The sequence below is a fragment of the Rhinoderma darwinii genome, chromosome 9 (genome assembly GCF_050947455.1).
Source record: "Rhinoderma darwinii isolate aRhiDar2 chromosome 9, aRhiDar2.hap1, whole genome shotgun sequence".
Classification (NCBI taxonomy): domain Eukaryota; kingdom Metazoa; phylum Chordata; class Amphibia; order Anura; family Rhinodermatidae; genus Rhinoderma; species Rhinoderma darwinii.
Window position 1 is genome coordinate 55,354,448 of NC_134695.1, and position 576,716 is coordinate 55,931,163.

At 41.7% G+C, this 576,716-nt stretch overlaps 2 protein-coding genes across 6 annotated transcripts; one reads left to right on the plus strand and one right to left on the minus strand.

The window, feature by feature from the left end:
• Positions 1-3,225: 3,225 nt before the first annotated feature.
• KIF18A (kinesin family member 18A) lies at positions 3,226-80,170 on the minus strand. 3 transcript variants are annotated; one of them, XM_075837724.1, is made up of 20 exons: positions 79,781-80,169; positions 73,208-73,330; positions 59,730-60,091; positions 56,826-56,983; positions 54,330-54,434; positions 52,159-52,269; positions 51,837-52,034; positions 40,178-40,354; positions 38,676-38,750; positions 37,308-37,417; positions 32,529-32,691; positions 31,214-31,378; positions 29,185-29,306; positions 27,744-27,982; positions 25,595-25,669; positions 17,291-17,329; positions 11,517-11,964; positions 8,425-8,529; positions 7,318-7,430; positions 3,226-6,004 (listed from the first exon to the last, which is right to left on the minus strand). In XM_075837724.1, the coding sequence occupies exons 3-20, from the start codon at positions 60,052-60,054 to the stop codon at positions 5,862-5,864; spliced, it is 2,871 nt and encodes a 956-aa protein (XP_075693839.1). In that variant the 5' UTR covers positions 60,055-60,091; positions 73,208-73,330; positions 79,781-80,169; the 3' UTR covers positions 3,226-5,861. The 3 variants fall into 3 exon arrangements, with proteins under 3 accessions (XP_075693839.1, XP_075693840.1, XP_075693841.1); XM_075837725.1 differs by lacking the exon at positions 73,208-73,330 and having other exon boundaries at positions 79,781-80,170; XM_075837726.1 differs by lacking the exon at positions 17,291-17,329 and having other exon boundaries at positions 79,781-80,166.
• On the plus strand, positions 79,970-277,212 carry METTL15 (methyltransferase 15, mitochondrial 12S rRNA N4-cytidine). Of its 3 annotated transcripts, none has more exons than XM_075837727.1 (6): positions 79,970-80,165; positions 83,677-83,863; positions 182,153-182,289; positions 242,634-242,825; positions 248,232-248,410; positions 273,929-277,212. In XM_075837727.1, exons 2-6 carry the CDS (start codon positions 83,681-83,683, stop codon positions 274,363-274,365), a joined length of 1,128 nt encoding a protein of 375 aa, XP_075693842.1. In that variant the 5' UTR covers positions 79,970-80,165; positions 83,677-83,680; the 3' UTR covers positions 274,366-277,212. The 3 variants fall into 3 exon arrangements, with proteins under 3 accessions (XP_075693842.1, XP_075693843.1, XP_075693844.1); XM_075837728.1 differs by lacking the exon at positions 79,970-80,165 and adding an exon at positions 82,042-82,244; XM_075837729.1 differs by lacking the exons at positions 79,970-80,165; positions 83,677-83,863 and adding an exon at positions 176,215-176,315.
• The last annotated feature ends 299,504 nt before the right edge of the window (positions 277,213-576,716 follow it).

Genomic DNA, 576,716 nt, shown 5'->3' on the forward strand with positions numbered 1-576,716 from the left:
AACAGTCGCCCGGCCTACCATGTGCCCTTTATAATATTGGTGTCACATTATGTAGCAGAGAAGCCTTTGGGGCCCCCTCATTAGCGGGGCCCTAGTCTCTGCTACCTTTGCACTCCCTATAGCTACACCTCTACATACATCTCTATCGCAGCAGATACATGTGCAGCATTGCTTACTTATTATTTTTTTACATCTGTTCTCTCAGTTCCGTGTAAGGGAGGAGGAATGGGGGTAAAATTCTGAAGAAGAATACAGAACTATATTATATTCAGGACTTGTGGGAAACTGGGTGCCAACACTAAGGCTGGGTTCACACGACCTATTTTCAGGCGTAAACGAGGCGTATTATGCCTCGATTTACGCCTGAAAATACGGCTGCAATACGTCGGCAAACATCTGCCCATTCATTTGAATGGGTTTGCCGATGTACTGTGCCGACGACCTGTAATTTAAGCGTCGTCGTTTGACAGCTGTCAAACGACGACGCGTAAAATGACTGCCTCGTCAAAGAAGTGCAGGACACTTCTTTGGACGTCTTTGGAGCCGTTTTCTCATAGACTCCAATGAAAACAGCTCCAAAAACGGACGTAAAAAACGCCACGAAAAAAGCGAGTTGCTCAAAAAACGTCTGAAAATCAGGGGCTGTTTAAAACGGCCCTTGAAAACAGCTCTGTATTTTCAGACGTTTTTGGTCACTACGTGTGCACATACCCTTAAGTGTACTGTAAAGACGGCAACAACTGGCTCTCACATTTAGAATTCCAGCCTGTGTAAGTGATCATATAAAAACAGTTGAATTCTAAAGGCACCATCCACCTATCAAAAAATGTCTTGCCCTAATGCTTCTGAATTAAAAAAAAAGAATCAACTTTGAACAGTCTAGACTAAAAAATATCCTGTTTTGTGTCTACAGCTGATACGCATACCTATGCGTCTCCATGGTTACAAACTACAAGTAAATCTGAGTGTAGTCTAATCCTGCTATCCTACACCCTGCCATTCGGTAAGTTAGCAAGATGTAGCGGCCGGATGGAACGGAGCATGATTACAGGATCGGACTACATAGGGTTTGTTTGTCGTCTGTAACCATGAAGACCATATACTAGATGGACAAAAGTATTGGGACACCTACACACTACATCTACAGGAGTTTTTAGGACGTCCCATTCTAGATCAATAGGCATTAATATGGAGCTGTTCTTCCCCCTTTGCTGCTAAAACAGCTTCACTCTTCAGGGAAGGCTTTCTAGAAGATTTTGGAGTGTCTGTTGGAATTTTTGACCACTCATCCAGTAAAGCATTTGTAAGGTCAGACGCTGGCATTTGGAGAGAGAGCCTGGCTCGCAATCTCCATTCTAGTTAATCCCAAAGCTGTTTGATGGCTCTGTGCGGCTCAGTCAGGTTCTTTCAAACCAAACTTAACCAACCATGCCTTGCACACTCTGGGGCAGTCATGCTGGAACAGAAAAGGGCCTTCCCCAAACTTGGCAAAATACAACTGTCCAAAATAGCTTTATACGTTGCCTTCACGGGAACTAAGGAGCCAATGCCAACCACTCTAAAACAACCCCATATCATTACTCTCCTCCACCGAACTTTACAGTTGGCACAATGCTGTCAGACAGGGAACGTTCTCCTGGTATTCACCAAACCCAGACTCGTCCATCAGACCGCCAGATAGAGAAGCGTGATTCATCACTCCACAGAATGTTTCCGAAGAGTCCAGTAGCGTCGTGCTTTACATCACTCTATCAGACGCTTGGCATTGTGCTTGGTAGGGCATGCCCCCACGTGGCGGATTTCCTCCGCAAGTGTCCGCATCAATGCCGCACCTAATCCGGGTTGCGGATTACGGCTGCGGATCTGCCCAAAATGTGCAGTAAATTGATGCTGACTAGCTGCTGCGGACTGCGGGAAAAGTGCTTCCCTTCTCTCTATCAGTGCAGGATAGAGAGAAGGGACAGCACTTTCCCTAGTGAAAATAAACGAATTTCATACTTACCGGCCGTTGTCTTGGTGACGCGTCCCTCTTTCGGCATCCAGCCCGACCTCCCTGGATGACGCGGCAGTCCATGTGACCGCTGCAGCCTGTGATTGGCTGCAGCCGTCACTTAGACAGAAACGTCATCCTGGGAAGCCGGACTGGAGACAGAAGCAGGGAGTTCTCGGTAAGTATGAACTTCTATTTTTTTACAGGTTGATGTATATTGGGATCGGTAGTCACTGTCCAGGGTGCAGAAACAGTTACTGCCGATCGCTTAACTCTTTCAGCACCCTGGACAGTGACTATTTACTGACGTCGCCTAGCAACGCTCCCGTAATTACGGGAGCCCCATTGACTTCCTCAGTCTGGCTGTAGACCTAGAAATACATAGGTCCAGCCAGAATGAAGAAATGTCATGGCAAAAAAGCAAGACGCATCCGCAGCACACATAACATGTGCATGACAGCTGCGGACTTCATTGCGGAACTTAGAATCTCCATTGAAGTCAATGGAGAAATTCCGCCATGAGTCCGCAACCAGTCCGCCACTGCTCCGCAACAGACAGAGCATGCTGCGGACACAAAATTCCGCTCCGCAGCCTATGCTCCGCAGCGGAATTTTACGCATTGTCTAAACGAACACTTCTAAATAGAAGTGGAAGTCAATGCAGAAACGGCTCCGCTGCGGATTAACGCTGCGGAGTGTCCGCAGCGGAATTCAAGTGAAATTCCGCCACGTGTGAACCCAGCCGTAATGTAAGACTTGCATGCAGCAGCTCGACCATGGAAACCCATGTCATGTAGCTCCTGGTGCAGTTTTTGTGAGGATTTTAATGTCAGAGGAGGTTTGGGACTCGGCGACTCTGCTCTGTAACTAAGTGATCTACCACTTCATGGCTGAGTTGCAGTGGTTACTAATCGCTTCTACTTTGCAGTAATACCACTCACAGTCAATCGTGGAATATCTAGGAGGGAAGAAATTTCACAAGCTGACTTGTTGCAATGGTGACGTCCTATTAAAGGACCACGCTGGAATTCGGTGATCTCTTTAGAACGACCCATTCTTTCACATGTTTGTAAAGACGACTGCATGGCGAGGTGCTGGATTTTATACACCTGTGGCAATGCGATTGAGGCTAGATGCTTCATTTTTTATTTTTATTTTAGATGAATTGGAGCATTACAAATATGCCTACGTAGTAAAAGACGTTTTCAAAGCCTTTAACCCAGAAAACAAAGAGATAAAGAAAAAAAAAATACTTTAATAACAACAACTATAAAAATAATGTATTTAAAACATATTTCCGACTAATAACAGACAGGCTATTTACAAGACGCAGCTCTGTACACACTTATAGTACACACGGAAAAAATTATATTAATAACACAGGAAACCAATATTTACAGCTTAAAAATAAAATCGCGCTCATAATGATCATTCACAGAAACCATTAGTAAAAACCATGGCTTACAGGAACCTCTTAAAGTTGTAGATGTTTTTTTTTTTTAAATTGGTGCTGGGATCTCCAGCTATAATGCTAATGCTTTTTACATTACCGCAACGTGTGGGGAAATCCTGCACTGCCAATAAAAGCGTTTGCATGAGTAGTCGGTGTCTAACAATGCATTTTCAGTGAAAGGGAAACAAAATGCACTTTGCTAAAGTGAAATGTCATGGAAAACAGGACAGGGAAAGTTAGAAAATTGTCAGTATTTAAGAAAAGCTGCTGTCTGTGCACCTTATGAGCATGTTCGGCCAGTAGGAAGTGATCACATATGTGGGGTTAGAGGACAGTGATGTATATTCACTATATGTATTGGTAGTTAGCTGGATATTTGAAGGAAAAATATAAAAAATTATAGGTAGGAGAATAAATTTTTTCCCCAGAAAATGCATAGACAGTGCCACTCTTGTCCATAGGTGGTGTCCGGTATTGCAACTCAGCCACAATCAATTACAAAACACCGAGCTGCAAAACAAGACGCAGCCCACGGAAAAGAAAAGCGCTGTTTATAGAGGAAATAAAAAGTCAGTCAAAACTTTACCCAAAATTTGAGGTTTCACTAGAACGAAGCCCAATATTGAACACTCTTATCCCATAGAAGCCAGAGAAGCTGAGATCTAGGGTGCCTGCTGCAGGGTCCTCACATCGAGCAACTGCTTTGGCTGCCACTGAAGTAACTAACATGAAGGACAAACAGCAGTCCATAGTAAATTTGATCAGAGTTCCCATCAAATTAGAGCTATTATTGTAGTCTCTTTGACCATGAAGAGTCACAATGTGTTTTTTAGTCATCACGAAACAATAGCAACAGGTAAAACCGGCCGGTTTCCGACCCTCCTTCCTCTGTATGACAGGTAGGACCAGTGTCAGAACCCGTGACAAACAGCAGTATAGATCAAAGCTTCTTCAACTCCTGTGTATATGAATTGCGGGAACTAAAGTCCACGTAAATGCTTTACTAAATACACAAATTAAAGAGGACCTGTCACCCCTCCTGACTTGTCTATTTTAGTAAACAATTGTATTACCCATAAGATAACAATTCTGGAGCATCTTTTCTTGGATCTTAACGTTGTGTCATTCCTCTTTTATTCTTCCTAGAAATGTATGAATAGATTGACAACTGGGTGTTACCAATTGGGGGTGTGTCCCTACACAGACTGACAATGTCCAATCAGTGCAGGCAGAGTGAGATTGTGAAGGGACACACCCATTTAACAAGGGGAATGATGGCACCCAGTTGTCAATTTATTCATACATTTCTAGGAGGAATAACAGAGGGATGGCACAATGAGACGTTCGCAGAAAATATATGTTCCAGAATTGTAAAGCTTTATTCATACGAACTTATAAATTGGCCATGTGACGGCTGTTCTTTTAACAGCTGTCACACGGCTGCCTATAATCCTATGGGGCTATTCACACTGTCATTGTTTTTGTCCTATTTTGGTCCGTTTTCAAGTCTATGAGGGATCCGTGAAAACGGGTCCCATATGGGTGCAAATCGGCCGTGAAAAACTGCAGTTTTTCACACAATCGTCTGAATAAAGCTTTATTTAATGGAGAATACAAGTATTAAGTAAGACATGAGAGGCGACATAACCGCTTTAAAGATACGCCTCAACGCTGAACACTGGATAATCCAGAAAATGCCTTCACTGGAATACCACTATTTACCCAAAAGCGATCTTAAATCTGGTAAATAGATTCTCCCATATCATCCGAATTGCTGACAAATTGTGAACTGATTAACTCAATGGCAAACCGTTCATTCATCTCTAGTTGTGAATATTTCCAAATCATAATAAAATTAAAAATTGGGCTAAAAGGTGTTAATGTTGGACTTATTATGCAAAGCAACATTATTTTTTTAAAGAAACATTTCAAGCAAAACTGATCCCTGTGGTCTGCTCAGTATGGGGTGCAGCATGACACCGAGGTTCAAAGAACGCCAAAGAGGGAATCCCTGTGTCATGCTCCGCCCCCTTATGTCCTGCGCTAAGTATAACAATGTATTCGTTTTGCCCGGCGTGTTCTTTTAAGACTACAATCTACTTCGTAAGGCAAACTATAATTCCCCATAGCTTGTGCATGTTAGAGGAAACAGATGGCATCCATCCTCTTCTACAAGTACACTGGAATCCAAGAACTAGTAAAGCCACACAGTCATCTTAAAACCAAACTCTGATGGCGCAGTCTTCGCTTACAAACTTGGCGAGGCGTAAGGACGGAAGAAAATTAAAATACTAAAAAAAAAAAAAGCACATTAAGACAAGTTATTCTGTGTTTTTGTACATATAAAATGTATTTTTTGTAAGACATGACCAGGCTTTCTAGTTCTTGAGCTGGAGAATGTGTTCCAGATGTGTCAGACTATTTTTTCTTTGCGGCTTGTAAAAACTGCTGAGATGATCCAAGGAATGAGAAAGGTTTCCTTTTAGAACCTGCTATATTTCCTTCCGAAATACTCCTGGGCAGACGCCTTTGTGCGATGCTCTCCTTGTTCTTTGATAACCCTACAATGGAAAAAATATTTGGTGGTTAACCGCAGTGGAACACCACAAAGGCACTTAGGGTTTGTAGCTATATGAATCTAGATTTGTAAACAGCTTTGATTCAAAGGACGGAAAATTCTGTATATTTACATGAGTTCCCATATTCATCAACTTTAAGGGGTTGTATGGGATTAGAAAAAAAAGGGGGATCTTCCCATCAGGACAACCCCTGTCCATATGCCCTATATTCCCACTTGGGACCCCTCTCTATGATCCAGAATTGAGAGCCACTATATAACAGTGGCTCCTACTCTGGCAGATCTGGCATGTCCATGCACTACATTGTCGGCCATTCATTTAAATGGCCGGCATGATGCGCTTTCCACGGTAATAACCGCTTACTGCCAGGGTTAGAAATGGTGGCGATCGGCTGATTTACAAAAATGGGTCGTCTTCATATTACAACCTGTTTAATGCTAAATATAAAGTTGTACCATTATAATAGATCTATATGGTGGAATTTCTGACATACAAACTCCACAATATATTCTACTCTCCAAGATTGGTTTGTTAAAATACAAAACTAAAATCTTCATTAATCCTCACATCCCATAAAAGAAAAGTAAAGCCATAAACAAGATGAAGATCATCCGCAAAGGCCGATTTCAATCGTTTCAGATTATCTAACTTTAATTGGTCATGCCGTTTTGCAGACCTGACCAAATAACGGCACATAATTTGCTGAAATTTTGATCTGCGGCGGTGGAGATTTTTCGTCAGTCAATCGCACATTACAAATGATCAGCCGAATAACGATTATTCTTTATTTATCAGCCTGCAGCACACACAGCCCATTTTTTTAATCTAATATGTATAGTGACCTTGGAAGAGGTTACACAGAATCTATCCTGACAGAAAATCCATCCTTAGGAAGGCAGATTTACTTATATACTTTCCAACGCCATACTTTAACAGTCCCAATTCTGAAAACTGGACCATAAGGCAAGGGCTACATGGTGACTTTGGCGGCCTGTGTTGCAAGTAAGGAAAGTGAATGTGGCGGTGCTGCGAATTTAATCGCATGTAGCCGCTACCATGACACAACAGTTGCAAAAAATCCGAACCGGTCAGATAGATAGATCTATCTCCACACCAGGTCTTTTAGAACAGAGAATCTGCCATTTCAGAACATAAAGGACATATCACCGTTAGACAATATTTTAGATGACTGATTACAGCAACAAACCATTAAGATGATAACCTGGAAATGTCAGGCGTCCACCAGACAGTCAAAAGTGAGAGATTCATATCATCATTTATCACTTGACACTCACCTGCTGCCCTTTTCACTCTCAGTGCTTTGCAGTTGATGGGGATGTCCTGCTTGACGCGTTTCGGTACAGGTAGTGTTACATTCTCCTCTTTTACAGCACCGCTGGCAGCAAGACTGAAAATACACAAGGGAAAAAAAAAAATGCAAAAATCACTGGTACAATCTCTGCGTTATCGGGAAGTTTAGTTAGATTCATCATTTTAGAAAAAGTCTCTTTCCAGTATCCAATACAGCAGAGGAGAACCTAATATGTCTGGGTGGCTGCTTAGTAGTTAGCGTCATATCCAGTGGGTGACTATGCTAGCTCTACGCGGTTTAGATCCAGTGTTATCCTATATAAAAAAGGGCTGGGGGCTACCACGTAACGGGCCGTTGCAGCCGAAACATAGAGCTAGATTGTTTACTATCCAACATTTCTGATTTCATAATGGCAACAGCTTATACTCCAAAATAAAAGCCCATATTTACTTTTTAAAGCCCCCGCCACTGCAGTGTAGACAGGCCTGTGTCTCCATCGGTCTCTGTATACACAGTGACGTCAATACTGAGGCAGGGACCACGAGACCATCTAAGCTGGAGTGGACTATAAGCAGCTGCCAGGAGATGTCCAGGCATCCTTTAAGTGAGATTTTCTATTAGATTTGGCTCAGGGCGCGGATATTACTGCCACCTATAGGTATAGGAGTGTTGTGGATGTGGCCCTGTGGTGCCTCTCAGCTATTCACCACCTGATCTCTATCCTATAGAGACCTATCAGGCAGGAAGGTAGCCACAGGCCATTTTATAGGCTATAGACTATTTTACAATATCTTGTGGTGTGAAGTCAAATTGTAGACGGCTGTGCACACATTTTATATGGTTAACATTAGGTTTTTTTTATTTAAAGAAAATGAAACCCCCTTCTACATTCGTTCAATTTAATATTTGCAACTATTTACTTTGATAGTGGCCAATATCATCAGTATTATATAAGGCATAAGCTATACTTTTACTACTTATAGCCACCAGCAATGCCTGGTATTTGCGAATATATATATCACACACACATATATATATATATATATATACATAAACCACTTGATCATGAAATACAAGAAATGTAACTCACCTTAATAACTTTCTCTTTCTTTCTGCAGCAGAAGTCATTGCCATATAGGACGGCTTTTCACTTAATTTTCCTAGATTCTGGCTCAATAACGATGGGAGTCCTAGTCTGAAACGATAGAATTGGTCACCTTAATAAAGACCGCTTATGTATGATATGAACATTTCCTTGTGGGGTCCTGCCAACACATGATAAGTACAACACATGAGAAGTACAACATACGGTTAACTTCTATGGTTAGATCTGTCCTTAACCTGTTCAGAACCACATAAATCCATGACACAGGGTCCCGGGATTTAAAGCCTTGGCGCCACAGACCGTTTTCGTTTTTTCGTTTTTGCTTTTTTAATTCTCACATTTGAAGAGCCACAATTTTTTTATTTATCCGTCGATATAGCCGTATGATAACTGGTTTATGTGGGACAAATTGTATTTTTTAGTCACACGATTTAATGTGAGGGTGAAATTGAAAACAAACAGCAATTCCGCCTTCGTTTTTTTCAGCTTAGATTTAAAACATTTCTACGTGCGGTAAAAATGACATGTAAACTTTATTCTGCAGGCCAGAGGGACTACAAATGTATATATTTTATGTTTTACTACTTTTACAGAGTAAAAACACTTAAACACCGTCGCCATAAACGTTTTATTTTATTTTTTTAAGGACTGTTAAACCACCACTTGCGCAAAATCACTAAAAGGGTTGAGTTCTTTAGGACCAACAACTTCATCGTAGTGAATTTTTTCCTGTGGAGATCAGGCTGCATCTCCCTCTATAATTTGGGGGCGATAGAGGGATTGAGGGGATAATGACTGCGGGACTGCAGCAGAAAGGCCTTCATTTCTTGGTATTTCTTCTCTTTCTTTTTTATATGCCAGTATTGCAGAGAGGGCAGACAGTTGTTTAAGATTAAATTTTTGTGAAGGAATAATAATACATCATAACAGAATGATAACTTTATATTAACAAATAAAAAGACTCATTGAAGTCATGGCTAACTATTTCCTGCCCGTCAGCTCTCCCCTTCCACCAGGACAAGATTTATATTATTATATGTATAAATTGCTACATGTATACACACACATTCCTATTACTGCACCAGATAAAACAAAATCTTCCAGTTGTGGAGAATCCCTTTCAGGCATGTAATAATTACTATAGGCTTTAGGACCCAGTTAGACCACTCCAGAAACAATTTTGACTATCTAGTCCTTGCAGTAAAAACGAATAGAATGTAACTCAAAAACTTAGGCATAAGGGCCTGTTCACATCAGCGTCCGGGTTTCGTTCATGGGTTCTGTCAGACCTTTCCGTCAGGGGAACCCATGGACGGAAACCAAACGGAAACCATAGCTTCCGTTTGCATTACCATTGATTTCAATGGTAACGCTTCCGTTGCAGATGGTGTCCGTTTGTCTCCGTTCCGTAAGTTTTCATTTTTCTTGCGGAATCAATAGCGCAGTCGACTACACTATTGATTCCACAAAAATAACGGAGACCTTACGGAATGGAGACAAATGCAAACCATTTGCAATGGAAGCGTTACAATTGAAATCAATGGTAATGCAAACGGAACCTATGGTTTCCGTTTGCCTTGCCCTTGATGGGTTCCTCCAACAGAAAAGTCTGACGGAACCTCGACGCTGATGTGAACCGGCCCCAAGTAATGAATTTCTAGGCACGTTGGCTACCTGGCTTCTCAGATTTGTCCAACCCTGCTCTCCTATAAATATAATCAGTCATTTAATGCAGACATACTAATATGAAGACAAATCCTTAATACGGCAGTATTGGTAGGGAAGACTACATAGGAAGGAATTTATCAATAGCTTCGCGTCTATTTTATGGCTTAAATTCGCAAATCATGGTGCACGCCATCTATACTTGCCATTTTGGAAAAAATGCAGTGAAAAGTGGGCAGGATTTACTTGGAGCACATGCCTGTTTGTTATTTAGCGGAATTTCATTTTCTGACTTTAGCACAATCTAAAATGTGCCAAATTTATTTGGAGGCGTGCATGCTTTAATAAATTTGGTGCAATTCACTCAAACTCCATTTTGTTTTCAGACAGGCATATGAAACACCAGTCTTAGGCCGGGTTCCAAAGTAGCGTAAACGCTGCTGAGTTTCCGCAATGGAACACGGTGTCCGGAAATTCCGCAGCATTTACAGTAGCAGCAAAGTGGATGAGATTTGAACACACTGCACACTCTGCAGCGAAAACGTTCATAAATTATGCTGCGGCGTTAAAAACCGCACGTCGTCAATTTATGCTGCGTATTCGTTGCTCTTTTGTTGCGGGTTTTCCCCCATTGAACTCAAAGGGGAGGTAAAACCTGTAGCAAACATTGCAACTTTTGTGGCGGAAACGCTGCGATTCCGCCGCAAAAAACGCAAATCAGAACCATATTTTTGGTTTCAAAATAAATAAAATAGAGAACAGTAAGGCCCCATGCACATAAACTTATTTTGGTGGCCGCAATTCACCTGCAAATCTGTGGGTGAATTGCGGCCCCATTCATTTCAATGGGCCCATGCACACGACCGTGGGTTCCACGGTCCATGCATGGCCCAAGAGCCCGGGCACATAGAAATTTATGCACGCGGCTATGTGCACGGCCCGTGATTTGCGGGCGTCCCACGGGTGGCACTCTGCGGCCGTCCGACCCGAAAATCACGGCCGTGCAAATGGCTACCATCAGGTGCATGAGGCCTTAACCCCAGGGCATCACAGTGATGAATTCTTCTGTTCTCTTTCCAGGCCAGCCTCCTGGGATGACGTTTCATCCCATGTGACTACTGCAGCCAATTACAGACTGCAACGTCCCATGGGCTGCAGCGTCATCCACGGACCCGGGCTGCACGAAGAACAGAGGGATGTGTCCCTAGAACAACGACCGGGGGTAAGTATTAACTTTTATTTTGTCAACCACTGCTTTTGTATCGGGAGATTCCACCCGAAAACCTGCACAATTTGGTGCGATTTTTCTTGCGGAATTCCCAGCAGGTTCTAGGTTGGATACGCTGCGTACTTTATCTGACTCGTGGGAGTCGGCAGTCTTAATAAATCTTGATCTACTTAAAGACAAATACCTTTGCATGATGGTAGGAGGCCGAGTCTCTTTGCCCTGTGTATCTATGTGCAGGTTACTGCTGCCCTGAGACAGGGTAACAGTAGAGTCCATATCCACTTGTTCAGATCCAGTCTTTAATTTAAACGTGAAACCAAATTTCTGGGCCTCCTTGTCATGCGCCATAAAGCTGCTGGTACTTCCCAGATAATGGCTAATACTTGGGATATTTGTAACCTCTTTTGTAATGGTGATCGTTTTATTGAAGTTTTCTGGGGTGTAAACAATGGGGGTGAGCTCCTCGCTGATCGAATCTTCAGCATCGTTGCTTTTGGTAACTTGTGATGATGCTCCAATGTTTTGTGCAGCTTCTGGGGAATCCATGAGTTTTCTTCTAGTCCTCTTACGAGGGACAACAAATTCTACTGGCTTTGGAGGAATATTTTCCTTCGCTTCAATCAAAGGGCCATCTATAAAATAGTAAAAAAAAAAAAAAAAAAAGGTTACAGCAATGCATCATGTACTTCATTTAAGTTTTTATTAATTTCATATAAGTATGTAGAAAATAAATATTGCTTGTATCTTCCACCAGTCTAAGTAAAGGATGTAGTTGGCGTGCTTTGCGCCAAATTAAAAATCATACTCCTCTTCATAAATTTGCCACATTTTGAACTAAAAAAAAAAATCTACGCCGGTTATGAGCAGGTATAGATTTGCGCCAAAATTTGCACCAGTTTTACTTAGTTTACTTTAATGAATGTGGCCTAAACTATGTCTCCTTGGAAACCACGGCCACTTTTTAAATTTGGTAAGGGAGAAAATTAGCAAATTTTATAGAAAATTGTCACATCACCAGTTTCACCTTTTTTTTGTCACAGTTTACGTTAAAAGCTGGTGTAAACTGCTTAGTTAATGTTGGCCAATGTGTTTTCTTTAAAAATTTGGTCGCAACTTACGTTTTTTAAATATTGGTGGTGACATGAAAAGCATATACAATATAGTGAAGAGCATTGGGGAAAAAATAAAATAAAAAAAGTCACATCAATATGTTTTTTTATACTAGAAGAGTCTCCTAATTAATTCTGTCTGCTCATTTTTCAGGTTCGGGTCTTGTAAAGTTGAAGATAATCCTACAGTTCTGTTTTAGAAAGTGTCGTATTATCAGAACTTCTGGATCATCGGCTGCTGGAATAAATACATTTCAAGTTTATTCCAATAAGTGATTTACAATGTGCAGGAAAAGAGTTAAATTGGACGGCACAGAATGATTTCCGCCTCGTCACAAAGTAAGAACAAAAGCACCGCTCTGCCTGAACGCTAAACAAGACTTGTCTAAAATCAGGAGTATCACGAAAAATCTAAAAAAAAATTAAAACCCCTGAGCTTTTCCATCAGTTAATAGATAATATTTCTGGGAACAGAACAAGATTTTTATTAGAAACAGATTTCAGGCTCTTGTACATGGAAGTAATAGAAGGGTTTCCTTCAGTTTTAGTCTTGCATGAAACAAGCCGTCACCTGGAGCTAGAGCAGCGTGCTGCGGTGTTAGGCTCCGTTCACATCTGTGTTCAGAGCCTCCGTCAGAGGAGACATGGTCTTTCCGGTACAGGAAACCGGACGTTGCAACAAATGGAAATTGCCTAGTACTTATACAAACACCACTGCCCTCGGTCGCTCATTACACTGGTTACCGGTTACTTGCAGAATTGAAATCAAAACTCTTCTACTTGTCTATAGAGCTCTGCACCGTCATACATGTCCACTCATCTCCATTTACCAACCCACCCGTGCTCTTCACTCAGCCAACGACCTACAATTCTCATACTCCCTTATTATATCCTCTCACACTCATCTGCAGGACTTCTCCCGTGCTGCACTCATTCTGTGGATCTCGCTGCTCAAACATTTAGCGTGCAAAGCGGACGATGTCACATAACAATAGTCCTTCGCCTGAACACATGACCGAGTCGCATATCTCCACTCCACCCTTTCCTCAAATTGTTACCATTGTCTTATCACTCTGAACAGTGTATGCTCAGATTCTGGGTGGGTGACGAGGCTGGCTGCAGCTATATTTATATCCCCCTTGCCATCACAAGTGATGGCCCATCTGGATGAAAAATTTGTACCTTTTACCAATTGTGTCCCATTTCTCATTCCATTTAGATTGTAAACTCATACGGGCCAGCAACTCTCTCCTTTTGGCTCATTGTTTGATCATTTGATTTTATAACTTTGTCAGTTTACTTGGCTGTATTCACATTGTAGTTTGGAGTCTTAATCAGCAGCCCCGGCAAATTTGTTGGGAAAAATTGCGTTGCATTTCGGTCTCGCATCGGTGGTCGTACAACGTAGCCAGCAGACTATTGTGGCTTCCATTACGAAGGAAAGCCACAACACAAATGTGAACATAGACTTACTATCTCAATTGTGAAGAACTGCAGAACACGTTGGGGGCTATATAAAGATGATGGTTATTATTATTCATTAATACTGGCGACAGTGCGTGTGGTGTTTCAGCATCTTCCCCCCATGCAGCGTTCACCACAACCACGACGCAAGCGATGAACAGGCTGAAAAAATAGTTAATGAGTAAATCTGAAGCCCCGGTCACCTTTTTAAACAGAAACACACCGGAAAAAAAGAAAACCACAAGGCCCAATTGCCATATTTTTCCAATGTATTTATACCAAACTCCTCCATTGTGTGAGATTAAATGCAGACACAGGGCAATATATCATGGCCAATTCCCAGCACACATTCCTGTGAGGGGAGCCGCCATGCCTCAACACCCAGCAACCGGTGACTGAAGCCGCGTCATAGCCATTGCCCTATGTGAAAACATCAAAAAATGTATCGGAAGCCAAGGTGATGGTGTAAAACAGCATCACTACTGCACAAAGAAAACCAAAACCTGTAGTAAACAAGATGTTTTTTTTCCTTTTTATAATGGGTACCTTCAATGATGATGCTGGCCGCGTCTCCTGCCAAAAGGGACGATGGGAGACATAACCGGTAAAGCGGTCAGTCCGGTTTCTTAAGCAACCCTAAGAACCCTCTCCTGAAAAGGAGCTCTGCCGGAGATGCAACTGGTGTTATCAATAGAGGTTCCTTTTAACATTGGAGGAGATTTTATCCTTAGGCCCTGTTCACAAAGATTTTTTGGGCTCGCTTTTTGACTGGAAACCGCACCAAAAAATGTCCAAAAACGCCTCCTATTGATTTCATTGGGAGGCGTTTTTTTTCCCGCGAGCGGAAAAAAACGCTCGCTGGAAAAGAAAGCGACATGACCTATCTTGAGGCAGTTTCTGCCTCCAAAAACCCATTAAAATCAATGGCAGATGGAAAAAAAGCCTGTGGCGTTTTTTGACCAAAAACGCTTGTGTTTTTTCCCCCCCCTGACTGTTGAAGAAAAAGCCTCACAAAACTGTGTGAACTAGGCCTTAGTGTCGTAATTTTCGAGTTGGTGAAAATGACGCCAAATGTATCAATACGGCGCTTGTGGCATAATATATTTGGTGCAACTCACTAGGTGTGTTCGACGCATTTGTCTTCTTTACACCACCCTATGGGTGGTAGAGAACACATAATAAAATTGGTAGTCACCCCCCCTCCCCCGTTTTGATGAATGTAACAGAGAGGGAGACGAGGTAAATGACACACAAATGCACAACTGAAACATAATGCAAAAAAATAAACCATTTGCTGTGTGAATGGAAACAAACATCCTGTGTGAGAAATCATGGTAGCAAAAGCGGGGGTTGTCGGACAAAAAAAATCCCCTTTATAAAGCGGAGCCGGCTCAGCTGAACACCGGGTGGGTGAAAAAAGCCAGATCCATGGCTGATCCGCTTCTGTCGGCAGGGGAAGCCTCGTCTAGGGCATATGGACAGAGGTTGTCATCCTGGGACAAGCCCTTTAATTCATTACAAAAAAAATAAAAAATCTTCGACAAGTATATTAACAAAAATGTTTGCGGCATTCGGGCAACAATGTACCAGATTATTTACATCTATGAGAGATTGGAATATGACTTTAGAAAAAAAAAAAAAAAGCCAACGCTAATTTGATAACAAAGGCCATTAATCACCAACATCACATGCCAAGTATTACTCATATATGCAGCAAATCTTTACAACAAAGAGGCAGGACTGCCTGGAGTAACTATGGCTACCTATCTGTAATGTCAAAAGGAGTAGTGTGGGTGAATTTCAAACTCATGGTCTCTGTGGTAACCTAAATTTGTGCAACTAAATAAATATTAGCACCACAGATGTATTTGTTCACGTCGTCGATGCAGATGAGGTGTAAAGGAAACGGTACAAATCGGTAAAAGTTTTAGAAAAGTCAAAGCAGCAACTGCATTATTCTTAATCATCATCCCCACTGCGTCCTGGGACTGGTGCGGAGCTTTAGCTTCTTTAAAGGGTTAATTATTTGCAGAATAATGTGAAATGTCCAGTGAAGGGAGCGCGGCAATAAACTCCATCAGCAAAAAAATAAATATATTATATATATATATATATATATATATATATATATATATATATATATAGCTTTAGGTTACTAACCTTCAAACATTTTTTTTCCCTGGAACATGTACCAAATGAATGTGATATTAGTGAATTGTGGAGAAGCAGATACCCGATGGCTTTCAGGTTCACGGGTTTATTAGCCAAGTGATAGGGAATTGGACTATGTGCTGTACCCTGAGAAGAATTGTGCCGTTATATCCCATTATAACCCCATAAATGAAATCTTCTCATGTCGCTATGTCAAGTCAGAAGTTTGCTGCAACGATAGAATCACTTTAAGATACCTCAGTAGCTTTACATGGAGTCCTATGAAAAGTCGCTAGTAGAACACAGACACATTGTGTGAAATAACAAACCCCTTCTTCTATGCTACATCTGTCAATTCTAATGTTGTCCCCTAGGGTGAAGACTTTCAAAAACTCTATCCAGTCATTTCTAAGCTCTCTTGGTCTAACAGATGATCTATAAATCTGTACTGTTATGTGAGGTAACATTCCTTCCTACCTCTCTCAATGTTCTGCCAGTGATGGTCTCACAGTCGTAGTTCTAGCAGATATGAACCAGGAGGATCAGGATGAACAAAGTCACAGGTCCCTATCATATATTGGACTACTGCATTGCATGTTTGAAGTATTGTTATCCCTGCAGGGTTTAAGACAAAACTGCCTTTTTTAAATTTTTTATCGTGGCTCCACTTTGGAAAGTACTCCGATCCAGGCCGCCCTTATATCACGTGACAGCCTGACTCCTACTGCGTCTGCTGTGTGGACCGGATGTCACTTTCACTATGTAAGTCTGACTGGAATGCATAGTGAAAGTTACTTCGGGTCCACAAAGCAGTAGCTGTAGGTATCGGGCAGTCACGTGACATAACGCATACCAGGATCGGAGGAGATCATTCGGCAACAAAGCTCCTGGTAAAAAGATTACCTGCCCTACCTTTACCTGGTGTACTTTTCAAACTGGGGTGACGATAAAAAAACGTAATCGGCGTGCTACCTTTATGGTCTCTTGTACGCAGCCACATTAAAGATCTGTGTTGTATGGCATACACTGCTATAGTCCATGTACGAGGGCACACAGGGTTTTTTTTTTTCTAAATGATTCACATGAAATCGTGGCCTGATTACGGAGGAATTCTCGCCTAGAAGCATGGCTACTGGGGATAATATTGTGCCCTATAGAGTGCACATGTGCATGAGGCCCGACTCTTAACCATCCATCAACTCTACATATAAAACAAGCGTATAAACTTGCCTACCGAACAGGTGCTCACTTCTTGCTCTGTGGTCATAAGTGCCTAATTTCAAGAGGAAAACACTTGTTAGATTTTTCTATGTCTCCTCTTGTATGGCGTATTTGGTCCAGCGCTTCCCTGCGTCCTATTCCGAATGCCTAGGTTTCAATGAGCTCAGAAAAATAGGTCATGGCATTGACTCAGATTAATAAAAAAAACAATCTGTAAATTCTCACAACGATAGCAAGACAATCAGCAAAGGACATTACAAGCAGATTCTTCATCCACACACTTAAAGAGGCTCTGTCACCAGATTTTGCAACCCCTATCTGCTATTGCAGCAGATCGGCGCTGCAATGTAGATTACAGTAATGTTTTTATTTTTTTAAAAACTAGCATTTTTGGCCAAGTTATGACCATTTTTGTATTTATGCAAATGAGGCTTTCTAAAGTCCAACTGGGCGTGTTTAAAAGTAAAAGTCCAACTGGGCGTGTATTATGTGCGTACATCGGGGCGTGTTTACTTCTTTTACTAGCTGGGCGTTCTGACGAGAAGTATCATCCACTTCTCTTCAGAACGCCCAGCTTCTGGCAGTGCAGACACAGCCGTGTTCTCGAGAGATCACGCTGTGACGTCACTCACTTCCTGCCCCAGGTCCTGCATCGTGTCGGCCACATCGGCTACAGTTGATTCTGCAGCAGCATCAGCGTTTGCAGGTAAGTCGATGTAGCTACTTACCTGCAAATGCTGATGCTGCTGCAGAATCAACTGTAGCCTCTGGTGCCGATGTGTCCTCGCTCGTCCGACACGATGCAGGACCTGTGAGTGACGACACAGCGTGATCTCTCGAGAACACGCTGTGTGTCTGCACTGCCAGAAGCTGGGCGTTGTGTAGAGAAGTGGATGATACTTCTCGTCAGAACGCCCAGCTAGTAAAAGTAGTAAAAACTCCCCGATGTACGCACATAATACACGCCCAGTTGGACTTATACTTTAAACACGCCCACTTGGACTTTTGCAAGCCTCATTTGCATAAATACAAAAATGGTCATAACTTGGCCAAAAATGCTCGTTTTTTAAAAATAAAAACGTTACTGTAATCTACATTGCAGCGCCGATCTGCTGCAATAGCAGATAGGGGTTGCAAAATCTGGTGACAGAGCCTCTTTAAATAGCAAATCATTATATGCAGGAGTATTAATTTAATGATATGGCTGGAAGAAGCCAAAAGGAATGCCATTCATGCGAAATTACAAATTAAATCCGAATTCCAGTCAAAACCTGAAAGTTCAGCTTTAAGTGCAGTTACAATGGTTCTCAGGGGTGTTATAAATAAACACATGACTTTGTAACTCTTAGGCTCTATTCACACTGATCCTATCATATACGCTGAACATAACCATTGACTTCTATGGAGTAGACAAATTCCTAATATCCAGGTTGGCATCCTTTTTTTTTTAAATTATTATTCGTCAACTATGCTTTCAACACAAAGAGGTTAATCTTCATCCCTCAGGTGATGGGGGAGAATAGTAGCGATAAGGGGGGGGGGGGGTGGGGTGGTGCATGGCCGCAGTCGTTGTGCCACAATTGTGGAACAGGATCCCGTCTGAAACATGCTTCTTACTCTTAGGCCGGATTCACACTAGCGTGTAAGTTTTACGAATGCAAAAAATACAGCGTTTTGCGTGCGCAAAAGGCACTAAACAGCTCCGTGTGTCATGATCATATGGTGCGCAGCTGCGTGATTTGCGCGCAGCCGCCATCATTATGACACTCTGTTTGTATGTTTGTAAACAGAAAAGCACGTGGTGCTTTTCTGTTTTCATTCATAGTGTTACTGCTGTTGCGCGAATCACGAGCGTCCCACGGAAGTGCTTCCATGCGCTGCGCGTGATTTTCACGCACCCATTGACTTCAATGGGTGCGTGATGCGCGAAAAACGCACAAATATGGGACATGTCGTGAGTTTAACACAGCGGACTCACGCTGCGTAAAAATCACAGACAGACTGCACGGCCCCATAGACTAATATAGGTCCGTGCGAGGCGAGTGAAAATCACGCGCGTTGCACGGACGTATATCACGTTCGTCTGAATAAGCCCTTAAGACTGGCGTATAAAATAAATTCCCCCCACACTGTTTTTTTTCCTTACAAATGGGAGTCATGGTTGGCAACTGTAAAGAATGCTTAGACCAAACGATCATCTTAAACGCCAAACGTACACTGCAGTGCGAATCAAGCATGACTGGAATTCATTTCCCAAGAGCTTATCTTGGGGACTGTGGTTATGTGGACATATGTCCTCCATCTATGGACGTGGCATGCGTACATAAAGCTCTGAATATTCATATATCACCCTGGAAGTACTGTTTGTAGATATCCAGATATGGGAACTGAAGCAACTTTGCAAATAGTCTATATTTAAAAAAAAAATCTTAATTTGTTTTTTCTGCTCTTAGGTGTCTCTATGGTAACAGACTACAAACTCTCTAGTTGTGGTCTGATTCTGCAGTCATACTTCCCTCCATCCATACCCTAATTCTTCCTAATATACATTTGGTAGCTCCTATCCTCCCCTAGTAACAGCTATAGTCACTCAGAATTGTATCATTTACATCCATGTACATAAGGGATTTTGGATTGGTTTCAGAAAAAAAACCAAAAAACGCTATTATAGGGGTTGTTGAAGATTAGAAAAAAAATGGCTTCTTTCTTTATGAAACAGTGCCACACCTGTCCATAATTTGTTTTTGGATTTGCCACTTAGCTTTACTCAAGTAAATGGGGCTGTTCTGCAATACCACACACAGCCTGTGGACAGAGGTGGCAGTGTTTAAGAAAAACATGACTGCTTTTTTCCAAATCCGGGATAACCTCTTTAAGAACTAACTTAGAATTTTAGAAATAAAACCAGCATGGTTTTAAAAGGTGGACAGGTGGACATTCAATTTACAATCGTCTTGTTCCGTCACGGAGCTTTAGTATAACATTTTCACATCATAACATTAATCTGTGGTCTGTAACAAGTAAACTTTAAAGTGAACCAAAAAGCAACCTAGAAGCCAGAAGACGGACCATAAAAACGTCTGCCTCTTCTAAGCGGAGATGTTGGGTGATGTTTGAAGTGAGAGAGATCATTTTCTGGGAAGACAGCCCACGCTTTAACCGAAACTTACATGAAATCCAGAAAGAAGTAAACACACAAACTGCTAGTGATTAGCTTTATGATATGCAAGATAGCAAATTCCCTCGTGGCTGTGTTTGATGAAAAGAAAAAAAAAAAAAAAACTACCATTTTGCATAGAAACTAGACACCTACATTAAATATAATTAGTTTTGTGGGAGTCAAGAACTACAATCATAATGACTATTAGTGGATAGTACATGTTGACGGCAGATACCATCGTTTCATTACACAACAGACAAAGTAGCTAGAATAAATTCTGAGTCTTCATCCAATAAATAAACAATCACCAATGGATACAACAGTGAGATCTACCAAGCACAACTATGGTTACAACCCTAAGGCCAGTTTCTTGTGGCACCATTTTAATGTTCGTATTACGGCCGCAAGACCCGGTGGTTAGGCCGGGTGTTACGGACAAAATCTAGATGCTAAATGCGACCGTGTTATGTTAGTCTGCGACTAGCCTTATGGTTAAGAATGTATTTTTAAGATTACAAAAATCCATCTTATAAAGAACCAGTCATTATAATAAGGACATTAGTATGGTGCCCTAATAGAGTTCTACCAGTGGATACAATTACACCTAATAAACAGCCCCCAAAGTATCAAGCAGGAGGGGCTAAAAAGAAAGCACTTCCTGGCTCTGGGGAGGCACATGGTGCATCACATGATCTGTCTCAGCCAGTCAGCGGCTCTAAAAAGGAACATGTGATGTGACTCGTGTTTATGAATTTTCATAGATGTCACATGATCCTTTTCAGAGCTTCTGGCTGGCTGAGCGGGATCATGTGGTACACAACCACAGAATCATGGGATTCCACAGAACCAGGGAGGCTACTAAAAGACATACGAAAATGAGTTACAACTAGATTATTAAATGAAAAATTGGGCTTGTTCAGCTTGGATAAAAAGATGCCTTAGAGGTGATCTTATTAACATGTATAAGTATATGTGTGGTCAATACAAAGAACTAGCACATAAGGTATTCTTTCCAAGGACTCTACAAAAGGACCAGGGGACACGCATTGCATGTGGAAAATAGACGTTTCAGACATCAATATAGGAAAGGGTTCTTTACAGTTAGAGTGGTGAAGCTATGGAATGCCCTACCCCTAGAGGTAGTGATGGCAGATAATAGGTCAGCATTTAAAAAAAGGCTAGATGCTAATTTATTGAAGAATGGCATTGAGGGTTATAGTTAATCAAGCAATGAATAACGGGTAATTTATTGAGAAAGGTTGAACTTGATGGACTGGTGTCTTTTTTCAACCTATGTAACTATGTACAAACTACTTTATGCAAGAAAAACAGATGACGGGGGAATCCTACGACAATTGGCACTGAATTGGACATAAGTGTAAATTTTCTATTAGGATTTTTTATTTTTAATACTCAAAACACCCCCAAAAATAAATACAGATGTCTACGTGGATCACCTGTAATATAAATACCATATGCATTTTTTTTAATATTCCAATCAGGCCGTGCAGCTGTGCTCGAGCGTGAAACGGCAAAAAGTATAAAATGAATTTGGTGCGTGGTCCAACAAACCATCATAAGGTGTCAGCATTGTAAACTTTGCAGTGCATGGTAAATGTAGGACTGTTCAAGTATAAATGTATACAATAAGACGCCTAAGGTCCATCTGCCACCCTGGAACATACCGAAGAGGGAATCTAAAGTGTATTATACTGGGAGTTCACACCCGATGATGTCACCGGAACAACCTTCTTGTGGGAGACCACAATGTCTACAAGTTTCTTACATCAAATATTAAGCAGAGCTGCTGAAAATTCGGCATAAAATTCATAATGTTGACACATACAACCAGGTATATCATTTGAGTAAAGCTGGCCATAGAAAATTAAGTCTTCGAAGCGCTTAATTGGAAATTTTTGCATGTGACGGCACGCCGGTCATTGTAAATGGAAATAAAGGATTCATGATTGGCACCTAAACATAAACTATTTTTGTAGAAGGTTTATGGAGTAACTTTTTGGACAAATTCTCCAATGTTACAGGCTGTAGTCAATAAGAACTGGCAACAATATGAAGCAAAATTAGATCAGCTATTCTTGAAACTGAATATGCTGTAAACCCAACAAAATACGACGGAGGAAGTGGCCAAGTAATAAATACTTTGGTGCTGTTGTTGACAAGTGAAATCCATACAATTATGCTGGATATTAAATATGGTTCTTTAAATATGGTCTAATGACCACAGTTTAACAGGTGGCCGAGGGTTTTGTGATTTCCGTGCAAAGTCCACCTTCCGTTCCAACATATTGAACTGATTAAGACTAAGAATCAGATCCCCAGAAGGTGCAACTAGATCTACATAAATTCTCATTTAAATTGACGGGTATGGGGGGGGGGGGGGGGTCGGGGTGAATGTCCTAGCAGTTTTTTTTAGTTATTTGTTTTTTTTTAATAACAGCTAAAGCATATTGTGAGGCTTCTTGTCAGCACATTATTATATTTTCCACGGTGGATCAAGCTAGGATTGAGACCTTCAGTTTTCATGGCTTATAAAGTCTAACGGAAAATAAAATCCATCGTGGGACACAAAATATTGCGTCTCTCTTAATAATCTGAATTATAACCATAATTACCAATAGTAGTTTTATATTATATTACATTTGTTCAACTGCAAACCGTAGGAAGAAAAAACAGGGCGATTGTAGCGCTGTTAAACATCACAAACGGACTTCCGCGCTTCTGCTCCGAACCGGAGCCTTCATCAGTTCTCTAGGACCTGATGAAGGCTGCGGTTCGAAGCTGAAACGCGTTGTCCGTTACTTCCCAATAAATACTGCCATCTTTACTTGGAAGTCCGATTGTGATGTTTGGCAACGCTTCAATCGCCCTGTTTTTTCTTCCTACTGTTTGCATCTGAATTACGGCCGTTACTCACGGATCTGGCACCAGGGAAAGAAGCAGCTTGCATCATTTTAACTTATTCACAGGGTTGTGCCTGTTCAGCACATCCTGACCAGGTGATCAGTTCAACTTTATTTTATGTTCATCCAAACTCACTAAGGTTCCACGCTATGGAGCGCCACCTTTTTCTCTTTTAATCCTCAATTTGTTCAACTGGTCAGAATATTTATTGAATAAGATTTTGAATCAAGATCTATCGTTCCCTGTTATCAGCCATTTCAGGCTGGAGGAGGGGCTCACTGTAGTGCTCCCTAATCGGATTGCTAACAGTAAGTCTAGAAAGATATCTGTCCCTTGTGATCGCTAGCTTATATTTTCAGTCCTAAGACCATACTGCACCAAATAAATGCATATTTGTGAACGGTATCGGCAGCTATTTCAAGTTTAACCCCCTCCCGACATCCGCCGTATACACACTGCAGAGGTCGGGTGGGGAAGTATGGACCGGGCTATCCATAAGAAGTGTGTGTCGGCTGTATAAAACAGCCGACACTTCAATGTAACGAGCGGGATCCCCCTTGTTTAACCCCTTAGATGGGGTTAAACAAGGGGGACCGTGGCATATAAGCCATTAGAAACAGTGAGTCGGCCCCCTCTGACGTGCTATCGCTGCCAACGCAATTGAGGGGTGCCTATGGTTGTTATGGCAGCCTGGGTGCCTAATGAAGGCTCCCAGGTCTGTCATCTTTGTGCTCCTTGCCTCAAGCAGGGCTTAAAAGAAGCCTGTGAAAATTACAACATGCTAAAAAACATCAGTATTGCAGTATAGCGTGCAAGCGATCCAACGATCTCTGGTTGAAGTCCCCAGGGGAACGAATAAAAAAAGTAAAATACAGTAAAATAAAGTTGTGTGTGTATATGTATGTGTGTATATATATATATTACAAGTTCAAACCATCTATATGTAAAAAACATATATAATTGTGAAAAAATTTAAAGAAAAAGGAATTCCCTGTGAATCCATAACCCCTGGTGTAAAGCACAGATACACGTGTGGGCCCCACCTCTGAAGTAGAACATTGAGTGTTCCGGAAAGAGCTGAGCCGCACATTTAAGATGGGAATACCCCTTTAAAAGAGTGTTAGAGGTGATAAAAGGGTGAATTAAAGCTGAGTTCACATAAAGCTCCGAAGGCATATGCTGAACGAATCCATAGGCCCCCCTTCACCCAGTGTATCCCAAAAAGAGTGTCATTTTGGATTATGTCGAGCCAGTTTACCTATTTTGTTTTTACTGTATAGATTAGTGTATTAGACTACGCTATTCTAAACAGAGGAACACCGTAAAAAAAAAAAATCTATCATATATATATATATATATATATATATATATATATATATATATATATATATATACACACTTTGGGAGGCTACGGCTGACACATGCCACTATATACCCCCAATACAGAGGCATACGTCAAGGCCTTCCATTGGAGACATACATTGGGAAAACCTTCCAACAGAAGGCTCAAGTGCTATGTGGACAGAGCCTATGACTCAGGACACAAAACAGTCAACAGAGTAATGTGATTTGTGTAAGGACAACACGGCACATCCCTAAAGTCGTAGTAAAATCACGGCATTACCGCCACTAGGGCACCATGGCAACGCAGCTTTGCCCGCAAGTCACAGGATTACCATGCTGCAACTTGTTTCTCTATGGAAAAAAGGTCGCAAGGGACCATGTCGGATTGTTTACAATTGTCGTGCGGATATTGAATGAGGTAATGAATATAATAAAGACGACAGATTTTACATAGACATAGACTAAAAAGCAAAACATAAGGATTCTGTAAAATGAATTGAGTCTCATATCGGTCTGTCTGTCTCTCTAAACATGCACACAATGATCAATGCGACTACTTCACTACAAATGTTGAAGCCGCTCCCCCGAATCGTTGCTATAAATTTTTGTATATAATAAATTACGGCACGTCTAAGTGAAATGTCTAAAGACATTAGAAGTTTGATTTTAATATCTCAGTCATTCTGAAACTTTTTCTGAAATTATTACTTTCTGATCTTGCAGATGTTCAATTTCATTTTCCAGGTAAACCCAAGAACTAAAACAAAAATAATGCAGACTCTGAAGTATTAGTCATATATTCAGAACTCCTACAAGAAATAGCCGGAGACAATGCGAGCCGAGGGGCTAATAACGTAGCTGTGTGTCTGATATTTAGAAGAATGCACTTACTTTCGTGTCCAGTACAAGGCTTCACAGCGGGCACGGCGCATTGGTTTGGTTTTTTATTAACCTGTTTCTCTCCACCTACAAGAAAAATAACTTTGTTACATCGCAGTTGCACAAATGAATAAGGACAATCCCTATCAATAATGCAAGATTTACTTTCAATTTATCATCAGAGACAAAAAAAAAAATTATTGTAGCATAGTAATAGGTTGCGTTGAAACACTTTTAGTACACCCATTGAATTACAATGAGAAGCTTCAGTCTCTCTCTAAAAATACAAGACATCATGATTTCTCTACACAATTCCGGACGCTTTTTGGTTCTTTTGGTAGAGGCGTTGTACGGACCAAAAACTTTCTAAGAGCCTGAACATTACTTTGCTTGCCTCTCCCAGGAGAGCCGAAAAAGCAGATCAGAGTCCACGCCTTTGTCCAGCGATCAGTGGGGTTCTCAGTTTTTTTAAATGACAGGGTGCCTATAACATTGGCTACAGAACAAACAAATGTAAGATACAGCACCTATAATGTATCTAATAAATTATGTATCGTCCCCCCCCCCCCTTGCATGTTCAGTTAGTCTTTACTGTGGACTGAAGAAAAAATACGTGCTGCTAACTGAGAACAAGTTAAAGGGGTTTTCCATCTGAGAAAGTAACGGTGTGTATGATATTTCTAAGATATGGTAAGATACATGTCTTCACTTACTGATCAGTAAGGGTCCCGTATGTGAAAGGAACTACAACACAGCCCCATCCACTTGAATAAAAAGTGCTGTAGTTCCCGCTGGGAAAGGTGGCTGGGAACGCCGCTCTGCGGGGAAAAACTGAAGGGGCTGTAGTGCGAAACCATTGTTGAACCACCAATCAGAAACCTATCTTAGTGATATGCCATTACTTTCAGAGATGGGAAAACCCCCTTAAGTTATTTAATACCGGCTTCACTTGTATGCTGATAATAGCCTTAAAAAGGTGTCATTTTCCTGAGCCCCCATTCCTCCCACCTGCATGGCCGCAGTGAGGAGAACCTAGAATGGAGCGGAGGTTGAGCATGCGCGGTGCCGCTCTATTTAGAGTCTATGTGACTGAGTCTATGGAGATAGCCAAGTACAGCCATAAGACATTGAATGGAGCGGCAGGGCCCAGGCTCAACCGCCGTTACATTCAGGGCCAGACATACTCGTGTGAGCGCTCAGCCGCTTCGTTTCTGTTTTGGCTTTTTCCGGAAAGCCGATGTATCGGAGTACGGGCTCATAGATTTTCTATTGAGCCCGTACGCCGATAAATTGATTTCCGGAAAAAGCCGAACAGAAACGAAGCGGCTGAGCGCTCACACGATCACTTCTGCAGCTTTCTTTTAGCGATTGGTGGGGGTCTCAGTGTTCAGGACCCCCACCAATCAAAACTTCTGACATGTCACTATGACAAGTCAGAAGTTTGTTGAACGTTTAGTTAGCCTTTAATACACCTTGCCGCTTGGCTCATGATCACGAGTATTTAATAGTCTGCTAAATGTATGAATGCCCAATTCATTGCTTCACAGGGCATAAAGGAGCAAGAAAACATAATGCATTAAGGCCTTGTTCACACAAGAGTTTTGTTACACGGTTGTTGATGCAGAAACCGCATCGGAAAACGCACCAAAAAAACCGGCTAAAAATGCCTCCTATTGATTTCAATGGGAGGCGGAGGCGTTTTTTTCCCGCGAGCGGAAAAACTGTATTGTGGGAAAAAGAAGCGACATGCCCTACCTTCGGGCGTTTACGTCTCTGACCTCCCATTGACATCAATGGGAGACCGTTTTTCGTGGCGTTTTTGCCTGCGGCGCTCAATGGCTGCGGACAAATATCGTGGCAAACGGCGTGCAGGCAGATCAAATTCTGCCTCAAAATTCAAGACGGAGTTTTGAGGAAGAATTTTCTGCCTGCAAAAACCTGTGTGAACAGAGCCTTATAGTACTGAAAAGAAATGCATAATAATAGATTTATCAGCTTATTAATGGAGCAAAAACAAGCATAAAAATAAACAGAGGGCAAAAACATCAAAACTATATATTACAACGATGCGAAGGTTTTCATTTCCTGAACTACGGCCGATGTTAGTCAAAAGGTAGAGCTTTATTTTAATGATCAGATAAAACAGCATAGTAGATCTTACGGCATGGAGTGGTCTGTGTGTATGACAGATGAGGAAAGGACAGAATTGATGTAATATCCGGCAAATCCATTTTGTTCGGATCTACGACAATTGTCTGGTCGGCCCATACGACTGCCTTCTCTCTATGGACCAGGTGCTTGAATTCTTGGAAATCAGACTCTACAACAGCATCTGCTAATCCAGCCTGTTGTAATAATTCATATTGCCTCCTGAAGGCAGGCAGAAAAGTATTGAGCAACCTGGACAAACAAGAAGTAAAAATGATCAGCGAGACGTATACATTTTGTCACCAGAACACAAAGCTAGCCATGGATGAGATAATATTGAAGATCAGACCGTGGATTTCCAGCGGTTGAAACTATTTAACATCATTGTTATTAGCAGCCAGATATCCTAACTGCATCAATTACAAGGTGGTCCGTATTGTTTGCCTACTAGTAGTTTTTATTTTTGATTATGCGTTCTGTGGCTATTTTGTGTGATTAGACGTGTATAGGGGTACAGACTGCACTGCAGGTTTGTAATACAGACCACTAGGCACTCCATGTGAACTGTGTTATGTATTGTATATACTCTACGTAACGCATCGGAGCAGTATACTTCACACTGGGTAAATTCAGAGGTATGCAGAGGTACAGTATGGGTCCTTAGATTTTTTTGGGAATGGTATACGGGATCCTAGATATGGCCATGTGCATTGGGCCTTATATGGATACTATTCTTTTAGCATTTTAGGATGGGTTCTTCCATTTAGGCTAAAGTTAAAGGGGTTTTCAAGGATTAGAAAAACATGGCTGCTTTCTTTCAGAAACAGCGCCACACCTGTCCATGGGTTGTATCGGGAATTACAGCTCAGCCGCATTCAAGTGAATGGGGCTGAGCTGCAATACCGCTCCACAAATTATTAATATTACTGTGGGTAAAATTCTCAATGTACACATTCATCTTTCTCAAGGGATTGTTTATTTCCTGTGATTGTTTGCTTGCATAGGTTAAAATATCTGGAAATATACATCTATTACCAGCTTATTGCGAGGGTGTTATGCTTCATTTTAATTTTTGTGGTGGCGCTGTGAGGGAATTGAACCTTCGAGGATTCCCTCAATGAATAGCTAGGGGTCCCAGCAATGGGGCAACCTATGATCAGCTTATTTTCGGGGGAATTTTTATGACAAAATAGGTCAAAAAAGGATAACCTCTAACTTTTATTTCTTTTTAAAAAACATTCTAGACAGAGCTACTATAATTATTTAGGTTATTCAGTTGAATTTATAGCGTGATAATAAGCCACTTTGATATGTCGCCTGTCAGTCAATAACAATAGATTCAGATCTGTCAAAATGAAGACAAGCTTGAGTTGATAAAAATAAATAAATCAAAAAGCGAACGAAAAAAACCAACAACCCATAATACAACATAAAAAACCCTCATATGCACCTACTTTTCATTGTATCTATATTCTCGTTCTTGAAGAGACACAAGGAGTTTCGTATGTTCGATCTGCGCTTTTAAATCTTTTACCTCCAGTTTTAAATGGCAACATTGTAAATCTTTGGAAAGCTCCTAAAAAAAAAATAAAAAAAAAAATAGATCAGTGTTTTCATGCAGAATTAAGTATTGCATACATTAACGTCCAGGCACACTTATCAGAGAAAGAGATTATAAAGTGCCCAACTTATTCTAGGCCTTTACAATTAACTACTGGTAGGGATAAATTATTAATGAAAATGTCACATGAGCTATTTATAGAAAAGGATCATGGCTACTCTGCAAGAGAAGCTTATGAAATATTAACAAGTAAAATCTGTGAAGAAATCGAAAACTATTGGAAATGAACTTAAAATAGAAATATTACAATACTGAAACTTGTCACTTATCACTACTCACATGTTTGAGGCCTTCAAAAATAGGAAAAAAAATAATAATAATAATTGACTTTCTGGTAAGCATGTTAAAATAATGTGATACTGTAAAGAGTTTTATGTAATGTTATAGAAGAATGTGCAGATGTAAAGCGTCTGTGAGCAAGCAGGGAAGAAAAAAAAAAAAAGAAAGACCCAAAAAAAACACAACTCTACTACAACATCGCACTGTCCAAAGAGTACAATGCGTGTAAAAATGAATGGTGTAAATTAGTTCCGGAATTAAAATGTAGGTTCACTTCCAGTAAACTTACCATACTCATTAATAGATTGCTTGAATAGAATTACCTTATAGTGGATGTCCAAAACGATATTGTTAAAATGAATGGGGCACCGGTAGGGGATCCCCTATATGAGCCAAACCGGAGAGTTGCTCTATAAGGGCTAGTTCACACGGAGTATTTTGGTGCTGTTTTTGGCGCGGAAACCGTGCCTGAAATGGTGCCAAAAAAGTGCCAGAAATCGCCTCCCATTGATTTCAATTGGAAGGCAGAGGCGTTTTTTCCCCGCGAGCTTTGAAAGGGAAAAAGAGGCGACATGCCCTTTCTTCGGGCGTTTTCGTCTCTGACCCCTCATTGACATCAATGGGAGGCAGAGATCGCGTTCTTCGCGGCGGTTTTTGCCTGCAGCCGCCAAGCCCGCGGGCGAAAAATGCAGTGAAAAACACGGCAAGTGTTCTGCTGCCAGGTCAAAATCTGACTCTAAATATTTTTCTGCCTGCAGTTGTCTTCAAGACACATCTGCAGTGAGGAGGAGCTTGAATGAAGCGGAGGTGGAGCATGCGTGCTGCCGCTCCTTTCAAAGTTTATGGAACTGACGGAGACAGCAGAGTACAGAGCTTGTTCTAGTGATCAGTGGGGGTTCCAGCGATCAGACATTTATCACCTACACTGGGTATAGGCGATTAATGTCAATCTTGGCACAACCCATTTAAGTTCAGTGTATAAACAGAATGCAGTACGCTCCTCCTAGTGATGGCAGAATTTTTGTAGCAATATTTTTTGGATCTATTAAAGGAAACCTGGCATGTCGAACTAAAAATCCTAACTGCATGTTATAAAGCAGGAGGAGCTGAACAAATTAATATATAGCTTTGTGCAAAAACATTTAGGATAGCCTGTAACGTATTCATTTAAATCCCTGCACTCTGTGGGATAGAGAGTCCATTGGGCGGTCTCATACAGGGATGGCTGTCAATCTATGGTTGAGTGCGACTATCTGCCAATCACAGAGTAGGACCACCCACTGGACTCCTAAGCCCAGAAATAGCAGTGATTTATTTCAGTAAAATATTTCAATGTGCTTCCTTAGCCCTTTATCTCATTACCCTTGGCAAAGCAGAATAGGTCATTGACACCCCTTCCCTGCCATTAAGCAACCGGGGCACATGGCCCAGCAGCCCAAGCTACCTACGCCAAATAATTAGACTGTGGAAATCAAAACTTTTGTAAAAATTATACATATTCGGCAAAACGAACACCTCTTCTCCTAAGATTAAAGATTTGAAAACACAAAGCGTAGTCAATAAGCAAAATAGCAAGTTATTACCACTGGAACCTGCTTGTCTGGACCCAGCAATTTCATTTCATTTTCCAGACGATGGAGCCAGTTGGTGTTCTCCTCGAAACGCTTCATTTCCTCCTGCTTTCTCTTCTGTGTAACGGACTGCTTGGCCTTCAGAGCCTCAAGTCTGTGATCCCTCTTCAAAGTGGCCTACAATACAGTCTGCATTACACTACCATACAAGGTGTAAAGAGTGTAAGAATTATTTTAGAGCCCCGTTTCAAGGGGTATTAGATTTTATTTCCACATTTCTGGCTCATTCGGCTTATGTATCTGATAACAGCACTGAGAAGACATGACAACATTTTTGTAGCTTGAGAAACATGTAGATACCAGTATCGAAGCTAAAGTGAATGTCCACCCTTGAAATAATTCCAAAATTCTGCGCAGATTAATTTTGGTTTATGGTGGAGCTGGTCTTCTAATATGGGGCAAAGGGACCTCCCTTAGACTTTCGAGAGGGTGCGATCACCACCGTCGCACCCCCTTTAGGTTTTCACTCAGCACACAGGTCCATCATACTCAACACACAATCTCATGTTAATTTTTTTTCATGAAAGGATTTCTATAGCTCTTCTCACATCCAATATGTTAGCAGACATCCAGTTATTCCACGGCGGGAAGGGGCATAGAAGCATAAGACTAAACTATTCATAACAAAGGAGAGGTCGGCATCATCTAACTTCCGGTGTCTTGGGAATTTCTTTAGGCATATAACTTGGTTCCCTTCCTGTTGTCCGTCATGGAGCTGCCGTCTCTATAGTTACTTTGACATCATCTCAGGTACGAGAGCAGATTACAAAAACACATTAACCGGAAACAGCTGCCAAGCTAAACTCATGTAAGAAATAAAATCTTATACTGTCAGGTTGCTAGTTTACGTGTTGTAAATGCGAACTTTCATTTTAATATGTGCTTGAAATTGTGAACGTGTTCATAAGACGAAAATTTCAAAATCAAATACACCAGCATATGGTCCTCTCACCAATTCGGAGTTCTGTAGCTAAACTTTCAAGAATTAAGGCAGTTCAGAGATGCCAACCATATGTCCACTGAAAGCAAACAGTCATTTTCCCTGAAAACCTCGCCACGCATCCTTAGAGTGTATGTAATCTTTTTGTAAATGTATTTCCTTTAAAAGATCATCACTGTGCAGGAGGAGACACACTACAAGCGAAAACCATATGGCATTTAATCAAGTTTAAGCCTTCTGACATTTTTAATTTTTACAAAGACTGCATAACTTGGCAGGTTGAGACGTCGCACTATACTGCATGACATTCACCTCTGCAGGACTCACCTTTAATGTCTCGTCTTGGGAACATATCATTTGAATCTGCTCATGGTACTGCCTCTGGCATATGGCTTTTAGCTCTGTTTGCTTCAAACGCATCTCCAAATTGCAATACTCCGCCCGTATTTCTTCTCGGTTCGTAAAAATGTAGCGGAGAAGTTCTTGGCACCTGCAAATCAAAGGAGGACTTCTGCATAAAGGGGTTTGTCTAACCTTAGGCAATTAATTTTGGATCGGTGGGGTTCTGACTCCCTGCACCACTGCCGATCAGCTCAATGAAGGGGCCGTGGCCTGGACCACTGCTGATCAGCCCAATGAAGAGGCCATGGCCTGCAATACTGCTGATCAGCCCAATGAAGAGGCCATGGCCTGGACCACTGCTGATCAGCCCAATGAAGAGGCCATGGCCTGGACCACTGCTGATCAGCCCAATGAAGAGGCCATGGCCTGCACCGCTGCTGATCAGCCCAATAAAGAGGCCATGGCCTGCACCGCTGCTGATCAGCCCAATGAAGAGGCCATGGCCTGCACCGCTGCTGATCAGCCCAATGAAGAGGCCATGGCCTGCACCGCTGCTGTTCAGCCCAATGAAGAGGCTGCGGCACGGTCATTGTTTAAACAGACACAGTGGCTCATCTGTGCAGGCGCCTGTGCCTGGCACTGCAGCGCAGTCCATTCTGTAATTACAGTACCAGGCACTGTTGCCTCTTGGTATTCTTCACAGAACCTGAAGGCCCTACTATATTTGTTTCATAGGAGCAAAAATGGTGACAGGTGCTCTATAAAATTGCCATTACTGCTCACTTAGGAGATTGGTGACCACATTAATTTTGTAGGAAATGCTTTTTGTGCTCAATAACATTAATGTACCAGTATACTGCTCATGTGAACTTAAAGCATCTTTGCAAACAAGACATGAAACGAGCAGCTCTTTACTGTATTTTATTTTTTTCAATAACCTTCTTGGGAAAGAAAAAGAAATCAAACACAAGCTATAATTTATGTCCTGACTATTCAGAATGGGGAAAGGCAGTGTAATGTGTTAGGTCTAAGCCTGGGGATACATTTGAGCAGTTCAGACCTCAGCTGTGCGGCTCTGCTAATGCGCAACAGTAAGTTTTAATGAAAATGGTAGACTGTTCCTGTAATTCTCAGCGCATTCCCTATTACGTGGATGGTGATGCTGATCTGTTGAATTTTTAATACAGAAAAGTCTACAGGTTGCGGAAAGCTTGTGTTAAGTCTGTTCTGTGCCAGAGTCAGTGAAGATCCACTTTTATCATCAATCTAATGATGACATCACATTTAAGGGGATATAGCTTTGAAAAGGATATATTATATATATATATATATATATATATATATATATATATATATATATACATACACACACATAATATATATGTGCATTTGAGATGTTTGAAATACTTCCATGAGGTTTTTGAATAAAAGTATATTCGACACGTAGTGGAGATATATATATATATATATATATATATATATATATATATATATTATCTATATATCTATCTACTGCGTGTGCAATATACTTTTATTCAAAAACATCACCGAAGTATTTCAAACATCTCAAATCTGAATTTTACATGAAATGGTTATGCATTTTAGATTGAATTTGCGAAGTTCAGGCAGAACCAGTGTCAGAGTAATGCCATGGTTAGAAAGGAGACTGTGAGCCCCATCGCAGACAGGGGTGGCTATGTTTACAATGTGCATAGAATGCTCTGGAATATGATGGTGCTATATAAGCAATGAGATAGGGCTAGGCGACTAATCTAATAATTGTATTAATTCGCCATTTAGGCGCCTTCCGATTGTGGACAGTAACACTAAATCGTTTTTTTCTTTGGCAGCGCAGAGAGAAGTGCCACTGCGCATGTAGCATTAGCCCCCATGCCTCAGACACGGAAAAAAAAACACTCGCCCTGCCCCAAGACAACTTTGTGACGCTATTGCTGGCGGGGTGCGTAAAGGTGGTACCCTACTTTGCTACGATGCTCCATGTGCATGCTCAGTTCAGTGACCTGGTCATGTGAGAAGGAGTCTGATATATTCTGTGCGGGCTTTCTACTCCTGCCAACAGCTACGATGGCAGTTTTTTTTAATTTGAAGGGATTGCCCGGTTTCCGCAACCTAATGTTATTTTTTTGTGTAATTAAAATGTAGTTATTACATTTTATTATTTTTACAATATACTGTCTGTATTCATTTCTCACCATTTTCAAGATCTCCGCTTGTTGTTATTATGTAGGAACATTGATTGTTTTCTTCCAGTGGATACAATTCTGTCCATGGTCATGTGATGGACACACAGGTGCTGGGATCGTTACATGGTCATGTGATGGACACACAGATGCTGGGATCGTTACATGGTCATGTGATGGACACACAGGTGCTGGGATCATTAGAAGACACAGCTCTGATACACACACTGTAACGAGCTGTGCACCTGTGTGTCCATCACATGTCCATGGACAGAAATGCATCCACTGGAAATAAACAATCAATGTTTCTACTGAATAACAATAAGCAGAGATCTTAAAAACCGTGTATATTGAAAAATTGTGTAACTTTAAATTATACAAAACATTAACAATTTGCTGAAACCAGAAAATTCCATTAATCATTGCTTAGTGGCGGGCCGCTGAAGCCTGCAATATATATATATTTGTTTGTTTTTTTTGCTGCAAGAAACTAGAAAAAAAAGGGTGTATATGTATGCATGTGTAATTATATACACATGCACTTTTTTTTTTTTGTATCTTGCTGCAAAAAAACAAACAAGTATATAGTACTAAAACATTTCACAGCACTATACAGAGATTGTCATCACCAACATTAGCCTGGCTCTCAAATGTTATTTTTTTTTCTTGTAGTGTGGGTGGAAACTGGAGAACTCAGAAGAAAACCACACAACTACGGGGACAACATCCAAACTATGCGGATAAATAGTGTGCTTGGTTGACCACTGAGCCACCGAGCTGTCCAATAACTAAATCATTGTCTCATCTAATGGCTTTTAAGATGTAAGAGTATATTCACACACAGAAGATGTGCTGCATTTTCTGTGATCCTCCTATTCATCTGAGTGATGCTTGCAGAAATCCCTGTACATGCTGCAAAACAAACCCATTCAGATGCCAAGGAACAGATTTCTGGAATTTCAATATGACCAATCAAAGTAGGCAACTAGGAAAGCCAAGGCCTCATGCACATGACCGTAAGGGGTTTTTACTCTCCGCAAATACGGATCCGATAGCTAGGGATGCACATCCGCAGCTGTCCGCAATTGCGGAAGCGCTCAGACTTTTATGCCGCAATTGCGGACAGGAATAGGACGTGTTCTATATTTTGCGGACCATTTCTATGGCCACGGACACACATTCGTGAATATACAAAAAGGGGTCGGTGGCCTATAGAATTGAATGGGTCTGCAATTTTATCCTTAATTACCGGATCCGTAATTACGGATGAAAACTACCGTCGTGTGCATGGGACTGAGATGTACCCACTCAGTCAGCGGAGAATGGAAAAGATCAGGAAGAAAATAATAACACTTGTGTTCTTTGCAAGATTTCTATAAGAGTATATTCTGGCAGTGCAGTCAAAACGCGTCTGAGTATATCCCAATACGGTTGGTTTCAAGATCATGCAAAAGGTCCTGCAGACTGACAAACAGTGTGGGGAAGTTTATCTCCCGCTTATAAATTATTTGTAGTTTAGCGTTCCTTCAAAAGGAACAAACACATACACGCAGGCATATATATTTCTTCTTCCATGTAAGAGCATGTCTTATTGTGGCTAGATTTCATTTGGAGAAGAATAGCTGTATGCAGACAGCCCACACAACATATTTGTGAATGCCAGTCTATGTGGGGGTGTAGTGCTCAGGGTCTGCATCTATGTCACTGTCACATTTATCTCAGTCCTTGGTGTGAACCAATCCAGCACCTCGGCGATGAACAGTACATTCCTAGTACGGGTATATCCAATGCAAATGCTTTATATAAATAAATTACAAACAATTTTAGCATCGGATGTCCTTGTCAAAGCAATAGAAGTCAGAAAGGTTTGATGACCAATCTTCTGTTGACTCTTTGTATAATCAGCCTACCATCTACCCTTATAGGTTTCCGGGACTAGGGCCTGAAGGTTTAATTAGGACTATAGGTATGGCGTAGTGATTATCCTCCTGTACTGATGAATATATGTATTGATACAAGTAGAGAGTAGCAGCACTCAAAAGCAAATTCCAATATAGACGTGGGTGCCCAGCAGGTAATCACGATCCAAAGACTGTAGAATATATTTGAAGAAATCCTGCAGCACATACTTGAGAAAGGTCCTAAGGTAGGACAGAAACGTTGCACCCTTGTTGATGGAATAAACCACATTTTTTGCTATACTCGAGTGCTGCAGGATTTCTTCAAATATAGGTATTTATAGGTATGGACTGGAAACTGTAGACTAAAGAAGCCACTACCACTTTTCCGTGACCCAGGAAATAAATAAAAATAAATTAACCCTTTTAGCAGTATGAGTCAGATCCATGGTGGCTGTAAGAAGTGACGCTCAACATAAACTATGAATGCCCAGCACATTGACTACACCGAGCATGACCACTGAAGTTCTCCGACTGCAAACAGCAGCGAAAGCCCCTGCAAGAATTTTGTGGAAAAGGGTCACAAAACCTCAAACCAGGTAATTCAACTGGATATGAAGACCATCTGCGGTATCGATATTCACATTGTTTAACATAGAAAATACCTCTTCATTTCTGCCTCCTGCTGGTTTGTGGCCGACGTCTGGTTCTTTTTGCTTTGCTCTGGAATCCTTTGTTCTTCATAGTTCTTTAACTTCTCCTTTAGCATTGCAATCTAAAAATAAAAAAACAATTTGAATATGATCCATGGAGTTTTCAGTTAATTTAAAGGGCTTATTCAGGATTAGAGGGGGGAAAAAAAAAAGTTTTTTTTCCCACCCCAGCAAAAACACCACTCTTAGGGCATGTTCACACACACTGTTTTCAGACGTAATTCGGGCGTTTTACGCCTCAAATTACTCCTGAAAAACGGCTCCATTACGCCTACAAAAATCTGCCCATTGCTTTCAATGGATTTTACGATGTTCTGTTCCCACGAGGGCGCCGTCGCTGTCAAAAGACAGCGTGTAAAAAGACGCCTGCGTCAAAAAGTGCATGTCACTTCTTGGGACGTTTTTGGAGCAGTTTTTCATTGACTCCATTGAAAAACAGCTCCAATAACGTCCATAAAATACGCCGTGAAAAACGCGAGTAGTTACAAAAACGTCTGAAAATCAGGAGTTGTTTTCAGTTGAAAACAGCTCCGTAATTTCAGACGTATTTTGCTACTGCGTGTGAACATAGCCTTATTCATGGGCTGCCTCCAGTGTTGCAGCTAATTCCCATTCTAATGAGTAAGGAGAAGCTGCAATACCAGACAAAATCATGGACAAGAGTGGCGCTTTTGCCACGTCCCCCGAGGAAAACCAAACAAAACACACACGACAGCAGACCATTTTTCTAATCCTAGATAATCCCTCAATTTAATGTGAGATTACCAAATTTACCATAATAAAAAAAAAGTGTACAACTGAGGAACAATTTGGCAAACAAGCATTATACACAAATAATTAAGATTTCCTTTTTAAAGAGGTTTAGCAACCAATAACATTGATTGCATATCAGTTAGATATGTGGTCATTGTCTGCCTGGACCTCCCCTGTTCCAGAGAGCAAAAGGGGTCATTCAAAAAAAAAAAATAAATATGGCCAGACTAGCATTTTATTTTGCCTATTTTATCTGTTCAGCGGTCTCATCACAGAGAAGCCCGTTAATATGAGAGTCGCCACAGTGATCAGCCGATTGCCATGAGTACAGCTCCTGAGGCTCCCACCAAACAGCTGATTTTGCTCAAGTAAATTGCGGTCAGCTGCTCCTTTCCCCTGCAGCGGCCACTACAGGAGAAATGTATTACATGCGACCATAGCAGTCCATGAAAAAACAGAATTGCAGTTAAAAATGAGGGGGAAAAAATACCTTTTATAAATTCACACTTAAACCAATCATTGGACTGTAAAACAAACCCCATAACACAAGGGGAAATATAAACATACCTCTTTCTTTTGCTGCTCACAGATCTTAGCATATTGACTAATGTGACTGTCTAGGCTAACCACATTACTCTTCACCTGTTAATATAAGCAAAATTGTAAGTGTTCAATTATTGAATTGTGTTTTAGTAACGAGACTATGTATTTCGGTTTAGATTAGAAGTACAAGGCGAGAAATGAAAACTAGGTATAGTAAAATGAAAAAAAAAAAATAATAATTTTTTTGTTAAACTCAGTTTATGTTAATTCATTTAACATGGCTTATCGCAATCAGTGACGGTATATATTTTAAAGGGGGTTCTCCATTCTGTACAATATTTGTTTTCTTTTTTTAAAAGGTTCCCTCTATTATAAGATGATTATAGCTGGGACCCCCAGCCATCAGCAGTAATCTGCAGGGGAGCCTGCCAGTGTTCAATTTCCCTGCAGCGCCACCACAGGATAAGTAAAGCATTACACTTGCTGGGTCTTCCAACAAGGGATACTGTTTGTAGACACTCTCCGCTATGGCTATTTCATGTAGTTCCCAAACATAACAGTGTATATAAAACCAGTCAACCGCTTTAATAACATGGAATGACACGTATTGAAGAATATATTTAAAGGGAACCGGTCACCAGCTTATCACAGATTAAACCAGCAATACCTGGTGGTAGTGGGTGAAAAATCATTTCTATATAACCTATAAAAGTATTCAGTTTTTTAGTGTTCCCACACCGTATGCTAATGAGCAGAAAAGAGTCAAATATTCGTATGAAAAGAGTCAAATCTTCATTCCTCAAGTCTTTCCGAGTTTACCCCACCTCCTTACTTTTGATTGACAGCTCCTCGCCTTCCCCCAGCACACAAAATCCTGTGCTTGTGCATTGATGTCCTATTCTGGTGTGTGCGCACAAAGGGACACCGGATTATTACGATAAAAGCCGCAAAATGTTTGCAGACCGTTATTTACAGTTGGAGGAGTTTAGGAGAGGGGATAGTGGCAATTAACTTTTAATAGCAGCGGCTAGTGAGGGATAAGTAAAGTTCAATAGGTGAAATGCTGGTGACAGGTTCCCTTTAAAGAAGACCTTTCACTAGGTGATAATTTATATATTGAACTGGTTAACTGACCTGAATATCTGTCTCCCTGAATCCAGCGCGATTTTTCTTTTTTTCCTGGACCCCCGTTCCAGTGATAGGACAATGTTCTATTGGCTCCCTCTATGCTAATTTTCTAGCTGGCTAACTGGAGCAAATTAGCATATAGGAAGCCAACATAACAGTGGACATATCTCCCGAATGGGGGAGGGTCTATGAAAAAAAGAAAACCAGCTCTGGAATCAGGGAGACAGCGCTGTTCAGGTCAGTTTAACAGTTGAACTTATATGACCTAGTGACAGATCCTCTTTTATGTGAAATACGATTTCATTTTGTGATTGATCATAAAAATGTAACATGTAGTATAAAAGGAACACTCTTAAACATTGAGCAGAATGAAAAACGATGTTAGGATTTTCACTTACAGCAGATTTGATATCCTTGGCTCGGTTTGCATATTTCAGAGTATTGTACGTGTCATCGTATGACACTGAAGAGGGGCTAACAGCAGCGATCATGATAGTGTGGCAGTTTCCTCCCAGGGAATCTTTTAGGAGCCGTGTAAGCTTACTGTTTCGGTAAGGTATATGTTGCTTCTTTGTCTAAAGGGCACACAAAGCATGGTCCTCCATTAATAATTTGCGGAGTTGGAAAACGTATACATTGCTCTAATCTGTCCATTGTAATAAAAGAGGACATGAGTATATAATAATGTCCATACACGATGACTGTCACAGGGTTGTCTTCATAATAAGCCTAAGGATGGTCTTTTTAAGACAGTAGAAACATTAAAAAAATATGTCTCGTTACTTTTCCTTGATATTTTGTATAAATAATAGTTTAAAGCAAGGGCCCATTCCCACGAGTGTGAATTAAAGAGACTCTGTCACCACATATAAGTGCCCTATCTCCTACATAAGGAGATCGGCGCTGTAATGTAGGTGACAGTAAAGCTTTTTTTATTTAGAAAAACGATCTATTTGAAACCACTTTGAGAGATTTTTAGCTTTATGCTAATGAGTTTCTTAATGCCCAAGTGGGCGTGTTTTTACTTTAGACCAAGTGGGCGTTGTACAGAGGAGTGTATGACGCTGACCAATCAGCGTCACGCACTTCTCTCCATTCATTTACACTGCACTAGCGATATCGCGAATGAACGCACGCACGCACGCACACTACTGCAGTGTCCTGATAATAAATATACATCACTACCAGCCTGGATGTCATGTGTATTCAGAATCTTGACACGTCTGAATCTTTTCTGTGAGATTTCCAGCAAGGCAAACGTAATCTCGCGAGATTACGATGTAAACGAGATTACGTTTGCCTTGTTGGAAATCTCACAGAAAAGATTCAGACATGTCAGGATTCTGAATACACATCACGTCCTGGCTGGAGGTAATGTATATTCATTGTCAGGACACTGCAGTAATGTTATAGTGTGTGTATGTGGCTTGACATAACGATATAGCTATATCGCTAGTGCAGTGTAAATGAATGGAGAGGAGTGCATGACGCTGATTGGTCAGCGTCATACACTCCTCTGTACAACGCCCACTTGGTCTAAAGTAAAAGCACGCCCACTTGGGCATTAAGAAACTCATTAGCATAAAAGCTAAAAATCGCTCAAAAAGTGGTAAAAATAGAACGTTTTTCTAAATAAAAAGCATTACTGTCACCTACATTACAGCGCCCATCTCCTTATGTAGGAGATAGGGCACTTATAATGTGGTGACAGAGCCTCTTTAACGTCTGTGTGCTGCGCATTGAAAATCACGCGCAGCACACGGACCCATTGATTTCAATAGGGCCGCTCACACATGCATGAGTTTTCACGCAGCGAGTCCGCACCACGCACCTCTGTGCCCACCTACGCGCACATCCGTATGTGCTTTGCGAGTGAGTGAAAAACTTGTGCCACTTGCAAAGCACACTGATGCACAACGCAACACACACTGTCCAGATTCATGTGCGTGAATCCGATACGCTCGTGTGAACATAGCCTAAATCTCATTGCATGTTCAACACAATGTATTCCTATGGGCTACAGTGATTGCGATCTTCCCTGTCAAGCTGCAAAAGGTCTGTCATAAAAAAAATGGCAGGGAGATCTATAAAAAAAAAAAAAGACAAAAAAAAAAAAAAAAGGTAGTAATTCAGTCACAGAAATCCACAGCAGATTGATGTGGAAACACTGCGGTTTTTCCACAGCAGTTTTACCTGCGGATTTAGTGTCAAACATTGATTAAATCAAAAGTATATGTGCACCTGCGGATTTCCAGAGATTTTTGCTGCGTAAGCGCTTTACAAACAGCAACAAAACTCATCTGCTCCCCATTCAAGTCAATTGGCCAAAACACGTAGCATCTCCGCACACAGAACCCGCGGCATAAATTGTTTCACACGACTTTCCTGGGTTTTTTCTCCGCATCATGTGGCGGAGATTTTCTAAATCTCATTCACTTTGCTGCTACTGTAAATGCTGCAGAATTTCTGCACAGAATTCCTTAGAGGAAATTCTGCAGCGTTTATGCAACGAGGGAACCCGGCCTAAAGGGTTCTGGACTAGCAAATATGTTAGATCATGTAGGGAGGGAAATAGCATGACATGCAGTGACTTTTTTGTGTGCTCAATGTAACGAAGTATTCAGACTCCTTTGTTTCGACTCTGTTCACATTGGCGTGAACAGCCTTCAGTCTATCCCATACTTCTACCTAACATACATTTGGTAGATCAGCAAGCAGTAGAGGACAGCTGGAGGGGAGTATGACTGCAAGAGCAGACTACACAGGATTTGTTTGTTGTCTGTTACCATGGAGATTAATAGATCTGCACAGCAGCTATAGACATAAAGCGGCAGGACATTTTTAATGAAGACTACTTGCAAATTTGGTTCATTTGAGACTCACGAGCAATAACAAAACAATTTGTTTGAAAGGTAAATGTAACCTTTAGGTAATCACACTGGTGTACAAGTGCCGTATACACATTGCGGTGTGTTTATATAAATAACACAGAATACTTTGTTTACATTGTAACAACATATTCATCTGTACTTTACCATCAAGAAAGTTTGAACCATAAAGTGACTGCGGAGCCTTGGTGAGGGAGTATTTGCAGCAAATAACGGACAGGCGTTACCTCACTTAACCTGAAGGACAACCTGGTAACACCTTATGTTTTTAATTCAAGCAATAATAAAGAAGTTTTGGTTTCCTTGGCAACTAAACTTTACTTACATCTACACAATAATGGAAAAATATATATTTTTAAGCCATGGGCATTTGTAATAAATGCACAAAAATAGATTGATGTTGTAATAACAAATATCTTTAAAGGGGTTGTCCACCTTCTGACAACTGATGACCTATCCACTGGATCAGTATCTCATGGGTGCGGGTCCGACACCTGCACCAATAAGCCGCTCCGGTGGCCTGAGGTCACCGGATGTTGTGGCACATAATGCTATGTACGGAGCCCGGAAGCAGTTGGCTCCGTACATAGCATAGCGGCCATGCTGCAGAACTGAAGGTCCGCTCCTATTCACTTGAATAGGAGCAGAGATGCAGTACTGCAGCTCGGCCGCTATTCCATGGCCGGAGCAGAGTACTTCCGGCATGTACGTACAGTGCACGGAGGCACCGGAGCAGCTGATTTGTGCGGGGTTTGAGTGTCGGACCCCACAGATCCTGTACTCATGACCTATCCGGTCATCAGTTGTCAGAAAGTGGGGAACCCCTTTAAGGTCGATTTTGACAAGAAAACCGCGTTGGAATCTGTGCCAAAAAAGCAGCCCAAATCGCCCCCATGGATTTCAATGGGAGGCAGAGGCATCTATGTTCCTGAAAAAAAGAGGCATGTTCTATCTTCCAGCGGTTTACGCCTCTGACCTCCAACTAAAATCAATAAGGAGGCAGAAAAAACAGCTGCGCTAGATGTAAGTTTTTTTTTTTTTGCTGCGTTTCGCGGTCCTTGCATTAGATGCAACCGCCCGGCCAAAAGAACCTGAAAAACCCGGTGAAAAAAGGGCTGTCAGTTCAAAAGCTGCCTCAAAATTCCTGAAGGAATTTAGAGACAAATTTTTTCTGCCTGCAAAAAACGTTGTCAACCACCCCTTAAACAGTAAGGGTATCACAGGGTGTTCTGCTGCTGGGATCCCCAACCATCATCTGTAAATTGTGGGGTAATATGGCAGCAATTGTTAGATTCCCCAGCAGCGCCACCACCACCACTGGAGAAATGAAGAATTACACAGTTCTCATGTAGACTAAAGGAATTCCTGTGCAATGAACAAACATGTTGGGTCCTTAAAAAGAAGAAAAGAAGCCACCATATGCTATACTTGTTATGCCAGAAAATATCTGGCACAACAACTGACAGAATCAAGTTATGCAAACCTAGAAATAAAGCTTATAAAAGTCGGCCAATAAAAACATTCCACTCACATTTTTTTTTGTAATGTAGCATTACATACCAATAAGGGCCATGCCTTCCAGACGATAATGTAATGGTAGTTCACGGGCTTAGTGAACACCGCTGACATGCCACATGTGTCTAATAAATGCAAAACTTCTTACAATCCACTTAGTTCTACAAAAAAAAAAAAAAAAAGCACGTCTGACCGTAACCTCCCGACTCTAAATCCAGGCACTCGCTCTTATAATACTGAACACAAACACACAATTTTATATACGAGGGGGAGTCAAAAATTATCCACACTCTGTAGAATTTATTTTAATCAACTTTCAGAAAAGACAAATACACTATTTTTCTACATAATCTGCTTGTCAATACACTTTGTCCATCTGTCAATAAGCTTTTGTATTCCCACATTAAAAACGTGTTTCTGGCTGCGAGCCACGGAAGCACCGCCGTCTTCACCTCTTCATCAGACCTGAATATTCGTCCTCGTAAGGTTTCATTCAGGGGACCAAAACGGGTGATAGTCCGATGGGGCCAGATCAGGACTACAGGGAGGATGCACGCTCAATGTTGTCATCAGTTGCGGACAGCCGTCCGGCTCCTTCTTCACGGCTGACACTCGTTCAACCTTGCTTGAACTTCTCTATCCATTCATACACACTTCTTCGCGACACAACACTTTCTCCATACCGTGCACAAAGTCTTCGATACATATCGGCACCTGACACACCCTCAAACCACAAAAAAAACAGGTCACTGCACGCTTCTCTTCTTTCATGCAAATTCACAAGTGGTGCAGCCATGGTTTCTCGCGCTGCAGTCACAAATAAACAGACGTAACACGTTCAAACCTGCACAGCAGTGACTTGGGAGACAGCGACCTCGTACGGATAGGGCTGATAAGACAGTGCGGCCAACAGAAGATTCAATATAACCGGAGTGCGGATAAGTTTAGCCCCCCCCCATCTTACATGTTATTCACACAACCAGGCCTCCAGAAATAGCATTTTAATATCGTATTTACAGCATTTTTTTTTTCTTCCTTTTACAATATCTTTGTAAAAACCGCCAAGGCGGTGCCATGATTACGAAGATCAGGAAAAAAAAAAAAAAGCATGACTATTTTATTAAGAGGGTTTTAACATCGTAGCTTATGCCATCACTTGCTGATCGGGAAGATCGAGTACAGAAGCGCCTTCTTCCCATCCTGCATTTTTCCCACACATCAACACTCTGGGCCAGACGTTTTGTAGAGAGAAACAGTGAATGGGCTGAGGTGCAGTACCAGCATAGCGCCTGAAGGAGCGGCTCTGCGTAGGGAACAATTCAGAAGGAGCAGTGGTGCTGCACAGAGCCCCTACAGTGGTCAGACTCCCATCGAATAAATAATTACTTTCTATAACAGTGTCAGAGTGTGTAGGGACATACCCTATTAACAGGAGAAATGGTAACATTCAGGCGTTAAATAATTTATACATTTCCAGGAGGAATAAACAGAGTAGCGGCACAATCCAGAGTTCTAAGAAAAGATGCTACAGCATTGTTGTTTTATGGGTAATTCAATTATTCACTAAAACAGACTTGTCAGGAGAGGTGACAGCTCCTCTTTAAATTATGATACAAAACAATAAATTATGAATCAAAACATACAGAACAAGAGAGTAAATATTACATGTTTACAAAAATATATTCTAACAGCTGAAGGGGAACGAGTAAAGTCTAGGCTTATTTTACTTTACGCAGCCGGTGTTTTGGGGAGAAAAAAAAATTTTGTTTTTTTTACGAAAACAACAGAATGTAGGAACGCTGTAGTGGTGCACAGATGTGAGCATTGCAGGATCTGACAACTGAGCCATATTGGACTTATTAGATCACGTAAACAAGTTTGGGGGCTTTATGCTCTATTGAATGCTTATTTTAATTACAGGCTATTTAGGAACACAAAAAAAATAATTTAAGATTTTCAAGAGAAAACCCTTCCCTGACATATTGTTTAGTTTTGCAATGTAATGCTGGTGCTTGGAATAAGGCAGAACAACAGCAGATGTGTTGCGTCACTGTATCGTGCAGCTAATGTAGGATTCCCACAGAACTGGAATAAAAAGGAGGCTCTCTCACAAGGACTACCCCTGTCCATACCGACGTCATAGAGGTAGATCCTCCGCTCTGGACCCCTTCTTTTAGCCAGATCAGACACTACACAAGCGATCCCTTATTTATCTTCCCAAGAAAACCCCTTTAAAGTGCCTCTGCTCCCAAATAACGTAACTTTACATGGGCTCATAAACGTTCCTTTTGATGGTCTGCACAGTAATTCACTAGAGCAACAGTTTGTGCTTCAGAGCTGCCTTTCCTACGGTTACGGTAGAAAGGAAGTTGCAACTATAGACAGCCACTTTTTAGGTCATGACGTAGGTATTGTCTTGTTCTCTCCTCCCAGTCTCTGTGTCAGTCATTTTTCTTATGTGACTTTCATATTCACATTCCTGTGCCGTGTAGGTCAACATGAAAAGTTTACAAGGAAAAACACTTAGATTGTAATAGAAACTACCAAGTGGAAGCTCACACACAACCTTCGGGTTGCACGGCCAATCCAATCTAATGTGTATGAGAGCAGCACCCTGACGCCTGCTGCATACTATTTTAATAGAGTTTAAAGGCTATGTACACCTTTGACATCGGTTTTTTTTTAAATAAAATTTGTGCATCAGTGTGATTGTGATGTAATTTTTGAGATACAGCTGCTTTGTATCCTGTATAAAGAGCAGCTGTATAGTTTGCGAAGACCTGAATCCGTCCTGCGTGTCCACTTGTAATCGATCACATCTAAGTTGTGAACTTAGATGTGATCGATCGCAGCAGGACCTGCTGCCACTGAGCCAGTCAGTCCCGTGGACCTGACGGATTCAGGTCTTACGGTAAGATACAGCTGCTCTGTATACAGAATACAAAGCAGCTGTATCTCAAAAAGTAAAAGTAATTTTTAATAAGATATATTTTGGAAGTTGAACCAATCACTCTGATGCACAATTACACATTATATATATATATACACATACATACATATACACACACGGTGTCAAGGGTGTACATAGCCTTTAATATACCATATAAACAGTATGCAGCAAGCCCTAAGGCTCCCCCCCCCCGTAGGAGCGATGCGGCCCCTTCAGAACAACTGATCGGCAGTCTCAGGAGTCAGAACCTGACCGATCAGATATAGATATCCCATATTGAGGATAGGCCCTCAATGTTTTCGGACTGGACAACCCCTTTAAAAACTCCTACAGCAAATATTAAAGCGCTTTCTGCAAATACCAACAAGATACAATATTCAGCCATGTTTAATTTAACCCCCAGCTCAATGTGACTTTAGTTCGGCTAGATAGAGATATATATATATATACACACACAAAAATAACTTTATTCCTATATAAATGTGTGCACACAGTTATTCCAACACCGAATTACTCAAACTATAATGTGCCATTTATGCGTACAGCCCACAAAAGCATTAAAATGTAAACTTAATGTTAAGCTAAGAAGTTGTAAAAAGATTATTACTGCAAAGAAGTGAGTAAAACAGAGGCCTTACAGCAGAAATATGACATTTAATTGCGGGGATAGAGGGGAGCGGGGATACTATATAAATGGGCCTTGTGAACAAATGACGAGGTAAACTACACGGCTACAATTACCTGGAAGACTATAAGGAAGCATGTTACATGTTGGCAACATATAACCCATGTACAGTACAGAAATACACTACACATCATCCCTAAGGTATGGGACTGAAAGCTATCAAAATAATTTCCATCAGAAAATATATGTAAACCATACAAAAAAAAAAAAAAGGTCCAAAACAAAGACAAACTCATGCCAGACTCCAGGGATGTTTAATATTTTGCACATATTTTGTCCCTTTACTTCTCAGCTTCATAGAACACATGATCCTATAGTAAAACCTCCAATTGCGTGTCTCCTGCTGGTTACATCTCTAACTAATATAATGAATAAAAAAACATACAAAACATGAGCTATTATTGTCAGGGGTGGGGCGGGCAGATTTCCGGAAAGCAAGACGAAACAGGGAAGGCGAAACAATATTATTATTTTTTTTTTTTACTTTTCCAATGCTATGGAGTTTCCAAAACCATGCAAGAAATATTCCATTGGGAATATATGTAAGGTTGGACAAATCACAATGGGGCAGATTTACTAAAGTGACTGCGCCTAGACCTGGTCGTAATATGTGCCAAAACGTGGCACATTTCTGGCGCATAATGTTGCATCAATTCTTAGACCTATTTATGAAGCAAAATGCGGCAAAAAGAAAAGAAGTTTGTTTCTCACTGGACACTTTTCAAAACGTTCTTGAAAAGGGGGCATGGCCTAGTAAAAAGGGGCATGGCTTTAAATGCACCAAAACTTGCCACAAAAAAAATAGCCATAAACTAAGCCAACCAAGAGTCGGTATAAGGAAGAGAAACGTGTCTAGCTCGTCTAGCAAGATATACCAAATTTATCATACAGCGTGCACCACTATGTTAAATTCTGCACATTTTCGGACTGCCGTTTCTAGGTCCAAATCTTAGATAGCATTATTTAATCTGGCCCAATAAGTCTATAGTAATGTGTTCATCCCTGCCTATATGAATATATCCAGAAAAAAAAAAAAAAGTCATAATATACTTCATCAGCCAACATTGCTACTTCCACTGCCACCCGAAAGAAACACAAACAAGAAAACTAATCTAAAGAAATAGATACTAATGATACATACATTTTCAATTCCTCTTTGTAGTGCTGGTATTACCAGACAGTCGTTGAAAGCCGACAAGTAAAGCTTTTTACTGGGTTAGTACAACAATGGAGAAAGGAGAGGGACGTGTAATGACAGCGGTGGAGACATTTACTGACAGACAAAAGGAAGTAAATGGACACTTTGTGAGTGGAAAGAACTACATTCTGTGACTCCTCCACGTCTTTATTCTGGTTTCTCTGAAGATACATGCAGACTGTCAAGACCTTGTGGGCCCTGACTAGTTCTAAGTAAAGGGACAGAAGATTTTCTATAATCACAAAATCTCATATACGTTCTTAGTGTCGCAGGTAATTTAACCAAATAACTTTTAATCTTAAGATATTTATAAGTTCTTTGAACAAAATAAAATCTTAAAATTGTTGGATATTACATAGATCAATGCAAGGTAAACACAGAGCATGTCTCTCCTGCACCATCCCTGCCTGCTCCTGAAAGAGAAGTCAGGCAGCTTCCAACATCAACATGGCAATCCTCAGAGAACTTTAGGACACATGCTACGGAGTATAGAAAAAAAAGTGGTATTATTGTGGTATTCTGCATCAAATATTTTTTTTTGTTTTAAATAAGTTTCTTGGTAAAACTGATAAAAGGATCAATAACCTGCAGGTGCTAATATGACAAGCTTTACTACAGCCGTCCCAAGACCTTTCACACAGTGATACCACATTTAAAGAGGCTCTGTCACCAGATTTTGCAACCCCTATGTGCTATTGCAGCAGATCCTGCGCTGCAATGTAGATTACAGTAACGTTTTTATTTTTTTAAAACGAGCATTTTTGGCCAAGTTATGACCATTTTTGTATTTATGCAAATGAGGCTTGCAAAAGTCCTAGTGGGCGTGTTTAAAGTAAAAGTCCAACTGGGCGTGTATTATGTGTGTTACATCTGAGCGTGTTTACTACTTTTACTAGCTGGGTGTTCTGATGAGAAGTATCATCCACTTCTCTACACAACGCCCAGCTTCTGGCAGTGCAGACACACAGCGTGTTCTCGAGAGATCACGCTGTGTCGTCACTCACTTCCTGCCCCAGGTCCTGCATCGTGTCGGACGAGCGAGGACACATCGGCACCAGAGGCTACAGTTGATTCTGCAGCAGCATCGGCGTTTGCAGGTAAGTCGATGTAGCTACTTACCTGCAAACGCTGATGCAGCTGCAGAATCAACTGTAGCCTCTGGTGCCGATGTGGCCGACACGATGCAGGACCAGGGGCAGGAAGTGAGTGACGTCACAGCGTGATCTCTCGAGAACACGCTGTGTCTGCACTGCCAGAAGCTGGGCGTTCTGAAGAGAAGTGGATGATACTTCTCGTCAGAACGCACAGCTAGTAAAATAAGTAAACACGCCCCGATGTACACACATAATACACGCCCAGTTGGACTTTTGCAAGCCTCATTTGCATAAATACAAAAATGGTCATAACTTGGCCAAAAATGCTCGTTTTTTAAAAAATAAAAACATTACTGTTATCTACATTGCAGCGCCGATCTGCTGCAATAGCAGATAGGGGTTGCAAAATCTGGTGACAGAGCCTCTTTAAGTTCAGTGGCACTGGGGTGTGACATCAGATGCAGGACACACCATGACTGGCAGAGAAGGGGATGGCAAAGTCCAGCCTAGAGACTAATGGACCAAGCCAGCCATCCATCAAGATTTTCAATATGACAAACACTTTATATAATGCAGGACAAATGGCTGAAAGACAAATTTTTACACATGAGGATTTAAGAGGACTTGGAAATTTTCATTTCGACCCAGAGATAGGCTTTAAAGGGAATGTATCACCAATTTTTTTTGTTTTTACTAATTAAAAACAGATAGTAAAACAATCTTTTTTTTCAGCCACAAGCACCATAGGAATGGGAGAGTGTTTTGGGCATTCTCTGTGACCTGTGCAGAGGTCGATGTGCAGGGAGGGATATAAGGGAGCGGTGTCCATCATCTATTGTTAATGGTGGATCCAGTGTGATCTATCTAGAGGGGTTATATTTCATTGCAATCCTGCCTGTGATTATAATGAGATGACTGCTGAGAAGTCATCTCTACAGAACAGGAAGGGTCAGTCTGTTCTGAATGGTGAATACTGTGTGATCTATATATGGGTGTTACCGGTCATTGTAAGGGTATGTTCACACGGCTTATTTCCGGACGTTTTTCGAGCCATAAACGGCCGAAAATAAGCAGTGAAAAATTGCGTTCTGTTCCGACGGGGCGTTTTTTTACGCAGCCATTTTAAAAAAGGCTGGTAAAAAAAATGCCTGCGAAAAAGAAGTGCACATCACTTCTTGAGCCGTTTTTCATTGACTATAGAAAAACACGAGTTGCTAAAAGAACGGCTTTTCCCTTGAAAACAGTTCTGTATTTTCAGACGTTTTTTAGTAAGCGTGTGAATATACCCTAATCCTTCCTGTGACAATCAGATGACTGATGAGAAGTGATCTCTACAGATCAGGAAGGGTCAGTCTATTGTGAGGCTCAGTGGCCAGAGTGAAAACGGCAAGATTTTAGGATTATTGTTTAATATAGATAAAGACATTAAAAAAATAAAAGTAAATTTTAAAAAATCACCCAAAATTCAGAAAAAAAAAATGTTTAACATAAAAACGTAATTGAATCAATAAGCCATTATCTAAAGACACATTCCATTTAACTTGTTTGGATCATTAGTAAAATGCAGATTAGATGTAGATATATTATGGTCAGTCAAAACATCGCTACAAGTTATAACAAAAAGTTGCAAACCAAAGGTTGCACACTGACACAATAAAATGGGAACAAAATAAAATAAAATTGATGACATCAGATTGTATCAGTGCATAATAAGTCTGTTGACTCACCTTTGGGTCTGCCAAAGCATTAATAACATTTCCAAGAGCCAATAGGGAACGGTTAATGTTGGTGCCTTCTCGTAATCGATCACCTTTAGAATTGGTGGCACTCGCCCGTTCTGAGCCAGCCAGATCGATAAGGCTCATTTTGGCAATTCGAATATTTTGATTAATACTGACACTTTTGTCCTGTTGTCTTAGGTATATCTAAGAAGAAAAAAAACAAAAACAAAACACCAGATAAGTCAAAGATAGAGGTAACAATAGTGAGACTTATCAGTGCACTTCATTGGCACTTGGCACATATTAATGTCCCACAATTTTAACGCACCTGAAATACTGCATGTGATCGTGAAGATGTTGCATTCATATCTGTGGGATGCTGAGTTCTGTTCTTATTACCACAGTCAAGCAATTGGAGAATATTTTCAGCAGATGATGGCTAGGAACATTTGAGGGAAAGGGAAATTCGGTAAAAAAAAAATTTAGCTTTTTTTTTTATTGTAGAAGAAAAACATTTATAAAATGACCGATCAATATTTAATAACTTATATTTAATAACTTATCACATTACCAAACAATTGCCATTAGTCCAGACAGACGGTAAACTGGTTGATACCACTTAAAGATGCTCTGACACCACATTATAAGTGGCCTTTCTCCTACATAAGGAGATCGGCGCTGTAATGTAGGTGACAGCAGTGCTTTTTATTTAGAAGAACGATCTATTTTCACATTAGGAGCAATTTTAGCTTTATGCGAATTAGTTTCTTAATGGACAACTGGGCGTGTTTTTACTATTGACCAAGTGGGCGTTGTACAGGAGGAGTGTATGATAGGGACACTGCGTTGTTCGCTATGTGCTGTATTATACCGACACATTAACGTTACTGAAGTGTCTTGACAGTGAATAGACATTCCTTCCAGCCAGGACGTGATGTCTATTCACAATCCCGACACTTCGGTTACGTTTTTGTGGTACTTACAGCAGATCAAGCGTAATCTCGCGAGATCACGCTGTAAATGACAGGTTACAGCAATATTAAGCTTGCTCTGCTGTAAGTACCACAGAAACGTTACCGAAGTGTCGGGATTGTGAATAGACATCACGTCCTGGCTGGAAGGAATGTCTATTCACTGTCAAGACACTTCAGTAACGTTAATGTGTCAGTATAAGACAGCACATACTGATCTAGAAGGATCCCTATGCGCTGAGTAAATGAATGGAGATAAGTGTATGACCCTGATTGGTCAGCGTCATGCACTCCTCTGTACAACGCCCACTTTGTTAATAGTAAAAACATGCCCAGTTGTCCATTAAGAAAGTAATTAACATAAAGTGAAAATCGCTCCTAACGTGGTGAAAAGAGATCGTTTTTCTCAATAAAAAGCACTGCTGTCACCTACATTACAGCGCCCATCTCCTTATGTAGGAGATAGGGCACTTATAATGTGGTGACAGAGTCTCTTTAAAGGGGTTTTCCCGCAATAGAAATTTATCACCAATCGATAGGTGTTAAATGTCTGATATCAGGACGTTCCTTCTCACTGTGATCGAGTTTGAGTGGAGCGGCAGTCGAGCATGCTTTGGGACTGACGCTCGGCTGTTTTAATCAATACCATAGACTTTGAATGGAGTGGAACCGCGCTTGCCTGACCACCCTTCCATTTATTTTCTAGTGATTGGTGTGGCTTCCAGCAATAAGTTATATATGTCCATTGTGGGAAAACAACTTTAAGCAGACAACACATTGCTATAGATATATAGATATGTAGGCTGTCCTTGAGACGTGCCCCCACTGAGTCTTCATTACATAGCCAGCTACTACTAATACTTGTTAATGGCAGCCATGCACAGACTCTTTGCGCGTCTCACCAACCTCCGTGTCCGGTCTTGTAAAATCTACAGGGGCCAAACTACTGCTTCAATGGACTACAAAGAGGACAACACACCCGACCTACCTGACATGTATAGGGTACAGCCTCGATATTAAAAGGAAGGGTGGAGGGTGTAGCATTGGGTCCTACCATAGTTCATTTAGGCAAGAGTCTATTGAAAACAGGATATAGGTTGTGAGGAGTGAAAACAGTCCATGCATGATTGTATAGGGCACTTTATATAGGAACAAACCTATATTGTGCTTCAACATTAACAACGGTTATTAGAAGTTTCTTGAAATTATTTTCGATGGGAAACCTCTTTAAAAAAAGATGATACTACGGTTTAGATTTGCGTGTATTAATGGTGGGCATCGGACACTACCTGTTTTTCAAGAGAAGTAGTGTAAGATGTAGAGGTTGTGACTTCACTACTATAAACAATGTGAGAGTTTGGTATAACTCTCAAGCATCAAAAAATCCCCAAAACTTAAGTCTTCATATATCTTCACATACATTACCCTTTACTATACACCATGAATATTACAACAGCGGCTTTGATGAGATATACAACGAAAAATCTGTATTTAAAAGGGTTTTTATTTTGTCTCACTATACACATACCTGATGTAGTGTTAATCCTTGGACAACAACTCCTTTTTGTGCATCTTCTCGCACGGCAAGAGGACCAGAATTTGCAAAAAGATCTCGGATTTGCTCGTTGTACACCTACGGAAATGAAGGAAATTTTAGAATGGTATTTTCCATCTAGAATGATCTAAAATAGCATAAAATCTTCATCATGAAAAGTGCAGCAAATCTAAATAGTCCCATGAAAACATAATATTTTCATCTTTATTATGATGCTTATTATTTAGCGACATTGAAGTTCTAGCTTTTATTGCAGGCCACTGTTTCAATTTCTGGACCATTAAAAAAAAAAAAATCTTGTTTGATAATGACACCAATAGGACTGCTTACAGGATCGACGTCTTCATGCAATTACCACAACCATATATTTTACAAATACCCCTCAAATAACAAGTAATAATTTGTCAGATGAACATGTATTAGTCTGTATTCTATATATTAGGCATCAGATATACTGCCACAACCCCTCTGGTATTGCCATCTACATAATACAAGCACACAACAACTGCGCTTGTATTCCATTAATAATACCAAGCACTATGCATTCTCTATGGTGATGTTCACATGGTATGTAGGTGAGGCAGAAAAAAACGTTGCCGAAACGGCCTCCAAAATCGGCATGTTTTCCTGGCTGATTTTCGATGCAGACTCAAAATTTCAAGCTGCTTTAGACGCTATTTTTAATACTTTTCTGCACAAAAAAGTACCTAAGGCATTCGGCGCAGTTTTTTCAGGCTTTCCATTGTTTTCAATGGGTATTTGTGCCACGGATTCTGCTCCAAGATCGGTCAGGTGTTTTAAAAGCAATGGGAGAAAAAAAGAGAGGTGTTTTTCACGTGGATTTCGATGCAGAAAAAGCGTTGGAAGCAGTGTGCAAAAAATGCCATGTGAACCTGGCTTAAAACTGCTCATCGTTATGTGAACTGACCACTGACTTAAAAAGACGGTCACCAGTTTCAATTCACTATCTCCAAACTAATCTAATAGGCGCTTTGCTGATTTGCAAAGTTATGAGCATTTTATTTAAATATGTAAATTAGCCTTTATTAGAAAAGTGGGAGGTAACAGCAGCCATTCTCCAGAGGTGGAGCTACCTCACAGTCTCTGATGCTGTACTATCAGCATGAAGCAGCTGCACACACAGTGTAAGAGACTGAGGCTGGCGGGGAGTGGGATCGTTTCAAATAGCCATATCTCGGGCTGTGGGCTACCTAGAACAGCTGGTGGCATATGAAAGAGGAGATTCTAATCTTTCATAGGACACCAGGATCGCAATTTTAGCTGTGAGACAACCAGAGATTTTGCCAGTTTAAAACCCAGTTGGGAATGGAAGCTGGATACTAGATAATCACGCTTGTTGCTGGGCAGGGAACGGGGAGAAGCTTTATGCTGATTGGACAGCATCATACCGAAAACATTACACCGCCCAGAGTGAAAAAAAAAAAGAGTCACCTCCTGTTTGGCTATTACAGCCACATTAGCATATTTAGAAAAATGCTCAGAACTTAATAAATGTTTTTTTGAAAACAAATTACACTGTAGTTATCAGCAGCAAAACGCCTATTACATTAGTTAGGAGATAGGGAATTGATAAAGTGGTGACAGAGTCCCTTTAAACGGAACAATTTAAAAGATGTACACTAGGGAATCGCTCATAATAAGCAGGTTTCCAAAGCTAAACTTATGCTTTAAACCACTGTGATGTGTCCCCTAGAGATATGGCATGTACCCCCCCCTGGGCTCTAAATCTAGGCTTTAAGCGAAAACTTAAAGAACTCCACTGCTGCCGATATGCACGTGCATCATAGGTTTGCTACAAACTAGGGCACTATCTATAATACAGACCCATAGGCACAGTGTGCCGCAGTACAGGGACTACGTCTTTGCCATGTGCATGGGGACTTAGGCAGAATACAAGACAGCTGGTAATTGGATTAAAGGTAAAAGACTATTATTATAGTCAGCTTTTTTTTTAAATTCGGGTTCTTGGGAGAAAGTAAAAGTAAAGAAAACTATGATAAAAAATAACATGGTGTGTACAATAAAGTTAACCAATTTACTGTGCCGAATCCACTCCAACAATGTGGTGTTTGTGCCAATACCGATTAAATCGTCCATACACAGTGAAGTGAGAAAACGGAGCAGTAAAGAGCGGCTTTCAGAAATACATTAGTTTAATTTTGACGTAAATTACCAGTGAAAGCGCCATTATATATTACTACCAAAGAGAAAGAGCCAAAGAGGATCCACGCTATTCTCACAAGAGACACAAAAATAAAAGAATGATTTAGAATAAGCACATTTTTCTCCAAAGACATATGTTTACCAGCCAAACACTCATATCAGAGACTTGCAGAGCGAGGATCTTCTGAAACCAGATCTTCCGTAACCAGAACTAATCTGACTGGTTCACAGAACACATGTTGAACGCTAATGCTACTGAAGGAAGAAAGTAAAAATCATACAAACCTCCAGGTAAGAGACGGCAACGTTGCATACTTTTTCCTCTTTCATGCTCTCTATTCGGTTGTACAGGTCCATCATTGTGAGATACATCACCCCAGGGTGTCCAGGGGAGCCGAGCATTGTGTGGGTCTTGCCTGCTCCTGTTGCTCCATAAGCCAAAACTAACGAGACAGAACAAAAAAGTGTGAAAATGGAAACAAAATCTATAAACATAATACCGTAAAACTAGCCATAAACACTAGATAAATGTCAGAGCATATTGCCAGCCTAACCAGTGGCGCAGATATATAGGGTACAGGGGTTGCAGAAACTTTTTTTTTAACAGTGCTACAAACACTACAGAGAAGTTTTTCCTTTACCCCAGGAATTCTATTGTACAGAAGTGCCTAAACCTTTTTCATAGAGGTGTCCACTTTTTGTTAGATAATCTACCAGCGGACAAGGGACAGGCATATGTAGGAGGCAAAGGAAGATGCTGAAAATGTAATACCGTAAATGCCGCTCATTGAGATGCCCCTGGTGCCCACAAAGTAGTGATAGCAGCTACTTAGTAGTTTGCACTTGATCCACAGCCATGTCTGCTCCTTTTCTAGACCCTGCCCTGAACTGGAGTGTATAAAAGTGATCAGGGAGTATATGATCCACACCAGCTTATGGCCCTGGCCCAGACTCACAGTCCATATATGATTCACCGATGAGCATTTAAAGGGAATCGATCACTTACTTCCTGCTGTCCTCTCAGAGCAGCATGAAGTGGTGACAGACGTGCTGATTATATCCACAGTCGGTCATTTATGTGTGAACACCAGGTTTCGTTTGGGTAAACCTGCAGTTTAGTATTTTCAGTGAGCTGCATGTGCTGTGGATTTAGAGTCCGGCATATTCATGAGCTGTGGACTCCCCCCTACCCAGCCACCACCGATTCACAGCTTTCTCAATATTACAGGGAGAAGGCATAACACTATTTGCCTGGACACACATAAAAGGAAAATAGGAGGTTTCCCAGTCCCCGGCTACAGGATCAAGATGGACTTGGATACACTATAGAATGGGTAGGGGGGGGGGGGGGTGGATTACCTTTTGAAAAACCTCTTCCTTATGCAGTAATATTTGGAGCTTTGCATTTACTCTGTACAAACGTATAGAATGTCAGTTTTCTCTCACAAAAGAGAGCACATTTTTAGCTTATAAATTTGTCCTGTGTATGTTTTTGCACATTTTTAAACAAATAAGAAGTAAAAGTTATATTTTATAAGCTCTATCCTTATTCCACAGATTTTTTATTAATTCTAAATAGAGTATTTATACTACAAAAAACCTTTGGTGGAAGGAATAAAAACACCACCTGACATCTATTCAATATTACTGTGCAAAGACAAAAGCGGACATGAAAAACTCGAACTATCAGAGTTATTTCAAGAACAGGCACAAATGTCTTTGTAAGGGCATAAAGTAATTGACAAAATGGAGCGGGCTCCAATGTTGACACCCCCCACACCCCAATGGCCCACATTGATTCCTGGTGACATTCATTTGAATGGCCGGCATGTAAAACTCAATTTTCCCCTATAGCGGCTGAATGTATGGCGTAATGAAACTTCCCAACTGATTGCCGCCGGTACCAGGAGATGAACCAGCAGCAATCAGCAGATTCCTGGGCGTCTGTCATTAGAGCAGGGGCGGTCTTAATGAGACACTCACTTTTTTAACAGATCTCCCCGAGCTAGAACTTCTGCCTTCAGGGACCATATGGCAATAAAAGATGTATTCTAAAATTTGAGCACATACTGTGGTCCCTCCAGTTTATTCTGATGTCAAATTAATACCGGAAGATGTTAAACATTTGGTCACAAAAAGACTGTATCTAATATTCTGAATGAGCAGGTTAACTTATACGTCTGTATAAGCTCAATTAAAAGTTTGAATGGGACGAGGGCTAGTCATAGAGATACTGATCATTAAAGCGTACCTCTAGTGGAAAATAAAAACTTTAGATGCTCTTAAATCCTCATGTGCAGTAACTTAATGGACCCTTTCCCTTCAAAGCTCAGTTGTTTGCACTGCAGACCTCTCCCTGACAGGAATCTATTATCTGCTATGTTACAGATAAAGTGGAACTGCAGCCCAAGTCAGTTACTACAAGCCTTCTAGCGGACACTAGGGTGTATGCACACTCGCAGGTTTTGATCAAGTTATTGATCAAGAATCTCTTACCTAAACAGAGAATTACTACCCGTCTATATGTCTAGAGAGAACTTGCTATTAATAGTCATGTGATTACAGCAGCCTCAGCACTGATTTAAGAAGGTGTAGGAGCATATTTACACCTGAAGGTTTTGTTCAGGTTTTTTTTATGCAGTCTTTGAAGCCAAAACCAGGAGTGTATTCAAATAAGAGAAGTGGTATCCGTCCTTTATACTTTCTTCCCCTTTATGATCCACCCCTGGTTTTGGCTTCAAAAACTGCATAAAAAAAACCTGAACAAAACCTTCAGGTGTAAATATGCTCCTACACCTTCTTAAATCAGTGCTGAGGCTGCTGTAATCACATGACTATTAATAGCAAGTTCTCTCTAGACATATAGACGGGTAGTAATTCTCTGTTTAGGTAAGAGATTCGTTACTTTCGGTATCTCAATCTGCTCCGGTAGTTGACATCAGCAGGGAGGAAGTAAAGGGCTGAAGTAATTCTAGTAACCCCCTTCTCTTCTCCTTAATAAAATTAATAGAGTAAAGTTATCAAACAACATTGAGCACTATTTTTATTTATTTTTTAATTCTAGAAATTCGAGATTAGAAACTGGAATCATATTTACACACGGAGGTACATATCCTAAGGGGTTTTCAAGTGGATCATTAGAGGTATGATTTAAAGTATTCGTTGAAAAACAGACACTAGGATACCTACCAGTGGAGTTATATCCATTCAAAACACCATCAAGTACAACCTTTGTGGTCTGTTCAAAAACTTCCTGCTGGGTTGAATTCTCATCAAAGATGCCATCAAACACAAACTTAAGATCTTTACTCTTCCTTTTGCTTATGTCTCGATGGGCCGCACTCCTGCTATGAAAAAAATTTACTTCTTCGACTTTTGGATCAAAAACTAAAATGTGCTTATCAACCACTTGCACGACGTTGGTAAAATTGGCGAGTTTCTCCTTTTCGTTTGGGGGACGGACTCTGACCACCACTCTTACATGGCTGCAAACGTCAAATTCATGGGCAGCCATGTTTTAATGGTTAAAAATCCAGGGAAAGGGATATATTCTGGAAAATAAAAAGAGAATAAGAATCACAATTAAACAAAATGACAATTCTCTCCATCAACAATAATTTCTAGCTGTGCTAATTCAGAGGTATAAATATAAAGCTGGTGACATAGGACATTTGTTTTCACTACAGCAGTGGAAAAATTATGATTTCAACATTTTCGGTAAAAATTTTCAGTAATTATCAGTCAGATCATTAAAGGGGTTTTCAGGTTTCATGTAAATAATGCTTAAAAGGAAGAGATGGACCTCAGCATCGCAGGGTGTAGGCCTCAGGATAGGCCATCAATATCTGATCATCGGAGTTCCGACTCCCGTCACACCTGCCGATCAGTTGTTTTAAAGGGGTTTTGTAGCGGCGGTTCACAGTCTTACACCCTACTCCAATTGGGTAGCTGCACGCAAGCCTAAGATCACCACGCACAATGCCAAACGTCGGCTGGAGTGGTGTAAAGCACGCCGTTACTAGATTCTAGAGCAGTGGAAGCGTGTTCTCTGGAGTAAGGAATCACGTTTCTCTATTTGGCAGTCTGATGGACGAATCTGGGCATGGCAAATGCCAGAAGGACGAGACCTACCGGAATGCATAGTGCCTACTGTAAAATTTTGTGGAGAAGGGATCATGGTCTGGATTTTTTTTTTTCAGTTTTTGGGATCTTTATTTCCAGTGATGGGTAATGTTAATGCTGCAGCATATAAATACATTTTGAACAATGGTGGCTTTCAACTTTGTGGGAACAATTTGGGAAAGGCTTTTTCCTGTACAAGCATGACTGTGCCCCAGTGCACAAACCATAAGACATGTTTTTACGAGTTTGGTGGGAAGGAACTTGAGCGGCTGCACAGAGCCTTGACCTCAACCCTATCAAACTCCTTCTGGGTGAATGGAACGCTGATTTCACGACAGACCTCCTAATCCAACATGGATTCCTGACCTTACAAATGCTCCTTTGGCTGAATGGGCCCATGGTTTTGGAATAAAAACTCATAAAGCTGTCTGGTAGTTTGCTACAAATGTATCAGTCTGAAGGCCAGGCTGTTTAGCTAAGGCTGTGTTCACATCACCGTCACTTTCTGCTGAGGGGTTCCGTCTGAGGTTTCCGTCAGGTTAAACCCTCAGCGGAAAGGCAAATGGAAACCTCAGCTTCCGTTTCCCTCACCATTGAACTCAATGGTGACGGAAACCTAGCTAATGGTTTCCATCTGTCACCGTTGTGCAAGGGTTCCGTCGTTTTGACGGAGTCATTAGCGTCGTCAACTGCCCTATTGGTTCCGTCAAGAACAATGAAAACCCTGTCACAATAGTGACAGACGGAAAGGATTAGCTAGGTAACCGTCACCATTGAGATCAATGGTGAGTGAAACGGAAGCTTGGATTTCCGTTTGCCTTTCCGTTAAGTGGTTAACCAGACGGAAACCTCTGACGGAACCCCTCAACGGAATGGGCAAAGGCGATGTGAACAGGTCCTAAGATTCTTAAACATTACACATTCTTACTAGCTTTTGCAGCAGCTGTCTGGCTCTAGGTTCTACAACTGATAAAAATTTTCTAAAAACCCATAATTTGAAATTTCTCAAAACCTCTCTAGAGGGTAACAAAATCAGTTTATAGTTCTCAGAAAAACACAGAAACTTTACATTTCAATCCATTTGCAAGGATGTGTAAAACAAGAATAGGGTCTAAGTCTGATCATTGTAGCCATGCAATACCAAATTGTGATACAGTCTGAACGAATTCCAATTATTATAAAGTATTAACCATTTTGACTCGGATAATGTCCTAATTAAAACAATCATATACAGAACATATAGTAATTGTTATGACCAGAAGAATATGATTTCGGAATGTTAGAGCGTATATCACTCTGAACTCAGTAATTGCCATAACCTCATATGACTTCCTTTTCCTTTACAGGTCATGCACACAAGACATGTTTTTCTGTTCGTGAATATCTCTAATGAGTGGAATATCCTAAGTCGATTGAAAACGTCATCTCCAACTTGGTAAAGTTCAGTAGATAAATAGGACAGCCTGCTGTGTTGTACTGCTCAGATGCTTCCTTGTAACAGGTGTAGATACGACGCATTAATTATAGTGATGAGGACTCATGCACAGCAGGCGTTTCTGATCTGATGGACTCGTCTGGTTACGTAAATCAGGTAGACGGCATTTGTGCCTCACTTCCGGGAATTTACTCTGCTTATTAATGAAGGACAGGGTTATGAAAATATCTAATAAGTCAGATTTGCTTGATATACTGCAGCCATTAAAACCAACATAGAGCCCCAGTGCTACATTGGCCACTCATGCAATACACATAAAACCTAATGTGGGAACAGCTTAAATGGACACTAACTTTTCAAACAATTTATGCTAATCTAATAATATACCGGATATAGACCAACTTTGTAATGGACTTAAGGCCCTATTACACCGGCCAATTTTGGCTGGTGCAGCGAGCGCCAATCAACCAGACAGCTCGTTGATCGGCGTTTGTTTGCTCCTGTCAGAAAGAGCTATGGATGGGGTTGAGCGGTCATTACTCCGATCACTCGACTCCATACAATATAGTCATGACGGCACCGCATCTCCTTGTTTACGCAGGGAGATGTGCTGCGGACAACAATAATATTTAACTTTTTTTTTTAATCTATACGATCAGCAGATAAACAATCGTTTGCTCGTTCATCTGCTGATCGCTGCCCTGTTTAGACGGAGCAAAGACCGTCCCTAGTTACAGAGCAGAACTGACGGGCTACAGAAGGTGTGTCTACTCTACAAGTCTATGGAGAGGGGGGACCAGGAGGAGGGAGCAGAGGGAGAGAGAATGAGTCAGACACAGACTCGCTGCATACAAGTCTATGGAGAGGGAAGGGTTGAGCAGAGTGAGAAGACACAGAGATACTGCTGGTAAAATTTCTATGTCACACAAGTGCTGGATTCACAGCTACACTGCTCATTACTGCTGTATAATCTCCTCCATGCTACTGCAGAGTCTATATATGTGATAGCTAGAAATAGGAGAGTAGGATTCTCCTCTACTATTTATGCAGTGTAAAGACTACATGATAGCAGTTAGCTGCCTCTGAGCTAGTGGGCAGAGTCTGAGAATTAGTGATAGAGCCTACAGAATGGAAAACTGCTAAATAATACAGAAGTCATATAATGGTCAGAAATATATGTGTGTACATGAGGAAAAACACTGACAGCTTATTCTGTAAAGTCATTTGAAAAGTTAGGTATGCTGCAAAGGGATATTCTCATCTCAGATATTAACCCTTTCCCGTCGCTGCACCGGCGATTTACGTTGGAAAAAGGTCCTTAAAAATGGTGCCTGCTCAGAAGAGCGGGCATCATAGCCGCCGGGTCTCTGCTGTGTTACACAGCAGGAACCCAGCGGCAATGCTTGTGATCAGAGATCTCTGATCGCAAGTATTTAACTCCTCAGATAATGGTGTCAGTTGTGACTACTGGCATCTGAGGGTTTTTTTTTTTGCTTTCACTTTCAGGTTGCTGCTGTTCACCAGTCTCCGCACAGCGAGATTGCGGGAGCCGTTGTACTCCTATAGCAGCTGGCGGCCTTGTGAACGCTCCCAGCCCTGCTATAGGAAGATTGCTATTGAGATCTGCCTATGGCAGGTCTCAATAGCAATGCACTGATTTTGCCATAGACTGCAATAATGCGATATTGCAGTCTATGGCATAAGCGGTTTAATGATCGCAGGTTCAAGCCCCAGGGGAGCTAAAAAAAAATATATATATATATATATATATATAGATTTTATTTTTTTTTATTAGAAAAAACCCCAATATATATCTATAAAATTGTAAAAAAATAAAAATCACTTTCCCTAGATCACATCTAAAAATAAACAAAAATATACATAACACACATTAGATAACCCCGCGTCCGAAAATGCCCGTGCTATAAAAACATTTATCCAATACGGTGAGCGCCGTAGAGGGAAAAAATATCAAAATGGCCATTTGGGTGGGTTGTCACTTCAACCCACCCAAAAAATTTTATCAAAATGCCACATTCCCCAAAATGGTATTAATAAAAACGACGTCTTTCGCCGAACAAAAAGACGCCTTACAAAGCGCTATACACAGAAATACATTTGCATCGTCAGAATATGGCGATGCAAAACATTTTTTTTAAAGGTACTAAAACAGAACATAAACTATATAAATTTGGTATTACCGTGATCGTACTGACCCACAGAATAAAGGTAACGCTTAATTTTCACCGTACAGTAAATAATGTAAAAACTAAACCCATAAGAAAATGGCAGAACCGCTAATTTTTTCCCCATTTCCACCCCATTCTGAATGTTTTTCCAGCTTCCCAGTACATCACACATAATATTAAATAGTACCATTATAAAGTACAACTTGTCCTGTAAAAATTAAGCCCTCATATGGCTGTGTCAATGAAAAAAAATAAAAAAGTTAAAATGTTTTGAAGGCGGGGAGGAAAAAAACAAAAAGCATAAAAAGTCAAATTTGTCTGTAAATAACATTAAAAGTTATCAAAGTGCAGGAAGGGGTGAATCGCAATAATCATTGGCAAATGATTATTGCGATTCACCCCTTCCTGCACTTTGATAACTTTTAAAGTTGTTTTCTAATAAACTTGGAACTCTACTTCCTTTTTAAATAATACCAGCGCTGGATCGAAGTTCTCTTTTTTTTCCTGTGATTTCTGCCGTGAGCCGTATGAGGATCCGAGCGCAGTCTGAATAGACACAGCAGTGGTGAGCTGGAGGATTCCTCCCTTTTCTTTTGCCAAAATTTGTCTGGTTATGAAAGGGTTAATGGCATAATTAATAGGATATGCCTTAAAGGGGTTTTCCAATTTCTGAAAACTGAGGACCTATCCACCGGATAGGTCATCAGTATATGATCGGTACATGTCCGACACCCGGACCCCGCACCGATCCGGCACTCTGGCTGCCTCCAGGCTCCGGATTGTGTTGCCAGAAGCAGATGGCTCCGGTCAAAGAACAGCGGCCGAGCTGCATTATTGCAGCTCTGTTCCTAGTCAAGTGAATAGGAGCAGAGCTGCAGTTCTGCCAAACGGCCGCTATGCAGTTGTCGAAGCCATCTGCTTCCGATTCCAACTACGGAATCCCGTTGCAAACATACAGTGCACGGAGGTAGCCGGAGTTGTGGATCGGTGCGGGGTCCGAATGTCGGACAAAAAAAAATACGATCATATACTGATGACCTATCCGGTGGATAGGTCATCCGTTTTTAGAAAGTAGACAACCCCTTTAAGTGTCTGATAGCCGTGGGTCCCAACTCTGGGACTCGCACCTATCTCGAAGTTGGGGGTCCTCTGACCCCACCTAGTGACATGAACCCAACTAAAGACATGGCCTCCATCCAGGCGGTGAATCAGTGCAGAGGTGGTTGGGGTTCTGGAAACAACGGAGCCCGTTGAGCTACGCGGTTTCCGTAACTCCCTCAGAAGTGAGTGGAAATTCCGAAAACAGTGTAGCACAGTGAAAAAGCTTAGCCAAATGCTCTACTACAAGAAGATTAAGTATAGTATACTATAGTATAGTATTACATTGTTGCACAGTGTGTAGTATAGGCTACAGTGTCCAGAATGCACATCAGAAGAACACGTTCAGTACAGCCATTGAACCAGTAGGGTACTCTGGGAAGATACGAGCTCAGAGCCATGAAGAATTCTGGACGCAGCCTTAAAGAGGCTCTGTCACCAGATTATAAGTGCCCTATTTCCTGCATAATCTGATCGGCACTGTAATGTAGATAACAACAGTGGTTTTAATTTTGAAAAACGATCATTTTTTAGCAAGTTATGAGCAATTTTAGATTTAGTTTCTTAATGCCCAACTGGGCGTGTTTTTACTTTTGACCAAGTGGGTGTTGTAAAGAGGTTGTATGAGGCTGACCAATCAGTGACTAATCAGCATCATACACTTCTCATTGTTCCAGCCCAGCTTCTTTCACTGCATAACCACACTGTGCTGTGGATCATGCTGGGCTGGAACAATGAGAAGTGTAGGACACTGATTGGTCACTGATTGGTCAGCCTCATACAACCTCTTTACAACACCCACTTGGTCAAAAGTAAAAACACGCCCAGTTGGGCATTAAGAAACTAAATCTAAAATTGCTCATAACTTGCTCAAAAATGATTGTTTTTCAAAATTAAAAGCACTGCTGTTATCTACATTCCAGCACCGATCAGATTATGTAGGAGATAGGGCACTTATAATCTGGTGACAGAGCATCTTTAAGGCTGAATGCACACGTTGCGTATTACATGCGGGTTTGGCCGCGCGGATTTGTGTGTGGCAAAACCGCAGCGTAATACAGTACCAGCATAGGCAATGAGATTCCAGGGAACCTCATGTCCACGCTGCAGTATTTTTCGGGACGTAAATTGACTCGCGGTGCATATTTACAAAACCGGGACATGTCAATTTATCCCGCGATTCTGCTTGCGAATTCTTTCTCCCTAGTTCTGAGGAAATACGCAACGTGTGCATTCAGCCTAAATGTGAGTGGGCATGCTGATAATCAAGCTCAGTACAAGAAAAGTAAGGCAAACAGTTTGCAAAGCTAAATCAACATTATTGATAGATATGAGATAGATAGATTTGTGATAGATAGATATGAGATAGATAGATAGATATGAGATAGATAGATATCTTTCTATCTATCTTATACCTATATGTAAAATGTAATGTGTTGTTCAAAGGTGAACCTATGCTTTAAGCTATAAATTAGGACTAGCTGCAGTTACACTTGATCTGTTAAATGAATTGGTTTTAAGTCTCCAGCTGCGTGCGTTTCCACTGGGAGATTTAAGAGTGAAAAGAGAGAAGGCAAATGAAGAAGCCTCCCACACAAATCAGGAAAGTTGGCACGAATGTTATAACGTTACACTGTTGTGAAGTTCAGGAAAACGACTGCATCACCAATGATGATAGAAAAAAAATTACTGGATACATTTATTAAAGTTAGTAGAAAGTAGGGATGTCACGATACCAGAATTTGGACTTCGATACCGATACTTCGTTTAGTATTGCGACTTCGATACCAATTCGATAGTTTGCCAACAGTAATAAAAAAAAAAAAGTTCCATTTTCTGATGTGAGGCGCGTGGTGTGATGATGAATTTAACCTCCACGTACCTCACATTAATAGTAATTAACCCCATCAGGTTTCTCAGTCATAATGGGTTAATGTGTGAGGTACATGATGGGGTTAATTACTATTAATGGAGGTTAAATTCATCACACCACCTCACAATAAGTGATAGAAAGCAGTTTTTATTGTATTTTTTTACAGTGTGCACATCATAAATTATGCAAAAAAATAGTTGTGCAGGTTATTACGGCCGCGCCAATACTGAATGTGTATATTTTATGTATTGAGACTTATTTTAATGTTTATTGCAAAAAAGGTGTATGTGTATTTTTTTATTATTTAACATTACTTTGTTTTGATTTTATTTTGTAAACTTTAATGTACTGGCATATATCTATATACTGATGGTACACAGGCAGTTGTTAGGACATACCTAAGTGTGCCCTAACAACAGGAAATATGGTAGGACAGCCCTGGGGTCCTTCAATGGACCCTGGACTGTATGCCCATATATGGTATGTCCCTCAATCGCGTCACAGGAATTCCCTGTGACGATCCAAGGGGCATCCTCCCTTCTAATTTTCTCCTGAATGCTGCAGTCCGCTGTGATCGCAGCATTCACGGGAATAACGGCAGAGATGAGCGGTTTCTCTGATCTCCTTCGTTAGAGCGGGGCTGCGGCTGTGTAATGCAGCCATTGCCCCGCTCCTGACAGGTAGTGCGCGCGCGGTCAGCATAAGGAGATGCGACCGACGCTGCACTAATGAGAGGCGGTTCAGGCACGGAGGACAGAACATGGGGGTGTTTTGCATGGGGGTGTTCTCAGTGCCGCTGCTCATTAGTGCAGCACCGGCCGCATCGCATCATCCTGACCCCGCGCACTTGTTATTAGGACTAAGGAGCGGGGCAGTGGCTGAATTACACAGCCGCAGCCCCGCTCTCATACATTCATGTGTTACTATACTTAGCTGTGCGGACGCACAGCTAAATATAGAAATACATGAAATAACGGTATCGAACCGTTTGGGGATGCAGAGTATCGAAACAGTATCGAAGTTTCGATGCATCGTGCATCCCTAGTAGAAAGAAATAAAGAAGTTTAGTGATGATTGTTTAAAGGAAAGCTCCTGGCAAAACTGATCTGTGCTATGGTTAGGGCAGGGCCCGAAGGGTTGGTACATGACAGAAGTTTAAAGGGATATTCCCATTGTAAATATATATGGTACTGCTGCATTATATGCCATAAGTGTCTGAAATGTGCAGATCCCCTGACCCCTATCTTGCCGCATCTAGTTGCACAATGATCGGAGAAGTGGCCGCGACTCTCTCCATTCATTTCCATGGGAGTTACAGAAACAGCCAAGCACGCTTGCTCACCAGGAGGGACGGGAGTCAGGGTACTTCATTCTAGAAGTAGGTGCAGATTCCAGTAGTGGGACCCGTACCGATCAGACATTTATCAAATATCCTGCAGATATGTCATAAATGTCTACACTGGGAATACCCCTTTAAATCCTTGAGCTACAAACCACACACTCATGAGGGATGCATTAACAGTGGACACCTTTCAACAGTTCAGCTGCTCAGTGAGTGCACCAATGGCAAGTATTTTAGGGCATCTCATGAATGCCCACTGCTCAGTGAAAGATCCACATGCAAAGACTGTGGCTGTTCAGTGAATTGAGAGCAACCAGACTGTCAAACATGATTTTGATCGGACTAGCTAAAGGCTAGGTAAGCACTCTGCTGACAGCGAAGGGCATAGGCCGCAATTAATCAATTGAAAAATTACCATCTCAAGCTGCAGTGTTAAGCAAATTTTTCTTCAAAAAATAAAAATAAAATATTTACTTCTTAAAGGGGTTTTCCAGCCAGTAAAAATTGATGGCCCATCCTCAGGATAGGCCATCAATAGCTAATGGGTCATGGTCCGACTCCCGCCGGTCAGATGTTTGAGGTGGCCACAGTGCTCGTACGAGCGCTGCTTCCCCTTCATTTCTTCTTGCTCACTGTGAATGTTCGACACAGATGTAGCGGCGATTCACAGGTGTTGCATTTTCTCCCATTGAAGTGAATCGGAGGAAAGGCTACAATACTGTGAATCGCGGCTAAATGCGTGTCGAACATTCACAGTGAGCAAGAAGAAATAAAGGGGAAACAGCGCTCGTACGAGAGCTGCACCCACTTCAAAACAGCTGATCGGCAGGGGTCCCGGGAGTCGGACCTCGACCCATCAGCTATTAATGGCCTATCCCAGGGGTCTCAAACACGCAACCCCAGAGCCGGAGTCCCAGAGCAGAGCACTAGTATAGGCTCGGCTCTGCAGCTCTGGGAAAGCCCCTGACATCACTGTCCATATATGGACAGTGATGTCAGGAGCAGATATGGAGTCCCAGGCAGAGCACTAGTAGCACTCTGCTTGGGACTCCAGCTCTGGGCTTGCTCCTGACATCACGGTCTATATATGGACAGTGATGTCAGGGGCTTCCCCAGAGTTCCGGAGCAGAGCCTATGCTAGTGCTATGCTCTGGGACTCCGGCTCTGGCTTTGCCTCTGACATCACATTCCGGTCCAGGAGGATCCCCTGACGTCACTGTCTAGAGAAAGTGACGTCAGGGGCACCTCCAGCAGAGGAATCTCCTGCCTCTGCGTCAGCAACGCTCTGGCTGGTGATTCCACTCCCAGAGGGAGCCCCAATGGAGCCATCTACAGGTGTGTGTGTCTCTTTCTATAGGGTGTGTGTGTGGCACTATCTACAGAGGGCACTGTGGCATTATCTACACTGGGCACTGTGGCGCTATCTAAAAAGGGGCTGCCCAATCTTCATATTCTTGTTTCTGCCAAACGCTGCCAACTGAGCAGCCAGGCTGCATTTAGCGACACTTAAACAGGAAAACTGGGTTGTTAACAGAAATTTGCGAGCTTATTTTAAGTTTAAACCTAGCGCTATTATTATAGTAACGTAGTATTATAGTAATGTAGTATTATTATAGTAATGTAGTATTATTATAGTAACGTAGTATTATTATAGTAACGTAGTATTATTATAGTAATGAAGTATTATAGTACTTTAGTAATGTTATAGTAGTTCAAATAACTAATTGATTAACAATAATTTTGTATTGTATTAAATTTTAAATTAATGCTGCCCGTCAACTTCACATTTTTTCTATGTGCGACCCATTTACCCGGCCGAGTTTAAAGACCCCTGGCCTATCCTGAGGATAGACCATCAACTTTTACTGGCTGGAAAACCCCTTTAAAGGCATAGTCCATCTGCAAATACTTATCATCTATCCACTGGATAAGTGATAAATGATAGATCGGTGGCAGCCTGACTAATGTTCTATGCCCACCGATTAATAGAACCACGGTAAGGAGGAGTTTGAATGGAGCGGTATGCTGCAAGGTTTGTACATTCTTTCTTCTTATATTTTAGTTATTCTTTAGTGTAGACCATACTGCTGCTTTATAACCATTGCACAGCGTCTATAGAGCAGCATTATTAGTCTTTGGCAATTTTCTCTTCCAAGATCAGTAATTAGGGCATGCATATTAAGAAAACTATAGCAATAAGTACTAAAAGAACCAGAAGCTCTGTAACCTGTATATATATAAGGACCGTTATATTATGATTTAGCAGATGCACACGATGCTTAGATTTAAAGTAATAGGAAATGTTTTGCTCTAGACAAGGTGTGGGGCTGCATTTAAATGCCGTCTCCATAAATATATCACCTAAACCAGGCATCTGGCAAAGGACGGAGTAAACCTTACAAACACATCAATAATGCATGAAGGAGGGAGATGCATCTGTAAATAGATCTATTATTTGAAATCCCAGTGTCCACTGATATTAGTTGTTTTTGACAAGTGTGATAGGGAAATCCATATTTCCCTGTAGGATGTGACATTGTTTTTAGCTGATATTAATGGCGAGGCATGAGGAGGAAGAAAATGTGCGTATAGCAGGGATATCCCCAAATATCACAATTCAAGAGTGCAATGAACCTGCTGAAAGGGCTGCTGTGTGGGCTGCTGCTGGCAGCGGCTGACGACATGCCTGCGGTAGAGATGCCTTTCACAGACAAATACCACCCTCACATCCCAGGGGAGAAGCGGTGGGGGCCACACGTCTTATTAATGCAAATCTCTCCTCCTAAAGGGACTCATCAGGGATATCCTGAAAAATGATTAATGGATGTATATACAAGATCAGACTTCGTATTTCAGACGGGTTTAACCTGTGTGCTGCCAAAAGTACATACACTCAGTTAACATGTGTCTATCGAAAATTCATTTTAACGGGTTGTGTTCATGGAAAAAAAAAAAGTCAATGGCTTATTTGTTTACATGATGCGCCAGCTGTCCCTGTAGGATTGATAGTTGTAGAGGTTCCCCAGGAGAGGAAAGATTTCAGTCCGTGGTAAAAAGATTATCCACATAATGGTGGGAATTTTTCAGCCTATTCCAGAAATGGCGTAGAAAAGTCGCAAAAAGGTCCAAAAGTCCCAATTTGTGATGCGAATTGTGACTTTTGGCCTTTTTATGCCACCCTCGCTACTTTTGTGGAAAGCGGTGTGGCGTCACAAATGGTGCGGGACCACAGCGGCCCAACAAAATTATTATGACTTGCACCAGAAAACCGGCGTCAATTATAGTGGAAATCTATGCCAGCTACTACCTGGCGTGGATTTAACTCTGTGCTGTCCTCGTACCTTGCCCCCCCCCCAATCAGACTATCCCCCTAGCCCCCATTTCCCACATTGGACAATTAAAAGAAAAAAAAATTCTAATTATGCTCACCTCTCCTCAGCGTCAGGACATTGTATGCGACACAGCACTGATGACGTTAAATGCTGCGTCACCTATGAGGCCCGGACGCTGCTCAGCGCCAGTACATGGTATGAGCCACGCTGAAATGCTAAGGGGACCCAGTGGGTAGAAGTGAAGAGGAGCGGTGAGGCGACTCTAATTTGACTTATTTTATGTTTGATTGCGGGGTATAAATAGATAACGCACGGCCACGGTTGTTGCACCACAACTATGGTGCACGGTCACGGCCAGCAGGAATATGTGACAGATTTATTGAGAGGTTGCCGTCCATTTTTTTGAAGGACCCAGAGACTTCAAAGGGCCCCACGGTCGAATGACGGACAAAAGTAGGACATGCACTACTTTTGACGAAACGGAACTGTCAAAACAACTGAAGTGTGCATGACCCCATAGAAATGAATGTATCAGGGTGCTGTCAGCTAAAAAAATGGATAGCACCCTGAAGAAAATAACTGAAGTGGGCATGAGGCCTTAGCTGGATCCCCCCACTCTGATGTCAGATTGTCTACAAACGATATGACGTCATGTGACTGGCAGCCAATCACTGCCATAGTATGTTACGTCACTATGGATGAAATGTTACTGTGATAACGGTACATAATACAAATCTATTACTGACCAAAAAGTTCTGTCATTTTTTAATCCAATGCAGGATTATTGCGTGTTGATTTGCTAGGACATGTAGCTGTACTCATTTTCCAGTACAAGAGCAGGGTATGAGTACAAGGCAGACATCTTTTTGGCACAGAGTAAAAAAAATAAAAAAAAATACAAAAAATGGTATTCCCATATAATTATTTTATGGCACATCACTAGGATATGTCATAACATTAGGATAGGCGGGGGCCCGACCTCTCAGACCCCCACTGATCACGAGAACGAAGGGACCGTGGTCACTTATAGCGGCGCTCCGTGAATGGGGCTGAGTTGTAGTTCCTGGAAGCATCACTGCCCAGGGGAAATCTGTGAAGGAGCAGCAGCAATCGACCAGCGAGGCTGGTCCGTGATTGCTGAGGACTGGTGGGGACCCCGGACCCTTACCGATCAGGACGTGATGGTATATCCTAGCAAAACGCTGTTACTTAGAATTATGGTAAAAAAACTCAAAAATAAACAAAATAAAAATATAAACAAACTAGATTGAATTACCTGTGAGCTGCACCCACAAGAAACGATGTGGCACTGAAGACTCCCAAATGCTCTCTCCACCTTCTTTTTAGTTTTGCTCCAGCAACCAAAGCCCAAAGGTCACGAATCCTGAGAGACGTGGTGCTACAAAGAAAAAAAACTGTCGTAAATTCTCAAATCTATTATCTCCCATCGGAAATTTCTCCTGATGACTGGACCAATCCTAGTAGCCAGGCAGCTTATGTCATTTTGCATCTGGCCAAAAACCCTATAGGATGGTCGCCTACTGGAACTACTGCTGAGTGGGACTACAATAGTCAGATCACTCCCCTCCCCTGCGTCAGCACAGGACGCAGGGCACGATTGGACCGTTGCTGTAGGTCACAGCACTCAACTATTGGGCTGTTGTAATTGAACATTTTATTACATGATGGCCAGTCCAAGTTTTTTTTTTGTTGAAGGGCAAAATTTTCTGCATTGTATCAGTCTATCCATCCATTCAGATTTTTACTTTAAAGGGGTTGTCTGCTCTGGATAATCCCTTTTGCTAGAAGGGTTGCCCGACAGTAAGCCGATAACATGGTGTCCCACGGCTGACACCCCCAGAGATCATTTGTAAGGCGGGTAGAGGAGTCCAGAAGCGAGTGTTTAATTTTCACAAGAATTAAGCATTACGTCCCGGCAGTTGGACCCCCACCGATCAGACCGTGATGGCATAGCCTAGCAATGTGCCATCACTTTCTGGAATGGGAAAACCCACTTAGGCGACATGCATCAAAACCGCAGGAAGGGGGGGGGGTGCGATCTACAAGCGAGTGGGGGTGAGACCTACATGTGGGTTTGCTATCTACAAGGGAGGAGTGGTGCTGCAATCTACATGGGGGGTGGTGGTGCTATCTGCACAGGTGTGTGGCACTATCTAGATGGGCACTGTGGCACTATATGTGGGCACTGCTGCTTTCACAGGATTAATACAAAAAAAACTGACAAATTAAATTCATCTTTTTTTTTTTTTTAATGGCCGTGAAAAACGGACTGGAAATGGATGAGAATTTGGAGACACGGATGCAAAATGCACATGGAAAAACTGACGTTTGATCAGCTTTTAAATGGCGATTTTTATTTTTTTTCACGTTCGTGCAACTAGCCCAAATGTCTATGATGCCAGGAGTCCCGTTCACATGTACCGTGATCGGGCTGGGGAATCCGGCGGACACACGGACCATTTTTCACAGTCCGATCACGGTCGTATGAATCCGACCTTAAAGTCATTTATTAAAACCCCACGGTGGGGCCGGTACTGGACAGGGTCCTGCTCACACTTCAGACACTATAATGTAATCTCGCCCCAGAGGGCCTGCTCGGCGCTAGCAGAAAAGAAAACGGAAAAAAATAAGAAAGTCGAGATTCAAATCGAAAATCGCCTAAAGTGTTGAAGATTAAATTTTTGGGCAAAATCGCCCAGCCCTAGCTGGTTCTGTAATACGCTGCAGATTTGCCGCAGGAAAATCAGAACTGCAAAACCACACATAATACCTTAAAGAGGCTCTGTCACCACATATATAAGTGGCCCGTCTTGTACATGATGTGATCGGCGCTGTAATGTAGATTACAGCAGTGTTTTTTTATTTAGAAAAATGATCATTTTTGATGGAGTTATGACCTGTATTAGCTTTATGCTAATGAGTTTCTCAATGGAGAACCGGGCGTGTTTTACTTTTTGGCCAAGTTGGTGTTGTGGAGAGAAGTGTATGACTCTGACCAATCAGCGTCATACACTTCTCTCCATTCATTTACACAGCACATAGCTATATCACTATGTGCAGCCACATAAACACACTATAACGTTACTGCAGTGTCCTGATAATGAATATACATTACCTCCAGCCAGGACGTGATGTTTATTCAGCATTCTGACACTTCGCTAATACAATCCTGACACTACAGCACAGCAAGCGTAATCTCGTGAGATTACGCTGTAAACTGTAATTTCAAACGAGATTACGCTTTCTGTGCTGCAGTGTCGGGATTGTGTTAGCGAAGTGTCAGGATTCTGAATAGACATCACGTCCTGGCTGGAGGTAATGTATATTCATTATCAGGACACTGCAGTAACGTTATAGTGTGTTTATGTGGCTGCACATAGTGATATAGCTATATCGCTATGTGCAGTGTAAATGAATGGAGAGAAGTGTATGACGCTGATTGGTCACTGATTGGTCAGCGTCATACACTCCTCTGTACAATGCCCACTTGGCCAAAAAGTAGTTGGCCAACGCCCAGTTGTTCATTAAGAAACTCATTAACATAAAGCTAAAATAGGTCATAACTCCATCGAAAATGATCGTTTTTCTAAATAAAAAACACTGCTGTAATCTACATTACAGCGCCGATCACGTCATGTACAATATAGGCCACTTATAATGTGGTGACAGAACCTCTTTAATAGGCTGCCATTATAATCCACTGTCCTCCAGAGCGATAAATGCTCTTTGTACCCACTTCCCGCTCTGGTCAATAGAAGAAGAAACCCTATCTAAGGCTCTGTTCACATCTGCGTTAGGGTCCTGTTCTGACGTTCCGTCGGAGCTTTCCGTCACAACGGGACCCTGAACATACACAAACGGAAGCCAGAGGTTTCCGTTACCATCACCATTGATTTCAATGGTGACAGATCCGGTGCCCATGGTTTCCGTTTGCCTCTGTTGTGCAACAGACCCGTAGTTTTGCCGGAAGCAATAGCGTAGTTGACTAGAGTTATTTGAAAATGGGTTTTCTAAACCAGACAACCCCCTTTAAATTGATGTTTACAATATAACCCAGAATAGTTCATTCATATACAAGATATACTAAAAAGAATGAACCGGAATAATGGAAGGAAAATCAAGAATGTATACGGAAGGAAACTACTATGTATACGGAAACACTACTGTGTGAATAAATAAACTGTGATAATTTCAGGGGGTCATTGTGAGGATATAGAGCGCTGTCATCTAACAACATAAACGAGGACAGAAAAGCAATGCATTTATGTAGCATTTCTATACATCCAACTATACAGATAAGTGACATATTCCCCATCCCTCTGGCAACTGCAGCCCCGCAGAGAATTGTACAGCTGCTATGCATCCAATGTATGATGGTTCAGTGCTCGACACTGGTACTGAGGCACTCACTGGGAGAAACATGACAAAACAGCTGTCCGTCCACGTCACCATGAAACCCATCAAATATTCCTTCTCCGGAGCGGGAAGACCATTACATGAATTGATTTGACCCAGCATCCAATAATTTCACAAGACTAAAAGTTTAAAGGGTAACTAAACTTTCAGAAAACTTCTGACATGTCAGAAGTTTTGATCGGTGGGGGTCACTGAGACCTCCACCGATCGCTAAAACGAAGCGGCAGAAGTGCTCGGCTGAGCCGCTTGGTTCCTGATTGGCTTTTCTAAAAGTTTATTTATAACTTTAAAATACTTGGTTTATCATATCTGAAAACCTGTTCCATACATCTCAAAAGGGTAAACTGTGGAGCCTGTGCATGGATTTCGGCAGGCCCCATTGAGTTCGTACTTGCACACGTTGTTACATTGTAGCGGCTGCGTAAGATATTGCATCTCTGTCCTATTTACTTGAATGAATACCTTTATACAGCCGCTACTAAAGTAATAGCGTGGGAAAATATGAACGTAAATTAAATCCATGTAAACAATGAAGAGGCTGTGGCACTCGTACGAGTGCTACTTCAAACAGCTGTTCGGTGTGACGAGAGTTGGTCCCCCATCGATCTAATATTAATGGCCTCAGGATAGCCCATCAATTTTAAAATCCTGGATAACCCCTTTAAGTCTTGTAAATTGTGAAGTGCGGCCTCGATGGATTTGTTTTTCCAGCACATCTTACAAATGATCGATCAGAACGAGATCTGGAAAATTTGGAGGCCAAGTCAACACCTTGAACTTTTTTTGCCATTCTTCAAACCATTCCTAAAACTTTTTTGCAGTGTAATCCTGCTAAAAAGATGGCACTGCCATTAGGGAATACTGATGCCATGTAGGGGTGTACTTTATCTGCAGCAACATTTAGGTAGGTGGTGTGTGTCAAAAGTAACATCCACGTGAATGCCAGGACCCAAGACGTCCCAGCAGAACATTGCCCAGAGCATCGCACTGCCTCTGCCTGCTTGTCTTCTTCCCATAGTGCACCCCGGTACCATCTCTTTCCCAGGTAAGCGACACACACGCCCCCGACTGTCCACATAATGTACAAGAAAACGTGATTCATTAGACCAGGCACCTTCTTCCAATGCTCCATGGTCCAGTTCTGATGGCCACGTGCCCATTGTAGCAAGCTGTAATGCCCTGTACGTTCTGACACTTTTCTATCATAACCAACAGTAACTTTTTTAGCAATTTGTGCTACAGTAGCTCTCCTGTGGGATCGGACCAGACGGGCTAGCCTTCACTCACCACGTGCATCAATAAGACATGGGCGTCCATGACCCTGTTGCCGGTTGTCCTTCCTGGTATCACTTTTGGTAGGTACTAACCACTGAATACCGGGAACACCCCACAAAACCTGTTGTTTTGGGAATGCTCTGACCCAGTCGTTTACTCATCACGGACCCGAAGGCTGGGTTCACGCGACCTATTTTCAGACGTAAACGAGGCGTATAATGCCTCGTTTTACGCCTGAAAATAGTGCTACAATACGTCGGCAAACATCTGCCCATTCATTTGAATGGGTTTGCCGACGTACTGTGCCAACGACCTGTAATTTACGCGTCGTCGTTTGACAGCTGTCAAACGACGACGCGTAAATGGACTGCCTCGGCAAAGAAGTCCAGGGCACTTCTTTGCCACGTAATTTGAGCTGTTCTTCATTGAACTCAATGAAGCACAGCTCAAGATTTACGAGCGTCTCAGACGGCTCGCAAAATGCGAGGAGCATTTACGTGTGAAACGAGGCAGCTGTTAACAGTCTGTCTTTTCACACGTAAATGCCTCTCATCGTGTGAACATACCCTAAGGGTATGGTCACACGCTTAAAAAAACGTCTGAAAATACAGAGCTGTTTTCAGAGAAAACAGCCTCTGATTTTCAGGCGTTTTTGAAGCTGAAAATGAAGCTTCTTGTAGGCTATGTTCACACTGAATTTTTTGACTAGTTTTCTGACGCGCAAACCGTGCCAAAAAACTCGTCAAAAACGGCCCAAAAATGCCTCCCATTGATATCAATGGGAGGCGGGGGAGGTTTTCTCCCGCGAGCGGTAAAACCGCCTCGCGGGAAAAAGCGACATGCCCTATCTTCGGGCATTTACGCCTCTGACCTCCCATTGACTTCAATGGGAGGCAGAGAAAGCGTACTTTGCTGCGTTTTATGCCCGCGGCGTTCAATGGCCGCGGGCAAAAAACGCCGCGAAAATCGGCGTGCAGGGAGAGGAAAATCTGCCTCAAACTTTCAAAAGGAATTTTGAGGCAGAAATTCCGCCTGCAAAAAAACTCAGTGTGAACATAGCCTTAATTTGGAGCTTCTTTTGAGGTGTTTTTCATAGTGTTCAATGGAAAATCAGCTCCAAAAATCACCTCAAGATGTGACATGCTACATCTTTTTACAGAGTGTCTTTTTACACTCCGTTTTTTAAAACAGCGGCGTAAAAAGACGCCCCGTATGAACTCAATGCTGCTTTTCGCATTGATTTCAATGGGCAGATGTTTGTAGGCGTTCAGCTTCCGTTTTTTCAGGCGTTTGAGGCGTAAAAGCGCCACGAAATACGCCTGAAAACACTGCGTGTGAACATACCCCAACACTTGCCCAATTTTCCTGCTTCCAACATATCAACTGTTCATTTTTGACTAATATATTCCACCCCTTGTCAGGAACCATTATAACAATATAATCAACGTTACTCACTTCACCTGTGTGTGGTTTTATGGTTATGGCTGATCAGTATATATATATATATATATATATATATATATAATTTGTGCAACATTTTCTACTACTGTCAATATATGGGGACAGGTGAGGAGGGGAGGTCATGACGGGGTACAGGACGTTCTCAGCCCTGGATAAGAGACAACTTATTGCCACTTGTCAGACATATTACGGATTTGCTTTTCATACACTGGGGAAAATATATCAAAACTGGAACAGTTGTCAATGGCCAATCAGGTTGCAGCTTTCATTTTCCATAAGGCCTCTGAAAAATAAGAGGCGCAATCTGGTTGGTTGCCATGGCCAACTACTCCACTTTACCTTTGCACCAGTTCTAAACCAGTTCCTCCAGTGTCTTTGCAGCAACTCAAAAATATTCATCAATTGTATGATTTTATGTTTATTCTATTTTGTCCCTATGCATTTTTCCTAGTAAACCCAATTATAACATCACTATAAATGCAAACAGGAACTAAAATACACACACCAACCCTATATATAGGTAAACAGAGTCAGTAATGTGTACACAGCTCAGCTGCTTAACACTGACTATATCAAACCACTATTACCCCGAGAAGAGACAGCGTAATTCCTGCAAACACCACATAATAGGCGTTTATAATAACCCAGACCACATTATAAGGTTATAATAACTCACACGTAAAGACAAACGCCGCAACTTGTTTGTTTTTTTCAAATCCGGCGCCTCGGACGTTACAGCCGCGGTCTCCAGTAAGCGGCGGCCGTGACGTATCAGGTGGGCGTGGCTTCCTCTCACATCTCCGGTGTTCATTTTTTTTTATATAGAGTTCGCTTTTACACCGTGTCCATCATCGTGTCACGTCTCCTGTATGTGTCTGATGCAGCGCGGCATCTAAAAAAAAGAAATAATAATTTTATAAAAAATGTTTGTAAGCTTCTTGTTCCTCAGGCGGAACTGTATAAGCAGTGTTTTGTTGTGTGGGGTCCTAATTAGAGTGAGCACGGGCTGCGGTCCCATGTGTCAGTGACTTCCGGTCTGCTCCTACATCTGCTGTCAGATAGTAAGTGAAGCGCGGCGTGTACGGGGTCCTCACACCCGGATCCCCGGCCATTGTAATAGTTATGTCTCTGTGTATGAAAGATGGGACACTGAAGCCATGACACCCATTTACCCGTACAGTTTATTTTCCTCCAGTCTTTATTCATAAATTATAATGTTCTTTATTTTGTGACCATTGTCATGTAATGCCGCGTCTTCCCGGTCATGTGGAATGTGCCAAATAATAATTCACTTGTATGAATTGCGAGTCGCTGATCAGTTCAGTAGAAAAAAGCGCTCCGGTTAATCTATTGCTCCCTGTTGTGAGTCATTTCAAGCTTTGGAGAGGCTGACTGTAATGTTTTTCAATGAAAATACTAAAAGCCACTTCAGAAAAATCCCATACCCTATAAAACGACTATATGTTACCAATCTCCAGTTCCGAGAACCTCGAGAAACGTTTACATCCGTGTTTGAGAATGATTTTTGCGTCCGTTAGAGCGTGTTCTCATGTCGCGGTGGCCGATACCACGTCCACATGCGGTGGCCAATGGCTGCGCTATTTTGCCGGTGATCGCACAGTGGTACCAGCAAAATTGTGCAACCATTGGCCACCGCACTCGGGCGTTTTGTCTCAATTCGGCCACAGCAGCGTGGGAATGCGGGCTTGTTAGGCTAGGGCTACGGGGTCGACTTTGGATCCGGGAGAGCTCACCTATAATGGCTTTCTTTATATATTCTGTTTAGGTTTAGTTTCTGGTTTTGGCTTCTAAAAAACAGGCAAAATCTGCAGCAAATCTACACTGTGGGAACCAAGCCTAAGGCAACCTGCACATGGTGAAGAAATGTCTGCGACCTAAAAACTGTTCCCTTGGTCTGAATGAGGTTATTTCTGCAGCAGGTGTTTGGATTTCTTAAAAGTTTTATTCTGATGACCTGAACTGATTTGGGCTTTTTTTTAATAGCTTTGCATGACGTATCCATTACAAGGATACAGTTACAGTCTATGGGTGATGAATATGTTATCAGGTGTCTAATAGTGGTATCTGTCACCATAGGCTATAATTGTATCTGACAAGTTTATAAAACCACACACCATAACCTGCCACATAAGATCACAAACACAATATAGACTTGACATGATTGAACACATCTCGTGTCGTGCGTTGGTTATTACTTATTGGTATTAGAAGATCACAAACTCCTCTTTTTCCGTTTGCAGCTGACTTGATTCTTTGATTTTGTTTGATTTCTTTTATGTTCTTTTTCTGTGTTTGTTCTTTTTTTTTTGTTAACGCCTTCTGCATGATGCTTACTAGATCATGTATTGCGTTTGGACTGTGTAATGCATTGTAAGACACTGTATCAATGTATTGGCTGTATACATACGCAATGGAAACTGTCACAATGTAATTGTTGTATGTATTATACTCTTTAATAAAAAAACAATTGGAATAAAAAATTTTTTTTTTAAAATAACGCACCTACAAATGCAAAAAAAACCCCACACTATTAAGTGCGGATGTTACCTGCGTAATTACCTGCGTTTTATCTGTGGTTTCGTGTGAATATAGCTTTAATGGGTTCCGTCAGATTTCCGTAAGAGTGTCTGTCGTTTTACGTGACGGAGGCCCTTAACGGTGTGAACAGAGCCGACAATTGGAACTACCAATAGCTTAAAGGAAACCTGTCACCAGCATTTTAGCTATAAAGCCAGCAATACCTGGTGAAAGTGGGTGAAAATTCATTGTCATCTAAGCTATAAATATGTTCTAAGTAAGCTCTGTAGCTTTAGTATTATGTTTTTCAGTGGTCCCACGCCGTATGCAAATGAGCAGAAAAGAGTCAGGTTTTCATTCCTCCAGCGTCTCAGAGTGGACTCCACCTCCTTCTGTTTGATTGACAGCTCCTTAGCCAGTCAGGGCCGGACAGGTGTGGGCGGGGTTAAGAAGCTGCGTCCCACAGGGAAAACTAATTACCATAAAAGGCGGGAAGAGTTTAAACGACTACATTTACCGACAGAGGAGGACTTAAGGAAAGAAGAGAACAGGAACGAACTCTGGACAGCTGCGGCCATTGAGGGGTCATACTAGTTTGACAGGTAAGATGTTGATGACAGGATCCCTTTAACTCCACAGTTTCTGACTTCCTTTTTACTATTAGCCCTCCTGCACGCGGGATGGAAATGCTGCAGATATTCCATGTGGAACATCCGCAGTAGATTACATCGGCATCCACGTGCTGCGGAACATTTTTCACACAGACATCGGAGCATGCGGTGGATTTTCTAATCTAATGCTCATTCTGTTGTGGATGGTCACTACTCGCCCTTTTAAATGTAAAATAATCTCCAGCGAAATTCGAAGGTAACTCGTGGGTTTTGCTCTGGAAATATCCACAACAAATCCTCTATGTGTGGGTTCCCTTTAGGCCACGGTCAAAAGGTGGATTTGTCTAGTGGAAAAATCCAACATGGATTTGCTGAGAATTTCACACGTGTGGCAAGAATTGACCTGTGAATTTTATCTATTCCGCGACGCATGCCCAGAAAATTCCTCCCCTATGAACAACGGGAAGGTTTCCTATTGAAATGGGGAGCAGCGTATAATTTCTCTCCTTGGTGTTCCTTGAACATTTTATGACGTAGTACAAGCAAACAGATGTAAAGAATGAATACCTTCGGCTTACGTTTTGCTCACGGCATACGATGGGCACTCTTTACGTTTCCATGCGTTTGCATTTGATATAAAGAACGTATTGTGCCTTTATTGTGTAGATGACAATATCCAATCACTGCCGGTGCTTGTTAGCCCTAGCCGGAGAGTTAATGGTAATTATCCTTTATTACTAGTTTCGTATATTGCTTAAAAATAAAAATCTGCATATCCCCTAGTTACATACTCCAGAATGAAAGCGAAGGATGACTCACACGCCACTGTTCAGCTCTAATTGTATATGTATAATTGAATTTCTGCTGTTAACTTTTTTCTTTGGTAATTCAATTTATTAAGCTTATTTGTATGTTGTCTATTTTAACCTATTCTATATCAGACAAAAGTGGTTTTATACTATAGGCCCTTTTACACGGGCCAATAATCGGGCAACGGGGCGTTCATATGAACATTCGTTCCCGATCATTGCCCGGGGTAAACAAGGTAATGATCAGCCGATGAACAAGCAAACGCTAGTTTATCAACTGATTGTTCCGTTTATGCAACACAAACTGTTATCGTTGTTGGCAGCACATTTCCCTGCATAAACAGGAGGTGCGCTGCCGACGTGATGCAAATGTTTGGGGACGAATGATCGTAGTAACATTTGGTCGTCCCCATACATAATCAATGATTGCTCTTTGTGATAGGAGCAAACGAGCGCTGATCAATGAGCTGTCTCGTTGATCAGCGCTCGTTTTCACGGACCTTATTTATCATTATTGAAATAATTCTCAATTTTAGATGTTTACTATAAAGCATAAAACACTAAAATTCACCATGTGTTCTTGTTTTCCTTCTTGCTCGGTTGGATGTCTGCAGTAGGATGCATTCTTCAATAAGACTGGTGATCTGTGGAAAACTTGGCAGACTCTACGGTGCTTCTGTCTTGCGGAGCCGGAGGTTTTTCCAGACACAAGCGCCTTCGGACACACAGAGTGATAAAGTCCTACACCAACCTGTGATGGTTAATGAAGTCATCAACTGCTTGAATCCGAGTGAAGGCCAGGTTAGTCACTCCTATTCATACATGCTTTCACAGAAATATTTCATATGTTGATTGTATATTTTTAAAATATTGATTCCCACGTTTTACATACGTGGGACGGTTCTTGAGTCGCTGATGAAACAAGAGGTGGATTTTAGACTACCATAGACCATTACCAACACGAAGGAAAATAAGTAGCGTGAAAGTATTGCCCGTCCACATTAATATTAAAGGTTATTTACACTTTTGCATTACTCTGATGCATCTAAAATGAACCAGGGGAGTTGGAACCAGCGCTGAGAGTGTAGTTTTTGGTAAAACGGAAATCAAATTTCCAAGTTTAATTGGTCTCGGTTAAAATCTAAGCACAGGGGCTACGAAAAAATAAAGTGACAGGTAGGTATAGTCCAGAGTACAGAGAGAAGGAGAGGATAGGCGGTAGCCTACGCGTTTCAGACCCTCGCTAGGTCCTTAGTCATGGCTTCATCTAAAATGAAGCGGCTTTGCAAATAGTCTCCTCCCGTTTTATGTTTAGAGCTCCTATACAGATCTATGTGTTTCCCAGGTTATAGATCCAAACAAACCCTGTGTGTTCATATTTTACAGTCCTACTCTTATTTATCTGTTCGTTACTTCTGACTAACCAACCGCATATATGTTAGCAAGAAGTAAGATAGAACGAAGTTTGACTGCAAGATCAGACAACAAAGGGTTTGTTTGTAGTCTGTAACCATGGAGATGCATAGGAGCTATAGAAGATTTTTTTTATCAAGACTGTTCTCAAATTTGATTGATTTTTTTATTTTAGATGAAGCGTAGCAATGGTTGCAAAAGTGTACGTACACTTTCACCCTCTCCCACCCCCACACCATGTAAATTAATCGGCTAATAATCTGTTCAAAGGTTTACAGATTTTTAGAGTTTTAGATATTTGCACTTGGAGGATTATTATTCATGTACAGATTCTGCATATTAAACAGAGGGAGATACATTTAATTTGTTTTTTGTTCTTTGCGCTATAGCGTCAATATGCGTTACACAATACACACATATTTGACCTTTTTTGTTCGGGAGTTTGGTGTAAATATTATTCATTGAACAAAAAAATGCATAAAAAAAAATAAGGAAAAAAAATTTCCTGTTTCTGACCCCTTTTTCCAAAAAACGATGTACAAAATTAATTTCTCCTGACAAAAAAAGGAACAAAAAAAATTTGTGCTAGACTAAGAAATATTTTAAAAAAAATTCACCATAGAGGGCAGCACTGTCATGAAAGGTTTTAAGAATATATATGTTTTGGTGGCATTTTATTTTAAATATTAGAGAAGTTCATAAACAGACAAATGGGGTCTAAGGCCTCATTCACACGACAGGGTCCGAGTGTCGGCCGGGAAAATCGGCCGTTTTTACCGACCGATTTGGACCCGATTTGAATCCGTTTTTTTTCCCTGTCCGTTTTAAAATCGGATGAATTTGTTGCCACACACAGCCCCCTGTAGGTAATGCCACCCAGCCCCCTGTAGGTGATGCCACACAGCCCCCTGTAGGTGATGCCACACAGCCCCCTGTAGGTGATGCCACACAGCCCCCTGTAGGTGATGCCACACAGCCCCCTGCAGGCGATGCCACACAGCCCCCTGCAGGCGATGCCACACAGCCCCCTGCAGGCGATGCCACACAGCCCCCTGCAGGTAATGCCACCCAGCCCCCTGTAGGTAATGCCACCCAGCCCCCTGTAGGTAATGCCACCCAGCCCCCTGTAGGTGATGCCACCAAGCCCCCTGTAGGTGATGCCACCAAGCCCCCTGTAGGTGATGCCACCAAGCCCCCTGTAGGTGATGCAACCAAGCCCCCTGTAGGTGATGCCGCACAGCCCCCTGTAGGCGATGCCACACAGCCACCTGTAGGCGATACCACACAGCCCCCTGTAGGCAATGCCACCCAGCCCCCTGTAGGCGATGCCACACAGCCACCTGTAGGCGATACCACACAGCCCCCTGTAGGCAATGCCACCCAGCCCCCTGTAGGCGATGCCACCCAGCCCCCTGTAGGCGATGCCACCCAGCCCCCTGTAGGTGATGCCACACAGCCCCCTGTAGGTGATGCCACACAGCCCCCTGTAGGCGATGCCACACAGCCCCCTGTAGGTGATGCCACACAGCCCCCTGTAGGCGATGCCACACAGCCCCCTGTAGGCGATGCCACACAGCCCCCTGTAGGCGATGCCACACAGCCCCCTGTAGGCGATGCCACACAGCCCCCTGTAGGCGATGCCACACAGCCCCCTGTAGGCGATGCCACACAGCCCCCTGTAGGCGATGCCACACAGCCCCCTGTAGGCGATGCCACACAGCCCCCTGTAGGCGATGCCACACAGCCCCCTGTAGGCGATGCCACACAGTCCCCTGTAGGTTGCACCCATCCCCCCCCCCTTTCCTGGAGAAGTCACTGACTTTAATGTCCATATATGGACAGTGTAGTCACTGACTTCTCCTGAAGAGGAATTCCCTGCCACAGGTCGGGAATTCCGCTTCAGAAGTGAGTGACGTCACTGTGTCCATATATGGACAGTGTAGTCACTCACTTCTCCTGTAGCGGAATCCCCGGCCATAGAGTCGGGGATTCCGCTGCAGAAGTGCGTGACTTCGCTGTGTCCATATATGGACAGTGTAGTCACTCACTTCTCCTGTAGCGGAATCCCCGGCCATAGAGTCGGGGATTCCGCTGCAGAAGTGCGTGACTTCGCTGTGTCCATATATGGACAGTGTAGTCACTCACTTCTCCTGTAGCGGAATCCCCGGCCATAGAGTCGGGGATTCCGCTGCAGAAGTGCGTGACTTCGCTGTGTCCATATATGGACAGTGTAGTCACTCACTTCTCCTGTAGCGGCATCCCCGGCCATAGAGTCGGGGATTCCGCTGCAGAAGTGCGTGACTTCGCTGTGTCCATATATGGACAGTGTAGTCACTCACTTCTCCTGTAGCGGCATCCCCGGCCATAGAGTCGGGGATTCCGCTGCAGAAGTGCGTGACTTCGCTGTGTCCATATATGGACCGTGTAGTCACTCACTTCTCCTGTAGCGGAATCCCCAATCCCCAGCCGGGGATTGGGGATTCCGACTCCTACAGCGAGCAATAAAAGATCCTCCTCCTCACATGCACTCTGCACTGTGAGGAGGAGGAGAGAGAGAGTGCGCGAGCGACGGTAGACACGGCCATCACTCGGGACACATTCCGGTGATGGCCGTGTATTACCCGGCCCCATAGACTTCTACGGGAGCCGGGCGGCCGGGCACCCGGCTGAAAATAGAGCATGTCCTATTTTTTGACGGGCGGTTTTCCCGGCCGTCAAAAAATCGGTCGTGTGAATAGCCCCATTAGGGGTCTTTTATTCCTAATGCAGCCGGGTGCCGGACGATTTATGAACGGCCGGCACCCGGCCGGGAATCCCTGTCGTGTGAATCCCGCCTAAGTAGCCACATTTCTGAAGAAAAAGACATGTAACCCCCACTATATACTAGGCACAACGTGCTACTACCTCATATTTATTGACTGCACTTATTGGTAAATCTTTTCCCAATAATTATTGATTTTACATCAGATTTCTATGTATGGTGGTTTTTCATTTACACAAGTCTGTAAAATGTTTTCTGCCTACAGCCACCACTAGGGGGAGCTAACGGAATACTGTTTTATTGAGTTTAAAGGTGTTCTATGGGGAGCAAAAATTATTAGCAGTGTAGTCACTGCAGTATGTGAGTACTCTCACTAATATATATTCCGGCCCCCCTTCGCGGTGATTCTGAGATTTTGATAGATTTTTTATAGCGCTGGTGGGGGACCGCAAGTCTAGCTGCACGGTCTTCCTTCATGACGACACGACTCTTCGTCATGTGACCGGCCCCGCTGTACTCTATGTACGAGCATTAGTACATTGATTACATAGAGTACAGCGGGGCCAGTCACGTAACGAAAAGTCGTGTTGTCTTGATGAAGACTGTGAAACTAGACTTCTGGTCCCCCGCCAGCGCTAATAATTTTCACTCCTCACATAACCCCTTTAATGTATAAGCAGTATGCGGTAAGTTCTCATTAGTGGCAGATGCAGGCAAGTGAAATTATTTAACTCTGTCTATGCAGGGGTTGCCCTGTAAAAATGTATTAAGTATTTAATCAGCACGGAATTTTTAGATTAAAAAAAAAAAATGGTATGGAATGGTGGACACTGCATTTTTTAGTGCAAAAATTGATTACAATTTAAGTGATTTTAAAAAATTTGTTTGAAAAATGTATTATTTTTTTTATTTTATTTTTTTACTATTTTTCACATTACCAAAAACCCAGCAATATCTGTGTGTATGCGTTTAAAACTAATAATAAAAAGTAAAGTTATATCTGCCACAAAAAAATAATCAAAAATATGGAAAGATCCCACTGTTCTGCTGAATCTTCACATCATTTTTCAATTTTTTTTAAATAGAAAAACCAAAAATAAATAGAATAAAAACAGAAAAAACAAACCTTTTGTAAAGTTTAGAGGTCTGTGTACATTTTCAGTTCTCAAGCTTCACATTGTAGATTATAGGCTTTTCCACCTTCCAGTAGCAGCGTGCTCCTAGTACGTGTCTCTCATGCTTCACAGGCAAATATCTACAATTCTCGCCCCATTTATTTTAATTACACAAACTGGAATAATATAACGTATCTGGCCCTTCTGTGGAGTTGTGACATATGGGTATATGAAGGGCATAAAACAGTAAATACGTCACACACATATATTAAGCCTGATTACACATAAATCAAAGTGAAGTTCCCGCTGCTGCCACCCGATTTTTATGGAACGTTTCATAATCGGAATAACAAAGTAAAAGAAAGTTCAAAGGAAAAAAAATGGTTATGTATATATTAGATTTATTTACAGTATATGTGTGTATACACTGGCACTAATATAGATGTGTATATATATATATATATATAGTATATCTCTACATGTATACCGTACATGTTAACGTAAAGGAAATCTTATCCGAAAGTGAAAAAATATTGAAATAAAGTTTTGTTATTTTTTATCATTTATATTACATGTTTCTTCACGCGATCTACTGACACTTCCTGGTTTGTAGAGATGACTTTTCTGCGGTTACCTCATTATCGTCACAGGCACCTCTATTATAAAGCTGGAGGCAGATAACGCAGGGTTGCACCATTGACAATGGATGATTGACACAGCTCACCACCTACTCCCTCTCCTTCTCCCTGCACAGTGACCTTTGCACATGTCCCAAAGCATGCCCACAACAATCTTTCCATAGAAGTATATAGGTCGTTTTCTGACTGAGGTTTCTTAGGTCCATTTAGCTGCTGTAATGCAAATCTGCTGTTATGGCTGTTCCCATAATAATGAAAATAGAATAAAAGATTAAACAAGAAGAACTTTAAAAAAAAAGTAGAGTATATTTAAAGTGTACCTAACTTTCCAGATGATTTTTCCAAATAAACTGTTATATGTGTGTACGTGAGGAATAACACAATTTTTGGTTATTATCTGACTCTCATTTTGCATTTTTTAGCAGATTTCCCCTCTGGTATCTATTTCTAATTCTCAGTTGTCCCTGAGCTAGTGGGTGGAGCCTAACATGTCTTCTATACACTGCACACCTAGAAGAGGAGAATCCTGCTCTCCTATCTCTGTCACATATATGGAAGATGCAGCAGCATGGAGGAGATTATACAGCAGTAATGAGAATTGTAGCTGAGAATCCAACACTGGGGTGACATAGAAATTTTACCAGCAGCATGTCTGTGTCTTTCTCACTCTGCTCCTGCTTCTTCCCCCTGCTCCCCCTCCCTCCTTCATAGACTTACTGTACATACAGCTGACTCACACTCTCACTCTCTCTCTCTGCTCCCCCCCCCTGCTACCCCCTCCCCTCTCTATAGACTTGTATGGAGAGTCAGTGAAGTGACACACCCAACCTTAGGTGTAAGGGTTCACACCCATATGGCCGGACTTACACGTATCGTAAATACTGCGGATTTTCCAGGGCTGATAAACTGTCCGCTTGTCCTAAGTTAATTGCAAAGTTGACCATTAGATTAGCATAAGTTGTTTGAAAAGTTACTGTGCATTTAAATATATAGTTTAATTCGTAAAAAAAAAAAAAGATATATCCCCCTAAATTATAAAACCACCTTATCCTTGGTTTAGTCCTTTTGCCATTAACTGTTAGACAAGGATCTTGCAGCACTCATAATGCCAGTCCATGTACAAGTTAGGCCTCATGCACACAGCCGTGCCCATAATCACGGTCCGCGATTATGGGCACGGCTGGCCGTGGGCTGCCACCCGCATTTTCAGCCCATTCTCCCATACAAAGTATGGGAACATGGTACGTAAAAAGCAAAAGCTAGGACGCCCTATCTTTTGCGGAGGCTTTCTAAGGCCCGGACACGTTCCCGTAAATATAGGGGAAGGTGTCCGTGGTCAATAGAAATAAAGGGGTCCGTAATTGCGGACCGTAATTATGGCTCGCAATTCCGGAAGAATTCTACGGTCGTGTGCGACTTTACTCTTTCCAAAGTTCAATGTAAAGAAACCGTCCTTATATTGTGTACGTTTTCTGATCTATACCATTTACATGATTATTTTAGTGCTGATAATGATGTTCTCTCGCAAATGACAGTAAAGAAGCATTAATTATGAGTAAGCCCGACAAAGAGACGGTCCCTGTGGGACTAATCTGAGTGTAATGGTGTATTAAATACGTTCCTAATTGTGAGCTATGTCCCCAGGGTACAGTCCATTGACCTTTAGACTAACGTGTGAATTTCCATTTTTATTTAGCGCTACCATGCAAACAGCCTGCCGTGCTTGTTTTCCACGTTTAAACAAGTGTTCATAGTTCACTAAGGGGTCTCTGACCTGACTATAAATGTGTAAACCTCTTGTTTAATAATATAAAGAGCAGTTTTTTCCCCAAATGCAATTTTTAATGTTTTTTGCTGTCCAGTATAACTCAATATTAGTAATTTACATTACATAAGAAAAAACATAATGTTGTGATACAGGGAGTGAGGTACGTGGGAAATGTAGGCAAAAGAGGAAGATCAAGGAGATCGAGTAAGGCTATGTTCACACGCTTAACAAAATACGGCTGAAAATACGGAGCTGTATTTAAGGGAAAAGTGCTCCTGATTTTCAGCCGATTTTCCGGCTGTTTCTGGAGCTGTTTTTCTATTGAGTCAATGAAAAACTGCTCGAAGTGACATGCACTTCTTTTTACGGGGCGTCTTTTTACGCGCCGTTATTGGAAAATGAGGCGTAAAATAAGGCCCGGTAGAACAGAACGCCGTATTTCCCATTGAAATCAATGGGCAGATATTTGTAGGCGTTCTGTTTCCAATTTTTCAGAAGTTTTTCGGGACGTTTACAGCCCGAAAAACGGCTGAAAATCGCCCATGTGAACATACCCTAACTGTGCTTCTGTTCTTCCATTGTATTTTTTATTTTGTACACTTTTTTTTTTTTAAAGAGATTGTTGGAAACATTGGGGGGTCCCCATTTAGGACCTTAATTTACTAGTCAGGGTGGAGATAATCTATAAAGAGCCACTGTCACTCTTGAGGACCCCCACATCTGTACATTAGACAGACAGCCTATTTGTTTCAATGGGATCTGTGTAATGCTTTATTTTCCCTGTGGTGGCGCTGCAGGAAAATTAAACACTTGGAGACAAGTTTCCCCGCAGATTATAGTTGATTTCTAAGGAGACCCATCAGTGGGGACACCCTTTGATCTGCTTAAAATTATTTGTTTTTGTGTTGCCGCACTCCCAAGTACTGCAAATATTGTATTATTCTGTCGATGTAGCCATATGTGCTATCATTTCTATCGGTTCCATTACGGCACGTTTTTACGGGCCCATGGACTTCTATTGGCCACAGGTACCTCCCCGTTTGCTTACGGGAAGGGGCCCGTGCCATTGAAAAATATAGAACATGTCCTATTTCAGGCCGTAATTACGGAACGGGCAGGCCATAGAAGTCTATGGGGCTCCCGTAATTACGGGTGACTACGTGTGTGCACCCGTAATTACGGGAGCGTTGCTAGGCGGCGTCAGGGGATAGTCACTGTCCAGGGTACTGAAAGAGTTAAGCGATCGGCAGTAACTGTTTCAGCACCCTGGACAGTAACTACCGATCACAATATAGATCAACCTGTAAAAAAAAAAGATGTTCATACTTACCCAGAACTCCCTGCTTCTTCCTCCAGTCCGGCCTCCTGGGATGACGTTTCAGCCCATGTGACCGCTGCAGCCAATCACAGGCTGCAGCGGTCACATGGACAGCCGCGTCGGACTGGATGTCAAGAGAGGGACGCGTCACCAAGGCAACGGCCGGGTAAGTATGAATTTCTTTTACTTTTTCTGCGGAAAGGGCTGTCCCTTCTCTATATCCTGCACTGATAGAGAGAAGGGGCTGCCGATTACTGCAGTGTAATTTTGCAGCGAAAACCTGCCCGTAAATACGGGTGGAATACGGGTGACACCGGACCCGTATTTGCGGGCACGGGTCCGTAAATACTGGTGCAATACGGGTCGAATACGTGTGACCAAGGACCCGTATTTACGCCAGTATTTACGGGAGGACAAAAATACGGTCGAGTGCATGAGGCCTTACAGGCCGTGCTTCCATTATAAAGTATCAGAGCACGGTTCGTAAAATCCAAAAATAGGACATGTCCTATTTTTTGCGGATGCTTTCTACGGCCCGGACATCTTCCCGTAAATGGGAAGGTGTCCGTGAGCAATAGAAATGAATGGGTTCGTACTTATTATGGTCCGTAATTGTGGATCAAAATTACGGCCCTTTGTATGGGGCCTAAAATTGAGAGGCAGACTATTAGATTGTGCCTCAGGCACAGCCTCATAGGCATAAAGTCATGGCAGGCCTGTGGGCCTTTGTTTGGCCCACATTTGCCATGGCAACCTATTGGCAGCCAGTTTGCGTGCTGCCGTTGGGTGACAAAGGGAGCCCCCTCCCTTTGTCAAACCACTTAAATGCCACGGTTTGCTATTGACTTACGGCCTGGATTCTCTCCGTTCCCGTTCATTGCAGTGGGACCCCGGCTGTCAGTCACATCTGGGCTCCTGCAGTGATCGTGCGGGCACAGAAGCTCATATACAGAAGGTCGGACTGGCCCACCAGAGGATCCTTCGGTGGGCCCAGACTCTGACTCAATAATGGGTCCTCAAAGGTCTAGCAGAAGACAACCCCATTTGGAGATGACTTGTGAGCCCAGCACTTGCCACTAGTGTCTATTTCTTATCGCCGATTCACAAATAACCTATTAGACATTATTGACGACATGTCCTGTGTGTACAATGATAACAACGAGTGGATGTGACATAATCTGTGTAGATGGTTGGTGGGCCCCAGAATCATTCCCTATGGTGGGCCCAAGGGACCCCAGTCCGACGCTGCAGGGAATCATGAGGTCACCTCTATGGGGTTTACATTTGTTTGTAAATGAGGTTCAATTTGTTTTTGTGCACAGACACACGCAGAGTCAGTTGCCATGAACATAAAAGCCCAGCCTGCATCATTGGTTCCAATTTGTGGCCGAGAATTCCCCACAAAAGTCAATGGAGACCCTAATAATCGGATCCGTTACACGGATCTGAAAAACTATATGATTTAGATCCGTAATACGATGGGGAAAATATAGGATTGTGTTTTAATGGTTCTGAAGAATATGTATGGAGGTAAAAAACAGATACAACACTAATCTAATCCGATCAAACAACCGTAATACAGACATAATTACGGAACTCCATACGGATGAAAATTTGTCCGTTCTTTCTGAATGTGATACAGTAATTTTTTTCTTATGGTCGTGTGAATAAGCTCTTACACTTTATGCAACTTTCTAAAATATTTATACATTGTGTATCAATTATCAGTTTCAATATCTCTGCTTGCTGTCAGTGAATAACCGCTTTTATTGTTTACATTCAGTAGCTCGAAACGTGTCCTGACCGTGCAGTTCACAGCTCAAGTTTGTTCGAAAAAAGATGCACCTGTGTGAGTAGGACATTGTCAGGACAGGTAATGAAGACTGTCAAGGTCACAATGTCCTACTTCTCTATAAGAGATGTCTTGGTGTTAGGCTATTTTCTCACTGCGTTTGCTGTGACGTACACAGGTATATATTGGGAGATAGTCTTTTGGCATACGCTGGGTAAATGGGGCCTTATGGCATGTGCCAAACGCTGGATATGTCAAACGTGATCTGCAAGCAGTGTGAACAAAGTCTACATCTCATATACATAAGTAGGACAGTGTGACCCTCATATTCTTCATTACCTGTCCTGACATTTATCTGGCTTTTAACAAACATAGTGCCCCATTGACCAAAAGAGCCCACCTCAACGTAAACCTACGACATACACTGAAAACACAGTCTGAACAGCGCCTTATATGTCATTGAACTTTTACTTGGCCTACTAATAGTGCTGTTCGATATACAAGTGACATTGCCCCTTCCCCAATAAAGGTGCCCAGTAGCAATGTCTACCCTGAAAAGTGGTTGATGTTGCGCTGGTGTGATGCACGACTTTGCCCATAGGCCCCTCTGTCACATAAGAGGACAGGGTGACTATGGTGGGTGGTCAATGGCATTGCTGTAGGGGTCGCAACGGTCTCAATTAGTGTCCAGGCCCCAAAGCCAGGGGGCCTCGCGGTCTCCCACTCCACGTTTCATCCACTGTTACTGTAGTAACTGGGGCCTATGTTATATACTACACAGGCCCCTGTCACTACAGTAACAGTGTACTTACTCTCCTTGCTCCTGAATCGGGCGCAGCGCGGGTCCTGACACCTTTAGTGTTACGGTATTATGTGCGTCGCACACGATATTGTGATTCTGAATGGCGTCCATCTCCAGGCGAAGCGCAGGTCCTAAGAGGATACGATTTTAGAGCAAGGAGGGTAAGTATAAGAATATTGTCTTCTGGTGTCCTGTATCTAAGCCTACCATGTGTGATATCTGTCCGCTGGGCCCTGTATCTAAGTTTCATTAAAACTACAAGTAAACTTTATTCTGCCGGTCAATACGAATAAGGGGATACCAAATTAATACCGTTTTTTTTATGTTTTACTACTTTGTTAAAAATTTGTTTTGGGTCGCCATATTCTGAGAGCCATAAGTTTTTTTTATGTTTCAGTCGATTGGAAATCAGAGGTTAAGATATCACTGATAGCAGCAAATCTGTATGGTAATAAATCTTGAGCGCTGACTGACAGAAATATTGTAATCGCTCCAAGGGGGAAAAAAAGTGAAGCATGTGTAGTAGACTGTTAAGTAAAATGGAAAACCTCCGCTATCCTCCAATGAATTGACACTGAAATCATGGCCAGATTCATGTGTATGTGAGCTCTGTTACGGTAACACATAGTAAACTCTCTAAATCAGATTGGTGCAGTCTAACTTGGGGTGCAGAGTCTAATCGAGACCTTTTTTTCACTCTTAAAGGGGTTTTCCAGTTTACAATACTTATTTTCTTATCTCTATTAGGGAGTTCTGAGTTAATAGAGGGGGGTCCTCTGTTCAGGATCCTCATCTCTTGGTTAGTAAGGACATTTCACGCTCTGGAGGACCTGTCCTGTGTTACACGGACGATACATTGATATGAATAGGCACTGTCACTGGGTAATGTATTATTTTTCCTACGTGGCGCTGCAGGGAAATTTCACACTTACTGCTAGGTTTCCCCTACAGATTACAGCTGATCGCTGGAGGTCCCAACAGCGGGGCACTTTGTCATCATCTTATCATTAGGGGATCACTCTAATAAGTAGGAATTGTCCATAGCAGAGAACCTTCTTAAGGAGGTATGGTCTTTGCGGCAGGGTACTCCACAGTTCGTTGTCCCCTGGATAGTCTCCGATTGGTGGTAACTGTACTACAGGAATCCGCAGGCAAAGGCGAGGTGGATGTGAAGCCTGAGGTCAGAGCCGAAGGTTAGATTGGCAGGTGTACCAGGGAGCAGAAAAGTGACAGTCATAAACATAGCCAAAGGTTGAAATCAGAAGCTGAGGCGTCATAACCAGGGAGAAGCGCTGGAATAGGAACAGAGTGATGGTCGAAGCTAGAAACAACCAGGAATGTCAGAAACTGGCACAAGGCACAAATACACTCAGGCAGCGGATGTCTGGAATAGCATGGTTTAAGCCTCCCCATTGGTGGAGCTTTATTGGGAAGCGCCAATTGTCATGTCATCATGGCCAGCTGATACACACAGGACTGAGTAAATAACAGGCCCTTTGGCAACAGATTCACAGTGAACCCCTGTCTACCCCGCCCCTAGCTGGCAAAAGTGGGCACTGGCCTCTGCCCAAGTTTGCCTGGTGCTGACCATGAATCAATTGCAGTCCAGACATAAATTTAGTAATATATATATATATATATATATAATGTATACACCTTGTGATCTAATAAATGTAGTTATATAAAGTGTGTTGGAAAGAGAAAAAAGTCCATGGAATTCAACTTTTTATACTTAAAATTCCCAGATGAACCAGAAGAATGAAAATTTGGCTAATTTACTTAAGGCACCTACGCGTGGGCAGATAAATACATGCTAGTTTCTGCACATTTTCTGCTGCTGTTCCAAGTGAAGCCGTGAGGGGACAACATCAGCAAATCTGTTACAACAGCGCAACCGATAACGATAGAGAAAAAAAAACGCAGCCAGTCCTAAAAACCACACACTTTGTACCCACAATATATGAATAGGATTTTTATAACATGTGGTCTTTGTGGTAAAGGTAAACCAGCAGCAAAAATGCACCAAAAAAGTCACATGAAACGATCGTGGACAATCACTTACTGATCATCTATTGACAATCAGGCGAATCCCTGGCTCAACTACACTGCACTGCTAACACCAGTAACCTTGAATATTGTGTTTCTTGATGAAGATGTTTAGCCCTTTCTCAGAGCCAGACTGTCCCACTAGAGTACCAGAAAGTCCTCCGATAGGCTGAGTCCAGCTGACGACAACCCCATTTGGAGGTGACTTTGGAGCCAATCACTTGCCACTGTGGTCTATTTCTTATGGGATGATCCACAAATAACCTATTAGACCTTATTGATGATATGTCCTGTGAGATAACAATGTATCTTATGTGGACGTGTACATGTTCTGTATAGATGGAGGGTGGGCCTCAAAATGATTTTCTCTAGTGGGCCCATTGTTTCCTAGTCCAACGCTACCTCACTCTGCCTCCTCTCAGTATGTCTCTCAGTCTCTGTGCACCAGGCCCAACAATGTCTCCCTGCTTCCCACTTAAGAGCCGATAAGCCGCACGCCTGTGCCGAGCACAGACTAAAGACGACCCTTCCTTCTCCTGGCCACGTCCTCTCGCAACACCAAGTACTACAAGGGATGGATGTCTGAGCCTGAGGTCTGTGGGCCCAGGACAGGACAAAAACTTGCTCTGGAGTCCATAGAGACTGTAGATTTTCCACTGCTCCTAGGTGTGTGTTTTTTTTCTATTTTAATTCATTAGCAACACAACAACACATAGGGATATGTTCTGCAGGAAAAAGTATACATTGGGAAGTAGTTGTTGCCATAACCACAGTTATAAACATTATTCCAACACATTGAGTTTACTAGAAGGTTATTTCCACCAGGTTGTCACATTTTACAGTCACACATAGTCCACAGAATAAATCCATTGTGAAGAGTTCGCCAGTGCATGGCCTGTTACTTCCAGTCTTCTGGGCCCGGGTTGTAGTAATAGGCCACAGTCTACGCCATGATGATGACTTGGCACCATCTGTAGTGTTGATGCTGCACCATACAGAGACGACATGGTATCAGTGCCAGATCTCCATACTCCTGAAAGAACGGCTCCAGATATTCCTGTTGTTCTCTTCAGTACACAGCAATAACAATGGTTGAGGCTTCCTGCTGCTATGTGTCCAGGAACGTTGCTGTTATGACGTATATATTTTCCGTGATGAAATGTTCAGTCATTGCTCTTCTGTACGTGCCGCACTCCACACTCCTCCTCCTTATCGGAAGTCAATGCTTGTTCTATCAGCGTTCCAGAAGAGGTGGAGGTTACTTACTGTATCTGCAGGTGGTTCTGGTACCATGACTGGTGTTTTCAGATTGACTTCCGGAAGGACCGGTGTCCTTTTCATCGCTATCACAACAATGTGGTTGGTAATACTGATCACTGTAGATGACAACAGTGATCTACATATGTTTATTGCCGGCTTAGGTGGCATCTCCGGCTCCATGTCCTGCTGGGCACAAGGGGAGAGGTCTTTGTGCCCCTTCTTTCTACTTGCTGGAAGATGTTTTGATCCAGTGTTGTCCAGAAGGTTTTAGTTGTCTTTATGGTGATCCAGTCACTTAGTTCTTACCACGTGATCTTATTCAGGGTTTTAAAGGTCTTGGGTCTTTTCCCTCAAGCAAATGGAGACTACTTCTCCGGATAAGGTTAAAGACAGATGCTGAGGTAAAAAAAGTAAAGAAAGAACATATATGATAAACCAGCTCTATACAATATATTACTACTCATCAGAAACGCTTCTGGAGCACATGAGACCTTCACACGGCATCTACTCACCTGGAAATCTGTATAATGTGTCACTTGGTGTATTGCCACTCCGGAGTATCCCATATACTCGCCCAGCATGCCTGTTATATTTAAGATCTGCAGAAGATAGAAGGACAGAATAGAGGATTTTCGTGTCGGCTGTACTCACCAGTTCTCTTGTATAGAATGAGATGGGAGGATGACAGGTCCACCAAGAGTTACTATTTTACTGTTCGACAGGACACATGTGGATTACACAAGGTGGAGAATAGTGACATGATCTCACCTCAATACAGCGACCGCTACATAGGTTGAAAAAGAAGCCGCTCGTTGCGGCAGCATATGGTAGGATGCTGATCAGCAGTGCCACAATGGTCATCACGGTTGTTGCCAGTCTGATGTGGCAGATTTTCCGACTGCTGAAGGATCTCTTGTACAGGCATGCAGCTTGGCACCGGTTGTACGTGGCAGCAAGGATAAATGCAGATCCTGTGCACTGTAGGATTGCTCTTCGCCTAAAACATAAACGGATATATAAATGTCATCAATGAGGTCTTCATGGAGATCTGGGAATATATAACCGCAGAGACGGCAGGTGGAATGTAATTATACAGGGGCAATATACATAAGAATAGTCACCAGGGTGCGCCACTGTAATGTGTGTTCTATTGGGCACAATGAAAGCCTAATGAGCTATGTACAGGTCCTTCTCAATGAACTAGAATGTCATCAAAAAATTATATAGATTCATCACACACAGAGTGATCTTTTTCCAGCATTTTTTTTCTTTTGATGTTGATGATTATCGCTAACAGTTAATGAAAACCCAAAATTTAGTGTCTCAGAAAAATAGAATATTATATAAGCCCAATTTCAAAAATGATTTTTAATACTGGAGTGTTGGCCTACTGAGAAGTATGTACAGTAGATGCCCTCAATACTTGGTCAGGGCTCCTTTTGCATGAATTATTGCGTCAATGTGGCGTGGCATGGAGGCGATCAGCCTGTGGCCCTGCTGAGGGGTTATGGAAGCCCAGGCCTTCAGCTTGTCTGCATTATTGGGTCTGGTGTCTCATCTTCCTCTTGACAATACCCCATAGATTCTCAATGGGGTTTAGGTCAGGCGAGTTTGCTGGCCAATAAACCAGGTATTGGTATTGTGTGGACAGGTGCCAAGTCCTGCTGGAAAATAAAATCCGCATCTCCATGAAGGTTGTCAGCAGAGGTAAGCATGAAGTGTTTTTAAATTTCCCCAGTAGACGGCTGCGCTGACTCTGAACTTGGTATAACACAGTGGACCAGCACCAGCAGATGACATGGCTCCCCAAACCATCACTGACTGTGGAAACTTCACACTGGACCGCAAGACACTTGGATTGATGTCTCTCCACTCTTCCGCCAGACTCTGGGACCTTGATTTCCAAATGAAATGCAAAATTTACTTTCATCTGAAAGTAGGACTTTTGACCACTCCGCAACAGACCAGTTCTTTTTCTCCTTAGCCCAGGTAAGAAGCTTCTGACGTTGTCTCTGGGTCATAAGTGGCTTGACACAAGGAATGCGACAGTTGTAGCCCATGTCCTTGATATGTCTGTGTGTGGTGGCTCTTGAAGCACTGACTCCAGCCACAGTTCACTACTTGTGAATCTCTCCAAGATTCTTGAGTGGCCTTTTCTTGACCTGTTTGGAACGGGTTTTTACCCTCCTCCTAATTTGTGAGTATGGCCTTTTCTGTGGTTTTAATTATATTCTATGCCCCAATTTTTTTGCATGTCTTTTCTTGACCATCTCAAGGCTGCGGTTATCCTTGTTGCTTGTGCACCTTTTTCAACCACACTCCTTCCTTCCTTCCTTCCTTCCTTCCTTCCTTCCTTCCTCTCAACTTCCCCTTAATATGCTTGGATACAGCACTCTGTGAACAGCCAGCTTCATTAGCAATGTCCTTTTGTTGCTTACCCTCCTTGTGGAGGGTGTCAATGACTGTGTCTTCTGGACAACTGCCAAGTCAGCGGACTTCCCCATGATTGTGTAGCCTACTGAACCAGACAGTTGGACCATTTAAAGGCTTAGGAAAACTTTGCAGGTGTGTTGTGTTGATTCGCTGATTAGTGTCGCACCAGGAGTCTACAATCTCCAACTTTTACACAATATTCTAATTTTTTGAGAGACTAAATTTTGGGTTCTCATTAACTGTTCGCCATAATCTTCAACATTTAAAGAAGAAAATGCTGGAAATAGAACACTCTGTGTGTAATAAATCGATATAATATGAGTTTCACTTTTTGAATTGAATTACTGAAATTACTTTTTGATGATGTTCTATTTAATTGAGAAGGACCTGTATATCCCACTGAGCACCAGACGCTGTATCTTCGATGAAGCAATGACTATAATGGGCTAAACATCATATACATCCTTCACTGAGCTCCAAACAATGACTCCTCTATATATTACTGGGCCTGTGGTACAGACCCCTCATAAAACCCAAAAACTAACCGAAAAAATGGCGTTCCCAATAGAGGCGATGCATCCCATGGCGTAGAGGATTATCTGGTTGATTACATAATGCTTCTCCGATGGTTCAGACCGAATCATCGTGAACCTGTACTGGATGGAAGCGACGCCAGCTCCTGAAATTGACAGTACATGTTATTAGCCGGAGATTTCCATAAGTAATTTCTATAGACACTTGTATTGACATGCAGGACCCAGTGATGATTATAATATCCAGTGATGGCTGCCGGTCAGCAATGTATAGTGATTAGGAATGTAAGGTCATCACTGAGGGAACCAGGGTCAGACTGGCCAACCAGAGGATCCTCCGGTGGGCCGGACTTTGACTCCATAATGGGTCCTAAAACGTCTAGTCGAAGACAACCCCATTTGGATATTACTTGTGAGCCCAGCACTTGTTACTAGGCTCTATTTTTTTATGGGTGATTCACAAATAACCTATTGGACATTATTGCCGATCTGTCCTATTTGGACAATGATGACAACAAGTAGGTGTGCACATACTCTGTAGAGATGGTTGGTGGGCTCACAGAATCATTCCCTCTGGTGGCCCAAGTGACCCCAGTCCGACGCTGCATATACGTGCACATGAGAGTGCGGGAAGGGGGCCGTTCCCGTAACTTACATGTACGCACGATTAGGTGTAGTTTTTACCTGCGTATTGCTGCGGTTTTGGTGTGTATTTTCCACAGCAAAATATGCAACGTGTGCATGTAGCCTAAAGGGGTTTTCCCATAATCCTATATTTACCACCTATCCACAGAACAGGTGACAAATATGTGATCGGTGGGGGTCTGATTGCTGGGACCCCCACCGATCACGAGAGCGGTCTTACCTTGTCGTTTCCGGGAGCCCCATATGAACGGAGCGATACTGCGCGTTCTCAGCCACCGCTCCATTAATTTCAATGGGGCTGTTGAGCACTATCTCCGGCAGCCTTATAGAAAGTGAATGGAGCGGTGGTCGAGCATGCGCAGTATTGCTCCATTCATACGGGGCACACAGGGATGGCCAGTTAAGCCCGTTATCGGGATCGGTTTGGGTCCCAGTGGTTGGACCCCCACTAATCAAATATTAATCAGTTATCCTGTGAGTAGGTGATCAATATTGATTATGGGAAAACCCGTCTAACACAAAGGGGAGCGTTCATTAGTTCACTTTTGCTAGTAGCTTGCCATGTCCACAACTGGCGAGCCCCACCATCTCGGGGATCACGTGGTGCTCAGTACAGTGCTGGTACTCTGTTGTTGAACAGGGATAGCTGGATATCAGGGACTTGCTGAACGCTTTACTTGCTTCCATAGGTTCTTCCTGCTTCACATCAAGTTTTTTCTCTACGTTTAGCATGTTTGTCGGGAACGCTCCTGGAGTACGCATCTAAACATCTACATAGGTCTCCATTAGCCCGACAGAAGTCAGAAGAATGTCCTTTTACCTCCATCAGGCTGGTATATGCAAGTTTGCCCCTTTTTTAGGTATGGCATAGTGTAGTAGGTGATTAATATTTATTATGGGAAAGTCCCTTTAACGTATAAAATAATAATCGCAATGCTTTCGCAGCCATCACAGATTTCTTTATCTCCGTATATGATTATGACCAATGTCTGTTGATGTAAGAGAACTTTATTAATAAGATATAAATGTGATTATGAGATTACTGAAACGAAATTACACTTTCGGAAGGAAGTCGTCGCAAAATGCATACAAAGAGCGGTATGACTCGATCACAATAGGGAGATGCAGATGAGCACAGGTCCAAGTTCAAGATCATGTTTTACACTTCACCTGGTGCTGCATACATCTATATATATTTTCCTCGGGTTGTAGCCTGTACATGTAACTCTGCTTAGTAAGTGTGTGAAGCCCGGCTGAATCGAGCCCTGGAGTCTGGCTCCCGTTGCTGGTAAGTCTTCGTGCTTCTCTGACAGCGTGCTCACCTTTCTGTGTGTCTGGTGCAGACTGTACGTCACACGTCGGGGAGATGGGACAGACTTTCAAGTAAGGCTTTGAGTGGGCTGAATACGCAGTAGTAAAACAGGCTTTCTTCTAGATCTGGCTTCCCTTGGTTTAGAAATGGAATATTATTATTTTTTGTAGGTCTTGTGTGTGGGTGGCTACGTGGAAGAGATATATCCCTTGCTTTTGTGTCTGGTTTTATCTGGAAACACAAAGTGAGCTGGTGCTTGTATCACTGCAAAATAAATGCAGAAAGTTTCTGTTATATAGTACAAACGGGTAAAGTGATCATTAGTGTATTTTTTTGTAAGCAGGTCCGTATTATGTATGATCTACAGTGCTGTGAAAAAGTATTTGCCCCTCACCCAATTTCTTCTATTTTTGCTAATTTGTCACATTGATATGTTTTTAGACTATCCAAATAATTTTAATATAAGATAAGGACAACGAGTAAAACACAAAATGCAGCTTCCATTTATTGAAGATAAACATTCTAAACCTGTATTACCCATGTAAAAAAAAACAAAACACAATTTTCCCCTTAAACCTAATGACCGTTGTAAGGCTGGATTCACACGAGCATGTTCGGTCCGTAATGGACAGACGTATTTCGGCCGCAAGTCCCGGACCGACCACAGTGCAGGGAGCCGGGCTCCTAGCATCATAGTTATGTACGACGCTAGGAGTCCCTGTCTCTCCGTGGAACTACTGTCCCGTACTGAAAACATGATTACAGTACGGGACAGTTGTCCTCCTAGCGTCGTACATAACTATGATGCTAGGAGCCCGGCTCCCTGCAGTGTTTTCGGTCCGGGACTTCCGGACGAAATACGTCCGTCCATTACGGACGTAATGTGCTCGTGTGAATCCAGCCTTACTGTCACGGGTGGAACAACCAGTTTGCGATGAGTCTTTGACATTGCTGTGGGGAAATTTTGGCACACTCTTTTTTTTTTTTTTGCAGAATTGTTTTCATTTGTCTATATTGGAGGGTTTTCGAGCATGAACTGCCCTTTTAAAGTCCTGCCACAGCATCTGGATGGGATTTTGAGGACTTTGAGTCTGAATGCACACGTTGCGTATTACGTGCGGATTTGCCGCACGTATTTTCATGAGGCAAATCCGCAGCGTAATACAATACCAGCCAAGTAAGTGAGATATCAGGAAATCTCATCTACACGTTGCATATTTTTTCCGCACGTAAATTGGCCTGTAGTTCATATTTTAAAATTCACAGCGTCACTGTATTTTGCGTTTCCACTTGTGAATCTCATCTATCTAGTTTTAAAGAAAAATGACCGAAAATACGCAGCATAAAAACGCACTTATTTTCGCATCAAAATGTAAAAATGCAACAAAAAACACAACTATTTGGTGCAGTGTTAGCTGAATGCCTCAGGCTGAATGCACACGTTGCGTATTACGTGCGTATTTGCCACGTGGATTTTCATGCGGCATATCTGCAGCGTAATACAGTACCAGCAAAGTAAATGAGATTTCTTGAAATTTCATCTACACGGTGCAGTTTTTTTCTGCAAGTAAATTGACCTGCTTTGCGTATTCTAAAATCCGCAGAATGTCCATTTATCCTGCGTTTCCGCTTGCGAATTGTATCTGACTAGTTTTAAAGAAAACACACCAAAATACGCAGCATAGAACCGCACCTATTGCCGCATCAAAATGTAAATACTGCACCTAAAAACGCACCATTATGTGTGGTTTTAGCCTCGAAATTATGTGTATACATCTGCGGTTTTGGTGCAGATTTTCTGCATCAAATTACGCAACGTGTGCATGTAGCCTCATGGTGGCATCCAGCCATTCTGAGGTATTTGCATAAGCATGATAAAACAGTGCACGCGTTTTTTGGCCGTTCAGCAACTATTGCAGCACGGATATAGTGTGTATGGTACCCTAATTACTTGGAATCTTTTGAGTATCACTAAATTAACAAGTTCAATTATGTCTCACGCCTCTAGGTCTTTCACCTCTTGACTCTTTCACTTTTTTTTTAATGGTGTATTATAACGTTGAGATGCAGATTAAAAAAAACATCTGAAAAGCACATGCATTTTTACATGCGGTTACAGTTAAAATGCAACCACATTGCAAAATGCATTATGTCTCTTTAACAACTCATTTATGATGTGGTTTGAACCACGCCTCAATCGCAACGTCTGAACATACCCTTACAGTGCATGGGCAGTCTAGACCAGGGGTCTCAAACTCGGCCGGGTATGTGGGCCGCATATAGAAAAAAATGGGAAGTTGACGGGCCGCATTACTTTCAAATTTGATACAATACAAAATTATTGTTAATCAATTAGTTATTTGAACTACTATAACACTATATTACTATAATAATAGTGCTAGGTTTAAAATTTGAGATATTTCTCCACGTGCTTATTTCAACAATCCAGTGGATGCTGCCGCAGTGCCCACTGTGGATGCTGCCGCAGTGCCCACTGTGGATGCTGCCGCAGTGCCCACTGTGGATGCTGCCGCAGTGCCCACTGTGGATGCTGCCGCAGTGCCCACTGTGGATGCTGCCGCAGTGCCCACTGTGGATGCTGCCGCAGTGCCCACTGTGGATGCTGCCGCAGTGCCCACTGTGGATGCTGCCGCAGTGCCCACTGTGGATGCTGCCGCAGTGCCCTCTGTGGATGCTGCCGCAGTGCCCTCTGTGGATGCTGCCGCAGTGCCCTCTGTGGATGCTGCCGCAGTGCCCTCTGTAGATAAGGCCACACACCCCTAGATAATGCCAGTGTCCTCTTCAGATACTGCCACACACCCACTTGTAGAGGCTGCCAGTGCCCTCTGTAGAGGCTGCCACAGTGCCCTCTGTAGAGGCTGCCACAGTGCCCTCTGTAGAGGCTGCCACAGTGCCCTCTGTACATTCTGCCACAGTGCCCTCTGCAGATGCTGCCACAGTGATGTCAGGGGCTTGCCCAGAGCTGGAGTCCCGGAGTAGAGCCGCTTCTGGCACTCTGCCTGGGATTCCAGCTCTGCTCCTGACATCACTGTCCATATATAGACAGAGATGTCAGGGGCAACCCCAGAGCTGGAGTCACAGGCAGAGCGCTAGTAGGCTCTTCCTGGGACTCGAGCTGTGCTCCTGACATCACTGGGACTCCTGTTCTGGGGAAGCCCCTGACATCATTGTCGATGTATGGACAGCGATGCCAGAGGCTTCCCCAGAGTCCCGGAGCAGAGCCGATAATAGCGCTCTGCCCGGGACTCCGCTCTGGGGAAGACCCTGACACACTGTCCATATATCGTCAGATATGTCAGGGAATTCCGCAGCGTCCCGGAGCAGAGCCTATACTAGCGCTCTGCCCGGGACTCCGCTCTGGGGAAGACCCTGACACACTGTCCATATATCGTCAGATATGTCAGGGAATTCCGCAGCGTCCCGGAGCAGAGCCTATACTAGCGCTCTGCCCGGGACTCCGCTCTGGGGAAGACCCTGACACACTGTCCACATATGGGCAGCGATGTCAGGGAATTCCACAGAGTCCAGGAGCAGAGCCGACACCAGCGCTCTGCTCCGCTCTGGGCAAGACCCTGACACACTGTCTATATATGGGCAGCGATGTCAGGGAATTCCACAGAGTCCCAGAGCAGAGCCTGTACTAGCACTCTGCCCGGGACTCCGGCTCTAGGGAAGCCCCAGACATCGCTGTTCATATGTGGACAGCGATGTCAGGGAATTCCAGAGTCTCGGAGCAGAGCCGATACTAGCGGCTCTGTGTCCCGCGGGCCGCAGATGACAGCCCCAGGGGCCGCATGCGGCCCGCGGGCCGCGTTTTTGAGACCCCTGGTCTAGACTATTCACATACCAGTAGTTTTGCTGCATAAAGTTGCACTACTACCGGTTATCAGAAACCACGTGTAAAACCGATACGGTGCGGCTCTTTACTTGAAGAGGATATCGGTATTAGAAAACTGCTTATGAGATATACGATTAGGGATTTTTTAGGTAAATAAAGTAGTAAAGCAGTGATTTCAGTAATAACTGTGTAATGCTTAATTTTCCCTGCGTTGGCGCTGCAGGCGATGTGAACACTTGCTGAAGGATGCTCCCCCAGATCTGAGATTGATCGAAAGGGTTCCAGCGATGGGGCACTCTGTAATTTTTCTTATTTCTGGGAAACCCTTCTAACAAATAGTGGTTATCCAAAGTGGACAACACGTTTAAAGAAGCAGTTTGGAAATTTTAAAAGGAAGTCAGGTCTAGTGCCTCACACAGTAGGTGAGATCTATAAATCAAATTGCGCCAAATATGTGATGTTCATGGTGTACCAAATTTATTATGTTTTAGACATTTTTTGCACTTCCCTAGGCTAGTTTTGAGAAGTGTTTAGAAAAAGGGGCGTGGCTAAGATTTACAAAATGCGCCAGATTTGATAAGGGCCTGTTCACATCACCGTTCGCTTTCCGTTCAGGGGTTTCGTCTGAGGTTTCCGTCGTATTGACTCGGACGACACATTTGAAGTACAATATATGCCCAAGTAATATTGTTATATCTCGCAGTAACAGGTGTTTTATCTGGAATCTACCTTTATATTGGGGCCATACCATATCAGTCAGTTTAGTTGGAATAAGGGCATGTACACACGGAGCTCAAAAAAACATGACAAATACGCTAGAACTTTTGTGAAGCACTTTTTTAAAACACAGGCGGTTTATACACGTTTTCTTACGAGTATTTTGCGTCAATTCTGCACGTCTAATTAGGTCTCCCATACACCATGGGAATTGACCTGATGCTTTTTTTTTATTTTTTATGCAACACTTTTTTTTAAATACGCTCGGGTCCAACAACGCGTTGTATGTACTAACTGGGTGCCATTGATTTGAGTGGGAAGCCTAATCAAGCGGTTTTTGACACGTGACGTACACGCCGTGTGAACAGGGCCTAAGCTAAGGCTACCTGCATTGCCTGCACTAGGAGTGGGAGGGATATATCTTTCTAGTTTTCCAGCTGCCACCTTGTTAGACACAAATCTTTGAATCTAATCCTGAAGTGTTTTTCTGTGTGTGATCATGAAGTGCGCTGCAGAGTGTTTTCTATGAGTCATCTGGGTCGATTATAGTAAAGGTTTGTTTTCATGCTTGGAGGATTGGCTGAAAAAATAACACTCCCTGTGGTGGTTGAGTGGGACCCATGGCCAAGATGAAAGATTTTTTTTAAACCCATATTGGTGAGCTAAAGCTCTCCTTAGAAAATAAACGTCATCAAACGCTTGTCTCCCTGTAGTGTGTAGTGACGATATCATTAAGTGGATTTAAAATTCCACCAGTAAACCACTACATTATGGCTAAATTACACTTTTCATCTCATGTGACTACGGCACAGCCTGCGATTGGCTGCAGCGGTCACATGGGATGAAACGCCATCCCAGGAGGCCAGCCTGGAGGAAGAAACACAGACTCCTGGGTAAGTTTTGTTTTTTTGTATTGCAGAGTTGCGTTTTTTTTGCAGTGGAATCGCTGTGAACCCGCCACAAAAAAAAAATGCAACAACTGCTTTTTTTTTTTTTTGCGGGTTTTACCTCCCATTGAACTCACTGGGAAAAACCCGCAACAAATAGGCAACGTTTACGCAAATAAAATCGACATTCTGCGGAATAAAATTCTGCACCGCAGGTCAATTTCTGAGCGTTTTTTCCGCTCAGATAAGATTTGTTTTATCTCATACACTTTGCTGCTACTGTATTTGCTGCTGATTTTCCGCAAACAATTCCGTTGCGGAAAATCCACAGTTTGTACGCAACGTGTGAACTCACCCTTACACACCTTTTATAATGTCTACCAATCATCTTGCATTTATGGTTACTCAACACCCCCCCCCCCCCACCCCGCCGATGTAACGCCAGACCCGCTCTTTATGTTCCGGTTATGAGGAAGACCTACAAGTCCCAGCATCACTTGTATTGATAGCCCAGCCCACCCATAGGCTCTGTTACTATTTCTTTAATGACGCATCACAGAGCCGGCCCCCGAGCAGCCACATGATTTGATGATAATGTACACGAATGGGGGGCAGACAGGACTCTCGGACAAGTGGGGTTCTGTCTGCGCATTATCAAATGAGAAAAAAACTGCAGGGCTTTCCAGGGACACGTGACAGTACTCCAAATCTGAGTAAGGGGCCAGTTCCAAATCGAAGAAGTACATTAGCAAGTTACTTTATATACTATTAAAAAATCAATGTGATTATTATTTTATTCCGACGAATAAAGTTTTTAAAGGAAGGCTCTGCGCAACTTTTCATAGTTAAAATATTCATAAAAGGGGGGCGGGGCTTAGCCATGGCGGAGTGAAGCCGTGCTTTGGGGGAGCTCCGTGCAGCGGTGGAGTAAAGAGCAGTCAGAGTCCGTCTTGTACCGGCAGGAGATGCCCGGAAAGCGTCGGGGACTAGGCTCAACACCCTCCCGCTCCTTATCGCGCTCTCAGACGCGCAGCACAAGTATGGAGCGCTTTTTGCAAGCGCCGCAAACTACACCGAGGCCTCCAGGTGTCATGGCGGATCCCACACAGCAGCCGGCCACGAGGAGATCAGACGGCACACTGAACATGCCTACAGGCTCCTGCACGCTGGGACACATGACCGCATCACAGCATGGAGTCGCTTCTATTGAGGTACCGCCTGTGTCCCCTGCCCTTCCTCTCTCTGTGCTACCGACAGCTTCTGTGCCCCTGCCTAATATTGCAGAAGATCTGCCATTACAGCCATCCCTGCATGCGGATTTACATTCACTTAGGGCACTGATTCAGGCTCTCCCCACCAGACAGGATTTAGATACCCTGGTCACAAGAATAGAGCAATCCCACCAACAAGATATCGCTGCTTTAAAACAAGAAGTGGAAAGGGTGGATACTAGGATTGATACCACTGACCACACGGTTTCTTCTATTGATAGCAGAGTGCTAGCTCTGGAGCAGGCGGCCATTTCCAACAGATCACACATGCAGTCCTTAGCACTCCAGTTGGATGATCAGGAAAACAGGGGCCGCAGAAACAATGTACGCTTAAAAGGCCTCCCAGATCTGGGCATCAGAGATGATCTCTCGACCAGGATTACTGCCATATTTAATACGGTCACCAATAGACCTCTAGACGCTACATTCTTACTAGACCGTGTTCACAGAGTCTCCCGTCCCGGCCCGCACGACCCTTCAAATCCCCGGGACGTCCTATGTCGCTTACATTACTATTCTGACAAGGATCTAATTGTCAGAGGAGCATGGTCACATGGACCGGTGTCCATTGATGGCTGCAGGGTTTCGGTCTATCCGGACGTATCCCCGCGTACACTCTACATGAGACATCTCCTACACCCATTACTGGAAAAGATCAAAGCGACAGGAGCCACCTATAGATGGGGACACCCGTTCCACGTGGTCGTCAGGAGAGAGGCATCTACTTTTCTTCTTCGCCATTTCTCGGATCTGGATGCACTATTCAGGTTCCTGCAGATTGAGCCGTTTCCGGTACCGGATTGGTTGGCATTGGACCGGCCTGAACCGCCTTAACGTCGGCGCAATAGGCGCCCTAGCCTACCCCGCATCAGGCCCCCGTTCCGAGAGTCACCGGGATCTCAACCGGACCTGTCGCTGCCGATACCTCCAGAGGCCTGAACGGGATTCCCTTCTGGAGATTTCGCCTTGACCACGTGGCAACGTATTGACTGCACCTAGTATCTTCTTGCCTCCTACAGTGCCTAGTGGTTCTTTTTCTCGGTCACAAGTGCCTTTACCAACCACTCCAAAGAAGGGGTTTTTCTTTTTCAGTGGAACTTTGAGAGCTGCCTCGCTTATACTACAGCGGATCGCTGAGACTCCCCTGGGACTCATGATGCAGCAGTTGATTCCTCAATTATACTCAAACGTAGATATACTCTGGCTTACATTGTAACCTTCCGTTGTCCCTTGTTGTCGCTCTCCTCACCCTCCCCTCATTTTTATCATGTCTTGGTGCATAATATGTTTCTTGATCCCTTCCCCCCTCCCTTTCCCTACCCTCCCTCTCCCTCCCGCTCTCCTAATGGTGATCGGATGGGGAATGGCGCAGTGGTCTGGACCTTGTCGGCACCACTGCGCCAGTCTCCATTAATGTATATCGGGATGTTTTAATGTATTTTCTAGGGCTGAATTATTTTCCTGTTAACTAATAGGTTATAAGATTGGCTGACGGGTACACTAATGGGGTAAGGGATGTATACGCCTGTATCGACTTTCTTAGCCCTCTTCTGCCTCTCCCACTCCTTGTTCCTCCGCTCTCGTCTGACGCCTAGGTGTACTCCTTTCTCTCCCCCTTTTTACCTATTAATGTCCCTTTAGCTTTACTGCCCTCATCGTAGGCAACGGTAGCTGGTGGATATCACACTTATACGATAATTTTGAATGGGTAATCTTTGTGGTTATTTACTATTGTTATTGGGGAAAAGGTAATTGGTTAATTGTACATAGGGCCCTGCTTGCAGAGCCAGGGTCTATAAAGTGTCGTTGCCTCCCTTACTCATCTCTTGGTGGGTAGCGGGCGAGTTTGAATTTGTTTATGTTTTTGTGCTGCCTGCTGCATGGGGCTCTCCCCCCCCCCCCCCACTGTGCCTTTGGTTCTCCCTATCCCCGTTCTGTTACTAACTTTTTCTCCACAGGTTTCCATACCAATAAGGAGCCGGCCTTTGGGCCCCTGTTCTATTCTTTCCTCCTTCCCTTGGTCTTTCACTTTTACCTTCTTTGCCCTCTCTCCCCTCCCCCTCCCCTCTCCCCGCCGGGGACATGGCAAGTCAATCCCAGAAAGAGCTGCGGATAGGTTCTCTGAATGTCAAGGGGCTGCATGGTCCTGGGAAACGATCCATTCTGTTTAACTTGTTGAAGGCTAGACACTTGCATGTAGCTTTTCTTCAAGAAACGCATCTGAGTGAGCAGAAACCCTTCAAGTTGTCTAATCAATGGTTTCCTCACGCTTATCATAGTTTCTCCCCTGACCCGAAATCCAGGGGGACGAGTATCCTTCTTTCCCGCTCTCTACCGTGGGAACTCCTGGACTCTCGCAGTGATGTGATGGGGCGAATGCTCTTAGTCAAGGGGAACATAGACTCCCAGATTTACACCTTTGCGTCCTTCTACATGCCCAATGTGGGACAAGGTTCTGCCTTGATCGGCTTTCTGGAGGTGCTGGAGGAGTTTGGAGAGGGTACCATCGTTTTGGGGGGGGGATTTCAATGTTGCTTTAGAGCCTACCATGGATGTTTCAACGGGATATTCGTCAATTCCACACTCCCAGCTGCGCCGTATTAAACGCGCGCTCCACGAACACAACTTCGTGGACACATGGCGCTTACTACACCCAGCAGACAAAGACTTCTCCTTTTACTCGCCTGTCCATGATGTCTACTCCAGACTGGATTTGTTCTTTGTCAAACACCGGTCTCTTCCAACCGTTCAAGCGGCCGACATTGACTCAATCTCTTTCTCTGACCATGCACTTGTCACATTGTCTTTGACTTTGCAAACTCCTATATTGCATCAATCCCAATGGAGACTCAACCCCTCGCTTCTCCAGGATTCCCTGGCCTCTTCTGATGTAGCGCGCACGCTTGACGACTACTTCGTCACTAATAACTCCTCTGATACGAATCCACGGGTACTATGGGAGGCCCACAAATGTGTGGTAAGGGGAACCTTCATTAAGCATGGGTCCCGGTTGAAAAAGGAGCGCGCGGTGGCCATTACCCGGCTTCTAACGGAAATTAAGGCACTGGAGTTCACGCATAAACGGTCCCACGAACTGGAATGCAAAGTGGCGCTAATTCAAAAACGGGAGGAGCTACGCACCTTACTCCTTTCCAAGGCGAAAGCCACTCTCGCCAAATGCAAACGGCACTTTTATGAGTACGGAAACAAATGTAGCAAGTCTCTTGCCAGAGCATTGCGCCTCCAACAAGCACACACTTCTGTACCGTTTATTACAACCTCTCCTTCCACTCGAGTTAATATGCCTTTGGACATAGCGTCGCAATTCCGCGACTTTTATGCTTCACTCTATGACACCGACTCTACCAATCCGGCCACGCTCTCGAGAGATTTCCGTGCAAATATTAAGTCCTATATTGCGGAGTCAGGCCTCCCCTCCCTGTCTGAGGAGGTTCTCAATGCGCTGGAGGTCCCAATTACCGCGCCGGAACTATCCGACGCTCTCAAGAACTCCGCCTCTGGTAAGGCACCTGGACCTGATGGGTTTACGCTTCCCTATTATAAAAAATTCCTCGCTGTCCTTAGTCCGCATCTCTTAGCGTCCTTGAATTCTTTCTCTTCCGCCGCTCGTGTCCCACCTGACGCGCTCAGGGCACATATTGCAGTGATCCCCAAGACAGGGAAAGATCCCTCTCAATGCGCAAGCTATAGGCCAATTTTCCTTCTTAATGCAGACGTCAAACACTTTGCAAAAATTTTGGCAGGGCGTTTGGCCCCATTACTCAGTGGTGTCATACATCTTGACCAGGCAGGGTTCATGTTGGGCAGAGAGGCCCGTGATAATACCACAAAGGCAATCAATCTCATTCATAAGGCTAATCTATCTCGAGTTCCGCTTATGCTCTTGTCAACAGATGCTGAAAAAGCGTTTGACAGAGTTAATTGGACGTATATGGAGGAAACTCTTCTCCGACTTGGTCTTGGTCCACAAATGATGGGATGGATAATGTCGCTATACTCTTGCCCGTCTGCGAGTGTACGCTTGAACGGGATCCTTTCGGAAGAATTCAACATCCACAACGGGACCCGACAGGGTTGCCCCTTATCCCCCTTGATTTTTATCCTGACCTTGGAACCATTCCTACGGCATGTCAGAGCGAACTTCGACATTAAGGGCCTAGAGGTGGGAACTCGGGTCGACAAGGTTGCAGCGTACGCAGATGACTTGTTGTTTTTCCTGACTAACCCGTCTATCTCCCTCCCGAATCTGATGCAGAAATTTCGTCGCTTTTCCAGTCTATCCAATTTTAAAATAAACTTTTCCAAATCCGAGGCCATGAATGTCTCTATACCCTCCTCCCTTCTACGCACACTGGAACAATCCTTTAGCTTTAAATGGAACTCGTAGGCGCTCAAATACTTGGGAGTGCGCATCCCGGCGGATCTTAAAGAGCTTTTTAATTTGAACTTCCCAGTGTTTCTTACCGAAGTGAAAACGGATTGTGCCAGATGGAGGAGGGGCACATTCACGTGGATGGGTCGCTGCACTATTTTTAAAATGAATATTCTTCCCCGATTACTTTACTTATTCCAAGCGCTGCCTATAGCAATTCCACCCTCGTTCTTCAAAGCAGTCAACTCTTTACAAATTTCCTTTGTATGGAATGGTAAGCCTTCACGCCTTAGTCGAACGCTCTTGTGTCGGACACGGGAGGCGGGGGGACTGGCACTTCCTGACATCCGTTCATACTACATAGCAACTCATCTAGCGCGTGTTGTGGACTGGTGTAGACACGCCCCCTACAAGTCTTGGGTGGGTCTTGAGCAAAGCTTCACGGAGGCCCCTCTTCAGGTGGTTCCAAAGCGGACTTCTTAAATCCATTCACCAACATCCCACTATCAGCCCCACACTGCGATGTTGTTCTCTTCATAAGGTCCGATCAAGCCTTCTGCCCATCTGCTCTCCAATGTTTCCGATTCTGGGGAATCCTGCTTTCCCTTCAGGGTTGACAGATTCGGTCTTCCGGGCTTGGTTCACGTCTGGTATATTTAGGGCAGCGCACTTGCTTAAGAACGCGGAGTGGCTCTCCCTTTCCGCCATTTTTTCTCTTCATTATCGTCTCCGGCTTTATTTCAAGAGTCTAGATCCCCGTTGGAAGAAATGTGTGTTGGCTCCGAACCAGCCCGTCACACACTGTCCACGATCTACCATCTCCTTCTAAACCCGCCGGACCTCCCCCCGCCAGGATACATCGCGGAGTGGGAAGCGGATTTGGGCATCAGCTTTACCGCAAGTCAATGTACCCGCATCCTTACTTTGGCTCATAAAACCTCGATCAGCTCGCGTTACCAAGAAGCCAGTTTTAAACTGCTCTCGCGATGGTACAGGACCCCGGTTCGTTTACATCGTATTTTCCCGACAGTTTCACCTCTCTGTTGGAGATGCGGTCGGGAAGATGGTACCCTCCTCCACACCTTTTGGTCTTGCCCGTTACTCGCAGAATTCTGGGAAGGAGTGAAGAGAGTGATCTCCGAGGTAACAGATACCAGTTCTCGTTTGGATGCGGCCTTCTTCCTCCTACATCATTGTGACATTCCAACAAATATCTACAAAAGCTCGCTGCTTCACTTTTTAGTGATGGCCGCTAGACATTGCATTCCATTAAGATGGAAAAACGTCTCCCCACCTACTCTGTCCCTCTGGGTTTCGATGGTCAACGACCTAATGCACATGGAGGATCTGACCTCAAGCGTTCATGATACTAACGCTAGGTTTTGCCTAACGTGGTCCCCTTGGATAGTGTTCCAGGACACTGACACCTATAAAGACATTCTGGTTGGGTTGGAAGTCGGTTGATAACCCGCAATGGATCTTCTTGGGTGCTGCAGGACCTCCTCGGTGGGGAGTGTTGCCCCTTCCTCCTCCCCTTATCCTTCTCATTTATCTTTCTTTATCTCGCTTTTTCTCTCTTGCTCCTTTCTCTCAGAGGGGAATGTCAATCAGATCAAGGGGGAGATGTCACATGTGGTTATACCTCCCTTGAGGTTTTCAGTATGTGGTTAAACACTTTGTATCCTCATTATTGGTTATGTGCTTCATTTTCCTTTCTGTATTTGCTGTATTCTTGTTTTTTATTATGTAAAAATATGGTTGTCGGCCATGAAAATAAAGAATTTCAAAAAATAAAAAAATATTCATAAAAAGTTGACCTCCAGAAGGAAGAAAGTCCGAAAAATACGGTCGTTAACTGCGCTATTCCATACAATTTGAAAAAGAAAAAAAAGGTATAACGACATAAACAAGTCTGATTGATGCTAAAAGGATACTCTTTTGACATCTGCTATGGATACATTCGGTGTATGGATCGGGACTTTAGCCAGCACATACGCTGAACGTGCACTGCAAACGCAGTGTGATCATGCGCTGTCTCTGAGAATTTGGAATGTTGTTAACATGATCAACAAAACCGGTGTTCAGGATTTTTTCCTCTTTTTGGATTAGTAGGAGTCCAAAACTGCATTAAAAAAAGTTTCTCTGAAATAAAGTTTTTCGAACTTTTTGGTTTTTACGACGATCAGACATTTTCCAGAAGACCCTGAAATTGCCAGTGCACATGAGTGTCTAACCTCTGGCCTCTAAATGGCCTTGTATCGCTGTGTCCTGTCCGTCGTCTGTATTTGCTTGTTTTGTTCTTGTAAAATACAGTGGTGCGGAATGTGCTGTTGCTTTCTAATAAGGGATAATCAGAAATAATTGGACACCACTGGGTCATTACACATTGTGCGAAGTATGGACAAAAAGTCTCATTAACTTTAAAGATTAAATTGGAATCAAATTAAAGAGGAGCTGTCCACTCTCTAGACGTTTCTAATTTAGTAAATACTTTTATTCCAGGTAAAATAACAACTTTCATAGACCTCTGCATTGTGCCATTCCTTTGTTATTCCTCCTGGCAACGTATGGCTAAATTGACACTTCCATGTTGGTATTCCACAATGTTCCTACGCATTTGGCGTTGTCCAATCTGTGCTGATGATGTCTGACGGTTAGGCACACACCATACTGACAAGGGGAATGGTAACACCAAGTTGTCAATTTATTTGTACATTTCCAGGAGGGATAACCAGCATGGCTCAGCACAGAGTTCTAAGAAATTATCCTCTAACATTGTTTGTGGGGTATGCAATTTTTTCCTAAAACAGACCTGTTAGAGCTGACAGGTCCTCCTTTAAAAATGGGGCAATCATTTTTTTAATCTGGCCAATACAGATACAACCTGACACGTGAACAAACTGCCCTGTCTGCAACTCTAAGCCTAAGAGTAGTTATTGAGTGAGACTTAACGCATAAGCCCTCACTTAGGCCGCATGCACACGACCGTAAATTTAGTCCGTAATTATGGACCCATTTATTTCTATGGCAGACGGACACCGTCCCATATACTTACGGGAAGGTGTCCATGCCGTAGAAAGGCTCCGCAAAAGATAGAATATGTCCTATTTTTTGCTTTTTACGGACCGTGCTCCCATACTTTATATGGGAGCACGGCCCGCAAATGCGTAATCACGGACCGGGATTACGGGTGCGGTCATGTGCATGGGGCATTAGCAAGGATTCAAATGGAAAAAAATATCGGTGTTACATCGACACTAAAATATGACCTTGGAGAAATCACGAATAAACTTTCTGTAGAAGTTAGCACAACCAATAAATCTCATTAGCCAACAACAGCCTTGATTTTACTAGGGTCCATACTCCGACCTTCTGTACCCAAAAAACAGAATTGTAGCCTGTTAAAATTCACATTTCTGAAGTTCAACGTATAGATGAGGTTCTCAAAGTCTGCGATGCTCCTCAAGATTGTCAGAAAAAAATATCCAGATGGACTATTAGAAATTGATCGCTTAAGACCCTGAAAACATTGTTGGAAAGTGTCTGAGGTATTACAAAGTCAATAAGACATTACAGGATATTCAAAGTGTCCATGCCGTGTCCGCAAGGCAGTATTCCAATTGTGGTTGCAACGGTACCACTACACCTTTTGATTTCTGTAGGTTCCAAATTAGAAGAAGGTATATACGAGCTCGGTGAGTCTATCACCCTGAGACCATGTTCTCAAAAGGAAAGTCTCCAATTTATTATCATATACAGCGTATATTTAGAACAAAGAGCATAACTCATAGAGTGTAATCTGCAAAGGGAGAATCCCTCTCTCTGACCTTGCACGCTATCACTGAACATTACTTGCATAAACTGTTTTACTGGCAAGAGAAATAACTAAGTAATCTGCAGAGCATCTGCAGATTATTACAAGGCAAACTTGAAAACAAAAATGAATATCATACTGTGCAGTGTATACTGACACAAAATATCAAACATGGAATTTTGAAATTATTCCTTCACACATTCATCCCCAGGACGGATTTGTACACCGTTATTTGCTCCTCTTAGATCAAGCTTAGTAAATATTGTAACTGTATTCCTTTCAAGTATTCTGGAATTAAAGGCAGAGGATATCCTATTTTAACTGTGACGTTATTAAGATCCCTTGAGTCAATGCAGGGACGTAAGGTGGACTGTGTCTCCTCCTGCTTCAGCAGGAGATATAATTGGCTGGATAAAACGTTTTTTTTAAATCCCCATCCAAATATTCCCATAAGGCTTACACTTTGGTTCAGAAAGAGAGTAGATATGACCAATGGGTCCTGGTAACATAGCCGAATAGCAGCTCTATTGGCCAATCATATGAGCGATGTGGAAGGAGCTTATCAGCATCCTGTTTATCAAAGACATCCTGAAATTCTTCATATTATGACATTATTCTATCTATCTATCTATCTATCTATCTATCTATCTATCTATCTATCTATCTATCTATCTATCTATCTATCTATCTATCTATCTATCTATCACACATCGCCACGGAGACTCCTTCTCAGAGTAAAACAAGTTGCTGTAGTATTTATTCACATGTACATCCATACAGTGCAACGTTTCGGCAGACAAAGGCGGGTTTGTCTGCCGAAACGTTGCACTGTGTGCATTTTATGGATGTACCTGTTTGAATAAATACTACAGCAACTTGTTTTACTCCGTGAAGGAATCTCCGTGGTGCTGTTTCCTCTTTGACTATATTGATGCTGGATTAGCTACTGGTTTTGTTCCACAAAGATATCTATCTATCTATCGATCGATCTCATATCTATCTATATGATACTTCCTGGTAACCTACCAATTGTATGTTAGTAAGATGGAGGGAACATATTAAATTGAATTGTATGCACAGGACCTGTATGGCGGCATGTGGAGTCAATACTACAGAGCAGTAGGTACTCCGTGTTCCCCCATACAGTACTGTTTTACAGGGATTCTCCCCGAAGAGAAAATACCTCCATAATATGGCTTCCCATGAAGGATGACACATATCCCTTATTATGAGGGGGGAAATATGGTAGTAGAGTATGGTCCCATAGACTTTGGTGGGTGGTGTATTACGATCCCATACAACTTGAAGCTTGAACAGAACCGTAATAGGGCCTTTATTGTACTGTCGGTTTTATGATTTTCTTTGGTTACTATATTACGTTAATTTCTATCGGCTGCCTCTATCTTAGTTGTTGTTAACCTTAGTGAGCCACCAATAATTGAAGGTTTATTAACGTTCCTCATTGTATAACAGACTAAGTACACTTTACAACTACTTATAACAATACTTCGGTCTTACGTAAACTAGAGAAGCATTCTTTATTGACAATTGTACATCTTCCTACTAAACTTTACGGTTCCATTTACTCTTTATGGTCATCTAAAAATAACGCAAGCCTTTTGCTGAGAAGGTCGTTGAACTTCCCTTCTTTTTGATATTGCATCCTTGCCAGTTCTTGGATATTTTTTTTTTTTCTTTCTTTTATAAAAAAGAAAAAAACTTCTGTGCTGAATGAGTCAGCTCACTGAGTCATAGACAGCATGAAGCCTGTATTGCTCTAGACGAACTAATTGGAAACAGTCTCAAATTTAATTAAAGCGCAGTTGTCAGTTCACCGTTTCTGACTGACATCATCCTGAAGTATTCTGTTTCTAGCAAGTTGTATAATTGTTGTTTGCTGTTTACTCTTTTATGTTTAGATCATTGTATGCTGCGATCATGATAATCGGTAACCATAAAGGTTGTGTTGGCTGCTCCAGTAATCTATGCTGTTGGAAGCGTTGAGAAATCAACTTTTTAGTTTTATTGTGAAAACCTACAAAATTTCTAACACCCATCGGGTGTCGGTTTTGTCAGGATGAGTCCTGACGCAGTGCATGAATGGCTCTGCAACATCCCCTGTAAGGACGCTGTTCACAGAATGTAGGCTGCTGTAAACCGTGCCTGCAGAGGAGCAGTAGGGAGTTTGATTTCCTACACCCTGGAGATATCCTGCTTTATTATGGAAATCACTAATGCTTGTAAATATTGTGATTTCATTATATTTCCCTAAAGGTGGTTTTACAGGGGCACCACTTTTAAAACAAGTGCCGATCAACAATACAGCTTGTCGATCGGCGCTCGTTGCTCCCTTTTAAATGGAGCAATAATCTCTTAACCCCTTAGTGACCAGCCCATTTTAGGCCCTAATGACCAAGCTATGTTATTCGTTTTTCTATAGTCGCATTCAAAGAGCTATAACTTTTTTATTTTTTCGTCTACATAGCTGTATGAGGACTTGTTTTTTGCGGGATTAGTTGTGCTTTTTAATAGCACCATTTTTGGGTACATATAATTTTTATATTAACTTTTATTAACCTTTTTGGGGGGGATTATAAAAAAAACCTGAAATTCCGCCATTGTTCTATGCGTTTTTAAATTGACGCCGTTCACTATGCGACGTAAATAACATGTTACCTTTATTCTATGGGTCGGTACGATTACGGCGATACCACATATGTAGAGGTTTTTTTATGTTTTACGACTTTTGCACAATATAAACACTTTTGAACTAAAATTATTTGTTTTTGCATCGTCGCTTTCCAAGAGCCGTAATTTTTTTATTTTTCCATTAATGTAGTGATTTTTTGGGCTTGTTTTCTGCGGGACAAGACATAGTTTTGAATGGTACTGTTTTGGGGTGCATGGGACTTATTGATTCATTTTTATTATGACTTTTTTGGGGGGCAATGGAAAAAAATTGCAATTTTGCCATGGTTTTTTGCAGTTTTTTTTTACGGTGTTCACTTTGCGGTTTAAATTACATATTAACTTTATTAATGGAGTCATTACGGTCGCGGCGATACCATATTTGTGTACTTTTTTTTTTTTTTTACACTAACTAAATAAAACCACTTTTTATGGAAAAAAATGGTTTTATTTATTTTTTTACTGTACTTTTTATTAATAATCTTTATTTCACTTTGATGACTTATTCTATTAGTCCCACTAGGGGACTTTACTGTGCGATCTTCCGATCGCTGCTATAAAGCTTTGGTATACTTCGTATACCAGAGCATTATTGCCTGTCAGTGTAAATCTGACAGGCAATCTGTTAGGACGTGCCTCCGGCGCGTCCTAACAGGCATATGTCCAGGGCAGACCTGGGGGGCTTTTATCAAGCCCCCGGCTGCCATGACACCCCATCGGAGACCCGCGATTGCATTCGCGGGCCGCCGATGGGTGACAGAGGGAGCGCACTCCCTCTGTAAACAAAGTTAAATGCCGCGGTCGCTATTGACGGCGGCATTTAACGGGTTACACGGCCGCAATCGAAGTAAACTTCGATCGCGGGCGTTGGAGCAGGAGCTCAGCTGTCATCAGACAGCAGAGCCCCGGCACCAGCCTGCACGGGAGACCCGTGCAGGACTTAGACTAGGCTGACGTGAAAAGGCGTCAGCCTAGCCTAAAGCCCATTAGTGACCGACGTAAAAAGGCGTATTAGTGGTCACTAAGGGGTTAAGGAAGTTCTACACTGGGCGATTATCGGGCAGACGCGTGTTCATAGAGCACTCGTTGCTGATAATTGCCCTGTGTAAACAGGGCAGCGATCAGCAGATGAACAAGCAAACGTAAAATATTGCCGTTGGCAGCAGATCTCCCTGTGTAACAGGGAGACGTGCTGCCGACATGGTAATAACGTATGGGGACGAGCGATCAGAGTAGCAACCACTCGTCCCCATCCATAGCTCCATATGACAGGAGCAAACGAGCGCCGATCAACGATGTCTCGTTGATCGGCGCTCGCTGCACCGGCTGATTATCGCCCGGTGTAAAAGGGCCTTTAGTATGACGACAAATTATCGTTACCACCATCGCTCGTCCCCATTTGCATCATGTCGGCAGCACCTCTCCTCCCTGTTTACACAGGGAGAGGTGCTGCTGACAACGATGGTATTTTATGCTGCATGAAAGATGCGATCAGTCGATGAACAAGTGTTTCCCTGTTTATCGGCTGATCGTCACACCGTTTACACAAGGCAATGATCGACAAAAAGCATTCGCATGAACGGTGTTGGCTCCAAGCTGTAGCTTCCCTTTAAGCAAAGCTAGACTATTTTTCTCCAATTTAGTTTTGAAAGGGCTGTTTGGTTTAAAAAAAAACTTAAATACACTATTAGGGAATTCTGACTAAACGGATGTGGCTCTACCGTTCATGATCCTCATCTATTATCAAAAGCAGAGTGCGGCTACAAAGAGTGTCTCGCTCTGGAGGATTTAGCATGTCCATGGATTGTGCAGACATCACATTGATTTAGAAAGAAACTGTAATGCTTCATGTATCCTGAAGTGGCGCTGAAGGGAAAATAAACACTTGCTTCCCGGTTTCCCTACAGATTACAACTGATTGCTGGGACAAGCGGTAATTAGCTTATCTCAGGAGGACATTTTTAATACAAGAGATTTATTTGGTTAGAGAGCTCCAAATCTTCTGCTTTCCTTCACACAGCCAGAGTTTTATCATCATTTTGGGATTGTATCCAGCCACCACTAGATGGAGCTTTCTGAAGACTGATCTGTACAACTTCTATTGAACTCCATAATAAAGCTGTCTTTAGTATTATCCTAAGCAACCCCTAGTGGTGGAATCAGGCAGCCACAATTTGTGCTACACACAGACCTGTGCGACAGCCGTATGCCATACAAATGCACCAATGTCTGTAAGAGTCGCGTGCTCTTGCAGCTTTTGCAACGTTTTCATACTACTATTGCCCCAGGAAATATCAAGAATTACATAGCGCTAAAAAAAAAAGTTGCAAACGGTTTTCGCAACAGTTGCTGCTAAAGCTATTTTGTGAAAATGACACTAATGCTAAACTATTGAAGTTGTTGATGAGAGAAAGTCTGTGTATAGCTACAACTTAGGCAAACGTAGAGCACGTCCGTGTGACGGCCGTTCAAACAACGGCCGTCACACGGAAAGCTGTATTTCAATGGGGTAGTTCACACGGCTGTTGTTTCAACGGACCGTGTAAAGGGTCCGTTGAAAAATAGAACTTGTTCTATTTTGTTCCGTTCTCACGGATCCCTCCATAGACTCAAGTCTATGTGGATCTGTGAAAACGGAACCTGCACGAGGGCACCTCGGACGTGAAAAAGTCACGTTTTTCATGTCCGAGTTTCCCTACGTTCTTGTGAATCTGGCCTTAAAGAAGAACTCTATCAAACCGATTCCTTCTCCTTTCTAACCAGTCATTAAAATGGAAAACTGTAGTCTACATTGACGTTCCCTTTCATTTCAGCCTTTATTTTAGCATGATCTAGAAAATATTCATCTGACAAATAACTGCCCCCTTTCACACAGCAGACTCTTCACTCCTAGCTTTCATACAAGTGTACTTGAACTCCCACCATTTGGGTCAGCCGCTCTTTTTATCTGCCACGGGAATGATTAAAAACACATATTAAAAGAGCGATTGCGTGCGTGTGAATAAAAATGTTAATTTGGCGTAAGCAAACAAAGGTTACAAAATGACTTTGAAGATTGACAGTAATTACAGAGTGAGTGCGGCAAATGTAAATTGCCATTCATTTACAAATTAGGTAATAGTGGTTCAATTGAGAAATATTTCACATAAACAAGTCTTTGTGATGACTAATGAAATTGGGGCATCATTCGACTGCGTGAATAGGAATTTTTAGTGATATTTGACAAGCTAAAATGTTGCTTTTAAAGAGCTGTTGACAGACTGGAGTATTGTAATGTATACGGCTTGCCGCTCTAGCAATATAATGGATATGCAGCAGCCTAAGATGTGATTATGGTGCGATAAGACAGGTGTGAACTGCGGCACAACCATTCACAGCAATTGAAAATGAATGAATGCAAAGATTCCTGCTGACGGCATTATTAAAGGGGTTTTCCCAATATTGAAAGGGTATACACACCTTTTCATTTGCTCCAATGCGTCTAAAGTAAAAGATAAGGCAACTGTGCGAATAGTCTACTCCAACCATTTTGTGTATACAGCTCCAATTCTGTCCTAGGTGTCTCCATGGTTACAGACTACAAACAAAACCTGTGTTGTCTGAATCTGCCGTGCCTGCAAACTACCAAAAGTAAGTTAGCAGTAGACCGATGGAATGGTTAGGACTGTAGGATTAGACTACAAAGGCTTTGTTTGTAGTCTGTTACCATGGTAATACAGGTCTGCATAGGAGCGGTTGACACAAACCGTACAATATTTTTTGCAAGTTTACAATAATTTTTTATTTTAGATATATTAGAGAAATTAAAAAAATTGGTATGGTGTGCAGATCATTTATTAAAGAGAGCATATCCCTGGCACCGCCTTTCGATCGCAGGGATGAAGGTGTCTTGATGCTTTAGCAAGTGCCACATTCCCTTTGCAGGCATGACATCGCTCTTGTCCAGATGCCTTTACTGGTATTTGCCCAATTTTTTTTGTACAATTCCAACAATTATGAGCCTTTGTAAGCAGGACTGCACCGTTCGGTAGGCAAGCACTTTGCTGACAAGCTACCCTTTGTAGCAACATAAGGCAGATATTCCTACTGTCCAAGCAGGAGAGATCAATAGACAACTCCTTTGGAACAGACATGTTCTCCTGTGCTTAACTCTAAAGGCAGTGATCGGCACAGGAAGAGAAAGTTACATGCAATAAGTTGCTGGTAGGCTGCTCTGACGTTACTACCGGACTGTTGACCATAAATGAGGTAGAACTACGAGGATTATTTTGATGTTGAAATTTTTGTGAGCATTACTATGACATTGGAACTAAAGGCACTACTATGAATATTGTTTTCAGCATATGAGCATGTGTAGTGTAGAATGGTGGGGGATAACATCTGTACACTGCAACAAGTGTACCACACATTGTGCCCATCGCATGTTCTCATTCCTCTTTCACATCTTCAATTTGGAGGATTGTAGTCATTTTACTTTGTCTGAGCCAGAAGAAGAGTTAGGATTGGCATCTAGCTCCCGGTTTTATTTTTTACTTTTTCTGGATCAACATAGTTTAAAATAACTTGAACATGTGTTTTGGGTTTTTTCAGCCCTCCTGTGTATCTGTTACCATTTCGGCATTACAGAAGATGCAAACGCCCATTAAAATGTATTTTTTCAACTCTGACCTGATTATAATACTTTTCTGATCATTGATCAGAATTGTGTAATTATTACTATTGTATTTGTTGACAGCTTTCTGGTCATGAATGAGCTTAGGGTGTGTTCATGTCAGCGTCACCCTTGCGTTCATGGGTTCCGTTAGACCTTTCCGTCAGAAACATATAAACGGAAGCCATAGCTTCCGTTTGCATTTTTACACTATTGTTTCTGTGAAAAAACCCCAGAAACCTTACGGAACGGAAACCAACCAAATGGAAACCAATTGCAACGAAAGCGTTACCATTGAAATCAATGGTAATGCAAACGGAAGCTATGTGTTCCGTTTGGCATTCTATTCCGATCATGGGTTCCTCTGACGGAAAGGTTTAACTAAACCCATGAACAGAAGGGTGATGCTGATGTGAACAGGCCCTTATACAGAAATTCATGTTTTTAACTATGCACACATTTTTCTATTTGCATATTGATTTTATAATCCTTCGGCATTAAGATTTTTTATTTTTTTTTATAGGTGCATAAATAAAAAATGTAACAAATGCTGGATACTGTATTTTGACTGCTTTCTGTTTTATATTGTAAGATCACAATCCAAAAGTTTGAACACCATAACAATAATTCACTGGAGGCATTCAGTTTTATTTTTCATATGTATTTTCAATTATTATTATGCGTTATTTAAACCCTTACCGCTACAGCTACTTTTGACCTTCCTGACAGCCTCGTTTTTCAAATCTGACATGTCACTTTATGTGGTAATAACTTTTGAATGCTTTTCCGAGCAATTCTCAGATTTTCTTGTGACATATTGTACTTTATGTCAGAGGTAAAATTTGGTTGATATATTCAGCGTTTATTTGTGAAAAACACAAACATTTTGAGAAAATTTGCCAAAATATACATTTTTCTAAATTTTAAATGTATCTGCTTGTAAGACAGATAGATATACCACACAAAATAGTTACTAATTAAGATTTTTCCATATGTCTACTTTATGTTGGCATAATTTTTTGAACATCCTTTTATTTTTATAGGACGTTACGAGGCTTTTAAGTTTAGCAGAAATTTCTCACGTTTTCTAGAAAATTTCAAAAGCCTAATTTTTAGCGATCAGTCCAGTTCTGAAGTGGCTTTGAGGGGCCTAAATATTAGAAACCCCCCCCCCCCATAAATCACCCCATTTTACAAACTGCACCCTTCAAAGTATTCAAAACAGCATTTAGAAAGTTTATTAACCCTTTAGACGAGTCACAAAAATAAAAGCAATGTGAAGGTGAAATTTACAAAATATTTATTTTTTTTGCAGAAATTCTATTTTAATAAAAAAAAAAATGTGTAACACAGAAGGTTTTACCAGAGAAACATGAATTAATATTTATTGCCCAGATTATGAAGTTTTTAGAAATATCCCACGTCTGGCCCCAGTGTGCTAATGGACTGAAGCAAAGGCCTCAGAAGCCAAGGAGCACCTATAGGATTTTGGGGCCTACTTCTTCTTAGATTATACTTGAGGCACCATGTTAGGTTTGAAGAGGTCTTGTGATGCCAAAACAGTGGAAACACCCTAAAAAAGACCACATTTTGGAAACTACACCTCACAATGAATTAATCTAGGGGAATAGAGAGCATTTTGACCCCACAGGTGTTTAATAGATTTTATTAGAATTTGGATGTGAAAATGAAAAATATTTTTTTTTTACAATAAGATGTTTTAGCTAAAAGCAAACTCTTTCCACAGGGAATAAAGGAGAAAAAGCCCCCAACATATGTAAAGAAACTTCTCCAGAGAACGCAAATACCCCATATGTGCTCATAAACTGCTGTTTGGGCACTTGGCTTGACTCAGAAGGGAAGGCGCGCCATTTGGTTTTTCACGCCAGATTTTGCTGGATTGGTTTCTCAGCACCATGTCACTTTTACAAAGATACAATAGATACAATACAATAAGATGTAGATTTAACGCAAAATGTTTAATTTTCTCAACAAATAAAAGAAAAAGAACCCGAACATTTGTAAAGCAACTTCTCCAGAGTACAGAAATACCCCATATTTGGCCAGAAACATCTGTTTAGGCATATGGCAGGGCTCAGAAAGGGAGAAGCGCCATTTGACTTTTCAAGTCACATTTGCAAAGCCCCAGAGGTAACAGTACAGTGGAAACTCCCCAGAAATGACCTCATTTTTTAAACTACACCCCTCAAGGTATTCACCTAGAGGTGTAGTGAGCATGTTAACCCCACAGGTGTTTTCCAGAAATTAGTGTGCACTCGATGTTGCAGAGTGAAAATGGCAATTTTTTCATAGATATGCCATTTCATTGTCTGATATGTGGTGCCCAGCTTGTGCCACCATGGAAAGACAGCTCTGTAATTATTGTGTTTCCAGGTTTTATATCTCTGAAATAGTGGTGTCCAGGAATAAAAGAAAAACCGTCTGGAATCAGGGAGACAGCGCTATTCAGGTCCGTTAACCAGTTCAACTGATATGACCTAGTGACAAGTCCTCTTTAATCTAAATATAACACCTGACCATGGTATCTAATCACTGAGCACAGTGGTGACGTTTCAACCTTAGGGCGGATTTACACGAACGTTTATATTTTTGGTATTGGACCAATCTAGCGGTATAATTTCTGAAATGAAGCGCAGCTTTTTTTAGAAATGGATTTCGTGAAGCAAAGCCAGCTCTTCATTATGTAATGGGATATCAAAAGATAATAGCGCTGGAACAAAAGGTGCTGTCGAAGTAAAAGCCTGCGTGTCGAGGCCTTTGTTCTTTGATAGGAAGCACAATGACTGTCTCAGTATTATCATGTTAACACTGTTCATTATTTAATAGTATTTGCGATACAATGTTATGAACGTTCTGGACGACGAGTCTAGAACCCATATGCTGACTCTTTTATAGAGTTATGTGGCTTAAAGAGAAAATGTTAAAAAGTTTAGTGATATTTCCACATTATATGTTGCGATTTTGTAAAAATATCTGAGTCACCGTAATATTTTAATTCTACACAACTGTGTATATAGCTTTGTATGGTTTCGGTAGCTATTAAGGAAACTGACTAATGCTGTCTAATCGCTAGACCTGGTAAGTTTAGAGGAGCAGTCTTTAAATGCGCCAAATTCATCACAGTAGCACACGCTGTATGATATATTTTGGCGCATTTTATGCCATGCCCTTTCTGATAAACTGCCCCCTTTCCAGCTAAGCCATGCTCCTTGTCGAGCAAGGCACAAACATCTGTTCTTTTTGGCGCATTTCATTGATGAATTTGGCTAAAATGATTTGTCCCAAAAAGAAGGTGCAACGGAGAAGCTGCTCAGAGGGCAGTGTAAAGTCACTGATGTCTAACAAGGGCAACCCCTGTCCATATGTCCTATATGACCACCGCCTGTATAAGCCAAAGCTGAGCCACCAACAAACAGTGGTGTGGCGGACTTGAGCCGTCCACGTATTTGATGGTTGGCCATCCGTTTTGAATGGCTTCATTTTATACTGGAAATATTATTGCCGTGGGTGTGAGAAACTGAAACCGTTGCAGTGGCTTTAATCTGCAAAGAGGAGATCTTCATGAGACAACCTCTTTAAATGCAAGACAGCATATTGACCAATTCAATCGCAATACAGCACCTGCAGGGGGCGCAGTCCATCACACCCTAGCAACCTGGCTAAAGGCCCCTTTTACACGGGCTAATGATTGGGTGAACGAGCATTTGTACAAACGCCCAGCCCCCAACATTGCTCTGTGTAAACAGGGCAAAGATCAGCCGATGAACAAGCAAATGCTTGTTTATTGGCCAATCACATCTTTTATGTGGCCAAAAAAATGGATTCTAGTCGGCAGCACAAATGTCTGTGTAAACAGGGAGATGTTCTGCCGAGCTGCTACAAATGCATGCGGACGAACGATAGTAGTAATGATTGTTTGTCCCCATACTTAACAATCATTCCGCTGATTGAATGGAGCAAACGACTGCCGATCAACAAGCTGTATCGTCGATCGCTTTAAGGTGGTAAACATCGGCAAATATGTGCTTGTGTAAAAGCTTAAGCTTCCGTGGCTCTGTGGGCGCTTCACTGCCTCAACAATCGTCACCGTACAGCCTGCAACCAAGTGAGCAGAGCTAGCAAAGAACCTTATTTAGTCTCCCGCTGGCTATAAACACCTGGGCCAATTGGGTGGAGTTCTTGTATGAAGGCAAAAAAAAAGGCTGTGTGTGCACCTAACAAGGTTGTTCAGGTGACCGGACCCGGCCACCTGGGAATTTTGCTGTCCAGATAATGCACCACAACATTGTGGCTATAAGAAGGTCCAATATAAATCTGGAGGAGCTGGCTCTGAAACCACCACAGAAGTGAAGACAGTATAAACACTGACCAAGCTGGAGGTTGTAGTTGGGTGTAGTGTTCAGTCTGTGGAATAACTGGAAGCCTAAAGAATGTTGATAACACTTTTGGATGTTAATGGTAAAGAGTAGATAATGCAATTAAGAAGTACAAAATAAGTACCGTATTTTTCGGACTATAAGATGCACCCAGGTTTTAGAATAGGGGGGAAAAAATTCATATTTTACTACTTTTACAAAGAAAAAACTATTGGTTAAAAAAAAATATTTGTTTCACCACACACTGAGAGCCATAATGTTTATATTTTTTCATCGTTTGAGCGGTGTGAGGGCTTATTTTTAGCGGGACAAGCTGTGTTTTTTATTAGCACAATTTTTTGGTACATACAATTTTTTTTTTTTATAACTTTTTTTATTTCATTCTTTTTAGAGCTATGGTGACCAAAAATGATTCTGAGGTTTTACTCTTCTTTTTTTTTTTACGCCGTTCACTGTGCGGGTCAAATAATACTATATTATAATAGTTTGGACTTTTACGGACACAGCAATATAAATTTTTTGTATTTTTTACATTGTACTTGGGGAAAAATGGGAAAAGTTTTTTTTTTTAAACTTTTAATATTTTTTTTAAACTCCTGAAAATGTATGTAACTTTTTTTTTACACGTTTTATTAGTTCCCCTAGGGGACTTGAACCAGCGATCATGGGATCGCTGGTACAATACATTTCAATACTTGGATGAGTTACGGAAACAGCGTAACTCGCTGAGCTACGCTGTTTCCGTAACTCCCACAATAGTGAATGGCAGTTACAGAAGCAGCGTAGCATGCGAGCTACTCTGTTTCCATAACTACTATCCAGTTCTATGGGAGTTACAGAAACCGCGTAACTCAGCGAGCACACGGCTGTTTCCGTAAATCACGACCACCTAACCAGGAAGTGCTGGCACATCATGGGTCGGAAGAGGTTAAGTAAGAAGCGGTCAGGGCGCCCGGCGCCTCCGGGTCCCTTGACTGCTGACTATAAGATGCAGGAACTTTTTAGCAAGATTTATTCTCGCTAAAAACTGCATCTTATAGTCTGAAAAATACGGTAAATAATTTTCAGATTTTGGAGATGGGGTTTGTCCTGGGGTGATTAAATTTCCAGCCTGAACTAGTTTTTCTGCTTTTAAAGAGGCTCTGTCACCAGATTATAAGTGCTCTATCTCCTACATAATCTGATCGGCGCTGTAATGGAGATAACAGCAGTGGTTTTTATTTTGAAAACTTGCTCAAAAATGATAGTTTATGTGCTAGTTTAGATTTATGCTAATGACTCTCAATGGACAACTGGGCGTGTTTTTACTTTTTACCAACTGGGTGTTGTACAGAGGAGTGTCTGACGCTGACCAATCAGTGACCAATCAGCATCATACACTTCTCATTGTTCCAGCCCAGCATGATCCACAGCACAGTGTGATTGTGCAGTGAAAGAAGTAAACACGCCCAGTTGCTAAAAACACAATACACGCCCAGTTGGAAATAAGAGAAAACATGCCCAGTTGTCCATTAGAAAGGCTCATTTGCATAAATATAAAATTGCTCATAACTTAGCCAAAAATTATCGTTTTTAAAAAAACAACACGTTTCTGTTATCTACATTGCAGCGCCGATCACATGCAATAGGAGATAGGGATTTGATAATCTGGTGACAGAGCCTCTTTAAATGCTTTGGACAATCCCTTTGTAAAAAATAAAATAAAAAAAAAGGTCCTCTGACAATAAAAAAAAATCACAGCAATCAGATGAAATCCGGCAGCAGGTATTCAGTACTCCTGCAGCGCCATCAGAGGGGAAATGAAGCATTACACAGTGCCCATTGAAATCAACAGACTGTCATTGTAAAGCTTGAGCAGTCCGGGTCCTCCAGAACAGGAGACGCTTTTTATAGCCACTAAGGCTAATAGATGAGGTTCCTGAATATAGGGCTACCATCTATTAACTCCCGACTTCTGCCGTTTATATATAGGGTGGAAGTCGGTGGGGGAGAATGGAGCGGGCTCACGGGCTGAGTCTACTCCATAGAATGAGCTGTATGTAACAACGGAATCCCGCTCGTTTAACCCCTTACATGCGAGGTGAAAAGCAGCCGTGACATCTAAGCTATTAGAAACAAGGGAGCGGCGCCCTGTGACTTTGCATAGCCCCCACGTGACTCGATCACGGGGTGCTGATGGTTGGCATGGCAGCCTAGGGGCCTTATGTATGTATAAAATATTAGATATTAAATTGAAAAAAAAAAACCTTCCCATTTTCCCCCAAACGCATGCAAAAAAAACAATGAACATAACTAGTTTCGCCGCGTTTGTAAAAGTCTGAGCTATTACAATATAACATTATTTAATCCGTACAGTGAACTCCAAAATGGTACCAATAGAAACTACAGCTTACCCCACAAAAAACGAGCCCTCATACCGCTGAAGCGATGAAACAAAAAGTGAAAATCCGAAAAATGGCTGCAGTGCAAAGCAGTTAATTTAGATTTTCATAATAGGGCATTTGAAAAAAGGTTTCCTAACCAGTTTCCTAACTCGGGCCGGCGGTCGAGGTCCTTAAAGCCCGCGCCATAGTTTATCTACGGCGCAGGTTTTAGCTGGCTGCCGTGGACCCTGAAGAGAAGATAGAAGCCGCTTTCATGGCTTCGATCTTCTCTGATTGCTTGTACACAGCGCTCAATGAGCGCTGTGTACAGAATAGAGGCAGCAGCGGTTATTATGTGACTGGTCACGTGATCGCCGGGATGTCAGTAGGAGGCTGCTGCTGAGTCTATGTAGACCCAGCACAGCCCTATTGGTAACAATAGTCACTATAAGAGGGCTGATCTCCCCTGTAACTGGGGCTGCTGTGCCGACACAGTTACGGTGGAAAAACAAGGTGTAAAAAAATAAAGTCCCCCAAAGGTCTTCTCTGACCTTTGAAGGCAGACCATAATGATAAAAAAATAAAAGTAAAATTAAGTGCAAATCAACTAAATAATATACACATAAAATATCCACCTAAATGTAACCCCCCCCCAAATCATTATCGTAATGCTAGCTCTGACCCAATTACCCTAAAATAGACATGTAATATATCAAAATTTACGCTAGACCATCACAAATAAAAGGTAAATTTTAGGGTAAAATGACATTATTACCAAGAATAATTAGCTGGAATGAAAAAATGCATATTTTTTGACCATTATTTTTTAAAACTATAACACGAACATTCTAAAATAGCAAAAAGAATGGGTGTCAAAATGATAAAAAAAAAAAAGAATCCTGATTTGTCTACAAAAAAAAGTCCCAAAAATCACGACGCTAGCCCAACAACGAAAAAAAAAAGTCATAGCCGTGTAACGTGTTCTAAAAATGGCTAAATGGTGTCTGGTCCTGAAGGCTGAAAATAGCCCGGTCCTGAATCAGTTAAAGTGTAGCTAAACGTTGGACAAACTTCTGACATATCATAGTGACATGTCAGAAGTTTGGATTGGTGGGGGTCCGATCACGGAGACCCCCACCAATCGCTAGGTCGAAGCAGCAGAAGCGTTCGTGTGAGCGCTCAGCCGCTTCGTGTCTGTTCGGCTTTTTCCACAAATAAATGTATCGGTGTAAAGACTCAATAGAAAGTCTATGAGCCCGTACTCCGATACATCGGCTTTCCGGAAAAAGCCGAACAGACACGAAGTGGCTCATCGCTCAGCAGCTTCAATCTAGCGATTGGTGGGGGTCTCAGTGCTCGGACCCCCACCAATCCAAACTTCTGACAGGTCACTATGACATGTCAGAAGTTTGTCAAACGTTTAACTGCACTTTAAATCAAACATCCCCTTTTATCAGTATTTTATATAATAAGAAAAAAATGTCAAAGATCACAGAAAAACTTGACATCTTCCCTTTCCTGAAAGAGTAGAGGGGGAAAAAAAATATTTGTTTTCATTTGAACACACATATAATGCACTAGACACGATGTAAAGAATGAATATTTGGGAAACTGACAGCTCCTATTTAGTAGAACATAAAATACACTGAGATAGGAAGTTTTAAATGCTACTGCCGTATACTTTACTGCCCATTTACTAGGGAATAAACGCTGCCTATAAAGAAGTGTATATTTTTCGTTGAATTTTTTTAATTTTTTATTAAGCAATTTAGCATTCAGCCGAGAGATCATTCTGTGTAATGCGGGCGATGTGTAATATTAATATGCGGAGTCGTTACTTTAGTGGGTGTTGGATAGCAATACATTTTCAGTATTCTCATAATATGGAAACAGCTGTGAGATTTATACGGTAGAAGATCACTAAACAACTTGTAAACTGAATCCAGCCATGAACTTCAGGTGACAGGAAAAAGACCCCCTACTGTATGTTTAACCAAATGAAAGTGATCCGTCTGCCATCAATCTCATTTTCATAGGCCGTTTGTTACCATAATAAGCTCCTCCAGAAAAAACGGGGCCATCTATTTGAAATTGTTCTGTGTAATTGAGCTGGTGTAAACTAACTTTGTCTGAGGCTGCGGGATCGTAACATAAGTGGGAGTATTTAACTCGAAATAGTGGACGCTAAACTTCTAAAGTTCCATAATGCGGAATAAGTAATAAGCAGATTGGACTCATTAGTGTAATGTTCTCTTCTCCATTGTGATAGACTAGCTAATGCTTCCAGATGAATAGGTTTTAACACTCGATGACACAGAAGTCACAGAAACTTCCACTAACTGAAGATTAATGAGAAAATGCCTAAAATGTTCCTTTATTTATAAAATGTGTAGAATTATTTTTACTTATTACATTATTTAAAGGTAGCGTCTCAGATCTTTAGGTTTAGTAATTACATAAGTAAGTCTTTATAAGAGAAATACTGTGTTTATTCTGTTATTTAAATGTTGTAGCTATTTATTTTTTTATTTTTAAAAACTTCCCTGGGGCCAGCCATATTGGAGACGTGCACTTCTTTCCAGTATAGTCTATATAGATAGTGCAGCAGCGTGTGTGTCCTTTATGGCAGCTGCAATGAATGGGAGTTAGAGGTTTTTAGGTCTTTTAAAATTGCGTGCAGGTGATTTAACTACAGTAATATTAGTACATAAGGCTTCGTTCACATCTTCATTGGGAATCCGTTCATGGGTTCCGTCTGACCTTTCCATCAGGGGAACCCATGAACAGAATCCAAACTGAAACAAACGGAAACCGTAGGATTCCGTTTGCATCACCATTGATTTCAATGGTGACGGATCCGGTGCAAATGGTTTCCGGTTGTCACCGTTGCGTAAGGGTTCTGTTGTTTTGACAGAATGAATAGCGCAGTCGACTACGGTATTGATTCCATCAAAACAACGGAACCCTTACACAAAGGTGACAAACGGAAACCATTTGCACCGGATCCGTCACCATTGAAATGAATGGTGATGCAAACGGAAACCTGTGTTTTCCTTTTGTTTCAGTTTGGATTCCGGATGTGGGTTCCCCTGACGGAAAGGTCCGACAGAACCCATGAATGGAGTCCTGACGCAGATGTGAACGAAGCCTTAGTAATGTACTGTCTATAGCTGAAATGTCTCTGTAACCAGTATCGCATGTAGTAACATGACCATGCTCCTGGTGTTTATCTCCTGTTTGTGTGATGTTCTGTACACTAAACACGTGGTTATCTCCCCTATTCCCCTCCCTGTAGTACTTGACCTTACTCATCACATGGCTCTTATCTCCCCTGCTCTCCCCTCCCTCCCGGTCTCTTAAAGAATCATGTTTCCAGTACATCCCTCATGACAGCACTACAGGAGGTTGCCCTCTTGACCTCTGTAGGGACAGGAAGACAGAGAGGTTAAAAGGCCCCTCCCACCACCCACTTGCCAGTGTTCTTCCTGTCCCCACAAGGGTCAGGAGCAGAGAGCGTCGCTCCTGTATTAGTGCAGGAAAAAACTCGGGCAGGGGGCAAGATCGGGGGGTCCGTGCACTCCCCCTTCTCTTCCCCCTAAAGCCCAGGCTAACACCCCTCATACGACGGGTCCCTTAGCTCCCTCCCTAAGACACCTACCGGGGAATCCTAGGCAGGGTTCTGGTAGTGTGTGGGGGCTGGGGTTTCCCAAGCAGGCTTCGGCCGGACCGTGGACCAGGCGGGGACCGGCAGCTCCATAGGCATGGACGCACCGGCAGGGATCCTCGCTGCACCGCATAGCAAGCCTTAGCGCCGGCTATGGCGGCTGCACTCCAGGTACACGCTGGACGAATAGCCGACCGGATATGACGTCGGGCTACTTCCGGTCCGCGGCCATCTTGGAAGGCGGGAAATTCAAAACGCCCGCATTTAAAGGGACACGCACAGGTATGTAGTTAGAGCTGATAACTCTAACTTGGATTTATTTTTTGTGGTTTGCATATTGCATTGCCTGTTACCTGTCGCGATATGGAACTTCCTCGTCCTGATGGAACTCCAGATATGTCCCAGGGTCACGTGAGTCTCACCCTTGGGGAAGGGTATGACCCCTTATGTATGTACACCATACTTTACCTACCTTCTGTTTTCTCTAGGGAAAAGATTTCTCTCAGAGACAAACTGATAAAAAGAAGGTTAAAAAATGTGCGACTTGTGCAAAAAAAAAAAAATTGCCAGAGTCCCATAAAAAACAATTGTGTCAGGATTGTATTGCCAAAATACTAAAGGAGGAACAACCAACGTTCATGTCCGAACTTAGGACTATGATTCGTGAGGAAGTGGGTCAGTCAGTAGCCTCCCTCGCCCCTCCGCAAGAAACTCCCTCACACTCCCGGGCAAAAAGACCACGGATTGAAGTGGATCAAAAATATTGGCCTCCTTCTCAGGGGTCGGACTCTGAACAGGAGTGCTATTACCTATCGGAAGATGAGTTAGAAGAAAGAGACGAACTCTTACCTTCAACTTCTTCCACTCAAGAGAAAAAAATTTTCTTCTCTTCCGAGATGTCTGATACCCTAATTCAAGCAATACGGGAAACTATGGATATTCCCGAAGTGGACCAACCACATACCATCCAGGATGAGATGTTTGGAGGTCTAACGGGAAAGAAAACAAGGGTTTTTCCGGTAAACGAAAATCTTAAAAGAATGGTGACAACTGAATGGGAAGATTCAGAAAAAAGGCTCTTCATTTCAAGAGATTTTAAGAACAGACTTCTCTTTGATCCAGAGGACACTAAGCCTTGGGATGAAATCCCAAAAGTAGATGTCCCAGTCGCCAGGGTTGCTAAAAAAAACGCAATCCCCTTTGAAGATTCCTCTCAGTTGAGGGACGACATGGACCGAAAGGCAGACGGACTACTAAAAAGAGCGTGGGAATCTTCCTCTGCCTTGATCTCAACTAATATCGCGGCCACATCAGTAGCAAGAGCAATGTTCATATGGCTAAACCAGCTAGAGACCCATCTGATGATGAAGACATCACGACAAGAGCTACTAGAATCTCTACCGTTACTAAAAATGGCAACCGGATTCTTGGTAGACGCTTCAGCAGAATCTATTAGATTTGCTGCCAGGAATGGGGCTCTCTCAAATGCTGCTAGAAGAGCATTATGGCTCAAAATGTGGTCAGGAGATACTAAGTCCAAAAACAAGTTGTGTTCTATCCCATTTACAGGGTCTCTGATGTTCGGTCCTCTCCTTGATAACATACTGGAGAGTGCAACAGATAGAAAAAAGGGGTTTCCTGAAGAGAAACCAAAAAAACCCCCTCAATTTGGAAGATTTCGCCAACAGAGGGATCCTACTTCACAGAACTACAGCGGGAAAGGGAAGTCCGGTCGCTGGAGTTACCCCAAAGGGAAAAGGGGTCGAGGATATCTCCTTAACCCAAATAATTCATTCCAGCCCTCAAAGCAATGACGCCAAGAGTGTGGGGGGAAGACTCCTACAATTTTATCCCGAATGGTCGAGAATAACCCAGAACCCCTGGGTTCTAAAGATAATAGAAGAAGGATACAAAATAGAATTTTCCTCCATTCCTCCAGAGAAATTCCTAATAACCCAGTACCAAGCAAAAGATCTTCATCAGGTACTTATCCAGGACGTCCAGAAATTACTCAGATTGAGAGCCATTTCCCCAGTTCCCCACAACGAGATATGCAAGGGCCACTATTCGAAAATCTTCTTGGTCAAAAAACCAGATGGTTCCTACAGGACAATAATCAACCTGAAGTTCCTAAACAAATGGGTGAATTATCGGAAATTCAAGATGGAGTCTATCAGATCGACTATTCCTCTAATAAGGGAAGAGGCATCAATGTGTACGATCGATTTAAAGGATGCGTATTATCACGTTCCTATCCACCCCGCGTACCAGAGATTCCTCAGATTCGCAATTCAGGACGGTCCTTCCATTCTCCACTTCCAGTTTGTCTGCCTCCCCTTCGGCCTTTCCTCCGCCCCCAGAATTTTTACAAAAATTATGGCAGAGATCATGGCATTCATAAGAAGTCAAGGTATAGTAATTATCCCATATCTAGACGACTTCTTGTTGACGGCAGATACTCCGGCTATCTTAGTCAGTCATCGGTCACAGGTTCTTTCCCTACTACAAGAATTGGGATGGATAATCAACTTTCAGAAGTCGAGTCTTCCTCCCCAGAAACAGAAGGTCTTCTTAGGAGTACTGCTAGACTCCTCCCTTCAACATTCCTTCCTCCCAAGAGAGAAACAAATACTCCTACTGGCAGAAGTAAGAAAATTTTGGGGGAAAGACGCCTGTTCCATAAGGGAATGTATGCGGATGTTGGGAATGATGACATCTTGCATCCAATCTATTCCATGGAGCCAATTTCACTCCAGACCCTTACAGAATCTGATCTTGTCCCGGTGGGATCGAAAACAAAACTCCCTGAATTTAAAAATGCAAATTTCCGAGACTGTGAAATCATCTCTCCTGTGGTGGCTCTGCACAAACAACATAGACAAGGGAGTCCCCTGGAGAACTTCTCCTTATGTAGTGATTACCACAGATGCCAGCAAACACGGCTGGGGGTCAGTAATCCAAGACCAACACTTTCAGGGCACATGGACTGGTCAAATGAAGATGATGTCTTCAAACTTCAAAGAACTAAGAGCTGTATGGGAGACACTTATAAGAGCTTCACCCACCATAAAAGGGAAGCATATAAGAATTTTATCGGACAACACGACAGCAGTGTCCTTTCTTCGCCATCAAGGGGGAACAAGACACACTCTTCTTCAGGGCCTCTCTGCACAAATTTTCAGTTGGGCAGAAGAAAACGTCCTATCAGTCACGGCAGTCCACCTAAAAGGCTCAGAAAACCTATCAGCAGATTTCCTGAGTCGGGAAAAAGTAGACCCAGGAGAATGGTCCCTAAACAAGGAAGTCTTTCGTTGCCTAACCCGAAATTGGGGTTATCCACAAATAGACCTGTTTGCCACGAGGAAAAACACTCAAGTAGAGACATTCTTCTCCCTAAATCTCAGAGACAACCCATTGGGAGTAGATGCATTGTCCCAACACTGGGACATGGATCTGGCCTATGCCTTTCCTCCGTTTCCTCTAATACCAATGGTATTAAGAAAAATCCAGGAAGATTTGACAAAGCTCATCATTATTCTTCCCTATTGGCCGAAAAGAAGTTGGTTTCCAATCGTACAATACCTAGCGTTGGAAGATCCTATCATGCTCCCAGTCAAGGAGAATCTTCTCTCCCAGGGTCCCTTATTCTTCCAGGGAATAGAGACTCTGAAATTGTCAGCCTGGATCCTGAAAGGCAGATCTTGAGGAACCACGGTCTGTCAGACGAGGTAATTTCAACTATCTTATCAAGTCATAAAGAAGTTACCTCAAAAATCTATCAAAAGATTTGGAAGAAATTCTGTTCCTGGCATGGAATCCCAGGACCAGATCCCTTTTCTCCCAACATTGCAAAAATCCTAGATTTTTTACAATCGGGATTCAAAAAAGGACTTAGCCCTAGTACCTTAAAGGTACAGATTTCAGCCTTAGGTAATTTTTTTAACACTCCTCTGGCTGAACATCGGTGGATCAGAAGATTCACCCAAGCGGTCTCTAAACTGAAACCTTCCCTAAAGAAATCAGTTCCTACCTGGGATTTGAATGTGGTGTTAACGACTCTTTGTGAGCCCCCCTTTGAGCCGCTCGACAAAATTAGTATGCATTTTTTAACTCTAAAAGCTGCATTCTTAGTCGCTATTACTTCAGCAAGAAGGATTGGAGAAATCCAATCTCTATCAATCATAGAACCGTACCTAAAAGTACAAGAGGATAAGATCATCCTAAAGCTGGATCCCTCATTTATTCCAAAGGTATCTACCGCTTTCCATAGAGAACAAGAAATAATTCTACCTTCCTTTTATCCAGATCCAAAAGACCAACAAGAAGAAAAATTCCATTGCCTGGATGTCAGGCGAACAATTCTTCAGTATCTGGATAGAACCTCCTCCTGGAGACGAGATAAAAATCTATTTGTCCTATTCGGGGGAAAGAATAGAGGAAAGAAAGCCTCAAAAGGCTCTCTAGCGAGATGGGTAAAAACCACCATACAAGAAGCCTACAAGTCCCAAGGACTATGTGCCCCACAAGGCATCAGAGCCCATTCAACAAGGGCAGTCTCGGCATCCTGGGCAGAAAGAAGAGAAGCCTCTATTGACCAAATCTGCAAAGCTGCCACTTGGTCAAGCCATCATACGTTTTACAAACATTATAGACTCGATGTGCTGTCCGATACGGATTTAAGTTTTGGACGGAAAGTCCTCCAATCCATAGTCCCGCCCTGAGCATTATAATCTGGTATTGCTCCTGTAGTGCTGTCATGAGGGATGTACTGGAAAATAGCAATTAGACCTACCGGTAATTGTATTTCCAGGAATCCATCATGACAGCACCATTATATTCCCTCCCTTATTGAATTCTGATTTGTGCATTTAACATGTCAGTTATTATCCCTAGAAATAAAATAGGGTTGCATCCATCCTGGTGTAGTAATTGAAAAACACTGGCAAGTGGGTGGTGGGAGGGGCCTTTTAACCTCTCTGTCTTCCTGTCCCTACAGAGGTCAAGAGGGCAACCTCCTGTAGTGCTGTCATGATAGATTCCTGGAAATACAATTACCGGTAGGTCTAATTGCTATTTTCACATGCTGGGCAGCAGGGAGTGCAGAGTCCTGCTGCAAAAATGCAGAGCTGTGTCTCCGTATCAGACCGTGATTATTTACAGCACTACCTTATAAATTGTTATAGAGATGCATGCAGTCAGCTGTAAATATAGGCACTGTCTGTAAGAGGGGGGAAGGAATAATGGGAACTGTAGTGCTTTACATGGTAATCTTGCCCAGTGCAAGCCCTAGCAAAATGAAAACAACATTGCTGCACCGACCTGGTCAATATAATGCAAATCGGCTATGATGGCATCATCTGTTAAGCTTTCACACACATATAGATACTTTTCTGTATTTTTGATAAGCTCGGAATACCCCTTTTAATTGATAGAAAATGTAAATCGACTAAGGCCTGGTTTACACAGTGCAGATTTTGCATGCATTTTATAATCCAAAACCGAATTGGATCCAAGAAAGAAGACCTATAAGGCCGTCTTTAGATATGTCTTCTGTTTTGGTTCCTTTCCTGGTTTTGGCTTAAAAAAATATGCAAGATCTACAGCAAATCTGCACTGTGTGAACAAGGCCTAATACAGTCTCCAGGAAGCAGTGGCGTACTTTCCTCCCCCAGAGACCCGGGAGCGGCAGGTCCGCTGCATACAGAAGCCTTAGGCCGGGTTCCCACGTAGCGTAAACGCTGGTGGGATTTCCGCAACGGAATTCTGTACAGAAATTTAGCAGCATTTACAATAGCAGCAAAGTAGATGAGATTTAGAAACTCTCATGCTTACGATGCGGAAAAAAAAACGTAGCGTAAACGTTAATAAATTGACCTGCGGTGCAGAATTGTAATTCTGAAGCATGTCTGTTTATTCTGCGTTTTAGTAGATTTTCCGTTGCGGGTTTTCCCTATTGACTTTAATGGGGATGCAAATCCCACAGCAGAAACCAAGTGTTTTGACTTCTGCGGCATATACGCAGCGATTACGCCTCAAAAATCGCAACTACGGAAAAAGAAAAAAAACATACTTACCCAGAAGTCTGTGATTCTTTGTCCAGTCCAGTCCTCCTGGGATGACGTTGCTTCCCATGTGACTGCTGCAGCCAATCACAGGTTGTAGCGGCGGTCACATGGGATGAAACGTCATCCCAGGAGTCCGACCTGGATAACGTCAGAGGGCCGGCCTCTTGGGATGACGTTACATCCCATGCAGCCTGCGATTGGCTGAAGTAGTCAGCTGGGCTGCTGCGTCTTCCAGGGAGGCCGGACTGCACAGGAGGGACGCGTTGCCATAACAGCAGCCTAGGTAAGTATGAGCGGTTTTTACTGCTGCTTTTCGTTTCAATAATTTTTATTGGTATTTTGCATACAAATATACATACATATAACTGTGCTCTTTTTGAATAAATTTCAATTTTTATACATATGTGTAGACATTGTATTTGGAGCATCTGAGTATCAATATAAAAATAACTAGAACATTAAACAGAACATGTTGAACACCCCTCAATTTACACTCACTTGTGGAATGACTATGCATATTGTTTTACATTAGATAGGTAAGTTTTTCTTCAGGTATACGTACAGTAAGGGCTTTTTTCCCACAGCTTCCACCTCTTAGTAAATGTGTCAGATGAGAAATTCCCATATGCAATAATTCTCTCGTATGCGTAGGACATATTAATCAGTGTCACTAATTCTGGGATAAGAGGGCTTGTAGTGGTCTTCCAATAACGAGTTAAGACCATTTTAGCCATAATTAATATTTTACTTATCAGGATCCGATTTTGTGAGGGGATCTCATCCATCTGAAGTAGTAATAAAGCTTTTTGTGGTAGCATAGGAACTCGAAATCCTAGTAACTCCCTCAAAAGGGCAAAAACCGCCTTCCAGTATTCCCCAATGACCGGGCACTCCCATAGTATATGGATCAACGTTCCCTTAGAAGCACATTTTCGCCAGCATTGGGCAGTGTTCTGAGGAAACATCTGTTGGAGTCGATCTGGTGTGTAATACCACCTTAGGACGGTTTTAATCGCAGCCTCTGCGTGTGAGGTGCATGATAAGGATGTATGCATTAGTTTCAAGGCCTTGATCCACTCCTGTTCTGTAAAATTGCTCCTTAAATCTCTCTCCCACATTCTTATGGGATAGGATTTAACAAATTTGGCTTGAGTGTCAATTAAATCATAAATATATTTAAGGCCTTTCAGGCCTCTATTTAGCCATCCAAATAATTTAAGATTGCATAGAGAGTCCAAGTTACCATGTTTAACCAAAAAATGTCGAATTTGGAAATACTTATACAAATCTCGTGCATGAACTAAGTATTTAGATCTCAGATATGAAAAGTCTACCATCTTATTGTTCTCTAGAAGGTGAGATATATCTGTTATACCACCTCTTCTCCATGTATTAACATTAAGATCTGGAATGACCAATTCCAAGAATTCTATGGGTATGGATGATTTTGGCAGAGGGAGAGAATTTTTGGAACAGGTATGCAAGTATTTCCAACACCTTAGAGTGACTAAAGTAAGCGGGGAGAGTTCTGAATGATAGTTCAGATTCCAGAAGTGGAGGAATAAAAGTGCCTTTAGCGAGGCTGGGGAAATATAGGAGGCTTCGATATTAACCCAAGGCTTCATATTATCTGCTTTCCACCAGGAGGAAATTTGGGCTACCACTGTTGCTATGTAGTATCCATGTATATTCGGTATTCCCATCCCTCCCAACTTCCTATCCCTGTTAAGTATATGAGAAGCAATCCTGGGCTTCTTACTTGCCCATATAAATTGTGATAATAGTTTCTGGGTTTGCTGGAAATATGATTTTGGAAGGTGTATGGGTAGGGTTCGAAACAGGTATAAAAGTTTCGCCATAAGAGCATTTTGAAGGAGGCTATTCTACCAATCCAGGATATTTCACATTTTTGTAATCTATTTACTTCATTTTTTATGTCGTTAAGGAGCGGTGTGTAGTTATGCATATATAGAGATGCATGTTTAGGGGTTAAGTGGAGTCCTAAATATGAGATTTCGACTTTCCTCCAGTCCAATAAATATTTGTTTTGTAGAAAGTGTATCGTGGACGAGGGTAAACATAGAGGGAGTGCTTGTGATTTTTGGGTGTTGAGCTTATAGAGTGAGACATTCCCAAATAACTGTATGCAGTCTAGAACCGCTGCCAGGGAAGTCTCCGGTTGTGATAAAGACAGAAGGATGTCGTCAGCGAATAATGAAATAGTATGAGTTAGCGAGCCTACTTGTATGCCACAAATTTGATCATTTCTTCTAAGCATCTGGGCCAGGGGTTCTATAGCTAGTATGAATATAAGAGGAGATAGGGGACAGCCCTGTCTCGTGCCGTTAGTGATGTTAAAGTCCCCCGATAGAACTCCATTTGTAAAAACTTTTGCAGTCGGCTTGGAGTACAAAGCTTGAACCGCTGTAAGAATTTCCCCTTGAAAACCCATATTTTCCAGAACTGTAAATGCATAAGACCAGTGAATACGGTCAAATGCCTTCTCGGCGTCTAATGCTAGCATTACAGAAGGTATTTTATGTTTCTCAATATGGTGTAGTAGACCTACCACCCTTCTAGTGTTATCAGACGCTTGGCGTCCTTTGACATATCCTACCTGGTCTTCTTGGATCAGGGAAGGAAGTAGAGGGGCTAACCTATTTGCCAAAATTTTCGCATAGATTTTGATATCTGTGTTCAACAGAGATATGGGCCTGAAGTTTTGTGGGACATCCGGAGACTTCCCTGGTTTGGGTATTGTCACAACCAAGGCCATCTGATTCTCCCGAGGGAACGACCCTGATGACATAGCCTTCTGAAAAAATTTATTAAGAAAAGGAGTTAGAATATCCTGAGACGTTTTGTAGTATTCGTTAGTGAGACCATCCGGTCCAGGAGATTTACCAGATGGTGATCCACGAATAATACCTTGTATCTCATTCTCCGAAATTGGAGCATTAAGGGTAGAAATTTGATCCAATGACAGTCGAGGAAGTGAAATATGTTTTAAAAATTCCTCAATTTCTATTGGAGACGGGCGAGCCGTAAATGGGTCTTCCTTCAAGTTATATAGGGACGAGTAATAAGTTTTAAATTGATCTGCGATATCCTTAGGGTGTTTGATTTTGTTTTTAGTGTGGGGATCGATCAGGAAAGGGATTCTAGATTTCCTAGTTTGGGCTTTGAGTCTAGCGGCCAGCAGTTTACCTGCCTTGTTGTTTTGCGAGTAGTATCTGGCTTTCGTTTTTCTCAGAGATTTTTCATAATCTGCTAGTAAACATAGTCGTAGCTCCTGTCTAATTCGCAAAATCTGTTCTGCATAGCTCTGAGACGGCGCTGCCTTATTCAAGGCCTCTATCTTGTGTATTTCCTCAGTCAATGAGTCAATTTTTGCTAGTCTTTGTTTCTTAACTATATGCCCAAGTCGAATCAAGGAGCCACGTATAAACGCTTTGTGAGCATTCCAAAGAGTATCTACTGTAATGTCGGGGGTATCATTATTTTGGAAATATTCCTTAAGATCTCGTTCAAGTTCTCTCTTGTGTTTACTATGGGATAAAAGAAAGTGGTTACAGCGCCACAAATACGTCTGATTAATGTTGTGTCTTTCATCAAGTTTCATCGTCAAAGTCGCATGGTCAGACCAAGTAATATCTTGAATCTGCGTGTCTTTTGACAAGAGTAGTACCTCTCTATCTACAATGAACATGTCTATACGAGAGTAGCTGTTATGAGGTTGTGAATAAAAGGAGAAATCCGTCTCAGAGCCATGTTGTAATCGCCATACATCATATAATTCTCTTTTCCAACACATATCTGACAGAGGGGTCTGGGTTAGTCTAGTTTTAGATGTAGAATCAATTGAGGCCTCCATCACTGTGTTAAAATCCCCACATATAAGTAGTTTCCCCTCTTTGTATTTATCAATAAGTCTAAAGATTTTATGGAAAAACCTAGTTTGGTGTCTATTAGGGGCATAGAGGTTCACTACTGTATATTTAATATTATTCAGTATGCATATGAGCAAAATATATCGACCTTCTGGGTCTATATGTGTGTGGAGCATCTGAAAGGCTACAGTATTTTTAACTGCTATCATAACACCTCTTGATTTGGTGGAGTAATGTGCCTGATATATATCGGGAAATAAACGATGTTTTATACGTTCAGCATCTTTTTCCAAGAGGTGTGTCTCTTGTATGCATAGAACGTCGCATCCCCTAGATTTGGCCTCCCTCCACATGTGAGCCCTTTTTTGAGGGCTATTCAGGCCATTCACATTTAGGGAAGCAATTGAGATAACCATTATTCAGATTGTAAATATGCTAGTATCTGGCCCATTCCCTGACCACATGTATTTAGAAGAAATCCCCCTCTACTTTTGTCTGATTTGAGTTCACCAGAATAATATATAGCACATCCCATGTAACGCAATTTTGTAGGCCCTGAATAAAATCTGAGTTGCAAAGAGTAGGTGTTCAAGGAAAAAAAAAACAAAACAAATTAAAAGCATTCATAAACAATAACTTCAAACCAGTTTGCAGGAAGGGACAAATTCCATTATTGTCCCGTGGAGTCGGGGTAGAACAGTCCATCCGAAACCGAACCTTGGTGACCGCATTCCGGCATCAAAAGTGGCTGGTGAGATCCGTGAGAACAAGAGAGAGTTCAGGAACCTAGCGTTTTCCTCTTTATTACGACCATTCAGACATCTCTTCCAGCAGTCAGCGGGTCGGTCTACCTCGGCGATGATCTACCGTGCGCCATTCTTCTCTGATGCGTTGTGGAGAGCCCATATATGGTGGCTTAGGAGGAGAGACCACGATGTTCCATTTCTTCAACAGGGTAGTTCCATCCGCTACTGACTTGATGATGTGCGATGAATTGTTATACGAGACCATGAGGCGAACTGGAAATCCCCACCGATATAGAATATTATTTTCTCTTAAAGCCACAGTGATCGGATGTAGTTGTCGTCGTAATTGCAGGGTCCCCGCAGATAAGTCAGAGTATACTGCCACTCCTTTGAACTTCGCCGGTATAGATGCTTCATTTCTAGAGGCATTTAGGAATTTCTCCTTGATATGAAAAAAATGCACTCTGGCTAGTACATCTCTTGGTATGGAGTCTGCCAAGTGTTTAGGTTTGGGTATTCTGTGTATGCGGTCTATGATGAGATCCTGTGGGCTACAGGCAGGGAGCATAGCTTGAATAAAGTCCTGTGCGTATTGATTAAGGTCTTTTGGTATAATATCCTCTGAAATCCCCCTGAATTTGAGGTTATTTCGTCTAGACCTATCCTCCAGGTCTGCTATCTTTGCTTTAACTTGAGATATATCATTTTCCATCTCGTAATGTGCATCAATAAGAGTATTATGGGATGAGGTGATTTCACTCATTTTCGTTTCCACATGTTGCACTCTATGCTCCATTTGTGCAACAGAAGTCGCCAGAGGGTGAATGAGCTCAGCCATGCCTGTATGTAGTGAATGGTGTAAAGCCTGCAGCATGGTCTTTAACATAGATTCTGTGACAGGGTTGGATGAGGAGGGCAGATGATCAAGGACTGGGGTAATAGTTGGAACTTCTCCTACCGTGTCCTGTAATCTTCTTGGCTCCTGAGCTTCCGCCTGTAGTAACAGGGTGTTTCTGCAGGTCGGGGAAGATGGCGCCGACAGAACTGGCCCACGTGGCGATGTGGCGCTATATGGGGACCTGTGTTCTCTCTGAGAGGCCGTCTCTCTGTCTGTTGGTCTCCGATTCGCCTCAGCTGAAGGTGGACTAACCTCCGGTGCCGGTACAGATCTGCTGCGTCTCGGCATGTGCTCTTCATCTTCTCCCCTCGTGTAGCGATTAGGCGGTTCAGAGGTAAGTGAGCTAGCCTGTGAGTCAGAGGCCATCTCCTCTCTTTCTCCCTCCGATCGGAGTGGGTAGTAGAAATCTGTTAATTTGACCGGTTTAGCTACCGGTTTTCTTTTCCTTGGCATCTCCTCTCTCTAAGTCTGTTTCAGATGTGTTTTCTCTCTCGTTCTCCGGTGTTAAATTGCTAATTATCTATGCTTTATGCCGGAGCTGGATTCTCAAGCGGCCATCAGGTTCAGCTGCCAAACCACGCCCCCTTTACTGCTGCTTTTCAACGCGGATAATCCGTCCAAGAAAAAGGCACAACAATGTTCCAGGTCGGATACGCTGCAAAATTTTTACGCAGCGTGTCTGACCTTTATAGTGTTGTTATCCTGCCTAATCTTAGCATCCAACAATACAATGGAGCTATCATTTGTCATTAAATCCCCCGTTACCTGCAGACCCTGTCTTAGACTACACAGCAAAGCAGACAAGTGAGCAGCAGAAACAGGAAATGTTCCTTTTTTGTGTTTTTCAATGTCTGGTGTGGACTGGAATCCAAGATTTTTTTTTACAAATATGTTTAAAATAACATTCCCTTTAAATATGTAATTTCAGGCCATTTGCATTTAGAAGTGCAGTTCCAGGAGACGGTGTAGCGTTAGGATCTGGATATATATTCTACATACATACATACACATTACTAGGCACATTTGCTTAGTACCCAGGGAAGGCAGGAGAAGGAGGCGGCTGTGTGTGGTTGTGTTCTCTATGTAATGTGTTGTATATTAATGTAATGTATATTGCTTTGTCACTTCTATGTTATCAGTAAAGTATTTTTATATATTTAAGTATCTGTGAGGGTTGTATGTTACTCCTGTGATGTGTGAAGGACTGGAGTGTGTACGCATAGTAAATAATATAAAGTAAGCTGGTTGTATAGGAAACAGAGGTAACAGACTAGGAACTGAGTAAAGGGAGAATATACAGATGGACAAAGTCTCCTTTTTCATGGATACTCAGTAATTTCTGTATAGGCGTAAAATGGAAAAAGAAGAAGCTTTTTAATTTACTTACCTCCCCCAGTTCAGTGCAGGTCTACTTGGTTACTTGTGATGACATGTCATGTGACGCACCACTTTGGCTGTCACCTTATCAAGGAGAACAGCAGAAGACACAGCAGACTGACGGCACAGTGACACGTGGAAATTTGCAAGTATATTTAAATTATTTTAACACTTTAAGGCTAATGCATTCTCTATCACAGAAAACCTCCTTAAAGACATTGTCTAAGTTCTAATTTAGAAACGGTGCCATCCTAGTCAGCAGGCTGCGTCTGGTATTGCAACTCATTCCCTTTTTAATTAATGGAGCGGTGGTTCACTAACCAAACACATCCCATGGTCAAGAGTGGAGCTCTGGGGGACAAAAGAAAGCAGTCTTCCATGCCATGCTCCCTAGCGGTCTACTGTCGCAGTTGGTACAAAGAGCGTTTTCCCACTAATAATGTATTTGGGTATTGCTATATCAGCAATTCCTTATAAACTTGTGAATTGTGGAGCTACAATTTACAATTGATGACCTTTTGGTTTGCGTATTATTTTTTCCATTTTGTAAGGAGCAGGCTTAGTTCCAGTCAGATGCCACCAAACGAAAAATATTCACTAATATTGTGCTGGTGATAAACACTGCAGCTTGCAAAGTAATATATGAATTTAGCCAGCATAATGACCTGTAGAAAATGAGATTCTTTGTAGGCCTTGTTACGCGTTCACTTCTGCAGACATCGGGAGAGATGATCTATTTAGTTTGAAAGGCATGTAACAATCTATATGCGTAAATCTCATTCTGGCTGAACATGTATCGCTATCCTGACCGTGCTAGTTTGCTGAAAATGACAACTGAATCTAACATTTCCAAGAATCCAATCTGAAATGTATGAAAGAGAAAACTTTGAAGTCTGAGATATAGGAAAATAATTTCCATTGTGAAAAAATAAAGTTGTAATAAACACTTTTTCTTTTATTTTTTTTTACAAGGCACTGGCTTAAAGTGGATTTGTTATCAGAGTATGCTGCCCAAGTATGGGGACAGGTCCACTCTCCTATTCGTCAAGACAGCAAATTGGAGCGTTCAATGAATACACTGGACTCCTAGTATTCAGTCTATTCACGAGGGGAGCGCTCCCCTGGACTCACCCCTCCCTCACTGTGATTGACAGCTGTGTATGCATATACACAGTAGCTAGCCATTATTCGCCACTGCGAGGAGAGGCAGGGGTAGCACTCTGCTTATAAATACTCCGAACTAGGAGTCTGGTATATTTTTCAATGCCCCGATTAGCCAAACCACGTTTTTTTTGTGCCATTTTGGCTAATAGTAGAGCGATCCTGTCCCCATACTATGCTGCCCATATATATATGTCAGCATAGTCTGTTTTAAAGAGGCTCTGTCACCAGATTATAAGTGCCCTATCTCCTACATAATCTGATCGGCGCTGGAATGTAGATAACAGCATTGGTTTTTATTTTGAAAAACAATCATTTTTGAGCAAGTTATGAGCAATTTTAGATTTATGCTAATGAGTTTCTTAAAGACCAACTGGGCGTGTATTTACTTTTTACCAACTGGGCGTTGTAGAGAGGCGTGTCCAGCCCAGCATTATCCACAGCACAGTGTGATTGTGCAGTGAAAGAAGCCGGGCTGGAACAATGAGAAGTGTATGATGCTGATTGGTCACTGATTGGTCAGCGTCATACACTTCTTTACAACACCCACTTGGTCAAAAGTAAAAACACGCCCAGTTGGTCTTTAAGAAACAAATCTAAAATTGCTCATAACTTGCTAAAAAATGATCGTTTTTCAAAATAAAAACCACTACTGTTATCTACATTACAGCGCCGATCAGATTATGTAGGAGATAGGGCACTTATAATGTGGTGACAGAGCCTCTTTAAGGCAGATCAGTTTTAAGGCAAGGTTTTAGGTTTGGGTAGATTTTTTTATTTGTATTTTTTTTTTTAAAGGGTTTGATTGTCCTAACTTTCTCGTAAGCAGTCTACCCATGCTAGTCAGTTTTATTGTAAGAGTATGTTCCCACAGGGTGGATAGGCTGCATAAAACAGAATACCTGCCGAAAAATAGCACCAAATTGTGGTACAGTTTTCGGGTGTAAACTCCACTCCGGAAACACTTCTGGGAAGTTAATACTTACCCCTCGTGTGCTGTCATAGCGATGCGTCCCTCTGTTCTCCAAGGTTTGTTTGTTTTTTCATATTTGAGATATTTGCCGCGGAATCGCTGCTTTTTTGCAGCAATAAACGCAACCTTTTGCTATTTGTTTTTTATAATATTTTCTTTTTATTCAAAAGATTTTTTACAGAGAACATGTTCGACAAGTGTCAAGTAGGAAATGTTACAGAAAAGAGAAAAGAAGATCATAAGGCACAGGCTATCCAGTGTAATTACAATCTTACACATAGGGCACGCAGGCCCTGTATTGCAGAAACAAAATATAGATCGCATCGAGAAAGACACATTAACTCCTTAACGCCGAAGGACGGATATATCCGTCCTCAGCAGCTGCTAGTTCGCGCAGGAGGACGGATATATCCGTCCTGTGATGGCGCGGGTACTGAGACTGTACCCACGCGATCAGCGGCAGGAGCACGGCTGTTATACTCAGCCTGGCTCCTGCTGCAACTGCCGGAATCGAAGCGCGCTCCGATTCCGGCAGTTTAACCCATTAAATGCCGCTGTCAATAGTGACAGCGGCATTTAATGTGTTTGACAGAGGGGGCAGCTCCCTCTGTCACCCGATCGGCGCCCCCGCAAACAAATCGCGGGTCGCCGTCGGGTTTCCATGACAGCCGGGGGTCTAACAAAGACCCCCAGGTCTGTCTTCCGCAACTGCCTGTTAGGCGATGCCAGAGGCATGACCTAATAGGTTGCCTGTCAGTTTTACACTGACAGGCAATAATGCTTTGGTATACGAAGTATAAACAGAACCGATAAAAACACAGGGACATATACAAAAACACCGACAAAGGCCATACTTGCAAATGGACACAGCCAGGCCAGAAATGCTGATGAAAGGGCGAGCAGGTGCTTTAAATAATAATAGCCACTCCCACTAGTCTTGAGGGGAGTGGTGTGTGGTGCATGGGATGTGTAGTAAGAAATAATAAATGAATAGTGTGTGTGCAAGTGTAATACTATAAGTGAAATATAGGGGGCAGTAATAAATGAAGTGCCTCAATAGAAATAAATGGATAATGGGGTGCAAGTGAGTGAAACATGGAGGGATAGTGTGTACGTCATGAGGCACAACGTGTATAGCCAGGTAGAAGCCTATTTGTGACGCCTTGATAATTCATAGAGCGGGCTACCCTGCTTGCTATGCCAAACAACAACACACCATGCTCTCCCAGCATCAAAGACCCGGCTGTGTCCAAGAGAAGCGAATATACATAATAATGAAAAATACCTGGGGTATTGGTAATCATTTTGGCCAAAAGGACGCAAGCTCGCAATCCACGACAAGGATCCCCAGACTTGCGAGTCCCTAACTCCTAAACTGGAACAGAACGTTCCTGATGCACAAACAGAACCGATAAAAACACAGGGACATATACAAAAACACCGACAAAGGCCATACTTGCAAATGGACACAGCCAGGCCAGAAATGCTGATGAAAGGGCGAGCAGGTGCTTTAAATAATAATAGCCACTCCCACTAGTCTTGAGGGGAGTGGTGTGTGGTGCATGGGATGTGTAGTAAGAAATAATAAATGAATAGTGTGTGTGCAAGTGTAATACTATAAGTGAAATATAGGGGGCAGTAATAAATGAAGTGCCTCAATAGAAATAAATGGATAATGGGGTGCAAGTGAGTGAAACATGGAGGGATAGTGTGTACGTCATGAGGCACAACGTGTATAGCCAGGTAGAAGCCTATTTGTGACGCCTTGATAATTCATAGAGCGGGCTACCCTGCTTGCTATGCCAAACAACAACACACCATGCTCTCCCAGCATCAAAGACCCGGCTGTGTCCAAGAGAAGCGAATATACATAATAATGAAAAATACCTGGGGTATTGGTAATCATTTTGGCCAAAAGGACGCAAGCTCGCAATCCACGACAAGGATCCCCAGACTTGCGAGTCCCTAACTCCTAAACTGGAACAGAACGTTCCTGATGCACAAACAGAACCGATAAAAACACAGGGACATATACAAAAACACCGACAAAGGCCATACTTGCAAATGGACACAGCCAGGCCAGAAATGCTGATGAAAGGGCGAGCAGGTGCTTTAAATAATAATAGCCACTCCCACTAGTCTTGAGGGGAGTGGTGTGTGGTGCATGGGATGTGTAGTAAGAAATAATAAATGAATAGTGTGTGTGCAAGTGTAATACTATAAGTGAAATATAGGGGGCAGTAATAAATGAAGTGCCTCAATAGAAATAAATGGATAATGGGGTGCAAGTGAGTGAAACATGGAGGGATAGTGTGTACGTCATGAGGCACAACGTGTATAGCCAGGTAGAAGCCTATTTGTGACGCCTTGATAATTCATAGAGCGGGCTACCCTGCTTGCTATGCCAAACAACAACACACCATGCTCTCCCAGCATCAAAGACCCGGCTGTGTCCAAGAGAAGCGAATATACATAATAATGAAAAATACCTGGGGTATTGGTAATCATTTTGGCCAAAAGGACGCAAGCTCGCAATCCACGACAAGGATCCCCAGACTTGCGAGTCCCTAACTCCTAAACTGGAACAGAACGTTCCTGATGCACAAACAGAACCGATAAAAACACAGGGACATATACAAAAACACCGACAAAGGCCATACTTGCAAATGGACACAGCCAGGCCAGAAATGCTGATGAAAGGGCGAGCAGGTGCTTTAAATAATAATAGCCACTCCCACTAGTCTTGAGGGGAGTGGTGTGTGGTGCATGGGATGTGTAGTAAGAAATAATAAATGAATAGTGTGTGTGCAAGTGTAATACTATAAGTGAAATATAGGGGGCAGTAATAAATGAAGTGCCTCAATAGAAATAAATGGATAATGGGGTGCAAGTGAGTGAAACATGGAGGGATAGTGTGTACGTCATGAGGCACAACGTGTATAGCCAGGTAGAAGCCTATTTGTGACGCCTTGATAATTCATAGAGCGGGCTACCCTGCTTGCTATGCCAAACAACAACACACCATGCTCTCCCAGCATCAAAGACCCGGCTGTGTCCAAGAGAAGCGAATATACATAATAATGAAAAATACCTGGGGTATTGGTAATCATTTTGGCCAAAAGGACGCAAGCTCGCAATCCACGACAAGGATCCCCAGACTTGCGAGTCCCTAACTCCTAAACTGGAACAGAACGTTCCTGATGCACAAACAGAACCGATAAAAACACAGGGACATATACAAAAACACCGACAAAGGCCATACTTGCAAATGGACACAGCCAGGCCAGAAATGCTGATGAAAGGGCGAGCAGGTGCTTTAAATAATAATAGCCACTCCCACTAGTCTTGAGGGGAGTGGTGTGTGGTGCATGGGATGTGTAGTAAGAAATAATAAATGAATAGTGTGTGTGCAAGTGTAATACTATAAGTGAAATATAGGGGGCAGTAATAAATGAAGTGCCTCAATAGAAATAAATGGATAATGGGGTGCAAGTGAGTGAAACATGGAGGGATAGTGTGTACGTCATGAGGCACAACGTGTATAGCCAGGTAGAAGCCTATTTGTGACGCCTTGATAATTCATAGAGCGGGCTACCCTGCTTGCTATGCCAAACAACAACACACCATGCTCTCCCAGCATCAAAGACCCGGCTGTGTCCAAGAGAAGCGAATATACATAATAATGAAAAATACCTGGGGTATTGGTAATCATTTTGGCCAAAAGGACGCAAGCTCGCAATCCACGACAAGGATCCCCAGACTTGCGAGTCCCTAACTCCTAAACTGGAACAGAACGTTCCTGATGCACAAACAGAACCGATAAAAACACAGGGACATATACAAAAACACCGACAAAGGCCATACTTGCAAATGGACACAGCCAGGCCAGAAATGCTGATGAAAGGGCGAGCAGGTGCTTTAAATAATAATAGCCACTCCCACTAGTCTTGAGGGGAGTGGTGTGTGGTGCATGGGATGTGTAGTAAGAAATAATAAATGAATAGTGTGTGTGCAAGTGTAATACTATAAGTGAAATATAGGGGGCAGTAATAAATGAAGTGCCTCAATAGAAATAAATGGATAATGGGGTGCAAGTGAGTGAAACATGGAGGGATAGTGTGTACGTCATGAGGCACAACGTGTATAGCCAGGTAGAAGCCTATTTGTGACGCCTTGATAATTCATAGAGCGGGCTACCCTGCTTGCTATGCCAAACAACAACACACCATGCTCTCCCAGCATCAAAGACCCGGCTGTGTCCAAGAGAAGCGAATATACATAATAATGAAAAATACCTGGGGTATTGGTAATCATTTTGGCCAAAAGGACGCAAGCTCGCAATCCACGACAAGGATCCCCAGACTTGCGAGTCCCTAACTCCTAAACTGGAACAGAACGTTCCTGATGCACAAACAGAACCGATAAAAACACAGGGACATATACAAAAACACCGACAAAGGCCATACTTGCAAATGGACACAGCCAGGCCAGAAATGCTGATGAAAGGGCGAGCAGGTGCTTTAAATAATAATAGCCACTCCCACTAGTCTTGAGGGGAGTGGTGTGTGGTGCATGGGATGTGTAGTAAGAAATAATAAATGAATAGTGTGTGTGCAAGTGTAATACTATAAGTGAAATATAGGGGGCAGTAATAAATGAAGTGCCTCAATAGAAATAAATGGATAATGGGGTGCAAGTGAGTGAAACATGGAGGGATAGTGTGTACGTCATGAGGCACAACGTGTATAGCCAGGTAGAAGCCTATTTGTGACGCCTTGATAATTCATAGAGCGGGCTACCCTGCTTGCTATGCCAAACAACAACACACCATGCTCTCCCAGCATCAAAGACCCGGCTGTGTCCAAGAGAAGCGAATATACATAATAATGAAAAATACCTGGGGTATTGGTAATCATTTTGGCCAAAAGGACGCAAGCTCGCAATCCACGACAAGGATCCCCAGACTTGCGAGTCCCTAACTCCTAAACTGGAACAGAACGTTCCTGATGCACAAACAGAACCGATAAAAACACAGGGACATATACAAAAACACCGACAAAGGCCATACTTGCAAATGGACACAGCCAGGCCAGAAATGCTGATGAAAGGGCGAGCAGGTGCTTTAAATAATAATAGCCACTCCCACTAGTCTTGAGGGGAGTGGTGTGTGGTGCATGGGATGTGTAGTAAGAAATAATAAATGAATAGTGTGTGTGCAAGTGTAATACTATAAGTGAAATATAGGGGGCAGTAATAAATGAAGTGCCTCAATAGAAATAAATGGATAATGGGGTGCAAGTGAGTGAAACATGGAGGGATAGTGTGTACGTCATGAGGCACAACGTGTATAGCCAGGTAGAAGCCTATTTGTGACGCCTTGATAATTCATAGAGCGGGCTACCCTGCTTGCTATGCCAAACAACAACACACCATGCTCTCCCAGCATCAAAGACCCGGCTGTGTCCAAGAGAAGCGAATATACATAATAATGAAAAATACCTGGGGTATTGGTAATCATTTTGGCCAAAAGGACGCAAGCTCGCAATCCACGACAAGGATCCCCAGACTTGCGAGTCCCTAACTCCTAAACTGGAACAGAACGTTCCTGATGCACAAACAGAACCGATAAAAACACAGGGACATATACAAAAACACCGACAAAGGCCATACTTGCAAATGGACACAGCCAGGCCAGAAATGCTGATGAAAGGGCGAGCAGGTGCTTTAAATAATAATAGCCACTCCCACTAGTCTTGAGGGGAGTGGTGTGTGGTGCATGGGATGTGTAGTAAGAAATAATAAATGAATAGTGTGTGTGCAAGTGTAATACTATAAGTGAAATATAGGGGGCAGTAATAAATGAAGTGCCTCAATAGAAATAAATGGATAATGGGGTGCAAGTGAGTGAAACATGGAGGGATAGTGTGTACGTCATGAGGCACAACGTGTATAGCCAGGTAGAAGCCTATTTGTGACGCCTTGATAATTCATAGAGCGGGCTACCCTGCTTGCTATGCCAAACAACAACACACCATGCTCTCCCAGCATCAAAGACCCGGCTGTGTCCAAGAGAAGCGAATATACATAATAATGAAAAATACCTGGGGTATTGGTAATCATTTTGGCCAAAAGGACGCAAGCTCGCAATCCACGACAAGGATCCCCAGACTTGCGAGTCCCTAACTCCTAAACTGGAACAGAACGTATACCAAAGCATTATATATGCGATCGGCACATCGCATAGTGAAGTCCCCTGGTGGGACTAAAAAAAAAAATGTAAAACAGTTAAATAAAGTTTGTGAAAAAAAAAAAAAGAATAATTACAGTCAAAGTCAAATAAAACTACTTTTTTGGCCCAAAAAGTGGTTTTATTTAGTAAAACGGTCAAAACAAATCACACATACACATATATGGTATCCCCGCGATCGTAACAACTTGACCAATAAAATGAACATATTAATTAAACCGCCGGATGAACAGCGTCCAAAGAAAACGCAAAAAACAACGTCAAAATTCTCTCTTTTCTCCCATTCCCCCCATAAAAAATAAAATAAAAGTTAATCTATAAGTCCTATGTGCCCCAAAATAGTACTAATGAAAACTACACATTGTCCCGCAAAATCAAGCCCACGTACGGCCACATCGACGGAAAAATAAAAACGTTACGGCTCTTGGAATGCGGCGATGCAAAAACAAGTAATTTTTTTCTAAAAGGGTTTTTATTGTGCAAACGTAGGAAAAACATATAAAACCTTTACATATTTGGTATCCCCGTAATCGTGCCGACCCATAGAATAAAGTTAACATGTTATTTACGCTGCATAGTAAACGGCGTAAATTTATAACGTGAAAATTAATGCTGGAATAGCTGCTTATTTTCAATTCTCTCCTAAAATAAAGTTAATAAAAGTTAATCAATATGTTATAAGCATCTAAAAATGGTACAATTACAAAATACAACTCGTCCCGCAAAAAACAAGCCCTTACACGGCTATGTCGACGGTATAAAAAAAGAGTTACGACTCTTGGAATGCGACCGTGAAAAAACAAAAAATAATCCTTGGTCATTAACGTGCAAAATGGCCCGGTCATTAAGGGGTTAAAGATCTTGAATCCGAACAAGTTCAGTAAATACAAATAAACAATAAGAAAAACGTCACAAAATCAAATCTACAATATGTCATGCAGAAAGATATTGAAATACTAGATCTATTACGTAGACATCAAAGGGGAGGACCTAGTATTACTGGCTACAGACTATATACTTGGAGGTCAGCAGATCTCCCAAAATAGAATCCCAGGAGAGGGAAGGAGGAACTATGTTGGGTGAGGAGGGGGTGGTACTGTATAGTAATATAAATGGTGTCATCCAGGGAATATCACTGTGAAGAAGACATATTGCAGTATCGATATTGAATTGCTTGTGGTGGGAATAAGACCATATTACTTGCCGAGGGAATTTAATGTTGTGATGGTGGGGTTGGTGTATATTCCGCCGTCTGGGGATGCTAAAGTGGCGTGTGATGTTTTATCATCTTTAGTATCCGGTATCATGACTGAATATCCTGACTGTTTTTTTGTATTAACAGGGGATTTTAATCATGTGTCATTGAGTGGAGTCTTACCAAATTTTATGCAGTATGTTGAAGGTGCAACAAGAGGCAACAGAACGCTGGACTTGTTGTATACCAACGTGAGGAAATCATATCGTACCAATATACTACAGCCGTTGGGTCGTTCGGACCATAATTTGGCATTAGGTTGGCCTGTATATTGCCCAATTGTAAAAGCAAACCCGGTTGAAATGAAATATAAGAAAATGGACTAAGGAAAGAGAAGAGTGGTTAAATGCTTGTTTTGAAGTAACGGATTGGGTCGTTTTTGGCGTTTGGGTAGACGGATGTGATATTAATGAGGTTACAGAACACCTAACAGATTATAATAATTTTTGCACTTATTTATTCCTACCTCATGTGCAAGTGAAGTGTTGATGAAGCGATCAAAATAGTGAAAAGTGGGTTGAAGTATAAAATAAAAGAAGGTAAAGAGGCGTATAAAAAGAAACTGGAGCTCAAACTGGCAAAAAATAATGTGAGGTCGGTTTGATCAGGAATGACGGCCATAACAGGGATGGAGAACAAACAAAGGATAGTCGATATGGATGAGGATAAATTAAATGAACTGAATGTTTGTTTCAACAGATTTTCAACTGTTAAGGATGGTATAGTGGATCCTATGATTAAATCTAATGTGATTGGTAACGATGATGCAGTTAATAGAGATGGATGTGGTACAGGGGTTTTCATTGTGTCAGCGGACGATGTGCGAGAACAGTTAAAAAATCTAAGTGTAATGAAGGCGCCAGGCCCGGATAGGATTAGTACTAGGGTACTAAAAACTTGTGCTGATGCATTGTGGGAAATATCTGCGGCTTTATATAATTGGAGTTTGATGAAGGAAAAAGTGCCGAAGGTATGGAAAACATCTTGTATAGTCCCAATTCCTAAAATAGCAAAACCTTTGAGGGTGGGTGATTATCGACCGGTGGTGTTAACTTCTCATATGATGAAGGTGTTTGAAAGGCTAATGTTGGGGTACCTTAAATCCGTTGTGGTAGAATACGAGGATCCTTTACAGTTTGCTTATAAACGTAGAATTGGGGTGGAGTGTCTAACTGGATATTTGATTATTTAAGGGGACGCCCCCAGTGTGTGCGTAGTGGGGAATGCACATCGATGATAGTAATAAGTGATATTGGAGCACCACAGGGGACGGTGTTATTGCAGTTTTTATTTGCGCTATAGACGGCAGATTTTAGGTACAATACTGGAAGTTGTCATCTGCAGAAATTCTCTGATTCTGTAATTATGGGGGCGGTAAATGGAGGCTGTGATAAAGAATATAGGGATGTGATATCTGAATTTGTTAAATGGAGTGTCGATAATGGGTTGGAATTAAATATTGGGAAAACGCAAGAAATTATTATCAATTTACGCAGGAAAAAAGACACTTGTTCCGGTGTCTATTCTAAATCGGGAAGTGGAGAGCGTGAGATCGTACAAATATTTGGATATATATCTGGACCAGAAATTGGATTGGATCGAGAATACAGAAAAGGTGTACAAAAAGGCAATGAGCCGGTTGTACTTTTTATGTTACTTGCGCTCGTTTAATGTGAGTAATGTTTTATAAGGCCTCATGCACACGAACGTAAAAACGCCTGTAATTACGAGTCATCATTATGGCCCGTAATTACGGGCCCATAGACTTCTATTCGCCACAGGTACATTCCCGTATGCTTACGGGAAGGTGACCGTGCCGTTGAAAAATATAGAACATGTCCTATTTCAGGCCTTAATAACAGCATTGGCAGCCCATAAAAGTCTATGGGGCCCCCGTAATTAAGGGTGGCTATGTGTGTGCATCCGTAATTACGGGAGCGTTGCTAGGCGACGTCAGGGGATAGTCACTGTCCAGGGTGCTGAAAGAGTTAACTGATCGGCAGTAACTCTTTCAGCACCCGGGACAGTGACTACCGCTGGAGTTAATAGTAATAAAAGTTACTTACCCATAACTCTTCTTCCTATATACTGTAGGCCTCAATCCCCGGGCGTCCCGAGTACAGGTGTAGAACAGTTCCCCAGCAATAGGTCGTGTATTAGTGTCTGTCCGTAAGAAAAACTCACCAGGTACTTCAGGTAGCGGTTTCAGATGGTTTCTGGGAGCCGCTGCCAAGACACAGTCCAGGGAGTCCGACTGCTTATTGGGCTGCATGACAATGCCGTCGCCTCCCTATACCATTGGCTGTGTCCGATGTATGAGGATGATATCTTCCCACTCCGGAGGGTGGGTACACTTGGCAGGTCACCGACAAGCGTTCCAGCAATATGGTGGCATCCGGCGAACGTGGCAAGCCTAGGCCGCGGCTTCAGGCCATGCGCTGGGCTGCATCATGGCCTGGAATCTTCAACGGGGTGCTTTAGTGACTGCGGGAGCGCTGGGTATAGGGGGGAATAGCTCCCTTTTCAGACGACGGTAAGGGGGCAAGTATTCTTACATAAATCGAGCGCTGCCGTGAAAATTTAGTCCTGTGCTCCAGTCTGCGTGGTAGGCCTCGACTCACCAAAGATCTCAGATCTAGGTCTTTATAGTTTCTAAAAATTCCCCAGGGGATGAGGAGGGTATCGGTAACGGAGATGGGGCTGCTGGTATAATGCACGATGAGGATTGAGGCAGATAATAAATAAAGACTGACGCAACCTTTGCTATTTATTGCCAGTCTTACCTTCCCATTGAATTCAACAAAAGAACAGCGATTCTGCAACATATATTGGCATGCTGCGAATTCAAAAAACGCAGTGCAGGAAAAATTTTGACGTTGGTACGTTTTTCCGGAGAGTGTGGATGAGATTTGTTGAAATCTCACCCACACTTCTGCAACTGCAATACGGTGTCGATTTTCCGCAATGAAATCAGTGGTGGGAAATCCGAAGTGTTTTACGCTGCCTAAAAGTTTTACTTAAAGGAAGGCTCTGATACATTGTGTTATGCTTGATTCAGGGCAGAAGGGGGCGGTGCATGACACAAGGAATCAAAGAGCACATTAGGAAGAATGCATGTCATGCCCTGCTTCTCAAGCCATGCACTAGGCATAACACAGTGTTCCTTTTATCATTGTGTTGTGAAAAGTTCTGAAACCTTTGCTAATTTTCTTTACAAAAGAGCGGCTTTCCCTCTGGCGAGCCCACAGGTGGTCAGCGAGGGTTAGAGAAGGGGGACCTGCAGCGATTACAAAGGAGATGTCTTCATGCGGAAAACGTAGATGGATTGTGTTATCGTAACCCGTTACAGAACTTCTGCAGTTTGACCAAAATGATTTACGTTTTCAGATGTATTTACGGACCACAAATGACCTTCATGTTATTTAAGTATTTCTACAGAACAGATCATTCTCATAAAAGAGGGAAAAAGAAAATATTCCTGTCATCATTTGCTAAATAAATTCAGTCTCCGAGTTTCCATTCATAAAGCGAGCAGCCGTCAGGAGCTTGTTACTATTCTAATGTCTCTAACATGGAATTAAATTGTAATGGAAAACATAATACCCATCCTGCAGCAAAGTAATTGAAGAAAGATGGATTTTATGCAGTAAATATTGTTCTAATAACACTAAACATTACTTTAAAGGGAAATTCATTAAAAGTTTCTTATAACTTTTTATTTAAAGTGTATTTCCAGATCAACTAAAACTATTCAGGGTACGTGTCTAGGGAAGGACAATAAAACTACCGTATTTATTTCTTAAAGGGGCATTTCTTAAAGATTATTCTTTCTTTTCCAATATACTTTCTGTACCAATTCCTCTCTGTTTCAGATCTCTGCTTGCTGTCATTCAATTAGAACCTTCCAGTGGTGAAGGGTTGATTATAGTTAGGGTATGTTCACACAGGACGAATATGCTGTGTACAGGTAAAGGGCCCTGGATCCCGCAGGGAATTCTGCCTGAAAAACTGCACCAAGTTGTCGTGCAGTTTTTCGGCCAGAACGTCCACTGTGGAAACCGCACGTAAAAAAATAAAAACTCTATGCTTACCCGTAGCCATAGCGACACATCCCTCTGACGTCCTGCAGCTAGGCCTCCTGGGATGATGTTTCATACCAGGTGACTGCTGCAGCCGACACATGGTGACTGGACTTGGGAACAGAGAGATCTGGGTAAGTATAGACTAATTTTTTGTGAATTGCGTTTTTTTTGTAGTGAAATTGCAGCTTTTCCACTGCAAAAATCCTAACATCCACTTTTTGTTTTGGGTTCTACCTCCACCAGCGATTTCACAGCATAAATTGACATGCTGCAAATTAAAAAACCGCACCGCAGGTCAATTTATGAACGTTTTTTCGGCAGGTTTTTTACACAGCATGTGGATGAGATTTGTTCAAATCTCATCCACTTTGCTGCTACTGTATTCTGCAGATTTTCCGCAATGAAATCTGTTGCAGAAAATCTGCAGTATTTACACTACGTGTGAATCTGGCCTCGCAATGCAGTCATTTAAGCTCTATCTTATAAGAAGCCATGCACCTGTGTGTCCAGTGTCACGATCTGTGGGTATGTGGACCCGCCGCAGCGGGATAGCAGCTGGCCAACAGAGTAGCAAGTCAATGTATATATAGTCCAAGCACAAGGGTACCTTCAGTAGTAAAGACAGTAGCAATGGCTAAGCTCAGATGGGACCTTAGCAGCAGACACCAGGCATGGTGTAACACAGCAGGCGTGACCAGTGGCACAACACGACTCCAACTTTCTAAGGCGCAGGAACAAGGTAGCACAGGATACAGGTAGCAGGTACGGGAACATTGGGAACAGGATAACACTAAGGGACCATTTGCAAGACTAACACTGGTAAGCACAACAACGCTCAGGCAAGGAGTAAAGGGGCATGGCCCGTCTTATAGTCCCGGGTGATCATGGGTTAATTGATTATTTTCATGTGCGCGCACTGGCCCTTTAAGCACGAGCGTGAGTGCGCACCCTACAGAAGTACAGAGTGGAAGTGAGCTCTGGCGTCTCCTAGGAAAGCGATGCGGGCCAGCGCTCAGAGATCCATGGCTGCGGCTGTCGGGGGTGAGTAATCACGACGGTCCGCGGCCGTGGATGCTACATCCAGGACAGATTGTATTTACTAGAAGAAAACAATAAAGGTTCATATTAAATGACAGCAAGCCGAGATCTTGAGATCTTCAAAATGATGAGAAGAATTGATACAGAATGTATATTAGAAAATTGTATAACTTTTCATTATTCAAACAATTACTATTATTGAAAATCTCACATCGTACCCTATGCAGTTGTTTAGATTGGACAATACTCCTGACATACGTCTGGCGGAGGGCTTAGGTTCTGCTCACACTTAATTTTTTCTTCAGTGACATACAGCGGAACATGTCACCTATAGGCTTCTATTCTATTGTAAAAAGAAAAACTGTATACCATGCAGTATACATATTCATTTTGTATACCTCTGTAAGCGCAGTCAACTACTCAACGAATACCGCCCTGGGCGTATGCCAAAAGGACACACTTTTGGGGCCCTATGTATATTTTCGGTACATGCGCCGGGAGCTTTCCTGGCCCATACACTAAACTTAATTGAGAAAATAAAGTGTGAACAGAGTCTTGTGATGTGAGGAAACCTTGCAAAAAAATGTATACGGATTCAACTGTTGCCATTGACTTCTATTGTAAAAAAAAAAAAAAACGTATACGTCTGGATATTGTTTTTTGACTAGACAGAAAAATGCAGCTTGCCACGTTTTTCGGTTTTGTCAAAATAACATCAACCAGATGTGTAGTGTATTTTTATTATTTTTAAAAAATTGTTGATCCAGAGGAAGGCAAGAAAACCCCTAAGGAAAAATCCAATTTTCAGCATCAAGTTGAGAAAAAAAAAATCCTAACTCCAAATATCAGAATAAATCCCTGGATCAGTGACACATCTCCAGTAATATAGTACATATGACTTGTAATATAATGTCATCCAGACTCATTTTGATGGGTCATTTTTTTGTTGTTTTTTTTGTTATTTTAAGGTGGTCTCTGTAAAAAAATAAGTATAAGTAAATCCTTTAACAACTTTTATGCTACGCTTGTACTATGTGTGTGGGTTTTTTCACTATCCTGGACCTCTTTATGTATGTACACTCACATTCATGGACCAGTTATAGTCTGTTGCTGCTGTATTGCATGCCAGTAGATTTGGTTTTCAACTACAATCATCATAAAACGTAACATGTCACTCAAACTGTATTTTTAAACAGAATAAATGGAAAATTCGGAGCTTATAGTAGCTGCTGATCCTTATATTGCCTTGTAAATGCGACAGTGGAGACTTTGGACATTGAGTACGACTCCATTCATTGATCAACCCGGCTGCTACATGTTATCACAAGGGTACGGAATTGTCCAGAATTGGTTTCATGCATAGTAATTATCAGTTGTACACATTGCCCTAGGCGCCCCCCCTGCTTTCGTCCTGTACTTTTTACCAATTATATCCTAAAAGCCATCATTGTGTTTCGAGCAAAATAGCAGCATTCATTCGTTACACACAGAGTGATCTATTTCGAGCATTTTTTTTCATTTAATGTTGATGATTATGGCTAACAGTTAATGACAACCCAAAATTTAGTCTATCAGAAAATTAGGATATTGGGTAACCGTTCAAGATTGTAGACTCATAGTGTCACACTCTAATCAGCTAATCAACACAAAACACCTGCAAAGGTTTCCTAAGCCTTTAAATGGTTCAAAGGTCTGGTTCAGTAGGCTACACAATCATGGGGAAGACTGCTGACTTGACATTTGTCCAGAAGACAGTCATTGACACCCTCCACAAGGATGGTAAGCCACAAAAGGACATTGCTAAAGAAGCAGCTGTTCACAGAGTGCTGTATCCAACTATATTAATGGAAAGTTGAGAGGAAGGTAAAAGTGTGGTAGAAAAAGGTGCACAAGCAACAGGGATAACCGCAGGCATGAAAGGATTTTCAATAATAGGCCATTCAAGAATCTGGGGGAAATTCACAAGAAGTGGACTGCGGCTGGAGTCAGTGCTTCAAGAGAGACACACACACACACACACCACACACCACACACCACACACCACACACCACACACACGATTTGGGGAGCCATTTCGTCTGCTGGTGTTGGTCCACTGTGTTATATCAAGTCCAGAGTCAGTGCAGCTGTTTACCAGGGAATTTCCGAGCACTTCATGCTTCCCTCTGCTGACAAGCTTTATGGAGATGCGGATTGCATTTTCCAGCAAGACTTGGCACCTGCCCATACTGCCAAGAGTACCAATACCAGGTTTAACAACCACAGTATCACTGAGCTTGATTGGCCAGCAAACTCGCCTGGCCTAAACCCCATAGAGAATCTATGGGGTATTAAGAGGATGAGACAGCAGACCCAACAATGCAGACGAGCTGAAGCCCGCTATCAACGCAACCTGGGCTTCCAAAACACCTCAGCAGTGCCACAGGCTGATCGCCTCCATGCCACGCCGCATTGATAACACCTCAGCAGTGCCACAGGCTGATCTCCTCCATGCCATGCCGCATTGATGCAGTAATTCATGCAAAAGGAGCCCCGACCAAGTATTGAGGGCATATACTGTACATGCTTTTCAATAGGACAACATTTCTGTATTAAAAATCATTTTTGAAATTGGGCTTATATAATATTCTCATTTTCTGAGACACTAAATTTTGGGTTTTCTTTAACTTACCATAATCCTCAACATTAAAAGAAAAAAAATGCTGGAAATAGATCACTGTGTGTAATGAATCTATAGAATATGAGTTTCACTTTTTTAATTGAATTACTGAAATAAATAAACTTTTTGATGATAATCTAATTCATTGAGAAGGACCAGTATATTACCTGATGATTATACCTAATGTAAAACAGATTGAGTAAGATTATAGTGTTCTTTAAAGGACCATTCATGTGTCCAACATCTATTTTGTAACCTTTCCATACGTACATTCACAGACCGAGGGGATTGAGTAATCACAAGGCAGCAGAACACATTTCCGAATCAAGTTATTTCCAGACAAGATTGTTTCAGTAAACTAAGACACAATCTATATTTCTGTCTGTTGCCGTTGGAATAATTCATAGGTAAACTGAAGAAATGTATCACTATGAGAAATAGATGTCTGTCACAATGTCAAATTGAAGCATTTGCAAACAGTTACAGGTGATGATGGATGAGGAGCAGACAAGTAAGAGAGTGAGGGGGACGATAATTATTATTTCCCTTTCCTACGGGTAACTTCAACGTGATACTATGGAATAAGTATTGAACCGATGCTCAGGGACTTATTGACACTGTTTACTGTAGTGAAAGTTTCCCCAAAAAGAATTTTGGGAAGAAAAATCAAATACCTGATTTTCAAGATTAATATTGTATGGTATAAATCCTAACTACTCGGTAGTGTAGCCCAAAAATATAAAAGATTAGATGTATATTCATCAGGTGTTCATAAAATACATTAGTCTTAAAATAAAAGCCACCTTTTAACCCAAGCTCAATTGGAGATCCAACATTCTGTGCTGATTTAACTTCTTAATATGTATTTATGATTGTCGGAGCTCCATTTTACTGATACAAAGCTCCAAATCCAGTGTATAGACAAAGCATTAAAGGGAATGTGTCACTAGAAATTATATTTTTTTTTGTTGTTAAACTGTTAATATATAAATGATTACACATTGTTCTAATTTTTTAATTTTTTTCACAAGTCAGGAAATATTATAAATTAGATTCTAATTTATAACATTTCCATGTGCTGGTCACTAGAAGGAGCAATTCCCAAAATTGCAGCATTGGCATGTGGTAAAGCAACCTCATTGCTTTATGCTGCAAAATTAGAGAAGACACACTCGCTCTAGTGTCCTCAAACAATCCCCCCTCTTTTATCCTGGCTAGTGCCAGGAGAAAGGAGGGGGTTGAATGTTCAAACCTCCTACACCTTGTGCCGCCATTTTTTGAGCGAATGCACAGTGTAGGAGGATTAGATACAGTGGTAATCACACAGTATAACACGGACATATACACACACAAACATAACTTACCTGCTCCTGCCGCCGCTGTCTCCGCTTCTAGTCCTTGCTTCTGAACATATGGACGGAAGCCGCGACCCGAAGTAGTCATCTTACTGTCCACCCACAGCTTCCGGTCCACATGAAAATGGCGCCGGATGTCGCTCTGCCGAAGACCTTCCTTTTGGACTGTGTGGGAGCGACGCATGCGCCGTTCCCACACAGACGGCGTACGCTATAGTGAATGGAACGGCTCCCGTTCGCATTCTCTATGGGGATGTATGTGCCGTATTCCATCTCTGTATGTGCATTTCTTCTGCGGTGTTGCTATCAGTGTGTGAAGAGTGGGAGAAGAGGGTTGCATTGACAATCCAACACAATGGGCAGCACTTTGAACACATTTTATAAGTGGTCAGAAACTTGTAAATAACTCATGAAAGAATAAAGTAACGTTAAAACCAAGCACACCATTGTTTTTCTTGTGAAATTCTCGATAAGTTTGATGTCACATGACCCTCTTCCCATTGAAAAAACTAAAGTTGGATACAAAAAGGCCGACTTCAAAATGGCCGCCATGGTCAACACCTAGCTTGAAAGTTTAATTGGTATAGAGTTAGCTATTAGCTCCCTCTAGTGGTAGCTGTAGGCAACCAGAATTGCCTACAGCTAGAGACTTTCTTAATGCCCAACTGGGCGTGTTTTACTTTTTGACCAAATGGGCGTTGTATAGAGAAGTGTATGACGTTGACCAATCAGCGTCATACACTTCCCTCCATTCATTTACACAGCACATAGTGATCTTACTAGATCACTATGTGCAGCCACATACACACACATTAACGTTACTCAAGTGTCCTGACAGTGAATAGACATCACTACCAGCCAGGACATGAAGTCTTTTCAAAATCCTGACACTTCGCTAACGTTTGTGGTTTATTTACAGCACAGCAAGCGCAGTCTCGCGAGATTACGCTTTAAGCTGTCATTTATAGCGAGATTACGCTTGCTGTGCTGTAAATCAACCACAAACGTTAGCGAAGTGTCAGGATTCTGAATAGACATAAACATCACATCCTGGCTGGTAGTGATGTCTATTCATTGTCAGGTCACTTGAGTAACGTTAATGTGTGTGTATGTCCAGAGTAAATGAATGGAGAGAAGTGTATGACGCTGATTGGTCAGTGTCATACACTTCTCTCCACAATGCCCACTTGGTCAAAAAGTAAAACACGCCCAGTTGGGCATTAAGAAACTCATTAGCATAAAGCTAAAATAGGTCATAACTCTGTCAAAAATGATAGTTTTTCTAAATAAAAAAACACTGCTGTAATCTACATCTACGATCACATTATGTAGAAGATAGGCCACTTATAATGTGGTGACAACCTCTTTAAGGGCTTTTTCCCATCAGAGACATTTATGACATATTCGCAGGATATTATAAAAGAAAAGTGCACAGGAACTTCCCACTTCAAAGACAGCTGGATGCAAATTCTTTATCCGAAAACCCAATCCGGATATTTCTCAATAGACAAAATATTCAAAGACCGCATCCAATATGGCAAAATTTTTTAGGTGTTTATTCACCCATCCCAATGAATAAACACCTACGATTTTTTTCCATATTGGATTCTTATATTTCTTATACTAATATTTTGTATATTCACAGGATATGTCATAACTGTCAGATGCTCATCCCACCTCTGGGACCCGCACCGATCGCTACAATGGAGCCCCCTAAACCCTGTTCTACTGATCGGTGTTGTGCGCGTGATTTCCAACCATGAATTACGGAAATAGCTTAACTCGCTGAGCTACGCGGTTTCCGTAAGTCCCATAGAATTGAATAGTAGTTACGGAAACCTCGTAGCTCGCAGGCTACACTGCTTCCATAACTGCTATTTACTACTATGGGAATAACGGGTAATTGGAAATCACACGCTTCAACCACAACACAAACCGGAAGAATGGGGTTTAGGGGGCCCTGTTCTAGCGATAGTTGCTTCCTCTGGGATCCACATCTATCTGACATTTATGACATATCCTGTGAATATGTCGTAAATGTCTCTGGGAAAACCCCTTTATTGTTAATGCAGGGGATTTGGAGCTCTGAATCAGAAAAAAGAGCTCTTACTGCTATAAATATGTATTTAAAAAAGTAATTCCAAAATTTTTACACCTACTGTTTTTAGATTTGAAAATAAAAAATTGTTTTCAAGGGTGGACATTTGCTTAAAGCAGAAATCAGACAGTTTGATGTAATAAAAGTGCAATTCCAGTCATTAATGATATTAAAGGGACACTCCTGAAACATCCTTTACCATTGTACTAGACTGGATACAATTGTATCCACATCTCAGTTGAGAGCAGGACTAGATCTGTATGGGTTTTCTGCCTCTGAATGTAATCAACAGTGTTCTCATTCACTGACAGCAAATTAATCTCTTGACTATGGTAAAAAATTGAAACAAAATATAATAGAAAGTTGTAGAACTTTTTATTTATACACGGATTAAGCATTATCAGTATAGAATCGGGAAAACCCCTTTAAACTGAAAATTTGGGACAATTTTCATAAGTGAAATGGGCCTTCTAGGGTCATCTAAAGAGGACTTGTTACTAGGTCATATAATGGAGACACATAAGTCTTCATAGGAGCTGCATACACAAAACTATTGGACATTTTTAATGAATATTGCTGAATTGCTCATCTGGCTGCTTTAGTGATAGTAATCTGAAGCCTCTGAACCACGATTTGGAGGACCCTGTGGTGCACCCACTGATAATCTATTCACTATACCATTACCAACAGCTGATGTGCTAAAGACTGGCACAGTTTAGCATCTTGCAATAAAATCTTTAAGTGGCACTATTATTCAAGTACACATACAAACTGGTCAATCAGCGTTTTATGAATGAAATACATTTAGGCCTGATTTCCACGGGTCAGGTACGCTGCGTAAAAGTAAAACTGGGCAGCATAACCGACTTCGAACCCACAGCACCGTCCATCTGAAAAATCGCACCACATTATGGTGCGGTTTTTCAGATGGAATTTCTGCTGCGGAAAGCAGCGCTGGAAAAAAAATATGTTGATACTTACTCTGTCTTTCTTCTCTGCTTGTAGTCCGGCCCCCCACGATGATGTTGCAGGCCATGTGACGCTGCAGCCTGTGATAGGCTGCAGCGGTGACCTGGGATGAAACGTTATCCCAGGAGGCCGGACTTCAGGAAGAAGGAGAGCGTTCTCGGTAAATATGATTAAAAAAAAATTCCCGTTGCGGTATTTGCAGCGTAATCGCTGCACTTACGACCGCAAAAGTCGCAACACTTGACTTTCTGTTGCGGGTTTTGCCCCATTGAATTCAAGGGGGAAAACCCGCAACAGAAAATCAACAAAAATGCATCGTAAATTGACATGCTGCAGAATAAAATTCCGTACTGCAGGTCAATTTATTAACGTTTATGCTGCTGGGTTTTTTCCGCAGCGTTGGCATAAAATATTCTACATCTCATTCACTTTGCTGCTACTGTAAATGCTGCGGAATTCCGTTGCGGAAATTCCGCAGCGTTTATGCTACGTGGGAACCCGGCCTTACTGAGACATAGTTGTAAGATGCTGTATGGAGGTTTGGTATATAGATCATATATTTGGCAGTATATCAGTGGCGCCTAACATTATATAACGTCTAGATCTGATTGTAATGCATCCCTATGACCTACTGGGTCTCATGTTTAGTGTGATCTTGACTGATTGCCAAGGTGAAATTGGTGGCCTGAGATGAAAGCCCTCCTTAATCCTTTGATTAAATCCTGTAGTACATCTATTCACAGGGGGCAGCTCATTGTCAGGCCAGAGAACAAGGCAGCAAGTTAAACACATGCTGGCATATTTGCTTTAAAACTATATATGATAATATATATATATATATATATATATATATATATATATATATATATATATTTCTTGCTTAAGATAAAAAGAAGGCTTTCCATAAAACTAATCGGCTGTTCTTAAATCATTCTGACGTGGAGCGTTAGTGATTTTTACCTGAGTAACACAGCATGATGCCTTTAACTAGTCCGCCGCCGGAATACACAGGACTAAGAGTTGGGCAAATTCTCAGAATTAGGGAATGGAGAGCTATAAATAAGAGTTTTTGTTTTTTTTCTTGCAGTATGGTCGGGTTGTTGGAAATGTACATATTGATGGGTCACAGCAGTGAGCTAAAAACAACAGCGGTGTTTAACCAGTTTCCGACCGCTGGCTGTATATAAAAGTCCAGCAGTTGGGGTCCTTAAAACCCATGCCATAACAGATATACAGCGTAGGTTTTAGCTGGCGATCGATGATGGAGCTCAATTAGCGCTGTGTATAGAATAGATTGGTCCCGGTGATCATGTGACTGGTCACGTGATCGCCGGGATGCCGTCCGTGGCAGCCTGCTGCTGGGTCTAACTAAACCCAGCACGGCCAATAGTCACTATAAGAGGGCTGAATTACCCTATATCTGAACCGGTTAAAGTCAACATGTCCTCTATCCACAGCTAAAATCGACATTCGATGACTTAAATATACTAGAAACTTGTAGCTATAGAAGAAATAATGAACCAGAATAAACTGATAAACGGATCCTAGTATGAAGACGAACCAACATACCAGCAGGTAATCCTTATCCTACATCTACTGAATGGCGCTTCGGACTTCTGTCTGGACTCCAAAACACTGTGCCGTGTAGTTTACCACTTGACCATATCCACAGTATCTTTATAGCGAAGGTGCCGTGCATGTGGTAGGTACCTCCCTATTATTTTAAGCAGAGCCTCGACCAATTGTATGTTTGTTAGGTGGGGGGGGAAACTTTACCGGCAGCTCAGTAAGTTATGATTGTCTCCAAAATTATTCAGTGAATTCTAAGTTCACACTTGGCTGACATGCACAAACCGTTCATAATAAAGTGAAGTAAAATGCAGCGAATAAAACGGACAGACCTCTACAATTCTGACCCCCAGATATGGCTGCATTTATCAGACTTGTCCATGGTCATTCATGTACCCACGTGTGGCCCGCTCTCTCTTTCCAGGATCTGTAAGGAGAGCACTAAAGTTATGCTAGAGTTACACGGCGACTTTGGGTGAGACATAAGTCGCATGGCCAAAGATCGCTGTATGCCCCTGTGCATCGCACGGAATGAAAGTCAATGTTGCCACGTTGCGACCCCCTCACAACAAATCCAAATCTGATGGATTTCTTGCACTTTCGGGTTATAGTTTATACCGGACCATATTTCATGATATTTACCCATAAAGTGTTTTAAAGGAAATTCAACCCATTAATGACCCGGCCTGAAAAGGTCTTAATGACCAGCTCCATTTTTCAGTTTTTACCTCTCTGCGTTTCAGCAGCCATGACTTTATTTTTTCATTGACGTGGCCATATGAAGCCTTGTTTTATGTGGGAGAAATTGTGTTATTTTTTTTCACAGTTTGGAGGTAGGAAAAAAATATTTTTACGGCTTGAGTATAGGAAAAAGCGATTCTCTGCATCGTTTTTTTGGTTTATTTTTTATCCCGTTTAAGTTTCATGCTAAATAACCCATTCGATTAATCAGGTTATTACGGTCATTTAGATACCTAATATATGTGTAGTTTTTTTGTTTTTATTTAGTGTAGGGGCAATAAAATATAATTTATGCAAAATTACTTTTTTTGTATTTATTTAATTTTTCAAAGAATTCCATTAAGGGATAACTTTACTTACAACTCTATTTTTTACTTATAATGTATTCGCATACTCTTGTATGCTGATACATCATACTGTGTCCTTATGACACAGGCTGCTGTTAGGGCAGCACATAGTGTGCCCTAATAGCAGGCAAACAGAACAGACAGCCCTGGGGTCCTTTACTGGACTTTGTGGGATGGAATAGCGTAGTCTATTACGCTATTCCTTCCCTTTTTTTTTTTTTTTTGTGCTAAACTGATGTATACTGGCTAGACAGAAGCCAAAAGGTACACTCTTTTGGCCTCCATCTGACAATGTAGCCCCATGGACACAGCACAAGGGCCAATTAAAACATCTGTATAAGGCCCTTTTCACATCACAATTTGTGTTTTACGTTTAGTGTGTGTTAGGAAAGCTCCCGACATACGTGCTATATGTAAACAAACATTGTGATGTGGACAGGGCCTTGCCCAAATGTTTTAATTGGCCCCTGGTGCTGTGCCCACCGAAAGAAAAAAATATAAGTCCTCATGCGCACGACTTTAAGGGTTTTTACTGTCTGAAAATACAGATCCGGCGGCTATGGATACACATCTGTAGCCGTCTGCAATTGCAGAAGCACCTATAGACTTCTATGGGCGAATCCGTACAAGAATAGGACATGTTCTATAATTTGCGGATCATTTCTACGGCCCGGACACTCATCCATGAATATACGGAAAGATGTCTGTAGCCAATAGAAATGAATGGGTCAGCAATTTCATCCATAAATACGGATTCCATAATTACGGATGAAAATTACGTTTGTGTTCATGAGGCCTAAGGCATTACAAATACATGTTTTGTATTGTCAATTTTCTTTCTGCTCTACAAGCAATTTTTGTTTTCACTTTTCTTTTTTTTTTTAAATTTCTTTAGCAATTGTTTTGCAAAGAACGGACGGCACACGCTGTGTAAGGATATCGCGATACCAGAATTTGGACTTCGATACCGATACTTCGTTTAGTATTGCGATTTCGATACTTTGCCAACAGTAATAAAAAAAAAAAAGTTAGTCCATTTTCTGATGTGAGGCGCGAGGTGTGATGATGAATTTAACCTCCACGTGCCTCACATTAATAGTAATTAACTCCATCATGTCTCTCCATCATAATGGGTTAAGGTGTTAGGTACATGATGGGGTTAATTACTATTAATGTGAGGCACATGGAGGTTAAATTCATCATCACACCTCGTGCCTTACATTAATAAGTGAAAAGTTTTTATTTTATTTTTTTACAGCGTACACATCATAAATGACGCAGACAAATTATTATGCAGGTTATTACGACCGCGCCAATACCGAATATGTATGTTTTATATACTGAGACTTTATTCTAATGTTTATTGTAAAAAAAAAAAAAAGGCGTATGTGTATATTTTTTTGTTTGTTTTTACTTTATTTTTAAACTTTAATGTACTGGCATATATCTATATTACAGTACATTAGCCTGTGTACGGATAGTACACAGGCATCCCCCCTTCTCACTTTCCCCTGAATTCTGCAGTCCGCTGTGATCGCAGCATTCAGGGGAACAGCGGCGGAGATGAGAGGTTTCTCTGATCGCTGCCGTTATAGAGCGGGGCTGCGGCTGTGTAATACAGCCATTGCCCCGCTTCTGACAGGTAGTGCGCGCGCGGTCAGCATGAGGTGATGCGGCTGGCGCTAAACTAATGAGCGGCGGCACACGCACTGAAGAGAGTACACGGGGGTGTTTTGCAGTGCGGCTGCCATGTTCTGTCTTCAGTGCCAGCAATCATTAGTTCAGCGCCGGCAGCATTACCTCATCCTGACGGCGCGCACTTGTCAGGACTCAGGAGCCCGGCAATGACTGTATCACACAGCTGCAGCCGCGCTCTCATTCATGTGTTACTATACTGAGCTGTGCGGCGGCGCAGCTTCGTATCGAAATACATGAAACCGCGGTATCGAACCGTTTGGGGATGAACCGTATCAAAACAGTATCGAAGTTTTGATGCATCGTGCATCCCTAACGCTGTGTGCTATCTGTTATTTTATGAACACATAGACTTTAATATGTCAGTCTGATCCGCAAAAACAGACCAGAATAAGGACATGCTGTGAGTTTCTTGCAAATGACATATGATGTGTAATTTGCCCCATTGAATTGCATGGGTCAGTGTGCTGTCCGTTTTTAAAACTGACACCACGCTGTCAAGACCACCTTCGTGAGAATAAAGCTTTAATCTTGGTTTTGGTCGTGCCTAATTTAAGAAAGCAAGTTCTGAATTATTGGATTCCGAATTATAAATATGTTTCTGTATTAATATTATAATCATAGTTTTTATATTGACTTCATCTAATTTACTTTATAATATTCATGTCCTTTTTAAAATTGATGATTCATCATCAAATTCGTTATAGCAAAGTTTATTCACTCCCCCACAAATACTTTTCTTTTGGGCAGGTGGTAAACCACATAAATTTCTTTTTTTACACCATTAATCATGTAAATCTGTTTTGTGGGCCTATGTAAACACCATCAAATAAGCTGTTAAAGCAAAAAAGTGTCATCTGTATGTAAAAGAAGTTAAAAATTTCTCTCAAAGTGGATTTGTTAACGAAAAATTGTCTTTGAGATTTTCAAAATATATTAGATAATGATTCTTTTTTTATATATTGTCATAGAAAATAGTATAGGATCAGCCTTTTATTTTAGCATAGAATGCTCAATATCAGCCCAAAAAAATGGTCCTATGTTTTGCAGCAGTCTAAAATGCACATACGAGGGTATGGCCATCTTTGCAACCATTTTTGCTTTGTGTGTTCTAATTTTTCCAAATAGAAAAAAAAAACAATGTTGCATATATTCTTAATATATCCTACCATTTTGAATATACAGCTCCTATGCAGACCTATGTGTCTCCATAGTTACAGACTACAAACAACTCCTATGTAGTCTGATCTCGCAGTTATACTCCGTTCCATCTCCTTTCTATTAGCATGAAGCAGGGGATAGATGATAGAGGGTAACAGAGCTCTATATGAGCAGGTTGTGGCATCATATTGTTTGTCAATCAGACATCCCTGTCTCATGCTGCATCTCCCACTGTCGATTTGTAAATTTGCAGTGCATCATGAGTGTCTAGAAGACCACCTGAACGATGGCTACTGAAGAAGAAACTAATGGGCTATGACGTTTTTAACATCCATTCAAGAGGTCGAAGAATCCAACTTTCTGGGTGTCCACCACCAAGGGAATCCAGGTCATCTCACGTGCCTCTTAGGCCTAATTCTTAAAAACCCTTTTTTATTTTTTTGAGAAGCTGGATCAGATCTCAAGAAGTGAGAACACAACCATTGTGTGTGAATCTGTTCTGGACTAGTGTTCTTTTTTTTTTTTTTTTTTTTTTTTTTTTTTTCTCTGTCCTGTTGCTTTACTTTCTGCATCTAAAATCCTGAGATTTTTTGTAAAATCTGCTGGTTAAAAATAAAAAAACAGCGTTGTACTATTTTAAGTACGTGCTGGACCAGCAGAATATTTAAAGGGTAACTAAAGTTTTTAAAAATGTTTGACATGTTGAAGTGACATGACAGACGTTTTGATCGGTGGTGGTCCGAGCACTAGGACCCGACCGATCGCTAAAACAAAGCGGCAGAAGCGCTCGGGTCACGCATGCGCCCTGCTGCTCCATTCATTCTCTATGGCACTGCGTGGCGATAGCCGAGTGCTGTACTCGTCTCATAGAGAGTGAATGGAGCGGCAATGCGCATGTGCGACCTGCCGCTTCAGTTATTAGTTCAGAGGTATGGGACCCCCATTCTCATGATAGGTGGGGGTTCCAGTGGTTGGAACCCCACCGATCAGCATGTTACTGTTATCCCCTCTCTTGTGGTTAGGAGATAACTAGTACTCTTGGGACAACCCCTTTTATGGCTGAGCCCCTGATGTCCATGCAAAACGCATTTGTGTCTTGCAGAAAATTAAAAAATGGTGTGTGTGGTTTTGGAGAGGTGTGCAGTTTTTAAGTAGGAGAGGTTTTTAAAAAAAATATTTTTCACGCTTTTAATTTTATCATTTTCTAGTTGTTTAGAAATGTTACATTTTACTGTATTTATGTGGTCACAATCTTTCTTTTTTTTCTTTTTATATTTTTTTACTGTGGAGGCACAGGTTAGCAAACAAACTTTGAGGTCCATGCTGTATCCATGTACAGATTACTGAAAACGGTGATCTAATGGTAACAACCCATTTTATCACGGTTACTTGTGATCTCTATACACAGACAGGCAGAGAAGATGCTGATTGCGTCTTCTCTGCATTCATCCAATCCCCTTCTGCACAGAAAATCCTTGTGGCAATGTTAATTATGTCATAGGGATCCCTAGCAACCACCAGAAAGCAGAAGCAGCGCTTCTGCATTCAGGAACAATGCGCTCAATATGTGTTCATGGAATTTTTGTGACAGGGAACTGATTTTTTCAGTTCCCATCCATAGTACAGGATTGGGTGGTCAATGTGCATGAGTGTAAGGCGCCATCAAACTCAGCAGTCCCTTAGCCCGTTAATTTCCTTGTTGTGGATCGGGAATAGTTAAACATAGGGAACGGTTTTATTACTGCATTTTTTTAACTATTCAATGACAATACCACCCAAGTAAATAGGAAAACTATCAAAAATGCTGTATTTTTACTGAGACAGTGATAATGGAACCGGCATTCTGCAGGACATTCACTGTGGTCTATTAGAGCATTACTACAAACAGCAACAGCAATAACCATAGGCTAGGGCTCCATGGAGACATAGACTTGACCGCGTTTCTGGGGAAAATCACTGCAATGTGATGATTTGCGAGTAGTGTTTTCCTTAAAACCTGCAAAAAATGTGTATGTTTTGTGATGGTCGCAACTTTTTTCACAATATAAAACATTTTCAACTATTTGCAAAGGAAACGTCCGAGTTACTCTTTCGTAAAGACTTTTAGCACTCCAGACATTGGTACCAGATATTTATCCAGATGTTAAGGAGGCTCACACTGTGTATCAGTACATTTCTACAAAACAATCTACTACTGATGGCTCCTATATATTCTTCGTGTACTACAAAATACCCATAACTCGATAAGATCCTTTTAATGTTATAGATATTGTTTGACCGGTTTTGTGTGAGGTTTCCATATTTTACCTACTATAAATTTTGAGTTAAATAGCTCAACCCAGAAGGTAACTGGGAATATTTTTTTGTTCTGCACCATCATAAATGGATTCTAAAATTCCTCTGGGTAAATCTGTCAGAAAATCATAACTTAACTAAAGGAGTGTGAGTCATACTATATATAACCATTGTGACATTCCATTCTGTTATTTGCAGGGACATGGAGAAATAATAGGATTTAGTTATATTTGATTAAAAAGAATTGAACTTGATCGCAAGGAAACATTTTCAGAAGTCGTTTTTTAGATTGTCTGATGTGGTGTGGGAGTCTTTTTGTTTTTGTTCCCATTCGTTTTTTACGTGTAGCGTTTGAAAAAAGAAACTTCTTTTTGACGAGTAAAAATTATTTGGATTGTTTGAGGTTCTTTAGCTACAATATTTGAGCTTCATAATAATATACGTACTGTAGATGTCTAACAAACCAGCTTCATAATCCAACACAATTCATCTTTGTATTCGTCCAGATTTAGCACTGACTCCACCTACATAATTTCAATTCCATGGATTCATTGAGTTCAGGGAAGGGATGGCGGGGGGGGGGGGGGGGGGTTGCTTCTATAGCACTATGGGGCTAAAGTTGCTCTATAAATACTTGGTTCTCACAAAAATAACAAAAAGTTGCAACTTATGTTCCACAAGACATTGAAGGGAACCTGTCACCAGCATTTCACCTATTACACCATAAATACCTGGTGGAAGTGCGTGAAAAATCATTTTAATGTAACCTATAATTATCCTCTTAAGTAGGCTCTGTACTTTTTAGTATTCCATTTTTTAGTGCTCCTGCACCGTATGCTAAAAGAGTCATATCTTTGTTCGAAGAGAGTCATATCTTCATTCCTCAATCCTTTGCGAGTTAACCCTGCTTCCTTACAAAAAGATTGACAGTTCCTCGCTTCCCCCCAGCACACATAGTGGCGCATGCGCAGTAACTAGATTTGAGGTCCGAACAAAGCCGGTAAGGGTGTCGGACCAGAGATAACTGGTACATGCGTGCTAACTCAGACGAAATTTGGGCATTCAGGGTGGGCCAGTTTTCGGCGGCGGGCATAAGAAGAGGAACGAACAAGACTGACGGATTATTAATAAAAAGGTGCGAAATAATTGCAGACCGTTCTTTACTGTCGGAGGAGGAGTTTAGGGGAGGGGGTAATGGCAATGAACTTTTGACTGCAGCGGCCAGCGAAGGGTGTGTAGAGTTAAATCGGTGAAATGCTGGTGACAGGTTCCCTTTAACGGTTTCATTAAAGGGAATGTGTTGTTAGCAAAAAATTTTTTTTTTTTTTTAGTTAAACACCAATTAGTGTGTGGGTGATTAAACATTGTTCTAATTTTTTTTATTTTTTTCACGAGTCAGGAAATATTATAAATTGGATTCTAATTTATAATATTTCCCATTGCTGGTCACTAGATGGAGCAATTCCCAAAATTGCAGCATTGCATGTGGTAAAGCAACCACATTGCTTTATGCTGCAAAATTGGGAAAAAATCCCTCGCTCTAGTGAGCTCTCAGAATCCCCCCCTCCTTTATCCTGGCTAGTGCCGGGAGAAACGAGGGGATGGAACGGTCTAACCTCCTACACTGTGTGTCGCCATTTTTTGAGCTAACACACAGTGTAGTAGGTTAACATACACTAGTAAACACACAGTAAAACACGAACATACATAGAAATCACTTACCTGCTCCAGTCGCCGCCGCTCCCTCCTGACCGTCCGCTCCGTCTGCTGCCGCTGCTCCATGTGCACAAGTCCGGAAGCCGCGACCGGAAATAGTAATCTTACTGTCCGGCCGCGACTTCCGGTCCACAGGAAAATGGCGCCGGACAGAGCGCATTTCAAATTGGACTGTGTGGGAGCGGCGCATGCGCCGTTCCCACACAGACGGCGTACACCATAGTGGATGGAACGGGCCCCGTTCGCAGTCCCTATGGGACTGGAGCTGCCGTATTCCATGTCTGTATGTGTCGTTAATCGACGCATACAGAAATGGAAAAAAAAATGGCAGCCCCCATAGGGAAGAAAAAGTGTAAAAATGAAAAAAAGTAACACACAAACACACAAATAAATACAAACGTTCTTAATACAACACTAACATCAAACTAATATAAAAACATTTTTGGGGGTGACACTGTTCCTTTAAATTCTAATGGAATCTGACTAAAAAGCATTGCGTGAACTGTGTAAAATTCTCGATGAGCATCACAAGTTATGACCTATGTCTACTTTGCCACCTCATTCCCAATTGATTAGCATCATCAGCAACATCATCTATAATATTTCAGGAACAGATCTGCACAATAAGCGCCTATATTATAATACAAATACAATTATCCAAGAGTAGCCACATTCACACGATGCACCAGTTTTGTATTATAACATGGATGGTAAATGATGGTGATCTTGATGGGCATACTACTGTATATTCTAGGAAACCTACACAAGAGGATATGTCCAATAATCAAATAAATTTTCCCCACGTATTGTGGAAATGTAATGCACTTGCATAGTCCCAGTTTGTATTTTCGAATTCTAGTCAACTAAACGCTAAGATTGTAACATTTACCACTAACTGGCCATGAATTTAAAGCATGAGACATAAGTGTTCCAAAAAAATCCAGATTTCCTTTGATCAGAACATATTGGTTTTAGTACTATAGACTTAACAATTTTCATCATCATAAAATCTTAAACATTATCGTTATTTGTTACCTCTCTGGCCTCTTTCTCTAAAGGGATTGTTTGCGTTGGATAATCACTACTTGTTAGAAGGGTCCCTTGACAATAAGCAGAAAACCAAGTGTCCCTCTACTGGAACCCCAGCGATCAGCTGTGATCTGAGGGAAAACTGTTAGGGTATGTGCACACACACTAATTACGTCCGTAATTGACGGACGTATTTCGGCCGCAAGTCCCGGACCGAACACAGTGCAGGGAGCCGGGCTCCTAGCATCATACTTATGTACGATGCTAGGAGTCCCTGCCTCGCTGCAGGACAACTGTCCCGTACTGTAATCATGTTTTCAGTACGGGACAGTTGTCCTGCAGCGAGGCAGGGACTCCTAGCATAGTACATAACTATGATGCTAGGAGCCCGGCTCCCTGCACTGTGTTCGGTCCGGTACTTGCGGCCGAAATACGTCCGTCAATTACGGATGTAATTAGTGTGTGTGCACATACCCTTAATTTTCCAGGTAGCACCACCACAGGAGAAACTACGCGTTACACATTCAAATCAATGGGTTGTCTGTGTATGCAGGACAGGATAGGTCCTCCAGAGTGAAAGAGGTTCTTTGTACCTGCTCTCCATTCTGGTCAATAAATGAGAATCCAAAGCAGAATTAACTTAGACTTCCCTAATACGGTGAAATGCAAATGAAAATACGTTTTCAAAACTGGACACCCCTTTTAAGAAAGGGTTGGATGCACAATATACAGGGTTACTCGTATTAATGTAGAATATTAATCCAGGGATCTCTGATCGCCAGTAGCGATGAGGAAGGGATATTTTCCCACTCTATGGAAAATTGGTCTGTGCCATTCAAGGGTTTTTTTTTTGCCTTCATCTGAGGTTAGTAAGCATAAAAGTTTGAACTTGATGGACTTGGAACTTTTTTTAACCCACTAATTATGTAACTACAGTATGTAATTCCATATATTTTCCACCAAACCCAAACCAGTGCAGCGTTTCTAAATCTGCGAGGTTTGAAAGCTATGTTTGACATATTAATTCTATGTATAAATGATAGACTAATTCCATGTATACTCCTGCTTATCCCAGATGCAAATTAATACTGTTGGCACAAGGGCTTTGAGTCCTCAAATATTTACTTGTGTAATCAAATGCATGTATTATATTTTCACTTATTTTTTTTTTCTTGCTTGGTCTAGACTATATTGGATATGACTTTTGGGGCAGGAGGCCACACCACATCAATTCTGAAGCAGGCTCCTAATATTAAAGTATTAGCGCTAGACAGAGATCCTGCTGCGTATTCAATAGCTCAGCGTTTGTCCTACTGTGATGGGTAAGTAAAATATTTGATGAGTCATAGTTTTACTTGAAACTTAACAAATCGAGAACATTTCTAAGCATTCTTTTTTTAATTTGATTACATTTATCAATGTAAGTATAGTTCTATGTTAATCTCTGAAAACAAGCAAATTAATAGTCCAAACCAATAACATTGATGCATCCCATACAGCTTCTGTTGAGCCACTGGAGAAAGGGGACCCATTACAGGTTGGCTTTATTCCTTATTTTAAGGGGTAGTGAGAACCTGTTCAGTGATCATCTCTCGCCAGAAGGCTATGGGGAATCAACTCAAGGATCTAGGATGGGTGAAAATAAACATCAAGTCTTCCTATCTTAGACCTCATTCACATCTGCATTGGAGGCTTTATTAACATGCTGCGCTATTGTTTCAGATAAAGCCATGGAAAGTCAATGGGTTTGTTGGCCGCGAGTAGTGTCCGTTGTGGAATAGTGCTTCCGGTATTCCTGATCTCCTCTGATGGAGCAGAACAACTGAATGCCGAATGCTGGTGTGAACCCAGCTTTCGGTGGTCAGGGTTGTGGTGTGTCAACCAGCACCAATATGGGGTCCAGTTTAACCTTTACTTTGGGGCCCCCTTTTTTATATGTACACTTTTGTGTATAACCATTGCCTATTGTAGACTATAGATTTCCAATGTACATCTCAATGTGAAAAGTAATTTCCAATGTTGATTCCTTAAAGTCCACCAATCTGCCAATAATTTCTAAAATATCATTGTAAATTTCGAGATAGAACGAGACTGGAAAATAACTTCGAATTTAATTAAACTCTCAATGTTTTTTTTTTAATTAAAGGGGTCGTCTGGGTGTTTAATAAATCAGCCCAACAACAGGAAATGTGGTAAAATAAAAAATAACCGTTACTCACCAATTAAATCCACTGCTGCTACAGCGCCGACTCTTTATTGGTCTCCGCTGGTCTTTGTTTACTCTGCTGCAGCATTGGCATGCCGTACATCCACGTGATCACTGCAGCCAATCTCTGAACACGCAAGCATCACTACTGAGGCCAGCAATTTGCTGCAGCGGTCATGTGGGTGTAAGGTACATCATTGCTGACAGCAAAGTAAACAAAAACCTGCGGTGACCATTATAGAGTAGATGTTGGAAAATTGTTGTTCTTGACCGACATAAATACCAAGGCTGCTTACCTTTCAAATCTTACAAAGTATTATGAGTTGTCTTCTTTGGAATGCCTCATGCTTAGAGTTTTGGTTCCCATCTATGTCAATGGAGGCCTCAGCAGAGATCAATATTTTATGGCAAGGTGTATGTCATTTATTGGTCTTGGAATATAGATTGTTATTCATGGGGTCTGACATGGACCAAAACTAAACAAAGGGTGGGAATTTATCAAAAAAGTAAAAATAAAGTCTAAAAACTATATGTATGATGCACAAATATTAGCTTGCAGAACGAATGTGAGGCAGGGTGATGTTGCTTTTTCTAACTGTAAAATATTTTTCTTTATACATATGTTTATTTGTTTCAGGCCAGTGAAGCATTTACTGAGCTTTTATTGCAAGTCCTGAATTTAACACCTTTTGCAGAACTATAAAGTGCATTCTTGTTAGTGTGAGCATTTACCCCGTTGTGTGAGATTTGTGTGACATTTGACTGGAGACTGATAAAGGATTTGTAGCAAATAACACTTTGTACTTTACAATGAGGTCCATTACGCCCAGCTTGTCTCTGTTCTTTTACTCTAGCATTTATCCTGTTAGCCATGAACTCTAGAAACAAATCTGGTTTGCCATGGGTATTCGCATTTTATGACTGTAATTTGCCAAAACGCCAGTTACCAGTTGTTTAGCTGCATGACTTTCCTTACTACTTTGAAAATAGATACATTGGATACTGATAGTATCTTCACGATTGTTACATAGTATGCAGACCCTCTATACCTAGTGGTATAGAGGATCTGCATAGTATGTAACAATCGTGAAGATATTTCCAGTATCCAATATATCTATTCTTAAAGTAGTAAGGGAAGTCATGCACTAGTGTGCTAGGCACTGGCTTTCTCATGCTGCAGGGTCTGATGTATAGCTATGGCTTCAGGTTAAGAGAAATGGCATTGGTTACATGCTATACCATAGGTCTTGGTCCACGAGTTAGCACCACTAGCAGCAGCAAGAGTGATAATAGACAAAACAGGATAGAATACAATAGACACCAAACTGGAACATGGGACCTCGAGTAAACCTGGAGTATAGACAAATCAAATCGGTGGTCAAAACCAAATATTCAGCCCAGTAAACAGTCAGAAGTATAGAGTGAACTGGCCAGGACTTGGGGACCATATGTGAAAATATCAAATGGAATACAAAATCAGAACTATGAACATGAGTATCTAATACAGACCCTGGGAAACAGCATGGTAGTCTAGGCACTTACGGAAATATAGCCTGTCATTGATGATGAGTTCCAGTGACTTATTTTAGTAAAATAGGAAAGAGTTCGAGATTGGGTTAGCCATTGAAGATTGATCCAGTGTAAACCCAAATACAAAAGATCCATATAAAACTGATGTGAGAGAAGTGACAATCACAGAAATAATGAGACTTTCTATTTTAAGGGTTAATCTGGCATATTCACAGGATATGCTATAAATGTTTGATAGATGTGGGTCCCACCTCTTGGACCAACACAGAATGGAATCTTCCGACCCGGTCCCTGCCGGGTGCGCCGGCCGCTGTTCCCAAAACTCCCATTCACTTCTATGGCATAGCGCAGCGAGCTCGGCTGTTTCCGGTATCCCGACCACCTTAGCCGTCTCAATGCACTGGCTGGCGTCCGCCTCACTGAGCAAAGATGGGCTTGGGGGAACCCCGTTCTTGAGATTTCGGTGGGTCCCATGTGAGACCCGCATCTATGAAAACCCTTTAATTGGAATTTAATATTAAACAAATGGGGTTTATTCTTGGTTTTTAAATCTTGATTGAGTGGAAAATGTAGCACTAGAGGGGGATATTTGCTAGTTTATCAACCCTATCAGCAGCAGACACCAACTCTTATGTCGGTGGTGGACAAATCCTATAGCATTAAAAAAGTCACTCCGTATTAGATCCAAGCAAGTTCTTTTAATTACAAACGTGAATATGTGCATTCATTGTATTTCATAAAGAAGTAGTGAGATTAATTTTTTTGTTTACTAACTGGACAGCCCTGGGCGGTTAAATTAGAAACAGGGCTACTTGCATATTAACATGAACCCTATTGGTCATGATGCTGGGGATGACTAACAAATGGAGCCTTTAGTACAAAGACCAAAGCGATTAATCTGCAAAGAATCAAGGTGTCTCTAATGTTGGCCAATGCTGTTTAAGAGCTGCTGTCAATCAAACCACACTCCCTCATGTGATCTCATGGGCACAAGGACTTTGCGAAATACTGACATGAATATACACAGTCGAGTCACATTATTATGACCACGTCCTACTTTCGACATCGTCAGCTCGTAGCCCATGTGCAGCACCATGTGCCATTGATGTGAGAGGTGAATGTCGGCTCTGAAGGTGCATGAGCGCCGAACGACACGCTACAGCGGAGCAGCTCACAATGAAAATCAATCGGGGGCTACCAGACATGTATCTAAAACAACACTTCAGCAAACCCTACATCGTATAGGGCTCCGAAGCAGACGGATGGTCACTTCTCCTATGCTAACGAAAGGTGCATCAGAAAAAAAGGCTTCAATTTGCACATCCATATCAGAATTGGACCACCAATGTTTGGCAAAGGCTTACCTTCTCTGATGAGTCACGTTTTCTGCTTCATCAAACGGATGGACGTTGGCGTGTCAGGCGAGAAACATCAGAGAACAAACCCCCTGCAACCATTGCTGGCATTCTCTTGGCCCACTAATCCATGTGGAAGGCATTCTGAACCGATCTGGGCATGAATGCATCATTGCAGATTACCTCCACCCATACATGCGGTTTGTCTTCCCTGGGGAAGATGGAATCTGCCAGCAAGACAATGCGACCTGTCACACGGCTAGAAATGTCTGACAGTGGTTGGAAGAGCACGACCAAGACTTCCAAGTAATTCCCTGGCCCCCTTATTCACCAGACTTGAACCCAATTGAGCATCTGTAGGACCACCTGGATTGTCTTGTTCGCTCTATGGATCCTCCTCCACGCCCCCTCCAGCAAATGTGGGATGCTCTGCAGTCAGCACGGTGCCAGATACCGGAGACAAATGACCAGCACCTTATTGAGTCACTCCCAGCCAGTTTAGCTGCTGTCCGTGCTGCACACAGCGGTTACTCTGGCACAGCGGTTACTCTGGATATTAGCTGGTGGTCATAATAATGGAACTCCACTGTGTAGATGTCTAGGTTCGGGAATTACTCCCTGACTGTAATGGTGCTACTACCGAGAACAGCAAACAACTAAATTGTACCCAGGTTAAAAAAGGTTTTATAGAAATCGGAACGAAATGTTGAATTCATTGAATTAATTATCATTCTACTAAATTCAATTCTTCTCTCTTATACCATTGTATTATTTTCAAGCCCAATTGTCACTGATGTCCTATAGGGTTTCATAAGTGTTAAAAGTATGTAATGACTGGAGTTTTTCCCTAAATGTGGGGACACATTAATATCTATAAATTCATACCCACCACCCTGACTCTGCTGAAGAACCGTCACTTACACACTTTTCTCCTCTATTCCTTCTCCCTGAAGCACACACAAATAAAGGCATCCAAGTCTTAGAAAAAGTAATCACCATATGGCTACAGACACAGATCCAATGCGCGCACTTTCCTCACCAATTCCAAGTTTAGTTAAAAACAAGACTTTGATAAAAACATGTTTTAGTCACATTCAGTTAGATAATTCATTCTTTATTTTATATGGTTTCATCAAGCTTTTTTCTCTAAAAAAAAAAACCCCATGTTATTGTGCTATGTTTTTCCCCTTGTGTCAAGTGTTTTTTTTTTTGCACTCAGAATATCTTTGTCTGCATCATGTCAAAGAAGAGTCTACTTTCAGTTCCATGTTTTCTGTCCATATTGCGTTTTCACCCCAACTCCCCCCCCCCCCCTCCGCCTTGGTATTTCTCTTGTTTTGTTGCATTACAACCTTGAATTAGAATGGATTGTTGCAGGGGGGGGGCGTTGTACAATTTGATTTACACAACATGCCTACCACTTTGAAGGTGCAAAATATTTTTTACTGTGACACAAACAATGAAGACAAAAAACAGAACTGTAGTGCGCATAAGTATTCACCACCCTTGAAAGTCCGTACATTGTGGAGCCACCTTTTGCTGTAATTACAGATGAAAGCCTTTTGGGGTATGTCCCTATTAGCAAACCGGAATATTATCCCATTCTTCCAGGAAAAACTTTTCCAACTCATTCAAGTTAGATTGGTTGCATTGGGGTAAATAAGTCTTCAAGTCATTCCACAGATTCTCAGTTGGATTAAAGGGGATGTCCGGGCACTGGGCGGTTTTTCATACTGATGACCTGTCCACAGGATAGGTCATCAGCAGTGTTCCATTTAAGGTGCGCGGCCGCGCACCTTCCACGGTCCGCCTGCTCACTAAAGTTTAAAGCATGCGCACTTTCACGGGTGGCGGGCGGATGCAGTGGCGTCGCTAGCATCGGAGGTGGCTCTGGTGCTAGCGACAGCCGCATTCACTGGTATGTGCATCCTCAGGAGAGACAGTTTGGCCCTCCCTCTGTCGTGGGAATGAGCAAGGTAAATACAATCTTCTTTTTTTTTTTTAAGGAGTTGTGGGGAAGCGGGGCTGTGTAGCGCTATATACAAGGGGAGGAGGCGGGATGTGTAGCGCTATGTACAAGGGGAGGAGGCGGGATGTGTATCGCTATATACAAGGGGAGGAGTGGGGCTGTGTAGCGCTATATATAGGGGGGCAATTGCTGTTTTTACACTATATACATGAGGAGGAGGGGGGCTGTGTAGCACTATATACAGGGGGGAATTGCTGTGTAGCGCTATATACAAGGGGAGGGGGCTGTATAGTGCTATATACAAGGGGATGGGGCTGTGTAGCGCTATATACACAAGAGGAGGAGGGGCTGTGTAGTGTTATATACAAGGGGAGAGGGGGGCTGTGTAGCACTATATACAATGGGAGAGGACCGCTGTGTAGCACTATATACAAGGGGAGGGGGGCTGTGTAGCACTATTTATAAGGAGAGAGGGCTGTGTAGCACGATGTACAAGGGGAGAGGGGGCTGTGTAGCGCTATATACAAGGGGAGAGGGGGCTGTATAGCGCTATATACAAGGGGAGAGGGGCTGTTTAGCACTATATACAATGGGAGAGAGGGGTTGTGTAGCACTATATACAAGAGGAGAGATGGGCTGTGTAACACTATATACAAGGGGGATTGCTGTGTGGCACTGTCTACAGGGGGCTGTGTGGCACTGTCTACAGGGGTGCTGTGTGGCGCTATCTACAAGGGGACTGCGTGTGATGCTATCTACAGGAGGGTTGACGCTATCTACAGGGGTATGTGGGATGCTTTCTACAGGGGGGCGGCAGTGTGGTGCTATCTACAATGGGGTGACACTATCTACAGGTGGATGTGGGTGACGCTATCTATAGGGACAGTGGTGTAAGAGAGGTATTCTTTCGTTGATGCCTATAATTGGTGTTTATAACTGTCTATTTTATTGGTGGACTTGTAATAATATAGTATTTAAAAACGTAATTAAAATTAATTTAAAATAAGTTTTCTTATTTTATTATTTAGTCGCTATATTAGCGTTTACTGGGGGTATTACTTTTGGTCATCAGATCACCCACCATTGATGGAGACTCACCCTGCTCCCTAACTGCTCTGCTCAGGAGCTGCCTAGACTTAGAGGGAACACTGGTCATCAGTATAAGATCGTGGGGGTCCGACACCTGGACCCCAAACCGATCAGTTGCCTCTGCTGCCTCCGGGCACCGGATGTTTTGAGCAGTGTTTTCTCCTTAAACCACTCCATTGTATCTTTATTAGTATGTTTAGGGTCATTGTCCTGCCATAAGATGAGCCTCTGTCCTAGTGTCAAATATCTGGCAGACAGTTTTTTTCTCAAGAATTGCCTTTATTTACTGCCATCAATCCTGACCAATTTTCCAGTCCCTGCTGAAAGCATCGCCACTGCACAACACTGCCACCACCATGCTTCACTGTTGGAATGGTGTTCTTGGGGTGATGGGAAGTGTTCGGTTTGCGCTGCAGATAGCTTTTCCCATGATGGCCAAAAAGTTTAATTATTGTCTCATGTGACCAGAGAACTTTCTTCTATGTGTTTTGTGGAGTCTGCCACATTCTGTAACATAAGAAAACAAGTTTTGAATTGTTTGGCGAATTCAAAACTTGTTTTCTTATGTTTGTCTTTAAGCAATGGCTATTTTTCTGGCCACTTTCCATAAAGCCCCACTTTGTGGAGCGTACATCCTATTCTGCTGAACCTACGGACAGATATTTCCATCTCCGCTGAGGTCCTTTGGGAATTCCTTTAGGGTATGTGCACACACACTAATTACGGACGTAATTCGGGCGTTTTTGCCCCGAATTACGTCCGAAAAATGCGGCTTGAAAGCGTTGACAAACATCTACCCATTGAAAGCAATGGGCTGACGTTTGTCTGTTCACACGAGGCGTATATTTACGTGCCGCTGTCAAATGACGGCGCGTAAATAGACGCCCGCGTCAAAGAAGTGACCTGTCACTTCTTGGGGCGTAATTGGAGCCGTTATTTATTGACTCCAATGAAAAGCAGCGCCAATTACGTTCGTAATGGATGCGTCGTTCAAGCACCTGCACATGCCGTTACGGCTGAAATTACGGGGATGTTTTCTCCTGAAAACATCCCCGTAATTTCAGCCGTTACAGACGCTGTCGTGTGAACATACCCTGAGTGTTATCGTTGGTGCCTTGGTTAAATCTCTTGATTAATGCCCTCCTCGCCCGTTCTGTGCGTTTCAGTGAGCGGTCTTCTTTTGTCAGGTTTGTGGTTGTGCCATATTCATTCCATTTTATTATAATCGATTTATTGGGGCTCCTTGGGTTGTTCAAAGCTTGGGATATTTTTTTTGTAACCCATCCCTGATGTTTACTTCTCCACAACTTTGTCTCTGACCTGTTTGGAGAGCTCCTTGGTCATCTTGTCGCTTATTGGTGTTGCGGACTCGGGGACATTTTAGGGCAGGTGTATTTTTACTGATATCGTGTGACACATGTCGATCTTTTTCAACTAATTATGTGACTTCTGAAGGTAATTAGTTAGACCAGACCTTATTTAAAGGGTTCATTTCAAAGGGGGTGAATACATATACACTCACTACTTCTTAGTTTTTAGTTTTTTAACAAGGTATTCGTTTCGGAAAGCATTGTAAATAATAGCCAGTGTTGTAAAGCATTACTTTGACGTTGATGTACATTTTAATGTTGTGTAAAAGCCGATGTGTGCCCCTGCCTGTTCAGAACACACCGTTTTATAATGATAAATCACATTAAGCTGGCTGGAGTATCATTGTGATTAATCATGTGCCGCAGCGTGTTACAGCCAAGTCACAGCTTTGAGGTTGAATGTGATGTCATCCATCAACATGGGAAACCCTATTGATTTCAGAAAATGGCTTACAGGGTCAAACTCATTTTGTTCTGATTTACTTTTCCTAATTAAATAGTGTGAATTTAGCAAATACAGCCGGTTGCCACAAGTTACCGAACATTTCTGAGTTACGGTTGCGATGCTCTCTAAGTATTTCTTGGAAAGGATCTTACAAGTCATATATTTTATGCTGGCTAGATCTCGTCATATTGCGGTTTTGTGTGACAGACTTGGTCGAAAATATTAACGCTTGACAAATCAATATAGAATCCTATGTTCAATATATTCTAATCTGTGAATTTGTTCAAGTAACTTTTATCTATATATCTTAACAAAATGGAGGCGGATTAATATTTATTAGGGGTTCTGCGCTTGCCCAACCCTCTTAGAATACAGGATTTAGCAGTTGATTTTTCATCATCTGACCTCACGTACTCTGCTGAGCCGCACTGAGTGTGATTGGTCGGTGCACTCACTGCAACTCCTGCTTTTAGACTCCTTTAAATACAAGCCAACCCTTTAGACTTATTCCCTTCAAAGTGAAAGCTATAGAAAAATGTCAAAAAGAGACATTGAAAAAGTAAAAGATATCTGAAGTTCCACAAGGGTCCCTCCAGCTCTTGTTAAATTCCATTCTGCTACAACATCCCGCCTCTGCGCCACGTGACCCTACAGACCATTTCTGTCTGGAACGGTGATGTCAGTTGTTTAAACATGACAATATGTTGACTCCGGAGTCGATGTTTGCATTGACCACCTCCCACTCTAGCTAATATTGGAGGGTCCCAATCGAAAAAGGAAAAATACTAATACTTCTAAAATTGGAGCCGTTTAGGCCTCATGCACACGACCGTAAAAACACCCGTTCTTGCGGGTCGTAATTACGACCCGAAATAACGGGCCCATAGACTTCTGTTAGCCACGGTTACCTTCCCGTTTTCTCACGGGAAGGTGCCCGTGCCGTTAAAAAAATAGAACATGTTCTATTTTTTTATTTTACGGGCCGTGCTGCTATGCTTTATAATGGGAGCACGGCTCGGAAAAGCGGCCCGCTGCCCGTGGCCGGCCGTGCTCGTAATTACGAGTCGTAATTACGAGCACGGTCGTGTGCATGAGGCCTTACTCTATTATACTTTTTTGTTTCTGTGTACAAGGAATAAGAGGTAGAACTAAGCTCTGCACTGTGGTGTTGTGTTAAAAAGGACAACGGGACAAATCTGTACTATTAGGTCCTGTTCATACAGAGTTTTTTTGCAGGCAGATTTTGACCTGCCTGCAAATTCTTGCCGCGATTTTCGAGGCGTTTTTTACCTGCGGGTATGGAGCACTGCGGGCAAAAATACGAAGCAAAAAAAGCTTTTTCAACATTGAGCGCCAACCGCCACAGAAAAAAAAACGTCTCCGCCTCCCATTGAAATCAATGGGAGATGGTTTTGGAAGTTTTTGCTGCTGATTCCGACGCGGTTTCCACGTCAAAATCAGCGGAAAAAAAAACCGGTGTGAACTGGGCCTAAAAGTGCAGAGGGATGTAAAACTATTTGGTCAGTGAATGAAACCGGTTATGTTCACAGTGCTTAAAATTAAAAAGAGGAAAATAGAGTTTCCCATTGTAATTTTCATTATGGAGTCTTAGGGTGCAGTCACACGTGGCGAATTTTGTTGCAGACATACGTTCCATTAATCTGAAAGGAATTTGCAGAAATCCATCACTTGCTGCAGAAATAACCCCATTCAGATGAAGTGAACTGACATTTCGCATACAATTTTGCAACAAAATCTGCCGCATGTGACTGCACTCTTAGTAGGGCTGGGCAATTATGATTTAAATCGCGATTAATTGAACATATATCCTCGATTATAATTAATGAATGATTATTTAGGCCGTGCCCCTTTTTGCATACCATACCCCCTCTTTGCATGCTATTGAATTCATATTTATCCCCTCAGCCTGCTGTATGGTGCAGTATATAATCTACCCCCTGACGCTGCCCCCACACTGTATAATGCCCCATAGCTGCCCCTACACATTATAATGCCCCCAAAAGCTGCCCCCACGCATTATAATGCCCCATAGCTGCCCCACACATTATAATGCCCCATAGCTGCCCCACACATTATAATGCCCCATAGCTGCCCCCACACTTTATAATGCCCCCATATCTGCCCCCACACTGTATAATGCCCCAATAACTGCCCTGCACACAGTATAATCCCCCATAACTGCCCTGCACACAGTATAATCCCCCATAACTGCCCTGCACACAGTATAACCACCCCCAAACCTGCCCTCCAGACAGTATAATTCCCCATATCTGCCCCCACACATTATAATGCCCGCATACCTGCCCCCACAACACATAATGCTCTAAATAACTGCCCTCCACACAGTATAATGCTCCCAATAACTGCCCTGCACACAGTATAATGCCCCCATAACTGCCCTCCACACAGTATAATGCCCCCATATCTGCCCTCCACACCGTATAGTGTCCCCATGACTGCCCTCCACACAGTATGATGCCCCCATAACTGCCCTCCACACAGTATAATGCCCCCAATGCTGCCTCCCACAAAGTATAATTCCCCTATAACCACCCTCCACACAGTATAATGCCCCCCCTAACTGCCCTCCACACAGTATAATGCCCCATAGCTGCCCCCCACACAGTATAATGCCCCTATAACTACCCTCCACACAATATAATGCCCCAATAACTGCCCTTCACACAGTATAATGCTACAATAACTGCCCTTCACACAGTATAATTCCCCTATGGCTGCCCGCCACCCGTATGCCCCTATAACTGTCCTCCACACAGCATAATACCCCCATAGCTGCCTTCTACACAGTATAAAGGCCCCCTGTAGCTGCCCCCTCACAGTATAATGCCCCCATAGCTGCCCCCACACAGCCCCAATAGTGCCTAATAAAATACGTACTCCCCTAACCCCATTCCAATGACGAGTGGAGGAGATCCCTCTGCTCCTCCGGTCTGTGTATCTCGGCGCAGAAGGGCTCGGTGATATCACTGCCTCACGCCGAGCCATGTGCGTCCAGCGATACATAGTGAATGGCAGAGTAGGGACCTTACGGCTCCTTGCTCTACCATTGGGTTCAACTTTATTTTCACCCTGAGGACGCAGATACAGCTGAAACAAGGGAAAATAAAGAGAAAAAAAAAATGTGCAAGATGACGTTGGTTAATTGAATTTCGGTTTCTTTTTTTTTTTTCTCGATTAATTGCCCAGCCCTAACTCTTAGGCTATGTTCACACAGGACATAGATACTGCATAAAAGTACACAACATAGCCATCCTTGAACCCGAAGGGAATTCTGCCCGAAAAACAGCAGCAATTTGTGGTACAGTTTTTCGAATGGAATCTCCGCTGCGGAAACCAGTGGTTGAAAGAAAAATCAAAAAAGCTAATACTTACCCCCGGCGGTTGTCATATCGATGCTTTCTTTTGTTCTCCGTGCAGCCCGGCCTCCTGGGATAACGCTGCAGCCCATGTGACTGCCACAGCCTTTTTATTGGCTGCAGCAGTCACATAGGATGAAATGTCATCTCAGGAGGCCGGCCTGGAGGGAGAACAGAAGAACGTGTCACTATGACAATGGCCGGTGGTAAGTATTAAACTTTTTATGAATTTTAAACAAAAAAAGGTTGGGTTTTTTCTGATTTGCGATTTTTTGTGGCGGAATGACAGCTATTTCGCTGTAAAAATTGCAACACTTGCTATTTCTTGCGGGTCTTACCTCCCCATTGGATTCAATGGGGAAAACCCGCAACAGAAGAGCAGCGATTTTGAAGCATAAATTGACTAAGCTGCACCGCAGATCAATTTATGAAAGTTTTTTTCGGCTTATTTTTTTCCATAGCACGTGGATGAGATTTGTTAAAATCTCATCCACTCTGCTGCTACTGTAATACGCTGCGGATTTTAGAGTATTTACGCTGCGTGTGAACATACCCTTAGACTCTAATGCATTTGGGTCGCTGCTTAGCAGACTAAGCCATTGTGATAATGCAGGATTTTCACATACTTGTGTAGATTCTGCATTGCTACTTAGTGTAGAAAAGCAAACAATACTGCCAGTACCAAATACCAAGTCTCCACTTTTATTGCATTTTAGGGAGACCAACAGGGGACACCTCATACCTTTTTAAAAGCTCCTCTTCACTCTTGATGCTCTCAAAGCTCTTGTAGGCTTCCCCAGACTTCTTCAGAAAGAAAAAAACTGACTCGACAGCATCACGGAGTCCTCAGTGTAGTTTGACACTTTATCTGTTTTCTTACAAAGGGATGAGACTCAGGCATGACAAGGAGAACAAGATGAAGAACAAAAGATGGCGCGTGTAATGAAGTATATTTGGGATCGTATGCTTTCTTGTGTAGGTTATCTATACAGTGGCTCCTCACCTGGATAAGTTGTGTTTTAGTCACAACACTAAATTAAGGTACCAGTGAGTACGCAAGTGGAATATGTGGAGGCCGTGTTCACCGAAGATGCTGCAACGGATCAAAATTTGCACCGTGGCACGCTCTCGTCTTATTTACAAAACAGAACTTGGCTTATTGAGGCTAAACACACAATGTATTTCAATACGCACCGTTGTCTTCTGGTGCACCAGGTTGTCCACTCCTTATTCTGTTCCATTCCAACGTGTGTGAAAGTACTCTGCAGGCCCTGACCTGTCTGCGAAGTACAACTCCAAGACCATCTCACAATTCTATACCTTGGCACAGATTAGTCAGCTATAGGAGACTACTTTAGGTACAGCGACCTGGATTCTACCATGCCGTAAGATCTCTTTGAGGGGGTGGAGACAAGTGCGCCTGTATGCTCCACACCCCGGAGGGTCTACTAGCCCGATGGTGAGATTTTAATGGAAAGATATGTGACTCCTTGTGGGCTATGTATTGGCTCCATTTAGTATTAGTCACCTTTCAAAACCTTCTGTGAGACCAACATCGTATAGAGTAATGGTGAGGACCACTCAGGAGCATATTTCTGTAATTTCAAATGTATATGAAATCTCATAAAATATTTAATTGGACATTGCGAATGGTAATTGCGGAATATTATGTTTGACTGTAGTCTATGATTTACAAAAAGGACTTAATGTATTGGCTGCAGTTTATTACCTACGTGTTCTGCTGGAGCTGAGCTTTAAGTAAAATCCTCACAAACGGCAAGCCTGGGATGTTCTGTCTACCTTCTTGTCTCTTTCTCCTTATCGTTCTTCTGCTATCAGCCACCCACGTAGGACTGGGGCACCTCGACCATCAGCTCATTGCTCTGCGCATTTCTTTGTGTCTGGAAAGAACCTCTTTCTTGAAAGTGTTACTTTCCTGAGCTATTTCTGTTTTGCTGTCCTAAGCAATGAGCTCTTTTCTGCATACATAAAATAGTAAGAGGTCGTGGAAAACTATGTATTGCCAATGGCAGTTAAGAACTAGACATTATTATCTTAAAACTATATGTATTTCCTATACACTGTTAGGAGATGCCTACATTACCTCTAGCCAAATGTCAATCTAATTAAAACAGATCAATCGGAAAACAGAAAATCTCTTGGATTTATAGTAACGTCATTCCATGTTGTGTTTATTGCTGAAATAGAATTTACAGTGCTGTGAATAAGTATTTGTCCCCTGCTACATGTCATCTATTAGTTCATTGCTCATTTTTCAATCAAATCTAATGTTCAATCAAGGGAACCTGTGTAAACACACAACGGTTTTTGATTTATTACATTATTTAGCCACTTCCCGGCCAGAGGTAGGAGTATTAAAGAGGCTCTGTCACCAGATTATAAGTGCCCCATCTCCTACATAATCTGATCGGTGCTGGAATGTAGATAACAGCAGTGGTTTTTATTTTGAAAAACGATCATTTTTGAGCAAGTTATGAGCAATTTTAGATTTAGTTTCTTAATGCCCAACTGGGCGTGTTTTTACTTTTGACCAAGTGGGTGTTGTAAAGGAGTGTATGAGGCTGACCAATCAGTGACCAATCAGTGTCCTACACTTCTCATTGTTCCAGCCCAGCTTCTTTCACTGCACAATCTCACTGTGCTGTGGATCATGCTGGGCTGGAACAATGAGAAGTGTAGGACACTGATTGGTCACTGATTGGTCAGCCTCATACACTCCTTTACAACACCCACTTGGTCAAAAGTAAAAACACGCCCAGTTGGGCATTAAGAAACTAAATCTAAAATTGCTCATAACGTGCTCAAAAATGATCGTTTTTCAAAATAAAAACCACTGCTGTTATCTACATTCCAGCGCCGATCAGATTATGTAGGAGATGGGGCACTTATAATCTGGTGACAGAGCATCTTTAAGCACACTCCAGAAGGTGTGTGCGTCGGCTGTATCAAACAGCCGACATCTCAGCGCAACGAGTGGCATCCCGCTCCTTTGACCTTTTAGATGCCGCGGTCAATAGCGACCGCCGCATCTAAGCCATTAGAAATGGGGCAACCCCTTCTGACGTTCCATCGCCCTCCCTACCCGCGACACGATTGCGGGGTGCCGATGGTCGTCATTGCAAGCTGGGGACTTAATGAAGCCCCTCAGTTCTGCCATCTTTGTGCTCCTTTTAAGCCCTGCCGGATTAATAAGAGCCTGTAAAAATCAAAATATACTGAAGTACATTAGTATTGCAGTATATCAATCAAGCGATCGCTGGTTCACGTCCCCTACGGGGACACAAAAAAAAAAAGTAAGATGCAGTTAAATAAAGTTTATTTACTTATATATGTATGTGTGTGTGTGTGTGTGTGTGTGTGTATGTATGTATGTATGTATGTATATATATATATATATATATATATATATATATATATATATAAAATTTGAAACAAAAGTTATTAAATGTGAAAAATTAAACCTTTTCCAATTTTCCCCCAAAAGCAATGTAAATAAATAAAATTAACATAACCGGTATGGTCACGTCTGTAAAAGTCCAAACTATTACATTATAACCTTTCTTAACCCACAAGTTGAACACAATTTTTTGTTCAGCTTATATCCCACATAAAAATTTAATAAAAAGTGATCAAAAAGTCTTATGGTTCCAATAAAAATTGCAGCTCGCCCTGCAAAAAAATAAGCCCTCACACCACTCATTGCACGGAAAACGAAAAAAGTTATGGCTCACAGAATATGGCGACACAAAACAAATTTCTATGCACACATTAGTTAATTGCTTCAGTGTGCTATCCGTTCACTCTAGAGATGGTAATGGGCAGGTGATGAGCAGTGCCTAGTTTCCTCCAGACACGATGCTTAGAATTGAGGCCAAAACGTTCAATCTTGGTTTCATCAGACCACAAAATCTTGTTTCTCACAGGCGGAGAGTCCTTTAGGTGCTTTTTTGCAAACTCCAGGTGGGCATTCATGTGTCTATTACTGAGGAGAGGCTTCTTGTTGGCCACTCTGCCATAAAGCCCAGTTGGTGGAATGCTGCAGTGATGGTTGACCTTCTGGAAGCTCCTCCCATCTGCACACAGGATCTATGGAGCTCAGCCAGAGTGACCATTGGGTTCTTGGTCATCTCTTTTACCAAGGCTCTTCTCCACCCTTTACTTAGTTTGGTGGGGCGGCCAGCTCTAGGAAGAGTCCTGGTTGTTCCAAACTTCTTCCATTTAAGAATTATAGAGGCCACTGTGCTCTTGGGAACTTTGAGTTGCAGAATTTGTTTTGTACCCTTCTCCAGATCTGTACCCCTACACAATCCGGTCTCTGAGCTCTACAGGCAGTTCTTTCTTCCTCATGGCTTGGTTTTTGCTCTGATATGCAGTGTCAGCTGTGAGACCTTATATAGATATATAGACAGGGGTGTGTCTTTTCAAATCATGTCCAATCACATGAATTTACCACAGGTGGACTCCAATCAAGGTGTAGAAACATTTCATATATGATCCAGAGAAATGGGAGGCCCCCAGAGATAAATTTCAAGTGTCATAGCAAAGGGTTTGAATACTTATGTCCATACAAAATTTGAGTTTTTCATTTTTAATAAATTTGCAAAAATGTCTAAATTTCTGTTTTTACTTTGTCATTACGGGGTATTGAGTGCAGAGTGATGGGGAAATACTTTAAAAAAAAAGTGAAAGGGTCTGAAGACTTTCCGAATGCACTATAATACAACCCTATCAGGGGCCATGTTAAAGGATTTCATGCATTACATATGGACACCGCAATTCTCTGGGATCACCCAGATTAGCAGACAGGGAACGAATGACTCCCTGCTCCACCATAGTTTTCAACTTTATCTGCCTCATGTGGACGCAGATACAGTTGAAAGTCATGATGCTGCTCCCAGAAGTTGCTCCCATGGCAACACTTCCCTGGTTTCCCGCCAGTCTCTGTACACCCGGCCTCCAGTGATGTTGTGACTGCTGCGGCGGTCACATGTTATGGCGTCATTGCTGGAGACCAGGTGTACAGAGACTGGCAGGGGACCATGGAAGCATTGCCAGGGGAGGTGAGTATATTTCTTTAACTCGGCTGTTTTTTCACAGGGAAATCTGCACCATCCAACTCGGTGTAGAGCAAATCCGCTACATAACCTAATGGTGTTTTCTTAAATCCATTTTGATTTTTTTTTTTTTACTTTTAAAGGTGTTGTCCAACATTAGAAAAACCTGGCTGCTTTCTTCTAGAAACCATGCCACACCTGTTCATGGGTTGTCTGGTATTGCAGTACATCTGCCTTGAAGTGCATGGGGCTGAACTGCAATACCACTCTCAACCTGTGGACAGGTGTGGCACTGTTTTAGGAAGAAAGCAGCCATGTTTTTCTTATTTTGTACAACCCCTTTAAAGTTTATTCCAATAATGACATTTTTATTTTGATTGATCTATTAAAATAAAAAATAACTACCTACATTGAATGTGTGAATAATTGCGGTCTCTGGATACTCCTCCCTGTTTTTACATTTAACACAAGTATATCATGTTTTTGAAACCACAACTGTTTTTCGAATCCTCTGTGTATAATAATGCAGGATTTGTGACAAAACACCATGATTTAACAAGGGGTTGGCTGAGACAGTGTTGTAAATTGGCCCCAGGGCAAAAAGGAGTATCTTGTCACAGTACAAATGTCAGGACCGCCGTCTGTCCATGTGCACGGGCTCCGATAATTGTCTGCAGACTCGGAAGCATTTTTTTTTTACTATGCATTTTTAATATCGGCACTAGTACTTTAACAAGGAAAAAAATGGGTCAGGTCTTGTTATCTATGCAGTGCGTGGGTAGGAATCCTTTGACGAGCTTTCTGGGGAAGCCTCTGACTTGGGAATTGCGGCTGAGATTGTAGGAGAACACAGATAGATTTCTGTCAGTAGCAATGTATAATACAAATAAACCCTTTCACGCCCACTGAAAAGAGAGGCAAAGAAGGTGCATGATATCTACCAATTAACCAATATCATTGCAAACTTTTAAGGCTAACGAGCCTACGCAAAGCCTACACACAGGAGACAATGTGTTCTTTTTTAGTATACTGCATAGTATCAGAAATCATGGCCCAGAAACAAGAATTAATGAATCCTGCCGAGTCCCATATTTTACACTTCTGCAGCTGATTCGGTCCCTGTTATGTTTAACATGTTCACTGCCAGGGAAAATGAAGCTGCAGTGCAGAGTAAACAAAATGAATTTTTAGGTTAATTGAAAAAAGTTTCACTTTTTTATATCTACTGTGTAAGGTATTTTTAGGGCTTGTGTAAAAGGTTTGCTCCAATGATGCCACACGTCTACGCTTTAGTAGCTTGTAGAAAAGTGCTAACTGGAACTAAAGATCGGGAAAAAAGTTATATATTCAAATTCGGAAGATGTGTTTGCATTTCTACATTTTATTCGGTAAAGTCAGTTGAAATAAATCGATTTTGGACATACAGGTCCACGTGTGAAACCAGTGGATGCGCCATATAACCTCTATTACCACAGTTTTCCCTCAGACGTGAATCACAATTTCATTCAGTAAAGGTCCTATTACCAGGCCCAATATGGGCCTTAAAAACAAACACCGATTAACGAGACAGCTCGTTAATCGGCGCTCGGTTGCTCTTTCACAAGGAGCAATGATTGGTTATGTACGGGACGAGCAATCGCTACTGCGATCGTTCGTTTCCACGCATTCCATCATGTCGGCAGCACATCTTCCTGTTTACACAGGGAGATGTGCTGCTGACAACGATAATATTTAATGCTGCCTAAGAGAGCTGATCAGCTTATGAACGAACGTTTGCTCGTTAGTCGGCTGATTGTTGCCCTGTTTACGCAGGGCAATGATCGGGAACAATCGCTCATATGAACGCTCGTTTGCCCGATTGTTGGCCCGTGTAAAAGGGCCTTAACCTTTATCTCTGTGATAATGTAACGTTAGGGTTGATTTACATCACAGCTTATTGTTGCATTTAAAGGGATTGTATGAGAATCAAAAACATGATGGCTTTCTTCCAAACACACTTGAATTGCAAGAAATGATGCCCATTACTGAGGGAGTTTCCTATACTTTAAAGCTGGAGAGTCAAGGGATTAGTAGGCTACATCCGATTGGCTTGATGTATTTCACTGTCCATATATGGACAGTGACGTCAGTGGCTCCTCCAGGAGCGGATTTCCAAGCCAGAGTGTTGACGACACTCTGACCAGGAATTCCGCTGCTGGAGAAGCCCCTGGTGTCACTATACATATATGGACAGTGACATCAGGGGTAACTCCTGGAGCGGAATCCGCAGTCAGAGCCAGTTGGGACAATGACCCCTTATGTTTATAGCTAATGATGTCAAACGGTTCTACTTCACATTAGTGTTTTGGTGCCCAGATAATTAGGCAGGATTAAAAAAATATTTACACAGGAAGTAGAATGGATATAACCTGTTACTATGGTAGCCAGATGCTATGGAAGTACGGAGGGCCTGGAAGGCTCAAAAATATGTATTTATATGGGCTATGGAGTTATCCAGAGAATGGTCACCATAGTGACCAGACGCTGAAAATTGTACGGAGGCCTTAAAGGTTCAAATCATACATTTATATTTTTCAAAGCTCTCTACGGAGCAATAAATTAGTCCGGAGATAGCTGAAAACAAGAAGATGGACCTCTATAACAGGGACCTGTGAATATATCGATAGACCAAAGTAGATAAGTTGGGTTGATTTGTAAAAGGCTGGCGTATTTCTCTAGAACGAATGCTGGTGATGTAAATCTATCAGCTTTATAGGACGATGTATAAAAATGATATACTGTATGGGGGAATTTGTGTGGGCATTATACTGTGTGGGCCAGCTTTTTAGCATTCTATTGAGTTGGAAGCACTATGGGGTATGATACTGTGTGGGGGCAGCTAAAGGGGCATTATACTGTGTAGGGGGGTTCTATGGGGGCATTATACCGTAGGGAGGCTCTATGGGAGCATAATACCTTGTGGGTTGAACCGCGTGCGCTTGGGCGGTGTTAGAGGTATGGCTTTAAAAAAATTGTCTCTCTTTGTGATACTTAAAAGTTGGGAGGTATGGGACCAGCTATTTTTTGCGTTAAGCTTCCCATGCACTACATTTTCTTTCTATTTTGGGACATAGTTTATACTATTACATCCCCTTTGTGTGCAGTATTAGTTAAATATTACGTACAACAATTCCACTTTTAAGATAATGATCACCAGATAACTTGGTACAATTTGGCAAATCTGTTCTTTGGACCAAGCTGACCCAGTGTAGAAATAACCATAGAGGATTTATAAAAGCTTAGAGAAAGAGGCTTCACAGGCTTGTATTCATATTAAGAGTGAAATCCAATTCTTGTTTCCATATTTATCATGGCAGCCTCCTGCCGCTCCCGCTACAATATACTTACACCACCTCGATGCCCTGGTCACCCCCTCTGTCATGGTTAACATGCCTCTTCACCGTCGGGCCGCTCTGTCCGGCCTCTCCTCCTGGAATCTCTAGTGCGTGTGCCCACTACTACTTTCTTAAAGGGCAGCACTCCAACATCATTCTCTCCCAACTACCGAGCTTTCCTAGGATATTTAAGGATCCCATCCCAATCACACTGGGCCTGAGCAATTATACTGCTTTGTGGTTTATTACTGTATTTAGTGTTTTTCTGCTATTGTTCTTCTGTTGCAAATCAAAATTGTTTCTTGACCTTGTCTTCTGACTGCCCTGACCTTTTTCCCACCTAACCTTGTTGATCAAACTCTGCCTGCCTTGACATTCTGCCAGCCTAACCATGCGGATTGTACTCTACCTGCGCTTCCTACTGCCTGACCTTATACATCACCTGCTGCCAAGGTACATCTTATCAGATAACCCTTTACTGTTCACGTCAGCCATTGCAAATCTAGACTACTCTGGAGGTAGCGATTTGAAGATTACTCAAAGTAAAGACCACATCTCTGTACAGAGGTTAAAGGGTGAAAACAGGGGAATCCCTTTGACTCCGCTTTCTGGATTAGCCCCACGTCAAATCCATTGACAACATGGGGGTTTACACCTTTCTCTGCTGGCTCTATGACAATAGCTGTATTAGATTGTTGTCTTATTTGAGGTGTCCATAGATGTACCTATAGTTTGACATCCAATAAAGAGCAGCTATGGAGATCTACCAGACAGAATGTTTTTTAACCAAACCAATCGAAATCTATTCCACCTGTTTATTAGCCCTGCGTAAAAGTAATTATTTCCCTGCTAGTCCTTTTCAAGTCATAGCAAAAGAAATTGGATGAGAATCGTTTAATTAAGGGAATGCATGTGTTAAAAGTAAGGTCCACCTTCACAACCATATTCTGGTACAATATACTGCAATATCTGTGTATTGTGCTTTTTACCGGCTTTTATATTGGCCAGTGCTTAATAGGTGCAGAAAGATCGGAGACCTGGGGGCCTTCATTATGCCTCCAAGCTGCTATGGCAACCGTAGTCACCCCACGCTCTCTCTCTCAAATGGCTTGGATGCCGAAGTCGCCATTGGCTGCAGCATCTAAGTGGTTAAACAGCCAGGATCGGAGTTGTCTCTGTTCCTGGCCGTTACAGTGAAGTGTCAGCGCGACCCGCACTGTGACTGTCCGAATCCTACAGCTTCTGCTATGTGGACCTGAAGTTGCTTTCTCTATGCATTCCTATGAGATTCACATTGAGCGTCTCATAAGGATACATAGTTAGAGTCCATTCCGGGCCACACAGCAGACGCTGCAGGATTCGGACAGTCACAGTGCGTGTCATGTCACATAAAGGCGGCCCAGAGCAGAGAAGATAGTTTGGCAATAAAGCAACCGGTAAAAGGATTACTTGCCCTACCTTTTACCTGGTGTACTTTCCAAACAGGGTCAGAGATAAAACATGTTACTGAGATTTCAGGAGTCTGGCACGAGTGGATTACTCTTCGTTATCTCTATGTTCTTGAAAGGGGTTAAAACCATTATTATACAACCTATTAGGGTATTCTGAGTTAATGGGGGTGGGGGGGGTTCTCTATTCAGAATCCTCATCTCTTGGCCAGAGTGGAGAGCGGTTACAGAGAATGTCTCCTGCTCTGGAGGACCTGTCCTTTACTGCATTACACAGACAATCCATTGATATGAATGGGCACTGTGTAATGCTTAATTTCTCCTGTGGCGGCACTGCAAGGAAATTTAACACTTACTGACCGGTTTCCCCAGAGATTAAAGCGGATCACTGTGGGTCCGAGTAGAAGGACACTTTGTGATCGGCTTATTGTCAAATGACCCATCTAACAAGAAGGGATTTTCCAATGCGGAGAACCCCTTTAAAGTGGAAATCTCCTATAATTTTATATAGTGCGACTGGGAGAGGCTACACAGTTGCCACAATGCTATATGCTGATTTAATGACCTCGGTGAGAATCCACACTAAGCAACCTCACCACTCTTCTACGTTGCCCAGCATATATGAATTACTATAACTATTGTTTGCTATCACTTGCTATAGGGTAACACTTTTCCTGTTGTGGAGTTTTTAGCACATAAGAAACATAGACTGCAGCCTGGAATTGTGATGTATAATTCACAATACGTTTTGTCATGTCATGAGCTGTATATTAGATGCTTGGTGCCTACCTGTATGTGGATTCTGTTTGTATTTCGAGTGATGCATAGAGTTTTCACATATTAAAATGAGATGTTCCCCGCCGATAATATATGCTGTAGGCATCCTCCTGCATAGACAGCTGACCACATTAGTATGCTGGATATCTGTGCGGTGCTATTGGATTTTCTGAGTCACCCTAGTTTTCTAATTAATCAACTCAAAGCACACAGGAACTCATTCATCAAGCCTAACAAATTGCACAGAAGCCGGATAACTTGTTTGTAGATCTCGATAGATACATACAGTATAACGAGCACACGTCTGTCTAAATGCATGGGGTTTTCTAGCTGATGTGGTCATTGTGTAGGAGGTGATCACTGGCAACAAATGCTCATCAAGTTCTCGCATGGACTGCAGTAAACATTTTGATCCAGTACTTTCAAAGTCTCGTACAGTGAATCTTACGCTTTCAACGCAGCTTGTGAAATGTAATCTTCCCGGATGGAATCCTGTCTGATTCTTTACGGTATAAGGATGTTTACATCACATTACACTTAGTGTGAAAATAAGCTGAGCTATTGGTAAGTAGGCTAAGCTCTAAGATACTACTTAATAGGATTTTGGACTGGAGGTTGGTTGAAAAACATTCAATGGCTCTGATCGCAGTATAATTCACTATTTTACACCAATCAATCATCACATAAAAACCATCCGCCTAATATTGCATAGGTCCCCCTCGTGCTGCTTAAAATAGTCTTACCTATCGAGGCATGGACTCCAAATGTCTTGGTGACAAACACCTTCAGAGGTCTTGTGGAGTCCATTCCTCGATGGGTAAGACTAATTTAGGCAGCACAATGGGGGCAGTAGACCCTTTAAAGGGGTTATCTGGGACTTTTCAAAATTGTCAGCAGGGCAGGGGATGGCATTACATAATAAACTATCAGATCCTCACCCCCTAAAGAGCCCCTCGTTCCATTGATGTCTTCTACAACGCGCTGGTCCAGACAGCTACTACAGTGGTCACTTGATGTTCATTGGTTTCATGCCACTGCAGCGAATCGCTGGCTTTAGTGGTGATACTGTCAATAACAGCATGTGACCGCCGAGGCCAGTGATTGACTGCAGCGACATGTGACCAATGAATGGCCTGTAGCCACTGCATTAACTTTCGGACCAGAGCAGAGGAGAATGGGACCTAAGTTTCACTTCAGGTGGTCAGTATCTGTTCGTTTATTATGTAATGCCATCCCCTGAACTGCTACCAATTTTTAACCGTCCCGAATAGCCCCTTTAAAGTCTGTAAGTTGCGAGGTGGGGCCCCCATGAATAGGATTTGTTTTTCCAGCACAGATTCTTGATTAGATTGAGATATGAGGAATTTGGAGGTCAAGTCAACACCTTAAATGTTTTGTCATGTTCCTCTAACCATTCCTGAATGGTTATTGCAATGTGGTAGGGTGCATTATCCTGCTGACAGAGGTCACTGTCATTAGAGAATGTAGTTGCCATGAAGTGGTGTACTTGGTCTGCAGCAATGTTTAGGTAGATGGCACGTGTCAAAGTAACATCCACATGAATGCCGGAACCCAAGGTTGCGCAGCAGAACATTGGCCCAGAGCATCACACTGTCTCCGACGGCTTGACTTCTGCTCATAGTGCATCCTGGTGCCATCTCGTCCCTAAGTAAACAACGCACACGCATCTGGCCGTCCACATGATGTAAAAGAAAACGTGATTCATCAGACCACGCCACATTCTTCAGTTGTTGCATGGTCTAGTTCTGCTGCTCACATGTCCTTTGTAGGCGGTTTCACTGGTGGACAGGGGTCAGCATGGGCACTCTGACCGATCTGCGGCAATGCAGCCCCAAACACAGCAAGCTGTGATACAATGTTTGTTCTGTCACTTTTCTATCCTAGCCAGCTTTACCTTTATTTGCAATTTATTCTACAGTTGCTTTCTGTTCGATCAGACCAGACAGTCTTCGCTCCCCATGTGCATCAATGAGCTGTGGGCGCCCATGACCCTGTCGCCAGTTCACCGGTTGTCCTTGGACCACTTTTAGTAACTACTAGGAACACCCCACAGGACCTACCTGTTTTTTTTTTCTTTACGGAACATGATAAAAATAAAAACACTTCATGTGCCTTCATATGAAATCAGAGGAGGTACAGAAGGTCCTCATGGAAATCTATAGGTGACCTATTACAGCTCCATGCAACTGGGAGGTACATAATACAAGCGGGCTATGAAAAATGGTTATTCAGTAAAAAGGGATAGTCTAGTATAAAGACTGCAATAAAAGCTAAAGTCTGTCACTCCAAAATACCTTGTCATTGTCCCAAAATGTGTAATATTGTAATGAGTTTTGCCAAGCGATAAATTCTGCTCCGCGACATCTTTATTAGATTATCGTGCTTATATTGTTTGTATTTACCTCATAAAGTGATTCATTTGATTCACGTGTGTGGAATTCCAATGTGGGGAGTCTAGAGCTCTTCCTCTTGCAGGCAATATGTTGCTTTGGCATAACCTTATATAAGAACAAGAAATGGCTGTGCTGTTTAGGAAGACTTTGACCTGCCAAATGCTAAATACAATGTGATTCACATACAGTCAGGCAGAGCCCATCTGCCTTCTAAATCTCTAAAAATGCTACAGCCTTTACTATGCTATTTTTAGATAGGCGAACACGATAATAGATTTTTGGCACATTTAACTAAAACCGTGCTTTCACTTGAAATTTACTTGCGTCTAAGCCAAGGAGAAAATATTGCATCGTAGAAAATACATTTTGATCCATGTCCAAGGCGTAGGCCATGTGTCAGGGCACTCTGCTTTAGTCTAGTTCACAAAAGAATTACATGCAAAACCGCGATTTGTGGAAGGTTCCGATACATATTGAGGTATTTACGTAAGCCCCATCTGTCTTTATGAAGCTGATCGTAAAAAAAAAAAATAATCTGGAAATTAATTTAATTAAAGTGTGTTACTAAGAGTAGATAGATGAAAAATCTATTTGTAAATTAGTTACGGGGGTTCTTTTTTTATTTTTCAGAAAAAAATTTTGAACTTTTTGTCGTTCGTCTTTACCTTCCCATCAGTGGGATTCCGGGGAAGTCAACTCAATTGTTAGAATGTCCAAGCAAAACGTATTAAGGCATCATGCACACGACCGTTTCCATTTTGCAGACCGCAAAACACGGATCCTAGTGGCTTCTATTTGCTGTTTTTTGCGGACCTATACATTAGAAAGGATGAGGCGGACTGTCAATACGGACAAGACTAGGACCTGTTTTATACTTTGCGGAACAAGCACACGGATCCTCAAAAGAAAACTGCTTTGTGCATGGCCCCATAGAAATTAATGGTTCAATATGCTATCCGTAACAAAAACGGATGGGACACTGAAGAAAACAATGGTCGTGCGCATGGGCCTTAACCCCGATGAAGTTCTTAAAATTCAGAATTGGTAACAGTTCAAGGATAGCACTTTTCCATATGCTATATTAGGACATAAAAATGTTGTAGCGTGTAGCTCTTCTATTAGCCACTGAAAAGAGTATCTTCTGCTCCGGAAGACACAAAATGACCATATATTATATGGCCATCCATTCATTAGAATAAGTATTATCTAATTCTCCAACTTTGTGGTTGCTCGCGGTTTCAGCAGCCTCACTTGCAGCCTGGTAGGCAATCCCTTTAAGCCTGGGTTGTAATGTAAGTTATACCTGTCCAGCGAGCTCATATTTTGTTGCTCCTCTGTAAGGCCCTCACAGCGGAAAGCTGATTTAGCAGACCTACAGAGCCCCAATTTTTTATTTTGCAGCAGAGAACGGTCACCAGTATTCACTATGAAGACCTCATTTAAGATTGTCCCAAATCTTAGCTACGTGGATCCCCATAAGTATTAGGCCTAGTTCACATGGAGTATTTTTGGCTCTGATTTTGATCTGGAAACCGCGTCGGAATCAGCGCCAAAAAACACCTCAAATCTTCCTTCGTTGATTTCAATGGGGGGGTGGAGGCATTTTTTTCCGCTCGTAGAAAAAAAAGGCGTCCTGCTCTATCTTGGCTCAGTTTCCACCTCCTAAACCTCCATTGAATTCCACAGAAGGCTGAAAAAAACCGTACCTTTTTGGAGCGCTTTTTTGACCAAAAAGCGCCCATGGTTTTTGCATTTGATTCATTTTAAAAAAGCCTGAAAAGTTTGCATTTCAAAATCTGCCTCAAAAATCCTGAAGGTATTTTGAGGCAGATTTTATTCTCTGCCTGGCAAAAAACTTTGTGTGAACCAGATCTAAGCGAGTGGAATATTGGGCTTTACTAGTCTCGGACCTTTAATTTGATAAATGATTTATTATTATTATGTGATAATATCTATGTCAACATAATGCATAAAAAAGAAACCTGCAGCTGTAGACCCCACCGACATGAAGCATCTTAAACAACTGTAAAGTTATTTCTATTTCCCCAATTTTGCCCTAAAAATTCCTTGGTAAGCCCAGGTTTCTTAATGTCAGCCATAAACAACAGCCTCAAACCTGCTTACTTATGATTCCCTGCAGCCTGACAACCGTATTATCAGAAAGGCACTAGCAGCTAAAGCCAACAATTTCCATAAATCTGTATATTCGTAAGTTGAGGTTCTAGAATAAATTCATTTCGATTCACCAAAGGAAATTCTGAACTTTAAACAAGCTGTGCGTATAATCCTATAACTAATGTATGTGGCATGTTAAGAATAGTTGAAATCTCTATAGGATTTAAACCTTTTGCCGCTTGCATATAAATGGTGAATAACCGATGTTGTATTGTGGAGGTCGAAGACAGAATTTCAGCTCCATTACCAGGAATAAATTCAGTTGATAACATAACTTTTATGATCGAGCAGCCTCTGTCACCATGGTTTTATGGCTTGTTTACCTCTTACTAGACCCACTACTAGTCTAGATCAGGGCTTCTCAAACTTTTTCTACTGTGGCCTCAACGGCAAGAACACAGGAATGCCTGTGGTTAAAGTCAATGCCAAAATTAAAAAATATTTCTAAATGTGTCTTTCATTTGTCTCCTCAACACAATATAACATTAAAATAAGCACAAAAGGAGTCAATTATGTTGCTAAACCAGTGATTGGTGCAGCCAGAGAAAGGACTGTTAAGATTATTATCACTTCTGTGAAAAACTTCACCTCACCAACAATTGGGGGTCGTCTTACTGGTTAGGCCTGCCTAACCGTTTAAGAAGCACTGGTCTATATGATGGGTGAAAGCAAAGCTTAAAAAGTTAAGATCCTAAAGGTGTGGTACAGCTGCTGTCATCAGAGTTCACAAGTAAGACAAAAAGATACTTACTACTCAACTCGGTAATGCCTAGGCTTTCTGATATCAAAAAGTTTCCCAACTTTGGTCCCCAAGTTCTGCCAAAAGTTAAAGGGGTTTTTCAGTCCTAAGTAATTGCCTATCCTCAGGATAGGCCATTAATGCCTGAGCAGTGGGGGTCCGACTACTGGCACCTCGGCCGATTAGCTGTTTTGAAGGGGCTACAGTGCTCGTACCAGTGCTGCTGCCCCTTCATTTAAACTTGCTTTAATGGGAGAAGTTTGTAAATGCATTTTAATGGGAGAAGTCTGTAATACTCTGAACCACTGTTACAAGTGTGTTGGCGATTCACAGTACAAACCGATAAGGAATAAAGGGGAAGCTGCGCTCATATGAGCGCCGCGGCCCCTTCAAAACAGCTGATCGTGGGGTGCCAGGAGTTGGACCCTCACCGATCAGGTATTGATGGCCTATCCTGAAGATAGACCATCAATTTCTTAGGACTGGAAACCCCCTTTCAGCGCATGTCTTCCCAACTTAGCCCAACATGGATCCATCTTCTATACCTACTTTGCTTCATGGGTGACTATGACAGATTTTTTAGGATAGACCCTTAGTTCACAAAAACAGAAAATAATGTAGTTTGACCAACAGATGCACATAGGAAGACATCATTTTAAGAAGTAGGGGCATCACACAGAAAAGTTTTAACTGAACTTGTGTTTTAAATCATTGAAGACGTTTACATTGGATAATCCCTGTCTTTTAGAAGGTTCCTATGACATTAAACTGACTGTCCCACTGCTGAAACCTTCAGCGATCATCTGTAATCAGTTGGGGAACCCTACAGGGGATAATGGAGCATTACACAGTTCCCATTGAAATCAATGAGCAATGTATTACACCAATGTACCGGATTTTCTATACCGAGAGATCCTTTCTACAGCCACTCTATTCTGTAAATAAATGACGGTCCTGAACAGGGGACCCTCCTCTATTATTTCCATATCCAGACAGTCCCCTAAAAACAAATTATGAAAATTCCAAATGATAATTTATCTTCACTATGCCAACCATACATTTATACGGATATAAATATATACATATGCATACACATATCTGCTGATGAAAAAAAAAATAACCTTCCAGGCTATTATCTGAATGCACAATAAGTTCTGAATTGCAATGAACTAATTAAGGACTGTTAGCATTGGGAAAGCCACGAAGGTTAACATATTCCACCACAGACTTACGAGCATTCCCACTCCATGGACTTACTGGTTATATATATTCCTAATGTAAATTCCTGTGTATTAATACTTTTCTGGAGCTGTGTTCGCTTGTGTGTATTATTTTTGCATGTTTATCAAATGCTTCCATTCATTTAGTCTTGACTCCAGCCATCAGTCAGATGATAATTTCAAGCAGCTTTGACGCACATCTCAAAAGAAAGGTCAGCCTGTGGAATATTTTAAGTCTCAATGGCAATATAAACAGAGCTTTGTGAAAGGAAATACTTTGTGATGCATTTTCAGAACTAAGCAAACATCCCCTGATTATTGGTTTTCGGATGTTGTTTAGCCCTATAATTAAGTTTCAGAGATAAATCAGGTTGCTCAGGATAGTGAGTTAACGATTGATTGGTTTTACATAGCTTTTGCGTCACTTTTTTTTATTTGCAATTTATGTGCTAAATGTTTTCCACTGGGCGAAATATTGACCGAAATAGCCACAAAGTTCATTCTAGGCGACTGATGCTCATGTATCACTGTGCTGCTTTCATGTATGGACCTGGAAAACAGCTCTTTGCTCACAATTGAAATGGCTTCCTTTTTAAGGGTGTGTACTCCTTCGCTCCAATGCATCTAACATAATAAATTAGGCAACTTTGCAAATAGAGTTAGAGACTGTCACCACATTATAAGTGCCCTATCTCCTAAATAAGTAGATGGGCGCTATAATGTAGGTGACAGCAGTGCTTTTTATCTAGAAAAACAATCTATTTTTACCACTTTATGAGCGATTTTTAGCTTTATGCTAATTAGTTTCTTAATGCCCAAGTGGGCGTGTTTTTACTTTAGACCATGTGGGCGTTGTACAGAGGAGTGTATGACGCTGACCAATCAGCATCATACACTTCTCTCCATTCATTTACAATGCACTAGCGATATAGCTATATCGCTAGGTGCAGCTACATACACACGCTATAACATTACTGCAGTGTCGTCCTGACAATGAATATACATTACCTCCAGCCAGGACGGAATGTGTATTCAGAATCCTGACACATCTGAATCTTTTCTGTGAGATTTCCAGCAAGGCAAACGTAATCTTGCTTGATTGTGATGTAAACTGTAATTTAAAACGAGATTACGTTTGCGTTGCTGGAAATCTCACAGGAAAGATTCAGACGTGACAGGATTCTGAATACACATCACTTCCTGGCTGGAGGTAATGTATATTCATTGTCAGGACACTGCAGTAATGTTATAGTGTGTGTATGTAGCTGCACATAGCGATATAGCTATATCGCTAGTGCAGTGTAAATGAATGGAGAGAAGGGAATGACGCTGATTGGTCACTGATTGGTCAGCGTCATACACTCCTCTGTACAACGCCCACTTGGTCTAAAGTAAAAACTCGCCCACTTGGGCATTAAGAAGCTAATTAGCATAAAGCTAAAAATCTCTCAAAGTGGTAAAAATAGATAGTTTTTCTAAATAAATAGCATTACTGTCACCTACATTACAGTGCCGATCTCCTTATGTAGGAGATAGGCCACTTATAATGTGGTGACAGAGTCTCTTTAAATGGGTTTTCCAGGGACACAACATTTTTAGCGTAATACTCTATCTACAAATTGAATAAAGTTTCTAATATATAGTTTGTATTATATATGGAAGCTTATATTCCTATTGACCCTACCTCTGCCTGGCCGGAAGTTCTGCCTTGCATGCAAGGGTTTTTTTCATCCGACACCGGCTCGTGCATGAGCAATAGTATCCAAACAGTCCTGTGTCGATACCTAACTTAGCAACGTCATGCTAATTATTACGTCCCCTCTGTGTCTATTCTCCCTTCTACTTCCTCCTAATTTTTTTTAACCCGCCCAACTGCTTTCTCTGCGTTTGGTCACTGAATCACGTGACTGCACCTCTGCTGAATGCCTTGATTCAGCATTGTGCAGCGACACACTCACTGCGCATGCACTAAAAATGGTCCAATCTAAAAACTTTGTGTGCTTTGCTACTTACTGTAATAAAACTGGTGAATTATTTTAATTTTCTCTGCATACCACGAGAAATCGCCTCTCCCTCCTGTAATTTGGAAGGGTTTCCCAACATATTTTTTATTATTATTCCATAAATAAATAAATATATATATATATATATATCTGCTAATATATATTTTTCATAATACAGAAAAATCCTTTGCAGGTACATTGTGCAGTGATGCCTGCCAACATAAATAAATAAGGACACAACACGGAGTCTGAGGTGGAGAGCTATAGGCCGTGCTTGTGGGAGGGTTAAATGATGTAACATTAAATGAGGTAGGTGCGGGAGAGGTCAGATGAGAGAATATGACGTTGCGTGTGCCGGGATGCAAGACCGCCCAGATACTGGAAGAAGAAAAAGAATGCAGGTAGTGAGCGGATTATAAGAATAGCAGCGAAGAAAAGTATCTAATTAAAAAAAGAAGAACTTCATTCAGTGCAAAAAAATAATGCATTTAAGTTAAAAAATAAAAAAAACACAGAAAACCCCGTTTTAATTTAAAATATTTCACTGTTTTCTCTATACATCTCCAAAGCAAACCTTTGTCTCCATGGTTACAGACTACACACAAATTGTGTAGTCTGATCCTCCAGTCATACTCCCTTTCAGCTGTCCTCTACTTCTAGCTATCCTATTAGGCATTTATTTAAAGTGTATCTAAACGTTTAACAAACTTCTGACATGTCATAGTGACATGTCAGAAGTTTTGATTGGTGGGGGTCTCAGCACTGAGACCGCCACCAATCGCTAAAACTAAGTAGCTGAAGCGCTCGTGTGAGTGTTTTTCTGGAAATCAATCTATCGGAGGACGGACTCAATAGAAAGTCTATGAGCCCGTACTCCGATACATCGGATTTCTGGTAAAAGCCAAACAGAGCGCTTCAGCTACTTTGTTTTAGCGATTGGTGGGGGTCTCAGTGCTTGGACCCCCACCAATCAAAACTTCTGACAGGTCACTATGACATGTCAGAAGTGTGTCAAATGTTTAGCTACACTTTAACGTATAAAATAATTACTGTATATTATACTGTATACTAGAGCAACACTAGTGCTAGTCTGCGGCAGAAGGTTTTTACTGTTCCTTTTTATGGTAACTGTAGTTAGACTGCACAATGTGAAGCATTGTATTCATCCATAGGGCAGTACTTCCTAATGAGGGACTGTGGAACCTGGTTAGGGATTCAGCACAAAAAAAAAATCACAACCGTCAGTTTACAGTAGGCATCGGATAGTTTTTGAGGTTTCCCAGGAGGGGGTATTTTATTCAGATGTTTCCCTATGAAGGTTACGGACATAGCGCCATTTGGAGGATCATTACAGAACAACCGGTCTATGTATTTAATATAACATGCTAGGCATGATCTATGGCTGTGCTGGGGAAAATTGACTGCCCCTTTTTGCTGGTATTTAGTTTAGGATGTCAAAAAGTTAAATAATGCCTTCAGAGCTCACCCATCATTTGTGATATTGGAGGGTAGCCTAAAGTATAAAATGAAATATCAGTCAAAATGGCAAATAAAATATAAGGCAAAGGCTGGATTTTTGTATTATTTAAATCCATTTTTTATTTCACCTATCATTTATAGCTTTGACAGCTGGACAGTTATACGCACATCATGGGTTAGTAAGAATATGTTCGTCACAGTTTTTCCATAGCAACAGACCATTCTTTCTTAGTAGAAAACATTGCTGGGTGGGAAGTTCACTAAAACCATTCCTCCTTATTTTTTATTCCATGTCGTTCATTTAGTTCATTACCCATGTGAAACTTTACAGCATTAACATAATTGAAGAGAGGGTGAAAATGTCATTGTATGTTACGATTAGAGGGGCTGTCTACCTGTCCTGGAGAACCTAGTTTCAACTATTATTTTAGATATTCTGTATCCCACTTCCCCCCCTTTATGGCTAGGCCTTGGGCTGCATGGTTGGTAGCCAGGAGCAACTATTTTTGTTGGTCCGGTTTCATGGCAGGAGGAACTAACAATCGGGGATTTTTTTTTCCAATAAGTTAGATTTAAAAAAGAAAAAAAAACACTCCAGGAAAAACGGATGCTGTGACATGCCTAGTGCAAGGCCTGAGGGGGTGTTGCATGCCACAGGGATTCTTTTTTAGTGTTCTTCCAAACAATGTGTCATGCGCCGCCCCCTCAGGTTCTTCACTTTGCATAACACCGTGTCTCCTGAAGTGTTGCCTTAACACGTCCGCTTACTAACCATCACTATGTTGTTGTTGTCAGGCCCCATGCACGTGACCGTAGTTTGTATCCACAGTTACAGATCCAGAACTGCGTATAAAATACTAACACATTCATTTCTATCGGCCATCGACACCTTCCCATATATTTACAAGTGTGTGTCCGGGCCGTAGAAATGAGCCGCATAAAATAGGACATGTCCTATTTTTCTTATTTACAGACCGTGCTCCTATACTTATTACTGTGAGCACCGTCCGCAAATCCAGATATTGCATGGTCGTGTGCATGGGGCTTTATTCTGAATTTAGCCAAATATTATTCTTAACCCTTTAATGACCATACCTGTTTGTGCCTAAATGGTTAAGCCAGATTTTGGAAATCTGGTATGTGTCAATTTATGAGAGACTTAGGCTATGTTCACACGGTTAACAAAATACGGCTGAAAATACGAAGCCGTTTTCAAGCGAAAACCGCTCCTGATTTTCAGCCGTTTTTTAATCAAACTAGCATTTTTCGCAGCGTTTTTTTTACGGCAGTTTTTGGAGCTCTTTTTCTATTGAGACAATAAAATGTTTCAGGGCCCATTACACACTTGTAGAGGCCTTGAACTGCCAGAACGATATAAATGATCATTTTGAAAACTAGAAGGTATATATATATTTTAACAGTACAGTTTTTGCAAAAATGTATGTAAAGCAAGTGGAAAGAAATTAAAATGTCACAATTTTAAAGACCGTTCTTTGTAAAGCGCACTTGAAAATAAAGAAACACTAAATTGTATTACCCTTTTTCTCCTGTGTTAAAAAAAATATCCCTATTGTGCCCCCATCTGCTTACTGAACACACGGCTGGGCGTAAAAATGGAGGGATCACCCTTGGGCTTTTAGGGCACAATTAAATGGATTCTAGGCCTCATCTCATGCTTCTAAAGGCATTGAGCTGCCAGAACGATAGAAACCCCCAAGAAATAACCCAATTTCTAAAACTTGTCCCCTTAAGGTATTCATCTAGGGGTGTAGTGAGCATGCTGACTGCACATTTTTTATAGAAAGACATAATGGGAATGTATATTGTTTTTTTCACATTTTTAACACATTTTCACATGAAAAATAATTGGTTAAATCTGTAACTGTGTTAAAAACATACCAGCTTCTTTTTTTTGGGGGGGGGGGGGGGCATACAGAAGAAAAGCAACGCTATATACTCATAAGGGAGGCATGTCACTAAAAATGCATTTGCCTGTCCATATGACTGTCTTGCTAACAAAGCAGCTGTCCCATATTTGTATCATTTTGATGCCGTTGTGAACAGCATTCTTGTCTCATATATAATAATTATAGCAGGAAAAATAAACAGTACTGGAATGAAGGGCAATATATCCAAAAAATGAAGAAAAATATATTCAACTATGGGGCAAACTCTAGTTTGTTCACAAGATGAAAAACACCTGTAGGTCTTTAATGACGTGATTTTTTTTCATAGTGACTGGTCATATAACGTTTCTTTAGCCCCATCAATCCCTATATAAGGGACGAACGTTCCAAGCACTGTGGTACCCCATTACGGGCACCTGCCCGGCAAAGTAGGAACCGCCACGTACACAAAACAACCAATCACCTACAGAATATATAAAGGGATACTGTCCATAATAGCCTATAAGAACAGTAAAGCATTACTGGTCCTATAGTCTTCAAAAATAGTCACCGATCAGTGCTCCGAGCCCTTAGCTACCTCTATCAGATGAGTACCTAGACTTTTTATGTCTCCTGGGGGGGCAATTGTGATGAAGCAATGTAAAAAGGCGGCACTTTGACATAAGTACCCTTAAGGTTTCACGTTTTGGTTTTAACTATTTTTATTGAAAATTTTCAAAATACACACATGACATAAGGACGCATGGGCAGGCCATACAATCCATTTGACATATTAGAAAATCCAATCAGACAAAATAAGACACCGGGAAAAAGACAAAAGGGAGGGGGGAAGAAAACAAAAAAGGTCAATCAAAGACCAAGCAAAGTTCTAACTCAGAGATATCGGTAGCCAATACTTATCCCACGGATCCCACACCACTTTAAACCTGTCCAGCTTATTGTCAAGTGAGGCCGACCTGTTCCATAGTGCGAATTTCCCTAATTCTAGTCAGTAATTCGATGTGAGAAGGAGGGGCAGTCTGTCTCCACTTCCAAGAAATCATGGTTTTAGCAGCAGTGAGCAGTGGTGAGCTAATGGTTTCTCCAAGGACCTAGGGAGATAATGAAGAGGGTCTAGAGGAATATCCTGCTGCAACACCGCCACCGCCAAATTCCTAACCTCCAGCCAAAACTGTTGCACCAGGGAGCAGCTCCAAAATATATGGAACAGGTCTTCTCTCTGATCTCTGCATCGCCAACAGTCCGATGGGATCCCCGGATTAAAGCCATGCAAGAGGGCAAGAGTATGGTACCAAAACATAAGAATTTTATATTGATTTTCTTTATATGTAGTACAGAGAGAAGTTTTAGCTGCTTGTGACCAGATGATCTGCCACAATGAGGAAGGGATAGATTTATTCACCAGGGTCTCCCACTTTAACATATATCTATGCCCAGGTGGGGGGGGGGGGAGTCATCCGGGGCCAGCAGTATTGTGTAAATAGCGGATATAAGCCCTTTAGTAGTGGTAGTATGACGACACCGTTTTTCAAAGCTTGTGGGTGTAGTGACCCGATTGGATCCAAAGGTTTGTTGCATGTAATGTCTGATTTGGAGATAGTGGAAAAATGTAGAAGAGGGGATGTTATGATGCTGTTGGAAATATGAAAACGGGTGAAGCTTTAGCGTATGAGGATCAACCATATCGGCCAGGTGGAATACCTCTGTCCCCGTCCACAATCGGACCACTCGAGAGGTAGTACCCCCTGGAACAGTGGGGGTATATAGTACCGAGGTCAAAGGCGGACAACCTGACGCCAAATGAAAGCGTTGTTTACAAGCTTCCCATACCTCCTGTTGAAAGCGCATTTGACCCAACAGAGACTAAGACGGCAAGACCAGCGGGTCGCCCCATAACAAAGAGTTTGGATGAACAGGAGCCATCCACAATTTCTCTATTTCAGTCCACTTGTTGTATGCCCGTAGGGACACCCAACAGGGAATGCGTCGAAGATGGGACGCCCAGTACTACTTCACAATGTCGGGAACAGACAACCCCCCTGCAGATCAACTGGACAATAAAACCGATTTCGGGATTCTATGTCTTCCGGAGTGCCACATGAACCTGAGGATGGAAGACTGCATTGCCCTCAGTTCCCTCATAGGTACTGCCACTGGTAGGGTCTCAAAGAAGTACAATAATTTAGGGAGCAGAGTCGTTTTGGCCACTGCAAAGCGTCCAAAAAAGGACATGGGGAGAGGACCCCACCTGGCCATAAGTCTACGCAGTTCTACAAAAAGAGGAGGGAAATTAGCCTTGTAAACTGATGCATAAGAGGGAGTGAGCTGGACTCCCAAGTAAGTCAGGGAGGCTTCCTTCCAGTTGTAGGTGTAGTTGTGTTTGAGGAGCAATAGTTCTTTGTGTGGGACATTAAGAGGGAGCGCTTCCGTCTTAGAGGTATTAGTTTTATAACCTGAAAGCCGCCCATACCTGTGAAGAACGGCAGTAAGGGTAGGAAGGGAGATATGAGGTTTAGCGATAGTCAAGAGAACGTCATCTGCAAATAAGGAAACTTTGAACTCTTTATCTTGTATCTTGACCCCTGCTATATCTATGGACTGCCGTATTTGAGCTGCAAGGGGTTCAATGCAGCACAAATAAAAGAGGGGACAGGAGGCATCCCTGATGCGTACCATTCAAATATGAAACGGGGGAGAAGTGGAGTGCGGAAGTTTAATCGCCGCCGTCGGATTGGAGTAAAGACCACGCGGAGCCGTCAGGAAAGGACTTCATAGTTTCAAACATAAATGGCCATCCCAAACAATCAAACGCCTTCTCCACATCCAGGCCAGGTTAAAAAGAATCGCTGATTCCTCTTGCCTGTGAAGGGCATCAATAATATCGAGGGTCCTCCGTGAGTTATCTCCCCCTTGTTCAAGGGGCACAAAGCTCACCTGATCTTTATGGATCAAAGATGGGAGTCAGACATTAAGTCTATTTGCAAGGAGACGAGAATTTTTTTTTAGATCCGAGTTCAAAAGAGCTATGGGTCTATAATTTTGAGCAATCTGCGTGGTCCTTACCCGGTTTAGGGATAAGTGTAATATGAGAATGCAGAAACGTTTGAGGGATGGGAGAACCCTGTAGGAAGGTGTTAATTAAGGAAACCATCTTTGAAACCAGGATCTCTGCAAATGTCTTATAATACTCATACGTAAAGCCATCTGGCCCATGGGCTTTACCACCAGGGAGGTCCTTCAGTATATCAGGCAGCTCCTCCGCAGAGATCAGGGCATTCAAAGAAGAAAGCTCTCTGTCTTTTAATCTAGGGAGATTACATGAGGAGAGGTAAGTTTGTAGAGTTTCCCGCCGACGGTCTGGATCAGAGGGTAATGTGGTTGGTAAATGATATAGGGAGTTATAGTAATCATGGAAGAGTGTGGCTATCGTGTCTGGGTGGTGATGGAGGAGGCCTCCGCTATCTTGAACCACGTGCGGAGTGTGAGCAGTCGCCTGATCCCTCAATAGACGGGCCAGAAGCGAATGGGCTTTGTTGCCCTTGTCATAATATCTCTGTTTCATGTATAAAAGTGACTTTTCTACTCCTTTCATTGCTAAATCCTTAAGTTGCGCTCTAGCCTCTATCAACTTCCGCAATGTCGGCACTGTTGGCTGAGTCCCCATTTCCCCCTCCAGTTTAGTAATTTTCCGAAGGAGAGCCAACCTTTTGGCCCTAGAGTCCTTTTTTAGTCTAGAAACCATAGCCATGCAGTACCCCCTCATCACCGCCTTATGGGCCTCCCAGAGAGTGGAAATGGATTGAACCGAGCCCTCATTAAGTATGTAAAATTCACGCATGTGAGCGGCCAGGCCGTCCCTAAGGGTGGGGGATTTAATTAAAGTTTCATTTAGACGCCAATGACATATTCTCGTGGAGGGTCTACCTATCTGCAAAGTTACTGAGACTGGCGCATGATCTGACCAGGAGATGGGGTCTATGACCGCCGTCTGAAGCAAACGGAGGGCGGGGAAATTACCAAAGAAGTAATCTAGGCGTGTGTGAGTGTTATGTGTATGGGAAAAGAAAGTATAAGACCTATCGCCCGGATGATCAACTCGCCACAAGTCATAGAGGTTATGTTCCCTAATCAGCAGCCTGAAGCGAGTAGAAAGTCCCGCGAGGTTGGGAGATGGAGTAGCGTGCGTAAGAGAAGCCCTGTCCATAATTGTGGAGAAAGGGATGTTGAAGTCCCCACCTACCAACCATGCTCCCCTAAGGAGGTTTTGTACTTTGGAGAAGATTCTACGTAGGAATGGGATCTGCGCAGTATTAGGGGAGTTGACGTTGCATAAAACAATGGGCTGGCCAGACAGAGTCCCCTCCAAGATAACATATCTACCCCCATGATCTAAATGTGAGGTATGGACCTGTATGGGATACATAGTGGAAATCAGAATAGCAACCCCCTCCCTCTTACGACCAGATGAGGCAGAATACACAACCGGATACGCGCCCCCCCCCCCCCCCCTGAGCAAAACGAAAGGAACCAGAAGAATCTAAATGTGTCTCCTGTAGGAAGGCGACCTCCGCTCCAAGCTATTTCAGCTCTCTAAGAAGTAAGTGTCTCTTCACATTGGAGTTGAGGCCCTTTACATTAAGTATGACAAATTTAACCATGGTCATAGATGTAGGGGAGAAAAATAAGTAATGTGGAAAGTGCAAATGTATACAGCTCACCGTTACGTCGAGGCCGGTCTCTGTCAAGTCTCATGGCAAACAGTTCTCTATGATATCCTTCATCCAAGGAGGTTCGCGGGAGACACTAAGTCGTCTCAGCTGTTATCGCGGATAGAGGTATAAAGGAAGGGGGAAACACTGGGAGAGAAACAAACCAGGGAAACAAAACAAATATCAGTATTAACAACAACAAACAATACATGAAATCAGTGCACATATGTTAACCCCTTCCCTCTTTAGCCACTTTTGACCTTCCTGACAGAGCCTCATTTTTCAAATCTGACATGTGTCACTTTATGTGGTAATAACTCCGGAATGCTTTCACCTATCCAAGCGATTCTGAGAATGTTTTCTCGTGACACATTGGACTTTAAGTTACTGGCAAAATTTGCTCGATATGTTCAGTATTTAATTGTGAAAAACACCAAAATTTAGCGAAAAATTGCAAAAATTAGCATTTTTCTCAATTTAAATGTATCTGCTTGTAAGACAGGCAGTTATACCACACAAAATTGTTGCTAATTAATATCCCCGATATGTCTACTTTAGATTGGCATCGTTTTTTTAACATCCTTTTATTTTTCTATGACGTTACAAGGCTTAGAACTTTAGCAGCAATTTCTCACATTTTCAAGAAAATTTCAAAAGGCCATTTTTACAGGGGCCAGTTCAGTTGTGAAGTGGCTTTGAGGGCCTTATATATTAGAAACCCCCAAAAAGTCACCACATTTTAAAAACTTCACCCCTCAAAGTATTCAAAACAGCATTTAGAAAATGTCTTAACCCTTTACACATGTCACAGGAATTAAAGCAAAGTAGAGGTGAAATTTACAAATTTCATATTTTTTTGCAGAAATAAATTTTTAGTACAATTTTTTTTCTAACACAGAAGGTTTTACCAGAGAAATGCAACTCAATATTTGTTGCCCAGTTTCTGCAGTTTTAGGAAATATCCTACATGTGGCCGTAGCGTGCTACTGGAATGAAGCACCGTCCTCAGAAGCAAAGGAACACCTAGTGGATTTTGGGGCCTTATTTATGTTAGAATAAATTTTAGGCACCATGTCAGGTTTGAAGGGCTCTTGCGGTGCCAAAACAGTCAAAATCCCCCAAAAGTGACCCCATCTGGGAAACTACACACCTCAAGGAAATTATCTAGGGGTACAGTGAGCATTTTGACCGCACAGGTTTTTTACAGAAATTATTGGAAGTAGGACGTGAAAATTAAAATCAACATTTCTTCAAAGAAAATGTAGGTTTAGCGATTTTTTTTCTCATTTCCACAAGGACTAAAGGAGAAAAAGCACAGTAAAATTTGTAAAGCAATTTCTCCCGAGTAAAACAATACCCCACATGTGGTAATAAACGGTTGTTTGGAGACACGGCAGGGCTGAGAAGGGAAAGAGCGCTATTTGGCTTTTGGAGCTCAAGTTTAGCAGGAATGGTTTGCGGAGGCCATGTCAAATTTACAAAGCCCCTGAGGGGACAAAACAGTGGAAACCCCCCACAAGTGACCCCATTTTGGAGACTACACCCATTGAGGAAATTATCTAGGGGTATAGTGAGCGATTTGACCCCACAGGTTTTTTGCAGAAATTATTGGAAGTAGGCCCTGAAAATAAAAATCAAAATTTTTTCAAAGAAAATGTAGGTTTAGCTTATTTTTACTCATTTCCACAAGGACTGAAGGAGAAAAAGCACCACAAAATTTGTAAAGCAATTTCTCCCGAGTAAAACAATGCCCCACATGTGGTAATAAACGGCTGTTTGGAGACACGGCTTGGCTTAGAAGGGAAAGAGCGCTATTTGGCTTTTGGAGATCACATTGAGCAGGAATGGTTTGCGGCGGCCATGTCACATTTACAAAGCCCCTGAGGGGAAAAAACAATGAAAACGCCCAAAAAGTGACACCATTTAGGAAACTACACCTCTTGAGGAATTCATCTAGGGGCGTAGTGAGCATTTTGACCCCACAGATGTTTCATAGAATTTATTAGAATTGGGCAGTGAAAATAAAAACAATCCTTTTTTCTTCTATAAGACGTAGCTTTAGCGCAAATTTTTTCATTTTCGCAACAAATAAAGGAAAAAAAAAGAACCCAACATTTGTAAAGCAATTTCTACCGAGTACGGCAATACCCCATATGTGGTCATAAACTGCTGTTTGGGCACACGGCAGGGCTCAGAAGGGAAGGACCGCCATTTGGAGTGCAGATGTTGCTGGATTGGTTTCTGGGCGCCTGTGGGCCCAAAACAGTGGAAACCCCCCAGAAGTGACCCAATTTTGGAAACTACACCCCTCAATGCATTTACCTAGGGGTGTAGTGAGCATGTTAACCCTGCAGGTGTTTTGTAGAAATTAGTGTGAACTCGATGTTGCAGAGTGAAAATGGGATTTTTTCCACAGATATGTGGACAATATATGGTGCCCGGCTTGTGCCACCATAACAAGACAGCTCTCTAATTATTATGCTGGGTTTCCTGGTTTTAGAAACACCCTACATGTGGCCCTAATCTCTTGCCTGGACAGTCGACCAGGCTCTGGAGTGAAAGCGTACCATGTAAAATTGAGGCCTAATTTGGCGATTTACAAAGTATTGGTTCACAACTGCAGAGGCTCAGATGTGAAATAATAAAAATAAACCCCTGGGAAGTGACCCCATTATGGAAACTGCACCCCTCAAGGCATTTATTAAGGGGTGTAGTGAGCATTTTCACCCCACAGGTCTTTTCCATAAATGAATGCGCTGTGGATGGTTCAAATTAAAAATGTATATTTTTCCCTAGATATGCCATTCAGTGGCAAATATGTTGTGCCCAGCTTATGCCACTGGAGACACACACCCCAAAAATTGCTAAAAGGGTTCTCCCGGGTATGACGGTGCCATATATGTGGAAGGAAACTGCTGTTTGGGGACGCTGTAGGGTTCAGATGGGAGGAAATGCCATTTAGCTTTTGGAGCGTGGATTTTGCTTGGTAGTAGTTTTGTTTGGAGTCTTACTGGTGTTTCCGTTTATAATGTAGGGCATATGTAAGCCGGGCGGAGTATATAAGGGGCATAGTCAGGTGGTATAATAATGGTGTAAAAAAAAACAATAAAATAATCCATAGATGTGTGTTACGCTGTGAAGCAATCCTTTCTGCACAGGCCGGTGTCGCACTGATATATGGCGTCCTTTATTATCACCCTTTTGATCCACACTCCGCGCCTTTGTAGTTTGGGGAATTTTGCTAGGAAGTGTTGTCCTGGTATAATACGGGCACCGTCGCTTCCAGCGGATATGTTTGGGCCCTCCCTTTCCTTGTTCCCTAATTTTAGGTCCTAGATAAATCGCCTCTTCAAACAGAAGAAATGTTCCCCTCGGGCACAACTGCATATTTTTTTATTTCCTGACTTATTGGAGCCATAACTAATTTTATTTTTCATAGACGTAGTGGTATGAGGGCTGGTTTGTTGCGGGACGAGCTGTAGTTATTATTGGTACCATTTTGGGGTACATGCAACTTTTTGATTACCTTTTATCCTATTTTTTGGGATGCCAGGTAAACAAAAAAAACGCAATTCTGGCACAGCTTTTTTCGTTTTTTTTTATACAGCGTTCACCATGCATTATAAACTACATGTTAACTTTATTCTGCGGGTCAGTACGACTCCGGCGATACCTAATTTATAGCACTTTTTTATGTTTTACAACTTTTTGCACAATAAAATTACTTTTGTAAAAAGAATGTATTTTTTCTGTCGCCAAGTTGTGAGAACCATAACTTTTTAATTTTTTTGTCGACGGAGGTGTATGAGGGCTTGTTTTTTGCGGGACAAGCTATAGTTTTTATAGGTATCATTTTTGGATATGTGCGACTTTTTGATCACTTTTTATTCTAACATTTGTAGGGCAAAGTGACTAAAAAACAGAAACTCTGGTAACGTTTTTTATGTTTTTTTTTACGCTGTTCACCGCGTGCAATAAATAATATAATATTTTGATACCTCAGGTCGTTACGGTCGCGGCGAATACATATGGTTTATTATTATTTTTCAATAATAAAGGACTTGATAAGAGTAAAAGGGGGATTGTGTTTTATTTGATTACTTGAAACTTTTATTGTTTTCCAACTTTTATTATTTGCACTTTTTTTTACACTTTTTTTTACACTTTTTTATACTTTTTTTACACTTTTTCTCAAGTCCCACTAGGGGACTTGAAGGTCCAACGGTCAGATTTTTTTTTTTCTAATACATTGCACTACCTATGTAGTGCAATGTATTAGATCTGTCAGTCATTCACTGACAGCAAGCCGATTAGGCTTCGCCTCCCGGCGGGGCCTAAATCGGCTTCCGTAATGGCAGAGCAGGAGACCATTGTGTCTCCTGTTGCCATAACAGCAGTCGCCAGTCCTGATTGCCTGTCAGGGCTGGCGATCTGCTAGTAACCGCTACGATGCAGCAATCGCTTTCGATTGCTGCATCGAAGGGGTTAATGGCAGGGATCGGAGCTAGCTCCGGTTCCTGCCGTTACAGGTGGATGTCCGCTGTACAGTACAGCTGACTTCCACCACTGATGACGCCGGATCAGCTCCTGACCCGGCGCCATCTTGCCGGCAGCTACGGAAGCCGATCAGGCTCCGCCGCCGGGTGGATCTTGACCGGCTTCGGTGCTTGGCAGACCGGGAGGCCAGTATTAGGCCTCCGGTTGCCATTGCAGCCACCGGAACCCCAGCAATTTCATTACTGGGGTTCCGATGAGCTGCAAACACCTTAAGTGCAGCGATCGCGTTTGAGCGCTGCACTTAAGGGGTTAATGGCTGGGATCTAAGCAAATTTCGGTCCCCGCTGTTACAGCCGGATGTCAGCTGTAAGATACAGCTGAGATCCGGTGATGATGGCACCGGCTCAGCTTCTGAGCCAGTCCCAAACATTCGGCGTACATGTACGGCAAGATGCGGGAAGTCAATGCTTTCCATGACGTACATGTACGGCAAATGTCGGGAAGGGGTTAAAGAACGGAATGTACTACCAGGGGGAGTACTATACCCTGGGGTGGTTGTTATTAAAGCAATTAAAAGCTTGCAATACAATATTACCCTTTGCAACTCTCTCCAAAAACAGAGGGAGAACTGCAAAAATAATACCCAAATCAAAGAGGAGGTCGGGTCTCAGCAATCAAATAACCTGATAGAGGAGTACGTATAATTACTCAAAGGCCAAAAAAGAGGTGGATGATCTAAGTTGTCTCAGGCCGATCCTACCCTGCCACAATTTACTTTAAAGGAATAAAGAAAAACAATTTAAAACAAGAAATATAAGCTTAAATCAGCCTAAAATAGTGCAGCTGGTGAAAAGAACATCTGGTATAAGTGACCAGACTCCTTCACATAAATCACACAAGTGCCTTGAAACAGCGTAGCGTCCATCAATTCGGATCAAGTCTTGAGGATCTGCGGCTTGATGATTGTCGTGGGGAGAGTCTCCGCTTGTTTCTGGCGGATTGCCAGACTGGAGGTGGAGGAGAAGGAGGCAGAGGAGTCTCCCAATTCTGCATCTTGGGTGTAGGTATACCAAGGGTATCACAAAAGTGAGGCAAATCCCCCAGGTATCGCAAGGTTGCAGAGACACCATCTCTTCGAGTAGTAAGGGAGAACGGGAAACCCCATCTGTAGATAATATTATGGTCATGCAAGGTATCAAGTAGAGGACGAAGCAGACGTCTTTTCTGTAGGGTAATCCAGGAGCGATCCAGAAACAACTGGATCGGGGTGCCTCCATAAGCCAAGTTTTTACGCTGTCGGGCTTTGAGCATAATGTCCTCTTTAGTTCGGAAATCTTGAACGCAACAAATAATATCTCTGGGTTGAGATGTGATTGATTTCGGTTTTAGTGCCCGATGTGCTCTGTCAAGCGGTATCTTATGAGATGGGGCTGCACCCAAAATGTCGTTAAAGATAGTCTCTAACACGAGATGAAGGTCTTCCGCTACAGGGGGCTCAGGAATACCCTTTATCCGTATATTGTGATGACGCCCCCTGTTATCCAGATCCTCCAGATGTAATTGCATGTCTCTAATGGACGCAAGTTGAGAGGACATAGTAGATTGTAGAGCAGAAACATGGCGTCTAGTGGCATCATGGTCGTCCTCCAGTGACTCCACCCTCGTAGCAATTTGGTGCTAAAGCTGAGAAATCACCGCCAATTCTGAGCAAAAAGTTTCCTTCACCTCCTGTATCAAACTCTTGAAGTCCTTTTTAGTGGGCAATTGTGAAAAGCATTCCCTCCACATTTGAGGCATAGCTGAAGGTGGTGAAACAGGGTCATCCTGATCTGAATCTGAGGCATACATAGGGATTTGAGCATATGGGGTTAAAGATGGGGTGCCCCCTAAATTATCCCCCACTACCAGCTGCTGTGCTGCGGACCTCTGGGGTTTAGGTGCAGCCAAGAATAGAGGGGCCGCTTGATCTGGGGACCGTGACATTGGTGGAACAGTCAGCATGAGGGCAGGGTCCCCCTTTGATAGAGGTACACCACGCGGCATGGCGGCCGCAGCCCCACCAAAATTAGGTATGTCTCTTCCCTGACTGTTGGACGAAGCACTGGCCAATATAGAGGAGCCAGGAGGAATCGTTGGAGCCGTTAGGCCCTGTGGCTGGAAAGCCATGTCGTCCATCTGTAGGGACAGCTCCTCCGTCTGCCGGCACGAGGAGGCCAAAGATGGCGGCTGCTGTAGCTGAGGGAGCGGAGTGGCCTGTCTCCTCAAAAAATAGCCGTCCAACGTTGGTGGAGCAGGAGCGACCTGATGAGACACTGCACGGGTAAGTCCAGACCCTTGGGGTCTCCTTTTCCCCACATAAATATGTGGGCACCTGTGTGTGCTGTTAGCGACTGTTGCTGTGTGGCAGGGCACGGAGCTCCAAGATTATGCGACCGGCGCCATCGACTGTTGGCCACGGCCACCACCCCCCGGTTTTACGTTTTGTATGTGGCTGCACCAACAATCACACATTTTAGTTGGGTTGTCTCAACGTAGATATTGGTGGCATATTGCTAGAATATGTCACTAATGTTCGATCTGTTGGAATCCAACCTGTCACTCTCACAAATTGCTTGAAAGTGGCAGCAGTTCTCGGAAAGGCTTGGTTCACTCAGAAGAATTCTGAGCCAACAAGAAACGCAGCTGGATTCTAGCACTCTCCTACATCACTGCTTCTAGCAATCTATTCTGGTCGCAGTGGTCGGACCCTCACCCAATGGTTTTTGGCAGCATATCCTAGCTACCGTATATACCTTTTTAAAGGGGTTTGTCCAGGCACAGGGAGGTATTTCATTCTGATAACCTATCCATAGGATAGGTCATCAGTATGTGATCAGTGGGAGTCTGACACCCGGACCCCGCACCGTTCAGCTGTTCCGGCTGCCTATGGGCACCGATGTTATATGCTGAGATAGCACCATTAAATTCAACTTTTACTTGGAGCAGCTTCAAAATGAATTTTAGGGAATTATTGAAATTGGACTTCCCTGATATGTTATTATGGCAATGTTCACATTTGCAAACAAATTTTTATTGCATCTAAAATAAAATAAAAATAGTCTTAGGCTTTAGTCACACGACCGTGTTCGGTCCGTGATGCACGGACTGCACGTCGGCCGAATTTCCCGAACCGAACACAGTTCAGGGAGTCGGGCTCCTAGCATCATAGTTATGTATGACGCTATGTGTCCCTGCCTCCCCACGGGAATACGGTCCTATACTGAAAATGTGTTCGGTCCAGGAAATGTGACCGACATGCGGTCCTTCTATCACGGACTGAACACGGTCGTGTGAATAAGGCCTTCATTAAAAAATATTCAGCCTAATCGCTGTATACACAAATGGCAGAAGTTACTTTGTGTATCCATGGTAACAGACTACAAACAAACCGAAGAGGTGGAAGGAAGTAACACATGACAGCAGGATCAGACTAGGTTGTAGGATTTGCTGTTTGCAGCCTGTAACCATGGAGACCTGGAACCATTGGTCTGCATAAGTGCTTCATACACAAAGCTGTAGTATACTTTTAATCGGGACTAATTACAGACCTCTGAAGTTGAATAAGAAATAATATATACTTGTCTGAAAATTTTATACTGGGGCTCTAGGGTGGTAGTTTTTTTGGGAGGATAATTTTAACATTTTAGTTAGTAAAAATTATAGTAAATTATTACTGTAATTAAAAAAAAAAAAAAAAAAACATGGAAAATTGTGGCAAAAACAGTGAATAGGGCCTTAGAGCATAATTACGAGACATTGGAGCTAAATCCTATAGGAGCGTTTGCCCCGTCTATGTGCCTGCTGTTTGCTTACTCATAACTATAGTTCTCTCTTTTTTTGCTACCCCAGCCATCTGACTCAAATGCATTTTATTTGTTCTGTTCGACCAAGCTGTAATATTTTTAAAGTGGTAGCTAAAAGAAATATACTTTTTTTTTTTCCCCTCCGGTTTTTCCTTTCCGCTAGAACTGAGCCATTAGGGCAGCGAGTGACAGAAAATCCTATTTTAGTATCATCTATCACCTTGGTTAACGTTTTGCTGGGCATAAATCATATAATGTGAGGTTGCATAGCGACAATTTAGTTCGCTGTACATTCTATTTTTGTAACTTTATTTAAAACTGAAATATAACTTGCTGTACCTGAAACCCCAAGTGAGCCAGTTATTGGAGTGTAAGAAACGTCTGACGTCAGAACAGTTATTTATTCCACTGGAGACCATTAGCAATGCATTACCCTTTGGCACTTTTGTTTTCAGAAGCCTAGTTAAAATTTTATGAATGGTTTTCACCAATTATTATTTATTTTTAGCACTAGAAGAGCAAGTCGCTTGTGTATGTGTGTGTATAATATATATTATACAGAAGACTGTTAATATACATGAAAGACCTGCAACAAAAAAAAAAACGTGACATTTTTACAATATGATAATTGTACATTTTCCTTCTATTTTACATGCTGTAATTAACATTTAATTCTGCGTGATTCCATCTTGCCTGTAAGCATTTGGAGATTTTCACAACTACTAAAAGACATATTTTCGTTTTGCTAATTTCACCCGTCTTCCCATGAGCTCGCAAAATGTTGTAAATGGCTGAAGTTGGGATATTTTAAGTACCTTCACTGCTAAGTCATTGTGTATTATCTATTCCAGCTACAAGGCTAGTGTTTAACTCTTCCAGCTTTCTGCTCGGTCTCATAGAGAAGACCCCTAGCACCCCCACATGCCGTAACATTTAAGACTAATGTTCATTGCATTTACTGTAGAGAGATTCTGTTTTTTTTTTTTGTTTTTTTATATTATTGTGCACAGCTCCTATTCTAATTAAAGGGGTTGTGTCAGCTCAGACATAAATAAAAATATCCACAGGATATTTTTCGTAGCTTTTTTTTGCCTGCGGCCCTTACATCAGCTTCAATGGCTGCGGGCGAAAAATAAGCACAAGCAGTTCAAAATCGGCCTCAAATTTCCTGAAGGAATTTTGAGGCAGATTTTGACCTGCCGGCAGAACACTTGCCGCGCTTTTTGCTGTGTTTTTTGTCGCCTGCGGCCATTGAGCACTGCGGCAACAACCGTCGCAAAAAAAAAGTTTTCTGGCTCCCATTGATGTCAATGAAAGGTCAGAGATGGAAACGCCTGAAAAAAGGAATTTACACTTTTTCCCGCAAGTGTTTTTTCCCGCTGCCAGAAAAAAATGCCTCCGACTCCCATTAAAATCAATGGAAGCCGATTTTAGACGTTTTGCGTTTTCCGACACTGTTTTCGCGTCAAAAACCGCGCCAAAAACACTGTGTGAAGGAAGCCTCACCAAAACCAAAGGTGGTTTTTGGTTTGTATGATAAAATAAGTATAATTCTCTTCTTTTTTTTGTTGTTGTTTTGTTGTGTTATATGGGTATAAAACGCACCGAAGAAAGGTGGGTCTCTGTGTGGATGGTTACCACAAATATGTTAATAACCTTGAGTATATACGGCTGGAGGGACACGGGGACCACAGTTCTGGTGATCAGTGAGGGTCCCAGCGGTTGGACCCTTACTGATCTAGCAGTTGTTACCTATCCAGTGGATAGGTGGTAATCCCTAATTACTGGAATACTCCTATGAAAGTTTTCTCTGCAGATTTTTTTTTGCAGCGGGTGCATGAGATTTATTCAAATCTCATCCACTTTGCTCGCACTGTAAACGTTGCGGCATTTCTGCACAGAATTCAGTTGCGGAAATTCTGCAGCGTTTACGCTATGTGGGAGCCCAGCCTTAAGGGGGAATAATGTGTTAAGAGGTAACTGCTCAGTGTGGATGTTACAGATGCAGGGACATGGGGAAAATGTGTATAATATGACAACAAACTGTAAATGCTATATAATAAAAATGGGCCGATGGAAGTAGTAGAGTACCACAAGAATCTGAATTAGGCCCCATTTATTTTTAATACTTTTCTGAAATGGTTGTCCAGTTTAGAAAAGCAATTTTTATATACCCTACTAGAGAATTCCAATATAATAGAATGGGGTCCCATGTTGAGAGTCCTCATCTCTTGGCCAGAGTGAATAGCGGTTACAAAGAGTGGCTCTCATTTTGGAGAACCTGTCCTGTATTACACAGACACCCCATTGATTTGGATGGGCACTGTGTAATGTTTAATTTCTCCTGTGGTGGCGCTGCTGGTAAATTGAAAAGTTACTGACGGATTTTCACACAGATTACAGGTGATCGCTGGCGGTCCCAGCATGGGGATACCTTGTGATCAGTTTATGGTTAAGGGATTCTTTTTTATCAAGTAGGGATTGTCCAAAGTGGAGAGTTGCGTAAAACTCGACTTGATTGCTAAATATTACAGAAACACCTGTTTACCCCGACACTTCACTGCAATGGCTGGGATCGGAGATAACTTTGATCCTTGTTGTTTAACCACTTAGATGCTGCAATCCGTAGCATCTAAGCCATTAGAAGGAGGGGTACGGCCCTTTTGACAGCCCATTGACCCCCCCCCCCCCGCGACACCATTGATAAGTGCCGATGGTTGTCATAGCAGCTTGGGTGCCTAATGAAGGCCCCAGGTATGCCATCTTTGTACTCGTACAAGGAGTACTTTATTTCAATGGGAGATCAGAGGTGGAACCGCGGCACGAAAGAGCTTGCTGTTGTTTGTGTGTGTTTTTTGCAGCAAGCAGGTAGAAAACGCTGCAGAAAAAAATGCCTCAGCCTCCAACTGAAATCAATTGTAGACCGTTTTAGTCGTTTTTTGGCATTGATTCCAACACAGTTTTTTTATGCTGATTTTGACGCGGAAACCGTGTGAACTGGACCTAAGAGTTAAGCTCCTTCAATAGCAAACACACTTTTAGGGTGAAAATATAATAATATCTCTCTATTAATCCTTTTTCGAGCTTTACCTTAAATATGGGATTTAAATTTTGAGCTACAGAATGTAAAATGCATATAGGAGAGCTAGTGAAATTATTATTATTTTCAACCTTTTGAAATAAAATGTGAAGAGGTCAATTAAAGCGCCACAGCACCAGAATACCAATAATAAGGAACAGTTGGAGTCTTAAAATATAACAAGGAAAAAAAAGAAAAAAGTTTGGGCATTCCTTTTATGCCCTTTCAAGGTCCTGGGTCTCTGATTTTGTGATCCCACTGAATTGACTGTACTCTCCAAATACTATAACGGAAGATATATATTAGCACATTGGCACCCTCTTAAACAGTAAACACCTATTTAAAAAAAAATAATATAAGAATATATATATATATATATATATATATATATATATATATAATTATTTTTATTTAAATTTTTAGCTACATGCAACCATTTCTGTCCATTGGAGGTTGAATTACCTTGTTGCCTCTGATATCACATATCTTTTTGAATTGTTCATATTTATTGATTACTGTAGACAAATATACACGATTTACGGTTCTGTCTGGAAAATTTAACAAGCAAGCTAAAAATATCTTTAAGTGAAAAGATGAAAAATTTCCATTTAGCAGTAGCTCACATTACATAAGCATCACTTGTATTAGAGTCTACCAGCCGGCGGCCTTCAGTAGAGACCTTCATTGGTATCCGTGTCAAACCCAGGGTACCTTATTTGGTGAGTGAGTAGATGACAAAATTCACTTATCACGCTGGTTTTTTTTTAATCATTTAAACCCCTCACAGAACGTACAGTTATTGTCACTTAAAAGCTGTATTAAGAAAGAGGAACATTTTTTTTATACAAAACCACGTATGTCAGACAAGGCAGAGCAACATTAGATTTCAAACCAACAGGTAAGGCCACAATAATACCAGTCAGATTGTGTAATAGTATCGCCTATAGCCTTCGCTTTCAGGTGGGACAACCCAAATCAACAAGACTATAGGCAAAAGTAAAAAATAAAAATTTAAAATTCGAACACACATGATCGAAGCTTAAAGTTTTTTAATGTATTTTTGTCTTAAATTTTACATAAATTTTGACTTAAATTTTGTGTCATTTAACATTTCCCATCAATGTGTCATGTGTTTTATATATGTTAGAAGAAGAAACCTTTGTTTTCTCCCAAATTTTAACCCGTTAGTGACCGCCCATTAGTGTTTTTACGGTGGCCGCTAGCTGGCTTTATTCCGATGCAATTGCCATTTTATGGTGCTGCATCGGAATAAATAAATAGAGCAGGGAGCCGTTAAATGTCTCTGCTCTTAGCTACCAGGGGTACGTGAGGGCTGGGAGCATCCCTGCTCTAACAGGTGAGATTGATATTTGTATCGATCTTACCCGTTTAACCCCTCAGATGACGTGCTCAATAGCAAGCGCAACATCTGAGTGGTTTCGGAGAGAGGGAGGGAGCTCCCTCTCTCACCCCACTGGCACCCTGCTTGTGATCGCTGAGTGCCGATGTCTTCTATGGCAGAAGAGGGAACTAATAAAAGCCCCCAGGTTTGCCACTAGTTATGCCTGCTAAGCCATGCCTCTGGCATGGCCTAGCAGATGCCTATCCGTGTTGCCCATACAGGCAGTAATACACAAAAGTATTGCAGTGTATTATAAAAGCGATCGGACAATCACATATTGAAGTCCCCTAGTGGGACTAGTAAAAATATAAAAAAAAAGTTAATCAAAATTAATTAAAAAAAGTGAAAAAAAAAGTGAAAAACCCACTTTTTACCCCTACAAAATTCTTTATTATTATAAAAAAAAAAAAAAAGCGTACACGTATTTTATATCGCCGCATCCGTAACGACCAACTATAAAGTTCTTCCATTATTTAACCCACACGCTGTAAAAAATATAATAAAAAACAATGCAATAATTGCGGTTTTCTGTGAATCCGGTCTTAAAAAAAATTGTGATTAAAAAGTGATCAAAAAGTCGCATCTGTTCTAAAGTGGTACCAATAAAAACTACAAGTCGTCCCGCAAAAAAAAAAGCCCTCATACAGCTGTATCGATGGAAAAATAAAATAGTTAAGGCTCTTGAAATATGGAGACACAAAAAAGAATCATTTACAAAAAAAATTTGTTTTTACTGTGTAAGGCTCCATGCACACGAACGTAAAAACGCCCATAATTACAGGCCCATGGACTTCTATTGGCCACGGGTACCTCCCCGTATTCTTACGGGAAGGTGCCTGTGCCGTTGAAAAATATAGAACATGTCCTATTTCAGGCCGTAATTACGGCACGGGCAGGCCCATAGAAGTCTATGGGGCTCCCGTAATTACGGGTGACTATGTGTGTGCACCCGTAATTACGGGAGCGTTGCTAGGCGACGTCCGTGAATAGTCACTGTCCAGAGTGCTGAAAGAGTTAAACAATCGGCAGTAACTCTTTCAGCACCCTGGACAGAAACTACCGATCACAATATAGATCAACCTGTAAAAAAAAAAAAAGACGTTCATACTTACCCAGAACTCCCTGCTTCCTCCAGTCCGGCCTCCTGGGATGACGTTTCAGCCCATGTGACCGCTGCAGCCAATCACAGGCTAATCACTGGCTGCAGCGGTCTCATGGACTGCCGCATCATCCAGGGAGGTCGGGCTGGATGTCGAAAGAGGGACGCGTCACCAAGACAACGGCCGGGTAAGTATGAATTACTTTTACTGCGGAAAGGGCTGTCCCTTCTCTCTATCCTGCACTGATAGAGAGAAGGGCTGCCGATTAGTGCAGTGCAATTTTGCAGCGAAAACGTGGCCGTAAATACGGGTGGAATACTGGTGATACCGGACCCATATTTACGGGCACGGGTCCATAAATACTGGTGCAATACGGGTCGAATAAGTGAGACCAAGGACCCGTTTGTGTGCATGAGGCCTAAAAGTAGTAAAAAATACAAAATCCATATACATTTGGTATCGTTGCAATCGTAAAAACCCACTGAATAAAGTTAGTGTTATTTATACCACACGTAAACTGCGTCAATTTAGGACGCAAAACCGTGTGGTGAAATTGCTGTTTTTTTTCTGTCCCCCCCCCCCAAAAAAGTTAATAAAAGTTAATCAATAAATTATATGTACCCCAAAATGGTGCTAAAATAAAAAAGTTAGAGCTCTTTGAATGAGACGATGGAAAAACTTAAAAAATTGCTCGGTCATTAAGGCCTAAAATAGGCTGGTCACTAAGGGGTTCATGTATCTTGATATCTTTTATAGGACTTATCAAGACCATTTTAAATTTGTTTTAAGTCATTTGAAACATTTTATGTATTTATAGTGGGATTTACCACTTCTTAAACTATTCCTGCTAATAGTATGGCAGTTCCAATGGACGTTTTGGGGTGATTCCATAAATCAAAAGTTGTTTTTGGAGACCATAAGCTGTTTTTCTGACATTAAAAGATAGAGCAATCAAAAAGGACTTTGAAGGATGAAATCTACATTATGCCGGCATGAATGGCGGTTTTGTTCTATGTATATAGCCACGTAAACGGATAGCGGAGCTACAAAGGCGGATTTATCATCTCTTAGTAAGACAGAGATGTAATTGTGATCTTAACACTCTACAGATCTCAGTAGATACATCCTGCAGATATAGGATAAGAATAGGACATTTGATGACACTTGAGACGTCATAGTTACATAGTTAGCACGGCTGAAAAAAGACACATGTCCATCAAGTTCAACCAAGGGACGGGAAAAGGGAAGGAAACATTTCTACACATAGGAGCTAATATTTTTTTGTTCTAGGAAATTATCTAACCCTTTTTTAAAGCCATCTCCTGTCCCTGCTGTGACGGCTCCTGCGGTAGGCTATTACATAGATTCACAGTTCTCACGGTAAAGGAGGCTTGTCGCCTCTGCAGCTTGAACCTTTTTTTCTCCAGACGGAGGGAGTGCCCCCTTGTTTTTTGAGGGGGTTTTACAAGGAACAGGATTTCACCATATTTTTTGTATGTGCCATTAATATATTTATATAAGTTAATCATGTCCCCCCTTAGTCTTCTTTTTTCAAGGCTACATAGGTTTAATTCTTTCAATCTTTCCTCATAACTTAAATTCTCCAAGCCCCCAATTAGCTTCGTTGCTCTTCTTTGTATTTTTTTCCAACTCCAGGGCATCCTTTCTATGAACTGGAGCCCAGAACTGAACTGCATATTCTAGATGAGGCCTCACTAATGCTTTGTAAAGTGGCAATATTACATCCCTGTCCCGTGAGTCCATGCCTCTTTTAATACACGACAATATCCTGCTGGCCTTTGAAGCAGCTGATTGACACTGCATGCTGTTATTGAGTTTATGATTTACAAGTACACCCAGATCCTTCTCAACAAGTGAATCCGCCAGTGTAGCTCCCCCTAGGACATATGATGCATGCAGGTTGTTGGTACCCAGATGCATAACTTTACATTTATCTACATTAAACTTCATGTGGACGCCCAAACACTTAGTTTGTTTAAATCTGCCTGCAATTCATGAACATCTTCCATAGACTGAACTATATTACATAGCTTGGTGTCATCTGCAAAAATAGAAATAGTGCTATTAATCCCATCTTCTATATCATTAATAAATAAGTTGAATAATAGTGGTCCCAGCACTGAACCCTGGGGTACACCACTTATAACTGGGGACCATTCAGAGTAGGAATCATTGACCACAACCCTCTGGATACGGTCCTTGAGCCAATTCTCAATCCAATTACAAACTATATTTTCTAAACCTATAGTCCTTAATTTACCCATTAGGCGTCTATGGGGGACAGTGTCAAATGCCTTTGCAAAGTCCAAAAACCCTAAATCCACAGCGGCCCCTCTGTCTAGACTTCTGCTCACCTCTTCATAAAAACAGATTAGGTTAGTTTGACAACTTCTGTCCTTAGTAAAACCGTGCTGGCTGTCACTTATAATGCTATTTATTGTCACATAATCCTGTACATAGTCCCTCAATAGCCCCTCAAACATTTTCCCCACGATGGATGTTAAGCTTACTGGTCTATAATTACCCGGGGAAGACCTAGAGCCCTTTTTGAAAATAGGCACCACATTTGCGCTGCGCCAGTCCCTTGGCACTATACCAGTCACTAGAGATTCTCTGAATATTATGAAAAGGGGGACAGAAATAACTGAACTAAGCTCTTTAAGAATTCTAGGGTGTAACCCATCTGGTCCCGGGGCCTTGTGCACATTTATTTTATTTAATTTAGCTTGGACCATATCTACATTCATCCAATTCAGTATATCAACTGATATATTAACAGCACTGGCACCGGCTACATCAGCTGCTCTTTCTTCTGTTGTATATACAGAGCTAAAGAACCCATTTAGTAACTCTGCCTTCTCTTGATCCCCTGTGATCAACTCCCCATTACCACTATCTAGGGGTCCTACATGTTCAGACCTTGGCTTTTTAGCATTTATATACTTGAAGAATTTTTGGGGATTTGTTTTACTATCCTTGGCCACCTGCCTTTCATTTTGTATTTTTGCTAATTTTATTACATTTTTACAGATTTTATTAAGCTGTTTATATTTTACAAAGGCTGCAGCTGTACCCTCAGATTTGTATTTTTTAAATGCCCTTTTTTTGTCGTGTATTGCCCCTTTCACAGAAGGTGTAAGCCATGTGGGGTTTAATTTGAGTCGTTTATACTTGTTACCTATAGGAATAAATTTTGCACTATAATAACTCAAAGTAGATTTGAAAATCTCCCATTTATCATTTGTTCCATTATTTGACATTAGTTCTTCCCAGTCCATATCCTGAATTGCCGCCCTCATCCTGGGGAAATTGGCTTTCTTAAAATTAAATGTTTTTGCCCTCCCAGCCTGCTTTTGTTTTTTACAGTGTAGGTAAAATGTAACTATATTATGATCACTGTTACCGAGGTTTTCACAAACATTGACATTCCCAACAAGATCTGCATTATTAGAAATGACCAGATCCAACAGAGCTTCACCTCTAGTCGGGTCTTCCACAAACTGGCCCATAAAATTTTCCTGCAACAAGTTGAGGAAATGTCTCCCCTTTGCAGTTGAAGCTGAACCATGACACCAATTAATATCCCGGAAATTAAAATCTCCCATTATCACTACAGTACCCGCCTGTGCAGCCCGCTCCATCTGTTTATATAGCTGAACTTCCATCTCCTCAGTTATATTGGGGGGTCTATAGATTACACCAAAAGTAATTTTTTCAGTGTTTACCTCCCTTTCTAGTTCCACCCACAAGTTTTCAACCTCCTCACAGTATTCACCCACTATTGTCTCTTTCACACTCGCCTTCATATCATTTCTCACATACAGACATACACCACCACCTTTCCTATTTGTCCTGTCTTTCCGAAAAAGTGTAAAACCCTGTAGATTTACAGCCCAGTCATGTGAAGAGTCCAGCCATGTTTCAGCAACACCAACTATATCTATATTTTCTTCCAGTATCAAGGCCTCCAGCTCCCCCATTTTGCTTGCTAGACTTCTGGCATTTGTGAACATACACTTTAACTTGCCTGTCAGTTTTTCACTTTTATTATCAGAAATGTGATTTGACATTAATTGGGCCTTTTTATTTACACTGATGTTTTGTAACGAAAGGATCTCCTTATCTTGTTGTCTAGTCCTCTCCCCACATTCTGTTTCTCCCCCCACCAATATAGTCTGACCCCTCTCTAACCTGGCTACCCCTTTTTTTTCTACATTGACCTCCCTCCTCAGCCCTAGTTTAAATACTCCACCACCCCAGCCTGAATTCTCTCCCCCAGCACAGCGGACCCCCTTCCATTTAGGTGCAAATCATCTGCAGAATACAGTTTGTACCCCAATGAAAAGTCAGCCCAGTGCTCTAGGAACCCAAATCCTTCTCCTCTACACCAAGACTTCAGCCATGCATTTAACTCCCTGAGCTCCCGCTGTCTTTCCTGTGATGTGCATGGCACAGGCAGTATTCCTGAGAATACTACTTTGGAGGTCCTTCCCTTCAGCTTGTAGCCTAGTTCTTTAAAATTATTCTTAAGGCTCCTCCACCTACCATTTATTCTGTCGTTGGTACCGACATGGACCACGACAGCTGGATCATCACCAGCCCCTCCCAGCAATTTTTCCACCCATTCCACCACATGCCGAACCCTGGCACCAGGGAGACAGCAAACCATTCGGTTGAGGTGGTCTTGGCGACAAATTATTCTATCCGTCTTCCTGATTATAGAATCCCCTACGACTATCAATTGTCTTGGCTTACCTGCATTACCATCCCACTGATTACTAGCTGGGCTGTTCTCCCTTATGTTAGGGAGATCAGTATCCACTAGGGCTGCCATTTCTGAGACTGACACCCTCGCATCATCACCCAACTTGACAATTTTGCCTGGAATGTCAGAAACCGGATCGGCCTTCCTTTTCTTTGACCCCTTTCTACTGCCCCTAACTACATTAACCCAGCTACTTACCTGATCCTGCTCGCCCATGTCTTCACCCTCCAGTTCTAACCCACTAACTGCATGCTCCGTGAGCAGCAAGCTCAGCTCAAGATTGTCTATCCTCCTCAGTGTTGCATTCTGCTCCTCCAGATCTCTAATACGAGCTTCCAGGTGACCAACATGCTCACATCTGCCACAGAGGTATTCACCCTGGAACTCCTGCTCCAGTCGTGCATACATATGGCAAACTGTGCACTGAAGAAAACCTCCAATCTTTCTATCCATTATCCAAGTTACAAAAAAAAAAAAACAGCGAACAGTTGTTAATCAAAAAGAAAAAGAAGTAGAAGAGTACTTACTGGGGCTTTAACTCCTCTTTTCAACTCCGGTTTTTGGAACTCCACTTGATCTACAAACCACTTGTTTTTTCAAGCCACAGAGCAGGCTCTACAGAGTACTGAGGCCTGATTTATACCACCTGGGACCAGCTAACCCCTCCCCCTAGTCAGCTACTCAGCAGGAAGGAAGCTGCAAAGGAAAAATGGTTTTAAATTATGTCACTTTTGCAAACTTTGTAGCAAGCAAGCAATCAATACATATATCTAATAGGTCTAAATTGTGGTTTTCCAGCTGTTGAAGAGCTGTAGGTCTCCGGAAGTCTTGCCAGCCAGTCTTGAATGTTATGTTGGCAGTTTTTGGGCCAACTATTTCCCAAACTCTCCTAAGGAATGTTTATTTGTAGATGTATTAAGCACATTTTCATCTTAATTGAATATTTAATGTTTAGAGAGACAGAAGAGTCTGATAGAACAAGTGTTACTCTTATCTACTAGTGTGTGCCATGCGTGATAATCCTTGCTCTGGTTCATTATCATTCCGCGGCATCTTTGCCATTCCCGCAGACAGTAGAACTTTTGTTTCAGGAAATACAATTGCTAAGAAAGACATTTAATATCTCGATTTTCTTTCATGCAGGGGAACATAACTGAGCTGCATTCATTGTGGACAGACTAAATAGCCACTGGCTATGTGTATTGGTAGACTGTCACGAGGGATAGTTTTCCACTAACCGCTTAATTTGTGCCCTTATTTTCTTCTTATTGAACTCCAAAGTCAATAAAGTTCAAATTGCTCCAATTCCATCTCGTTGGTGACTTCCGTCCTGGTTTTTATCCTTGCAAATATAATGTCAAATTTGAATTTTGGGGTTGTTTTGGAGTCCAATTTGCATGCTATTCCTTCAAATGCTTAGAGTTTTGGGCTTTATCAGAAAAAATCAGAACATCCATTTCTAGCCATTCGTTAAATGTAAGTTTACATTAAATATATCGTACAGTAAACAGATTCAGTAATATGTGTTGTGAAAATGAGTGGGTTTTTTCTGACAAAAACTCTTCATATACCCTATTAGAGCAGGTTTAGTTCAGGGGTCCAAATATTAGCTTAAAGCGGAGAGACACATCCAGCAAGACTTTTGGCACTGACAAACCCCAGGAATACCGTTCGTACTGTCGATAAATTACCACGGGGACATTCATTAATTTTAATGGACTCCTAGTCATTAAGCAAATGACCATGAACATTACACTTGTTGATCCAGAAAAAAATAATTTGGAGACAATGACAAATTCTCACTTCTGCCAAAGCCACACACCTACGATACAGTCTGAAGGGCATTCATAAAAGCACCAGCCTCAGTACATAATATACTCACTTCAGCCATTTTACATATATAATGACTGTGCAAGTACGCTACTAGTCAAAAGCCTGGACACACCAACTCGAAAGGGATCTTGTTTTTACTACTTTCCACAATTACAAGATCAGTAGACCAGTTGATAAAGACTATAGATAAACAAACTGCTCAAATAAGAATTATGGATTACAGAAAAAAAAAACATTTAGTTTGATGTCAAGCTTTATGACAATCCCTTTTTAGGTTGGACTTGATGGACGTGTCTTTTTTCAACCTCCTCAACTATCTTACAAACTTTTTGACATTTTGTTACTTTGATGTGTATTATCCTTAAGCACTCTTACTTATCATTTCACAAACTGTCACTACATATTTATGACTGCATGTTTTCTTTTCAATGTGTTTGTGATCCAGGTATAATATACAGCCATTGTTGGGAAAATTCAGTGAATGTGAGAATCTACTTCTCTCTGTGGGAGTCCAACCTGGGGAAATCGATGGCGTTCTTATTGATGCTGGGTGCTCATCCATGCAGTTTGACAAACCAGAACGAGGCTTTTCACTGAGCAAGGATGGCCCCTTAGACATGAGAATGGATCATCACAGGTACAGAAGTTCTAATACACAATAATAAAAAATGTATCTAGTAATTAACTTTTACTTTACTGTATATTGCTGTGATGCTTCTCTTGCTCCTGTTTGCACAGGCATATGTTGTATATATTTTTTACTTAATTAAAAAATTATATACACGCAGACATGTGTATGTAACATAAAAGATGTCACATTATATTAAAATGTGATCATCGCGCATACGGTATCTTAAAGGCACACTAAACAGAAAATTAACAAAATGTAAAAAAAAAAAATTGCAGCAAATTTTCCTTTAATCACCTAATTTCCATTTATCCTATTTTTTCTTATGTTGCAATTAAAAAGAATAGATATATCAAGAAATCCGCTATATGCGCCCCCAGGATATCAGTCAGTCCTGTCTTTGGCTGTAAGACAACTGACTGCAGCAGGGGCCTCCGCTCTCTGCCCTGTCTGCAGTAGAGCACAAAGATTGGTAAACTTTCCCCTTGGCTAAACCCCACTCCCTCATCCATTCAACAGAAAATTAACCCCTTTGTTCACTGAGTTTTCTCCAAAACTATTTGTTTCTGGATAATTCAGAAAATCCTTCAGACTGACAAATACTGTGAGCAACTTTATCTTCCATTTTATTTTTTTATTATTCACTTCTAGGTTTAGTGTTCTTTTAAGTTGTACTGTCAAATCGCATTCAAATGGGAATGAACAGTATACGCCACGCTCAGTTGAGGTCGCTTTTCAATTTTATTAGAGAGTGACTGTTGGGCATATGAGTCGTGAAAAAATTCCTGGCAAATTGTGCAATTTACGGTCATGAACACATTTATGTTTGTACTAAACGCTAAGAACATAGATAACATCTAGACCAGTGGTCCCTAACCTGTGGGTATCAGGCTTTTATGAAACTTCGAGACTGCAAGTCATAGTTTCGCAACAGCTGGAGAGGCACAGGTTAGGGACAATTGACCTACAATCTAAATGCCTTGCATTACCAATAAAATCAAACTCAAAGGTATCATCTGGTAGTACAGTGCATTTCTCCACCATGCAACCACACTATTTCTCCATGCATCCCAGTTTGCATGTACTAGAAGCTCCTGTAGCTTTGGTGGCTACTACCAATGACATGAACAAAACAATCATCAAAACGTATTCTTTCAATTTAATTCAACTTTTCAGTAAAATTCCTTTTACATGGCGTCTAATAGTCCAGCACAGAACAGATTAATATTCAAACTTCTTGGAAGACTGGAATTGCAAGTCTGAGTGGGGAAAATCAACTTGAAGAGGACGTGTCACCTCTCCTGACATGTCTGTTTTAGTATATTCTTGAATTCCCCATAAAATAACAATTCTGGAGCATCTTTTCTTACATCGGTCATTGTGTCGATACTCTGTTATTCCTCCTAGACATTTATAAATAAATTGACAATTGGGTGGTGCCATTTCCCTTGTCATAAGGTTGTGTCCAAACACAGTCTGACATTGTTAGAACAGGGATTCCCACGTAGCGTAAACATTGCGGAGTTTACGCAACGGAATTCTGTGTGGAAATTCCGCAGAATTAACAGTAGAAGCAAACTAGATCACATTTTGGAAATCTCATGCCCACTCTGCGGAAAAAAGCCCAATGGAAACGTTAATAAATTTACCTGCGGTGCGTGTTTTAAATCTGCAGCATGTCAATTTATGCTGCATTTTCGGTGCTTTTCTGTTGCTGGTTTCCCCCATTGAATTCAATGCGGATGCAAAACTCGCAACAGATAGCCAATTGTTGCGACTTTTGTGGTGGAATCGCAGCAATTCCGCCGCCAAAATCGCAAATTAAAAAAAAAAACTTCATACTTACCCAGAACTCCCTGCTTCTTCTTTAAATCCAGCCTCCTGGGATGACATTTCATCCCATGTGACAGTTGCAGCCAATCACATGCTGCAGTGTCATCCATGGAAGCCGGAGCGGACAACAAACGAGGGACACATCACCACGACAACGGCTGCGCTAATTTCTAAAGTTATTTTTTTTTCTACCGCTGCCTTCCATCAGTCGAAATTCCGGCCAAAAAATATCGTACCACAATGTGGTGCGGTTTTTCGGATAGAATTTGCTGCGGGTTCCAGGTTGGATAGGCTGCGTAGATTTTACGCAGCGTATCCGACACTTAGCAATGATTAGACAGCTTCAGAGTAGCGTGTAGGGTCAAGGACCTTTGACAAGCCATGATGCTAGTGTGAACACAGCCTTAGTTTTATGTTCGTATTATATTTCCAGATGTATACATTTTTGGTTAGTTTGCCTTCCTGTACATCCGGCAATGTATGGTTACAACAATAAAAAAAGAAATGTCTTCCCCTGTTTCCCAATGCGCAGATTGGAGGCAAGTGCCCATGATTGCTTAGTTTCAACTTTGGCTCAATTATTTAGTTTCTACTCCTGTATCAAAATCCTCCGTTACTAATAAGAAAACATCTCAGACATTTTCCTTTTCTTTTTTAATAATTTTGATGTAGGATCTAGTGAAATGTTTTCTCAAATGCCATGTCCAGTATGAATCCTAACAAAAAAAGAAAAGATACCAACTAAAATAAGTGTCCCGTCAAACACACGGGAAGCTGTTCTCATTGTTGAATAATTGTCAAGCCAATTTATAAAGCGCATATCATGCACAGATATAATGCAGGAGACAATTGTCGGAAAGAGCACAATGAGTAGACTGCAGCAGTCAAAGTCCAATTATAAAGTTTTGTTGAGGAAAGAAAACCCCCCTCCCACTTTTTCTTCATATGCCGAGAACAGAGAGTGTGCAATAAATGTTATCTTAAATTCCTCCTCCAGTGTGTAGGCTGCAAACATAACAAAAATAGTCAGTCAACCAAGTTTTATTCCTATAAGTACATAAAATAAAAATTCACCAAATGATTATTTAAGGAGATTATGGATACAAATTTAACCATTCCACTTAGACTGAAGTAGGGAGAAAATTAAAGTGCAGTTAAACGTTTGACAAACTTCTGACATGCCATAAGTTTGGATTGGTGGGGGTCCGAGCACTGAGACCCCACCAATCGCTAGAACGAAGCAGCTGAGACGTTCGTGTGAGCGCTTAGCCGCTTCGTGTCTGTTCGGCTTTTTCCGGAAATGTATCGGTGTAGGGACTCAATAGAAAGTCTATGAGCCTGTACTTTCCGGAAAAAGCCGAAAAGACACGAAGCGGTTGAGTGCTCACACGAGCGTCTCAGCTGCTTCGTTCTAGCGATTGGTGGGGGTCTCAGTGCTCGGACCCCCACCAATTCAAACTTCTGACATGATACTATGACATGTCAGAAGTACACGTTAAGGGTTTTTCCCAAAAATGCATGTTATGATATGGCAACAGGCTTTCACTTAGTGCTTTCCATAACTCCCAGTCATTGATCTACCACAAGTTGCTTTCTCTCCACTATTTCCAAGACTTTAGGCCCCATGCACTCATTGTTTGGTGTCTGTGAACTATCCATTGTCTAACGGATACCACACACACCAATTCATTTGTAATGGCACCATGCGCACGACCGTGGATTCCACTGATCCGTGTGCGAGCCGCAAAGTTTAGAGCAGGTCCTATTCCTGTCCATGTTTGCAGCTTGGTCTCGTCCATATCGTAAAAACCTACGTAACATACGGAGCAGACACGGAGGACACACTGATGACACACGGACCACAAAAACAGACACTGGATCCATTGTTTGTGGACATCAAAATCCATACGGTCGTGTTCATGAAGCCATCAGTTTCTTGGTCTTGGAGGTATGTTTAAAATTCCCTTTTCTATATCTCTCTGTCAGCAGTTTTGAGCCCTTAAAGCTGCTGACATATTCCCCTTTAATGTCCCATTGAGCTGGGTTTTTTTTAGGAATTTTTAACCAAGTACAAATCCGTATACAAGCTGTGCCGATTTATCCAGACGTTTGTTTGTAGATTTGTTCATTAAAGCCTTTGACCATTCTAAGCTATGTCCCATAATTATTACTCTAGTGATAACTCTACGCTTATTTTAGGTACCAAATAATACAAATATTTATAGGTCTTAATGCCTTAACATAACTCAATACTTTATTCATTTGGTTTCCTCTAGATCCCTTTTTAGGCCCATCATTTTGATATACACAGTTACAGTATTTTATAAGAATTGCATAGAAAAAAAAAGTAGAAACATAACTTTCGTATTTAGGAGTCCTAGTCAGCAGGAAAAGGCAATGTCTAATAGAGAATAAAGCAGAAAAAAAGTTATGTTGTCCTGAATATTTACCTGAATGCAGTAAATCCGTTCATGATTCAATGACCACTGTTAAGTGTCAAGTTCCAGTACAGCCCAAAAAAGTACTTTCAATGGCTGCTCAGGTTCGCCTCATAGTGGTAATATAGAAACTTTCAGCTTCTGTTAATACAAAGATATTAGAACATTGTGCCTGGTAAAGTGGAATTATTGGATGTCATAGACTCACATTATCACTTCTTTTTATGAACAGTGATCAGGTAAAATTTAGCTTATTGCATTAATGCCATTAAAGTCCCAAATAAGTGTATTTAGTTAGCAGGTTGTGTGATGTAATAATATCGTACAACTGTATAAATGCCATTTGGATGCAGAGCTTGAAATATTAAGGCAGGGTGCAATGTACACTTTGGCTACATGCCAGCAAATCTCTATAATCCTGGTGGATACAAGACTTGCTGATGGATCCATCTGCCAACAGGAAGCACTGGGCACCTGCTGATATGTGGGAGGAGAGAGGGGAGTAACCATTGTCTATCACTTGCCTCTCCATGCCCACAAGACAGGGCACAATGGGTCATCTAGTGCATATCACCAACCCTAAACTTTGGCTCTGCAATTCAAGTTGACTTTTTCCTTCACGTGAAGATCGGGGTGAAACTGGCTGCACTGGAAAATCTGGAGCTCTGTAATAGAGCTCTGTGCAGCCATTTTTCATGGATGTTTATATTTTATGTCCATCTTTTACAGATGTAGCAAAGTTAATTTTCACCTTTTGGCACTGTATTGCTTTTCTATTAAGAAAATGCAACCGGATTATCTGCAACTATATGGAAAATCACTGATAACATTTCTGCCAAGTAACATACTCTGCTCTCCTACATCTGACAAACTGAACTCTGCTATGTCTTTACGAGGGTTGGTTTATATCCCAGAATGTTTAAAGTTTTGGTCAAACAAGAAAGTGGGTGGATTAAAAGGTAGGATCTATTTCTGATTTTGGGAAGGTTGCTTTGAGTTATTTTAAAATCTCGGAGGCACACCTATGCAGAGCAAGTGTGTATTTGTGTGTGTTTTTCCTTTATCATGTCTCTGTGCTATGAAGCTTCACCTCTTGTCAATGAAAACCGACGTCAGGGAACTAATTGGCTCTCCTTGTGCGTAGGTATCCTGACATGCCCACCGCTGCTGATGTTGTGAATGCTTTAGATCAACAGGCACTTGCGTCTATCCTGAAAACATACGGGGAGGAGAGAAATGCCAAGAAAATAGCTTCAGCTATCTTACAGGCACGTAGCATATACCCCATCACCAGAACTCAGCAGCTCGCAAGCATTGTTGCAGGTACCCTCATTAATTCTGTACTGTGTCTGAAAAAAAAAAAAAGACGAAAAAATATTAATCACTAAGGTCCCAAAGGGATCTATTTGTCCGGGAAATCATTCAGGATTTAATCCGGTCTATTCCTCTGTGATGTCATTCGTGCTCTTGTTTTGTTATTATATTTTGATTATATTTTTTACGTCCATTTTTGGTTTTCTTCCACCATCTTTTACTGATCAGTCATAATTTTTTTGTGAAAAGATTTAACATAGAGAACACACAGAGAAAGAAGATGCAGCCACAAGAGCAGATGGGAATTTTGATCGCTATGGCTGCTTAGAAGTCGCATTTGCACTTGTGTCTCAGCCTTGTCATTGTTTGCCTGCTTCGTGATTTATCATAAAAAAGGCAAATGCTGTTCACGAGTTATGACTTGATGCGTTTCTTAGGACTGTGGGGGCGAAAGAAAATTCAATAATGTGGGTCTTCGTGTTCATGTTTCAATTTATAATAGGATATATTTAATTAACCATAAGATAGATGTGTAACATATATTATACATTAAAATTTTATTAAATTCCCTCAGGTCATATTATACGCTACACTGATTTATATTTCTTTGATGCAGTAGTGACCATCCTCATAGGTACAGGTCTACAGCATTATTGACCTTTTCAACCCAGAAATGCTTTGAAATGTGGTAGACAAGAGGAGAAGCAGCGTAAGTAACCAATACATATGGAGACAACACATTTTAGAACAATATACCGTAATATATTTATATTCCCTTGGCAGGGGCTCAATGATCCTGGTATCTTCCAGAATTCAGCCTTGTTGCATAATGCATTGGAATGAAGGATCCCATACATTACTTATTTAGTCATGTACGTCATTCCCATTGAATCCTCTAGGAGATTTAATGTATTTGCCGTTAAGCTTTTTATATACACGGTCTCTTTAAAATAAAATCGGTCACTCGGACACACCCACTTAAATGTTAATTGTGAGAAAACACCTTTATCACCTTATATAATTGGAAGAGAAAGAAGGCTGGCACTGCCCCAATTCAGAGAAAAACACAGTCTCTGCGTATGAAAGCTGTGTAGCTCAAAACACGTGGAAATGCAGCTGTCAAAATGTTGCCGGCGGGGTGCTCATCGGCAGAAAACCGCACACATGTGTAACTTGATTGCAGAAAGTAGGAAATACGAGGCACTCCCTGCAGTGGCAATAAAAAGGTTTATTGAAGTTGATCTCGGTCAGTAATAATGTGGAGAATGCCAACAACCGTTTCACGCTACAAGCGCTTTGTCAAGGCTTGTAGAGTGAAAACGGTCGTTGGCATCCTCCATCATTACTGACCGAGATCAACTTCAATAAACCTTTTTATTGCCACTGCGGTGAGTGCCTCGTATTTCCTACATTCTTCAACCTTTATCACCTATCCACAGGATAAACGGTAAATGTATGATCGCTGGAGGCCCCGCACTGGGGGCCACCACCGATCTCTAGAAAAGGGGGGTCAGGACCCTCTGTTCTAGAGATCGCTGCTGGCCCCTAATCGATCATACATTTATCACCTATCCTGTGGATAGGTGATAAATGTTAATTGTGGGAAAACCCCTTTAAATTAAAGAGCCCATCCAGTTGTATTCTCCCACCTGAACTGACATCAGGCATGGAGAGACGCTCCTGCATGCTGTGCGGTACAGCTGCCGTGCAATACTACAACGCCTGGAGACGATCATGGATGGGTCCTATTAATTAAAATTTACAAAACACAATTTGCCTATAAGGCAACTAACCCTATTTTCCACACTACTAACAGAAGGTATTGAATTTTTCTATTCACATAATTCCTAATAATGAAAATAACCTTTATTAAAAGGCACGTAGCCTATTTTATAAAAAACAACCCCTGAGCCCAGAAACTTTATCATTAATATATATGTAATGGTCAGTGTCTGCTGACAGCAGTAAAATTAATATATTGTCTATACTAGGGTTGTCACCATACCAGAATTTGGACAATACCGATACTTTGTGTAGTTTTGCGATTCTCTATATTAAAACTATACTTTGCCAACAATAATAATAAAAAAAAGTCCTTCCATTTTCTGATGTGAGGCACGTGGGGTGATGAATTTTGAACCTCCACGTGCCTCACATTAATAGTAATTGACCCCATTGTGTTTCTCAGTCATAATGGACAACATTGGGTGAATGTGTGAGGTACATGATGGGGATAATTACTATTAATGTGAGGCACATGGAGGTTCCAAACTCATAATACCTCGTGCCTCACAATAAGTGAAAGAAAGCATTTTTTTTTTTTTACAGCGTACACAAATTACACTATAGATTCTGTTGTTCAGGTTATTACGATTACGGCGAAACCGAATGTGTGTATGTTTTATGTATTGATACTTTTATTTTAATGTTTATTGTAAAAAAATGTGTTTATTTTGTTTGCATTTTTTATTTTATTTAACACTACTTTATTTATTTTTTACTTTTCTATTTTTAAACTTTAATGTACTGGCATATATCTATATGCCAGTACATTCGCCTGTGTACGGATAGGTATGTCCTAACAACTACCTGTGTACTAGGTATGCCGTAACAACAGGAAATATGCTCAGACAGCCCTGGGGTCCTTCAATGGACCCTTGGCTGTCCCAAGGTAGCGTCACAGGGATACCCTGTGACGCGATCAAATGGGTATCCCCCTTCTAATTTTCCCCTTGAATGCTGCGGTCAGCTTTGATCACGGCATTCAAGGTCATAGCAGCAGAGATCAGAGGTCTTCTCTGATCTCTGCCATTAGAGCGGGGCTGCGACTGTGTAATACGGCCATTGCCCTGCTCCTGACAACAAGGGTGCGTGTGTGGTCAGCATGATGTGATGCGGCCTGCGCTGCTCTAATGAGCGGCGATGTTTTGCAGTGAGCCCGCCATGTTCAATGTCTTCAGGGCCAGCGCTGCCGCTCATTATTGCAGTGCAGGCCGCATGCTTGTCAGGAGTGGAACAATGACTGTATTACACAGCCACAGCCCCACTCTGACTACATCCATGTGTTACAATACTAATCTGTGCGGCCGCTCATCTTAGTATCGAAATACATGAATTAATGGTATTGAACGGTTTGAGGTTGCGCTGTTCATGATGCATCGTGAAACCCTAGTCTATACTAGAGGGAAGCATCTGCAGACCACTATCCCAGAATTGATTCTGAGCTGATTGTATGTTAAAAACATTCAAGAAATGCACCCCGACATGTTTTGCCGAGATGGCGTCCTCCGGGTACAATGTGGCAAAAGAGACAGAAAAAGCAAATCTGAAGCTTGTAGAACGTCACTGGAGGAGGACCAGTGCACAGGAGCCAATCAGGTAACTTGGTGTATCGTCGGTCATTCAGACACAATTGATAGACAATGGACTTAGCCAATATACAAAGCTCCTACAAGAGCCAATTGCTACTTACATACAGAGCATGCTTAGCACCAGAACACACAGAATCTAAGTATGGGTTACTGCGGACTTAGATAAATTAATGATATTCTTAAAGACGGCGCATGCTCAAAGACTTAGTGCCATCAGATACCGCTGCCAGATAACAGTACAGGAGAAAGTATGGATCTCTATTCTGTTGGACAGAGTATACAGTTCGTTATAGACTCTTCCTACAAGCAGAAGCCCAGGACCCATATACTGAGACTCAAGTGGAATAAGTAATAATTGTTGGCATTAAATAGAGCTGTTGCCTCTCCTATGTTAATGATACATTAAAGTATACATACATAGGTTGCAGTAATGAACAGCCTCTAGTATACAAAACAAAATCACAGATAACTGGGTCCACTTATAAAATGATAGCTACAGAAAAAATAATAAAAAACAAATTACATAATGAACATATATTACTGTTTTAGATCTCTCCTCAATTGATAAATCTCAATAGATAAATGGATAAATTAATTTAATATTACCGTAAGATACAAACAAAAGTTTTTTTATGATCATTGGATAATTAATTTATACAAAAAATGCATTAATAACATACAAGTAATGTGCATGTAGCATATGTTATATATTTGGAACATTTTGAAAACATATTGTTGCTTTCAGATGAAGGCAGAAAATTTAAAGCCTTTGTTAAGTCCATTTGGATTTAGACTATTAAGTCGATAGATCCAGCGGGCCTCTTCCTGCAATAATTTACTGTTGCGATTTTCCCATCTGAGGCCTAAATGTACTTGGACCGTCACTCTGATTAGCGAGATGGCTATGAATGAGAATATCACAAAGATTTTGTCCTCCGGTATGTTACAGATGGATTTCTTGTAATGACTCCTTGTAGATCTGGATCCGTGTAGAATAAAGGCCAGTATCTATGGAGTATTTGAGTAACTTGATGTGTATCGAAAAAGTTTCAACGCCTCTTATTATTTTAGGTGAATCCAATTTTGAAGTATTACCTAACAGCTCTCTTCTGTCAGTCGCCCTAGCAAACGCTTTAGGAAGTGGTTTGTTAGGGTGGCCTCTGGCCTGAAACCTGTGATACAATAGATCGCATTCTTTTTGAAAACTCTCCTCGTCAGAACAGTTACTTTTGGCTCTTAAATATTGTCCAACTGGTATTCCCCTCTTAAGTGTCGGTGGATGCCAGCTGTTCCAATGCAAAAAATTATTCGTAGCTCTAGATTTTCTATACATTTTAGTAGAGACACTACCACCAGGCTCCAGGGAAATCCTTGGATCTAAGAAATATATAGTTTTGGGAGGAATCTCAGTAATAAATTTCATCCATATCTCGTTGTTTAGTATCATAACAAAATTATTAAACAGACCCAGATCGCTGTCCCAAATGATCAAAACGTCATCTATATATCTTCCCCAAAACAAAATGTGAATGTTAAAGAAAGCAAATCATCAGAATAAATGTGGACATCTTCCCACCTCCCTAAGAACAAATTTGTGTAGGTGGGTGCACAGACTGTACCCATAGCGGTACCTTTTATTTGGTGATAATATTTCCCATCAAAGATTAAATAATTATGTGTCAGTACAAGATCTAAGAGTGTAAGAACAAAATAATTGTGTTGTTGAAATTGAGTGTTCTTAATGCAAACAAAATGTTGAACTGCAGTAAGGCCAAGCTTGTGATGGATACTGGTATAGAGGGATTCGGCTTCCAATTAATGTGGTTGGCGTGACATGGATTTCCTGGCACCTAATGAAAGGGTCTTTCAAGTAAGGGTAGTGATGAAAGGAGAGAATATCTCATTTACGTACGTACCGGCATTTTAAGGTCAGGTTTTCATTCCCTGAGAAAATAGGTCGGCCAGGGACAGGGCAAGTATTTTTGTGTATTTTTGAAAGTGCGTAAAACGTCGCAATAGTTGGAATTTGTTGAAATAAAAACTTATATTCATCCTCCAAAATCAGTTCAGACTGTTTCACGCTGGTTTTGAGATTCATCCCGAAACTCAACATTTCTTAAATCTTAGAATTTCCCTGGAGCCTGGTGGCAATGTCTCTGCTACAATTTATCGAAAAACTACAGCTATGAATAATTTTTTTGCATTGGAACAACTGGTATCCACCGACACTTAAAGGCTATGTACACCTTTGAGAGGCATTTTTGTTTTATAAACAGGTCAGTCAGTGTATTTGGTTTAACGGTGTACTTTTTTAGATACAGCTGCTCTGTATTCTGTATACAGAGCAGCTGTATAGTTTTCTATTAACTAAATCAGTCAGTCCCACGGACCTGACGGGTTCAGTGTCAGCGGGTCCGGCGTGTTTCAGGATCCACCTGTAATCTAATATGAGCTTAGATGTGATGGATTACAGGTGGATCCTGGGCTTCAGATACAAGCAGCACCACCTGACACTGAACCAGTCAGTCCCGAGAAACTGACAGGAACAGGATTTATCGCTCATGCAGAATACAGAGCAGCTGTATCTAAAAAACGAAAACAAATTTTTAATAAAGACTAAATTAAAAAGTTGCACTAATCACACTGACAGACCTGTTTATTAAAAAAAAAAAATGCCCATCAAAGGTTTACATAGAGGGGAATAACAGTTGGACAATATTTAGGAGCCAGAAGGAACTGTTCTGACGAGGAGAGTTTCCAAAAAGAATGCGATCTATTGTATCGCTGGTTTCAGACCAGACCAGTGGCCACCCTAAGAAACCAATTCATAAGGCGTTTGCCAGGGCGACTGACAGAAGGGAACTGTTGGGTAATACTTCATAATGGGATTCACATAAAATAATAAGATGCATTGGAACTTTAGATACTCGTCTTTGTTGTACGCGGATCCAGATCAACAAGCAGTAATTACAAGAAATCCAGCTGTAACATACTGGAAAGGACAAAATCTTTGTGATATTCTCATTCATAGCCATCTCGCTAATCAGAGTGGCAGTCCAAGTACATGGCTGAAGTCAAACATTTTAGGGTCCCATCCCTGTGGTAGATGTTCTTTTTGTAATTTCCTGCCAAGTATGAAGAATTTTAGAAATCCAGTAGATGGAAAGATCTACACCATCAAATAGTTTATAAATTGCCAAAGTTCTTGAGTTGTCCATGGGGCTACATGCTCATGTCCAAAAATGTATGTAGGGAAATTTATTCAGCTATTAGGGAGACTGATTTAAAAAAAACATCAGCTAAATTAACACCACTGTCTCGACATGTCAGGTTTGCTCACAATGGCGACCCCAAATTTTTATGGAGTTGTAAAATAGCACAAATTGAAATTTATAGGCCGATATTTTATCTCCATATGCCTCCAATTTTGGACACACTGTTTTTTTTTTCCTCTTAGATGCATGTGGAATATACGCCATGCTCCATCGGACACAATATTTTGGAGATATTCTCCCCTAGAAAAATTGCCATACGGAGGCACTAAATGGAGACACACTGTGTGCATATGGCTCTGTAATACTGAGCCATATGGACTCGACGATACAGACTCTGTGCACTCGACTCTATTATGTGTATCAGTACAAAAGAATATTGTGCTGTTTGATTAAAAGAATATAATACAGAACAACGTGGACTCATCGTTATGAGTCCGCTGTTTTCATGAGGGGAGCGTGCCCCCTGCCTCCTTCCACTTTCTTACCTGACAGACAATATTATGGTTACAGATCCGCTTGAATAAAAAAAGGTGTCCATGTGACAGGTTCTTATTCAAATTATCAGAATTTGTTTTATTTACCCATAGACTCTTTCAGTCAAGTAGTAAACATGCTTTTTTGTTAAAAGAAAAGAAAGTTAGACGAGATTTTTGAAATTTAGGCAATTTCATTTTAAATAAATTCATCAATGCATAAAAATATCCACTGGCACTCATCATCCGTCATTACTCCATTTTCATTGTTTAATATTCTCATACGGACTACTGTGGTTAGTGAGCCAGGTAACTTGGAGAGTAGAGGAGCCCTCGTCAATTACAACAAGTGTTTCCAGAAAACTCCCAGGGTCTGAAACTAGTCTTCGTTCATTTTTATCGAAGATCAAATTGGAATTCTCCTTTAATGTTTATACTAACAAACAGGGAATGTAAAGAAATATGATGACCCTACTTTTTGTGAAGAAAAAAAGTTGCTTCTATCCAATATCCGTTTTTCCACAAAAAACAAAACCAAGAAAAAAATCCTGCACATGGCAACTGTTCCACAACTGCGCTGTGCATGAACAACTAATGGGCCAATTAGGAACATAGGATGTGTCCCTTTCTAACCCCAAGGGAAAATGTACGTTTTGGAACCCACATGGATGTGTCCATTATGAACCGTAGAACTATGTACAGCACCTCATAGAAGAACAAGTGTAGCATAAGCACACGATGGCCTTTGAACAGTCACAGATGACATACTTGTCCAGATTTAACATCCCATTAATTGCGTGCTATTTGAGCGGTCCGATAAGAACCGATTGGTAAAGGCTGTTGGCACCACAGAATTTTCCCTCCTTTGCAGTAATAATCCTTACAATGATGAAATTATTATTGGGCAATAGGTACACTTATTAATCTCAGAAAATAATCTTTTCAGGATGTAATATCTTGTACAGTAAGTTTATATTCTTTTTATGAAAAAATCATAAAAAAATTCAAATGATACAATTTTTGTTTTGTTTTGCGGTCAGAAATCTCTTACAAATATCCAAAAACATCTCTACAGTAAATGCATTCGGCTCAGTAAAAAATCATCTGAAACCAGCTGTGTAAGATCATTAGATACGGCCTTCTAGATTTTATACCTCTTGATCCAAACTAACTATAAATAATTAAAAAGGAGGAAAAGAATATAATTGGATGGTCAAGATTGAGAAGTATATTATGGCACTAGTTGATATGTTAACACTTCCAAAAGTAACCATTGACTAGATTATAGAAAAGATTAGATGTGCCTTTAATAAACCGTTTAGAGTGAATGCCCACCCTTAACTTACTTTTTTGTTTTTTAATCTTATATAGGTGCGAAAGTCTGTGCTGAAAAATTATATATTATAGTGTTTAAAATGGTTGCAGATTCATGTTTCTAGACATAGGTTTAAATGATAAAATTAATGATGTCCATAGGAGGACCTTTCTGCATACAGTTTATACGTTAAACTCATTAATAAAACCATATGCAGTAAACTCCTAAGCTCCCTCTAGTGGTCGCTGAGGGCACCCAGAATTGTGTATTTTAAAGGGCTTGTCCAGTCATTTTAGGTTGATGGCTTAGCCATAGAATAGGTCATCAATATCATATTGGTGAGATCCAACTCCCGACACCCCTACTGATCAGCTGATAGATAGGGCTGCGGCGTTAGTTGCCACAGCCTTTTCTTCGTTTACAGGCACAGTGTCATACACATCTGTAGCAGCCGTGCCTGGGATTGCAGTTATGGTCCCATTCAAGTGTACGAAATATACTCTACGGAAGTGTACGGTGTTGTGTCGGGGAAACACTGGAAGAGGCCACTTTAGTCAGCAGATCGGTGGAGGTGCCAGGAGCCTGACCCCCACCCATCTGATATTGATGACCTTTCCTATGGATAGGCCATAAATATAAAATGCCTGGACACCCCCTTTAACCCTGTGTGGCTTTGCAGGGGATTTTCATATCTATAGCAGAAAAATGGAGCTGACCACTAGAGAGAGAAACTGTATGTAGACAGTCATTCTAGTTATTGCGTTCAGGTGTTTCAGCCACACCCAATGCAAACAGCTACATGAAATAAAGCACACAACCATGCAATCATCATAAACAAGCATTGGTGGTAGTATTACGGGTCGTACTGTATACGGCGGAAATTGGGGTTTGGTAGAACGAGCATATCGGCTGTCTGTAACAGCCGACACTTCAGTGTAACGAGCGTCATCTTGCTGAGCGGGATCCCGCTCATTTAACCCCTTAGATGCAATTGTCAAACGCGTCTGCAGCACCTAAACTGTTAGAAACGGGGGTGGCCCCCTCTCACGTGCCAGGAATGCATTGGGAGCCTAAGTTCCGGTTTCCTAAAAAGCACAGTGATTCCAGACAGGTCAGAGTGAAGATCACGTGGGTGGCGCTGGACCCGAAAATGAAACGATGCGGGGATCGGTAGGTATTTCTGCTCACAGCACCCCACTGAAATGCCAATGTACAAATGTAGGGGGCAATAAAAGAAAAAATTGGAGTGCTTCTTTAAAGTTGTATAAAGTTCCTGTAGATGTTTTACATCACCTATATATTTCAATCCTAATTCTTGTCATCTTGAAATTACTCTATTGGGAATAACTTTAAAGCTGGGTGTTCACCCACTATCGAAAATCTTGATCTATAAGGAGATAACTTAAAAAGGCATCTTATATTTTCCATATTTTCCATGTATCATTAAACAGCATCATATTTCTGTATTGAGTGGGTAGATCTTTACTTCTTGCAAACATAAGACTTCTTAAAGGTTAAGGAGAGAACAGTTCCCTCTGTACGTCATTATTCACACAATTTGTATTACCATTAACCCATTAAATTATTTGAAGTGTTATACAAGCCCAATTATGTCTCTTTATATTTGGGGGAAAAGGGCCACCCCTCTGTCGATTTACAATCTGTTTTTTTCAACATACTGTATTATACGTCCAGCCTCTCCATACAAAATCCAGAAGAATAAATTTCTGATCTTTGATATCATCACTTTTAATCAACAATGGGATCATTTGTACAGATTATAGAGTTTTTGGTAGTATGGGAATTTTTAACATATTTATTCTTCCAAACAAGATTAATGGCAACTGTGCAATTCAAAACTTGGGGGAGGAGAGATTATGGTCTTGGACTCTTTTTCAGGGTTTGGCGCATTATTTCCAGTAAAGGGTAATGATAATGCTATAGCATACAAAGACATTTTAGACAATTGTGTGGTTCCAACTTTGTGGCAAGTCTCTTTCCTGAATGACTGTGCCCCAGTGCACAAAGCAGGCTCCATAAACACAAGGTTTGATGAGATTGGTTGGATGAACTCAAGTGCCCCATTAAACATTTTTGCGATAATTTGGACAGCCGATTGTGAGCCACACCTTCTCGCCCAACATCATTGCCTGACCTCACAAATGCTCTTTTGAATGAATGGGCAAAACATTCCCACAGACATTCTAACATTTTGTGGAAAGCCTTACCTGAAAAGTGGAGGTGGTTGTTGCTGCAAAAAGCTGACCACTAGAAATAAATTGTATGATCAAAAGTATGTAGACAGTCATTCTAATTATGGAGTACAGGTGTTTCAGCCACACCCAATGCAAACAGCTATATGAAATCAAGCATACAGCCATGCAATCATCATAGACAAGCATTGGTGGTAGTAGTATAGGGCGAGCTTACAGGCTGAGCCCGCTCCATAGGACGAGCATATTGACTGTATGTAACAGCCGACACTTCAGTGTAACGAGCGGGATGCCGCTCGTTTAACCACTCAGATTCTGCAGTCAAAAGCGACCGCAGCATCTAAGCTGCTAGAAACGGGGACGGCCCATTCCCAACTGACCCATGATTTTGGGATAGGATGTCCAGAAAGCCCATATAGATGAGGGTCAGATGTCGACATACTATTGCTCACATAGTGTATATTAAAAGGGGTGTTCTAGTTTAAAAAATCCATCTTTATATACCCTATTAGGGAATTCGGCGTTAATAGAGGTGGTTCTATGTTCAGAATCCTTATCTTTTGGTCAAGTGTATAGTGAGTACAAAGTGCGTCTAGTTATGGCACAAACCTATAGGTGTGTGAACTGCTCACCGACTTCAAACTGCTGAATAAAATGGCTTTTGTGTCCTTGGAACTTTGTGGGTGTCGTGAACACCATCAGGCAATGGAAGATTTGAAGTAGCATAAGTCCCAGCGCTCCAATATGCAGTACAAGATGACCGCTCACCTCTATTATAGACTCCTAAGAACATTGCCACTTCTCCAGACTCCAATGGCAGTGTTTTACACCACTCCAGTTGACACTTGGCATTACGCATGGTAATCCCAGGCTTGTGTGCATCTGCACGTCCATGGAAACTCAATCTAAGAAGCTCTTGACAAACAATTGTTGTGCTGACCTCACCTCCAGAGGCAGTTTACAACTCCATAGCGAGTGTTGCATCAGAGGAAAATTTATATGTGCTAAACTCTTTAGCACTTGTTCGTCCCGATGTGTGGCTTGGGGACTAAACTGTTGACCAGGACAATTATAGGAAGCTGAGAAATTTTACAAATTTGATGAAGAATTGGCATTCCATGACTCTGCTATTTTGGGTCTTTTGACTTTATCTTTATTACTAATGTATACTCCCATGTGGTTTCTTGGCTGTAAACCTTTTTTGTGTAATATACTTGAAATGGTTAATAAAAGGGTGTTCCAGTTTGGCATTGTAGGGCAAGGGGTTGGAATAAATGCACTTTAATGATTATTATAGATTTTAGTTTGAAGTCAACCTGTTGAGAGTAAGTGTCTTCCGGTAAGCTTTATCATGCTCCTTAGGGTAGCAATTCTCAAAAACTTCCACTGTCTTCATGCATTTCTTTAAATGAAATGAAACTTCTGACTAAATCTGCTTTTGCACATCACACGTCAGCATATTCAATTACCTGCTGAACAAAGTCAATGGTCAGGTGTAGACCACAGTTTTGATTGGTTATCGGTGAGTCATAGTCTTAATTGCCAAGACTTGCGACCGTGTGCTTCCTCTCTTGTCATTATAAACCCCTTGGCTAATCTTATGGAACATGCTGTGTTTTTAAATGTGTCTACTTGGGTGTTGCTGGTTGAGTTTGATCAGCTATTTTTTAACTCTTTCCCTCCACTTCTGACTATCTCTAGTCAAGATACTTACAACAATAATGTTATTATCTGCATGGTTTACTCAATTCAATAATTAGTGTCTGTCGCTGTTGTCCTCTCAGACGTGACCTTTGTAATGCAGTTTGAACCAGTTTTCAAATTAGCGTAATGGGAAAACAATTTGCAGCGTCAAAGTTGATCAGTTTGAAAAAGTACTAATTAATCGCTCTGTGGTCACCAATGTCTTAACAACCATTGATTAATAGGAATGGGAATCGGTTCCCATCTCATTAGCCTGTTCTTAAATAGGCTGTGGATACTAAACACGTAATTGTAATTAGGCTTCTATAAATTAATTGTATACAAGGATATAAGCTATAAGTCGAAGGGGTTCAATAGGTTTAAATAAATATTAAAGAGTGTTACAAAAAAATACTTAGATCCGCACCATTTCATTACTCTAAAACAATATATCGATCAAACGTCTACTTATGCCAAAAAAAACATCCTTTTAGTATAAGTTTGACAGATTTACTTACACCTTATATAAGTCATGTAAAAAGGTTGTCATCCGCTTCCCAGCAAACTAGAAGCTATATATTTAATCTGTACTGACCTCACATCTTTCGGTCATGTAACTGCTATGTCAATGGCTTTCCCGCTCCCAAACCTATTCTGCTTCTAAACACCGCTCTTATGACTGAGCAAAAAGGTTCCTAGTGTTTCTACTGTTACTGGCCAGTTTCTTCACTTCACTACTGAACTCCAACTGCCTTATCCTTTGGCTGTTTGCATGTGTTTACCACTTTAAAAAAAACTAGCGCTGATCAACAATACAGCATGTTTATTGCCACTCTTTTGTTCCCTTTAAACGGAGCAATGATAGCTTAGTATGGGAATAAACTATCGTTACTAAAATTGTTCATCCCCCTCCATTTGCCTTCGTTTACACAGAGTCATGTGCTGCCGACTTGCCACCATTTTTTTTCGCCACATAAAAGGTGCGATCTGCCGATGAACGAGCGTTTCCCCGTTCATCGGCTGATCTTTGCCCGGTATACAAAGGGTAATGATTGCGAATGAGCGTTCATAAAAAACGCAAGTTTGCCCGATCATTGGCCCTTGTGAAGGTGCCTTAATTTTACCTGCCTTGAACTAAATCTAGTCTGACTACGATCATGCCTATCAATTCTCTACTGCCCTTCTAGTTCTAAACCAGTCCTACATCATTTATTGCTATTGGATACTATTCAAGGATTTATGACCTTGTAGTTCACTTTGGATGGGGTGGGAGAGGATTATCACTGTAATTGACTGACCGGGAAACCTGAGAAAGGGAAAAAGGTCTCTATCAATGGCCGAGTGACAAAATAAATAAGTCTCAAAATAGCTTAAATGGCTATCACACAGCTGGAAGCTTGAGAAAGTAAATACAGGAGTAGACTGGAGCACAAACATTCTGGCTGACATGGTCATTTTCTCATTAGGTAAACCAAATGTTATCCATTGAATTAAAAATCGAGAGGTGGCCATGTCTATTCAAGAAAATTGGTGAGCTGCCACCACTTCATTGAATCCAAGGGAGTTCTGTTTTACTGATAGGCGAGGGTCCCAAAGGTGGGACCCACACCTTTCACTCATTTATGGCATATCCTGAGGATATGTTCTAAATGTTTAAGATAATACCCTTTAAAGAGCTTTTACATTTTTGTCCGGCAGGACCCTTTAAATATGTTTTTTGTCTGAAGGTTACAGCTTTTCATTAACAATGCTGTTTAAATGATTATATCTTGAAGGAGCGGATACGGTGAGCTGAAAGAGAATAATCCTCAGACAAGTAATGTGTTAATTCCCCAGTGCTAGTTCTGAAAATACATCTCTTTTGAGGCATGAACAATTGGCTTGGTCTTGGGACAATCTAAAGCAAGAAGGCTCGTTCTTCATGTACAAAATAACTTCAATGCCTTCTTAGCTACACCTCTGGTAATGTGAGAATAACTGCACTATGACTAAGATGTCCACCTTGGTCAGCTCCCTCTAGCACGCGTGATCGATGTTTCGGGTCTCAGAATTTTTATGTCTGCATTATTTCGATGTATAATAAGCTAATGTTCCCTATGATGGCATGGTCATTTATTTATTTTTCTCGTTTGAGGTGCATATTTTTGTGAAAACATGCTTTGGAAATGCATAGTGGAAACAAGTTAGTGGTTTGGTTGGTATAAAAATAGTTAGCTGTTCTCGATTCATGCAAGTTTTCGGTTGCTTATAGTAATGATCTGGCGCTATACAAATACAGTGACAAAACTATAGGATGAATTAGTCACGAGACTACTATGTACAAAGAGGGGGGGTGTGGCCATGTACTGGCTTTGCCGCAGTTGCAATTTTTCCATATGGCCGTGGACAGCAAGGGGGGAGCCCCCAGAGCAGAGAAGGGCAGAATTTTTAATGAGTCTAAATTGGAACGTAATTTTCTCTGTAGTAAAGTTGCCACTGTCGGTGAATACTACTAAAAATAGAAAATTACACTTTGCTGTACACTGTGAATGCTTAGCAGGAATAGGCTGATATAAAAGCTACAGCAAATGACAACGGCCTATATAAAGGGAACCATCCCGAAAATGTATGTAGTTGTCTAACATATTATTTAACGCAAGTTCAAGCCTTCACCTTCTGTTTATATTAACCCCTTAAGGATGCGGCCTATTTTGGACCAAATGATGCAGCTATAATTTTTTATTATTATTATTGCCGTGCTCGGAAAGACATAACTTTTTTTTTTTTTCCGCTTTCCATCAAAGTAACTATATAGGGGCTTATTTTTTTGTGGAACCATTTTGTGAGAGTAGGAAAAAAAACAATTACACCTTTGTTCTATGTTGGTTTTTTTTGTGGGCTGCTACGATTACAGTGATACCAAATGTATTTTGTTTTTAGGTTTTTCTTTTTTTGGCAAATAAAAACAAAATACTTCAGCTGCATGCACACTTCCGTCTGCCGTTGTACGGCCGCTAATGACTGCTCCGTGAAACACGGACCGCACACGGATGGCTTCCGTGTGCAGTCCGTTGTTTCACGGACCAAATCAATGAAAAGGCTGAGACTGTTCCGTCAAAAACGGACAGGAGTAGGACCTGTCCTATTTTTCACGGAACAGCCGCACGGTTCCGTTAAATCAACGAAAATCTGCTTGGCCCCATTGAAATGAATGTGTCAGGGTGCTATCAGTTAATACAATGGATAGCACCCTGATGAAAAAAACTGAAGTGTGTATGAGGCCAGAGAAGGCCCTTTTTTTTTTTTTTTAATTTTTTTTATATTTTTCCACATCTTTTTTTTTTTTCACAGTTTTTAACTTTTTTTTTTTAGTTCCACAATGGAACTTTAAGATCTAACCTTCTGATCGCTCATAGAATGCAATACAGGAGTATTACAATGTGTAAACAGGTAGCCTATTAGGGCTTAAAGGGGTTTTCCCACCTGGGACATTTGTGACATATCCACAGGATATATCATAAATGTCTGTGACCCGCACCTATCTCTAGAACGCCCCCCCCCCCCTAAACCCTGTTCTAGCTTCTTCTGCTCTTGCTGCCTCCTGGCCACTTCCTGACTATATGGTCGGGAGTTACGAAAACCATGTAGCTCGTTGAGTAGCGGAAGCAGCGTAGTATGCGAGCTACGCTGTTTCCCGTAACTACTATTCAGTTTTATGGGACTTACAGAAACAGCGTAAGTAACTCCCTACCATATTGTTAGGAAGTGTCCAATTGGCAGCAAGAGCGAAAGAAGGTAGAACACGGTTTAGGGGCCCCGTTCTAGAGATAAGTGCAGGTCCCAGAGGTTGGACCCGCATCTATATGACATTTATGACCTATCCTGTGAATAGGTCATAAACGTCCTTGGTGGGAAAACCCCTTTAATAGGTTTCCGTGTATGGCAGTCTTTGCAGCCATTGTTGGGCCCGTGATTTCCATAGCAACCCATTGGCACCTCCCGATCACAGGGCGCCATTGCTGTGACAGACTGTGCTTTGCCCTCTGTCAAAATACTTAGATGCCGCAATCCGCATTGACCGAGGATTAAAGGGGTTAAAGAGCCAAGATTGGAATAATCTATCCCAGGACACCCCAAAATTAAAACAAATTAAAAATTGTATTCATATTCAGACCTCAAATAACTTCAACCACCGAATATATTCAGACAACAGACCCCTGAATAAATTCAGATCCCTCCATACCAGAACCCAAAACGAACACAGACCCCAGACTAGTCCCTAAAGTGTTTTCTGACCAGACCCTACAGTTTACCTTTCTTCTCTCCCGAAGAGTGCAGTCCTCTTCACTTCTGAGCGTGGCTACCCACAATGTCTTGGCCCTGGCATCAGTACATTTTGTGCGGCGGTGCCTAGGAGTGAAGAAACTGTATGCTGTTAATGTGAAGAGAGTTTAGTGACTTCAGTCACAACGCCGCACCTGGGACACATGCCTGCTCGTCCAGGAGGCCTCCCTATTTTTTTGGGGGGCAAGTTATACAAGTTGGTTTTTATTCTCTTATTCTTCACAATGCAGCCCCATAGTTAAAGGAGAAATTCAGCTCTGCTAGTTCTGTTTGCGGATTTGCAATGGCATTGTTTCAATAACAATATGTACAGTATATCATAGAGAAATCCATGGGTGATAAACTGCGCCACTTGGCCATGGTATTATTGCCGTTCCAGTCGGAGACCTTATGTACGGCTGGAATGAAGTGATTATGTTCGCTTGCTACATTTGTTCCTTGTCCTTATCAGTTGTCATGTAAAACCGTCTCTCTAGTGTATTGCTGTGACTGAGCAGCTTGATAAGAGCATTATCTACATTTTGACACATTAACCTACACAAAGGCAGGTTGTACTTTCTGCTATGTGAGATCTACAAAAACCTTTCTACTTTTTATTTTTTGTATTTTCTGGCTTTTTTTTTTTGTTGTTGTTTAAATAATATTAAACCAACCGTGGTTTTTTTTTTTGTTTAAACAGAACGTGGAGGAGAATTTTCTGCGTTATCGGCTGATGCTGCTTAATAATGAGGCTGGCCCATAGCAACAATTAAACGTATGCAAGAGCAAAGCCTATTACATATCACTGAACAATAAACTGTGATGGATATCACATTGTGCCGTGCACGCTGTGACAATATTTGCCCAGCCTCCGAAGTCATTTTCGCTCTGCCTTTTTATTGTTAGATGATTGCTAAATTACATGTGCCATTCCAACTGCCATGATCCGGCATGATTTAACAGATGCTTTGAATAATATTGAGAATTCGGCGGAGACGTCAGCACAAGGTTCATTAAGTTGCTTCTGGCGGAGAGAAGCTTCTGTCATCACTGGCGATTGTTCTGTATCAGATGCTTTAGTAAACATGTCCAAGTATCGCAGAAAGAAAGTTAAAAGGAAATGGATGGTGTAAATCCACTAGTCTATTTTAGTCATATAAATGAATGGAACTCTATTCTGTCCCATGGAGTCTCAATCAAGTGAATGAAACTTGTTACGTTTCAGGTCTATGTGATTCAAGGATCCCGCTGAAGTTCTGCATCAATGGAAAACAGCAGGTGTGACATACATTGCTGATAGAAAAGTATTAGCTCTCCCTATCCTCAATTCTTTTTTCCTTTTAGGTTTCTCTTGTCATTATGGACATATGCGGAAATAGAAGATTAAGACTTTACTGTTAAATCATTGAAACTGGAGAGGTACCGAAAAGTAAGGGGGTCGAAGACTCCAATAAAAAAAAAAATAATTCTGAATCTGTAGGATTGTAGTCAACTAAAACCAAGTAACATTAATTTAAAGGATATATTGACTCGAGCCTCATACACATAGCAGAGCCATATACACGGGGGCACAAGGAGTCCCTACTGTTCCATACTACAAAACCGTAGGCATTCCGCCTGCCACCATATTACGGAGATTTTTTTTGCCCTACAAGCAACGTCAGTGGAGAATGCTCCCAGAATAATACATCAGATAGAACATGCCGCACTTTATCTGTTGGATTTCATATGAAATCGGCGGCATATGGAGGTACAGTAGGGCCCCAAAAACGTCTATGGGCGCCTTATTTTTATCTCTGCACAACTCAGATGTCGAGCCCTCTTGGCCTAATACACACCGATTTGAAGATCTTTTTGTTTTGATCGTGATAATAGAAATCAACAAGATCTCATAAGTTGGCAATAAATATCGAACTTTAGTCAGTAACACCCTCTATTTAATAAGCTCCTGCTGCTCTGCTGAGGCCTTACCAGCGCTGTTGATTTTACCCCATAGTCTCATTTCTTCCTTACTTTTCTAATAAGAACTTAAAGAGACTCTGTCACCACATTATAAGTGCCCTATCTCCTACATAAGGAGATGGGCGCTGGAATGTAGGTGACCGTAATGCTTTTTATTTTAAAAACCGATCTTTTTTCACAACGTTAGGAGCGATTTTAGTTTATGCTAATGAGCTTTCTTAATGCCCAAGTGGGCGTACTTTTACTTTCGACCAAGTGGGCGTTGTACAGAGCAGTGCATGACGCTGACCAATCGGCATCATGCACTCCTCTCCATTCATTTACACTGCACTAGCGATATAGATATATCACTATGTGCAGCTGCATACACACACTATAACATTACTACAGTGTCCTGATAATGAATACACATGACCATCCAGCCTGGACGTCATGTGTACTCAGAATCCTGACACTTCTGAATCTTTTTTGTGAGATTCCAGCAACAGATACGAAATCTCGCGAGATCACGGAGCTAAACAAGATTTGGTTTCACTTGCCAGAATCTCACAAAAAAGAGTCAGAAGTGTCAGGATTCTGAGTACACATGACGTCCAGGCTGGATGGTCATGTGTATTCATTATCAGGACACTGTAGTTATGTTAGGGTTTGTGTATGAGGCTGCACATAGTGATATAACTATATCGCTAGTGCAGTGTAAATGAATGGAGAGGAGTGCATGATGCCGATTGGTCAGCGTCATGCACTCCTCTGTACAACGCCCACTTGGTCGAAAGTAAAAGTACGCCCACTTGGGCATTAAGAAAGCTCATTAGTATAAACCAAAATCGCTCCTAACGTTGTGAAAAAAGATCGTTTTTTTAAATAAAAAGCATTACTGTCACCTACATTACAGCACCGATCTCCTTATATAGGAGACAGGGCACTTATAATGTGGTGACAGAGTCCCTTTAAAGCCTACGGCCACTTAGACAAGGCTTTCCTTTTATTCTTTTACAATAAAGAGGAACAATTTTGCCCTTTCCGGTCTGTATCATGAGCAGTCCCCGATTCTGTAAAGGATAACTACTGGTGACCATATTTATTGTCACAATGCATGTATAGGCTGTGTCCTCACCAATACAGGATGTCATTGACCGCTGCGGAAAATGAGGCAGAAGGAACAATTTATGTGAAAAACATACAGCAGGATGGTATTTTCTTGTTAGCAGATTACATAAAAAGGTTTATAATGTTCATCGTAACATTCTTTCTAAACTCACGTTATATTTTTCCTTTTAGTAACGGTTCACAAACTCACATTTCCAGAGATTTGAACAAAAATGTTTAGGTTATGCGTCTCAAGGCTCTCAATAAAACGATTATATATTTGTAAAAAAAAAAAACAACAACTGTATTTTATCTCTTTATTGAGCTATATAGGGCTCTGTTGAAACCCTTTTAGGAGGAGAAGCTAGCTACTTCCTGCCTAAAGGCTGTCACTATTGAATGACACTACCCAGCATTCCATATATGTCAATTTTACACTAAACAGCTTTGTTTTAACCCCTTGGAGACGCGGCCAATTTTGAGTTATTTTCATTTTCGTTTTTTCTCCCCACAATCTAAAAGCCATAACTTTTTTTCTTTTTCCGTCTATATAGCCATATGAGGGCTTGTTTTTTGCAGGACAAGTTGTAGTTTTTCATGGCACCATTTATAGTACCGCGTGATGTACTGGGAAGGTGAAAAAAAATATTTGTGGGGTGAAATTTGCAAAAAACAGCGATTACGCCATGTTTTTGGGGTTTTGTTTTTACGGCGTCCATCAGGCGGTAAAAACTACATAACCACCTTATTCTGCAGGTTGATATGATTACGGCGATACGCTTTGACACTTTTAAAAAATAAAACTTTGCTAAAAAATATATATATTTTGTGTCGCCATATTCGGAGAGCCATAATTTTTTATTTTTCCCATCAATTTAGCAATGTGAGGGCTTTAATTTTGCAGGGCGCGCTGTAGTTTTCACCGATACTATTTTGGGGTGCATGCAACTTTTTGATCACTTTTTATTCCATTTTTTGAAGAGCTAATGTGACCAAAAAACAGCAATTTGCATGTTTTATGTATATTTTTAGGCGACTTGAACCAGCGATCGTTGGATCGCTTGCATGATATACTGCTTCAAAAGGGTACAAAGATGGCAGACCTGGGGGCCTTCATTAACCAGTCACCGGCCGATCCCGTTGCGTGGAGCGGGATGCCGTGTTTGGGGGGCGCCCCCTTGATTCTTAGGTACTGTTCACATCAGCGTTGGCTTTCCGTTGAGGGGCTCCGTCGGAGGTTTCCATCGTGGAACCTCACAACGGAAAGTCAAACTGAAACCTGCCAGAACGTCTGCGCTATTGGTTCCGTTGAAAAAACGAGAACCTGCCGGAACGGTGACAAACGGAAACCATTCGCAATGTTTCCGTCACCATTGATATCAATGGTGATGGAAACGGAAGCTGTGGTTTCAGTTTGACTTTCCGTTGAGTGGTTCCGCGACGGAAACCTCCGACGGAACCCCTGAATGGAAAGTGAACGCTGATGTGAACCGGCCCTAACAATTTAAATGCTGTGGTTGATTTTTGATTCCGCCCATTGCAGGGAGGTGTCGGCTGTACAACACCCCAACCCCTCCTTTTTAAGTTTTCAATAGAATTAGATGTGATCCTTGAACTGAGTAATTCCAGCTTCTTTACATTTCTCATATCATAATAATTGTACAACTCCGGCACATAACTTAAGCTAGTAGCTTAATTGTGCCTCTAGGCTTTATCATGATGGGTTTATCAAATTAAAAATACCATTGAGAATAGATTATTACAGGAATAGTTAGTAGTTAAATGTAAAGCCAAACCTGAAGCTCTGATGTGAAAACTTTTTTTTTGTCCTTTATGACAACCTAAATATGTAAAGCCGGCTATAGCGAAGTTCATGGACTTTAATTAACAGTTAGAACATTGTAATATCACTTGAATTTTAGATTGGTGAGAATCCAACACTGTATTAAGCTGCCAAGACAAAAGGACATGAATTGCGTCACTGAGGCTTATTAAATGCGATGCAAATTCAATAGTCGGATTCCTGCAAACAGGTGCGAGAGGCGAATTAATTTTTAAACTCTACCACTCTCTCTCTCACTCGGGGAATTTTAATGCATCACATTGACAGCCCTAGCACGTTGACAATTTCATCCACAAGCATAAAATTTTTCCAATGCATATCGGTGGCATCAACGAGTTCTATTATATTCGTTTAACCCATTCCCTACTCTATTGTTATCTATACATCACCAGGCAAAGATGGACAGGGTTAAGGTTGCAGGTAGGTAAAGGGTTAAGAATGAAGCTCGGTAACCGTCGCTGTTATGTTCTCAGACGAAAAATGTGTTTACTGTTATCACTAACCTTGTAGCCTCTGTTTAACGTGGTCTCACCACCGGGAGAGGGTTAAGGAGGCAGCACAATGTGCGTCAGTATTTTGTAAAAAATTGTTACAAATTTTTTGCAACTCTGCTACACGGCTTGATTGTGCATCCCCGGGATGGCAATAAGGCTTCATGTAATATCTATGAACAGGTCTGAAAATGTTCGTTTTAAGTTACGCTACTCATGCTTTTTGGGTGACTTTGAGTGATCTTGCAAAAATCTGTCGGGGGAGGGAAAAAGTACAGGAAATATCCTCCGGTTCTAGAACTGAAAATGTTAATTTTTGTTGCTGGGATTTGAAATCATTCATCTCACCAGCAGCATAACATCTTTTTCTTTCTTTTTTTTTATGAATGAAATCTATCTTGCTGGCTCTGCATACAAATACTCCTCTGTTATCATTGTGTTCTATTAGCCAGCGAGAATCTGTTTAACTTGTAATTTAATTTTCTTTGGTGAGTAACCGTTGCAGGCTTGTAATGTGCATTTGATCTGTCCTATAAGAAATTAACTCTTACTACTGTTATGTCAATATTTTATTCATATATTTTTTTCATAATCAATGTTAAATTATTTATTAGGCAACCTTTTGCACTAAAAGCGGCATTTCCCTTAAAAAAAAAAAAATAGTTTCGAAAAAAACGACCAATATAGTACTGCCTTAAAAAACCCAATACAAAATAAAATATGGTGTCAATTTATGTTATACGTTGGCCCCAAATTCCTAAATTATTGAGTAATGACGTCACCCCCTTTTATAACTGAAGCCGGCCTGGCGATCAACTGATTGCTGCGGGTCTGGCTTTAGAAATGTAATACCTAATGATTAACCATCCAATACATGGGAGGGCCGATTCCGCCAGAGCGAGACGCTCTATAATGTCCGTATGCAAATATAGCACAAAATGGACAGCTGTTGTTAAAGAAACAACCACTTCAATAGTGTCTTGAAAATATTACTGGCCAAAGACCTGCCAGGGGCATTTAGCAAAGCAGTTGAATGGGAAAGGGACAATAGCTGGGAGTCTGGGGAAGCTGGGTGACCACCAGTACTATCGTCAATTTAGCTCCCACATGAAATTTCATCTAGCTTTCCCAGGAACAATTATAATTAAGAAATTGCTTAAAGGGGTTGTCCAGGACAAAAACATGGCTGCTTTCTTAAAGAAATAGCACCACACCTGTCCACGGTGATATTGAAGTAATTAAGGTTTAGTTGCAATAGAGAAATATCAAGTAAAGGTGCAGTGATCACCCTTCGAAGATCAATTGAGCTCTTTAGTTAGAGTTCAGGCAGGGAGACATGCACAGGACAGTCGTCCCGACACTCTTGTGCATGTCTCCTCCCATTTTTACCTGCCTCAACTTTGAATAAAGAGCTGAAATTGATCTTCGATTGTTGAGGGGCCGTGCCTTTACTTGATATTTCTGCACTTTTGGAGCGGACACTCGTGCCGCTCTGTTAATCAGCTGGAGTACCAGAGAGCCCAGCAGTGTGTACATCCCAGAGTATTATCAGAAAGTGGAGTAGTGCCAACCTGAATTCCCTTGTGTTTGGAATTAGCTGCAATACCACCCACAACCTGTGGCAGCAGTGCCACTATTTTTGAAAGAAAGAAGCCATGTTTTTCTAATTTTGGACAACCCCTATCAAAATGTTGTCATTTCAAATCTTTGTTATTTTAGGGGTATACACTCTTTGGGCAAAACTTATATAGTGTTATGCCTAGTGCAAGACCCGAGGCTCAGAGTATGATGCAGTGGTAAATGCTTGTCATTTAATGCCCCTTTAGGCCCTGCACTAGGCATAATACAGTGTATCCGTTTTGCCTGGAGAGTTCCTTTGTTAGTTTTTAGAACAGCACTACATTATTTACCATTGTTCTCCATTAAGGGACCTTATTGTGTGCACATAAGAGAAGCATTATGTAAAAATATGATGTAATAATTGTGTTCTATCTGGTCCCCACACCCAAAAATTATATTAATCACCTCTTCTAAATTGATTTTAAAAAAAAAAATGGAAAACAATGCAATCATGATGGCCAGGAGATCTACTCTGAATGCAGGCAGTCACATTATTCTGACTTTGCTCCTGCCCACTAATCAGGCATGCTAGAACGGAAAATCCCTAGGAGAGGGGGAAATTTCACTCAAATTTCACTCAAAACCCAGTATTTCTGAGAGGTCAGTGATACTAAATTCCATTTGAAAATGAAACCACTCAGATTACATTTTTCAAGTTAAATGCCACTAACCCTTTAAACTCCTGTCTGTAATGCTGTGCTATTCTTTTAGTAATAATAACAAAAATTAAAAATAATACCGTAAAAATAATTGTAATTAAATACATTAAAAAAAAATCTCTATCGATCTAACCCATAACTATTTTTTTATGGAGATATGCTTTCTGCCTAATTGTCAACTAAATGCAAATCAGTGACTAAAGTCCAACCCCCCTTTTTTAATACCCTTTTTGTCTTTTGGAGCTATCCAAGGGGAGTCACTTGTTTGAGACCTCTATTATTTAGCCAGAGTGGAGAGGAGCCGCAAATTCGTCTCTGGAGGACCCAATAAACAGACTGCACATTTGATTTTAATAGCTTCCATGTAATGGACCATTTCTCCTGTGGTGATGCTGCATTGGAATTGATCACTTGCTACAAGGTACCGCAGCAGATTACAGGTGATCCCTAAACTTACAGTAGTGGGACAGCCTGTGATCAGATTATTTTTGAGGGACTCTTCTAACAAAAAAGGAATTGTCCACACACACGCTTTTATAATGCAATAATGCATGTGGGACCTATTTGCTTTCACATGTGACTTTCATTATAATTTGTTTCGTACATTCTTTAAGTCCATTTTTACGGTCTATATAATTTTATCTATTTATTTTCCTTCTGTGGGGTATTACGTAATATAAATTTAAAACATCCAGACACATGACAATCAGCTGATCGACAGGCCAGTTCTATTAAAATGGAAAAAAGTTTGGCTTTGAAAGACAACTTCTTAAATAACACTTATTTGTAACTCCGATATTTTCATCTGTTCTTGTTTTGTTTTTTTATTTCCTCATATCTTTTAGTCGAGTTCACACTGCGTTTTAATGATGTGTGAGCACACAATCTCATACCTTTAGGCACTATTCCTTGTTTTGACTTTACATTTTTCATTTTTTGTAGCTACAAATATTATGGAAACTCTTCCCTAATTAGGGCTAAATCTCTCTCTTTTGATCATATTTGGTTTCCCACCATACTAATTCCAAGGATGGTCTTAAGAACAAAGCCTGGTCAAAACTGTTGTAGATCTGCTTTTGTGAGTGTGCAGATTTCATCATGAGGATTTAGTTTGCATTAATATTGGTTATGAAATCGATTCAATAGTCCAAGGAGATATGGAAGAATTTTTTTTAGTAGATATAGGCTTTTAAGCTTTTGATGTTTTGTTTTTTTCTGTTCTGTTTTTTAGGTGTTTGTCTTTATAATCGCAAAGATCTTCTCCAGCGTCCAGCACATGTGGCAACCAAAACATTTCAAGCTCTCCGTATCTTTGTGAATGATGAACTCAACGAGCTCCACACAGGACTCCAGACAGCTCAGAAGTTTCTAAGACCAGGAGGAAGACTTGTTGCCATTTCTTTTCATTCTTTAGAAGATCGGATAGTTAAGAGATTTCTGTGTGGAATTGCCATGGATGAGAAGCCAAATCTAAGTGCTGGGTATAGGATTAGACAAGGACGTTTTAGAGATTTTACAGACATAGAAGATGATGAAGAGTTCACAAATCCTCAGCCCAATCCAGAATGGAAAATTCTACAACGAAAGGTTCTTACACCCGAGCACCAGGATGTTCTTGAAAATCCACGCGGGAGATCTGCAAAACTTCGAGCTGCTATCAAACTATGATATCTATTTTATTTATTACATTTCTTATTACCTGTGTTAAAATACACTTGACACATTGCTGAGTTAATACAAGATTTTGTATTATTCCATTGTTTTTGTCAAAATAATGAATTTAATGCAGAGTTTATTTTCTTTTAAATTGTTTTAACTTCTACTGCCAAATAAAAACTTTGGATACTTTTTTGGGAGGCAATTATCACCTCTGATCGCTCATAAATATTCACATTTATCGGAGACAAACATTTATGTTAATTTTTGATAGAGGAAGATGGGCAAATGGCGACTACATACCACTGGACCCTCTTATACACATAAGATAGTAAGCCATCCCAATGAAAACTATGGCATCCGTCAATGTTAAGCCTATGGGTGGCTTAAGATTAGATTAGTAACTTGGCTGTGTTAAGGGGGTTTTACACTGGACGATTATCGGGCAGACGAGTGTTCATATAACGCTCGTTGCCGATAATTGCCCTGTGTAAACAGAGGAACGCTCAGCAGATGACCGAGCAAACGCTCGATCATCTGCTGGTCGTATAGTTTTAAAAAAGGGAAATATTATCATTGTCGGCAGCACATCTCCCTGTATAAACACGGAGACGCGCTGCCGGCATTATAATAATGTATGGGGACGAGCGATCTGAGTAACGACTGCTCATCCCCATCCATAGCTCCTTGTGACCGGAGCAAAAGAGCGCAGATCCACAATGTCTCGTTGATGGGCGCTCGCTGCACTGGCCGCTTATCGGCCGGTGTAAAAGGGCCTTCAGTCTTGAATTAAAAAAATGTCATAATATGAGAACATCCAAATCCACTGGCCCATCAGACTACCAGAAGATTCTCTAGTGGGCGCATGCTCTGACACGATTATGGACCCTTTATGTAACAAAGTCCTGCAGAAGACAACCCCATTTAGAACAGCCAGTCGCCTGCCAGTAGAGGCTATTTCTTATAGGTTAATGCGTATGCAATTATGACAAAGTTTATGATGCGGTTAAACGTGGACATGCACGTTCTTTATAGATAGTTGTCTCAAAAATATTTCCTCTTTTGGGCCCAAGGAATTCTAGTTGGAGACCGTACAATCCAGTAAACCAGAGTCAAATGGCACTTAGTAGATCTATTCAAAGCTGGATATAAACAAGGTAAACAAACTATTTACCCATGAAACGAACATGAAATTGAGAGAATCATGTTCCTAAAATTTCATAAGGTAAACTTTTTAAAAATGTCAAAATAATGTAATATTTCTAGTCTATTTTATAGCCACAACAAAATATGCAAATGTTTACCTTCGATACGTGGTGCTTACTTCGCTGCCTTTTTTAAGCCATTGACTTGATGAATACTAGATATTATACCTGAAACCATATAGCGATTGAAAATGTTGCTTGTCATTTGTCATGAATAGACTGTAAATAAGCGTGGTGAAAAACCGTAATATGTATAGTGTTAACCATAAGCGACTGCTTGAGAAAAAAATTAAATGTCAAAATATTTCAATATTGGAGTCTTTCCAACATAAAAGCAAAACACATTTATATTATATAGAACATTTGCATACAGTTTTTAGGAAAAATTTATTTCTCAGCTACAATGAAATACTGTATTTTGATGGTTGACACATTTGATAGCTCAGGAAACATATTGTTCTAAAAAGAAGGCGTTTTTGTACCGAGTCTCTGGATTCACAATCATTTTTTACGTAAACAAAGTATTTTTCTTAACCCCAACTCGCTTCAATTCTAAACAAATTCAAGACCGAATATATTTAGGCTCCTACGGTGGTACATAAGTGTGTCAATTTTGAAAAAATTGCTTCCACTTATTTAGCTTAAAATTTCCACCCACAATCTTTATTCTAAACAAATCTGTCTTAAGTTGCAAGCAGCGGTCATGGACTTTAATACAAACCTATGTTTATTATTTTACCAAAAAGGTTATCCAAATTATATAAATAGGAAGAAGGGAAAAAGGCTGGCACTGTTGAACCAGAATCGCCGGTATAACTGGAGTATAACAAATGGTTTTCGTATCCTTGCTGATTATAGCAGCTGAGTTGCCCCGGAGGTGCTCATTGACCAGTATAGCACAAGATAACTTGAATGAGACAAAATAGAAAATGTCGAGGCACTCACCGGGTTGTCAACAAAACTTCTTTATTCCAAGATCTCGGTCAGGATGTGGAATTAGCCAATTTTGTCTTATCTAAATTATGTATTTGCAGACTGGTGGAAACCAAAAATGTTTAAGTTATTGCATGGTGAACCATAACAACTGTCTGGTTGCTGTTGGCCTTAAAGGGGTTGTCCACGCACGGACAACTGATGACCTATCTACAGGTCAGCCACACCGATCAGATGCTCCAGGCACCAGAAGTCCATGCCGGAAGCAGATGGCTCCAGTCACGGAATAGCGGCCGAGCTGCAGTACTGCAGCTCTGCTCCTATTCAAGTGAATAAGAGCAGAGTTGTTTTTCCGCAGCACGGCCGCTATGCAGAAGTCGGAGTCATCTGTTTCCGGCTCAGACTACTGCATTCCCTTCATAACATCCGGTGGCAGCTGGAGAAAGTGATTGCTGTGGTGTATGGGTGTCTAACCTCCACCGATCATACACTGATGACCTATCCGGTAGATAGGTCCTCATTTACCCGTGCGTGGACAGCCCCTTTAAGCTGTACTATTGTGACACATAAAAACCTACATGATATCCAGCTACGTAGGTTCTACTTGTCCTCGTATGTAAAATTTGATATTAGCGGATTTCTTAGCTAATGTGTGGTAATTTTTGAACTTCAAGCAGTGTACTGATTATGACCCACTGTAAAAAAATGAAATAAGAAAAATAAAAAAATGGAAATTCTGTTGCCGTACTGACTCTGAGATTCTTCACAAGTTGTTAGCTGAAGCCTGCCACAAATGCATGACATTTCTCATGAGCCACCCAAGATACAGATTCCCAGACAGCTCATGACAACACTGCTGGGATATTAAGGTCTACTGCCGAGTTCTACTGAGATCCCCATGATTCTTGTAATTGGCAGTGACAAGGTAAGTGAAACTTTGTGGGACCCAGGAGGATGAGTTATCTGGATTTCTACTTGCACGGGCGCATTATTGTTGCACAGCTTTGTCAACTAAGTATCTGTATATAGAACTACTGTCACCAATGTCAATGTCCAACGAAAGGAGTATTTCTAATACAAATGCCCAGAGATGTGATACATGAATTTTTCTACAAATCAGAGAGGATGTGCTTTCCGATTTGTCCCGTTTAGGCCCGGTTCCCCTTGAGTTTTTTTGGTAGTGATTTTGATGCGGAAACCACATCTGAATCAGTGCCAAAAGTCATCCGACGCGCCTCCCATTGATGTCAATGGGAGGCGGAGAAGATTTTTTTCCCATGGGGCTCAATGGCCGCGGGCAAAAAACACCACGAAAACCGTGGCAGGAAAGTGCAGGCAGGTAAAAATCTGCCTCAAAATTCCTGAAGGAATATTTTGCGTGTGAACTAGGCCTTTGGGGTTTTTTTTAAATTAAAGGGTTGACAAGAATTGCCTATCTAATCAACCTTTGCACCTTAGATTATTTATCGACACTGTGGCGCAAGTGTTTACTGGCATATAGTCCGCTGAGATTTTTGATCTTTTCAGTTCTGATAATTTTGTGAAGATGTGCGCATACTGATGCAGGCATAGGTTGCATACATGAGCTCTGCACATCTTTAACTTTTTAGTAGGTGTTATGCATCTCAGGCTCTGATTGAGACTTTTAGCCACAAACATGACTTATGCATTTATTTTACAAAATGTTACGCTTTGATGCAAAATTGCATTAAGCCGTCTATGACTGTAAAGTGTCAGACTACATTGTACGGTTGGAAAAAAGATATATCCATCAAGTTCAACCAAGGGATGGGAAAAAGGGAAGCGATGAAACAAAAATTCTACACATTGACATAGGAGCTGATATTTTTTCGTTCTAGGAAGTTATCAAACCCTTTTTAAAAGCCATGTACTGTTGTTGCTGTGACCAGCTCCTGCGGTTGGCTACTTCACAGTTCTCACAGTAAAGAAGGCTTGTCATCTCTGCAGATTGAACCTCTTTTTCCTTCAGGCGGAGGGAGTGCCCCCTTGTCTTTTGAGGGTGTTTTACATGGAACAGGTTTTCACTATATTTCTTGTATGGGCCATTCATATATTTATATAAGTTAATTATGTCATCCCCCCCCCCCCCACACCCTTAGTTGTCTCTTTTCGTGGCTAAATAGGTTTAATTCTTTTAATCGTTCCTCATAACTTAGATTCTCCATGCCCCTTATTAGTTTAGTTGCTCTTCTTTGTACTTTTTCCAACTCCAGGGCATCCTTTCTATGAACTGGAGCCCAGAACTGAACTGCATATTCTAGATGAGGCCTCACTAATGCTTTGTACAGGGGTAATATTATATCCCTGTGCCGAGAGTCCATGCCTCTTTTAATACACGACAATATCTTGCTGGCCTTAGAAGCAGCTGATTGACACTGCATGCTGTTATTTAGTTTATGATCTACAAGTACACCCAGATCCTTCACAACAAGTGATTCTCCCAGTATAGCTGCCCCTAGAACATGACGCATGCAGGTTGTTGGTATCCAGATGCAGAACTTTACAATTATCTACATTAAACCTCATTTGCCAAGTGGATGCCAAAACACTCAGTGTGTCCAAATCAGCTTGTAATTTATAAATATCTTCCATAGACTGAACTATACTACATACAGTTTAAACCAGAATTATTTGGACAGTCAGACAATCTTCCTGATTTGGGCTCTGCATGCTACCACATTGGACTTGAAATGAAACAACGGAGATGCAATTGAAGTGTAGACTTTCAGGTTTAATTCAAGGGGTTGAACAAAAATATCCTGTTTGTGTAGGAAATTGGTTGCAATTCCTAAACGTAGACTCCTCATTTCAGGGGCTCAAAAGTAATTTGACAAATTAACATTACCATAAATAAAAATGGCTTTCTTTAATACTTTGCCTGCAAAGGATTCTGTACAATGACTGCCTGAAGTTTGGAACCCATGGACATCCAAACGCTGGGTTTCCTCCTTTCTAATGCTCTGCCAGGCTTTACTGAAGCTGTCTTCAGTTGTTGCTGGTTTGTGGGTCTTTCTGTCCTAAGTTTTGTCTTAAAGAGACTCTGTCACCACATTATAAGTGCCCTGTCTCCTATATAAGGAGATTGGCGCTGTAATGTAGGTGACAGTAATGCTTTTTATTTAAAAAAAACAATCTTTTTTCACAAAGTTAGGAGCGATTTAAGTTTATGCTAATGAGCTTTCTTAATGCCCAAGTGGGCGTACTTTTACTTTCGACCAAGTGGGCGTTGTACAGAGGAGTGCATGACGCTGACCAATCGGCATCATGCACTCCTCTCCATTCATTTACACTGCACTAGCGATATAGATATATCGCTATGTGCAGCCTCATACACAAGCCCTAACATTACTACAGTGTCCTGATAATGAATACACATGAAATCCAGCCTGGACGTCATGTGTACTCAGAATCCTGACACTTCTGACTCTTTTTTGTGAGATTCCAGCAACGGATACGAAATCTCGCGAGATCTCGGAGCTAAACGAGATTTGGTTTCACTTGCCGGAATCTCACAAAAAAAGAGTCAGAAGTGTCAGGATTCTGAGTACACATGACGTCCAGGCTGGATTTCATGTGTATTCATTATCAGGACACTGTAGTAATGTTAGGGCTTGTGTATGAGGCTGCACATAGCGATATATCTATATCGCTAGTGCAGTGTAAATGAATGGAGAGAAGTGCATGATGCTGATTGGTCAGCGTCATGCACTCCTCTGTACAACGCCCACTTGGTCGAAAGTAAAAGTACGCCCACTTGGGCATTAAGAAAGCTCATTAGCATAAACTTAAATCGCTCCTAACTTTGTGAAAAAATATTGTTTTTTTTAAATAAAAAGCATTACTGTCACCTACATTACAGCGCCGATCTCCTTATGTAGGAGACAGGGCACTTATAATGTGGTGACAGAGTCTCTTTAAGTAAGTGAAATGCAGCTCGATCAGGTTGAGATCTGGTGAATGACTCGGCCATTGCAGAATATTCCACTTCTTTGCCTTAACTGGTTCCCGACCGCTGGCTGTGTTTTTATGGCCAGCGGTCAGGGTCCTTAAAACCCCGAGCCATAGACTTTTTACGGCTCGGGTTTTAACTTGCTGCCCGAGAGATTGGGCAGCTGAATGTCGGGTCTCCAGCTGTCCCTAAATGCTGGGGACCCTGAGGAGAGGATAGAAGCAGTTTTCGCTGCTTCTTTCTTCTCTGATCACTTGTACATCGCGCTCAATGAATGCTGTGTATAGGAATAGAGGCAGCGGCCGCGCCGCTGTCTCTATTCCTCCCGGTGTTCATGTGACTGGTCACATGATCACCGGGTGCCGTTACTGACAGACTGCTGCTGGGTCTTACTAGACCCAGTACAGCCCTATTAGTGACAATCGTCACTATGAGAGGGCTGATTTCCCCTGTAACTGGGGCTGCTGTGCAGCTCCAGTTACAGTGGAAAAGCATGGTGTAAAAGAAAGAAAAAATATATATAAAGTTCCCCAATGGTCTTTTTTTACCTTTTGAGGGACAGACCATAGTAATAAAAAAATAAAAGTAAAGTAAAGTGCAAAAAAATATTAATAAATACACATTAAATACCCACCGCAAAAAACGTTCCCCTCCCGCCAATCATTGTCGTAATGCTAGCCCGGACACCAATTACCCTAATATAGACATGTAATATATTAAAATTTACAGTAGACAATGACTATCACAAATAAAAGGTCTATTTTAGGGTAAAACTATGTAATTACCAAAAAAAAAAAAATAGCTGAAATGTAAAAAAGCTTATTATTTTACTATTTTCAAACTTTAAGAATAAAAATTCTAAAATAGCAAAAAGGATGTGTATAAAAACGAAAAAAAAAAGAAACCAGCAGGGTCTACGGAAAAAACATTGCAGAAATGAAGTCGCTAGCCCAACAAATAAAAAAGTTATAGCCATTTAACGAACACATGCTAAAAATGGCTAAACGGTGTCTGGTCCTGAAGGCTCAAAATACCCCGGTCCTGAACTGGTTAAAAAAACTCCTGGGTTGCTTTCGCAGTATGTTTTGGGTCAATGTCCCTCTGTACTTTTGAAAATAGGCACAACATTTGCCCTGTGCCGGTCTCTTGGCACTATACCAGCCACTAGAGACACTGAATATTATGAAGAAGGGGAAATGAATAACTGAACCAAGCTCTTTAAGAACTCTTAGTTGTAACCCATCTGGTCCCGAAGCCTTGGGCAGATTTATTTAAAATTAGCTTGGACCATATTTACATTCAGCCAATTCAGTATTTTAATTGATGCATTAACAGCACTGGCACCGGCAACATCAGCTCCTCAGCACTGACAGAGCTAAAGAGCCCATTTAGTAACTCTGCCTTCTCTTGATCCCCTGTGACCAGCTCTCAGTTGACACGATTCCTACATGTTCAGACCTTGGCTTTTTTTCATTTACATACATACATAAGAATTTTTTGGGATTTGTGTTACTATCCTTGGCCACCTGCCTTTAATTTTGTATAGTTGCTGATTTTATTACTTTTTTACAGATTTTATTAAGTTCTTTACAATTTGCAAAGGCTACAGTTGTACCCTCAGACTTATATTTTTCAAATGCCCTTTTTTTGTCATATATTGCCCTTTTTACAGAAGGTGTAGGCCATGTGGGGTTTAATTTTAGTCGTTTATACTTGTTACCTATAGGAATAAATTTTGGACTATAATTATACAATGTGGATTTTAAGATCTCACATTTATTATTTGTACCATTATTTGACATTAGTTCTTCCCAGTCTATGTCCTGAATTGCAGCCCTCATCCTGGGGAAATTGTCCTTCTTAAAATTAAGTGTTTTTGCACTCCCAGCCTGTGTTTGTTTTTTACAGTATAGGTAAAATGTAACTATATTGTGATCACTGTTACCGAGGCTTTCACGAACATTGACATTCCCAACAGCTCTGCATTGTTTGAAATGACCAGATCCAACTGAGCTTCACCTCTAGTCGGGTCTTCCACAAACTGGGCCATAAGAATTTCCTGCAACAGGTTGAGGAAATTTCTCCACTCTGCAGTTGTAGCCGAACTTTGACACCAATTAATATCTGGGCAATTAAAATGTCCCATTATCACTACAGTACACCCCTGTGCAGCCCGTTCCATCTGTTCATATAGCTGACCTTCCATCTCCTCAGTTATATTGGGTGGGGGGGTCTATAGATTACACCAACAATAAATTTTTTAGTGTTTCCCTCCCTTTGTAATTCCATCACAATCTTCACCCACTATTGTCTCTTTCACACTCACCTTCATATCGCTTCTCACATACAGACATACACCAGAACCTTTCCTATTTTCCCTGTCTTTACCAAACAGTATAAACCCCTGTAGATTTACAGCCCAGTCATGTACAGAGTCTAGCCATGTTTCAGCCACACGAACTAGATCAATATGTTCCTCCAGTACCAAGGCCTCAAGCTCCGCCATTTTGCTTGCTAGACTTCTGGCATTTGTGAACATACATTTTAAGTAGAATTTTAATTTTTCACATTCAGTATCAGAAATGTGATTTGACAATTTTTGGGCATTTTTATCTTCAGTGTTGTTTTGCAACAAGAGGATCTCCTTATCCTGTTGCCTAGTACTGTCCCACAGTCTATTTCTCCCCATACCAATATAGCTAGACACCTCTCTAACCTAACTACCCCTTTATTTTCTACATTGACTTACCTCCTCAGCCCTAGTTTAAATATTCCGCCACCCCTGCCTGAATTCTCTCCCCCAGCACAAATTGTCTTGCCTTACCTGCATTACCATCCCACTGACTACTAGCTGGGCGGTTCTCCAGGCTGTTAGGGAGATCAGTATCCACTAGGGCTGCCATTTCTGAGACTGACAGCCTCGCATCATCACTGGCCTTCCTTTTCTTGAACCCCTTTCTTCTGCCCCTAACTACATTAACCCAGCTACTTGCCTAGTCCTGCTGACCCATGTCTTCACCCTCCAAGTCTATCCCACTAACTGCGTGCTCTAGTTTTAGAAAAAATATTGGTATGGAGGTACATGATTATTTAAATTTTATAATTCGAGTTTTATATGTGTTTTTTAAAATTGGGATTGTTTGAACTTTGTTTTTTTACTACACTTAAATGGCTATGTAAACCTGTTGACTTTTTTTTTTTTTTTTACTAAGATAATGTATTGTAGTATTTAGTGTAACTTTGTAATTGTTTTTGTTTAAAAAAATATTTATACCTTTTGAGAGTCAGCGGGACTGACTGTTTTGGTGACAGCGGGTCATGCATGTCTCTGACACGCAGGATCCACATGTTATCGATGACATCTAAGTTGATATCGATGAAATCTAAGTTTATATCAATGACATCTAAGTTGATATCGATGACATCTAAGTTGATATCAACAGATCGATAACATCTTCCAAGAGAAGATGTGCAAAGACATGCCATGTAAGAAAACAATAAAAAATTTGACACACGACTTCAGAACTGCAAAGGAACAATATCGAGAGGTATGCAGAAAGTGTACAGGAGTACACAACAAATGGTAGTAGGAAACAATCAAAATAAAATTGTACATACAATTTTCATTGAATGAGAAGGCAATGTACAGGTGATAAAATGCAATACTGTACATGATCCAACAGATAAAGTGCTACAAACAGGACCAAGGTAGTAAGACACATAGATAAATGAACACATAGATAACATACCGACCCATAAATATCTGCGCCTCAGATGGCGTCCACCCGAACGTGCATTCGGTGCTAGCATTCTTCCTGGGGTGGCGCATTTGTACCATATTAAAAGAATGCTTTAGATGAAACGCGCGTTGGTGTGGACGCTATCTGAGGTGTTGGATCATATACTGTATTGCACTTTACCACCTGTATGTTGCCTTCCCGTTCTATGAAAATTGTATGTACTATTTATTTTTATTGTTACCTACTACCATTTGTAGTACCATTTGTTGCGTACTCCTGTACACGTTCTGCATACCTCTTGATGTTGTTCTGTAGTCGTGTGTCTTTTTTATAGTTTGTTTTCTTAGATGTACTATTCTTGTGCATAAACATACCTTTTTATTGCATGTCTTTGCGCGTCTTCTCTTTTTTGGTAATCAGTTATCAGCCTGTCTGCGGTATCCTGTGATCCCCTACCAGCCTGTGTCCGGTAATCCGTTACCTGTCTGCTGTATCCTGTGATCCGCTACCAGCATGCGTCCACTACCTGCCTGCGTCCAGTAATCCGCTACCTGCCTGTGTCCAGCTGCCTGCCTGTCTTCCGTTGTATGCTATCCACCTGTCATCCGTGATCAACAGTCAAGCCTCCATCCATCAAGGTACCATCTACCTGTTCCAGTTTTGCATCCGTCTAGCCAGCAGCCACTCTTCCAGCAATGGCGGATCATAATTGTGCGGCCGCTCGGGGCCCGAGGCGCTCGGTGGGGCCCAAGGCCGCGCCATGCACAATGCATTTTTGCCGCGAATTCCGGCAGAAAAACTTGACACAACATTGTGTCTGTATTTAGGGGTCAATTAGTTTATGAGGGTCTGTATTTAGGGGGACTGGTCTGGGGTAATTAGTTTAGGGAGTCAGGTCTGGGGTCATTATTAGTTATGGGGGTCAGGTCTGGGGTCTGTGTATTTAGGGGTCTGGTCTGGGGTCTGTATTAGTTTAGGGGGTCAGGTCTGTATTTAGGGGTCTGGTCTAAGGTATGAATTGGGTGCTTGTTCTGTGGTCTATTTATTTAGGGTGCTTGTTCTGGGGTCTGTATTTGTTTAGGGGTATCTAGGGACTACAATAGTTTAGAAGGTCTGGGGTCTGTATGTATTCTAATTTATTAGTCTGAGTAAAAGGGGTGTATGGATCTGGGCCTTGGTGTCTGAATTTTTGTGTTTCTATAGAGGCTGGAAATGGCTGCAGAAGCGAGGAGCAAAGATGTCTCATCAGGAGAAGTCGCCATAATGGTCTGTGTCAGATGTAGAAGAAAAGAGAACAACTCCCATCAGAGAAGATGTCACTTGTGAGTCACTGGATCTATAGAGGATCGGTTCGCTCTTCTGAAATGTCTGTTGTAGGAAATCCTTGTACTCCACATAAAGTCTTTGCTTAACCAGGACTAATAGACAAATGCGTGTTACCATTCCCATTGTCAAGAGGATGTGTCCCTACACAGTGTGATACAGTCAGCATTGCTTGGAGACGGTCAGTATGTAGGGACACAGCCCTTTGACAAGAGGAATCGTAACACCCATTTGTCAATGCTCGCACAGAAAGGTGGTGTTCACTATAGACACAGCAGAGCGGCTGTGGGGAAAGGGGGCCCAAGTTTGTGGAACAGCCCAGGGCCTATGGTCTACTTAATCCGCCACTGTCTGCCAGGACAAACTCAAAAGGTAGCGACCTGGCAGTCTCCCTGCTACGATCAGTCTTTTGTTCCGACTTTTGGTCTGTTATTTATCAAGCAATCTCTCCACATTATTACGATGCCTTCTTTGTCAATGACTTGCAGGCCTCTGGTTTTTTACCTTTGCTTACTTGTATTTTGTCAGTTCTCTGATGTTTCCGTACATTTAATTGAAAAATTTACATTTTTAAAAAAACAAACAAGTCAAAAAAATAAATATTATGTTAGCAGGGCATCTAGCATTGCTGGCTCTAGTCATAGTATGGTCTGATCTTCAAATCAGCGGTCACTCGAACACCCCCAGACTCAAGGTCCAAGGCCGTTCAAGACACTGCTACTGTTTTTGATCAAATTTCAACTATAGGTAGTTTTATTTTTGTCTTGCAAGTTGGCAATCATTCTTACGCAGTAGAGTATATGGATAAACAATATTGCTTTGTAACGGAGAATGTAGAAACCGGTCCAACTTTCTGATATTTAAACTGGTTTGACGGTTGAGTTTTCTATTTCTTCCTGCGGTTGAGCTTTATTTCCAAAGCTACGACTTGATATATCTTATTAAAATCTAAATACTTAGCAGTTTTATGCAAGTCTATGTAATATTCATGATTTTAATTCCATTATATCATTCCAATGGACATTTTACACCATCGGACTATAACGTTTGCGTGTCTGTGTGTGGTTTAGGCGGTGGCAGGCAGTGACGAGTGTTGACAGCCTGCTGCAGACAGATTAGAGTCTAATAGTTGCTTATTGAAATGTATACTATCATTTCAAGTGATATCCAAGAAAATCGAATTTAATAAAACTTTTCAGCTTGTCTCGATAAAGTTACATTCTTTTTCACAGCCTGAAAAATATGGTTTGGCAAAAATTACCTTTTTACATGTCTAGGTATATTTTGTTATATGTGGAGAGTGACTTTTTTCTAGGTATAGTTTACATTACTTTTACTCCACAGTTAAAAATCTAGTTCTTAAAAAAATATATATTAAACTGATCAAAAGTGTTTTAGTAAACATAAAATGTGGGTCTTGTGCCAAAAATCCTCATGTAATACCCATATAAATGTATCACAATAAAAGTAAAAAGCAGCAGTATTTGACTATATTTAAAGGCTGCAAACCACAAGGAACTTAACCATGTAGTCCAACCAGTCTGTATCCGAAAAAGAAAAAATGGCAGTACTCCAAAAAATAGAAAAAAGTGCCATTTTTATTCAACAAAGTAGCAATATTTCAGCTTCAACCAGCGCTTGAGAATTACTTTGGTTGGAGCCGAAATGTCACAGTATGGGTGATAAGGGGACACTTTTTTTGAGAGCTGACGTCTTTTATTTTTTGCATATAAATATATTAATGTTATATATGTATCGGTAGTTCATGGCCCATACAGATTATTCTGCAGCAAATTTAAGAGAAAGGAAACACCTTGTATGTAGTCTTGTATGGACTTTAAATTATACACATGGCCTATTGACCACATAATCTGGAGACTGCGGCCAATGGCAAAAATGTCCGCTGACACAATGTTATACCAATAAACACTACCTGCTGGTAGCACACATGGCTTGTCACTGAGCAGCTTCACACAGTGCTGTATAGAAGACTATTGACACATGATATTAAGAAAGTACATTTTTTAAAATGCTAATAATATCACTATGGTTACAAAGGCAGATAGTGTACCCACTATATCACAATCATATTGACAAAGGCAGTCTTCACCGTTAACCCATCATGGAGCAGTAGTCTTTACTGCAGAGTACTTCCCAAGTCGCAATCTACAACATATTCTGTCAGCAACTACACTACAGAACCCTGCTGACAAAAACGAGGTTGAAGAAAGCCACGTGGCAAAGGTACCATAAACAGACAAGATACGAGGTCACAGTTGAAGACAGAGGTCAGGATCGGAAGTCAGGACCCGTAATTGGTACTAGAAGCAGTAAATGTTAGGTGCATGGGGATTTAAACCCCCTGCCAGAGTTGACAGGAAGTGGAGAGGAGAGCAGGGTAATGCAGGACCCAGGTGAGGTACCTAAATCATTTTGTGGTGAAAGGGCTCTTATAGTTGTGACTGCAGCATTCAATACAAAGACCCAGTTCATTCCCAAGATTTCTATTAGAATTTTTGTAATTTTTTTGGGCAGCAAATTGTCATTTGAACAGTCTGCCACTCATCCTGCTGTCAATGAGCTTCATGACACCATCACAAAGCCACATGTGCTACCATAAATAACAAGCAAAGGTTCTATTTTTGGCCATTTGAATGTATATTAGATATATCTTCTTCCATGCCAAACATCCAAAATTGTATTTATCCCGATAGAGATTTTATATTACGCAATTGATGTTATGGTCATGGGTCAATTGTCACAATTTTCTTTTCCAGTTTGTCATGTACACCCACAAAGGGCTTGAATTAGCACCACATCACATGGGATATTATCTACAAGGTATATAAAAAACAAAACGGGAAAAAACAGGCCTTTATCAGATAGAAAGATGGATATCCATATACAGGCGCTAACAACGGATAAAGAGATGAATAACTATACATATGTCTTATATCAAAATCTATATAACCATATAGTCTTCTCCTGATCTGAAGTAGGGACTCTGCTCGAAGCACTACTGGAAATAATAAAATATTTTTTTCTTTAATCTACTGTTACCTCTACTGATATGGCATTTACTCATCTAGGTCTTTGGGGTTGTTACAAACTAAACTCTTTTTGTGTTGAACATTATTGAATTGACACAAAAAACCTCTAATTGGATTTTTTTGGGTACCTTCTGCACATTTGTTAAATCACATTTTATATATTCTTCTTGCAGACTATATTACACCCGCCTCCTGTATATTTTTCTTTGGTCATTGTTACTAAAATGTTATCAATTTTTGGCCTTTCACGGTATGCATGCAAATATTTTTAATGATGTACAGCTAACCTCACTGAGGTTCCAGATATAACAGACGGCATACTTTGCCCCCTTTCAAGAATCTAAATGCAGGGGGAAAAGGACATTTTAACTATTGAGTTGCCAGACACCTACCATAATAAATATGAGAGACATTCTTGGTTGTTCGCTTTGAAAGCCAAGCAGAACACTACCCATATTTAATTCTGTTAAGCGGTGAATTAATTGACAAATTGTCCATGAGACAGAACAGTATGTCAGCAGCTAAAATGTGCCACGCTTGTGATTCTAGGCTCCTTTTAGCTTCAGGGGGGTCATTTTACTGCCGTTTTAGCATGGAGATTCGTTTTACATTGATGTGCATTAGTCACAAAGTGAAATTGAAAAGTAAAAGCCTTACAAATTAATTTTCACGATAACGACAATATAGCAAGTATTGAAGTTAACAACTGGAACAGATAGGATAATGTACAGCTATTCTAGTGCATAACGGCAAAAAAAACATCCCTAACCAGATCGCCTTTAGGGCTTTCCTCCTCTTGTGTTGATGAGGCAGCAATTACCTTGCCTGTCGGAAAACTTCATGAGCTGTGGAATATTACAAGGCTTGAAAAACCTTTTAAATAGAAACCAAATGGTGTTTAGAGACACATTTATTTCCTAGTTTTCTGAATTATGTTGTGGAGGATGGTATACATGGATTGTAATAATTTAATATTGACCTATAAAATGGTATTTTCTGCATTGATGTATGAGTATTTGGCATAATTTAAAAAAAAAATTCAACACCATAGATATTTTTTTTATTATTCAATGGCCATTAGTCTTCCCAAATCAGGCAGTACATTAGTCTTTTATGACCTTCCACTAAAGCTGGTCATCTAGTTAGTTTTCTTGATGGATTCTGTTTCAACAGGGAAAGGATGAAATTGGTTACATTTGAAATTCTTTGATCATTTGTTTCCCAGGGAGATAAGTGATGGAAATGGAGTCTGTCAGCTGTTTATCCCATTTTCCCTATTCATCCAATAATCTATGGGGGAGTCAGGGAACATAGCTGTCAACCAAACTATTGAATATGTAAGGGAAGACTAATAATGGGAAAGATAATTCTACAACCGGTTTATCTAGTGCTCCAGACTTGTGTTCTATATATCAGAATGGTGGTATACCTAAGTGTGTCTATTACGCTGGCAACGTGTAAGCTATGGTTACCCATCACCAAGATATTCCAGCAAGGTAGGGATCACCAGTATGACATCTGATCTCAATTTAATTGTCACAATGGTGAACCTTTTCAAAATCTTTTCATTGTCTGTTGAGGTACATGGGAGACCTTAAGCAAAACCCATCTCTAGTCACAGAGCAGTGGAGATCGACTTCAGGAAGTGGGGGGTGTCGCTTCACAGTCTGCCCATAGAAGTCTATGGAGAGGCAGCAGCAGGGAGTGAGACATAGACACGCTGCTCATAGAGATCTATGGAGGGGGAAGGAGGGAACATGGAGAGAAAGACTCATACGATACCTATAGAAGTCTATGGAAAGGGGGGAGGAGATAAGAGACGTAAGCTTTTGTTAAGAGTTATGTCACCCTAGTACTGGATTCTCGGCTACACTGCTTACTTCTGGTGTATAATCTCCTCCATGCTGCTGCAGCTTCCATATATGGGATAGATAGATAGATAGATAGATAGATAGATAGATAGATAGATAGATAGATAGATAGATAGATAGATAGATAGGAGAGCAGGATTCTCCTCTTCTATGTGTGCAGTGAATAGAAGACATGGTAGCAGTTAGGCTCCACCCACTAGCTGGGAGAAAACAGAGTTAGAGAGCCTGCAGAGGGGAAAACTGCTAAAAAATGCAAGATACAAGTAATATAATGGCCATAAATATTGTTATTCCTCATGTACTCACATATGACAGCTTATTTTGAAACGTAACCTAAAAGGTTACGTAAGCTGTAAGGTTAGTCTTCATGAAGGAGTTTTTTTTTTGGGTGGGCACCTGGTCTTGCCGATTTGGAGTATATGTCTAAAAATGTCTGTTATTTAAGGATTACTTAACGAAAATTGCAATGGTGAGATTTTAACAGTAACCTTATGGCTGAGAAATAACTACCTCATGTGTGAGGTTCAGAGAATAATCTGGCTTCAACCTATTTTAGCATTCTATTACCCAGAAGCCTGAGAGTACTGCAAATTGAGATTGAAATATCAAGTTTTCATTACTTCTTCTATATTAACCTCACTAAACTGGAAAAAAAAAATCTATTGAAAGATGTAATTCATGAGCAGAAATATCTCATCTGGCCAGGAGACCTACTTCTTAATGAAAGACAGAACAATATTACACGTGGACGACTAAGCAACAGGCAGCTGTCAATTTGTAAAATGTAAAGGGAGGGGGGGAGGGACTTGTTTCATTATGGTATATATTGAATTTTATGCCCAACAATTTGCAATACAATATTCCAGTACATTCAACTCGAACGGCATCATTTTACCCCATAGTAATGACCTTGTTTAGGAATATATAGACGTTAATGTTTTACAAACATAATATTTTCAAATTACACCGAACTGATAGAAAAATTCAGAATATTTTATATTTATGCATTGTATGTACAGCCTACAGTATTTTTTGGAAATAATCAATACTTTCCCCCTCTTCAAGGGTATTACTTAAATTACCCATTGATGTGGGCTAAAGACCCTACGTACATGAGCCTAATAAAGCCATTCAAAATTGAAACAAGTAAAATACTAACATGTTTCAAACATGTCACCCATCTTATCAAAACTATGGTTTAAAGAGGCTCTGTCACCAGATTTTGCAACCCCTATCTGCTATTGCAGCAGATAGGCGCTGCAATGTAGATTACAGTAACGCTTTTATTTTTAAAAAACGAGCATTTTTGGCCAAGTTATGACCATTTTTGTAGTTATGCAAATGAGGCTTGCAAAAGTCCAAGTGGGTGTGTTTAAAAGTAAAAGTCCAAGTGGGCGTGTATTATGTGCGTACATCGGGGCGTTTTTAATACTTTTACTAGCTGGGCGTTCTGATGAGAAGTATCATCCACTTCTCTTCAGAACGCCCAGCTTCTGCCAGATGACGCTGTGACGTCACTCACAGGTCCTGCATCGTGTCAGACGAGCGAGGACACATCGGCACCAGAGGCTACAGTTCATTCTGCAGCAGCATCAGCGTTTGCAGGTAAGTAGCTACATCGACTTACCTGCTAACGCCGATGCTGCTGCAGAATCAACTGAAGCCTCTGGTGCCGATGTGTCCTCGCTCGTCTGACACGATGCAGGACCTGTGAGTGACGACACAGCGTGATCTCTCGAGAACACGGCTGTGTCTGCACTGCCAGAAGCTGGGCGTTCTGAAGAGAAGTGGATGATACTTCTCGTCAGAGCGCCCAGCTAGTAAAAGTATTAAAAACGCCCCGATGTACGCACATAATACACGCCCAGTTGGACTTTTACTTTTCAACACGCCCAGTTGTACTTTTGCAAGCCTCATTTGCATAACTACAAAAATGGTCATAACTTGGCCAAAAATGCTTGTTTTTTAAAAATAAAAACGTTACTGTAATCTACATTGCAGCGCCTATCTGCTGCAATAGCAGATAGGGGTTGCAAAATCTGGTGACAGAGCCTCTTTAAAGTTTCGGATCGAGGAGAAAAAAATGACTATATTCAGAAATGTTACATATTAAGGGCTCACAGTACATTGACAGAAATAAAGAACCTATGATCCTTTGTATGGGAGATAACTTTGATCTCAGCTTGCTATTTGTTTTTATTTTATTATTAGTGGAGTGCAGTCCTCATATGGTTAATATACAGCATGCAAAAAGGTCATTGACAGTCTTAATGATGTTGTCTGGTTCAGAAAACCCATTTTCAAATACCCTATTAAGGTATTCTGAATTTATAGGTGGGAATCCCCATTCAGGAGCCCCCTCTACTATCCAGAGCAGCTACAAAGGTGGTCTCTTGTCTGGGAGGACTTGTCATGTCCGTGCATTACAAGGACAACCCATTGCTTTTAGTGAAAACTGTGGAATATCTTATGTGGCAGAGGGGCCTTTGGGCCCCCTCAGGCACCAGGGCCCATGTGCAACTGCAACTCCTGTACCCTTGCTACACTTGTGTGCAGGGGCAGATTATAATGAGGGTAATCTGGGCAAGTGCCCAGGGTCCAAGGCTGAAAGTAGGCGCAGTTCGCCCAGATTCTCCTGAACCAGTTGTTAAAATTAGAACCGGTTCAGAGAATCCGGATGAAGCGGAACCTCTCACCCAGTTATATCTGCGTCCTTAGGATGTGGATACAATTGCTTACTCTAGCGCTGGCGAGACAGGGTGCGAATAGCTCCCTTTCTCTGCATTCAGTGCTTTAGTAATGACGCAGTTGGATGCTGGTTGACACTGCCTAATTTCTGAGCAGTCCTGCTTCGCTGGAGGACGGCCCATGGTACCCTTAATCCACTCCTGGTTGTGTGTGCCAAAAATAAGAACTAGAGAATGATTGACTACAAAGTATTTGTTGTAATGAAGCTGCTGCATGTTACAGTAACATTTCAGACATCCTAATTGTAACCGACTTAGTCACTTTAAGAATTGTGTAATTTCAATTAACAGGACAAAAACTGAACAGTCAGTGTTTTATGTGCCATGAAATTGCCTGACTCTTTAATCTCACTTAAGACGCTATTAAGGCCAGTATTTAACAAGTCCCATTCAAGTGTGACATGCTTAACACTCACCTTTGCTTTACACTAGGATTTTCATCTGCCGGGGTGGCAGGCCATTTATTACGTACCTGCGTTCTTATTCCTGTGAATAAGTATAAAAGATAGTAAGAGAAAAAGGTAAGGGAACTAGGCATAACCCTAGTGACCCTGATATAAAGGAGGTATTAGTAGTGGGCGACACTAGCCGGTGAACTCCACTATTACTATGTGCCCTTTTACATATTGGAGAGCCAAGGCCAAAACTGTTTTTTGTGCAATAAGATTGTGTTAAAACGTGAACTAAAGATAGGCGGAGAGGCGTGGACAGTTAACGTACGTACACGGTGAAGTGTTGTGTTATACTGTGCGCCAAGACCTTCAAGTTTGGACGAGCAACAGTTTTATTTAAGGCTTGATACAGGATAGAATCGAGGACTGCGAACCTAGTTTTTTTTTTTTTTTTTTTTCTAAAGTGTTAACGTTTTTATTTCTTCTTTGCGGCGTGCTGCTCTGCTGCAACGAATAGTCGGGCGATCAAACAACACATTAGAGTCTTCAGAAGTATCGACGTTGGAGTCCTTCGGGTGAGGTCCAGCTGGTCGGGAAAAAAGTTTTGGCGGAGCAAAAGGACCCTTTTCATGCAGCAAGGGACAAGGAGACCAACACTGACCAAGATGACTTCTGATCGAGTGAGTATGGACTTCTCCACACTCAAACAACTTGCTAAACACAGTTCATTCAACCCAGTATCACCCACTACATACAAGTAAGCAGGAATGCTGTGGTCCACACTACTGGACGAAGTTTATGCACATGATCAGATGTGCATTAGCAAGAGGAGCGCTTTTAATAAAACATCTAAATGGCTCCACATGCTCGCTAAACTTATCTGTATGTATGAGGAGATGTGGAAGCCTGATAACTCAGAAATTAAGAGTGATTCCCCACATTTTCACTGCCAGTATTGTGTCAATAATGTGAAGCGGGTTTGTGGATTGTAGACACAACTGGCAGAGAATGCCCAATGTAAAATTGTTAGAGATCAGCAAATTTTGCATACTGGAATCGCAGGTGATAGATTTGAGAAATCATGGTAATGATATTGATGTACAGCTGACAGTGTTATGCTGTGATCAATGCATTTAAGGATAAGGCGACATCTACGGATGCCATCATTGCCAAGTTAAATGATGAGGTTGCTGCTAGGTCATATTTGGTAGCCAGTATGCAAAACATCATTAAGGATTTTTCAAAAATATTACCGGCCTTGTCTTTGACACTAAAGTCAAGGTCTGATTCCGCTGTAAGTTTGCCCTCTACAGATAAAAAAGGGGGGAGTAGTAACAGTGATGGATCAGATGTCCCGAATTGTGATCCCATCCAGAAATCAGAAGTTAACACTGTTACGATAGTGTTACGCAAATGTAAGCGCACGATAATTAGAAGTGCGTCCCTAGCCATGCAGAACTTTAAAAGATCGTTACCCGGTGACTGCCCTAAGTCCAGCAGAGCATGTACTATTAAATGTTTTGCATGTGCAGGCTCAGGCCATATTGCGAAGTACTGCAAGTCTTTGGGTACTAAGAAATGTGGTCCTGTTAAACATTTTAATTGTGGTCAGATGGGACATATTGCTAGGAACTGCCATGGTATAAGCAATTGTGGAAAGCCTAGTAAAGTAGCAAAAGAAAATGGCCACACACATTACATCAAATGTTGAATTTAGGAAAGGACAAAATAGCTGCACCAGAGTCTCCTTACAGCCTTATCCACCATGTGCTCATGGATCTAGATGACCAACCACAACCGGGGAGGAATTCAGCTGTGAATTTTAAGTAGGCCATAAATTACATGTTCACAGTGAGGTGTTATCTCTTTGATGTCTGTAATGTGTGTTTATGGTCTTTTGTGTTTGTCCCCAGATGTCCTTATGTTTTTATTTGTGTTTTCATTTGTGGTTCCTTCACAGATTCTATTGTGGTGTATCCCAGGTTATCAGTAATATGTAGTTATACTTTATGGGTGTTGCCTGTATTTATAATAAATAATAAGAAAGCCACTCCAGGAAAATAACTGGAGAATCAGCCATTGAATATTGGTGTATTTGCTTGTTATTTGAACAAAGATCAGGTAACATAAGTTCACTTGTAGTGTTATGTTATACTACGCACCTAGACCTTGAAGTTCAGGATGGTAATGCATTTACATCTATAGTCGCAAAATGTTTTAATTGCTCTCTATTTGGGATATCATGTTGGAATTGTTATTATACTGTGAACTCAGGTAGAGAGATGTGGGCAGGTAACGTAAGTTCACGATGTAGTGTTATATGTTATACTGTGCACCTAGACCTGGGAGGTTCAGACAGGTAACACAGTTTCATCTGAGGCCTAATGTGAGTGCAATTAAATACAGCAAATAAAAGTATGGCTGATTCCTTTGTGTTTAATTGGAGTGGTCCTTTAGGAAAGGTTGACAGGGGAGGTAACCGTGGCAGTACACTCATATCTTGATTTTAAGATAATGGGTTTGTTAAGATGGGGATATAGTTTCACAAACCTGAGAATTGTGAAGAACCACAAAACAGCACTTCATCTACAGCTCCCCTTGGATATCCTAGCCTATAAGGGCAGCCATCCATATCTGTCTGTATGGAGGAATGTTTAAAGAAGGAGGATGCGATCCTCTGCCCAGGTACTTAGGACCGGGTGCTTAGACACCAGTGTTGAGATACCGAGGGTCCTGTGAGATGATGGTCAACCCAATACCCTATTCAAGCTTAAGATACATGGGTCAAGGGTATTGGTGTTGGTACCAAGTGCAATATGTTTACTACACCATCTGTGCGAGTAATTGCACCGGAAGAGGAATACTCCTCCAAGGAGCATTGTACCTTTTGTATTGTCACAGGTATCGATGTAGCAGAATGAAAGAACTCCAGTCACCCCTGAGTAGAGGCTCGATATCCACCCAGATGCTCCTGTAAGACTCCAGATGATCCCTCTTGAGTTCAGTGAAGAAATGGATATTGTGGAGAAGCGTAAAGAGTTTGAGAATCGAGCTGGGGCTCGGCTGCTTGATGACAGCCGGGCTCCTGCTCCAACGGCCGGGATCGAAGTTTACTTTGATCGCAGCAGTTTAACCCGTTAAATGCTGCATCAATGGCACCCTCTCTCACCCATCGGCAGCCCGCAGATGCAATCGAGGGCCTCCGATGGGGTGCAAAGGTAGCCAGGGGCCTAATAAAGGCCCCCAGGTCTGCCCAGGGCATATGCTTATTAATGGTGAAGGTGGTGCCGCAAGGGTCGACTAACGAACTGTGTTGAAGGAAGGTTGTCGAAAGGCAGAACTAAGCCATTCCACGGCTGACGTGTGAGGGAATAAGTAGCCTTACACGGGTCGGCACGCTAAAATGGAATTGGCCACTGGAAAGACCTGCTGACGCCGCTAAAGAGGAAAAGATTCATAAGGAAAGATCAAGATCCAAGAAAGGAGAAGATCCAGGACTGAGTTTTGTTATAGACTTTGAGTTTCCATGGACTTTCAGCTTCGTTTTACACGCCATCACGCCCCCCTGCGGCACGTTCGGCCGGTTGCAACTGTTGTTATGGCAACCTGGGGGCCTAATAAAGCCCCCCAGGTCTGCCATCTTTGTACTCCTTTGAAGCTCTGCCTCCGTATACTGTCAGAATCACGATATACTGAAATACATTAGTATTGCAGTATATCATGCAAGCGATCCAACGATCGCTGCTTCAAGTCCCCTAGTGGGACTAATAAAGAAAGTAAAAAACCTTTTCACATATTCACTTTTTCCTAAATCAATGTAAAAAAAAAAGTTAACATAACTGGTACCGCGTTTGTAAAAGTCTGAACTATCACAATATAGTGTTGTTTAACCTTCCCGGTGAATACTGTAAAAGAAAAATATATATAAAACATGCAAATTGCTGTTTTTTGGTCAGCTTAGCGCTTCAAAAAAATTAAAAAAATCGCATATACCCCAAAATGGTAAAAGTGGTAAAACATAAAACAAAACATATAAATTAGGTATCTCCGTAATAGTATCAACCTGTAGAATAAGGTGAATATGTAGTTTCTACCGCCTCATGGACGCCGTAAAAACAAAAGTGTTTTTTGCCCATTTCACCCCACAAATAATTTTTTTTATCAGCTTCCCAGTACATTGTGCGGTACATTAAATGGTGCCATGAAAAACTACAACTTGTCCCACAAAAAACAAGCTCTCATATGACTATAATCGACAGAAAATAAAATAAAAAGTATAGCTTTTGGAATGTGGGGAGGAAAGAACAAAAGTAAAAATCCAAAAATTGGCTGAGGAGGGAAGGGGTTAATATGAAGCTAATAATTGGAATTCCAACAAAGGGAATGACTAAATTTTTGGCAGAAAAAGAAATAGAAGTACACAAGATTATAAAAAAATATTAGTAAAACCAAACATTGTGGAGTGTTTATAAAGATAATGATGTTTTTCACATTTGGAAGATTATAAACAATTCTTCTTTCTATCTACTAACAGTTATTAATTAAAAATGTATGGTAGGGTGGGCGGTCTAGCACCTTAGATAACCCCTTCCGAAATTGATTTGCTAAGTTAAGTGGGGTTCCTATAGAGCCCCACTTTATTGTGGAAGGACCTCATAGAGAATAAGTGTAATCCCGCTCCTCTTGCTGCACTTTCTTGGTCGCTAATTTAGTATCCTGGATTATCTTCTCAGCCAATTACCAACTTAGTGTGGCGTGCCATGGTTCGACCAAACCCATATTAGCAGTGTAACCATGCAAATTGTATGAAGTATGATCAGTTTGGTTTCCAAAAGATCAACCATCAAGTTTAACCTATTGTCCTACAGTGTTGATCCAGAGGAAGGCAAAATAAAACTCTATGAAGTAGTCAATTGCCTCATTTTAGATGAAAACATTTCTTCTCAACTCCAAATGTGGAAATCGAAATAAATCCCTAGATTGATGATCCATCTCCATCTACATAAAGTGAACTATATCCGTGAATCCTGGCTCTAATGACCACAATGAATATCCTTCAGGCCAGAGCAGACAAAAATCATGTGAAATCCAAACACCTTGAATAAAACAAAAGTATAAAGTTTTTTACCACTCGAACGGCACCGAGAAACACAGTCCAACCTGTAGTCTTAGAGACGTTTCTGCTCAGTCCTCAAGCAATAGACAATCTACAATCCAGAGAAGGTGTGTGAAGTTGTTCTGGTCCATGTAGTTCCACTAAGCGCTGCACCGTCTCCCGACGATTGAGCTCCAGGCAGGATAAATCCTATGACTCCAATGAAGAAAAGGAGAAATAGTGCAACACCCTCTGTTTTTTTTTTTTGCTACACGCAAAATTTATTCCATACTCACAGAAAATAGAAGAATAAAAAGCATTGGTCATTCAAATAAAATTAGTAGCAGCACATCAAACAAACTCACCCGACCCTGGGGTTCGCCCTTCTGGCTTCCTCTGGGGCATGCCAATCCCCAATGCTTCTCGGTGCCGTTCGAGCGGTAAAAAACGTTATAATGCCATCTACATAAAACTTGTAATATTACTACTATCAAGAAAGGCATCCAGACACATTTTGATCAACTATCAAAACATCCTGTGGCAGAGAGTTCCATAGTCTCGGTCTTACATTAATAAAACCCCTTCTATGAAGTTGGTCAATTAATGCTTAATAATTGTATTACTTTAAATATTGGCTGAAATTAATAAAGAACTTTACAGTGTTAACTGATGAAAGCCACCAGACAAGGTATAATCCACATAAATCTCTGCTCCAAAGAAATGGCCGTAGACCAAGGCATTATCGTCTGTGCAGTACGCCGGCATGAATTGAATAAAGCCGTTTTAAAATCATTGGCGAGTGCCACTGAAGCTTTACATTCAACAATCCACAAATATTTGTGCCCCTAAGGCTACGTGCACACATTGTGTATTTTGCTGTGGAAAATACGCACCAAAACTGCAGCAATACGCAGGAAATTCGCAGGTAAAAACCACATCTAATCCTTTTTCGGTGCGTTTTTTTACGTTTTGATGCGGTTTTTCGGAGGGGCTTTCATGCTGCGAATTTTGGTGCGATTTTTCACAGCACTAGGTAGATACAATTCGCAAGCGGAAACGCAAGATAATTTGACCTGCTGCGGATTTTAAAAAATGCACCGCAGGTCAATTTCCGTCCCAAAAATTACTGCAGCGCGTACAAGATATTTCCTGGAATCTCACGGACTACGCGGATGCTCTATTACGCTGCGGATTTGCCACACGCAAATCCGCGCGGCAGAAGCGCAGGTAATACGCATCATGTGCATTGAGCCTTATACTGTATAATCAGTGTCGTAATACCTAAATGATTGTCGAATTAGACCACATTATTACAACCAGCTTTTCAGCAAGGTGTTTGGAGTAAAAAATGTCAGAATACTCTGGCCAAGGTTTTTTATTGACGGTTTCCATAAACGAGTTGTCAAATGATTAAATATTGCATTTCCCTGTTAGACCAGGCAAAAATATAAAAATGTTTCAATCAATTAAACCAGGTATTGGACTAACACCAGCAGATGACATGGCCCCCAAACCATCACTGACTGTGGAAACTTCACACTGGACCGCAAGCAACTTGGATTGACGCCTCTCCACTCTTCCTCCAGACTCCAGGACATTGATTTCCAAATAAAATTAAAAATTTACTTTCATCTGAAAACAGGACTTTGGACCACTGAGCAGCAGTGTTGGTTCACTGTGTTATATCAAGTCCAGAGTCAGCGCAGCGTCTACCAGGAAATTTTCAAGCACTTCATGCTTCAATCTGCTGACAAGCTTTATGGAGATACGGATTTCATTTTCCAGCAAGACTCGACACCTGCCCACACTGCCAAATGTACCAATACCTGGTTTAATAACCACAGTATCCCTGCGCTTGATTGGCCAGGAAACTCGCCTGACCTAAATCCCATAAATAATCTATGGGATATTGTCAAGATGAAGATGAGACACCAGACCCAACAATGCAGACGAGCTGAAGGCCGCTATCAAAGCAACCTGGGCTTCCATAACACCTCAGCAGTGATCGCCTCCATGCCACGCCGCATTGATGCAGTAATTCATGCAAAAGGAGCCCCGATCAAGTATTGAGGGCAGATACTGTACATACGTTTCAGTAGGACAACATTTCAGTATTAAAAATAATTTTTGAAATTGGGCTTATATAATATTCTATTTCTGAGACCCAAAATTTGGGGTTTTCATTAACTGTTCGCCATAATCATCAACATTTAAAGAAAAAAATGCTGGAAATAGATCACTGTGTGTGTGTAATGAATCTATATCATATATGAGTTTCACTTTTTGAATTGAATTACTGAAATAAATTAACTTTTTGATGATATTCCAATTCATTGAGAAGGACTAGTATATATATTGCTGTTACAGATGTGTTATGGCGCCTCCACATTAGGTAGCTGTTCTGAGGGGGGGGGGGGAATCAAAATAATACCAGGGGCGCTATAACATGTATGTAATCCCAATATCTAGACACTGGCATTTTTTTTTTTAAAGGATTCCAATTGACAAATTGTTATGTTTTGCAGAGAATGTAATATATAATTGCGGGACAACCACTTTAAATATATGTCTGTACCCAAAAGACAAAAACAACTTATTCTGATTACAAAACTGCACAGCGAATAGAGAGTGTTAACTAGTTCAACGCTGCATCATGATGTTTGACAGCTTTATAAAGCAAGTCCGTCGTGTTCTATATTGAGAATTTTTTTTAGTTATTCATTCCTAGAATAACAACTGCAGTCAATCAAATCTGAATTCTAATGCTGCTATTGTGTCTTTCGATATTTAGCTATTGCACAAGTCAACATGATGTTGCACAAATGCTTCCAAACAGTTGCATTTTATTGGCTATAAATCTAGACATATAGTTTATTTAGGAAAATAAAATGTACTATAAGTTTGTATAGATTCAGCAGTAGCAGTTCCATCTAGAGTCTGTGTGCAGTAAATTCAACTTTTCATCTCCATTTCGGTATAAAAAGACTGCCATCTTAATAATCTTGGGCAGTCAGATATACATCCAACCTGAATATTATGAATACTGGCTGCATTCTGTTAATGTACATTTTCTCTCATGCTTGCCGAGTTGGTGAGTCTTTCTGGTATGTCATAAGAGCTGTCAAGTGTGATCAGATGTATCACTCTGCTGGTGACCCTCCCTCTTACAGCATGTACTGGAGAGAGACCGCTTCTGCATCAGAGGAAGAGAAACTGCAGCTGCATCCCTCTCCTCCCAGGTCTTCTATTCACTGTAATGTGTTAGATTAATAAGAGCCTGCAGACCAGGAACTACAGGAAGGTGAGAATACTACCACTATCACCTAATAAGATATATTACAAAGTTTCATGCATTCACATGTACTACTGATTTATGACAATAAATATTTTTTTAAAGGTTAAAGGGACAACTGATGACCTATCCACCAGATAGGTCATCAGTATTTGATCTGTGGGGGTCCAACACCCGGACTCTGCAGCGATCAGCTGCTCCGACGGCCTCGGTGCCACGGACATCCATGCCGGAAGCAGTTGCCTCTGGTCACGGAATAGCAGCTGTGCAGCAAACTGCAGCTCTGCTCCTATTTAAGTGAATAAGAGCAGAGCTGCAGTTCTGCTACATGGCCGCTATGCTATGTACAGAGCCACCTACTTCCGGCTCCGTACATGCATACCGTGCAATAACATCCGGTTCCCGTAGGCCACCGGAGCAGCTGATTGCTTTGGGGTCCAGGTCTTGGACCCCCACAGATTGTATACTGATGACCTATCCTATGGATAGGTCATTAGTTGTCCAGAAGTGGACAACCCCTTTAAGGTCAGTCTTCCATAGAATTGAGTGGCATTCATGTAAGGGGGTGGTCACCGATAGGGACTTCTATGATAGGGACTTCTGTGTGCTAGTGCCCCCTCAAAGTATAATGCCCCTAAAGCTGTCACCACACAGTATAATGCCCCCATAATGTCTCCTACACAGTATAATGCCCCATACAGTAGAACACCCCATAGCTGCACTCATACAGTATAATGCCCCCATAGTTGCTCCTACACAGTATAATTTCCCTATCTTGCCTCCCACACAGTATAATGCCCCATAGCTGCCCTCCACTCATGATAATGCTCCTATAGCTGCTCCCACACAGAATAATGCTCCCATAGCTGCCCCACACAGAATAATAACCCCTAAGTGCCCCCACATAGTATAATGACCCCTTAGTGCCCCCCACACAGTATAATGCCATTGTAGCTGACCCACACAGTATAATGCCCCTATAGTGCCTCCCCACACAGAATAATGTCCACACAGCTGCCCTCCACATAGCATAATGACCCATTAGTACCCCTACACAGTAGAATGCCCCTATAGTGCCTCCCACACAGTATAATGCCCCTATAGTGCCTCCGACACAATATAATGCCACATACAATATAACGCCCCATAGCTGCACCCATACAGTAAAATGCCCCCATAGCTGCTCCCACACAGTATAATGCCCCATAGCTGCCATCCACACAGTATAATGACCCATTAGTGCCCCCACACAGTAGGATGCCCCCATAGTGCCTCCCACACAGTATAATGCCCCCTTAGTGCCTCCCACACAATATAATGCCCATAGCTGCCCCCACACAGTATAACACCCCATAGCTGCACCCATACAGTATAATGCCCCCATAGTTGCCGCCACAGTATAATGCCCCCATAAATGCTCCCACACAGTATAATGCCCCTACAAAATATAATGCCCCAATAGTACCTCCCACACATTGCAATGCCCCCATAGCTGCCCCATACAGTATAATGCCCCCATAGCTGCCATCATACAGTATAATGCCCCCCATAGCTGCCCCATACAGTATAATTCTCGGATAACTGCCCCACACAATATAATTCTGCAATAGCTGCCCTCATACAGTATAATGTCCCAATAGCTGCCCGCATACAGTAGAATGCCCCAATAGCTGCCCCATGGAGCATAATGCCCCCAAAGCGGCCCCATACAGTATATTTCACCATTGCGGCCCCCATACCCAGTATAATGCCCCCTTAGCTGCCACCACACAGTATAATGCCCCATAGTGCGTAATAAATTGAACATTTATCTATTCCTGTTCCCACGACGAGTGGAGGAGATCCCTCTGCTCCTCCACTCTATGCAGTGTGTGGCGCTGCGCAGACAGGCGCGATGAAGTCACTACATCGCGCCTCTCTGCATCAAGCCGCTCACAGCTGGAGCTGGCATCACATAGTGAATGCTGGAGTAAGGAGCAGTCAGCTCCCTGCTCCAGCATTGGATTCAACTGCATCTGCATCCTGAAGGCGCAGATAAAGTTGAAACCAAGACATGCCACCGCTGGGGGACCAGCCCAGGGCCCCACCATCTCAGTGTTTCCAGGGCAACCGCACCCCCTCCAACTATGCTACTGGCAAGGGCCAATAGGCTGAAAGAGGTAGCCCCTTCCCTCTGAAACCACTTAGATGTCTTAGTCACTCTTGACCGCATCATCTAAGGAGTTATGGCCGAACGGGGCCATTAGAGCAAGCAGTCAACTGTATAATACAGCCAGCACTCGCAAGTAATGGAGCAATCAATATGACACACTATTACATGGGAACTACTCTTTTCCCAATTACATAATACTATGCCATAGGGTAGGAAAGGATTAAAGGGCAGACCGTTATCTTAAAATATATGGCAAGCTTTATCACTTTAGAAGTCTTAATAGTTCCCTAATAAATAAATGTCACTGGGAACCCCACAAATCTCATTAAACATGTGTGCCAGGCCTCTCTCTTTTGTAATGAATGGGAGATACGGGAACAGCCAAGCGACAACTCTTGGCCATATTCATATTTTCCATTCGCAACAAAGGCAAACTATTATGGGAACAGGGGATCACTCCCCCCCCCCCAACTCTGCTATTCGGTGAATGTCTCAGTGACTGGGTTCCCTTACATTTCATATATTGATAGCATATTCTACATTACATCAATGTTTATCATAAGAAAACCCCTTCAATTTCAAAAACTCCATCGTAGACCTGAAGACTGGTGAGAAAAGAATATATTTAAGAAACTGTACCTATTGGGCAAATTCTGAACATTAACTGCTTGACATTGAAACTATCAGTTTGTAAAAAGTAAGGAGGACAGCAACGAATAGATTGGTAGCGCATGCCCTACAGTCAGAAGGTACACATCAACAGTGGCTTTCATCTCTAAAAGGTCTACTTAGATATTAAAAATGTAAAGTCTTTTTGAGCTCAAGAACGGGTCCTCAAGGTGGGAATTTTAAATGATACAATGTCCAAACAGATGTCAGCCGCACAGCCCCCGCAGTATGTGGGTGCAAGCCCGCCTGGGTCACGACCATAAGACCCAAAACTAGTAGATCCAAAAGAATCAGGCAGCACTCCAAGGTGTAAGCAAAAAAAGTGGTGGTGTTTTATTGGCCCATCAGTAAATGCAACGTTTCAGCTTGACACAAGAGCCTTTCTCAAGCATTATTACTGTATTGTTACTGCTTGAGAAAGGCTCTTGATACAAGTGATATATAATATGAAAGCCAGTATTGCAGTATATGTAGTAACTTAGTTTTAAATTTAGATGAAAGATATCCAGCCTGCAACTTGTTTATATCTAGCTCTCTGACTAGTGATGCTTTTGGTTTATAATTAATGAGAATGTGAATATGGATATTTTAACCGATGACATTTTGCTAGCTTTGATCTAGAATTTAGAAGGACAAAATTTTAGGAAGACCGTGTTCCTTTCATTTTATAAAGTTCATGCTTCTCTTACAAATTAAAGTTGTGTACTTATTAGGGTTTTCCAAGATGTGGTGTTAGACACTGGCGTAGCTATAGGGGTCGCAGCGGTCGCAGTTGCGACCGGGCCCCTAAGCCTGGGGGGCCCACGGGCCCCCGTTGCCATACAGCATGTTTCCTAACTAAATCTTCTGTGCCGTGAAGCCGGCACTTCCTGGTTACGGTCACATGGTACACTTAGTGTACCATGTGACCGTGTTGTCATGTGACACTCTTCCAGACAGAGCAGAAGAGTCGGTGCGGAGGACTCCAGGTAAGCTGCAGTGTAATGTAATGTATTATGTTGTAATGTATTGTGTTGTATTGTGTTGTTTGCGGTGGAGAGGGAGGGGGGCCCCCTCCTCCACCGCAAACTGCACAATACACCACAATACAGTATAGTACACATGACTGTATGAGAGCGAGGCTGCGGCTGTGTAATACAGTCACCGCCCCGCTCCTGTGTCCTGATATGTGCGCGCCGTCAGGATGATGCGATGCGGCCAGCCCTGCACTAATGATCTGCGGCACTGAAGACAGAACATGGCGGGCGCGCTACAAAACACCCCCATGTTCTGTCTTCGGTGCCTGCACCACCGCTCATTAGTGCAGCGCCGGCTGTATCACCTCATGCTGACCGCGCGCGCACTTCCTGTCAGGAGCGGGGCAATGGCTGTATTACACAGCCGCAGCCCCGCTCTATAACGGCGGAGATCAGAGAAACCCCTTATCTCCGCCGCTATTCTCCTGAATGCTGCGATCACAGCTGACTGCAGCATTCAGGGGAAAGTGAGGAGGGGGGATGCCCCTGGATCGCATCACAGGGAATTCCCTGTGACGCGATTGAGGGACATACCATATATGGGCAGACAGCCCAGGGTCCATTGAAGGACCCCAGGGCTGTCCTACCATATTTCCTGTTGTTAGGGCATACTGAGGTATGTCCTAACAACTGCCTGTGTACTATCTGTACACAGGCTAATGTACTGGAATATAGATATAGGCCAGTACATTGAAGTTTAAAAATAAAGTAAAAACAAAGTAATGTTAAATTAAAAAAATACACATACACCTTTTTTACAATAAACATTAAAATTGTCTCAATACATAAAACATACACATAATCAGTATTGGCACGGCCGTAATAACCTGCACAACTATTTTTTTGCATCATTTATGATGTGTACTCTGTAAAAAAATAAAATTAAAATTGCTTTCTATCACTTAGGCCCCATTCACACGACCGTGCCCGCAATCACGGCCCGCGATTGCGGGCACGGCCGGCCGCCGACTGCCACCCGCATTTTCGGGCCGTGCTCCCATACAAAGTATGGGAGCACGGCCCGCAAAATGCAAAAGAACGGACATGTTCCATAATTTTCGGAACATTTCTACGGCACGGACACCCATCCGTAGAGCTACGGAAATGTGTCCGCGCTCAATGAAAGTGAATGGGCCCATTTTTGCGGGCCGCAATTGCGGTCCGCAAAAATAGAGGTTATTTACGGTCGTGTGCATGGGGCCTAATTGTGAGGCACAAGGTGCGATGATGAATTTAACCTCCATGTGCCTCAGATTAATAGTAATTAACCCCATCATGTACCTTACATATTAACCCATTATGACTGAGAAATATGGTGGGGTTAATTACTATTAATGTGAGGCACATTCAAAATTCATCATCACACCTCGTGCCTCACATCAGAAAACGAAATAACTTTTTTTTTTTATTACTGTTGGCAAAGTAAACGAAGTATCGGTATTGAAGTCCAAATTTTGCTATCGGGACAACCCTACACTGTGGGTCGCGTCCCCCTGGGGGTTCGTGAGTCACTCACCGAGGTCCCGGTTCCAATCAATGCTGGAGCAAGGAGCTGACATCTCCTTGATCCAGCATTCACTGTGCCCTGAGCGGCTCGACGCAGGCAGGCGGGATGTAGCGACATCATCGCGCCTGCCTGCGCTGAGTCACTCATAGCACAGACCGGAGGAGGCGAAGGATCCTCCACCCGACGTGAGAACGGGGATAGGTAAGTAATTATGCTATTTTTATATTATGCACATATGGGGGCATTATACTGTATAGGGAGCTGATATTTGGGGGGGGGGGGATTATACTGTATGGGGGGCTGATATGGGGAACATTATACGGTATGGGGCTGTTATGGGGGGCATTATACGTTATGGGGCATTATACTGTGTGGGGGCAGCTATGGGAGCATTATACTGTGTGGGGGCATTATACTATGGGGGCTGTTGGGCAAGGCGTCTGGGCATAGGCGCGCGCAGGGGTCTGATGATGATGGTGGTTTTGGGGAGGGGTAGGGGGGCCCAAGCTGAATTCTTGCACCCGGGCCCATGAGCCTTTAGCTACGCCCCTGGTGTTAGACTAGCTATATCCTTAGTGTAGACAGTATAGCCCTGCATGATATCATCACTAATGTGGTCTTACAAAAAGGGCTTGTATTTGATATTAGTAATGGGTCACCAGAATATTTCTGTGAACCATTAATTTGGCCATACACATGACATTTTTGTAAGGCAGTATGACTGATTTAGTCAATTTGGACTAACGTAGTAGGTAGTCTTACGGTGCTGTATGTGTTGGCCTGTACGGACTACTTCAGATAGATAACACTGATTCTTCAAGATACTATATACGTTCCAGACAAAAATGTACTCTCCTGTCGAATACTACAGCTACAATTTTCTAATTACTGGATAACATGATTTACGAAGTCTAGTTAGTTATAGTTATCGATAGGGTAAAGGAGTAGCGATATACCAGTGTTAAATCTCTTAGTGCTTGTATCAGGGTTTAATTCTGCCGCGTGTCGTATGCAAATTAGCTTTTCCATGTCCGACGAACCAGGTGGTGTCCGGCATCTTGAGCGCCAACCATCCCATTTGCAGATGATGGATGGCTCTGGATGCTTAAGACAAAGCAGTCCTTTTTCTCTACCTCCCACAATGAAAATTAGGATCCTTATCCTATCTAGTTTCTGTACTCCTATTTTTGAGGACATTGCCCCAGTTAATAAGAATAAGGGCTTCTCTCAGCTGATCAAATTTTGCAAAGTTCAGTGTTTTTGTGGCTCTCCGACAAAACATACTATGTAAAGTCAAGTGGAAATTTAATATTGGGGTCAGACTAATGCTGTCAAAAAGCAATCATGTTTGCACAGAAATTGCATGGAATTTTAATTGCCCTGGCTGTCCGCCATGCTTTTAAAGATGACCACCAGCGGAATCACAACTTTCCATCATAGAATCCCCCAACTGATTGACAAGATATGGGCTTCTTTTATGTATATTGAACTCACTTCCTGCAGTCCGGGATACTGTTGGCTTCTGATCAGACACCATCTTGATATTTATATTTAACCCTTCTTTCTCTTCCTCTGTGCTATGTTATCAATCTCATGATGGCTCACCACAGCAACATAAGTCAGCTGGAACAAGCACCATCTCTGCCTGCTAGGGAGGACAGTGTAATTATCCTTTTCTCAATATCCTCCTATATAAGCAAAGAAACTGCATTATAAGTATAGAACCAGCGAGGCTGAGCTGTGAACTTCTGCATTATAACTGTGTGACAGAAGGCTGCCTAATCAGAAGCAGCAACTGTAAAAAGAGTTCCTGTCCCCCCCCCCCCCTGTGGAGAGTCTTTGTGGAACAGTCCATGCATTTTAAACATACAGGAAGTTCTGGTGCCTGTATGAGTGATACAGGCTTCCCCCTATTGACTCAAGTAGAAAAAGCTGGTCACTGAAGCAAAAGAACAGGCAAGAGACTGACAAATGGAATTCCTTAATGAAACATGTAAAAAATTATTTTTGTTCAGAGTTTTCCCTTTAATGAAATATTTGCATAAGGTGCGCATCTCTAATAATAATATTAGAAAATAGCTATTTTTAATTCTCGGTTATGTTCTTAAGTGGCACCAAAAGTGCAGCTTCAATTAATTCACTTGGCTGTCGTAAATGACTGATAAGAATACCCCTGTATCTTGCCACCATGAGCAGGAAGACAGGTGAGACCAAACAAACACTGCCTATTGAGCAAATTATTGAAATTTACACATTGACAATGAAAATTACTATCAATGTGCCATTAACATGAGGATGGCATTACCAGGATAGCAGGCATAGCAGCAGCTATGGGGCCCATCTCCACACAGAGGTAAGGTTTAGTTAGTAATAACTATGAATAACGCAATGTGGGGTGTGGGAAACTGGATGGGGCCCAATTTACGTTTTGCTGTGGAGCCCCATGGTTGTTGCTCCCCTGCATTGTACTTGACCCCCTTATTCAGTGCTATTTTTTGCATTCTTACTGTACTGTTACATGACAATTATTGTAGTCACAACATTGCGTTCATTGTATGGTGACATAATGTGTTTTTCGCCTTGTGGTATGATGTCATCGTGTATTCCTATGTTATTAAAATAATTTGCATTATTCATGTACAGAGACATTACTTTATTATTGTGCTGTGACATCACTGCATTATCTGTAAGATTATTTAGTTCAGTCTCCTAGTACTGAGACATCACTATTCAATACCACTGTACTATAATTTTTGTTATGTAACTGTGCACATTATCCCACTACTGAGACATCACCCTGCACATTATCCGACTACTGTGACATCACCCTGCACTTTATCCCACTACTGTGACATCACTGTGCACAATATCCCACTACTGTGACATCACTGTGCACAATATCCCACTACTGTGACATCACTGTGCACATTATCCCACTACGGTGACATCACTGTGCACATTATCTCACTACTGGGACATCAGGGTGTGCACCATCCTGCGCTGACACATCACCGTGTGCATTATCTCTGTAATGTGATTTGAATGTGTGCATTATCTCTGTTCTGTGACATCACAGTGTGCATTGAGAAAATACAAGTCACAGAGTACTATTTATGTTTCTAGGCTCCTGAACATGATCATGGTGGATTAGGGCCTCATTTCAAGTTCTACAAAGGGGTCACAACTGTCTCACTTCTGGTCTAGATTGTAAAGTAAGCCAAAGACAAAACTGTATTTAATGACTGGTAGCATTTGGTAGATATTATATCAGATGGACAATGATGATGTCACATTTTAATAGTTGAAGGTAATATCCAGTACATAAAATAAAACACAAATGCATCCTTTCTAATTTTGAGCGGTTATCCTTCTTCGCCTCTTTTTCTAGTCGCATTTTTTTTTTGCTTGCCCTTTTGCCACTGTACACCAGGATCTGTCATGTTCTTTGTGTTAAATGCAGTTATATATTTTACCGTAAGGTAATGGTAGACTTGCCAATACATCAGTTGCACAGTTTAATGAGTTGAGCATTTAAGATTAGCCTTGAAGGATTGAATTAAAAGGTCTTCATATTGATATTTAAAGACCCTAAAGGATTGAGTCCTTGTTATTTATTCACTTAATCACAGGTGACTCAAACAGCGACAATGAGATTTCCTTTTGTTCATGACCCTGGCTTGGTGTTTGTAGCTGGTTTTGACACTATTCAGTGCCACCTCAAGTCTTAAAGGAGAATTCCAATTTCAGCAGATAAAACTTATTAATTGTATAATTAAAAGTTATACAATTTTCCAATATACTTTCCGTATAAATTCCTCTGCTTGCTGTCATTCAATGAGAACCTTAATTATTTACTTCCAAATTATAAACATCTGTTCTGGTCATGTGATGGATGCACAGGTGTCTGGCTTGTTACAAGACACAGCTCTGAAAACGCTATTGTAACGAGCAATGCACCACTGCGTCCATCACATGACCAGGACACATTTACATGCTTTGGAAATTAACAACAAAAGGTTCCCTGAATGACTGCAAGCAGAGATCTTAAAAACCATGAAGAATTGGTACAGAAAGTGCATTGCTAAATTGTAGCTTTTCATTATACAATGAATACATATTTTTGCTGAAGTTGGATTACCCTTTTAACTTTCTTTAAGAATAGTGTTGGTCAGATGTTCACAGATAAACAATACTTTTAAATTGTAATACGATTGTCAAAAGTTGTCTTTTTTTTTTGACAGCCCCTTTACAGATGTCCTACTAGGACATAATTATTTCATAGAGGCTGATCCCTCTCTCGGGGGCCCCCTCTATGGGCCATAGCAGCTTGTTTCAATTTGGTGAAGCCGGTTGCCCATATACTAGTCCTTCTCAATGAATTAGAATATCATCAAAAAGTTAATTTATTTCAGTAATTCAATTCAAAAAGTGAAACTCATATTATATAGATTCATTACACACAGAGTGATCTATTTCCAGCATTTTTTTCTTTTAACGTTTATTATTATGGCTAACAGTTAATGAAAACCCAAAATTTTGTCTCTCAGAAAATTAGAATATTGGGTAAAAGTTGAAGATTGTAGACTCGTGGTGTCACACTCTAATCAGCTAATCAACACAAAACACCTGCAAAGGTTTCCTAAGCCTCTAAAAGTACTGGTCTGTTGCTCAGTGGTCCAAAGTCCTGTTTTCAGATGAAAGTAAATTTTGCATTTCATTTGGAAATCAAAGTCCCAGAGTCTGGAGGAAGAGTGGAGAGGCATCAATCCAAGTTGCTTGCGGTCCAGTGTGAAGTTTCCGCAGTCAGTGATGGTTTGGGGGCCATGTCATCTGCTGGTGTTGGTCCACTGTGTTATACCAAGTCCAGAGTCAGCGCAGCCGTCTAGCAGGAAATTTTAGAGCACTTCATGTTTCCCTCTAATGACAAGCTTTATGGAGATGCTGATTTCATTTTCCAGCGGGACTTGGCACCTGCTCACACTGCCAAAAGTACCAATACCTGGTCTAATAACCACAGTATCACTGCGCTTGATTGGCCAGCAAACTCACCTGACCTAATCCCCATAGAGATACTATGGGGTATTGTCAAGAGGAATATGAGACCAACACGACCCAACAATGCAGATGAGCTGAAGGCCACTATCAAAGCAACCTGGGCTTCCATAACCCCTCAGCAGTGCCACAGGCTGATCACCTCCATGCCAAGCCGCATTGATGCAGTAATTCATGCAAAAGGAGCCCCGACCAAGTATTGAGGGCATATACTGTACATACTTTTCAGTAGGCCAACATTTCGGTATTAAAAATCATTTTTGAAATTGGGCTTATTTAATATTCTAATTTCTGAGACACTAAATTTTGGGATTTCATTAACTGTTAGCCATAATCATCAACATTAAAAGAAAAAAAATGCTGGAAACAGATCGCTCTGTGTGTAATGAATCTATATAATATATGAGATTCACTTTTTGAATTGAATTACTGAAATAAACTTTTTGATGATATTCTAATTCATTGAGAAGGACTAGTATAATAGTTGAACTGTTGCTTGTAATACTACATTTTCCCTGTAGTGGCCGCTGCAGGGGAAAATGTGTAGCTGCGTGCAGCAAACAGATCATTTCGAGGTTCTCGAGATCTGTGGCGGCTCTCCTATTAAAGGTGTTGTCTGTGATGAGAACTTCCATTCGAGGATTCATTTTGCGGTTAAAAACTGTATGAACTTTTTAATTCTACTTGCAAGGATATTGGGTTGGTATATTGATATACTTGTACAGGACAATTTAGGATACATATTATTTACCTTAAATATAAATGAAAACAGACTTTAAAAAATGTACTTTGTTATTACAATGAAATAGTCAAAGGACAAGAAATTTGTTACAAACAGTTTGTTACGGTCATATGTACTCCAGGACAAAATTATTTTATGATGTCATCAAAAGCTTGAATTCATTTACCCACATATTTGTGAACACCCTTTGGGTTATAACAGCTGTGTCTAACAATATGTAAATCGGGAATCACCAGTTGTATTTAGAGCTAGTATTCTGCCATTGCGCTAATCGAACAGGTCCTGGCACATTTTCAAGGAATTGATAACTATGGGTTAGATTAGCCTCGTGACTTCACTGATGCCCCAAACGTGTCATACGGAGATGCTTTCCTAGTTTTTTTTAAAAATTAAGAAGGGAACATGGACCCGAAATACAGCCATAGAAACAAGCTCTTAGGCAGGATAATTGGTTTACAATGCTAGAGAAATTCACCTACTGAGTGGTTATGTCTAGCACGTAACAGACTCAATAAAGCCCAGATATTAGGGACTTAAGGTCCTATTACACGACCCGATATGGGCCTTGAAAACTAGCGCCAATCAACGAGGCCTCTCATTGATCGGCACTCATTTGCTCCTTTCACAAGGAGCAATGCTTGTTTATGTATGGGGATAAGTGTCCCCATACATTACCATCATGTCACCAGCACATCTCCCGGTTTACACAAAGAGAGATGCACTGCCGAGAACGAGAATATTTTGTGTTGCAAAAACGATACGATCAGCCGATGAACGAGTGTTTCCCTGTTCATCGCCTCATCGTTGCCCCGTTTAAATAGGGCAGTTATCAGGAATGAGCATTTATATGAACGGTCGTCTGCCTGATTCTAAGGGCCCTCCCTTTGTCTATACAGATTATGTGCCCGTCCACTTTTATCAACCCATAAGAAATAGACCTTAGTGGCAAGTAATTTTTTTGTAGTCCGCTCCAAATGGGGTTGGCTTCTGCTTGATCTTTAGAGCCCATTATTGTGTTAGTCATTGAGGATCCTCTGGTACTCTGGTGGGCCAATCCGACCCTGAGTGTTCATTTGGGACAACCACATTTTGTTGAGCAGGTTGCCCAGTGACTAGATAATAATGGTAGGTTCACATTGCCGAAATATATGGTCTGTAAGTTATCTAGAACAGAGGGAGTAGAGTAACATGACTTTGGGATCAGACTACACAGGGTTTGTTTGTAGTTTGTAAGCACGGCGTTACATAGATTTGCATTGGAGAACACCAAACGGTAGGATTTTTTTATCATGATTTTTTGCAAAGTTGCTTCATTTTTTTTTTCTTTTAGAGGCCTTGGCCCAATACAAAAATGATTTCAAAATTGTACATACCCTTTCCGGCTTCAATTTGGCGCAGATTTTATGTGCATTTTTTTACTAAAACCTAGAGCTTGTCTTAGAATAAATGTATAAAGGAATGACTTGTACTTCTCTTTCAAATTTGGATCGAATACTGCTTTGGGCCCCCAAAAGGTGTGTGAACAAGACCAAGCGGTCAAGTATATTGAGACATAGGCACAATGGTGTTCTATTCAGTAATATTTTATGGAGATGTTCTCCCCTAGAAGTTATGCTACATCCACAATACGGCATCCAATGAAGCACGGCATGGGATTTTTTTTGCTCTTTGGATTCGGAATGAATCGAACTGAAAAAAACTTTATATGCCTCGGAAAGGCATATGGTACAGTATTGACATATACACTTCTATGGGTGCCCTATTACGGCTCCGTATAACTCAGCATTTATATAGAGCCTCAATATGGGTGTGCATGAAGCCTAACTGTCCAAAAGTATCAAGTCTGGGGCGTTATTCTGTACTTCTTTATAAAGGTCCATCGTCGATATTTGGATACAGTTATATAATATTTCTGTATGTCAAGTTACCCAAAGATTAACCAATAGCATTATGTTTTCACTTAGAGCATCCCTTTGTTACCTCAATAAATGTGTAATAATTCAATTATATTTTCCTCATATCTACTGTGTTACCATCACTCTCCTAACATTTTACCACTTTCATGCCTTGGGAATTACTCTGTGCTCTGTGACTACACTCGCTGCAGATTAATTACCTTATAATTAGATTGTCATTGCTTTGTTCAATAATAGTTTCCTTGGCAAATGAAATCCTCAGCGTTAGAAGATTTTGCTTAAACAAATACAGTGAGACAATGGTTGAAAATAAACTGACATTTCCTTCTGCAAAGAGAAATGCTGCAGAATATGGGAAATATTTTTAGCTGAACGAAAACTCAGTTTATTTGACAGATGACTCGCTTGCTCTAAAAATATTTCTGCCTGATTTGTTAACAACCCTTGTTAAAGTCAGAAGCATTGTCCTTGATCCATAAAGATCTAAGGAGGGTGGGAAAAAAAGAAGCGTCTAGCTAGCTACTATGTAAATGAGATGGAGTCTAATTTTATGCTGCTGCTGCTGCTGCTGAAAAAAAAATAGATTTCTCAATGAACCACTTTAAGGTTAGAACTTTTTGAATGATTTTTCTCAATGACGCAAGGAAAAGCTACGGAGAATTAGTTCAAATCTAGCTAAGGAGCCTAAGATGTTGAAACAGAATAAGCATCCAGCTGGGAGACCTGCTATTTGGAGACGTGCTAAAAAAACAACCCAGAGAAAGAAAAAAAAAAGGATAAAACAACAAAACAAAAAAATATACAAAAAAATAAAATAAAAAAACTTGATGAAAAGTAAGCATCTGAAGTCTTTTCACTCTGGGGTACGTCTCCCAATTTAAAGTACATGTTGAAATATAATAATAATCTGAAAAATAGACACAGCAATGTTATGAGCAGCCAGCCAGAGTAAGTGCTGAAGTAGTAGGATAAGAATTATGAATATAGGCAGCTACCTACCCATTCTCTGTTAGGCTAGACTCAATCCTCTATGTCTGCTTAAAAATTTTACTTTGCATTCTAATGCACATGGCACAGTTGTTTGCATGGTGGCTGTATGGTGGCACTGTGTGCCACCACATGGGGCAATGCTTCTCCATAAAACCCTGTATGACCCGTATTAAATCCGAGGCATACAGATGTACAGTGTGGCTCCATAGAATTCTATTGAAGTAATATTATGGCTCTGAACAATTCGGATGTTGCATAACATTAGTGGCATGACAGTCACAATTCCAAAGTGGGTGACTGAGACGTGGCCCAGACGGGAAGGGGGGAAACTTCAATGTTGTGGGTTTATCAAATCCCCCCCCCCTCCCCCCAATGTTTGCAAAAACAGTAAAAATACAGCAAGATACCATGGAAAAATCGCAACCTGTGAATAATAAGTCCTACGTTTTGGGATGAGATGATGAATTCATGTCGAGCCAGCTTTTAATGGACGTAGGCGCAGTGTGCTCCTGTATAACTACGTGTACGCACACTGCCTTGTACATAGGTTGCACTATACAATTGTAAGGTGCAGGTGGTTGGGTGACAAATTACTAGCCAGTTGTTACGATGAAATCTCTTTACAGATGTGAATGCAGCAAACTGCTTGAATGAATGAATTAATTAATGAATATATCAGTCCATTACTCCTGCCAATAGTGACAACCAGGATACTGCAACGCTTTGGGGAATGCCTCTCTATATCAGAACAGTTTCTCTCAACTAAACTTAAGATAATTTCAATATAGTCCAACAGGACAGCGCAGGCCTCGCAATATAGTCTGGGTATCTGAACGCTTTACCTCCCTTTGTATTATGCTCTCTGGACACCAGGCGCTCTTTTTTGTCAGGATGGCTGCTTCTGGCCATTCTGCGATGCAGCCATTATTTTGCTGGAAATTCCACTCTGGCACAGATCTCCGCTCCGATTCCCGGTGTCTAGCGCTGGTCTCCTCCGCTTTGGCTTTGGTTCCACTCAGGGTACTCACTGGCCTGCTCCTCTGCCCACATCTTCTCTGTAGACAACTCACACAGACCACCTCTGGAACAGTTCTCCCTATATTTTCACAACCAAAAATACTACACAGACCCACTTCCTGTCTCGGCCCAATCTCCTTCCCTGGAAACAGCCTCTCCAATTACAATGCCTTCTTCTGTAGGTTACAAATGAACAGTCACTTGTCTCACCCCGTGTGGCGACTGTGAGTTACACAGTAATAATTTGCAGAGTCTACATGCTTACACGTAGTTACACAGTAGCATTCTGTAACTATCTCCATTAAAAAAAGGCTCCAGATTTGAATGCAGCAGCACTAGGAAAGCATTGGGTCACTTTGGCCCCTGTTCGGCTTTGCACGGCTTTCTTCTGAGACCACCTTGTCGGCCCCCTACAGTCAATAGTCAAAAGCGTTCCTAACATTGCTGCCTACTTTGTTCTAGTGATCGACAGGGGACACCGTGGTCCGATCCCCACTGATTAGGTATTATATTCTACGGATGTGTCACCAAACACTATCCTGAGACAACCCTTTTATAGCTGGGTGACCAGCACTGCAGCTGCCATTGCTCACCAAATATCTCAAATGGCAAATCTACTTATCTATGTAGTGATACATAAGATCCTCTTTACCCTTTGAGATATATATATATATATATATATATATATATATATACACACACATATACACACACGCACACACACACACACACACACACACACACACACACACACACACAAGCTAAACAACAATTTAAGCACATATATTTGCTGGTGTTTTTTATTGTAGTGAAGGGAATTGCTATTTAATCATTACTCTAGTATGTCCCGTAAATGGCTCCAGACTATCTATACTTTAGGTCTAAGTGAGTTTAAGATTTTTGTATCCGCGTTATCAGTTCTATCATGTCTATTTTATGTCTCTTACAATTTAGCTACATTTCCAAAGTTTCGATTGTATAATAAAACTTTACTAGGAGTCGTCTGTAGGTTTATTGGTTATGCTGCAAAAAAATATCATTGAACCTGCAGAGAAATACCCTAGAGGTAGATAAATGCAATGAATGCTATTCAGCTGCCCAGTAGGTGAATTACACAGACTATGGCCACCCAGTATCTGTGTGGAGCTGGCATAGTTAGTGATTGCTGTATCCCTGGCAAAAAGAATGCTTTATGAGCCAAATGGCACGTAGTAAATAACAATCAAGGTAATAAATGACAAATTCATGTCGATGGTGATTCATTATTGACATCAAGTGACATCAAGTGACGCCTGAACACATATTTTATTGGAAAAATTGATTGAAATTGAAAAATACTGTTAACGTTTTAGCGGAGTCGTGCTCTAAGGAACCTTGCCCAGATTAAATTAGAATGAGACACAGCAGTTGTTTAATGCTCACATTGGATATTGGCTCAGAGTTTTGGAGTTCTCTAGATGTTGTAATAAGTATCAACTAGAAATTAGTGAGAAATTTGTAATTTAAAAAAACAAAAAACAACAGGGAACATTTTTGAGTTTAAAAAAAGAATCATCAGAATTGTTTTACGTGGCTTCAAAGCTCTTCTGTACAAAACTCAAAATACATAATACAGTTTTCCATAAATTGCAAAACTTCATGGATTTTGAAAATTTTCCTAATTTTCTCCTTATACAATGTTTTTGCAAAATAATCTGGGTTGATTACAGGTTTGGATTGAATTTTGTTAGTTATTTTAACCAATTAGTGACTGTCCATTGCCTTTATACGGCTGTGGAAAGTGTAGGTTTCAAAAGGTACCTAAATTTAAGCCTTAAGCTACATTAACACGTGTATGGGTATGTGCACACGTAAACTGCATTTACGTCTGAAATTACGGAGCTGTTTTCAGGAGAAAACAGCTCCGTAATTTCAGACGTAATTGCTCATCCTCGCATTTTGCGAGGCGTCATTGACGGCCGTAATTTAGAGCTGTTCTTCATTGAATTCAATGAAAAACGGCTCAAATTACATCCAAAGAAGTGTCCTGCATATAATGTATATAAGTGTCCTGCATATACTGTATATAAGTGTCCTGCACTTCTTTGACGAGGCAGTCATTTTACGCGTCGTCGTTCGACAGCTGTCAAACGACGACGCGTAAACTACAGGTCGGCACAGTACGTCGGCAAACCCATTCAAATGAATGGGCAGATGTTTGCCGACGTATTGGAGCCGTATTTTCAGGCGTAAATTGAGGCATAATACGCCTCGTTTACGCCTGAAAATAGGTTGTGTGAACCCAGCCTACCAGTGAATCTGGTCCGTGTGTGTTGCGTTATGCATCAGTGTGCTTTGCGTGTGGCATGCGTTATACACGCACTCGCAAAGCACATCTTTTTTTTTAATTATTATTTTCAATTAAATTGATGCGCAAATTACGCACCGCACACGGATATGCATCCATGTGCGGTGGGTGCTTTTCACGCACCCATTGACTTCAATGGGTGCGTAGGTGCGTGAAAACGCACCAATATGGGACATGCAGTGAGTTTTACACAACGGACTCTCGCTGCGTGAAAACTCCTGCATGTGTGAACGGCCCCATTGAAATCAATGGGTCCGTGAGCTGCGCGTGATTTCCATGCACAGAAAACGGACGTTATTCACATTCGTCTGAATGAGCCCTTAGGAGCCTCAGATACGAGCTTGCAATACTAAGGCCGGATTCACACGAGCATGTTCGGTCCGTGATATACGGTCCGTATGTCGGCCGCATTTCCAGGACCGAACACACTGCAGGGAGCCGGGCTCCTAGCATCATAGTTATCTGTGACGCCAGGAGTCCCTGCCTCTCCGTGGAACTACTGTCCCATATTGAAAACATGATTACAGTACGGGACAGTTTTCCCGCAGCGAGGCAGGGACTCCTAGCATTATAGATAACTATGATGCTAGGAGCCCGACTCTCTGCAGTGTGTTCGGTCCTGGAAATGCGGCCGACATACGGACCGTATATCACGGACCGAACATGCTCGTGTGAATCCGGCCTTAGTATTGCCAAGCTTTGCTTGTACCTTCTTAAACCTCACCTCAGTGACACATTGGTCTAAAGCTTCGTACACATGGCAGAGCCATGTGGATAGAGCCTGTAAAGCTGAGCCCAGTTCCTAGATACTCCATGCGCCGTTGTATGGTACCTCCACATGGCATTTTATTACAAAAATATTCTCCCTTAGAATTAGTGTGTATTATACAGTTGATTTAAAAATTCTGCTTTAAGCATATTGTACCCACGGCCGTATATTTATAACTCCCTCTGCCCTAGGCACTAAGCCTGAGAACGCCCCATCAAAGGCCAATTATCGTCAAGATTTGTTTCTGTTCAATTGCAATAAGGATTGGTCAGCGTTGGACTGGGTCTTCAAGCTGTGTTTTTTTTGTTTTTGTTTTTTTCCGCAAGTACTTTGAAATCCCAGCAAAATTCAGTGATTTTGCAAAAACTATGTTCTTTACTGCAAGATCACTGCAAAAAACGCACCAAATCGTAATGTGAAAACCCCGCCTCAAATGAGAAAATTGACGATAAAACGATAGTTTATCATTATTCATCAATTGTAATGCCATAAAAATAATCATTATTTATGTCACAATGGATAAATGTAAATGCTGCTTATATTTACACAAGGTATTGTGGTCTAGCGTGCAGATTAATCCTGCATTTTGGTGGCGTGGACTCTGTTCCCCGAAAATCATGTGCACGCTATGCTGTACCAGAAACTAAAATATGTATACAAAGATTAGCCCTACCCCCCAATTAATAAATACAGTGACTACATATTACCACCATACCGTGACTAAATACGGCCCCCATACCGCGACTGAATTCACATTATCAGAGGCTCCATTTGGAGCCTCATTGGCACTTACCTCATATTTGACACCTTGCTATTGTGTCTACTGTGCTGCTCTGTGCCCTCAAATACTGTATTGCAATAAAAGTCAATTAAGTCATAGAGATTGTGCTCGATAATTAATAGCGCCATAAACACGGTGCCCCCTTTAAAGTGTCCTATAGTAAATATCGCCATACAGACTGTGCCCTTCATTAAATAGCGGAATATAGATAATGCCCCTTTGTAAAAAGAGCCATAACACAAATATAAAATTGGACTATGTATACAGGGGCTCTATATAAAGTTGTACCATAAATAGCATGCTCTAATGTGTTTTTCTCCCCAGGGTTGGAATTCCGGAGGAAGACCTGTTCCTGCTGTATATTGCCTGTCGTGTGTGATTTTTACAGTCATCTATACTCTATTGGTTGTGGTTGTAGCTTGCTAATGCAGCTTTAAGGCATTTGGTGACGGGAGAAATGGCCCACACGTTAGGTGGTATTGCTGCACCATAACAGCATTGGGAATGTGTACACTGTGTGGCTAAGCTGCATTTTCACGCTGGGACAGAGCTTAACATTTATAAGGTGGCTGTTCTCACCTAATGGGTTCAGTGTGTGGGCTACAGATGCCTTAGTGAACCAAGGTTACGTGAGGGCCCTGACTTTCGCAGAGTATCTGTAGCTGTGCTGATAAACGGGAGGGAGCCTCCCAGCATGTTGTTCTACTGTCGGTTGGGTGACGTTAGCAGGAGCCTCCCCCGCAAGGAAGCAAGCAAATTTGGATAGGCCGCAAGTCAGACGATCAAGCAAAGACCTGCACTAAAAGAGGTGAGTGGTGTGCCAGCCATCATTGCCAGAACCAAGTAGAGTTAAAATGTGTTTAAAGAGACTGAACTTCTCGTGTATTCGGAGAAGATTTGTGTTGCTGTTTGCTGTGGTTGTTTTTGAGTACATCAACCTAAGCACGAAGACTTTGTTTTTGCCATCAACCCTAGGTCTTCGTTCTATCTTTCTGCGACTGCCCTGCACACATTAACTTCGTATCACTCGAGCCACACAGTACATTCCTTGAAACCACTCTTGTACACGCCCTCATCATATCTCGCAACAATTTCCTCTGTGATCTCCCCTCTAACACCCCATCCTCATCTCCACTGAGGGGTTAATCCACCTCTTTCCTCATTCCTCTCCGGCCTCTCCAATCTGCCAGTACCTTTACTGACAACTTATTGGCCAGTGAATACATTTCAAAATATTGACAATGCCATTCAAGGCATTCCATAACCGGTCTCCTCTATACATCTCAATCCTAATATCCCAATACCTCCCTACATATAATCTCCGATCCTTTCAATACCTTTTTCTCTGGTCTTCTCGTGCTTCTCATGTGCACACCTCTCAATAAATATGTTGCATCTCTTCATTGGCCATTTTGATGCTTCCGCTCCTGCCTGACCAGACATTAAAATAAAAATTGTACTCACCACTCAGACTCTCACAGCAGGCTACGGCTCATACAAGGTACTGACGGCAAGCTGCGTCAGGTCCTTATACATAACTCCCAACTTTTAAGTATCACAAAGAGGGACACATTTTTTTTCTTTTAAGCTACGCCTCTAATCCCACCTAACCCTCGCCCATACACACCCGATTCAGCCCACATAGTATCATGCTCCCATAGAACCCCCTACACAGTATAATGCCCCTATAACTGGCACCCACACTGTATAATGCCCCATAGCTGCCCTCCACAGTCTAATGTCCCCCATTACTGCCCTCTACACAGTATAATGCCCCATAGCTGCCCTCCACACAGTACAATGTCCCCCATAGCTGCCCCCACAAAGTATAATGCCCCCATAGCTGCCCTCACACAGTATAATGCCCCCATAGCTGCCCCACACAGTATAATCCCCTCCATAGCTTCCCCCACACAGTATAATATCCCCATAGCTGCCCCCACACAGTATAATATCCCCCATAGCTGCCCTCCACACAGCATAACGTCCCCCAAAGCTGCCCTCCCCACAGTATAACGTCCCCCAAAGCTGCCCTCCCCACAGTATAACGTCCCCCATAGCTGCCCCCACACAGCATAACGTCCCCCAAAGCTGCCCTCCCCACAGTATAATGTCCCCCATAGCTGCCCCCACACAGTGTAATGTCCCCATAGCTGTCCCCACACAGTGTAATGTCTCCATAGCTTCCCCCACACCGTATAATATCCCCATAGCTGCCTCCACACTGTATAATGTCCCCCATAGCTTCCCCCACACAGTATAATGTCCCCATAGCTGCCCACACAGTATAATGTCCCCATCGCTGCCCCCACACAGTATGTCCCCCATAGCTGCCCCCACACAGTATATTGTCCCCCATAACTGCCCCCACAGAGTAGAATATCCCTGTAGTGCCTCCCACACAGTTTAATGCCCCCGTAGTATCTCCCATACAGTATAATGCCCTATAGCTTCCCCACACAATATAATGCCCCCATAGAGTATAATGGCCACACAGATGCCCCCATACAGTATAATGCCCCCATAGCTGCAGTGAATCGCTGGCCTCAGTAGCCATGTGCCATTCAAGGCAGCATCACTTCTGAGGCAAGCGATTGGCTGCAGCGGTACGTGACTGCTTCAGGATCTAAAACATCATATATTACAAATTAATGGGGTTTTCCCACAAACACGTGTCCCTAACTTACAGGATAATGAGTTAAATGTGTGATCGCTGTGAGTTCAACCACTAGGGCCCCTAGTAATGAGAAAAATGGGGGACAAAGTCCCCCAAAGTGCTCCATAGGAATGGAGTTCTGTTGCTCATGCTCGGCCAGCACCATTAATTTCTATAGGACTTCCAGGACCGCTGTCTCCTGCAGCTCCATTAAAAAGAATGGCGCTATGGACGAGAATGCGCACCATTACTCTGGAGCACTTCGGGGGACTTTCGGTCCCCCATTCTCATCGCTGGGGGTCCCAGTGGTCAGACCCACAGCGATCACACATGTATCCCCTATCCTGTTGATTAGGGATACGTGTTTTTGAGAAAAACTGTTTTAACTCCATATGGGGCATGATCCACTTGGCTTTTTTATATTTAAGAAGCCAGTACCTGGAGACATTGACTTTTCTAAAATCATGAAATAAATGTCTCCAGGCACTTTTTATACTCCAATTGCCACACTTTTCTCTACTCACAGTGCCACCTATAAATGCTGAGCATGCATCCCTCACTTAGGGCAAACAGAAAGCTGTTGCGCCGAGCCTCCGTGTGACGTGCTCACGCTGGGCGCAGGCAGGTTACGAGTCAGATCGTGATTCGTGATCTGACTGCAGTGAGTAAGGTCAACGTAAGCAAATTCAATTTGCTTTACGTTGACCTTTCGGTGTAGGAGTGGGGTGTGGCTGGCCACATGGAGACAGAGTCCGTGACTCAATGGGCCATAGCGGGACATTATTCAGACCTCCCAGGATGGCGGGACAGCGGCAAAAAAAACGGTACTGTCCCGCCGTATCAGGACGGATGGAAGCTATGCCTTATATGTGATGCAGCACTCAACCTCCGGAGTACTGTATCACATGCAACGTCCTGACTCTGCTAGGCATCAATACCTTGTATAAGCCCAGCCTGATGTGAGAGCCCGACAGGGGAAGTGGAGCAGTGAGTACAATATTTTTTTTTTTTATTGGCCGATCGAGAAGAGGGTTAGTCTGATCAAGGACAGGGGAAAAGTACAAGGACCGGCACAGACCTCTACTTTGTTATGCCCCACAGAGTGAAATCTATACCAGAATAATTTACGCCACTTTCGGTCGTAAATTATAGTAAATCTTGCGAAGGATGGTCTATTTGCTTATATTCTCTGGATTAAATGACATTATTAATTATCAAGCAGGATGCCGAATTACTAAGGTATGTATTCTCCATTATTTGAATGACCTTTCCTCTACATAGTTCTGCTCGAGTCTCAAAGAAATGTGTTATCTTTATGTGATCATCGTGTGGTCTTCATGCATCCATGGCTAGCCGGTTGGCTGAACGTCCAGACATAAAATGCAACTATTTGTCGTTATCGCAACAAACTCCCTCATGGGAAAGAACAGTTAACACCACCCCATTGTATGCTTGTCTCCAGGTGTTCCCATTTTAATGAAGATTTATAATTATTTATTTGAAATAGTCTTATGGTCTGCTATTGGCTGAATAAGAAATATTGTCACATTGCCTCTGATTGGTTAACCTCAAGCCTACACCCCTTTTCAATAATAATATTATTGTTATTGAGTTTGGAAATAAACCCTCAGAGGAGTATTTTGAGAATACCAGCAGCGTCTGTGTGTTATTTCTCCTCTCTCGATATATATCGGTATGAAATCTCCTGATTAGGATGCTGGATAAAGTTCCTGGTGTGAGTGTCTGTTGGAACACTCGTCTAAATTTCAGTCTAATATATTTTAAGCCATTGACTTCCACAACAATCTGTTAGGCTGTGTATGGCCCGTCCATTTTGTTATTTTTCAGAAGTGGTGGCCACTTTTGGGCCTTTTGCAACTTTTCTACGCCAGAAAAAACTGGTGTAGTAAGGTTAATGAATTCCCCCATTGTCTCAAAGATTTCTTCAATGCATTCCCTTTACGCTGGAAACAGACTCTCCCACCATTCAAACTTTCAAAAGCAACCTGATAACCCCCTCTTCTAAAAAGTTTACTGCCTGCAATAACCCTGTCTACTACATTACTGTATAAGCAGCTTCTACCCTCACCTACTGTCTCTTTCCCTCAAATTGCAAGCCCTTGCGGGTAGGGCCCTCTTTCCTTCGGTATCGCTCTGTCACTCCGTGAGCTCGAGTTTATTATACTTGCTTGTTTTTTACAACTTGTTCATGTTTTTGTATGTAAACCCATCTGTATTTCTAAAGTACAGTGCACTGGAAGTTAATTTTCCTATAGCATAAATTATATTAATAGCTACATATATTAAAGTTAGTTTATAAAAAACACATTAAAAGAAGTTTCCCATCACCGTATACAATAATACACCTGAAAAACAGATGCTGCTGCAGCAACAATAGTATCAGCCTGACTCTAATCCTGGATAGCTTTCCTAGCCATGGGAAGTCATGCACACAGCTTACTGTAATACTGCTGAATATACCGATCTTGATCTCTATAAACCTTATGGTCAATCCGGATACATTCTCACATTGTGTGTGATTTCATGTGCATTAAAAAGTTGGCAATAAGACAATGCAATTGAAAGTTTGAAGTATTGTGTACCTACATAGATATTGCCTTTTACTCTACGGCCGGCAAACTTGCCAAACACAACACTCCATACACAGAAGAAAATAGAGAAGCAAAGTAAGCACAATTAAAGGGCCATACACGGCATTGCCGCATGCCTGATTCTGCTCGACAGCACACCTGCCTAGAAATGCTTCTCAGGAGATTTGAGAGAACATGCTCCAATATTTATTATTTTTATAGAGGACTTATCAGCTTTCCTGGCATGTCTGATTTAGTAAATACTTGTATTCCCCATAAAAATAAATAAAATAAAAAGTCTGTTGCATCTTTTCTTAGAATTCTGCTTTGTTGCATCCCTCTGTTATTCTGCCTGGAAATGCATAAATACATTGCCAAAGGGGTGTTACCATTTCCTGCATAAACTGACACTGTCCAATCAGTGCTGACAGTATCAGACTGTGTAAGAACACACCTTAATGACTTGGGGGAATGGTAACTCCCAGTTGTTAGTGTATTATTCCAGGAGGAATAACAGAGTAACAGAACAGCAAACATCAGTCATAGTTACATAGTTAGTACGGCTGAAAAAAAGACACATGTCCATCAAGTTCAACCAAGGGACGGGAAAAGGGAAGGAAAAATTTCTATACATAGGAGCAAATACTTTTTTGTTCTAGGAAATTATCTAACCCTTTTTTAAAGCCATCTACTGTCCCTGCTGTGACGGCTCCTGCGGTAGGCTATTCCATAGATTCACAGTTCTCACAGTAAAGAAGGCTTGTCGCCTCTGCAGGTTGAACCTTTTTTTCTCCAGACGGAGGGAGCGCCCCCTTGTTTTTTTGAGGGGGTTTTACATGGAACAGGATTTCACCATATTTTTTGTAGGTTCCATTAATATATTTATATAAGTTAATCATGTCCCCCCTTAGTCGTCTTTTCTCAAGGCTAAATAGGTTTAATTCTTTTAATCTTTCCTCATAACTTAGATTCTCCATGCCCCTTATTAGCTTCATTGCTCTTCTTTGTATTTTTTCCAACTCCAGGGCATCCTTTCTATGAACTGGAGCCCAGAATTGAACTGCATATTCTAGATGAGGCCTCACTAATGCTTTGTAAAGTGGTAATATTACATCCCTGTCCCGCGAGTCCATGCCTCTTTTGATACACGACAATATTTTGCTGGCCTTTGAAGCAGCTGATTGACACTGCATGCTGTTATTTAGTTTATGATTTACAAGTACACCCAGATCCTTCTCAACAAGTGAATCCGCCAGTGTAGCTCCCCCTAGGACATATGATGCATGCAGGTTGTTGGTACCCAGATGCATAACTTTACATTTATCTACATTAAACTTCATCTGCCAAGTGGATGCCCAAACACTTAGTTTGTTTAAATCCGCTTGCAATTCATGAACATTTTCCGTAGACTGAACTATATTACATAGCTTGGTGTCATCTGCAAAAATAGAAATAGTGCTATTAATCCCATCCTCTATATCATTAATAAATAAGTTGAATAATAGTGGTCCCAGCATGGAACCCTGGGGTACACCACTTATTACCGGGGACCATTCAGAGTAGGAATCATTGACCACAACTCTCTGGATACGGTCCTTGAGCCAATTCTCAATCCAATTACAAACTATATTTTCTAAACCTATAGTCCTTAATTTACCCATTAGGCGTCTGTGGGGGACAGTGTCAAATGCCTTTGCAAAGTCCAAAAACACTAAATCCACAGCGGCCCCTCTGTCTAGGCTTCTGCTTACCTCTTCATAAAAACAGATTAGGTTAGTTTGACAACTTCTGTCCTTAGTAAAACCGTGCTGGCTGTCACTTATAATACTATTTTTTGTCACATAATCCTGTATATAGTCCCTCAATAGCCCCTCAAACATTTTCCCCACGATGGATGTTAAGCTTACTGGTCTATAATTACCCGGGGAAGACCTAGAGCCCTTTTTGAAAATAGGCACCACATTTGCGCTGCGCCAATCCCTTGGCACTATACCAGTCACTAGAGATTCTCTGAATATTATGAAAAGGGGGACAGAAATAACTGAACTAAGCTCTTTAAGAATTCTAGGGTGTAACCCATCTGGTCCCGGGGCCTTGTGCACATTTATTTTATTTAATTTAGCTTGGACCATATCAACATTCATCCAATTCAGTATATCAACTGATATATTAACAGCACTGGCACCGGCTACATCAGCTGCTCTTTCTTCAGTTGTATATACAGAGCTAAACAACCCATTTAGTAAACCTGCCTTCTCTTGATCCCCTGTGACCAACTCCCCATTACCATTATCTAGGGGTCCTACATGTTCAGACCTTGGCTTTTTAGCATTTATATACTTCAAGAATTTTTTGGGATTTGTTTTACTATCCTTGGCCACCTGCCTTTCATTTTGTATTTTTGCTAATTTTATTACATTTTTACAGATTTTATTAAGCTCTTTATATTTTACAAAGGCTACAGCTGTACCCTCAGATTTGTATTTTTTAAATGCCCTTTTTTTGTCATGTATTGCCCCTTTCACAGAAGGTGTAAGCCATGTGGGGTTTAATTTGAGTCGTTTATACTGGTTACCTATAGGAATAAATTTTGCACTATAATAACTCAAAGTAGATTTGAAAATCTCCCATTTATCATTTGTCCCATTATTTTACATTAGTTGTTCCCAGTCTCTTTCCTGATTTGCAGCCCTCATCCTGGGGAAATTGGCTTTCTTAAAATTAAATGTTTTTGCCCTCCCAGCCTGCGTTTGTTTTTTGCAGTATAGGTAAAATGTAACTATATTGTGATCACTGTTACCGAGGTTTTCACGAACATTGACATTCCCAACAAGCTCTCCATTATTAGAAATGACCAGATCCAACAGAGCTTCACCTCTAGTCGGGTCTTCCACAAACTGGCCCATAAAATTTTCCTGCAACAGGTTGAGGAAATGTCTCCCCTTTGCAGTTGAAGCTGAACCATGACACCAATTAATATCCCGGAAATTAAAATCTCCCATTATCACTACAGTACCCGCCTGTGCAGCCCGCTCCATCTGTTTATATAGCTGACCTTCCATCTCCTCAGTTATATTGGGGGGTCTATAGATTACACCAAAAGTAATTTTTTCAGTGTTTACCTCCCTTTCTAGTTCCACCCACAAGGTTTCAACCTCCTCACAATCTTCACCCACTATTGTCTCTTTCACACTCGCCTTCATATCATTTCTCACATACAGACATACACCACCGCCTTTCCTATTTGTCCTGTCTTTCCGAAACAGTGTAAAACCCTGTAGATTTACAGCCCAGTCATGTGAAGAGTCATGTGTCAATGTTAGCTGTCCTGCGTAATCATACAAGCTATAATCAGGCGGAAATAAAGCTATAATCCATACCTTCACAGCAGCTAGCCTATTTGTTGATGGTATCCAGGTAGTAACATATATATATTTTTTTCTCGACTGGAAAAAGTAAAAATGAAGCAAAAAATAAATACAAATTATTATAAAGCTATATTTAAAGTTGCTTGATTTCACAATTTATTATAATTATATGTATCCTGCTCTCCCCTACCATGCAAGATAAGTCAGCTGCCAAAATGGTATGTATCCTTGTTATTAGGAGGACCTGTCAGCTATTGTATTCCTTATAAAATAACAATGCTTGAACATCTTTTCTTAGAACACTATATTGTGCTATTCCTCCATTATTACTCCTGGAAATGTATCAAATTGACAACTGGGCGTTACCATTTCCCTTTTCAAAAGGGTGTGCCCCTACATAGACTGACACTTTTCAATCAATGCTCCCAATGTCACACTAGGGAGGGACACACCCCAATGATAAGAGAAATGGTAACACCCAATTGTCAATTTATTCATTTCTAAGAGGAATAACAGAGGAATAGCACAATGCAAAATGCTAAGATACAATGTTCTGGCATTTCATGGGAAATACAAATATTTACTAAAATAGACATGGCTGGACAGCTAACAGGTCCTCTAACTTTTGTAGCTTGTTCCAGTGGAGTTCCCCTACACCCAGCACCCAAAATGCAATTTCTTAAACAAGTTCATGTCTGTTGTGCTGTATGCTTCATTTTTTTTACAATGGGGTTTTATAGGTGCCGTGTAACAGGGGCGTAGCTAGGGGGGGCAAGCGGGGCATGTGCCCCGGGCGTAGTTCAGAGGGGGGCGCCAGCGCCCCCTCCTCCTGCACTATAATTGTACCTGTGTCGCAAGGACACAGGTACAATTAGAAGCAATGAGTGACCGGGCACGTTCCGTGCCCGGCCATTCAGCGCCTCTCCACGAATGAAGCGACTGGCACCTTTTGTACCAGTGACGCTTCCTTCGATGAAAGGCGCTGACTGACTGGCAGGGAAAGTCATCCTGCCCAGCCAATCAGCGCCTTTCATAGATGCCGCGTTCAACCCCCTGGAGACCTGCGCAGAAGAGAGCGGGTCTCCATGGCTGCCGGACGGCGTGGGAGCGGGAATAAGGTGAGTTTGAAATGTTGTTTTTTTTTGTCTACTCGCGGGGGGCTTTACGGGGGGTGTCTATCTACAGGGGGACTATATCTACAGGGCTGGGCTATATACAGGGGGACTATATCTACAGGGGGGCTATATACAGGGGAACTATATCTACAGGGGGGCTATATACAGGGCTGGGCTATATACAGGGCTGGGCTATATACAGGGGGACTATATCTACAGGGGGGCTATATACAGGGGGACTATATCTACAGGGGGGCTATATACAGGGGGACTATATCTACAGGGCTGGGCTATATACAGGGGGACTATATCTACAGGGGGGCTATATACAGGGGGACTATATCTACAGGGGAGCTATATACTGGAGTGGGCTGTCTATAGAGCACCATATACAGGGGTGGGCTATATAGTATATAGCCCCCTGTAGATATAGCCCACCCCTGTATATGGTGCTCCATAGATAGCCCACTCCAGTATATAGCTCCCCTGTAGATATAGTCCCCCAGTATATAGCCCCCCCTGTAGATATATTCCCCCTGTATATAGCCCACCCCTGTATATAGCCCCCCTATGTATAGCCCACCCCTGTAGATATAGACCCCCTGTGTATAGCCCACCCCTGTATATAGCCCCCCTCTGTAGATATAGCCCCCCTGTGTATAGCCCACCCCTGTATATAGCCCCCCTCTGTAGATATAGCCCACCCCTGTAGATATAGCCCCCGTGTATATCCCAGCCCTGTGTATAGCCCACCCCTGTAGATATGGTCCCCCTGTAGATATAGCCCACCCCTGTATATAGTCCCCCTGTAGATATAGCCCACCCCTGTATATAGTATCCCACAAATAGCTCCCCCTATAGTGCTCCACAGAAAGCCCACCCCTGTATATAGCCCCCTTGTACATATAGTCCACCCCTGTATATAGTGCTCCACAGATAGCCCACCCTTGTATATAGTATATACAGGGGTGGGCTATCTGTGGAGCACTATATACAGGGGTGGACTATCTAGTGGAGAACTATATACAGGGGTGGACTATATGTACAAGGGGGGGGCTATATACAGGGGTGGGCTATCTGTGAAACACTATATACAGGGGTGGACTATATGTGGAGCACTATATACAGGGGTGGGCTATATCTACAGGGGGGCTACATACATGGTTGAGCTATCTGTAGAGCTCTATATACAGGGGTGGGCTATATCTACAGGGGGCTATATACAGGGGTGGGCTATCTGTAGAGCACTATAGGGGGAGTTATTTGTGGGACACTATATACAGGGGTGGTCTATATGGGGGCACTATCTACAGGGGCTCTATGCCAGGCACTATCTACAGGGTGCTCTATGGCAGGCACTATCTACAGGGGGCACAGTGTGTGTGTGGGACACGGTGTATGGTGCTATTATAACTAGAGGTGCAGTGTATGGCCCTATTATATTTAGGGGCGTAGTGTGTGGTATAATGATAACTTTATATTTATTTATAGGTGCAGAAATGTTGGAAAAGTGAGAAGCTGAAGACATGTGAGCAGCAAAGTGCAGAAATGGTCTGTGACCGGGAGAAGTCATCATAGAGGTCTGGACCAAATGGAGAAAAAGAACTAGAATCTGAGACGTCACCGGTGAGTCACAATGTAAATGTTTATTCTGCCTCTAATCAGCACTGTAGTCACTGTATGATCTGCAGCGAGATGATTATGATAGGATTTATTTTTTGTGAAACGGCATCTCCCAGCATATCCTTACCATTGTTCGGGCTATGCTGGGAGCTGTAGTTTTACGCCGTACAAACCTATACGGCAGGGGTTGCACAGCTGTATTTGTTCTGGGGCTGTATATATGTACCGAGCTTGGTTCTGGTGTTGTGTATAGGACCATATTGCTTGTGAAATGTACAAATAATTTTATGCTCGCGTTAGATAAAAAGAAATGACACGTCGATTGGTAGAGAAAACAAACACGCGAGGGGGAAGGAGATGTCGGGAAAGAGGTGGGGGGGGGGGGGCGCCAAACTGAATCTTTGCCCCGGGTGCTGGAGAACCTAGCTACGCCTCTGCCGTGTAACACAGTATGCCTACATAGTAGAATATCTCACAGCCTTTAGTTGGAGGCTTAAATCAGGAAATCTTCCCGGGGTATACCCCTGACGTAGGGCTCTGATGTGATGTGGACAAAGCCTTAACTATGCAGCTGCCACCTTCGCATGAGCACACTTATCCGGCATTATACCCACTGCAGTACTGTGAAGATAAACTGTTGTGATTGATAAATTATAGACTCCGCTCATGGCATATTATCTTGTCACTACATAAAGGAAAGTCTATTGTGCGAAAAGCAGCATTTTCTGAAATAACTATAATTTGTTATGCCTGATGTGGTAAATCAATCTAGTTTATAAAAATACTTGCTCAGCTTTCATAGTCATGAAAATTAACCAATATATATTCTCCAACATGTTTCAAGGAATATGCAGCAAGTATGTCATAAATGTGCAGAATATCGTTACAGACTCCAGCGAGTATAGGAGTTATTGTTGCTATACACTTCTCACCGTTTAGCACATATCTGGTTGTGATATTTAACAGACGTAATACATGTACTGCTATATACCTGTCCTGTACTGCTCTCCACCCGTCCTGTACTGCTCTCTACCCATCCTGTACATACTGTACCGCTCTCTACCTGTACTACATTGCTCTCTACCTGTACTACATGTACTGTACTGCTCTCTACCTGTCCTGTACTGCATGTACTGTACTGCTCTCTACCTGTCCTGTACTGCTCTCTACCTGTACTACATGTACTGTACTGCTCTTTGCCTGTATTACATGTACTGTACTGCTCTCTACCTGTACTACATGTACTGTACTGCTCTCTACCTGTACTACATGTACTGTACTGCTCTCTACCTGTACTACATGTACTATACTGCTCCCTACCTGTACTATACTGCTCTCTACCTGTACTATATGTATTGTACTGCTCTCTACCTGTACTGCACGTACTGTACTGCTCTCTACCTGTACTACACGTACTGCTCACTCCCTGTGCTACATGTACTGTACTGCTCTCTTCCTGTACTATGTGTACTGTACGGCTATTTACCTGTACTAAGTGTACTACACTGCTCTTTTCCTGTACTATATGTATTGTACTGCTATCTACCTGTACTACGTGTACTATGCTGCTCTTTACCTGTACTGTAATTCTCCCTACCTTTGACAGGATCAACTGCAGCTGTAGACACCAAGTGAGGGTAGCCCCACTTTATTTTTACAGTAGCCTACACTGTATGGTTTACTGTACAGGACCCTGAAGAAACTCCTTACCTCAAAATAGAAAGTAATTCACGAGCTTTCAGCTACACATTGTAACTTTTATATTACGTTTCTGACCATAGAAGTGGATACTCTAAGCTGCAATCGGTTAGGAACTGGCTAGACTGGGGTGCGGAGTCTAAGGAAACTCGCTTTTCTTCACCCTTAAAGGGGTTTGCCCATAAGGGACATTTATGGCACATCCACAGGATATGCCATAAATATAAGATAGATACGGGTTCCACCTTTGGCACCCGTACCTTTCTCTAGAACGGGGCCCCCTAAACCCCATTCTACCTTACTCTTTTCCCGCAGCCATTTGTAATTTCCGACCATCTAAATCAGAAAACCTCTGTGAGCTACGCGGTTTCCTTAAGTCCCATAGAGGTGAATAGCAGTTACGCAAACAGCTCACTTTGTGCTACGCTGCTATCTGATTACATGGTCGAAAATTCTAACTTTCACGGTTCCCGCTGCCAGTTGTAATGGGGTTTAGGCGGACCTGTTCTAGAGATAGGTGCGGGTCCCAGAGGTGGAACCTGCAACTATCTAACATTTATGGCATATCTTGTGGATTTGCCATAAATGTCCCTGATCGGCAAACTCCTTTACGGGTGGAGAACAGCGAGTTTCCTTAGACTCTGCACTCCAGTCTAGCCAGTGCCAAACACATAGCAGCTTAGAGGATCCACTTTTTTGGTGAGAAACGGAATATAAAAGTAGACATGATAAAAGCAATAGGTCCGATTGGTGACAGATACTCTTCAACCCCTCCCCTAGCACATTGCCGTATCCTCATGTACATGACAATGGGCTCGCAGGCACAGGAGTTGTGAACGTGAGCAAAGCCGCTGGAGAATAGTGGCGATGGACAGCCACTCTACCTTAGCTATTGACAGGATTGGCGATAACCCCTTCAGAACTGCTAATGGTAGCAATAACAGTAGTGTCAAAAGGAGTGGGTTCCCTTTAAATATTGATCAACGCCCCTAAAATGGCAATGCTGCTTTACTAGGTCAATGGATCATTATTTTACAAATATATACTTGCAGCATGCACTGGATGGTAAACCTGCTGTCTATATGCACAGCACTCCTATACTACACTACTATATACGGTGCTTTGTAAAAATATTTACCCCAAAAATACTCATGCTCACTCAAATGTTCAAACACATGGACATTATTTTGTAGCATTTTTCTTATCTTATGCACACGTATAACTTAATATTTCATTTCCCTAGGCTGCATCATGCACACGACCGTTTCCGTTGTGCGGACCGCCAATCAATGATCCTAGTTGCTTCCATGTGCTGTCCGTTTCTTTTGCAAACACATCCACTAGAATGGGTGAGACGGACCGCAAACACGGACAAGAATACACATTGACCCCCCCCCAGAAAACAAAAAACAGACAGGACACTGAAGAAAACAACGTTCGTGTGCATGAGCCCTTACCAGTTGTACTTGAATTAGAGGATCTTTTATCCAAAAAACGGTCGGCCTGATTCACATGTAGAGGCCAAATGTAAGCCAATTATTAGGGCAATATTTCTTTCTTCCGTGTAAACTTGAATCTTTCACAGCTCAGGGGTTGAATATTTATGCAAGCTGCTTTTTCCAGTTATTTTTATTTATAAAAAATTTTTGTAGAAAAGGGATTGGGAGTTTAAAAATTTCAAAGTTCACATTTGGTATTTTTTCTATGCCATTTTATATGAAAATGACAAGAAACACCACATAGAACGCAGGGAAGATGCATCAGAAATGCAAAATGTGAACATACTGGTTAAAAAAAAACAGTCCAGAACAATTTTTGTAAGGTCTCAGGAGTCCCTGTGGTTTCGTACTACGAAGCGATAGGTACTCAGTGTGCCGCCATACGGTGCTCCAGGCAGCAGTATATTGCGGGCTTATTCTCCACTAGGGCTTGTGATGGAGCATGTCAAAATTTGGAATCCTGGAGGATAATAATATAACATTATTGCAGGGCATATTATCTGGGTTTATTATACAAAGCTGTATCTTTTTTGACGTTATCTTACCATGGTTAAGGTCTGTAATATACTGAATGATTAGCTGACATTTTATTGTTATTTGCAATGATCTAACTGATCACTGAACACTAAACTAATGGCCGGTTTTTTGTAACATAAATCACTATTTCCTGTTACTTTGCCTTGGAAAAGTTGATAGAATCACATCAGTGCAATCTTCTGCAGATAAAAATCTACACTTAAAGTCAAATCAAATTGCTGCTTCTATTTATTGTTTTTTTCTCTTGTCTAAATGAATCACACAAGTATTAAGATGTCACCAGTAGGCATGTCATTTACTGCTTCAGGGCACCGTTTTTTTCCAGGAAGATTGTATTGTACATTTAAAGGAGATTTCTTCAGAGGTGATAACCCTACGGCTTCTCACATATGCTTCAAGTACGTGAAATAAATCAATAAATGGAAGAATCAAGAGGAGAAGGACGAGAAGGAAATTAATTCCCCAGATTACGTCAGACGATAACCTATTGTCAGCTGTTGTGTAGTCACGTTTCATTCACAGGTATTTTTAGATAGACTTTGCCTTGCTGTAGGGGTGATTACATTAGTTTGTACCTGTAGATGGTTTAATATAATAGGTCGAATCGAGTTGGCAAAAAGCATGGAAAACAGGTGAAGGTTTCCAGACTACAAGTCCTGGCCTCCTAAGGTTTCCGGATTCTACCATATTGCTGATTCTAATATCGTAAAGAAAAAAAAAAGAAAAAATGAGTCGATATCTATATATTAACCCCTCTCCACCGCAGCTATTTTTCAGATTTTTACTTATGTTCTTTCCTCCCAACTTTTTTATTTTTCCGTCGATATAGCCATATGAGGGCTTGTTTTTTTGCGGGACAAGTTGTAGATTTTCATAACATTTATTGTACCATATAATGTACTGGGACATGGAAAAAATATTTCTTTGTGGTAAAAATAACATGTTAACTTTTTTTCTGCGGGTCAATACGATTACAGCAATACCAAGTTTATATTTTTTTTTAATGTTTTAATACAAAGAAAAAAACGGATTGTTAAAAATAAAATTTGTTATGTGTCGCCATATTCTGGGTGCCATAACTTTTTTTATTTTTCCGTTGATTGAGGGGCATGAGTGCTTATTTTTGCGGGGCACGCTGTAGCTTATACTAGTATCAATTTGGGGTACATGATGCTCTTTTGATTACTTATTTCAGTTTTTATGGGTGATGACGTGACCAAAAAACAGCCATTCTGGAGTTTACATTTTTTTTTTAGCATGTGGTTAAAATAAAGTTATATTGTACTAGTTCGGACTTTTACGGGCGTGATGATATCAGATTTGTTAAGGTTTTTTTTTTTTTTACATTGTGTTCCGGGGAAAAATGGGAAAACGTTTTTGTTTTTTTAACTTTTAATATTTTTTAAATATATTTTTAAAAAACTTTATTTAACTGTATTTAACTTTTTTTTTTATTAGTCCCCTACTTGAATCAGCGATCGTTGGAGCGCTGGCATTATATGATGCAAAACTAATGTATTGCAGCATATAGTTATTTTGACAGGCTCCTATCAATAATTAAGAGGAGTACAAAGAGAGCAGACTTGGGGACCTTCATTAGGCCCCCGGTTGCCATAACGACCATCGGCACCCCACAATTGCGTTGCGGGGGGGCGATGGGACGTCGGCGGCGGCCCGCTTCTTTCTAACTCCTTATTACCCAGCCATCACCCGCTAAGTATGGAGCGAGCTCAGCCGTTGAGACCGCTCCATACTTCCCTTTAACGCTGATCACGTACAGTTCCGTGATAATCTGTTAAGGGTTTAAAACCTATATTTTAAAGGGGTTGTACAGGATTAGAGAAACATGGCTACTTTCTTCTAAAACAGTGCCACACCTACTTTGTTGCATATATATATATATATATATTTATTTATTTATTTATTTTTTTACTTTCAACTGACTATAACATTGTGATATATTACAAAGAAAGCCCTACTACTTTTCCCGGGTCAAAATGGCCCTGTCAGGCAAAAATCAAGATGATAGGAGGCCTGGTCCTGATTGGAGAAAGCCAAGCCTGAACTTTTAAAAAGGGGTTGTATTGGATTAGTAGGGTCTTCTTATTTTCCAGAAACAGCGCCACTCTTGTCCATGGGCTATGTCTGTTATTGCAGCACAGATTTATTCACTTGAATGGAGTGGAGCTACAATACCATTTACAGCCCATGGACAAGAGTAGTACTGTTTCTAAAAAAAAAAAAAAAAAAAGCTGGCCTACTTTTCTACTCCCAATTTACCCTTTTAAGGTCGAACGCCACTACAGTAACTATTCTATTTATCCTCCTTTAGTTCTTCTTTGATTTAAGCTGCACAGCAACTATTCTCCTTCTAATATGGCTGTGTCTACCTGGCCATAGACATGATGGCTGTCAACCAAAAGTACATATTATTTCAGGGTCAGGTCAGAAGATGCGCTGCGCTTCGTGCGAAACAGGCTATAACCTGCAATCTGCTATGTCCTCCCTTGTACGCTTTTAAGTTTTTGCTTAATGCCACATTAAAGAAAGAATACAAACTAAACGGGTGAGTGCCATAATTTCATCACTCACTACATGCTGTACATGTTATTTCAATTGGGACAAGCCGCTGCCAGATACTGCCAGCACTTCATAACTTTATCTCCAAGAGGTAGGCTAAAATTCAACCTGTCAGATCCCAGAGTCTCCAGAGAAGAGACCCTGCGGGCTGTTTGGTAGTTTCTGCAGATACAAATACTTTAGCACATAATTTAAAGGGTTTGTCCAGAAGGGTCTGTGTTGGTTTGTTTTGGTTTCCCCCAGAAACAGCACCACTGTTGTCTATGGACTGTCTGGTATTGCTCCTTATCCCTAGAAAAAACACTATCAAATTCTGGACAACCCCTTTAAGTTATGTGCTGTTCATGTACGAAGAAGGTTTGAGGGATTCATTGGAGCACGTGTATAAACTGGGTCTATGTGCTGACTGTTTTTGTTGCATATGCTTTATGAATCTGACCAAACTAAAACCTGTCATATGTGGGAAAAACCCTACAAAAACTGGTTACCAGATGCTTTATAATTATGGCACAAGTGGAAGTGTCAGTTTCAGAAAAAGTCTTGTTCCAAAAGACCGTGGGGGGAATTTATCAACCAGGCAAAAAAAATAATTTTTAAAAAAAAAAAAACTCTCAAAAGTTGCAATTCGGATTGAAAATGTAGATTTTTTTTTGGTCTTTCATGCAGTCCTTGACACTTTTTGAAAGGGGGGGGGGGTGACTTGCAAAACAGGGTGTTGGGCCACAACACCGTTATTATAATTTATGCCAGAAAACTGGTGTAAAGTATAGCAAAAATCTACTCCAGACTCTGTGGGGCATAGCAATGTATCTTACCCCCTTCCCAATAAGACTACCCTCATCTAAAAATAAAAAAATACTTCTTACTGCTACTCTCCGCTTCTCCCCTCTGACTCTCACTATTGGCTGCGGCTCATACAAGGTACTGACACCAGGCAGCTTCAGGACGTTGTATGTAACACAGCATGCTGAGGGGACCCGGAGGGGAGAAGCAACAATGAGTAGAAGTTTTTTTTCTTTTATGTCTGATGGCTCTGGGAAGATGCGACAGATCTAATAAAGAGACCTCTTAGTAAATCTGCTCCTATCTGTTCAAGTTTTATCTGCTTCATACTTCTTGCTGACCTACCCGTGGTGTCATGGTGTCAGATTGAAGGAGGTATGACTGCAGGATAAGACAACACAGGGTTTGTTTGTAGTCTGTAACGATGGGGACACAAAGTTCTGCATAGGAGCTGTGGTCACAAAACGCTAGTATATTTTTTTTTATAGAGATTATTAGCAAAGTTGCCTTATTTTTATTTTAGATGCATTGAAACAATTAAAAAAGACATGGTTGCAAAAGTGTACATACCTTTTAAGAACTCATATTAATATTTATTCTAGATATTTTTTTTTGGGGTAATGGACACTAAACCCTTTGGCCTTATAGGAGCTTGTTAAACTACGCCAAGCAGACAAAAATGCCAGGGACCCTTTTCAGAATAAAGTAATTATGACTGCTTTGAAAACTACTGCTTGGGAAAGATCAATTCTGGATACACACATCAGTGCGGTAAAATGAGTATGGGATGTACTGGCGAGCCACATAGCGATTCTCTTGCTTGCTGTCAAGGCAAGTAAATCTCTAAATTAGATAGTGCTTTCCTTGTCATATTTGTTACATTGCCAATCACAAACCTTATCATGTCTACATCTGCATCTTGAGTAAACGTTACTATGGGAACAATTAGCGTGCCTTAATTGATATACGTAAAGACTTGTAGCCCAGATGTAACACAAGCGTAATATCGTTATAGCTGCAAATTAGAAATGTAAAACTCTGACAGATGATTACTATAAAAATTGCGTACAATGTTTGCATAGGCAAAAAAAAAGTACGTTATGTGGGCAGTCAGAAACGGGCCCTTATAAAACAAGCATGATATTTACTCCCACGCCTGCTGCCTTGAATACATAATTGCAAGCAGAAACTTTCCTTGGCCACAGATTTATTCTCAATAAAAAAAAATTGGTACGAGAAGCTGTTAAGATGAAGCACATCATTTAAAAAGAGGAAAACTTGGAATCTGGAATAACTTTGTTTTTACTGAATTTATGGAAATGTAGATACGTGGCATTGATGTACCATTCGTAGTAAATATGATTGCGTTATCAGCGCACAAGCTTAGCCGATTCCACCAAAACGCTTAAAAATTCTGCAACATCAGTTCGAAATCTCCAGGCTGGTAAGACTGTAACCCTATAGTCACCAGCCTATTTTAGTCCTTAATGACCAAACTTTTTTGGGGGGTTTTCCATCGTCATTTTGGGGTACATATGATTTATTGATTAACTTTCAATAACTTTTTTGTTCAGGCGTGGTATAAAAAAAAACCAAAAACTTTATTCAGCGGGTCCAATACGGCGATACCAAATGTATATATTTTTTTAGGTTTTACTACTTTTATACAATCAAAACATTTATTTAAAAAAAAAAAAAATAATGTGTTTTTGGGTCACCATATTTTAGGAGCCATAACTTTTTTAGTTTTCCGCCAATGAAGCTGTACGAGGGCTTATTTTTTGCGAGATGACTTGTTGTTTTTATTGGTACCATTTTAGGGTACATATGACTTTTTGATCGCTTTTTATTAAATTTTTGGAAGGCAGGTTTAACAGAAAACAGCAATTCTGCCATTCTTTTTCAGTTTATTTTTTATGGCGTTCACCATGCAGAATAAATAACATAATAGTTTTATAGATGGAGTCGTTATGGATGTGGTGATACCAAATGTGTAGCTTCTTGATTTATTTTTTTTACGTTTTTTCATAATAAAGCATCTTGTAAGGGGAAAAAGTGGGTTTTTCAGGGTTTTTTTTAACTTGGGATTTTTATTTATTAGAAACTCTATAAACTTTTTTTTTAACTTTTCTTTTTTTTTAACTTTTCTTTTTTTTTACCACTAGGGGACTTTACTGTGTGATACTTTGATTGCTTTTATTATACACAGCAATACTCTTGTATTATGCCTAGGCATCTATTAAGCCATAAAAACCATCGATATCCCACGACTGAATCGCAGGTGTGCCGATGGGTGAGAGAGGGAGCCCCATTCCTCTAAAACCACATAGATGCCATGGTCGTTATTTACCACGGCATCTAAGGGGTCATACAGTTGGGATCGATGCCGATGCCTTCAGACAGCCTGGCACCTGCTCTAGCCGACACGGGACACCCGTCCCGGGATTATGTCATGCGCTGACTTTTCACGGTGCTGTGGGATAAGTACCCTTAATGACCACCGTAAAAACACGTATTGGCGGTCAAGGGGTTTAAACGGTTTGTACTCTTTTGAAAACAGTTATTTTATCTAAAATAATACAAAAAGAAGCAAAATTTACAAATAGTCAATTAAAAATATCCCCTTTGTGTTTTGTATCTACAGTTTCTATGCAGACCTATGTGACTCCATGTAACAGACAGCAGGATATGACTACACAGGGTTTAATTATACTCCCTTTCCCTACTTATTGCTGCTGACCTACTGAATGTACATTAGTAAGAAGTAGGGGATGGATAGGATGAAGTTTGACTGCAGGATCAAACTAACCATGAAAGCAGGATGTCAATCTATATGCTATAAATTGCAATGGATGAAGAGTGATATCACAGCACAGGAATAAAAAACACGGCAACATGATACATGGATAACGCACACAGTGAGGTCACAGTACAGAGCTAATGAATATGGTGACGTCACAATAGAGGGATAATAAGCACTGGTATTTCCTTTTGTGGTGGAGTAGTAGTTGCACCCCGTGGGGCACTAGGCCCCAGGTGCGACTGTAATCTCTGCACCCCTTATAGTAATGCATTTGATACTGACCGCAGTATGCATTAACTCCATATTTAACATCATGGATCAAATCCTTCATTAGGCCAGGATCACACACAGAAGTTGATGAAGTTTTTGGTGCAGTGTTTGGCACAGTCTTTCCTTTATACCTTTTCACCCTGTTTGACCCACTTTTGGCAAAAAAAAAATAACTGAGCACAATTTTTTTTAAAACTGCGTGTGTGATTCTAACCTTAAAGAAATTTTCTCCATGATCATGCAGCCCAGGGTCCTACGTCTTAGGCTGGATTCACACGACCATGTTACGTCCGTAATGGACGGAACGTATTTCGGCCGCTAATCCCGGACCGAACACTCTGCAGGGAGCCGGGCTCCTAGCATCATAGTTATGTACGACGCTAGGAGTCCCTGCCTCGCTGCAGGACAACTGTCCCGTACTGTAAACATGATTACAGTATGGGACAGTTGTCCTGCAGCGAGGCAGGGACTCCTAGCATCGTACATAACTATGATGCTAGGAGCCCGGCTCTCTGCACTGTGTTTGGTCCGGGACTTCCGGCCGAAATACGTTCCGTCCATTACGGACGTAACATGGTCGTGTGAATCCAACCTTATACTTACCTATCTGTCTGTCTAGTGAAGTTAATTTTAGGGCATTTATATTTGCCAAAAAGTAGAAAATAAAAATACAAAATTAAAAAAAAATTCAAAATCTATTTTTATTTTTTTCAAGCAATGATTTTTATCAGTAATTAAAATTGTATTTGGTATACAGATGTAGTAATCTTTATATAGGTATAAATGCAAAATAAATTACCAACTTAGTTATGGCATATGTTAAAATAAATTGATAAAATAATTAATAGAAACATAGAATTAATATTTATACCCCTTGGAGACGCAGCCAATTTTTGGATTTAATTTTTTCTTCCTGCCTTCCTGAAGCCATAACTTTTTTTATTTTTACGTCAACATAGCCATATGAGGGCTTGTTTTCTGCAGGACGATTTGTAGTTTTTCTCAGCATTATTTAATGTACCATATAATGTACTGGGAAACCGAAACCTTATTCTACGGGTCAATAGCACTTTTACAAAGAAAAATCTAATTGCTTTGTGTCGCCACGTTCTGAGAGCCATAATTTTTTCATATTTTCATCCATTGAGCGGTCTGAGGGCTTACTTTCGCGGGGCGAGCTGAAGTTTTTATTAGTATCATTTTGGGGTATCTGCGACTTGTTGATCACTTTTTAATCCATGTTCTTGGGGAGCCAAGGTGACCTCCACAACAAAATCCGAATCAAAATTTGCATTCGGACTAACAAGGCAATTTACACAAGTTGGGATGTCCATCTGTAGGAGATTCTCGGATATAGATATAATACTCAATTTATATTACATTCTGTCAATGTCGTCATAATGTGTAGAGAAGTCTTCTTTATTAGGTCATCTATTTTGAGATCTGCTGCACACTATTATAATTTAGGGCTATCCAAGAAAAGTATCAACTGTATAATGAGTGAAGGCTAATTGGCAAATGATGGTTGACTGATAAAATCAGAAGAATTTAACGTATTTTTTAAATTAACGAAACACTCCATGTTCTTATACATGGTGTTATGCCTAGTGCAGGGCCTGAGGGGCCAGATTTTATATTTTAATGTTCTTTGAATCTTTGTGTCACTTACCCTGCACTAGTCATAACACATTGTATCAGTTTTACCCGGAGTGTTACTTTAAGCTATAAATACCATGGGATCTATCTTATTATGTCATATTTGTATAGCTCAAGAAGAGGAGCATTCAGTACTGACAATCTTAGCATTGTATCATTTTCTATGTTCTGTACTGAATATCACATGGCTTTAAATCTATATACAGAATGATCACATCTCTATTAAAATTAAGGTTTTGAAATAATCCACTCACTTAATTTTCTTGAAATTCAACACAAATTTTAACTTGGTTCCTCAGAGAAAGATGCCAATTGGAAAAATAAATTTGTATAAAATGACAAGAATGTATTCAGATTGTTTTTCCATCATTTTTTAGAAATTGCAATATTTTTTTCTAGTTGTTTAATGGTCCAGGGAAAATATTTAATAAAGAAAAGAGAGGTTAAAGGGAAAACCCGCACGTTATGAGCAAACTGAAAGGATCTTAAGCCTAAATGCATCTCAAATAATGAAGAAAGTTTGAAAAACGTCTTGATTAAAAATTTGCTATAGTTGCGGGTGTATTACAGCTCTTATGTAGACCTATGTGACTCCATGGTAATAGACAACAAATTCTGTGTAGTATGATCCTATCATACTCATCAGTCTATCTACTACTTCAAGCTAACATACCAAATGTACTTTAGAATAAAGTAGAAGACAGATGGAAGGAAGTATGGCTGCATAATCAGACAACAGAGTTTGTTTGTTGTCTGTTACCATGGAGACACAGTTGCTTCATTTTTTATTTTAGATGTATTGGGGCAATAAAAGAAATGTGCTTGTGTAGGTGAACATATCTTTTAAACGACTAGGGCTTGTAGAATGTTTTGTCCACCTCGTTTCAAGCAAATTTAAATGGGCTGAAGTCATTCCCTGCATTAAAATGGAACTCTCTGCCAGGGAAACCATTAAAGTGGTTGTCTACTTTTGACAATTCCTACTTGTTAGGGTATGTTCACCCGGCTCATTTTCGACCGTTTCTTGGGCCGCAAACGGCCGAAAAATGCATGAAAAATTGAAAGCAGAACGCCTCCAAGCATCTGCCCATTGATTTCAATGGGAAACACGGCGATCTGTTCCGATGGGCCGTTTTTTTATGCGGCCGTTTTGAAAAACGGCCGCATAAAAAAACGGCTGCGAAAAAGTGCAGATCACTTCTTGGGCCGTTTTTGGAGCCTTTTTTCATAGACTATTGAAAACAGCTCCAAAAACAACCGTAAAAAACGGCGCAAAAAATGCGAGTGGCTTAAAAAAAAAGTCTCAAAATCAGGAGCGGTTTTCTCTTGAAAGACGTTTTTGAGTTTGCGTGTGATCATACCCTTAGTCCCTTGACAATAAGCGGATTAGAAAGTGTCCCCCTGAAGGGATGCCAATTGATTTTAAATGTTATATGCGGAGAGACCTGGCAGTTAGTGTTTGAATTTCCTGCAGCACCCCCACAGGGGATATTAAGTATTACACTGTGCTCATTCAAATCAATTGGTTGTCTGTGTAATGCTGGACGGGACAGGTCCTCCAGTTAGAGAGACACTTTTTGTAACCACTCTCCACTCTGGCCAAGAGATGAAGATCTAGAACAGAGGATCCCCGCTTTATTAGCGTAGAAATTACATTATAGGGTACATAAAAATGTTTTTTTCTAAACTGGACAACCCCTTTAAAAAGGACATGGCCTATTTTGGGCCTCCTGGACACGTTAATGTTTTTTCGTGGCAGTACAAGAGCCATAACTTTTACATTTTTGATGCCACCATTTCGGGTGCATATAACAAACTAATGAATTTAAAACTTTTTTTTAGAAAATTTAATTGAGGAGAGGAAATAAACAGCATATCTGCCATAGTTTTTACGATGTTCACATACAGTATCAAAAACAAGTTAACTTTGAAGGTCGTTAAAATTGTGGCAATGCCAAACCTATTTATTTTTGTTTTAGTACTTTTGCACAACAGAAGCATGTTTTATGGAGAAAAATATTCCGGTCATGTTGCCACATTCCGAGAGTCATAATTTTTTCGTCACTGTATAAGGCTAGATTCACACGTACGTTGTAAACCTCGGACGTGAAAAACTGCAGTTTTTCACGTCCGAAGTGGATCCGTGTTGACTAGACTAGAGTCAATGGAGGAATGCGTGAAGTGCAAAAAAATAGGACATGTCCTATTTTTTTACGGACTTTTCACACGCTCAGTTAAAACGACGGCTGTGTGAACGGCCCCATTGAATTACAGAGGTCTGTGTCACGGCCGTTGTTTCAACGGTCATCACACGGATGTATTCAACGCTCGTCTGAATCAGGCCTTAGTGCTTATTTTTTGCAGGATGTGTTTTAGTTTTTATTGGCACTATTCTAAAGCATTGTTGCCCATCAGTGTTCCACTGAAAGGCAACACAGAAGACCATGCCTCCAACAGGACTACATAGATATCAACCAGTGGCAGACCTGGGTGCCTTTGTTCCGCCCCTGGCTGCTATGGTAACCAACAGAACCGATAAAAACAAGGGGACATACAAAAACACCGAAAAAGGCCATACTTACAAATGGACACAGCCAGGTCAGAAACGCTGATGAAAGGGCGAGCAGGTGCTTTAAATAATAATAGCCACTCCCACTAGTCTTGAGGGGAGTGGTGTGTGGTGCATGGGATGTGTAGTAAGAAATAATAAATGAATAGTGTGTGTGCAAGTGTAATACTATAAGTGAAATATAGGGGGCAGTAATGAGTGAAGTGCCTCAATAGAAATAAATGGATAATGGGGTGCAAGTGAGTGAAACATGGTAACCAATCTGCAACCTGCGACTTTACCACATGGAACGACGTTGCACTGACATACATCACCTGCCTTCACTTTTAGGCTACATGCACACGTTGCGTATTTTGCTGCGGAAAATACACCGCAAAACAGCAAGAAATTTGCAGGAAAAAAACCACACCTGAAGTTAAATTTTTTGATGCGTTTTTCTGTGCGTATTTTACGCTTTGATGTGTAAATCGCAGCGTTTTCATGCTGCGTGTTTTGGTGCGATTTTCCTCTGCAGCAGGCAGATAGAATTCGCAAGCGGAAACGCAACATAAATTTACATGCTGCAGATTTTAAAACCTGCACCGCAGATCAATTTACATGCGGGAAAATACTGCAGCGTGTACATGAGATTTCCTGGTACAGTATTACTCCGCGGTTTTGCCGCATGCAAATACCGCATATAATACACATCGTGTGCATTGACCCTTACAGCCATGTACGCAAAATACACTGCGCACGCGACAACATACACTCAGTGGACACCAGTTCAGGCACGCACATTGCAGTAATGTAAAGTGTTATGTTTTTCTTAAAAGATTGACTTTCAATTTCTAGTTTTAAAAATTATATACAGTAGATTATTGCAACTTTATTGTCAAACGTTATTCTTTAATAAGAAAAGTGATACACACCCCCAAAAAACTTTAACAAATGTTGCCATATTTCCTCATTAAAAATAAAGTACTATAATGTGCAGGATGCTTGCTTTATGTAAAATAAGAACCATATTTTTAGGGCAATAATAGTTACATAAAAAATTATAAAGTCAAAAAAGGGATCACATACCTAGAACTGGTCCTGCCATGAAACAAGACCTTGAGGGCTAATAAAGTATTCAGAAAACTGATCCGGAGTCTGCATTACTGATGTGGTTGACCTTAGGGAAGGTTAAGCCAGGCTGTGCAAGTTGCAATCACAGTCGTTGGGATCAAGGAGAAGATGCTATGACGCAATATAAAGTTACGAAGCGCTACACATGTCTTCAACAGTTTATCCACATTTTCAGGCAATAGTTATATGGTAGTGGCTGTAAGAATTCTGAACACACGTTTGACATACTTCTATGCACGTGTCAGGTGCTTTTTAAAAATTTACCTTGTGGGATTTAACCCCTTAGTGACCAGCCTATTTTAGGCCCTAATGACAAAGCTATTTTTCAGTTTTTCTATAGTCGCATACAAAGAGCTATAACTTATTTTCCCGTTGACATAGCTGTGTATGAGGACTTGTTTTTTTGCGGGATTATTTGTACTTTTCAATGGCACCATTGTGGGGTACATATTTTTTTATTAACTTTCTTTTGGGGGGAGGGGGAATAGAAAAAAAATCCTGAAATTCTACCATTGTTCTATGCATTTTAAATTCATGCCGTTAACTGTGCGGCGTAAATAACACGTTACCTTTATTCTATGGGTCGGTACGATTACGACGATACCACACATGTATAGGTTTTTTTTTTTAATTAAGTCCTGTGTCTTATGGACACCAGACTGCCCAGCTAGTTTAGAGTTGTGTCCCCAGCAAAGAATTCTCCTCCTGTCAGCAAGACGGACAAAAGGTTTTTCAGGGGGAATGTCTCTAATTTGCATAGGATTAGCGGCAATAATTCTAGAAGGATCTACGATGTATTGAGGCGTTTCCTCAGAGACATTGGTTTCAAAGGACCGAGACAAGGCGGCAGCCTTCACATTCTTGTCTGCAGGACGGAAGTGAAGCAAAATCTGAAAATCGGGTAAAGAACAACGACCATCTGGCTTGACGTGGATTTAATCGTTGAGCCGACTGTAGGAACGTAACGTTCTTGTGGTCAGTATAGATAATAGAATGGATAGCACCCTCCTGCAAGTGTCTCCACTCCTCTAAGGCCAATTTGACGGCCAGCAATTCCCGATCTCCGATGGGGGGAATAGTTGCGTTCTGCTGGAGAGAATAATTTTGAGGAGAAGCCACCATCTTGCCTTTAGTGTTCTTTTGGCATAGTACTCCCGCACCTACAGAAGATACGTCCACCTCCAGAATAAACTGCCGAAAAGCATCTAGGTGATGGAGAATGGAGGCTGAGGTGAAAGCGCTCTTGAAGTTAATAAACGCTGATTCTGCCTCTGGGGACCAAACCTTGGCGTTCACCCCCTTCTTGTTGAGGGCTGAGATTGGAGCAGTCAGAGACGAGAAGTTTGGGATAAATTACCGGTAGAAATTAGCGAATCCCAGAAAACGCTGTAAGGGCCGCAAGCCCTGTGGACGTGGCCATTCTAAGACGGATTTCACCTTCTCAGGATCAGTCTTACGTCCACGGTCATATACGATGAAATCCAGGAAACGTAGAGAGCTCTTCTCGAGCACACACTTAGAGTTTAGCATATAGGCGATTACCCCTTAAGAGCAACAGAACTTGGCGAACATGCCTCCGATGCATTATCAAATCAGGAGAGTAGTTCAGGTGTTCATCTAGATAGACCACCACACATACATACAAGTAGTCCTGGAAAATATAATTTACAAACTCCTGGAACACAGCTGGAGCGTAACAGACCAAAAGGGCATCACAAGATATTCGTAATTGCCGTCTCGTGTTAAATGCGGTTTTCCACTCGTCACCTTTGCGGATACGAATCAAGTTATAAACTCTGCGTAGATCCAGCTTTGTGAACACCCCCACTAATTCTAATTGAAAAGTTCTGAAGTGAGCGGCAGGGGATACTTATTTTTTACCGTAATTTGATTCAGGCCCCCGGTAGTCGATACATGGATGTAGAGATCCCTCCTTCTTCATGAAAAAGAATCCGGCTCCGGCCTGGGAGGAAGATTTCTGGATGAACTGTCTCTCGAGGTTCTCCTTAACATAGGCGGACATGGCTTGGTTCTACGGCAGGAAGAGAGAATAAACTCGCCCTCGAGGTGGTGGGGCGTCCGGGAGTAACTTAACAGGGCAGTCGTAGATGCGATAAGGGTGGAGACTCTCTGCTTCCTTCTTATTGAAGACGTCCACAAAACTAACATGAGACCGTAGATTGGAGAGTGACTGAGGCAGTGGAGACAAAACAGGACGAACCTGTGACATGCAACGGCTAAAGCATCTGGGTCCCCATTGGAGGACCAAAACTCCAGTCGAGACCCGGAGCATGTAGATGAAGCCAAGGCAGGCCCAGCAGAACAGGGTTGATTGCTTTAAGTAGGACGAGGAAGGTAATCTGTTCCGAGTGGAGAACTCTGATTTGTAGTCAGTGGTTTAGTGAAAGACACAAATAGGAACGGGCAATGGTAGTCCATTCACAGAGGCAACAGCCAGGGGTCTCTCCAGAAGAACTGTGGGTAGATGTAGGTGCTCCACTAAATCTTGCTGGATGAAATTTGCAGCTGCTCCGGAATCCAGATAGGCAGAGGAGGAGTGTGATGTCTCTCCAGAGATGATGGTCATAGGAATAGATAATTTGGGAGAGGCTTTGACATTTGGCGACATCCCACCTAGGGTTGTCTCTCCAACCAAACCTAGGCGCTGGAGTTTCCCGCGTCTCGTGGCATTGGAGCACGAAATGGCCTTTGAGGCCGAAATACAGACACAGACCTGAAGAGCGTCTGCGCGGTTTCTCCTGCTCAAACAATTTTATTCTGTCTACCTGCACAGGTTCTTCAGGTAGAGCAACAGGAGAAGGCAATGGTGGTCTCTGGAACGACGGTGTCAGTCTGTGGAAAAGTCTCTCCCGCCGAGCCTCCTGAACATGTTCCTGGATCCTCATGTTGACCCGGATAGCCAACGGGACAAGAGCCAGGGTAGAAGGAAGATGCAGGCTGCTAACTAGTCTTTGATGTTCGGGGACAGTCACTGCCAAAATATCGGCACCAATGCCTCATTGTTCCAAATAAGCTGTGCTGCCAGTGTACGGAAGGAGATAGCATACTCTCCTACCATGGACTCTTCTTGCTCGAGAGTTAGCAGAGTGGCCGCTGCAGAGGATGTATGACCTGGCTCCTCGAACACAGTACGAAAAGTCTCTAGGAATAACACCAGGTCTGAGAATTCAGGGCCCTCTCGTTCCAAGGTGGGGTTTGCCCATGCCAGGGCCTTACCAGCGAGAAGAGAAATGATGAACGCTACCTTGGCCTCATTAGAAGGGAAGAGGTGAGCATGCAGTCTAAAATGGATGTTACATTGGTTGAGGAAACCTCTACTGGCTCTAGGATTACCGTCATAGCGAGGTGGTAGAGGCAGTGAAACTGAGAATCTGGAACAGACAGGAGAAGTAACAGACAGTGGAGTGGCAGCAGCAGCCTGAAGAGGAGCAGGGGACTGATCCAGTCGGGCAATGATAGAGTTTACTTCCACGAGGAGTTGATCTTGGTGTGCACCGCAGGTCACACATATCCAATTGCATCACCTGAATCGCAGTCTTAGGTTGGCCAGACCGTACTATCACTATCTAAGGACGTGGACCCACTAGGCTGCTCCGCTGTAGAGGCAGCTGGCCAAGTCACAGTCTATGCAAAGTCTTATACAAAGAGTTCAAAGGGTACCCGAGATAGTAGTAAAAAGTAGAAAAAAAAAACCACGGGCATGGTCTGCAATAACGCAGAGGCCTTGACAAAGCGTGTGTACATGTGAAATGGCTGTAGGCTTGTACTCCACATCAATATTGCCTGTTTGCCTGCCGCAACATTAAATGAAAATTCTACTGAATTGTGTGTGCCGTGGATTTTTTTCTACTTTTTACTATTATATCTGTGCTTGTCTAATCACACTACTGAGCACCACCTGTTGTGGATTCAGTTGAATCCTTTTAGACCTATGTGGTCATCTGATTATTGAGACTTGTAGTGCTCCAAGAGCCAAAGGAGTGAAGTTTTTCTCACTTTGAACATTTGTACTTGAGATAGTCCAGACAAATGGCAGAGTCTCTGGCATGGATGGGGCTGGATGTGGCAGGTTGCGCCAGAAGTGTGAGTGATACCAGGAGTGGCAGGTGACACCAGACGTGCCGTATAACAGCAGGTGTGGCAGGTCGCGCCTGACGTTGAGGATGATACCAGGGGTGGCAGATGACCCCAGACGTGGCGTATAACCGCAGGCGGCACAACACGACTACGACACTAGACAGGCTCAGGAACAAAACACAGCACGGGATACAGGTAGCAGGCCACAGGAACACTGGGAGCAGGATAACACCAAGGGACCATTTGCAATACGAACATGAGTAGACTACAACAACGCTCAGGCAAGGAGTGAAAAGGCAGAGCCCTTTTTATAGTCCATGGTGATTAGGGCTAATTAACAATATTTTACATGTGTGCACGCTGGCCCTTTAAGGCCGGGCACGAGCGCATGCACACTACGGGACACTGCAGAGTGGAGCGGAAGTGAGTGCTGGCATCTCCTAGGAGGGAGATGCAGGCCAGCACTCAAGTCCATGGCCGCGGCCATCGAGGGGCGAGTAGGAACGACAGTCCGTGGCCATAGACGTTACAGTAGTAAGTCTGTCCCTGATGGCCACCTATCTTTTTGTTTTCTATTACCCAGGAAAGGGGGTAATTCTGTACATAAATAGGAGTACTAGTGTTAGCCACCGCTTTCTGTTGTCCCTCTATATTTTATTTTGTCGGACTGTGTCCAATCATCCACTTCACTCCCTAATCGCTTGCTGACTGACATCTTTTTCTCTAAACCACATCTCCTTAAAGAATTCTCTTTATAGCTCCCGCTTCCAGTTCTTTTTCCAACAGCCCCTTCATCCTCCTCCCCTGATGTCCCCCCAGACATTGCCCTGCCTCCCTCTATTTCACGCAAGATGTCGTGGTCATCGGTCTTATTCCCTTCTGTTCTTATACATGCAGCCACATAACAGACACCACTTCCATTGGGTCTCTTTCGTCTGCTTGTGTATATGCAGTCATATCAAGAGGGCCGCACTTATCAGGATCAGGTTCCTCAATTCCTACATATATGGCCACATCAGAAGTTCTTCATCCAGTGGGAACCGGACCCTCTGCTTCTTCACCTTGGCCAACCCGGGAAAAGGGGGTAATTTTCTTCTAATGCCCCCCTGACCTCTACACTGAACTTGCGATTTGTGTGGGTAGCCACAGCTGAGCTGCGCCTATATATGACCAATCTTTTTTTTTTTTACAGATAAATCAAACTTAGCTAATATATTCCCTATTTTCTTTAGGATTTATGTGTATATATATATATATATATATATATATCTATCTTGTAACCATCTGCTGCATTGTACCATGTACTATTATTCTCAATAATCTCAAAGAAACAATTTGACTGAAACCATTCTCTGTGGCAGATCTCATGCGTCAGAATATGTTCTGTAAAAGTCATTCACATTGCACTACATGTTCTCATAAAAAAAATATATTTTCTCTTTATGAATCACAGAGAATCTGCGATCTGACTCACAGATACTGTGCATAGAATACAATGGTGACCTTGTAGGTATTATTATATATTTTTTATAGATGCCAGCAAGCCACATAACGTGCAGTTTTGTCAAAACCTTTATTGGACTCCAGAGTTAGTGCTTAAGGTCTGTGATGTCAGTGGGAGTTCAAACCTATACTAAATGGCAGGTTTGACCCAGGAATTCAGTTAAATTGGAATATTTATTTTGTAGACATTATATTTATAATTTTTCATTTTGCTATGACCTTGTGCAATAAAACATCTTCACGGGTCTCGATAAATTTAATTCCATAAGATTGGCTTGATTTTATTCAAACACTTTAAAAAGGGACTTCCCCATCAGGAACATATGCCATAAATGTCAGATAGACGCGGGACCCGCACTTTTATTTTAACCCCCACCCCCCCGCCTAAGCACTGTTCTACCTCTCAGCTCCCGCTGCCTCCCAGGCCACTTTGTAATTTCCACCATGTAATCAGAAAACAGCCTAGCGCGCTGAGCTTCGTTGTTTCTGTAACTCCCATAGAAGTGATTGGTGGTTACGGAAGCAGCATAGCACGTGAGCTACTCTGTTTCCGTAACTGCCATTCACTTCTACGGTAGTTCCGATATCGGAATTTCTGACCATGTAATCAGGAAGTGGCCTGGGAGGCAGCGGGAACAGAGAACGGTAGGATGGGGTTTAGGGGACCGATCTAGAGATAGGTGCGGATACCAGAGATGGGACCCTCATCTATCTGACATTTATGGCCTATCCTGTGGTTATGCCATAAAAGTCCCTGATGGGTAAACCCCTTTAAAAAAAAGGAGTACCAATCATCACCAATAGGAAACTTGTTTTATTAAAAAAAGCCCTTAGTTAAAAAAAAAGGCCTATTAAAAAAATAGCCTTTTAATAAAAACAAATATTTTCGTAAATACATATTAGAATTTAAAAATAAAAAATAAAAAAAGCCTATGACCTGGTTTCGATATGCAAATGACCCGGCTCTCCGCATAAGGGTCTGGTCTAAACTTCTGGGTTTAGTGATTCTCGGCATCCCCTGTGTCCTCAATCCCCATGGCAGCCTACAGTCTCAGAACGTGAGATTTCGCTGGTTATTGCAGGATCTTGCGTTCTGTCTAAAACAGAGCCAAGTACTGTATCAATATAGCAGTTACTGATTGGTAACTGCTGTATTAATGCTCATTGATAGATAATTTCTGTATTAATACATTAAAGTTAGTGCTCTTAAGAAATCGAGATCGTGTGATAACGTCTTTAAGTTGAGATGAAAGTCTTTGAATAACCGTTACCATAGCAAAGATTTTTTGAAAGGGTTAGGGCTATTGAAAATTTTTATTTGAAATAAAAGTGTTGAACTTAACTATATCAAAAATATATAATCTTGGCCTGGTTAAGGAAAACTTTAAATCGGAAGTCAATGCTTGGTAGTACGGCTCCTCTGTGTATTTGCTTAAATATCTTTTTCTGTCCGTGCGTGAACTTGACCATCCCTGTCTGCCACATTCCTTGACCTTTCGCCTGTTCATCGTGTCGACAGTCTGCCGCCTGTCCTGATCTCTGGCTCTGCTAACCGTGAGTGACCACCTGCCCTGACCTATGCTTGTACTGGACCTTGTCTGCTGTTTAGTATCAGCAAAGACTACACTGGGGATAGGATCCTGGGGATACTAGTGGCCAAGTCCACATCTCTGTACAGAGGTTAAAAAGGGTAATCACCCAGCTATCCTTTAGACTCCGCTTCACGGTTTACCCTTACGCCAAATCCGTTGGCAACACAGAGGGTCCACACCACTCTCTGTAGGTCACGTGACTATCACCAAAATCTACAGGCCCATATATCATCAAAAAAATGACATATTATGTAAATCATGTGATTATTATAAAACATACTTTAAGCACTTAAGCTTTATTGGAAGAAATATAATTTGTGAACAGAAAGTGTCATATTATGAATGTGATACTATATAAAACCTCTCTCTATATATATTTCAATGTTATATTTATCAGTTCAATGTGTTCGTGGAATCCTCTTCCAATTGAGAGAAATTGTGGTTGCAAGCCAGCACAAATATATCCCATTAAAAGCAACAAAGCAGTAATATATTAATTTAAAAAGCATCAAACCCAGAAGCACCGCTGAAAACAGGAGAGATTGTTTTTTATGTTCATAATTGTGCTAAAACATGTGTAATTATATCATATACCTTGCTATAAAGCATATATAAATAGCACTAAGGTGACTGAAAAACACATTAAGCTTTATGGACACATTGTTAGGCTCAGGATATGGAGAAACCACAAAGATTTCCGGCGCCAATGGAAACCCTTTCAGTTAAGAACGAATTGTCCTGTGGTATTCATTATTTATAAACCACTAGTACAACACTCTGCTGGTACTAACCGGGGAAAGCGTTCTCTGTCTCACTGGGTATAGCACAGACTAACACCTGTCTGATATCTCTCAGCAGATTTTGGAATTAAAATATGGGGCTGCAGAGATCGTAGTAGAACCTTTGCTTTGGGTCCTAAATTTGCCCAAAGTCCCCTATACCACATATAATAGCATAATAAACATCACATAGTAGGTGGAGACACTGTTACAGATTCAGCATTGAGAGCCAAGACCTTCCAGATGGAGACTCCAATGGTAGCGCTATTTTTCCAGTCAATATGACGAACACCAGGCTGGAACCCCATGGACCCCATTGTAGATAAAGTGGGTCTGTCTGGTGCCATTTGTATCTGTCGTACTACGGATTCGGCAGAGCGTAGTGGTGAATGCAACTGTAAAAACAGAGCCTGACTCCATTCACGCCTAAAAGATATCAGTACATGGCTGGAAATTTGTGGTGGTTTACGAGTCAAAAATTCTGCCCAGGGACACAGGTGCCCAACAACACCTCCTGGTGAAGAAATGGTAGGGCCAATATATGTCTTCATGTTCCATTGGACCAGCCTAATAGTAACGTAATTGTTGGTAGGCAAATGCGCTGATGAGTCTGCCAATGCAAAATATTTTCTTTTTTTGACCCTGTGGACAACTATGCCTCCTGGGTGCAGGTGTATAACAAAGATTCCCATAATGCTTAACATACAATGGAAAAACAAAGAGAAAAAAAATAGCAACTTCTATTTTGCTCCACTTTGTTTATAATGCTGAGCAACTCAATGTGGGTGGGACTGTAGTGTACTTGACAGCTCTGCTGTGAAACGGCATGCTTTGTTAGTCCTGTGTTGGGAGATCTCCGTGCACAGTCTCAGCATTGTGAAACTAAATTGACAAACCTAATGAAATATCTACTGAATGCACTGTACACATACTGTATGTTTTACAATGCTGATGCCTATGTGCAACACAAGATATACACGTGATATACACATACATGCACACTTATGTACAAAAGCTTTACAGTGCTAATAACCGTGTGCTGTTGTGTGTGGGGGACACCGCCCCAAAGTTGTGCGTTCAGTTATGTTGTTCCTTATCTTACTTTGAAATAAGCCCCGTTTAACGTCTTCTATATGTTCAGCAAGCTCAGTAATTCATTTTTTAATACGCGTGCTTATAATGTTGTGCTATGTTTCACTTGGTTTACGTACAGTATAAGCAAAATGGCACTTCCCTCCTTTTGACCATTATTCCAAAATGGTGGTGGGAAGAAGTACCGCCACTGTCTCCATGGTTTTGACCAAAGTGTGTAGAGAGCTCTTAAGCGCGAGCATGCGTCAGGCGTAGATGCGCCGTGTGACTCTTGTGAGCAGATTGTAGGATAGAAAGACTGCAATCTTAAACCACAAAAGGTGTGGTGTAGCAGGAGTAGAAATGTGAGAGCTCTAGAAAAATCTGCAACAATGTCAGAGCAGGTGGAGGGTAACTCCCTGTGTCCGAGGTATCTGTGTCAGTAGTAGTGCCGGAGCAGGTGGGGGGAAACCCACTGTATCTAAAGAGTCGGACGGTGGTCGGGTCTCTCTTGAAAAGAGATTGTACATTCCTGCATCAGGGAGGAAGCAGAAGTAGTGGTTGGCCGGAAGTACCGAGATTGAGAGAGACATCTTGCCAAGAAATATTTGGATTTGAACAGTTTCCGGAGTTGTTGTTTCACGCTGCTGTGCCTCTCAGCAGGAAAAGTCCTTCAGTAAAAGTTGAGTTAAGTTATTGCCCAAAGACTTTGTGAACTCTTTTCTTGGAAATGGACACCCCTAGCTTTGCCACTCCATCTCGTCTCCCAACAACTCCCAGTGCAAAATATAGGGTAAGTTCACACGTAGCGTAAATACTGCGTATTTTCCACAACGGATTTAGTTGTGAAAAATCCGCAGCAAAATACAGCAGCAACAAAGTGAATAAGATTTGAACAAATCTCATCCACACGCCGCATAAACGATGAGCTGAAAAAACGCTCAGAAATTCACAGCATGTAAATTGTAATTGCGTATTCTCTGCTTTTGTGTTGGGAATTTTTCACATTGAATTCAATGGAGAAGTAAAACCCGCAACAAATAGCAGATGTTGCATTTTTTGCGGCGGAAAAGTGGCAAAAACCGCAACTCCGATAAACAAAAAATCTTACACTTACCCAGAATTTTTTGCTTCTTCGTCCAGGCCGGCCTCGTGGGGTGACGTTTCATCCCATGTGACTGATGCAGCGGTCACATGGAATTAAGCGTCATCCCAGAAGGCCGGGCTGAAGGACATCAAGGGTAAGTAAATGTTTTTGGTTTTTCATAAATTTTGTGCGGTTATTCGGACGGAATACCCCGCGGCCACCAGGGGGCGGATACACTGTGTACCTTCATGCAGCATATGCGACCTGTGTGAACATAGGTATACTCTAATGCCCTGTTCACACGGCATGTATCTGACATGTATTTGGGCACGCCAAAATACGTGTAGGAAAATGCTTGATTGAGCTTTCCATTCAAATAATTGGAAAAGGGTGCCATTAGTACATATGCTTTTTTTTTTTTTATTAAACCATATTTTAAAAATGCATTGTGTAAAAAAAAAAAGCGTCAGGTCAATTCTTTGGCACCTAAAAAATGCCGAAAACGCGCTAAATGTCCCCACAGTCAATGGGAGTATTAATTACGTGCCAAAAACCACAAACAAAACACGTGAGAACGCACTCAGAAAACGCGTCAATAATGCATGTATTTTGAAAAAGCGTTTTACAAAACGCTAGCGTATTTGACACGTTTACATATCATTTTTTTGAGCACCGCGTGAACATGCCCAAAGAGAAGAGAGACATTTAGGCTAAAGAAACTTACATCCAGCCCTCTGAACATAGACATGCCTGGTCATCTGGATACCAGACAACAAAATTACCAGAAGCTGTTCCAGAGTTGTATCCATCCATCTATCCTCTATCCATCCATCCATCCATCCTCTATGCATCTAGCCATTATCCATCCATCCATCCTCTATGCATCTAGCCATCCTCCATCCATCCTCTATGCATCTAGCCATCCTCTATGCATCTAGCTATCCTCCATCCATCCATCCTCTATGCATCTAGCCATCCTCTATCCATCCATCCTATATGCATCTAGCCAGCCAGCCAGCCATCCTCTATCCATCCAGCCATCCTCTATCCATCCAGCCATCCTCTATTCATCCTCCTAAAAATGACGCATTCTTTGTAGAGATGTTACATAAATTATTATAAATGTGATGGTTCGTCTGTTACTCCTGTGTTTCTGGTGTATGTGCTCCTGTTTATTTAACTTCTCTCTTGGTCTTTTTTTGTTCTTTTTACACTTAATGGCAAATCTGTATCACCACCACATAGAGTATTAGAAATAATTTTCTGTGGCCCAACGTTGCCTAGCAATGTCATGTATCTTCTAACTTCTGGTCATTGTTTCACCCTGGGATCTCCCAGGTGACTCCTCCAATCATCCCTATGCAGTGTTCCTCTTGTTTAGCCTTGGGAATCAACATTTTACTTTTTTAATCAGATTTACAAATAACACTTTGCCTCTGGAATCTGTAATGCAGATTATAAGGGGCGACATCCATGTGACTAGTAATATGCAGTCTAGTAATATAATGACACTACCGACTTTAAAATGTAGCACATTGTTATCTACCTACCATTGTCAGCATGTTATTCCCTTTTCTATGTCTATACAGTTGCATACGTCTGCCATTGACTCCCAAGAAAAAAAAAGAATAACCCATGGTATAAAAGTTTATTTTACAGTTGTAATGAGTAGATGACTGCACTTTTCAATACAGTTGATGCAATAATATACGGACAAAAACCAGCCAAAAGGTACGCAAAAAGGACACTCTTATAATACTATTTGAAAAACTATGTACACATTTGAAATCCTATTTTCTTTTAATAAACATTTCTATCAGTGTGTTTTGTACAACTTTCTAAACTTCTTAATATAATTTTTACTTTTTGTAATACAGCTGCTTCGTATCCTGTATACAGAGCAGTTGTATGGTGCACTAATACTTGAATCAGTCAGGTGAATGGCACTGACGGGTTCAGTGTCAGCCGGTCCTGAACTTAGATGTGATCGATAGCAGCAAGATCCTGCATGTCGGAGACAGAGGACCCGCTGACCTGACAGATACAGGTTTCAGCACTAGTGACAGCTGCTCTGTATACAGGATACAAAGCAGCTGTATCTCAAAAAGTCAAAGTTATTTTCAATAAAAAGTTGAGAAAGCTGCACAAAACACACGGATTGAAATCCTTTTTATGGTTAACAAAAATGTCTAAGGTGTACATGGCCTTTAACCTGTAATGTGTGTGGATACTGCAGATGTACAAGTATACACTTACGTATGCGAACATAGTATGAACCCAGTCTTAGGGTTTCTATTCATTTCATTAAAACAGCCATCGATATAGGAAGTGCATTTTTTAATTACAAAATATATTTTTTTATATAGTGTAACCTAAAGGCACAAGCAAGAAATTTTGAACAAAGATATTTTTCTTTACTCTTTCATCTAATCTGAATTCCCAGAGGATACTGGCTGAAGATGTAGGTGCGGACTGCCACAATAAAAAAAAAAATAGGGTCAAAATCCACCTTTATTATAGTTCCTTCTATTAGTTAAAGGGATGTTCCAGTTTAAGGAACAAAGTTTATTCGCTACATAATGATAAAGTATATTGTAAAATTGCATAGGTTATGTATTAATCTCTCCGTGTTTACAACATCTCTGCTTGCTTTATGGTTTACGTCCAGTGGATAACAATCTATCCTGATCATGTGGTGCACGGTTTGTTACAAGTCACAGCTCTGATAACTGTACTGTAACAAACAGTGCACCTGTGTGTCCATCCCATGACCAGGACAGATTTTTAGCCTCTTTAAGTAAACAATGAAGATTTCGATTGAATGTCAGCAAGCAGAGATCTTAAAAGCAATGAGGAATTTATATATCTAAAGTATATTGAAATTTTTTATAACTTTCATTATACAATGAATAAGCTTTATTTGCCAAAACCGGACAACCCTTTTAAACCAAAAGTCACTGATCGTTCTTGGAGGAAGCACTGTATTTGTAATTCTCAAGTCTTCCACTTTTAATACAGACTATCCACTGCTACGAGTGAAATTGTGGGAATATTCAGAGTACAACAGACATCAGGCAAATGTATAATTTATCATCTAGGTTTACTATAGCAACAAAAAGAAGTGGCAAACAAGTAAATAGAGAATGAGAGATTTCACAGCAAGTGGTATGAGCATGCTTCGGGGGACTCTGCAGAATGAATTTGGAATCACAGGGACTCATTAAAGATCTGCCTGCTTCTTGCATGTTTGGCTACAGTTGCTGTGTTAAGTTACTGATCCATTGTTGGCTGCAGGGCGACACGGGTTAGGAGCGCTAACTGTGCAACAAGCAAATTCCAAGCTCCATCAATCCTGTGAACACCTGGGGTGCTCGAATGTGGTAATTAGATTGAACTCTCTGCTAAATAGAATACGGACATCATCACTCAATAAAAATATTGCACGCAAACCTCCTTCAATAGAAGTTGCATTGCAATAGCAAGAAGTTATGCATGATGGGATATTTTTATGTATTGGGCACATATTAAGGGTGGCATAGATGAATTAACAGGAAATAGATAGGAGATAGATATGAGAGAGAGAGAGAGAGAGATCGATATGAGATAGAGCGATAGATATGAGATAGAGAGATAGAGATAGATAGATTTGAGATAGATAGAGCACACAATAAAATGGCGACAGCACACTGCAAACGCAAAAGTCACTAAATATAAATAAATATGCATTACTGCTAAATCTACTTACAATAGGGAGTTTCTAAGCACACATTTTTATCAAATTGTGTGAGCGCACCTGCCACGACAAGGCGACCTCTATGAGGTGGGAACCTACGCCGCACATACACCCAAAACTGGGACTAAACCTGCGTATTCTTGGAGATGGTAGGGACCAGCATTAAACTAATTAAAATCACCCAGGGCAGAATGGGAGGAGTGCAAGATCAAAAAATGGAGGCAGGCACTAACGCCACAGATAGATAGATAGATAGATAGATAGATAGATAGATAGATAGATCCGAGTCAGGGATGGCAGGCCAGAGGCTTTCCCCGGAGAGGAATAGCTCAGGAAGAATAGGAGACGACACAGAGCTAACTGCTGAACCCAACTTTTACTTTCAATGAGGCACACTGTTGACTGTTCACAATATGGGCAGAGTTTTTAGCGGTTACAGCAGTTAAAGATCACAGGCTTGATGCTTACACTCACTTAGAGATACTATGCTTGGTGGTTACAGTCAACTCCTGTATTTAGGACCCGTAGCTCCTATAATCGATCCCTGAAGGCCCTATTACATGGGGCAATGATTAGGAAAACGAGCGTTTATTGGCTGATCTGCTCTTCTATGCAGAATTAAAAATAGTCGTCGTCTGCAGCACATCACCCTGTGTAATCGGGGAGCTGCATTGCCAACATGATGAAAATGTGCAGCGACAAGCGATGGAGTAACGAGCACTCGTCCCTATGCATAGCCAAGCAGTGCTCCGTGTGAAAGGAGCAAAAGAAAGATAGATAGATAGATAGATAGATAGATAGATAGGACTTTCCAAAGAGTCTGGAAAGCCAAGCTATGTCCCTTTTTCCAACAAGTGTAAAAATGTAGGTGTAGAAAAAGTGGTGATGGTGGGGAACTGATAAATATGGTTTTCAACATGATAAACCGACCCCGCTAGGAGTCAACAGATAGTGAGAGATGGGAGAAATCAAAACCCGCTTGTTATTGAGGAGTTTTCATATTGGAACAACTAAATGTGCACGTGTGATCACAGGAACACACACTTGTAAGGTCCAGAAGGTCCCATAAAAATAATTAAAATAATGAAAAAATATTTGCATTTTCTTTTAAATATGCAACATTAATCGGGTAATTCATAAAAACTGGAATATGATGGAATCTGTGCCACCTTTAATAGAGGTAGCTGAATGGAAACCTTTTATCTCATATTGGAAATGCAAAAACTTGAGCGATCATCTAAAGAGAGGTCGGTTTTGTGATTCTAAGTGTTACTTGGCTGAGAGAAACTTTACCCCCACACAATTTTAATTATGGCAATTGTTCATATAGTCCCTTAATGATTAAAAGTAAATGTTTAAAATCAGGAGCCGTTATGCACAGTGTATGGGATATTATCACATGCTGGTCTGACTGTCGTCTGTGTTCTTCTGCCCCCGTGGATTCTTTCATGTAGGTAAGACAATACGTCGCCAATATAAGAGAACCCATGAACATATCCTCTCCCTTGACATGGAGTGTGGCCCTCTACAGTGATCCAATACTTTCAGAATCCTTATAAAGGGGATGCTTTTGCAGAGATTGAGAGAGGGACTGGAATTATGGAATTAGTCACACTTACCTATTCCTTGGATTATCAAAACAAAGGCTTTCAGAACATTAGGTTTACCTGATGCAAATAAAAAATTTCACCCAAAATCTCTCAATGATAACATAAACCAACACGACAATGTAACCGTAACTGTAGCGCGTTTTTGGTGGTGGCTTTTTTTTTGGGTGCTTTTTATTGGAATATAGGCATCTAACAGGTTACATTTTCAAAGTTTATGTAGATCATGACCCCATAATTACCGGTCCATCGTCTGATCTCCTCACCTGGAATCATTTTAGCTTATCTGTAATTGTTCCCGTCTCTCCCACACTCTTGACAATTCACAAAACTCATTCATAAGAGCACTTAGTAAACATTTGTAAACACCCTCGTCTTACAAATGAGACACAAGAAAATTGATCTAAATATACCCAAGACACCAGGATCAATGGTCCAGGTTCCTGCATGTGTCTGCTCTTCTAACCGGTGACTTAAAGTGAATGTGACTAAAGCTAAATTGCTCCAGAATCATCAATATAGTGTTATCTGGTGTATTTGTGTCGTCATATTCAGTTATCATGGGTTTACACTACTTGTGTGGACAAGGTGGGGGGCAAATCATATCTATCCAATATCTATCTCATCATATCTATATAGTGGTCTCTCATATGGATCTATCTTTATCAATGTCCCATAGACTAGCAATTTCTTCGTATTCCGTTAACCGCATCGGACACCAGACAGTCTTGAGGGTACAGTGTCACATATCAGCCACCAAGTGTCAGAGACGCACCCACAATGCAGACAAAAACCGCACTGACATGTTTGGCAGAGTCTTCAAGTTGATTTTTAATGGCTGCACGGTATTGCAAGTAAAACTGCTGTTTACCTACAAAATTGTGTGTGTATTAGGGTCTATGCATTAATGGTCGCACAATTTTTCAGGTCCACAGCAGTGTGACTTGCAAATAATACAATTGAAAACTGCAACAACCCGCATGTCAGCATGGTTTTCTGCAGCATCGTGGCCGCGTCTCAGCCACCCCTGACACCGTACTCTAATGTTAGGGCATCCACGTGAATGTCTCCCATGTGATGTGTTGCAGGTTTCCATAGGCTATATTAGCTGCGATAATGGACCGTAAATCGAACGCGTTCGCAAAGTACAATAAGCGCATATTATCACTACAAAGCTCTGGCCTTTTAGAGGCATCTGCAAGTCGAAATAGTTACCTGAAAATTATCTTAGGCATACTCATTTCAAAGCGGCTGTTACTAGCTTTTTAAACATATTTTAAAAGATAGGCAGATAGATTTAGAGGGGTATTCCTACAATCAACACTTCTCACCTATCCACAGGAAAGGTCATAAGTGTCTGCTCGCTGGGGGCCCCACGATCACTAGAATGGGGTCCCGAAACACCTGTTCCTCCTCACTGCAGGACCCCAGTAAGGAGAACTTTGAATGGCGTGGCAGTCAAGCTTGCACAGTACCACTCAATTTAAAGTCTTTGATTGTTTTCTTCGACAGCCCCATAGACTTTGATCGAAGCGGCACGGTGGATGTTCAGCTGCCGCTACATTCAAGCTCCTCCTCATTACAGAAGGGGTTGCAATTAGGAGGAACGGAAGGCTCGGGACCACGAGAACTTCTCCCATGTGATGTGTTGCATGTTGCCATAGGCCAATATTAGCAGCGATAACGTCTGATAATGCACTGCAATCTAATGCGAAGTACAATAATCCAATCACGTAATATCACTTTTTTGGGAACACCGCTTTAAGTGTAAGAATCCGTAAGGCCTTGTTTAGGCCAGGGCTTCACAGCAATTGTAGGCCCGGCAACTATTGCACTTTGTATTCGCAGTAGATAACAGTGCAATATTGCATGTTATTGACTAATGGTAACCTATGGGGGTCACATGAAAGTAAATGAGTGCACATGCTATTCCATGCACCTGCATACTGAGCCTTTTGCAGAACAGCCAGCATCTCGTAAGTCGGTAGGCCAGAAAAAAAAGCAGTTATCTTGAGGCCTACTAGGCCCAAAGCAGATAGCCCTTGTATCGAGGGGTGCCCTTAACCCTGTGTGTGCCAGTCATACAGAACATGCCAGCCATTTTCCAGCCTGAGCTGTATCTAAGTTTGTCTCTCCCAAAGTAGGAAGAATTGTAAATATTGTCTGTGACCATTTGCAACATTAGTGCCCTTGTCATGATGCGAGGTGTGGACCAACTGGGCCGTACCGCGTAGCAGGATGGCAGCTGTCCAAACAGGTATGATACAGAGTCAATAGTCCAGAAAGGTTACCTGAGGCAATGTAGCAAGGCAGGCACGGCTGGGACCATGGGGCAGGTAGATGTCAGGCGTGGAGTAGCAGAGCTGGTGGGGAAATGCAGCACAGCATGGCAACAGTTCAGCACGGCAATAGATCAGGATAGTACAGGAAACAGGTAGGGGAACACTGGGAAGCTGGAAGACACTTAGGAGACCATTTGCAAGACAAACTTTGGGAAACAACTACAACGCTCAGGCGAGGATCAGAAGGGCGGAGGCCTTCCCACAGTCCAGGAAATGATGTGAGTTGATAATGATTTCATGCGCGCTGGCTCTTTAAGAGCGGGCACGAGCGCACGCGTGCATCCTCCGGGAGACCGTCTCGATACCCGGAAGGAAGTGCCGGCGCATCAAAGGGGGACGACACAGCACAGTAGCAGGATGTCCATGGCCACGGTCGTCGAGGGGTAAGTTAGAACGACGGACCGCGGCCATAGACGTTACAGCCCTCTGGAATGGCTTATAATTTAAGTGAATGCAAAGTTTAAGTTTTGGCACTATAGCTCCTGGTTTAATCTTTCTCAGCAACATCCCTTGCCCCACTTTCCCACCACCAAATACTAGGGGTACTGGTCAGACACAAGATTATATGATACTGACATTCCACTGCCTAGCAGTTTCAACTGCGGTAACCCACCCAGCAAACTTATTTGCCTAGCCAGGATCTACCTTTCTTTCTGTTTCAAGCAGTCATTAAGTTTAAAAGAATGCCTTTAATGATGCACCTCTAAATAGTAGTGGGTATGCTGCTGTGCATACGATTAACCCCTTTAGGACGCAGCCTGTTTTGGCCTTGTGGACACAGATGATTTTTTCAAATCTGACATGTATAGCTTCTAGTGGTAACTTTGGAATGCTTTAACCTTTCTAAGCGATTCGGAGATTGTTTTCTTGTGACAAATTGTACTTTATGTTAGTGAAACACTTTGGTCGATAAATTCAATATTTGTGAAAAACTTCAAATTTTGGCGATCATCTAGATGTTTTTTTGGCAAATGTGAGATGAGCCTTTGTGTTCTTTTTGATCAGCAGTGGTTTGCACCGTGCAACTGTCCCATGGATGGCATTTTTGCCGATTGTCTATCTTATTGTGGAGTCGAGTAACTGGACTTTAACTAAGGCAAGTAAAGCTTGCAGCTCTTTAGGTGTTTGTCCGGGTTCTTTCGTGACCTCCTAAGTCGATGCACTCTTGGTGAAATTTTGGTAGGCAGGCCACTCCTAGGAAGGTTCACCACTGTTCCATGTTTTCTCCATATGTGGATAACGGCTCTCACTGTGGTTCGCTTGTGTCCCTGAGCCTTAGCAATGGCTTTGTAACTCTTTCCAGACTGGTAGATTTCAATGACTTTATTTGGCATCTGTATTTGAATCTCTTTAGAACGTGGCATCATGTGCTGCTTTTTCAGACCTTCAATCCTGCTTCACATTGCCAGACAGGTTCTATTTAAGTGATGTTTAGATTCAACAGGTCCAGTCGTATCATGCTCGGGTGTGGCTAGTAAAATTGTACTCAATTGTCAATTGTTTGGTTAACCGGTTGATTTAGTAGCTAAAAGGGGAAATTTCTGTTTTTTTTTTTACATAGGGCCAGGTAGGTCTGAACAACAATTTTCCTTCAATAAACAAAATGGTCAACTAAAAATAGTATTTTGTGTTTACTTGGTCTAATATTAAAAGTACTTTACGGATTTGAAATTATTCAAGTGTGACAGATATGCAAAAATAGAAGACATTTTACAGCAGTGTACGTATCCAATGTTTGTTTTGGAAGTAGGTATATTTATAAAAAGTAAAGACCATGCTTGTGCATTTATCTGACCATAGACATTGTGAAAGTGTGTCATGATGGATTGCACTTACCATCCTGTCAGTAAGAGAGAGAACAATACAGATGATGCATTCTTTATTGCAGCATTTAACTTAGGACATCAATTAGCATCACTTAGAATGTGTTGTAATACCAGCTTTTGCCACATGGGGAAATGGAGTTTTGGGATGACATACATTCTAATTCACCACATGAGATTTGCACCACTATTTTTCAATGTTATACAATATTATTCTTCTATAGACGAATCAGCTCAATTTGCTATAAATGAAGCTACAAGTGAACCTGGCAAATGGATTCTACCATCTGTATAAGCCACTAGACAGGGCAAAGATTCAGTTTGAAGCCTTACAGCTTGTTTGTTGGCACCCCCACTGGCTCCCAGCACCAGTGGGGAAATGCCTCGCCAGCTCCCACCAGCTACGTGCCCAGTATAACACCCCATACCCATGTCAGTATTACTGTTCTATACAAGTTCCGAGTTATATGGAGAGCGAACACCCATAACGATCCATGGGCACCATATTGTACCTCCGTGTAGTCCGTCAGATTCTGTATTACACAGGTATTCTCCCTTAGAAGCTTTGTAGCAAGGAGAGAAAACCTTCATAATATGGTGTCATACAGAGGCATCATATGGTGGCACAGAGAGTGCCTACAGCTCTATAGTAAGGAGCCATTGGCCCTGTGCACATGGCATGCACAATCACTTCTGTGCTGTCCAAAAAAAATAATATTATTGTTATTGCATTCAATGTATAATATTATGCAGTAAGCTTCTACGCTCCCTCTAGCGGTGACTGCAGATAGCCAGACCGTATAGTACATTGTTTTCTGTAAATGCTTCAATCAGTCCACAGTCGAGTGTAAGAGCTGGCGCCGGTCAGTCCACAGTCGAGTGCAAGAGCTGCCGCCGGTCAGTCCACAGTCGAGTGCAAGAGCTGCCGCCGGTCAGTCCACGGTCGAGTGCAAGAGCTGCCGCCGGTCAGTCCACGGTCGAGTGCAAGAGCTGCCGCCGGTCAGTCCACGGTCGAGTGCAAGAGCTGCCGCCGGTCAGTCCACGGTCGAGTGCAAGAGCTGCGGTCAGTCCACGGTCGAGCGTAAGAGCTGCCGCCGGTCAGTCCACGGTCGAGTGCAAGAGCTGCCGTCGGTCAGTCCACGGTCGAGTGCAAGAGCTGCCGCCGGTCAGTCCACGGTCGAGTGCAAGAGCTGCGGTCAGTCCACGGTCGAGCGTAAGAGCTGCCGCCGGTCAGTCCACAGTCGAGCGCAAGAGCTGCCGCCGGTCAGTCCACAGTCGAGCGCAAGAACTGCCGCCGGTCAGTCCACAGTCGAGCGCAAGAGCTGCCGCCGGTCAGTCCACAGTCGAGCACAAGAGCTGCCGCCGGTCAGTCCACGGTCGAGCACAAGAGCTGCCGCCGGTCAGTCCACGGTCGAGCGCAAGAGCTGCCACCGGTCAGTCCACAGTCGAGCGCAAGAACTGCCACCGGTCAGTCCACAGTCGAGCGCAAGAGCTGCCGCCGGTCAGTCCACAGTTGAGCGCAAGAGCTGCCACCAGGCCGTCTACAGCCTAGTGCAAATGCTGCCGGCAGGCTGTCCACAGTCGTGTGTAAATGCTGTGGTCAAGTCTATTTCATATTAAATAATGTTGATTTTTTTTATTTGGCAACCCAAAAATATCTTTTGGCTCCTAAATTTCCCAAACAGTTTTTATTTCTTTTTTTTAGCCTGGAGCCCTGTACTAGACTTAGCAAAAACATCCATGGAACATATTGTTTCCAGTATTCGGCAGCAGTTCTGGGGATAATTTTAACACATTCCATAAACTTTTTGTGCATTGTTTTTCTTTCTCCTAGAACAAGGTTATCAAAATCACTAAAGAAAAAAAAAAAAATAGTGTTTTGCTCCTGCTTTTCAGCTGTTTTTACAGTTTTGAGTGGGAGAGTCTAAAAACCAATACGGCAAAGATAGAAAGTCTTAATGTACATGGAAACTGCAAAAAAATAAAAAAGGCAATTTCTTATTATTATTTCAGAGAGGCTATTGATATAAAGCTCAAAGGCTGCCTGCCAATGACCTCAGTCCTTTTTAAAGACCAGAAGGATGCAGATGAAGAGCAGATAAGGCTTGCCTACAGTTAGTGATCTGTTGGTAGCTCTGAGTCCCTCAATGACGTTAGCCAAGCCCCCAAAGGGAGCTGGTGAGTCAGAGAAAAAGAGGCATTGAGATTGCTTGAACAACCATTAGCACGTCATTGGTAATCCCAGCGACACCTTTTGCATCGTGGCATTTGTCTCTATGTACTCGACTGAAGTCTGATAGTATGTATTATTTAAGGCTCTTTCACTGCTTTCTGCAGATGGGTGTTGGAGAAGTCTGACTGATTGCTTTCTTGTAATGCTTACTAACACTTCATGAACTTGCCAGGAGAATGCATATGGAGCTTGCGATCAGGACAGATTTAGCAGCGTAACATATAAAAATATATTTTACTGTTGCATTTAACCGTTTCTTGCTAAATGGTTTTACCGAGAAGATGTATATAAGCAACCACCTTTCAGGAGAAAGGAAATATCATCAGTGTGATGATCAGAGTGGTTATAGGATAGTGCACAGCTCAAGCTCCAGTGAAAAAACAGGTTAACCAGTTCGAGACCAGGCACAGGTGCTTTTTTGTTAGTACATGAGGGTTTAAAAGCAATAACTGTTCTTGTCGTTCGGTTATTTCAATTTTTGCATCTTTGTTTTCAGTCTACTTATATTTTCATACCTTCTTTAGATTAGTATTTTTTGGGGGTTTAACTCAAAACGGTAGCTAAAATATATATATATTTTTTTTAAATGGGTCCCCAATTCCGTATCGGAAATTTTAATATAGTGGATGTACAGATTTGTCACAGCTGTAGCTTTGTCTGGCAGTGGGTTTTCTTTGTTTTTTTGTGTTTTAAATCGTTAATAAAAGTTTATTAAAGTTTCAATCAGTATAAAGCAACACATTACATAGCATAAGGTGTTAGTACACAAAATAGACGCAGCATGACAACATTTTAAGGCCTCATTCAGAAGAGCGTTTTATACGTAAGTGTGCTGTTCGTAAAAAAAAACAAAAAACGGACAGCGTACAGACCTGTGTAATTCAATAGGGCTATTCACACGTCCATGGTTCACGCAGCGTATGTCCGTTGTGTGAAACTCACTGCATGTCCTATTTTGGTCTGTTTTTTGCGGACCACTTTGCCCATTGAAGTCAATGGGTACGTGAAAAATACGGACAGCACACGGACGATATCCGTATGCTGTCAGTGTTTTTCACGCACCAGTTTCTAAAGAAACGATGAGGAAAAATGAACAGGACCACACAAAACTGAAATGCATGGAATACGGTCTGTTATTTGCGAACGCAAAACTGACATGTTCGTCTGAATCAGGCCTAATATCACAATGCGTACAGAGTGAAAGCAAAGAGTGTCAGCCACACATCAAATACAGATGGTTTTTTTTCTTTGAACTTTTTTTTTTTTTAAATTCATATTTCTACATATTGTGCCCCCCCATAAGAAAGCTTTGAAGGGACAATTTACTTTTCTGATTTCCCCCATATGTGGGACGGTCATTTTGATCGCAGCAGCCTTACAAACACTACAGGAGCAATCCCGGGATCACCAGCACTGGTATAATAAGCATTGCCGATCCTTGAACTGTATAAATGGCGTACTTTGCACCAGCCACCTTTGTGTATGTTTTCCGTGCAATTGCTTACTCTGCAGAGACGTTTAGAAATATATACGTAGACCGACCTTTAACCTATACTTATTGATTAGGAAATTGCCTATACAGCTATTACCCAATGTTTTTCTATTATAAAAATTGAGCAGTTTATTAGCAGTACTGATCTGTTTGCAACGATAATGTGAATCTTATAGATGCCACTAGGAGTTAGCACTGGCTAACCCGAAGGGCGCAAGGAGTGTAACATACCCCTTGTATTCACCAATGACCTACGCGAGGAGGTATGGACTTCGTGGCATGAATCTCACAGGTCACGGTTCCCTGGGCAGTGTTTCTAGGTTGCAAATATATAATAAGGCAAGGTACTAATATCGATCCCAAAAAATTGTCACGAAAGCAGGAGTCGGGGATTTTCGGCAATAGAGCAAGGTCAAATACAATCCAAAGTAAGCGGCTCAAGACTAAAACTAATTAGTCAGCAAGACTAAATCTAAATAGAGCAAGGTAATAAAGAACCAGCTCGAGAGGGAAATAACCTCTTGTTCTGACAAGGAGCATTGGCGGTCTTCACAGGATGAATATGGCAGAGCAGTTTACCACTAAGGACAGGGACGTCAATCACATGGAAGTCCCCCTGTGAGGGGTTGCAGAACATTAAACTTAACTTTTAATGTAGCGGTCTCCTACCAGAGCCTAAAGGACCATGAGTGGTTCAGATGGTGCCAAAGTCGCTGATGACTCTTTCCCGAACCTTTTTTGCTGCTGTGGGTCTCTGGCAGGCCATCCCATGCTACAGCCTAACCCACCTAGACATTTCTTGCGGGGTTGCACAAGCCACTTGTATACAGTTGCTCAGTGCCTCTATGGGTCCTTGCTTCCGCTAAGCCACTAGCCTACATGGAATTATTTTCTGACCACCTGCGTACAAATTGTATAAACCACCCAAAAACGGAGGTACCAGAACGGCCTCTGACCACCAGTTGATCCAAATAGTTTGAGCCCAAGTCTTTAGATAGGAACTATGAACGCTGATTTGACATGTAGCCGACGCTCCAAGCCCATACTACATATCAAATGCCTAAAGAAGGGTGTCAGTATACTCAAAACATTACACTATAACCACAGTATGTTATATCAAATAAAAAGATCACTAATTGCATCAAAAGTCCTTTAAGACCGCTCTCTACTTCTCGACTATATTTAGGACTCACGGTAGAGGGCTCATCTGGGACGTGCACCAATAGATCTTGAGACACGCTGTTGTCCACCCTTGTAGTGCTGGACATCTACACAAGTCTTTGGATAGGGGCACAGCCTCTGACGGAACCGCTTACTCTTTAAACAGTAACAAGTGACAGTACTGGCATGTCACTTGAATTGAACTTGACACAGAAATGCTCATTTTCACAATGCAAACTGTCACAAGGGGCATTTGGATCAGTTGCATCTCTGAGTATGCACTAGGTGGGCTTGGGTGACTTCTGTGACAGCAGGGTACGCTCTGCTGTTATTGGGTTCCTCGACCCAGGGGTAGGGCAGTGGGTGGAGATGCTTTAAGGAGCTCTAATGTAGAACTGGGAGGCTGTTTTTGCCTTGCCACTGGTCCCTTGGTCCAGGACAGTTCTCCAGATGTCTGGTTACCCTCTCTTCCCTGCAGCCCCGAAAAGCCCCTCTCCTTGCTAAATGACTGCTCACCACGCCCTTAGATTCCCGATTCGATCACTAGCCAGCACCACTTCTTTTTCTGTTGTGTATTCATGCTTCCCCATAGTTTCACTGTTCCCGCCTCTTCTCCGCATGCGCCCCCAACCCTCCTCCGGCATCCCACAACTACCCGTGGGTGCCGTCTATCGGGAGAGGAGTCCCTTGCTCTTTCTGCCTGTTCTGACTTGTGCCACCTGGCACATGCTAAACACATTAAGGAATAGTGTGGGCAGGTCTATTAGAGAGGATGTGTTGGCAATAATATTCAAAAACAAGTACATTTGTTACACTGTTTAGCAGAGAAGCACAGATTAAAATGATCAGACTGTTCTACTATAGATTGTCAGCTGCTCTATAGGCAGCATATAGGCTGCCAAAAACATCTGATGGATTTGCAGGGCAATGAGAAAAATCTGATTCCCCTCCTTCTAAAAGGTGTTAAAGTGAAACTCCAAATTTGGAGCTACTTTAAAACACTGTTTGCGGAGGAAAAAAAATAAAAATAAAACAAATTCATTGTCATTTAATCCCAAATTGCAAGAAAGCCCCACGCTAAAAACTGCCCAAAATACCCATCCTAATGCAAAATTTACATAAGCAACGGCTCTTTCACCACCCGGTTAGCTGACCAGTGTTGGCCTGCATATTATTATCGACTACTCACTTTAATTGTGGAAGTGCTCACATAACCTGCAGTTTACAGGGCAATTCAAACTTCACGTTTACCCTGCCAACAAAATACAAACTGCTGTTTACACCAGACAGTACTCGGTCGATCGACTGTATACATGGACAACTCAGGGCTGAATAAAGGTTGGTGGAAGCCCCTTGGCAAAGAATTTTGTAGAGGCCCCCTACTTAGTAACAGTTTCATATAATGTGTGACTACCAGGTCATGCACATTAGAGAATTGTTGGCAGATCCCACCAATGCCGATAGGATCTGCCAACAATCGAACGTGTACAGAGGCAACAAAAATCTCTGCTGTTGAGTGAAACAAGGATCGAACATGTTGCAATTTAGATATGAGGTGTCTGGTGATCCCTTTTTCCCCTCTCACTAGATTTCAGACAAAGGGGTTCTAACTCCTATGTTTTGCTGCTGGGAGTGTCTGGAAGGGTTTGGAGGGAACTAGGTGGTGGAGATCCCCTAGGGCAGAGGTCCACAAACTTTTGGACCTTGTGAGCCACATTAAACTTTGAGTGATGGTCGCAAACCACATTCCAAACATGGAGAAACATGTGGCGGAAGAGAAAACATGCAATACCACTTGTACCACTTTCTTAATTAGTACATACAGAAGAAAATGTGTATTACACCATCCAAATTTGCACCGTTCAGAGGTTAGGATAGGTCTTCATTATATTAAATTTGGAAACCTAATTGTAGCCAATGGATATGGTCATAACTCAGGAATCTTATTGCAAGGCACACAATTGGAGATCACAAGCCACAAGTGGCTCCCTATCCAATCCGCTCCTATAGTGGTTGTGGACCACTGCCCTAGGGTATAGGGGCTTCTAGGCAATTGCCCCTTTTGCCCCCTCTATAGACTGTCACGTTTAACACATTCCAGCAGATACAATTCATTAATAAAATTCTGCAGTGTGTGAAATGAAGCAATTGCCATAATTACATTATATTAGAACTTATTATGTATTTATAACATATTCAAAGCGTACCAATGATAAAGTTTCAAGTTACATGTAAAAAATAAATATTTTTTTTTTTAGCTTTTATTTATTTAGAAATACTCCTTAAATAAACATGTGGGGTATGTAATATTCCCAGAGTCAGACTTTTAAGCCTAACACATTTTTGCATTGATTGCTTTTCAGTTTATTTAATTTTGCTGCATTGCAGGGTACAAGGCTGTTATTTAAAATCACAAACCAGTGAGATTTTTTTTTCTGAGTCACAAATGAATATTAATGTTCCCGGAGTCTAACAAACAAATATGCCATGTATTCAAAGAGATGTATGAAAATAGGGGAATAAAGAACAGCTAAGGGTTAAGGATCAATGGTTTTATGTTCTTTACATTGAGTCACACCATGAAATCAGTGAAGTGATTTTTCTACTTGTGGGTTAATTAGAAAGAGTTTCTGACACGGTCCTACCTGGGTATCTTCTGGGAAGGGTAGATGTATGACTGCCTAATGATCAAATCAATTAATTCTGAGAGGTAGCTAAGAAGACATGATCCAAGATAGAGAAAGGAGGAATTAATCAGAGGTGTAAATGCATGAAGAATACAAGAGCTTGGCAGGAAAAAAGCAATTACAATGATGTGACGAGAAGTGGTATGTAGCTATATACCATATCCATGACTGGAACATAATGCTAACACAACCTATTGGTGCCAGCTTGGCAGCTCTCAAGTAAAACTTGCCAAGTGTACACCCAACATTTAATGTCCTTTTTGTGCCATTCCTAAGATACGTTTAATGCATCAATACAAAGTCATTAGAAGTCACTAGATAAGTTTATCATCACATTCATGTAAACAACAAATTAGTCTGATAAATTAGTGAGTTTAATAGACACCAAGTAAAAGGTATCGGCTTTCTTTTAATAAAAAGAAAAAAGAATGTAAAAAAAAATTCCATTATATTGCAAGAACTATCTATTGACCTAATATCAATTGACCTAATATCTATCGATCCATCTTCTCTATCTATTATTAATATATCTATCAAATCTATCTATTATATATATTATATGCATCTATGTATTGCATCCATCTATGTATTGCATCCATCTATCTATTGCATCCATCTATCTATTACATCCATCGGTGTAATATATCCATCGGTGTAATATATCCATCGGTGTAATATATCCATCGGTGTAATATATCCACCGGTCTAATATATCCACCGGTCTAATATATCCACCGGTCTAATATATCCACCGGTCTAATATATCCATCGGTCTGATACTGCAGTCCGACACGGAGCTATTCAAATAAAGCAACGAGCGATTTGATTGTCCAGAAGCTGTGTTCCCTGATTGGCCAGCAGGCCAAACATCCTGATTGGCCGAACAGCCGTAAGCTTACTAATGATTGGGTGGCTGTACACACTGCACACAGGTCACCGACTACTCCAGCAGCCCTGCCATGACTGCCATGACAGCCCTGCAATGGCTGGCAGGGGAGGACAACACAGGAGTGGGCAACGTAAGTCCGTAATAATGCCCACCCCTGCTTTTAAAAAAAATATTGCTTTCTTATTCCGGATTGATAATTATTAGGCCAGGTTCACACGTAGCATAAATACTGCAGATTTTCTGCAACGTATTTCTTTACGGAAAGTCAGAAGCATAAGGGCTTATTCAGACAAACGGGATATACGTCCGTGCAACGCGCGTGATTTTAACGCGCGTCGCACAGACCTATATTAGGCTATGGGGCCGTGCAGACATGTGCGTGATTTTTACGCCGCGTGATAACGCGGCGCAAAAGTCACGACATGTCCGTTCTTTCTGCGTTTTTCGCGCATCACGCACCCATTGAAGTCAATTGGTGCGTGAAAACCACACATGTCACACGGAAGCACTTCCGTGTGAACAGCGTGATTCGCGCAACAGCAGTCAAAAGGATGAATGAAAACAGAAAAGCACCACATGCTTTTCTGTTTACAAACATCCAAATGGAGTGTCATAATGTTGGCAGCTGCGAGAAAACCACGCAGCCGCGAATCATATGATGCTGCCACACGGAGCTGTCAAGTGCCTTTTGTGCAGGCAAAACGGTGCGTTTTTTGCGTTCGCAAAAGGCACACGCTCGTGTGAATCCAGCCTTATACAGTAGCAGCAAAGTAGATGAGATTTGAACTAGTCTCATCCACACGCTGCATAAATGATAAGCAGAAAAAAACGCTCAGAAATTGACATGCGGTGCAATTTTTTAACTCCTTCAGGACTAAGCCATTTTGATTTTTCATTTTCGTTTTTCACTCCCCGCCTTCCAAGAGCCATAACTTTTTTATTTTCCAGTCAATAGAGAGTGGTGTGAGGGCTTATTTTTTCGGGAGGAGTTGTGTATTTCTATTGGCACCATTTAAAAGTACCATATAATGTAATGGGGAACTGAAAAAAAATTCTTAAGTTCTGAAATTGGAAAAAAACTACGATACCACCATTGTTTTTTGGGTTTTGTTTCTGTTCCTGGGTGTCAGCTGTAAAACACAGCTGATGCACGCAGCGTATGGAGTGCGCTCAGCAGATGAGCGCGCTCCATACATTCTGCCCCGCACCACGACGTGTTAATCGACAGCATGTCATTTTGTTGCGGGTTTTCCCCATTGAATGGGGAGGTAAAACCCGTAAGAAATAGCAGATGTTGCGATTTTTGCAACGGAAGATCACAACTCAGGAAAAAAAAACATCGTACTCACCCAGAATTCTGTGTTTCTTCATCCAGGCCCACTCGTGGGATGACGTTTCATCCCATGTGACCGCTGCAGCCAATCACAGGCTGCAGCGGTCAAATGGGATGAAACGTCATCCTAGGATGCCAGACCACAGGAAGGCAGAGGGACACGTCACCGTGGCTATGGGTACGTATGAATCTTTTTTGGGGGGTTTTTTAACGTGCAGTTTTCCGCAGCGGACCCTTCGGCTGAAAAAATGCACCACAGTTTGATGTGTTTTTTTGTCTGGAATTCCCCGTGGTGACCAGAGTGGATATACTGTGTGCTTTTACGGACCTGTGTGAACATACCCTTATGGTGTTTTAATTTTTTTTTATGCATAGTAAAAATTGTAACTATCTTTTCCACTGCAGTTTTCACCTGTAGCAGAATACTGAATCAAAAGAGCCCTTGTGGAATTTCTTCCCAGGGCCATAACCAAGGAGCCGATGGGGTGGGCGATGACAAGGATAACAAAGTGTATGTCCAGAGACAGAATTTGCCACCACAGATTTTGTGGTATTCGGATTTAAAAACGTGTAGTATGCCCTAAAATGGAAATGGCAGAGTGCCCCTCATAGTCACTGACAAGCACTCTACCAATCAGCATTTCCTTTCATTAAGGCCTGATTCAAACGAGCGTATTTTACGTCCAATGAAGTCAATGGGTGCGTGAAAACAACGGACAACACACTGATGTCATATAAGTGCGGTCTGTGATTCACGCACCAGTTGCTAAAGAGATGAGGAAAAAAAATAAAAATTCCTTCAGTTTTTTTTGCGGAAAAAACGCATGACATACACGTCTAAAAAAAAACACAGACGCGCACTGTACATGGATGCCACATGGAACTGCAACACAAGGAAAACGCTGCATTTTTTAAGCGTGCAAAACGGACACGTTCGTGTGAATTTAGCCTAAAGTTGATCTCTCAGCTGAATATGCTGCCATGTGTAAGGGCGGCATATTACATCTACAGGTCCGCTGGGTGTATGCTGGGTAAATAAATTTTGGATTTTTTTACCACTAGAGTGCTGCCTCTTCTTTTGGATTGTGGTTGTACTTGTTTGGGGTCTCACGTCAAGTTTCCCCTCAGGAGAGCACCCATACTTTCATGCTACAGTGCAGCTCCTATATTTCATTTGTTCCTTACATCTACAGGTCCGTAGTCCGATTATTCAAAAAAGCACAAAAGAAATAGTGGGTAATGGGGATATAATTCTGCTGTATTCATTAGTGAAGCGCTCCCCCCACCTCCCCCTGCAGTGACTGACAGGAGGCTGTATATTCACATGTACACATCAGCCTTTCAGTCACTGCAGGGAGGGGTGGGAGCACTCCCATCATAAATACAGCAGACGCAGAACTACATCCGCTGTATTTTTTTTTTTTTTTTGTATCACTCCTAAACACAAATGGGTTATCCAAAACGGATTTTGGATAATAGAAATACGTGCTTTAGCTCTTTCTAACTTTTGAGGTTAAAGAACAGCAAAGCAAAATATCTCACATTGAAACGGATTACATTATAGCTCTCTGCCACTAGTTTGCACGCATTAACATAATACATATGGCAGCATCTGGCCACAATATTGGCAGAATTAGGTAGAGAGAATTGGTACCTGAGAGACCTGAATTTTATCAGCATTTTTGTGATGGTCAATGCTGTTTCTTTTAGTTAATAAACAGTTAGAATATACTTGTCTCCCTTTATGGGCCTGTGAATGGAACATTTAATAAGGCTTGGATTTCACATGCAATACGAGCGTCATGATTTGAAACAAATTAAGAGTGACGCCAAGAAAACATATTGAAAATGTATTTTTGAAATGTTTTGTTCCTTGTAAGTGAGAGCAGTGGGCAGCGTGTGGGGATGGCATGGCGGTTTCTGGATGATATGTCTGCCAGAAATAAAAGGACATTTTTGGTAAACATGCTTTAGAAAAAAATAGTCTTAATTCAAAAAGCACAAACTTTCTTTATATTTTTATACTATATTTAGATTTTACTCACTTGCTATAGAAACAGTTTCTTATTTATAAAGTACTTGGATTTCACGGATCAAGTGAATTTTATGTCCTCCTGATTAAACATGGACGCATGTTATTCAATTGGGCCGTTCAAATGGCCGTTGTTTCAACGGACCGTATGAAGGGTCCATTGAAAAATAGAACCTGTCCTATTATCTTCCGTTTTCATGGATCCCGCCAAGTCTATAGGGATCCGTAAAAAAAACTGGACTCGCACGGGGGCACCTCGGATGTAAAAAATTCCCGTTTTTCACAACCGAGTTTCCCTACGCTCATGTGAATCTGGCTTTATAGTAAGAATGTGCTTTGTTGCTCATATATTAATGAGCTCAGGTAAAATTAAAGCGGAGCTCTGATTGGTTGCTATGTGCAACAAAGTACATTCTTACTATAAGAAAGCTTGATACCTGAGCGGTCTACAACAATATTCAACTGGCACTGAATTTTAGTCGTGAACGTGTCAATCACAGTGATCCCAATTTTCGATTTGTTTCTCCAACTCGTGCCCACATGCAACATATAGCGTCTTACTGGAATAAATGTAAGGCTCATTAAAATGAAAAGGAGTGTTCGTCGGGATTTGCTTCCTACAGATCTTGCCGAATTCATGTGGAAAAATCGGTTCGGCAAAGACGCGTTTAACACTCTGCTTCTGCATATTGAAGAGCAGTTTCTCATTTAGGATTATGTAGTATGATTATGTTGATTTGTTTATGTTCATAAATTGTTACCACTAAAAATAAAAATCGACAGGGGACATATACTTCATTTGTGTTAACATTTGTGTCATGTGAAGTTTATGTCCTAGGGGGACATAATCTTCACTTGATCCAATTGCACAATTATGTACTTACAACATATCATTTTCTTATTTCCCAAATCGGGATTCTCCCACTTACCATAAAATTCACAGCCTGAATACGGATTTTGCTCTAGGAAGAGATCTTGGCACTTGTGAGTACTTTGCAACAGATGCCACTTAAAAATGGTAGGAGTGACCACTGCTTTTTGGGATTTGTAATAACGACTACCTGCCGTTCAAGTGAGAGTCATGGAAGCATAAAAGAAACTTTCAGATGTAAGTCCCACCCCTCCAATGTCATCCCAATTATTGTATTCTCCAAGAAGCCAGACCTAGTGATGCCAATTACCCCTTAATTTTAGTTTAAGAACACAGTGGCACAGTAGTGCCAAATTCAGATATACCACACTGCAATGTTCAGTAGTGTAGGCAAAATAGTAATGGCATTGTGTCCATCACAAAAAAATATACATAAAATTGTGGCTCCACACAAAGTGTCTACAGAGTGGTCCCTGCTACAACAATGTCCATACAAAAGGACTAAGAACTTAAATTTGAGCAGCCAATCAGTAGCCCCTTTTAATGTTGCTATCACTTTATATACCAGACTGTACAGTTAGAAGTACATTAGATATACACGATCACTGATTAATGTCAGTAGCCACAGAAAAGAGGCCACGATCCACCTGATCAGGCGTTATTTTTAGTCTATGTGAACGCTGCACTGGCAGAGACACTGGCGCACTACTTGTATGGTGTTCAAGTATTAAGAAGTCTCCCTCATTGTGAAGAAAAATGGTGCGCCGATAGTCAAAATAAAATTGAAGATATATAATATTCCCTGCAACATCACAGTGAAATACCATATTACAACTCCTACTCAAATATTTAAAAACAAGTACAAAATGGTTTTCTAACTAGCCATTAAACTATCTATTACAATCAGAAACAGCAGCCATGGTTATACTTCATTTTCCAGAAAATTCCTACTAGTCACCCCACATGCCTACTGTATGCAGGATCCAATCGGTTGCAGTTGCCCCTGGAATTAGTGACCAAGAGACCCAAAGGTTTTCCTCCACATAAGATCACAACGGTGCAGAGGTAAGATGGCATATCATGATTAGTGAACCATATTGTAGTAATGCTTGACAGAACCTTTCTACATTTTTATTATTTATGTATATTTATCTTATGCAGAGTTAGGTCATAGCATGTGGTGGTCCGACCAAGAGCGTACCTACAGTACCATAGGGGCAGACCATGCAACTGCTATGGGACCCTTGGAGAGGGGTTCTGCTGTGGTTACTCCTTCCCCTTTGTGACTCAGTGGTGATAACTTGTGAAGAACTCCCCTCTATTGTTAGCAGACAAGAGAGTGGGCAATTGGCCCAAGGGCCATGGAAAGGTTGTGGAGGGGGAATCAGATACCAGACCTTTCGGTCCTGGCCGGCAATATCCAGAACCATAATAAGGGGGTCCATTTTAATCTTTGCTATGGGGCATACTCTTTTCTACATATACACCTAAGTTGGGGGGAGTCTTACCACATAGTTTACATCAGGCCCAGATGCTTTGACCCACATATAGAGACTACATTGCCTTGACCCGAAATACAGGCAGTAGTACAGTATGATGAAAAACAGAAAAAAGTTTACCGCTAACATTTCTAGCTCTATTGCTGCTGGATTACAAATCTCATCATACGTTATTTTTAATTCTAAATAGCATATGAAATCAAAATTTACACAAGAACTATTGATATTAAATATGCTCTAATTTTTTGTGCAAATGTTCTTATGTCCAATGAGTACTGAAAAATAGTTTATTTAACCTTTCAAAATAATAGGGTGTTAGAATGCGGCAAATAATGCGAACAACTTATTGAAGTTTTGATTTGGTAAACTAGACTTTCTGTAAAAGAACTACATTTTACAAGAAATAATTTTATTGAAGAAGTGTACCAGAAGGGATAATTATTCAAATGCTGAAATGGGACCCATTTTATTTTTTTTCTGTATTGTTTTATTTTTGCTTTAAAATTGCATATTATTTTGATCAAGTTTTTATGTTAAACATGTTGGTTGTTTAAATTTTTCTGACTATCCATACAATAAAAATCCTGAAATATTCCAAATTACACTTGTTATTGGAGAACACTGAATAAGCTGAATTTCCTGTTTTCTGCAGCGCACTTTTAATTTTGTTGTGTAGACTGTGGCAAGGTCAGCAGAGTCCTCTCATCATTAGGGTATGTTCACACGCTTAACAAAAAATGTCTGAAAAATATGGAGCGGATTTCAGAGAAAACAGCCTCTGATTTTCAGACGTTTTTGAAGCCGAGAATGAAATTTGGAGCTTCTTTTGAGGCTTCGTTTCAGAAGTTTTTTGAGGCATTTTTCATAGTGTTCAATGGAAAATCAGCTTCAAAAAACGCCTCAAGAAGTGACATGCTACTTCTTTTTACGGAGCGTCTTTTTACGCCCCGTTTTTTGACAGCGAAGCGTAAAATGACAGCTTGTCTGCACAGAACATCGTAAGACCCATTGCAAGCAATGGCCAGATGTTTGCCGACGTATTGGAGCAGTCTTTTCAGACGTAATTCGAGGCGTTAAATGCCTCCATTACATCAGAAAATAGGTCGTGTAAACTCAGCCTCAGAGAGCAGAGTAATTTATTGACGGAGGCCATCTCCATTGTACTGTTGAAGGTTTTAATAAGGTAGGATGGCAACAGCATACACTATAAACAAAGGTAGGGCTCTATATGCAGCTTCCCTGTTTCTCCTTGGTCTCCCCTGTATGTATGACATATATTAAAGGGGTTCTCCCATTTCAGCAAATTATTGTTATTTTTTTGTATAATTTTAAGTTATAGAATTTTTAAAAAGCACTTTCTGTATTAATTCCTTATGGTTTTAAAGATTTCTGCTTGTTGTTATTCAGTAGGAACATTCATTCTTTACCTCCAGTGGATACAATTGTGTCCATGGTCATGTTCATGGATGTACAGGTGTATGGCTCATTATAAGACACAGTTCTGATACACATACTGTAACGACCCATGCACCTGTGCGTTCATCACATGGACAGAATTTTACCCACTGGAGGTAAACAATCAATGTTCCTACTGAATGACAGCAAGGAGATCTTTAAATCCCTGTGAAATTAATGCAGAAAATATATTGTAAAATTGTATAACTTTGAATTATGCAAAAAAATAAAAATTAAACCAGCCAATCTCTTTATAGGAAATGTCTAATGTATTTAGTAATAATTAACCCTTTCATGACCAAAGGTCATTGATGCCCCTGTGTCCTGGTCAAATTTTCCATTTCTGATATGCACTTCTTTAAAACGATAAGATCTTCGCAACCGCTTTGAATATCACAACTATTTTTACAAGACTTATGAGACTCATTTTTTAGATTAACTTAATTAATTCCATGTTTTTAATTTTTATTATGAGCAGACAAATCACTACAAAAAAAGTGTTTTTTTCCCACATATATATATATCTAATCTATACTGTTACAGGGGAGGGTGAAGAGGCTATTTTCACACGATATGAAAAAAAGGGGCGTTAACATTTTTAACCGCCATTTGCCATCAGTTTTTCATGGCCGTTAAAAAGATGGATGAATTTTACTAGTTAGGGTTTTTTGTCCCAGCCACATGTAGATCATGCCATAATACCCTACAAATATTGCCCACTGTAGATGGTGCCATTGCCCACATAGATAGCGCCACAGTTCCCACATAGTGCCACAGTTCCCACTGTAGATAGTGTCCACATAGTGCCACACACAGTGCACATGTAGATAGCGCCATTGTGTCCCCCATAGGTAGTGCCCATATAGTGCCACAGTGCCCATATAGATAGTGCCACCCCCTCTGTAGATGGAACCACTCCCCCTGTAGATGGCACCAGACCCCCCGTAGAGAGCACCAGACCCCCCCATAGAGGGCACCAGAAACCCCTCATAGAGGGCACCAGAACCCCCTCATAGAGGGCACCAGAACCCCCTCATAGAGGGCACCAGAACCCCCTCTAGATAGCACCAGACCCCCCCATCCTTGTAGATCACGCCACCTAACCTCTCTCTAGAAGCGGAATCCCCAGTCAGAGCGCTCTGGCCGGGGATTCCGTTCCTAGAAGATGCCCTTGACATCTTGGTCCATATTGGACATTGACGTCAGGGGCTCTCTCTAGGAGCGGAATCCCTGGCCAGAGCGTCCGCAACAATTTGGCCACGGATTCCGCTCCTAGAGGGAGCCCCTGACGTCAATGTCCATACTGTATATGGAGAGAGACGTCAGGGACTTCCTCTGGGAGCGGAATCCCCGGCCAGAGCAAGCTGATAGGGTATTCTGCTCCTAGAGGGAGCTTAGGTGGTGCTTTCTACAGGGGCGGAGCCATCTACAGATGGGGTGGCACTATCTACAAGGTGAATGGTGCTATCTACAGGGGATGAAGAGAAGTCAGGGGCTCCCTCTAGGAGGGCAATCCCTGGCCGGAGCACTCTGACCAGGGATTCAGCTCCTAGAGGGAGCTTAGGTGGCGCTATCTACAGGGGGTTTTGCGCTATCTACCGGGGGGGGGGGGGGTTTATTCCAAGGCTCTCAGAGCCCCGGCAAACATGAGTGCAGCACTGCTTACAATGATGCAGAACTTCACTCATTAAACTCCGTTCCAGGCTGTCAAAGTTTATATATGGAACAACTGCACGGGGCATCGGCAGTTGTCACATATATAGCTGTATGGTAGTCGTGAAGGGATTATATGTAAATATGTAGAAAATAAATAATGTGTTGATTATTTTGAAGGTTGTGGCTATTTTTTAAATCTTCACCGGGGTTGGCCATATTGAAGGTACATTTTTCCTTTGTGCATTGTCTGTATAAGCAGTGCAGAAGGGGGTGTGTGCATTATGGCAGCTGAAATGGGGGTTATTGGACAGAAAAATGTACATAGACTAATACACTCCCTAAGAAGATATGAAGTACAACCTCCCTCAGAGCCCACAAAACTATATTGGAGCTGTATACAGAGCCTTATCTCTAAATATAGTGTTGAGATTCTACCTTATCTGGGCCTCCAGCAGTGAAATACAGCTTTTATCCTGTCCTAAATCCCCCATCCACTAATGATATTGAGAGGACTCTGCAGTTTGCAAAGCTGACAGGCGACTTTTCCGTGAAGCTCACTTATTACCCAGGTATTCTCAATTACCTAGAATATCATCAAAAAGTTAACTTATTTCAGTAATTCTATTCAAAAACTTAAACTCATTATATAGATTAATTACACACAGAGTTATCAATTTCCAGCATTTTTTTCTTTTAATGTTGATGATTATGGCTAACAGTTAATGAAAACCCCAAATTTAGTCTCTCAGCACATTCGAATATTGGGTAAAAGTTCAAAATGGTCAAGAATCAACACAAAACACCTTCAAATGTTTCCTAAGCCTTTAAATGATCCAACAGTCTAGTTCAGTAGGCTACACAATCATGGGGAAGACTGCTGATAGTTGTCCAGAAGACAGTCATTGACACCCTACACAAGGACGGTAAGCCACAAAAGGACATTGCTAAAGATGTTGGCTGTTCACAGAGCGCTGTATCCAAGCTGTCACGTTGGGTTCGTGGACCCACTGGGCCGTACCGCCTTGATGGTATGGCAGCTGGCCAACGGCCCGACTACAGCTCACACGGCACTTGACCAGGAAAGCACGGGATACAGGATACAGATACGGGAAACACTGGGAACTGGAAAACACTAGGACACCGTTTGCATAGACAAACTTTGGGTACGACAACAACGCTCAGGCATGGGAGGAAGGGGCTGGCCCCTTCTTATAGTCCAGGGTACTCATGAGCTAATTTTACATTAAAGCCCTGCGTGACCCGGCCGAGGTGAGCGGAAGTGAGCGCTGGCATCTTCTGAGGAGAAGACTGGGGCCAGCGCTTTGATCTAGGAGATTCACTTTTTGAATTGAATTACTTAAATTAATTAACTTTTTGATGATATTCTAATTCACAGAGAAGGGCCTGTAAGTGCACCAGTGACCAGTACGAAAAGTGGAATATTTTTAATGTCTTTTTATGGAGTGTAAATATATATGTTTATGATAAAAATCTGATAATTCTGTATGTTTATTATTTTAAATGTAGTATTTTTTTTCTCTGGGGGGGGGGGGGGTGGCTATATTGAAGGTGCAATCTTTCCTTCTACATTGCATGTATAGACTGTATCAGGGTGTGTGAGCTTTTGTATTTAATATTTTTTATGTAGTAACTATTTTATTTAGTATGAAAACTGGAATATTTTAAATCGCTTTTTATGTATGGTCACATACAAAAAATATATGCTTAGAATAAACCTGACTTAAATTATATGTATTTTTCTCATGATACATTCCCTTTAATCTGGCACAATCTGATACAGTCAGGCTCATGGGAAGGTTGGTAAACACTATGTGAAATGTTAATATCATAAAGCACAACTTTTTACCATACAAAGTCAACACAAAAAAAAAAGAAAATGACTCTTGGAGTGCTGGACATATTTCATATTGTATGGTGTGAACGGTTTATGGAATTGAAATTGAAATCTGATGAGATTTCCATCTCCTACTTAATTTGTTTGCATGTTTCAAGTGAAGTGAAAAACTAATCTGCTAACAATAGAACTTCCTCCGAAGCGTGTCTGGATCTTTACCAATTTTACATTGCTGGCAAACAGATCAAAAGGCAGTTCATGGCAATAAATGCTCAGAGCACTTTTATATAGGGGAAGCATGTGTCTTTTTCCGGTTGTCTTCACAAAGGACCACAGTTTTCGGATATGGTTCAAAAATGTCCAGACATAAAAAAAAAATGGTCTCTATAAAGAGGAAGCAAACAGGATTCTTTAAATAGCCCAAATGGTTATCATTTCAGAATCATGTTCAGATGGGAATATTCTGTCTAAGGCAAAGTACAGTACAACATTTGATATAAAGTCATCCATCAACAGGTCACTAAATAGCAATGAATAGAACTACATAGTAGGGTCATGAAAAATGCTTCAATGTCATCAATGGCACAACTAAAAGGTGTACATACCATAGAGGCAGACAATATTGCTTCTGTGGGACATTTGGACAGAGGGTACTCAGCCCAGGTTGGTGGCAAGAGCCTGTGCAGGACTTCCCTCTGCATAGCAACGGAACTATTCGAAAACAATAGTGGGGAATTTCCCCAGGGGTCATTGAAACCGAGTGGAGTTGGAAACAAATACCAGAGACACTTCTCTCCTGGATGGCCAAACCTGGCACTATAATGGGGCCCATTTTGATCTTTGCCAAGATGCCTTCCCACTTCCATGTATGACACTGGAACTGACTGTAATGCACCATAGTAACTCTATGGTATAGAATGAGCGGTTTATCCTGGTCTCTGAAATATATCGCTACATGAGCATCCTGGGGTTTGAAACTGCAGAATTAAAGACAGACTACATGATCTACTAATAGAGAATGCATGATAATAGAGCTATACAGCAAAGAACGCGTACTCGGTCTCCATTTTTATTTTTCCATCCAGCCATCAAAGCTACAAAAATATTTCAAAGGAAGACGATGGGCGATTTATTATATTTATTTTGATTATGTTATACCATAAAGATGTGGCTGTTTATTTATATTTTTTGACACTATTGAAAGTATATTTTAGGCTCTGTTCACATCTGCGTTGGAGTCCCGTTCTGACGTTCCGTCGGAGGTTTCCATCAGAACGGGACCCTGAGCAGACACAAACTGACACCGACGGAAACCTCTGGTTTCCGTTTCCATCACCATTGATTTCAATGGTGACGGAGCCGGTGCCCGTGGTTTCTGCTTGTCTCTTTTGTGCACCGGATCCGTCATTTTCCTGGAAGCAATTGCGTAGTCGACTAAGCTATTGCTTCCGGCAAAACAACGGATCCGGTGCACAAGAGAGACAAACGGAAACCACAGGCACCGGCTCCGTCACCATTGAAATCATGGTGATGGAAACAGAAACCTCTGGTTTCCATCGGTGTCAGTTTGTGTCTGCTCAGGGTCCAGTTCTGACAGAAACCTCTGACGGAACGTCAGAACGGGACCCCAACGCAGATGTTAACAGAGCCTAAAAGACGTATGAAATAGAAAAAGTGCAATACTAGACACAGCCCATGGACAAATCGTAGCAAGTATTCCAGTGAATGAGGCTGCCTTGTATTAGCGGACACAGCCCATAAAAAGAGAGTGGCACTTGATCCTGGAAAAAAGCAGACCCCCTTTTTTTTATTCTTATAAAACCCCCTTAAATAATACCCCTGATGAAACCCAGAAACCCTGCACCTGTCACTTATAGGACATTACTTTTATCAAGTGCCATAACACGAAACACTATTCTACAGACATGAAAGCATTAGAACTATTTTACCAAACTGCAGAGAATCAATCAGTTGCGTTGTAACAATTAGGACCTATTAAGATAATGGTTATGAACGTTCTCCCAGTGGCATGTTAAAATTTTCTATTGTGCACCTTCTTTCAAGAAAAAAATAAATATATTTTTAGATATGTGTCTATCAACCTGGATAGCTTCATTGTGCACTATGCTATTGGCAGGTTTCTCTAAAATGTCTGCTTGTGGAGCTGCAAGTTCAGAGCTTAGTGGGCATTCCCTGTGAAACATCCTCCCTTATCTCAACGCTATAGCCTTCATATCCTCCTACCTCCTTCTTTTACACGGATATGTGTGTACAAGCTGTGATTACTTTGGGAAAAGGAACCGAAGAAGTCTTTTTAGGGATATACAGCATGCAGCTGTATGGATAATAATGACCTGACCACAAAGTTTTCACAGTATCCATTAATTGGCAAGTTTTTCCCAGTCATTATCTTTCCAGTGGGTGATAAACAGTCATGAAATAATGGTGTGATTGAGTTGGGTTATTTTGTCATAGTATTGTTTAGATGAAGGCCAACTTCGTATAATTATAATCTAGTTTACATTGCATTCCTATGTTTTTATCTTCATCACAAGAGTGAAGTGATTTTTTTCAGTGCCTTCCGATTTAACATGGTAATTGTAACGCAGGAGCAAGTTGTTTAGAGATGTAATTTTCAGCTAATTAAACCTTAAATAAATTCACATGTCTATGAACAAAAACAGTAAAATTAAATCTAAGGGGACTTGTGCTATATGCTCAGACAGTGACATTTGCAATTAGGAAGGTAGAAAATGGCAATTGTTTAGCGCTTTCAAAAAAATATAACTTATCCTCATATATGACAAAGAGTTGGTCTAAGAACTACAAATTTACAGTAGTAATTAACAGTGAACTTAAAAGTATCATGGTTTTTTTAAGGCTTTATAGGTTATGTAGCTGTGTTTGGCAGTGCATGCCATAGACATGGTAATTGGGGTGACAAGTACTTTTCTAAGTGATACAAAGGATAAAATCTAGTTCTAACTTTATTTCAAATTATATAACCAATTGTTGAATTTCCATTACCCTACTCAGGGGCATTAATAGTTGCATTAAAGAGGTCTTAAACGATGTATGAGCCCCTACATAAAGTATAGCTTACCTATTGGGCTTTACCTTTTAATTCAGTAGTTCAGAATATACAATTTCAAAGTAGGCGTAGGCACAGCATATAAAGTCCAGTCCATCGACGATGCCACAAAATATAGAGAATAGAAAAATGCTCATTTAAGCACTTACATTCATATTTCTAAAACTCTGCTCTCTACCAGATATTGGGGATACAGTATAGCAGTTTCTATTTATACTAAACGGTCACTTGCTGGCCTAGCATATACAGGTCTTATCCAAATCGACAGACCGAGAATCCTTCTTGGAATACCTTTTTAAACATCTACAGGTACAACCAACCCAATGTAGCAACAGTTTACACAACACAAAATGGATTGCAGGTTGGGGAACCCACTCATCTTTTCCTCAATCAAATTGTAGAACCTTTAACAGTTTTTAGTAAAGATAAGAGCTGGAAGACCTGGTTTTTCAACTGTCCATCTTTGCAACTAATTTTATTGCATCGAAAATAAAAATTAAAAAACTTTGCAAATAGTCTGGAATAAAAAATCTCCTACAGCTTTTATGATAACCTATGTGTCTCCATCCTTACAGACTACAAACAAACCTTGTGAATGCTTATCCTGAAGATAAACTCCTTTCCATCTGTTCCCTATCTCTTGCTAATGTACATTTGGTAGGTTAGCAAGAAGTAGGAGACAGATTGGTTTGTAGCTTGTAACCATATAGACACATAGGTCTGCATAGGAGCAGAAGACACAAAAATGTTAGGGAATTTTTATTTAATACTACTCGCAAAGTTGGCAATTTGTTTTTTTTAAGTTTTTGATGCATTGGAGCAATAAAACAAAATCAACTGCATATACTCTACAGGTCTTATAGGATGTAGAGAGAATATTAAACAGATGCAAGAACAGTCGGTCATAATTAAGGTAAGAAATTTCAAATCTAAAAGAAAATTTCAGAACACTAATATCCACTGAAAGTATCAAAGCAGTAGTGTACATAAAGCCAGAATATTTACAGCAAGTCTATCTCTTACACACATCAATATATGTGCAGATGTCACAGAAGATAAAAAAAACTTAACATCGTGTGACCGTATATGAATAATCGGTAGATAACGGATGAAAAACAATAATCTCTCAACCGGTTACATTTTAAAAGGGGCTGTACTGGATTAGTAAAACAAATCGGATTCTTTTTCATAAACAGCACCATGGATTGTATTGCAGCACAGCTTATTGACTTGAAAGGAACTTGCAATACCAGTCACAGTACACGAGTGCCAAATTTTTTGGAAAATAATCACTTGTTTTTTGCTGGCTGGGAGATAGTGTTTCTGTTTCACTATGTACTTATTAGTCATGTATGGACATGATTTAACTTTTATCTTCTGTGACATCTGCAGTTATGTTGATGTGTGTAGCCTTTTTATAGTTCTGTACAACCCCTTTAATTCTTTTCAATACAGTGAGTTAAACGTTGGACATCACGAGTTTTGCGAAGATTTATTTTTGTGTCCTTACATCATTTATTACGATTAAATAAAAATTACAAGCATATGTCCTTTCTCAGAAACCTTGTTTGAATGCAAAATTAAAACAAGGAAAAGCCGTAAAAATATTATTTATCAGTTTGCACAACCGGGTCTTGTGTTTCTTGCATCACAACATAAATCAAACATAAAAACATGTCTGCACTTATACTCTATATCAAACAGAGTATGATGACTAATTACCCTACAGTTTGCATACTTTGTCCTAGATGAGCTAGAGAATCAGATCTGTGTTCCATTAAAAACATGTGTCACTGCTGTCATCAGAAATATTATCTGTGGTTATCTGTAGCCATGCTCCATGTAGAGCCATGTTTGGCATCTATATTCTGCTCTAGTGATACTGGCAATTTGCCTTGTAATTTGGATTACTGCCAGTGAACACATTAGAATAATTTAGGCCAGATAGAGACATATGAGAATTGAACATTCTTCCTTTGTATGTTATGCTTGTAGCACTGATTTACAAAGAGGAAAACATTCAGCTCACCTGGACTTCCATGGCTTTAGATCCAGACCTGTATTGGACTCCACAGGTGCACGATTTACCTCCACAGGCATAAATAGGCCTAACTGTATTAAGAAAATATCGTCACTCCACGGTATAATCCAAAAATTTAAAAGGTCACTTTATAGCTCCGAATTTCAAATACAAAACATCACTCCATGTCAAAGTTTAAAATCTAAGCTTACGCATTTCGAGTGCTGCTCTTACTCATAGCCTAATGTCAAATGAACGGAGTATTTCAAAGTTCACCTCTGCAGTCCTACCACAATGCACTGCACACATCTATGTCGTTACAAAGAAGTTTAAATGTCAGTAAAACCTATAATTCCTTAAAAAAAACAATATAACAAAAAATATTGTACGCAGTTATAAGCCATATTAAATGCATCCACCTGGATGTGCCCATGTTCCTATCAAACATCCTCATATTATTAATACCTCCGATTATATGATTATACAAATACTGGGACAAACAAGAAGCCGGAGCCCAATACAAATGATCTCCACCCCCCCCCCGTCTCGTAACACAGTACTACACTCATTTACCTCTTCATGGAAAAAGCGTACCTCTTTATTTACAGCATACACCGGAACATGATGCAATTATTTGTTGTTATGATCCAAAATTATGGCTCTTGCCCCATATGAATGGCAGCACAATGCCATATTATAGTAGCATGTATGGATAGAAAAATGATGGCTCCGCATAATGCCGTATAGTATCTGGCATAACCTGTTTGGTGCAAACACAAAGAACAAACAATCACCTGGAACTGTATATACCATACATTTGAAGAACTATGCATCCTATAGGTTCATAGCTTTCAGATTATGCCAAGAATTTTGGAGTGACCTGAATAGTGATACTGTATATTGTCCAGGTCCCAACGATGTATACGTCCAGCAATAAATAACATTGTGCTTCAACCTAATTGGTGAGGAAGCACCGCTGACACGGTTAATCATTAATCTGGGCATTAGAATTAGTGTCTTAATAGCAATATTATTTATTATTTCCAATAAAGTTTGAGCATGGAAATATGGGGTGTGTTGTATGGTATTCAAACATAACGGGTGCCCATGTGTCCTCTATGCATGGTAGCACAGCGCTGATTATCATCTCGCTAAACATCCATGATGGAACACACAGCACCTGATCCGCTATACACTGATAGACCTAATGCAACAAAGCTTCCATTCTTTAGAAGCGGGAAATTTCCCCTACAATATACTACATTTGATGACTGATAAAACACGGCTAGTGTGACATACATACGCGATTAAAACTAAGTTCTTCCTCTTAATAGTAGTGCATGATCTCACTTTTTAAGTTAAGTCCTTCTGGAAACCTAGTATTGAGATAAAAAATCCAAAACGCCTCCCGATTAAAAAAACAAAAACTCCCTTCCTTCAATCTCCTTCCCTTATTGGACACCTCACTCCCTCGATAACTTGTATCAAAAAAGTCTTTAGTGACTCCGCGTGCATTTCTAAAAAATGATAAGCCATTTGGGAAATGTTTCTATTCTGTGTGTGACACGTCATTGATATATAGTTTTCGTATCATACAACCTACATACTGTTTTTGAACCGGTGTACATGAAATTAGATACACTGTGATCACTATTACAGTTCTCTGTAGAGACTTAGGAATGTGCAATGCATTATGGTTCGAAAGCACAGGTGAACCTACCTTGAAATACTCGGAGAGCTCATTTGACATTAGGCTAGAAGTAAAAGCGCCTGCAGCACTCAAAACGCATAAGCTAGGATTTTAAACTTTGATACGGAATTATATTTTGTACATGGCACTCGGAGCAATAAAGTAAACTTTTATATTTTTGAATTCTACCGTGGAATTCCGGCATATTATTTATAAAGTTTGTAGTACAAATACAGCACGTTGATTTCCTGCTCGGGGTGGTGTAACAGCTTATGATTTGTAAATATGCAAAAATACTAAAACTGTATTACTGGGCAAATACATAATGTCATTTAAGAGGTGTGAATTGTGTTATAGAGCGGTCTGCTAAGTCCGGTTTTAAGAGACTTTTGGCAGATCTTTCAGACTTTTAGTTCCTCACACTAGAGATATGGTCTAGATGTCCCAGTGTCCCCAAAAGCGAAATTGTTGCCCCTAGTGGTCATCACATACACTATATGTATAGCTTTCCCCGACAACTTTGGGATAGTCACTGAACCTCCATAAACATTTTTCTTCAGATTACGTTTCTGCCCTATGTTTATCGTGTAAGTCAGGAAAGCTTCCGACATACACAATAAACATGTCCATAGGGCTTCATTAGCCGACGGAAGCCTAAAGAGTGTCCTTTTGGCCTCCGTTGGGCTGGTGCATATATATCAGTATACTTTTTTGGAAGGATGGAATAGCATAGCAGACTACGCTATTCCATCCCGCAGGATCCCGCAAAAATAGTATAATGCGCAGTATACTTTGTTTTTAAATGGGAACATAAAGGTGATGGATACTACAGGTATACATCCATCACAGGTATACATTAAACTAATACGTTGGGAAGCACCAGTGAGTGAAACGGTCCATATTTGGACTGTTGTCACTGGGGCTACCCCGGGTAAGCTCCAGTCATGTAGCTTCCCAGTCAGAGGTAAAAGGCATCTGTTGACTCAAGCATGAGGTAATGCTTTGCCCGTAGACTCGGGCCATGGGGAAGCTCCTGACTTAACCGTCCCTGGCAGAGCATCAGGTATCGCCATGCTTGGGGGTTGATAGGGGGTCGGCGCTGTTTGGGAGATGTATGCAACGGTCTACCTATACAGTGGGATACTTTGCAGCCTTCCATTGGAAGTATATATCGGGAGTCGTCCCAATGTATACCTCCGACAGAAGGTAATAATGTGATGTGAAGGGGACCTTAGAAAATCTATTTCCAAGTACCCAGTCAGGAAATCCTGAGTTTATAGAGGGGGCACCCAGTTGAGAAACCCCTTTTATCAGTCAGGGGAGATGTAGCGTCCATGGTCGCGGAGTCTACTCACCTCCTGACGCCCGCAGTCATGGATCTGGGAGTGCTGGTCCCCATCTCCTTCCTAGGAGACGCCAGTGCTCACTTCCGCTCCGGTCCGCTGTGTCCCGTAGGGTGCGCGCGCACTCTTGTGCCTGCTCTTAAAGGGCCAGCTCGCGCACATGAAGACAATCATCATCATCAACTCACATGATTTCCTGGACTATAAGAAGGCCCCAGCCCTTCTGATCCTTGCCTGAGCGTTACATAGTTACATAGTTACATATTACATATAGTTACATAGTTACATAGTTAGTACGGCTGAAAAAAGACACATGTCCATCAAGTTCAACCAAGGGAAGGGAAAAGGGAAGTAAAAATTTCTACACATAGGAGCTAATATTTTTTTGTTCTAGGAAATTATCTAACCCTTTTTTAAAGCCATCTACTGTCCCTGCTGTGACCAGCTCCTGCGGTAGGCTATTCCATAGATTCACAGTTCTCACTGTAAAGAAGCCTTGTCGCCCCTGAAGCTTGAACCTTTTTTCCTCCAGACGGAGGGAGTGCCCCCTTGTTTTTTGAGGGGGTTTTACATGGAACAGGATTTCACCATATTTTTTGTATGTGCCATTAATATATTTATATAAAGTTAATCATGTCCCCCCTTAGTCGTCTTTTTTCAAGGCTAAATAGGTTTAATACTTTCAATCTTTCCTCATAGCTTAAATTCTCCATGCCCCTAATTAGCTTCGTTGCTCTTCTTTGTATTTTTTCCAACTCCAGGGCATCCTTTCTATGAACTGGAGCCCAGAACTGAACTGCATATTCTAGATGAGGCCTCACTAATGCTTTGTAAAGTGGTAATATTACATCCCTGTCCCGCGAGTCCATGCCTCTTTTAATACACGACAATATCCTGCTGGCCTTTGAAGCAGCTGATTGACACTGCATGCTGTTATTGAGTTTATGATTTACAAGTACACCCAGATCCTTCTCAACAAGTGAATCTGCCAGTATAGCTCCCCCTAGGACATATGATGCATGCAGGTTGTTGGTACCCAGATGCATAACTTTACATTTATCTATATTAAACTTCATCTGCCAAGTGGACGCCCAAACACTTAGTTTGTTTAAATCTGCCTGCAATTCATGAACATCTTCCATAGTCTGAACTATATTACATAGCTAGGTGTCATCTGCAAAAATAGAAATAGTGCTATTAATCCCATCCTCTATATCATTAATAAATAAGTTGAATAATAGTGGTCCGAGCACGGAACCCTGGGGTACACCACTTATTACCGGGGACCATTCAGAGTAGGAATCATTGACCACAACTCTCTGGATACGGTCCTTGAGCCAATTCTCAATCCAATTACAAATTATATTTTCTAAACCTATAGTCCTTAATTTACCCATTAGGTGTCTATGGGGGACAGTGTCAAATGCCTTTGCAAAGTCCAAAAACACTAAATCCACAGCGGCCCCTCTGTCTAGACTTCTGCTCACCTCTTCATAAAAACAGATTAGGTTAGTTTGACAACTTCTGTCCTTAGTAAAACCGTGCTGGCTGTCAATTATAATGTTATTTATTGTCACATAATCCTGTATATAGTCCCTCAATAGCCCCTCAAAAATTTTCCCCAAGATGGATGTTAAGCTTACTGGTCTATAATTACCCGGGGAAGACCTAGAGCCCTTTTTGAAAATAGGCACCACATTTGCGCTGCGCCAGTCCCTTGGCACTATACCAGTCACTAGAGATTCTCTGAATATTATGAAAAGGGGGACAGAAATAACTGAACTAAGCTCTTTAAGAACTCTAGGGTGCGTTGTTAGTATATCCCAAGTCTGTCTTGCAAATGGTCCCTTGGTGTTTCCCGTTCTAGTTGTTACCCATGCCCTTTTAGCTGTTCCTGGATTCGGTGCTGTGTTCTTGTTCCTGTGCCTACTAGTTGGAGTAGTTTCTACTGCACCTGCTGTTGTTTGCCATGTCCTGTGTCATCCGCCATGTCCTGTGCCACCTGGCATGTCCAGTGTGATTCCCCACATCTGGCGCAACCTACTCACCTGCTGTCATCCGCCATGTCTGGCGTTACCTGCTGCTCCCACCGCCATCTGTGCCAGAGCTCCGGACACTGTCTGGACTATCCAGGTACCCTTGTGCGGGACTTTGTATTGCTGGGGTTCCCTGTTTGGCCAGCTGCCTCCCCACTACGGTGGTGCGGCCTAGTGGGTCCACATACCCACAAACCGTGACAGCAGATAGTAGCTACACAGAGAATTTGTTTCTGGGTGACCCAACATGTCAGTTCATTACATGGACAGCCTGTTGATTTCAGTGGGCACTGTATAATGCTTAATTTCCCCTGTGGTGGTGTTGCACTTCATACCAGGTTTCACTACAAATTATAGCTGATCACTGGGGACACCAAACCTAAACTTTTTGCAAAGGTACTTAACTATTTATGTAGATTATAAATATAAAACTGTTAAATTTGGGTTAAAAATTTGGTTAAAATGTGTGGGTCATCCACAATCAAATCAATCTTGGTGCATGGCTCTTTATTCTATTATTTCTTATTTTTATTAATAAGATAATGATAATATTTAATTGCTTTATTGTCAAATTGCCATCTCTCCCTGCCAGCCACCGCAGCGAGTCTCTTGGCAGGAATGTCAGGTAGCGCATGTGCAGAGCGCATAGCCACCCAACCAAAGCGCTAGGTTATCTATTTAAAACCCCTACATTAGTAAGCTGTCCTTATAAACAGCCCCATAGGCGGTCTCTGTGCTGTTGTATGGTGCCTCTATGAGATACCATATTCTCACTTAAAAGCAAAACTTCTACAGGGGAATGCCTCCAGACATTAATCAAAAATCAAAGGCACACGGATGTACAGATGTAGAGGTCCTTAACTTGACTTTTAACACATTAAATCAAATGGCAGAACCTTTAACTTGACTTTTTCAATGCCTTTCAATGGCTTAAGTGATAAGTCATGGCGCCTCAGCAAGTTAAGATAAGGATTGCTTCATACTATATGGATTCATTACAGCTGTGTGCAGGAGGCTTTATTTGTTTTTTCCATAATATATTCTGAATACAATGTGCTATGGTCTATACCACTGAATCAGATTGTAATTTTGGATAATTTTACACAATTTTGAATATCAGACCTATAAGGTTTTTTATTTTATTTCTATTGGCAGGGAGACGCATATTACTTTGCTATTGTGGACAGGATTTTCTAAAACAATGTATCCATGTTTTCATACTGTATATTAAGTTTTTGAATTTTATATTACAGTATAACAAGATCTAAAGAATGTTTTCAACCCCTACCCGCACCACTCGGTAACTATACTTCATCGCAGGAGGTTACTTCTCCGAAAGTTGACACTTCACTCTTTTGCCGTGGTCCTTTACCGCTGATTTTGGCAATTAACCCCTTAAATGTGGGGATTGGTTGCGTTCACCACATTTTAGGGGTTTCCAGCACATCGGCAGACCCCGCTCTGAAATTGCAGGGTTTGCAGATGGTTGGCATGGCAACCGGAGGCCAAACAATGGCCTCCGTGTCTGCTATTAATGGAAGCCTATCAGGACCAGCCTCCAGCTGGTCCCGATTGACTTCCTGTCATTCTGACAGGAAGCCTGTGTGTCGTTCCCGGTGCACATTGTTGGCGACAGTGTGCATCGGGAACCGGGAGGTCAGCTGTGCCCAACAGCTGACACTCCAGTGCTGCCGATCAGTGGCTCATGGCCGCTGATTTTGGCAATTAATCTGCTAAATGCGGCGATCAACGCATTTAGGGGGTTTGTAGCACATCGGCAATCCCCATGCAATCGTCGGGGTTGCCACGGCAACTGGAGGCCAGACAACGGCCTCCGGGCCTGCCATGTATCGAAGCCTATGGAGGACCACTGACAGTTGGAATACATTACACTACTGGGTAGTGTAATGTATTATAGCAGCGATCAGAGCTGCAGGTCAAAAAAGAAAGTGTAAAAAGAGAAAAAAAAAAAAAGTTTATATAAATGTGTAAAAATAAGTTGTTTTTTTTCCTATAATAAGTCTTTTATTATAGGAAAAAATGTACAACTTTTAAAAGTACACATACTTGGTATTACCGCGTTCGTAACAACCCAAACTATAAAATTACAATGTTTTTTTTCCCACACGGTGAACACTGCAAGAAAATAAACTAAAAACTCTGCCAACAGCGCTATTTTTTGGTCACCCCTCCCATGATATAGAATAAAAAGTGATCAAACATGTACACCAAAATAGTACCAATAAAAAACGAACACCCGTCCCACACAAAACAAGCCCTTAGACAGATTTTTTTGACTGAAAAAGAAAAAAAATAATAAGTTATGACTCACAGAATATGGCAATACAAAAAATAAATAATTTTATAAAAAGGTGATTTTATTGTGCAAACGCTGCAAAACATAAAAAAAAAACAAACAACTATACACATATGGTATTGCCGTAATCGTACCGACTTGCAGAATAATGTAAAACATCATTTATGGCGCACGGTCAACGCCGTAAGAAATAAAGAATTTAAAATGCCAAAATCACTGTTTTTGGTCACCTTAGCTCGAATTTTTTTTTAATATAAAGTGATCAATAAGTTGTATGTACCATTAAAATAGTACCAATAAAAGCTACAGCTCGTCCTGCCAAAGAATATGGGGATACAAAACATTTTAGTTTTTTTTTTACAAATAGTCTTTTTTTTGTAAAAGTAGTAAAACATAAAAAAAATACTATAGTATTGAGACGCAGAATAAAGTTAAGTTGTCGTTTTTACCGCACAGTGAAAGATGCAAATAAAAAACCCAAAAAACAAATCGAGGAATCGTTTTTTTCCAATTTCAGCCCGCCAGGAATTTTTTCCCAGTTTCCCAATACATTATATGGTACTTTAAATGGTGTCAATAGAAACTACAACTCCTCCCGCAAAGAATAAGCCCTCACACCACTCTATTGACAGAAAAATTAAAAAAGTTATGGCTCTTGGAAGGCGGGGAGTGAAAAACAAAGATGAAAAATACAAAAAAGGATCAATCCTGAAAGGGTTAATTTCTAATAAAAAAACATTTGACAACATATGGGGTATTGACGTAATCAGGAGAAATTGCTTTACAAATGTTGGGCGGGTTTTTTTCTTTTATCCCTTGTGAAAATTACAAAATTCATCATTTTAGTGGACTAAAATGTTGATATTCATGCCCTAATTCCACTAAATTCTACAAAAAAAAACTGTGGGGTCAAAATGCTAACTATACCCTAGAAAAATTCCTTGAGGGTGTAGTTTCCAAAATGGGGTCACTTTGGGGGGGGGGGGGTTCCACTGTTTTGGTCTCTCAGGGGCGTTGCAAATGAGACATGGAACTGAGAACCATTTTAGCAAAATCTGCTCTCCAAAATCCAAAAGGCGCTCCTTCTCTTCTGAGCACTGCTGTGGGTCCAAACATCAGTTTATGACCACATATGGGGTATTGCCGTAATCGGGAGAAATTGCTTTACAAATTTTGGGGTGCTTTTTCTCCTTTATTCCTTGTAAAAATGTAAAGCAAATCAATGTTTTATCATAAAAAAAAGTAGATTTTCATCTTCACAGACTAATTCCACTAAATTTTGCAAAAAAACCTGTGGGGTCAAAATGCTAACTATACCCCTAGAAAAATGCCTTGAGGGGTGTAGTTTCCAAAATGGGGTCACTTTTGGTGATTTCGACTGATAAGGCACCACAAGACCTTTTCAGACCTGACATGGTGCCTAAAATATATTCCTAAAAAAAGGAGGCCCCAAAATCTACTATGTGCTCCTTTGCTTCTGAGGCCGGTGCTTCAGTCCACTACCACACTAGGGCCACATGTGGGATATTTCTATGAATCTGGGCAGTAAATATTGAATTGCATTTCTCTGGTAAAATCTTCAGTGTTACAAAAAAAAAAAATGTAATACAAATGAATTTCGGCAAAAAAAAAATAATTTGTAAATTTCACCTCTAGGTTGCTTTAATTCCTGTGAAACGCCTAAAGGGATAAAATACTTTCTGAATAATGTTTTGAATACTTTGTGAGGTGCAGTTTTCAAAGTGGGGTGATTTATGGAGACTTTCTAATATAGAAGGCCCTCAAAGCCACATCACTACTGAACTGGTCCCTGAAAAAATAGCCTTTTTAAATTTTCTTGAAAATGTGAGAAATTGCTGCTAAAGTTCTAAGCCTTGTAACGTCCTAGAAAAATAAACGGACGTTCAAAAAACGATGCAAACATAGGAGCAGACATATGGGATATGTGAAATAGTAATACCACACAAAATAGTTACTATCGGTTTTACAAGTAGATACATTTAAATTTAGAAAATGCTAATTTTTGCATATTTTCTCTAAAATGTGAAGTTTTTCACAAATAAATATTGAATATATCGAGCACATTTTCTCACTAACAAAGTACAATATGTCACGAGAAAACATTACCACATAAAGCGACATGTCTGTAATGGCCGCAGCCAGGGACGAACTTGCCGCTCGGGGTCTGCCGTCTACCCTGGATGACCTCATCCTTCTGTCCGCCCGGATTGATATACAGATCCGAGAATGCCTCCAAGGATTCTTTCCCAGTCTGGCTCCTACTTTGCAGCAACCCCTGCTGTCCTAAGGAGTCTGTGATAATGGACCAGTGTAAGTTATCCACCCAGGAGAGACCACGCAGACGCACTTCTGGACTGTCTTTATTGTGGCCTTGGTGGCCATCTTGTGTGCCTGTGTCCCCAAAGATTCCAAAGCCTAGGGTTGCTAATAGTGACAACCTTGGGTAAGAATGGACTTCCATCTAAATTGTCCATACCTGTGACCATAGAGTCCGGTGAGAGAACGCATCAGGTCTCTGTGTATCTGGAATCTGGAACCGCTACTAATTTCATTCGTAGAGACCTGGTGGACCTTATGCAATTACCCACCACCCCTCTGGGGAGCCCGTTGACAGTTGCTTCAGTGAATGGACTACCTCTGCCAGATCCAGTTATAGCTGTGACCAAGCCGCTGAGGCTCCAAGCGGGAGCACTTCACTCCGAACTCCTGTCGTTCTATGTCCTATCCAAAGCAGTTAACCCTGTGTTGCTGGGCCTGCCTTGGCTCTGACTACATGCCCCAGTCCTGGACTGGAATTCTGGAGAGGTTCTCCAGTGGGGCCCTGAGTGCCAAAGCCGATGCCTGGTGCAGATTCGTTCGGCTCAGCCTTCGCTGCCTTGGTCATTGGCAGGATTGCCGGGTCATTATGCTCCATTTTCGGACGTCTTCAGCAAGAGGGAGGCGGGGACATTGCCTCCACACCGGGCGTATGACTGCCCTATCGAGCCGACTCCTGGTGCATCCCTTCCCCGTGGTAGGGTATATCCTCTCTCCTTGCCAGAGACCCTGTGCATGTCCGCCTATGTGAAAGAGAACTTGGAGAGGGGCTTCATACGAAAGTCTTCCTCCCCGGCAGGAGCCGGGTTCTTCTTTGTCAAAAAGAAAGATGGCTCTCTTCGTCCTTGTATCGACTACCGAGGTCTCAACCAGATCACAGTGAAGAATAAATATCTGTTACCACTGATCTCTGAACTGTTTGATCGTATACGTGGTGCCAAGATTTTTTTCTAAGCTGGACCTGCGTGGGGCTTACAACCTAGTCCGGATTCGCCAGGGTGATGAATGGAAGACTGCATTTAACACCCGTGATGGACACTATCATTGTCTAGTAAGGTCCTTCGGCCTGTGTAATGCTCCCGCGGTCTTCCAGGAATTTGTTAATGACATTTTCCGTGACCTCCTCTATGTTTGTGTAGTAGTCTACCTTGATGACATCTTAATTTTTTTCTCCAGATCCTATGACGCATCAGAGACATGTCCGTTAAGTTCGGCTATGGTTGAGAGAATCGTCTGTACGCCAAGTTGGAGAATTTCGTGTTTGACAGAGATGCTCCAACCTTCCTGGGCTACATCGTCTCGAATCGAGGTATCGAGTTGGATCCGGAGAAGGTAAAGTCTGTCCTGTAATGGCCATGCCCTCAAGGCTTGAGGGCCATACAACGCTTTTTGAGATTCGCCAATTTTTACAGACAGTTTATTCCAAACTTCTCACGGACTTCTCCTATCTCTCACCTTACTAAGAAGGGTACGAACGTGGACTCCCGAGGCAGAGTTCGCATTCAATAGCCTGAAGAGTGCCTTCATGTCAGCCTCTATCCTCCATCATCCAGATGTCTCTCTGCAGTGCTCGTTGGAGGTGGACGCATCCTCTGTCGGTGCTGGTGCACTCCTGTTCCAGAGAGGTCCCAAGGGCAAGTCAAGGGTAGGTGGATATTTCTCTAAGCTCTTCTCTTCCACAGAAAGAAAATACTCGATTGGTGATCGGGAGTTACTGGCCATCAAATTGGCTTTGGAAGAGTGGAGACATCTACTAGAGGGTGCAGCTCATCCGATCCCGATTTTTACGGACCACAAGAATCTGACCTACCTCCAGACGGCCCAACGGCTGAACCCTCGTCAGGCCAGGTGGTCACAGTTTTTTTTACTAGGTTCCAGTTTGAGCTCCATTATCGCCCGGCTGACAAGAATGTGAGGGCCGATGCCTTGTCCAGGTCTTTCGAGACGGAAGACACCATGGAGATTCCACAGAATATTATTGATCTGTCTTGCATTGTGTCTGTCAATCCCCTGCAAGTTGGGGACATTCCTCCAGGGAGGACTTTTGTGCGCCTGGCTGATCGTGGAAGAATCCTCTGCTGGGGACACTCCTCTAGACTGGCAGGTCACGCAGGGGTCCGTAAGACCCGGGATCTGATTGCTCATCATTTCTGGTGGCCCACGCTGCCCAAGGACATTATGGACTTTGTTTCTTCCTGTTCTGTATGTGCAGCCAACAAGGCCGCTCACTCCATACCTGCTGGTCTGCTTCAGCCGATGCCTGTGCCCAATGCTCCCTGGCAGCATATAGCTATGGACTTCATCACAGACCTGCCTCTCTCTGCTGGATGCAGTGCTGTCTGGGTGGTGGTGGATCGATTTTCGAAGATGGCCCACTTCGTTCCTCTGACCGGTCTTCCTTCTGCTCCTCAGCTGGCCAAGCTGCTCATCCAACACAACTTCTGCCTGCATGGCTTGCCGCAGCATATTGTGTCTGATCAAGGCGTTCAGTTTACCTCGAAGTTCTGGAGAGCCCTCTGTGGACTCCTCGGTGTGAAGTTGGACTTTTCCTCAGCCTACCATCCTCAGTCCAATGGTGAGGTCAAGAGGATCAATCAGATCTTGGAGAACTACCTACGCCACTTCATCTCCAAGCAGCATGATGACAGGGTGCAGTTGCTCCCATGGGCTGAATTTTCCTACAATAATAACACCAGCGAGTCCACAAGGAATACACCATTTTTCATTGTCTACGGCCAGCACGCACAAATTCCTCTCCCGGTACCCGATACTTCCGCTTTTAGAGACTTCCTGCAGATCTGGCAGCAGACTCGATCCTCCATCCTAATGGCAGTTGACCGCATGAAACGGAAGGCTGACAGAAGGAGAAGAGAACCTCCTCTGTTTCTTCCTGGCACGAGGGTCTAGCTGTCTTCCAGGAATATCCGACTAAGGGTGCCATCATGCAAAATTTGCTCCCAGGTACATGTGGTTGCCTCCAGCGGTCCTTCAGACACCTTTGAGGTTAAGGAGATCTTGGACACCAAAAAGTGAGAGGAAAGACTTATTTGGTGGATTGGAGGGGGTTTGGTCCTGGAGAGGTCTTGGGAGCCAGAGGAGAACCTCAATGCTCCTACTCTTCTGAAGTAGTTTCTCTCTCGCTCTGGTCCCAAGAAGAGGGGGCGTAAGAGGGGGGATACTGTAATGTCCGTGGCCCGTCGGCTCCAATCCCCCCCCTGACAGCCGCAGCCATGAGTCGGCAGCCATGAGTCCTCAGGAGACGCCAGTGCTTGCTTCCACTCACCTCAGCCGGATCCCGTAGGGTGAACGTGCATGCTCCTGCCCGCTCTTAAAGGGGCAGCGCGCTTACCGGACTTTTGATGAACTTTGGACTATAAGAGGGGTCCAGCCCCCTGCTTCTATGCCTGAGTGTTGTGGATGTTTTCAAAGTTTGTCTATGTGATGGCCTCCTAGTGTGTTCCTGTCCCTGTTCCCTGCATTCCATACTATCCTGGTTGAGCACTGTGCTGTGCCAAAGCCGTGTCATGCTGTACCCCACGTCTGACCTGCTTCACCACGCCGGACATCTGCCTGCAGTCTAGTCCCAGCCGAGCCTGCCTTACTGCTGTCCGAGCTGCCACAGGTACCTATTCGAACTATAGATATTGACCTGCACCCTGTTGGCCAGCTGCCTTACCGCCAAGGCGGTACGGCCCAGTGGGTACACAGACCCTTCGTGACAATGTCAGATTTGAAAAAATCATTTGTGTCCACAAGGCCAAAACAGGCTGCATCCTAAAGGGGTTAAAAACTGATCACACTATTTTTCTCTCTCTGTATGTCAGAGTATCTCTGTTTAGATAAAGATTTCACATATGTGATATTTATATTTCTCGTTCAACCCGTCGATGTGAGGAGAAAAAAAAAAAAAAAGAAGAGGCATAAAAATATGTTAAATTAGAGCCAAAGCTAGAAAAATACAGGAGAAAAGTACAGAGGACTTTTTTAATTAACAAGTTCTAGCGAGAGACATTTTTCAAGCATAAGAATGACTCATAGATGTGTAATTTAAGTTTGCTAGTGGCCAGGATAAAGGAGGGGTGTGGACTTAACAAGGACTTAAAGCTTCAGAAAAAAGATATTCAGGCTGTAGTATTGTCCTTTATGACATTTTTAATTAATATTAGTTAGTTTTTTGGAGGATAAAAAGTTTCTTTAACCCCTTAAGGACACGGCCAATTTTAGCCTTGAGGACAGAGCAATTTTTTTTAAATTTCCCTCTTTGCATCCCGACGCTCATAACGCTTTTATTTTTTGTACGACGTAGTTGTATGAGACTTTGTTTTTTGCGGGACGAGTTGTACTTTATGTACGTACCATTTTTTGGTACAAATACATTATCGTTTAATTTCTATAAATTTTTAATTAGATTAAAATGCAGAAAAAAAGCAGTTGTGCAGCAGTTTTAATATTTTTTTTTTTACACAATACACCGATCATCATAAATAATGTTATACATTTGTTGTACAGGTTGTTACGGTCGTGGCGATACCAAATATGTCTATATTATTTTATGTTTTGGGACTTATATTTTAAAAAGTTGATTTATTATAAAAAATGTATGTTTCTGTGTATTTTATTTACTTTTTATTTATTTATTTATTTACCATTATTTTTTTTTTACATTCATTTAACTTTTTTTTTTAATCCCATAAAGGGATTTATCATTTTGATTTTTATTTTGTAACTGTAATGTACTGGCATAGATCTATATGCCAGTACATTAGCCTGTTACTGATCGTACACAGGCAGTTGTTAGGGCATACCTCAGTATGCCCTAACAACAGGAAATATGTTCAGACAGCCCTGGGGTCCTTCACTGGACCCTGGGCTGTCTGGCCATACGAGTTGTGGGCTTTGATCGCGTCACAGTTATTTTCTGTGACGCGATCAATGTGCAGTCCCCTCTCCTTGAACGCCGCGATCAGCTGTCATCGCGGCGTTCAAAGGGTTAACAGCGGAGAGAAGATGTTTCTCTCCTCTCCGCTGTCAGAGCGGGGTCGTGGCTGTGTATTACAGCCATTGCCCCGCTCTCGATCGCACACACAGAGACGGCACAGACGGCTGTCACACAGGACGAGTATGCTCGTCCTAATGCGCGAAGTGCTCGCTGCTCAGGACGAGCATACTCGTCCTGTGTCGGCAACCAGTTAAATAATATGATTTTTGGTTAAGCCATAGAAATTTTGAAACGTGTCCTTGGAACAGTCTAAAAAGATTTCACAGCATTTGATATTGTAGCCGATATGTTTATAGTGGAACAACTAGTTATATAAACATATTGTACCCTTGAAAATTTATTATGTGATGTGGTATGGTACAGGTTTCTCAATCCAAACGCGCGTCGGGGGCGTCTAGTGTGGTGATACTTTTGTTGTGGGACATATCATGCAATCTACAGGTTGGTATAGCCTTCTGAGCCCTTGTCTTTGGGCTCTCCTCTATGTTTACTAGGCAGTGTGAACATATTGTTCATTGACACATCTCTGAACTTATGCTATATGCCTTGGTTGGATGTATATGACTATTATGTTGGTTGTTTTTTATATACTGTTTATGCTATACCCTTTGGTTTTGGATTGAGAAACCTGTACCATACCACATCACATGATGCTTGTAGTTTATTAGCATGCCATGTGTATATGTCCCTGTTGTGTCTCCACGCTATTCTTTTATCACTTGTATCATTGATTTTATCGTCTGATGGCCAATATGTTGTTATGTGTATTTCAATAAAGTATTTTTATATTTTCATGGTACAAATTGTGTGCTGTATGTTATTTATCCGGGCACGGATATATTATATATGTCTTCACATTTCGTGATAGGTATTCAGATTTGGTCTTTTTTGATCTGTGAGGACGCATGATAAATCTCTTGGCGTAAGTCCATGGTCTATACTTGAATAGGTATTTATGATCAGAAAAAAATGCTGACCAACTGCATTAAAGGGAATGTGTCGCTAGAAATGTTTTTATTTTTTTTCTAGTTAAACAAACAGTTCATATATAAAATGATTACACATTGTTATAATTTTTTTAATTTTTTCACAAGTCAGGAAATATTATAAATTAGATTCTAATTTATAACATTTCCATGTGCTGGTCACTAGAGGGAGCAATTCTCAAAATTGCAGCTGTAATGGCCGGAAGGAGGTGAAGGGAAAGTGAGCCCTAATCTACCCACCGCCCTGTCCCTGCCTACTTGCAACGACTCGCCCTAGGCGACGAGGTACAACTGGGCGGCGGTCCCTACGCTGTCTAAGTGCACAGGAAAACAAACAGGGAACATGCAAGGGAAGGGGCAGTAGCCACGGAACGCCACAAGGAAACGGAGCGGCGAACGGACAGTCAGGACCAGGACGAAGTGAGTACACCCAAGCGGGCAAGGAGACAGAAGCTAGCCAGGGGCAAAGCAAAGCAGGTCAAGCAGAACTGCAGCAAGGCAGAAGCACGGCAGAAGCAGGCTGGAGCAAGCAGCAGTGGGGCCAGGAATCCAAAAGAATTACAAGCACTGAGGGAGAGAACAGGGCAGGTAATAAAGGACAGGGGGCGGAGCTAACTCCGACAGACCAGGCCGCGATAGGCTCTCCCACTCCTGAGCCTGCCACCCTGGTTGGTGGGAGATGGTGTCAGTCGAACAGGTCTGGCCTCAGGTGTGGATTGATTAATCCCAGGAGTATACCTAGATGAAGTACCTGGCAGATCCCTAACAGCAGCATTGGCATGTGGTAAAGCAACGTCATTGCTTTACGCTGCAAAATTGGAGAAGACACACTTGCTCTAGTGTGCTCAAACAATGCCCCCTCCTTTATACTGGCTAGTGCCAGGAGAAAGGAGGGGGTCGAATGTTCAAACCTCCTACACTGTGTTCCGCCATTTTTTGAGCGAATGCACAGTGTAGGAGGATTAGCTACAGTGGTTATAACATGAGCATACACAAACATGACTTACCTGCTCCTGCCGCCGCTGCTGCCTCCACTCCTAGTTCTTGCTTCGGAACATATGGACAGAAGCTGCGACCGGAAGTAGTCATCTTACTGTCCGGCCTCGGCTTCCGGTCCAAATGAAAATGGCGTACACGTATGTCCCGTATTCCATCTCTGTATGTGTTGTTAATCGACACATACAGAGATGAAAAAAAAAGCGGCAGCCCCCATAGAGAAGTAAAAGTCAGAAGAAAAAAAGTAAAAACACAAATAAATAAAATTTCTTTTACGAACATACTAAAATCAAAAACATACAGTATAAAAAAAAAATATTTCCGTGACACCTTCCCTTTAAGGTGTTGAAACCGGTTATAAACAAAAAAAATCCCAGTGTATGGTCAGCTTAAAAGGGGTTGTCATATCAGAGACCTACCCTTTTAGACTGCAGATACAATGTTGTCTGGTTCTCAGTACCCCCGCAAACATCTAATTTTGCAGTGTTTTGCCAGACATTCCCCCTTCAGCAGCCGCTCTAGCGGAAATGTAATATAACATGGTGGCCATTTCGATAAATACATGGACGGCTGAAGTCCACCAGAACAGGAGCGGTTCTTATTGAGCATATCTCAGGTCTGGCTCAGATGGGTATCCAAAGCAGTGGACCCCTCCTCTATGATGTCCATATGCTCTTCATGAGACAACCCCTTTAAAAAGGTTGACCAGTCAAAATGCCAGGAATGACAAAGTTCATAAGGCGAAAAAAGACTTTCTATAAATAATCATAGTGTCGTGTTTTGGTGAAACTGGTTGGCTTTTACTTATGGAGTCAATCTTTTCTCCTATATTGTGCTATGTCCAAACACTTTGCTCTTCTTCGCTATCACAGCCGATGGAATATCCAAAAAGATCTTAGTTTCTCAAAATTACAGATAATTTTCTTCTTTTCTTTTGCTGCAGCATACTCCATGTGAAAGTCAATAATTTGGTTCTTGTTGTAATACTGTACAACTATCTTCGAATCCAGACCAGAAAATCTTTTGAAGACGAACAAAAGAAATAAGACAACTCAGTGGCAAATAATGGTGCTAAAATGATTGAAAAACTTGAAGGATTGTCACGGGGTCTTCAAGCCGTCATCATAAGATCAAGCTGTCACGCAGGATGTAGGCCAAATTCATCAGTGGTAACTGAATGAATTTGTTTTATACAGAACAGAAGTTATTAAAATAAAAAAAAATACACAACACACTTTAACCAAATCAGAAAATATTGTGGTTGTATTGATGCGGTTTGCATTCTCTAGGGTTTCACGGATGATTTGGAGTGTACAAGGCCAAATTAAGTAGATGCTGCCCAAGTTATTTTTGTAGGTAACTGGTCATAATAAAATATATAAAACTGTAGAAAGGCAAAATGCGATAGATAGATAGATAGATAGATAGATAGATAGATAGATAGATAGATAGATATGAGATAGATAGATATGAGATAGATAGATAGATAGATAGAGAGATCTGAGAGAGAGCGATATCGAGAGAGAAATCAGAGATCGAGAGAGAGATCTGAAAGATCGAGAGAGAGAGTGTGAGAGTGTGAGAGTGTGAGAGTGAGATATAGATATGCCATCACTTTATGAAATTGGAATAACCCTTTAACTCAAAACCCAGATCAGTCCGCAAAATTAATTCAGAACCCAGACCAGACCCCTAAATTAATTTAGACCCTAGATAAGCACCCAAAATCGATACAGACCCAAGATCTGACCCCTAAACTAATTCAGACCCCAGACCAGACCCTACACCTCCATTTATTCACCTCTCCTTGCTCCAGTCGTTGCCTCTGCCACACTGGGTCCATTGTGTGTGCTCCGAGTGCCATCACCTTTCCGTGTCCTGATGCTGTAGTGTGTTTACTGTGCGCGCTGCTGCTGCAGTGGGTCCTACGACTGTCCAGCATCAAGATGTTGTGTGCGCCGCTACACCCAGTCAGTACCCAGTGTGGCAGCTAAACCGGGGAAGAAGAGGGAGGTCTCTGCCTATTCCTTATACCGGCCCAGGCGCACAGAGCACTGATTATAGACTCAAATAATTATGGAACTATCATCTAAATTAAGATTGGGGAATATGGCCAATATAGACTGCAACTCTGTGCGTTCCACCATATGCATAATGTATGCACCACCTCTCTATATTCATGATTTGAACACTTTTGAACATTTATAGATTGATATTAGTATAGCACAATATTATAACAATGTCTCATTTGCATGAACAGTATAAAAGTATCAAAATTATATTTTGTCAGTCAACAAACATGGTAATTCCATGAAACTAAGGGTAATAACAAATTAATAGTGCCATTATTTACTCTATTGAAGGTGCTCTAGCGTAAGTTTTTTTTCAACTCTAAAGGTCCTTTTACACCGGCCAATTTTGGCCGCTGCAACGAGAGCAGATCAACGAGACAGCTCGTTGATCGACGCTCGTTTGCTCCCGTCTCAAGGAGCTAGTAAGAGGGGATGAGCGCACTTTACTCCGATTACTCGAACATTATTACCATGTCGGCAGTGTGTCTCCCTGTTTACAAAAGGAGATGTGCTGCTGACAATGATAATATTTTACTTTTTTTAAACAATACAATCAGCCGATGAACAAGCGTTTGCTCGTCCATCTGCTGATCGCTGCCCTGTTTACACAGGGCAATTATTGGAAACTAGCATTCTATGAAAGCTCGTTTGCCCAATAATTGGCCAGTGTAAAAGGGCCTTAAATCTTGGTTCATCTGCATTGGATGCAGAGGACATAGTCTTTGCTTAGCAAAATAGCGCAGCATGCAGCGCTACTTTTTCTAGCAAAATGACAAATCATGATGTAACCATTAAAGTCAATGGGTTCCATCGGACACTGTTGGTTTAAATCATGTGATGAATTCTGCACGTCTGTTTTCATGCTATTCCATTCCTCTGATGAAACAGAATAACAGAAATCATAGCGCAGATGTAAACAGTCTTTTAAGGGTAACCCTAGGCAAAAAATGAAAATACATAGTCAATTGTAGTGGTTGTCAATGGGATTATTTCCAAATTGAAGTTAAAGGTGGCACATGATACTGTTGACGTGTTCTCATGGCTGGAAAAGGATTCAGCCAGGGGCGGATGCAAGAGTAAGGGGCCCTAAAGCAAGAGCAAAGTGGAGCCCCCTCTTGGTGCTGGTTCATGTCACCATGCCATCCTCGTAACAGGATAGTCTAGAGTTTGCGGATCCTCAAGTCACAACCATCTTGCAGAACAAAAAGTACTTGTGGTCTTTGGCCGCTTTCTCTGTGAAAAGAGAGCCTTGTGCAGGTCCACACTACTCATGAAAAACGAGCATGGGGTAACACGATTTGGGCCCCTTCCTTCACAGAACCTATAGCAGCCTCTTTATAATGTAAACCCTTGGCTTCAGCTATGGCATTGTGGAGGACAGTGGGAAATCGCTAAAATTGTGCTGCAGGTATATGCATTTTTGGGAACCTGTAGAGTTTCATTTTCCAAGCCAAAATCTACAGTTGCAGTATTTGCATGGAATTACACTTTGGTATTTCCTATGTGAACATTTATATCTATCAACACAGATGTCTATAGGAGAAACTTCAGACGGTCTGAAATAAAGTCTATTTCATTGAGACAACGTGATCAATTAGATACAAAAAACAGCAAAATTAAGGAAAATTTATACATTACTTAATAAATCTACACCTTTGGGAGATTTTCTCAATGGTAGATCAGGTTTTGTGCGGAATGCTTCCCTCATTGATAAATCACGTCATGAGGCAAATCTGTAAATTAAATTCACTGACGCACAATTCCGAAGTTGTCTTAATGTCTCTCTTCTCACAGGATTAGGTTCATGCTAAATGATTTTGTTAAAATACGAGACTACACAAAAAAAAAAAAATGAACTAAGAGTCCCCAGTGTTGTAGTTGTGACATTGAGACGGATTACACTATTCGGAGCTTGTCAATGAATGTTATTAGTCGCTAACAGAAATTTCAATAATACAACCTCCATAATTAATTACTTTTTCAGTCATTTCCTCCAAATAGGTTCTACATGGAAAGTGTCTACAGCGCTTATGACGAGGGTACATTTAAAGAATGTAAGATTTATGGATCCTGATTTGTGAAATAGAGTTGACAATTCCTTATGGCTATTAAAAGGTAAATGTATGTCTGGCAGTAGCAATATAGCATTGTTTATTTTGCAGACTTTAAAGAATGACTTCTCAACCAGGTTGTTTCTCACATTAATTTGCAATACAAAACAACTGAATTTTGCTGTAATTTTCAAGTGCTGCAAAGTAATAGAGTGCGGTCTCTCAGATAGTACACATATTTTGCTCTAGGTTTGAAGAGTGGAGGCACTATAGGTAGCCCTAGCATTGGAATGGAGATCCTTGGGGCCATCAGAGGACGTTTCTGTGGGCCCATCCTCCATCTACCCAGAACATGTGCCCATCCACTTGTAAATGCGCCGTAAATGTTATTACATATCATTAATAAGGGCTAATAGGTTATTTGTGAATGAACTCATAAGAAATAAGCACTAGTGACAAGTGATTGACTCCAAAGCAATCTCCAAATAGGGTTGTATTCTGCTGGACCTTTGAGGCCCATTGTTGTGCTAGGGCCTGTGCCACCGGAGAATCCTCGGGTACGCAGAATCCTCGGGTAATCTGGTGGGCCAGTCCGACCACGAGTTGCCCATAAATGAAAAAACAAATCAGTAAACGTAAAGACGTCGTCTAGGTTGGAAAACCAATTTCAAACACTCTATTAGAAAACAGAGTTTTCAGAGGGGGCCCCCTGGTTAGGACCTCCCTCTATTAGCCAGAACAGAGAGAGACTAATGTTTAATTTACCATTAACAAAAAGGGACTGGCCAAAGCAGACAACCCCTTTAAAGTTTGGCGTGTCTATGGCAGACCATACTGCAGGCTCCTAAGAAAAATCCGGTACTATACTCACTAATGGGAAAGAAGTTAGCCCTCAAAGGGGTTTTTCCAGTCATAGTAATTGATGGCATATCCTCTGGATGAGCCATCAATAACTGATCGTGGGGGTGACGGGAGTCTGACACCCACCGATCAGCTGTTTTGAAATGCTTCTTCTCCTTCATTACTATCACTGCTTATACTGTGAAACACTGACACTTGTAGCGGAGGTTCACGTTATTACAACCTTCTCCCATTCAAGTGAAAAGAAGAAAGTTTCAATACTGTGATCCACCTCTACAAGTGTGTCGGCGATTCACAGTACGAGCAGGTAGGGAATGAAGGGGAAGCAGCCGCGGTCCCTTCAAAACAGCTGATCAGTGATGGTGCCAGGAGTCTATTAGGTCTAATAGGTCGTCAATTTCTAATGACTGGAAAACCGCTTTAAGTGACGTAGGGGCTCATATCAGTAGTATCTGTGCTAATCAATACATATAATTCTTTAATACTTCATAACAGATTACATATTCTCTTTAAATTGAAAATATATATATAGGTTTTAAAAAATGTATATAAAAAAATATTGTGCTCCAATCACCACGATGAGTTTTTTTATATATAGAATTATGAATAATTACCTTGACATTAATATACAGCATACTACCCTGAACCATAAATTGTATGTACCATAGTATAAGTAACCAATTATCTCATATTTAAAAAAATAATATAAATTGAAAGGGTTGTCTGGAAAGGGCTGCCTCTTTTTTCATAAATCTCAATCAATGGTTATCTCTGGGGAAACTAGATGTTAAATCTTCATTTTTGCTGAAGGGAAAATGAAATATTACACCGCCCATTGAAATCCCGACTGATAGATTCCCCTCTGTTACCTTAAATAGATCACTTTAAAAGCTACAGTATATCTCTTTTAATAGATACAGTGAATAATTTAGAGAATATAAATGCAATGTAAATATACTTATAAACGTGAACATTAATTTCATCCCAACTTTCCTACTGCTGGTGGCATTGTCATGTTTTTTTCAAAGCTCATGGCTTCTTAATTTAATTAATTCACTACTTTTACATGGTTCGAAACATAAATAGTAAAATTGAAAAAAATACATAATGCCATCAAGTATAACGAGTACAGGAAAGAGGACATGGATGAAAGGAAGGGGAAGGGTAAATCTTAAAACTTATTTTTTTCCTGTTAATATATAGGAAGGCAAAAAAAACAAAAACACAAAACACAAAAGGCAATCTGCCCTAAAAGGGAAGAAAAAATATCTTCCCGAGCCCACATGGTGATCAGACTAGATCAACATTCTTACAAAGATGCTATACATTTGCATAAGCAATGATGGTATTTTATTTGAAGGTATCATTGAAGCCATATTGAAACGATCAATTGTTTCTGCTTAGATCAGGTCATATGGTGATTGAACCACACCTTTGCAGCTCTTAGGCTAAGTTCACACAGAGTTTTTTGACAAGTTTTTTGACGCGGAAACCGTGCCAAAAAAAACGTCAAAAACGGCCCGAAAATGCCTCCCGTGGATTTCAATGAGAGGCGGGGGCGGTTTTCTCCCTCGAGCGGTAAAACCGCCTCGCGGGAGAAAGAAGCAACATGCCCTATCTTCGGGCGTTTCCGCCTCTGACCTCCCATTGACTTCAATGGGAGGCAGAGAAAGCGCATTTCGCAGCGTTTTATGCCCGCGGCGCTCAATGGCCGCGGGCGAAAAACACAGCGAAAATCGGCGTGCAGGGAGAGGAAAATCTGCCTCAAACTTCCAAATGGAATTTTGAGGCAGAAATTCTGCCTACAAAATACTCCGTGTGATCATCGGTTTGACCTCCAGGCAGTTGAGGATACGTACCAGAGAACATGTACGTGACATCTCTGGTGCGAAAGCGATAAGCGACCTTAGACAACTCAAAACGCTGCCTAGACATTTTAAACAACACCATAACTGCAACCCAAACGCTCTAATGATTCGCGGAATTGAACGTTTACATTGTGGCATCAGAGGGGGCAATTTGAGGAAGGTTCTAGCCCAAAAGGAATGTATGTGGATCGTTAAACTGGGATCCATGACACCTGTCGGCCTTAATGAACAACTTAATTTCGCCCCTTTTCTATAAAACTCCCCATTACCACTGGCTTTTCATTCGGATTTTAACTTTTTGTGTCTTTTATTATGTTATATAGGTACTTGATATACCATCTTTCTGACAGTTTTTTTCTGACGAGAACTCGTTCTTTTGACTTGCATCTGTTCTGAAACACAGATGGAGAAGAATTTTCGGCTATCTGTGGACCCACCTATGCTGTGGATCAATCTCCCCATTAAATGTTCCTCTGTTATTATCACCTGTCCTTTCTTGCTTTTATGGTGTATTGCAATTGTAACTTTCAATCAAAGTTCCTGCTTCTTGCAGGAAATTTATATTATATATTATATGGATCTCAAAATTTAAGCATAATTTAAGCATAATTTTCATAATATGGTATTTAATAACTGTGCACATTTGTACTGTAATCACTTTGTATGGGCGAACTTTCCTTCTCCCTCGTAGTTTATCCTGTTTAGGATATCATGTATTTCCTTTTTGTCACATATTAGTGGCTTATCGCTACTATTTTTAATATGTCACAGTCGTAAATCCTAATTCTTTTTATTTATACAGGTTTGGCAATAGTATTACTTATACTATATCGTCTTATTTTGATGATACTGTTTGTAACTTTGCTTTGTATTATCGTACTATTGGCCCGGTTATGGAGTTCACATTGTAGTCAGTGGGACACAGATACACACCTCCTTTTACTTACCGTGTTTCTTGTCCAATTAGGTGCGCACCTCATCTGTGTGATGCTGGTCTGTGGCCGGCCCCCTTCCCCGCCCCGGAAAGCGCACTGCGCATGCCTGGGATCCCTGTACGCGTCGGGGATCCTCGGTGTGCGCTCCGGCACTGGAAGTGGGGCATGCCTCACTTCCGGTCTCGGCAGATGACATGCGCCGCAATCTTCTTGGAACGAACAAACACTCAATCCACCTGTGGATCGTCCTATTTATATCTGTCATTTCTTCAGACACTTTATACCCCTTGAGGAAGCACATAGCGAAACGCGCATTGGGGTTCATTTCACAAACAGCCTGACTCTCCTAGCTACCTTCTATCATGGGTAAGTTATCTTAGGAGTGGGTGGATGAGTGGTTTACCTAGGTCTTAGACCGAACACTTACCTTTTACATATGACATATGTTTTACACATTCTTTAGGTCTCTGTTTTGTTACTAGGTCTTCTCACCCGATGTCATGACACTAACTTTTTTAGGCATTAGCTGTATCTTTACCACATCATGTTATTGTGTGTAGTTTACCTTTCTTACCATTCCCATAGTCCATCCATTTGACTCCATTAATCCTACATTACCTTGTATTATTGTATTATGTAGAGAGTCTTCTAGCTGTGTTACTTTGAAATTATATATAGAGTCCTCATGTCCAGCTCTGTACCTTTTTAATATCCCTTATATATGTCCTTACATGTTCAATAAAGCTATTCGTTTTTACCTTTGGCTATTATGCTCCATTTTTCTCCAGTGTATGTAAGTATATATAGGAGTTGCCTTTTTCCAGTACCTGGGTAGTATGCTACACATCCAGCATCTAGCCCCATATGTGCTGTATGAGTTGTTTTGTGTATTCATAATACGTGTGAACATAGCCTTACAGTAAAGCATCCTGGTTACCCCTATTGATTGAACCTCTGTCTTTTGAGCGGATTTTACATAGAACAGCTTCTCACCATATTTTTTTTATGGGCCATGTATATACTTATAAAACATTATCATGCTCCCCCATGACATTAATCCCTGCTCATAATGAAGATTCTGCATGCCCCCGATCACTTTTACTGCTCTTCTTTGTACCTTTTCCAACACCAGGGCATCCTTATTATAAAACAGTGCCCAGAACGGAAGGCTACAAGTAAAGCTTTGTGAAGCAGTAATATGTCCCGGTCACGTGAATCCATGCCTCTTTTAATACACAACTGTATCCTAACGACTTTAGATGCAGCTGATTGACATTTTACGTGGTTATTTAGTCTATGATCCACAAGTAACTGTCTCAGTTTTACTCCCCCTAGGACATATACTGCATGTAAATTTTTAGTACCCATTGTGTCTAAGTCAACTATAGTCGGATGTCAAAACTGATGCCTGGTTATGGATTTTTACAGTAGACCATGAATCATGTATAAAATTGCTCGCATTTTTATGATTAATTAATTAGCCTCCATAAACCCTGCACATCACTAAATATGTCTGGTCTTTTTCAGCCAACAAATGTGGTGATATTATGGAGCTCTCTAGGAAATGGCAATTTTAGATACTTTCCACAGTCTGTCTTGAAAATATATTCCAGGTAAAGTCACAGGGAGTTTGTCTTAGCTTGAATCTGAATTTTAATTTTAGAAGGAACTTGTAACCGTGCACTATTGTTAACAAGAAGTACTTTCTTTGTCGCCAGTACCTTTGCTCCTGTGTAATCCTAGAACCTGTGCATCAGAGATCAATGTTTCACCTATTAAATATTAACCAGCAATCTATTGGCCATATGTCACATACTTTACATGATGACAGGATGAACATTCAACACCTTTACAAAATTGGAATGTTAAATCTGCTGTTTTATGCAGACCCACAAAGACCATTTAATAAGCCTGGATTGTGTCCCACGCTGCTTATCTAAATACCACTTATGGCTTACTAAACTTTTGGTTTATAGAATTTCAGTAAATTAGCAAATCACTAAAGAAAATGTGTAGAAGCTGCATATTGAGTGAGAAAACACTATTATTCTCGTTTAAAGAGGCTCTGTCACCACATTATAAGTGGCCTCTCTCATACTTGATGTGATCGGCGCTGTAATGTAGATTACAGCAGTGTTTTTTTTATTTTAAAAGACGATCATTTATGACCTATTTTAGATTTATGCTAATGAGTTTCTTAATGGACAACTGGGTGTGTTTTACTTTTTGACCAAGTGGGCGTTGTGGAAAGAAGTGTATGACGCTGACCAATCAGTGACCAATCCGCGTCATACACTTCTCCCCATTCATTTACACAGCCCATAGCGATATAGCTAGATCGCTATGTGCAGCCACATAAACACACTATAACATTACTCAAGTGTCCTGACCGTGAATATACATTACCTCCAGCCAGGACGTGATGTCTATTCAGAACACTGACACTTCTGTAGCGCCTGTGTAATATTTACAGAATGGCAAGCGTAATCTCGTTTTAAATGACAGGTTACATCGTAATCTTGCGAGATTACGCTTGCCTTGAATAGACCGGACGTCCCGGCTGGAGGTAAATGTATATTCACTGTCAGGACACTTGAGTAACGTTATAGTGTGTTTATGTGGCTGCACACGGCAATATAGCTATATCACTATGTGCAGAGTAAATGAATGGAGAGAAGTGTATTACGCCGATTGGTCACTGATTTGTCAGCGTCATACACTTCTCTCCACATCGCCGACTTGGTCAAAAAGTAAAAGACGCCCAGTTGTCCATTAAGAAACTCATTAGCATAAAGCTAATATAGGTCATAACTCCATAAACAATGATAGTTTTTCTAAATAAAAACACTGCTGTAATCTACATTACAGCGCCAAGCACATCATGTACAATATAGGCCACTTATAATGTGGTGACAGAGCCTCTGAATATAAATTATAATACTAATTATACGAAATAATATTATAGTTGAATTCTAAGAAATAGATTTGCTAATCACATCTCGTATATTATGAAATGTTTAATGCAACTCTCCGCTTATGAAGCATTCATGCTCTCCCGCCTCAAGTTTATAACAGATGACAGGACAGGGTGTCGGTCGCTTGTTAAGGCAACAGACGATGAGAGGCTTTTACGTCTGAAAAGACAGACTGTTTTCAGGAGAAAACAGCTGCGTCGTTTCAGACGTAAATGCTACTCCTCGTATTATGCGAGGCGTCTTTGATTCCTGTAATCTTGAGCTGCTCTTCATTGACTTCAATGAAGAATGGCTCAAATTACGTTGCAAAGAAGTGCCCTACACTTCTTTGCCGAGGCAGTCAATTTACGCGTCGTAGTTTGACAGCTGTCAAACGACGACGCGTAAATGACAGGTCGTCTGCACAGTACGTCGGCAAACCCATTCAAATGAATGGGCAGATGTTTGCCGACGTATTGTAGCCCTATTTTCAGACGTAAAACGAGGCATAATACGCCTCGTTTACGTCAGAAAATAGGTCGTGTGAACCCAGCCTAAACTGCACAGGAGCTTTGCAGTACAGGTTTTGGTGTCCGAAGGTTACCTTAGCAACCAGCCCCTTCTGCCACCCATGCAACATCTCCTGTCGCCAGTTTTAAACTTCAGGCAAGTAAGTCAGCATCCTTTAGAAGTGAAGCTTTAATAATTTGCAGTTATTATGATACTTGGATAATTAACAATATATAAAAAAAGTGAAAAATACATGACAAATTTTTATTGCATAATATAGTGACTTTTGTTGAGAGAAATAGAATTGTAAAAAGAAAATTTTTTAGTGAATGATAGGATACTGATATAATTTGATGCAATAGAAGAATAATAGAGAGCCATTATGATAATTGTAAAATGTAAATAATTAGAGAATAATGAGACTGAAAAACTCCCATATACAGCGCCTCTTGTTCATGGGTTGTGTCTGGTATTGCAGCATAGCTCTAGTCAAGTACAGATTTAAATTAATGGCTGTATTTTTTTTACAAAATTAAAACAAAACGTTTTTTTTCTAATTTCAGATAATTTACCTATTCTGTTTTTATGCAGTTTTGTTTTTTTAAAGCAAACAAAGGAATGGATAAAAGGATAAGATGAGACATGCAAATCATTCCTTCCTTTTGTATCTACAACTTTCTTTGGCTTGCATTAAAAAACGACAAAAACAACTGGTCCAAAAACCGTATGTGTGAATCCAGGTAAACTAAAGAAAATCTCTAGTCAGAAAATTACATGGTACAATCCCTTCCACATGGTCTCTTTATTAATGACCTTGTGAAAGGGATTGATAGCAAGGTGTCAGTTTTTGCTGACGATACAAAATGCAACTTGACTATAAAATATTGCAGAAAGACCTAGATAAGCTGGCAGTATGGGCAAAAACATGGCAGATGAAATTTAATGTTGATTAATGTAAAGTAATGCACTTAGGACGCAATAATAGCATTAATTAATATACATTAAATAGAATAAAACTGGGGATAATAGCACAAGAGAAGGACCTGGGTATTCTGGCAACAAATAAGCTAAGCAGCAGCACTAAATGTCAAGCAGCAGCTGCAAAAGCAAATCGGATCCTAGGTGTATAAACAGAGATATAAACCTGTGATTCAAATGTAATATTTTCCCTCTAGAAATCCCTTGTAAGGCCACATCTAGAATATGGAATTCAGTTTTTGGCTGCACATTGTAAAAAGGACATAGGAGAACTGGAGAGGGTTCAAAGGCGCTCAACGAGATTATTAAATGGGTTGGGAGTAGTCGCTTACAATGAAAGACTAGAAAAATTGGGCTTGTTCCACTTGGAAAAAAGATGCCTTAGAGATGATCTTATTAATAAGTATATGTGTGGTCAATACAGAGAACTAGCACATAATCTGTTCCATCCAAAGACCCTACAAAGGACCAGGGGACACCCATTGCGTGTTGAAGAAAGACGTTTCAGACATCAATATAGAAAAGGATTCTTTACAGTTCGAGCGGTCAAGCTATGTAATGCCCTACCCCAAGAGGTAGTGATGGCAGATACTTTGTCAGCATTTAAAAAAAGGCTATTTGATTATTTATTGAAGAATGGCATTGAGGGTTATAATTAATGAAGCACCAAATGATGGGTAATTCATTGATAAGGGTTGAACTTGATGGACCGGTGTCTTTTTTTCAACCTATAAAACTATGTACGTAACACAGAGAATGTGCCTTTGATCGTATGTGATATGCAATGAAAACACACTGCTTGAACCTTGCTAATGATGCATTGCATAAACTTTTTGTAGATATATATATATAAATAAATAAAAAGAAATCCCGCAGCACTCCGGTATGGCAAATAAAGGTGATTTATTTCAAACAGCAAACGTTTCATGCTTGAAAAAGGTCCTAAGGTTGGACAGAAACGTTGCATCCTGTTTTGCGGTTTGAAATAAATTATATATATATATATATATATATATATATATACATATATACACACCAGTAGAAAAACGGCAGCACTCTGTTTCCAAATACGATATCATGTAATAAAGGGTGCCAGCTGATAGTTCTGATCCAAAGGCTTAACACATATCCAAGAAGAAAATTCAGCAGCACTCCGATGATGATGAAAAAAAGGTGAAGTTTATTGTGCCAACATGGCAAATGCAACGTTTCCGTCCCACCTTGGGACCTTTCTCAAGCATAGTGATACAAACACATTTAGTGGTTTATATAGTGTGTATCCAATATGACTCATCAATCTCATTAGAATAATGAGATTGACATACATATCTCAAAACAACGTGATAGACTATAAAAGAGTATCGGAATGATATAAATCGATACATATTGTGAGAACAGTGAGTGTATATTAAAAACAACATAAAACATACATGGTTTATGCATGAAAAAGCATAATTACATAAATCGCAATTTTCAACAGCTGGGTGAAAATGGGTGACTGCACGACCACTTAGCCAATCAGAGAGAGGATATTTGATTGTTGTATGGCGTATGTAGTATGTCAATCTCCGCCCGTGTCGACCCGGCTCCAGTGCGTCTGCGTCGGATCAGTCCGGACCGGAAATGACGTATCGCCCTAGTAACTAGGATACCGATCGTTTAGTAAACAGAATCCCCTCAACACTCAATGGTAGGTCATAGATCAGTATATCCCGTAGAGGACATATCGCTCCGAGAATTTAGATGTTGATCGCTGAAGCATTTATATGAAACATAAATTAAAAGAACACACTTACTGTCTGTAATCAGACAAAATTGTTGCAAAAGAAAAAAATAAAAAGGACACTATTACACCTACTGACACACCAACATCTGTATACACACTGAAAATTTTCAGAGCAATACAATTAAATTCAATTACCAAAATGCAGATTTAGATATCTGGAGTTCCTGGAAATGTGGAAATCTGTTAAAAATTACCACATTTTCTTTATTTTATAAAATTCTAAATGTCAAAATTGTAATTATTTTAGTAAAACTAGTTTAGGACAACAAAAAAGGCTTTCAGAATGTATATTTTTTTAGTATTTACATCTATTTTGGCATAATCCTAAAGATGTAGCCACAGAGCTAAAAAAAAAAATTAGTACAGTACAATATGTTGAGCTGTAACTGGTTAGCTGTGTAGGCAGAAGTGTAACAAGCAATCGTTGCCCTTTAGCAAAACATGGTGTCAGCAGGGAGTTCGAAACATGAAAACCTTATTGTTTTGATTTCCACTCTGTGCCTTTATACAATTAAAATGCACACAGTGATGTCACGGTACGGGCATTACACACAAAGTGATGCCATAGTACAGGGATAATGCACACAGATGTCACAGTACAACAATAACGTAAACTATGTGATGTCACAGTACAGATGAGAACACTATGGGGCAGATTTACTAATGCGGTCTAATATTTGGACAGTGTAAATTTAGACTAGGTAGTCAGAAGATGTGCCACATTTATCAAAATGGTGCACACTATATGATAAATATGGCGCATTTCGCTAGACGTGTTAAACACTTCTTTCTTTCTTACACCACCTCTTGGTTGGCTTAGTTTCCGCTAGTTTTTATTTTACACGTCGGCGCATATTAATCCAACCCTCTACTGCTAAGCCATGCCCATTTCCTAGACATTCTGTTTGGCAAAATTCAAGAACAAAGTTGCCTAAATTCATTTGCATCAAAGAAAGGCACAACTTAGGCCAGAATTCGGAATTGCCACAACAATAGTATATTTCTATTAGTTCTGCAGAATTTATGAAAGATGTAATCCCTGTAAATCTTAGATATACTGTACATTTAAACTTTATATCATAACAGCTACTGTAAACATGAATAGTTGCCTTTGTCTGCCTCAGTAAAGTTACGTATTCATAAGAAGTTTGGAAAACTGCTGGGCCTGTCTTTCTTTATGCAAAATTGCATCCTGCTAATCCATCCTACACTGGAAATCAATCACTATAGATATTTCTGGAGGCGTGTGTTTTATAAAGCCATATAAAACCGCTTTAGGCTCAGCTATAGCAAACACCAAAGCATCTTCCTATCTAATTTACTATGTTTTTCGTCTTCAAGAAAACGTGGTCATTATTAATTAATTCTCCAATAGCAGTCTCCCAGCATCTGCTCTAACACCACCATGTATTGCCAAATCGATAAAGACACATCATCCATGCCAGCTGCATATTTCTTGTTGGTAGTACAGCTGGTTTATCGTTCACTTTCGGTGTCCCATTCTTGACATTCACATTGCTTCCCATAGTGGGCTTCAAAAACTTAGTATTGTTAAATATAGATTCCATAGGAGCATCACTAACAACCAGGCTTTAAGAGAGTAATCTATGAACAACATCAGTTAGTGAAAATAATCATACATATATGACTCGAGACAAATGTAAAAATGTTTTCAGTTCTTGCTATTCGCTTGAAACACCCATGAGCTTAAAAGGGAGTATGCATTTAAAATAAAAAGTATTGTTGAATTTTTTATAACATAGGACCCCTCCTAAAATAAGGTTAACTCAGGGATCCGTTTTCCTGCAGCACCACCAAAGGTGAAATTAAGTATTACATCTGTTCAGATCTGGGTTGGAAGCTCCATTAGGTAACGCCGTTGCAGATTCCATAGTTTCTGCTGGACAAAATAGCGCAGCATGCTGCACTATTTTGTCCGGCATCATGACAGAAATCCGACTCATTAAAGTTAATTGGTTCTGTTGGTTATCATTATGCGACGAACTCAGTGGCTCCGTTTTTTTTTTCCTCGTTCAATTCCTATGACTGAGCAGAGCAACAGAATACCTGAACGTATATGTGAATAGAGCCTAAGGGTATGTTCACACGCCCTATTTACGGCGGTAATTCAAGCGTTTTAACCTCAATGCGCCGGCAAACATCTGCCCATTTATTTGAATGGGCTTTACGATGTTCTGTGCCGACGGTCATTTTTTTTATGCGCCGCTGTCAAAAGTGCCTGTCACTTCTTGAGACGTAATTGGAGCCGTTTTCCATTGACACCATGGAAAAACAGCTCCAATTACGTCCGTAATGGACGCAGCGAAAAGCGCCTGCACTTGCCATTACGTTTGAAATGCCGGAGCTGTTTTCTCCTGAAAACAACTCCGTAATTTCAGCCGTAACGGAGGGTGACGTGTGAACATACCCTAAGAGAGAAAGTAAGGGAGGACACATCTGAAAGTAAAATAAATCGTATCTTTGTAAATACAAACCAGGTACAAAATAGAGCACCAGAACTGGGGCGCGCAGAATTCTTGTTATGAGGTAAGATTCAATTACTGTAATTTATTTAGTCTAGAGAAGAGACATCTAAGGACATGATATATGATACATTTGTACGAGTATATAAATAGCCCATACAAAAAAAGCTAAAAATCTTTTTCATGTGAAGTCCCTTCAAAAGACTAGGGGGCTTTCTGGCTGTAAAATAAATAAATAAATAAATAAATAAATAAATAAATTATATATATATATAAAAGATTCCGTTTCCAGAGGCGATCAGGCTTCTTTACTCGGTGAACCTATGGTATAATCATCGCAGGAATTGGTTTTCGCAGAAACTGCTAATGGCTTCAAGAAAGGCTTAGATAATGTCATGAAACAAAATAACATCAAAGCTTATGTAAACAATCAATTTCTAAATGTTGATCCAGTATGATCGCTGCCTGGCGTCAGGAAGGAATTTGACCATTTAGGGCTGATTGGCTCATGCCTTATGGTGTGTTTTTCTTTTTTTGTCTTCTTCTTGATCAATGGGGTGAATAATAGTCCGGGATTTATCTTCTCCTTTCATATTTTAGAATAAATTTCCCAGCTATTGTTATAATGGGCTCTGTTCATCTACTTCTGGACGTATGCATTGAGTGACTAATTCGCAAGTCTACCTGTATTATTTCACATATTTTTAAGAATTCAAAGCAAACTATATTCTCAACTCCATTTTCATAGTTAATAAAGCAGAAGCAAAACTCCTTTATCGCATTAGCAAATTAATAAGATATTATTTATTTATGAATTTATGTAGTCAAATCTTGTATTCACTTTGAACATTTTTCAAATTCCTGCAAAATATGATTAGTGTAAAAGAACATATAATTCTAAACGAGGTAAACTGATGATCAGCAATAGACTAAACTTAAGATGCTCCTGCTATTAAATTTGTGTCACGCTGATTCCTTGTTCATTTCTGTATAGAGACATTATGACTCGATCATAAATAATCTCATTCTGACGCCCTGTATTCTTTAGCATCACCACATTACTCACATGAGTTATTCAGCAGGAAATGTAACCATAACTTGAACTATAGAAATTATTATGGCAACTTCTTAGACGTGGAGAATAATAAAAAAGAAAAAAAAAAGAAAGAAAGGCAAAATGAGCTTTAAAACTCAGAATATGACAACACTGGGAGATGGCAACGACACAGTTATAAATAGTCAACTTATACTTTTATTCATCCTCTTCTTTGCTTATATAAAATGTGCTAATGTGTTTTAAAATATAGCATTTATTACCCGCATTTATAATATGGATCCAATTGAGATATAAAATTTTCTCCTTTGTATCCATATTCTTGCCCATTGGAGTTGAAGTTACTCAAACAGGTCATTGGATGGACGGACAAACCCATCTCTCAGCTCGTTATGTACTTTGAGAAGATAATAAAGCAAAACAACCTGCAAGAGGTAGACTACAATTCTGGAAAAAAATAATCACTTTCGACTCCAATTATGACAGAATAAAGCCTTGAATTAATGACCCATCTCCAGTGGGGACTTAAAGGGGGTCTAATATACAAAAAAGAAAAGGGTCTGTCCTTGGGTTGTGTCCGCAGCTGGACAACAGTGAGTCGGTTTCTAAACCACCCTTTTAAGTCTTTTTCGATACTTAAAATAGATAATTGATCCAGGGATTAATCAGATTGCCATATTTGGAGGCGGAAAGGAATTAATCCCCCCCCCCGCTCCCTCCAAGATGAGGAAAAATTGGCACCTGTCTCATGCAGGTGGTTTTGCATTCCATTGGGTCAACACTGCGGTATAAAAAGGTTGAACTAGATAGATATGTCTTTTTTTCTACCTTACTTGGTTTCTATGTTACTTCTTCTAGCAGGTCCTTCAAGTGTAAGTATATTAGCAGGGTGTAACAATGTGCACACCTCACCACCAATGTTGGAAAATTCTATAGACATTTAGATAAAGAACAATATAAAAATTATAAAAACAAAAACGGATAAATCAGCCTTGAATTCTAGAAAATAAATACATTCCGTCATCTTTAAAGGCTATATGTGCAACCATGTGAATGCCTGTGTTTATCTGTGGTTACAGACAAACCCTGTGATCTTGCAGTCATATTTGTGTTTGCCCCTACTTTTTCCTACCATTTTTTATCTACAGTTCCTTTGCATACCTATGTGTCTCCATGGTTACAGACTACAAAGCAGAAAAACTGTGGTCACAAAACAGTAGAACATTTTCAATCAAGGTTAAAAATTTGCTTCATTTTTTAGGTATTAAAAAAATAGTTGCAAATTGCACCTACCCTTTAAATCTATACGGTTATGTAGACCTACATTTCATAGCATTGAAGATTCAAGGTCTGTGGGTCGTATAATGGGTGCTATACAAATGGACTACTGTGATATTTCAAAAAAAATAAATAAAAAATACTGGTATGCCAAAAATAGAAGCCAGATCACAAAGAACCTCTCCATGGTTACTCCGCTGGTGGTGCGGAGGTGCTCAAGACCACAATACCAGACAATCACATGGGTGAAGCATGCATCAAAACTGACAGAATACAAAAGGCACAAGTAAATTACTGGTGAATGAGCAGAACCGAAAATTGAAGAAGATGGAGACGATGCATAAATGGAGTGGATGACAGATGAATAGCATGCAAGCAGTTAACAGACGAATAGACAGTGGACAAGAATAAACAGCACTCACTTACTCTATCTAAATACTATTACACAACAAGGCAAGACAACAGACAGGCAGGCAAACAAACCAGTGGAACTACGGATACCAGGATACACACAAAACCATTATACAAAAGCTAGATCTGTCAGAGGACCAATAAGTCCCACAGTACAAACAAACACATTTACAAGAACAAAGTCACAAACAAGAAATTTGAAGAGTTAGGCTATGTTCACACGCTTAACAAAAAACGGCTGAAATACGGAGCGGTTTTCAAGGGAAAACAGCCTCTGATTTTTAGCCGTTTTTTAAGCACTTGCATTTTTTGCTGCGTTTTTTATGGCCGTTTTTGGAGCGTTTTTTCTATTGAGTCAATGAAAAATGGCTCCAAAAATGGCTCAAGAAGTGACATGCACTTCTTTTTACGAGGAGTTTTTTTACGCGTTAGTTTTTAAAAACGGCCGCATAAAAAACGTCCCTTGGGAACGGAACACCGTTTTTCCCATTTAAATCAATGGGCAGACGTTTGGAGGCGTTCAGTCCACGCATATTTAGCAGTTTTTCGGGGCGTTTACGGTCCGAAAAATGGCTGAAAATAGCCCATGTGCACCTCTCCTCAGCACACGCCAGACACAGTATAACCAGCACTCCACACTCCACACAGTAATCCATGCCTGAAGTTTATATAGGCTTAAAGGGGTTTTCCAGCCAGTAAAAATGGATGTCCTATCCTCAGGATAGGCCATAAATAGCTGATGGGTCAGAGTCCAACTCCCGGGACCCCCACCGATCAGCTGTTTTGAAGGGGGTGCAGCGCTCGTACAAGCGCTGCTTCCCCTTCATTTGGTCTTGCTCACTGTGAATATTCGACACGCATTTAGCAGCGATTCACACGTATTGCAGCCTTTTCTCCCATTAAAGTCATTGAAGTGTAACCGATATTCTAAATTTTACTTTTAGGACAATAGTTAATCTAGTTAATCATTCCTGTAAACTTCCAAACAAGATCTTCTAGATGTTGGATCTAGTAACAAATACAAAATCATCCGTAGAGACTGTGTGTGTACTGTAAGTTGAGTCTTTTATGAATTGAGAAGCGATTGATATTTTTAGAGCTGCAGTCAACAGCTTATCATCAAAGCTAGAGAAAATAACCTTGTGCTTTTTACTTTTAAGTACAAAGAATCAATGTCTTTAGTGAAGTCATAATGTAACCTCGTGCTGACAATAGCAAATCATTTCATTTGAGAAACGGCAAAAGTATTGAAGTGTCATACACTACATCTGTGCAAATACACAATTACACATGTGTTTACAAATCAAGTAAGATCAGGTTAAGACTGTATCTGGGAATAAGTCATGCTTTTATCTGCAGCCACAGAAAATACTCTTCAGAGGAATATTAATTACTCCAACATGAACTGAAAGGTTGAAAGGGCTTTATTTGTGTAATGAACAAGGTTTAATATTTCACTTGTAATAACATGACAAATATCAGAGCAGTGCTGCCCGACATGTGCCGCAAACTTCAATAGTGGTTCAATACACATCTCAATATGTGTACTCAGGACGAAGAATAAAACATTAAGAGGTAGAAAATGGCTTATGGAACATTAAACTCATGTGTGGGATTATATCACTTCGGGTAGGCAAACATTCGGCAGCATGAATTACAGATGAATAGCGCTCGGTTGGCAGGAATTTAACAGAACTTTTGTTGCTCTGTGAATTAGAGATATAAACTACTTTCAGGTTTCAGGCAGGGAGACAATTAAGAAAAATCCCATAAAGAAAATGGTTTGTTTAATACACCTGTCATGGATCCCGTATACAATGGGTCATATTTGCATTTGCATTACTTTATAGTCATAAAACGATCTGCATTTTACTTCTTATGTAGAAGCATATTGAAGAAGCTCTAGGATACAAAAAATATATGTAGTGTGTTTAAGGACTAGACCAATTTTATGGGAAATGGGGAGCTAGGCATCAAGCAATATAGGGTCCCCTACAAAAGTTTAATATAAAAAATATTGCCATACAATAACTAAATTATACCTCCATGCAATATCCAAATACTACTACCATATAGTGTTCACATAAAGCCATATATTGCTCGTACAATACGATCATTCAATTCCCAAAGAAAATTGCCAGTGTCACAATAAGGGTATGTGCACACGGTAGCAGGCTTTTACGTCTGAAAAGACAGACTGTTTTCAGGAGAAAACAGCTGCCTCGTTTCAGACATAAATGCTCCTCCTCGTATTTTGCGAGGCTTCTCTGACAGCCGTACTGCCGTACTGTGCCGACGTACTGTGCAGACAACCTGTCATTTACGCGTCGTCGTTTGACAGCTGTCAAACGACGACGCGTAAAAATACAGCCTCGTCAAAAGAAGTGCAGGACACTTCTTTCAGATGTAATTTGAGCCGTTCTTCATTGAACTCAATGAAGCACAGCTCAAAATTTACGGCTGTCAGAGAAGCCTCGCAAAATGTATTTTCAGACGTAAAAGCCTGCTACTGTGTGCACATACCCTAATACTGCTATATACAGGCCACATGGAACCCCCCTAAAGTGCCCAAATAATATGCAGTATTCAAATACTCCCACATAACACTGCCTTCGTTCCCACGTAATGCAACAATTCAGTTGTTAATACCACCACGCACTGCAGAATAATACTGGCTAGTTTTAGGGTTAATTGTAATCTAGAGCCTGTATGGCTGCACACAAAGTTCCTACAAGCCTGTATTACGGAAACGTAATGCACTCCATATGCAGTTGTGTGGTGCCTTCTGGAGCAGTACTTCTAGGTCAAAATACCTCCGTAATAAGGCAGTAACTAAAACATACAGTGAAGGAAATAAGTATTTGATCCCTTGCTGATTTTGTAAGTTTGCCCACTGTCAAAGACATGAACAGTCTAGAATTTTTAGGCTAGGTTAATTTTACCAGTGAGAGATAGAGTATATAAAAAAAAATCAAAAAAAAAAATCACATAGTCAAAATTATATATATATTTATTTGCATTGTGCACAGAGAAATAAGTATTTGATCCCCTACCAACCATTAAGAGTTCAGCCTCCTCCAGACCAGTTACACGCTCCAAATCAACTTGGTGCCTGCATTAAAGACAGCTGTCTTACATGGTCACCTGTATAAAAGACGCCTGTCCACAGACTCAATTAATCAGTCTGACTCTAACCTCTACAACATGGGCAAGACCAAAGAGCTTTCTAAGGATGTCAGGGACAAGATCATAGACCTGCACAAGGCTGGAATGGGCTACAAAACCATAAGTAAGACGCTGGGTGAGAAGGAGACAACTGTTGGTGCAATAGTAAGAAAATGGAAGACATACAAAATGACTGTCAATCGATATCGATCTGGGTCTCCATGCAAAATCTCACCTCGTGGGGTATCCTTGATCCTGAGGAAGGTGAGAGCTCAGCCGAAAACTACAAGGGGGGAACTTGTTAATGATCTCAAGGCAGCTGGGACCACAGTCACCAAGAAAACCATTGGTAACACATTACGCCATAATGGATTAAAATCCTGCAGTGCCCGCATGGTCCCCCTGCTCAAGAAGGCACATCTGAAGTTTGCAAATGAACATCTGGATGATTCGGAGAGTGATTGGGAGAAGGTGCTATGCTCAGATGAGACTAAAATTGAGCTCTTTGGCATTAACTCAACTCGCCGTGTTTGGAGGAAGAGAAATGCTGCCTATGACCCAAAGAACACCGTCCCCACTCTCAAGCATGGAGGTGGAAACATTATGTTTTGGGGGTGTTTCTCTGCTAAGGCCACAGGACTACTTCCCCGCATCAATGGGAGAATGGATGGAGCCATGTACCGTCAAATCCTGAGTGACAACCTCCTTCCCTCCACCAGGACATTAAAAATGGATCGTGGCTGGGTCTTCCAGCACGACAATGACCCGAAACATACAGCCAAGGCAACAAAGGAGTGGCTCAAAAAGAAGCACATTAAGGTCATGGAGTGGCCTAGCCAGTCTCCAGACCTTAATCCCATCGAAAACTTATGGAGGGAGCTGAAGATCCGAGTTGCCAAGCGACAGCCTCTAAATCTTAATGATTTACAGATGATCTGCAAAGAGGAGTGGGCCAAAATTCCATCTAACATGTGTGCAAACCTCATCGTCAACTACAAAAAACGTCTGACTGCTGTGCTTGCCAACAAGGGGTTTTGCCACCAAGTATTAAGTCTTGTTTGCCAAAGGGATCAAATACTTATTTCTCTGTGCACAATGCAAATAAATATATATATATATTTTTTATATAATCTATCTCTCACTGGTAAAATTAACCTAGCCTAAAAATTCTAGACTGTTCATGTCTTTGACAGTGGGCAAACCTACAAAATCAGCAAGGGATCAAATACTTATTTCCTTCACTGTAGGTCCAACAGCACCAAGCATAAAGGGATCTAGTTTGGGAGCACGTCTCTATAGAATCCTAACTCCTGATGCCATAACTTCAATTGGCAAAGAAGAAAACTGTAAACCGCACTCCAGGTTAGAAAAATACACAAATTGTGTTTATTCACCATGTAGGTGCATGGGTGAGTAAACACTATTCTTGTATTTTTCTAACGTGGAGTGCGGTTTCAACTTTTCTTCGTTGTTTATAATAAGGCATGTGATAGAGCACACCACAACTTTTCTTTCAAGTGGATTCTCACAGATCCAATGAAAAACAGAACAAAATAAAAAAAACAGCTTGCCTCTGTGTAAATTTGGAGGCAACAGAGGTACAGTACAAGCCCATAGGATTTTATAGGTGCTATATTTTTTCATTATTGATATACTACAAAGATCCATAATCTGGCTAGGAGTATGAGCCCTAAAGCCATGCAGCGGGAAGTATCAATATAGCAGCAAACGATTCTATTAATTGGTGCTCATGTGCTTATACCCTTTCAGACATAGCTGGAGAAATATGGAGCCGTGAATATGGGCCTTAAAAATGATTGCCGATCAACGAGACAGCTCGTTGAGAGACGCTCGTTTGCTCCTTTCATGAGAAGCAATGATTGCTTATGTATGGGAACAGGAGCTCGTTACTCCGATAGTTTGTCCCCACACATTATCATCATGTCGGCAGCACATCTCCCTGTTTACCCAGGGAGATGTGCTGCCGACAGCAATGATTTTTAATGCTGCATAAAAGAGCAGATCAGCCAATGAACGAGCGTCTACGCTTTCATCGGCTGATCATTGACCTGTTTACACAGGGCAATTTTCCGAAACGAGCGTTATGAACATTTGTTTGCCCAATCATTGGCACATGTTGAAGGGCCTTTAGGAACTGAGCCCACTCCATATGCAGCAGGTGTCAACTGTATTTTACCAGGTAGGTCCAGGCCTAGGCTCCCTATCTTCAAGGGCCACATAGTCTCATCGCATTCGAAGGTTTACATTGCCTTTAAAAACTTGTGAGATGAGCTTCAATATAGGTCAGGGAGCGATACCTTATCACACCTCTCAGAGTGTCAAAAGTCTGAAGTTTAAATTTCCTTTAAATATCTTGAAATATTATTAGCTGGAATGCCAAATCGAGGATCCCTTAATCGAACGTAAAGTTTGTTGACTAGGACAGCTCAATGAAAGGGGGGGGGGGATTAAAAAATGTGTTCACGTTATTTGTTTCTGTTCTTAAAAAAAACACAAAAACAAACAAACTGAGAAACGTCTTAGTAATTTAATTTCTGCCCTGCTAAAATATGGGAAAGTCTTTCAAAAACATTCTTTATTTTACCAGTAGAGTTCGTATTGGTAGCATTTGCTACAAGCGGTTTATTGAGAACAATCCTTCTTTACTCTGTCCGCCATGTACTTAAATGAGAAACTCATGTTTCAGGTCAAACAGATCAGATGACACTAAGAGTCTAGAAAGTGGAACATAGAACTCTTCATAATAGATTATATAGTTCAGGTAATGTGTAATTGAGAAGAGTTTTGAAATGTTGTTCAAAATTACTATTCAGTGACCTTATGCTCAGCTCAGTGTGTTTTGGCATTTGAAATAAAATGTTCAACCAGCATAGAACTAAAACTCTAAATAGTAAAATAAACAGTTTGAACAACAAACTTTTAAAAATAATGTTTTCTTGGTCTTTATGTAAAAAGCAAATAAAATGTTTTTCCAGTCTCTAATATGAACCTATTCTGAATTTCTAATATGAAGCCACACTGGAATTCTAATTTTACCCTACTCTAAATATGAATCTACAACTTATTTGTTAAAGCGTTCCTTTAGTGATCTAATATAGAGTTAGAAAAGTCAAGAAAAAAAAGGTTCAAAATAGGTGGAGACTTTAATTACTGCAAGGAGAGGGGGAGAAGAGGAGAGGGGGAGAAGAGGAGAGGGGGAGAAGAGGAGAGGGGGAGAAGAGGAGAGGGAGAGAAGAGGAGAGGGAGAGAAGAGGAGAGGGAGAGGAGAGGGGGAGAGGGAGAGAAGGAGAGGGAGAGAAGAGGAGAGGGAGAGAAGAGGAGAGGGAGAGAAGAGGAGAGGGAGAGGAGAGGGGGAGAGGGAGAGAAGGAGAGGGAGAGAAGGAGAGGGAGAGGGAGAGAAGGAGAGGGAGAGAAGGAGAGGGAGAGAAGGAGAGGGAGAGAGAGAGGGGAGGAGAGGGGAGAAGGAGAGGGAGAGAGAGAGAGAGGGGGAGAGAGAGAGGGTGAGAAGGAGAGGGAGAAGGAGAGGGAGAAGGAGAGGGAGAGAGAGAGGGGGAGAGGGAGAGAGGGGGAGAAGGAGAGGGAGAGAGAGGGGGGAGAAGGAGAGGGAGAGAGAGGGGGGAGAAGGAGAGGGAGAGAGAGAGGGGGAGAAGGAACGAGAGGGGGAGAAGGAGAGACAGAGGGGGAGAAGGAGAAGGAGAGAGAGAGGGGGAGAAGGAGAGAGAGAGGAGGAGAAGGAGGAGAGAGAGGGGGAGAAGGAGGAGAGAGAGAGGGGGAGAAGGAGGAGAGAGAGAGGGGGAGAAGGAGGAGAGAGAGAGGGGGAGAAGGAGGAGAGAGAGAGGGGGAGAAGGAGAAGGAGAGAGAGGGGGAGAAGGAGAAGGAGAGAGAGAGGGGGAGAAGGAGGAGAAAGAGAGGGGGGAGAAGGAGAGGGAGAGAGAGAGAGGGGGATAAGGAGAGGGAGAGAGAGGAGGAGAAGGAGAGAGAGGGGGAAAAGGAGAAGGAGGGGGAGAAGGGGAGAAGGAGAGAGAGGGGGAGAAGGAGAAGGAGAGAGAGAGGGGGAGAAGGAGAGAGAGAGGGGGAGAAGGAGAAGGAGAGAGAGAGGGGGAGAAGGAGAAGGAGAGAGAGAGGGGGAGAAGGAGAGAGAGAGGGAGAGAGGGGGAGAGGGAGAGAGAGGGGGAGAAGGGGAGAAGGAGAGAGAGAGGGGGAGAAGGAGAGAGAGAGGGGGAGAAGGAGAGAGAGAGGGGGAGAAGGAGAGAGAGAGGGGGAGAAGGAGAAGGAGAGAGAGAGGGGGAGAAGGAGAGAGAGAGGGGGAGAAGGAGAAGGAGGGGGAGAAGGAGAAGGAGGGGGAGAAGGAGGGGGAGAAGGAGAAGGAGTGGGAGAAGGAGAATGAGGGGGAGAAGGAGAATGAGGGGGAGAAGGAGAAGGAGGGGGAGAAGGAGGGGGAGAAAGAGAAGGAGGGGGACAAGGAGAAGGAGAGAGAGAGGGGGAGAAGGAGAGAGAGAGGGGGAGAAGGAGAAGGAGAGAGAGAGGGGGAGAAGGAGAGAGAGAGGGGGAGAAGGAGAAGGAGAGAGAGAGGGGGAGAAGGAGAGAGAGAGGGGGAGAAGGAGAGAGAGAGGGGGAGAGATATTGATTAAATATCCTACATAAACAGGGAATCACAAGCTGTGTGTGTATGTAGAGGGAACTAGCTAGTTCATAAAGCCCTGTAATTACAGCAACCTCTGCACTGATTCAAGCATTGTGTAGGAGTGTACTAACAATGAAGAGGGTTGGAGGGAGTTCCAAGAATACTGTGAGCTAGCAGATTTGTAGAAACAGTGACCGGGTGGCAGCTCCACTGTATGTGTAACATGGCAGACAATGATAACTTCCTGTTAATGAATTAGGAAGAAAGATCAATCTAAGGGAATAAATGGCTGAGCTTTGAATGCAAAGGCGTCACAGCGGTACTGCACATGAGTATCTAAGAATACTGCTTCGTTTTTAGATTTGACTGGAGGAAAGCTTTAATAAGAACCTTACTCATTAAATGGTGCACCCACTTAATGCAAAAGTAATTAACCCCTTCCCAACATTTGACGTATACATACGTCCAGTGGCGGATTAAGAAGACCATGGGCCCTGGGCTGTTACCCAAACTTGGGCCCCCCTTCACCACCACCCTCTGCGCCGTAACTATTGCTAACACTACCTAAACACTAGTACACAAAGTAGGCACATTATGCACAAAGTACGCACAGTACACAAAGTACCACATTATGCACAAAGTACGCACATTATGCACAAAGTACACAAAGTAGGCACATTATGCACAAAGTACACACAGTACACAAAGTACGCACATTATGCACAAAGTACGCACATTATGCACAAAGTACGCACATTATGCACAAAGTACACAAAGTAGGCACATTATGCACAAAGTACGCACAGTACACAAAGTACCACATTATGCACAAAGTACGCACATTATGCACAAAGTACGCACAAAGTACGCACAGTACGCACAAAATACGCACAGTACACACATTATGCACAAAGTACGCACAGTGCAAAGTACGCACATTATGCACAAAGTACGCACAGTACACACATTATGCACAAAGTACACAAAGTAGGCACATTATACACAAAGTATGCATAGTACACAAAGTACACACGAGTATGCACATTATACACAAAGTACACCTTGTAAACACATGAATATGGACATTAAACACACATGAATATGGACATTAAACATACATGAATATGGACATTAAACACACATGCACTTACCTTTTATGTCTTCACTGCAGTTCTTCTCCTGCTCACAGCACAGAGCCCGCCGACAGTCTCCCCTCCCCCATGTCCCGACAGCTAGCAGCAGAGGAGAGATGTTTAGAGCAGGGAAGGGGGGCTGGAGGGGGAGCTTCTAAAGCAGCACAGACCACGGCTGCTAAGTAGAAGCGAAGCTCCCCTCGTCTGACAGGTGCGGTCCTGGCACCGGGGCTCCCTCCGGTGCTAGCGACGCCACTGGGCATGAGGGGGTTCGGGTGGTCATGGGCCCCCTGGGAGCCTTGGGCCCCGTGCGACCGCCCGAAAGATAATCCGCCACTGCATACGTCATAGCCGGGTAGGGGGAAGTATGGAATAGGCTCACAGAGTGAACCCGCTCCATACGATGCGGGTGTCGGATATATGTTAACCCGTTAAATGCAGAGGTTGATAGCAATGCAATCACGAGGTGGCAATGGTTGCTATGGCTGCCTGGGGGCCTAATGAAGGTCCCCAGGTCCGCTATCTTTGTGCTCCTACTAAGCCTTGCCTCTGGCAGGGCTTTATTGAAGCCTGTCAGAACAGACAATATACTGAAATACATTAGTATTTCAGTATATAGTGCAAGCGATCGCTGGTTGGGGGACTAATAAAAAAAAGTTAAAAAACAACTTTATTTTACTAATTTTATGTTAAAATAAAAAGTTCAAAAACTTTTCACATTTTCTCCCTAGAGCATAGTAAAAAAATAAACGTAATTGGTATCAACGATTTCGTAAAAGTTTGAACTATTACAATATATCATTATTTAACCCGCATGGTGTACGCTGTAAAAAAAAATAATTAAATCGTAAATGCCAGAATCGCTATATTTTGGTCTCCTCATCTCCTACAAAAAAATAGAATAAAAAAAGTGATCAAAACGTTGCATGTACCCCAAAATTGTATCATTAAAAACTACAGCTTATGTCGCAAAAAATAAGCCTTTATAGCACTTAATCGACGGAAAAAAAGTTATGGCTCTCAGAATTTGGCGAGAAAAAATTAATTTCATTTTTTCGTTTCTTTACTTGTAAAAGCAGTAAAATATAGAAAAAAAATCGATATATATTTGGTATCGCCGTAATCGTATTGACTCACAGAATAAAGTGAACATGTTTTAATTGCACAGTGCATTCCGTAAAAATTAAGTGCAAAAAAAAATTTAGGAATAACTGTTTTTTCATTTTCCACCCCACAAATATTTTTTTCCCGTTTCCTAGTACATTACATGGCACAATAATTGGCGCTACGAAAAACTACAACTCATCCCGCAAAAATTTAAATCTGAAAGTGGTTTACGACGGGACGGGTTAAATCAAATAAAAAAATAAAAAAAGTGATTGAAATTTCCAACCCGGTTTACATACTTTGTTAAGTACTAGTCTATAATCTTCCTATCGTGGTAGATACCATCGGATATTGTTATACTCATTTGTCTTACAGATGTGTCCTTCCTTACCTTTTCTCTTAGGGTATGTGCCACACAAAATCAAAAACGCCTGAAAATATGGAGCTGTTTTCAAGGGAAAACAGCTCTTGATTTTCAGACATTTTTTAAGCCACTCGCACCCTCGTGGAGGGTCTTTCTCAAGCCTGAGAAAGACCCTCCACTTGTCACGGGTTGAAACTTTGCTATTTTTTAATTGGATGTTTGACCAATAAAATAATATATTGATTGAAATTTGGGAGACGTGTGCTGCTGTTCAACCATGCTAGTCCTGTATCGGTGTCCTGTCCTGTATCAGAGTTCAGTGTCTGTGACGAGTTCAGTATCCGTGTCCAGCTACCTGGTACCAGCCTGCTTTCAGCTACCTGGCACCCGCCTACGTTCCTGTCTGGCCAGCAGCTACTCCGTTACGGCGGAGTAGCCCAGTTGGTCCACATCCCCAGTGGACGTTACACATGTAAACACATAATCTGAAATAAAAGAAAGAATGCTCCAACCATCTCTAAAGCCACAGAGTGGATTTAAAGGTAAAGACTGCTGGAAACAAGGTAAAGGTATGGACAGCACAGAATGATACAGAAAAATACACGGAAAGCAGGGCAAGACATGGGCAGACTTACAACAGCGGGCAGACTTACAACAGCTGACAGCCTGTCCAAAAGAGCATCTGCTGAAAACCGGAGGGTATGGGTTCAATTCCCTGCATAAACCGAACAATATCTGGATTTGTCTGATTTTACAACGTGACACCGCTCTTGATATCGGGATTTGTGCTGCTTTAAATACTTTATTTTTTGGACTGATACAGGACTAGTCACGGACACCGGTTTCAGGAACGGGCTACGGAACCTTCACAGACTAACACTGGATTAGTAACAACATTGTTCAGGCACTGAGGAAGTGGGCAGAGTTCTATAAGTAGTCCAGAGTGTAGGCTGGGAGCAATATTCCTGGTGCGCGTTGGCCCTTTAAGAACTGGGATGAGCGCGCGTGCACCCCACAGGCACAGGCCAGGGGGGTTGAGAGAGCAGAGCACGCCGGCGTCCCTGGCAAGGGAGATGTCGGTGAGTCTTTCCCTCAAGTTCCATACCTGGTATACGTCTCTGCCTTGAATTTTGGCTTTGTCCTTGATTGTTGTTTTTGTCCCAGAATGACTACCATCATGACTATGGATGCTTCCCAGTCATGAATTTAAGTTATCAACATCTTGTCCATTTCTGTGAAGTGATTGACCCCATAAGGATATAACATAACCGTATCTGTGGAATAAGGTATTTAAACAGGTTTCGCTAGAGCGGAATTATTTTGGTGCCATTGAAATGCATTGATGGATTAAAAAAACGTTTTCGTTCTACCAACTATAGATTAAAAAAAAGCAACGTGCAAGAGACAAGCCCCTAAGCCTCTATTTCACTCAGACTATAACAGAAATAAATAAGGTCCTTACGGCCTACAAAAGTCTGAACTTTCCACTAAAATATGATTTTCATGCTCTTCATTCTGCTGATCGGTTGGGGGTCTGGGGAGTCTGACCCTCACAGATCAAATACTGATAGCTTATCCTAGATTTCCTTGGCAGGGACCGCTTTGGTGAGACTTTGGTGTGGGGTGTGTGCCTCCACTCTGGCCAAGGCTGGAGTTTCAGCTTTTGCCAGGAGAGTAAATTAACAGATGGTCGTCATTATCATGGTCACTTCCAGCATCAGTGAAGCCTTTAGATATGCTTGATAACTTAAAGTTACATATAGTGGCATACTTGTAATCCACTGTCGTTGGATGATAAGAATACTTATCAGAAGTTTCATCATATATAATACTAATATTTGACAGTCAATCTGTAATGGTATTGTAGATTAATTTGACTAAATCACTCCACCAATAAGTAATTTCTACCCTTACACTTGAAAATATAATAATATTTTGGTTAAATTCGTTATTTATTTATGTTTATTACATTAAAGGGTAACTAAACTAACTTTTGACATGTCATAATGACGTCAGAAGTTTTGATCAGTGGGGGTACGAGCATTGAGATTGAGTGGTGTACAGGCTCAATAGAAAGCCTATATGTCCATACACCCCTCGCTTCAGGAGAAAGCAGATCAGAAACAAAGCAGCACAGCACTCACCTGAACGCTTCTACTGTTATGTTTTAGCGATCTGTGGGGGTCTCAGTGTTCTAACTCCCACCGATCAAAACTTATAACATGTCAAAAGCTTTTTAAACGTTTAGTTACACTTTAAGGCAGAACAGGTTATTTTATTGACTGATATGCCATGGTAGATGTCATATGAAAGCAGTTTTAGGTTGTAATGCAGACCCTCAATTACCATAACAGATAGAAAAAAATAAATAAATCACATGTCCGAATATTGCATATTCTTTCCTGGACTATTCTCAGGTGTTTGTTTTTTTTATGTGAAACCAGGCCATTGATTCAAGTACATATCCCTCTACTTGAAGTTCTGCTTCTATTGATCACAACCTGCACATTTTCATTCACCAAGCAAAGAATCTAGATGCAACTTACAAAGACGGAAGTGGGTATTCAAAGGGATGAACTATTAAGCGTATTTGCAAGCATAACGAAACTATTTTTTAGCAGACTATCTAAGCTTCTTTCTAGAAACATCTTCAGCTGCAACATAAGAAGTGGTTTCTTTTGCATGCTTTCTTCATGGTCTTTTTCCGAATCCTGATTTAAGTATTAATTAAGATGCTAAAGTTGTGATTACTTGCACGTTTACTCAAGTGATAAAACAATAAAGCCTTCATTAGTTTTAACTTTTGTCATTCAAATTCTATTAATTCAATTTGGAGACTGAAAACATCTTTACTCGACTTCTTAAAAAGCTACATAGTTTACATAGTAAGTGCTTCAAGAGTTTGTCGATGGATTCAATTCAAGACAGAAAGATGGAGACATTTTTTCAGGCATTTGGTGAATAGGATTATTGTAAAAAGGCAGTATAATGTGTGTAGAGTAAAATCAGGGTGTAGCTATGGACGGCTGGCAGGACATGTTTCCCAGGTGCTGAGAACCCAACAGAGCTGGGAAACAGTCCAGCAGGAGCGGTCAAACTTTAACCCAGGGGCGTAACTAGGAAAGACTGGGCCCCATAGCAAACTCTTGACCGGGGGGCCCCCTGGGTGCCACAAGCAGCCCCCCTTATAAATAGTGCCCCCTGTAGAATATGCTATACAGCCCCCCTGTAGATAGTGCTATATAGCCCCGCCTATAGACAGTGTCACACCCCATTTGTAGATAGCGCCCCCCACCTACCCCTTGTTGATAGTACCATGCAGCGCCCCTGTGGAGATAGCCATAAAGCCCCACACAGCTCCCCCTTGTGTATAGTTCCACACGCCCCCCTTGTGTATAGTGCCACATGGTCCCTCTTTTTGTATAGTGCCATACGGCCCCCCTTTGTGTATAGTGCCACACGGCCCCCCCTTTGTGTATAGTGCCACAAGGCTATGGCGCATCCGAGAAAGTTGTATCAGCCACGGGGATGTCACTCAAACATGGAATGTTGGGTTTGGAAGCAGGACTATGACTTCAGGATATCGGCACCGCCCCATTTACCCTCTAATGAGTAATTAGCATGTAGGGTGCGCCGTTTTAAAAGTGGATTTTAAGGATTTTGCTGCATCTGAAAAAAACATACATGGGAATGTTTGGAAATCTTGTCAGGTCATGTATTACCGCATGGTGGCAGTTCAAGGGGTTAAAACTACTAGACAGATTCCCATTAAATATACAATAAATTGAGAATAATTCCCTCTGCCCTGCAATTTTATTATAAATATATCCTATATAATTAAAGAACAAAGCTCTGACATATATATAGTACCACAACCAAGCTCAGTACCTAAATACAGTACCACAACCAAGATTAGTACATAAATACAGCACTAGAACCAACTCAGTACATATATACAGCACTAGAACAAAGCTCAGTACATAAATACAGCACTAGAACCAAGCTCATACACATATACAGCACCAGAACCAATCTCAGTACATAAATACAGCACTAGAACCAAGCTCAGTACATAAATACATCCCCAGAACCAATCTCAGTACATATATACAGCACCAAAACCAATCTCATTCATATATACAGCATCAGAACCAAGATCAGTACATATAAACACCACCAGAACAAATACAGCTCAATTTAGTGCAAACCCTGCCGTATAGGTTTTTACAGCGTATAACTACAGCTCCCAGAATGACCCGAACAATGTTGAGGATATGGTGGGAGATGCGGTTTCACACAAAAAAAAAATCATACCACCATCATCTCGCTACAGATCACACAGTGACTACATTACTGATTAGAGGCAGAATAAACATTTTCATTAAGTGACTCACCGGTAACGTCTCCGATTCTAGTTCTTTTCTTCTCCCTTCGGTCCAGCCATCTATGATTGATTTCTACCGGCCATGACCCATTTCTACCGGTTTTCTGCGCAGATGTTTTCAGCGTCTCACTTTTAAAACATTTCTGCACCTATAAACAAAGTTAAAATTCTCAACACCTCATAATAAAGCACCATATACTGCACCTCTAACTATAAGGCTGGATTCACACGAGCATGTTCGGTCCGTAAAGGACGAAACATATTTCGGCCGCAAGTCCCGGACCGAACACACTGCAGGGAGCCGGGCTCCTAGCATCATAGTTATGTACGACGCTAGGAGTCCCTGCCTCGCCGTGGAACTACTGTCCCGTACTGAAAAATTAACGTTTTTAACAAATAAAAGAAAAAATAAAAAAGTTAAAAAAAAAATAAAACTTTCCCATTTTCCCTCAAGCACAATGTAAAAAAAATAAAAAGCTAAACATAAAGTCTGAACTATTACAATATATCATTATTTAGTTTGCACGGTGAACGTCGTAAAAAATAAATTTCAAACATCAGAATTGCTGTTGTTTGGTCCCTTCATCTCCCACAAAAAAATTAAATAAAAACGTGATCAAAAGTCTCACATACCCCAAAATGGTACCAATATAAACTACAGGTCGCCCCGCAAAAAATAAGCCCTCATACCACTAAATCTACGGAAAAATAAAAAAGTTATGGTTCTCATGATATGGCAACAAAACGAAAATTTTATTTTAAACAATGAGTTTTTTCTTGGAAAAGTAGTAAAACTTAAATAAAACTATATAAATTTGGTATCTCTGTAATCGTATTGACCCGCAGAATAAAGTTAACATGCCGTTTTTACCGTACGGTGAACACCGCAAAAACAAAACCACCCAAAATATTGAGGACTCGCTGTTTTTTTCCTATTCCACCCCACATTTTTTTTTCTTATTTCCCACTACATTATACGGTACAAAAAATTGTGCTGTGAAAATCTACAACTCGTCCCGCAAAAAAGAAGCCCTCATACTGCAATATTGATGGGAAAACAATAAAGTTATGGCTTTTGGAATGTGGGGAGGAAAAAAGTGAAAATCAGAAAAATGTCTGCGGAGGGAAGGGGTTGACATTTGCCCCAGTAGAAAGAGCATTAAGATAACCATTTGGACAAGGACATCTAACGAGTAGAATTCGTGATATACAGAATAGGCTCAAAAGTTAACATAAATTGGAGTTCTACTCAAATTTAACACATTTCATCACTTGAATTCCCACATTCAGATATCGTTACTAGGAGGGATGGGATCAGCAAATTATTGTATATGGGATTTGGGAGGGGGGGCTTTTTGAGCATAGCAATGTGTTGAAACGAAAATCATCTTAATCCATGATCAAACCTGATCATATATAACCAGGGGCGTAGCTAAAGGCACATGGGCCCGGGTGTAAGAATTCAGCTTGGGGCCCCCCTACCCCTCCCCAACACCAATATCATCAGACCCCTGCGCGCACCTATGCCCAGACGCCTTGCCCAACAGCCCCCATAGTATAATGCCCCCAGAGTATAATGCTCCCGTAGCTGCCCCACACAGTATAATGCCCCATAACGTATAATGCCCCCCATAACAGGCCCATACCGTATAATAGAATTCTCCCCATATCAGCCAACAGTATAATGCCCCACAAAGCTGCCCCATACATTAAAATGCCCCCCATATCAGCTCCCCATACAGTAAAATGCCCCCCATATGAGCTCCCCATACAGTATAATGCCCCTCCATATCAGCTCCACATACAGTATAATGTCTCCCATACAGTATAATGCCCCTCCATATCAGCTCCCATACAGTATAATGCCCCCATATGAGCTCCCCATACAGTGTAATGCCCCCATATGAGCTCCCCATACAGTGTAATGCCCCCATATCAGCTCCCCATACAGTACAATGCCCCCCATACAGTATAATGCCCCCATATGAGCTCCCCATACAGTATAATGCCCCTGAATATTAGCTCCCATACAGTATAATGCCCCCATATGAGCTCCCCATACAGTGTAATGCCCCTCCATATGAGCTATCCATACAGTATAATGCCCCCATATGACACCAAAGAGCCACTCTTTGCCAGGGTATTCAGATACAGGGCTAGGGCAGGAAACTTAATCTTTGTCCTGGGTGAAGAAAAACCTAGCTGAAACTCTGTCAATGTTAAACTAAATTGTTACTTTAGATTATATTTGGACTAGAAAAAATAAATAAATAAATGATGATTTCTGCTCATTTGCCGTGTCTGCGGATTTGAAATACAATTATCGGTTTATAGGTGAGTTCATCAATAAAATCTTCATTTATTAGTTGTGGATGAGTCAGATATTTATAAAAAAACATCAAAGGGAGCCTACTAATGCCATTGGCAGGTAGAGCAACTGATACCCCTTATATGTGGGTTCCCTTTTGTTGCTACTTGATTGATACATGTCTTAACCCGTTAGTGACCGCCCCATAGTGTTTCTACGTCGGTCACTAACGGGCCTTATTCCGATGCCATAGACTTTTTACGTCGCGGCATCGGAATAAGTAAACAGAGCAGGGAGCTGTCAAATCTCCCTGCTCTCAGCTGCCAGAGGCAGCTGAGGGCTGGGGACGTCCCTGCTCTGCCGTGTGAGATCGATATTAGCTTCGATCTCACCCGTTTAACCCCTCAGATGCGGTGATGAATAGCGTGCACCGCATCTGAGTGGTTTTGGAGAGAGGGAGGGAGCTCCCTCTCTCTCCCACCGACACCCGGCGATACGATCGCCGAGTGTCTGTGTCTCCAATGGCAGCCGGGGGTCTAATAAAGGCCCCCAGGTCTGCCTGGAGTGAATGCCTGCTAGATAATGCCGCAGGCATGACCTAGCAGATGCCTGTCCGTGTTAAACGGACAGGCAGTAATACACTGCAATACAAAAGTATTGCAGTGTATTATAAATGCGATCGCAGAATCGCATATTATAGTCCCCTAGTGGGACTAGTAAAAAAGTGAAAAAAAAGTTTAATAAAAAAGTTAATTTAAAAAAAAGTAAAAAAAAAAAATGAAAAACCCAGCTTTTCCCCTTACAAAATGCTTTACTATTAAAAAAACAAAATAAAAAGTTACACATATTTGGTATTGCCGCGTCCATAACGACCCCGACTATAAATCTATTGCATTATTTAACCCGCACGGTGAACGCCGTAAAAAATGTAATAAAAAACTATGGAAAAATTGCTGTTTTCTGTGAATACGGACTATAAAAAATGTGATAAAAAGTGATCAAAAAGTCGCATCTACTCCAAAATGCTACCAATAAAAACTACAAGTCTTCCCGCAAAAAAAAAGCCCTCACACAACCGCATTGGCGAAAAAATAAAAACGTTACGGCTCTTCAAATATGGAGACACAAAAACAAATAATTTTGAAAAAAAAGCGTTTTTACTGTGTAAAAGTAGTAAAACATACAAAAACTATACAAACTTGGTATCGTTGCAATCGTAACAACCCGCTGAATAAAGTTAGTGTTATTTATATCACACTGTAAACGGCGTAGATTTAAGACGCGAAAAAGAGTGGCGAAATTTCAGTTTTTTTTCTATTTCCCCCCAAATAAAAGTTAATAAAAGTTAATCAATAAATACTATGTCCCCCAAAATGGTGCTATTAAAAAATACAACTTGTCCCGCAAAAAACAAGACCTTATACAGCTATGTCGACGCAAAAATAAAAAGGTTATAGCTCTTGGAATGCGACGATGGAAAAACGTAAAAAATGGCTTGGTCATTAAGGTTTAAAATAGGCTGGTCATTAAGGGGTTAAAGTGATTTTTCCATAATCATTGTTTATCGCCTATCCACAGGATAGGTGATAAATATCTGGTCGGTGGGCGTCTGACTGCTGGGACTCCCATCAATCACGAAAATGGGCTTACCTTACGTTTCTGAGAGTCCCATAGGAACAGAGTGGTAGTGTGCATGCTTGGCCACCGCTCTATTCATTTCTATGGGGCTGCCGAAGATCGCGCAGGGAAGCCCCATAGAAATGAATGGATATGATAGGTGATAAATAAGGATTATGGGAAAACCCCTTTAACCCCTTCCCGACCGCCCACCATCTTGACATCAGGCAGTGCAGGTCCCCAGTCTACGATGACGTCTTTTGGCATCACTGTAGATCAGGCTGATGAACGCTCGTGTGAGCGCTCATCCTCTAAGCAGAAGCTGTAACTAACAGCTCCTGATCTCAGAGCAGCCTCCTGAACACAGCTGGGGTCGGAAAACACTTCAACCCCAGCTGTATAACCCTTTGATTGCCGCGGTCATGGATATATGCTCTCGCATAAAACAAGGCCTCATACAGCCACGTCCAATAAAACATAAAAAAAGTTATGGCTGCTGAAAGGCAGAGAGGCAAAAACAGAAAAAATTATCTGGTCATTAAGGTCTTTTCAGGCCGGTCATTAAAGGCTTAAATGATTGACCTACATGTTTATGTATGAAACATGGAGACATAGTGGAGGGTATAACTTCAGAACTACACAGGAGAGTATGACACTTGAACATGTTTTAAGGGAAATTAAGCGGCTTTCTTCTCCCAATTGAAGGGACTTGTTTGAATTACTGAACTGTTTCTTCCCCCTGCTGGTGAATTAGTACGGTTTATATCTGTAGTAGAAGCACTTTATATGAGAGTGGTACTTAGCAACTGGCTGATTGTGCTAGAAATGTGGCTTGCATGCGAGAACTACCTTGGAAGGTACGGATTCTCCTTGCAATGCGCCTTTGGAAAAGTGGGAAATATAGCACTCCCCCAGAAGGAAGAAAACTGTCTCTCTAGTGCTACTTATAGGTGACTACCCTGTATGTCATGGCAAAAGGTACTCCCTAATAGCAGATACCTCTTACCTACATAATGCCCCTTGCCACACTGCAAAAATTGTTCCGGAATGGTTTGAGGAACATGACAGTTCAAGGTGTTGACTTGGCCTCCAAATGTGCTAGACCTCAATCCAATCGGGCATCTGTAGGATGAGCTAGAAAAACAAGTCCAGTCCATAGAGGCCCTACCTTGCAACCTACAGGACATAAAGGATCTGCTTGAAGGTCTTGGTGCCAGATACCACAGGACACCTTCATAGGTCTTTTAGAGTCCATGCCTAGACATGTAGGAGCACGAGGGTGACCTATACAATATTAGGCAGGTGGTTTTAATGTTATGGCTGAACGGTGTAGATACATATATTTTGTGGACAACACAGCAGTGCCCAGAATAAAATTGTTATATAGTATTTTTGTTTTATTATACTTTTATATAGGTTAAACTCTTGAAGAACAGCTGTAGAATTCTTTATATACAGCTTGTCACAGCTGAAAGGTTTTGCTTTACATCATTTCCTTTTAATGAAAGTCAAGGCTATTATAATCAGTAAGCAATGATAAATTTTTGCTGGCAGTCTATTAGGGCCACCTAGAAAAACTATAGATGTTTCATATTATCTAGAGAAAATTACATTGAGACGTTATCTAAGGTTAAGTAGAATAGTTGAAACATAAACCTTATGTTAATGCAAAGCATGTTCTACGTAGTGTACTAGTGCTTGGGTTTCCATTATATTTAGAAGAATATGTCCTTTTGGAAGCTGTTCAGAATTGCGTTTGTATGGTTCAAAGCCGTACCATTATTATGTATGTGACATAATGAATAGATTCACTAAAGACTCGGCTCTAAATAGGATAATGAGTGCTATAAAGTTGAGTCATAAGACAAGAAAAAATACTCCTGCCATTTTGTGAAGCAGTAACGTTTGACTTCAGGTCTATTATATTCTCTATAGAACTACTGCAACATTTGTGGGGTCTTTTATTCTCTTTACTGATACCATGGCCAAAGAAAAATACAAAACTTCCCGAAACACTTCAAGGGGATTAAAAATAGTATTGTATTGCACCTCTAGTGAATTGTGCTGAGCTGCAATACCAGCACAGTCCATGAGACAGATGTGGCACTGTTTAGAGAGAAAAGCAGAATCAATTTTCTAATCATGGACAACCCCATTCATTTTTAATGCTTGTCCACTTGGCTTTGAACAATTCCAACAAAAACCTAAAATAATATGTTATAGTTTAGTACTGTACAGTAAATATACTCTGAAGTTATGTATACAAATTGTAGGATTTGTATTGCTATGTTATTCCATATATTTGTAGTTTACCCAAATGTACGTTCTCCTTTAACAAAATGTAAAGGCAAAATTACGTAAATGGTTTGGATGGGATTCTCAAAAGGGATCCGTTTTTTTCTTCTTGTTTTTGGGAAATGTCTCGCATTGCAGCACAACCCTATTCAAGCGAAGAGAGTTGCAATACCGGGCACAGCCCGTGGACAGGAGTGGTGCTGTTTCTGGGGAAAAAAAAAGTAGCCATTTTTCTTCTCAGAAAAACTTTTTTACATCCTTAAAGAGGTTTTCCACTTGTCACTGAGATTTCGGTTGAAAACATTGATAGGAGAAGTCAGAATCCCGGACTTAAAATCCTGGATTGACAATTTACAGCGCATGCATAACATATTCCTTTCTCAAGGACTGACTTTCTAATCTAACTTTGGATCGGAGATTCAAAATAATTGGAATATCCATTCTTAGGTTAGATATCCAAAAAAGAGAACGTGAATCAGCACTCAAATAAAGTGAATTTATTCATCCAACATCCTTAGGTTAGTTAGGGTCTATCTTTAAAGAGGCTCTGTCACCAGATTTTGCAACCCCTATCTGCTATTGCAGCAGATAGGCGCTGCAATGTAGATTACAGTAACGTTTTTATTTTTTTAAAACTAGCATTTTTGGCCAAGTTATGACCATTTTCGTATTTATGCAAATGAGGCTTGCAAAAGTACAACTGGGCGTGTTGAAAAGTAAAAGTACAACTGGGCGTGTATTATGTGCGTACATCGGGGAGTGTTTACTACTTTTACTACGGTAGCTGGGCGTTGTGTATAGAAGTATCATCCACTTCTCTTCACAACGCCCAGCTTCTGGCAGTGCAGACACAGCCGTGTTCTCCAGAGATCACGCTGTGACGTCACTCACAGGTCCTGCATCGTGTCAGACGAGCGAGGACACATCGGCACCCGAGGCTACAGATGATTCTGCAGCAGCATCGGCGTTTGCAGGTAAATCGATGTAGCTACTTACCTGCAAATGCTGATGCTGCTGCAGAATCAACTGTAGCCTCTGGTGCCGACACGATCCAGGACCTGTGAGTGACGTCACAGATCTGCACTGCCGGAAGCTGGGCGTTCTGAAGAGAAGTGGATGACACTTCTCATCAGAAAGCCCAGCTAGTAAAAGTAGTAAACACGCCCCGATGTACGCACATAATACACGCCCAGTTGTACTTTTACTGTTCAACACGCCCAGTTGTACTTTTGCAAGCCTCATTTGCATAAATACGAAAATGGTCATAACTTGGCCAAAAATGCTCGTTTTTAAAAAATAAAAACGTTACTGTAATCTACATTGCAGCGCCGATCTGCTGCAATAGCAGATAGGGGTTGCAAAATCTGGTGACAGAGCCTCTTTAAGCACCTTTGGACATCAGTATTGGTTCCAACTCATGGACTCCCTACAGGGGTTATCTTCTGCCATGGTTCAATGGCATGTCTGAAGTATGGAAGACTCATTTATTCAAATGTAATATTTAAAATTTATTGTAACTTTTTTGTGGATTTTTTTCTTACAAATTCTCTTTCACTAATGTTGTGAACACTCCTGTAGATATGGAAAGTGAAATGATAGTCATGGAAGTGTAAGGGTTTAAAGGGCCTATGTATGAGACAAAAAAAAATGGCAGCATGCTGTATCTTTTTCAGTTTTGCATGTAGGAATGGCCCATAGAAGTCAATGGGTCTGTCTGAAAAACTGACGCCACACAGATGCCAATCGTTCCATTTCATTTTTCACAAATGGTAGCCCGGAAACACTTGTAGTAAAACCAGTAAGTAGAGTCAAAGCAATGTGGTCCTGAATATAAGACATGGTCAGAAGCCAAAAATCTGCACAAGAAAAATCTCACAATGCGCTCTCTGCTATGAGCAATAGAAAATATCATGTCACCATCCTGAGGGTATTTTCAGTGGGTTGGGATAATTGAGGACATTATTCAATTTTTATTTCACAGACATAAAAAACGCATGACACACTGATGCCTTTCAGAAGGAAAAAACTGACCAACTTAAGGCAATCGCAGAAAAACTGCTGCAAGATCGTTTTCACAGATGGAACTCCGAGTTTTAACAATGCTTGTCTGGATAAGCCCTTAGTGGAAGTGGGCCCCCTTAGCTCCTGGGCCCCATAGCTGCTGCTGTTCCGGCTACTCAGGAAGTCACACAGTGAGGTGGTTTTTACTTGTGGGTTGCAGTCTATACAGATCCTATGACTCAAGACAGTTTGGAGAATACTCAGCAGAGTAACGGGATTTCGAAACTTTAAAAAGGTACTGGAAGAACCGTAAAAATGATTCAGCATGTACCCTGGTGATCCATTTCATGTCTTCATACTCATCTCATTACGAACCAGAACAAAGACATCAGTGGGTAGATGCATTCTATAAAAGTTAATTTTCTAACATTTACTTGCATGGTTATATAAAAAGTGCACAAAACCTTGACAAAGGAAAGTAACAATGCGCTGAAACGTCAGTAAAGCTTATTCTTTTGACACTATTTTTGAATTTAGTGAGTGCTTCCTGTCTTTTCTCTGTATACACATCTATAGAAGATAGGTGCATGTGAATTACAAATCACCTTATCGTTTATAAACCTTGAAGGACAAAAAATAGAGAGTGAGTCATCTGCTCGAATAGCTGAAATATAATTAAAAATGGTTGAAATAAATAATAATAAAAGTACGTAAATAATAAACTGCACACTAAGAAACCATTAAAGGCAATGTACACCTTAGACATTTTTATTTAAAAAAAAAAAATTCCAACCAGTGTACTTTTTATGAAGCTGAACCCGTCAGTGCCGCTCACCTGATGGATACAGGTTTCAGCGCTAGATACAGCTGCTGTGAATACAGAATGCAAAGCAGATGCATCTCAAAAATTAAAAATAATTTTTAATAAAAATTTAGAAAGTTGCACCAAACACACGGATATATTTTTTTCTTAATAAAAATATTTAAAAAAAGGTGTACATGGCAAGACCAGGGTTATTCAGTTTCACCCACTTTAGGGTTCACTGCAGACAGTACACCACGGTTAAAATTTAAGTGAAGGATCCATGCTATCCTGTGATGGAACTTAAGCCCTATATTATATTAATATCTGTTATTTATTACAATAAACTGCACTTCAGTCGTTTTCTCATGAAGATAGCCCCTTTTTATTTAAAACCAGCCCGTCGATCGCCTGATATCTGTGGTCCAGATTCAGAAACCACCAGTGATAACAGTGGCCACTACAGGGGAAGTGTAGTATTACATGCTGGCCATTTGAATAAAAGGGCAACCATGTCATACATGGATGAGCTAGGTCTGTCTTTGAAGTGACACTCCGCTGTGGCTCATGCAGGGCTTCCTAAGTAGGCACGCACCCTTGTAGGACATATGTCCTACTAGGGCATATGGACAGGGGTTGTCTTCAGGAGACAACCCCTTTTCAACAATATCCATTACATTATATTAGGTTATTAGTTTTATAAGTCCTAGATTATCCAATACAGAAAGAACCTTTTAAGTGATTTATTGTATGCTGCCCTAGCTGAAGGCAGCATATGATAGAGTGATGCAAGCTTAGCTCCGTGATATGTAGGTTTATGAGATTCAAAGCAGAATTTCTGAGTAAAAAGCAGAGAATATCCTGACAGAGCTGCTTAACGACACCCAGTGATTGACAGTCTTCTTTGTACAAACATAAAGCTGTCAATCACGGTATGTAAGCGGGGCAAGGAAAACTCCTACGGTCTCTCCTAGGAGTTCTGTCAGGAGCGATTGTATTTTTATTTAGTGGTATCGTACTATATACTAGTCCTCCTCTATGAATTAGAATATCATCAAAAAGTTAATTTATGTCAGTAATTCAATTCAAAAAGTGAAACTCATATTATACATGAAAAAAAGGAGAGAAATCGAGGCACTCATCATTTGATGGCAAAAAAGTCTTTTTATTTTCTGATCATGGTCTGCAATATGTAGAGCAAGCCTACGGCTGATTTGCTTAGAACACTTGTGTTATATCAAGTCCAGAGTCAGTGCAGCTGTTTACCAGGGAATTTCCAAGCACTTCATGCTTCCCTCTGCTGACAAGCTTTATGGAGATGCGGATTTCATTTTCCAGCAAGACTTGGCACCTGCCCACACTGCCAGAAGTACCAATACCTGGTTTAATAACCACAGTATCACTGCGCTTGATTGCCCAGCAAACTCACCTGACCTAAAACCCATAGAGAATCTATGGGATATTGTCAAGAGGAAGATGAGACACCAGACCCAACAATGCAGACGAGATGAAGGCCGATATGGAAGCCCATGCTGCTTTGATAACACCTCAGCACTGCCCCAGGCTGATCACCTCCATGCCACGCCGCATTGATACCACCTCAGCAGTGCCACAGGCTGATCGCCTCTATGCCACGCCGCATTAATAACACCTCAGCACTGCCCCAGGCTGATCGCCTACATGCCATGCCACATTGATGCAGTAATTCATGCAGAGTCGGAGCCCCGACCAACTATTGAGTGCATATACTGGACATACTTTTCAGTAGGCCTACATTTCGGTATTAAAAATATTTTTTTTTAATTGGGCTTATATAATATTCTAATTTTCTGAGACACTAAATTTTGGGTTTTCATTAACGCCATAATCATCAATAAGAAAAAAAAATGCTGGATATAGATTACTCTGTGTGTAATGAATCTATATAATATAGGTATTTTAACTTTTTGAATTGAATTACTGAACTAAATTAACTTTCTGATGATATTCTAATTCAATGAGAAGGACGAATATATTATATATTAAATGTTGCACTCAGATAGGTCAGCATGAATCACCTCACAGTATCTCAAAGTGAGGGCTACATGGTAGACTTAGTGGCTGCCAATGAAGATACAACCTGCTGTTTTTTTCCATAAGGCCGGATTCACACAAGCGTGTTCAGTCCGTGATATGGTCCGCAGGTCGGCCGCATTTCCCGGAATAAGCACACTGCAGGGAGCTGGGCTCCTAGCATCATCGTTATCTAGGACGCTAGAAGTCCCTGCCTCTCCACGGAACTACTGTCTCGTACTGAAAACATGTTGTTTTCAGTACGTGACAGTTTTCCCGCAGCGAGGCAGCGGCCGACCTGCGGACCGTATATCACGGACTGAACAGGCTCGTGTGAATCCGGCCTAAGGATACTGCCACTGATGACGGAGCGACTGATCGACTTATTATTGATTTTTAATCTGCACCCATCAATTCTGGTAATTTCATTTTGTGACTTTGTAATATAAATGATTGGCTAACTTGACAAACTAATGCAGTGGACTTGTCAGACAATACAGCTTCTCCTGTATTATCTCTCTACCCTGCTGCCTCTTATAAATGCCTCCTGTGTAACCATAGCCTAAGAGGACCAAATAGCCAGAATGAATATTGGATGGGGAAAAAAAAAGTTAGCCGACATTGACTTCTGGACTGTTCCCCATCTGGTGTTATCCAAGGCCATTTTTTGTTTATTTGCCTATATAATGATACCCCCTACCCTATACTTTCATAGTCAGTATTACAGATTAACAGCTTTAACATGGACATGGGGTCTAATTTGTGGAGATATGAGATTGGTGTAATTTGCATGGCTGTCCAATATTTTTATTAGCCTTTTGGTTGCGCTTTTTAACGTCTCACCATATTACCCGTACGCTTTTATTTTTTTTATACATAATATCATCTGCGGTGAAAGGAGCACGAGTGCCAGGCTAGGAGAAATATTAGGCACAAGAAATGGATGAAAATTTGGTGTACTGGGGACTTTTAATATCGGTTGTTGTTGAATAAAGAAAAGACCATATTGAATATGCAGGTAATCTCACATGGAAGTGGAAAACAATGATTTCTACTTTGCAATATCTACAAATGTTTTCTTTTAATATATCAAATTCATTATTCAACAGCCAAGAAAATGCAATCTTAAAATAATTCATATAAATAATACATTCAATGTATATATAGAGTATGTACATCAAAAAGGGAGAGTACATCATATGGTAGTAAAATATTATCCGAGTTGATTTAGCTAAGAGATTCAGTGTTGTATAAACTGAAACAAAGTAAAGTTAATATCTCTGACTCTCAATGCGGTTTTGGGATGAATTTGCCCATGAGGACAGTTCGAAATGTCAATGTATGAGGCCTCATTTACACGAGCGTGTGCGTTTTGCGCACGCAAAAAAACGCTGCGTTTTGCGTGCGCAAAAGGCAATTGACAGCTCCGTGTGTCATCCGTGTATGATGCGCGGCTGCGTGATTTTCGCGCAGCCGCCATCATAGAGATGAGGTAGTCGACGCCCGTCACTGTCCAAGGTGCTGAAAGAGCTAACTGATCGGCAGTAACTCTTTCAGCACCCTCGACAGTGAGTTCCGATCACAATATACACCAACCTGTGAATAAAAAAAGACGTTCAAACTTACCATGAACTGCCTGCTTCCTCCAGTCCGGTCTCCCGGCCGTTGCCTTGGTGACGCGTCCCTCTCTTGTCATCCGGCCCCACCTCCCAGGATGACGCGGCAGGCCATGAGACCGCTGCAGCCTGTGATTGGCTGCAGCCTGTGCTTGGCCTGTGATTGGCTGCAGCTGTCACTTGGCCTGAATTGTCATCCCGGGAGGTCGGACTGGAGGAAGAAGCCGGGAGTTATCGGTAAGTCAGAACTTCTTTTTTTTTTTTACACGTATATGTATATTGTGATCGAAAGTCACTGTCCATGGTGCTGAAACAGTTTAAGTCTTTCAGCACCGTGGGCAGTGACTGTCTCCTGACGTCGCGTACCCGAACATTTTTTGCCGGGTTCGGTTAAAACGAGTTCGGCCGAACCCGGTGAAGTTCGGTGCGCTCATCTCGAATTCGACACTCCGTTTGGATGTTTGTAACCAGAAAAGCACGTGGTGCTTTTCTGTTTACATTCATCCTTTTGACAGCTCTTGCGTGATTTTCGCGCATGCAACGCAGGACCGTCCGTGTGGCATGCGTTGTTTTCACGCACCCATTGAAGTCAATGGGTGCGTGTTGCGTGAAAAACGCAAGAATATAGAACATGTCGTGAGTTTTACGCAACGCACTCACGCTGCGCAAAATTCACGCATCGTCTAAACAGCCCCATAGACTATTATAGGTGCGTACGACACGCGTGAAAAGCACGCGCGTCGCACGCGCGTATAATACGCTCGTGTAAATGAGGCCTGAATCAGAGCAATGCAACTGATGTGAAGTTATAAGCCATCCAGTTTCAGTGAGTAGGAGATCATATCTTCCCATCTATTCAAAAAGTTTTGAAAATATGGTTTTATCTCTGCCATCGATTAGACCATACAGTGCTGTGAAAGTTTTTACCCCTTCCCAATTTCTTCTAAAGTTACTCAAGTTTCTATATAGGATCCTATATGTAAACTGTAAAGATAAACCTATGCTTTAAATACTATTTGAGAATGCTCAGCAGCATTACAATATGTTCACCAAATATTTATGTACAAACATCTAAGTCACAATTCATTGCATTGTATCAATTGGAAGGAAATCTCATCACACTTCTTTGATATCAGTTAAAGGTTTCTGTTTCAGTGGGTATGACAATAGCTTGCATGTACTTCAGTGGCCTCCACTGACCTCAATCCCATAAAGAATCTCTGGAATGAAGTCGAATGTTTTATTCATAGGCATAATGTCCAACTGCATAAACAGCAGGAAACTATCAATTTAGCATGCAAACATTTCCGTATGAAATACTTCCAAATGTGAAGGTGGATTTAGCATACTCTAACATCAAAAAGTCAACCAACTCTTAGATAATTGTATTGTGTTAAGGCCCTTTTACACCGGCCGATAATCGGCCGGTGCAGCGAGCGCCGTTCAACGAGGCATCGGTGCTCGTTTGCTCCTGTCACGCGAAGCTATAGATAGGCACGAGCGGTCGTTACTCAGACTGTTCGTCCCCATACATTATCATCATGTCGGCAGCGCGTCTCCCTGTTTACACAGGAAGATGTGCTGCAGACAACGATAATATTTTACTTTAAAACGATACGACCAGCAGAGGATCCAGCGTTTGCTCGTTCATCTGTTCGCTGCCCTGTTTACACAGGGCAATTATCAGCAACGAGTGTTCTATGAACGGTCTGCCCGATAATCGCCCAGTGTAAAACCCCCTATAGTTGTTCCCTTACTTGACTTCCAATACAATCTATTTTTCTCTGTTATCAACCATTTCAGGCTGGGGTAAGATGAATTGTAAAAGTTCTACAAAACAATCCCTACTTTAGATCTCCATTTCGGAGAACCTCTAGAAACATTTCCATAAATATCTGTGTGTGATATATTAGCTTTCATTTATGTTTTTAATAATATTCATTAATATTCTGTAGAAAAAACGTCATATTGCAGGCACTGTGAAAAGACTACGGTATAAAACAGTTTCAGCACATAAATATTTTTGTGTAAGGAAATTCTATACAATTTAGCAATATACCTTCTGGATTAATTCCTCATAGTTTTCAAGATCTCTGCTAGCAGTCACTTGGTAGGAACCCTCATTTCTAACTTCCAGTGGATAAAAATCTGTCCTGGTCACGTGATTATCACACAGGTGCATGGCTCGTTACAGTAGTTATCAGAGCGGTGTCTCCTAACGAGCCCTGCACCTGTGAGTACATTACATGACTCATTTATCTCCTTACTTCTAAACCGTTATTTACCAGAGGCTCAGAGCCTACAATTTACTGGCAATTACTAGTACTGTGCTCACACTAGTAGAATCATCTGTGATCCGTCAAGCATCGTGGAAATGTATTTGGTTTGTGGTGATCCAAGTACTACACCTATATTTGCAATAGTAATTAGGAGCAAGTATAATGCCATGTTCACACTTAGGGTATGTGCACACGATAGCAGGCTTTTACGTCTGAAATGACACTGTTTTCAGGAGAAAACAGCTGCCTCGTTTCAGACGTAAATGCTCCTCCTCGCATTATGTGAGGCTTCTCTGACAGCCGTAAATTTTGAGCTGCTCTTCATTGAGTTTAATGAAGAACGGCTCAAATTACGTCTGAAAGAAGTGTCCTGCATATAATGTATATAAGTGTCCTGCACTTCTTTTGACGAGGCTGTATTTTAACGCGTCGTCGTTTGACAGCTGTCAAACGACGACGCGTAAATGACAGGTCATCGGCACAGTACGTCGGCAAACCCATTCAAATGAATGGGCAGATGTTTGCCGACGTATTGTAGCCCTATTTTCAGACGTAAAACGAGGCATAATACGCCTCGTTTACGTCTGAAAATAGGTCGTGTGAACCCAGCCTTAGCAGATTCGCTGCAAATTTGTTGCGGATATTTCCCAATGAAATCAATAGGGAAGTAAAATTCTACAGCAAATTGCACTTTTTGCAAAATGTGCTGTGATTATACTGCAAATTCACAGCAAATTCAACAAGATTCTAAAAAATTAAATTTAAAAACATAAAAATAAACATATTTCTCATCTCTTCTGGCGCTCCCACGGCAACTGTTTTTTTCTGTCGGTCGTTTTACGCAATGGTCAATCTGGCACTGCGAGCTCTAGGTCAGATATGCTGCACACTTTTCGGGGGCACAGCTTAACAGGGGCACAGAGAATTTTGTATTAAAGGGGTTTGTATGAGATAAAATTACTATGTTAATGCTTGTAATTTATTAATGTAAATACATTTGTAATATACTTACGTTTTCCAAAGTGCCCCCGTTTCCAGAATCTGCCGTGGGGTGACGTCACCCGTCAAGTACCCCACAGCAGGATCTAGAAACGGGGCCACTTTGGAAAATGTAAGTATAGTACAAATGTATTTACATTAATTACAAGCATGAACACAGTCATTTTATCTCAGACAACCCCTTTAAAGGGGGCACAATGTGGGGCATATTTTTATTCAGGGGCACAGTGAGGAGTGAGTGGTATATTTTTTATTCAGGCGTGCAATGGGAGGTATATTTTTATTCAGGGGAGAAGCATGAGGCATATTTGTATTCAGCGGCACAGTTTTGGGCATATTTAGTCAGGGGGCACAGTGTGAACATTCTTTATTCCGGGGCATTATTTGTGACACCTATTTTCAGGGGGCAATCTTTATGACACTTAGGGCGTATTTACACGAACGGGATTTGCGTCCGTGCAACCCGCGTGAATTTAACGCGGGTCGCACGGACCTATACAAGTCTATGGGGCAGTGCAGACTGTCCGTGATTTTTGCGCAGCGTGAGTCCGCTGCGTAAAACTCACGACAGGTTCTATATTTCTGCATTTTCCGCGCATCACACACCCATTGAAGTCAATGGGTGCGTGAAAATCACGCGCACCACACGGAAGCACTTCCGTGGGACGCGCGTTATTCGTGCAACAGCAGTAAAAAAAATTAATGTAAACAGAAAAGCACCACGTGCTTTTCGGCTTACAAACATCCAAATGGAGTGTCATTAATGATGGCGTCTGCGTGAAAAGCACGCAGCCGCACACCATATGAACATGACACACGGAGCTGTTAAGTGCCTTTTGCGCATGCAAAACGTAGAGTTTTTTGTGCGCGCAAAATGCTCACGCTCGTGTAAATCCGCCCTTATTTTCAAGAGCACAGAGTGGGGATGCGCAGCAAAAGCAAGGAGCAGAGGACAACGGTGTAGTAAATTATGAAGCGATGAGTCATAGCCGGGAGAAGTCATCATGGTGGTCTGTACCAGATGGAGAAGAGCATGACACCATTCAGGTTGGCTGTGAGTCACTAAATGTTGGCCGCATATAGAAAAAATGGGAAGTTGACGGGCCGCATTACTTTCAAATTTGATACAATATTCCAGTTTAAGTGTCGCTTTTTAGATAGTGCCACAATGCCCTCCGCGGATGCTGCCGCAGTGCCCTCCACGGATGCTGCCGCAGTGATGTCAGGGGCTTGCCCAGAGCTGGAGTCCCGGGTAGAGCGCTTCTAGCACTCTGCCTGGGATTACAGCTCTGCTCCTGACATCACTGTTCATATATGGACAGAGATGTCAGGGGCAACCCCAGAGCTGGATTCACAGGTAGAGCGCTAGTAGGCTCTTCCTGGGACTCCAGCTGTGCTCCTGACATCACTGGGACTCCTGCTCTGGGGCAGCCCCTGACATCATTGTCGATGTATGGACAGCGATGTCAGAGGCTTCCCTAGAGCAGAGCCTATACTAGCTAATGTCAGGGAATTCCACAGAGTTCTGGAGCAGAGCCGTTATTAGTGCTCTGCCCGGGTCTCTGCTCTGGGGATGACCCTGACACACTGTCCATATATGCACAGTGATGTCAGGGAATTCGACAGAGTCCCGAAGCAGAGCTGATACTAGCGCTCTGCCTGGGACTCCACTCTGGGGAAGACCCTTACGCACTGTCCATATATGGACGGCGATGTCAGGGAATTCCACAGGGTCCCAGAGCAGAGCCTGTACAAGCGCTCTGCACGGGACTCTGGCTCTGGGGAAGCCACAGACATCGCTGTTCATATATGGACAGCAATGTCAGGGAATTCCAGAGTCTCGGAGCAGAGCCTATACTAGGGCCTCATGCTTGAGACCCCTGGTCTAAACAATGATAGCTCTGTCTGGGCAATGTGATATTTATCAAGAGACCGTATGGTACCATATTAGTTTCTATATATGTGTATGTAGAACAGAATAAAGATCCTTTTTTAAATGTACTGTATCTCAACTATTTTGTAGCACCACGGTGTGATACATCAAACCACTTTATAGACTTGTTTGAAATTGCGTTCAGATATGAAGAGAAGATAAGCAAATGTTTACTCTAGAACAGGGTTTCCCAACTGGCGTATTGCGGTCTGAACGCGGACGCCAGTTGTCCGGATGAGTGAAGTAGACAGCACTGGCATCCGGGCAGAACCCCAGATTGTTGACCTGGTCCCCCTGGCGATTCCACACTCAATTGTATCTGCCTTCTCAGGACGCAGATTTAATTGAATAATATAGTGAATCAGGGCGCCATCAGCTCCCTGCTCCACAAAGCTACAGGTGATGTTAGGCCTGAAGTCTATGAGACACTGGGACAGGGTCCCTGCCCAGGCCAACGTGATGAAGTCACTGCATCGTGCTGTCCTACACAAGGGTCCCATATCGGCATCTCATAGACTGATGGGGCCTGCTGTGCAACCCCGTTTGTTGTGGAAACAGGGCTAGGTGAGTACAAGTTTTTTTAATTTGTTTGGGGGGCAATATCTACAGGGGGCACTGCGTGTAACACTATCTACAAAGGTAACTGTGTGTGGCACTATACAGGGGGCCATGACACTATGCACGGGGCACTATGTGGGGCGCGTTCTACAGGTGTCATTGATTAGGGCCACCAGACATAAAACTCTACTTGGGACCCCAGAAATGCCAAATCTGTCCTGAGGATAATGCAGTCACCTCCTTTGTATTGATTTTCAAAGGGCTGCTAACAGAAGAGAAGGGATGCCAGTTTTTCCACTAGCCAACAATAAATCTAGATGGAAATACTTCGACAAAGTTTGCAAAAAGTTAGCAAGACAACATCTTCACAACTGGGGTTCAGTTCGGGCCTTCACCCGATGACAGACCCCGATAAGTGGACATTTGCTAAAAGTAGTTGAGTGCCCCTCCTCTAGGAGATAGGAGGCGCATTTTCTTTCTAAATGTATTTTATTCATTTACTGCATTAGCGCCAACATATTCAAATCGCTGTACTAAGATTGTCATCACTCACATTGGTCCCTGTCCCCATTGGGGCTCACTATCTAAATTAACCCAAACACGGGAAGAACATACATACTCCAAGACGATGATGTTCTCGATCAGATTTGAACCCAGGACCCCGGTCCTAGAAAGCAACAGTGCTAACTACTGAGCCACAAGTATCGGTCACAAACAAGCACTTAAACACATGATTCCATCAGCCCTATATAATCCTCCATACTCACCCTATGGGTACATGTACACCCACACTTCACTACAGTATATTGTTTCTGACATGTTCTCTGTTGTGACTACTCTGTTCAGCAAGTAATGGATTACTTTCATTTAAGATTACAAGTTTTCTGCAAAGAGAAAGTCAGCTTTGATATGAACATGAAAAGGCACTTCCCTGCCCAGAGAACCTGCTATAAATAGGCTGTGATGACGTTATTGCAGTTTGGGAGATATAATTCCATTAAAAAAAATAATAATAATCTTTGCAGAGGAATGTAGAAAAATACTTAATATTTAATGAATATAATCTGAGTCCATTTATACTATATTTTCCTCTATTAAAATAATAAAAGTTTTTGTGCTTTTGACATACATATCCAATGTGGAGCGTCTGTCATTTTCCAATCACATGAACAAGTGATCTGAAACAGTTACAAATGTGTTTTAACCCCCTAAGGACCGAGCCATTTTAAAGGTTTTCGTTTTTCACTCCCCGCATTCCAAGAGCCATAACTTTTTTAATTAACAGTCAATAGTGTGGTGTGAGGGCTTATTGTTTGTGGGGGGAAGTTGTAGTTTCTAATGGCATTATTTACAGTACCATATAATGTACTGGGAAACAAACATTTTTTGCGGGCTGAAATTGGAAAAAAGCGGTTATAAGATTTATTTTGTTTCACCACATTTTGAGAGCCATAACTTTATTTTTCCATGGATTGAGCAGTGTGATGGCTTATTTTTTGCGAGACAAGCTGTAGTTTTTATTGGTACATACAGCTTTTTGATCACATTTTATTAGTTTTTTTGGAGAGCTAAGGTGACCTAAAAACAGCGGTTTTGTCGGTTTACATTTTTTGTTTAAAAAAAAAAATAATAAAAAAATAAAAGAAGAAGTGGTTCCCTTCCAAGTGGACCGGTCTTCGAACCCAGCTGCAGCTCCATGACACCTATATTTTTTGCTTCAACCAGTGTTCTGCCTGTGGTTGCACAACTTCAATAGGTGAGCAGTAATTCTCTCACTCTGTCAATGCGCTCCTTATTGTTTGTGACCTACACCATGTGGCGCCGTGTTTTTTGTTCTCTCTCTTAGATCATGCTGACCCCTGTCCACCACTATAAGTGCCTACAACGAGCATCAGAATTTTACTACTGGAAGAAGGTGGCCTGTCGTGTTTTTTCTTACATCATTTGGATGGCCGGGTGAATGAGAGTCGCTTACCTGGGGAAGAGATGGCACCAGGATGCACTATGGGAGGAGGGCAAGCAGGAGGAGGCAGCGTGATGCTCTGGACAATGTTCTGCTGCAAAACCTTGGGTCCTGGCATTCACGTGAATGCTACTTAGACACGTACCACCTACAGTACCTAAACATTGTTGTAGACCCACCCCTTCATGGCAACTGTATTCTCGAATGACAGTGGCACCTTTAGCAGGATAATGCACCTGGCCACACTGCAAAGAATGGTTTGAGGAACATGACAAATAGTTCAAGGTGCCGGCTCAATCCAATCAAGCATCTGTGGGATGTGCTGGAAAAACAAGTCTCAACAAGCCATGAAGACCGCACCTCACAACTTACAGAACTTAAAGGCCCTACTGCTAACTAAGGAAGCACGATGCATTGAAACTTTTGATACTGTTTCGATACCGTGCATCCTCAAATGGTTCGATACCGTTATTTCATGTATTTCGATACTAAGCTGTGCGGCCGCACAGCTAAGTATAGTAACACATGAATGTATGGGAGCAGAGCTGCAGGTGTGTAATACAGCCATTGCCCTGCTCCTGAGTCTTGAGAAGCGCGCGCGTGGTCAGCATGGTGTGATGCGACCAGCGCTGCACTAATGAGCGTCGGCACTGAAGACTGAACATGGCGGGCGCACTGCAAAACACCCCCCATGTTGCGTCTTCAGTGCCTGTGCCGCCGCTCATTAGTGCAGCGCCGGCTACATCACCTCATGCTGACCGCGCGCACACTTATCAGGAGCAGGGCAATGGCTGTATTACACAGTCGCAGCCCCGCTCCATGACGGTGGAGATCAGAGAAACCTCTCATCTCCGCCGCTATTCTCCTGAACGCTGTGATCAAAGCTGACCGCAGCATTCAGTGGTAAATGAGAAGGGGGGTGCCCCTTTGGATCGAGTCACAGGGAATTCCTGTGGCGCGATTGAGGGTCATACCATATATGGGCAGATAGCCCAGGGTCCATTGAAGGACTCTTGGCTGTCTGACCATATTTTCTGTTAGGGCATACTTAGGTATGTCCTAACAACTGGCTGTGTACGATCAGTATATAGATACATGCCAGTGCATTAAAGTTTAAAAATAAAAAGTAAAATAAATAAAGTAATGTTAAATAAAAACACACACACTACAATAAAAATTAAAAGAAGTCTCGATACATAAAATAAACACATTCGGCATCGCCGCGACAGTAATAGCGCATTTATAGCGTCATTCATGTTTACGCTGTTATAAAATATAAAACTGCTTTCACTTATTAATGTGAGGCACGAGGTATTATGAATTTTGAACCTCCATGTACCTCAAATTAATAGTAATTAACCCCATCATGCACCTCACATTAACCCAATGTTGTCCATTATCTGAGGCACGTGAAGGTTCAAAATTCATCACACCACGCGCCTCATCAGAAAACGGAAGAACTTTTTTTTTTTATTATTATTGGCAAAAGTATCGTTTTGGTATCTAGTATCGCAATACTACATGAAGTATCGGTATCGAAGTCCAAATTCTGGTATCGTGACATCCCTACTGCTAACATCTTGGTGCCAGATACCACAGGACACCGTCAAAAATCTTGTGGAGTAGACGTCTCGAGGGGTCATAGCGGTTTAGAAGCACGAGGGGGGATCTACACAATATTAGGCAAGTGGTTTCAATGTTATGGCTGAATGGTGTATATTTTTGAATTTTACCATTGGTACAGACTAATTTGTAATAATTAAAATATCTCATTTGTAAAATCCTTGTATCAAATACAGATATAATTAAAGTGTCTCCAAAACATAGAAAAATATTGTGCTTTTGAGCATAATAAGTAATTCTTGAAATGTCAAAAACAAATTACTACATGGTGGACACACACTTTCATTTATTCCATCCTGTTGTATAACAGAACCTAAGAAACAAAAGCCCTTATTAAAGATGGGAAAGGGATACTTTACATCAAAGCTGTCACTTCAATACCTCACTGCCAGCATTCCATCTCCCCTTTGAATACAGAAAGGGGCAGCCTTGTGAGTCATCACTTTATTTTTATACTTCATTGTGTCTGGAGAAGAAAGAATGGCTCTCAAGTTGAGTTTTCTGGAAAGTTCAGCAATGTACGATTTGTACTTGTGAATTTGTTGGAAAAATGTAAGGTGAATATAAAATCTTTATTAAACAATTGTATATTTTAATGAGATAGTTCACTACAAATCTGCCACGAGGTCACATTACAGTGAATGTGTCAACATTTTCTTTGTAATTAAATGGTCTTTAAAGGGAATGTGTCATCAAAAAATGTCTTTATGTTAAACATTGTGATTTTTTTACATTTTTTATGTTATCTATATTAAAAAAGATAATTCTAAAATCTTGCAGTTTTCACTCTGGCCACTGAGCCTCACAATAGACTGACACTTCCTGTTCTGTAGAGATCACTTCTCAGAGTCATATCATTATCATTGCAGGCTGGATTAGAATAAATGCTAACACCTCTAAATAGATAACAGGATCCACCATTGACAATAGACTGACCCTTCCTGTTCTGCTAAATTCATTCAGTTTGTGCATCCCCTTTCTCTTCCCCCTATTGCTAGAATAATTTTTTTTTTCAGAGACATAATTTAAAGGGGTTTTTCTATCAGGGACATTTATGACAGATCAACAGGATAGGTCATAAATGTCAGATAGATGCGGGTCACAACTCTGGGACCCGCACCTATCTCTAGAACGGGGCCACCTAAACCCTGTTCTACCTTTTTCTGCTCCCGCTGTCTCTCGGCCACTTCCTGACTATATGGTCAGGAATTATGAAAACAGAGTAGCTCGCTGAGCTACGCGGTTTCCGTAACTCTCATAGAAGTGAATGGCAGTTATGGAAGCAGCGTAGCATGCGAGCTCCGCTGTTTCCGTAACTACCATTCAATTCTATGAGAATTATGGAAACTTTTTCATAACTCCCGGCCAATAATAGGCCCGATAAAACCAGTAATAGGCCCACAACCATCTCATCCTATTAATAGTTCTCTGTCCTCTTAAATGGGAGAGATGCAGATGAGCCCCCTCAACCTCCAGGACCCAGGTGTGATAATCTTTGCACTACCTTTAGTCATAAGGTTTGTCCCACTATTAAAATGTTGTAGCAAAATAATTCAGAATGAAAAAATTATTTGTTTTGTAATTTTCCTTAGGTTACAAAAATGCTCCAGTTGCGAGATATTCATTTTACTTCATTATAATGGCGCCCCCTGGTGTTCAATCTGTATAGTAATGTGCACGTCCTCCGACTGCACTGATTGAGGGAGGACGCACATGCTCAGTTCCACTCTCCAAATGCCACCAGCCAATAAAAATCTGACATGTGTCACCTTATATGGTAATAACTTTGGAATGTTTTTACCTATCCAAGCAATTTTCAGATTTGTGTGACATATTGTACTTTATGTCAGAGGTAAAATTTGGTTGATACATTCAGCGTTTATTTATGAACACCTAAATTTAGAGAAAATGTATCAAAATTTGTATGTATCAGCTTGTAAGACAAACAGTTAGGGTATGTGCGCATACAGCTGTTTTCAAGGGAAAACAGCTCCTGATTTTCAGGCGTTTTTTAAATCACTCTCGTTTTTGGAGCGGTTTTTCTATAGTCAATGAAACACGTCTCCAAAAATGGCTCAAAAAGGGACATGCACTTCTTTTTCACTGCGTTTTTCTATGCGACGGTTTTTCAAAACACACGCGTAAAGAAATGGCCCATTTGAGCAGAACGCCGTTTATCCCATTTAAATCAATGGGCAGATGTTTGGAGGCGTTCTGCTTAAAAAAAAAAAAAAAAAGGGAATAAAAGGAGGAAAAGCCCCCAACATTTGTAAAGCAACTTCTCCATAGTACGGAAATACCCCACGTGTGGTCATAAACTGCTGTTTGGGCAAACGGAAGGACTCAGAAGTGAAAGAGCGACATTTGGAGCTCAGATTTTGCTGGAGTGGTTTCTCGCACCATGTCGCTTTTGCAAAGCCCCTAAGGTACCAGTAAAGTGGCAATGTGACTCCATTTGTTAAACTACAACCCTTGAGGAATTCATCTAGGGGTGTAGTGAGCATTTTGACTGCATAGTTTTATTAGAATAGGGAAGTAAAAATAAAAATTTCATTTTTTTTCCCCAATAAGATGTAGGTTTAGCTCAATTTTTTTCATTTTCTCATCAAATAAAAGGAGAAAAAGAACCCCAAAATTTGTAAAGCAACTTCTCCAGACTATGGCAATACCCCATACGTGGTCATAAATTTCTGTCTGGGCACACGGCAGAGCTCAGAAGGGAAGGAGAACCATTTGGCTTTTGGAGTGCAGATTTTGCTGGATTGGTTTCCAGGTGCCATGTCGCATTTGCAAAGCACCTGTGGTACAAAAACAGTGGAAACCCCCAGAAGTGACTTCATTTTGGAAACTACACCCCTCAAGATATTCACCTAGGGGTGTAGTGAGCATGTTAACCCCACAGGTGTTTTCCAGAAATTTGTGTGCACTCGATGTTGTAGAGTGAAAATGGTCTTTTCCATAGCTCTGACATTTTAGTGACCAATATGTGGTGCCCAGCTTGTGCCACCATGGTAAGACAGCTCTCGAATTATTATGCTGCATTTCCCGGTTTTAGAAATACCCTACATGTGGCCCTAATCTTTTGCCTGGACATTCAGCAGGGCTCAGGAGTAAAAGAGTACCATGCGAAATTGAGCCCTAATTTGGCAATTTACACAGGATCGTTCACAATTGCAGAGGCTCTAATATGAAATAAAAGAAACCCCTGAGAAGTTACCCCATTTTGGAAACTACACCCCCCAAGGCATTTATTAAGGGATCTAAAGAACATTTTGACTCCAACAGCTCTATTTAGCTTAGTAGCCGTTTTGTTTGAGTATTACTCATATTTCAGTTTATAATGTGGGGGCATATGTAAGCTGGGCAGAGTACATCAGGGCATAATCAGGTTATACTGTATAACAATGGGGTAAAAAAAACAATAAAATAATCCATAGATGTGTGTTACGCTGTGAAACAATCCTTTCTTATCCCCCTTTTGGTCCACACGCCGCACCTTTGCAGTTTGGGGAATTTTTCTGGGAAAGTGTTGTCCTGATATAATACGGGCACCCTCGCTTCCAGCAGATATGTTTGGGCCCTCCCCTTCATGGATCCCTAATTTTAGGGCCTTGATAAATCGCCTCTTGAAACACAAGAAATGTTCCCCTCGGGCCGGCACAACTGCATATTTTTTCTTTCCTGACTTATAGGAGCCTTAACTTATCTTATTTTTTCACAGACATAGTGATATGAGGGCTATTTTTTTGCGGGACCAGATATCGTTTTTATTGCTACTATTTTGTGATACATGTGACTTTTTATCCCTTTTTTTTGGGAGGGAAGGTGACCAAAAAACAGCAATTCGTTTCGGATGCGGTGATACCGAATATGAACGGTTTATTTATGTTTTTCAATAATAAATAACTTGATAAGCGAAAAAGGGTGATGGTTTTATTTTATTACTTAAAACGTATTTTTTTACAACTTTTTTATACAATACAAGGTAGTACAATGTATTAGAACTGTCAGTCATTCGCTGACAACAAGCAGATTAGGCTCCACCTCCGGGTGGGACCTAATTGGCTTCTGTAATTGGCAGACCAGGAGGCCAGTCTTAGGCCTCCGGTTGCCATTGCTGCCATCAGAAGCCCGGCCATCTCGTTGCTCGGGTGCCGATTGGCTACAAACACCTTCAATGCAGAGGTCACTTTTGACCACTGCATTTACGGGGTTAATGGCAGGGATCGGAGCCAACTTCGGTCCCCACCATTACAGCAGGGTGTCAGCTTATCAATAAGATCTAAAAGGTTATTTTAATATCAAACCATAAAAAGTAGACCCTAGCGGCAAGAAATTACCTTCAAAGTCCGCTCCAAACAGGGTTGTCTTCTGCTAAACTTTCTGGGCCCCTTATTGTGACAGTGCCTGGGCCCACCCGAGAACCCTCTGGCCAGTTCAATCCTGAATAGAATGAGGATTCTTGAGGATTATCCCATAGGTTAGATCTGGAGTCCAATAAATCACAACCTTTTTATGGTGTCTCTCGTCATTCTAGTACATTTTCACATATAGTATAGTGTATTATACACTGAAATATTTCCTATCAATTAGGTTTATAATATGATTTTGTAAATATTTCAAAACTTCGACTTTTAGTATGCTCTATTGAATTTACGTCTTAACATTCCGGGATGCTCAAAACCCATTTTTCTTATGACGTAAAGATCCCGACACTGATGAGAGCAAGAACAAAGAAACATTAGGATAAATGATGCCCAGTGGAGAAATTAGGTACTTTTAATATCATTCATTTGAGCAGCTGGATCATACTTTGAGGTTTGCAGGTAATTACTTCGCTATTGTTATAGTTTAGCTCCTCCTCTTCCTAGCATTAGACAACACAAGAGTTTTACATATTCTTGGTAATCATTAGTCATTTTCCAATCACCTTCATTTATGTCGACCAAGCTGGTTTGTGAAACCCAACCTGTCATTTTGATTGAACAGCTTAGGTTTGCCACCCCCGCATGCACTTATGGCTAAGCTGGAAATCTTTTTTTTGTTAATTGGAAAGGGCTCGCTGAAGTACTGCCCTTTTCTACCTTGTTCTGAAATGTTGTGTTTTGCGTCTAGAAACCTGACAAGTATCATCATCAGAATGACCCATTAAACAGAGAACTTTATAGGTTAAATATTGATTGCTTTTCTGATTGAGAGATATAGCCTTTCCTGCTATAATAAGCCAATGAAATTGTTCTATAAAACTGGTTATTTGCACTAGAACAATGGCACGCTGATGACTTAACCATTATGCTGCTGGGCTTACTAAGGTAGATCGGGAAAATTGTAACATGGCACATAATACAGTCAACAAATGCATAAAAAAAAAAAACGCTTCATAGTTTTTTTTAAATACAACATACAACAAAAGATTAATAAAAAAACAAACAGGACTAGTCCTTTGATCTATAATGCATTACGACAAGCTAATGCTTTCTTTGACTTGTTTCTAATGCTCAAAAACAGCGGAGACGTGGCAGAAAAAAATAAATCACCAGTAATGTCCCTCAGTCTCTGCTTATGTACTTTAAATTCAAGTGTAAATTTATTAGAGGATTATAAAGCAATTATACAGTACTAATACATCACATCTTTTTATTTACGTTTATCGTGTAAGTCAGGAAAACATCCGACATACACGCTAAACATGTCCATAGGGCATCATTGTCACCCGGAGGCCAAGAGTGTGGTTTGTCCTCCGTCTGGTTGGTTTACCTTAGCATATAAAAAAAAAAAAAAAAACCTACAAAAAAAGTTGGATTGTATGGAGTAGTGTTGTAGACTACGTTATTCTATCTTGCGAAGTCCAGTCAAAGACACATACGTTAAATGTACACTTTTTTTTTTAATGGCTAGCCTACAGGTGACATATGCCACTGTATGGCTTCCGGCAAAGGCATTCGTTAATCGGATACGTCATGAGATTTTGAATATGTTTTTCTTTATGACCTATCCGTCTTTTAAATGACGCTTTAAACCGTTGCCCAACAGTGGCATCAGTCACCTTTAGTCTGTAATGGTGTCTAGTTTAACAGATACATCATGTAAAAAGGTTGAGAGTTCGTGACGCATCCATTAAACGGATTCTAATATGGCTGATGCAAGGGCGTCGCTAGCACTGGGTCCCGGTGCCCAAGCACCGGATCTTTGGACCATTGCACCGGATATCCGGGCGAGTGCCGCTACAGGGGTCGTAGTGGTCGCAGTTTCGTATATAAATATTGACTATAGTAACTGGGGCCTAGGCCATAAAATACACGGGCCCCTGTAACTATAACACTATGCAACCTGCTTCCCGAGTGCAGCGGACGTCCTGAAGTCTTCTTCCGTCATGACATCACTACGCTGTGCGCCGCTCATTACGTCACTATGCTGGATAGTGTCGGAACATCCACTGCACCTGGAGCCGAAGAGGAGGTTAAGTGTAACATTACTGCCTGCTGGAGTCCTGTATCTAAGCCTGCCTTGTGGTAGGCTTAGATACAATGTATAACAGACAGTATCACACATGGACCCTGTATCTAAGCCTACCACATGGTGGGCTTAGATACATGAACATGTATGATGCTGTCTGAATGAGCCCTAAGGTTATCATGTGTGATACTGTCTGCTGGGGCCATGTATCTAAGCCTATCATGTATGATACTGTATGCGGAGACAATGCATCCAATTCTATCCAGTGATGTAGCTATAGAAGCCTTAGTTTTATAGATATGCTATCTCCGATATGTATGTAAAAATGTATTTATTTTTCGGGGGCGGGGGGATATATTATGTCTTGGGGGTTGTGCCCCTGATCTTTTAAGACCGTAGCAAAGACCCTGTGTTTATGTATGTCACTGTTAGATTAGGCTATGTTCACATCCTGTTATTTGAATAGGTTTGCTGTATATGCCGGGAAAAGCTCCTGACGTACACATTAAATGTAGACGGATATGGATGCCTAACTGGGGCATCCCTCACCTACAGACTATAATGATATCTGTTTAATGGATACGCCATGAAAAAAGGTCATGAGAGTTCATAACTAATCCGTTAAACAGCTATTATCATAGTCTATGGGTGACTGACATCACTGTTAGTCATTCGTTTAAGGCCTCATTTACACGAGCGTAATATACGCGCGTGCTTTTCACGCGTGTCGTACGCACCTATATTACTCTATGGGGCAGTGCAGACGATGCGTGAATTTTGCGCAGCGCGAGTGCGTTGCGTAAAACTCACGACATGTTCTATAATCGTGCGTTTTTCGCGCATCACGCACCCATTGAAGTCAATGGGTGCGTGAAAACCACGCATGCCGCACGGAAGCACTTCCGTGCGAACTGCGTGATTCACGCAAGAGCTGTCAAACTGAATGTAAACAGAAAAGCACCACGTGCTTTTCTGTTTACAAACATCCGAACGGAGTGTCTTAGACATGAGCGAAACGAACTTTAGCGGGTTCGTCCGAACTCGTTTTGACCGAACCCGGCAGGAGACAGTCACTCTGCAGGGTGCTGAAAGAGTTAAACTGGTTCAGCACCCTGGACAGTGACTTCCGATTCCAATATACGTGAACGTGTAAATAAAAAATAAAGTTCTGACTTACCGAGAACTCCCGGCTTCTTCCTCCAGTCTGACCTCCCGGGATGACAATTCAGTCCAAGTGACAGTTGCAGCCAATCACAAGCCTAGCACAGGCTGCAGCGGTCACATGGACTGCCGCATCATCCAGGGAGGTGGGGCCAGATGTCAAGAGAGGCGCGTCACCAAGGACGCGTCACCAAGTCAACGGCCGGGAAGTTCTCGGTAAGTACGAACCTCTTTTTTTTTTAAACAGGTTACTCGATATGGTGATCGGAATGCACTGTCGAGGGTGCTGAAAGAGTTACTGCCGATCAGTTAACTCTTTCAGCACCATGGACAGTGACTGACGTAGACTAGCCTCATCTCTATGATGGCGGCTGCGCGAAAATCACACAGCCGCGCATCATACACGGATGACACACGGAGCTGTCAAGTGCCTTTTGCGCACGCTCGTGTAAATCAGGCCTAACACGTACATCGGCATCTGTTGACCTGATACGTCATGAAAAGCTCATGATATATACGCTTACAGTGGCATCTGTCACCCAGAGGTTATCATGTTAAAAATATATACATTTACGGTATTCCTTTTGTTTACTGGACACTGCGGTATACTTATGTATACTGGACAGAGAGGCCAAAAGTAGCCTTATGTACACATTTAGTGCGTACGTCAGGACTCAGGAGCTTTCCCGACATACAAGCCAAATGTAGGGCCAAAACATGATCTGAACAGCCTATGGTTAACAAACGTTGGAAGCTTTTCCTGGCATATATGTAAAACGTAAGCTAAAAAAAGTGATGTGCTATTTCAGGTTTCCAAAATAAAACCCAAATGGCTAAATAATACCCAATGGGTGATTAAAGGAGTGGTCTTCTCAATATAACCCCTTTTTAAGTTGAATCTAATCAGATGATGAGCTTCAGAAACCCCAGGCAATCAGCGGTTATCGCTGGAGAAAGGTGTGTCTGGCTGAACATTTCCCTGGTAGTGGTCATAGCAGGGGAAATGTTGTATTACATGCTGGTTATCCAAGTGAATGGCCAACGATGTAATGCATTGATGGGCCGGGTCCATCAGAGCGGACCTGTTCATTGTTAGCAGCTTTCTGCTCTGGCTTACAGAGGGAGGTCTCAAGTGCAGGTTACCCTATGAGATCCTTACGCCCTAATAGGCTTTAAGGGGCCAAAATTTAGGGCCCTTAGACTTGTTTGAAGCAGAAAATGTGCCCATCTCAGACATGGTATCTTCTGTATTTAGTGCAGTGGATCACAGCAGATGAACAGAAAATAATCAATCATTCAGGACTTCCCTACAAGATATCAAGAACTATAGCGTGTAAAACTTGTAGCATTGAAATATATTAATACTTTTATTTATCGTAACTATCTAAATCTTTTCTATCCTAGGCAGACATTAAGCGGTCACATGCCCCTGTAGAGGAGGTAACATAATATGGTCGAATTTGACATCGGCACACGAACATTTGTATCCCTGAAAAAAGTGCCACTAGCTGCTACAATTTGGAAACCACACTGTAATAGTGAATACGGGGAGCACAAAACCATGTAAACTTAATGGGGGAATTTGTTAAACTGGCGTTTTATATGCCAGTGTTAATAGAAAGTTGTTGTAAGAGGTGATACATTTATTAAGAGGCAAACACCTCTTAATAAATGTGTCACATCTTTCGGCCTGCCACCACAATCATGGCGCGACAAGCAACATCCACCCCCCCCATTAGCCTTAAAATATAATAAAAACACACGCGCGCACACACACACACACACACACACACACACGCACGCACGCACGCACGCACACACTTCTTCCCTCCGTATTCTTGAGCCTGCTGCGCCCCATACAAGGTACTGACGTTGAGCAGGGTCAGGAGCTTATATGCGACGCAGAAATTCAACGACAGTGCTGTGACGCATACAAACTCTTGGCGCTGCCTGGCGTAAGTACATTGTATGAGCCACATTATGCTGATGGGGACCCGGAGTGGAGAAGAAGAGTGCGGAGTTGAGCATTAATTAATTTTTTTCCCTTTTCTTTAATTTTAACTGTCCAATGGAGCGGGGGCCGTAGTATGGTCGGGAGGGGGTGGGGGCAAGGTACAAGGCTCAGCACTGGCCTTTACCTTGCTACACCCCACAGAGTGAAATCTACAACAGCTAGAAGCTGGCGTCGATTTCCACTACAGGTTTCTACCAATTGCGACTTTTTGGCCCTTTGCAACTTTTATGGCAGAAAACTGGTGTTGAAAGGTTAATAAATTTCCCCTAGTGAGGTACAGGATGTTTGCCAAATTTATTTTGTATTTTAGACATTTATGTCTAAAAAAAGTGTCTTAAAAAGGGCATGGATAAAAGGAGTTCTAAATGTGCCAAATTTATTAAACCTTTGCAATTTTTGGCATAAAATGCTGTTTACCAGCCATGAGGTGTCTACCATGTGCAACAGGTTGCGCCAAGTTTATTTAGTCAAACGTGCTGCCACTTTTTCATGCTTGTACTCCATCTGTATATATTTGCTACAGACGTCAAGCTCAGTATGAAGGTTGCTTTAAAAACAACGTAACCTCATTTCTTCCTCCCTCATCAAAGCAATTTAGAGATTACAGTGGGCGGAATAGAAAAAAAAAACGGGAGTCCATGGGCTGTTTTGCCAAGTTTTCTAAAGGTTTAATTTGAAAGTTTTAGTACAAACAGCTCAACTTCCTAAACTATGGATTGTGAAGACGTTTAAGTTGTATGTTTGTCACAAAGGTTAGTGGTGGAAATGTTAAATCGACATTTTTTCATGACACGTTCTTGGGCACATCATGGTGAGAATGCCAAGTAAATATTAATAAAGGTTAAAATACAGCTTTTATTGTACTCCGAAAGAGAGCGTAAATATCTTAGTACAAGGAAATGTGCCAAAAGGGGATGTTCACAGATAATGGTTGTAAGCAGACAAGGGGATTACTTTATAAAATAGTCATCTTACTTTTATGTACAGACAATTTATTGGCATTAAAATGTAAAGAGTCACATGTTTCATATAAGGAGTGCAAAAGCTCAATGAGGATGAGAATATATTCACTTTTGTGCAGAACAGTTATGAACAAAGATCTAACTCGAAGCTCCAACCAGGCGCAGAAACAAAATCTGTAATAGGGCCCCTTGACTATCACACATCATTTACAGTATAGAACAAGTCTTCTCACATGGGGCATCTCCCTAGGACTCAGCTGGGCCACCTCAGGCACCAGGTAGGTCTGTTACCCCTGCACCTTGTATAGCCATGCCCTTGACCAGACTTTCTACATCCCATATAGTTTAGCCTCTGTTATAGATCAAGTTGCATATTATTGGTTAATAATTTAACAATGAAATCCTTTATTGCTTTCGCTGTGAATAATGAAAATGGTCAACTCTTGAAGAACATTCAGGTAACAGCAAATAGAGAAAAAAAATAATAATTTATGCTCCGCTAACAAGCATCTTTTGTATCTACAGGAAAATACCTAAAATAAGGTTCCGTACTCTGCAATCATCACCTGCAAAGAGAATGGGGGTACTCCAATTCTTGTTCCTCAAGAAAAGGTGTCCGGTACGGGCCGCATACCGAATAGAGAGGCGGCTGCACAAGCTCAATTTTAGGCTAAGGGAAAAAGTCAAGCAAGCTTCCTGCTGAACGCCTCTGCTGTCAGAATAGTTATTCAGGAGAGCTTGGCTCTTCCGATAGGTGAGGGTCCAGAATGTGGGGCCACCACCAATAGACAATAACAGCATACCACCAGGATGTGCCATAAATGTCAGAGAGGAGTGCGATCCCCACAACCACTGGAACCCCCACTATCCCAAGAACAGGAATGTCCGATACCGGTTTTCAGTGAAGTGGCCAGATATAGAAATAGCTAATCACGCTTTTACCTATTTCCATATCTTGAATTTACTGTAATGGAGAATGGCAAAAAGTGCATAAAAAAAAACCCTTCAAGTTTCCTGGAATCTTGTCAGCATGACTTTAGGGAAAAAAAGTGAGGCATTTGGTCTTAACGTATTCAATATGAATTTTTAGTTTGTCGATGGATTTATACGTTAAGGCAATGTTTTTCGACATCCCCATAATAAATATGGCCTTCAGACAATGTAAGGTGTGGCTTGTACTATAATGATTAATAGAAATACAGTATTTTCATATTTCAATATTTCTTTCACAATTAAATATTACATTTTAAAATATCCATGAAAATACTCTAAGCAGATGGCATATTTAGTAAACTCTAAGGCTGATCCTTGCCCGGTGTTCATAAATATTTCTCTAGTGCCTTGTCAATAGGTTAAAAATCATCTGATTAAAGAAACAAGCTAAAACATGTCACAGTTTCAGGAATCCTAAATAAATGAAAAAGCAAAATGAAGTATTGAGTTCAAATGTGGGTCTCGGAATAGTCTGAAAACATGGCAAAAGTAGAATAACTATACAAGATGTGTTCCTAGCATAAGCTTTTATAATGGGTCAATCTATAATTTCATAAAAGTAAGAATGATGCGCATTCTGCAACTGGGACCTCTATTAATCCCAAAGAATATGCAACTTCCTAAACCATTAGAGAGATAGCCACAAATGCAAAGTTCCTCTCCATTGAAATGAATGGGTTATTGGATAGGAGTGCTCTGCCTCTATTGGCAGCCTTGGGTATGTGGCTAGCGTACAGTCGGACATCACAACCAGTGGGTTACTTGGGGGAAGTTTCTACTGCCCTCTCTCTTTGCTTGCACCCTTGTCTGGTATTCCTATGTCAGTGATTATGTGTTGTGTTCTCAATTTCTGAAGTTCCCATGGTTTTTATATTCTGGTGTCATTATGCATCAGCGTTAGGCCCTGTTCACAAAGAGGTTTTTTTGCAGGCAGAAAAACCTGCCTCAAAATTCCTGAAGGAATTTTGAGGCAGATTTTCACCTGCCTGCACTTTCTTGCCGCGGTTTTTGCAGTGAGCACCACTGGCTAAAAACGCTTCAGACAAAAACCGCTTCCTCCGCCTTCCATTGATTTCGATGGGAGGTCAGACAGAACCGCGGGAAGAAAGAACGTGTCGCTTTTTTCCCACGAGTGGCTAAAGGCGCTAGCGGGGGAAAAAAACCTCCACCACCCATTGAAATCAGTAAAGGCATTTTTTGGCGCCGATTCCGACGCGGTTTCAGAACTGACACTTAATGTATTTCGGTGCTTCTATGCCCAACGATCCTTGGTACTAGTACTTATGTAATTCTATATTCTGGTGTTCTTATTACCCTGAGCTCCTATATCTTTCTTGTGTTGCCTGACTTTGCTGACTCTTGTGGTTTACATATTATGGTTCTCTTCCACCTCATTCTGCTCTAGGTGCTAAATTCTATTTAAGAAATCCCTAATCAGGATCATCATCCCGCCAATATACACTATATGGCAAAAAGTGGACAATCACACCTATATGAGCTTGTTGAAGATATCATTCCAAAACCATGGGTATTAAAATAAAGTTGGGCCCCATTTTGTGGCTATAAAACTTTTCTGGGAACGCTTTCCACAAAATCTTGGTGTGTCTGTGGGAAATTTTGCCAAAAAAGAATTTGCGAGATCAGGGACTGATGTTGAATGAAAAAGTCTAGCTATCAGCATCTCAAAGGCCTACGAATGGGTTGAGGTCAGGACTCTGCGCACGCCACTGAAATTCCCCCATCCGAAACTTATGAAACCATGTCTTTATGGATCTCGCTTAGAGTACAGAGGTACAATCATGCTGGAACAGGAAAGAGCCCTCTCAAAACGGTTACCACAAAGTTGGAAGCATACAATTGTCTAACATTTCGTGTATGCTGTAGCATTAACGTTAGTTTTCATTGGAAACAAGGGGCCCAAACACTGGAAAAACATCCCCATACCATTATCCCTTCTCCATCTAATTTTAAGTTAGGCACTATGCACTCTAGTAGGTAACGTTCTCCCAGACTTGTCCATCAGACTGCCAGCTATAGAAGCGTGATTCATCACTCCACAGTCCAGTGGCGGTGTGCTTTAGATCACTACATCCGACACTTTGCAGTGTACGTAGTGATCTTAGGCCCCATGCACATGACCGTGAAAAATCTCCGCCCGGTTCTATTGGCCGCAGACACCTTTCTGTGTGCATGAGGCCTCAGGCTTATGTGAAGCTGCTCAACTATAGAAACCCATTTCATTAAATTTTTTATTAATATGTAAATGCTCAAAAAAAAAAAAAATCGGACAATACTGGCCCTATAAAAGAGGACCATGGGAATATATACATCTATATATATATATATATATATTATGTGTACACACACACACACACACACACACACACACACACACACACACACACACACACACACACACACACACACACACACCAATGTAATGAATCTTATTTAGCTCATGGTTGCATAGTAACAAAACCTAAGCATTTCATATCACATCAATAAGATACTTTAGTTTGTCAAACAAATACGTCCTACATGACTTTTCTAATTGAAGGAAACCAGTAAGGCCGAATTCAGACGACCATAGCATGCATCCGCGTAACGGCCGTTAAAACAATGACCGTCACACGGACGCATATATTTCAATGGGGCCGTTCACACAGCCCCATTGAAAAATAGAACATGTCCTATTTTGTGCCGTTTTCACATATACCTCAATTAGACTCAAGTCTATGGGGATCCGTGAAACAGGACGAGGGTTGTTTTTCCCGTCCGCGTTTCCCCACGTTCGTCTGAATTCGGGCCTAAGGATGTACAATGTTGATTCAGATAATCCACAATATCACATAGATAAATACATAGTTAGTGGGTTGTTAAAAGACCTAAGTCTATCAAATTCAACCTTTTCATACATACAAATCCTAAATGATCCAGAGGAAGCCAAAAACCACCCCTGAATAGCATAAATACATTTTGCCATAAAGCATAATTAAAAAAACAAAACAAAAGCCTGCCTAACCCTTACTGGCAAATAGACAGATCACTGGATCAATTTTCAATAATACTACCACTAATTCTGCATATTGTGCTTCTCAAGGAAGATTTATATCCCTTTCTTAAAGCGGTTTTCCCATAACCATTATTTATCACCTATCCATAGATCGGTGGGTGTCTGACCACTAGGACCCTCAACGGTTATGAGAAAGGGCTTAACTTTGCAGCTCCTGCAAGCCCAATAGGAATGGAGCAGTAGTATGAATGCTTGACCACTGCTCCATTAGTTTCTATGGGGCTGCCGAGCGCCACCTTGGGCAGCCCCACAGAAATAAATAGACTAGTGGCCAAGCATGCCCACTACTGCTCCATTCCTAAGGGGCTTCCAGGAATGTCAAAATAAGTTTGTGATCGGTGGGGGGTCCCAGCGGTCGGACCACCACCGATCAGATATTTATGACCTATTCTGTGGCTAGGTAATAAATATCGATTATGGGAAAACCCTATTAAGTCTATTCACACTTTCAGCCATTACCTAATCCTGCGGGAGCACGTTCCATAACTTTTTAACGCTATTTAAAGAGATATTATCACACAAAGTGATATCGCTAGACTATGCTATCACCTTTTGATCAGTAGAAGTCCGATAGCTAGGCCCCCTACCGATGCTAAAATTGAAAGGGCCACAGTGCCGAGTTAGTGTCGTGTCTCTTTCTCAGTTATTTCCAGTCACCGGCTGTGTAGGGAGCAGGAGCAGGGCCCCGTTAATATGAATGGAGCGATGTCACAGTTCCCTGTATATTGGGTGGGGATGGGCTGTGCAGAGAGCAACAGTGAAGGGGCCGCAGCGTTAAATCATCGCTGCAGTCCCTTTAATGTCAGTATGGTGGGGGGGAGGGGACTTCGCAGTCAGATTCCTGCCTATTGCAAAGTGATGGCATATACTAGTGATATTCCATCACTTTGTGTTGAGATTACACCTTTAATATGGATTCTGATGGTCCACTAAGTAGCTACAAGTTGCAACCACTTTCAATTATTCAAACCGTGGCAAACCCTTGGCTCCCTTATTGGTAGTGTGGCACTGGGATACATACAAATTAACGCTAGATTTATAAAACACTTTTTCAAGCCAATGACCCATTAAATACTGAATCAATTCAAATAAAATTAGCTAAGACCAAAAGCCATGCAGCGTGCTGAGTTATTGCATAAAAGATCAATACACCGTGAAGACAATAAATGACCATGAAATGTATTCTGTTTAGTCTGAACATTTTCCTGCAGGAAGAAATAATTGAACTGAACAAAATGTTGCATGTTTGTCATGTGGTGAGTAAATAAGCCAAAGCTACATTATGCCTTGACATTTTCTTTAGTAAAAGTGTTGGTTCTATAACCTTGTCATTGGAAAATGTGCTATACATACTGTCGTGGAAATCCATCGCTCAAAATATATTAGACTGAAATTTATACGAGTCCAAACAGACTCTCAAGGCCAGACTCCATTAGTCAGAATCCTAATTAGGATATTTCACCGATATATATCGAGAGAGGAGAAGAAAACACACAGACACACTGATATGTTCAAAATGCTGAAACTCAAACTGTTAAACTGAAATTCAGAAGGGGTGTCGGCTTGAGGTAAACCAATCAGAGACAGTGTAACAATATTTGTTATTCAGTAAAAAGCATACAATAAAATACATCCCAGATACATCATTATAATTCTTCACACATTAGGTTTTGCAGGTGTCTAATCTCTTTTGGACAGAATGTCCTCGTGGAGATGGGGGGAGACCTTCCTTCATGCATACTTGCCACCCTCCCATCTCCCTCCCTATCCAACTTCGCATGGGAACCAAGGTCAAAGATAAAACATACGAAAATCAACATTACTTGTATTAAAGGAACAATGACTTTTCTATTAACTACAATAAAACCAAGATGGGAACTCCAGACAAGATGGCTGCTGCACGAAACTAAATCATTTAAACATTATCATCACTTTCACATAATACATATCTTAGTAATTCGGCATCCTGCTTGATAATTCACAATGTAATTTCATACAGAGAATATAAGCAAATAAATCATCCTTCACAAACCCCCCTTTTTCTCATATTAAATTACAGAAATTATATATTATGATTATGAAACTCAAATATATCAATAGGGCCACAACTAATATGATGCCATCACCAATGTCTGGTTAGGGTATGGGGTCCCACCAGTGTATTGACAAGTCATGTACATCATCGTCCTCTTCTTCTCCGGTCTTTTGATTAAAACACTTGATACTGCTGATGGATTCACTCAGGTCTTTGGTCTTTACTTTGAACTTTGCTGATGTCATCAGGACTTGGTTTGGTCCTTCTCATCTTTCAGACCTCGTCTCTTTTAGTTTACGTCACCGGGCTGTACACAACACCTCATGCTGCGAGCCTGGGGTGAGATCCCACGTAGGCGGATTAGTGGAGTGTTATTATGACCACCACAAACCCTCCGCTCAGCTGTCCTCTTCCTCCGGTAAGTTACTTGTCTAGGCGGCTGCTTGGAATTGTGACACTGCCGTCAGTTCATGACAAACGCGTTGTACTGGCTCCGGCTGCGCCTGCCGCACCTCAGTAATGGCGTTCATTGTATTAAAAATCTTTTCGTTCATGTTTACTGGCACTTGCTGGGGACCCCCAACCCTTGTCAATTGTTAAAATAAAAACTAATCTGGTGATAACATCTACGTACTATAAAAGTTGTTCTAAGTACATACAATAACAATGTCAGGCCCTTAAACTAAATCAAACAAACACCTTTTATATAAGAAAAACTTCTCTGTTCCAATGGACAGGGCACCTAGAAGATGTGTAATTATTGGGTACATTTCATTTGCACTTGGTGTCACGCTTTCCAGCAGGATTTGTACCCTTATCTGAGCTGATTGCCTGGAACATTTCCAGCTCACCAAAATATACACAGATTCTACATGTTTATCTGCCAAATGTCGCAAACCAATTTTTCTTACTCTAATTTGTATTGCATGGGAAGGCCTCTCAAGGTCTGTTCTCTTCGTGGGAGGCGGGTATGATAAGGTTGGCACCGGTCTGCCAGGACTGTTCTGTAGGCAAATCAAACAGCTCTAACAGAATTTAGCAGCAACAGCTGTAAAGCCTGGGACATACCAATTAGATCTTACCAAATCGATCCTTGCAGTCTTGGGGCATATGTGAGGTCATACACCATCAATGCAAGTGCCATCAAGAGTGCCTTGGGTGTTACCGGTTCACCTTCCCTTATCCGTCCACATTCTGTTAGAATCTGGTTCTCACGCCTTCCGCTCCCAGTTGGACTCTTTCTGTGGAGAACAAACTTTTTCATTGTATAAACATTAATTGATCTTAATCAAATAATTAATTTGAAGAAAAACATTAACAAATAACATCTTTACATCAAACGTTCACATTGAGCAATAACTAGAAATAATATATGCAAACTCATTTTCCTTCTTTATATATATATATATATATATATATATATATATACACACACACACACACACACACACACACACACACACACACACAGAATTTTCCTTTCACAATAACGACAAAAAAAAAATAACTAAAAATGTTTTCAAATGGGAATATTCCACTTCTGTACCTTTTATCTGACGCATGACTCTAATAGTCCAATGCTAAGGCTGGTCCAGAACTTTACATGAAACTTAACTTCAGTATTTAATATTCCCACAACACTTCTTAAATACAATTATTAAACAAACTAACTTTGGGATAACATCTGGAGAACTGCTGATATCTTATTGTACAATCAGGTCAATACTTGGGATAACATTGTTCCCCTGTCACTTACACACAACGTCTGCAGTGGGGAAAATACAGGCCGGGCTTCAGGCCCCCCTGAGAACAGATCTACACACACGAGCACATTGTCATACACTTCTACCTCGGGTAGTTGTATGTTCTGCAGTCGCTGTGACGGGTAATCTGGCCGGGCTGCACTTTTCACAGGTACCTTTGCTGTTTTACCTATGTCATGCCATGCGCAAATCATGCCGGCTGCTACAAACCTAGTGGTGGCATTATTGTATCCAGGGACAAGCCAATTTACTGACACCTGGCTGCATATACCCTTGTTGTCAGTTATGTCCTCTCTCGCTCTCTCAATTGGCTTACCCGATGATCCAATAAAGTTCCTACTACCAATGGGCCCATAATTGTGGGCGATGCCAAAAGCGTACCTAGAGTCAGTGTAAATGTCGGCCGTCTTACCTTCTGCCAGGTTACAAGCCTCAGCGAGCACTTCCAGCTCCGCTCCTTGAGATGAACAAGAAGGTGAGAGTGGTTTCTGGGTAATTTACCTTGTGCCTCGTATCCTGTTCTACACATACTGTATATGATGAAGTATGTCTACATTACAAATTTACATTGGAAACCCATGTCACATATAGATACAACATTTCAAAAGGGTGGAGTTTTATTCTTCCACATTCATCTGATGATCCAGAACACTTGTAAATCCCACCCACCAGGTCCTGTAAATACCTGATTAATACAAAAACAAACAAAATATGTTACTGAAATCTGGCATAAAATAAACAATATTCAAATTTTTTTTTGTTTTGCCTACTCCCCATCTAAATCTGTAAAGACTCATCTGTGAGTGACGTCACCTCTGCCTCCTGTGTAAATTTGCTGGAGGGGGATGGTCTTTTACACAATACCTCATATTGGGTGGAGACTACAGCACAGCTTACCCAGTGCCATATTCACCGTTCTGGAAAGATCTGGAACCATCTACACAGAAAAACCTCAAAATGTAGGTTACTGTCATACACATTTAATCTGGGTTACTCCTTGAAGCTCATACACATTTTGTAGATCTCCTAGAACCAAATTCATTAATTCAAAACAAAATAAAACACAAAACAAAACTACCTGATCAGTCCCTTCACCATTCCCTCCTATTTGGACTCTGCGAAAGTAATGTAGCAGGGTTCAAAACTACATATCAACATAATAAAATTAGGCACTCTTTCGGGGGGGGGGGGGGGGGGCACTAGTTTAACCCCCTGTAATACACAACAGCCTGGAACAAAAAAGATTACTTTCTCCTGACAAAAATACATTTTATCTTTAAAATGACCTGCAACCATTTACCTGTAAAACATCTCACATTTTCAAAAATAACATTTAGGCAGCACCGTAGCACGTGCCTCATGCGTGAAAACAAAAAACAAAAAAAAATATATATATAATTAGTTATTCAATAACACAGAAAATAATATATCTGGTAATATTAATTACTGCAAACCAATAAGCTGTACATAAGAATAGGGAACAATGGGGGCACATACATTTACATGGGGGCACATGTAGTTTAATTCATTTGAATTAACATCAAAACATTCCAACATTAAATCTTATCACATTATAACACATCTGCAGTATAGCTTTTATCTTTTTACAAACAGATCCAGCCGGCTGTAATATTTTTCTCGCTTGGTGTAGTTACAGGCGACTGCGCGTGCGCGAAGATAAGACACGTTACATTAAAAATGAAAAAAAGTGGAACTGATTTTAACCCCATACACAAAACACTAAAATTTTTAGACATTACTGCTGTTAAAAATAGGAAACATACAATATAGTTCTGCTTTTATTGTGGCCATTAGTTTCAAACTTCAGACATGTTACATTACACACATCACACAGATGTCTCATCACATTACACATGTATCACACATCACACAGATGTCACATCACACATGTTACATTGCACAAATCACACAGATGTCACATCACACCTGTTCACATTACACTCCCCACGTTAGTCACGGCAATGTACCCGGCTGCTCCGTTTTCTTCACTCTTCCAATGAAAATTTACACCTGTATTTAAAAATTGTTCTCTCACACATCATCTTACTTGTAACTACCTGTAATCACCTGCTTTGTCCTTTTAAGTTATGCCTTGTCCTGGCCACTCCACTCCCTTTCTCAACTTTCCACAAACCATTGTCTTTATCACATGCAAACATCCTTCTTACGGCTGCCAGCCTCTTCAACAATTTTTTTACAGTGTGTTATTTTGCCTTCACATACTTTACAATTAAAGCCCCAGCTCCTTTTGCTCATTCTAATGTTGGCCGGGACCAGTGCCCCAAAGCATCTTTGTCCAACTTCCTCCTGACCCCATGGTCGGAGAGCAGTAGGGTGATTTCCGGTAAATCCCCCACCTCCAGGCAAACAGGCCACGCCACGTTTGCAGATAGATATCTCAGACCAGTCTATCTCCTAGACTGTCTTACCAATACGATATCAAAAGTCGTTCCTCCAGACATTCTAGCAGTAGGATCCTCTGATCCCTCACTGGATTGAACATCAAGAACAGACAAAATGCTGCCAATCAACAATTACAAGAGCAAATTCTTCAACACAAATCGACATTCATGAACCTCCATTGATTCAAGCAGGAGTTGGTAACACTTCACTTATGCAGAACACTTGCTGCCGGGGGGGGGGGGGGTGTCTCTCAGTTCATACAGCCCGTGATGTAGCATATATCCCAAACTCTTTCCTTTAGCACTTTGCAATGGTTTCACATGCAAATTATATTTGGTAACATATATATTATCCTCTCCGCTCAGTCGTTCACTTTGTGGGTTGTAGTTTAGGGGGCTGTTATGTATGTTGGTGATAATTTCTTTACGGGCTATGGGTCTGATCCAATACCAATGTCCTTCACTGTAATTACTACTACGACACAGGTGGCACCCGGGGTAAGTGTCAGGGTCATTCATTGAATACAGGATGTTATATTACAACGGTATTCAATCCAGCGGTCTGATGTTATACTACTACAGACTTAATTACTTGGATGTTATTTTACATCAAAGTGTATATGCCGGATTATCATGTGCTAGAAATCAGTCTGTACTGATTCCCACCTTATGCCAGTCTGGCAATACATACAACTGGTTTATGAACCCTTACACACAATATCACTGGCTGGCAATGAGTTAGGAAAATATAAATGATTTTCTAATACAGTATTCAAAGTTTTCCCTGTTGCACTGGGTAATGGTATTGAGTGCAAATTCAATATAGACACAATTGCTTCTCCTTGCACTGGATTCTACATTATCAGGACTTAACCATTGAAGCCCCTGTGGTACTACATGATATTACTCACAACTATCCAACTGTCCTCTCACCTACAAACAGTCAATACCTCCCAACTATAATCCCAGACAAACGGGTAACAGATCAACTATTAATCCTCAACAATTTTACACAACTAAATAACAAATGACGCTACAATAGAGCAGCAAGCAGAAGTTTTGTTTTTTCCTCACAGTCCTGACTACAATCTTTTCATTTCAAATACTTCACATGTGAGTTACGACTTCTCTCCGCCATGCGCTACGTCACTGCATTCCAAAGGCGGAGGTCTTACAAATTTCCTGGTTAACAATGTATTTGCTGGCAAAAATTCTCTCATGTCTTTCATATCAACAGTTTAAGATCACGTACACACCTGCAATCCTTCATCGCACAAAAAGCTTCAACATACCTTTTTGGATCCATCTTTCAACCCACTTCTGACTAAGGAGCCTCGTCCATAAAGAAGTGATGTCAGACAGCTAGATTCCAAGGCTTACGCAATACATGTGTGAATGGTGTAAGAATAAGCTCCTTACCTACCGCGGTTTTTTGTAATTCACAGATGCAAAGCCAGACCTCTCCAGTGACAGCTTATCAGACGAGCAATCTCCTGGGTTTTATCGGCACCATTACTGTCGTGGAAATCCATCGCTCAAAATATATTAGACTGAAATTTATACGAGTCCAAACAGACTCTGAAGGCCCGACTCCATTAGTCAGAATCCTAATTAGGATATTTCACCGATATATATCGAGAGAGGAGAAGAAAACACACAGACACACTGATATGTTCAAAATGCTCCTCTGAAGGATTTATTACCAAACTCAAACTGTTAAACTGAAATTCAGAAGGGGTGCCGGCTTGAGGTAAACCAATCAGAGACAGTGTAACAATATTTGTTATTCAGTAAAAAGCATACAATAAAATACATCCCAGATACATCATTATAATTCTTCACACATTAGGTTTTGCAGGTGTCTAATCTCTTTTGGACAGAATGTCCTCGTGGAGATGGGGGGAGACCTTCCTTCATGCATACTTGCCACCCTCCCATCTCCCTCCCTATCCAACTTCGCATGGGAACCAAGGTCAAAGATAAAACATACGAAAATCAACATTACTTGTATTAAAGGAACAATGACTTTTCTATTAACTACAATAAAACCAAGATGGGAACTCCAGACAAGATGGCTGCTGCACGAAACTAAATCATTTAAACATTATCATCACTTTCACATAATACATATCTTAGTAATTCTGCATCCTGCTTGATAATCACAATGTAATTTCATACAGAGAATATAAGCAAATAAATCATCCTTCACAATACATTGCACAGGTAAGCTTGAGAATGTAAAAATGTAACCCATTCATGTCAATATTCATTTTGGTTAAAATTATTATAGTTCTTTAGTAGGTATAACATTGTTTCTCTGGGGGAATAGCTACAGTGAAACTTCTTAGAGATGACCACCCAACATGGGTGGAAGATCTGCATCTATTAGACCGGGTTCCCACGTAGCTTAAACACTGCGAAATTTCCGCAACGGAATTCTGTGTGGAAATTCCACAGTGTTTACAGTAGCAGCAAAGTGGATGTGATTTAGAAAATATCATGCCCATGCTGAAAAAAAAAAACGCAGCATAAACATTAACTTGACCTGCGGTGCGGAATTTAATCCCGCAGCATGTCAATTTATGCTGCGTTTTTGTTCATTTTCCGTTGCGGGTTTTCCCCACGCCGGAGGAAAAAAAATTAACATACTTACCCAGAACTCCCTCCTTCATGCAGTCTGGCATCCTGGGATGACGTTGCGTTCCATGTGACCGCTGCAGCCAGTCACATGGGCTGAAACGTCATCCAGGGAGGCCTGGGCGGATGTCAGAGGAGGTAGGGGGTAAGTGTGAACAGCTTTCCTCCGTAGCGGAATTCCTGTCCGAAAAACTGCACCACAGTGGTGCGATTTTTCGGACGGAATGTCCTGCGGGTTCCAGGTCGGACACGCTGCGTGATTTTTACACAGCGTATCCATCCCATGGGAACCCAGCCTTAGGATGAGGCCATGTTTTTGCGGTTGATGTGCAGCCAAGAGAAGGTCGAAAACTATAACATGCGGTTTTACTGCATTTTTAGGTCATGAGGTTTTTGATGTGGTTCACCTGTACCCAAAAACACTTCATGTTGTGCAGTAAAGCCGCATATGGTTGCAGTTTCTGACCACATCTCAGTCACTCATCATTTGCAATATGTGGCCTCACCCTTAGATGCCTTGCTCAAATAGAGTCCATGGTTACTACTGCACCTCCAAAAACGTTTTTTGGGGGGCTATTGAGAGGCATAGGTTGCATGCCAAGCACATTCCTTGCTGTTGATTGCCACACATATATAAATTTACTGTGACGCACAGGGAACAAGCCATATCTACATTATACATTACAATAACTACTTTGTGATTCATTGATTGATTTATTAATTGAATAATTTAGTAATTTCGAAACAGTTGTGCAGCGATAGAAGTAAATCAGTGATGTACCTTAGGGATTAATTTTAGGTAGATACAGAATTATATAATTTTCACAAAGTTAGTTATTGATAACCACATCTGTAGCACAAAAGACAATCACTTTGAATAGACCAGGATAAAATATTTAGAAGATTATAATCAAATCTGAAAGTTGCAACAACATTGGTAAGAGATACTCTGGTTTAGAAAAGGGAATTATGAGTAAATAGGGGAGGTAGTTTAGGACCCCCACATCTAAAAGCCAGAATGGAGAGAGGCTAAGTTCATCTTTTTCTCTGGAGGACCCTCTGCATCGGTTTATTACATGGACAGCCTATTGATTTCACTAGGAATTGTGTAATGCTACATTTCCCTTGTGGTGGCACTGCAGGGGAATTGAGCACTTGCTGCAAGGTACAGCAAAAGATGGGTACGGATTGCTAGGGATCACAGCAGCTTATTTTAGGGGGACCTAAAAACAAGGGGATTTTCCAATGTGAATAACCTCTTTAACATGAATCCTGAGATACTAAAAGATACTTAGCTTAACATACACAAAAATAAATTAAAAAAATCAGCATTTCCAAGTCTTGTTCGGAGTTCTTTAATCATCTAAAAAGGCACGTCGGCAGGAATGTTATAACATTGAAAAGTTCAGTGTTCTTTTATTTTCTATCAACATAATATAATCTGTCACTATATCGTTTCCAGACTTTGATTGTGACACTTCCACAATGTGCTTTTTGCATCTGTGAAATTCCCCTTGCATTTGTGATTGTCATCACTACAGAGTCAAAGACTTGTGAAAAGACAATTCACATCATAAATATACTTGTTTCAACCTTCTGTGAAGATTTTTTTGCAAACAGTAATACATTTTTGGGGAGTATGTATTTTATCTCAGCTACTCAAAATAACTTAGGGTAGGCTTTATGTACCGCTACTGTATATTCTTGGAGTTTGTGCCTGTATGTGTGTGTGTTTGTGAGTGGTATGTGGGTTTTACATTTACAGTAGACAATATAGGGTTGGACAGGATTAAAAGGCAGGAAAGGTTCTTACACTGGGTGCAGTGTAGAGGGGTAAAGAGGGGCATAATTTTGAGAAAATTCTGTATTTATTTTGTAAAACAGTCTTTTGGAGGCGGTTTGCACTTATGCAGATAGACACATCTCGCTGATCCCAACAATCAGCATTTTCCTAATAAAGAAAGAAAGCTCTGCTTTGTTCAGTATCGGTCAGTGCTTCTGGTTCCAAAAGGGGTATTAAATGCTATTGCAAAAAAACTAATGCTCCAGTTGCAAGATATTTTCTTCACATAGCAAAAAATAGAGGAAAACTGATCCAGCGCCAAATGATTTTTGAAAGGAAACGAAGTTCCAATTTTATTTCCAAAAAATATTAAATTCCAAGTACAGGGATGGTTAGCAAATAGTGGTAATGCCTACGCGTTTCAGACAACACTTGTGTCCTTATTCATGGCTTATCTCATTTTATTTTTTTCTCTATTCCCTTTACATAATTATAATGGTGCCCCTTGGTGTTCATTCTGTATAGTAATGCGCACAACCTCCTACTGAGCTGAATGAGTGAGGACACACATGCTTAGTACCATCCTCCATCTGCTGCTAGCCAATAGAAAAAGTCTTAGGAAACACACAGGAGAGCCATCAGTTTTCTTAGACGGAGAGAGCCTGCATACAGCACTGCTCACATACAGCGCGAAAGACTCCCCCTCTCCTGTTAATCGACTCACTGTGTGTAAGCTGTGGCTCTCCTACTTCAGTTATATAGGGCTGGGCTCTCCCCCTAAAAAGACATATAATGGGGAGCATTTGTAAAGCTTCTCCTAGAGGGGGTGCAGTGAAACAGAACGATCTGCCTATACAAGCTACGATTGGAAGGGGAGGGGCTGCAGCAGAAAGGACATGCCCCCTGAGTTGCCGGCTATGAGAAAATCTAGCAGAGAAATTGGAGCAATGAATGGAGAGCTCTCTCGGTCTATGTAAGATACAGTACTGGTTTTAGCTTTGTTAGAAAGAGATTATCAAGCATTAGATGATTTTCTTTTTTTTCCCCATTAATTCTGGGACAACCCCTTTAATGAATGATCATTTTCTTGGTGTTATTACAGTATAATTTGGGCACTGTATAGAGGTGTTTTTTAAGCATTGTATAGTGCTATTATTTTAGTGTTGTATGGCATTATTATCTAAGTTTTAGCTGGTGAGAGAGGCACATTTTGCCGTCTGTCCTGGTAGTAGACTCTTTATGCGCTGTCCTTACATCGCAGTTGCCAACAGTCCCGATTTTACAGGGACAATCCTAGCAAATTACCCGTACAGTGTCCCAGCAACTTGAACTGGCACCAGCCCTATTCAATTGTATCTGCGTCCTCAGCCTGCTCCCTGCTCTGCCATTTACTAGGCTACGTTAAGCCTGCAGCCTATAAAACACTGGGACAGGATCCCTGAGCACGCCGGCACAATGGCATCACTGGATCGCACCGACCTACGCAAAGATCCTGTCTCTGCGTCTCATAAGCTGAAGGACTGAGGAGACTGTGGAGCTTTGTTCTTCGCAGAAACGGGGCTAGATGAGTATAAGTTTTTGTTTTTTTTGGTCTGGGGGCACCTGGGCACTATCTACAAATGGGAAAGATTTGCCCCATGAGACACACTCCAGATAAGTCACACTGTGTCCATAGGAAAAAAATTTTTTTTTTAAATGTTGGCAACTATGCTACATTACTTATAGAGTCACTCCAGTCAAAAACTAAAAATTGAGCTTTGAATCATGGAGCTCCACAAGCACTCAAAGTTTCATGTACATTTATGGTGCCATTACAGAGATTCCCTGGTGTCCCGCACTAGGCCGCAGTTGCAGCCTGTACTGCCATAACAATAGAGCAGTGCTGTCCTGAGCTGCTTCAGAGTCTGTATAAGAAATATACACAAATAGAATCACAATGTTACATTGAGCCCTACATCCCTGCAGGATACAAATAGGACACCAGGGGTGATGAGACTAAAGATGTAAAATAACTCATGTTAGTAGGGCTCCATGGAGCATAGTTTCTAACTGACCATTTCACATTTTCCCAAACTGGTGTACCCCTGCCCACTGATATGTATGTAAGGAGAGGCAATTAACATGGAGCTGAGTCAATTGTAATGGAGTCATGGAGAAAGGAGCCGCTTGATGCTGCAATGCAAAAAATCCGTAGTAACAGAAAATAAACAGGAAGCACAAAGACTATACAATGTCAAAGTAAGGGTATGTTCACACGCTTAACCAAAAATGTCTGAAAATACAGAGCTGTTTTCAAGGGAAAACAGCTACTGATTTTCAGCCTTTTTTTTTAGCAACTCACGCTTTTCCCTGCGTTTTTTTAGATGTTTTTCTAGAGAATCAATGAAAAACGGCTCCAAAAACGGCTCAAGAAGTGACATGCACTTCTTTTCCGCCCACCTGGAACCCTCAGTACATTCCTTCCCGAAAAACCGCACCACATTGTGGTGTGTTTTTTTGGACGGAATTTCCGCTGCGAAAAACAGCATTATAAAACGCTCATACTTGCGTAAGCCGTTGTTATGGCGACGCATCCCTCCTGTGCAGTCCGGTCTGACCTCCTTGGATGGCGCAGCAGCCCATGTGACCACTGCAGCCTTTGATCGGCTGCAGCGGCGGTTACATTGGATGTAACGTCATCCCAGTAGGCCGACCCTCTGACGTCACCCAGGCCGGCCTCCTGGGATGATGTATCATCCCATGTGACCAGCGCTACAGCCTGTGATTGTCTGCAGCGGTCACATGGGATGCAACGTCATCCCAAGAGGCCGGACTGCAGGAAGGAGGAGGGCGTTATGGAGAAGTATGATTCGCAACACATGGCTGTTGTGGGTTTTGCATTCCTATTGAATTCAATGGGAGAAACCTGCAACGAAGGATCAACAAAAACGAAGCAAAAATTTACATGCTGCAGAATTAAATTCCGAACCGCAGGTCAATTAATCATTCCGCTGAAGGTTTTTTTCCGCTGCCTGGGCATGAGTTTTTCTAAATCTCATCCCCTTTGCTGCTACTGTAAATGCTGTCGAATTTCCGCACAGAATTCCGCTGCGGAAATTCCGCAATGTTTACGCTACATGAGAACCCGGCCTTAATATTCAACTTTTAATAAAAGAAATAGAAAACAAAACTAAAAGCAGGAATGAGCTTCCTATATCTAGCGCTGACAAGATACCGTATGCTTGAATAAATCAGTTTTACTCCCGAAAGTTATATTGATTTTTTACAGCAACCCCAGTATGGATTCAAGAGAAAACGCTTCGGAAGATCAGAGTATTATTTAAGAACTTCGTTTGGGGCAGGAAGAAGGTTTTAGGAGATTTATTTTTTTATATATATATATATATATATATATATATATATATATATATATATATATATCTCCAGAAACACAGTTTTTTGGTCAACTAATCAGTTAAAAAATATGTAATAAAAAGTGATCAAAAAGTCGTATATACCAGAAAACGGTACCAATAAAAACCACAGCTCGCGTCGCAAAAAAATAAGCCCTCACACGCTCAAGCAACGAAAAAATAAATAAATATATGGCTTTCAGATTATGGAAAAAAAAAACTATTTTTTTCTAACAAATAGTTTTTTCTTTGTAAAATTAGTAAAACATTAAAAAAAAATCTGGTATCGCCGTAATCGTATTGACAAGCAGATTATAGTAAATTTGTCATTTTTAACACACGGTGAAAGATGTAAAAACTGAATCCAAGAGAAAATGGAGGAATTACAGTTTTTTCCAAATCCACCCCACACAGTTTTTTTTTCAGTTTCCCAGTACATTATATGGTACTTTAAATGGTGCCAATAGAAAGTACAACTCTTCCCGCAAAAAAAAAATAAGCCTTCACACCACTCCATTGCCCAAAAAAATAATAATAATATATATATATATATATATAAAAAAGTTACGGGTCATAGGAGGTGGGGAGTGTAAAACGAAAAGAAAATAATGGCTTGGACACTAAGGGTTTAAAGACTCGGTACAGTAACTTCTCTACTGTAGTATTCCAGACCGGCCTAGGCTATTGGAAGGTAGAAATGTGATCTATGTTCTTAATTCTTTCCTTTTTATTGTAATAATCATGAATACAACTTAATAAAGCCTTGGGGGGGAAAAAAATAAAATAAGTGGTGGCAAAAGGCTATAATAAGGCTGGAATCACACAAGTGTAATACGAGCACAGATCTCTGTGATGCCGTTAGTTCCAGACATTAGATTAAGGCTGGATTCACTCAAGCATGTTCGGTCCGTAAAAGACGGAACGTATTTCGGCCGCAAGTCCCGGACCGAACACACTGCAGGGAGCCGGGCAAAGATTCAGTTTGGAGCCCCCCCCCATCCTCTTTTCCGACATCTCCTTCCCCCTCGCCATGTTTGCTTTCTCTATCAATCAATGACGTGTCATTTCTTTTCCACATTTCTTTTTATGTAACTCGAGCATAAAAACATTTGTACATTTTACAAGCAATATAGTTCTATACACAACACCAGAACCAAGCTCAGTACATAAATACAGCCCCAGAACCAAGCTCAATACATATATACAGCCCCAGAACCAAGCTCAGTACATATATACAGCACTAGCACAAATACAGCTCAATTTAGTGCAACCTCTGCTGTACAGGTTTGTACGGCGTAAAACTACAGCTCCTAGCATGGCCCGAACAATGATAAGGATATGCTGGGAGATGCTGTTTCACAAAAAATAAATTATATCATAATCATACCACACATCATCTCGCTGCAGATCATACAGTGACTACAGTGTTGATTAGAGGCAGAATGAACATTTACATTAAGTGACTCACCGGTGACGTCTCAGATTCTAGTTCTTTTTCTCCATCCGGTCCAGACCTCTATGATGACTTCTCCAGGTCAAGGCCCATTTCTGCAGTTTGCCGCTCATATGTCTTCAGCTTCTCACTTTTCCAACATTTCTACACCTATAAATAAAGATAAAGTTATTATACCACACACTACGCCCCTAGATATAATAGCGCCATACACTGCACCTCTAACTATAATAGCACCATACACCATGTCCCACACACACACTGTGCCCCCTGTAGATAGTGTCTGCCATAGAGCCCCCTGTAGATAGTGCCCCCATATAGCCCACCCCTGTATATAGTGTCCCACAAATAGCTCCCCCTATAGTGCTCTCCAGATAGCCCACCCCAGTATATAGCCCCCCCGTGTAGATAAAGCCTGCCCCCCCGTGTAGATACAGCCACACACTTTTTTATTACAATAAAAAAAAAAAAAAAATGACTATTCAAACTCACCTTAATCCTTTTCCCACACCGGCCGGCAGCAATGGAGACCTGCTCTCTTCTGCGCAGGTCTCCTGGGGGTTGAACGAAGCATCTATGAAAGGCGCTGATTGGCTGGGCAGGATGACTTTGCCTGTCATTCAGCGCCTTTCAGCGACGGAAGCGTGGCTCGTACAAGAGAGCTTAATGGATGGGCACGGAATAGACACAGGTACAATTATAGTGCAGGAGGAGGTGGCACTGGCGCCCCCCTCTAAGTTGCGCCCGGGGCACATGCCCCGCCTGCCCCCCCTAGCTAAGCCCCTGCAGCGAGGCAGGGACTCCTAGCGTCGTACATAACTATGATGCTAGGAGCCCGACTCCCTGCAGTGCGGCCGAAATATGTTCCGTCCTTTACGGACCGAACATGCTCGTGTGAATCCAGCCTAACGGTCAGGCTGGAATTTGCGGCTGTCCTCCTGTTTCAAAAATGCGGCCGTACTACACTTGTCGGAATCCATGGTAAAGCTTAAACTCAGGGAAAGTAATGCAAATAATTTTTACAATTCGCCAAAGTTTCTATATAAACTGTAAAAAAATTAAAATGTTCAAAGCTTCACTTTGACCAAAAAAAAAATTTTTAAAAAATTAAAAAACTTACAATGGGGGGGGACGGTATGTGAAAGAGAAAAAGAGAGAGAGAGAGAGAAAGAGAGAGAGAGAGAGAGAGAGAAAGAGAGAGAGAGAGAGAAAAAGAGAGAGAGAGAGAGAAAAAGAGAGAGATAGAGAGAGAAAAAGAGAGAGAGAGAGAAAGAGAGAGAGAGAGAGAGAGAGAGAAAGAGAGAGAGAGAGAAAAAGAGAGAGAGAGAGAGAAAAAGAGAGAGAGAAAGAGAGAAAGAGAGAAAGAGAGAAAAAGAGAAAAAGAGAAAAAAAGAGAGAAAAAGAGAGAAAGAGAGAAAAAGAGAGAAAGAGAGAAAAAGAGAGTAACAGTGAAAGAGAGAAAGAGAAAGAGAGAAAGAAAGAGAAAAAAAAAAAAAGAATACAAAAAGATAGATAGTATGTGTGTAGATCAATTAGAATTAAAGCATAAATGCTCGACTTGATTCTTTAAGTGCTAGGCAACTAGGTGACTTATTTGTGTAGGTCATTATATTTTCCTGGAATTTACATTATTTAAAATGTATATGATAACAAAAGGTTAAAGGAGCTTGTCAACTAGTGGTGATAATCTCATTGGTAAAAATAGATAAAAACACCCACATATAAGTCAAAACCAAACGCATGCCTTAGCAAGCAATACACAACAAGACTTCTCCTATGGGAAAAAGCACACAGAAAATGTAATTTGTTTTAGTTTAAGCTGACATCCTTTATTGGCTTTGATTCAAAGTTATATTTTGTGTGTGGGTTGTACTGGAAATCTATCTAAAAACATCAAGTATTCCCATAGACAGCAGCAATACAAGCAGCTCCAGGTGAACTACTAACCGTCTAAAACAAGAACACAACACTATGAAGGGTCCTGGCCTCTGTTTTGAAAATGTCCCCGATTCCACTTTTGTTATTAATGCAAATCTCCAGGGTCCCTGACTCCTTGTACTTTGAAGAAATAAAGAGGTTGACAACCCTATTCGAAATGAAGCCGACCCGGTGATTGACTATTCGCCATGGCTTCAGCTTTAATCAGCGGTTATTGCCAGGGAAAGCTGCCATTTCCTTTAGCCATTCACACGTAGCGCAAATATTGCAGATTTTCCGCAACGTATTTAATTGTGGAAAATCTGCAGCGTAATACAATAGCTGCAAACTGCATGAGATTTGAACAAAACTCTTCCACATGCTGCGTAAAAGAAATAAAATAAAAATCAACCAAAGAAAACATTTATAAATTAAACTGTGGTGCAGGTTTTATGACCCGCAACATGTCAATCTTTGCTGTGGAATCAATGGTTTTCCCCATTGAATTCAATGGGGAGGTAAAACCGGCAAAGAAATCATAAACATTGCGATTTTTGCGCGGAAAATATGTGATTCCACCGCAAAAATCATAACTCAAAAAACAAACAAAAAAAAACAAACGTATACTTACCCAGATCTCTATACTTCTTCCTTCCAAGCCGTCCTCCTGGGATATCGTTTTATTCCTTGTGAAAGTACTCGATATGTGGAAAGAAAAAAAAGGGGGAAAAAACGGGGAAAAAACGGTACTCCTCTAAGGTGATAATGTACTTATAAATGGTAGCTGTTGTGTAAGTGAGTGTTGGTAGACTGACCTGATTTAGTTGTGCAGGATCATCAGCACAACTTAACTTTGTTACTTGTCGGGTGAGTTAACCCAAGTTTCGAAACCGCTGAGCAGGCCTCCAGAGCAGACCCACGGTTTAAGGCTCCAAGGGTGGAGTTTTCTTTTCCATGGTCACTTAAAATCAAGAATCTGGGAAAAAGACACTCCTTGTATCGGGCACTCTTGTGCAGCTGGTTCAGTAAGTCCACAGGATTGTCAGATGGATTTAAAACAATTTATTGCACATACCAAAAACAATAAAAGTTGCTGCAACGCGTTTCAACCTCGTACTGAGGTCTTTGTCAGGCATATAAAATTTTAAAACAGACCTCTTAAAATAGCTGTGTCCTGTCGTTCACGCCCAGGTGAAAGTTCATTACGGGAGTTTACCGGAGGTTCGTATGTATTATATTATTTCTAAAACTTTTATAGATGTTTTTGCAGTTACTTTATTAGCAGTATCTACTTGTTAATTCTAGGATGCATCCTAGAATTAACAAGTAGATACTGCTAAGTAAAGCAAAGACATCAAATGAAAACCCCAAATTTAGTGTCTCAGAAAATTAGAATATTGTATAAGCCTAATTTCAAAAATGATTTTTAATACAGAAATGTTGTCCTACTGAAAAGCATGTACAGTATATGCCCTCAATACTTGGTCGGGGCTCCTTTTGCATGAGTTACTGCATCAATGCGGCGTGGCATGAAGGCGATCAGCCTGTGGCACTGCTGAGGTGTTATCAATGCGGCGTGGCATGGAGGTGATCAGCCTGTGGCACTGCTGAGGTGTTATGGAAGCCCAGGTTGCTCTGATAGTGGCCTTCAGCTCGTCTGCATTGTTGGGTCTGGTGTCTCATCTTCCTCTTGACAATACCCTATAGATTCTCTATCGGGTTTAGGCCAGGCGAGCCAATCAAGCGCAGTGATACTGTGGTTATTAAACCAGGTATTGGTACTTTTGGCTGTGTGGGCAGGTGACAAGTCCTGCTGGAAAATGAAATCAGCATCTCCATAAAGCTTGTCAGCAGAGGGAAGCATGAAGTGCTCTAAAATTTCCTGGTAGACGCTGCACTGACTCTGGACTTGATATAACACATTGGACCAACACTGCTGCTCAGTGTCCAAAGTCATGTTTTCAGATGAAAGTAAATTTTGCATTTCATTTGGAAATCAAAGTCCCAGAGTCTGGAGGAAGAGTGGAGAGGCGTCAATCCAAGTGTCTTGCGGTCCAGTGTGAAGTTTCCACAGTCAGTGATGGTTTGGGGAGCCTAGTCATCTGCTGGTGTTGGTCCACTGTGCAGGGCCGCCATCAGGGGGGTATTAGGGGTAGTACTGTAGGGGGCCCGGCCAAACTTAATTGAAAGTGGGGCCCGGCAACTGCCGCGACTTTCTTTTGGTAGAAAAAAACAAGCCCCTGCAATGGGGCCTGTTCTTTTCACCAAAACAATGTCGTGAGCTGCTGCGGGCCCCCGAGCTGGGGCAGCGGGCCCCCGAGCTGGGGCAGCAGGCCCCCCTCTCATCACCGCCGCCGTGCCGCGAAACACCACCGCTTGCGCGCGTACGAGCGCGCACGACCGCAAGCACGAGCGCACGAGCCCACGACCGTGCACGAGCCCACGACCGCGCACGACCAGGCGCGCCGCCGAGAGGGAGTAACACAAGTACATCGACGGGGAAGGACAGCCACACAGGGACAGCGGCGCACGGTTACTTACCTGCTGGCCCGCCTCCGACTCCGCCTCCGCCTCCTCGTCCTCCTCGTCCTCCTTGTCCTCGTCCGACTCCGCCTCCGACTCCGCCTCCTCGTCCGACTCCTCGCCCGCCTCCTCGTCCGACTCCGCCTCCTCCTCCTTCTCCAGAGCGTAGCTGCGTAAGGAGAGGGGGAGGAGTCTAGTTGTTGCGCGGCGGCAGTTCTACGATCCCCGCCATTTTCTGGAGCCTGGAGGTGAAGGACGACGTCTGGACCGAAGACATCGCCTGAAGAGGACTGGAGTGGGAGCAGCTCTTCTGACACGGTGAGTAAAGTGTCTCAAAGTGCTGATCATGTATGGCCCTGTTCACACAGAGTATTTTGCAGGCCGAAAAAATCTGCCTCAATATTCCTTAAAGAATTTTGAGGCAGATTTTGACCTGCACACACTATCTTGCTGCGTTTTTTGCTGCGTTTTTTGCCCGCTGCGATTGAGGACAGCAGACAAAAAACGCAGCGAAAAATGCATTTTCTGCCTCCCATTGATTTCGATGGGAGGTGAGAGGCGGAACCGCGGCAAGAAAGGACGTGCTGCTTTTTCTTTTTTCCGCGACTGGCTCCCATTGATTTCAGATTAAATCAATGGGAGGTGGTTTTGGAAGTTTTTTGGTGCTGATTCTGACGCAGTGTCCGAGTCAATATCAAGGGCCAAAAACTCTGTGAACTGGGCCTTATTGTTAGGGCTTATTCAGACGAATGTGTAATACGTCCGTGCAATGCGCGTGATTTTCACGCGCCTCGCACGGACCTATGTTACTTTATGGGGCCGTTCAGACTGTCAGTGATTTTCACGCAGCGTGTGTCCGTGTGTCCGCTGCGTAAAACTCACGACATGTCCGATATCTGTGCATTGTTCGCGCATCACGCACCCATTGAAGTCAATGGATGCGTGAAAATCACGCCCAGCACTTCCGCAGCCGTATAAACTATGAATGAAAACAGAAAAGCACCACGTGCTACAAACATACAAACAGAGTGTCATAATGATGGCGGCTGCGCGAAAATCACGCAGCCGCGCATCATACGCTGCTGCCACACGGAGCTGTTATGGACCATTTGCATGCGCAAAATGCCACGTTTTTGCGCACACAAAAAGCACACGCTTGTGTGAATCCGGCCTTAGGGTAGGAACACACTAGGCATGAACACTGCGGATTTTATGCAACACATTTTATTGTGGAAAATCTGCAGCGTATTACAGTCGCAGCAGAGGGGATGAGATTAGAACAAATCTCATCCACATGCTGCAAAAAAAATGGACCTGTAGTGTTGCTTTTTAAGCCGCAGCGTGTCAATTTATTCTGTGGAATCGCTGCTCGTCTGTTGCGGAAATGCTGCGGTTCTGCCGCAAAAATCACACATGAGAAAAAAAAAGGTACTTTTTTACATTTATAAAAAAGTCTAGACTTGCCCCGGCCGTAGTCCTGGTGACGCGATCCTCAATTCTTAGCGCAGCTCGGCCTCCTGTCATGACGTTTCATCCCATGTGACTGCTGCAGCGGTCACATGGTCTACAGCGTCATCCCAGGAGGCGGGGCTACGTTCAGAAGAGAGAGATGCGTCATCTAAACTACGGCCGGGGCAAGTCTAAACTTTTTTTTCCCTGCAGGATTCCCGCAGCGGACACGCCTCACGAAACCTGCGCCACTATTTGGTGCGGTTTTGCTGGCGGAATTCCCTGCGGCTACCGGGGCAGATAAGCTGTGTAGTTTTACTCAGCGTATCCGCCTAGTGTGTCCCTTATGATGTCGCTCCTGGAGCTGCTGCTGGTCTTAAAAAAACACAAAACTTTTGTGTTAGGGCCTGTTCACATCACCGTTCGCTTCCATTCCGGGGTTCCGTCTGAGGTTTCTGTAGGGTGAACCCCGCAACGGAAAGTGAAAGTGACAGCACAGCTTCCGTTTCAGTCACCATTGATCTCAATGGTGACGGAAACATCGCTAATGGTTTCCGTTCGTCACCATTCCGGCAGGTTTTCGGACGGAATCAATAGCGTAGTCGACTGCGCTAATGGTGACGGAAACGGAAGCTGTCACTTTCACTTTCCGTTGCGGGGTTCACCCGACGGAAACCTCAGACGGAACGGAAGCGAACGGTGATGTGAACAGGCCCTAACACAAAAGTTTTGTATTTTTTTAAGCTGGTTCACAAAAAAAAATAATTCCAAATTCTACTGGACCAACTGCCTATTTAGAGACCGGCAGCAGCTCCAGGAGCGACATCATAAGGGACACACTAGGCGGATATGCTGAGTAAAACTACACAGCTTACCTGCCCCGTTAGCCGCAGGGAATTCCGCCAGCAAAACCGCACCAAATAGTGGCGCAGGTTTCGTAAGGCATGTCCGCTGCGGGAATCCTGCAGGGAAAAAAAAGTTTCGACTTGCCCCGGCCGTAGTTTAGATGACGCATCTCTCTCTTCTGAATGTAGCCCCGCCTCCTGGGATGACGCTGTAGACCATGTGACCGCTGCAGCAGTCACATGGGATGAAACGTCATGACAGGAGGCCGAGCTGCGCTAAGAATAGAGGATCACGTCACCAGGACTACGGCCGGGGCAAGTCTAAACTTTTTTATAAATTTAAAAAAGTGCCTTTTTTTTTTTTTCTCATGTGTGCTTTTTGCGGCAGAACCGCAGCATTTCCGCAACAGAGGAGCAGCGATTCCACAGAATACATTGACATGCTGCGGCTGTCCACTTTTTTTGCAGCGTGTTGATGAGATTTGTTCTAATCTCATCCACTCGGCTGCGACTGTAATACGCTGCAGATTTTCCACAATAAAATGTGTTGCATAAAATCCGCAGTGTTCATGCCTAGTGTGTTCCTACCCTAAGGCCGGATTCACACAAGCGTGTGCTTTATGTGTGCGCAAAAACGTGGCGTTTTGCGCATGCAAAAGGTCCATAACAGCTCCGTGTGTCATCAGCGTATGATGCGCGGCTGCGTGATTTTCGCGCAGCCGCCATCATTATGACACTCTGTATGTTTGTAGCATGTGGTGCTTTTCTGTTTTCATTCATAGTTTATATGGCTGCGGAAGTGCTGGGCGTGATTTTCACGCACCCATTGACTTCAATGGGTGCGTGATGCGCGAACAATGCACAAATATCGGACATGTCGTGAGTTTTACGCAGCGGACACACGGACTCACGCAGCATGAAAATCACTGACAGTCTGAACGGCCCCATAGAGTAACATAGGTCCGTGCGAGGCGCGTGAAAATCACACGCGTTGCACGGATGTATTACACGTTCGTCTGAATAAGCCCTAACAATAAGGCCCAGTTCACAGAGTTTTTGGCCCTTGATATTGACTCGGACACTGCGTCAGAATCAGCACCAAAAAACTTCCAAAACCGCCTCCCATTGATTTAATCTGAAATCAATGGGAGCCAGTCGCGGAAAAAAGAAAAAGCAGCACATCCTTTCTTGCCGCGGTTCTGCCTCTGACCTCCCATCGAAATCAATGGGAGGCAGAAAATGCATTTTTCCCTGCGTTTTTTGTCTGCTGTCCTCAATCGCCGCAGGCAAAAAACGCCTCAAGATAGTGTGGGCAGGTCAAAATCTGCCTCAAAATTCGGTGCGCGGTTCCAGGCGGTCGCGGGTGCGCATGCGCAGGAGTTTGCGGGTGCGCGCGATCGGTCGCACGGGCGGCAGTGTTTGACGGCCCCCATGACGACCCCCATGCTACCCAGGGCCGCCATCAGGGGGGGTATTATGGGTACTGATGTGAGAGGCCCGGCCAAACCTAATTGAAAGGGGGGCCCGCAGCTCACGACATTCTTTTGGTGAAAAAAACGGGCCCCATTGCAGGGGCCTGTTTTTTTTCTACCAAAGGCAAGTCGCGGCAGTCGCCGGGCCCCCCTTTGAATTAGGTTTGGCCGGGCCTCTCACATCAGTACCCATAATACCCCCCCTGATGGCGGCCCTGGGTACCATGATATAGTGCTGGACGGAGTACCGTTAACAGGCGGTGCCACGGTAGGGGGGCCCAGAAAATATAGCTGTAGGGGGCCCTGAAATTCCTGTGTAATAACAACGAGCTGAAGGTCGCGATCATACAACCTGGGATTCCATAACACTTCAGCAGTGCCACAGGCTGATCGCCTCCATGCCACACCGCATTGATGCAGTAATTCATGCAAAAGGAGTCCCGACCAAGTATTGAGGGCATATACTGTACATACTTTTCAGTAGGCCTACATTTCGGTATTAAAAATCATTTTTGTAATTGGGATTATATAATATTCTAATTTTCTGAGACACTAAATTTTAGCTTTTCATTAACGGTTACCATAATCAACATTAAAAGAAAAAAAATGCTGGAAATAGATCACTGTGTGTAATGAACCTATAGAATATGAGTCACTTTTTTAATTGAATTAGTGAAATAAATTAACTTTTTGATGATATTCTAATTCATTGAGAAGGACAAGTATATATATATCAGAATTGTGGAAATATTAGAAACCCCCTGCAAAGTGAACTCATTTTGGAAACAAAACCCCTCAAGGCGTATAGTGAGCTTTTTGAATCCATAGGTAGTTTTTAAAGATAAACATGCAGCAAATAGTGCAGAGTGAAATTAGCAATTTTTCCATAGATAGACATTTCAGTGGCTAAACTTGGAGGTGCAGCTTGTGCCACTGGAGACAACCAGGCCGCAGTTTATTATGATGGTGCTTTGGGTACGTCATTGTGTTTTTGTATGGGGTGCTTTACCAAGTGTGGTGTTAATAATATGTACTATAGCACAAAAAAAAATTGTGGCGTACAAACAAGGTACTAAAAATTTATAAATGGAAGGAGATGTGGGCATTAAACTCTGGTAAAAAAAGGGATTCAACTACATAATGAAACAAATAATTCCAGGGACGTGTGGTATATTTGAAGCAATTATTTATGCACAGACCAGGTTGTGTGGGGCAGGTTGTGCAGTGATAAAATGTTTCCTTTCTCATCCCCCTTTTTTAGCAAACTTTGCCAAATTTTTGGGTCCTTCCCTTCTTAATCAATGGAGCGGACTTCACTGGGAAAGTGTTGCCATAATACGGAACCCACGAATGGAACCTCGATCCAGATGTGAACGAAGCTTTAGGTTATGCTCAGAGTTTTTTGGCGCTGTTTTTTTGACGCGGAAACCACGTCAAACATTAAAAAACTCCTCCGATTGATTTTAATGGGAGACAGAGGCATTTTTTCCCACGAGCCGATAAAGAAGCATCATGCACTTTCTTCAGGCGTTTCCGTCTCTGACCTACAATTGACATGAGAGGCAGGGAAAGCGGTTTTCGCTGCGTTTTTTTGCTCGTGCCACTCAATGGCCACAGCTAAAAAACGCTGCAAAGAGTGCCGGCAGGTAAAAATCTGTCTCAAGTTTGGAGGGGAGGGGGGGAGGGGAGGGGAGTTGGGGAGGGGAGGGGAGTTGGGGAGGGGAGGAGGGGAGGGGAGTTGGGGAGGGGAGGAGGGGAGGGGAGTTGGGGAGGGGAGTTGGGGAGGGGAGTTGGGGAGTTGGGGAGGGGAGGGGAGTTGGGGAGGGGGGGAGGAGGGGAGGGGAGTTGGGGAGGGGAGTTGGGGAGGGGAGTTGGGGAGTTGGGGAGGGGAGTTGGGGAGTTGGGGAGGGGAGTTGGGGAGGGGAGGGGAGTTGGGGAGGGGAGTTGGGGAGGGGAGGGGAGTTGGGGAGGGGAGGGGGGAGGGGAGGGGAGGGGAGTTGGGGAGGGGAGGGGAGTTGGGGAGGGGAGTTGGGGAGGGGAGGGGAGTTGGGGAGGGGAGTTGGGGAGGGGAGGGGAGTTGGGGAGGGGAGTTGGGGAGGGGAGTTGGGGAGGGGAGGGGAGGGGAGGAGGGGAGGGGGGGGGAGGGGAGGGGGGGGAGGGGAGTTGGGGAGGGGAGGGGAGTTGCTGGCGTGCAGATCACGGCGCAGTTTTGCCACAATTACGGCAAAAAACTACCAGTAAAAACAACTAATACAAGCATACCCTTAAGCCACGGGTACAATAAATGCTTTCATGATCTTTAACCTAACCTACTTTACAAATGGAGGGAAAAAAATTGTGATGCCTCACTGGCTGTGTCACTCATGTGACATGACATCACTACAAACTGACCACATGAACACCTCATGAAAGTTTTTTTAAACAAGGGGCAGCAGGGAATGGAGGGGAGTTGGGGAGGGGAGTTGGGGAGGGGAGTTGGGGAGGGGAGTTGGGGAGGGGGGGAGGGGAGTTGGGGAGGGGGGGAGGGGAGGAGGGGAGGGGAGTTGGGGAGGGGGGAGGGGAGGAGGGGAGGGGAGTTGGGGAGGGGAGGAGGGGAGAGGAGTTGGGGAGGGGAGTTGGGGAGGGGAGGGGAGTTGGGGAGGGGAGTTGGGGAGGGGAGGGGAGTTGGGGAGTTGGGGAGGGGAGTTGGGGAGGGGAGTTGGGGAGGGGAGGGGGGGAGGGTAGGGGAGTTGGGGAGGGGAGGGGAGGGGGGGAGGGGAGTTGGGGAGGGGAGTTGAGTTGGGGAGGGGAGTTGGGGAGGGGAGTTGGGGAGTTGGGGAGGGGAGTTGGGGAGGGGAGGGGAGTTGGGGAGGGGAGGGGAGTTGGGGAGGGGAGTTGGGGAGGGGAGGGGAGGGGAGGAGGGGAGGGGGGGAGGGGAGTTGGGGAGGGGAGGGGAGTTGCTGGCGTGCAGATCACGATTTATTCATGGAGGTGCATTATACAAACAATATATTCAATTTTCCGTAAACCTGTGTCATTAAAACGCCCCCCACCAAACTAAAGCGCAAGCTTCACTTACATTGTACATAGTTGCTTCTTGCAAGTCGTCTCCAATAGTATGGTGCACACCAGGCCACATCCTCTCTCACAGGTGATCTGCCCTGCAAATAGTTGGCCACACCCTCCCAAGCTGTAATCACAAACACCCTTTCAATGCTGAGTACATTTTAAAACTTGTGTGACATCAAATAGTGAATCTCCTTGTTAGGCCCTGCTCACACATTGCAGATTTGATGCAGAATTTGCATGCATTTATTTTTTTAATCCAAAGCCAGAATCGGATCCAGGAGAGGAGACACTTTAAGGTCTTCTTTTATATATTTCTTCTGTTTTAGGTTCTATTTCTGTTTTTGACTTAAAAAAATGCATGCAAAATTGGCATCAAATCTGCACCGTGTGAAGAAGGCCTAAAAATGTATTCACAAAGTGATTTATGTTGCGGTTTTTGATGTTTTATTGCAAAGATGGTGCGGTTTCGCTGTGATTCCCAAAAATTGCGGAAAAAAAACCCAACGCTTTTTTTAATAACCAGGCAGTCAAAATCGACTTATGTAAACATACTCTAAACCAGATTGTATAATGTACAGTAAGGGTATGTTCACACGCTTAGAAAAAAAGTCTGAAAATACGGAGCTGCCCCGTCGGAACAGAATGCAGTTTTTCCCTTTGAAATCGATGGGCAGATGTTTGGAGGTGTTCTGCTTCCGATTTTTCAGACGTTTTTCGGGCCGTAAACATCTGAAAAATGGCCAAAAATAAGCCGTGTGAACATACCCTAAGGCCTCATGCACATAACTGAAGCAATTTTTAATGTCTACAAATACAGATCTGTAGTTATCCGCATATCTGGGACGCTGTCCGCAAATACGGTCCGTAGTGCATCTGTATTTATAGATCTGCAAAAAAAAAAAAAGGGAAGCTACAAATGATGTCACCAAAATGTCCCAACCCCTTGAAAAGGTCACATGATCGCTTAGGCGCCATTTTCTTGGGGAATCATCTGCCGTCGTATAGCAACGCTTCTTACACATGGCTATGGATCCGTGGCCATCCACAATTTGGAACGCGCCTATAGACTTCTTTGGGCGAGTCCGTGCCGCAATTGCACACAGAAATGGGACATGTTTTATATTTTTTGGATCATTTCTACGGCCCGGACGCACATGTGTAAATATACGGAAAGGTGTCTGTGGCCTATAGAAATGAATGGGTCCGCAATTTTATCTGTAATTACGGATGAAAAGTTTGGTCGTATGCATGAGGCCAACTGTGTACTGTGTTTGTTTATATTGTATATTTGTGTTAGGGCTTATTCAGACGAACGTGATATACGTCCGTGCAACGTGCGTGATTTTCACGCGCCTCGCACGGACCTATATTAGTCTATGGGCCAGAGCAGACAGTCCGTGATTTTTACGCAGCGTGTGTCCGCTGCGTAAAACTCACGACATGTCCGTTCTTTGTGCGTATTTCGCGCTTCACGCACCCATTGAAGTCAATGGGTGCATGAAAATCATGCATGCCACACGGAGGCACCTCCGTGGGATGCGCGTGATTCGCACAATAGCAGTGAAAAGTATGAATGAAAACAGAAAAGCACCACGGCCGTGCACCATATAATCACGCAGCCGTGCACCATATGATGCTGACACACGGAGCCGTCAAGTGCCTTTTGCGCGCGCAAAACGCTGTGTTTTTTCCGCCCGCAAAACGCACACGCTCGTGTGAATCTGGCCTAAGTATGTTTATATGGACACTTGCCCAAACATTACAAATAGTGTAAGGCCTTGTTCACACAGTGCAGATTTGCTGCAGATTTTGCAAGTATTTTTCAAGCCAAAAACAGGAACGGAACCTAAACAGAAGAAATATATAAAGGAAGGCCTTACAGGTCTGCTCCTCTGGATCCAATTCCAGTTTTGGTTAAAAAAAATGCATGCAAAATCTGCAGCAAATCTGTGTGAACAAGGTCTAATAGTAACCTTCGCATTTCTGCATGATTATATTACTACAATAATCAAATAGTATTTGCATTCAAGGGAGGATTTACACAAACGTGTAATACTTCCGTGCAACGCACGTGTTTTTAAAGCGCGTCGCACGGACCTATGCTCGTCTATGGGGCAGTGCAGCCTGTCAGTGATTTTTGCGCAGCGTCAGTCCGCTAGGTAAAACTCACGACAGGTCCTCTATTTCTGAGTTTTTCGCACATCACGCACCCATTGTAGTCAATGGGTGCGTGAAAATAACGCATGCCACCTCGGAGGCACCTCCGTGGGATGTGCATGATTCGCGCAACAGCAGGTAAACTATGATTGCAAACAGAAAAGCACCACGTGCTTTTCTGTTTACAAACAGAGTGTCATAATGATGGCGGCTGCGCGAAAAAGCACGCAGCCGCGCACCATATGATCATGACACACGGAGCTGTCAAGTACCTTTTGCGCACGCAAAAACGCACACGTTCGTGTAAATCCTCCCTAAGAGTGCGAACTGCTGGTAAATTTTATCAGGCCTTATTCATTGGTGCGGATTGGCCGCAAATCCGCATAGTTTTCATTTGATTGTTAATGGCTGAACGGTTTTGCAGGTAAAGTTGGGGTTGGCCATTAATAATCAATTTTAAAGCTGATGTGTATCAAAATCCCCATGTCAGCGCAGTTTTGGCGTATGAAGCCAAGCTAAGGCTGGGTTCACACGACTGGGTCCTGCCCGAGCCCGAGTGTCGGCCGGTAAAATCAGCCATTTTGCCCGGCCGGTTTGCATAAAGTTTTGCATCCGTTCCGGGCCGGGCAGATCTGGACAGTGACATCAGCGGCAACTCCTGAAGGGGAATCCCCATGTGTTCGGGGATTCTGCTTCAGGAGTTTCCCCTGATGTCACTGCCCAGATATGGACAGAGACATCAAGCGCTCTGTCCAGGAGCGGAATCCCCGAAAACACAGGGATTCTGCTCCTTCAAGGAGCTAAAGTGGGGCTAGCACATAGCAGAGCGGGGAGATACTGTCAGGTCCGTATATCAGGGAAGCTCCTTTCTCCCTGTCATTTCACACCGAATAACCCCCTCTGTAAATTGAAAGCTGAAGGCATGCCTGGAAAGAAGTGAACGAGTCAGAAATGTTCGCTACACAACTTTCCCTTCATCAGAAAAGAGGAGAACTGAACTTTATTCAGAACAAAGAAACGGACAGAGGAGACACATGCCCCTCCGTCGAGATGTGGGACTTGCTTAAGTCCCATTGGCTCCTCTGCTGTAAGTTTTCCTGTGCATTCTTCTGCACACTCCTCTTTGCATTCCAGGGGGCGGTGTCTTCCATAGGCGTGTTATGCAGGCTCTTTGTGCTCCATGAATCCAATCTCTTTGTGTAATATACTGAATATATATATATATATGTAAGGATAATATTTTTCAAACAATATACATGGTAATGATCCCTGACAATACCTCCCTGCTCTGCTATAGAAGCGTCGCTACAATAGTTGTAGCAGCCGCAGCAGCAGCAGCTGCAGCTGCTAGCAGCGCCATCGAAGGTGTCGCCGGAGCAGGGTGCTTTTAACAAGCAGGGGAAGGGAGCCAGCGCAGTGCTCCCTTCCACCTGCTGTACACCCGGGCCCTGCCACACAGTGTATAGCGTACAGCCATTCGTCCGAATGGCATCAACTCCTCCTCCTCACATGCACTCTGCGCTGTGAGGAGGAGAGAGTGCGCGAGCGACGGTAAACCCGGCCATCACTCGGGACACATTCCGGTGATTGCCGTGTATTACCCGGCCCCATAGACTTTTATGGGAGCCTGGCGGCTGGGTACTCGGCCGAAAATAGGGCATGTCCCATTTTTTGACGGCCGGTTCTCCCGGCCGTCCAAAAATCGGTTGTGTGAATAGCCCCATTAGAGGTCTATTATTCCTAATGCAGCCGGGTGCCGGACGATTTATGAACGGCCGGCACCCGGCCGGGAAACCCTGTCGTGTGAGTGAGGCCTAACAGTGAATTTACAGAGGTAATGTCTTGTAGTGGATTTTTCCGCAATTTTTGTAATTGTAATTTGCTGTAGTTGTGATAGTATGAGACAAAAATCCAGACAAAAAACGAGTCATGTAAATCCACCCTAAGGCCAGGTCCCCACGTAGCGTAAACACTGCGAAATATCCACAATGCAGTTTTGTGCGGAAATTCCGCAGCTTTTACAGTAGCAGCAAAGTGAATGAGATCTGAACAAAACCACAGCGAAAATGTCCATAAATTGACCTGCGGTGCAGTTTTAAAATAATATATACGGATGTCAATTTATGCTGCATATTCGTTGCTTTTTTAATTCAATGGGGATGTAAAACAATAATAAGCCTTTTTTGTGTAAAATTAATTTAAAAAAAATCTACTTACCCCGGTCGTTGTCATGGCGGCGCTTTCTTCTGTCGTTCGGCCTCCTGGGCTGACGTTTTAACCCATGTGACTGCTGCAGCGTCATCCCACGAGGCCGGACTGCAAGAATAACAGAGGGACGTGTCGCCATGACAATTGCCTGGGGGTAAGTATAGACTTTTTTCTGTTTTCCAATTGCTGTTTTCCGCAGCAGAGTTTCTGCCCGAAAACCTACACCTCAATTTGGTGCGGTTTTTCGGAAGGAATTCCCTGCGGGTTCTTAGTCGGATTTTTACACAGCATGTCCGACCTTTGGGAACCCGGCCTAATAATACTGACAGCCGAAATAGTGCAGCTGCAGCAAGCTCCCCTGCGGCACTAAGTAGAGGAGGAAGTAGAGCTGCGTTCCTGTGTGATGTCCCCCCCGCAGCTCTTAGTGACGATGAGCACCAGATGCCAGACACATGCTTTTTGCTGACTGACTGGGAGGTCCGAAAACCGCAAAAAACAAAAACAAACCTCTGTACACTGAAGTATCATGAGCCTGGTTCATGAGGCATACGTTAAACATACACCACTATAGTCTATGGGTGACACTATTCGGCATCTGTCACAGGCATCCGCCACCCATTGACTTATATGGTATTCGTTTAACGTATAAGTCATGGAAAGCTATTGAAAATCTCATATGTTATACATAACTTATGTTAAAGGAGTTGTCCCACTATTAAAAGGGTTTTCCAGACAGTAAAAATTGATGGGCTATACTCACAATAGGCCATTAATAGCTGAAGGGTCGGAGTCAGACTCCCGTGACCCCCCCCCCCCGCCCATCAGCTGTTTTAAAAGGGCCGCAGCGCTCGTACGATCACTGATTCCCCCTGATTTCTTCTTGCTCACCGTGAATCGTCAATACGCATTTAGAGGTGATTCGGAGGTATTGCAGCCTTTTCTGGCATTGAAGTGAGTCCATTTTTATAGGCTGGAAAACCCCTTGAAAAAACCTATGGGTGATGTACTTCGTGTCACACGTTACCCATAGGCTCCCATGAGGGGCCCCAATGTGACTCTATCACCCAAGGACCACATAAAGTTGGAGCTGGTCCTACAAGGAGTGAATCTGTTAATAAATTTGGTAAGTGTCAGATTGGTGAGTTGGTTACTGAGATGTAGCTAGTCATTCATATATATTTGCAGATTGGCATATATACATAGATAAACAGTAAAAATTATTATATAACTATGAATCAGATGTAAAGTCTTCGGCTAGTGCCTTTACTTTAAGGCTCTGTTCACAATGCGTTGGGGTCCCGTTCTGACATTCCATCAGAGCTTTTCGTCAGAACGGAACCCTGAGCAGACACAAACTGACACTGACGGAAACCAGAGGTTTCCGTTTCCATCACCATTGATTTCAATGGTGACGGATCGGGTGCCCGTGGTTTACGTTTGTCTCTTTTGTGCACCGGATCCGTAGTTTTGACTCTGGTTTCCGTCTGTGTCAGTTTGTGTCTGCTCAGGGTCCCGTTCTGACGAAAAGCTCAGACGGAACATCAGAATGGGACCCCAATGCAGATGTGAACAGAGCCTAAGGCTGCGTTCACACTGTGCATTTTTGCGCCGTTTTTTTTTTATTGATGAACTCCCATTGAAAGACATGGCAGTTTATCTACAAAACAAAAATACGCAAAGAAATACAAGACAAATACATCACATATGACTGTACCCAAAGGGTCTATTACACATCGCGGTTATATCGCAAAGATTCAGCGATCTTGAAACGATTTTGCAAAAATCCAATATGATTACAATGTGCAAATATACCCTGAATAACTATCAAAACAGGGAAAAGTGGAGCAGGTACCTATGGCAACCAATCAGGTTTTACTTTTCATTTTTCAGAAAAAATAAACAGCAGCAACCTGAATTAACTTTTCCTTTGCACCAGTATTTATAAATCTCCCCAATGTGTTTTTGTTTTTAGCCTTTTTTTATTATTTTTTTACCCCAATGCTGTTTTTTTGTGTGGCGTGTTTGAGGGTAAATGTTCTTCTCATAGACTTCGATGGGGTGTAAAAAGTAGTTTAAAAATTATTTGAGTGTGAACAATATTTTTAATACATGTGACCCATGTGATCAACAGGAACAGGAAGTGTCTAGGCAGCCATCTTACGCTATCCTAAAAAGCCACAAAAAAATGCCATACAAATGCACAGGAAACATATGATAGAGGCCTTAGGCTGGGTTCACACGACCTATTTTCAGACGTAAATGAGGCGTATTATGCCTCGTTTTACGTCTGAAAATAGGGCTACAATACGTCGGCAAACATCTGCCCATTCATTTGAATGGGTTTGCCGACGTACTGTGCCGACGACCTGTAATTGACGCGTCCTCGTTTGACAGCTGTCAAACGACGACGCGTAAAAATACAGCCTCGGTAAAAGAAGTGCAGTTCTTTGGACGTTTTTGGAGCCGTTTTCTCATAGACCCCAATTAAAACAGTTCCAAAAACGGACGTAAAAAACGCTGCGAAAACGCAGCGAAAAACGTGAGTTGCTCAAAAAACATCTGAAAATCAGGGGCTGTTTTCCCTTGAAAACAGCTCCGTATTTTCAGAAGTTTTTGGTCACTACGTGTGCACATACCCTTAAAGGAATACTCTAGTATAGAGCTTCTCAAACTCTGAAGTGGGTCTCACTAGGGAGGTACAGGCGCCCTCTAGTTGTTGGTGTTGCATAGCTGGGGAAGCCGTTTCTGTTCTTATTCTGCACACGCCTTTCACTAGGCGCATCAATCTCTAATTTTGCAACATATTTGACTCCCTTTGTATTTATATTATTGTTATACAGGGTTTAGGAGACAAATAAATTGAAATATAATTTTACTTGGACTTTGACCAATAGTGAGGCCCAAACATCATATGTTCTGGATGGCAAGTATATTGCGCAGGGGCGGTGCATGACACGGCGATTCAAAGAACCGCAGAGATAGAAGTTGTGCACAGCCCCTTCAGGCCCTGTTCTAGGCATTACCCAGTCTCAGTATTTAATAGAGCATTCCTTTGTATTCAAACATTTATTTGGTTAAAGTGATAATAAGCAACAGACCATCTGTTACTTGCTCATTATCTTAGTTGTTTTCTCTTGCTCAAGCAAAGCAATTAAATGTGCCTTGTCATTTTACTGGATGCATCCATTTTTAGGTTAGCACCTGAATCCTGGGCCTCAGTGTTGGAACGGTTTCTCCAGCCTGATTAGAAGAGGTAAAGTGATTATTACATTAACTGGATCCAAATAAAAACACAAATCAGCAATGGAAAATTTTCAGTGATTTCAAGCATTAACAGTATGGCACATGTTTCATTGAAAACCAAGGCATGTGCCTCTTATATATTTCATCTAGAGATGGAAACAGAACTGCATTCCCAAGGAGAAATGACTAATGCTACTAGTGAGGTCTTAGCGTTCTCTTTATAGATCAGGTGTTAATGTACGCTGACATTGCAGCTTGTAGCAATGAAAATTAATATGAATGTGGCGGGCTGAATCAAGTGCAGATGTGGCAGTGATTAAAAAGCATATAAAGAAATAAAACTTTTAGCTTTGAAAACATATATACTGAACGAATATAACATAAATGGCAGCATCAATCACCGGGCACATTCTATACAACTTAAAACATTTAGACTGGCCAAGACAGAAGCAAAATTTGTGTTAACTTACTATTGGTTATGTTTTTTAGCCGGCCGGGCATAATGAACACACAGTGTGTCCAAAAGTATGTGAACACTTCTTCTAATCAGTGCATCTGGCCATTTCAGACAAAGTATGTAGCTGTGCACTATACAAATATTATCAGTAGACCGGGTCATATCGACAGTGAGTCTTAGGCTATGTTCACACAGCGTTTTTTGCAGGCGGAATTTCTGCCTCAAAATTAAGTTTGGAAGTTTGAGGCAGATTTTCCTCTCCCTGCATGCCGATTTTCGCAGCGTTTTTCACCCGCGGCCATTGAGCGCCGCGGACATAAAACACCGCGAAATACGCTTTGATGTCATTGGGAGGTCAGAGACGTAAAAGCCCGAAGATAGGGCATGTCCCTTCTTTCTCCCGCGAGCCGGTTTTACCGCTCGCGGGAAAAAGACGCCTCCGCCTCCCATTGAAATCAATGGGAGGCATTTTCGGGCCATTGTTGACGAGTTTTGCGGTGCGGTTTCCGCGTCAAAAAACTCAGTGTGAACATAGCCTAAGGCCGCCTGGAATTTTGAGGCAGATTTTGATCTGCTTGCACACCGTTTGCCGCGTTTTTCACAGCGTTTTTAGCCCGCGGCTATTGAGCGCCGCAGGCAAAACACCACGAAAAAAGCTTTCTTTACCTCACATTGATGTCAATGGGAGGTCAGAGACGTAAACGCCCGAAGATAGGGCATGTCGCTTCTTTTTCCCACGAGGCGGTTTTTCTGCTTGCGGGAAAAAAAATGTCTCCGCCTCCCATTGAAATCAATGGGAGGCATTTTCGGACGTTTTTTGGCGCATTTTTCGTTGCGGTTTCCGTGTAAAAAAAAACTCTGTGTGAACAGGGCCTTAACGTAGCATTATGATAGGATGGCAACTTTTTAGAAAGTCACCTGACCTGTAGCTGTGTTCTATATCGAAGTAGGATCAGTATGTAGACCACACAAGCTTGAAGAACTGGGTTGCGGAGTGCTAAAGCATGTAGTGTGTAAAAATGTCTGTTCTTGGTTGTCACATCCACTGCTGAGTTTACAAATGACCTCATGTAGCATTAGCAATAACCGTTGTTTTATAGGGAGCTTCACAGGTTGGATATTCATGGATGAGCAGTAAAGTCTGAGATAACCATGACAATGCCAGGCCTTGGTTAGAGTGGTCTAAACCACATTGCCATCGTACTTTGGGAAAGTTGAAGTGCATTCTCTAGAGTGATGAATCAAAATTCACCACCTTACCATCAAATCTCCTGGTGGCTATTAGAGTATCCTCTCTCATACCCACCTTTTCTTTGGATAACCAGCTGTTCTGTGGGGCTGCCATGTGATCTCCTGACAACCAGGCCTCATCCAGGGACCGCAACGGGGCATGGCCTCTGCTCCTTTTTGGTGGATGCTGCGTCCGCTTTTTCTGATGTAGCTAATACAATTCCTCCAAAACTTCCCTGTCGTCTTCCCAATACTATACCAAAAATAGATGTAAGGAGAACCTAGGTGGTGTAGGGCCCTGTGCAGAGTTGTTGTGGGATGGATGGTATGAAGAGAAGTGATGGAGAATGAAGATTAAGGCCATTGTTAACGCCACACACGTCACACTGGACAAACAAAACAGTTCCCACTCTTGAGAGGAACATCCTCTTGATTAAAATTCTTTGTTTCAGGCATGCGGGTGATGACTGGAAGTCTCTCACTTTAGTCAGACAGAGTCAAGGGCACTACACCCTGATGCAGGGGACGTCTAGTAAATTCAGTCCTACTAGACTCCAACTGGCTGCTGAATTTCTGATACACAGCGTAGCCAGGCTGGTACGTCCTGACTGTTATGGTGTGGCAAACAGCTAGCTAAGATGGCATCCCAGCCATTTATCCAGACGACAAGCAATTAAGATCACCAGTGAGCCAACCATCATTTGCCTATCCTGCCAGATCAAAAATAATGTTGGCACATAAACAAAACATGACATGTCTTCTTGAGCAGTCCTCTTCTGGCGTGGTGTAGTAGGCATATGCCTCTGGCAGACTTGGGGGGCCTTTGTCATGCCCCTGACTGTCATTGAAATTCACCGACACCCTGCGATCACGTTGCAGGATGCCGATAGAATAGCAGATGGAGCCCCTCCCTCTGCCAAACTCATTAGATACTGCGGTCGCTATTAACCATGGCATCTAAGGGGTTAAACAAAGCCAATCGGTTAGGCTAATTCCGCTCACTTGTCGCGGCTATGTTCGTACTTGCAGAGGGTAGTGAGTGGAGTGAGCGAGTTTAATGTCATTAATAGTGTTGTGGCTGAGTGGACAAGAATCCACTCAGTGATGTTTGAAAATCTAGTGGAAAACCTTCCCAGGTGGCTAGAACCTGTTATGTTATAGCAGCTACACATTGTCCATAGAATTCTATCGGTTCATACATGGATTTTACATGGCATGCTGTATTAGGAAAGTATTCTCTCCTATAAGCACCACTTTGAGGCGATAGTAAGGTGCCTCCCAAAAGCACTATACTGCAGTACACATACTGACTTTTGCTCCATAATAGGGACGCAAAGCTACTCCATATGTCTCCCTACAGGTTCCTTACCCTGAGAAGTTAAGCCAATCAAAGACTGAAATTTAGGCATTATTTCTCTCTCTTCTATTACTAGACTTCCTTTATACCTTGGTATCCCCGTGACTGCCTCTTTTTTTTTATCAATAAGAAAAAAAGTCATAGCTTTAAAAATTAAAGGAAACATGTCAAAACTTATTTTGTGGGTGCAGTCATATGTGTCCAGCCCTGGTCCCTCAGAAGCCCTATTAAATCTTAAAATCAGGACTCTTAGGCTGTGTTCACACTGAGTTTTTTGCAGGAGGAAAATTCCTCCTGCAAAAACTGCTCCAGACGTTTTTTGCACAGTGGTTTGCCAAAAACTCGTCAAAACACTCGTCGAGGTGTTTTTTTTACCCTTTCTGACTGATTGAAATGGGGTTTTGGAGGTGGAAACCGTCTCAAGATGGGTCATGTCGCTTCTTTTTACCGCAACGCGTTTTTTCTTGCTCGCCGTAAAAAAACTCGTCCAATTCCCATTGAAATCAATGGGAGGCATTTTCGGGCAGTTTTTGACCTGTTTTGCAGAGCAGTTTCCACGCCAAAAAACTCGTCAAAAAACTCAGTGTGATCAGGGCCTTAGGGTATGTTCACACGCAGTGGTTTCAGACGTAATTTGGGAGTTTTACGCATTAAATTACGCCTGAAAAAACGCCCCTAATACGCCTACATACATCTGCCCATTGCTTTCAATGGGAATTACGATGTTCTGTTCCCACAAGCTTTTATTTTACGCGTCACTGTCAAAATACGGCGTGTAAAATGACGGCTCATCGAAAGAAGCGCAGGACACTTCTTGGGATGTTTTTGGAGGAATTTTTCATTGGCTCCATTGAAAAACGGCTCCAAAAACGGCCGTAAAAAACGATGCGAAAAAACGCAAGTTGTTAAAAAACGTCTGAAAATCAGGAGCTGTTTTCGCCACAAAACAGCTCCGTATATTCAGACGTTTCTGGACACTACGTGTGAACATACCCTTATTGTCTCTTAGGGGTCTTAGTACCAGATCTTGATTGATGTAACCTATTCCTGTATTTTTTAATATGTGAATAGCAGCAGGTCCATCATCTATTTCAGCTGTCAGTGGTGTTGGTCAGATAACTAAGTTATATTCACCACTACTGGCAAAGCCTAAAACACACAAAGCCATGGTGGCGTTTACATTGAGAATGTTTTTGTTTTTATGCTGTTATTATGTTGAAAATTGGCAAGGATATAAAGTATCAGCATATCACTATTTATGAGATATTGTTAAAATCCCTACACTGAATAACAAGTTGTCTCTTTGAAATATGTATCAGTGAATATTATATATCATATATAGCCATTTTAGCAGTCAAATACTGTGAGCATTTAATCCCGCTTTGCCTTCATAAGACGTCTGTTTAATTAGAACATAAAATCCTATTTCAATAAACAGTTGGCATTAAAGAAGAAATGCAAGGCTTTAAATCATCAAAAACATAAAGTGTTGGCGTTAGACATAGAGAGTTCACATACTAAAGAATTAACATTAATCATGGAATTTGCAGGACTTACAGGAGCTACCACAATGAATTTCCCAAAGGCATCAGATTAGTCCAAGAACATAAACTAATGACTCATATAGCAAAATGAAAAACAAGGAAGTTGTGATTTCATTCTGATATATTCATCAAAAGTTTGAAAGGTACTTTTTTAACCTCTTAAAGGTTAAAAATTTTGCCTTGAAGACTGAGAGAATGTTTTCCTTTTTGACTTCCACATTACATAGGATATAACTTTTTTTTTTTCTTATTAATTTTAAAGAGCTATTCTCATCTCTGACATTTATGACCTATCCAGAGGATCTAGTGTCAACCTTATCGGGCAGGACAATGGATCCCTGTTCTCCAGATAGGTGCAGGTCTCAGAAGTGGGACCAGCACATACAGGACAATAATGACATATCCTGTGGATGCTATAAATGTCTCAGATGAAATTACCCCTTTAAGGCTATTTAGCTGTTTGAGCCCCCTCCCTTTATCAGCACTATGGTCCACACTGATTGTGGAGCTTTAGTGGTTAAACGGCCGGGATCTGAGTTTTCTCCAATTCCAGTCATTTGTACAGGAGGTCAGTTGTCACACAGATCACGATCTCACAGACACAGATTCTGTGCCCATACGATCGCATTAATGTACATGTACATAAAAATGTGTGAATTGTACGTTCATTTGCATATAAGGGTATCGTGTATCTCTAGCCTAATACATGATTAATTTTTTTTGTATTTTTTTTAGTGTTTTGTTGAGCTATTTTTTAGGAAACTCTAGTTAGCAGTAAGGCTGGGTTCACACGACCATGTTACGTCCATAATGGACGGAACGTATTTCGGCCGCTAATCCCGGACCGAACACAGTGCAGGGAGCCGGGCTCCTAGCATCATAGTTATGTACGATGCTAGGAGTCCCTGCCTCGCTGCAGGACAACTGTCCCATACTGAAAACATGATTGCAGTACGGGACAGTTGTCTTGCAGCGAGGCAGGGACTCCTAGCATCGTACATAACTATGATGCTAGGATCCCGGCTCCCTGCACTGTGTTCGGTCCGGGATTAGCGGCCAAAATACGTTCCGTCCATTACGGACGTAATGTGCTCGTGTGAATCCAGCCTTAATGTGTCGAAAGATTTTTCCTGTCTACGAATTAGTCTGATTTTAGCTTTTTTTTGTCCTGCTGGACATGGGGAAAAACAAAGCTGGCATCAAGGAGGTCACCATCAAAGTGCTATAGGTCCACTCACCAGCTGGGAACTATTATTCCTGTTTATACCAACACAAGGGTTCAGGGGAGAAACTCCAAATCTGGATAAGTTAAAATATTTGCAAAGTTAAGCCCCTCAGTACCAGCCTATTTTAGGCTTTCAGGACCAGGGTATTTTTTTTTCCTTTTTTCAAAGACACTTTCCAAAAGCAATTACTATTTTTATTTCTCCGTCGACGTAGCCTCCTCCCTCAGTCAAGTTGTTTGGATGCCGCTGGCACTAATGGGTTAATGGCCAGAATCAGGGATTTTCCGCTGTCGATCATGGCCGGGCTCCTGCTGTTGATCACGCTTGGCTATCTCCTGTGCTCGCGCCATCACCATGTTGTGCATGTACGTCATAGAGACATTAGTTAAGGCTCTTCATCACATACATCTTGGAAACTTAAAAGGTTAAAAAGGTTTCCACCAAAAACTTACAATTGGCATAAAATAGTAAATCAGAAGACAGAGCAGTAGCCAAAGCTCAATAATTATATTTGTTTTACATACAGAGATATTGGCATTTTACTGTTTTGTCATAGCAACCGATTTTGCTAACATGGCAACAGGAAGGGCAATCATATTAGATGCCAATATTATATTTCCACCTATCGTTACAATTATACAGTTTCTTTATAGAATTAATCCACATAAAATGATGAATAACTTTGTGACTACATTGCTTTACTTATCTTGTACGGATCCTGTGTTCCAGCCTGTATTCTACTCTATAGCTCCATACACAATTCTGCTGGCTTCAGAGCTGCAATCCCTCAGCATTCCCTGCATGTACAGTGTCTGCACTGGTTTATTTGTGTTCTGGAAAAATAAAATCTTTACACTTGGCACTGTGTTTTGCCCGCGGTTGCAGACTGCCAGAACAACGTGCTTACCCCTGGCAGAGACACACTCTTCCTGCTGGTGTCTCCCCTCCCGGAGATGCCAGCACACGTGGCTGCAGTACTCCACTGTCACCCGTTGGGTCCGCGCTCCTCCTGGCCTTAAATGGCCAACGCGCGCACCAAAGTAAAAGTTCCCTAGACAATCCCTTTGCACCCTGTACTATTTAAAGGACCCTGCCCTTTCCCACTTTGCCTAAGCGTTATTTGCATTCCTGTGTTCGTCTATGCAAATCGTCCCTTAGTTGTATCCTGCTCCCAGTGTTCCCGTATCCTGCTTCCCGTATCCTGTATCCTGTTGCTGTTTTTTTTCCTGAGCCTAAGCCTATTGTTGGAGTTGTGTGCGCCTCATCTGCCACGTCTGGTGTCGTCTGCCATTTCTGCTGTCGTCTGCCACGACAAGCATAATCTGAGCCACGTGTCTGCTACTTTGAGTATTTGCCAGATCACCACCCAGGTACTCTTAATCGAGAGACTGTTATTGATTGTTGTTTGGCCAGCTGCTTCTCTGCTACAGCGGAGTGGCCTAGTGGGTCCACATACCCCACAGGTGTGACACGCTGTGTAGTCATCTGATGTACGAGAAACTAACTTCATTATAGGAGCTAAGCTATTGGGGCTGTGCCTGACATTTTTTCCAATTCCAACCAGCAGAATTGACTGTGCATCCAGATATTATACAGGCTGTTTGTCAGGATCGGTACAAAATAGGTGATGCTATTGTATGCATTTACTCAACTATTGATTTATATTATATCTATATAAACACTATACAATGGTGTTGGGAGGTGGACAAGGGCTTTTACGTCTTATAAACTGATGACCAACTTTTGTCAGCATGTTTGAGTTTTAACAAGGGGACAATTTTCAAAGAAGCTATGAACCTAATATCGGAATGAAACTCATACGACTCATTACACATAAGCTTCCTACATAAACATCAGTTTCAACATAAGTTTAAACATAAATTTTAACATAAATTTCAACATAGATTTCACTATATAAAAATCATATCCAACAAACACAAAGCTGTTTTGTATTAATTTGACCCATCACCAACCATTCAAAATAATCCCCAATGGAAGACGAGATGCTGAAATGATGAGCTTGTTATGTAATACAATTAATACAAATGTTTCTGAAATAATTAACATTTGAAATGAAGTCGGAAACGAATTAAAAAAGAGAAATAAACTACAATTACATTAAAAGTAGATTAGCCGTCAATAAATCTGATGACAATAAATGATTCCAGTTTATTTTATAACTTAATACAGTAATATACAACAATTACCATAATGTAGCAGCCGGTTTAGTAATGGAAACAAAAACCAGGACTGAGATTTGACATGTATGTTTGCTTATTATTTTACATATTATCAAAAAATATGTTATTAAAGGGGAAATCCACTCTACCAAAAAGGTGTTATTCCATGAGTACCTGAAGTTGTCACACATTGTAATATAATAGCAATATAGATAGTGGTCAATGTATGGAGCTGCAAATATGGAAGCAACAAGTACGTTCTATTCACATCACGTTTTTTTTATTTACATTTAGCTTGTAGTGCAGTAAATCTCCCGGTGTACACACTAAACGTATGGAATAGCATAATAAGCTAAGCTACAGTATTTCATAGACAGGTGTACTTTTTTTTTTTAACATGGTAGCCTATGGGTGACAGATGCTCCTGTATGGTATCCATCACAGGCTTCTGTTAAATGTATACGTCATGACGTATTCATTAAAAGGATGACATTTATAGTCTATGGGTGAGGGATGCATTCAATTGATACCTAACAGTGGCATCTGTCACCCATAGGCAATAATGTCATCTATGTAACGCATACGTCATGAAAAGACATTGATAATCTCATGACGTATCTGTTAAAGGGATAGCAATATAGCCTATGGGTTACGTACAGATGCCTAATGGTGGCATCTGTCACCCTAAGGCTACATTGGCATCCATTTAAAATAGATGCTTGTTAGGATGACCCTAAAGAACATAGGGGTTAGTACTTTTTGTGTCCGGGTGAGCCACTCTTATGTTCAACATTAACAAACAATGGGAACAAACAGAGCTTCAAACTGTCCTTCTTACACATAGGATGGAAAGGGTAGCAAACAACATGTGCCTGGAGGTCAAGTTTTAAAAGGGCACCTATTGTTATTTTTGTGAATAAGCTTCCTCTCCTTTAGAATTGGAAAAATAAAAATAACAAAACTACAATAATGTGGTTGCATAAGTGTGAACACCCTCTTATAATTGGGGATGTGGTTGTGTTCAGAATTAGCCAATCACATTTAAACTCATGTTAAATAGTAGTCAGTACACAGCTGCCATTATTTAAAGTGATTCTGAGTAACCCCATATAAAGTTCAGCTGTTCTATTAGGATTTTCCTGACATTTTCTTTGTTGCATGTGACAGCAAAAGCAATGTTCCGTAAAGAGCTTACAACACATCAAAGGGATCTGATTGTTGAAAGGCATCAGTAAGGAGAAGGGTACCAAAGAATTTTCAAGGCATTAGATATACCATAGAACACAGTGAAGACTATCATCAAGAAGTGGATTACATTTGGCACAAACGTGACATTACCAAGAACTGGACGTCCCTCAAAATTTGATGAAAAGACAAGACGAAAATTGGTCCGGGAGGCTACCAAGAGGCCTACAGCAACATTAAAGGAGCTGCAGGACTTTCTGGCAGGTACTGGTTGTGTAGTGCATGTGACAACAATCTCTCATATTCTTCATATGTCTGGGCTGTGGGGTAGGGTGGCAAGACGGAAGCCTTTTCTAACAAAGAAAAACATCCAAGCCCGGCTATGTTTTGCAAAGACCTACATCAAGTCTGCCAAAAGCATGTGGGAAAACTTGTTCTGGTCTCCTGAGACCAATGTTGATCTTTTTGGCCATAATTCCAAAAGGTATGTTTGGCGTAAAGCCAACATTGCAGATCACCAAAAGAACACCATACCCAAAGTGAAGCATGGTGGAGGCAGCATTATGGTTTGGGGGTGTATTTCTGCTGCTGGAACTGGGGCTTTAGTCAAGTTCGAGGTAATTATGAACAGTTCCAAATATCTGGCAATATTGGCACAAAACCTGCAGGCTGCTAAAGAGCTGAAGATGAAGAGGAATTTCACCTTTCGGCACGACAAGGACCGAAAGCATACCTCCAAATCAACAAAAAATGGCTTCACCAAAAGAAGATCTACGTTTTGGGATGGCCCAGCCAGAGCCCAGACCTGAATCCCATTGAAAATCTGTGGGGTGACCTGAAGAGGGCTGTACACAAGAGATGCCCATATTTGACATATTTGGAGCGCTTTTGCAAGGAAGAGTGGACAACAATTGCCAAGTCAAGATGTGTCATGCTGATAGATTTATACCCAAAAAAACTGAATGCTGTCATAAAGTCAAAGTATTAGTTTAAGGGTGTGCATATTTATGCAACCACATTATTTTTGTTCTTTATTTTTATTTTTCCACCTTAACCCCTTAACGCCGAAGGACGGATATATCCGTCCTCAGCAGCTGCTAGTTCGCGCAGGAGGACGGATATATCCGTCCTGTGATCGCGCGGGTACTGACACTGTACCCATGCGATCAGTGGCAGGAGCACGGCTGTTATACACAGCCTGGCTCCTGCTGCAACTGCCGGAATCGAAGCGCGCGCCGATTCCGGCAGTTTAACCCATTAAATGCCGCTGTCAATAGTGACAGCGGCATTTAATGTGTTTGACAGAAGGGGGAACTCCCTCTGTCTCCCGATCGGCGCCCCCGCAAACAAATCGCGAGTCGCCGTCGGGTTTCCATGACAGCCGGGGGTCTAACAAAGACCCGCAGGTCTGTCTTCAGCATCTGCCTGTTAGGCGATGCCAGAGGCATGACCTAACAGGTTGCCTGTCAGTTTTATACTGACAGGCAATAATGCTTTGGTATACGAAGTATACCAAAGCATTATATATGCGATCGGCACATCGCATAGTGAAGTCCCCTGGTGGGACAAAAAAAAAAAAAGTAAAACAGTTAAATAAAGTTTGTGAAAAAAAAAAAAAAAAAAATTACAGTCAAAGTCAAATAAAACTACTTTTTTGCCCCAAAAAGTGGTTTTATTTAATAAAACGGTCAAAAAAAATCACACATACACATATATGGTATCCCCGCGATCGTAACAACTTGACCAATAAAATCAACACATTAATTAAACCGCCGGATGAACGGCGTCCAAAGAAAACGCAAAAAACAACGGCAAAATTCTCTCTTTTCTCCCATTCCCCCCATAAAAAATAAAATAAAAGTTAATCTATAAGTCCTATGTACCCCAAAATAGTACTAATGAAAACTACACATTGTCCCGCAAAAATCAAGCCCACGTACGGCCACATCGACGGAAAAATAAAAAAATGACGGCTCTTGGAACGCGGCGATGCAAAAACAAGTAATTTTTTTCTAAAAGGGTTTTTATTGTGCAAACGTAGAAAAAACATATAAAACCTTTACATATTTGGTATCCCCGTAATCGTGCCGACCCATAGAATAAAGTTAACATGTTATTTACGCTGCATAGTAAACGGCGTAAATTTATAACGTGAAAATTAATGCTGGAATAGCTGCTTATTTTCAATTCTCTCCTAAAATAAAGTTAATAAAAGTTAATCAATATATTATAAGCATCTAAAAATGGTGCAATTACAAAATACAACTCGTCCCGCAAAAAACAAGCCCTTATACAGCTATGTCGACAGAATAAAAAAAGAGTTACGACTCTTGGAATGCGACCGTGGAAAAACAAAAAATAATCCTTGGTCATTAACGCGCAAAATGGCCCGGTCATTAAGGGGTTAAATGACTTCAGTTTGTTTTTCAATACAATTGTACAGATTATAGGTGACCATAAAGGTGGAAAAATTTCTGAAATTATTAATCTTAGGCCTAATTCACACGAGCGTGTTCGGTCCGTGATATACGGTCCGCGTGTCGGCCACATTTCCCGGACCGAACACACTATAGGGAGCCGGGCTCCTAGCATCATAGTTATCTATGATGCTAGGTGTCCATGCCTCTCTGCGGAACTACTGCCCCGTACTGAAAACATGATTACAGTATGGGACAGTTTTCCCACAGCAAGGCAGTGACACCTAGCGTCATAGATAACTATGATGCTAGAAGCCCGGCTCCCTGCAGTGTGTTCGGTCCGGGAAATTCGGCCGACGTGCGGACTAAATTACAAAAACCTGACGTTTTAACAGGGGTGTGTAAACTTTTTATATCCACTGTACTTCAAAGGGATGTGCATCATCAAAGACATAATTATGTGATAGTTGTGTACCAACTTCAACATACACCTATAAACAATGTTATGTATAATGAGATTTAAAATGATCTAGTTACCTTCTCCAAGCTGCTGGGGAACCAAAGTTCAAGATCGATTATCCATTTCATCCATTTGCTATGATGTAAAAGACCTCATACTCTCATTACTATCACCATATAACGTCTTGGCATTTACTATAATTAACCGCGCATGTCTGCGCTATCCCAGCTCTATCTCAGACATAATCAACAACACTCTGAGCTGAGTGTGCTGAGCACACCCATCTGGACAACTTTTAAAATATACGTGGCTCTTCGAACGTTGCAAGGACATGCCCCTCACCTATTTTATTTGGTCACTCGCTCAAAGGCGCTATACCCTTTCTCAAGGCGTTCAGAGTAACTAAAGAGATGCCACCTGCACAATGGTAAATACTATCTATGCTAACTGATTGTCTCTAGAGATAAACAATAGTTCTATATACCGATCTTTCATGGCATAATAAATAACGGTGTGTTATAAATAGGCCGGATCACCAATTGCCTCAAATATATGAAATCACAATGTTCTGTTGTGAACGAAGATCCCATTCATTCCTTGATGCATACAATCTCCTCTTATGGGGTCGACATATCTCAGACTTTATCCAATCTCTCCATTTGTCCCCAGCAGTTGGTTCATCCATGGATATACAAAGTGCATATCTGTCAATAGTGAATAAAAACATATCTATTGGTCAGTATAAACAAACATCTACCAACCAAATGTTTATATATCGGTTTTTCACTACTACATTTTCTGGACATTGATAACACCTCAGAAATGTACTCAATACCTACAAATTGCAAATATTAAATTCCAAATTCAAGCCTTTTGGCTCTAACGCATCCAAGATGAAAATCCATCTTAACGCTTTATTCTGGAGTCCTTTTTCACAATCACCACCTGTTAGGGATCTGCCAGGTACTACGTCTAGGTATACTCCTGGGATTAATCAATCCACACCTGAGGCCAGACCTGTTAGACTGACACCGTCTCCCACCAACCAGGGTGGCAGGCTCAGGAGTGGGAGAGCCTATCGCGGCCTGGTCAGTCGGAGTTAGCTCCGCCCCCTGTCCTTTATTACCTGCCGTGTTCTCTTCCTCAGTGCTTGTAATTCTTCTGGATTCCTGGCCCCACTGCTGCTTGCTCCAGCCTGCTTCTGCCGTGCTTCTGCCTTGCTGCAGTTCTGCTTAACCTGCTTCGCTTTGCCCCTGGCTTGCTTCCTTCTCCGTGCTCACGTTGGTATACTCCACTTCATCCTGGTCCTGACTATTCATTCACCGCTCCGTTTCCTCGCGGCGTTCCGTGGGCTACTGCCCCTTCCCTTGCGTGTTCCCTGTTTGTTCTCCCGTGTACTTAGACAGCGTAGGGACCGCCGCCCAGTTGTACCCCGTCGCCTAGGGCGGGTCGTTGCAAGTAGGCAGGGACAGGGCGGTGGGTAGATTAGGGCTCACTTTCCCTTCTCCTCCTTCCTGCTTTTACACCACCCCTTCCCATAACTGGGACATGGGTAGTCACACTAAATCAGAGTTGATTGACCGAATATCCTTTTTTCACAAAATGCTTTGGGACCGGTAGGTCAAACAATACCTTTTTGATTTTTACTGGTATATTTATTAATACATTTGTGTATTTAGTTAGTAGTTTCCCCCACGTAAATTAAACTGCAAGGGCACTTAAGCATATATATTATGTATCTAGAACGACTGGTAAATTTCCCCTTAATATTATACTTCGTCCCATTTTATGGGTGATGGAAAGTCCAAAATTCCCACAGGTGCAACACCTCAATCTTAGTAGGTGCAAAATGTGTCTGCAATGATTCCTTCCATATTGAACCTATATTTATTTGTCTTGCAGGTTTTAGCTACATCGATAGCACATGACCTGAGGAATTTTAAATTCTGTAACCCTTGAACAACCTTTAATTAGAAATAGCCACGCCTGCTTAAAATGTCGAGATGAAAGGTACCCATGTTTTAGAACTTATTTTACCTCCAAAACAATCAGTTATTTTGGTTTAAGTTCTGAATTTATATTTATTAAATAGCTATCTGGGATAGCTCCTATGTATACATTTTTGACACATCTGACAACTCTTTCTGTCGTCTTCTGACACAATACGTCATACACGAACACCACAATAATAATACATTTAGTCTGCAGCAAAGTGTGTGGCCAACCACAATCTCGGTCATTTCTGCTGATTACCAGGAGTTTCAAAAGCTGTGCCTTTATGATCAGTGGATCGCTAAGGGGGGGATTTCTATAAAAGAGCAAAACAAAAAATGGCATCAAGCTTGAGAAAAATGCATATTTAGCATAGTCTGATTGTACTAGAAGTTGCATTTTATAGCAGAAGATCCTTTATATTACTAGTTCCCAGAAATGTCCCACAATTCAGTTCCATCTCAACATAGATTATAGCCAATAAATCAGTTTTATTTCCAATTAACACAAGGTCCTTTGTTCCCAAATTTTGTATTAATTTACAAGAAACACCCTGTGTACTGTAATTTATTCTTAAGGAACCAAATTAATCTGCATATTCAAGAGGCAATGTATCCTCTTTATCCTCATTTTACTTTCATTGAAAACAACACTTAAATCTTGCATCTAGTGACACCCACTCTTTTTGTCAAGTCAAGTTAACTTTTAATAATGTGAGTGCTTGTTAGTATAGAGACCAAGATCATCAAGTCATTAAGCCCCATTCACATCACATTTTTGCCCTATGTCTCGCATGTACGTCGGGAAAGCTTAATAAATGTGTTATCTTTCAGTCAACCCTGCACCACAATTGTGGCACAATAACCGCAGCTGTGTGCCATCCATTCCCCCTTCCCTTAGGACATCCTATAAAATAAAAAATAAGTATACTCACCTCGCCGTTCCTCTTCTTCCGTCCGGGTCTCCTCAGGCTCCATCAGCATGCCGCTTGATTCATACAGGATCCTGACGCCGAGCAGCATCGGGGCCTTATATACGATGCAGCACTCAAGATCATCAGTGCTGCGTCACATGCAACGACATGCAATGACATGATGGGCGCCCAACTTCCAGCAACGCATCTTGCCATCCTCTACTGCCTTGCCTGAGGTTCTGATGCAGGAGGATCGCCTATAATTATCTGTACAAGAGTAACAGTGCAGGCACACCTCTGGCTCTGTCTATATTGCGGCCTGAGCGTACTGTCACGTTGCGGGGTGTGGACCCACTGGGCAGTACCGCATAGCGGGATGGCAGCTGGCCAAACAGGTATGGTTCAGAGTCTATAGTCCAGAAAGGTTACCTGAGGCAATGTAGACAGTAGCACGGCAGGCTCGGCTGGGACCAGGCGGCAGGTAGACGTTGGGCGTGCAGTAGCAGAACAGGCGTGGAAATGCAGCACAGCACGACAACAGCTCAGCACGGCAGTAGACCAGGACTGGATAGCACGGGATACAGGATACAGAATACATGGGGAACAGTGGGAAGCTGGAAGACACTTAGGAGACCATTTGCAAGACAAACTTTGGGAAACAACAACAACGCTCAGGCGAGGATCAGAAGGGCGGTGGCCTTCTTATAGTCCAGGAAATCATGTGAGTTGATGATATTCATGCGAGAGTGCTGGCCCTTTAAGAGCCATCTCGATACCCGGAAGTGAGTGCCGGCGCCTCACAGGGGGACGACGCAGCACAGCAGCAGGATATCCATGGCCGCGGTCATCGAGGGGTAAGTTAGAACGACGGACCACGGCCATAGACGTTACAGCTACTGGTCGGATACAGTCCTAGAAGACACCAGAGAGTTAGACACGAGTTTTCAGGGCAATTGGGGCACTTGTGATTCATGGCAAATTTATTTGTACTGAAGCAAATCAGACCAGAAATGGATTTTGGGAAATTCGCTCATCTCTAATCCCAATAGGTACAGGCCCTTAGGTACAGGAATAATTTTATCTGGATGACTGCATCCAAGCACTGACAAGGTGAACCTGTCCTATGTTCTGCATTTGCACCAGGATAACCTAGTTGATGGAGCTTTTGACCCTGCTGACAGGTTGGGTGACGTTTGCAAAAGGCTTAATGACATGACAGGCATCGCTGAATAGCTGCCAATGCTTCGGATCTAGGCAAACATTTCTTGTTTTGCTTCAGGGCTGGATGAGATAGTCATTGACAGTTCTGTGTGACTGGTAGCTCTGTCCAGCATGTAGAGTTGAAATGTCCCACAAGCAGCCATGACAGTCATGTGGAAGGTGTAAAGGAGTTTTGCAGCATTTGTCAGAGAGTAGAACATCTTTATGATTATAGTCTAACAAGTTAGTTTATTACCTTGATTTACATGGGTATGTGGTCATGTGTGGTATTCAACCCATTAAAGCGGCCATATACTGAACCAGTGGACATCAAGTGCAAATATTACTTTACAGCTAGAGCAAGCGTGCATCAGATTGAACAAATGGTGTACATTTACATCAAGCATCATAGAAGCAAATGAAATAACTTTTGGATTAACGCCTTTTGAGAAAATATTTTCCAAGGAGAGATTCCGATACTGCTTACAGAGCTCCAGTTAATATAGGGTTCTTTAGACAAATTATCCCTGGGAAAAAGTATGAAAAGTAGCTCTCCCCCAGAAAAAAGAAAACTTTTAAAATAGTGGCACCTATATATTTAGGAAATAAATATATCTCCTCCTGGCAATAAGTTAAATAAGGTTGGCAAAATAGTTCTCCTCCGGAAGGAAGAACAACCAGAAGCCCACTCTGTACCGATGAGGAGCAGTCAGTATTTCTGGTTTGGCTATTAATCAGTCCTGTTTTAAGGCTCTATAAATGTTTGGACCTTGACTTACAGGGTATTCACCTATAGGTGGCACTAGCGAGAACGTCTTCTTATTTCAGGAGGAGAGCTATTTTGCATACCTTTACCAAGGAGCATTACTCTAAAGACTCCCTACCAGCTGGATCTCCGCAAGTAGAATCGGTACCTTCCAGGAACTGCTTAAAAGAAATGTGTCATTAGAAAATGTCCTATTTTTTAAATCAAGTTTTGATGTTAAATATCATTTTGGTAATGTTTTTTTTCTCCTTGTCATTATCTATATTAAAAATTAACCCCAAAATTTTGCCGTTTTCACTCACAGTAGACCGGTCCTTCCTGTTCTGTAGAGACCACTTCTTAGCAGTCATCTCGCAGGCAGGATTACAATGAAAGGTAACACCTATATATAGATAACACAGGATCCACTATTGACAATAGGTGATGGACACAGCTCCGCTCCTATCCCTTCCTGCACAATGACCTTTGCACAGGTCACAGAGCATGTCTAGAAAACTCTCCCATTTCGGTTTCACAGGTTCCAATGGTTTATGTAGCTGCTGTAAAGTAAATCTCTAAATGCTGTTAACAGCAGCTCCAGCAAGATGGCTGCCCCATAATCGTGAACAGAAGATAGACTAAAAAAAAATCTACACATAAAAAATAGATTAGGAAAAATATGTATCAGTATCTGGTTTTAATACATGATATGTTCCCTTTAAATAAGGTTTGCAAAAGATATTCAATATCATGGGAGTTCTGAGACATTAAGGAAATAGGTCTACTTCAATAATGTTAAACTGCTAATATTTTTTTTACTTTTTAACTTTACATGTTCTGGTTCTATTAGCCAGTATCTGTTAAAGATTAATGTATTCGATCCAAGGCTCTTCTACATCTGGGTGTGTTTCAGTCTGAATCACACAAAGTATAACGAGCTGAAAGCCAATTAAATCTGTGATGTCAGAGGTGTCACTAACTTTCACATCTAAAATTACTCTGTTGATTTATAGATATGGGACTATTAAGTGAAATGCGTGAGGTGCTAAAACATACAATGAGGCACATAAAGTGCTAACACGTAGGCACCTCAGATCTTAAATTAGATTCAGTGCGCACTTCTGGGAGCTGGCACTTCCAAATTAAGAAGCTCAAATAAGGAAGAACAAAAACAACTAAAACATAAATAGCTGTATTGTACCATTTACATCACAGTTGTGTGACTTCTGTTGTGTATTCAGTAGCCTAGAAATAGCTATTTTAAGTAAGTATTTAGTTCCTGTATTCATCTACTTAGTCCTTTACAATATGTAAGTTTTTCCAAGTTTAGCATTAAAAAATATAATGGTGAGTTGCACCCTTTAAAATGTTTGCTGCATCATATGGTACTCAGTGGCATAAGTTTGGCCCCAATGCAAAATCTATAATAGGACCTTTCACCTACAGTACCATGTGCCATGTGTCCTCATATGTGGCATAGGGACCCCTTAGGCACCAGGTCCCAGCTGCAATTGCTACCTCTGCACATCTCTGTTGTTCTATTTATTCCATATGATGTATTATAACAAATTAGCATTTTATAATATGTTCCCATTTATTTGCTGAAACCAGAATAGGTGCATGATCATCCTCACAAACGGCTCTAGCATTATCATGTTAAATTCCCATCTTTGTTTAACCCTTTACCTATGCAAGACTACAGGAGAGCTTTGCCCTAGTCTTATTCATTTCCCTCCAAACTATTCCAGGGCTAAAATATGTAAAAACTTTAGATTTTTGCAAAATCTATACCCACTAACATAGAATAAATGATGGTTGGGATGAAGATACAGTATAACTTTTGGACACAGTAGCCTCTTTTACTCCTTGCTACTTCCTCCACTCAATGTAATAGAAGTATTTCTATTTGCTAATTGCAACTACAGATTTTTTGGTATTGGGCTCCATCCACCAGCGCTGAAAATTAGGATATAGAATGACATCCTGAAAACCCATACATGAGTCCAATATAGCTTGAAACTCGTCAGACTGTCTACAAAATGATTTAAGAGCCTGTTATAATAAAGCAATAGCCTCCCATACAGGTGTCATGCGTTTCAGAAACAGTAGTTTCTCAGGTTGAAAACGTAGAAAAATTTACTCCTTGTGTTGGGCGCTCTTTTTTCCTTATCAAGACACAGTAGGTTATCTGGGGTCACTTGACATTTAAAGGGGTTTTCCAGCTTCTGACAACTGATGACCTATCCACCGGATGGGTCATCAGTACATGATCTGTGGGGTCCGACACCCGAACCCCACACAGATCAGCTGGTCCGGTGCCTCCGTGTACAAGCCAGAAGCAGTTAGCTCCGGCCACGGAATAGCGGCCGAGCAGCAGTACTGCAGCTCTGCTCCTATTCAAGTAAATAGGAGCAGACCTGCAGTTCTGCAGCATGGCTGCTATGCTATGTACCAACTGCTTCCGGGCTCTGTACATAGCATTATGTGCCACAACATCCGATGCCCGCCGGCCGCCGAAGCGGCTCATCGGTGCGGGGTCCAGGTGTCGGAGTGAAAGTCAGTTTAACAGACGGAGGGGAAGCAGGAAAACAGCCAGATAAGAGCAGAAAGTGGTTTGTTACTCTAATAAGATATATTACAAAGTTTTTTATCGCCTGTACTATTCATTTATGCAGAGTTTGCCAGTGAACATTTAAAGAGGTTGGTAAATTCTCACATCCCGGATAACCCCTTTAACAGCTATAAAAACCGGATTGACACTCTTGGGATACTGTAGCAATGATAGTTTTTAGGTGTTTTTTTTTATTTGGAACGACAATGCTAAAAAATCTGGTGAGGAATCAAAGGTAAACATGGCTAGTATACAACCCTGTGGTTGCCTGCATGTCGCATAACAAAAGTCTTCCCCTAGACACTTTTTATCACTAATTCAGGATATATATTAAATTATTTCTGATTGTATGTTTTTTTTATTGTATTTTTAGTCATGATTAACCCTCTGGGCCGGGGTAGGAGTATCGGTTGACTTCCGGGACATAATAATTTTGAGTGCACAAAAAACAAAATTAAAATTATTTTGTATGTGCAAAGATAAGAGTATCTATAGCATCCAAGAGGAAAACTGGGGATGGGGGGGGGGGGGGGGATGCCAGTAAATAAAAAATGGGTACTCATGATCAAGAGGACTGATCACCAAAATGGCGAGACCCTACTGCATTACCATTTTTCATGCAATAAGGTGCCCTATTCAGCCTGACAATGAAAGCATACATCTTTTAGTATTTTGCGTCTTACATTTATACCGTTTGCGGCATAAATAACATGTTATCTTTATTCTATGGGTCGTCTAAAAGTATCATTACAGTGATATCAAATATCTATTTTTTGGTTTTATGTTGTACTACTTTTGCACCATAATAGCACATTTGATGGGAGAAAAAAGTTCTTATGTCACCGCACTCCAAAAGCCATAACTTTGATTTTTTTTCCCCATCAATATAGCCATATGTATGCTTGTTTTTAGCGGAACGAGTTATGTTTTTAAATAGAAATGTTTTGAAGTACATATAAATTGATAAAGTATTTTTTTGGGGGGGGATGAAAACAAAATGCAATTCCGCTATTGTTTTTTTTTTCCCTGTTTATTTTCTGTTAATTGTGCTGTTTAAATAAAGTGTTGACATTATTATATGAGCCATTATGATTACGGCGATGCTATATAAGTGTATTATTAAACTGGTTTTGTTTTTTTTACTGTGAACACAGATTTTTTTAAATGTATTTACTAGGGGACTTCACAATGCATTCCACTAATCACTTTTTATAATACATTAGTATACTCACTATATGGCCCCATGCACACGAACATAAAAACGCCCGTAATTACGGGCCCATAGACTTCTATTGGCGATGGGTATCTCCCCGTATGCTTACAGGAAGGTGCCCGGGTCGTTGAAAAATATAGAACATGTCCTATTTTAGGCCGTAATTACGGCACGGGCAGGCCCATAGAAGTCTATGGGGCTCCCGTAATTACGGGTGACTACGTGTGTGCACCCGTAATTACGGGAGCGTTGCTAGGCGACGTTAGTGGATAGTCACTGTCCAGGGTACTGAAAGAGTTAAACGATCGGCAGTAACTCTTTCGGCACCCTGGACAGTGGCTACCGATCACAATATAGATCAACCTGTAAAAAAAAAAAAAGACGTTCATACTTACCCAGAACTCCCTACTTCTTCCTCCAGTCCGGCCTCCTGGGATGACGTTACAGCCCATGTGACCGCTGCAGCCAATCACAGGCCAATCACTGGCTGCAGCTGTCACATGGACTGCCGCGTCATCCAGGGAGGTCGGACTGGATGTCAAGAGTGGGACGCGTCACCAAGACAACGGCCGGGTAAGTATGAATTTCTTTTACTTTTATTACGGAAAGGGCTGCCCCTTCTCTCTATCCTGCACTGATAGAGAGAAGGGGCTGCCGATTAGTGCAGTGCAATTTTGCAGCGAAAACGTGCTCGTAAATACGGGTGGAATACGGGTGACACCGGACCCGTATTTACAGGCATGGGTCCGTAAATACTGGTTCAATACGGGTCGAATATGTGTGACCAAGGACCCGTATTTACGCCAATATTTGCGGGAGGACTAAAATACGTTAGCGTGCATGAGGCCTAACAAAGCAGTATTCTCTGTCAGTTAAGTCTAGTCGGCATGTAACTATGGCATGCCTGGGGGCCTTTGATAGGCTATGGCTATATGCCATGACAACCCATTACGAGGCGGTAAAATTGTGACCGAGGGAGCCCCCTTCCCTTTATCCAACTACCTAGATAGCACGGTCCCTACTGACCTAGCCATCTAAGGGGTTTATTCATTTATTTCTGTTACTTATATAGCACCAACATATTCCGCAGCACTGTACAGTGCACTTACATACAGTGCATACATACAGTGCATACAGTACATACAGTGCACTGTACACTGCACTGTTCCTCATTCACTATCACCATTGGGGCTTATAATCAAAATCTTCTATCTGTATGTATTGGGATGTGGAATGGAACCAGAGTACCCGGAGGAAACCCACGCAAACATGGAGAGAATATACAAACTCAATTCAGGTATTGACCTTGGTTGGATTTGAACCAATAAATCGCAGACACAGGTAGACATCAATTATAAAAAATATACTTAATTTCGCAGTTGTTTATTCCTACATTCACACCATTTACATATAAGTCTGTTGAATACTCACACACGAATACATCTAAATTACATTCTTGAGCATGTCCTTGTTTGCACTCCATAGAAAGAAGAATTCTGCTATAGAGGGAGGGGAATAAATGAATATAACCAACTTGGAAATTTGCACAGCAAGTCTCATTAAAGACCTCCGCTTTAGGCCAACCCTTGTTTCACCTGCCACCCACATATGACCTATGAGTCACTGACTCTCCCTGCTTCATCATTATCAAATTATTTCAACCCCAAAGCTTTATCTGAAAAATAACTAAGTTCTAACAAAGAACTTTTGTGTGTGAAATAGATAGCCTTGATGTAAAGACTACATACAAAAGCACACTGAATAATTTGCAAGGTTTTTTTTTTTCCCTTTCTCTGAGATGATAAGCCAAAAGAAAGATAAAGTTCCCATAATTCTTCTAACATTTTCGCTATGTACTTTTGGAAATGGAAGGTGTCCTCTCCAGATTGGTATTATATTCTTACTAACAAACTGTATTCAATTTGTCAAATAAAGAAATGATATTGCATTTTGCAGTCAAAAATATTATATCATTCACTCAGATGTGTAACTTGAAGCTCCTTTGTATCATGGCCCCCCTACTGTCCTGTGCCATTTAAAGTACTGGTGTTCTCCTATGTGGTAGAGGGGCCATCAGACACTAGGATATGGGTGACACTACTAACGCCTATATAGGGCTATACCCCTGCATTCACTACATAACCTCCTATAAATAATTTCATTGTTTTTACTGTCAATTGTTTGTGCCATAATTGCACCTCAAGAGGCAAAAGCATTGTTCAAGAATTCCATATAATCAAGTAGAGTATCAAACTGAGGTGCAAAATAGTGCATTTTATAATACCTAAAATCTATAGTTGTGTCCACCCAGGGGTACTACTTGTGTGGTAATATATTCAATGTACTTCCTACAGTAGGTGGCACTATTTTCAAGCGCATTATATTTATGGCACGATCATTTTTGGAGGCATTATCTGTACACAATATACATTGTGTTCATGGTAGCAGCATAAATAAATGCTATTTTTTTTTTCTAAATCCTCTCCCTCTTTCCAGCAACCTCTGATCTGACCTGAGCACTGCTGTATGTGACCATTGCAGCAGGCTCAGGTCAGTACATTGGCCCCCATATCACTGTCTGTGCAATATTCGTGGGATATTCGTAATTGCACAGAGTGTTTGTCCCTGCTGTATCCGTGTAAACTGTCAGTATTTCACAGGGGCTACCCTATACATTGCAGAAATTGTAAGAGAGAGGAGGGTAAATGTACGGACATCCCCTGAAATGTTTATATGCAGTACGCTCAGGTCAGCGGGCACCAGAGGGAGGTATGGATTTCTTTTAAACATGTATTTAGGGAAGCCTGTCATTCTTAATGAATAAGAGGGGTAGATGAACAAATAGAAATTCCGGAAAACCTCTTTAAAGTGGGCAGCATTATGGGGAGTTTGTGTTGCTTTGTAGGATGGGGATGTGCTTCAAATGTGAAGAGCCATAGATGTCTTAGGAGAAAACTCTGCAGAGGCAAATAGTGGCCGCGAGAAGTTGTCATGTTAACTAGGCCGGATAGGAAAGTGAATGACTGCAGTTAGAAAAGATGTCACCTGTGAGTCACTAAATGTCATTGTTTATTCTGCCTGTGACTGCCTCTAATCAGAACTGGATTTGCTTATATATCCTGCAGCGTGATAACACCCTACAGAGCGTCAATGTAGAACTGGTTTCTGACCTCTAGATGGTCATTTTATGGTGGCATTATTTAGTTACTGTATGGCGGTATTATTGATCTTTGCCTAGTTCTTTTTATTCAGTAACAGTATGGTGGCATTCATCAGTTACTATGTAGTAGTAATTTGTGGTCATGCTGTGACAGTTGAAACTTGTATAGTGTTATTATTTGGTCACTCTATGAATGTATTCATATACTGTAGATTAATATATGGTATATTAGTACTTTGGTACAGTGTCCACTGTATTTCCCAATAGAGTGACTCTTGGGGAAAACAAATCCACATTACTGAACACAAACCGTTGCCTAGCGTTGTTTACCACCACTCTTGAATGTTATTAAATTAGCATGGCCCTCTTACACGGGCCAATGATTGGGCAAATGAGCGTTCACATGAATACTTGTTCCCGATAGTTTCCCTGTGAAAACAGGGCAACAATCAGCCGACAAGCGGGGAAACGCTTGTTCATCAGCTGATCTGCTTATTTATGCAACAATAAATATAATGGTCGGCAGCACATCTCTCTGTATAAAATGATGGAAATGTATGGGGACAAACAATCATAGTAACAATCGCTCATCCCCATACATAACCAATTATTGCTCTTCATGAAAGGAGCAAACAAGCTGCTTATTAACGAGCTGCCTTTTTGATCGGCGCTCATTTTCACAACCCATATTGGGCCATGTAATTGGACCTTTAAAAGTTGACCGCCTCTTTTCCAGACACATATGAAAAATGTTTTGTCAGTAAAATTTGAGCATTTATATCAGAACACTCATGTAACTGCGTTGTTACATGATCTCCATTGACTAAATAGGGTCATATGTAGTGTCAATGCCTAGGGCAGTAAATGCAGTCCAGCAATGGCCACCATGTAATATTCATTTTCCTATTTGGTGGCCCTGCTGAAGAATTAAACACTTGTTCCCCTGTATATTACAGAGGATCTTCAGGAGGCCCTTCTAGCAAAAAAGATTATCCAAAGTGGATTTGAGATGTTTTCAACATGTCAAGCAAAAGCAATCCAAAAATCACAAAATTATAAAAGAATATACTTTATTTTACATAAAAGTATTGTGTCTGTGCCCATAAACACATGAAACACTGGCATGTAAGTAGGGGCGGACATGTGCACAGTGGTCCAATAGGTAAAGGGGCTTAAAAACAGCTTCTTACTATTAGATTGCATGTAAGGACCTAAGCCAGAGGTGTAGCTGGGGGTTTGGCACAGGGGGGGCGAAACATATCTGAGTGGGCTCCAACCCAGTGTGCCCCCCCCCACACAGTATAATTATATAATTATAACCGCATAGTATAATGACCCCCTTAGTGGCCCCCACACAGTTTAACGACCCCTTAGTGGCTATAACATGGTTTAATTCCCATATAGCTGCCCCCACACAGGATAATGCCCCTATGGTTGCCCCCACGCAGAATAATGCTCTCATAGCTTCCCCGCATAGTATAATAAACCCTTAGTGCCCCCCACATAGTATAATGACCTCTTAGTGGCCCTCACACAGTATAATGACCTTTTTAGTGCCTCCCCACACAGAATAATGCCCCCATAGCTGCCCCCACACATTATAATGCCCATATAGTTGTCCCCACACAGTATAATGGCCCTATAGCTGTCCCCACACAGTATAATGCCCTATAACTGTCCCCACACAGTATAATGCCCCTAGAGTATAACACCCCCATATAATATCTCCAGTATAACACCCCCATAGCTGCCCACATACAGTATAATGCCCCCATAGCTGCCCCCACACAGCATAATGTCCCCATAGCTGCCCTCATACAGTATAATGCCCCCATAGCTGCCCTCATACAGTATAATGCACCCATAGCTGCCCTCATGCAGTATAATGCCCCAATAACTGCCCTCATACAGTATAATGCCCCCATAGCTGCCCCATACAATATAATGCCTCCAAAGCTGCCCAAATAGAGTAAACTTCCCTATTGCGCCCTCCCATACCCAGTATAATGCCCCCTTAGCTGCCACCACACAGTACAGTGCCTAATAAAAAATAATAAAATAAATATTTACCTATCCCCATTCCCACTACGAGTAGAGAAGATCCCTCTGCTCCTCCACTCTGAGCAGTGTGTGGCTCTGCACAGACAGGTGTGATGACATCACTATATCGCGCCTATATACGTTGAGCCGCTCACAGCTGGAGCTGGCATTACACAGTGAATTCTGGAGCAAGGAGCCATCGGCTCCGTGCTCCAGCAATGAATTCAACGATATCTGCATCCTGAGGACGCATATACAGTTGAAACCAGGTCAGACCACCGTCACCCACCTTCTCAGTGGCCACTGCCACCCCTGCCCCCCCCCCCCTGCTAGCTACGCTACTGACCTGAACCTGAACCTGAGCTGATGAATTTCATAACTCAAAATTACTGGTGGATTGTTAGAGAAACAGGGGTTAACTCTACAATGAGTTCAGGGGCGTAACTAGGAAAGACTGGGCGCCCCCACTCAACCAAGCACCCCCACTAGCCCCACACTCTCGACAATAAACATTTATCAGTTCTGTGTGCAGTGTAAAACCCCTCCCTTGTAGATAGTGTCCCCACAAACAAATAAAAAAACTTTATACTCGCTTAGCCCCGTTCCAGTGACGAAAGGTGCTGTTCCGCAGCCTCCTCAGCAGCCTATGAGAGGGGACCCTTGCATAGGCCGGCGTGCTTCAGTAACGTCATCGCGCTGGCCTGCGCAGGGATCCTGTCCCAGCGCCATATAGGCTGCAGGCCTAACGTGGCCTGTGCAAACAGAAAAAATGGGACATAAATATCAAAACCACAAAAAAGGCCATACTCACTAGGTAGATGGGTGGGTGAAAACCCGTTCCCATCAGGACGCAGACGGGTCAAAGAATGCTGCAGAAGGAGTGTGCATTAAATAGTGATAGCCCCTCCCACTAGTCTTGAGGGGAGTGGCAGACTAAGTGCTCAAAGGTGTGCGATAAATGTGTGTCAGTGTAGTGCTAGGGTGTGAATGGATGGTAAAAAATAAATATGTATGTATGAAAGTGTCAGAACTGTGTAATAATGTAATAAAAATAAATAAATAAAATAAATGTGATGAATAGGGGTCAGTGCTGTGAATAGTACATGGGGTGTCAGTACTATGTGTAATACGTGGAGGGATAATGTGCTGGTCGTCAGGCATGGCGTATCTTGCCGAATAACAGCCTATTTGTAACGCCGCTAGTGTTAGCTAAAGCGGGCTGCTCTGCATTCCAAACCAAACGCCAGCACATCATGCCCTCCCAGCATATAAGACCCGGCTGCGTCCTGAAAAAAAGTGTAGTATACGTAGTAAGAAATATCCATGAAACATGGGGTATTAGTTGTTATTTTGGCCAAAATACGCAAAGCTCGCAACCCAACGTCAAGGGTCCCCAGTGCCTTGCGAGTCCCTAACCAGAACTTTTCGTTCCTAATTTAAAAACACAAACAGAAAAAATGGGACATAAATATCAAAACCACAAAAAAGGCCATACTCACTAGGTAGATGGGTGGGTGAAAACCCGTTCCCATCAGGACGCAGACGGGTCAAAGAATGCTGCAGAAGGAGTGTGCATTAAATAGTGATAGCCCCTCCCACTAGTCTTGAGGGGAGTGGCAGACTAAGTGCTCAAAGGTGTGCGATAAATGTGTGTCAGTGTAGTGCTAGGGTGTGAATGGATGGTAAAAAATAAATATGTATGTATGAAAGTGTCAGAACTGTGTAATAATGTAATAAAAATAAATAAATAAAATAAATGTGATGAATAGGGGTCAGTGCTGTGAATAGTACATGGGGTGTCAGTACTATGTGTAATACGTGGAGGGATAATGTGCTGGTCGTCAGGCATGGCGTATCTTGCCGAATAACAGCCTATTTGTAACGCCGCTAGTGTTAGCTAAAGCGGGCTGCTCTGCATTCCAAACCAAACGCCAGCACATCATGCCCTCCCAGCATATAAGACCCGGCTGCGTCCTGAAAAAAAGTGTAGTATACGTAGTAAGAAATATCCATGAAACATGGGGTATTAGTTGTTATTTTGGCCAAAATACGCAAAGCTCGCAACCCAACGTCAAGGGTCCCCAGTGCCTTGCGAGTCCCTAACCAGAACTTTTCGTTCCTAATTTAAAAACACAAACAGAAAAAATGGGACATAAATATCAAAACCACAAAAAAGGCCATACTCACTAGGTAGATGGGTGGGTGAAAACCCGTTCCCATCAGGACGCAGACGGGTCAAAGAATGCTGCAGAAGGAGCACACACTCTCGACAATAAACATTTATCAGTTCTGTGTGCAGTGTAAAACCCCTCCCTTGTAGATAGTGTCCCCACAAACAAATAAAAAAACTTTATACTCGCTTAGCCCCGTTCCAGTGACGAAAGGTGCTGTTCCGCAGCCTCCTCAGCAGCCTATGAGAGGGGACCCTTGCATAGGCCGGCGTGCTTCAGTAACGTCATCGCGCTGGCCTGCGCAGGGATCCTGTCCCAGCGCCATATAGGCTGCAGGCCTAACGTGGCCTGTGGCCTTGTAAACGACAGAGCAGAGAGCTAGAGCCCTGCTCCGCAATAGTTTTCAATTGTATCTGCATCCTAAAGATGCAGATACAATTGATTGTGACAGTTGCCCGGGGCCCCGGCCTAGAGGAGCAAACCGGGCATGAGCGGGCCCATGCCGCCCGGCCCATAATGTTATATGCCAGGCCGAGCTGCATGTGTCCCCTCATGCCACAGGCCTGTAGCAGCCACTATTGCTGCTACAGCAATAATTACGCCACTGGGTGAGTTATTAGAGCGCAAGTAGCCCATATACAGTTATTGCACAGGGGGGGGGGGGGGGTCCTGTCTGTGTCTGCCCCTGCATGAAAGCTATGAAAAAAAAATCAATGAACAGGTTGAACACTCACCTTATGCTGCTATGTAAATCCAATGTTTTGATGAGGATATTAAAAGGAAATTCCTCCCAAATTGCCTTGTGGCTTATATCTGAGATCCAGCTTTCATCACAGCTTTTAACACTGTTGTTTTCTATCTATGGTGCTTCAACAAGAGAAGCTTTTCTGTAGAATTGTGTTGAGTTACTATGAATGACATGAAACGTGAGCTTACATTTTTGAAGGGGTGCCCAAAAGTTAGTAACTGCTTTTACAATATGGGCCAAAAACACTGGACAGATCTTTTGTTCTGTTGTAGTTAATAAGTTTATGAATTGCATATCTAAAGTAAATGAATGAGAAAAGCTATTGATATGATATAATGTATCAAACAGTTTTACAGAATATATTTAATTTTTTTTTTTTAATTCTGTCAGAAAATTACAAAACATCTCACAACATGTTTTGTCTCAGTTAGATGAGCCAAGTAGAAATCTCAGCCTGCGCTTGCACCTAGAAAACAGGGTAAAAGTGAAGCTAGGGTATTTTTAAAAAAAAATCATAATTATCTTGAAAGGTCAAAAATAATTTATGGACATGTTATGTAGATTAGATAATATAAATTCATCCAAACTTCGGATATTATGGATCAAATGAATGTTGACCTTCAAAAGACCACATTTGACGTCATGTCATGTGTTCATACTTAGCTAAGTTACCAAAATAGACTATGCAATGCAATGCAAATGAAAACTTCAGTCCTTGAGTTTAGTTATTTACATTGAGATTGTCCCAAGACTGTATTCTATTAATCTCTGTAATCAACGATTTTGCAGGGGATTTTCCAATCATGATATCCCCTCCCTTCCTATCTCGGGCATGTTAATGTCTGTCTATCTGTATCCTATCTATCTATCTATCTATCTATCTATCTATCTATCTATCTATCTATCTATCTACACATACACATTTTATTGTTTTTTTTACACATATACTGTACATTCTACTTGTTTTCCTTTTAAATACAATACATACATGAACAAAAAATAGCATGTACAACATTTGTGTAAAATCCTAAACAATAGCACTTTCAAAAGGTCTTATCTTAGGAAAATATCTTCACATTTTATGTGTTTTTTATTTAATTCTTAGTCACCTATTTATCTCAAATGTTTCTTTTTGTATCAACCATTATCCCATCTCTATTGAAATACACTTCTAAGCACCTGATCTGACTTCATTTCTGCCTCTATATTTATAATCTTTTGATGTGTTTTAAGCTTCTGTTCCATGTAACCTGAGTCTTTTGTTCATTTTTTACAATGAACCTTATTCTTTTTGAGCCTTTCACTTTTCCTGATGTATATCAACATTCCTCAGCTATTATTTCACTTCTAAATAAATCTCATGGATCGAATGGGCAGATAGGCAATGTGAAGAACAGGGGAGAACGTATAGAGTACATATTTTAACAACCTTCACTGTGAACTATACACCAAAGCAAAATATGTGGCTTTTTTTAAATATTTTTTCATTCCTGAAAGCCGACACATGCTTTGCAAACACTGATGATGGCCCTATGTGAACATATTGTACAGCTGGATTTAGATAAATAGCAATGGAAAATATGTCTGATTGGATAACTCATTTCCAAATGTTCAGAATAAGCAAATCAGGTTTTACGCATCTCCACCGGATGGAAAATTGTTCTCATTACTGTAGATATCTTGTAGCATTTACCGATTTTATGACCATCCCAGTAGTGAAAAATACTGGAAATGGATAGATAAAAAGACAAATTGTGTTCTACTTTATATTAACCCCTTCCTGACATTTAACGTATGCATACGTCATAGCCGGGTAGGGGAAGTATGGAACGGGCTAACGGAGTGAACCCGCTCCATATGATGCGGGTGTCGGATGTATGTTACAGCCGACACTTCACAGTAAGCGCGAACCTGCTCGTTTAACACATTAAATGCCGCGATCAACAGCGACCGCGGCATTTAAATAGTTAGAAAGAGGGGCCGACCCCCTCTAGCAGCTTATCGCGCCCCCCGCAATACAATCGCAGGGTGGCGATGGTTGCTATGGCTGCCTGGGGGCCTAATGAAGGACCCCAGATCCGCCATCTTTGTGCTCCTTTTAAGCCTTGCTTCTGGCAGGGCTTAATAGAAGCCTGTCAGAAAGACAATATACTGCAATACATTAGTATTGCAGTATAACGTGCAAGCAATCCAACGATCTCTGGTTGAAGTCCCCTTGGGGGACTAATAAAAAAAAGTAAAAATTTGTAAAATAAAGTTGTTGTTTTATGTAAAAAAATTTAAAAGTTCAAAAAAACAACCTTTTCCCATTTTCCCCTTAGAGCATAGTAAAACATAAATAAATAAATATATTTGGTATCGCTGCATTCGTAAAAGTCTGAACTATTACAATATATCATTATTTAACCCGCACGGGGAACGCCGTAAAAAAAACTAAATTGTAAACACCAGAATCTCCCACAAAAAATGGAATAAAAAGTGATCAAAACGTTGCATGTACTCCAAAATGGTATTATTAAAAACGACAGCTTATACCGCAAAAAAATAAGCCCTCATACCACTTAATCGACGGAAAAATAAAAAAAATATGGCTTAAATAAATTTAATTTTTTTTAACCTTAGTTTTTTACTTGTAAAAGTAGTAAAATATAGAAAAAACAATATATATTTGCTATCGCCGTAATCGTATTGACCCGTAGAATAAAGTTAACATGTTGTTTTAATTGCACAGTGAATTCCGTAAAAACGAAGCGCGAAAAACAATGAAGGAATCGCTGTTTTTTTTCACTTTCTACCCCACAAATATTTTTTTCCCCTTTCCTAGTACATTAAATGACACAATAAATACCGCTACGAAAAATGACAACTCGTCCCGCAAAAATCAAACCCTCATAGAACTATATCGACTGAAAAATAAAAAAGTTATGGCTTTTGGAAGGTGGGGAGGAAAAAAATAAAATTAAAATCTGAAAGTTGTTTATGACGGGAAGGGGTTAAATAAACATCCACATCCATATTGATCTTCATAAGCCAGCAGTTTTGTATTTTTTTTAAATACAAACCCAATTTTGGGCCTGCTCTTCTTCATACTCTTTCTATCAGGGCCAGCTGCAGGTGTGATCCTTTGAAATTTTGTATTGTTAGTGCTTCCCCTGATTGTAAAGTGATACAGAATTTGCTAGAACTATATAAAAAAAAAATGTTGCTATTATAAGTAATATGCAGTAAGACCTCATTGAAGCATCAACCAAAAATTCCAATGAGTGGTGGTCCTCTCAAAAAAATTAGCATGTGCCCTGGATACTGAGTGCAAGGGGTTAGACAACAATCCGCCCTGCGTTATCCAGGGTATTTAGATATAGGGCAGGGATAGTGAACTTAATCTTTTCGGCATTGAAGGAAACCCTAGCTAGGACCTTGTGGTCCTTCTCAAAGTGGTGGTCTTTTTGAATAGTTTTCACTTAGTTATCATCTCTTCATTTAAAGCATACCTAACCTTTCAGGTGATATTTCAGAATAAGCTGATATATGTGTACACGAGGAATAACACTATTTCTGTCCATTATTTGACTTGTATTCTGTATTATTTAGCAGTTTTCCCCTCTGTAGGCTCTATCTCTAATTCTCACTTGTCTCTGAGCTAGTGGGTGGAGAATAATAACTATCATGTCTTCTATTCACTGCACACATAGAAGAGGAGAATCCTGCTCTTCTATTTCTATCTATCAGATATATTGAAGCTGCAGCAGGATGGAGGAGATTATACATCAGTAACGAGCAGTGTATCTGAAAATCCAGCACTGGGGTGAGATTTATATCTTACCATCGTGTCTGTGTGTTTCTCACTGCTACTGCTTCCTCCCCCTGCTCCCCCCTCTTCCCTCTATAGAATTACATGCAGCATATGTTGCTGTCACTCTCTCTCTCTACTCCCCCTCCCCTCTCCATAGAACGTTATAGCTGGGCAGTGAAGAGACACACTCCCACCTTCTGCAGTCTGTCTACTCTGCTTGATAACTAGGGTCTGACAATGCTTGACAACAGGGGGTAGACAGCAGATTACAGGAAGGGAGACACCTACTGCCAGTAACTTCACACAGAATTTGCATGGATAAAACAACTGAATTCTAACAGTAAGTAAACTAAAAAGTTGTTTTATATCAGGTAAACTATTAGATCAGCATAAGTTGTTTGAAAGGTTAGTGTCCATTTAATATGGTGTTTTTACCCGTAGTGCCATATAATTATGCTTTATGGAGAACAGTTGTATTGCTCCTTTAAGCAACAAGTATCATAAATTAGAAAACAAGATTTACCCTATTCGATTTAAAGGGGTTCTCCAGAATTCCAAAGATGGGATTGATTTTTTGCTAAAAACCGTGCTACTGCTATTCATGGGTTATGTCTTTAACATTAATAGAGCTGAGTTGTCATACAGTTTAGAAAAAGAAAATCATCAATCCCGTTTTTGAAGTTCCCAGTGAACCGCTTTAAACATAAGTGTGAGGAAAACGCCTGTTCCCTTAAGATCACAATGACTACTGATCTAGTTTCTGGGCGGATCTGTGTTACTTTGAGCCTATCGCTCTTCTCTGTCTTTCTGCCAATTAGGTGTGGGGTTGTATTTATATCTACTTCCTCCACCTGGTCTTTGCTTGTGATTTTCCTAGTCTTCTAGTGTTCTGATTAAGCTCTGACACTTCCTGTACTTCTGACTTCTGGACTTCTTGTAAACTGACCTCGGCTTGTCTCTAGTTAACCCCTTGTTTACCGATTTTGATTATCTGCTCCAGGCTGGTTCTGACCTTGCTGTACCTGATTTCCACTTGCTCTGTTATGGACTTTCTGTTTACACTCTGGCTGGCTGGTTCCTGTTCAGGTTTGCCTGCATTGCACCTCTTATACAATTTTGAACTCTGCTAAGACAACCTGGGTTCTATGCAGCCTTAGACGCCTTAGAATAGCCTTAGACGCTGTCGATCAGAGTTGTGATGGCTTTGAGGTTGTGGTTTTATTTGTACGCTCTCTCCCGGCAATCTCCAGCAGCCTTTGGGGAAACGCTCAATAGTGTACAATATTTTTTCACAAAACACCACCAAAGTAGTCATTCTTGAGCTAGATATTGTATCTCAACAACCTCCTAAAGTTTCTAAGCAGGTCATAAATCCAATTGATCCTAAAAAAATAAAAGCAAGTATATTTCTATATCACTGTTCCTGAATTCACATTATTGCTTACATTAATAGGGTATACTGCAAGAACATGACGGACTGTATAGCTGTAATGGTGGGGGGGGGGTAGGGAAACGGACAAGTGAGCCCTAATCTACCCGCCACTCTGTCCCTGCCTACTTGCAACGACCCGCCCTAGGCGACGGGGTACAACTGGGCGGCGGTCCCTGCGCTCAGTAAGTGCATGACAAACACGACAAACAAACAAGGGAATACAAGCAAGGGAAATGGGCAGTTGCTCGCGGAAACACCGTGAGCAACAGAGTAGTGAACGAGCCGAGTCAAGCCAGGAGAGTGCGAGGTACAAAGCGAAAAGCAGAAGAGTAGTCGGTAAGCCGGGGTCTGTATGGAGCAGGATCAAAAAGTAGCAGGAGCTGTAGCTGGGCCAGGAAACCTCAAGGAAAGAATTCACAAGCACAGATGGACAGGAAGAGCAGGCTTAAATAGACCGAGGGCGGGAGCTAGCTGAGTCTGGCCAGGTTGCGATAGGCTCTCCCACTCCTAAGCCTGCCAGCCTGAGTGGAGGAAGCTGGTGTCTGTCTCAGGGATGTACACTCAGGTGTTGACTGATTAATTCTGGGAGTTAACCCCGAAGCAGTGCCTGGCAGATCCTTTACAGTACCCCCCCTTTTATGAGGGCCACCGGACCCTTTCTAAGTGGACCTGGCTTACTGGGGAAACGCAGGTGGAACCTCCTGACCAATACCCCAGCGTGAACATCCCGGGCGGGTACCCAAGTCCTCTCCTCGGGCCCGTATCCTCTCCAATGGACCAGGTACTGGAGGGAGCCTTGGATCATCTTGCTGTCCACGATCCTGGCCACCTCAAATTCCACCCCCTCAGGGGTGAGGACGGGAACAGGAGGTTTCCTCGAGGGGGCCAAGGACGGGGAGCAGCGTTTCAGGAGGGAGGCATGAAACACGTTGTGTATACGAAAAGACGGGGGTAACTCCAGCCGGAAAGAGACAGGACTGAGGACCTCAATGACCTTATACGGCCCAATAAACCGGGGAGCAAACTTTTTGGACGGAACCTTGAGACGCAAGTTCCTGGATGACAACCACACCAGATCCCCGACCACAAACAGGGGGTTAGCAGAACGTCTTCTATCGGCCTGAGCCTTCTGTATGCTCTGGGACGCCTCTAGGTTCTTCTGAACCTGGGCCCAGACTGTGCACAGATCCCGATGAACGACCTCCACCTCGGGATTGTTGGAACAACCAGGTGAAACGGAGGAGAACCGTGGATTAAACCCAAAATTACAGAAAAAGGGAGAGACCCCTGACGAGTTACTGACCCGGTTATTAAGGGAAAATTCGGCGAGGGGAATGAAAGAAACCCAATCAAATTGACAGTCAGAGACAAAACATCTTAAGTATTGTTCTAGAGACTGATTAGTCCTCTCCGTTTGGCCATTGGTTTCGGGATGGAAAGCAGAGGAGAAGGACAGATCAATCCCCAACTTATTACAGAAGGCTCTCCAAAACAATGAAACAAATTGTACCCCTCTGTCAGAAACAATATTGACGGGGACCCCATGGAGACGCAGGATGTGTTTGATAAACAAGGTAGCCAACGTCTTGGCGTTGGGTAGTTTCTTGAGGGGCACAAAGTGGCACATTTTACTGAAGCGGTCTACCACCACCCACACCACCGACTTGCCTTGGGATGGAGGCAAATCGGTGATAAAATCCATGGAGATATGTGTCCAAGGTCTCTGGGGAATGGGCAACGAACGCAGTAAGCCCGCTGGTCGGGACCTGGGAGTCTTGGACCTGGCACAAACCTCACAGGCGGCGACGTAGGCCTTAACGTCTTTAGGCAAACCAGGCCACCAATAATTTCTGGTAATGAGGTGTTTGGTACCCAGGATGCCTGGATGGCCAGATAGTGCGGAGTCATGATTTTCCCTAAGTACCCTTAGCCGGAATTGCAGGGGAACAAACAGCTTGTTCTCAGGAAGGTTCCCAGGAGCTGAACCTTGATCAGCAGCAATTTCAGAGACTAAATCGGACTCGATAGAGGAAATGACTATACCTGGAGGCAAAATACAAACAGGATCTTCCTCCGAAGGAGGGCTGGCCATGAAGCTACGCGACAGTGCATCCGCCTTAATATTTTTAGACCCGGCCCTATAGGTAACCAAAAAATTGAATCTGGTAAAAAACAACGCCCATCGAGCTTGTCTCGGGTTTAGCCTCCGGGCAGATTCTAGGAAAACCAGATTCTTGTGGTCGGTAAGGACCGTTACCTGGTGCCTAGCCCCCTCCAGGAAGTGGCGCCACTCTTCAAATGCCCATTTAATGGCTAAAAGTTCGCGGTTGCCAATATAATAGTTACACTCCGTGGGCGAAAACTTCCTAGAAAAGTAAGCACAGGGGCGGAGATGGGTGAGGGAGCTGGTACCCTGGGACAAGACGGCCCCCACTCCCACCTCGGACGCGTCAACCTCCACAATAAATGGCTCCCTTTGGTTGGGCTGAACCAGCACGGGGGCCGAGATAAAGCACTTCTTGAGGGTCTCAAAAGCCTGGACGGCCTCAGGGGGCCAATGGAGGACATCAGCACCCTTGCGAGTGAGGTCCGTAAGAGGCTTAGCGACGACCGAGAAGTTAGCAATAAATCTCCTGTAATAGTTAGCGAACCCCAAAAAACACTGTAGCGCTTTCAGGGAGGCAGGTTGGACCCATTCAGCCACAGCCTGAACCTTGGCAGGGTCCATGCGGAAATCATGAGGAGTGAGGATTTGACCTAAAAATGGTATCTCCTGTACCCCAAATACACATTTTTCGATTTTGGCAAACAGTTTGTTTTCTCGAAGGACCTGGAGCACTTTCCTGACATGCTCTATGTGGGAGGACCAGTCCCTGGAAAACACCAATATGTCATCAAGGTACACTACAAGAAATATCCCCAGGTAATTTCTCAAAATCTCATTTATGAAGTTCTGGAAGACCGCAGGGGCATTGCACAACCCAAAGGGCATGACGAGGTATTCGAAATGGCCTTCGGGCGTGTTAAACGCAGTCTTCCACTCATCCCCCTCTTTGATGCGAATAAGGTTATACGCCCCCCGTAGGTCCAATTTAGAGAACCATTGGGCCCCCTGAACCTGATTAAAGAGATCAGGAATCAAAGGAAGGGGATACTGGTTCCTTACCGTGACCTTATTCAGGCCACGGTAGTCAATGCATGGCCTAAGACCCCCATCCTTCTTCCCTACGAAGAAGAAGCCAGCACCTACCGGAGAAGAAGAGGGACGAATGTAACCCTTGGCCAGGGATTCCTGGATATACTCCCTCATGGCTTCACGTTCGGGACAAGAAAGGTTAAATATCCTACCCTTAGGAAGCTTAGCTCCTGGTACCAATTCGATAGCGCAATCGTATTCTCTATGAGGCGGTAATACTTCGGAGGCCTCTTTAGAGAAAACATCAGCGAAGTCCTGAACAAACTCGGGTAGCGTATTCACCTCCTTAGGGGGAGAAATAGAATTAACAGAAAAACATGACGTACAACATTCATTACCCCATTTGATTAGCTCCCCAGTATTCCAGTCAAACGTAGGATTATGCAACTGCAACCAGGGAAGACCTAGAACCAAATCGTACGATAATCCCTGCATCAATAGTACAGAGCATTGCTCCAAATGCATGGAGCCAACAAGGAGTTCAAAAACAGGGGTATGCTGTGTAAAATAACCATTAGCAAGAGGAGTGGAGTCGATACCCACTACCGGAACAGGTTTAGGCAAATCAATCAGAGGCATAGCGAGAGACATAGCAAATTCCACAGACATGATATTAGTAGAGGACCCTGAATCCACGAAGGCACTGCCGGTAGCAGACCTACCACCAAAAGAGACCTGAAAGGGAAGCAATATCTTAGTACGTTTCATATTTACGGGAAATACCTGTGCGCCCAAGTGACCTCCCCGATGATCACTTAGACGCGGGAGCTCTCTGACAGCATTCTTACGCTTGGGACAGTTGTTTACTTGATGCTTGACATCCCCACAGTAGAAGCAGAGACCATTCTTCCTGCGGAATTCTCTACGTTGTTGAGGGGACACGGAGGCCCCGAGTTGCATAGGTATTTCTGAGTCTTTAGGGGAGAAACGAAGCAACGGGACTTCGGGAGGCATCATGGGGGAGTCGGAGGAAAAAACACATAAACGTTCACGTTGTCGTTCCCTGAGACGTCGGTCAAGTCGTACCACTAAAGCCATAACCTGGTCTAAGGAGTCAGAAGAGGGATAACTAACTAGCAGGTCTTTCAGGGCATTCGACAGACCCAACCTAAACTGGCACCTTAAGGCAGGGTCATTCCACCGAGAAGCTACGCACCACTTCCTAAAGTCAGAGCAATACTCCTCAACAGGTCTCTTACCCTGACGTAAGGTCACCAGCTGACTCTCGGCAAAGGCAGTTCTGTCAGTCTCGTCATAAATAAGTCCGAGGGCAGAAAAGAAACAATCAACGGAGGAAAGTTCAGGGGCGCCAGGAGCCAAGGAGAAGGCCCACTCTTGGGGCCCTTCCTGGAGCCGGGACATAATTATACCCACCCGCTGGCTCTCAGAACCTGAGGAGTGAGGCTTTAAGCGAAAGTAAAGCCTACAACTCTCCCGAAAGGAGAGAAAAGCCCTCCGGTCACCTGAGAACCGGTCGGGCAACTTGAGGTGGGGTTCAAGGGGTGCAGTGAGGGGAACTACCAAGGTAGCATCAGGCTGGTTGACCCTCTGAGCCAGGGCCTGGACCTGTAGGGAGAGACCCTGCATTTGCTGAGCCAGGGTTTCACGGGGTTCCATAATGGTGTCAGGGACCAGGGTAGACTAGGTATACGGCTTGTGAATTTGTAATGGTGGGGGGGGTAGGGAAACGGACAAGTGAGCCCTAATCTACCCGCCACTCTGTCCCTGCCTACTTGCAACGACCCGCCCTAGGCGACGGGGTACAACTGGGCGGCGGTCCCTGCGCTCAGTAAGTGCATGACAAACACGACAAACAAACAAGGGAATACAAGCAAGGGAAATGGGCAGTTGCTCGCGGAAACACCGTGAGCAACAGAGTAGTGAACGAGCCGAGTCAAGCCAGGAGAGTGCGAGGTACAAAGCGAAAAGCAGAAGAGTAGTCGGTAAGCCGGGGTCTGTATGGAGCAGGATCAAAAAGTAGCAGGAGCTGTAGCTGGGCCAGGAAACCTCAAGGAAAGAATTCACAAGCACAGATGGACAGGAAGAGCAGGCTTAAATAGACCGAGGGCGGGAGCTAGCTGAGTCTGGCCAGGTTGCGATAGGCTCTCCCACTCCTAAGCCTGCCAGCCTGAGTGGAGGAAGCTGGTGTCTGTCTCAGGGATGTACACTCAGGTGTTGACTGATTAATTCTGGGAGTTAACCCCGAAGCAGTGCCTGGCAGATCCTTTACAATAGCTTTACGTTATAGCACTCTTGTACTTAAAATATCTACCAGTATCTTTTGATGACCACATTGTGCATCTAATCACATCAGAACTGCAAGCAGTAGAATATAACCAAAACCACCCACGGTTTAATGTCGGTGGAAGACTTCGAGATCCTGCAGTTATTGCCTCTGTCTACAAAAAACTACACATGCTGTCCGTGGGCTTGATTTATTAAAGCTAACAAAAAGGTTACTTGATGTAATTTATGTCTGGAAGATTGTACTGATGTGCCTAAAATCAACACCGCTTATGAGATGTCCTAATAATCAGAACTTTACGTTAATGTTTTTTGTTTTTTTACAGTACTAGAAAATGTGAATCACCCTCACGTATTAGTTTTTTAAGAGCAAACAGTCAAAGTTAAACTATAGCAAAGGTTACAAAACAAAAAATATATTTTTGAGTTTAACCCTTCGACTTCATGCAGAGTCTATGACTCATTGCCTTGCAACTCTTTAGCATAGTTAGAAATTATCTGCATGCATTATACATCAAACAGAAGAGCGGAGTTACCTTTGAATATATCTACAAAGATTCTCGTTAGTTGTTGCCAGCGTATGTTGTATTGCCTTCCATAAAAATGTGATGATAACACTAATTAACGTGGCTGCTGTTTACGACTTAATTGCTTTAAAATGAGTTCTGCAAAATTTCCATCATCCGGACAGCATTGCAGGAATACTCCAAATGTTAGTTCATACACCTGAGCTTACCGGTTATTTTAACACCTTGATAGCCATTGTTTTTCTTAAGGAAAAGCATGTACCAAAGCTCACTGCAGTTAGGCCCCATGCACACGACCGTAAAAACTCCCGTAATTACGTGCCCATAGACTTCTATTGGCCACGGGTACCTCCCCGTATGCTTACGGGAAGGTGCCCGTGCCGTTGAAAAAGATAGAGCATGTCCTATTTCAGGCTGTAATTACGGCACGGGCAGCCCATAGAAGTCTATGGGGCTCCCGTAATTACGGGTGACTACGTGTGTGCACCCGTAATTACGGGAGTGTTGCCAGGCGACATCAGGGGATAGTCACTGTCCAGGGTGCTGAAAGAGTTAAACGATCGGCAGTAACTGTTTCAGCACCCTGGACAGTGCCTACCGATCACAATATAGATAAAGCTGTAAAAAAAAAAAATTCATACTTACCCAGAACTCCCTGCTTCTTCCTCCAGTCCGGCCTCCTGGGATGACGTTACAGCCCATGTGACCGCTGCAGCCAATCACAGGCTAATCACTGGCTGCAGCGGTCACATGGACTGCCGCGTCATCCAGGGAGGTTGGGGTGGATGTCAAGAGAGGGACGCGTCACCAAGACAACGGCTGGGTAAGTATGAATTTCTTTTACTTTTATTACGGAAAGGGATGTCCCTTCTCTCTATCCTGCACTGATAGAGAGAAGGGCTGCCGATTAGTGCAGTGCAATTTTGCAGCCAAAAACGTGCCCGTAAATACGGGTGGAATACTGGTGACACCGGACCCGTATTTACGGGCACGGGTCCGTAAATATTGGTGCAATACGGGTCGAATACGTGTCACCAAGGACCCGTATTTATGCCAGTATTTATGGGTGGACAAAAATACGGTTGTGTGCATGAGGCCTAAGTCTGCTGTTCTCTTTGCCTGCTTTAGTAATTGGAAGTCGAGTAGAGCTTAAAGGGTATGTCTATCTTTGCTGCCATTGTATTTACATTTTTCAGACTAACAACATACCCTTGTGTTATACATTCTTTGATTTTTCCCCCCACTTAACCTACCATTTAAGTTAATGGGCCTGAAATGGACAGGAGTTGTGCTTTTTCTGTATGCAAACACCAGATCCTTATTCCGCTATACAATTCAGTATCATTCTGGTATATTTAACACTTGGAAAGGGATCTGTAAAAAATCAGTCAGCGCTAGGGTGCCACAGTCATCTGTATTTCTCTACTCATTTCTAATTGTACCTAACAATTTCGTTTGGATTTTTCCTTTGCTAGAGTGACTTAAGAATTATAAATTCTGTTTCCTCACTTATTTTTCCCTCTTCTACACGGATACATCCATGTGGCAATTTCAAAATTAGTAAAATCTTTCTGCAGCATTCCTGTTTTTTTTTTAATTGGTTCACAAATAAGTGTATTTTCATTGATGTGTATCAACAGCATTAATGATTTTTTCCTCTTTCACATGCACTGCACAGTGCCAATTTCCAGACTAGTGTAATTTTGCTGTTTTTCACCTTTCTTCTCCCACATGAACATGGGTGCAGTGCCACTGCAAAAGTTTATATAATTGCATGGTTGTGCAAAACCAGCATTTCTATTACACAGGAAAATTTCAAAAGCTTTACTGCTGGGTAAAACAGCATTCATGTTTTTATCCATTCTCACTCAGGCATGGAGTACACTTATTAAATAATGTGTCATAATATCCAAAAAGACGAATGGAGCTTGGGGGATTGTTAATGGTGGATTCTCCATGGATTGGATTTGTTTTACCAGCACATCCATAAATGCTCGATCGAATTGAGATCTGGTGAATTTGCAGTAAACATCTTGAAGTCTTTGTCATGTCCCTCAAACCATTTCTGAACAATTTTTGCAGCATTGCAAAAAAGTGCATTATCCTGCTGAAGAGACCACTGTCATTAGGGAATATTGTGGCCATGAAGGGGTGTACTTGGTCTGCTACAATGTTTAGGTAGGTGGTACATGTAGGTGAATGCCAGGACCCAAAGTTTTACAGCAGAACATTGCTCAGAACATCACACTGCTTCCGCCCGCTTTCCTCTTCCCATACTGCTTCCGAGTGCCAAAGTTTCCCCAGGTAAGTGACAGACATTCACCTGACCATTCACATGATATGAAAGAAATCAGTGGTGTAGCTATAGGGGTCGCAGCGGTCGCAGTTGCGACCGGGCCCCTAAGCCTGGGGGGCCCACGGGCCCCCGTTGCCATACAGCATGTTTCCTAACTAAATCTTCTGTGCCGTGAAGCCGGCACTTCCTGGTTACGGTCACATGGTACACTTAGTGTACCATGTGACCGTGTTGTCACGTGACACGGCTTCCAGATAGAGCAGAAGAGTCGGTGCGGAGGACTCCAGGTAAGCTGCAGTGTAATGTAATGTATTGTGTTGTAATGTAACGTATTGTAATGTAATGTATTGTGTTGTAATGTAATGTATTGTAATATAATGTATTGTGTTGTGATGCCTTGTAATGTATTGTGTTGTTTGCGGTGGAGAGGGGGGGGCGTTAAATCACAGCCCCCTCCCCTCCTCCACCGCAAACTGCACAATACAGTATAGTACACATGACTATGAGAGCGGGGCTGCGGCTGTGTAATACAGTCACTGCCCCGCTCCTGAGTCCTGACATGTGCGCGCCGTCAGGATGATGCGATGCGGCCAGCGCTGCACTAATGATCTGCGGCACTGAAGACAGAACATGGCGGGCGCACTACAAAACACCCCCATGTTCTGTCTTCAGTGCCTGAACCGCCGCTCATTAGTGCAGCGCCGGCCGCATCGCCTCATGCTGACCGCGCGCGCACTTGTTGTCAGGAGCGGGGCAATGACTGTATCACACAGCCGCGGCCCCGCTCTATAACGGCGGAGATCAGAGAAACCTCTTATCTCCGCCGCTATTCTCCTGAATGCTGCGATCACAGCAGACTGCAGCATTCAGGGGAAAGTGAGGAGGGGTATTCCCCTGGATCGTGTCACAGGGAATTCCTGTGACGCGATTAAGGGACATACCATATATGGGCAGACAGCCTAGAGTCTATTGAAGGACCCCAGGGCTGTCCTACCATATTTCCTGTTAATAGGGCATACTGAGGTATGTCCTAACAACTGCCTGTGTACTATCAGTACACAGGCTAATGTACTGGCATATAGCTATAGGTCAGTACATTGAAGTTTAAAAATAAAGTAAAAACAAAGTAATGTTAAATAAAAAAAATACACATACACCTTTTTTACAATAAGCATTAAAATAAGTCTCAATACATAAAACATGCACATAATCGGTATTGGCGCGGCCGTAATAACCTGCACAACTATTTTTTTGCATCATTTATGATGTGTACTCTGTAAAAAAATAAAATAAAAATTGCTTTCTATCACTTAGGCCCCATTTACAAAACCGTGCCCGCAATCACGGCCCGTGATTGCGGGCACGGCCGGCCACCGACTGCCACCCGCATTTTCGGCCCGTGCTCCCATACAAAGTATGGGAGCACAGCGCGCAAAATGCAAAAGGACGGACATGTTCCATAATTTTCGGAACATTTCTATGGCACGGACACCCATCCGTAGTGCTACGGAAATGTGTCCGCGCTCAATGAAAGTGAATGGGTCCATTTTTGCCGACCGCAGTTGCGCTCCGCAAAAACTAAGGTTATTTACGGACCTGTGCATGGGGCCTAATTGTGACGCGCAAGGTGCGTTGATGAATTTAACCTCCATGTGCCTCACATTAATAGTAATTAACCCCATCATGTACCTTACATATTAACCCATTATGACTGAGAAACATGATGGGGTTAATTACTATTAATCTGAGGCACATTCAAAATTCATCATCACACCTCGCGCCTCACATTAGAAAACGAAATAACTTTTTTTTTTTTATTACTGTTGGCAAAGTAAACGAAGTATCGGTAATGAAGTCCAAATTTTGGTATTGTGACATCCCTACAATGTGGATCGAGTCCCCCTGGGGGTTCGTGAGTCACTCACCGAGGTCCCGGTTCCAATCAATGCTGGAGCAAGAAGCTGACATCTCCTTGATCCAGCATTCCCTGTGCCCTGAGCGGCTCGACGCAGGCAGGCGAGATGTAGCGACATCATCACGCCTGCCTCGCTGAGTCACTCATAGCACACACTGGAGGAGGCGAAGGATCCTCCACTCGACGTGGGAACGGGGATAGGTAAGTAATTATGCACATATGGGGGCATTATACTGTATGGGGGGCTGATATTGTGGGGGGGGGCATTATACTGTATGGGGGGCTGATATGGGGAGCATTATACGGTATGGGGCTGTTATGGGGGGGCAGTATACGTTATGGGGCATTATACTGTGTGGGGGCAGCCTATGGGAGCATTAACTGTGTGGGGGCATTATACTATGGGGGCTGTTGGGCAAGGCGTCTGGGCATAGGAGCGCACAGGGGTCTGATGATGATGGTGGTGCTGGGGAGGGGTAGGGGGGCCCAAGCTGAATTCTTGCACCCGGGCCCATGAGCCTTTAGCTACGCCCCTGAAAGAAATCATGATCCATCAGACGAGGTCACTTTCTTCCATTGAACCATGTCCAGTTATGATGCTCATATGCTCTTTGTAGCCAATTTTGGCAGTGGACAGAGGTCAGCAATTTGTGCTAAAGTAGCTTTTCTGTGGAATAAGACCAGACTGGCCAACCTTTGCTCCCCATGTGCATCAATGAGCCTTGGGCTCCCATCGCCCATGACCGTGTTGTCAGGGATCATTACTATGTATATTATTTGAAAAATATTATCCTCACACATATGTATATACATTTCAGTTCTTTGTGTAATATACTGATATATAACAAGTTCTTTGTTCATGTCGGACACACCTATGGAAGACACCGCCCCTGGAATGCAAGAGGAGTGTACAGAAGAATTTGCAGCTGAGAAGCCGGTGGGAGGCTTGGGCACTCCCACATCTCTAGGGAGGGGGCATGTGTCTTTTTCCTGTGTTTCTTTGTTCTGAATAAAGTTACTTCGCTTCCTGCTTGACTGAGGGAAAGATGTCTACCAACATTTGTCTGTGTGGTGTACTTCTTTCCAGGCATGCCTTCAGCTTTCAATTTACAGAGGTGGTTATTCGGTGTGAAATAACAGGGGACGGAAGCCACCCTGAAATACGGACCTGACATTTTTGGCACCCGAACGGGGACCTCACTCGAGGAAATATCAAAATCCGGACAACCGACAATCACAGGGTGAAACAGAGGACCCAAAGTTGCCCACTGAAAGAGTCTGATCATCTCCATATTAAGCACGGTAAGTCAGTTGATTTTATAAATCTTCGACTTATCTGTGCTTGTGGACAGTCTTGTGGCGATCTGTAGAACTCTTTTGTTGATTTCCTGGATTATCTCAGGCGACAGAGGCGATATTTTCCGCTGTGAGGTCGCAAACCTGTGAGACCTTAGTCGCGCCCGACTAACCATCTTCTGGGTAATTAGGGACTAGATAGAAAATATAACAGACCGGAGAGCTGTAGACTGCGGAATTTTAATATTTCCAGCGAGGCCGGAGAGTCTAGAAAATATAACAGACCGGAGAGCTGCAGACTGCGGAATTTTAATATTTCCAGCGAGGCCGGAGAATCTAGATAAAGACTGTTATATCCTAGCGAGATGTAATAATAAATACATTGCAGACTAGGAATTGTAATATTTCGGCGGACCGGAGAGCTGTAGACTGAGAAATTGTAATATTTCCGGCGAGGCCTGGGAGTCGTTGACCGAAAATTGTTATATAAATTACGTGTATAATATAGACTGTTAGGCATATGATTTAGTGAAGCGAAGAGAAGGGAAGCTGTATGTGAGTAAAATGAAGAAATTGATGGAAGTGTGTGGAATCCATAGAGGAGGGCGGCTGCAAACCGGAGATTGGGCAAAAGGTATTCTGGAGATCAAAGGGAAGTTGGAAGGTAGTAAGTTGATGGAAAGTGCTTTAGAGGGATTTGCAGAAGAGGAAGTTAGGAATAAGAAAGGTATTATATTATGTTATATGTATTAGAAAACAAAAGAACAGCCCCCACCTTATAATGGCTCTGTAAGGAGCAGCCCCCACCTTATAATGGCGTCTGTACCTCATGTCGAGTGTGTTGTTTCCAATGGGAGAGGCTGCCCCCCCCCGCCCCTGATGTGGCCACGCCCGGCCCAACCAAATCAGTATGAAATAATCGCCTTGTTAATTTTGTCATTGGTAACACATGCTGCAGTGTCTTTTTTATTTTAGGTTCCATTTTAGTGTGCGGGACGCTGTTCACTGATGAAACAACACGTCATCATTATATAGGGATGGTGGCCAACAGATTGGACTGTTACAGATTATGTGTTTGATGATTTGAACGTAGATAATTCCTATACAATGGTGTGATGAATGATTGCAGATACGTATGTTGTTTTGCCGGCATTGAAAGGGTTAAGATTGTGAGACTAGAAGCTGTGAGGAATGAGGGTGTGACCCCCCCCCCTGTGGTATGCTGTGTTTGGGAGGAGGAGGGGGGGGGCTGACTGGGTGCAGTCTGCAGACAAAGGATTTCAATATGCACTGCTTTTAGATATATATATATATATATCAGTAATGTCTACAAACCTAAATAAATTTCTTATCTTTGCGCATGCGCTGATGTTTATAAAAGTTACGATATTTATGTGTTATGATGTGATCAGATTTCATGTGTTTTGATGTTAATTCAGATGTATTAAACTATAGATACTGTGAGACACGGGGTTTTGAAAATGTATGTGCCCCCCACCGTTCCCTATTTTTATATACAGTTTATTGGTTTGCAGTAATTAATGTTATCAGATATAAGAATTTCTGTTTTATTGAATAACTAACTACAATTGTTTTGTTTTTGATTTCACACATGAGTTATGTCATTGTAAAGATCAAATGTATTTGTCAGGAAAAAGTCATTTTTGTTTCAGGCTGTTGTACATTACAGGGGGTTAAACTAGTGCCCGACTTTGTTATGTTGAGATGTAGTTTTGAACTCTGCTACATTACTTTCGCAGAGTCCACAAAGGGGGGAATGGTGAAGGAACTGATGAGGTACATTTTTGGTTTGTTTTGAATCTACAAAATGTGAATGAGACCCCAATGAGTAATCCAGATTAAATGTGTATGAGAGTAACCTAAATTTTGAGTTTTTTCTGTGTAGATGGTTCCAGATCTTTCCAGAACAGTAAATATGGCACTGGGTATGCTGTGCTGTAGTCTCCACCCAATATGAGGTATTATGTAGAAGACCATCCCCCTCCAGCAAATTTACACAGGAGGCGAGGTGACGTCACCCACACAAGTCTTTATAGATTTAGGTGGGGGAGAAGGCAAAGGAAAAAATTGTCTGAACATTGTTAATTTGATGTAAAATTTTTAGGAATTGTTTATTTTTATTTGTTTTTGTATTAATCAAGTATTTACAGAACCTGATAAAAGTGAAATTCTCAAAGTGTTCTGGATTATCAGATGAGTGTGGAGACGTGTATAACATTTGGTTTTATTTTAGAGAATGAAGACGCCACCCCTTTGAGATGTTCTATCTATATGTGACATGGGTTTTTAATGTAAATTTGTAATAAAGAGATATTTTATTATACAGTATGTACAAGCCGGGATACGAGGCACCAGGTAAATTATCCAGAAACCACTCTCACCTTCTTGTTCATCTCAAGGAGCAGAGCTGGAGGTGCTCGCTGAGGCTGTAACCTGGCAGAAGGTAAGACGGCCGACATTTACACTGACTCTAGGTACACTTTTGGCATCGCCCACAATTATGGGCCCATTGGTAGTAGGAACTTTATTGGATCATCCGGTAAGCCAAGTGAGAGAGCAAGAGAAGACAGAACTGACAACAAGGGAATGTGCGGCCAGGTGTCAGTAAATTGGCTTGTCCCTGGATACAATAATGCCACCACTAGGTTTGTAGCAGCCGGCATGATGTGCGCACGGCATGACATAGGTAAAACAGCAAAGGTACCTGTGAAAAGTGCAGCCCGGCCAGATTACCCGTCCCAGCGACTGCAGACCATACAACTACCCGAGGTAGAAGTGTATGACAATGTGCTCGTATATGTGTAGACCTGTTCTCAGGGGGGCCTGTAGCCCGGCCGGTATCTTCCCCACTGCAGACATTGTGTGTAAGTTACAGGGGAACAGTGTTATCCCAAAGTTAGTTTGTTTAATAACTGTATTTAAGAAGTGTTGTGGGAATATTAAATACTGAGGTTAAGTTTTATGTAAAGTTCTAGACTAGCCTCAGCATTGGACTGTTGGATGTGTCAGATAAAAGGTACAGAAGCAGAATATTCCCATTCGAAAACATTTTTATTTGTTTATTTTTGTTGTTGTTGTGAAAGGGAAATTTTAGAGCAGAGAATTCTGTGCAGTGTATATGTGTATATATAGATATATATATATATAAAGAAGATGAATCAGTTTGTAGGTATCAGTTTTAATTACTGACCAGTTTGAACGTTTAACATAAATCTGTCATTGTTAATGTTTTTTTTCAAGTTAATTATCTGATTAAGACCAATTACTGATTAGGCTATGAAAAGCTTGTTCTCCACAGGAAGAGTCCAACTGGGAGCGGAAGGCGTGAGAACCAGATTCTAACAGAATCTGGACGGATAAAGGAAGGTAAACCGGTAGCGCCCAATGCATTCTTGATAGCACTTGTATCGATGGTGTATGACCTCACATATGCCCCAAGACTGCAAGGATCGACGTGGTAAGATCTACTTGGTATGTCCCAGGCTTTACAGCTGTTGCTGGTAAATTCTGTTAGAACTGTTTGATTTGCCTACAGAACAGTCCTGGCAGACCGGTGCCAACCTTATCATACCCGCCTCCCACGAAGAGAACCGACCTTGAGAGGCCTTTCCAGGTAGAACTAACCAGATTAGAGTAAGAAAAAATTGGTTTGAGACACTTGTCAGATAAACATGTGGAATCTGTGTATATTTCTGTGAGGTGGAGATGTTCTAGGCAATCAGCTGAGATCAAGGTACAAATCCTGCTGAAAAAGTATCACCAAGTGTAAATTAAATGTACCCAATAATCACACATATTCTATGTGCCCTGTCCATTGTAACAGAGAAGTTTTTTTTCCTTATATAAAGGTGTTTGATGTCGTTTAAGGGCCTTACATTATTGTATGTACTTAGAACAACGTTTATAATATATGCGGATGATGTTATCACCAGATTAGTATTTATTTTAACAATTGACAAGAGTTGGGGGTCCCCAGCAAGTGCCAGTAAACATGAACTAAAAGACTTTTAACACGATGAACTCCATCACTGAGATGCGGCAGGCGCAGCCTGAGCCAGTACAACGCGTTTATCATGAGCTGACGGCAGTGTCACAATTCTAAGCAGCCGCCCAGACAAGTAACTTGCCAGAGGAAGAGTACAGGTGCGGAGGGTTTGTGGTAGTCACAATACAACTCCACTAATCCGCCTACGTGGGATCTCACCCCAGGCTCACAGCATGAGGTGTTATGTACAGCACGGTGACGTATACTGAAGGAGACGGTGTCTGACAGATGAGAATGACCAAACCAAGTCCTGATGACATCAGCGAAGATCAAAGTAAAGACCAAAGACCTGAGTGAATCCGTCAGCAGTATCAAGTATTTTGATAAGTAAGTGGCTAGGAGGGGGTAATAATAACTCCCCCACTGGACACCAACGTAGTCTGACTCCACAATTGTGTGGGTTACCCTGAGGGCGACAGTCAGTGAAGAGCAGAGGACAGGAGAAGAAGGGGACGATGATGTACAGGACTGTCAATGAAATGATGGGACCCGAAACCCTTAGGGTGATAGCATGAGATTGGTGATAGCATTATGTTATTAGTTGAGGCCCTATTGTTTATAATGTCTGAGGTTTATAATTATAATGTGTGTAAATATGCCACGGTGCTGCAAATTACAATCTGAGAAATTTTATGTGAAGGTGTGAGGTGAAGGTCACTGTGCTGCCCATGACCTGTCATATCTGCAGGGGTAAAAGTCCCATTAGGACAGTAAGTGACAGTGCGACAATTATTACCATTAATAAAAATTTAGACTGGATTAATTATATATATATTACAACCAGCAGCGGCTTGTAGATTATATCAAGACAACCATCCTGTATCCTGGGGAGAATAGGGAAAGTTAGGACCACTCCGACACCTTGGAAGTCCAGCTACAAAGGGGGGTTACTCATCAGGAATAGCTCGTCTCAAGCTGGTGAAGAAATCCAAAACCCCTACCCGCCTGGTTCAAGTGGTCAGTGGTAGGTTGCTAGGCAAGACTCAGGGATAGAGTAATAATATTTTTAGGGGGGACTGTCAGGGATCATTACTATGTATATTGTTTGAAAAATATTATCCTCACACATATGTATATACATTTCAGTTCTTTGTGTAATATACTGATATATAACAAGTTCTTTGTTCATGTCGGACACACCTATGGAAGACACCGCCCCTGGAATGCAAGAGGAGTGTACAGAAGAATTTGCAGCTGAGAAGCCGGTGGGAGGCTTGGGCACTCCCACATCTCTAGGGAGGGGGCATGTGTCTTTTTCCTGTGTTTCTTTGTTCTGAATAAAGTTAGTTCGCTTCCTGCTTGACTGAGGGAAAGATGTCTACCAACATTTGTCTGTGTGGTGTACTTCTTTCCAGGCATGCCTTCAGCTTTCAATTTACAGAGGCGGTTATTCGGTGTGAAATAACAGGGGACGGAAGCCACCCTGAAATACGGACCTGACACTGTCACCTGTTCCCTTGTTGTCGTTCCTTGGAACACTTTTGCTAGGTATTCGCAACTGCATACCTGGAACACCCTTCAACACCTTCCGTTTTGGAGAAGCTCTGTCCTAGTCATCTAGCCATCACCATTTGGCCCTAGTCAAAGTCGCTCAAATCCTTACGCTTGACCATTTTTCCTGCTATAATAAGTTATTTAATTCTATATTTTTTTTTGTATGATCTGATGGTCCTTTCAGTTCTTGATGATGCAAAGGTTGCTTTCCTGAGAACAATAATTATCATGTTTTACTACTGTATACCAGTCTAGGCAATTTGTATTTAGTAGCAATTCCCATTCATGTTTATGCAGAGAATGCAGATGGTTTATCTTTGCTGCCAACATATTTCTAACAATTTCCAAGAGCATCAGTCTGTTATGTAGCTATCCAAGTATGTTGTACATATTATGGTTGTGCTGCATTTGTGTATTTTCTAAATGGTAATTTTTTGCTTTTTAACTTTTCAATGCTCATATTAGCTGCATATCATAGGAAATAAAATGAGAAAATATAGTTTGTAAATAATGAGTAAAGATAAATTGACATTATATGACATAGTTAACCACTACAAACAATAGGCCATTCCTAAAAAGAAAACGTTTTTAATAAACTCCTTTCAAACTCCATATTTATTTCACCAGTTTAAATCTCAGTGATGGATTTATGAAGTCCTCGATGTCCATGCATGCATTATGTTTTATTTGTTAGAATTAATCACTTATTAAAGGAGTCTTAGATTTGATCAATCCCTTCTCGTTAGAAGGGTCCCCTAACAATAATTTTATCTCAAAGTGTCCTCCTTTTGAGACACATAGAAATCAGCTGTAATCTGTGGGGAAACCTGGCAGCAAGTGATTATTTTCCCTGCAGCGCCACCACAGAGGAAATTATGCATTACACAGTGCCCATTCACACCAATGGGTTGTCTGTGTAATACAGGACAGGATAGGTCCTCCAGAGAGAGAGATGCTTTTTGCAACTACTCTTCACTCTGGCCAAGAGATGAAGGTCCTAAATAGAGGACCACCTGCTATTAACTCAAAATGCTCTAATAGGGTGTATTGAAATGTTTTTTCTAACTTTTAATGAACATGAGGTTCCCTCCTTTTCTACTAACCTCATTAATATGTAATATAACTTGTTGAAGGTCGTGAACTCTACCTGTATAATTAAAGGTCAACATTTTTGAAAATTATTCTTTACTCATTACTAAGAAATCATTGGGGTAGGTTTGGTGATTTTCTTACAACTTTACCTAGGTAATACTGCCTGAAATCTCCTGATGGCAGCCAACTGCATCCCCTGCTGCTTCTGTTGATCCTCTGTGCATGCTGACATGATGTTCATAGTGAGGACACATCACCACAAAAACCTGTTGGCCACATGAGTGAAGCTGCTACACTCCACACTCAGTCGAATCGGTATGGTAAGTATATCCCATAATTTTCTTTAAATTTTGAGCCCATTTGTGGAATGTTTAATTCTGGTAAGATTCCTCTAAAGTAAATTTCCATTCTTGAACACCATTTTATTTAATCTTTATAGGTTAAATATTCCCTACTAATTTCTTATATCTTTATAGTGGTTGGAGCTCAGTTTTTCTGGTACAGAGCTTCAAATTCCCTGCGTAGATGTGAAATTAAAAGGCAACATGCTGGCTGCCTGCACCGTCCACTAGAGGCAGCTTACTGTTATACATTAAACCATTATGCAGTAAGCTTCCATGCTCTCCCTAGTGACGGCTTTAAGCACCCAGCAGGTTATTACTTAAATCTGTGTCTATACAGTACAGTAAATTTGGAGCTGTTTTTTAGAAAAACAGAGCTCCATCCCCCAGGGGTTTCGCTAGCACCGAGCCTCCAGGGCCCAAGCCCTGGATAGTTGGCCCAGATCAACGCCTGTCTTGTGGTAGGCTTAGATAGACCATATCCCACATGGACCCTGTATCTAAGCCTACCACATACTAGGCTTAGATACATGGCCATGTATGATACTGTCTGATGGGCCCTGTATCTAAGCCTACCACATTGTAGGCTTAGATACAGAATCCCAGCAGATGGTAATCTTATACTGTATACAGATCTTATACTGTAATCTTATACTTATCTCAAATACAGGGCCCATCAGACAGGACCTGTTACTAATGTTTGTTTTTTTTTGTGTTTTTTACAGGTTCGGTTGTTGTACTACTTCGGGTTCGAGGACTACTTCGATGACGGCTTTTTTTATTTTCAATAAAATGGTTAACCCCTTAATGCTATGTGACGCAATAGTCCGTCACAGGCGTTGTCCTGTTAACACAAACTGACGGACTATTACGCAGAGCTTTAACAGGGTACTGTGTCTGCAGACACAGTTTTAAAGCAGTGATCGCTTAACGCTATCACTGCTTCAAGGCCAGGACCAGAACTAGCCTCCAATCCAGCCAATTAACCCCTTAGATGCAGTGCTCAAAAGCGAGTACTGCATCTGTGGTGTTTACAAGCAGATCGGAACCCTCCAATGAAATTGCAGAGTTCAGTTGACTGCTCCGGCAGACCGGAGGCCTGACAATGGCCTCCTGTCTGCCAAGTACGGAAGTCGGCTAGGTCCCGCCTAGAGGCGGGGCCTAAAAAGCGTCCAGCTGCAGTAACAAGATGGCGCAGGCTCAGAAGCTGAACCTGCGACATCAGCAGCTGGTGTCAGCTGTATGTTACAGCTGACACCGTGCTGTAACGGCAGGGAATGGAGCTAGCCTTGATCACTGTCATTGACCCCTTAGATGCTGCGATCAAAAGCGATTGCGGCATCTTAGTGGCTTGTAGTGATCGTCATCGTCACGATGTGATCGTGACGATGCCGATCGTTTCTTTGCAACCAGAGGCCTTATAATGGCCTCCTGGTCTGCCACGTACGATAGCCTATTAGGCCCTGCCCACAGACAGGACGTAATAGGCTTGCTGTAAGTGAATGACTGACAGCTCTAATGCATTGCATTACGTGGATAGTGCAATGCATTAGAGTAAAGATCAGAGGTGCAGGCCCTCAAGTCCCCTAGTGGGACAAAAAATTTTTGGGAAGAAAGTTGAATATAAGTGTAAAAAGGAACGTTTCACGTTAATAAAATTAAACAATGCCTTTTTTCCTATAATAAGTCTTTTATTATAGGAAAAAAATTAAACCGTTAAAAGTACACATATTTGGTATCGCCGCGTCTGTAACGACACAATCTATAAAATCATAATGTTATTTTTCACACACGGTGAACACCGCAAAAAAATCACACCTCACAAAACATGGAATAAAAAGTCCCATGATCATAAAGTCCCATGTACCCCAAAATAGTACCAATAAAACTACAACCCGTCCCGCAATAAACAAGTTTTTTGAACAAAAAATAAAAAAGTTCTGGCTTTCAGAATATGGCGACACAAAATGTGCAGTGTCCAAAAGCCAATAAGATCGGGCACCATTTATCAGTGCGACACTGGCCACATATCTCTGAAATATTATTTATTTAGCGCATTATTATACCCTCCTATTATGCCCTGATGTACTCCGCACAGCTTACATATGCCCCCACGTTATAAACTGAAATATCAGCAAAACCCCAAATAGAACAACTACCAAGCTAAATCTGCGCTCCAAAAGCCAAATGGCGCTTCCTCCCTTCTGAACCCTACAGCGTGCCCAAACAGCAGTTTACGTCCAAATATATGGCATCGCCATACCCTGGAGAACCAGCTTAGCAGTTTACGAGGTATGTGTCTTCGGTGGCACAAACTGGGCACAACATATTGTGCACTAAAATGGCATATCAGAGGAAAATTGCAATTCTCACTTTGCACCATCCGCTACGCTTTAATTACTAATGGAAAAACACCTGTGGGGGCAAAATGCTCACTACGCCCCTTAAAATGCCTCAAGGGGTGTAGTTTCCAAAATAAGTGTCACTACTTGGGGGTTTGCTTTACTCTTTGACCTCAGGGCCCTGCAATTGTGGGCCAATGCTGTGAAAATCACCAATGCGCATGTTGCTCTTCACTTCTAAGTTCTGTCATATGTCCAGGCAAATGTTAAATGCCTTGAGGGGTGTAGTTTCTAAAATGTGGTCATTTGTTGGGGGCTTCCACTGTACTCTGGTACCTTTTAGGGTTTTGCAAATGCGACATGGCGTCCAAAAACCAATTCAGCAAAATCTGCATGCCACATAGCGCTCCCCCCACTTTGGGCCCTGCCGTGTGTCCAAACAGCAGTTTATGATCACATGTGGTGTCTTTCTGTACTTTGGAGAAATTGCTTTACAAATGTTGGTTTGATTTTTCTCCTTTATCCCTTGTGAAAATGAAAAAATGCAACTTTTTAGTGGAAAAATATGTAGCTATTCATTTTTACGGCCTAATTCCAATAAATTCTGCAAAAGACCAGTGGGGTCTAAATGCTCACTATACCCCTATATAGATTCCTTAAGGGGTGTAGTTTCCCATATGGGGTCACTTTTGGGGGGTTTCTACTGTTTTGGTCCCGCAGGCACTTTGCAAATGTGACATGGCACCCGAAAACCATTCCAGCTAAATTTGAGCTCCAAATGGTGATCGTTCCCTTTTGACCCCTGCCGTGTGTCCAAACAGCAGTGTATGACCACTTATAGACTATTGCCGTAATCGGGAGAAATTTGTTTTCAAATGTTGTGGTGCTTTTTCTCCTTTATGTCTTGTAAAAATTTAAAATTTAAATATTTTATTAGAACATTTCATTTTCACTGCCTAATTCCACTAAAGTCAGCAAAAAACCTGTGGGGTCAAAATGCCCACTATACCCCTCGATAAATTCCTTGAGGGGTGTAGTTTCCCAAATGGGGTCACTTATGGGGGGTTTCCACTGATTTCGTCCCTCAGGGGCTTTGCTAATGTGACTTGGCACCCGAAAATCATTGCAGCAAAACTTGAGCTCAAAAAGCCAAATGGTGCTCCTTCCCTTCAGAGAACTTCCGTGTGTCCAAACAGCAGTTTATCACCACATATGGGGTATTGCCGTAATCGGAAGAAATTGCTTTTCAAATGTTGGGAAGTTTTTTTTTCTCCTTTATGCCTTGTAAAAATTGAAAATTTCTACGTTTTATTGGAAAAAAGTTTAGATTTTCATTTTCTCGACTTCATTCTACTAAATTCAGCAAAAAACCTGTGGGGTCAAAATGCTCACTATACCCCTTGATAAATTCTTTGAGGGGTGTAGTTTGCCAAATGGCGTCTTTTTGGGGGTGTTTCCACTGTTTTGGCATCACAAGACCTCTTCAAACTGGACATGGTGCCTAAAATATATTCAAATAAAAAGGTGGCCCCAAAATTCTCTATGTGCTCCTTTGCTTCTGAGGCCTGTGCTTCAGTAAATTAGCACACTAGGGCCACATGTGGGATATTTCTAAAAACTGCAGAATCTGGGCAATAACTATTGAGTTGTGTTTCTCTGGTAAAACCTTCTGTGTTACAGAAAAAAGGATTAAAAATGAAGGGTCATTTTAAAAACAACAGAGAAAGAAAAATTTGGGAATTCAAGATGATGATAAAATTCCAGTCATTGACACAAGGCCTCAATCTAACACCTGGATTTATGAGCCACTAGATGGACACACGTCACATCCCCCATCAGACTGACTCCAGATACCTTAACTCCTAAGTCATCACCCCTATAACCTCAGTTTTATTGCCCCGGCTTATCTTAATGATATATCCCTTCATGTACTAATTGTCTTTGTGTAACATCTAAATGTTGTGCTTTTTTCTAAGTCATTCATTTGTTACCTCGCCTGAAGAAGGAGCCTCTGTGCTCTGAAAGCTTGCATATAGAACTTTTATTGTTAGCCAATAAAGGTATCATACCTTCTATACTTTTGTCTTTTTTGACACAAAAGTATTTAACATTGCAAAAAAAAATGAAATTTGTAAATTTCACCTCTACTTTGTTGTCATTCTTGTGAAACGCCTAAAGGGGTTAATAAACTTTCTAAATGCTGTTTTGAATACTTTGAGGGATTCAGTTTTTAAAATAGGGCGGTTTATGGGGGTTTGCATTGTATGGGGCCCTCAAAACCACTTCAGAACTGAACTCATCCCTGGAAAAATAGCCTTTTGAAAATGTTCTTGAAAATGAGGGAAATTTCTGCTAAAGTTCTAAGCCTTGTAGCATCCTAGAAAAATAAAAGGATGTTCAAAAAGGGATGCCAATTTAAAGTAGACATATTGGAAATGTTAAATTCCATTTATTGTGTGTGGTATTACTATCTGTCTTACAAGCAGATACATTTAAATTTAGAAAAATGCAAATTTTTGACGTTTTTCGCTAAATTTTGGTGCTTTTTACAATAAAATACTGAATGTATTGAATTTTTTTACCACTAACTTAAAGTATAATGTGTCACTTAAGGGGTTAATGAGGGTTGTGTCTTTTTTTTAAAATTTCAATAAAATATTTCTTCTATGGCTTTGTATTTTCTTTTGAACTTTATTACTACTGTTTTAGTAATGGGCGCTTGCTGATTGACAGCGTCCATTACTAAGGTGGGACTTAGTATAAACCGGTTCAGAGGCTAACACTAACCCCCCATTGGTATCCACCACCAGCAGGGGTACCGGGAAGAGCCGGGTACGATCCAGTACCCGACCATCTGAAGTGATGGACGGGCACTGGGGCGGCTGCAGGGTGGTATTATTAGGCTGGGAAAGGCCAAAAACAGTGGACCTTCCCACCCAGTAATGCTAGCCTGCTGCTGCTATGTTGTATCTGGCTGGTTATCAAAAATGGGGGGGACCCCACTTAATTTTTTTTTTTTTTTATAGAAAAATAGTTGTGCGTTCTCCCCCAATTTTTCATAATCAGCTAGATACAACATAGCAACAGCAGTCTAGCTTTACCAGATTGGGAAGAGCCACTGGTTTTGGCTTTTCCCAGTCTAATAATACCAGCCTGCAGTCGCCCCAGTACCCGACCATCACTACAGATGGTCGGGTACTGGATCGTACACAGCTCTTCCCATTACCCCTGGTGGCGGTGCATTAAAAGTCAAGGTAAAGATGGCTACATCTGTATGATACTGTATGCTGAGACAATGCATCCAATTCTATACTGCGCTATAGCTATAGGAGCCTTAGTCTTGGGCTAGATTCACACGAGCGTTGCGCATCTCGGATGTGAAAAACTGCAGTTTTTCACGTTCAGGGTGCATCCATGCTCTGCTCTACACGACGCGATATCACGCATCCCCCATAGACTAGAGTCTATGGAGGGATGCGTGAAAAGTGAAAAAATAGGTCATGTCCTATTTTCTCACAGACCCTTCACACGATCCGTTGAAACAACAGCCGTGTGAACGGCCCCATTGAATTACATAAAGATGTAGCCATCTTTATCTTGACTTTAACACATTAAATACACAGTGGCTAGATCCCTTATCTTGACTTTTTCAATGACTTTTCAATGGCTTTTTTTGTGTGATATCACGCTGCAGCAAGTTCTCAGAGTCAAGCTGAAGATGGCTACATCCGTAGGTCCGCGTGACGGCCGTTGTTTCAATGGCCGTCACACGGACGTATTACTGGTTCGTCTGAATAAGGCCTTATAGATATGCTATCTCTGATATGTATATAAAAATGTATTTACTTTTTTTTTGGGGGGGGGGGATATATGTCTCGGGGCTTGTGCCCCTGATCTTTTAAGACCCTAGCAACTCCCCTGCCGTCCGCTATAAAGATATATTAAGAAATGAATCATTACAGAATTTTGGACCTAAAAACGGCATGATGATAAGAGGTGGAGATTCACTTTAAGGCTACATTTACAGTATAAGATAACAATTGCTTTATCCTTTAATCGTGTAGTAAACGGAGATTGTCTATCAGACTACATATAGTATTATAATTGACATTTAAAAGGGATAAGGACCAGAGATACCCAATATACAGATTTAGCCATCATTATCTTGACACTTAATGCATTAAATACACAGTGTCAAGAAACTATAACTTGACTTTTTTAATGGCTTTTGTTGTGTGATATCAAGCTGCAGCCAGTTATCAGAGTCAATATAAAGATGGCCACAGCCGAACGAGTATCTTTTTTAAAAGCCCATTAACCAAGATTATGTTAAAAGAAATTCATATTACATTTGCAGCCAAATCAGATTTTCCTGGTGCAGATTGAAAATGAATGATTTTCTGCTTAGACTGAAGAGATTTGAAATAAATTACCATCTATTAATTCTAAAATGTCATATTTAGCCCACGACACAAACATTAACTATGAGATCAAAGTTGGAATTTGATATCACTTGCAAAAAGAATGATGTATAAACCCATCATTTCAAATGTGAAAAAAAAAAAATGTTCCCTATTATCACAGTCAGTAGATCACAGTTGGATTTTTTACTTTGCATACTCCAACTAAAGCAATACAATACAGAATACTTTGAACATTTACCCTGGCTATACAAATTTAGAAGTTGGTGAGAAATATGGACATTCAATTATCCCAACACTTTTTTTAACTTTAAGATAATTGGCTAAATTGCATGAAAATGGCATTTAATAAATGTCACAGCCCTTGTTAAATATAATGAGCTGCAGTGACAGCATTGTATTTCTCAGCGATGTTACAGTACTTACACAATTTCAGGTTTATTTTAATACGCCAACTAGTAAATAATTCTATTACTGATTTTTGCCTTTTATGTTGGATGTATTTAATCCAAGGACATCATTGGTCTGAGGCACAGTTTGAGCCTCAACCTTCAAAGGCTTGTCCTCATCTTTCTCTAGCTCATTATGTAAGGTAAAGCTGTTGTTCTTTTAGTAAATACAAATTAATTATCTGCAGATAAACCTACAGTGCTGTGACTGGAGTCCAAGAAATAGATTCCCTTCACTCATTCCCTTTCTGATCTTGGTGACAAATGGTATTTTCTGTTTCTTATACTGAAAGAGAACGATCCCTAAAGACATGGTAAGAGTTAAATAGGTTATGTAAAATTAGAAAACCATGGCTGCTTTCTTCCAGAAACAGCGCCACTCTTGTCCATAGGGTGTGTATGGTATTGCAGCCCAATCCAATTAATTTTGTAAACATTTTCATATGCACTTTTAAATGGCATATTACTATGAAGAATAAGGGCTTGTGCCAGGGTCTATCTGCCATAAAGACAGCTGATGCAGATACAATGCGAAGTAGAAAATGACATGGGGACACCAGGACCTCTTGCTGCACGTGGTTAGGGGTCTGATAGTATCAAACAGCAACTGAAAGAGGTCCTCCATCCTTTATGTATGACACTGGCTCATGCATATGGATTACGGATCCATGTTGTACAGATCTGTAATATAGCATCCATAGCCTGCTATGGCCCATATTTTACTTCTATGAGCCTCCAATTTTCTAAAGAGGATCCATTGCATGCCATATTAGAGATATTTTCCCCTTGAAGCATTCGTTGTAGAGAAGATTTCGGTGCCTAAAAGAGGGACCATTTGTAGGCATGCGTAGTGCCTATTATACAGATCCATAGAGACTCCATGTTCCACTTTACAAGGTCCAAAGACACAAGAAAAACAACTTTTTTTTTTCTTGACACATTTAAGCTAATTGTTGAATAAAATGTGATTTATATTGCGCCGGTGGCTGCGGGTCTCGCACACCCTGGCGGCAACCAGCCTCCCTGTCCTTTGCGCCGGCATCGCTCTGCTCTGGGATGCCGGCATGCTCTGCTCTCTCCACCGCCCTGTGCCCGTAGGGTGCGTGCGCTACTCCCCGTTCTTAAAGGGCCAAACTATCCCAGCACTTCCTGGACTTTTTAAGGAACTCTATCAACTTCCTCAGTGCCTGAGCATTGTTGTTGCTAACCTTGTGTTAGTCTGCAAAGGTTCAGTTTCCAGTTCTTGATTTCAGTATCCGTGTCCGGTGTGCGTGTCAAGTTCAGTGTCCGTGACGACTTCAGTATCTATAGCAGACCAAGAAATGGCGACAGCACACTGCGAACACTAATGCCACCTAAGCCACTAAATATAAATAAATATGCATTACTGCTAAATCTACTTACAAATAGGGAGGTTCTTAGTGCACATTTTGATCAAAAAGTGTTTGCCCACCTGCCACGACAAGGCGACCTCTGTAAGGTGGGGACCTACTCTGCACATACACCCAGAACTGGGACTAAGCCTACATATATATATCTGGGGATGGTAGGAACCAGAATTAAACTAATTAAAATCACCCAGGGCAGAATGGGAGGAGTGCAAGAACAAAAATGGAGGCAGTCATTAACCCCACATATATGAATCACATAAACACAACAAAAGTTTGAACAGCACATTCCAACAAAATGATACAAAACGTGTATGCAGGTGCAAGAACACCTGTAACTGCAAATATACAGCAGACCAATAAATGGCGACAGCACACTGACTTCAGTATCTATGTCCGGGTTCCGTGACAAGTTCAGTATCGGTGTCCAGTATCTAGCACAAGTCAGCTTCCAGCTGTCCGGCACCGGCCTGCCATCCAGGTTTCACCGACCAGTTGTCCTATATTGTTTGTCCAGCTGCTACTCCGTTATGGCAGAGTGGCCCAGTGGGTCCACAACCCCGATGGACGTTACAATTTTGCTCTACTATCTGCTTTTTTTATTGGGGTCCATCTCCAATATGTTCTGCCTCCGTTCTGCCTGTGTTGAAAATATGGGGACCATACAAGTGTTTTTATTAAAAATGTAAGATCATTATTTGTTACTTTTGGATAGCAGTGGTTTCCACTTTGCTACTCCCCTAAGGTACCTTTTAATGGCTTGTCTCATAAGGACAACCTTTAACCATATGCCCTATTAAGGCATATGGACGTCATGGAGGGGAGTCCCCCATTTGAGATCCCCTGTATTAGCCAGAGAGAACTGGGGGACTGAGCATGACCATGTATTACATGGGCAACCATTCATTTGAATGGGCACCAAGTAATTCCACATTTCTCTGAGAAAGGGCTTTCCAAATGGAACGACCCTTTAAATGTTTTGTGACTTCCTGGATTAATTGTCCCTGTGTCCTGAAATGTATTTTAAAAAGACCAGCCCAAAATTGACAGCAATATTTTTTATTTTTAGGGAATTGCTTTATAAGCTGGTACTATGCAATGCTATTGTAGCCCTGTGGCTGGAAGCTATAGCTGGAGCAGAATAAAGCTTGAATGTACATTAAATATAATTTCTGCATTTTTTGCACTTGTGACAGGTTTGTATAAGATAAAAAAAAAAAAGGTCTGCTTTTTTTCAAAAACCACATCACTCTTGTACATGGGAGGTGTCTGGTATTGCAGCTCAGTCCGGTTCACTTCAATGTTTAATAGTGTTTTATGTCATATTCATATTTTAATAGATTAAAATAAGAAGAGATTATATACTATTAAAAACACTTACATCCACATCTCTTCGAAAATATCCAATCCAACTTAAGCCTGAACATTTTTTTTTAATTTTCAGAAAAGTTAAGATCGCAACAGTTGACAGGGGTAAAATTAATGCAATTAAATATTTCTTTACACAAGTGATTAAGGTACTTTTAAACCATCTCTGTGGACATGCCCTTTAAATTTTTAATTGTGTTTAATTATAATGTAATCATAGGAAGGTTTTACATGCTTAATTTCAGTCTTCATAATAATTTTCTTGTGGAGATGCATTATCTTATCAGCATAAATTGTGTTATGAATACTAGCCGCTTCAAATAATGTATCGGTGCTGGGTAGGTTAAGATGGAACACTTGTAAACGTGCAGTGAAATAAAATACCCAGATATAAATCAAACCTTCTTCTTGTTGAATATACGAGGACTAGAAGAACATGTTGAATGTTGCGGCTTAGCAGCTGGTAAGAGATCTCAACAAGCTATTTATTTTCAGTGTACATAGGTTCTTACAATTTTTTGGTTTCTGAAATCAATCTAAAAATCTTAAAATCGAATGCATCTGATTTCTGACAACTGTCTATTTTTTTCAAAAGATAACACTAACAAACAGAATAGCCAGTCATTGGAAATTTAGTGCAGGCAGCAATGTGAACAAAGACAAATGGAACAGCATAAATAATGTCATTTGTAGTTTGGACAAGCAGCAAGAAACT

Bases quoted from the DNA above. Each gene is read 5' to 3' on its own strand.
- KIF18A (XM_075837725.1), bottom strand. From the start codon at position 60,054: ATGGCTGCCCATGAATTTGACGTTTGCAGCCATGTAAGAGTGGTGGTC. The intron at 56,984-59,729 runs GTAGGTATCCTA...CTGTCTCGTTAG, and splicing joins GAATGGATATAACTCCACTG to TTTTGGCTTATGGAGCAACA. The intron at 8,530-11,516 runs GTATTTGTCTTT...CTATCGTTTCAG, and splicing joins CCTCCTACCATCATGCAAAG to ACTAGGACTCCCATCGTTAT.
- METTL15 (XM_075837727.1), top strand. From the start codon at position 83,681: ATGCATTCTTCAATAAGACTGGTGATCTGTGGAAAACTTGGCAGACTC. The intron at 182,290-242,633 runs GTAAGTAAAATA...TTTGTGATCCAG, and splicing joins CGTTTGTCCTACTGTGATGG to GTATAATATACAGCCATTGT. The intron at 248,411-273,928 runs GTACCCTCATTA...TCTGTTTTTTAG, and splicing joins GCTCGCAAGCATTGTTGCAG to GTGTTTGTCTTTATAATCGC.